The 538,360-nt window shown below is 53.9% G+C and overlaps 151 protein-coding genes across 151 annotated transcripts; 88 read left to right on the top strand and 63 right to left on the bottom strand.

The window, feature by feature from the left end:
• Window positions 1-1,415: 1,415 nt before the first annotated feature.
• On the top strand, window positions 1,416-3,299 carry FRE3-0 (Ferric reductase transmembrane component 3; the record flags this gene model as incomplete). Its single annotated transcript, XM_032022565.1, has 1 exon — window positions 1,416-3,299. One exon carries the CDS (start codon window positions 1,416-1,418, stop codon window positions 3,297-3,299), a length of 1,884 nt encoding a protein of 627 aa, XP_031892562.1.
• A 2,983-nt stretch (window positions 3,300-6,282) lies between these two features.
• LEU4-0 (2-isopropylmalate synthase) lies at window positions 6,283-8,442 on the top strand (the record flags this gene model as incomplete). Its single annotated transcript, XM_066152404.1, has 4 exons — window positions 6,283-6,290; window positions 6,380-6,512; window positions 6,647-8,224; window positions 8,281-8,442. 4 exons carry the CDS (start codon window positions 6,283-6,285, stop codon window positions 8,440-8,442), a joined length of 1,881 nt encoding a protein of 626 aa, XP_066008290.1.
• A 2,995-nt stretch (window positions 8,443-11,437) lies between these two features.
• kap95 (Importin subunit beta-1) lies at window positions 11,438-14,480 on the top strand (the record flags this gene model as incomplete). Its single annotated transcript, XM_032022599.1, has 5 exons — window positions 11,438-11,486; window positions 11,695-11,753; window positions 11,850-12,656; window positions 12,715-14,131; window positions 14,182-14,480. The coding sequence occupies 5 exons, from the start codon at window positions 11,438-11,440 to the stop codon at window positions 14,478-14,480; spliced, it is 2,631 nt and encodes an 876-aa protein (XP_031892847.1).
• A 5,992-nt stretch (window positions 14,481-20,472) lies between these two features.
• Window positions 20,473-22,485, top strand: olpB (Cell surface glycoprotein 1; the record flags this gene model as incomplete). The annotated part of the gene is made up of 3 exons (XM_032022611.2): window positions 20,473-20,671; window positions 21,272-21,309; window positions 21,367-22,485. 3 exons carry the CDS (start codon window positions 20,473-20,475, stop codon window positions 22,483-22,485), a joined length of 1,356 nt encoding a protein of 451 aa, XP_031892341.2.
• Window positions 22,486-22,678: 193 nt separating this feature from the next.
• On the bottom strand, window positions 22,679-24,824 carry pgxB-0 (putative exopolygalacturonase B; the record flags this gene model as incomplete). Its single annotated transcript, XM_032022622.1, has 14 exons — window positions 22,679-23,008; window positions 23,092-23,149; window positions 23,208-23,281; window positions 23,334-23,420; window positions 23,473-23,486; window positions 23,539-23,739; window positions 23,817-23,934; window positions 23,986-23,992; window positions 24,046-24,084; window positions 24,137-24,194; window positions 24,246-24,261; window positions 24,314-24,340; window positions 24,404-24,430; window positions 24,489-24,824. The coding sequence occupies 14 exons, from the start codon at window positions 24,822-24,824 to the stop codon at window positions 22,679-22,681; spliced, it is 1,392 nt and encodes a 463-aa protein (XP_031892419.1).
• Window positions 24,825-27,482: 2,658 nt separating this feature from the next.
• On the bottom strand, window positions 27,483-29,109 carry CGGC5_v010698 (uncharacterized protein; the record flags this gene model as incomplete). Its single annotated transcript, XM_032022633.1, has 7 exons — window positions 27,483-27,876; window positions 27,933-28,028; window positions 28,094-28,473; window positions 28,539-28,612; window positions 28,673-28,706; window positions 28,839-28,858; window positions 28,914-29,109. The coding sequence occupies 7 exons, from the start codon at window positions 29,107-29,109 to the stop codon at window positions 27,483-27,485; spliced, it is 1,194 nt and encodes a 397-aa protein (XP_031892841.1).
• Window positions 29,110-30,494: 1,385 nt separating this feature from the next.
• Window positions 30,495-32,257, top strand: sol5-0 (Bifunctional solanapyrone synthase; the record flags this gene model as incomplete). Its single annotated transcript, XM_032022644.1, has 3 exons — window positions 30,495-30,635; window positions 30,770-31,698; window positions 31,759-32,257. The coding sequence occupies 3 exons, from the start codon at window positions 30,495-30,497 to the stop codon at window positions 32,255-32,257; spliced, it is 1,569 nt and encodes a 522-aa protein (XP_031892844.1).
• A 1,285-nt stretch (window positions 32,258-33,542) lies between these two features.
• CGGC5_v010696 (Uncharacterized protein) lies at window positions 33,543-34,316 on the top strand (the record flags this gene model as incomplete). Its single annotated transcript, XM_032022655.1, has 1 exon — window positions 33,543-34,316. One exon carries the CDS (start codon window positions 33,543-33,545, stop codon window positions 34,314-34,316), a length of 774 nt encoding a protein of 257 aa, XP_031892845.1.
• Window positions 34,317-35,309: 993 nt separating this feature from the next.
• On the top strand, window positions 35,310-37,020 carry prlL-1 (MFS transporter prlL; the record flags this gene model as incomplete). The annotated part of the gene is made up of 4 exons (XM_032022666.1): window positions 35,310-35,531; window positions 35,590-35,790; window positions 35,850-35,993; window positions 36,046-37,020. The coding sequence occupies 4 exons, from the start codon at window positions 35,310-35,312 to the stop codon at window positions 37,018-37,020; spliced, it is 1,542 nt and encodes a 513-aa protein (XP_031892846.1).
• Window positions 37,021-38,278: 1,258 nt separating this feature from the next.
• STL1-0 (Sugar transporter STL1) lies at window positions 38,279-38,927 on the bottom strand (the record flags this gene model as incomplete). Its single annotated transcript, XM_032022687.2, has 3 exons — window positions 38,279-38,635; window positions 38,685-38,754; window positions 38,809-38,927. 3 exons carry the CDS (start codon window positions 38,925-38,927, stop codon window positions 38,279-38,281), a joined length of 546 nt encoding a protein of 181 aa, XP_031892692.2.
• A 3,562-nt stretch (window positions 38,928-42,489) lies between these two features.
• On the bottom strand, window positions 42,490-43,770 carry ltnD-0 (L-threonate dehydrogenase; the record flags this gene model as incomplete). Its single annotated transcript, XM_032022711.2, has 2 exons — window positions 42,490-42,963; window positions 43,024-43,770. 2 exons carry the CDS (start codon window positions 43,768-43,770, stop codon window positions 42,490-42,492), a joined length of 1,221 nt encoding a protein of 406 aa, XP_031892633.2.
• Window positions 43,771-44,434: 664 nt separating this feature from the next.
• Window positions 44,435-45,495, top strand: CGGC5_v010692 (putative fructose-bisphosphate aldolase; the record flags this gene model as incomplete). Its single annotated transcript, XM_032022723.1, has 3 exons — window positions 44,435-44,526; window positions 44,591-45,116; window positions 45,313-45,495. The coding sequence occupies 3 exons, from the start codon at window positions 44,435-44,437 to the stop codon at window positions 45,493-45,495; spliced, it is 801 nt and encodes a 266-aa protein (XP_031892630.1).
• Window positions 45,496-45,874: 379 nt separating this feature from the next.
• On the bottom strand, window positions 45,875-46,907 carry CGGC5_v010691 (uncharacterized protein; the record flags this gene model as incomplete). Its single annotated transcript, XM_066152403.1, has 2 exons — window positions 45,875-46,526; window positions 46,684-46,907. The coding sequence occupies 2 exons, from the start codon at window positions 46,905-46,907 to the stop codon at window positions 45,875-45,877; spliced, it is 876 nt and encodes a 291-aa protein (XP_066008086.1).
• Window positions 46,908-47,745: 838 nt separating this feature from the next.
• CGGC5_v010690 (uncharacterized protein) lies at window positions 47,746-48,294 on the top strand (the record flags this gene model as incomplete). Its single annotated transcript, XM_032022745.1, has 1 exon — window positions 47,746-48,294. One exon carries the CDS (start codon window positions 47,746-47,748, stop codon window positions 48,292-48,294), a length of 549 nt encoding a protein of 182 aa, XP_031892636.1.
• A 175-nt stretch (window positions 48,295-48,469) lies between these two features.
• CGGC5_v010689 (putative oxidoreductase) lies at window positions 48,470-49,574 on the bottom strand (the record flags this gene model as incomplete). Its single annotated transcript, XM_032022756.1, has 3 exons — window positions 48,470-48,877; window positions 48,965-49,337; window positions 49,405-49,574. 3 exons carry the CDS (start codon window positions 49,572-49,574, stop codon window positions 48,470-48,472), a joined length of 951 nt encoding a protein of 316 aa, XP_031892637.1.
• An 809-nt stretch (window positions 49,575-50,383) lies between these two features.
• lxr3-0 (L-xylulose reductase) lies at window positions 50,384-51,412 on the top strand (the record flags this gene model as incomplete). The annotated part of the gene is made up of 4 exons (XM_032022767.1): window positions 50,384-50,639; window positions 50,731-51,038; window positions 51,095-51,246; window positions 51,298-51,412. The coding sequence occupies 4 exons, from the start codon at window positions 50,384-50,386 to the stop codon at window positions 51,410-51,412; spliced, it is 831 nt and encodes a 276-aa protein (XP_031892634.1).
• Window positions 51,413-51,879: 467 nt separating this feature from the next.
• On the top strand, window positions 51,880-53,917 carry CGGC5_v010687 (uncharacterized protein; the record flags this gene model as incomplete). The annotated part of the gene is made up of 5 exons (XM_066152402.1): window positions 51,880-51,963; window positions 52,025-52,258; window positions 52,350-53,120; window positions 53,173-53,775; window positions 53,828-53,917. 5 exons carry the CDS (start codon window positions 51,880-51,882, stop codon window positions 53,915-53,917), a joined length of 1,782 nt encoding a protein of 593 aa, XP_066008217.1.
• Window positions 53,918-61,139: 7,222 nt separating this feature from the next.
• Window positions 61,140-63,041, bottom strand: TMA64 (Translation machinery-associated protein 64; the record flags this gene model as incomplete). The annotated part of the gene is made up of 1 exon (XM_032022682.1): window positions 61,140-63,041. The coding sequence occupies one exon, from the start codon at window positions 63,039-63,041 to the stop codon at window positions 61,140-61,142; it is 1,902 nt and encodes a 633-aa protein (XP_031880426.1).
• A 387-nt stretch (window positions 63,042-63,428) lies between these two features.
• Tf2-6-3 (Transposon Tf2-6 polyprotein) lies at window positions 63,429-70,317 on the bottom strand (the record flags this gene model as incomplete). Its single annotated transcript, XM_032022685.2, has 9 exons — window positions 63,429-63,445; window positions 63,520-63,669; window positions 63,730-63,947; window positions 64,160-66,933; window positions 67,000-67,867; window positions 67,909-69,206; window positions 69,459-69,588; window positions 69,643-70,036; window positions 70,101-70,317. 9 exons carry the CDS (start codon window positions 70,315-70,317, stop codon window positions 63,429-63,431), a joined length of 6,066 nt encoding a protein of 2,021 aa, XP_031880428.2.
• Window positions 70,318-71,253: 936 nt separating this feature from the next.
• Window positions 71,254-72,416, top strand: asaB-0 (Hydroxylase/desaturase asaB; the record flags this gene model as incomplete). Its single annotated transcript, XM_032022686.1, has 4 exons — window positions 71,254-71,393; window positions 71,448-71,699; window positions 71,757-71,949; window positions 72,012-72,416. The coding sequence occupies 4 exons, from the start codon at window positions 71,254-71,256 to the stop codon at window positions 72,414-72,416; spliced, it is 990 nt and encodes a 329-aa protein (XP_031880410.1).
• Window positions 72,417-72,878: 462 nt separating this feature from the next.
• Window positions 72,879-85,315, bottom strand: ccsA-1 (Polyketide synthase-nonribosomal peptide synthetase; the record flags this gene model as incomplete). The annotated part of the gene is made up of 5 exons (XM_066152401.1): window positions 72,879-77,755; window positions 77,810-78,543; window positions 78,621-81,792; window positions 81,844-84,241; window positions 84,296-85,315. 5 exons carry the CDS (start codon window positions 85,313-85,315, stop codon window positions 72,879-72,881), a joined length of 12,201 nt encoding a protein of 4,066 aa, XP_066008216.1.
• Window positions 85,316-85,931: 616 nt separating this feature from the next.
• Window positions 85,932-86,746, top strand: BOA3-1 (Cytochrome P450 monooxygenase BOA3; the record flags this gene model as incomplete). The annotated part of the gene is made up of 4 exons (XM_032022689.2): window positions 85,932-85,991; window positions 86,083-86,195; window positions 86,253-86,302; window positions 86,484-86,746. 4 exons carry the CDS (start codon window positions 85,932-85,934, stop codon window positions 86,744-86,746), a joined length of 486 nt encoding a protein of 161 aa, XP_031880355.2.
• Window positions 86,747-87,090: 344 nt separating this feature from the next.
• Window positions 87,091-88,294, top strand: BOA3-0 (Cytochrome P450 monooxygenase BOA3; the record flags this gene model as incomplete). Its single annotated transcript, XM_032022690.2, has 3 exons — window positions 87,091-87,492; window positions 87,548-87,868; window positions 88,250-88,294. The coding sequence occupies 3 exons, from the start codon at window positions 87,091-87,093 to the stop codon at window positions 88,292-88,294; spliced, it is 768 nt and encodes a 255-aa protein (XP_031880353.2).
• A 1,212-nt stretch (window positions 88,295-89,506) lies between these two features.
• ccsE-0 (Hydrolyase ccsE) lies at window positions 89,507-90,829 on the top strand (the record flags this gene model as incomplete). Its single annotated transcript, XM_032022692.1, has 1 exon — window positions 89,507-90,829. The coding sequence occupies one exon, from the start codon at window positions 89,507-89,509 to the stop codon at window positions 90,827-90,829; it is 1,323 nt and encodes a 440-aa protein (XP_031880351.1).
• Window positions 90,830-91,056: 227 nt separating this feature from the next.
• Window positions 91,057-92,244, bottom strand: ccsC-0 (Trans-enoyl reductase ccsC; the record flags this gene model as incomplete). Its single annotated transcript, XM_032022693.2, has 2 exons — window positions 91,057-91,468; window positions 91,664-92,244. 2 exons carry the CDS (start codon window positions 92,242-92,244, stop codon window positions 91,057-91,059), a joined length of 993 nt encoding a protein of 330 aa, XP_031880352.2.
• Window positions 92,245-92,848: 604 nt separating this feature from the next.
• ccsF-0 (Diels-Alderase ccsF) lies at window positions 92,849-94,195 on the top strand (the record flags this gene model as incomplete). The annotated part of the gene is made up of 1 exon (XM_032022694.1): window positions 92,849-94,195. The coding sequence occupies one exon, from the start codon at window positions 92,849-92,851 to the stop codon at window positions 94,193-94,195; it is 1,347 nt and encodes a 448-aa protein (XP_031880349.1).
• Window positions 94,196-95,963: 1,768 nt separating this feature from the next.
• ccsR-0 (Cytochalasin cluster regulator ccsR) lies at window positions 95,964-97,007 on the top strand (the record flags this gene model as incomplete). Its single annotated transcript, XM_032022695.1, has 3 exons — window positions 95,964-95,966; window positions 96,032-96,882; window positions 96,977-97,007. The coding sequence occupies 3 exons, from the start codon at window positions 95,964-95,966 to the stop codon at window positions 97,005-97,007; spliced, it is 885 nt and encodes a 294-aa protein (XP_031880350.1).
• A 1,483-nt stretch (window positions 97,008-98,490) lies between these two features.
• On the top strand, window positions 98,491-100,533 carry mlcE-0 (Efflux pump mlcE; the record flags this gene model as incomplete). Its single annotated transcript, XM_066152400.1, has 7 exons — window positions 98,491-98,754; window positions 98,811-98,860; window positions 98,949-99,000; window positions 99,050-99,320; window positions 99,377-99,886; window positions 100,006-100,100; window positions 100,153-100,533. The coding sequence occupies 7 exons, from the start codon at window positions 98,491-98,493 to the stop codon at window positions 100,531-100,533; spliced, it is 1,623 nt and encodes a 540-aa protein (XP_066008094.1).
• Window positions 100,534-102,818: 2,285 nt separating this feature from the next.
• CGGC5_v010675 (uncharacterized protein) lies at window positions 102,819-103,991 on the bottom strand (the record flags this gene model as incomplete). Its single annotated transcript, XM_032022697.1, has 1 exon — window positions 102,819-103,991. One exon carries the CDS (start codon window positions 103,989-103,991, stop codon window positions 102,819-102,821), a length of 1,173 nt encoding a protein of 390 aa, XP_031880357.1.
• A 658-nt stretch (window positions 103,992-104,649) lies between these two features.
• CGGC5_v010674 (uncharacterized protein) lies at window positions 104,650-106,041 on the top strand (the record flags this gene model as incomplete). Its single annotated transcript, XM_032022701.1, has 1 exon — window positions 104,650-106,041. One exon carries the CDS (start codon window positions 104,650-104,652, stop codon window positions 106,039-106,041), a length of 1,392 nt encoding a protein of 463 aa, XP_031880400.1.
• A 125-nt stretch (window positions 106,042-106,166) lies between these two features.
• CGGC5_v010673 (uncharacterized protein) lies at window positions 106,167-107,164 on the bottom strand (the record flags this gene model as incomplete). Its single annotated transcript, XM_032022702.2, has 2 exons — window positions 106,167-106,372; window positions 106,420-107,164. 2 exons carry the CDS (start codon window positions 107,162-107,164, stop codon window positions 106,167-106,169), a joined length of 951 nt encoding a protein of 316 aa, XP_031880399.2.
• Window positions 107,165-110,718: 3,554 nt separating this feature from the next.
• On the top strand, window positions 110,719-111,850 carry CGGC5_v010672 (uncharacterized protein; the record flags this gene model as incomplete). The annotated part of the gene is made up of 5 exons (XM_032022703.1): window positions 110,719-111,045; window positions 111,099-111,224; window positions 111,276-111,357; window positions 111,405-111,511; window positions 111,563-111,850. The coding sequence occupies 5 exons, from the start codon at window positions 110,719-110,721 to the stop codon at window positions 111,848-111,850; spliced, it is 930 nt and encodes a 309-aa protein (XP_031880398.1).
• Window positions 111,851-112,324: 474 nt separating this feature from the next.
• CGGC5_v010671 (uncharacterized protein) lies at window positions 112,325-112,921 on the bottom strand (the record flags this gene model as incomplete). Its single annotated transcript, XM_032022704.1, has 1 exon — window positions 112,325-112,921. One exon carries the CDS (start codon window positions 112,919-112,921, stop codon window positions 112,325-112,327), a length of 597 nt encoding a protein of 198 aa, XP_031880397.1.
• Window positions 112,922-114,215: 1,294 nt separating this feature from the next.
• CGGC5_v010670 (putative transcriptional regulatory protein) lies at window positions 114,216-116,808 on the top strand (the record flags this gene model as incomplete). The annotated part of the gene is made up of 6 exons (XM_032022705.1): window positions 114,216-114,331; window positions 114,413-114,489; window positions 114,552-114,600; window positions 114,659-115,448; window positions 115,501-115,752; window positions 115,804-116,808. 6 exons carry the CDS (start codon window positions 114,216-114,218, stop codon window positions 116,806-116,808), a joined length of 2,289 nt encoding a protein of 762 aa, XP_031880334.1.
• A 617-nt stretch (window positions 116,809-117,425) lies between these two features.
• phacB-1 (3-hydroxyphenylacetate 6-hydroxylase) lies at window positions 117,426-119,142 on the top strand (the record flags this gene model as incomplete). Its single annotated transcript, XM_032022706.1, has 4 exons — window positions 117,426-117,794; window positions 117,849-118,606; window positions 118,662-118,780; window positions 118,835-119,142. The coding sequence occupies 4 exons, from the start codon at window positions 117,426-117,428 to the stop codon at window positions 119,140-119,142; spliced, it is 1,554 nt and encodes a 517-aa protein (XP_031880403.1).
• Window positions 119,143-120,308: 1,166 nt separating this feature from the next.
• On the top strand, window positions 120,309-121,989 carry ATG29 (Autophagy-related protein 29; the record flags this gene model as incomplete). Its single annotated transcript, XM_032022707.1, has 5 exons — window positions 120,309-120,569; window positions 120,650-120,722; window positions 120,779-120,788; window positions 120,843-121,795; window positions 121,859-121,989. 5 exons carry the CDS (start codon window positions 120,309-120,311, stop codon window positions 121,987-121,989), a joined length of 1,428 nt encoding a protein of 475 aa, XP_031880402.1.
• Window positions 121,990-122,534: 545 nt separating this feature from the next.
• CGGC5_v010667 (uncharacterized protein) lies at window positions 122,535-122,960 on the bottom strand (the record flags this gene model as incomplete). Its single annotated transcript, XM_032022708.1, has 2 exons — window positions 122,535-122,575; window positions 122,624-122,960. 2 exons carry the CDS (start codon window positions 122,958-122,960, stop codon window positions 122,535-122,537), a joined length of 378 nt encoding a protein of 125 aa, XP_031880401.1.
• Window positions 122,961-124,766: 1,806 nt separating this feature from the next.
• Window positions 124,767-126,530, bottom strand: CGGC5_v010666 (Cytochrome P450 52A13; the record flags this gene model as incomplete). Its single annotated transcript, XM_066152399.1, has 4 exons — window positions 124,767-124,968; window positions 125,041-125,257; window positions 125,313-125,788; window positions 125,839-126,530. The coding sequence occupies 4 exons, from the start codon at window positions 126,528-126,530 to the stop codon at window positions 124,767-124,769; spliced, it is 1,587 nt and encodes a 528-aa protein (XP_066008235.1).
• A 2,600-nt stretch (window positions 126,531-129,130) lies between these two features.
• DCW1-0 (Mannan endo-1,6-alpha-mannosidase DCW1) lies at window positions 129,131-130,991 on the bottom strand (the record flags this gene model as incomplete). Its single annotated transcript, XM_032022710.1, has 3 exons — window positions 129,131-130,674; window positions 130,723-130,827; window positions 130,880-130,991. 3 exons carry the CDS (start codon window positions 130,989-130,991, stop codon window positions 129,131-129,133), a joined length of 1,761 nt encoding a protein of 586 aa, XP_031880404.1.
• Window positions 130,992-135,896: 4,905 nt separating this feature from the next.
• CGGC5_v010664 (Synaptobrevin-like protein 2) lies at window positions 135,897-136,914 on the top strand (the record flags this gene model as incomplete). Its single annotated transcript, XM_032022713.1, has 3 exons — window positions 135,897-136,004; window positions 136,542-136,773; window positions 136,865-136,881. 3 exons carry the CDS (start codon window positions 135,897-135,899, stop codon window positions 136,879-136,881), a joined length of 357 nt encoding a protein of 118 aa, XP_031880466.1.
• A 2,583-nt stretch (window positions 136,915-139,497) lies between these two features.
• CGGC5_v010663 (Protein arg-6) lies at window positions 139,498-142,230 on the top strand (the record flags this gene model as incomplete). Its single annotated transcript, XM_032022714.1, has 2 exons — window positions 139,498-142,123; window positions 142,175-142,230. 2 exons carry the CDS (start codon window positions 139,498-139,500, stop codon window positions 142,228-142,230), a joined length of 2,682 nt encoding a protein of 893 aa, XP_031880425.1.
• Window positions 142,231-143,494: 1,264 nt separating this feature from the next.
• Window positions 143,495-143,926, top strand: CGGC5_v010662 (uncharacterized protein; the record flags this gene model as incomplete). Its single annotated transcript, XM_032022715.1, has 2 exons — window positions 143,495-143,650; window positions 143,741-143,926. 2 exons carry the CDS (start codon window positions 143,495-143,497, stop codon window positions 143,924-143,926), a joined length of 342 nt encoding a protein of 113 aa, XP_031880467.1.
• A 2,008-nt stretch (window positions 143,927-145,934) lies between these two features.
• Window positions 145,935-148,047, top strand: HET-E1-3 (Vegetative incompatibility protein HET-E-1; the record flags this gene model as incomplete). The annotated part of the gene is made up of 4 exons (XM_066152398.1): window positions 145,935-145,968; window positions 146,132-146,151; window positions 146,251-146,506; window positions 146,570-148,047. The coding sequence occupies 4 exons, from the start codon at window positions 145,935-145,937 to the stop codon at window positions 148,045-148,047; spliced, it is 1,788 nt and encodes a 595-aa protein (XP_066008240.1).
• Window positions 148,048-148,658: 611 nt separating this feature from the next.
• On the bottom strand, window positions 148,659-149,883 carry CGGC5_v010660 (Fasciclin-like arabinogalactan protein; the record flags this gene model as incomplete). Its single annotated transcript, XM_032022718.1, has 3 exons — window positions 148,659-148,884; window positions 148,942-149,716; window positions 149,775-149,883. The coding sequence occupies 3 exons, from the start codon at window positions 149,881-149,883 to the stop codon at window positions 148,659-148,661; spliced, it is 1,110 nt and encodes a 369-aa protein (XP_031880463.1).
• Window positions 149,884-152,846: 2,963 nt separating this feature from the next.
• On the top strand, window positions 152,847-155,587 carry CGGC5_v010659 (uncharacterized protein; the record flags this gene model as incomplete). The annotated part of the gene is made up of 3 exons (XM_032022719.1): window positions 152,847-155,019; window positions 155,078-155,330; window positions 155,401-155,587. The coding sequence occupies 3 exons, from the start codon at window positions 152,847-152,849 to the stop codon at window positions 155,585-155,587; spliced, it is 2,613 nt and encodes an 870-aa protein (XP_031880464.1).
• Window positions 155,588-157,122: 1,535 nt separating this feature from the next.
• GH5FP-0 (Glycosyl hydrolase 5 family protein) lies at window positions 157,123-158,600 on the top strand (the record flags this gene model as incomplete). The annotated part of the gene is made up of 2 exons (XM_032022720.1): window positions 157,123-157,448; window positions 157,511-158,600. The coding sequence occupies 2 exons, from the start codon at window positions 157,123-157,125 to the stop codon at window positions 158,598-158,600; spliced, it is 1,416 nt and encodes a 471-aa protein (XP_031880424.1).
• An 89-nt stretch (window positions 158,601-158,689) lies between these two features.
• Window positions 158,690-162,082, bottom strand: ZEB1-0 (FAD-linked oxidoreductase ZEB1; the record flags this gene model as incomplete). Its single annotated transcript, XM_032022721.1, has 7 exons — window positions 158,690-158,857; window positions 158,908-159,029; window positions 159,087-159,723; window positions 159,779-160,203; window positions 160,258-160,551; window positions 160,699-160,895; window positions 161,424-162,082. The coding sequence occupies 7 exons, from the start codon at window positions 162,080-162,082 to the stop codon at window positions 158,690-158,692; spliced, it is 2,502 nt and encodes an 833-aa protein (XP_031880469.1).
• A 776-nt stretch (window positions 162,083-162,858) lies between these two features.
• E2AA-0 (Heat-labile enterotoxin IIA, A chain) lies at window positions 162,859-163,572 on the bottom strand (the record flags this gene model as incomplete). Its single annotated transcript, XM_032022722.1, has 1 exon — window positions 162,859-163,572. The coding sequence occupies one exon, from the start codon at window positions 163,570-163,572 to the stop codon at window positions 162,859-162,861; it is 714 nt and encodes a 237-aa protein (XP_031880415.1).
• A 1,372-nt stretch (window positions 163,573-164,944) lies between these two features.
• Window positions 164,945-165,463, top strand: CGGC5_v010655 (uncharacterized protein; the record flags this gene model as incomplete). Its single annotated transcript, XM_032022724.1, has 1 exon — window positions 164,945-165,463. The coding sequence occupies one exon, from the start codon at window positions 164,945-164,947 to the stop codon at window positions 165,461-165,463; it is 519 nt and encodes a 172-aa protein (XP_031880414.1).
• Window positions 165,464-165,870: 407 nt separating this feature from the next.
• Window positions 165,871-166,525, top strand: CGGC5_v010654 (uncharacterized protein; the record flags this gene model as incomplete). The annotated part of the gene is made up of 4 exons (XM_032022725.2): window positions 165,871-165,891; window positions 165,951-166,034; window positions 166,087-166,341; window positions 166,397-166,525. 4 exons carry the CDS (start codon window positions 165,871-165,873, stop codon window positions 166,523-166,525), a joined length of 489 nt encoding a protein of 162 aa, XP_031880470.2.
• A 1,068-nt stretch (window positions 166,526-167,593) lies between these two features.
• On the bottom strand, window positions 167,594-169,538 carry CGGC5_v010653 (Beta-lactamase-like protein; the record flags this gene model as incomplete). The annotated part of the gene is made up of 4 exons (XM_032022726.1): window positions 167,594-168,485; window positions 168,546-168,810; window positions 168,871-168,984; window positions 169,040-169,538. 4 exons carry the CDS (start codon window positions 169,536-169,538, stop codon window positions 167,594-167,596), a joined length of 1,770 nt encoding a protein of 589 aa, XP_031880392.1.
• Window positions 169,539-170,806: 1,268 nt separating this feature from the next.
• On the bottom strand, window positions 170,807-175,927 carry rgf3 (Rho1 guanine nucleotide exchange factor 3; the record flags this gene model as incomplete). The annotated part of the gene is made up of 2 exons (XM_032022727.1): window positions 170,807-171,784; window positions 171,836-175,927. 2 exons carry the CDS (start codon window positions 175,925-175,927, stop codon window positions 170,807-170,809), a joined length of 5,070 nt encoding a protein of 1,689 aa, XP_031880391.1.
• Window positions 175,928-180,701: 4,774 nt separating this feature from the next.
• On the top strand, window positions 180,702-181,703 carry CGGC5_v010651 (Superoxide dismutase; the record flags this gene model as incomplete). The annotated part of the gene is made up of 4 exons (XM_032022728.2): window positions 180,702-180,714; window positions 181,118-181,297; window positions 181,377-181,625; window positions 181,681-181,703. 4 exons carry the CDS (start codon window positions 180,702-180,704, stop codon window positions 181,701-181,703), a joined length of 465 nt encoding a protein of 154 aa, XP_031880394.2.
• Window positions 181,704-183,078: 1,375 nt separating this feature from the next.
• Window positions 183,079-185,742, top strand: snd1 (Staphylococcal nuclease domain-containing protein 1; the record flags this gene model as incomplete). Its single annotated transcript, XM_032022729.1, has 1 exon — window positions 183,079-185,742. One exon carries the CDS (start codon window positions 183,079-183,081, stop codon window positions 185,740-185,742), a length of 2,664 nt encoding a protein of 887 aa, XP_031880393.1.
• A 2,390-nt stretch (window positions 185,743-188,132) lies between these two features.
• On the top strand, window positions 188,133-189,386 carry CGGC5_v010649 (Transaldolase; the record flags this gene model as incomplete). Its single annotated transcript, XM_032022730.1, has 4 exons — window positions 188,133-188,202; window positions 188,364-188,647; window positions 188,710-189,093; window positions 189,150-189,386. The coding sequence occupies 4 exons, from the start codon at window positions 188,133-188,135 to the stop codon at window positions 189,384-189,386; spliced, it is 975 nt and encodes a 324-aa protein (XP_031880395.1).
• Window positions 189,387-190,148: 762 nt separating this feature from the next.
• On the bottom strand, window positions 190,149-191,411 carry apaH (Bis(5'-nucleosyl)-tetraphosphatase, symmetrical; the record flags this gene model as incomplete). The annotated part of the gene is made up of 1 exon (XM_032022731.1): window positions 190,149-191,411. One exon carries the CDS (start codon window positions 191,409-191,411, stop codon window positions 190,149-190,151), a length of 1,263 nt encoding a protein of 420 aa, XP_031880444.1.
• A 3,537-nt stretch (window positions 191,412-194,948) lies between these two features.
• Window positions 194,949-196,032, bottom strand: CGGC5_v010647 (uncharacterized protein; the record flags this gene model as incomplete). The annotated part of the gene is made up of 2 exons (XM_032022732.2): window positions 194,949-195,473; window positions 195,538-196,032. 2 exons carry the CDS (start codon window positions 196,030-196,032, stop codon window positions 194,949-194,951), a joined length of 1,020 nt encoding a protein of 339 aa, XP_031880413.2.
• Window positions 196,033-198,542: 2,510 nt separating this feature from the next.
• Window positions 198,543-200,708, top strand: CGGC5_v010646 (uncharacterized protein; the record flags this gene model as incomplete). The annotated part of the gene is made up of 2 exons (XM_066152397.1): window positions 198,543-200,571; window positions 200,644-200,708. The coding sequence occupies 2 exons, from the start codon at window positions 198,543-198,545 to the stop codon at window positions 200,706-200,708; spliced, it is 2,094 nt and encodes a 697-aa protein (XP_066008243.1).
• Window positions 200,709-207,534: 6,826 nt separating this feature from the next.
• On the top strand, window positions 207,535-208,801 carry CGGC5_v010645 (Casein kinase I-like protein hhp1; the record flags this gene model as incomplete). Its single annotated transcript, XM_032022736.1, has 4 exons — window positions 207,535-207,546; window positions 207,699-208,260; window positions 208,320-208,733; window positions 208,785-208,801. The coding sequence occupies 4 exons, from the start codon at window positions 207,535-207,537 to the stop codon at window positions 208,799-208,801; spliced, it is 1,005 nt and encodes a 334-aa protein (XP_031880459.1).
• A 2,057-nt stretch (window positions 208,802-210,858) lies between these two features.
• Window positions 210,859-212,447, top strand: IP5P15 (Type II inositol polyphosphate 5-phosphatase 15; the record flags this gene model as incomplete). Its single annotated transcript, XM_032022737.1, has 2 exons — window positions 210,859-211,043; window positions 211,133-212,447. The coding sequence occupies 2 exons, from the start codon at window positions 210,859-210,861 to the stop codon at window positions 212,445-212,447; spliced, it is 1,500 nt and encodes a 499-aa protein (XP_031880456.1).
• A 4,841-nt stretch (window positions 212,448-217,288) lies between these two features.
• Pka-C3 (Protein kinase DC2) lies at window positions 217,289-218,503 on the top strand (the record flags this gene model as incomplete). Its single annotated transcript, XM_032022738.2, has 3 exons — window positions 217,289-217,409; window positions 217,486-218,119; window positions 218,176-218,503. The coding sequence occupies 3 exons, from the start codon at window positions 217,289-217,291 to the stop codon at window positions 218,501-218,503; spliced, it is 1,083 nt and encodes a 360-aa protein (XP_031880457.2).
• Window positions 218,504-220,364: 1,861 nt separating this feature from the next.
• Window positions 220,365-223,849, top strand: CGGC5_v010642 (putative GTPase-activating protein; the record flags this gene model as incomplete). The annotated part of the gene is made up of 2 exons (XM_032022739.1): window positions 220,365-220,787; window positions 220,880-223,849. The coding sequence occupies 2 exons, from the start codon at window positions 220,365-220,367 to the stop codon at window positions 223,847-223,849; spliced, it is 3,393 nt and encodes a 1,130-aa protein (XP_031880396.1).
• A 612-nt stretch (window positions 223,850-224,461) lies between these two features.
• CGGC5_v010641 (uncharacterized protein) lies at window positions 224,462-225,089 on the top strand (the record flags this gene model as incomplete). Its single annotated transcript, XM_066152396.1, has 2 exons — window positions 224,462-224,666; window positions 224,728-225,089. 2 exons carry the CDS (start codon window positions 224,462-224,464, stop codon window positions 225,087-225,089), a joined length of 567 nt encoding a protein of 188 aa, XP_066008244.1.
• Window positions 225,090-226,355: 1,266 nt separating this feature from the next.
• Window positions 226,356-229,530, top strand: CGGC5_v010640 (uncharacterized protein; the record flags this gene model as incomplete). Its single annotated transcript, XM_032022740.2, has 2 exons — window positions 226,356-228,486; window positions 228,539-229,530. 2 exons carry the CDS (start codon window positions 226,356-226,358, stop codon window positions 229,528-229,530), a joined length of 3,123 nt encoding a protein of 1,040 aa, XP_031880455.2.
• A 1,522-nt stretch (window positions 229,531-231,052) lies between these two features.
• Window positions 231,053-232,795, top strand: GULLO5 (L-gulonolactone oxidase 5; the record flags this gene model as incomplete). Its single annotated transcript, XM_032022741.1, has 5 exons — window positions 231,053-231,693; window positions 231,760-231,832; window positions 231,885-232,491; window positions 232,545-232,651; window positions 232,706-232,795. The coding sequence occupies 5 exons, from the start codon at window positions 231,053-231,055 to the stop codon at window positions 232,793-232,795; spliced, it is 1,518 nt and encodes a 505-aa protein (XP_031880460.1).
• Window positions 232,796-236,023: 3,228 nt separating this feature from the next.
• radP (Cytochrome P450 monooxygenase radP) lies at window positions 236,024-237,774 on the bottom strand (the record flags this gene model as incomplete). Its single annotated transcript, XM_032022742.1, has 5 exons — window positions 236,024-236,183; window positions 236,268-236,440; window positions 236,494-237,398; window positions 237,471-237,666; window positions 237,718-237,774. 5 exons carry the CDS (start codon window positions 237,772-237,774, stop codon window positions 236,024-236,026), a joined length of 1,491 nt encoding a protein of 496 aa, XP_031880461.1.
• Window positions 237,775-239,097: 1,323 nt separating this feature from the next.
• Window positions 239,098-240,068, top strand: CGGC5_v010637 (putative oxidoreductase; the record flags this gene model as incomplete). The annotated part of the gene is made up of 4 exons (XM_032022743.1): window positions 239,098-239,328; window positions 239,389-239,773; window positions 239,837-239,932; window positions 240,001-240,068. 4 exons carry the CDS (start codon window positions 239,098-239,100, stop codon window positions 240,066-240,068), a joined length of 780 nt encoding a protein of 259 aa, XP_031880377.1.
• Window positions 240,069-245,557: 5,489 nt separating this feature from the next.
• On the top strand, window positions 245,558-247,615 carry PAL1 (the record flags this gene model as incomplete). The annotated part of the gene is made up of 5 exons (XM_032022744.1): window positions 245,558-245,585; window positions 245,907-246,181; window positions 246,288-246,732; window positions 246,780-247,230; window positions 247,285-247,615. 5 exons carry the CDS (start codon window positions 245,558-245,560, stop codon window positions 247,613-247,615), a joined length of 1,530 nt encoding a protein of 509 aa, XP_031880378.1.
• Window positions 247,616-248,754: 1,139 nt separating this feature from the next.
• CGGC5_v010635 (uncharacterized protein) lies at window positions 248,755-250,564 on the top strand (the record flags this gene model as incomplete). Its single annotated transcript, XM_032022746.1, has 2 exons — window positions 248,755-249,015; window positions 249,077-250,564. 2 exons carry the CDS (start codon window positions 248,755-248,757, stop codon window positions 250,562-250,564), a joined length of 1,749 nt encoding a protein of 582 aa, XP_031880389.1.
• A 706-nt stretch (window positions 250,565-251,270) lies between these two features.
• On the top strand, window positions 251,271-252,566 carry aurS-0 (Aurofusarin biosynthesis cluster protein S; the record flags this gene model as incomplete). Its single annotated transcript, XM_032022747.1, has 2 exons — window positions 251,271-251,900; window positions 251,955-252,566. The coding sequence occupies 2 exons, from the start codon at window positions 251,271-251,273 to the stop codon at window positions 252,564-252,566; spliced, it is 1,242 nt and encodes a 413-aa protein (XP_031880388.1).
• Window positions 252,567-252,652: 86 nt separating this feature from the next.
• CGGC5_v010633 (uncharacterized protein) lies at window positions 252,653-254,400 on the bottom strand (the record flags this gene model as incomplete). Its single annotated transcript, XM_066152395.1, has 5 exons — window positions 252,653-252,683; window positions 253,011-253,046; window positions 253,118-253,787; window positions 253,862-254,127; window positions 254,180-254,400. 5 exons carry the CDS (start codon window positions 254,398-254,400, stop codon window positions 252,653-252,655), a joined length of 1,224 nt encoding a protein of 407 aa, XP_066008315.1.
• A 1,688-nt stretch (window positions 254,401-256,088) lies between these two features.
• CGGC5_v010632 (FAD-linked oxidoreductase) lies at window positions 256,089-257,834 on the top strand (the record flags this gene model as incomplete). The annotated part of the gene is made up of 1 exon (XM_032022749.1): window positions 256,089-257,834. The coding sequence occupies one exon, from the start codon at window positions 256,089-256,091 to the stop codon at window positions 257,832-257,834; it is 1,746 nt and encodes a 581-aa protein (XP_031880387.1).
• A 770-nt stretch (window positions 257,835-258,604) lies between these two features.
• Window positions 258,605-259,483, bottom strand: CGGC5_v010631 (uncharacterized protein; the record flags this gene model as incomplete). The annotated part of the gene is made up of 5 exons (XM_032022750.1): window positions 258,605-258,621; window positions 258,767-259,060; window positions 259,112-259,256; window positions 259,337-259,386; window positions 259,468-259,483. The coding sequence occupies 5 exons, from the start codon at window positions 259,481-259,483 to the stop codon at window positions 258,605-258,607; spliced, it is 522 nt and encodes a 173-aa protein (XP_031880386.1).
• A 3,147-nt stretch (window positions 259,484-262,630) lies between these two features.
• Window positions 262,631-265,485, top strand: CGGC5_v010630 (uncharacterized protein; the record flags this gene model as incomplete). The annotated part of the gene is made up of 2 exons (XM_032022751.2): window positions 262,631-262,706; window positions 262,844-265,485. 2 exons carry the CDS (start codon window positions 262,631-262,633, stop codon window positions 265,483-265,485), a joined length of 2,718 nt encoding a protein of 905 aa, XP_031880385.2.
• A 1,691-nt stretch (window positions 265,486-267,176) lies between these two features.
• Window positions 267,177-268,442, bottom strand: CGGC5_v010629 (uncharacterized protein; the record flags this gene model as incomplete). Its single annotated transcript, XM_032022752.1, has 1 exon — window positions 267,177-268,442. The coding sequence occupies one exon, from the start codon at window positions 268,440-268,442 to the stop codon at window positions 267,177-267,179; it is 1,266 nt and encodes a 421-aa protein (XP_031880384.1).
• Window positions 268,443-274,258: 5,816 nt separating this feature from the next.
• CGGC5_v010628 (uncharacterized protein) lies at window positions 274,259-277,899 on the top strand (the record flags this gene model as incomplete). Its single annotated transcript, XM_032022753.2, has 4 exons — window positions 274,259-274,312; window positions 274,365-274,408; window positions 275,359-275,377; window positions 275,506-277,899. The coding sequence occupies 4 exons, from the start codon at window positions 274,259-274,261 to the stop codon at window positions 277,897-277,899; spliced, it is 2,511 nt and encodes an 836-aa protein (XP_031880383.2).
• A 1,788-nt stretch (window positions 277,900-279,687) lies between these two features.
• On the top strand, window positions 279,688-282,813 carry CGGC5_v010627 (uncharacterized protein; the record flags this gene model as incomplete). Its single annotated transcript, XM_066152394.1, has 7 exons — window positions 279,688-280,078; window positions 280,137-280,524; window positions 280,592-280,854; window positions 280,908-281,023; window positions 281,084-281,485; window positions 281,924-282,708; window positions 282,771-282,813. The coding sequence occupies 7 exons, from the start codon at window positions 279,688-279,690 to the stop codon at window positions 282,811-282,813; spliced, it is 2,388 nt and encodes a 795-aa protein (XP_066008260.1).
• A 741-nt stretch (window positions 282,814-283,554) lies between these two features.
• On the top strand, window positions 283,555-285,543 carry CGGC5_v010626 (uncharacterized protein; the record flags this gene model as incomplete). The annotated part of the gene is made up of 4 exons (XM_032022755.1): window positions 283,555-283,944; window positions 284,030-284,418; window positions 284,479-284,744; window positions 284,798-285,543. 4 exons carry the CDS (start codon window positions 283,555-283,557, stop codon window positions 285,541-285,543), a joined length of 1,791 nt encoding a protein of 596 aa, XP_031880382.1.
• A 2,960-nt stretch (window positions 285,544-288,503) lies between these two features.
• On the bottom strand, window positions 288,504-289,371 carry CGGC5_v010625 (uncharacterized protein; the record flags this gene model as incomplete). The annotated part of the gene is made up of 3 exons (XM_032022758.1): window positions 288,504-288,830; window positions 288,881-289,182; window positions 289,239-289,371. 3 exons carry the CDS (start codon window positions 289,369-289,371, stop codon window positions 288,504-288,506), a joined length of 762 nt encoding a protein of 253 aa, XP_031880446.1.
• A 1,523-nt stretch (window positions 289,372-290,894) lies between these two features.
• On the top strand, window positions 290,895-291,209 carry CGGC5_v010624 (uncharacterized protein; the record flags this gene model as incomplete). Its single annotated transcript, XM_066152393.1, has 2 exons — window positions 290,895-290,943; window positions 291,001-291,209. The coding sequence occupies 2 exons, from the start codon at window positions 290,895-290,897 to the stop codon at window positions 291,207-291,209; spliced, it is 258 nt and encodes an 85-aa protein (XP_066008261.1).
• A 4,082-nt stretch (window positions 291,210-295,291) lies between these two features.
• On the top strand, window positions 295,292-295,584 carry CGGC5_v010623 (uncharacterized protein; the record flags this gene model as incomplete). Its single annotated transcript, XM_066152392.1, has 2 exons — window positions 295,292-295,370; window positions 295,424-295,584. The coding sequence occupies 2 exons, from the start codon at window positions 295,292-295,294 to the stop codon at window positions 295,582-295,584; spliced, it is 240 nt and encodes a 79-aa protein (XP_066008259.1).
• Window positions 295,585-296,711: 1,127 nt separating this feature from the next.
• Window positions 296,712-298,326, top strand: CGGC5_v010622 (uncharacterized protein; the record flags this gene model as incomplete). Its single annotated transcript, XM_032022761.2, has 5 exons — window positions 296,712-296,887; window positions 296,942-297,474; window positions 297,598-297,776; window positions 297,825-298,153; window positions 298,281-298,326. 5 exons carry the CDS (start codon window positions 296,712-296,714, stop codon window positions 298,324-298,326), a joined length of 1,263 nt encoding a protein of 420 aa, XP_031880448.2.
• A 1,405-nt stretch (window positions 298,327-299,731) lies between these two features.
• On the bottom strand, window positions 299,732-299,956 carry CGGC5_v010621 (uncharacterized protein; the record flags this gene model as incomplete). The annotated part of the gene is made up of 1 exon (XM_032022762.1): window positions 299,732-299,956. One exon carries the CDS (start codon window positions 299,954-299,956, stop codon window positions 299,732-299,734), a length of 225 nt encoding a protein of 74 aa, XP_031880449.1.
• An 8,084-nt stretch (window positions 299,957-308,040) lies between these two features.
• On the bottom strand, window positions 308,041-309,027 carry mtfA (C2H2 finger domain transcription factor mtfA; the record flags this gene model as incomplete). The annotated part of the gene is made up of 2 exons (XM_032022764.1): window positions 308,041-308,762; window positions 308,826-309,027. 2 exons carry the CDS (start codon window positions 309,025-309,027, stop codon window positions 308,041-308,043), a joined length of 924 nt encoding a protein of 307 aa, XP_031880451.1.
• A 20,938-nt stretch (window positions 309,028-329,965) lies between these two features.
• On the bottom strand, window positions 329,966-332,248 carry nim-1 (G2-specific protein kinase nim-1; the record flags this gene model as incomplete). Its single annotated transcript, XM_032022765.1, has 3 exons — window positions 329,966-331,617; window positions 331,674-332,135; window positions 332,206-332,248. 3 exons carry the CDS (start codon window positions 332,246-332,248, stop codon window positions 329,966-329,968), a joined length of 2,157 nt encoding a protein of 718 aa, XP_031880452.1.
• Window positions 332,249-332,837: 589 nt separating this feature from the next.
• On the top strand, window positions 332,838-334,892 carry btb3 (BTB/POZ domain-containing protein 3; the record flags this gene model as incomplete). Its single annotated transcript, XM_032022766.1, has 3 exons — window positions 332,838-333,059; window positions 333,139-333,187; window positions 333,250-334,892. The coding sequence occupies 3 exons, from the start codon at window positions 332,838-332,840 to the stop codon at window positions 334,890-334,892; spliced, it is 1,914 nt and encodes a 637-aa protein (XP_031880411.1).
• Window positions 334,893-335,158: 266 nt separating this feature from the next.
• On the bottom strand, window positions 335,159-336,451 carry spp1 (Set1 complex component spp1; the record flags this gene model as incomplete). Its single annotated transcript, XM_032022768.1, has 2 exons — window positions 335,159-335,730; window positions 335,794-336,451. 2 exons carry the CDS (start codon window positions 336,449-336,451, stop codon window positions 335,159-335,161), a joined length of 1,230 nt encoding a protein of 409 aa, XP_031880374.1.
• Window positions 336,452-337,091: 640 nt separating this feature from the next.
• On the top strand, window positions 337,092-338,086 carry CGGC5_v010616 (Protein SCO1; the record flags this gene model as incomplete). The annotated part of the gene is made up of 3 exons (XM_032022769.1): window positions 337,092-337,304; window positions 337,373-337,582; window positions 337,655-338,086. 3 exons carry the CDS (start codon window positions 337,092-337,094, stop codon window positions 338,084-338,086), a joined length of 855 nt encoding a protein of 284 aa, XP_031880373.1.
• An 806-nt stretch (window positions 338,087-338,892) lies between these two features.
• CGGC5_v010615 (Uncharacterized protein) lies at window positions 338,893-340,363 on the top strand (the record flags this gene model as incomplete). The annotated part of the gene is made up of 3 exons (XM_032022770.1): window positions 338,893-339,149; window positions 339,229-339,522; window positions 339,577-340,363. The coding sequence occupies 3 exons, from the start codon at window positions 338,893-338,895 to the stop codon at window positions 340,361-340,363; spliced, it is 1,338 nt and encodes a 445-aa protein (XP_031880347.1).
• A 1,784-nt stretch (window positions 340,364-342,147) lies between these two features.
• On the top strand, window positions 342,148-344,815 carry CKI1 (Choline kinase; the record flags this gene model as incomplete). Its single annotated transcript, XM_032022771.1, has 3 exons — window positions 342,148-342,256; window positions 342,536-343,956; window positions 344,006-344,815. 3 exons carry the CDS (start codon window positions 342,148-342,150, stop codon window positions 344,813-344,815), a joined length of 2,340 nt encoding a protein of 779 aa, XP_031880375.1.
• A 569-nt stretch (window positions 344,816-345,384) lies between these two features.
• Window positions 345,385-347,762, bottom strand: CGGC5_v010613 (putative RNA-binding protein; the record flags this gene model as incomplete). Its single annotated transcript, XM_066152391.1, has 4 exons — window positions 345,385-346,934; window positions 346,990-347,262; window positions 347,316-347,385; window positions 347,451-347,762. The coding sequence occupies 4 exons, from the start codon at window positions 347,760-347,762 to the stop codon at window positions 345,385-345,387; spliced, it is 2,205 nt and encodes a 734-aa protein (XP_066008239.1).
• Window positions 347,763-348,936: 1,174 nt separating this feature from the next.
• Window positions 348,937-349,476, top strand: cnxH (Molybdopterin synthase catalytic subunit; the record flags this gene model as incomplete). Its single annotated transcript, XM_032022773.1, has 1 exon — window positions 348,937-349,476. One exon carries the CDS (start codon window positions 348,937-348,939, stop codon window positions 349,474-349,476), a length of 540 nt encoding a protein of 179 aa, XP_031880370.1.
• A 686-nt stretch (window positions 349,477-350,162) lies between these two features.
• Window positions 350,163-351,079, top strand: CGGC5_v010611 (uncharacterized protein; the record flags this gene model as incomplete). Its single annotated transcript, XM_032022774.1, has 2 exons — window positions 350,163-350,467; window positions 350,527-351,079. The coding sequence occupies 2 exons, from the start codon at window positions 350,163-350,165 to the stop codon at window positions 351,077-351,079; spliced, it is 858 nt and encodes a 285-aa protein (XP_031880372.1).
• A 1,013-nt stretch (window positions 351,080-352,092) lies between these two features.
• OPSB-0 (putative aspartic-type endopeptidase OPSB) lies at window positions 352,093-353,792 on the top strand (the record flags this gene model as incomplete). Its single annotated transcript, XM_066152390.1, has 4 exons — window positions 352,093-352,704; window positions 352,755-353,299; window positions 353,392-353,685; window positions 353,732-353,792. The coding sequence occupies 4 exons, from the start codon at window positions 352,093-352,095 to the stop codon at window positions 353,790-353,792; spliced, it is 1,512 nt and encodes a 503-aa protein (XP_066008241.1).
• A 382-nt stretch (window positions 353,793-354,174) lies between these two features.
• Window positions 354,175-355,226, top strand: ADE1 (Phosphoribosylaminoimidazole-succinocarboxamide synthase; the record flags this gene model as incomplete). The annotated part of the gene is made up of 3 exons (XM_032022776.1): window positions 354,175-354,357; window positions 354,439-354,598; window positions 354,652-355,226. The coding sequence occupies 3 exons, from the start codon at window positions 354,175-354,177 to the stop codon at window positions 355,224-355,226; spliced, it is 918 nt and encodes a 305-aa protein (XP_031880335.1).
• Window positions 355,227-355,798: 572 nt separating this feature from the next.
• On the top strand, window positions 355,799-357,766 carry CGGC5_v010608 (uncharacterized protein; the record flags this gene model as incomplete). Its single annotated transcript, XM_066152389.1, has 3 exons — window positions 355,799-356,631; window positions 356,690-356,958; window positions 357,012-357,766. The coding sequence occupies 3 exons, from the start codon at window positions 355,799-355,801 to the stop codon at window positions 357,764-357,766; spliced, it is 1,857 nt and encodes a 618-aa protein (XP_066008101.1).
• A 430-nt stretch (window positions 357,767-358,196) lies between these two features.
• CGGC5_v010607 (uncharacterized protein) lies at window positions 358,197-358,934 on the top strand (the record flags this gene model as incomplete). Its single annotated transcript, XM_032022780.1, has 1 exon — window positions 358,197-358,934. The coding sequence occupies one exon, from the start codon at window positions 358,197-358,199 to the stop codon at window positions 358,932-358,934; it is 738 nt and encodes a 245-aa protein (XP_031880442.1).
• Window positions 358,935-359,158: 224 nt separating this feature from the next.
• On the bottom strand, window positions 359,159-364,128 carry atnG-0 (ABC transporter atnG; the record flags this gene model as incomplete). Its single annotated transcript, XM_032022781.1, has 12 exons — window positions 359,159-359,837; window positions 359,898-360,632; window positions 360,682-360,753; window positions 360,802-360,916; window positions 360,977-361,336; window positions 361,387-361,549; window positions 361,599-362,413; window positions 362,469-362,702; window positions 362,756-363,035; window positions 363,083-363,309; window positions 363,356-363,884; window positions 363,940-364,128. The coding sequence occupies 12 exons, from the start codon at window positions 364,126-364,128 to the stop codon at window positions 359,159-359,161; spliced, it is 4,398 nt and encodes a 1,465-aa protein (XP_031880440.1).
• An 833-nt stretch (window positions 364,129-364,961) lies between these two features.
• CGGC5_v010605 (uncharacterized protein) lies at window positions 364,962-365,909 on the top strand (the record flags this gene model as incomplete). The annotated part of the gene is made up of 1 exon (XM_032022782.1): window positions 364,962-365,909. One exon carries the CDS (start codon window positions 364,962-364,964, stop codon window positions 365,907-365,909), a length of 948 nt encoding a protein of 315 aa, XP_031880416.1.
• Window positions 365,910-366,134: 225 nt separating this feature from the next.
• On the bottom strand, window positions 366,135-367,685 carry alo-1-0 (putative D-arabinono-1,4-lactone oxidase; the record flags this gene model as incomplete). Its single annotated transcript, XM_032022783.1, has 1 exon — window positions 366,135-367,685. The coding sequence occupies one exon, from the start codon at window positions 367,683-367,685 to the stop codon at window positions 366,135-366,137; it is 1,551 nt and encodes a 516-aa protein (XP_031880438.1).
• Window positions 367,686-369,642: 1,957 nt separating this feature from the next.
• On the bottom strand, window positions 369,643-371,266 carry CGGC5_v010603 (tRNA threonylcarbamoyladenosine dehydratase; the record flags this gene model as incomplete). Its single annotated transcript, XM_032022784.1, has 3 exons — window positions 369,643-370,109; window positions 370,158-371,034; window positions 371,090-371,266. The coding sequence occupies 3 exons, from the start codon at window positions 371,264-371,266 to the stop codon at window positions 369,643-369,645; spliced, it is 1,521 nt and encodes a 506-aa protein (XP_031880439.1).
• A 451-nt stretch (window positions 371,267-371,717) lies between these two features.
• Window positions 371,718-373,373, top strand: CGGC5_v010602 (uncharacterized protein; the record flags this gene model as incomplete). Its single annotated transcript, XM_032022785.1, has 1 exon — window positions 371,718-373,373. The coding sequence occupies one exon, from the start codon at window positions 371,718-371,720 to the stop codon at window positions 373,371-373,373; it is 1,656 nt and encodes a 551-aa protein (XP_031880436.1).
• A 383-nt stretch (window positions 373,374-373,756) lies between these two features.
• CGGC5_v010601 (uncharacterized protein) lies at window positions 373,757-375,189 on the bottom strand (the record flags this gene model as incomplete). Its single annotated transcript, XM_066152388.1, has 2 exons — window positions 373,757-375,074; window positions 375,122-375,189. 2 exons carry the CDS (start codon window positions 375,187-375,189, stop codon window positions 373,757-373,759), a joined length of 1,386 nt encoding a protein of 461 aa, XP_066008097.1.
• Window positions 375,190-375,785: 596 nt separating this feature from the next.
• CGGC5_v010600 (mitochondrial 37S ribosomal protein uS14m) lies at window positions 375,786-376,251 on the bottom strand (the record flags this gene model as incomplete). The annotated part of the gene is made up of 3 exons (XM_032022787.1): window positions 375,786-375,848; window positions 375,908-376,079; window positions 376,145-376,251. 3 exons carry the CDS (start codon window positions 376,249-376,251, stop codon window positions 375,786-375,788), a joined length of 342 nt encoding a protein of 113 aa, XP_031880443.1.
• A 485-nt stretch (window positions 376,252-376,736) lies between these two features.
• Window positions 376,737-377,524, bottom strand: ISY1 (Pre-mRNA-splicing factor ISY1; the record flags this gene model as incomplete). The annotated part of the gene is made up of 2 exons (XM_032022788.1): window positions 376,737-377,468; window positions 377,522-377,524. 2 exons carry the CDS (start codon window positions 377,522-377,524, stop codon window positions 376,737-376,739), a joined length of 735 nt encoding a protein of 244 aa, XP_031880333.1.
• A 299-nt stretch (window positions 377,525-377,823) lies between these two features.
• emc1 (ER membrane protein complex subunit 1) lies at window positions 377,824-380,780 on the top strand (the record flags this gene model as incomplete). The annotated part of the gene is made up of 2 exons (XM_032022790.1): window positions 377,824-380,694; window positions 380,745-380,780. 2 exons carry the CDS (start codon window positions 377,824-377,826, stop codon window positions 380,778-380,780), a joined length of 2,907 nt encoding a protein of 968 aa, XP_031880421.1.
• Window positions 380,781-381,676: 896 nt separating this feature from the next.
• On the bottom strand, window positions 381,677-382,106 carry CGGC5_v010597 (uncharacterized protein; the record flags this gene model as incomplete). Its single annotated transcript, XM_066152387.1, has 5 exons — window positions 381,677-381,699; window positions 381,760-381,884; window positions 381,949-381,957; window positions 381,997-382,021; window positions 382,070-382,106. The coding sequence occupies 5 exons, from the start codon at window positions 382,104-382,106 to the stop codon at window positions 381,677-381,679; spliced, it is 219 nt and encodes a 72-aa protein (XP_066008147.1).
• A 1,760-nt stretch (window positions 382,107-383,866) lies between these two features.
• On the bottom strand, window positions 383,867-384,439 carry CGGC5_v010596 (uncharacterized protein; the record flags this gene model as incomplete). Its single annotated transcript, XM_032022791.1, has 3 exons — window positions 383,867-383,991; window positions 384,276-384,342; window positions 384,389-384,439. 3 exons carry the CDS (start codon window positions 384,437-384,439, stop codon window positions 383,867-383,869), a joined length of 243 nt encoding a protein of 80 aa, XP_031880419.1.
• A 7,294-nt stretch (window positions 384,440-391,733) lies between these two features.
• On the top strand, window positions 391,734-392,707 carry CGGC5_v010595 (uncharacterized protein; the record flags this gene model as incomplete). Its single annotated transcript, XM_066152386.1, has 3 exons — window positions 391,734-391,963; window positions 392,019-392,512; window positions 392,574-392,707. 3 exons carry the CDS (start codon window positions 391,734-391,736, stop codon window positions 392,705-392,707), a joined length of 858 nt encoding a protein of 285 aa, XP_066008146.1.
• Window positions 392,708-392,730: 23 nt separating this feature from the next.
• On the top strand, window positions 392,731-394,166 carry SMG6-0 (Telomerase-binding protein EST1A; the record flags this gene model as incomplete). The annotated part of the gene is made up of 2 exons (XM_066152385.1): window positions 392,731-392,921; window positions 392,996-394,166. 2 exons carry the CDS (start codon window positions 392,731-392,733, stop codon window positions 394,164-394,166), a joined length of 1,362 nt encoding a protein of 453 aa, XP_066008145.1.
• Window positions 394,167-400,354: 6,188 nt separating this feature from the next.
• On the bottom strand, window positions 400,355-401,044 carry CGGC5_v010593 (uncharacterized protein; the record flags this gene model as incomplete). The annotated part of the gene is made up of 1 exon (XM_032022794.1): window positions 400,355-401,044. The coding sequence occupies one exon, from the start codon at window positions 401,042-401,044 to the stop codon at window positions 400,355-400,357; it is 690 nt and encodes a 229-aa protein (XP_031880454.1).
• A 2,406-nt stretch (window positions 401,045-403,450) lies between these two features.
• ddh-1 (D-2-hydroxyacid dehydrogenase) lies at window positions 403,451-404,687 on the top strand (the record flags this gene model as incomplete). Its single annotated transcript, XM_066152384.1, has 3 exons — window positions 403,451-403,466; window positions 403,605-403,652; window positions 403,717-404,687. The coding sequence occupies 3 exons, from the start codon at window positions 403,451-403,453 to the stop codon at window positions 404,685-404,687; spliced, it is 1,035 nt and encodes a 344-aa protein (XP_066008285.1).
• A 226-nt stretch (window positions 404,688-404,913) lies between these two features.
• CGGC5_v010591 (uncharacterized protein) lies at window positions 404,914-406,217 on the bottom strand (the record flags this gene model as incomplete). The annotated part of the gene is made up of 2 exons (XM_032022796.1): window positions 404,914-405,890; window positions 405,947-406,217. The coding sequence occupies 2 exons, from the start codon at window positions 406,215-406,217 to the stop codon at window positions 404,914-404,916; spliced, it is 1,248 nt and encodes a 415-aa protein (XP_031880423.1).
• A 994-nt stretch (window positions 406,218-407,211) lies between these two features.
• On the bottom strand, window positions 407,212-407,565 carry CGGC5_v010590 (uncharacterized protein; the record flags this gene model as incomplete). The annotated part of the gene is made up of 1 exon (XM_032022797.1): window positions 407,212-407,565. One exon carries the CDS (start codon window positions 407,563-407,565, stop codon window positions 407,212-407,214), a length of 354 nt encoding a protein of 117 aa, XP_031880453.1.
• A 3,691-nt stretch (window positions 407,566-411,256) lies between these two features.
• OXDA-0 (D-amino-acid oxidase) lies at window positions 411,257-412,550 on the bottom strand (the record flags this gene model as incomplete). The annotated part of the gene is made up of 4 exons (XM_032022799.1): window positions 411,257-412,092; window positions 412,176-412,273; window positions 412,327-412,464; window positions 412,519-412,550. The coding sequence occupies 4 exons, from the start codon at window positions 412,548-412,550 to the stop codon at window positions 411,257-411,259; spliced, it is 1,104 nt and encodes a 367-aa protein (XP_031880348.1).
• A 1,251-nt stretch (window positions 412,551-413,801) lies between these two features.
• On the top strand, window positions 413,802-415,194 carry STL1-2 (Sugar transporter STL1; the record flags this gene model as incomplete). Its single annotated transcript, XM_032022801.1, has 4 exons — window positions 413,802-414,192; window positions 414,243-414,760; window positions 414,813-414,936; window positions 414,989-415,194. 4 exons carry the CDS (start codon window positions 413,802-413,804, stop codon window positions 415,192-415,194), a joined length of 1,239 nt encoding a protein of 412 aa, XP_031880342.1.
• A 77-nt stretch (window positions 415,195-415,271) lies between these two features.
• HIP1-0 (Amino-acid permease GAP3) lies at window positions 415,272-418,883 on the bottom strand (the record flags this gene model as incomplete). Its single annotated transcript, XM_032022802.1, has 9 exons — window positions 415,272-415,490; window positions 415,544-416,326; window positions 416,951-417,073; window positions 417,147-417,388; window positions 417,443-417,917; window positions 417,978-418,189; window positions 418,255-418,341; window positions 418,414-418,657; window positions 418,719-418,883. 9 exons carry the CDS (start codon window positions 418,881-418,883, stop codon window positions 415,272-415,274), a joined length of 2,550 nt encoding a protein of 849 aa, XP_031880343.1.
• Window positions 418,884-419,466: 583 nt separating this feature from the next.
• CGGC5_v010586 (Uncharacterized protein) lies at window positions 419,467-420,566 on the bottom strand (the record flags this gene model as incomplete). Its single annotated transcript, XM_066152383.1, has 5 exons — window positions 419,467-419,649; window positions 419,700-419,724; window positions 419,797-419,851; window positions 419,909-420,032; window positions 420,162-420,566. 5 exons carry the CDS (start codon window positions 420,564-420,566, stop codon window positions 419,467-419,469), a joined length of 792 nt encoding a protein of 263 aa, XP_066008326.1.
• Window positions 420,567-421,850: 1,284 nt separating this feature from the next.
• Window positions 421,851-423,838, top strand: FRE7-0 (Ferric/cupric reductase transmembrane component 7; the record flags this gene model as incomplete). The annotated part of the gene is made up of 2 exons (XM_032022804.1): window positions 421,851-422,011; window positions 422,122-423,838. 2 exons carry the CDS (start codon window positions 421,851-421,853, stop codon window positions 423,836-423,838), a joined length of 1,878 nt encoding a protein of 625 aa, XP_031880345.1.
• A 2,584-nt stretch (window positions 423,839-426,422) lies between these two features.
• CGGC5_v010584 (uncharacterized protein) lies at window positions 426,423-427,168 on the top strand (the record flags this gene model as incomplete). Its single annotated transcript, XM_032022805.1, has 2 exons — window positions 426,423-427,027; window positions 427,078-427,168. 2 exons carry the CDS (start codon window positions 426,423-426,425, stop codon window positions 427,166-427,168), a joined length of 696 nt encoding a protein of 231 aa, XP_031880338.1.
• A 6,464-nt stretch (window positions 427,169-433,632) lies between these two features.
• CGGC5_v010583 (uncharacterized protein) lies at window positions 433,633-433,977 on the top strand (the record flags this gene model as incomplete). The annotated part of the gene is made up of 2 exons (XM_032022807.1): window positions 433,633-433,691; window positions 433,740-433,977. The coding sequence occupies 2 exons, from the start codon at window positions 433,633-433,635 to the stop codon at window positions 433,975-433,977; spliced, it is 297 nt and encodes a 98-aa protein (XP_031880340.1).
• A 2,380-nt stretch (window positions 433,978-436,357) lies between these two features.
• ustQ-0 (Tyrosinase ustQ) lies at window positions 436,358-437,464 on the bottom strand (the record flags this gene model as incomplete). Its single annotated transcript, XM_032022808.1, has 3 exons — window positions 436,358-436,678; window positions 436,738-437,160; window positions 437,213-437,464. 3 exons carry the CDS (start codon window positions 437,462-437,464, stop codon window positions 436,358-436,360), a joined length of 996 nt encoding a protein of 331 aa, XP_031880341.1.
• A 2,837-nt stretch (window positions 437,465-440,301) lies between these two features.
• Window positions 440,302-442,306, top strand: CGGC5_v010581 (Secreted lipase; the record flags this gene model as incomplete). Its single annotated transcript, XM_032022809.1, has 4 exons — window positions 440,302-440,421; window positions 440,471-440,880; window positions 440,940-441,454; window positions 441,510-442,306. 4 exons carry the CDS (start codon window positions 440,302-440,304, stop codon window positions 442,304-442,306), a joined length of 1,842 nt encoding a protein of 613 aa, XP_031880336.1.
• A 1,433-nt stretch (window positions 442,307-443,739) lies between these two features.
• CGGC5_v010580 (uncharacterized protein) lies at window positions 443,740-444,960 on the top strand (the record flags this gene model as incomplete). The annotated part of the gene is made up of 5 exons (XM_066152382.1): window positions 443,740-443,860; window positions 444,060-444,096; window positions 444,164-444,178; window positions 444,409-444,600; window positions 444,657-444,960. The coding sequence occupies 5 exons, from the start codon at window positions 443,740-443,742 to the stop codon at window positions 444,958-444,960; spliced, it is 669 nt and encodes a 222-aa protein (XP_066008167.1).
• Window positions 444,961-447,057: 2,097 nt separating this feature from the next.
• On the top strand, window positions 447,058-448,406 carry rtcA (RNA 3'-terminal phosphate cyclase; the record flags this gene model as incomplete). The annotated part of the gene is made up of 2 exons (XM_032022813.1): window positions 447,058-447,217; window positions 447,316-448,406. The coding sequence occupies 2 exons, from the start codon at window positions 447,058-447,060 to the stop codon at window positions 448,404-448,406; spliced, it is 1,251 nt and encodes a 416-aa protein (XP_031880359.1).
• A 153-nt stretch (window positions 448,407-448,559) lies between these two features.
• Window positions 448,560-450,206, bottom strand: CNOT6 (CCR4-NOT transcription complex subunit 6; the record flags this gene model as incomplete). Its single annotated transcript, XM_032022814.1, has 2 exons — window positions 448,560-449,622; window positions 449,677-450,206. 2 exons carry the CDS (start codon window positions 450,204-450,206, stop codon window positions 448,560-448,562), a joined length of 1,593 nt encoding a protein of 530 aa, XP_031880360.1.
• An 897-nt stretch (window positions 450,207-451,103) lies between these two features.
• On the bottom strand, window positions 451,104-451,944 carry PLP2 (Phosducin-like protein 2; the record flags this gene model as incomplete). Its single annotated transcript, XM_032022815.1, has 2 exons — window positions 451,104-451,821; window positions 451,880-451,944. The coding sequence occupies 2 exons, from the start codon at window positions 451,942-451,944 to the stop codon at window positions 451,104-451,106; spliced, it is 783 nt and encodes a 260-aa protein (XP_031880358.1).
• Window positions 451,945-452,497: 553 nt separating this feature from the next.
• On the top strand, window positions 452,498-453,100 carry crp-6 (40S ribosomal protein eS27; the record flags this gene model as incomplete). The annotated part of the gene is made up of 3 exons (XM_032022816.1): window positions 452,498-452,500; window positions 452,770-452,832; window positions 452,918-453,100. 3 exons carry the CDS (start codon window positions 452,498-452,500, stop codon window positions 453,098-453,100), a joined length of 249 nt encoding a protein of 82 aa, XP_031880381.1.
• Window positions 453,101-455,218: 2,118 nt separating this feature from the next.
• CGGC5_v010575 (uncharacterized protein) lies at window positions 455,219-455,989 on the top strand (the record flags this gene model as incomplete). The annotated part of the gene is made up of 1 exon (XM_032022818.1): window positions 455,219-455,989. The coding sequence occupies one exon, from the start codon at window positions 455,219-455,221 to the stop codon at window positions 455,987-455,989; it is 771 nt and encodes a 256-aa protein (XP_031880362.1).
• A 327-nt stretch (window positions 455,990-456,316) lies between these two features.
• On the bottom strand, window positions 456,317-457,912 carry CGGC5_v010574 (uncharacterized protein; the record flags this gene model as incomplete). Its single annotated transcript, XM_032022819.1, has 2 exons — window positions 456,317-457,598; window positions 457,695-457,912. 2 exons carry the CDS (start codon window positions 457,910-457,912, stop codon window positions 456,317-456,319), a joined length of 1,500 nt encoding a protein of 499 aa, XP_031880471.1.
• Window positions 457,913-460,582: 2,670 nt separating this feature from the next.
• On the top strand, window positions 460,583-461,026 carry soh1 (Mediator of RNA polymerase II transcription subunit 31; the record flags this gene model as incomplete). The annotated part of the gene is made up of 2 exons (XM_032022820.1): window positions 460,583-460,684; window positions 460,751-461,026. 2 exons carry the CDS (start codon window positions 460,583-460,585, stop codon window positions 461,024-461,026), a joined length of 378 nt encoding a protein of 125 aa, XP_031880472.1.
• Window positions 461,027-461,525: 499 nt separating this feature from the next.
• RPC11 (DNA-directed RNA polymerase III subunit RPC10) lies at window positions 461,526-461,967 on the bottom strand (the record flags this gene model as incomplete). The annotated part of the gene is made up of 3 exons (XM_032022821.1): window positions 461,526-461,561; window positions 461,616-461,902; window positions 461,958-461,967. 3 exons carry the CDS (start codon window positions 461,965-461,967, stop codon window positions 461,526-461,528), a joined length of 333 nt encoding a protein of 110 aa, XP_031880379.1.
• Window positions 461,968-462,882: 915 nt separating this feature from the next.
• CGGC5_v010571 (Ankyrin repeat-containing protein) lies at window positions 462,883-463,742 on the top strand (the record flags this gene model as incomplete). Its single annotated transcript, XM_032022822.1, has 3 exons — window positions 462,883-462,909; window positions 462,987-463,158; window positions 463,273-463,742. 3 exons carry the CDS (start codon window positions 462,883-462,885, stop codon window positions 463,740-463,742), a joined length of 669 nt encoding a protein of 222 aa, XP_031880380.1.
• A 1,058-nt stretch (window positions 463,743-464,800) lies between these two features.
• On the bottom strand, window positions 464,801-466,090 carry CGGC5_v010570 (Pathogenesis-related protein 5; the record flags this gene model as incomplete). The annotated part of the gene is made up of 2 exons (XM_032022824.1): window positions 464,801-465,595; window positions 465,644-466,090. 2 exons carry the CDS (start codon window positions 466,088-466,090, stop codon window positions 464,801-464,803), a joined length of 1,242 nt encoding a protein of 413 aa, XP_031880430.1.
• A 1,541-nt stretch (window positions 466,091-467,631) lies between these two features.
• Window positions 467,632-470,066, bottom strand: HSPA12A-0 (Heat shock 70 kDa protein 12A; the record flags this gene model as incomplete). Its single annotated transcript, XM_032022825.1, has 4 exons — window positions 467,632-467,831; window positions 467,884-469,255; window positions 469,316-469,420; window positions 469,479-470,066. The coding sequence occupies 4 exons, from the start codon at window positions 470,064-470,066 to the stop codon at window positions 467,632-467,634; spliced, it is 2,265 nt and encodes a 754-aa protein (XP_031880429.1).
• Window positions 470,067-476,352: 6,286 nt separating this feature from the next.
• Mfsd5-0 (Molybdate-anion transporter) lies at window positions 476,353-478,200 on the top strand (the record flags this gene model as incomplete). The annotated part of the gene is made up of 6 exons (XM_066152381.1): window positions 476,353-476,377; window positions 476,443-476,547; window positions 476,598-476,603; window positions 476,669-476,964; window positions 477,015-477,987; window positions 478,112-478,200. The coding sequence occupies 6 exons, from the start codon at window positions 476,353-476,355 to the stop codon at window positions 478,198-478,200; spliced, it is 1,494 nt and encodes a 497-aa protein (XP_066008257.1).
• A 5,474-nt stretch (window positions 478,201-483,674) lies between these two features.
• Window positions 483,675-485,694, top strand: glkA-0 (Glucokinase; the record flags this gene model as incomplete). Its single annotated transcript, XM_032022827.1, has 4 exons — window positions 483,675-483,771; window positions 483,979-484,058; window positions 484,121-485,498; window positions 485,594-485,694. 4 exons carry the CDS (start codon window positions 483,675-483,677, stop codon window positions 485,692-485,694), a joined length of 1,656 nt encoding a protein of 551 aa, XP_031880431.1.
• Window positions 485,695-486,199: 505 nt separating this feature from the next.
• On the bottom strand, window positions 486,200-487,279 carry san (putative N-acetyltransferase san; the record flags this gene model as incomplete). The annotated part of the gene is made up of 1 exon (XM_032022828.1): window positions 486,200-487,279. One exon carries the CDS (start codon window positions 487,277-487,279, stop codon window positions 486,200-486,202), a length of 1,080 nt encoding a protein of 359 aa, XP_031880434.1.
• Window positions 487,280-489,389: 2,110 nt separating this feature from the next.
• CGGC5_v010565 (uncharacterized protein) lies at window positions 489,390-490,674 on the top strand (the record flags this gene model as incomplete). The annotated part of the gene is made up of 2 exons (XM_032022829.1): window positions 489,390-489,458; window positions 489,580-490,674. 2 exons carry the CDS (start codon window positions 489,390-489,392, stop codon window positions 490,672-490,674), a joined length of 1,164 nt encoding a protein of 387 aa, XP_031880433.1.
• Window positions 490,675-492,157: 1,483 nt separating this feature from the next.
• CYP1 (Peptidyl-prolyl cis-trans isomerase-like 1) lies at window positions 492,158-492,717 on the bottom strand (the record flags this gene model as incomplete). Its single annotated transcript, XM_032022830.1, has 2 exons — window positions 492,158-492,616; window positions 492,685-492,717. 2 exons carry the CDS (start codon window positions 492,715-492,717, stop codon window positions 492,158-492,160), a joined length of 492 nt encoding a protein of 163 aa, XP_031880408.1.
• Window positions 492,718-493,659: 942 nt separating this feature from the next.
• Window positions 493,660-495,475, top strand: imp-2 (Intramembrane protease 2; the record flags this gene model as incomplete). Its single annotated transcript, XM_032022831.1, has 2 exons — window positions 493,660-494,603; window positions 494,656-495,475. 2 exons carry the CDS (start codon window positions 493,660-493,662, stop codon window positions 495,473-495,475), a joined length of 1,764 nt encoding a protein of 587 aa, XP_031880407.1.
• Window positions 495,476-499,990: 4,515 nt separating this feature from the next.
• Window positions 499,991-501,601, bottom strand: CGGC5_v010562 (Beta-glucuronidase; the record flags this gene model as incomplete). The annotated part of the gene is made up of 1 exon (XM_032022832.1): window positions 499,991-501,601. One exon carries the CDS (start codon window positions 501,599-501,601, stop codon window positions 499,991-499,993), a length of 1,611 nt encoding a protein of 536 aa, XP_031880435.1.
• Window positions 501,602-502,168: 567 nt separating this feature from the next.
• On the bottom strand, window positions 502,169-507,318 carry ANKRD2 (Ankyrin repeat domain-containing protein 2; the record flags this gene model as incomplete). The annotated part of the gene is made up of 7 exons (XM_066152380.1): window positions 502,169-502,782; window positions 502,834-504,114; window positions 504,352-505,564; window positions 505,877-505,946; window positions 505,998-506,339; window positions 506,392-507,040; window positions 507,108-507,318. 7 exons carry the CDS (start codon window positions 507,316-507,318, stop codon window positions 502,169-502,171), a joined length of 4,380 nt encoding a protein of 1,459 aa, XP_066008255.1.
• A 951-nt stretch (window positions 507,319-508,269) lies between these two features.
• CGGC5_v010560 (uncharacterized protein) lies at window positions 508,270-509,052 on the top strand (the record flags this gene model as incomplete). Its single annotated transcript, XM_066152379.1, has 4 exons — window positions 508,270-508,362; window positions 508,419-508,483; window positions 508,542-508,668; window positions 508,732-509,052. 4 exons carry the CDS (start codon window positions 508,270-508,272, stop codon window positions 509,050-509,052), a joined length of 606 nt encoding a protein of 201 aa, XP_066008256.1.
• Window positions 509,053-509,632: 580 nt separating this feature from the next.
• Window positions 509,633-510,240, top strand: CGGC5_v010559 (uncharacterized protein; the record flags this gene model as incomplete). Its single annotated transcript, XM_066152378.1, has 2 exons — window positions 509,633-510,151; window positions 510,208-510,240. 2 exons carry the CDS (start codon window positions 509,633-509,635, stop codon window positions 510,238-510,240), a joined length of 552 nt encoding a protein of 183 aa, XP_066008132.1.
• A 2,557-nt stretch (window positions 510,241-512,797) lies between these two features.
• CGGC5_v010558 (uncharacterized protein) lies at window positions 512,798-513,328 on the top strand (the record flags this gene model as incomplete). The annotated part of the gene is made up of 1 exon (XM_032022836.1): window positions 512,798-513,328. One exon carries the CDS (start codon window positions 512,798-512,800, stop codon window positions 513,326-513,328), a length of 531 nt encoding a protein of 176 aa, XP_031880364.1.
• A 333-nt stretch (window positions 513,329-513,661) lies between these two features.
• Window positions 513,662-515,776, bottom strand: CGGC5_v010557 (uncharacterized protein; the record flags this gene model as incomplete). The annotated part of the gene is made up of 2 exons (XM_032022837.1): window positions 513,662-514,030; window positions 514,079-515,776. 2 exons carry the CDS (start codon window positions 515,774-515,776, stop codon window positions 513,662-513,664), a joined length of 2,067 nt encoding a protein of 688 aa, XP_031880365.1.
• Window positions 515,777-516,947: 1,171 nt separating this feature from the next.
• On the bottom strand, window positions 516,948-518,878 carry inda1-0 (Amino-acid permease inda1; the record flags this gene model as incomplete). The annotated part of the gene is made up of 4 exons (XM_032022838.1): window positions 516,948-517,761; window positions 517,815-518,269; window positions 518,323-518,618; window positions 518,710-518,878. The coding sequence occupies 4 exons, from the start codon at window positions 518,876-518,878 to the stop codon at window positions 516,948-516,950; spliced, it is 1,734 nt and encodes a 577-aa protein (XP_031880366.1).
• Window positions 518,879-530,092: 11,214 nt separating this feature from the next.
• Window positions 530,093-531,786, bottom strand: CGGC5_v010555 (uncharacterized protein; the record flags this gene model as incomplete). Its single annotated transcript, XM_066152377.1, has 2 exons — window positions 530,093-531,250; window positions 531,412-531,786. 2 exons carry the CDS (start codon window positions 531,784-531,786, stop codon window positions 530,093-530,095), a joined length of 1,533 nt encoding a protein of 510 aa, XP_066008159.1.
• Window positions 531,787-532,876: 1,090 nt separating this feature from the next.
• Window positions 532,877-534,412, bottom strand: CGGC5_v010554 (putative MFS-type transporter; the record flags this gene model as incomplete). Its single annotated transcript, XM_032028159.1, has 1 exon — window positions 532,877-534,412. The coding sequence occupies one exon, from the start codon at window positions 534,410-534,412 to the stop codon at window positions 532,877-532,879; it is 1,536 nt and encodes a 511-aa protein (XP_031875536.1).
• An 884-nt stretch (window positions 534,413-535,296) lies between these two features.
• Window positions 535,297-535,657, bottom strand: CGGC5_v010553 (uncharacterized protein; the record flags this gene model as incomplete). Its single annotated transcript, XM_032028160.1, has 3 exons — window positions 535,297-535,386; window positions 535,445-535,550; window positions 535,611-535,657. 3 exons carry the CDS (start codon window positions 535,655-535,657, stop codon window positions 535,297-535,299), a joined length of 243 nt encoding a protein of 80 aa, XP_031875529.1.
• Window positions 535,658-538,360: the final 2,703 nt, after the last annotated feature.

Below are 538,360 nucleotides of genomic sequence, written 5' to 3'. Positions count from 1 at the left end.
TACGGAAACAACGGCCGTGGCCCCGACCGACCCTGCCTCGACCGCCGACCCCCCCGACCTCACCCAGGAACTTACACACCACTGCCACTGGGCGCACCCGCACCCGCACCGCCGCCAATCGCGCCTTCCTTCACCACCTCCCGTCAACCTCGTCTCTCTCTCTCTGTCTTTTTTCCGCAACCCACGCCCGGTTCGACCACTTTCGCGATATTTTCGCTTCGCTCATTTCAACCGTCCCGTGAGATTCACTAGCTGAATCCACCACGCGACACTTCTGAACCAGCCTGTTCTCGGGTTTTTCATCTCGAGATCCACAGCTCGTTCCTTCCCTTCGCTAGCAACAGCTCCGTCAGAGGCGGTCTACACTCGTTTTCTTCCCACTCACTCCCTCTTCAAGACATCACCAACGCCACAACACCAGTCCGAAAAAAAATCAAACGGTCCAACGGCTCGCCTTGTTCCAGTCCATTCGTCATCCCGCAAATCGGAAAAAGGGCTTTGTCAATTTTTATTTTTTTTCTTCTGATTCCCATAGGAGAAGGATACCCTCATTCCTTCCCTCTCATTCACTCACCTTTTCTGCGTGGTTCCCCACATCACAACACACACGAGGATACCGGCTTCTAGATCCCGAAAAGGACGCGGCACGAGACCCTGCGAAGCAAGTCAGCTAAGAGACGCACAAATATATTGACGTCGCTTCCGTCCCTTCCCCCAATACGTCAATCGCCAAAGCCACTGAGCCCATCATCAGCTCAGTCAGTCAAAGCTCGCCTTCCGCCTCCTTGCTCGGCCAGATTCAGATCGTCCTAGCCTTGTTGGGATCGCCATCACTCCCACCGCAGCCAACCTTCCACCGTGGAGTGAAGGAAAAAAGATCAGCACGAGGATCTCAAGCCTAGCTGCAGCTCCCCATCGCCCGACCCAAAATCTCGTCAGAGACGTGCCCAGCACCACCACCTACGCACTCACCACCATCGCATCCTCTCACTCCGAGGTTGGTCGCATTCCTTGGTCACCCCAAACGACACCTGCGCCGACTCACTGCACGTCATATTCGACACACTGTGCCGGTACTTTCAAAGGCCTCACTGCTTTGGAACAGGCTTGCTGTCATCTCGGTTCACCCTTTGTCACTGGCTTGTATCACCACCACACAATGACATTGTGCCTCGACCTCAACCCCCAATAACAGCACGCCGCCTTCTCTCTCTTTCGAGCTTTGCCGGACGATTCTAGCAAACCTGCCTTTTTCCTACGTTGCGGCAACCTTGCAACAGAAAAGCCTGGACCTGGACTTGGACTACCATCCCTGACCGATCCAGCCCACTCTACTCGGGAACATCGACAAACGCCCCTTCTCTTAACCATATTGACTTTGAGAGTCATCAGCAAACGACAGAAAATCAGATCAAATGGATATGCACCGGCGCAGGATCGCCGGCTTGGTGGCGGATATGATCCCCACAGCGGCACTCGTCGAGCGCTCCGGCTCGACGGAGAGCACCGATGCGGCTGAGGCTTCCTCAACCATCTCCCCCTACCACTCCAACCTCGCTGGTGTCAACCAGCCCGTCAACATGCTGTTCAAGGACACGCTCTGGCTGACATTTGGCGGCATGGCCGTCATCGTCCTCGTCATCACGATCAGCCGCATCCTCTGGGCTCAGCTCCGTCACGTCAACGCCATGAACGTCGACGGTGACAGACAACACTACTGGAAGACGACCCAATGGAGCTGGATGCCCAGCATGAAGAAGCATCTCATGTATGCCCCCCTCTGGAACAAGCGTCACAACAAGGAGATCAAGCTGTCCACCATCGGCATCGGAACCCTTCCCTCGCGCATGCACGCCTTCATCCTCTTCATCTACATCGCCAGCAACATGGTCTACATGTTCTTCCTCAACTGGGAGAACAAGAACATGTACTCCTTCTGCGCCGAGCTCCGTGGCCGTTCCGGAACCCTCTCCGTCGTCAACATGGTCCCGCTGATCATCCTCGCCGGCCGCAACAACCCGTTGATCGGCATGCTGCACGTCAGCTTCGACACTTACAACCTTCTCCACCGATGGGTTGGTCGCATGTCCGTCATCGAGGCCATTCTCCACACCATCGCCTGGATGATTGTCCAGGTTGCCGACAGCGGTTGGGAGGGCGTTTGGTATAGAATGTCGAACGAGCTCTTCATCGGATCCGGTATGGCTGGCACTATCGCCCTGACGGTCATCATGATCCTCTCAATCTCTCCGGTCCGCCACGCCTTCTACGAGATCTTCCTCAACGTTCACATCATCCTCGCCTTCTTCATCTTCCTGATGACCTACATCCACTGCGCCGTCGCCGGTCTTCCTGGTGGCCTCCCCCAGCTCCCCTGGATGATTGCCATCTTCATCCTCTGGTTCCTCGAGCGCATGGCCCGCATCGTCCGCGTCGCCTACATGAACTGGTCCGACCGCGGTGTCTCCGACGCCATCGTCGAGCCCTGCCCCGGAGAGACCACCCGCGTTACCATCAACCTTCCCCGCTATGTCGACGTCAAGCCCGGCACCCACTGCTACCTGCGCTTCAAGGACATCCGCCCCTGGGACTGCCACCCCTTCTCCGTCGCCTGGGTCGAGCACATCCCCGACCGCAATTCCCTTCACCTCGACGAGGAGAAGGCCTGCCTCACCCACATCGACAAGAAGCGCCACACAACCTCCGTCTCCTTCATCATCGGCGCCCACAGTGGTTTCACCCGCGACCTGTACAACGTCGCCAGCCAGAGCGGCCAGACCGCCATCCGTATGAGAGCCTGCCTCGAGGGCCCCTACGCAGGCCACCACTCCCTGAACTCATACGGCCACGCCGTCCTCTTCGCTGGCGCCACGGGCATCACCCACCAGATGTCCTACCTGAAGCCCCTCATCGACGGCTACAACAACGGCAGCGTCGCCACCCGCCGCATCACCCTCGTCTGGATCGTCCGCGACTACGAGGCCCTCGAGTGGGTCCGCCCCTGGATGGACACCGTCCTCCGCCTCCCCAACCGCAAGGACATCCTGCGCATCCACCTCTACATCACCCGCCCGCAGAACCCGCAGCAGATCGTCTCCGCCTCGACGACGGTCCAGATGTTCCCCGGCCGCCCCAACATCCCCCAGATTATGGAGCGCGAGGTCAGGGAGCAGATGGGCGCCATGTGCGTGACCATCTGCGGCCCGGGTGCGCTCGCTGACGACGTGCGCTCCGCGGTAAGAGGGGTCCAGGACCACGGCACGGTGGTCGATTTCGTCGAGGAGAGCTTCACGTGGTGATACACTCTCCATCCATCTCCGAGCAGAAACGAATTCATCTTTGGGCGTCAACGGTACCAAGCGACTTCATTTTATTCCACGCAAAGGAAAGGGACGAACGATAAAAAGCGGCGGGGATTCTTCTTTTGAATGTTTGGTGGTTTTCTTGCGGCTTCTGTTTTTTCGACATGGGTGACGATGGTTACACCTCACGGCCGCTGCGTCTCTTGTCATAATGGGCTCGCCTCCTAAACTTCTTGTGTTGTACATATTTCTCATACCAACGCTTTTTCCTGGCATCGGGGTTGGTTATCTTCTCGGGATGGGTTGGATGAGTGGAGGATTTTGGTCTCTCTCGGACTTGGAAACTTCCACGCATCTCGTTTCTCGAAGATGGGCCTTTTCCCGCATCTCTCTTGTTTCTGGCTTTCCCCTCCCTTCGTGGAGAGGGAAAAGCCTTTTTGTCTAATTGTTGGAACGTATATATCCCCCCCACTACAGCAGACACCAGCACTAAAAGTACATCTCGTCCGCATTGGACATTTCTGAGATGTAATGTGCTTGGTTGTACATAGCACCTGCTCATGAAGATAGAGTATAGACGAGACGTCTAAAAACCGGATTTCAAACAAACCTCTTTTGGTATTTCTCTTGCTGGTGATATGTGTGATCTTTGTGCTTCCTGTTGCTTGTGAGTCGTCATGTTCATTTTTGTATGTGATGGTTAGCCCCCGGACTGGGTTGGATGACTCTTAAAACGTCAACTTGTTGAGATGGTTGGCGGATGTGGGTTAAGGGACGGGCCGCGGCTGAGACACGTGGGAGTGACTCATTTCCTCTGGGTCAACGGCGGTGATTGCTTGCGGTGGAATAGATGGATAAGGTGATGAGTGTCTGTCTCTCTTCTGGTGATCGTCTCGCCGGGGGTATATGCACAGGAGCCGAGGTAAGGGGAGGATGGTCTTGGAGTGTGGGGTGATAGGAGGGGAGGGTATGTAGAGTATCATGCGAGGCTGAAGACGGCGGAGGGATTGTGGGTGAGTCACTGCTGAGATGCCCCCCGGATGGAGCTCAGGGGTTCAAGATTTCGCGGCAGTCCCCCGGTTAGCTCGACGTGGGTAGCTACAGCGTGAGGTGACTCTTGCTTTATGCCGTAGGGAATGGCAGTTCATGTTTCGAAGAGTAGCAGAGGAAGGCATGCTGGTTGAGGAGACGGGCTTTCCTAGCGAGCACCTGAGTATATAAGATGGAGGGACAGGGCTCATGTAGGGCATTGGCACATTGAATCGACAAAGTTCAAATTCTAGCTCGCATCAAGTCGGCTTAACGACGAGGATGTCGTCAAAATTGAGCTCCACGAGACGGCAATCGACGGGAGTCACGCTCAAGGCTCTCCTCCTTGGGGTAGACATGCAAGGGCTCGACATGAGCGGTTCAAATACGCCCTTTGCGATTGGAAGAAGAAACGACATGGAGCATGCTGATCAGCCTCCAAGTATCATCCATCGTGGGGAAACCCGCGGTGAAGCAGCGTGGCTTGGGGTCACACTGATCGCTGATAACTGACGTCTGTCGTCCGCAACAGAGGCCCCACGACGTAGCGAAGCTATCCGGCCGGTCATCGGGGCTTGGAGCAGGGATGGCGGTGTCCACCGCCGACGGTTCCGGGCTGCTGATAAGTCGGCCGTGGGGGAGTTGATACCGGAAAAGTTCGACGGGCCCACGAGCCGATGTTCGGACGCCCAGCGGACGGGTATTGTCGGCATATTGGAAGACGTCTGGTCCACGGGCGTGCTCCATTGTCGACGTTGACGATGAGAATGGCTTCATTTGCTGGGAGTGGACTGCGAAGGGAGTTCATGTGACTAAGCTGTTTGCAATGTTCTCGGGCCAACGCAAGGCGGTCGAGTCAGTTTGGGATATGCAGCTCTGGACGGCTACATCAGACGGGGAAGTCGGCCGGCAACGGTCGAGGTGAAGCTGAGGCAAAGTCGACCAATTAACTGTTGTCTCGCGTCATTGGCTTTTGGGGGGACGGGCAGCAATGAGGTCGATGAATGGCGGTTTGAGGACTGAAGGGAAGACCCCGTCAGTTGCGCCGTCGTGCAGGCCGTTTTCACAGGAAAAAGCAAGGCGAGAGAGAGAGAAGGGGTTGTTGGTGTGGTGCAATTGCGGACTGGTGCAACCCCGCCATCCGTAGCCGGCCAATGCTTCAATTTAGACCAATCAGAATGGCCGTATGTCGGACCTACAGGACGCGGGGACTCGGAACTGGGCCCCACTCCAATGACATTGATTTGGAGAAGCAGAGAAAAGTTGAAAATTTTCGAATCGAACAGAGGTCCAATCCGATGCCAATGCGCCCTTGCGCCCTGCGTATGACTTGACGGGAGCGATCGCGGGGGAGGAATACACACACTAATCACCCGTCCTGCCGTCCCGTCCAGCGTCTAGCTGCGTGTATCGTTTGATCGTTTCCCCCGGCCGGCATACATTGCAGCCCGGAGCCATTGGAAGTGCTCTAATAAACCGGGACCGTTGCTGCGGGATTCCGTTTTATTGCCTTCAGAGATGCAAGCTTGCAGCGAGTAGCGCGGGTTAGGTATCAGTAGGGGCGAACCGAATATTCAGTGACAAGTAAATTGTAAAGAACTTGGGTCGGCAGTGTACGTACTGCGCAGCCGTTTTTGGTGGTGGAGGGGGGGAAAAAAAAAAAAAAATCCAAGGGTGGGCTGCCTGTCATTGAGCAGCAGGTAGGTGCTCCTCCGTCTTCGTAGCCCGACTCTTTGCAACCGCGAACCTTGTGACTCAATCTTTCCCTCTCCTTTCTCCCCTTTTATGACTGCGATCTTTCTCTCTGTTGACGACTTTGCTACAAATACCCTTTCTCCTGCTTGAGAGCCTCCAATTCTAGCAGGACACTCTCTCTTCTCTCCCAGCACACGGAACCGATCCGTCCTTACTTACACCTCCCCCGCGAAATCTGCCCCGCACCCAGCCCAAGATGCCGATGTAGGTGACTCAATGGACGAACCCCCAAAATCACACAACATGACGCTCTTCGAAACCTGAGACGCTGACAATCTGCTCCTCGCGTGCAGGCTCAAGGATCCGTCGACGAAATACAAGCCCTTCCCTCCCCTCAAGCTCAAGGACCGCCAATGGCCCGACAAGACCATCACAAAAGCCCCGCGATGGCTGTCGACGGATCTGCGTGATGGCAACCAGAGCTTGGTCGACCCAATGGCATGTCACTCCCTCTCTCCTCCAATTGATTCACACGACGAAGTCCAAACAATCCGTGGTCTCGGCCAGTGTCAGTAGTCCAAAGTACCACCAGCGCTAACGGTTGTTGTCTCGAAACACAGAACGGCGACGAGAAGTGGCGCTACTTCAAGATGCTGTGCGAGCTCGGCTACAAGGAGATCGAGGTCTCCTTCCCCTCCGCCTCACAGACCGACTTCGACTTCACCCGCCGCCTGATCGAGACCCCCGGCGCCGTCCCCGACGACGTATACCTCCAGGTCCTCTCCCCCTGCCGCGAGGACCTCATCAAGAGGACGGTCGAGTCCCTCAAGGGCGCCAAGAACGCCATCGTCCACATCTACCTCGCCACGAGCGAGTGCTTCCGCCGCGTCATCTTCGGCTTCTCCGAGGACGAGAGCGTCGAGCTCGCCGTCCGCTGCGCCAAGCTCGTCCGCTCCCTCACCAAGGACGACCCCGCCCAGGCCGGCACGAACTGGCAGTTCGAGTTCTCCCCCGAGACCTTCTCCGACACCTCGCCCGAGTTTGTCGTCCGCATCTGCGAGGCCGTCAAGGCGGCGTGGGAGCCGTCTGCCGAGGTTCCCATCATTTTCAACCTGCCCGCCACCGTCGAGATGGCTACGCCTAATATCTACGCTGACCAGATCGAGTACTTCTGTCGCAACGTCACTGAGCGCGAGAAGATCGCAGTATCTTTGCATCCCCACAACGATCGCGGCACAAGTGTAGCGGCAGCTGAATTAGCCGTGATGGCCGGCGCCGACAGAGTCGAGGGATGTTTGTTTGGCAATGGTGAGCGTACTGGTAACGTCGACCTTGTCACTCTTGCTCTGAACCTTTACACCCAAGGCATTTGGCCAAACGTGGACCTGTCTGATATCAACCGCGTAATCGATATGGTTGAAACTTGCAATAAGATTCCAGTGCACCCCCGCGCGCCGTATGGCGGATCCCTGGTTGTCTGCGCCTTCTCAGGATCTCACCAGGACGCCATCAAGAAGGGTTTCCAGATGCGCGAGAAGGAGGGCGCAAAGAACGAGGACCGCTGGCAGATTCCTTATCTCCCCCTCGACCCTGCCGATATTGGACGCACGTACGAGGCCATCATCCGTGTCAACTCCCAGAGCGGCAAGGGTGGCGCGGCATGGATTATTCTGCGCAAGCTGCAGCTTGACCTGCCCCGTGGGCTGCAGGTTGCGTTCTCCAAGGTCGTGCAGGATAAGACAGATTCCCTTGGCCGGGAACTGTTGTCAGAAGAGATTACGGACTTGTTTGAGCAGACGTACTACCTCCGCGAGAACCCAAGATTCACCATCGTGGACTACAGCATTACCCCCGATCGTTCGCAGAGCCCCGCGCCGCCTGCGCCCGGCAAGACGCAAGACACCAAGAACCTGAAGAGAGTATTCGAGGGCGTGGTTTCGATCGACGGAAAGGAGTACCAGCTGCGCGGACGCGGCAATGGTCCCATCTCCAGTTTGGCGAACGCCCTGAAGAGCGTCGGCATCAACCTGGACGTCGAGGATTACAAGGAGCACGCTATTGGTGCCGGTCGCGATGTCAAGGCTGCTACGTACATCGAGTGCACCGCCACGGGCACCAAGCAGAAGTACTGGGGTATTGGTATTCACGAGGATGTGGTCCAGAGTTCTCTGATTGCCCTCCTGAGTGCCGCCAGCAACGTGAGTGCCATCGTATGATAAGATATTGAGTCCCGTGCTAACAAAGACCTTTGCAGTTTGTTGGCAGCCGCCCCGGTAGCCCTATCCTGGCCAAGCCCATCCCGACGAGATCTCTGAGCCAAGAGCTGGACCTCGAGCCTACGAATGGTACGAACGGTACCAACGGGCAGACGCCGAACATCGTTGCGGCTCTGGAGGAGAAGGCGAACGGCATGTAAGGGGGTGGTATCATCCAGTTGGTGAGGCATATGGACGAGGCAAAAGTTTTGGTGGAGATGCATTTTCGGTGACATTAAAAATGGGACATGGAGGATGATGCTGCTCGCATGGCCATGTAAGCCCTCACTTTGGACTTGATGGCCGATTTTTTACTTGTATGAAAGGGTTGTTGTTTGATTCCAACGAACGAATGAAAAGCATTTGAATTGGGCATGAGTCATCTGGATCAGTGCTTCACACAATGTCAACCTTATGCAGACGGTAAAGGGCAATAATAATGATAGGGGTGAATGAGAGGTGGTGGCCCGGGCCAAGATCGTATTTCCTAATTGCCAGCGGGAAACGAAAAAGGGCCACGCTCGGATCCGGCTGCCTGGAAACCTGATGAGCAGGATGACGTCTGACTCGGGGGCTCGGATGGGCTGTCACCCAACCACAAAACCGGCGGCAGCAAGGAAACGCGGGCGGGTAGCCTTACGCATTGCTCTCTGGGTAGGGTGAGCAAAAATCGGCAATGACATTGACCACGGACAGGGCAAGGTCAGGCAGCGGCAGGCGGCTCGTCTCAATCTTGTTTAGCTCATCTTGCTTTCTTGTCCCCTTTCCCAGACGTCACAGTTTCTGCTGTGCGTATGTGGTCTGAAAAAGGAGGGGGAATGGATTGGTTGGCCTTTGAGATGACTACTTTTCTGGCAACCCCCCGCCAAACCGAGACTGCGTACGAAACGAGGGGCAATGTTTTTGTTTAAGATGTTGGTTTCTTGTCACTTGACCTGCAGGCTTGGTTTGCTGCCGTCTGGCTGCTCTCTTTTGTTCCTCCTCCGCAGCAGCAGATTGTTTCGGACCACCCACACACACACTTTCTCACACAGTCAGTCAGTCACACACCACACACCGTATCTCCCTTTTGGCTTTTTCTGCATCCTGCACGAGATGAGCAACCGCGCAGCGGCGGCCCCGGCAACCAAGGACATGCAGATGCAGCCCTGGACGGCATAATTGGGAGATACTGTCCAGTGGATGAGAGTGAACGAAGACTCAGTGCGTGAGTGAGTGAGGCTTGGTTGACTCTAGCAGTTCTGGAACCCCTCCTCCTCCCCTTTCGCAGGTGTGGGGTTCTGGTCGTACCTGTTGGGGGGGTTTAGCCTCACTGTTTGGTTGGTGAGATGGGATGCGGTGGGGGGCTTGACACTTGATCCGGCTTAGAGGTGCATCGTGAGGTACAGGAGGGCGCTGCAGAGGACAGGTGGCGAGAGAGGTAGTGGATGATGGAGACGTAGCGGGGAATCGGTGTCTTTTTTCTCTCAGGCAGAGAGGACGGGTACGTAGCGCTTGGTCTGAGCTTTTTCTCTTTTGTGCACTGTGCCCGAGAGATGGCCGCAATAGGAAAGGAAAAAACAAATGTCCCGCATCCAGTTTGTTTTGTTTTTTTCTGCGTTGCGACTGTCGTCAGCGCCTTTTTGATGGACACTCATGGTATAGACATGACTTGGGATGGGAAAGAAAATGAGACTCAAGTGACTGAGCTCCCATTTTCTTCCTGCCTGCCCTCGGAGTAGGTATCAGGTCCAGTCGTCGGGCAGCCTTTTGCAGAGTGTAGGAGTTGGTCGCATCAAAAAGGAGTGCAGGCTAGAAGCAGAGAGAAACAACCCCTCATCGGTTTTTTGCATCAGAAGCTCTTCTCCTTCCCCACACTCATTTAACGCCATCTCGTGCCGCCCACTTTTTCGACCTAAGCCTGAAGTACCTTACCCAGCGAGCAGCGGCTCCCGGCTACATCCAGCCAGCCAAAGGACGCACTGTATTGCATAGGCCGGTTGGTTGGGCCAGAATACGTGACCTGGGCCTTTCACTGCCCGTACCCAGAGGGCAAGGTAATTAATTACCTTAGCGACTGGACTGGGACTGGACTGGACTCCCGTCCTCTGGTGCCAAAGAAAGAAACCGCTACCCGGGACGGTACGGCACCTTCCTTCCCTGCCTTGTCGTGCACCTGCTGCCGCCTGGAGAAGCAGCGATACCTTCCATTCTTACCAGGCAGGCAGGCAATTAGGTACCTATCTGGGATGTACAGTCTGCTAAGAAACTTGCCTGCATGCCATCCGCCGCTACATTGCACTGATCGATCCCCTGCTGCCCCTCCTGCCGCGCTGCTGCTGTCTCTCCCGCAGACACAGCAGAGCACCTGCTGAAAGCCCAGCAAAAGGAGGAGGAACGAACCAGTCACGCTGAAAGGCAACCCAGCTCCCCTCCCCCGTCCTCTGATCGTCAACAACCTCGCCTGCCCAGAGGTCCCGCTCCCTATTGTTTTTTTTCTCCTCCTTCCTGCTGCTTTTCGTCCAAAAAGAGAGAGAGACCCAAGAAAAAAACCTGACTTTACTCACAACTTTTCCCTCTCGTCTGTTGTGTTGTTGTTGCGACCAACTTATTTTTTCCTTTAACCGGTACGCATCTAATTCCTTTGCCAAAAAAAAAAAAAGCCATCATCCATCCTCCGTCGTGTCCCCGAAAGTCACTTTTCGACAAGACTCGTTATTTTAATACGGATACCACAGAGCAGCGAAATTCTCTCCCTCTCGCTATCTCTCACTCACCACAACAAAGTCTCTCACACTCTCACTCTCTCCGCGCCGTTGTTCGGTCTCTTCTTCCTCTTCTCCTTTCTCTGCCGCTCTCTCGCCTCTCTACAACCAAACAGAGTACCGCCGCCCACCCCCGGACCGTACCTTTCTGCGCCCGCCTTGCCGCGCGAACTCTGAACCTTCCTCTCGCCTAGGCTGCTGCCGGCTCCCAGACCGCAAAAAAACAAACCACCCCCGCGTCTCCCGTGCTGCTGCTGACCCTGAGGTGCGGTGCCTTGAACCCTTCCTCTCCCACCTCCTGACACGTGCAACCTGTCAACGAGCCCCCCCTCCGAACCTGACCTGCTACCTCTCAACACTGGCACTGGCTCGGCCTTTCACTTCCTGCTACACACCACATTGAGCCGCAATCATGTCGAGCTCCGAGATCAACCAGGTTTTGGCCAACTCGCTGTCGCCTGGTAAGTTTTACATCCTCGCTGTCCCTTCTCCTACGTCGCTGCACTTCTGTCTTTGCCCCCCGAGTTGCCTCGTCGCCGTTGCCATCCATCGAACCCACCCTGGTCGCTACGGCGATGAGACAGATCCTGCCCTTCTCTTGGCTCCTCACCCCCAACGCGCATCACGAACGACCTATAGACGATGACGAGGCTGACACTTCATGACCAGACGCGAACTTGCGCAACGCTGCCGAGCAGCAACTCACATCAGCCGCCGAGAACAACTTCGTACGTGCCCGCCCACTTTCGGGTCCCCGAGTCCCTCCCCTTTGCCCCCCACCGCTTCGATCAAGTTTTTGCTAACCTCGCTCGTCTTCCCAACAGCCCCTATACCTCGCAACCCTCGTTCAAGAGCTTGCAAACGAGAGCGCGGATGGTTCCATCCGTGCTGCCGCCGGTCTCGCCCTCAAGAACGCCTTCACCGCCCGTGATTTCAACCGCCATCAAGAACTCCAGACAAAATGGCTCCAGCAGACAGACGACGAGACGAAGACGCAGGTCAAGAATTTGACCCTGCAAACACTGGCCTCTTCCAACAGCCAGGCTGGCCAGGCCGCCGCCCAGGTCATCTCCTCCATCGCCGGCCTCGAGCTCCCCAGGAACCAGTGGCAGGACCTGATGAGCATTCTGGTTAAGAACGTCAGCGAGGGCGCCGAGCACCAGAAGCAAGCCTCCCTCACCACGATCGGTTACATTTGCGAAAGCCAAGATGCCGATCTGCGCACCGCCCTTATTGCCCACTCCAACGCCATCTTGACCGCCGTTGTCCAGGGTGCCCGCAAGGAGGAGACGAGCCTCGAGGTCCGCCTGGCCGCCATCACGGCTCTCGGCGACTCGCTTGAGTTTGTCGGCAACAACTTCAAGCACGAGGGCGAGCGCAACTACATCATGCAGGTCGTCTGCGAGGCCACCCAGGCCGATGACTCCAGAATACAGCAGGGCGCCTTTGGTTGCCTCAACCGTATCATGGGTCTCTACTACGACAACATGCGCTTCTACATGGAGAAGGCGCTGTTCGGCCTCACCATTCTGGGCATGAAGTCTTCAGACGAGGACGTCGCTAAGTTGGCCGTGGAGTTCTGGAGCACTGTGTGCGAGGAGGAGATCCAGATCGAGGATGACAATGCCCAGGTAAGGCTGAACCGAATTTTTGCTTTGGAATGACCCACACTGACGATTGCCTCTTTAGGTCGAGAGCGCCGACCAGATGCGACCCTTCTACAACTTCGCCCGCGTAGCTGCTAACGAGGTTGTTCCCGTCCTCCTTATGCTTCTGACCAAGCAGGACGAGGATGCCGCCGATGACGAGTACAACTTGGCCCGTGCCGCCTATCAGTGTCTCGCGCTCTACTCCCAGGCTATCGGTGCCGCCATCATCACCCCCGTCCTTCAATTCGTCGAGGGCAACTTGCGTGCTGAGGACTGGCACCACCGTGATGCCGCCGTTTCTGCTTTCGGCGCCATTATGGACGGCCCCGACGAGAAGGTCCTCGACCCCATCGTTAAGCAGGCTCTTCCTATCCTCATCGGCATGATGGACGACAGCTCCCTCCATGTCAAGGACTCTACCGCCTATGCCCTCGGCCGCATCACCGAGAGCGTGTCGGAGAGCATCGACCCCAACCAGCACCTCGACCCCCTTATCCGCTCTCTGTTCAACGGCCTCATGAGCAACGCGAAGATAGCATCTTCCTGCTGCTGGGCTCTGATGAACCTGGCGGAGCGCTTCTCTGGCGACTTCGGTGCCGTCCAGAACCCTCTCACCCCCCACTTCAACCAGAGCGTCACCAACCTGCTTGGTCTGACCGCCCGCCCCGACTGCGACTCGTACGTCCGCACCGCCGCCTACGAGGTCCTCAACGTCTTTGTCCAGAACGCCGCCTCCGAGAGCATGCAGCCCATTGCTTCGCTGTCCGGCGTCATCATCGAGCGTCTCGAGGGCACCGTCCCCATGCAGAGCCAGGTCGTTAGCGTCGAGGATAAGATCATGCTTGAGGAGATGCAGACCAGCTTGTGCACGGTTCTGCAGGCCATCATCACCAGGTTGGAGAAGGAGATCATTCCTCAGGGTGATCGCATCATGCAGACCCTGCTCTCCATCCTCCAGACCATCGGCGGCAAGTCCAGCGTTCCCGACGCTGTCTTCGCCACCATCAGCGCGCTCGCCAACGCCATGGAGGAGGACTTCAACAAGTACATGCAGGCCTTCACGCCCTTCCTCTACAACGCTCTTGGCAACCAGGAGGAGCCCAGCTTGTGCGCCATGGCTATCGGACTCGTCAGCGATCTCACCCGTAGCTTGGGCGAGCAGAGCCAGCCGTACTGCGACAACTTCATGAACCACCTGCTGAACAACCTGAAGAGCCCCAGTCTCAGCAACCAGTTCAAGCCTGCGATCCTGCAGTGCTTTGGCGATATTGCCGGTGCCATTGGCGGACACTTTGAGACATACCTGTCCGTGATTGCTGGGGTTTTGCAACAGGCCGCGACTGTCAACGCTGGTCCTGAGGGCCCCTACGAGATGTACGACTACGTCATTTCTCTGCGCGAGGGAATCATGGACGCCTGGGGTGGCATTATTGGTGCCATGAGAGCCAGCAACAAGAGTAAGTCACTATCCCAACGCCTAATGATGTACACTGCTAACAAATCCCAGCCACCGTTCTCCAGCCCTACGTTCCTTCGATCTTCCAGCTTCTCAACCAGATTGCTAGCGACATGAACCGCAGCGAAGCTCTCATGAGGGCAGCAATGGGTGTCATTGGTGACCTCGCCGAGGCCTACCCTAACGGGGAGCTCGTCGAGATCTTCCGCCAGGACTGGCTTACCGCCCTGATCAAGGAGACCAAGACCAACCGCGAGTTCCAGGCTAGGACCATTGAGACCGCGCGCTGGGCTAGGGAACAGGTCAAGCGCCAGCTTGGCGGCTCTTCCAGCGTCATGGCCCAGACCTGAGCTGACCCTCGATATCCAATTACAACTTCTTACCTGTTTGATTATCCACACCCATTCCCCGAGCCCAGCGCGTACCCTGGAGCAGCCGGTTTCCACTCGTCGAAGCCCGGATCTGCGTCAAACTAGGAGACAGCACAGCCCTCATCTTGTCACTACACAGCATCGAACACGGAGACCACTCACGTGTATATAGACAACTTACACATTCCCCAAAGACTAATTTCACCAACCAATACCCCTTGCCAGCACACTTCATCAATTGACACTACACATCACCCCTTACCCCTTGGCTGTATCTTCTGGACTTTGATTTTCGCAACGGATGGCTGGATTAGAGAGGAGGCGGGAGTCCTCATTGTCATGTACGCCTCGCATAGAATCGCGCTGGCGACCTAAAAGTCATGTAGAAGGAGTTTCCCTCAGACGGAACCGGGAGTTTGTTATTTTCATTTTCCGACGGGGAAACGAGAGCAATGAGAGACGGGGAAACGAACGACGTCAACACACAATTCGGAGTCGGCCGCGTCCTTCCTCGGGAGAGAGAGCCCTGTCAAGTGATTGGGGTTTACCGTGGGAAGGGGGAGTACTTGTTCCTCGCAAGAGGCGCATACGCTCTAGGCCATAACCTGTTTGCAATTGAGTCGGGATATCTTTCATTGAAAAGGTACTCGCGCGGTGGTTGGGGTTGAACACACAACAAGATGCCTCACGAAATGGGCTAGAAAGGAGAGTGTAGGGGCACGCGAGGAAAAGACGAGAAGAGTCCTGCAGCGGAGGAAACGGACGGCGCGCAAACAGTTCCAAGTATGCTGCTGGGTCAAGTGGCCCCATGTCGCAATGCTTTGGTAGTCAGGAGAAAGTTCAATGAGTTTTGCCCCCTTCAAGTGCATTGGATGTGAGGTCTTGCGTGATGTGTGATGTATGTTGATGAGTTGCTATAATGAATGCTGTGAATGATCAGTCACTTGTGATGAGACAGCCGGATCATCCTTGCGGTTCTCTCAGCCTTCGTTACTAACCGCGATTGGATGAGGCGTGACTGATGGAGCAGCGGATATGCGGATATTCCAGACGCGACAAGCTTGGGCAACGAATGCGCAGAGCAGGCGCAAATGGGGGGCTGGCGGCGCCAGGAAGACACAGGTGATGCTAATGAGGTCGTCCCGGAGGAAATATCACAAAAGTAGGTCAGGTTCTCATGAGGAAATGAGCCAAAGTCAGGCTCCTCGGAAGAATTAACAAGAATATAGCGGGAAGGACGAGGGACGGCGAGAAGGCCATTGTCGAGAGGTTGGAAACTTGGGAAGTTCATGGGTTCAGCCGAGCATTTGAGGCAAGTGTCGAAGTCTCATTCGTGTCCTACAGCCCCGGCGACGGGCCGCGCACACAGAGCAAGGCGGAAAGTTCATTGTCTGTTGCGACAAATCTTCGGGATTGCGGGCTTGGGTATATATGGAGATCGCGGTGGGGTATGATGTGTTGTTTGGGGCACTCGACCGCCGGTCTGGGGTCTTGGATGTTGGAGGGTGAGGTTGCTCGGGGATGACGAGGGGTCGATGCTGGGGATGGCGATTTCAGGGGCATATAAAAAGAGAAATTGGGGCGTTAAGTTGCTTGGACAAACCAAATGATGCTATTTTCTGCACTGGCTTCTGATCACCATTGAATGCCTCGAGACTCTGTACATGCGGGTGTTGTTGGTCCCGAGTTCGTGGGGTCGGTAATGATGAAGAGAAGCGCAGAGTAAGATTTGATGTTGAAGAGGAGCGGATAATAACGAGCTTATGACGGACGGTGAGGGAGGATGGAGAATGAGATTTGGGGGTTGAAGACATGATGCTGTGCGGGCCTGGAGCTGGGGGTAATGTGGCTGCGGGCGTCTTAACGGACGAATCTCTGGATAAATCACTCCTCTGCAATAAGAGAGAATGGACTGAATTGGAGATTCTCGATCGGTGGGTAGATACTTGCTTGCCTTTTAAAATAGGGTGAAAGAAAGCCTTAGTTGATTGGGGGTTTGGCTGGCTTGGGGAGTATATATTAGATGGTGCTGTGACAGATGAGGCCTAGAGCAAGCACGACAAACAATGCGATTCTGTAAACTGATGAGACGGTGACTTAGCTGGCTGACTGCTTCTGAGTCTGACGCCTTTTGCCGTTGCTCTGGCTGCCATCTGAGGAACCGTCTGAGTGACCTATAGATGCGGGGACAGTTGCGTATTGAGGGAGAATAAGAGCGGGAGTGTACGGGATGGTGAAGGACGACGCTGAAGATAGAGTCTGTGTGGCGTTGGACGTGGTACGAGGTCTGGTTCTGAACTTGAGGGTGATAAGAACACTTCCAAACGGATGATGTCCGTGGCACCATGCCCATCAAGTAGTAGATTGTTTGACAACCGAGACATTGTTAGATCCAAGGAAACGGGCAGAAAAGGCACGGTTTTATATGGTTTGCGTGTCTGAGATCGGAAGCTCTGTGGCACTGTGATGGAAGGTGAACGAGGGTGGTATATAAGCGCAGTATCTGTACGGAGAATGCAGGTAAACCGCAACAACGAATGTGTTTCGTTGAGGTGCGATGTTGTTGACATTTCCACTTGGCCTGAAGATGCATAAGCCTCAGGAGAGCCAGCATTTTCAACTGTGGCGTGCACGTTGACTCGGCTGAAGAATAAGATAGAGGATTTGGGATAAATAAGCTGCGATTGTCGATGATGGACGAGAACGAGGCGTGTACGGCAAGACGTGCTTTATGAAGTCGCGGAGGATGGGCTGGAACCAGGCTCGGCGTCTGGCCACCTGAGCGTCTTTCAGTACATCACACTCAAATCCAAGAGACCATGACATTTCGGCTTGAATTCGAAGACTCTGGCAGTGCTTGGGTGGTCTTTATGTACTTGAGAAAGATGGACCATGGGTGCCGGTCGTCTGCACAGGCCATAGTTCGGCATCATCAGAGAGCAGAGTGAAATGTAAAAGCGGGTAAAGTCCCTGTCACCATGACTCGGCAGCCGGAATAATGTTAGCTTCGCTCCATAAACCGCCGCTTTTACTGGAAACGCGTCCCATATTGCTTACCTACGTCGTTTTGCAATGCTTTCATGAGGGGTTTGTACGCAGTCACAGACACGAGGGCCAGGGCTGGAGTGCAGAAGGGTGGAATAAGCGGTGGAGGATGAAGAGTGATACGAAACAAATCGTTTGCTATCGCCTCTTAGGCATTTGAATTAGGTCCGGGGTGGCCTCGTGCTCGCTGAGCCCGAGGATTGCTTGCTACTGCTTTGGCTTCCAGAGAGGGCCTGCCATGGATATATTGCGGTTGGCTTGGAAGAGCAGATTTGCGGGGGATGTGGTTCGATTTATACATAGGAAATACGAAGGGGGAAGAGATGTGCTTTGTAGCTCGAGGTCTATGATGGGACTGAGTCGGATACTGAAGTCGATTGCATCTCGGCTGCGAAAGGAATAGGGCCGGAATAGGCTTGTGTCAAGATTTGGGTCGGGGTCTACGGGCCGGTATAAAGGGGACACCTCTGCCGCGATATTTGATGAATCTCCAATTGCTGGGTACCAAGCGGAAATATCGTATCTGTGAAGAATACATTCTCGTACACGTTCAAGTTAAGAATACCTATAGTGCGAGAACGTTTGGAACTGAAATGGTTGACGTTGGTTGATGTAGCAAGCTTGAGAAATAGAGGTGAATAAACATGAGATAGAGATGACGTGTAGTAGAAGGAAAGGACGCGTTAAGTCATGATTCTGTCAACATTGTGTAAAACCCTTATGTTGGATGATTAGTGGAGAGGGCATCGCGGTGGTAACGACTCAGGGGATGTTGGCAAAGCATTGTCTTATCTCAAATTCAACGACAGCTCATTGTCTTGTTTGAGATGTAAAGCCTCTCGGTGCCGTCTCCCTTTTATACTTGAATCTCGACCTAGTTTGGGTGGCTTGTGATAGCGGCGTGGGTTACTGTTGAGATGGTATGAATACGTCAGCTTGAGAGGAAATTAGGCGTTCATGAAGGAATATCCTTTGGGGGTTGCAAAGAAGATGTCTTCGTTCTCTTCGGCAAGGGGTAAGGCATTCAACTTCTAAGCAATATGTTGACTTCTTTTCCTGTCTGAAGTTGTCTTTACATGGCGTTCATAGCCTTGGAGAACGAAAATAAGGGAGAATATTTCAAGCACAGCCTGCGGGTGATGAAAAATGAGGACGAGGTTTGTAGCTTTTGAGTTTACACAGACTTAAGCACGTCATTGAGTCACTGGTTCTCACACGGCACGCAAACCGAAAAGCAAAACAGCCCGATGATTCGTTTCGAAAACACACCAACGTTTTTTTGACATTGCTACAAAAATATCCCCACCAGCACCAAGTAACAGTACAGCTTTCAGTAACAACGTTTGTGTCTTCTGCGGCCTTGTCTTAACAGCGGCATGACTCTGGGAGACCACTCAGAAAGAGTGCCGCAAGCGTGGTATGGGCAAAAACAGAGAATGTTGTGTGGAAATATGCATTTGGGAACCGCAGAAGAGTTCCATAATTTGACAAAACCGCGGACATAGAAATCCGGGCCGAGATCAGTTAGTTTTCGAATCGTTAGTGCAGCAGGGATTATTCCCTACGCGTGATGTCTGTCGTCGCAGCTGTGAAACACCATACCACTGGATATTTGTACGTATCTAACACAGAGCTACCTTGGATTAAGTCCCCGTTAATTTAAGAGGGTTTCTTTCCATATCCTGGACAGGTCTGGAGAAGACAATGAAGGACTTCGCTTGGCAGCAGGACCGTGCTCTGACAAGGTGACAAACTTGGCAAAACTGCCCAGTCAGCCACGACGGGCGGCATGCAGCGGACATATGTATTGACGATGTATACGAGTGAAGGTGAGAGCCTATTCGAATAAGCACGGGATAGCGGCGGGTGTGGATGAGGCTCGGGTCTCGGAGACTACTAAATAAACATCGCATCACACGTTCTTTAGGACCCCCTCGTTGACTACACCGATTTTCGGGCTGCATTGTTTCTCGACAATCTCGCGACAACTGAGTGTGGTGAATATCCTGGCCACATTTCGAGACTTTCTCTTATAAGACAAATTGTATCAATAGCACGAGTAACATGAGCCACCGCATTTCACATTGGTATATTATCATGAGATCAAGTTCGTCGAAGCATCCACGGGAATGAAAGTGATCAGCATGGCTACCTGTTAAGTCAAGGGGATTTGGCTATCATATTTGTTGCCGGAAAAGGGGCCTCCTTCATTAGATAGAGGAAAAGCACGATACCAACGATGTACCAATGTTCTGGTTTAGAAACCAGGGCATATACATGGCCTAGCGTAATGCGCCGCGCAAAATGACTAACAGAAAGATCGCCGATGGCCTCACTGATCCAAATGCAGTCGATGAAGCCTCACGTAATCAACCCCTCGGACTTGACCGGCACGTTGACAGCACCGGCAAGACGCCGGGTAACTTAAATTCAACGCGTGAATGAGCCGCCTACCGTGTTCGCACAGCAATTGCTCTAGCATTACAAAATAGGCAAACCGTATTAACAACTAACGCTGCTAGAGGTTGGCGTGCGGCTGAAGTGCTAAGACAGGTAAGCGAGAGGACGACGGGAGAGGCGTCCGTGAAGGCCGACATTGAGAAATACCAGCACGAGGGGGTGGTAAGAAAATCGTCGCTGAAATTACTGAGTCTCAGTGAGACTAAAACGGCTGTATAACCAGATAGTCGGATACGACCTCAGTTTGGCTGACAAGGGGATTATCAGGGGTCGGATGTGAACATGCTGCTTGCGGTCAACGCCAAGTCGTTCAAATTTTCCATCTCATGGAAGCCATCTCGAATAGTGATCGCGATAACCGCGACCACGAGCGTCTAAGTGGAAAGAGGCTTCCAATTCGATCCCCTGGGTCTAGACCACTGGAAGCCAAACGTCTGGATTCGCCCATGGAAGTCTGCATGCAGGAATGGCAGCGGCTGGCTGCTTTGAAGCTCCCACCAAGGCGGAAAGCCCAGAGGAGATGCGGCCGAAGAGGAAACGGACCAGTCGGAGTGAACCGACAAGCCACGGGCTGAGCTTATCCACGGCCCGTGGCATCCAAAATAGCCCTCCGGATGACTGCTTCGATTCAATGTCTTACAGATTGGGCACCCGGCTCGACCCCGGTAGGGCGGACAAGCCGTGGTGCTACCTGAATTAAGCCTTTTAGACTGCCACGCCTGACAGCCATGATTGGCTCTGGATCGGTTCTTTCCAATAATTTGGCTGCGACGTTGCCGTGCTGGCTCTCTCCGGTCTCGTGCCCTGGCGTTGGCGGGGTCTTTGTGGAGTGAGACTATCCCCAGCCAACCCTTCCAAACGCGGCAGCATTTCGTGACCGAGTCCGGAAAGCTGTTGTTTGTCAGACGGATCCGAGAGGGGGAACAACGTTTACATCGCTAGCTGGTGATCTTATTGGGTCTAGTGTGGGTACGGACATTCTCTGGATTGCTTGTCCTGGAGATCTGCATGGCGAGCTGGCGATCTCCTGCCTGTCGTGGCGCACTATCACAATGTTTACGATGCTTCAGCATTCGCAGGGATGGGAATTTTTTTATATATTGAAAGAGAGAACCACATTTGTCCGAGTCTCATTCTTTTACTCATCACACAGAAACCGTTCCAACAGGCGATTCCTTTGCGAACAATCGCTACTTCTGTCTCACCGCAAACGCAAACGTCGTTGTCTCACCCGAGAAACTGATCGAAGCCCCCCGCAATAAAAGCACACTGGGCCCCCGAGAAAGTTATCGATCTCAAGCAGGTCAGCCTTCAAGCAGCCAATACAATCACCACAACACCAGTAATCTCTTCCATCAAGATGGTCGCCAGCAGCCGCATTGCCATCGTGGCCTCCGCCTTCGCAGTCGGTGCTTCTGCCGCTGTCATCAACCGCCGCCAGCAGCAAGACAACGGCTGGCTGGCCACCGACTACCAGTGGGGATGCTCTCCCGGAGGATGCAGCTCTCAATTCAACCTCTTGGGCTTCGAAGGTGTCCCGTCTGGAGCACCCGCCTTCGATGTCGTCTGCAGCCCCATCTACATCCAGCAAGATTGGATCGCATGCAAGAACCGCGACGGCAGCACCATGGCTCCCGAGTCTGTGGTCTACGCCGTGTGGAAAGCCGGCCCCGATAACGACAAGCAGTACATCAACATTGCCCATGTCTACTACCGCCAGGAGGACGGTCTCTACTACGACGCAGAGAGCGCATCTGCGGGTTTCCTCCCCGAGAAGGGCGGCACTGAATGGTTTGCCATCGCCACCGTCAACCCAGCTTCAGAGAGCCATCTCCCGCCAGTCGTGAACTCAGACGCGCCCACGCAGACCGTTCAGGCGGATACTGAGACTGGAATTCCTGATCTGGTCAATGCTGAAGACCCGGTCGCCACATCTACCGATGGCTCCGTGCCGGATCCTGTCCCTGCTGCCGGAGAGGATATCCCTGCCCCCGATCCGACCGAGGACCCTGCCAACGACCCTACACCCACCGATGAGTCTGCTCCTGTGGCCGACCCTACTGCCACTGAGGCTTTCACGCCTGCGGTTGACCCCCCTGCACCTACTGATGACGGAACACCCGCCGCCGACCCTACTCCCACCGACGAGTCCACTCCCGCAGCCGACCCTTCTCCCACAGATGACGGAACACCCGCCGCTGACCCGACTCCAACTGATGAATCAACACCCACTGGAGACTCGACTCCGGCTGAGGATCCCACTCCTGCGGCTGACCCTACTCCTGAGTCAACTCCTGAGTCTACCCCCTCCGAAGACCCCGTTCCATCTGGCGATGGACCTTCGAACACAGTGACTTCTGACATGCCCGATGGCGTGGTCCTTTCTCAGCCTCTGCAGTCCGACGTCGTTCTGTCCCAGCCTCTCCAGAACACCGTACCTGGTACTGGCACCATCCCTGCTGGAGGCAATGGAGCTTAGGCATGAAGGTTGACGGTTGTCTTCACGCCTCAGAATGAACGTATATGTGCTCGCATTGGGAAGGAGTCCTGATTTCATACATTGCATTTCTCTTTATATTTACTCTAATACTATACTTAATAATAGCTGTTCATACCATCTCCCTCTCTTGATAAGTGACGATGCGGTGTCCTACTGTGCATGAACACGCTGTCTACCACGGTTTAGTGTCGATGGGGGCAAGCGGCGTCTGGCACTTGGCCGCCAACGCAGCCTTCGCCTCATCGCTATCGATACTCACGCACGGCGTGTCAATGCCACCGTCGATGCCATCGCAGATGATAACAGGCTCACCGCCGCAGGGGCTCGTGACGTTGAAGTTCTTCACCGTGATGTTGTGGCAGACGGCATCGGGGTTCGTCGAACAGGTCAGCTTCGCGACCGCGTTGCCGTAGATACCGCTCGTGTAGCCCGTAAAGTTCTCGAACAAGACGTTGGACACGTTCATGCCGGAAGGGTACTGCTCGCAGGTGGTCTCGTTGATCTAGGCCCCATGTTAGCGATCTCGGACGTTTGCGGCCTGCTGCTGCCAAGCAGCCACGAATTTCTGAGTCGTGGTTGTCTCACGTTGAAGTAACACGAGTCGAGGATAATTCCGTAGTCCATTCTTGCCAACCAGAAGTTCCTTTATCACTGGGTTAGCAATCCTCGTGGAGGTGCAGGTGACAAAGGAGGAGTCTTACTTGTATGTGATGTTCTCGACGTATCCGTAGCCGACGTTAGGACCGGCCCAGGTCTTGATACGAGCTCCTGAGTACTATGAAAGTGTGAGTTGGTATTGTAATTGACTGAATTGGTGAAGATCTTACGTCTCCGTTCAACATCCACACGTTTTCAATGTGGACGTCCTTGACGAATGACATCTCGCCGGCGTACTGGCCGAGAGATCCGATTGACTAAGAATACGGGTTAGTCGACGTGTTGTCGCAGACTTTCTCGTATTCTTACTTGACCGTGAGTACCTAGAAGCCAAGTCAGTTATAGAAATGATAGATCATCAGAAGTCAAACCCACCATTGCAGTACATCGTGTTCACGTAGAGGTTGGTGTTGTTGGACTTCGGGGAGAAACAGTCGTCGTCAATGTTGACCCAGACACGCTCAATGCGGACGTCCTGCACGTCGAGGGAGTCGAAGAAATCCGTGTTTTTGGGGATAATGCTTCCGTTGTTCGTGATCGCTGTGGCGATGACGTCCTTGTACTGGATGTTGCTGGCTATTGATGCAGTCAGTCTCGGGAATACGATGAAGTCCTATGACCTTAGTCGCGGCTAAGGTATCATGATGACTTACATCCAACGATGAAGTTTGTCCAGCAAGGTGAATCCTTCATGTGAATACCTTCAACCTCTAGGTTCGTAGTGTTCTCCACGTAGAAGAGGATGGGTCGAAGGTATTCGTTGTCAGGGTTCTGGGTTTGGTCAGTTGGAGGATAGCGTTAGGAAGAACGGGACCTTCTCACCAAGATACTAGGGTAGTGTTAGTATTTACAGAATGTAATGAAGGATAGACTAATACTTACGATCCAATACCGGCGTTGAACTCATTCCACCAGCGTTGGCTATTGAAAATGTCAGCCAAGAAGCTGTTGATAGAAGGGATACTCAGCGAACCCTTGTCCGTTGATGACACCGTCACCATAGATCTTGATGTCCTTTCCACCCCACTTCCCTGCAAGAGGAATTAGTTACGCGACAAAGCGTTTTGAGCAGTACAGCATACAGAACATGATGGATTTCTGCCATTGGTTAGCTTCAATCATGTCAAGTTGTCATGTCGAAAAGACTTACTTGGAACGGGTGCTCGAAAGCATTTTCCTACAGCTCATTGTCAATGTCATGAAGCTATGCCGAATGATACAAGATATCTCTTCCACGTACTTGCCAGTAGGCGACATCATTGGTGAACTGAGCCAAGTGTGTTAGTACTTGCAGCTTAGACAGAAGGCGATCTTGTGTGGCACACCTTAATCTCTCCTTCGAGACGAACATGCACGTCGTTTAGAAAAGTCAAGTCAAGTGCCTTCGCAATGACGAAAGTCTTCCCTTTCGGCAAGTACAGTGTACCGCCGTTATTAGCGTCTTGAAGTCCCTTGCGGAACTCCTCAGAGACGTCATCTGTGTCGTTCCTCGAAGCGCGGATCTCGATAGTCTTGCGTCCACACCCATTCGAAGGGGGCGTGTAGGGGTGGACGTCCCTGAACTCTTGTAGAGATCTCGGAACACCGGCAGGCAGCTCCACCGCGTACGACAGCACGCCAGTGACGGCTGCAAGCAGGGCGAATGATCGTGAAAGACGCATGATTTACGAGGCACCTCAGGGATGCGATGCAACGACGCTATCCGTTTTTCCCGGTCAAACGAAACATCCCAAAAAGAGCGAGCGACTGAGGACGGTCCTCGCCCCCCATCTTAAAGGCTTCAGCCGAACCCTGGAGGACGCATTCTTAGTGGAGCAGGAGGGCATTCCCACTTCTTTTCGGGTGAACTCCTCATCAGACGGAAAAGTTAAAATGGAGTCATCGCAGTGCAAACACGCTGAATTGATCACTTTAATCGTAATTAAAGCCGGAAAATATGCTTTTGCCCAGCCTCTGAACACCCCGCGCGGGTCGGAAAAGACCCCCGACCAACGAGTTCATCTCTCCCATCTTGCGGCGAAGCGGTCTGGCGCGCCAGGCCGGTGGGAGATCGGCGTGGGGAAGTTGGCTGGGGTAATCTTGGAGATGTGCGGGGGAGATCCTTGGACAGGTCGCACTGCAGCGCTGGGCTTGGGCTTATTGGTGGGAAATCCCTGGCTTGAACGACAACGTTCGGATAAAGACACCGCGTCGCTGGTTAGATCATGTAAATGTGGTCCGGCTGGTTTGGCAGAGATCAAAGCCGAACTGAGTTCCGTCTGGAGCCCACGGCCAGCAACTTGTAGATACCGCACAGAAGATATGTCGCACAAAAGGATAACTTTCTACAAGAGGCGGTCTGACTTTTCCAATATTTACGCGAGTATGTACATCTGCCTTCAGCGTACTAAAAAGAAATGAAGTTTTACTCCGATTGAAGACGTCTACAACTGCAATACAAAATAGCGACAACGACAACCATAGCAATTGTAGTCACAGCAGTAACAACGATGTACGCGATCATGGGCGGCGGCGCGGTAGCCAGGACGAAGACAACGACAACAACAGCGAGTGCATCGGGAAAGCAGTCGCTCTAGCACATCAAAAACGTGGTCACTTCTCTATGACACTCTAAAGTTCTATGTTCTGTTGCTGGCTAGTAATGCTAATCCGTACGTCGTTCAACTCTGCTTGGTGCAAAGAGAACCGAATCGTCCACCCTTTCGAGTCTATCCTTGGGAAAGTCAGGCGTAAAGCTCATCTGGCTCGTCTGCTCATACGTTTGGAAGATGCTCCCACACTTTCTGGTCGTATCCTTCCGGCAATTCTTTTCTAGCTGTTTTTGGTAGAAAAAATCATTGTCGTCAACATATCTGTATTGACAATCTCCGAGGTCCCTCCAGCTTGTGAGAATCACTGCCCTTTTCCCACTCGCGTACCCACCAGTGTCTATTGCACTGATAGAATAGTCCATAGGACAGGTCTGGCAGCGGCGGATCCAATTCATTGAGACCAGACAGTGCTTCTAGCACGGCTGTTCGTGGCCCCAAAGACAATCTAGGATTTTGTCCATACCCACGTGAGGCTGATCCTTCCGACCGCTGGGCAGGAATGTCTCCTGTATCATCCATTTTGCAGGGAAATGAGGGCAGGTCACACTCAACAGGCTCCCTAGACGAAACTCAACTGCTGATTCTTGTCGAAGAAGGGCCTTCCTCAGGTCGTCATTGCAATAGAAGATGTCTTGCATCTTCAGCAGACATCTTTCTCCCACGACCTTCAAGTCACGAAGAGAATCCATCCGAATTTCGTCAGTTTGTTTGTGAATCCTGGTCATAGATTGCAGGTTCGATGAGATAGGCACCGAACGAAGTAAGTAAGTGGCGCAGACGTTGCTGTCGCATATGTCCGGCCACGATATTTTTGTGCGGATGCTCGTCGAAAAAGGGCGTCCGTATCCTCCGTTTGGGGCGTCCAGATTGACAAGGGGGCCTCTCGCGCGCGGGTGCATATTTTTCTGTCGATAGCTCTGGCCGGTGGAATATGCAGCAGTATTGACACAAAATGAGCTCGGGATACATGTTCAATTGGCCCAGTCGGTATAGGACATACTCGGGATGAAGTTGGCTGAGAGTGTTGGGATGATAACCAACTTTCCCCTGGATGGTGTGACTAATAATCGGAAACAGTGCTCTTTCGACAATGTCAAGGTACTGCTGAATCTCCAGCAACAGCTCGGCAGGAAGCTTTTCCAACCGACTCAGTTCTTGGCTTCTGTAACAATTAGTCATCAGTATTTTGGTGGCTTGGTAGATACTGAGTCACTTACGCCATGACGAGAAACAGATTCAAGTATGCCAGGGAGAGCCGGAAGAGCGAGTTGTTGGGCAGTGGCAAAAACTTATCTTGAATATAGGTGGTTGTTACACTGAGGAACACGGCCAAGAAAACCTGCGTTGTCTTTCTACCTTACTTATAACAGCTAAGTTGCTGAGTGGAAAAAGACCTAATGGGAGAGCAGTGGTAGATCAGGTAGTCAGGCGTGAAAATCCGCTCCGTCTCTTTACAAAACCATAAATTCCACGCTATTGGTTTCTCGCATGTAGGCAGCCGTTGAGGTTCTTCCTCTCTACCTCTTTAGCCAGCCATTGAGGTTCTTGAAAAAGTCTGAGCTATGCGTACGTGTACCCTTGTAGTACGCGAAGCATCACAAGCGCTTTCAGAGGTCTGGCTTTTTAGAAACTTCGAAACACAGCGAAGGGAAGCTTCCCTCAAACATGAAAAAAATAATTCAGTGGGCCCAATAGTGTACTAGGAGACGAATATCCGTGTTCTGATGTCTATGCTTTTGAGATGTAGATGTGCGTCTCAGTAGTTTGTACGATAGCCCTATCGCTGCTACTGTCCTGGTCATTCCACGTGCCGCCTGAATCCTTCATTTGGACGCGTTCCACATCTCGCTCGCGAGGCCCCCCCTTGATCTGTACATGGAAAGTGTCCATGTCATACTCCGGTTCATCGCGACTGGTGTCAAACCGGTTATACTGAGAACGATGACCAGCCGAGATCCCTCCTCCAGTGCCCCCTATGGTACGCAAACCATTGCCCGACACTCCGCCAGATTTCCCAGTTGTGCCTGCACCGGAGGAGAAAAGCTTTGGAGAAACGGTGTGGAAGAAGAGGCGAAGCGTGGAAAGACATGCGCACATAACAAGCAGGTTCGCTTCGATGCTTCTGCTAAAGAAGTCAGACATCATCAAACAAGGTAAGACAGGACTAGGCTGACTTACACCCAAATGTTGATGAAGATTCCACCCCACGTCTGATCGGCGTCGGCCAAAATGGTGATCAAAAGGTATAAACGGACCACAGAGGTGATGACAGTCCTGCCGTACGGTCAGCGCTGCCCATACAATGAAGAAACATCAAGGTTCCCGAGGTTTGCCCTTACACCGAACCAATGCCGAATAAGGCTAGCAGTCCAACTTTCTTCCGTGTTGAGATGTGCAGAGACAAGACCATCGGTATCGGGATGCAGATGATCATGACATCTGTTATGACTCCGAATGCCGCAGTTGCCTTGAACGTCGCGACTCGATCGATGCATTCGCCGTCGGTGACGAGGTCGTATGCGGATGGGATCGGTTTGCAGGGGAAGATGGAGCTGAAGAGGATGCTCAAGCTGGAACCCACTACCACGAACATGGTGATGTAGACGGACCATCTGAACCACTTGGCGTTGTTGTCGAGCTCGAGGAAGAACAACAGGATGACCATCTTGCAGGCTCCTGGTGGGATCGCGTAGACAATCGGGTTGATGTAGCTGTTCCACTGTTGGCTGTTAGCGTCTTGGAACCGTGCATAGAGAACATCTTGGGTGGACTTTGATGACATACGAAAGTGAAGTCTTTGAACTTCTCAATTGGAATCTCCCAGCCATGAACCCCAACATATCCTTCCAGGGCAGCCTCTGCATTTGGGTTAGCAGCCGAGAATAGCACTATTGCTTGATAATGAGTCAATAACTAACTTATCATCAATGCCTGGATGGCGACCGTGAAAACCTTCTCTGGAAGTCAGCATGTCTTGCACTCAGGTTCCTCCACCCGCCCTAGGAACGCAGCGGTTTGATGCCCCCAAGTCGGGAATAAACACCAAGGGGCATCCAAGATGCTTGGGAAGACAAGACGACTTACCCATCCAAAAAGAAGCAGCACTGCAGCGATGTCAATAACAACAAAACTTGTACCAGTCTGACTTGGAATACGAACCATCATCAAGTCCAAACTTCTTGCGAATGACCACCTTGACATACAAACGCTGAAGTAAGAACAGAAGCGCTAGAAACATGCCGATACCGACGACCACATATGTTTCGACTACGTCCCGTCTCTGCGGGTTCTCAAAGTCGACAACATACCCCTCAGGCGCTGGAAGAGCCGTAATCACACCAGAGGTATTAGACATGGCGATCCAGTATCCCGAAGGCGAAAGAAAAGTGAATGAAAGAAGCTACGTAGCGGAAGCATGGTTCGCAGGAGGATCGAAAACTCTTCATAGGAGCATTGGTAGTCGTACTGAAGCATTGCGATTGTGTCAGATTCATTCAGTGTTCCAAGTCTCTGTCTACGGATTCCGTTCACTTGCTTCACTTGGAACACCCCACTTCAGCGCAATTGCTCGGACTTTGCTTCGTCCTCAATTCATGGCTGAAATCGCAGATTGCAGACGAGGATCCTTGCGACATGTCCAGACCGCGGAGACAGGGCTAGAATCCACACCGAGGGCCCAAGCCTGTGGGATGCTTCCCCGGCGTCTTGGTCCCTTGTTAAGGCTCGAATTCTCCACCACTCTACGCTGTGCCGCAACCTTCACCGTCGTATTTATGGAGTGCTCCGTCCTCGCCAAGTCAGCAGAACCAACGGCTGTCTACCTAGTTTTGGTTAGTTGATTCTCGCCATTGCAATTCAGCAGGGCCTGCTGAATCGTGCACTGGAGAATCGCGCCAGGCTTGACTCTCTCGCTCTATCTAGCTTGAGTATCTCACAAAACGAGTGATGAGAAGTGATAGCTTTTCCGGGCGCTCGAAGTCTAGATTGCTGTAAAATTTGATTTCGACAAGACCCGTGCCCACGATCAGGTCGAGATCCGCTGTGAATATCATTCTAGGGGCTTAAAGTACCCCTGACTGGGACCCGGTATATTAATCAAGCGAGTGTAACAAAGCACCAACAACATTATCTGGACGACCAACAACCTTGATCGAGAGGGCAGTAAGACAGCCAGTCACGACGCCACCAGAAGTGGGATGTCGACGGAGTTGCATATGCACCTCGCCTCTTCCGCAGTCTGTGCCGTTGAAGAATCAACAATCCTTCCCATGGTTCCCCCGAGCGTGGTAACATCGACTTGCGCGTCAAGTCAAACGCAGTTTCTTACCACGCCACTTTTCATTCTAGCACAGAATGACTTGCATATTTTCCTTGATGACCCCTGAGAACTAATGTCAACACCCAGGCGGGTAGGATGAGCGACACAATGCACCAGCTTGGCCCCAAAGAAGAATGACTGGATTCATGACGACGATAGCCCCTTGAGCGTTGTTTTTCCTCCCCTGCAGACCCGTCGTCTTGCATCAATAATCTCGGGGCCTCGGTCATTGCAGATTTCAAGGCTTCGTGTCATGTATAAGAAATCTATCTACCGCCACGTGGAAAGAGGAAATTTGGTCGCTGCTGCTCACCCTCAAGCTCGCCAAGGTCGTGTCTGTGTTTGCTCGATTCGTCACCGGGGGTCATCGCCGCCGGACTTACTAATCAATCGTGGAGCAACTCACATTCGCCAACGCCACAATGTTCAACGGAGGCTTCAGCACCAGCCTCTTGGCCGCCTCGGCATTGTTTCTGCCCGGTATCTGTTCCGCGGCCGCGCTCGAGGCCCCGGAGCCGATGGCGATTCGTGCAACCGCCACGAACCGTACCGGCATTGCTCCTGTACGCCAAGCTTCCCCCTTTCTTCAATCCTACGCCGTAAACTTGCAGGAACCCCTGCGACATGCGTGTCATGCAACCGTCGTAAACAGGAATAGTGATACATTTCACGACTGACATTTATGACAACCAAACAGTGCGATGCCTTGATTACGGCTGGCTTGGGAGACCGCTTGGTCTTTGCCACGGACGAGGGCTACGAGACACGCATTGCAACGTATTGGTCCGTCAGTGCCCGTCTTCGACCGTGGTGCCTCGTTCAGCCCCGGGACACGCAGGAGGTCTCTGCCGCGCTGACTGCCTTGGTGAACGCTGGCTCAGGTGCTGGCGATTGGCATATCGCCGTTCGTGGTGGTGGACATAACCACTGGGCTGGCACGAACAACATTGCCAACGGTGTCACCATCGACCTAGCTTTCTTCAACCAGTCGTCTTACGATGCTGCGACGAACCTGGCTTCCATCGGCCCAGGCGACCACTGGAAGGATGTCTACGCCAACCTCCTGAAGTACAACGTGACCGTCACTGGAGGCCGTGATGGCGGCGTCGGTGTGGGTGGCTTCCTCCTTGGAGGTGGTAATTCATACTTCACCGGCCGTATGGGTTTCGGATGCGACTCGGTAATCAACTACGAGGTCGTCCTTGCGGATGGAAGCATCGTCAACGCTAACAACAGCACCAACTCGGACTTGTTCAAGGCTCTTAAGGGAGGCAGCAGCAACTTCGGCATTGTCACCCGGTTCGAAATGGAAGCGATCCCAGCAAAGGACCTCTACACTGGTATCCATCTCATGAGCAAGGACAACTCCGACGCTGTAGTCGATGCTATTGTCGATTTCACCAACAAGGGCGAGACCTTCGCCGATGATGCTGCGGTTTTCGTCTACACCCACAACACCGCGATGGGTGATGACATCCTGATCGCTGCGTCTCGCGTCAACACTCAGGGCAACAGCAACACCACCGGCTTTGTGAAGATCAACCAGATCCCCGCGATCAGCAGCGACATGACCCGCCGCAGCATGGCCGACCTCGCGTTGAATTCTCAGATCCCTGCGGGCTCTCGGTAGGTTCATCCATATCCGTCTATAATCCATTATGTAGCGCTAACCATCGGTATTCGCAGGAGCGTTTGGTTTACTTTGACCTTCAAGAACGACGCATCCATCCTCAAGGAGGCCGTCGATGCTCACCAAGTCTTCGTCGACACCATGAAGGCTGCTGTCGGCGCCGACGAGTTTACCACTCAGATGGTCTTCCAACCTCTGCCGACCTACTTCGCCAAGATTGGCAGCGAGCGCGGCGGAAATGTCCTCGGCCTTGACTCTGAGGTTGACAACGCCATTCTGTGGCTCGGCCTCGTGACTATCAACACTGAGGCCCAGGAAGCCATTGCTCGGGCCCACATGGCTGCAGCAGCTGTAAGAATCGAGGATTTTGCTGTCTCCGTTGATGGCAACGTGAACTGGCGCTACCTCAACTATGCCGATCCTAGCCAGGACCCTATCAAGACCTATGGCGACGCGAACATCAACTTCATCCGCAGTGTTGCATCCCAATATGACCCTGAGGGTGTTTTCCAGAAGAGAATTCCCGGAGGTTTCAAGATCTCTAGGGTGAACTGATCACCTCAGATGCAACGGCATAATCAGGGGCCAGGGCTTGGAACGAGCAAACTCCGCTAAACATGAGGGAAGTCGGCCGTAATTGATAATGACACAAATGAATATAAACAAATAAATGAGTTCTATTGCAATGATACGTGTGCTTAAGTCGAATGACCAGACATTAGACAGTTCTTTTGGTGTTTCCACTTTGGGGGGAATTGAGCTTATGCTGGGTGAGCTCAGAACACATGTGGCAGAGCTTGCTCAAGCATAGCCTGCCTTCGGTCCCATGAACATGTCAACGAACGAAGAACAAAGATATGAGGGACAAATGTCATTTGTATAACGATCAAAATATTGAGGGTGATAGGGATGGGAAAACGGAGACAGTCACAAGCTGTCGAGGAACAACGTGTAGTTAAAGTGTCTGCCTGGATAGTAAACGCCAGACTTGCTAAAACTTTTGCTTGTTTTCTTGGGACACTCCTCACGCTTTGAATTTCATAACAAGGATGTTCATGGCTTCTTTAATCGTTGCGGCCGCATCGATTTGACCGGCGGAAACCATGCCGCTTCGGCCGCTGGTGGGACCGGGATCCACCACCGGGCCGGTTTATGAGCGGAGAAGCGGCAAAGTTCCCGCATTCGCTCCCGCATCCGATCCTGAAGTTGCCGGAAAGGAATATTGCGTCGCAAGCAGGCCCGAGTTCGCTTTCTAATAAGAGCTTTGAAGACAGCCTCACGAGAAGATTATGTCGATAAGCATGTGTGGCAACCAACCAGAAAGCTGCGTCAAAGATAGCAAAGATAGCCTCCGCGGAGATATCTGCATCCTTCGGGAGATGTGTGCATTGCATCCTGCTCCAACAAGTGGTTGACATCCAATGGATTGATGATTGAATTGCTGTAACTAGAAATGACTTCAATCGCTTTAATGCAGCAGCCACTCAGCTGCGAGCGGTGTCGTCTTTGGTCATCTGCAACGGCTCAACCAATGCCGTTGTACGCGTACGTAAAATGATGAATTGGAGGCGCTCAAATATCCTAACAGCCAGGCGAAAGATACCCAAGTCAGTCAAACCGACAGAACCATAATTAGTGGACCGCGCGCCCTTTGAAAAACATGGCGCTTGTGTTAGAGCAAGCATCCGGGCGCTATTAAAATCGGCGGCCCGAGGCAATCCGCTAGAGTGGCATGAATCGCTTATCAGCCTTCCTTCGAGAGCATTGCCTCTTTTCATCCCCTTCAAAACACTCGATAAAATCTTTTTAGAGTCAGAGTTACCTATCATTCACGCACAACATGTATCTACGCGCTGTTCACGCTGAGCAGAGCATACCTGCACTGCGCAAGCTCATCCGCGACTTTCCCCTCGGCATCCTTACCACAGCGATCTCTTCTCCCACATACCCTCTCATCCAGTCCAGCCACATTCCTTGGGTCCTAGATGTCGAAGACGATGCTAGCGAAACCGAGCTGGGCGTCCTGCGAGGCCACCTGGCACGCGCGAACCCGCAGAGCAAAGCCATAATCGAGTCATTGTTGGCCGAAGGCCGCACGGGAACCGGGAATGTCCTTGACCAGGAGGTCATGGTCCTCTTCACCGCGCCTACACACCACTACGTCACACCGAAGTTCTACACCGAAACCAAACCGACAACGGCAAAGGTCGTGCCGACCTGGAACTACGCCGCCGTTCAGGCTTACGGGCGCGCAAAGATTTTCTACGAGTCTAAGGCCGAGGAAACTCAGAAGTTCTTGGGAAAGCAAATTGACGACCTTTCTCGCATGGGGGAGACCTCAATCATGGGCTACACGGGCAAAGGCGACCGGCCAGGGCCTTGGAAAGTTTCTGATGCGCCAGAGCGCTATATTGAGCTATCTAAGATGGCAATCATCGGCATCGAGATCACGATCGATAGGCTTGGAGGAAAGTTCAAGATGAGTCAGGAGCTGGGTGACGGAGATCGTGAAGGCGTTATCAAGGGATTCAAGGCACTGGGTACTGATTTGGGTGACGGCATCGCTGAGATGGTGAAGGAACGTGGAGAGCTTAAGGCAAAGGCGAAGCAATGAAATACATAAACTTCGGATTGGAGATTAGTTAACAGTTTAGAATCGTTCACAATATTATATATACGACATTTCAAATTTCGATGCAGCACGAGTTCTGTAGAAGCCCCTTGCCCCATTGATACGTCGCCCATGACTACGGCTTTCGTGATCACGACTCAACGTAATTCAAATGAGATTCAGACAGCAGTCATAAGGTATGAAGCCAAAAGTGAGAGCCCCAGTTGACTCATAGACAGTCTCGTAGCGACAAGCGGCGCACTCGACAAGCCCCGGCGCATTCGGCGTAAATCTGAGGGGCTCGTTAGTGGGGTCCGGGCCCGGGCCGGCGTGGGGTACCAGGGGCCTCAGATCAAAGGCGCCGACCAATACGAAATGCCCTATTATTAAATACGTAAAAGCAAGACGGAATCACTCTTCTGGACATCAAGACCGGGCCGGTCGCAATGACTACAAGCTCGTATACCCATGCATCCAAGCGTTTGTTCCTAAAACGCGGACCTCCGTCATTCGGATGCTTACACATGCGATTCTCGGATCGATAGCCGAAGCTCGTAAAATCGGGCTGATGACCGCCGACTGCCATCGGCGGCCAAGCTTTCGGAATGGCTTCGCTTGGTTCCGGCCGCTTTCCCCGCTCAAGCACGTGGCAGACTGAACGGAAGTGATCGACGTTGTAACCCAAACAACACTCGTGAATTAATCGACTGGGGCTTATCGTGCGAATCAAGCTCATTGCTGTTCCTGTGCGCCAAGTTTGCGGCATCGGCTTGCTGCAGCACCCAACGAGCGGGGGAGCAGGTGGCCCAACGGCTATCGACCACCGAGGTTCGAGACCGCGAGCCCAACGGAAAAGTGATGACATACAGCCGAGGAATACCATATTGACTTGCCCAACAGCTTTGTTTCGAGCCATTGTTTTAACTAGAGTGTCTTTTATTTCTCCTAATTTAAAAAACACTTTTGAAGACCTACCACACTATACGTCGAGTTGAGATGTCAGACACCAAATCCAATGCGATGGCTCTCGGCCATAAGAGTGTGTCAGAGGATGAAGAGGGAGGTCGAGCTGGTGTAGAAGCTCTGCAGGGAACACCGGTGCCGATTGACGAGGACGACATCGTGGCTCGGATGAACAACCTTGATCCTCCCGTGACGCCAGACGAAGTCAAAGCAGTGAGGAGAAAGATTGAAATGCGGCTGCCCCCATTTCTGCTTGTGAGTGGCTATGTAGCACTCACTCACAATCGTGACGATTTGTTTGACAGCGGGCTAGATTCTTTACATGTTTACATGGCTGGATCGTGGAGCTTTGGGTAACGCAGCCCTGATGGGCATTCGTGAGGACCTCGGGTTCTCTCCCAAGCAGTTCTCATTGGCTGTGAGCATGTTCTTTGTGGGAACATGTATAGCCGATCTGTTCACCAATATCGGAATGCGATACATCCGGCCATCCTTATACTTAGCGACCGCTATGGTGAGACTTATCACAGGAAAGGGAGTTCTTTCTCGTGTCTAATTCTGACAAGAACTTAGATTATCTGGGAAGTCTTTGCGACCCTACAAGCAGTGGCAGGCAGCCCAGGAGGCATGTATGCCATTAGGTTCTTTTTGGGCATCTTTGAAGCATGTTTCATCAGTGGTGCTCCGTATCTCACCACAGTACTCTATCCAAGAGCAGTAGGTAACCCGCAATAGCCGCCAGATTTGGATATCGCTTAACGTGGTACAGGAATGGGGCCGTCGCATCAGCATCTACCTTTCCGCAACACCCTTGGCTGGTGCCTTTGGAGGATGGGTTGCATACGGAGTTGCGAACATCTCTAATCCAATCGTGAAGCATTGGCAAGCTCTGTTTCTCATTGAGGGTCTTCTTACTATCCTTATCGGTCTGCTTTGTGTCTGGGTTCTTCCGGATCGCCCTCACAACACAAAGTGGCTCACACCTCGAGAGCGCGATGTGGCCACCTGGCGCATGATGCAGGACGGCAACCGGACTCACGGCAAGATCAATTGGAAAACTACTCTCAACCAACTCCGTGACTGGAGACTGTGGATGAATATATTCATCTACATGGGCCAGGTACTTCAGACCTACACGATTGCGACCTTCACCCCTATCATCGTTGCAACCTTTGGATACGACAACGTCAAAGCTCAACTGATGGTAGCACCGCCTTACTGTGTCGCGTTCGTGATGGTATTCGTAGTTGGGTACGCGAGTGATCGACTGAAGTCCTGCTCGGGGCTGCTAGTCATCTGTTCTATCGTCGCGGCCACTGGAGATCTCTTATTGGCCGTCCTACCGCACACGGCGGCGAGCGCAAGATACGGTGCCACGTTCTTGATATTGACTGGAATCCTATCGGGGGTCACATTGAGTGTTGGTAATATTACAAGCAATTGTTGTGGGGATATCAAGAAGGGAATCGCGTCTGGACTGTTTCAGTCTTTCGGAAGTACCATGGGCATTGCTACTGGGTATTTGTTCCAGTCAACAGATGGGCCGGCCTACAAGAAGGGGTTCTGGACACTTTTTGCGGCCACATGCTGGACCGGTGTCGGTAGCGCCTTCATGACAATTATGACGATTAAGGAGAACAGACGGAGAGATCGAGAGTTCGGAAAGCCTCCTGAGGGTGTGGTAATTGACTTTGATGAGGGAGGCCAAATGGAGAACCATCCATACTGGAGGTATTACCGCTAAGGACCCTGCCGGAATGACCTTTGTATTTGGAGCTTTCCCTCTTTTTACGTTTGAACGAATCTACAACGTTGTCTTCTTCCTGGTCAAAATACTGGTAAAATATAACCTAGAAGGTGACTGCACAATTGTTTACATAAAAGGCATTGAATTATAAACCCATTTGACAGCTTTTGATGGTAGAAGCATGGATCGTGACGATAGGTTCGCTTCATACCGTCCCCAACTTCTTGTTCTCGTTATCCTGCCGCACGGGAATAGCCCCGGCCTCACCGCTGTTGCCGTTGCATGCGAAAAGGCCAGTATCAATAGTACTCTGAAGTTCCTTTGCAACAATGACTGGATCACCACCACTTGAGAAGATGAAGTCAACATTCTCTAGCCTTAAATTGCTTGTCTCGGCTATATTGCCCGTCAGTGGGTTCCAGGTGGGGTCCGAGGAAGCAATGCACCTACGGTACAAGAAATACACAAAAGGAATCGAAGCAAGATTAGTGGCTGTGAAGATAAGGTAGGCCTTCCAGCCAAGGCGATTGAGAATTACCGGGGTAATCATCGCAACCGTGAAGTTCCAGAGCCAATTACTGCTCACGCCTATTGCCGTACCACGTGTTCGTGCCTCCAGAGGAAGAATCTCTGGTACATAAACCCAGGGAACACAGTTGACCCTACAAAGCGTGAGTGGCTGGGCAGAACTTTTGCCCTAGTATGAGCCATGGAAACCAGACACTCCGCCATTGTCCCGTCTGTGAATGACACGAGACGTCCAGTATGACGGACGTTCGACAAAGACCATGACGCAGACAGAATCTAGAGAGACGGGAGGATACTTACGAAGAACCAAACCCAAGCATGTAGACGAAGAAGAAAGCCACCGAGGCTATGGCGAATTTCTGGCCGCGGGCTGTCTCCTTGTCTGCCTGTGAAAGAAGACAGGCAATGAAGAGCATGGAGACGCCGAGAACGCCGCATCTCCACTACCCTGTTGTTAACCCAGGCTCTCAATTCCAAAGTTGCGCCAGTAAAGAGGTGAACCTCGGGAAGCGAAAGGGTTGTTGCTGCTTACCATCATCGTTTTACGACGCCCCATTCGGTCAAGAGCCAGAGACGGCCAGATTCCTCCCACCACAAACATCAAGAGGATGAACCCACCCAGAATCGAACTCGTTCGGCCAGTCAAACCCACGCTGTCTTGGAGAGCCACGGGAATGTAATAGACAACTAGGTTGATACCGCTGGCCTGGTTCATAAACTGAATGAATCAAGCTAAGAATATCCGATATCCTGTTCGCACGCGGTCCCGCTTGAAGATGGAGCAGAATTCCTGGCCCTGCTGAGTTCCAATCAACTCGAGTGCAATTGCCTGCTGTATCGCGGAGCGCTCGGCGAGAATGACAGGATCGGCGGGGTCTTTGTCGTAGATCAAACAGAGTACTTCAATGGCTTCCTCCTGCCTTCCATGATTGAAAAGCCATCGAGGGGACTCGGGTAATGCGAACACGAGAAATATCACCCCGATTGCGAAGAGTGCTTGTATAGAGATCGGAAGACGCCACGCGACGGGGCCTCCGACGTAGCTCATGCCAAAGTTGAACCAGTAGGCAATGTTGATGCCGATCTTTCGGAGAAGTCAGCGGAAAGGAAAGAGTGCCATACTGAAAGCGCACTCCAACAAACATGACATCGGCGCTGACAAGACGGCCCCTCGTGGTCGGTGGGCAAAGCTCTGATTGATACCTTTGGCGACGTTAGAAGAGCTCCAGGATAAGGCGATAGCAAAACAAAACCAACATTGGAACAGTCGACGTCTTGAGACCAGTTCCCATCCCGGTGACAACGCGCCCAACGATCAGGTGAGCGATGTGATATGCTGAGACCTGCAGGGCTGTGCCAATCGCAATCTGGCTCATGGCTGTCCAGATCGTCCATCTTCGTCCCAACCTTTCGCCAAAGAGAAATGTCACTGGGGGTTAGCTGTGTTAGCTCCAACAGCGGACGAGTCAAACTGAAGTCAACCAAAAGATGGGGATTTCTTACTGGCGCAGCCTAACAGACAGCTAAGATTGTAGCAGGAAACGATGATACCAGTTGCCGAGTCAGACGGGTGGTTGAAGAGATCAAGCCAATCTTCGTTCTTTAGAATCGGCCCGAAAACTCCTTGTTCCCAGCCATAGAGAATAAATGCAACCACACTGCAGGCGTTTACACCAAGCTGAAGACTTTTGCCTCTTCCCAACCAAGATCGCATCTTCATGGAGACTTGCGTGTGCTTAACAGCTTGACTTGTGGTAAGATACAAAAACAAAAACCAACAACAAAAAGACAAGTTGGTAGACAACATCGATCTCGGCAGATAACTATTCACATCACTTTATCATATAGGGTTCACAGCCGCAGCTGTATTGACGTTTGACCCACGTCCATCCCCACGGGGTTGTTTCCGCTACCCCGGATTGTAGTTGAACGCCAGTGTGGAGTAGCATCCATCGTCAGTTGCAGATCATCAAAATTACCCAAAATGGTAATCCCGATGATGTCTGCAATGCTGAGGGGGCGGAACTTTCGCGTCTCCGCCGTCATGCGGGGTTGTTGCCAGGGATTGAACAGGGCCGAAGCTACACCCGAGCCAAATTCCGTGACAGGCACTTTCTGTCCCTCTCCGGCATCAACTCTTCAAATCTCACATGCAAAGTTTTGAGAGGTACCAGTCAGACGATATTGGAAAGCATCAACTTGCCAGTTATGGAAAGCTCCTCTGCGTCCCAGTCCGCTCCGCGCCGGGCGCCGATGCGCAATCGAGGCGCCAAGGCCGCCACGTTCAGAGTCTGTACTGCGGATGATTTTCACCTCCAAGAACAGCGGAACCGCGAGAAACGAAGGTCTGGCCAAACGTCCACAGCATGTCGAATGTGCCATCTTCGCAAGATCAAATGCTCCGAAAGTGAGCGAGGGAATGGCGTCTACGACACTAGGTCTCATCGCCGCAATCCCAAACCGCGCCCAAGGTGTCAACCGTGTGAGGAAGCCAACCTGGAATGCCAATGGGATCTGGTGGATCGCCGCAGACGCCAAAGAGTTGTAGCTGGTGAAACTGTTGAAAGCCTCGATGGCGAGCACAACCATGCGCCAATCGCGAGGTCCCCAAAAGAGCATTCGCCATCTCCAGACACGCGGGAAAGACAGGTTTTCGACTTCGATTTTCGGGAAGATGCAAACGGGCAGCATGTTTCTTTGGCAACTCCGTCAGTCGGAATGATGGCCGAGGCGTTGGGTCTAGGCACGTTTTTCTTGCAGTCTCCGTCAAACGAAAATGGAGACCCGGCCTCATTTACATCACAAGAAGTTCGTCCGGAGATCTGCGAAGTCGAGACCGCTTGGTCTCCTCAAACGTATTCTGAGCTTCAAGACTTGGTATTCGACTTTGGAATTCCAGATGAGTGGCCGAAAGATTGCTCAACATTTTCATTTGGCCCAAGCCGCAGCCTGAACACTCCCAAGGAGTTGTTGGGCAAGAGAACGCAGAGTCTGATGAGGATCCGTTGCTATAGAAGATTTGGCCCTACAGCTATTTCTCCTGGTCTGAGAAGATTGGCTCTTGTAGTGAACTCCGGGGAAGAAGATCAATTCGATACCGAAAAAGACACCACGTGCAACGAAAACACCAGGAATCCTCCACGGTATACTGCGTCTTCGACTTCATCACCACGGGGCGGAATGCAGCTTTTCGACGACTCGGGCCGACAGCCTCACCAAAGAATCATACCTCAAATTTTCGACGTCTTCTTCGAACACCTTGGAGGTCATTTCCCCTTCTTGAACCGCGCAGTTTTAGAAACTCATGTGCGTTCTGAAGTGGCATCGAGCTTCCTTCTCAACGCGATAGCCGCCCTTGCCTTGCGCTTCTGTCCAACTGATAGCCCACTGGTAATACTCGAAGAGAAACAGAACTTACCTTGGCGAAACGGTCTGCCTTTCTTAGCCAAGGCCAAGGAACAACTAGTACCTCTTCTGAGTGTCCCAGAGCCTGAAATTGTAGCAGGCTTAGTGCTGCTCTCATAAGCAGAATTCGGCGAAGACAACGAAGCCGGCCTTTGGATGTTTGCTGGTATGGCAATCCGCATGGCACAAGACCTTGGGTTTCATCGCACCACCGAGACGGACACCGACCCAAACCTGATTTTTCATGATCATGCACGACCTTCTCCTGACGGGACCTACGCCCTGACGAACGAGCAATCAGCTCTCCATCAGCAGAAGGCTCGACTTGTCATGTTTTGGTCAGCGTTCATCCTGGATGTCTATGCTTCCTTGACAACAGGACGACAGCCTACTTTTAGGCGGAGTGAAGTGCATGCCCCGGTGCCTTCGTACCAGGACATGAAGTTAGCACAGTTGGACCTAACGAAAGAAATCTCCATAGCGAACATGATTTTTCCTCTCGTGGTGGACTTTATGTTAGACGTTTCGGAGGCAACGGAGCTACTGAACCAAGCTAGCCCGAGCGAGGGCCACTCTGCACATCATGAAACTATTGATGCAGCAACTGGACTGAATTCCTCTAGAGAAGCGGTTCTCGTGCGGATCAGAGAGTCCATGATTTTGCGTTACAATGTGCTCCCCAAAGAACTCATATTCAACGTTGAGAACTTGAAAGCCTCGTCTTCTAGTGCCCAGTCTGGCTTGTTCCTCACTATGCACCTGTTCTTCTACATCATTGTTACGCTCCTATCTGACACATCATCTCGGGACTCGAGACAGAATCCGCAGTCAACCCAGGGCTCACATCCACAGACGAACCATTGCATCTCACAAAGCCAACAAAACACAGCGCGGAGGCTATCACAGATTGAGCTTCAATCGAGCATCACCAAAGTGGCGTGTCAAAAGGTGGTGCAGATCGTGTCCATCGTGAGAGAAGTCGCTAAAATGAGTTATCTCACGTCACCTTTTACGTACCATTGTTTTTTCATCGCTGCTTCTGCAGTGTTGGAAGCCAACAGCGCGGTGGACTTGGAGGGGGCGTCTTCTGGTTTGCTTGGCAGTTCATTCTTCAACTTAACGTCTCATGCAGACTTCCAGTTTCTGTGCCAGATCCTCCAAGAGCAGTCAATTTATTTCGCGGGAGCTGAATCTGTCCTTGGACTCTTGGAGCGCAAGCGGCAAGCAAGCATGTACGGCCAGTTTGGAGACTTCGAGACCGGAACTGACAAAGGGACCGGAGAAGATGATTTGAGCAGAGTGGCGACAATAAATGACACGGGACTTGTCAATCGATATAGCATACCGATTCCGACTGAAGACTAGTCACTGTAATGAATAAGAGAGTCCTGTATTTGAATACTACTGCAGGTGTTGCTTCAATATTTGGAGAGCCACCCCGGCAATGGGCATTACCGCGCCTATTGAAACCGCCTTGACCATGGCCGAATCCTGATCCGCAGTCAGTGAGTCGAACTACAAGCCAACACTCTATCATTCGAAAACCACGAGGATGGGCCCAGGAGAACTTGCCATTCTTTTTAGAATTCCCTTGGCCTCCGAAACGTCGTGGAGAGACCAGCTTGGACTGCTCATCTTGGGGACCTGCTCAATGAATTGTGTGCTTGCGCCAGCTGCTTGACTGAAGATTTTGTACATGACAGACGTGTCAAGCCCAACCGCGTCGGTGAAGCCCATGGTTTCAGCGGATATAGCAAGATGACTGCCAGCGCATATGTCGATAACGTCCTGGATAGAAACCATATCTTGGCGGGCTATCAGAGTGCAACCAGGTTTGGTCATTTGATGAATCGTGTCCTCGGGGTATTGAGAGAGATAGAGCCGCCATAGAGTCGAGTCATCCTGCTTTGTCCATCCCGCGTGAATCCCTGCCTCGAATACTTGTTCGGCCGCGGCGCTGAGGAACACGGGGAACGAGACTACGCGGGAATGGTTGACGATAATCGACTAAATTGCGAGCGAGTCAGCTTCAATTAGTTGCGATAATTTCGTGCGGTAGATACTGACTGAGTCCTTTAGACTGTTTGGGAATGCAGAATAGACCCCGCTGTCTCCGTCCAACATGTGCGGAATCCGGTTTCCATTGATCCAACTCCAGCCGTCGCTATTCTGAATTGCATCGAACACTTCTCGAGTGTTCAAACCAGCTCTCGCCGCGAACGCCATTATCTCATTGCAAAGCGCGATCTGAACCTCCGCAGGAATCTGATGGCACATCTTAGCCTTGGAGCCGGACCCGATGCCCCCAGGGATTCTGTACAGCTTGGTACTCATCCCCTCCAGCACTGGTCGAGCTCTATCCAAGCAATCGTCGGGCCCAGAGCTGAAAATGGTTAAGGTACCTGCTGCCGCACCGGTTGTTCCCCCTGAAACGGGACAATCCAGCAGTGTAACGTCTCGGCGACCAAACTCCTCATGCAACCGGCATCGCAGCTCCTCGCAGAACTCGGGCGGGACGGTAGACGTAATAATGACAATGGAATCCCGTCGCAGTCCATGAACTGCACCGGTTCCCTCGTCAAAAAGAACAGATGATGCCTGTGAGGGGCCTACCACCATGATGACAAGAACCTCGGCAGCTCGGGCGGATTCTGCAGGGCTGCCAGCAGCTCTAGCGCCAGCTTCGACAAGCTTCGCAACAGACGGAGGGTAGACGTCGTAGCAACTCACAGAAAAGCCCTTTTTGACGAGTTGATTGGCCATCCCGCCCCCCATAGCACCCAGGCCTAAAAAGCCGACTTCCGGTTGAGCCATCTTGAAATCTCTGACTAGCTGAATATAGTGTTGAGTTCTATCGCAATGCAAGATTAATGACACATCCAGAGCATCACCATATCAACGGGTGCATTCAATTTATTCCCATGATTTTACGACCCGGGGACACTTTGTTTGGATTAGATACAGTACTGTGTCGAGAAATCACGTTTTCCCTTGTTGCTTACTTGCGTCCCAACACTTTCCAGGAAAGTCCAATGCTTGCTGTCGGCTCAAAGCCAAGACGTCGGGAGGCCGCACTCCTGATTGCTCCATTTGGGAACACTGAATTGCTCCATTCGGAAGCGTCATGTCGATCATGTGGCCGGTACGGGTATTACTCAATACGGTTAACAACTCACTTGTCAAGAGTTGGCAAAGTGCGAACAACGTTGCGACAAAATTTCCATAGGAGTGATTTGAAAGGCTGTCGTTGACTTGTGGTTACCTGAATGGTGCCTTGGCCAAATTGAGTGGCGAGGAGTCTCGGATCACCGTTTTTGGGCTACCATCCCGTGTTTCTTCCCATCACCTGGCAATGCACTCCCGCACAAGACAAACAGTGACTTGAACTATTTGAAATTCAATGTAAAGTTCTTGAATAATTCTGTTGCGTTGTTCTATTTCGAGTACTAAGTTAAGTTACTGCACGCCAGAACTAAATATGCCCGCGTCCAACATCCTCAAAGCAAACAAGGCCCTTGACATCCTGCGCAAAGCAGCCGAAGGACGTTATGGAGTCCTTGCTGCAACAGTGTATGATCAGATTATCAAAAGCAATTGCAAAAGAGGCAAAGCTTTACTGACATGATTCTTTCAGATACAACGTGGAGCAAATCATGGGGGTCGTTCGAGCTGCCGAGAGAAAGAGGTCACCTCTCATAATCCAGCTTTTCCCATGGTCGATTTCCTTCTCAAACGGTGTCCTTGTACATACAGCTGCCCAAGCAGCCAAGCAGGCTACTGTGCCCATCGCTGTGCATCTCGACCACTGTCAAGATGAGGATATGGTGAAAATGGCCTGTGACCTCCCTTTCGACTCAATCATGGTCGACATGTCGCATCACTCGAAGGCAATCAATCTGGCCAAGACGAGGGAGTGGGTCGAGTATTGTCATTCGAAAGGGAAAGCCACCGAGGCGGAACCAGGGCGGATAGAGGGAGGCGAGGACGGCATCTCGGATACAGCGGATTTAAGTGGAGAGATGACAACGCTCGAGGAGGCGCAGAATTTTGTTGACACGGGTGTTGGAAGTCTGGCGCCGGCATTCGGAAATGTTCACGGAGAATACGGACCGAGAGGTATCATTCTGGAGTGTGATAGGTTGGTTGACCCGTTTCCTAGAGTCCGTTTTCACGAAAAGCATGCATGCCACAGCCGATGAACTTGGGTGAATTCTCAACATTCAGTGTGCAAGAATTACTGACGTAATGATTTATTCACATGTTAGGCTTGCTGAAATTCATCGAGTCACGTCAGAAAGAGGTGTCATTCTTGCGCTTCATGGATTCAACAAGTTTCCTGACGACCTTACCCAACAGCTGGTAGCGTCTGGAATCACCAAGGTCAACATAAATCGGGACGTACTGGAGGGATACTATGAGCATATCAAGAACAACATTAACAGACTCCCCTTCACAGATCTCCTTGAACAGGGTACTGAGATAGTCGCGCAGAAGACTAGTTACTACATGGACGTGGTAGCGTCAACTGGTAAAGCATGAGTGGAAAGGACAGTTAGCCATCAAATATTGAAACTTCCCCCGTCGCGCTCCGAGGCTTGATAGTAAATGTTCGGTCTCTATAGTAACGCCTCCTCCATCTCTCCGTCACGTCTATTGGCCTGTCAATGTTGATGGCTCGACGATGTAAATATGAACGAAGGCTGGCGCAGTGACGGAAGAAGAACAGTCTCCCAATGTACTATTTGTATTCAGAGATACCCTTTTGTGCATCGACAGGAGCTAATTGCGGCGGCTGTAAGAACGCGTACTATGTGCTGAGTAGCCGCCTCAATATCTCAGGTGTACTCGATGTCATTAATGGTATTATATAAGCACCCGGAATTAGTTGGGTATGAAACTAGCAGCGATCTAGGTATAGCTAGCGCAAACGCCGTCTAAGACGTGATTTACCTGTGTCTTCCTTATCGTTCATAGCTGATAACGGTTCATTCTTGCCGTCGCCTTGGTTCACCGGCTCCCGATCATCACCGCAGTCGTCCAAGACAAGGCCATGGTAGAATGCAGCATTGTAAGCAGCATCAAGAGCGCCCTGAATGTTGGAGTCGCTGAAGGGCACCTTTGTGTGCTCGTAAATGACGCCATTCAGCGCATCCCGGGCAGGCTGGCTCAGCGACGCCCAGTCGATAAGGGGCTGCGAAAACGTGCCCTCTAGACCGACATCCGACGGCCCCAGGTTCTTGTTCCCCCATGATGACACCAGAGGATGCGTGTGTATCCCGTCTGTCACGGTGGGACTCATGCCATCTCCACCTGTCCAGATCGTCTTGCCGGAGATTGAGGTATCGTAGGCCTCGACGTCGATGGAGTAGCTGATGCCGGCAATCGCGAGCTCGGCGACGTTGTCAAAGTCGCACCCGTTCTGGGTCAGCCAGACGACAACGCTGCGCCAGTAGTGCCTATGGCCGTTGCTGTTGCCCTTGGCCCAACGGACTTTGGGCTCGTACCAGGCGTAAATGATGGCATCTCGGCCGTGGCTGGAGCCCGTTCGGGCATAGATCTGGCCGGATTGACTGGTGTCCCAACAGTCGCCACTTTTCTTGCCTGTTGGTTTAAGTCCAGACCTTTGAAAGGACGTATCTGTTAGAATATGGTGCGCCGCTTGGAAAGAAGACTCTGATCTCAAGAGAGGACGAAAGAGGTAGATGAAAATGGGGTGAGAAGACTCACCCGAGGTAGCCTTGTGAGTCTACGGCTGGGTAGGGAAGACATCCGCCCCAAACATGAAGCCTTGGCTTGAACAGTCGCGTTTTGTTTTGCTCATAGTCTGAAGCCTGGGGTTGAGGGAAACCGACAATATCGTTGTGGTTCTTCCACTTGCTCCAAATATCGCCAGCCCCGGCAGCGACTGCTAGGAAGAGACTGAGGAGGAATATTCTGAGTTGTAAAGACATCTCGCTTGTGGACTCGACGGTGCTAACTCAAGTTATTTTCCAGTGGAAAACCATGATGGGTCAGTCAAAGAAAAAGAATATTTTAATGTTGGGGGCACATCAAAAGTATTTGCTGAAGTTGGGTTCCAGAGGAAGGCATAGCTAACAAAGGCTTCATTTCCTTACGCCAAGACCACCGCTAAAGGGTTACCTACTCCGAGTAGAATGGCAATTGAAGACGAAGAGCGTCTCTACAATAAAGGTGGAAATAAATTAATTGCCTGCGTAGGATCGTGCCATCCCGCCGCCTGCCGTCGGTAATTTCCGCTGAGATGTCGCATGAATAAGTACAGTGGCCCTTAAAGTTTGGTTAAATCAAAATTTTCCGTTAGTTAAGCTGGCTTTAAGATATTGGGGCACCACTGTCCACCACAGAGCTCACTTTATTGAGTCCTCCATAAGATGGACAGGGTACTGATTATTGCAAAGGCATCTCAGCCGTCAAAGTCCCGGATTGCGCAGCGCGACGACTGGGCTGCGAATTCCACTGGAACTTTAAAGTTGCGGTTGATGAAAAACCCCACTGAAATTGAAGTTTTATTTTCGATCAAGCCGATAGTTTGTCGGGTTAAAGACTTTGTTTACTACAGCTTCGGCACAATGATTGCGACCAGCTTTCTGGTCGATCCGCCGAAGATCTAGCTATCTTAAAAGCTCCAATTACTTGTCAATTTTTGAACTTGGTCGCGGTACTAGCACTGTTTCCTCACTTCCGCCCACCCCCCCCAAAAAACAAGAATAAAATTCGCTGTTGACTATCCCACATTGGAATACCGTCCATATAATGCGGGTCAACAACATGCAATCTCTATATCATCATCTCATCATCCTCTTGAGCTTGATCTCCCTCGTCTGGTGTGACGAGCTCGACGACTATGGCTACACCGTAGAACAGTACGATGATACGTGGGAAGTCCACCGCAACAGCCAGCGCCTCGACACGTTTCTGATAGACAAAAGCCACGGGCGCATCATCATCGAAGAAGCCTATAACGCGTGGTACGACTCGCGGCCAAGACTCAAGATGCGTGACATCATGGTCTTCATTTGGGTTCGGGCCGGCATGTCTCTCTCGGACTTCACCTCGCTTCAGATCAGGGAGGTGTCGAACCAGGGCACGATAGACGCCATAAAGGACGCTCGGGTATCCACTGGCATCAAAGCCCCAACCGACTTCACAATGGAAGAGAACGGCACTGGCTGGAGCGATTTGATCAAGGCAGAGTTTTACTACACAATGAGCAAGATGTGTGAGGAATGGGAGTCGTTGAGCAGGAAGAAAGTCAGCAAAATCGCAGTGCTGAGTAAAGAGGGGCGGCTGGATGATTTCATCTTGTATATTTCATGATGCAACAATAGTAGGAGGGGTGGGTTTTCGACAACCAACAACGGGGGCACGAGTCCAAAATAAACTTGCAACTTGGGATTCTCAAAACCATGTGAGGTACTTTCCTGACTTCCTATTGTCTGGGTCTTTGAGAACGCTCTTATGGCGCGGCACCATCAAGCCCAACATAAAGCTTTTAACCAAACAACTCAGTAGGATCGTTGAACCTCGCTTGTTGATCCATTTTTGCAATATGCTGCAAGTCCTCTTCGTCTAGTGGAATAGAGTCTGCCTCTAGATTCTCCTTGATCTGCCGCTCGATTGTGCTCTTCGGGATGACACAACGACCATTCACTACACCCCATGCCAACGCAATCTGAATCGGCGACTTCCTGTGTTTCTTTGCAATTGCATGAAGAATCGGGTGATCAATCAAACGAGCCATCTGTGCCACATCCTTGGCCCAGGAAACGTCCCGATAGAAAGTATTGAGATTGCCGCTGGGGCTGAACTGCATGATCTTGATTCCCTTGCTTTCCTGCCAGTCGACGAACCTTTTTTGCTGTAGGTAAGGATGAAGCTCGGTTTGGTGGATAGCCGGAACCTGTGAGATAAAGAGTTAGAATGTGAAGATACTGAACGCCATGATAGCCTGTAAATCAGGCGTGATGACGGATTTCCGTTTACTTACGACGCTACACTCCTCCAAGATTCGCTCCAATTCTAGCTGACTGAAGTTGGATACACCAATGGCTTTGACTTTGCCAGTTAAAAGCAATTTCTCCATGGCTTTCCATGTGTCCACGAAATCAGTTGAGTCAGGAATTATCTTCCCATCAGGCCCCATCGGCATAAAGTCAGGACCACGCTTGAAGGCACAGGGGTAGTGCATAAGGTATAGATCAACGTAGTCGACGCCCAAGTCCCTCAAAGAATCGTCTAAGGCAGGCTCCACGTCATCCGGGTGGTGAGAGTTGCACCAGAGTTTGGTTGTTATGAAGATCTCGTCGCGGCTCACTCCGCTGCGTCTAATCCCTCGTCCAACTTGCTCTTCGGTGCCATAGCTGGGAGGTAAGAGGGATCAGTTTCCGTCCTGAAACATAGAAAATTGACCAAAGCAAATGAACCTACTTGTGCGCTGTGTCGATGTGGCGATAACCGTTCTTCAGAGCAGTGTATACAGACATTTCCTGCTCTTCAGGGTCTTGGAATGTCCCAAGACCAACGGAAGGCAAGATCTGACCTGTGTTCAAGGTAACAGTCCTGCCCTTGTAGCGCGCCATGCCGGTAGCTGTTGCCATTGGTCGGAAGCTAAGGATATGGGTTTGGGTTGTGAATGGGATTGACCTCCGCTGTTGGATGGCGGGCTTCATAAGTGTAGAAAACGATCTAGCCCATCGATGGGAGCTGGAAAGGGCAGAGTTCATTGTTGGGCGTTGGTGTGGATTACCTCCAACGGTTGTTTCTGGATAAAAACTTGGGATAAATCGTGCGCTTTCGTCTAAGTTGATGCTCAAAGTTGATGCTCTGAATAACGTGAGCAATAACACGTCACAATAAATCAGCAGTGATTTGGTACTTTGACTCTGCAATACTACTAATTGAAAAAGCGAGAGCGCGATACCTTGCGAGGTAAGAGACGATCATTGCCTAATGGAGCAATTTTGGGACGGCGCCCAGCTGACACGACAGCATCCACGTTGAAGTCAGAAATCGACGCGTACACCAAGAACCTGAAATGGAAAGCTTTTACACCGAAAGAAGCCCTAATTTCGGCTACAATTTCATGAGTTATCATTTCCTCATTGAGTCTTGTGATTATGGAGGAGGAAGTTGGAAGAGTCTTGGCACAAGTTGCTAGCTACAGCCGACGATGCTGTTTCGAGGAACGTCGCTGTCATTTTATCCCAACAAGGACCCTCGGGTTAATGGACATACAGCCGAAATCCAGAAAGTTCCTATACCTATTTGAATTCCTTACTTAGGACCCCAACATGAGGTAGTCAGTTCGACGTTTTGCCTTATGCCGTAGCACGCACGAATCTCTCCCACGCCTCTCTTTGCTGCACTGTCAATTTCAGCCACAATCTTTGAAAGCTAAGCGGAAAACATGTCGAGGTCTCTCAATCCTATGAATGGAGGCGACTTTATTCACGACGATGAACGGAAGTTGGACGGTGGCTCTGTATTGTCCAGACTTTCCCTTGCCAACAAGACAGCTATTATCACTGGTGCAGGTGGCGGAATCGGATACTCGGTGGCCGTTGCATATGCAGAAATGGGATGCAGCATTGCCATATGGTACCATACAAACCGAGAGGCGCCGAAAAGGGCAGAAGAGCTTTCTGAGAAGTACAAAGTCAAATGTGAGTGGATCAGCTTACGTCTAGAGCGAATGATCACCCTCTTTTGAACCCTACACAAAAACGGAAACATTGACCTGACCTCGTATCTTAGGCAAGGCATACCAGGTTGATGTCAGGTTGTGGGAGGCTGTGGAGAAGGCCACCGACCAAGCCGTCGCAGATCTGAACGGTCGTCTCGACATCTTTGTTGCCAACTCCGGTGTCCCGTGGACCCAAGGCCCCATGATTGATTCCCCCCTCGAACAATACAAAGACGTCATTCAAACGGACCTCGATGGTGTGTATTACTACGCCAAAGCTGCCGCAAAGCATTGGCGACGCCAGAAGCTGGAAGGGAAGGATGTTGTTGGGAAACCGTTGGACAACTTCAATCGCGGAAGCTTCATTGCGACGGCATCTGTTAGTGGTGTGCTGGCGAATGTCCCGCAGTTCCAGGCTGTTACAATGCAGCCAAGGCTGGCGTCATTCACCTTTGCAAGAGCCTTGCTGCAGAGTGGGCGATATTTGCGAGAGCGAACTCAGTGTCGCCGGGGTACATCATCACCGACATCACCACTTTCGTGCCCCAGGACGTTAAGGAATTGTGGAAGGACAAGGTTCCTATGGGGTAAGTTGATTCTGACTCCTTCCTAGTTTCAAATACTGATGAGATCGCCAGGCGGCAGGAAGAAGCGCACGAACTTCAGGGTGCTTTCTTGTACTTTGCCTCTGACTTGTCAACTTACACATCTGGGGAAACTCTTGTGGTGGATGGGGGTTATCACGCTGTCTAACGTAAAATCCCTGACGGCCACCAAAGGCACCTATCTCATTGTATCGAACTCATACAGCTGGAGGTATGTACTGAACAGGATCCTGCTAAGAATCTCACTCCTCCAAACCCAGCGCTGGCATCAGTTCAGCACACTTGATTGTAGTGGTATTACAGCTAGCCACAAAACCCATTTGGTGTTTTCAGACAGTGCAAACTGCCGATGAAAAATTGTCGTGCGGCGTGTCTTGCCGCATGTCCACTGATGTCCACTAAGAGTTTAGCCGCTAATCGGCTCAAAGCCCACCACACGCGGGGCTGGTCACGCTAGCAACTAGACTGTCGGAAACGGCCATGGCGCAAGATTGTCTCAGTCGTTTATGGTATAATGCCGTAGAATGTGAAGCATATATGCATCTCCATTGTCCCAGTTTTGAGGTTCGGTCTTTCTGGCAGAGCTTCATGACAACCTTTGTGGCCCAGAGTACAATGCCGTCAGTTCTTGACCCAGCCGAGGACTGCTACAAAAAACCAGCCGAACTTGAAGCCAACCCGGAAATCGGCGGGATAGGGGTGAGTCGCCAGCCCACAGAGCTGTGATATCGCAACTGACGCAGGGGTGTTACCAATTCAGGTCTTGATAGGCTTCGTGGGAACAGCTTATTTTGTGGTGCTGCTGGTGATCATCCGGTTTCTATTTGCTTTCGATCCTCATAAGAACCCCTTCGAGAGTCGATCAGCACACTGCCTCGATGATCACAAGTGGAAGCCTAATCATGTGGACGAGGTGGCCGTCAGGGGATGTCAATGGCTGCGGCGGCGACGATGGTTTCGCAACCCACAGTCGTGGGAGGGGGTACTAGAGAAGGTGAGAGATCCTTCGAGACTACATGGGGTCCCCTTTCCCATGCACCTTATAGATCGTTGATAAAAGCTCGCATTGGTCTAACCCGTCACAGGCCGTGCTCGAGATGTGCGATATTCAGCTGCTGACAGGATTCGGTATCTTGCTTAGCGGCTACATCAACTTGTTCATCGATACCATCTCGGCGTACCACTGGTACATCATCGTCTATCTCGTGTGGTTCTCAAACCTCACCCATGTCGCTTGCATGACTGTCCTTCGTGGACATCTGCACCGACACCCAACCCAGCGAAGGTGGCGCCTGAGCCTAATGTTCGTCTTATGGGTGGGTCTCCTGGTAGCGATCGGACCAACCTTTTGGTTTGACTGGATGGGAACCGAAGAACATCTTGCTTGGGATGTGTCGACAACGAATGCGCGGTGCTTCTACTACCCATCCATAGCACTGAACACCATGGAATGGAGAGCGTGTCAGGCATCAGTCGAACTCCACAAGGAGAGGGGGAATGTCACCTACACAGTAGACGAATGCGTGGCTTCCGACACCTGGGGAACTACGGACATTCCTATGGAATCTCATCTATCGTTCCAGACAACTATGCTCTCTGTCATTCTGGCAATCTTTACTTTTCTTACCCGGTTGGTGAAGATGAACAGGTCCTGGTCCTTCCGGACTCGGATGTCGATTCTGGACAAACCTATCAACTGGTACTTAGTACGAACGGCCAAACAGATGAAGGCCCAGAGCAAACGTTCAGCAAGGAGCATCGTCACGAGGATGAGGTACATCGGTATTCTTCTTCGAATCTCATGGGGATTGATGCTGTATACGTATCTCAACGTCCTTTCCTCGGAACTCGTCGATGTAAGACCACCGGAATGATACAAATCTTGCTAATGCTAATCAACTCTATTAGACATATTGGCTGTTTACTTTGGCTATTTGGGGTACGGTGCGTCTGCTTCGAGTTCGCGCCTCTGTCGACATCGACGAGAACAAATGGGGCTTTGGGCAAATTCTTCCCGTCTTTCTCCTCATCGGGCCCGTCGTTGCGTTCGCCGTGCCCTTCTTAGGGGCAATGAAAAAGACGACTGAGAAAAGAAGCACGGGATCTGAGGAAGACATTTCGGAGGAGAATCAAAATCAGATTGAGAGACAATCGACTATGGATCTATCAGAGACCATCAGTACTCGCCTGCACGATACGGGATCGACTATGGGCGAGGTCTCAGATCCTGATAACAGGCACCTGAAAACCGATACTCAACCTCTCAATCAGGTGTCCCACATCCACGTTGAATCGACAGACTTTGGCGGAAAGCAGTCAAGGGGCCTACTGTCTACACGGCACATGGACACAAAAGACATCGACACGCAGACGCGCGACTTACTCGTCGCTCATTGCAACGGGTCACTAGAAACAGACATGATCGATACCAAGAGCCTGAGAAGCCTGCTCAGGGATTACTATGCCAAGTCGAAGTGCATGGATCAGGTGATTGTGCTTGCCTGTGCCCAGGTAATTCCTATCACTGTCGCTTTCTTTCTTGCGTTCCATGGCGTAAGGATAGGCATCATCGGAATCTTTGCGGCCGATCCCGATCTGGATTCAGAAAATATCCTGCTCTTCCTGGCAAATTTTGTCATCATTCAGCCATTAAACTGCTTTTGTGCAATATTTCTGGGCCTCGCAATGCAAAAAGGGCGTGGGATAAGGCGGGAGGTTTGGGGAATACCCATATATCTCTGGGCTCTTTTCGGAATCGATGTCGTATCCGTCACTGTATTTTCAATGCCTTTTGATGTGGCGTTCTGGCTATTCGGATTACTTGTCTTATCCATTATGCTCCTTATTTGGAAATAGAATCTTGTTCTTTGAGCGGTATGACGTTGTTAAGTAGCCGCTTCGTCTCCGATATTTGCATAAATTTCATACATTCTCCATGCCGAGCAATGAAGTACTAAGAGCAAGTATGAGTAGTCCAATGTGTTGTAGAGCGTGCCGAACCCTTGAATGGGCATCGTGAATTGTAAGATGCATGAATCAATCTGGCTATGTGAACAATACTTTGCGGTAAACTACATTCCATCGAGTGTGGGTTGACGCCTAGAACATTCAACCTGGTTTCCCTCCGATAGGAGAATCTCCATCAGTACCCTCACGTCGCTGCGTAAGCAGCCCAGAGCCGAACGCTTCGTTTCCGGTACCGAAGCGAACAACGAAGAGGGTATTAGTTTCAAAAGAAAGGAGACTCCAAGAGGATATTTGTCTCGCGAGTTGTTTGAGGATGAGTTCTCCCTGCCCCCTAATCTCGTACATAAGAAGTGTCTCGCACACATCAAGTATATTATGATGCAATGCATTTCGTGGCGCCGTACTGGTTGTGGATAGGTGGTGGCTACTAGTTCTCACTTGCTGGATGTTTCAGCAGCCTTCTCAAAACGGGAATAACCATGCATGATTTCGTCAGCTTTGACGTATCCCATTCAGCTGAAGCCAAGCAATGATCAGCAGGCTTTCAAGGGAGGCTTTGTAGGGCTAAGGGCCGTCTTTGAGACCAGGCTCCCAAGTACGCGAAGGCCTGTAACATACATTACACGCGCGTCTCGCATCAAAATCTAGGTTTGTTCCTCTCATACACTCCACCTGGCTCGTCTTCTTTTACTTCTTCATTTGATGAGAGATGTATCATCTTGGCGACGAATCACATTATCTACCGACTCTAGCCAGAAGTCTTCACCCGATGAAATGGGGTACCTAGAAGACCTAGAAAGTCTCTGCTACGCAAAGCCAGAGAAGCTGGAACCGAACCCCGATGTTGGAGGTATTGGGGTAAGTTTACCGCCAGGTCGGCATATGACTTCCTGTGATCGTTTATTAATCTAAACGTTCTAGGTTTTGATTGGATTCATCTGCACCGCATGGTTCGTGCTGTTACTCGCGTTCGTACGTTACGCTGTTGCGTTCGATCCCAACGCGAATCCCTTCCCGAACAAGGACAACATCACACGGGCTATCTCAGGTGGCACAAATAAGCAGGAAGCAAATCCAGTTGATGAGCATGTCATTGGAATGAGATTGTTCCAATGGTTACGCCAACGCCCCTGGTTTGGAAGCCCGGCAAGATGGGAGGATGCATTGAGCAAGGTGGGTACCATTACCTTATGCTCCATTGGCTACATTGCAGTGATCGTTCTGACTTGGCTCATGCGATCTGCAGTCTGTCTTGAGCTTATGCGATGTGCAACTTCTCACGGGCTTGGGTATTCTTGTCAGCGCATACATCAATATGGGACTCGACAAGATGTCTGCTTACCATTGGCACGTGGTTGTTTACCTTGCTTGGTTCTCAAATTTGACACACATCGCGTGTCTTACTCTTTTACGAGCATACCTCCACCAACACCAAAATGAACGGAGATGGCGATTAGGACTCATGGTCATCTTATGGATCTTACTTCTAGTGGCGATTGGGCCTACGCTGTGGATGAGCTGGATGGTCCATGATCGCACTGACGGAGGCTTGTTTGTTTGTTTGTTTTATATTTAACGCCGTGGCGGCAAGGACGCAAACGCCCTTGCGGCAGACCTCCCGAAGGGTATATGGCGTGGAGGGCCGCAGGTTCTAGCTATATACTCTAAGCACATGCCGCTTCCTAACGTCCTCCAAGTGTTGCCCGCAGGCTACTACGTGTTCCATCCTTCCCTAGTTCCCACTGGTGCCCTAGTTCCGTTATAACTTTTTTTTTTTCCGGTTGCTTAGAGATAGGCTGCAGCCTATCTCTTAGTACCGCGGGCAGATCTTCTGAAAGAAATCTGTCACGCTGAGGAAGGCATGAAAGCCTTCTGAGTCGATGATTAGCCCCTTAAAGTAGCGCTCTAGAGAGCCCACAGGTCCTAGAGGCTCCCGCCGACTATAAGGGTGGAGGGTAGGCCACCGTTGCCTCCTCACTAATGTCTTTCGGCAGTAGACCAGGTGGTCCACCTCCTTAGCCTCCCCGCAGGAGCAGGTAAGTAGTGCTTCTGTGTGGTTGAAGCGTTGATGATATTGTTCAAAGTCCCCATGGCCCGATCGAGCTGCTAGGAGATGATGAAGGATAGCTCTTGGTAGAGCTAATTCAGGAGGGCAGCCAAGGGTGGCCTTCAGCCCTAGCTGGGTATAACGGGGGGATGCCTCTTGCTTCCACCATTTCCTATGCTGGTGCTGTTTGCGTTCTTTAGCAAGCCGCTTAATCCCTGATAGGGTTGGCAGTAAGCCTCTAGGGACCGGCAGCGTTGTGCCCTCCTTGGCTAGGCTGTCAGCCTCTTCGTTTCCTTTTATCCCTTGGTGCCCTGGGGACCAGTGGATTTGTATAGTATATATCCTGGCTGCCGCCTGAATCTCTAAGAAGGCAGCTTGAGAGGAGTCTGGGGTTCTACTTTGAATCCCCTGGATAACGCTCGTGTTATCGATACAGATGTGTATAGGCTGGCCTTGGGATGTAAGGAGGGCCCTTTGGAGCCCTGCCCTCGCCCCCTCCGCCTCGCCATCAAATACTTCTGCAATGCTGAGACGGCCACATCCTTGGGCTATCCGTCTATTACTGCGATAGATAACAAAGCCGAACCCTGTAGCCCCTTCAGGGGCTTTTGAGCCGTCTGAGTAGATAACTGTATGGTTATCTGGCACAGTCTTAAGCCAGGCCTGAAACGACTTAGCTGCAGTCTCCTTACTTTGTCCAGCTGTAGGGTCATGCGGTCCTAGGAGGTACTGTGGCTGTAGGAGCAGCGGCCTTGGGCACTTAGGTAGGAGAGCTGCTGTTCTTTGAAGCCTTGTTTGCTGCCGTCCTGGCTGTGAGAGCCTAGGGACTAAAGGGTGCTGTTGGTCAACCTTCCGTAAGCGTGCGGCGAAGCGTAGGCGTACTCCCTCAAGGGCTACTTTTGCTGTAGGCAGGCCAGCATCTCGGAGGAGGCTGCTAGTTGGCGTGGTCTTCCAGACAGGTAGGATGGCCCTCGCTGCTGCTGTTATAACCTTCCCTGCCCTCTTGACCAGGCCCTTCTGCCCTGTACTAACTGTAGCCACCTGGTTGGCAGCACTGCTGCCAGCAGTAGTAGTATTGCTTCTGTTCCTGGCTGGTCTATTTAAGCCTGCATACCAGGTCTCGGCCCCATATAGGGCTGTTGGGAGGACGCAGGCAATAACTGCTTTCCGTGCAGCAGCTGCTGGGAGCCCCCCTTTTGTGTTTGATAGGTGCTGTAGAAACTGCACTGCCTTTTTTGCTGCTGCTGCCTTTGTTTCAACGTGGTGTCGGAAGGTGAGTTTCCTATCAAACCAGACCCCTAGCCATCGTATAGGCTTAGTTGAGGCCTTAATAGTAAGGTCCTTTGCCTGTATATCTGGTAGGTCTCTTGACTGGTTATGTTTTCTGCTAAAGTGGATTGCTTCACACTTAGCTGGGTCAAACGCAACCTTATTATCAGTGCCCCAGTTGAGGATCTGAGTTATCTCCTGGCTGAGGGCTGCAGCATTACCCTCAAGGGGTGGGCTAGAAGCCAGCAGGCCTATATCGTCTGCATACCCAAACCGTAGCTTCTGATCGTCAGCTAGGATATCAGCTATATATAGCAGGAAGAGAATAGGGGATAGTGGCGAGCCCTGTGGCAGCCCGCAGGTAAGAGGAAAGTCCTCTGTAGTTGTGTCCTCTAGCCTAACCCGGGCAGTTCGGCTAGAGGTGAAGGTGTATATCAGCTTGATCAGACTGCTAGGCCAGCCCTGCTGTCGTAGCCTAATAATAAGTCGATTTCGTAGGACAGAATCAAACGCCCCTTTGACGTCCATTGTGGCTAGTGTTGCCGTAAGCCCTAGATCCAGAGCCTTCTCGATCTCATGGGTAAGACAGGTTGTTAGGTCGACTGCTGCCCTCCCTGGTAGGGCTCCAACCTGCTGTGGGCTGGCCTTCTATTTCCTACAGTCCGCAATCCCTAACCTTTTCCCCAAAACAGGGAGAGAGAGTCTACTGGAGCCCTCTCAGTACCTAGGGGTCCTAATAGTCAAAGGGGTAGCCAGCCCCTTTAGCGGGCGTCCAGACCACCGGCTCGCCACCGCCCAGTCCTTAGCCACCCAAATAGAAGTTTGCACCTTAAGCAGGCCGCAAGGGCATATCCCTCTCTAAGCCTACCGACATGCGCGTCCGTCCTCTCGAGCCAAACACACCCCTTCTCAGGTCCTCCCCTACGTCCAGTCCACAATAGCGACACCCTACCAGCTTCCAAAGCGCGCGGCGCCATCCCGGCGCGAGCGGTGACCCAAGCGTTCCTCCCGTTATGCCGTGATACCCCGGGTACGATCCGAGTGAGGGCCGGGCCCGGAGGCCGGGCCCTAAGGCGATACCATATCCGACCGGTCCCCCTAGGGGCAATTCTTCAACACCCTCCTTCCTCCAGCAGCCCGAGTGCGAGTCGGGGTTGTTTCCTTTCTGTAGCCTGCTGCTCGAATGTGTTTGCTACGGCCCACTGGTTGTCCGAGGGCACAACCCCCCGGGCCAGCTTCCCGTTACCCGCCGCCGTCTCCGACCGTGCTTCCAGCCTCACAGCTGGTTTTCGGCAGGCCGACCATGTCTTGCCCTAGGCTGTCCTGAGGGCTACCCAGCCGGCGTAGCCTCCATCTATCCCATGACTAACCCGCCTCAGTGTCTGTCTGTCTGGAGGTATTTCCCAGATCTGGGAGGCGTGAGGGTGCCCTGTCTCTGCCCCGAGAAGCAGTGTCGGGTGGTTTTTACCTAGTTCCCTCGAAATTGGGCAGCTTCGCGTTCGCATTTCGGTTTTCGGTCTCTCGATATCTGTCGATTTTGCTGGTGTTTTGGTGGTTGGTGGCGCGTGTGAAAATTTTTGTGCGACGCCAAAATCCCTCACTTCTGGTCCGATCCCGCCCTTCCGCCGCACCAGAAAAACTTCGTGCGCAGCGCCCGCCACCACTTGCACTTGCGCGCCGTAACGTCTCTGCACTGGCTCTACCTTTAGAAAAGATAGGTTCCCAGGCGGCACCACGAGGAGGTTGCAGAGTCCGAATTTCGCCGCCCTGACGGAGGCTTGCCGAGATCCAACGCGCGATGCTTCTTCCATGCGTCCGTGGCATCGAAAACCATTCAATGGAGGAAATGCGAACATATATTCGATAAAGCTGCAGAATGTGTGGCGGCCGGCAAGTACGGTGATAACTTTTTGAGTTCAACTGAAGGGTTTCACTCCGCAGTAACGTCAATCGTTCTGACTGTGTTCACATTCTTCACACGGATGGCTAAGATTATTCAGCAATGGTCGACCATTATTAGGCGGAATGTCAGGTCAAGGGTTAACAAGTTTGACATAAGAGGCATTTTGTCTTTGTCGCAGAAGCCCCGTGTGGGGTGGAAAGCCAGACTTTGGACTTCCATCTTATTTCTCCGAGTAGCGATAAACTTGACAGCAACTCTCTATGCTGATCTCATATCCTCTGAGCTCTCAGATGTACGTATTTGTTCATGCGATATGGACATTGCAAAGTATCCTGTGGCTTTAGCACTAACGAATTATGTCTCTGTTAGGTTTACTAGCTGCTTGTTTCTGCGGTTTGGGGCACTTTGCGCATCATTGGCGTGCGACACTCTGTCACAGTCGATGAGGATTCGTGGGAATTCGGGCAGATACTACCTGTGTTCTTGCTCATTGGACCGATAATGACAACGGTATTACCAATCATGGCCAGTCGACCTATGGTAACAGGAACTCCAGGCTTGAGTGTCTCGACTGCCATTGGATCACGTTTCGAGACTCAAGGGACGTCACAAGCACAGGTCGAATCCAGTGATGCAGAGTGTCATAGAATGAGACAACTAACTACACAATCGAATCTGTCCCACAACACAGAATTGCCATCCTGGGAGGGCGTGGAAGCCTCAGCAGAATCCACACAAGTACCAGGTAATTCGTCAAAGCCTTTGTCCAGGTTTTTGATGTCTACACAACGCACAGATCGGATGTCGGCCGAGGTGACCGCGGAAGAAGTCGACGACCAGCTGAGGTCGCACTACAGACAGGACCAATGGATGGAACAGGTCACCGTTCTAGCCTGTCTGCAAGTGGTTCCTGTAACGGTAATGATTGTTCTCGGTATAAGTGGACTCAGCAACGCACTCTTTGTTACGATATCGTACGCCACGAACATACTCCTGCTTCAACCCCTCAACTGCTTATTCGCAGTGCTTTTCGACCTAATTTCCCCAGAAGATCGATCATCTCTTTCGCAAGCACATTCTTGGGCTATCTGTTATAGTCTGGCTTCTCCTTCTGATTGTTATTCTGCCGTTGGCATTATCGGAAAGGTACGGCTACGACCTAGGCATGCAACTTGGGAGATTATGTTGCTTGGGGGTTTTTTTGTTCCTCACCTCCAAAGTTACCCGAAGACTGAGAACCGCCAGAAGAGCGCATCACGGCGTGGATAATGCCTAGATTGCAAGAAACATACACCTGGCATGAATAGAGATAGCCTAATGATTTAGAGCACAAGGTATCTGTGGTTTGTGCTTCCCAAAAACGCCCCGGCTTGGGATTCAGATTGCTTGATTAAATTGGCTTCAAACAGAACATTTTCGTGCACTCATAAACATGTACTTGTAGGATGGATAGTGACATCTCGACCTCGTCTGCGAAAGATAACATGTATTTGATCCACAAGCCCTGGCTATGCTGATCCATCTCTTGATGTCACCCGAAATTGGTGTTTTAACGAAAACTGCATTTGGGATTCGTTGTGATGTAGCGTTCTGACGTTAAATATGAACTGCACTTTGTGCAAATTCTCTTGTCGACATGTTGGACGGTAGAATTTCATTGTTCCGACAGTTTGATACACCAACCAGGCTCTACCGCTTCTTCCCCTTAGTCTTATCCACAAGGTCCATCCACCTCTTCTCAACACCTCTCTTCTCTAGCGCCTTGACCACCGCAGCCTGTTGAGGACCCTGTACCATGATTTCCATGACCTGTGCCTCCGTCTTCTTCGCCCCACCAGCCAGCGGCTCAACGCTTGTAGACCCAGCGCAGACCTTTCTCAACTCGTCAGCCAGCGGCTTCGGGCTGATGTGGTATGGTTCCAGCCCGGACACTTTAGTGACAGTCTTGTTTCCGCTCCTTGTCTCGATGGTGATGTGAATCTTTGGCGGTGACCCGCTTCTGGTCTTGACGCTGCTGGGGTCTATTCCGTTCCGGACGATCGCGTATGATGTGGACATGCCGCTCAAGACCCTGTCAATGAGAGCATCTCGGGCCACGGCGCCCTTGGCGAGGGCGTCCTTGTCAGCTGCTCCAGAGCCAGTGAACACACCATTGGCGAGTATCGGGTTGAGCTTGACGATGCGCTTGTTTGTCTCTGAGACCAAGTTCTCGCCCTCGATGTAGGCAGTCACCGCATCGCGTACTTCTGACTGAGTGAACAGTGGCTTTGAGGCCGAGTCGAAGATTGGTTGCAACTTGGATGTAGGCTTAAAGTACGAAACAATCTTCAGCTTCTGTCCCACCGCGTCGTCACCAACATCGACCTTGCTCGTGGCAGTCTCGCCGCGACCAAGTGATGTGCCGCCAGCCGTCTCCTTCTTGGGTAGGCGATACGGTTTGAAATCAACAATCGCGGGGTTCTCGAACTTGACTTCCGTAACAACCGTCTCCTGCCCTTTCTCTTTGCTCTTCAGAAGCCCCTCTTTATCGAGACTCTTGATGAACTTCTTGATGTTCTTCCACGATGTCTTCTTGATTTGCAGTTGCTGTGCTTGCTGTGGTGTATGCGCCGGCAAAAAGGGCTGAATGAGGGTCGACATGACATAAGACTGGGACAGTGGGAAGACGAGGCCGTAGTTGGGTGGTGAGTTTGAAGACTTGTGTTGGTGGATGCCGAAAAGGAATGACTTGCGGAACGCCTCATCGATCTCGGGCTGTGTGAAGTCGGGGATATCGTCTTCGGGTGCTGCTGGTCCGGCGTCTTCGGGGGTAGTGTCGTCTCCAAGAGAAACCCCTCCATCCTCATCTGGGTCATCCAGCGACAGCCCGCTCAAGCTCTCAACCAGTCCACGCGCCTCCAAGACCTTCAACCATCCCGCAATCTCCTCCGGAGCCTTCCTGCCCGGCTTGTTGTCGGTGCTGAACCCCCACATCTCGTCGCCGGCCCAGTGCAAATTCTTGACAGCATGGCCCTTCGCACCCCGCACGTTCTGCAGCGCGCTGACGTCGATCTCACACGCTCCCACCGCAACGGGCACCGACGGGTTCTCCAAGCTCGCGATGGCGACGACGGCACCCTTCTTCGCCTTCTCGGGGAACGGCGGCCCGCCGAACAAGCCGGGAGTCATCAGATCAGCGCCTCCCTGAAGCTTTTTCACGACGATGCCCGGGGTGTGGAGAAGCGGGACGATATCGGGATTGGACCAGAGGGTGTACACCGTGGGGTAGACGATGCCTTCCATCTGGAACCATAGAACGCGGGGCTCTTCGCCATCGTGGCTGCCGACGTAGTAGGTGCCGGAGGTCGGCTTCAGATCGGGGCCGTAGGTGGTGGTGAAGCGGGCGGACTGGAGGTTGTCGGGGAACAGAGATTTTCGGAGATTGGTCTGCATGGCGAGCGCTTCCGCCTTTTGCTCTGGTGTTTGCCCGTCCGTGGTCGCCACGAGCTTGGAGTCGAGGCCGTAGTCCTTGATGACCTGATCTGCGAGCTTCCTACGGTCGGAGGACCGCAGGGGTGAGAGCGACTTCACCGTGGGCTTCTTTTTGAACATTTTCGCAAGATCGCGGGTCGCGGTTGGCAGTTTGTTGGGTGAGGAATTGGGAAGTGGTGAATGAGTCCACTCAAATACAGCGTCTCAAAGGGAGCTCAGCGGCTGACGTCATCCGCCAAACGCTCCAGTGAGATGGTCATTGCGCAATAATTTCACGATAGTTATTTGTTTTCAAGGGCAAAATTATTGATAAAACACACAGAACAGTAGCTGGTAAGGTTCCTTACCAGCACAAATTTCATGCTATTTTATTGAAAACCTGCCTCTGGTGAATCTGCACCTCTTGGTGCCGCTGATGAAGAGCTTGGCAAGGAAATTGACTATCGTCGCAGTGATTGAGCAGAGCAGACAAGGATCAGATCGCGAAATTACCAAGAGCAAATGAAATTAGGAATTCCCAGATTCTGAGACTCAATTCGCTTCCAATGATTATTATTCTTGTACCTGAGAAGACTATGTGCTGTAGTCTAGTACCCACCGAGGTCTGCAAGGTCCTCTCTTCTTGACTTGCTCTTCGGGTCAAGGTACGGCTTCTCGCCAACTCCAGATCCTCGGCATCCATGTCTATCACCCATTTCCCAGAAGTCATAAGTGGCTGAGTGGTAGAAACTGCGGTTATCCCAGATAGCTTTCCCGACGATCATATTAGCATCGTGCTTCTCATGGGTTTCTTGGGTGAAGTGCTTACCAAAGTCGTTGGGATCCTTCCACTTGAATCGCACTTGCATAGTATGGTTCTTGTAGACCAACTCATGGAACCAGTCGATGAGCATCTTGCTCTCCTCGGCCGTCACACCATTGATGTGTTTGACCATGCCGCCGATAGCGAAAACGCTCTTCCACCCCGTGACGGGATTGGTCCTCACAACAGGGTGTACAGCTTTAATTACTGTAAGGGGCTGGCCCCTAGGCTTGTTCAACGTAGAGGTGCCGTCGATTGACTATTCTAAGCTGAAGAAGGAGGAAAGGACTTTACAGGGATAGGCGCCTAGCAGCAGTGATGCAGACCGGGGCTAGGCGGTGTGCTACAGCAGAATAGTGGATCCGGCGGAGCCGGATCTCGGTAGCTGCTCCGGCAAAGCCGGAGATCTCGGCCGGGCTCTAGCCCGTTACATTACCTCCCCGCTCCCCTCCGGCGGCGCGTCCGTGGCGCTAGAGCTGGGTCTCCGTCGTGCTTCATCGCAGGGCCGTAACGTTGTTCGTAAGCCTCCATCGCTTCCGTCCCCTGGAGCGTCTCGATAGGCTCCCAGGTTCTCTCTGCGTATCCTTCCCACTTAACCAGCACTTCACGGCGTCTCCCACGCCCTCGACGCTTCCAGGCGGCGGCGTCGATACTCTCTACATTCCAGGTCTCCTCGCCTTCGTCATCTATAATTGGGGGCGGCTGCTCGTCGTCTAGCGTTTGCCCAGGTAAAGGGTCGTTACCTGCACGCTTCAGGGTATCCACGTGGAAGCGTGGGTATATAGCCGTTGGCACGTTAAGCTCTACCACGTATGGTGAGATAACCTTCGTAACGGTATACTTATGGTGCAACCAATCCAGTTTCTTGCATGGCCTAGGAGACCTGTAGTGGCCCATGTGAAGCCAGACTTTGTCGCCTGCTTCTAGTCTCTCCGTAGGCTGGCGCTTCCTGTTAGCCAGCTCCTCATAGCGTTGCTGCGTTGAGGCAAGGGTCGACCGTGCCATATCCATCACGTCCTGGAGCCTTGTTACCAACTTGCGTGCCAGGTCCTCGCGACGGCCCCCATGGTCTTCTGGGTCTGCCTCTTGAACCCGGACAGGCTCTGGGTGGTATCCGTGTTCTAAGAAGAAGCTGCTCATGCCTATAGCGCTGCTATCGCGGCTGCAGAGCGCTAGTTGAGCTGCTGGGAGGTTATTCGCCCAATCCTTCTGCGAGTAGGTAATGTAATTGCGTAGGTAGGCCTGGATCTCTTGGTTCATCCTTTCTGGGCCGCCATCAGTCTGTGGGTGATAGGCAGTACTGAGCCGCTGTTCTATTCCTAAAAGCTTGCAGAATTGCCGCCAGAAGCGGCTCGTCCAGTTGCTTCCTCTGTCGCTCACGATTGAAGTAGGGACGCCGTGGAAGCGGAAGTGGCAGCTCAGGAATCGTTCAGCGCAGGCTTCAGCTTCCATACTTTCCATAGCTTCAAGGGTTACGCCTTTTCCTAGCCGGTCGATAATTACCCAAAGGTATCGCTCACCCTTATCCGTAAGGGGAAGGTCGGTAATGAAATCCATAGCGAGGTCGCTTCGTATACGCTGCGGTATTGGTAGAGGTTTCAGAAGTCCTTTTCGATGCTCTCTCCAGATGTGGCTTCGCCCGCAGCCATCGCAATTGCGGCAGAAGCGTCGTACTAGCTGTGACTGGCCAGGCCAGTAGAAGCGCCTACTGACTAACGCGAGGGTATTATCTCTACCAGGGTGGCCACTAAGTACTGAGTCGTGGCTGCTTTGAACGATACGAGTACGTAGTGTGTTCGCCTCGCTATCTAGGTCTTCGCTACCTGGTACCCAGATCCGGTCTCTGAATAGTAGTCGGTTGCCATTATCGATCTCACACTCAGCAATCTGGACCTTTAGCTTGAGGCTAGGAGGGAAGCTTCTTTCTCGTTGTTTCACAGCATTATATGCCTGCTGGTAGACTTGGTCTTGCCCTTGGGTCTGGTCCCAGAGTTGCTGTAGTTCCTTATCGTCGGTGAACACAAGCACTGATGGGGCTGCCTCTACGCGTCGTGTACGCGTTGAGGTAAGGGCTACTTCGGGAAGAAGCTGGAGAATCCGGCCTTGTTCGCGCTCGTCCTCTAGAGACGTAGGTACGTCTTGTTCGCGTCTAGAGAGTGCGTCTGGCACTACTGCTTCACTTCCTGGCCGGTACTGTATCTCGAAGTTGTACTGAGACAGCTCCTCTGCCCATCGGCTTTGTCGTTCTGTGAGCCTCTGCTTTGTCATGAAGTACTTCAGGTTCTTATGATCAGATAGAACCTTGAACTTATTGACGCTCTGCAGTTCCGCTCTCCATGCTCGTAGGCAGCTAATAATAGCTAGCATCTCCTTATCGTGGATTGGGTAGTTGAACTGGGCGGCATTCAGCCGCTGCGAGTGGTATGCTACTGCGTGACGTCTCCCATGCTCATCTTCTTGTGACAGTACTCCTCCAAGGGCGAAGCCTGAGCAGTCAGCCTCAACGTAGGTTGTACGCTCAGGGTCTAGTTGATGTAGGATAGGCTTGGCTGCAAAGATCCTCTTAAGCTCCTGGAATGCTACTTCCTGCTCTTTACCCCAGTGGAATAGGACGCCCTTCTTTGTAAGAGATATAAGGGGTCCAGCAATCTCTGAGTATGCTGGGATGAAGATCCGATAGTAGTTTGCAAACCCTAGGAAGCTTCTAACTCCCTTAACCGTCTTTGGCGCAGCCCATTCCTTGATTGCCTTCAGCTTCTCAGGATCGCAGGAGATGCCTACTCCTGCGGTGATAATGAACCCTAGGTACTTGACTGTCTTCACAGAGAACGCACACTTATGAGGGTCTAGCCGGAGCCCTGCAAGAGCAAGCTTCCGTAGTACTAGCTTAACCTTTGCTTCGTGGTCTTGCCGTGAGCCGTTTGAGTAGATCAGTACGTCGTCCATATATGCCGTAGCGAAATCGTCTAGGTACTCTCGAAGCACTCCGTTGATATATCGTTGAAATGTAGCGGGGGCTCCTGTAAGCCCAAAGGGTACAACTAGCCATTCGAATAGCCCATATCTTGTCCTGAAGGCCGTCTTATGCTCCTCTCCTTCAGCAATTCGTATCTTATGGAACGCTGCAACCACATCCAGTTTCGTGAACCACTTAGCAGCACTAACAGTGCGTAGTGTCTCTTGGATTAAGGGGAGAGGGTATCGGTCGCGCTTAGTGAGTTCATTAAGGGCGCGGTAGTCAACACAAAAGCGTATCCCTCCCCCTGGTTTACGTACGAACAGTACTGGTGCTGATGCCTCTGAGCTGCTGGCGCGGATAAAGCCTTTATCCAGTAGGTCTCGTAGGGTCTTACGGAGGACGAGGAGTTCTTCTCGTGACATGCTATAGAGCGGCCCCCATGGTAGTACAGTCTCATTACCACTACTATCCTGTTTGATAGGGATCTTATGGTCGACCCCAGGACGATGTGGTGGAAGGTTGGCGGCTTCGTCAGGTTGGAACAGCTTGTGGAACTCAGCTAGTATAGCTGGCGGAAGGAGGGCCTTTAGATCTGCCTTCTCAGTCTTCTTCGTAAGGGCCTTCTGTATATCTGCTAGGCTGATGGCTCGGACTTCGTATCCTGCAGTTCGTTTGGTGTCTCGTTGTGCTCTCCTATAGAGTGCAGTGAAAGGAGCTCCTGGAAGGAGACGCGCGGCTCTGATCTCCCTTACTCGATCTGGTTCTTCTTCGCCTTTTAAGCGTAGGTCTACGCCACCCCTCCTATGCCGTATCCGTTGTGCAGCGGCATCGTATAGAATACGGTTCCTCTCCATCCAAGGCTTCCCTAGGAACAGGTCGTCACCAAGGCTACGTACGGTATATGCAAAGATCTTCTCATCATAACCACACAGCTCTAGGTTGAAGACAACTACACCTGTTGCTTTTGTAGCGCCTGTAGCGTCGCTAAAGCTGCCTAGCAGCCGCTCAGAGCGGTCTACTACCGGTAGGCGGAGCTTACGGGCGAGGTCGTGGTCGATAAGGGAGTATAGATCGCACCCAGTGTCTACTAGGGCGTCTGCTTGAGTGCCCTTGTGTATGCGGGTAGTGATCACTGCTGATTTGCTGCTCATGTGATGCTTGAACTGCTTCCATTCTGTAATGTCACTAGGCTTGGCCTCTAACGCCCGACTTCGCGTTAGAGTTACTCTTTTCCCGAGCTCTCTTCAGCTTCAGAGCTTCCTAGCTCCTCTATAGCATTACTATCGCTGCTCTCCTCTCGCCTCTTAGCTTTCTCAACCTTCTTGACCTTCTTAGGCCCTGAACGTCTTGGCTTAGGGCACCGTGTAGCAATATGGCCGATCTTATTGCAGTTATAGCATTTACGGTTATCTTTCTGGGGCCTTATGTTGTCTTCTGATGAGGAAGAGTCGCTGCGGTAGCGCTGTGACTTTGCGGCTCTTCTGGGCTCCTTAGTCCGGCTGACTCCAGCCATGAGGGTGTCCCCATCGGCATCTCGGTATCGTCGTCGTTCGTGACGTTCCTGGTAGGTCCTACTATCTAGCCCTGACCCTATTATCATAAGGACCCGGGCGTATTCTGGGTAGGTTTTCGGGGGATCGATTACACTAATTAGACGGTCCCGCAGAGTGGAGTTCAGGGCTCCTTTCAGATAGTTGATTCTGACTGCGTCTGCCCAGTGTCCTCCTCCACCTTCTGCTAACTCCTTCTCAAACTTTGGGAGGAATGTAGCAAAGCTTTCGTTTTCCTTCTGTCGGATAGTACGTAGCCTATCCAGTGCCCTGGCTTCTGCATTGGGATCTCCATAGCGAGTCTCAAGGTATTGCATAAACTGATCGGAGGATTCCGCTCCATCTGCTCCGCCTTGAGCGTAGTAGGGTGACGCCATGGTTTGAGCTGTGCCTTCCAGCCTTGCGTAGATGTATGCGAATATATCGGCATCACAGTCGAAAGCTTCCCTATCTCTTCGTATCTTTCCCTTCATCTCTAGGAACCAACGTTGGAAATCTTTACGTATGCCGCTAAACTTTGGTGGGTTTGGTATTTGATGTTTCCTCCGCCCTCTAGCTGCCATCGTTATACCGTCGCTCGTTGCCTGTATAGTTGTATCGGCTGTGGACGGGGTCGTTACGCTGCTCGCAAGCGGCGTAGGGGTTGCTCTATCCGTTGACATAAGCCCATTCAGAGCTGTCAAGAGCTGCGTCATCTGGGCCGTCTGCTGGGCCATCTGGTCCTGAAGAGGACGGACGCTTGCGTTGACCGCTTCGTTGATCCGGCGATCAATCTCAGCATTCATCGCGTCGTTTACGCTACCCTCTGGCGGATCCATCGTGCCGCTCTCGTGAGGTTCCATATAGCGTCTTCTCGTTGCGCTACCCTCTAGCGAATCGTCGTGTCGCTCTCGTGAGGTTCCGTATAGCGTCTTCTCGTTTGCACTACCCTCTAGCGAATCGTCATATCGCTCTCGTGAGGTTTCGTATAGCGTCTTTTGTTGTCGAGCTTAGAATATGTAAGGGGCTGGCCCCTAGGCTTGTTCAACGTAGAGGTGCCGTCGATTGACTATTCTAAGCTGAAGAAGGAGGAAAGGACTTTACAGGGATAGGCGCCTAGCAGCAGTGATGCAGACCGGGGCTAGGCGGTGTGCTACAGCAGAATAGTGGATCCGGCGGAGCCGGATCTCGGTAGCTGCTCCGGCAAAGCCGGAGATCTCGGCCGGGCTCTAGCCCGTTACAATTACATCCCCGATATTGTCGGGGTTACCACGATCTTTAGTATAAAGCTTGATTCCCATAGCATCGCACATTTGCTTAAGACCAGGTGGCTCAAACGTGCAGGTGAGAGTCTCCAAGAACTTTTGGTAAGGCTCGCTGCAACAAGTTAATTTGCGGAAGAGCTTGGTGACTGAGAACATCGCTGCCTACCTGATCTTGTCGTATAATTCATAGCCGTTGGCCCATAGAGTATCACCTCCAGTAGCAGGCAGCGTAGTGAGACGCAAGCAAGAGTAATCAGCCGGGACTGGCTCAAAACAGCAGTCGCTGTGCCATTCCGATGTGTTCTGCTTCTTAGGGCAGAGTGCATCAGGTGCTAGGTCCTTATTTCTCACGAATGAAGGCTTCGTCTGCTTTTGGTGGATATAGCTGACGACATGATCATCTCCCTGATCGTCTCGTTCTGCGTTGAATACCGGATGAATATGAAGCCCAGACTCCGCGGGACGGCAAGTCAGCTCCCCAAGTCGCGTGAGAAGCTCTTTTTGAAGCTCGGGAGTGAGATCATCCTGTTTGCGGAAGAAGACAACACCACGTTGAGAAACTGTTTGCCACATCAGCACCAGTACCGGTCAAGAACTAGAGGTTGGGGCTAAGTGATCACGCACCAGTGATGGCGAGATCACGAATCAGATCATCTGAATTCGGAGCCTTGAGCCAGTCCACGATGTTGGCAGTGGGAAACTCGCGACCGGTAATGGGAGTCGGGTCAAAAGACTCGAAGGCATCTAAAGCTCCCGACTGCTTGAGGGCCTTTGTTGAAAAGGCCGCCTTGGTTGCCGAGACGTTGACAGGAATGTCCACTTCGATACTAGCGGGTGCCATTGCGAAGTATTGACTCGATGGTTTTGGGTGTTGATGCCTGCTCCTTACGCTATGCGCTGATTGCAGTCTACTGCTACTGCGCAAGGTCTCACAATTTCACAATACTTTATATGTATGTGCTGAGAACTCTACAAGTCTCTCCAATAGGTCGGTGATTGCTACACTGAAAATGGTAGACATTGATTTTGGGAGATCCATGCCCCGAAACCGAATCGAATTGCAAACCCGTGCAATACAATTGGCGGCGACAACTAGAGTGATTGAATGCAAAGCCAGTTGATGGACGCAATGACAATGTCCGATAATGCAGATAGCAAAGTCTCCGTAATGATTCGGCCGAATGTCAGAATACCAAAGTAGCCAATGCCGATGTCTTCGGAGGTTATTAGAACAGAATATCACTCTGTCCGAAGTCACTCAAAAGACTTCACTAAATGTCCAGCTCACTGTAAAACCTTGTCATCGATAACTTCCGAATGCGCAAAAGTCCCGACAGCCATCCGTATGTTGGAGGTAAGGCCAAAAGGCCCTTATCAAAGCGGACCGAAACTGACAACCCATGCGACTTGGCATAGTAACGGGCCTTACGAAATAGCCACAGGAAGTCCCCAAAAATTCCGTACGGTCTCCATCTTAATTGATAACGTATACGAATTCGCAAAAGTTGGAGGATCATACGATTCAAAACCCTCGACCAGTGTGGGCTGTCGGCCAAAATTACCGAAACAGCGATTCGTCGCACTATGCAATTGAATTGAAGCAAAGTAAACTCCGACGAGAAGTTGAGACATTTGCTGGTGCGAGTAGAACATTGTCAACAAGGTGAATGCTCAACATCACGAGAATCTCAGGAGTGCCCTACGGTGCTCATTCAAGACTCTTCTAGTACCGTTTCTCAATCCAGTACCAGCCCAGTCCATACCAGTCCATACCACTATGGTTGCCAACCATGCAGACCCCAAAGAACCGACCTACTCGACGCCACAGGCAGAGAGAAAGGCCAAAGAAATCCATACTACTATGAAATATTACGGAGGTGATCCTAGCATACCTCTAGAACCAACAATCATTGGGGGGTACGTGCGCCCTACACAATAGGTGCATCGTCAACATCTAACTCGATGAATCAGCCCCGAGCCTCCCAAATTCGCGCCAAAGGTTGACTCACCTGTGATAGTCACCGACGTCACAGGCATCGAGGATAAGTTCAAGCTCATGAAACATGGCTTTCAATACGTGAAGCACAAGACTCGTTTTGAGGCTGTACTTCCAGAGTTGAAGAACCGAGATGGGGCCTTGGAACCGCTCGATGAAACCACGAAGGCCCATTACGATGAGATGCATGAGTTCTTGGAGGAAGTTTTATCTCAACAGGAAGATCTGTGAGACGCTCGATATCCAAGCGGTGAAAACCGACCGACATTGCTGACAAACTGAAGACCCAAACCTTCACTCATTCGGGTCCTGATGCACACCAACCGTGTATCACAAGTGGGACAGAAAGGAACTCTAGGTCCTATCTACAACGTTCACGTTGATCAGTCTGCATCTGCCGCCGAACCACTTGCGATTCGGTGGCTGGGCCATGATGCACCTGAACTCCTGGCCAAACCACGGTTCCAAATCATCAACGTATGTAACCCTTTCCAGTTGGGGCGTCTCATACATCAAAGGGGTCACTGACATGACAAAAGATGTGGCGCCCTTGCAAGCCCATCACCCGCGACCCATTCGCCGTGTCAGATGCCACCACCATCCCGGACAAGGACTACATCAAGGTCCCATTCATCTACCCCAACAGAACCTCTGAATTGTTGGAAGTGTGCCCAGCATCAGACCCCGAGAAGCCTCACCGCTGGTATTTTAAAGACAATCAGCAAACAGATGACGTGGTGCTTTTCATTCAGGCCGACACAACCAAACGACCGGGGGTTGTGAGGCGTTGCCCTCATGCAGCATTCAAAGATCCGCGATTGGATGAAGCGAAGCTTGACCCTAGGGTTAGCATTGAGATTAGAGCCATGGTTTTTTATGACCATGATGACTACGAGGAGGAGGCCGGGGCAGAGTCGGGCCAGGATAGTGAAGAGAAGTTTTGAGGGGTTGCCGCAATCGAAAAATTGAGACGTTGAAAATGGGCTAGGCTTCAAGCATCTCCATAGCGCAGCAGACAAAATTGAGATCCAATTGAATTCCATTCAAACGAGGCCTTTGGAGTGAAAGTGAAACAGATCGGTCTACTGACCTTGTTGATTTGGCTGTCTTCACTGTGGCTGTCATTCTCTTGCTAAGTTGGCTAGAAGCTGAAGGCGGTAATAGGTACATGCTACGTAGTATGCAGTCTTTAAGGAAGAGGCCCCAGTACTGTCTCAGAGACAAGCGGCGACCACAGGTTTTCGGTGATCAATCACCGCTTCACAAGAAATGGGCGCTGTTCAAGGTATCAAGATGATATGACGAAAGACAACCCATTGAGTACCTAAGTACCTAAATTTTATCATGATGCACCTTAATACCCCAACGCCGTCTAAAAGGAAATGCCGAATTCTAGATCTTGACCTCTACTTCAGCAATTTTTGAAATGTGACAATACGTGACTCCTTCTCGGCCTGCTCCAAAAATGTGCACACCAAATCACTCATTCCAACGTTCTTGGCTTTGCCAATCCATTCCGTCATTGGCAAAACCTTGACAGGCTTGCCGTGTAGTCTTTGACTGATGAAACTGCTGATACCATCTGCATCCAGCGACACTACTTCATCAGAGCAGTCATGGCGATATCGGACCTCGTCTGCACGACTTCGGCGCATAGCATCCGCAACAACAGCTTGAGCCACACGGTCAACTGACACAAAGTCCAAGACACCCTTCCACTTCTGGGTCACTGGCACAGCTGCCAGCTTCTCAGAGTAAGCAACTAGGTTGCCCATGATGTCAGAATCCGGGATGCCGGCGCCGGTTACGCTTGAGAGACGGCAGACCGTCACCGGGATACCGAGATCACGATTCGCGTTCTCAAGAACGGCTTCGCTTGCCCACTTTGAAGCTCCGTAAGCGTCGCGGTATCCTGGTGGAGGGGGACGGTGGGACATTGGGACCGGCGCGAAAGCGTCTAACTCTGGAGCGAGGCGCCCCACCACGGCCGAAGAGATGTATGTAATCGGAATCCGTCGAGGCGCCGCTATTTCTGTTGCCAAGAACTTCGTGCTGGAGACGTTGGGTGCCCGAAGAGCTGCGTAAGGTTTCAAGAAGGACACATCAGCGCCGTTGTGGATGATGAGATCGACGGTCCGCGCCAAAGTTTCTTTCGTGCTGTCATCGAGTGAGAGAGACGCGTCTCGGAGGTCGCCCTGGTGGACAACTACCTTTCGATCGCTGCACATCTCGCCAAGGCGGGTTGAGTCTCTCACAGCGAGGCAGTGAATCTTCTCGATAGAGGGTGTGGCCAAGAGAGAACGCAAAACAGCCTGTCCGACGAAGCCTGTTGCGCCAGTGAGAGCGACCACGCGGGGTGGCTGACGAACGGATACCGTCGGATATGAGAGAAGATTCTCGGAGACCGGCGAAAGGTCAGGTAGGGCTGTCTCAGATTCCCAATCAACGTCACTCTCGTCATCACTGACTGATTCAATTTCAGTGGCAACAAGAGCTGTCATCGCTTCCAGGCTGCTCTTCTTGAACAGTTCGACCACCGGGACAGAAACATCGAACTGGGCCTGGATGGCGGCTTGCACGCCGACGAGCTGAAGAGAGGTGCCGCCGAGATTGAAGAAGTCAATGGCAGAAGCAGGACCGGTAAGCTCGGCCGGGCAGCGCCCTAGAACGCGACTCCAGAGACGCAACATCTCATGCTGCTCAATGGTGAGGGGCCTCTCATGCTGGCTGACGGGAGAAGCCTGTTGAAGCTGCGGCGTGTTCACAGGTAAGCTTGCCGCAGCTCTTCGATCTACCTTGCGGTGAATTGTCAGAGGCAAGTTAGTAACAGGGACGATTGTGGCTGGCCGCATGACTCTGGGGAGGTTTGTAATGTTTTGCAAGGTGTCCCTCAGTTGCTCGTCGATATTGGTGTTGTGACGCCCTCGGGCACTCAACAGTGCATGAGCCACGAGATACTTGCTCTCGCCCTCCCCACGGGGAGAGACGACAACCTGATCGAGCAGGCCGTCCGAGTTGTTCAAGATGGCTCTCTCGATCTCTTCGAGTTCCATTCGGACCCCTCTGATCTTGAGTTGTGCGTCGCCTTCGATACGCCCCAAAATGGACAGCGTGCCATCCTCGTTGATCTTCCCCTTGTCGCCAGTCTTGTACATACGAGTCCAGCCATGAGACCTTGCGAGATCTGAACGCACGAAAGGATCGTCGACAAACTTCTCCTCGGTCAAGCTCAGATTGTCGAGATAACCTTTGCAAACACCGGCGCCGGCAATGTAGACCTCTCCAGTCATTCCAGTGGCTACAGGTCTTTGTGCGGCATCCAAGATGTATGCGGCATAGTTGTGGAGGGGGAAGCCAACAGGTACTGGTTCGTCGGTGGAAGCCGTCCCCGGAAAGACCTCCATATAGTGGGAGACAAAGCTGACTTCAGAAGGCCCGTAGAAGTTCATCAGCCGCAGGCGAGGGAGCTGGAGGTTTCTCAAGCCGCTGTCCACTGAGGATGAATATTGCTCCCCACCAATGACGGCAATCTGCCAGTGTCTGTTATGCTGCAGATCCTCCGATCCATACATGAGCCAAGCGGAGTATTCAGATGGCGTTGCAATAGTAAGAGTGACTTCCTCCTGACGAATGAGGCGAGATATCGCCGACATGTCGAGTCTCTTCTCCTGTGGGACGATGACAAGCTTGCCGCCTGAGCAAAGGGTAACCAGGATCTGCCAGAGGGCCATGTCGAAGTTGAGCGCTGTCTGTTGGAGAACCACGTTGGACGCTGTCCGATAGATGTCGGCGCATGCCTCGACGACATTGACGACCGTACCATGGCAGAGGACTACGCCCTTGGGAGTACCCGTGGTCCCACTTGTGAAATGCACCGCCATGGGCTCTTGAGGCTTGGAAGAAATGGGAATGGAACTCAAGCTGGCGGGTTGCTGATGAGAGACGTTGAGGTGAGCGATGTATTCAGCTGTTGGTCCCAGATCTGCAACACGATCGATGGTCTTGTCGTGGGTGAGGATGAGAAGCGGCTGGGATGTCTTGACCAAAACAGCAAGGCGTTCGGCGGGCAGGGTAGGATCAAGAGGAACGTATGCGAATCCGGCCCACATGGCACCGAGCAGTGCGCAGACAGCATCAACGGAAGGCTCGCAGAATACGCCAATGAGTCCCTCGCGCCGTCCTCTGACACTCTGATGGAGAGCTTGGGCGATGGCCTGCACACGTCTCTTCAGTCCACAATAAGTGAGTGAGGACGCGAAACCATTGGTGATGGCGAGCGAGTTAGGCTGCTGACGGGCAATCCTATCGATGCGATGGAGGACAGTCTCTGGCCACACGGAGATATGCTCAGGGCCCCTTCCAAGTGTTAGTGCTCTCTGAGCCTCCCCGTGGTTGAACAAGGGTGGCTCGTCAATAAGAACGTCCGTGTTGTTGGCAAAGCTTTCCAGGAGGGTCACGAAGGTGTCCATCAACGTCTGAGCTTCTTCCTTGGTGTAGAGTGAACCTTGAACGTCGAACCGAAGCAGGGTAGCACTGTCTGGGTTCTCAATGACGTCCAGCATGATGTCGTAGGATGTTGTCCCACTGACCCAGTCCTCACCTTGACCTTGGCATCCGCAGAAGGTGCGATTTTGACTAACACCAGGTCGGTAATTGAGGAAGGCTTGGAACAATGGGTTGTAGGTATCAGAGCGCTCGACGCCTGCTTCCTGGAGAATCATGTCGAAAGGTAGTCGCCCGTGAGCCACCGCTGCTTGCGCCTTGCGCCTGGAGCTCTCCAACACCTCCTTGAATCGCTGGCCGCTGCTCATGGCGAATCGCAAAGGAAGCAGGTTCAGATACATGCCGATGCTCTGAGCGAATGTGCCCATTTCTCGACCAGCATCAGCCATGCCGATGCAGAAGTCTTGAACTTCCAGAAGACGATGCAGCAGAACAGCATAGGTGGCCAGTAGGAAGTGGAACATGCTAGTCTTCGTACGACGGCAAGCGGCCTTGATGGCCCTAGTCACAGCAATGTCGACCTGGCCTTGGGCTTGATTGTGGGAGTACTTGTCAAGCGGCTTCCGCTGTGTCGTCTTGGCGAATGGGAGCAGGGGGAGAACAGTCGGTGCAGGATTGGTCAGCTCTTTTGCCCAGAATCTCTTCTCATCGGCGAAAGCGTTTGAATGAAGGTCTTGGCTTTGCTTGCAGCAGTACTCGGAATATTGAATTGGCGGCGATAGCGGATGCCCGAAGTAAACCTTCTCAATGTCACCAAGCAAGACCTCGAGACTGATGCCGTCCATATTGATGTGATGATACCCGATGACAAGGAAGTGAACTTGATCCGAAAGGGTCAGGAGATTGAAACGCATCAAATCCCCTGCCTTGATATCGTACTCATGGGACTTGAGCTCATCGAACAGAAGTCTTGCGTCGCTCTCGTCGCGAACAAATTTGTGCTCGAGCTTCAACAGCGCCTTTGCCCTGATGCACTGAGTAGGTGTTCCATCTCGACCGGTGGTGAACGAGGTGCGGAGGGCCTCATGAGCCTGGGCCACCGTGTCGACAGCCTTTGAAATCGCGTCGACTCTGATGTTCCCTTTCAGCTGAGCCCAGAACGTGATGTTGAAAGCTGACTTGTCGGTGACGAAATGTTTGAGGAACCAGAATCGAGATTGCCCGGCGGACATGGGAATCTCACGATCCACCTGACTGAATTGCAATTTGCTTGGGGTGACAAGCTCAGGAGATGCTGACCCTGCCGAGCTTGAGAGAGATACCACGCCGTCTTCTTCACTATCGCTGAACGCGTCATCTAATAACGACGGCGAAGATCTTGAGGAGCTACCGGTTGGCATGAATGGTTTGATTGTCTCAATGTCCTCTGGGACCTTGGGCATCTCGAGAAGTGGGACTGGCGCAGCTTGCTGCTTAGGGGGGCGTTCCGGGAGTCCATGAGTCTCCATGCCCTGCATAGGCTTGGAGGACCCAGAGACATCGCGGGTCGGCTGGGATATTTCTTCTTCTTCGGGCTCATCTCCATTGCCATCTCCAAGGCTTGGTGTTAGGGCAGCAGGGAGCTTCTCCAACGAAAACGTGATCAACTCTTGAACCGTAGAGCCGCCCAAAAGCTTGAGAACGGGCATCTCCACGGACATCTCGCTAGAAAACCAGGTGCGGAAGTCGACGGAGACTAGAGAGTCAACACCAAGCTCATCGGCTCTTGAGCCGAGAATCTCAGCCTCTGGAACGTGATTGTCCAACTGAAGAGTGGCGACTAGCTTTGCGACAAAACCCTCTGCGAAAATATGTAAGTATACTCATATCAAAAGAAAGAGAAATATCGACTTACGACGAACGATTCTTTCCACAGACTTTGGAGTCTTGGCGCTCTTGAGCAGGTGTTTGACTGAGGTAGACTTCCTCGCCCCCGCATCCTGGGATGAGTCGTCTTCTGAAGAGATCTCCTTGGTGACCAGGTGACTGAAACGAGGATCTTCCATCACTAGGACCTTATCCGGACTGTCCTTTCCGTGTACAAGCTGACGCAAGCCAACTATGAACTCAGAGTCGCCATTTACACCGTTGTCTGGTTTGCTTGCAAGCACAGCCTCGGCGAAACAGTTGTGGAAGTCCTTCTCTGAGATCCAAGTGGCACCGGCGCTCCAGAGATTGTCGAGGATAGCGCGTGTGAGGTTGCGAGCCATGTATCCTACGCCCATGATTGCGCCAATGTGCATGACAGACGCTGGGAGACCCCGCGCCCGCCTGTTGTTGGCCAGGGCGGTCATGAACATGTTGGCGGCACTGTAGTTGGACTGCGCTCGATTTCCAGTGACGGCAGCGATTGAGGAAAAGAAGACGAAAAAGTCTAGGTTGAACTCGGAATTCTCCCCGAAGATCGAGTCCAAGTAGATGCTACCTTTGACCTTGGTGTGTAGGGTTTGCGTCATCATATCGAGAGGCATGTCCATGAACAGCTTGTCGCGAAGTACCATGGCTCCGTTGGCGATGCCAGCAATTGGAGGCATACTAGTCCGGATGTCTTCGACTACGCCACGCAGAGCAGCTTCATCAGTGATGTCACTGTAGAACTTGGTCAGTAAGAGGTTTTCAGGAGTGATGCGGGATGCGTCGATTTGGAAGCAGACGTGGTGACTTACTTGGCAAAGATTCTAATCTCGACTCCGGCCTGCTCTTTAGTACGTAACCAGTTCAAGCCAACATTGGGGCTACGGCTGGTCATTACAAGATGGCGTGCCCCATGATTAATCATCCAATCGCAGAGTGATTGACCGAGATCGCTTGTCAGTCCAAAGAGCACATAGGTGCGGTCGGGCTTGAAAGAGAGGTAGTTGCTCACAGGCGGTACGACCGCTGGTACAACTGAACCGCCGTCCGAGCTCCAGTCAATGATAACAGAGAGCCCGATGTCCAGATCTTCGGAAAGGTCAAGGTTCTGTAGAGACTTTGCTTTTGTAGACTCTCCCTTCATGACTCTGCCAGACACGCGATTGAGGGCAATCGTCAGGATGTCGAGGGGTTTGAAGGAATTCGTAGGTCTCTGATGAACAAGATCGAGCAGGGCCAGCTTCGAGCATCGCTGGGGAAGAGCGCTGAGAAGAGTCGCAGGCAGCGAAGTGTTGCGAGCTTCAACGCAGTTCACGATGATATCCATCTTTGGTGGCAGCTGAGAACGAATCATTCGGAGCGAAGAGTGTGGCTCGATCTTGACCCATGAGGTGTTTTCTGTCTTTTTCAGATTGCCTGGACTGACTGAGGTCGAGGCAAAAGTGACTCTCAGTTCCTTCTCTGAAGCCTTCAAGAGAACGGAAGCAGCAAGCGCCTCATCTGCCTCATATAGCATGACCGAGGACTTGTGTGGAACAGCACCCAAGATGCTGGCTGCTTGAAGTTCGCAAACGAGTGATGAGAGAAACTGGTTCGGGTTCTCCACATCAGCGTCAACGGAAAGATCAGCTGCGAGATCTTGAGGTGAAAGCAGAGAGCCATTCACGGTTGATAATGCCACATGCGGAGTATTGTCACCGGTAGGACTAGCGAGGACAGCATAGAGCCCACCATAGGAGGGTGTTGCTGATGATGCAGTCACTTTCAGCCAGTCGCCAGCTCCAACCGAGGGGCCCACCGTGGCAAGCTTGTGAAACTTCCACAAAGTACCGGAACAGCGCAGATGTACCGGAGTCATTTGAGAGTTCGTAGACTCCGTGACCAGTTTCCGGGAAGCAGTGTATCTCAGATTCATAGCGGCGTCGTAGGCGATGCGAGGCACCTTGAGCATGTCGTTCTCCAGCACAAGCTCGTGCTCACGAGCCCACAAGAGCGCGTGCGATGAATCGTCATCTTGCTCAATCTCTGCAAGAGTCTTCCAGCGTAAAAAGGTTTCGGCGATAACTCGAGGTGCTTGAGATGAGTAGGGAGAATCCAAATCCAGAAATTGGAGCCGAAGACCAGGCATCTCATGGATAAGCACACGACCTAGGCCGATACTCATATTCATCTCAGGTGACTGTTCTTGGCACCCGCTTGTGATCCACAGAAGGCACTTGGGTCGTTCCACCAGCTTCTTGAGTCCTGCGAAGGACTCATCCGAGAGATCGCTCATGACTGGAGTGTCTAGGTCGGACAGATTAATGACACAACAATTTGGCCCGAGAGACTCGAGTTTGCTGAGGTCCCGGATTGAGCGGACACGAACGATGCTGGTGCCGGCAAACCAGGGAGCCAGAATGCGGCTTAGTTGTCCTATCAGGCTACAAGACTGCATTGTTTGGCCTCCGACAAGAACAAGCTTTTGGGACTCCTCAGCACTGCTCGCATCGGAGGTAAGTACCTCCAATGGCTGGTGGTAAAGAGGCTCTCGAAGAAGATTGATCCTGTCATCCACAGCCTGAGACAGAATGATGAGTGACGGCCAGGCCAATGGTTCGAACTCCGGTGTAACTGCGTCGACGCCGGAGAATCCCGTGCGGGACAGTCGTTGATGCCACTCCGTAGTGTCGATTGTCGCCGTCAGCGGTCGACCATCGTCATGCCCCCTGAACCAACCTGGTAGGGCTGAAAATGGGAATCGTACTCGGACCACATCAGCGCAAGTCACTTCGGCAATCAGGAGATAGCCTCCTGGCTTGAGGAGTCGTCTCGCATTCCGAAGCGTGTCGTCGAGCTTAGCGGTGGCGTGCAAGACGTTTGAGGCAATGACCAGATCGTAGTAACCCTCCTGGAACCCCTGCTCAACGACATCCCGCTCGGCATCCAGGGTCTTGAAGATCATCTTGGGAGACTTGAAGACGTTCATGGCTGTTGAGAAGAACCCAGCTGAAATATCGGTGAAGGTGTATGAAGAGAACTGGCTGCCAATGTGTTTGAAGATACTCTTGGTAGCGCCACCAGTGCCAGCGCCAAGCTCCAGCATCTTCATGTGGGGATATCTTCGGGAGAGTTGTAAGGCTATGCGCCCAAGCCAGTCCATGGTGAGGTCGAGACCCAATGCTCCAGCGTAGAATCTGTCCATGAAGTCATCCTTGAAAAGAATCTCCACCATATTGGCTTCGCCTCGAATCGACGCAGCCATGTTGGTTCCGACCTTTTGCATTAGTTGGAGGTCCAGACTGTCGGGATATCTGTGAAAGATGGGAGCAACATCGCTCCAGGTATCATTCAACCAGTCCTTCTTGGCGTATGGCATGCTACCCTGGGAAACGCGGGAAAGAATGTCATGGCTAAAGTCGAAGAAATACTGGTGATGCACGGCGATGTTGCTCCTCGACTCGGGATCTGCAAACTCTTCCTCGATGGCACGCAAAAAGTAGATACCGACACGCTCAAGATCCCAAGCCATGTCGAGCTCCTGGTCAGTGGGGAGCCGACCTCCGGATGCTTCAATACCGTCAACCGTGATGGGGTAGTACACGGTCTTGGAGTAGAGTTGTCGGTTGGAGGCGGCGCTGTCGGGAGAAAATGGAACGACTTTGATGTTTTCCACTTGAATCAACGTGGCAACATCATCAGCACTGTCAGGATTGCGCGGGGGCGAGAAGACCTCCACGTCTCCTGTGATTGACTCCGGCAGTTGTCGCAATCTTGAATCGAAGACCATCTCGTCTGCTAAATCTGGCCGAGACATCATGGCCTTCCAGTTGGCCACATCCACTTTGATGCTCTGGAACTCAGTTGGAACGAAGACCTCAACAAGCCCGGCATCTCGAGGCCAACCCATGGCGAGGAAGATCGCCTGGAATGATGCATCAAGGAAGGCCGGATGTATCAGTACTGGCGACCCATTCCAGTCCTCATTGGGAATTTGGAGTCTCCCTGTTCCGTAATCAAGCTTGCGCTGCATCGACTTGAGAGCGCGGAACGGACCAGTATAGCCATAACCAACTTCCTCCAGGAAGTCGTAAAAGTCATCAGTAACGACTTCGAGTAGGTTCGGTTGATCTCTACCAGATCGCAAGGGAAGACGCTCCATGAGACCTGAGTCAGAGTCCTTAGCAGGTTCCAGCGTTAGCTCGACTGAAGCTGTCGCAAGCAATGTCAAATTGGGAGCGTCTCGGCGAATCAATGCGTGATACTGAAACTCGGCGCTCATGACATCAGGATCCTCGTGACGAATTTTCGAAAGGGACACCAAAGTCTCTACGTCGACGTCGTCCTCAAGAGTCAGGGCTCTACTGATAACAACATTGTTGACGGCAACAAGACGAGGGCTGCGATCGCCTGCTGCAGCCATTGCAGCCTCCATGGCGGTGACGATGTAACCAGCAGCTGGAAAGACGACTTGTCCCTGAAGGGTGTGGCCTTTGACCCAGGGTAGCTCGGAGACTCTCAAAAGATTGCGCCATCGCATCTCCGTCTCCAGTCCATCAGATGTAAGCGTGCCAAGTAGGGCATGAGGACGAGACTTTCGCGTCCGATACGCTTTGCTCAGTCGAGACTCATGCCAATAGACGCGGTCGTGATCCCACGTATAGGAAGGAAGGGTCTTCAAAAGTCGAGGGGACGCTTTGTTCGGCGCAATCCGTCGATCGAGAGCAGCAAAATCCAGAGATCCGTGGCCAAGGTTTTGCCATAGAGCCCCGACGCCTTGAGTGAATGATGAAACATCATCTTGGTTCCTTGACAACAGGCCTGTGTAGGGCAGGCTGGATGCCTTCGGGTTCAGCTCTTGAAGGGTTTGCAAGAAGGGGCCCTTGAGGGCCGGGTGAGCACCGACTTCGACAACTGCGTCGAAGGGGCCGTGTTGCTCCCACGCAGTCGTTGCAGCGTTCGAAAAAAGGACTGGCTTGGCCATGTTGTCGCACCAGTATTTCCCAGTCAGGTCCGGATCTGATGGTTGCATTCGGGTACCAGCATGAACACTGGAGAACCAAGCGCAAGTCTGATTCGTGTTCCGCCGAGGGCTCACGTCGCATTCCGTCATCGCGCGAAGGTAGGAGTCCACACAAGGAAGCATGTGCTCTGAATGATACGCCTTGTCGACCTTGAGGATTCTTGCAAACTTGCCCTCGTCTTCAAGGATGAGACGGGCCTCCTCGATTGCATCGGCATCTCCGGAGAGTGTAATGCTTGAAGGGGAGTTGACTGCTGCAATCGAAATGCGTCCTTCTAGAGTGTCAACGACGCAGAGCTCTTCCGCGTCCTCCAGAGATGTGCCAATGGCCATCATCGCGCCCTTTTGAGACTTATTCTGGCCGGCGAGTGCAGTGGCCCTTCCGCGGTAGTAGGCGATTATGATGGCACTGCTGGCGGTGATGAAGCCAGCAGCGTAAGCCGCGGCTATTTCTCCTGAAGAATGGCCGACGACAGCACTGAAGTCAACGCCCGACGCTCGTAAAAGGTCGACCAAGACGACTTGCAAAGCAGTGCACAGGGGCTGAGAGAAGGCGGCCAGATGAACTCTTGAGCGTGTGGTATCAGCCAGAAGCTCGTCCAGAATTGACCACTGCGGGCGATGATCATGCGGTAGGGCCCCCAAAGAGCGGTCCATATCAGTGAGAATAGACCGAACCTGCGGGAAGTTGGTGATCAACTGTTTTCCCATGGTGGCCCATTGCGCGCCTTGGCCTGTGAAAACTCCCAATACACGAGCTTGGCCTGAGCTGCCCGAGAGGCGAGTACTGTGAGATACATCAGGACTTGACCTCGTCTTTTTGAGCCACTCATTCAATCTGTCTAGCAAGTCCTCGACTGATTGTGCAGGGAATGAGATTCTGCAAGACAAGGCAGATCGACGGGACAGGGTATACGATAGGTCTGAAAGGTTTGTCGTCGGATTCTCTTCGAGATATGAAACGTAATGCTGAATCAGATTCTTCAATGACTTCTCCGACGAGGCGGAAAATACGAAAGGCGAGAGCAGATGATGCCGAGAGTTTTCGTTCTCCTTCAACTCAAATGAGTGTTGCAAGCTCTGGTCGAAACTCTCAAGGATGACATGGGCGTTAGTGCCTCCAAAGCCAAAGCTGTTGATACTTGCTCGACGAGGGACACCTGGTGGAAGTGATGGCCATCTTTGAGGCGTAACCGGGATCTCGAGATTATTGTAGAACGGGGCGACTGCGGGGCTGAGTTTGTTGAAAAGAAGATTTGGCGGAATTTCACCGTGTTGCACAGCAAGCGAAGCTTTCATGATGCCGGCTATGCCTGCTGTGCCTTCGGTGTGCCCGATAACAGTCTTGATGGAGCCGACGTACAACTTGTCTGCGGTGTTGTCGCTGCGGTGACTCTTACCGAAGAACGCAGTGGCAATAGCTCTGGCTTCCTGTCGACCTAGTTAGCGATTTACACTTGGTCAATTCCGACATGACTGACTTACTCTAGGGTCTCCAGCACCGGTGCCTGTACCGTGTGCCTCAAAGTATTGGCAGCGATCCAAAGGACTGAGAGCATCCAGGCCTGCTTTCGAGTAGGTTCGCTGAATCAACTCAGCCTGTGCTTCTGAGCTTGGAACAGTAATCCCCTCAGCGGTTCGTCCGTCTTGATTGACTAGACATTCTCTGATCACGCTCTCAATATGGTCGCCATCGGCGACGGCGGCAGATAGGGGCTTCAGAATGAGCGCCGCAACACCGTCACCGCGGGCGTATCCCTTAGCATCCTCGTCCCACATGCACGATCGGCTGTCGTGGGAAAGCATCTTCAACTTGCTTTCGCCGATGTACGGTTCGGGGGTCAGAATAATATTGGCACCGGCGACAACTGCCATCGGGGAGTCTCCGTTTCGAAGTGTCATCACCGCATTATAGACGGCAACTAGACTGGACGAACAGGCTGTGTCAATCGTTGCCGAAGGACCATGCCAGTCAAAGAAATGTGATATGCGGTTTGACAAGATACTTCGGGCAGTCCCAACACCCGCATATGTCGGCAGACTGTCCATGTCCCGTTGAAGATGATCGTTGTAGTCGCACCACATTTGACCAACGTAAACCGCAGCCTGAGACCCAGCTACTCCCTCCATTGGAAGTCCGGCCGACTCAAGGGCCTCATAGACGGTTTCTAGCAGAATGCGATGCTGCGGGTCAGTCGCATGTGCTTCGACTGGTTTGATACTAAAGAAGCCCGCGTCAAAGACACGAGGATCTTCTTCAAGAAGATAAGACTCGGTAACATTGCTGGTTCCATGATGGGTCCCGTCGGGGTGGTAAAAGGCTTCAGGGCTGAAGCGATCTTCGGGTATCTTGCGAAGGACATCTCGCGGTTGTCGCAACAGGTCCCATAGCTTAGATGGGTTGCTTGCACCCCCGGGGAAGCGGCAAGCAGAACCCACGATTGCGATGGGCTCTTGCAATTTGCTCTTAGCCTTGGAGGCAGAAGGCTCAATAACTTGCCTCATGGCTGTTCGTCTGATTGGTGAAGTCGATACTTCAAACTAAGATAATGGTTGATGTTGCTACGAAGGCTGAAAACCAGATGATGCAGCAGGCAAGTCAAAGCAATGCTGTTGCCAATGACAAAAGGCTTCCAGAATGTGTTAGTTGAAGCTATACGGTAGGCTATCTAGATAGTCTAACTCTATTCTGTCACTGATTCGGAGTCACCACTTTGGATCGAAGTCAATTGTGCCTCCGGCTCCCTCCGGCTCCGGTCGTGTTTACTGGAAGAATACCCTAGGCCCGCTTCCTCGTGATTCACCCGACTCGGCCTATGGTCCCCGTCACCCAAACCTCCGAACTAACCGACAATGATAGCTCGCCTAGCCAAAATTTCCGACGTGTTATCGCGAGAATTGGTGGAATAGTTCGTCCCGGCTTTTGGGTGTGCGCATGGCAAGTAGCCCGCTTTTCAGGCTGGTTGACACATACACCCAACACCCACTCCTTGCATGGAAGCTTCCTTTTCGATCCGCACACAGTTGGCCGACATCGCTGCATTTGGTGCCTTCCACTCAAATTCATCACCGTACTGCCGCAGCGCTCTTCAGTCTGATCGCATAGTCTATTCACGGAACGATGGGTGTTTTTACAGAGTTATGGGACTCAGGGGAGGTGGTGAAGCTTGCCATTTTCACGGTCAGTCTGATCTCGAAATCTTTCGTGCTTCAAATGCACACCTTGCTTTATCATGAAGAAAATCGGGGCTGACTGAATGATTTCACAATAGCTCTCCATATATGGTATCTGCCGTTCAGTATACCTCCTTTACTTTCACCCCTTGGCTCGATTCCCAGGCCCCAAGCTTGCGGCAGTCTCCGAGTTGTCCTATGTCTACCACTGGTGAGCCGTGTACCTCCTCATTCTCGGTTGTTTGTGGATTGTCGTCTAACTTTGTAGGCTTACTGGCCACTATCATGAGTACATACACAAGCTTCATCAGAAATATGGTTAGTAAATGCGCCGATTCAAAGGCAACATCAGCCATCCGCAGAGATTTATCTGATATTCTGGGGAAGGTGATGTTGTACGCCTGGCCCCTAATGAACTCAGCTTCAATACTGCCCAAAGCTTGCAAGGTATGAAAAGTCACACCACAGCCTTCCCCAATCTGACCATACTTTCGTGTAGACATTTACGGCAACCCCTCCAAAACGGGCCAGACTTTTCTCAAATCATCATTCTACGCAGGTCCAAGCGGATACAGCACCATAGTCATGGAGAGAGACCCAATTAAGCACAAAGAGACTAAGAAGCTGTTGTCCTATGGCTTCAGTGCCAAGGAGCTTCAGGCTCAAGAGCCGATCTTGAAGACAAATCTGGACATGTTGATCACCCAGATTGACAATCAGATTGCCGCGGAAAAAGAAGGGCTTTCACTCAACAAGGCATGAACTACTCCATTGATAATAGTTGTCAGTTTCTGATGATGGACAGCTCCTGCAGTCATTCGTCTTTGACACAATCGGAGAACTAGCCTTAGGAGAAGCATTTGGCGCACTCGGAACAGGTAATTGCCTCCCAACTACCAGCAACTTTGCTTGAATACCAGATCAAATGACACTATCATTCTCAAGGCACAACACATCCATGGATTAGCACAATTCATGGTGCTATCTACTTCATGAGTATTGTGCAAATTGCACCTCGTCTTCCAATACTATGGCTCACGCTACCGCTCGTTGTGCCTTGGAGTTCCATCGGCCAATTCATCCGCTTCTTCAAATACCAGACTTCAATGACAAGAAAGAGGCTGTCCAGGCCATCTCATCAGCAAAAGCGGGACTTGTTCAGCTTCCTTTTGAAGGAGAAGCCTGACAACTTCCTGCAAGTGGCGTCTGAAGAGTGGCTTGGAAACCAGGCTGGTGTACTCATCGCGGCAGGGTTTGATACAACGGCAGTGACCGCTACTGCTGCATCATACTATCTTGCAAGGAGACCAGAAAAGATGAAACGCCTGCAGAGAGAACTACAGGAGAAGTTCTCAGATGCGTCTGAGATGAACGGCACCACCGTACATCAGTTGCCTTATCTCAGCGCATGTATCGAGGAGACCATGAGAATCATGCCGCCGTTGACATTTGGGTTGCCTCGCGAAAGCCCTGGCGCAGAAGTTGATGGAAACTTCGTTCCCAAAGGGGTGCGTAACCTGATATCAGAAGTTTGTGCCTGGCTGATGGATTATGATGATTCAGACTGTCGTTTCGACCAGTGGTTGGAGTATCACTCGCCGGCCCGACTACTTTTTTGAGCCTGAAGAGTTCCATCCTGAGAGGTGGCTTCCGGCATCTCACGACTACTTTGACCCATTGTTTTGTAACGACTTGAAGGAAGCGTCGCAACCATTCTCGCTTGGCCCCCGGGTATGCTTGGGAATCAACTTGGCCTACACCGAGTTGAAGCTACTACTGGCGCGTCTTGCATATGAATACACTTGGGAACTGGTCAATGATACCAGGTTTGACTGGGATAGAGAACGCAAGTTTCAGGCTCTATGGGTTCTACCCGACCTGCGAGTAAGATATACACGCACTACTTGAGATAGATAATATAGGCATCACCTCTGCATGCCTCATTTGCTTCGCTTCATCGGTTTTCAATGTACCTGCTCTCAAAAAGAGCAGCATTATGAAAAAGTCAATAACTGTTATGTGACCTAGTCTAACAGCCATCATTGACTGTATAATCCCCTTCGTTCGCGCACGAACAGTATTTTCTTCCTCTTCGTCGTTGTCTTCTTTATTTTTCAAGGCCTCTAAATACTGATCTAAACACATTCGCGTACATCTGAGTTCTGTAGCTGACGAAGTTGGTGACAGAATCAACGATTGGAATCTATTGATTATATTTAAGTCTTTGATTTTGACCGCAAGATCCCCCTGACGCTAACATAGCAGCTTATGATCAAGGCAACTATTCCAAGCGCCAAAGAAGCCTTTTGAGAATGGCATCCCCAACAAACACCCAGGTTCTTGGTAACAGCTGCCACAGTGAAGATCCAGCTGGGACCATCTGTGAGGAAGAGATGCTCTAGGTTGACTCGACGATATCCTTGTAAGAAGTAGTCCACCTTCTCTGCACTGTAAGACTGATCACCACCTCTGCTAATACGCATCAAAGCTGCCGTAACTTCGCGAGGCCTGGGGTGTCCCATGCTACATAGCAGTGCGGCAGCCCAAAGCCAGCGAGGGGCACCTCCGTGTTGCAAGCCAGACGGAGGATCCAGATAGAGGTTGAGACCAATAAAGGTAATGTTGAACATGAACACCAAAGCCATGGACCAAGCAAAACCAGCGAATATTTCTACCCAGTGAAGGAAGACTTCGCGACGAGCTTTTGACCCTAGCTTGGGGTTCTGAAAGCTCCTGAAAGCAACTCCTTGGGCAAAGGACCCCATCAAACTGTTTCACATTGTCATCAGTGAGCCTTTGCAATATCCCATGATGAAATCGAGGAGCACTAACAATGCCGAAGAAGTGATCAACGGGGCAACGTGGATAAATGCCACTGCCATCTTGGCTGTATCTCGAAAAAATGGAAAGTCTGTACAATACTGGATGCGTACAAGTGAAGCTGTCACAAATGTGTCTCGGCCGTAAAGGAAAACAACCGGTTTGGCAGCGGTTTCTGTCGTGTCTCGGGCACAGGGTGTTGTCGTGGTAACGGGGTCAGTGTCCACGAAAGTCTCAACACAGCCCCGACTATTCTTCGGAATTGTACGGTCGTATATTAATTCGGTCCGCAAATAAATGCAAGCTGTTCTGTGACTTTGTAGCTGCCAAGCGTCGAGTCATGCGAAATCCGGTGGTTCTGATCCTGTCAGAAGTGTATTCTGGGAAATTTCCGAGAGCCATCCAACCTCCGACCGGTCACTCCGAACAACCCCAGCCAGTTCGGCCAAAGTTGCACTCCCCAGAAGTGACAGTGACATGCGGTTTGGCCATGAAATCTGCCTCAGAACTGTTCAGATCTGAGTTGCAGTAAGTTCCCTGCCTGTATGAATCTTATGTGTACGGGAATGATAGTTGCTTCTACCCTTTGCGTGTTGAAAGCATCCACCCTTTGATATCAACTCTGTCGAAAAGCCTTTGCACTTATCGATGGCAGGTGCTCGAAACTCTCTAAACTTCAACGAACAACCATCGAATGCTATAATGCATCACTTCTTCTCTTCTTCCTTTTACAACTTTGAGCTTACACGCATCCTTGGGACAACTGCTGCGGGAGGGTGCGATGTTGCCGAGTTTCTTGAGGCAGTAGGCGAGATCAAGAAACATGACCCAGAAAGCTGGTATCGCGCCTGGTGGAAGCAGGCAAGCAGGGCAAGCCAGGCCGCTACGGATGCCAGTCGCCAGGGCCTGGCCCCTCTAGCCAAGGCCGCCTACCTAAGGGCTGCCAATTACTACCGAGCTGCCCCATACATGCTTCCAGCGCTGGACCGCCGCGTCTTGAAATGTGGCGAGCTCAGTGCAGAGCACTTTGAGAAAGCCACTGAGTTCATGGAGGGCAGAGTTCTTAACATGACATTTCACTTCGGCAACATCGACATTCCAGGTCGCCTGTTCCTGCCCCCTGAGGCAAAGAGATTGAGAAATGAGCAGAAGACACCTCTCCTCATCAACTGCGGTGGCGCAGACTCAACCATGGAAGAACTGTATTTTGTCTTCGGCACGCTGGGTCCAGAGCTCGGCTATGCTGTTCTCAACTTCGATGGTCCTGGGCAAGGTCTCACATTGAAGCGCGATGGTGAACCAATGAGACCTGACTACGAAAAGGTCCTCTCATGTGTTCTTGATGGGATATGGGCTTTGGCTAAAGAGCGGCCCGATGCCAATCTCGACCTTGACCGCGTCTGTGTAGCAGGCATTTCTATGGGCGGATACATCGCTCTGAGAACGGCCGCCGCTGAGCCATCCCGTGTCGCAGCCTGCATCTCAGCCGACCCACTCTACGATATGTGGGAGCTGGCCATGACGAGACTGCCGGGCTGGTATGTGCGCATGTGGCTAAGCGGCTGGATCTCAGACGGCTTCTTTGACTGGTCTTGCAACTCTCATATGTCGCTGGATTTCCCTACCAAATGGGAGTTTACCACGACAATGCATGTGATGGGTCAGAGAAAGCCGGCGGATGTTGTTCGAGAATTCAGGAGATACAGTCTGCGATGGCGACCTGATGATGACTTCAAAGACAAGGACGTGGATGAAGAAAGAGGTGCGGCAACCGTCTTATCGCAGGTAAGATGTCCTGTCCTGGTTACAGGAGCATCTCAAGCTATCTATCAGCTCCCCGATGCTAGCACGCAACGCATTATGGATGAGCTCGTTCATGTTCCTCTTGAGAAGAAGGAGATTTGGATCCCAGAGACTGTGGGGGAGGGGGCCTTGACAGGCAAAGTTGGGGCGTGGAACTCGCTTGCGACCAAAACCTTCGCATTTCTCGACAAGCAACTGGGAATCAATCGGCCTTCGAGATGAGATTTTGCAGTTCAGTATGATATCATGTACTTCACATCGTTTTCTAAACTCGAAGCATAGCTACTTCCCGTTAATTGATCGGATCGAGTCAAGAATTTTTTGAATAATAAATGCTGTGCCAGGTCCCCGTCACAGAGGTTGTAGAATTCTTTAGCTCAAAAAAATTCAAAGACTAGGTATTGAAAGAAGAATTTCTGCAGGCTGACTGTAATATTCGTTTGAATGGTCTACTGAACTGTATATACCAGCTTTCCGCCACTCACTGCCTTCTCTTGCAGCAGCTTTACTCCTCCAGGAACAGCCTCTAGCCCCCCGTCCATCAGCTTCACTGGATGGGGCTTCAGTAACCCTTTATCCATGAGTTCTTGGACAACAGTACGGAACCACCACTTTCCAAAAGCACGCTTCTCGGGCCGTGGCTTGCTGTAATAGGGCCCCGTAAGACCCTCCTCTCTGCCGATCATGCTGGTACCCATGACATACGTCCACTTGATCGTCTTTCGAGTGCTGCCAGTGCCACCAAGCACGTCTTCAGGCAGAGCCTCAAGCCCAGCGTATCGACCACCAGAACGTCCCATGGCCTTGTCCGCGACTACGATAGACTTTGGGTCCACGATGGTATCCAAGACATAGTGAAGTCTACTTTTGGTGTAAGACCGTATATCAGCTGCACAAGATGCGCTATTGTAGTCAAATGTGTGCTCTGCTCCGTATGATAACACCATGTTCGCATTCTTCGGTGAGCAGGTTGCGATCACACGAAAGCCACAGCTAGATGGGCAAGACATAATCAGCCGTTAATTTCAACAGGAAGCCTTAGATTCATTGACTCACAGCTTAGCTAGTTGGATCGCCATAGTTCCTGAAGCAGTACTTCCTCCATAAATCAACACGAAAGGTGGCTTGGAGTTCTCAAAAGACTGGTTCAACTCGAATTTGAGCCCCAGAGCATCCTCAGCGAAGAGGGCAAGCCCGACCGTAGCCACACAGCAGCCTCCGATTGCCGCAGCATCTGTCAAGGACAATGACCGAGGGACTTTCCACGTGAGATCTGCAAAAGCACAAGTATACTCTGCAAATGAGCCGGCTTGAGGATCTATGGGATTGGCTCCATGAACCGCTCCAGCAACCGCATCACCAACTCCAATGCCTAATTCCGGATCAAGCCCGGGACCGGTCGCTACCACCACTCCGGAAAAGTCCATGCCGCATCCGGCCCCGGGGCACGGAAACTGCGTGGACATTTTCCAATCTGATGGATTAGCCGCAACCGCATAGACGCGAACCAAAATTTCATCGGATGCTGGTTTAGGTACAAGTCGATCAGAGGTAAGAACCAGCTTTCCGGGCGGGCTTTGAGCTTGGATGATGGCGCGTTGCCTTTCGGGCAAGTTCGGAACACCAAGTGAGCCCATTGCGTGAGAGATCAGATGCTCGAAGGTAGAAATTGGATAAATGCTGTGATCAGCTCCTGGCTACCAATGCCTGTTGCACCTAGCCCTCATAAACTCATAACATCGAAGCAACTCACTGCTTGAAGCAGTGTAACGTCGGCTAACACGAGACTGTTCGGGTGGCGCTGCTCAGTCGCATTCGGGCCCGAGATTTCTCGTACTAAACATCCGACTGATGATAATTGCCGATTAGGGGTGACCTTCTCAGCCTCCAATCATGTGTTGAGTAGCTATAATCTCAGGGGCTTTCAGTCTGGAGGCCGAGGGGTCGGGATGCAGCGGCCTATTGGATCGGTATGGCCGTTCGAATAAGTGGCCCACATGTAGCCTAAAACTCTGGCTATGACATTGAATTAGAGTTATTGCTGACCCCTTCAGCTGTAATGCTTTCCATTCCGTATGGGTTATATCAATTGGAAGACCTGTTCTAATGTTCGAACCCTTTGCTGCATGTCCCCTAGTCATCTGTTACTCTCTATTGTTCTCACCGCTTTCTTCAACTGCCGTTTAAAGTTCGAATGAGTCATTTTAATACGTCGTAACTCAAGCTCGAAACGTTGAGACGATGGTTCGTTTGAAGCTGTGGGGTCTGATCCTCTTCGAGGCTGTCACAACCGTATCGACGGAATCCAGATTCCAAGAGCAGAAGCACCTGGCCGATGATACTAGCAACGATTCCCGCGGGATATCCCAAAGCCAATTACAAGATTGGAAACAAGGATGCAAAGAGCACCGAATTGGGTCTGATGAGATGGTAGCGGGAGATGTGCACTTTGGCCCACGGAAGCACGATGAGCACCCCACCATTGGCAAGTTGTCTGGCATCAACTCAACTTCCTGGGAGCAGTGGGTCTTTGATAGTGTGTCTGACAACGGGTCGAGTGGTATTTTCCTCTCTCTCGGTCGAGATGCCTCCTATTCGTTCTTTGGGCAAGGCAATCTTCATGTTGAGTTCTACGCCTTGCTGGCAGACGGCACCAAGATCCAAGAGCTTGCTTTTGTGGACGAATCCTCCATCTACGACTGCGGGGATTTCGTGGCCAGCACCTGGACGTCTGACAGCCACTCATTCGAATTTCGCGTCCCCAGAGAAACGGAAATCGGAGCCAGTACCACCTTTTCCGTGAGGACGCCCAAATTCCACGGAAGCTTCCTCCTCGCCGGCTCGGCCCCGGGCCATTTCCCCGACGGAACATTACACGCGTCGCCGCGAAGCTCAACACAGGTGGCGGCGGGGCTCCACATGCATGGCACCGTCCCTGCTGCCCAGGTCCGGGGTAACTTGACCATCAAGGGACGCCGGGGTGGGCCCGTGTCGTACTCCGGGATGGGCGGCCATTTTCATCTGTGGGCCATTGACAACTGGTTCAAGATCATCTGGGGCTTCCGCATTATCCGCGGAACTGCCGGTCCGTACTCGTTCTTCTACTGGGAGCCCACGTCGAGAGTCGGCGGCAGGACCCCTCACTACACGGCTATATTGTTCAAAAATGGACAGAAGCTGGTCTCAACACAAGCCAGCGGACCGCCTATTAATGAACCGCCGGACGGAGACTATGTAAAAGTCTTGGCAACTCAGCATGGACGTGGGGCTCGAGCTTCAGTTGCTGGACGCTCGACCGGTCATATCGTTGAGTTTTCATCAGCCGGCAAGCAATGGCGCTTCGAGTTGGAACACCAGTATGTTCAGGTTCAAATGCCATTCGGCCGAGATACAGGTCTGGCGGTATTCACAAACAGAGTATTTGGAGGTGAAACCGGGGGGTGTCAATACTTAGGAAGTGCCTTCTCCGAAGAAGCGGAGTTCCCGGAAGAGCTCGCAAGGTGGAAGATCTGGCTGGTCTATGGTGTTGGAATGATGGGTCAAATGAAGGCGCGTGCAGAGACCTGGCTGGCTGATTTGGGGTTCTAGTCTTCATTATGAAGCGATTCAATATTGGTTTGGGTTTTCCGCCACCACAAAATACTGCTTTGGGTAGTTTTCTTTCTTTTGAAAGGGGTAGATGCCTTCGCAGTAACGAAACATGAAGTTTAACAGAAGAACCTTTTACCAGCTGCATGGTACTGGGTGTGGTGTGGACAGCCTTGCGATGTAATTAACCCAGTAATGGGATGAGCGTTGGCTGATATTCGGCGAGGACAGCGAGTCAGTTGTGACAATAGAGTTCGGAACGCGAAAGCATAAGCTTCGGTTGTGTTAGCTGTCAGCAACGTGAGCTGGCAACTTGGACCATGTCCCTTGACGTTGCAATCAGGTGTTTGTTACATGCTGAGAGGTCGGTCCGTAGTTAAACAAATGGATTGAGTCTTTCGACCAAGGAGATCTCTGGAATCGTATGTTGCCACAAAGCTTGTTCACTTACAGTGGAACCGCGACTTACTTTCTCCCTGACACGATGTTATGATCGCGAAGGGGCAGGTCGCGACCCCCGGAAATCCCCCACGCTCCGCAACCCGAGTATCTGTCCGAGTACCGGTATCTCCCCTGGTGGCCTGAGCTCCGTCTTTCTGAGGCTGAACGCGGATGGCGAAAAGTGCCGTGTGTTCCATGGAACTCCCACCTTTCCCGTGGCAATAAAGACGGGGCTTAAGGGTCTGGGCTGGGTTTAACAAGGCTTTGCGCGCTGCCCTCACCCAGCTCTACCTAGGATGCCAGCTTCCCGTTGCAACGCAAGTCGCCTTCAAAGTTTGAGGGAGTTTCTGTTGTACGTAACCCCTACTGCTTTTGAGGGGCATCCTTCGCACAGTATCCCTACCGTGAATATGCCATCAGGCGTAACCCAGAACATGTTCCTTCATGACACGGGGATACAGGGCCGTGAGATGCTCCCCTCAATACATGTAGCTACCCCTCACCTGAGAACATCTCGACTGACGCTTCGGTATCCTCCGCTTCACCTTGTGTCGTTGACAGCGTCCTACAGGTTATTAGAGTTCGCCAGCTACAGTTGATGCTGGCTGTCTTTTTGAAGATTAATGGTCGCTTAACCTTATCACGAGTCAGCTTTGAGCACCCGCATGCAACTACTGACATGCCGGGACCGAGTACCTTGTGAGTGAGTATCGTACCCATGTGATGATGGGCAGACATCGTCGCATTAGTATCTTTTCTTAGATCTGATAGTAGCGCATACTTTACCGATTTCGAGCTCAAGCATTGAACTCACTGTGCAGCGGACGTCTAATTATCGTATATGGCCCGACATCCTCGGATTCTTCTTTTTCGCTAGCGCATTTACTCTCATGTCATCTGGCGTACACTTTCGCCTCCTCATGTCACATTGAAGCCAACGTGAAGCTTGCTCGTATCCGGCCGAAAGACGCGAACTAAACTACAGCACCTCACCACCATGTCTTCCACCGATCCTTCCAAACGCACGAACAGCCTAGCCTGCGAGCGATGCCGAGCACAGAAGTTACGATGCGACTGGCCTGCCGCCGGGGGCCCGAATCCATCATGCGAGAGATGCAGTCGTAAAGGAGTTCAATGCAGAAAGAATCATTCTCGTCGCGTTGGTCGCCCGCCGAGATCGCGAGCGGGGAGGGCAGGGTCAGCTTCACTTCATCTGGTTGATCCGAGGGGAATCTCGTTCATCCCCCCGGCGCTATGGCAAGAGCCGTGCGATAGGCGAGGTTCATGGGAAGAGAATCACACAGGACTCACCCCAATAGATCCTGCAATGGTCAGTAGAAGCACTAGGAGCACTTCCCTAATTCCCCAGCCCTCATTCGATACTGATTGATGTAGATGGCGTCCGGATTGGAGAGTCCGCCACTATCTGGGGTCTTGGCTCATGACGGAGAGCTGATGAACTTCTTCGCATCTGACCTTGCCACGGACTGGATGGCTTGGAGCTCCGACGGCTCAAATTCTGTCAACTCAGTATCGGAGCAAAGCAGCTCAGGTGAATCTCTCGAGTCCTCATCTGACAATTCGGAACCTCCACCAAAAGAACCAGAGCCGCCAATCGAGGACAAGCAGTGTGACCCGCCCCCGCCGCCGGAAAGCTCATTCAATGCGGCCTTGACATGTGAGGTGGCTAGCCTTACTTCGTGTCTATTCGAGCTGGTCCCGTCAAATCCTGTGCAAAAAGCCGAGACTTCACCAGGAGGAGCGAAAGGCAGATCGACGGCAACCTTGCGAAATATTCTGCAACATACACAGACGTTGAGTAATCTCGTTACCAAGCACGATCGCACTGGATCCGGAACAGCCCCGCTAGCTCTCGACGGACCGACGAAGTTGCTATTACTCTCGTGTTACGCCAAGATCTTCCAGGCATTTCGCCAGATTTTTGCTGCCGTCTATTCTGGTCTGCAAAGCGGAGAAAACATCGCGGAGCTTCTCTACGACCTGCGAGTGGAAGACGTGATTCTTGATGGGGATGACGACCTCAAGATCTTGGTGCTGATGCAGGTTGTCACGCACAAGCTCAACACACTTGGCGTGCAGCTTGGCGTCCCAGAAAAGCACTACATTAGTGTCGGTTCCGGGGGTCTGGATGCCCCAAAGCAAATCCAGCCCCGCGGTCGTCAGCCAAGCTCAGAAGAGACCGAGCCGACGTTGGATGCGATTTTGTCCGGCAGCGAAACGGACAGGTGCGTGTTTTGGGGAGAGTTCAAGGACAACAATAGAGCTATGGAAAGTGCTGCTGCTGCGTTTCGGGAAGAACTTGGATTGCTACGGGGGCAGCTGGGACATCGCAATCGATGTCGAGCGCTGACAATTTTGTCATGATTTATTAGCGAGAGCAAACAAAGATGGCGAAGCACGTTTAAATGGCATGCTGCATTGAGCAGAAAAATCGAAGCTTGTTCCAACAACCGTTTGCCCGTCTGACGTGATGAGCAGCAATGAGGATTCGGCCCTATTCTTCATCGTGGTACGCACGTGGTGCTGCGAACCACGAATTCTCTGCTCACGACAAGCTGCTCGCGATTCAACTGCTGGACCGATACTCCCCTAGCTCCGACTCAGGTCCCCTAAGCTGTGTTTCCCCGCTCCCCTCAGTGAGGGGTAGGTCGGCCAGGAGACTTCTCGGTGGCTACTGAAGCGAGTCCGATCATGGTTAAGGTTCCTCTGTACAGGTACTAACACTAAGATCAAACGAACCCCGGAAAGCCTGAGGTGGCATGCGCGGATAACTTCCAGAATATGCACTGATGCTCTGCTAAAGGTTTCCGCTGTGCACTAGTTGACACATGATACAAGCTACAAACTACAAACGGCTGGAAACCAAAATGCAAACTGGGTGAAGTGGTGGCGGTGGCTGACTCACCGAGGATTTGGGGTACTGTAGTTCACGGCAAATTCACGACAGGGTGGGGGGAACCGTTCCTGTGCCGGAGGATGCTTCATACATAACAGAATGGAATAGCTCGGCGCATCTTTCTGCATGTGCTCATGCCCTAGTCTTCTTGCTACTGCTATTCACATCTGAGCGGTGCTGTATTCAACGTAGACTTGCCAAACAGGGGCACAAGGGGGTACTAGAAATCACCGGCGGCGTCAACCGGCCCAAGCGGTCCGAGTACAGTGTGGTCTTGTTCCCGTTTGGGAGCCTTCAACGGCGGTTAATGCAGATTACCGCGCCGATTGTGTGCAAGATTACTGTCAAGATATATGCAACACAAAACCAACTGATCTTCGGCTGGCTCTCGGCGAGGATAGCTCTTTCTATGCGATTCAAGCTCAACTTTCCATAGTGAGTGCGGGAAGTATTGACTTTCCTCATGGCAGCTTGTTCGCACACCCGCCGGCTGGCACACCCGACGGGATAAGCTTGTTTGTGCCGTATTATAAGATACCGCCGTGCAGTAGGTTCGAGGCTATAGACTCTGAGCATGAATTGCACATGGCAAAGGGACTTCTAGAACAAGTAATGTTATCCAGGGCATGTACCTTCCTTCAGAGGATGCTGAACTCTGCAATGATGATCGACAGTACGGCGGCACGCGAGACAGAGTGATACCACCTGCTGAGTCGGTCAAAACCTTAAGCGATGTGTACCGATTCCAGGGCATCTAATCCCCGAAGATTTGAATGTTCGGTGACTTAAGGCCTGCACATTAAGCCTGTATTACCACTTTAACGATGCGCTGTGGTGTTCTGTACTACTGCACTACTGAACCCTCACAGCCTAGCCACCCGTTCTCACCATTTTTGTAGATCCATCTCGCAGGATCTCATCGTTCGCCTCAAAGCTAATGGAGCCCAAAAACAGTGATATCACACCCAATGTGCTAGAGTCACGTGGCTCTTTTACAGAAGACACCAAATTCATCGGAAATGAAGACATCGAGCCAACTTCGGGCGATGATTCTGGGACTGTGGATAAGGAACTGCAAGACCCCCTAGAAGATGTTGACGAGGGGCCGAAGCACGTCACAGGCTACAAGCTGCTATTCGCAATGGCAGCCCTCAATCTCAGCGCCATATTGATTAATCTAGACAACGCAATCCTCTCAACTGTACGTAAATACAGACAGCATCTAAGCAACTCGTATATAGCTAACGATGCATACAGGCAACTCCCACAATTACCAACGAGTTTCACTCCGTCAAAGATATTGGCTGGTACGTGAGTTCTTATCAATTAGCTGTGTAAGTCACCCGCAACATCATGTTGGTCAAACCACTAGGCGTTGTTGCTCACACACCAAAGGTCGGCTTTGCAGCCTTTGACCGGCAAGTTCTTCACTTACTTCAGCAATAAGGTGAGGGATGTTGTACCCAACTGTTACATAGCAGCGCTCACATGAATAGTGGACATACATCGTGTTCCTAGTCATATTCGAGGTTGGCTCACTGATCTGCGCCCTCTCGCAATCATCAGTTCAGTTTATTGCGGGCCGAACGGTGGCTGGCATTGGTGCATCTGGCCTTTTCAATGGCTCAATGATCATCATTTACGGCATGGTGTCCGCTCAACAGCGGCCCGCTATGATGGGCATCATGCTTGCGATCTCGCAAATCGGACTGATTGCAGGCCCGCTCATTGGTGGCTCGCTAACACAGTACACCAATTGGCGCTGGTGTAAGTATCAAGCAGCGCCCGTCTCTACGACCAGCGGTTTCTGACAAACATCACAGGCTTCTGGATTAATCTCCCTATCGGAGGTTTTGCTTGCATTCTGCTTGCATTGGTCTACATTCCTGAACAAATGGCTAAACCCAAGTTCATGGCGGTGCTCACTGACCGCAACATCCTGAAGAAGTTCGATGTTGTAGGCTCAGGGATCCTGATTGGGGCCATCGTCCAGCTCCTTCTAGCGCTACATTACGGTGGTGCTGAATACCCCTGGAGCAGCGCCATCGTGATCGGGCTCTTCTGCGGTTTTGCTGGAGCAACGATTCTGTTCATGGGCTGGGAGTACCGAGCTGGCGCGAATGCTCTCATGCCACTTGAGATGTTCAAGAACAAGGTCGTGGCATGCGGAGCCGCAATGAATACTTGCTTGTTTGGAATAACGTATATCGCGACTTACTTCATCCCTATTTACTTCCAGAGTATTCTTGGCGACAGCCCTATGGAGAGTGGCATCCACATGTTGCCAAGTATTATCGGGTCCATTGTCATGACTCTTCTCTCAGGCATGATGGGTGAGGATCAACAGTTCAGAACTCTTAGAGAACAATGCGTTGACAGGAAGCAGTTTCCAAACTGGGCTACTACCTCCCGTGGGCAGTATTTGCGGCCATTCTGACCTCAATTGGTGCAGGTCTGATAACTACCTGGTCTACCGACACAGGTGCGGGGAAATGGATTGGTTATCAGATTCTATACGGATGTGGCAGAGGTCTAGGACTTCAGATGGTAGGTTCTCCAACATAGCTTCAAAGATTTGGATCGCTTACTTCCGAGCCAGGCTATTGTGGCTGTTCAAACGGCGCTTCCACCAACACTAGTGGCCATCGCCCTCACCATCCTTGTTTTCGTACAAGGAGTCGGCGGTGCGGTGCTCATCAGTATTGGCAACACGGTTTTCGATAACACCGTCATCAACCAAATCCAGATACATGCACCTAACGTGAACCCAAAAGCCGTTCTCACAGCGGGCGCGACCGCTTTCAGGAGCCAGGTGTCTGCTGCTGACCTGCCCAACGTGGTAAAGGCATGGGCCGTCGCTTTCCAGAAAACCATGTATATCACCACGGGCCTTTCTGTAGCCATGTTTTTCTCAACTTGGGGTTTGGGCTTTTATGATGTCAGGAAGAAGGACGCCGGCGCGGCGAAAGCATCTAAATGAATTGGCAAGAGGGTCTAGAAGCCTGTGGCTTAGCTCAGCCTTGGTACATAGTCTACCAACCACGTATGTAGGTAGATTTGAATCAACCTTCAGTCTCGTGAAATAGACGTATTGGGTCAGAAGAAGCAATGAAGGAAACCCTTGAACTCACCATACCCATACAGCCGAGACTACGTGAGCTCTTGTCAACTCTGAGCTGGTCTCTAGACTTTGGTGATCCACGCGACTCTCACCCGTCGCTCACGTCACTCTTCTAGTCATTGTCTGAGGAGGGGCATGTGCATCTGGAATGAACATGCAAGGACGCGGATCCTGACCGTGAAAGTTGTGTAATGAGGCTAAGTAGCATTAGCTTAAGAAGATCAGTGATTTCTTGCTTGATCATTGACCCTTGCTGAATTCGTGATTATCTTGTAACGCTCTCCAAGTTTCTATACATAGTCATCTTCTGCTAGTAATACCCTGACTCCATGAAAGACTTCCTCGCCACCGTCATACTGTTGTGCATCAATTGACGCCGAGAGGCGACATGCAAAGCCAAATGCAGGATGAGCCTCAGTCCATCCAAGTTTCTCAAAATCAAAGACCTCTCGGTACGTTTTCCCGACGCCCTGAAAAACGTCGGCCTCTCTTGCGACGTTTTGCTTCAGCTGTCTGCTATGCAGTAAGCGATAAAGCCTCCCTCTCTGTTGAAGACTCGACGCATTGAGATGCTCTGGTCCATTCTTACTACCCTTTTCCTCAGCATCGTCTATCAGGTAAATGCATTCCAAGCCTTTCTGAATACAAGATGCCAAATACTCAATCTCGACTAGACTCAAGGGCATCGATGTCTCTCTAACATCGATGGCTATGCGTCGTGCCTGCCACACAGTGAGCGCCATCTCTGTACTCCAGTGAGCCTCAAGAGCTTCGGCTATACTGCTGAAATGGGGACTGCCATGCGATGAACTCGTCTGCTCGACATACTCGGCGTTGTACTGGCTGGAAAAACGGAGATGCAGCACGTCTCGATCGTTGTCATACTCGAACTTTCTGGCTTGGCCAGGGAAGTAGACGGTGTTGATGTTTGCAGCTTTGAGAGACGACACCGATGCCGCCTCATGACAGGCCTGGCGCTGGAACCTTCTGTGAAGATACATACTAGGGTCTCGCGTACTTCGCCGCGGCCATGTCATGGTTGGTCGGCTGTCTTCATCTTGAATCCTTGGTACACTGTCGAGGAAGGCGATGTACTCGTGCCTGCTCCAAGAAGAGGCTTCTCGCGGAGGGTGATGATTGGCTGCAAGGGTTAACCCCTGAAAAGCACGTCTGCTGCGGCTATTACCTCGACGCGATGGAAAGCAAACATCAACGACGTGCATTGATGGGCCAGCCACCGCTTCTTCCCAGATAGAACGGCGGAGCTCCGTGGGGAGGCTCGAGAACTGAGGAAAGGTCGTCGGGGCGGTCGCCATCGTGAGAGGTTTACGAAGGAGATGCGCGCGGGAGAGGGAGGAAGTTCGGATGGCAGTCGTCTGGAAGCGGGAGGAGCTAATTGCTGAAAAGTTTGCCGAAGGTTCGAATTCTTTCTGGTCAGTACCTAGGCAAGTGGGCGTTTCAGTCGGGTCTGGCACATGGGCTGGGCATCAGCTATATGGTCGGCTTTTACTGAAGACCGTAATTGAAGCGACGAAGTCCACAGAGCCTTACTCGCGCAACGTCTTGTATGCCGAAACCGATCCACTCATATTTCGCCGTTCGGCCAGCAAACCCTGTTGCGACACTCGGGCCGGAGTTGGGGCCGGGGCCGCACCGAAGGCTTCGGCAATGTGACCCACAACAGCTCCGGAGAGAATACCGGCCCCCGAACGAGTCGGTTTAAGGCGCGGCTCTAATGGCTTTTTGGGGACAATTCAGGAAAGTTGGTACGAGAAAGTTGCTCAACGCGCAAATATTTGGAGATTCTGTGTTCTTTATGAAGACATGACTATGCCCAACTTATGCTCGTGATTTAAGCCTCGGAAATTCGGGTATCGGACATTTTGCTGTTCGCCTGAGCTGCCCGCCGACTCCGACGGAAGTATCCATAAGCAGAGGACGATCATTCAACTTGTCGCTCGATTCTTTTGAGACGTTTGAGGTAAGCTAGCCGAGGCCTTTCAGAAAGCACGGAGCCAGAAGCAAGATGATTTGCGCATGCCACCGAAGGAGGCCGTGGCCCTCGGAATGAGACTCTTCATGCACCTAGGTAGTATTGTATCTTGGAGATATTCTGCAATTATTTCACTGAACGTGTTAGTAAGTTAATCTTCTTCCTCTTCGGACTCCTCTTCGGACTCCTCTTCGGACTCCTCTTCGGAGACCTCGTCGGCTGCGTTCCCTTTCTCCTGTGGAGGCAGTTGGCCTACCAGCCCCGCAAGTATCCCCCTTAATCCTTCTTTGAGCTGTGGGTTGGCGGTCTTTTCGATGCGCTCTTCCAATCCATGTATCCGCTCCCGAAGCTCAGCCCTATTCGCCTCTTCAGGGTCGACTTCACTCTCATCCTCGTCCCCTGATTCGTCGGCTTCTTCCCTCGTCAACCCCTTGCCAAACGCCGCTTCAAATGCATCTGCCATACCGGCGTCCTTGATGGCAAAAACGACTTTATCGATGTCAATCCAAGTTTCCTTGTTGCCCTTCTTCTTTCCCTTGTTGTCATTTCGAGGGAGGAGCACCTTCTTCCAAGCCGAAGCAACCTCCCCGACTGGATTGCCAAAGGCGCCGCAACCCCAAGCCCCGAGAACCACCTTCTTCACACCCTTGGCCTGACAAATACGTAAAACCATCTTCATCTTCTCCAGAGTGAGTTGGCGGTCCGTGTCATTGACGTAGTGGCTGAATCCCGTTGACTCGTCTCGATCTGTCTCTGGATTCCGCAGCATCGCAGCACTAATGCAGTCGACGAACCAGCGTTCCTTCTTCTCCAGCACTTCATCGGAGTTTTCACCTCGGAAAACCAGAACGTCGGGAGTGTATATCGCGCCAAGCTCTGGGAGCCGGTACCACTCATCCTTGAGGGATGGAAGCAAGGTACATCTCATGCAGAGTGACTCCTCCTGGCTCCCCGCTCCATTGATGAACCCGCCTCCAGGCGTAAGCGGTGAAGCCATGTTGAGAATGGCGACCCGGCCCTCACCTGGTTGGTCAGATATGAGGGAGTGAGCTGCCGTGAGAGTATCCGCCACGCGAAGGACAACACTTGGTGGGGAGTCAGCTTCAAGTGGCCTGGCTGAACCATCTTTCGAGGGCTCCAGCTGCTTCTTCGCTGGTTTTGGCTCAATGATGAGCTCTGCGGCTTCGATTCCCCTGCGAGCGCGGGGGTGTGTGGGAAGGAGAGATGGGATGAGCTGGTTGAGTGTGACCTTGGCCTTCTTAGCCCGGGCGGCTTTCCGGAAGCTCGCCGGCGGCTGGCCGACTGAAGGTTGAAGTCTTCCCATGACAGAAAAATTCAATACAATGTATGAGAAATGAGTTGAGCAGGTGTTATCAGAGTAATGTGTGAGAAAGTGGAAAGAGCATCTCAGTATTAAATGGCGGCTTCGTGGGTGGGTCTTCGGCACCCTGATGGCCTCCGGAGTGACTGCTTACTGTGTCGGTGAATTGATTGGATATCTCTGTTTCAACACACTGAGGCTCGTTTACGTCGATCACCTGCGTCAAGGTTCCGAGTCTTGTAGGCGAGGTGAATGTCGTTCTCACGTTGACGCCTCGAGAGAAAATGGTGTCCAAGCTCCGATTTTCTTGTGGCGAACGATGAAGACTCCAGCCGTTGCCAGCTGGCCCCACTATCTACCGTGGTAAGATGTCCGTCAATCCAGTGAAACTGCCAAGGAGTTGGAGTAAGCCACGGCTTGAGTACGATATTAGGTTATTGTTTTCTTATTTCTCGGCATTTGCCTAAGAAGATTAATGACTACAAATGCTCGTCCGTGAGAAAGGGGCTGGTGAAAATCCAAATCTTCATGATTCCCGAGCAAAGTGAGGCATTCAGATGAGACTGAAAATCTCAGAGTGAGCCAGCTCACTGTGGAATGAAAACCCACTCACTGAGTGAGCCGCTGAAGTCACCGGACCCACCGGGGAAACAATCTCAAAATGGACACGGCCCTCGCCGGAGGCTCCTGCCCTGCCTCCAACCTCACCCAGTTCGTTGCAGCAACCTCGTTCCCGAACACCGGCACCGATTCAACCCAACTCGTTCTGGCCGCAGCAGCAGTTTCCTTCACCATGGCGTCTCTCAAGGAGCCTCGACGCGTCGCAGAGATCATGCTCTCCTGGCTGGGCCTTGACCTCGTCTCCATCGTCGAGCTCCAGACGCTGTGGGCCGGCTACGGTCACATTTGCGCCATCACCGCCCGTCCGAGTGACGCTGTCAATGGAAACTTCGACGCGAGCGCCATCTCGCCGGCGCTGCGGCCGGACGCGCAAGGATCGTATCGCCTCGTTATCAAACTCATCTCGCCGCCCCGCGCCAAAGCTGGGGACGAGGGGCACCTGCGCAAGATGCTCAGCTACGAAGTCGAGCAGTACTTCTACTCGGAGATCGCCCCGAAACTCAGCGACGAAGTTGCCGTTGCGAAGTGCCTTGCTTCGACGCGAGACATGACGGGCAAGCCACGCGCAAACGAGTTGGAGGCCTTGATGGCGACCATTATCACCGATCTTCGCCCTCAATTCCCCGTCGCGGGCGAGAAGAGACTGGTCCTTAACCGATTGCAAGTCAGAGCTGCACTAGACTGGCTCGCTAAGTATCACAGCAGTTCGTGGGCATCGCTGCCAGACGACCTGGACAGGTTTCTTCTGCCGCCGCTGGACGAGCAGAAACGCAGAGACTCTGGTCAAGCACCCGCAGACCCCAAGCTGTGGCTGAACGGGGGATACACCTACCTGGCGACGAGGCGAAAAGAGTACGGCTCCTTGTGTCGGGACGACTACTCCGAATGGAACTCGGCTTTCTGCTACCCTGTCGACGGTTCTTCCAAGTCCGTCGCCGAGTTGGTAGCTGACTTTCTCACGCCCTCCGGAAGGCCGTTCGAATCTTACATCCATGGCGATGTGAAGTCTGAGAACCTGTTCACCACGCAGGCCGGCGACAAGGTTGCCTTCTTTGACTTTCAATACGCCGGACTGGGCGTCGGAACCTGCGACCTCGCCAAGCTCTTTACCTGCTCAGTACCTCTTGAGATGCTCACGCAGCATGAGGATATACCCGATCAGCTGCCCATGGATAAAGGAGAGAAAGCATTGCTGGAACAGTATCGGGAAACACTGTTGAAGGAGAGACCTTCAGGGAAGGGCCCATCGGAGTACGATTGGGATGTTTTTGTCCGCCACTGGGAGACGGCGTTAGTTGATTGGTGCCGATTCCAGGCGTCTTGGGGATTCTGGGGAAACACGGAGTGGTTAGAAGCAAGAGTTAGATCTATTTTGGCGGACGAGGGCTGGGTAGCCTGGCTGAAGAAGGAAGTAACAAAGGAGTGGATATAGAGTATTGTTTAACGACTTTAGTCAATTCTTGGTGTAGAATCACGGGTAGAAAGAACGCTTATGATAGATTAGACTTGAGCGAAGCTGTTTCGAGCACTTGCAAACTGGGCTTCCGCACTTCTCTCTTACTGCATCTTCGCGCTGAATGGGCACCCTGGGCCGCTCATCTTCTCCTTGATGAATGCCTCGTATGATTTATCCAGCGTCCTGCTCTCCTCCTTGCGCTTCTTCACTTCCACCTCCGGTAAGGTCTCCAGTTGCTCGAAGAAGGGTACTTTAGGATCAGGTAGCAAGACCTCTAAGATGAGAAAGACTGTCCTCACGATGAACACTATGACCGCTCCAAGTACTGCATTGGCCGGCTCGATGCGGAAGTACTCCAACGTCGTCGGTAGCGACAGCGCACGGGGAAAGCCATGCCGAACCACCGCAGCCCCGGAGGAAAGTACCGATATGCAAAGAGGTTGAAAATCGACAGTCCAACATAGCGCGCTCTCTCATCATATTCACGAAGAGTGTTCTCATAGGCCTCGCAGAACGTAATGCAGCCCTCGAAGTCGTCTGGAAAGCCAGTGATTTGCACGCCGTTGCCTTCAAGCTTGAACAGCGGCATCATGTCCCGCCAGAAGTGATGGGCTGCAATCTTCTGCTTCTCAGTGAAGCCTGAGAGCCCCAGGCGTAGTCGGAGACGGTGCATGAGCACAGCGCTGAAGGTGAGCGTGTACACGTAGTCTTCGTTGTGGGTGAAGGTGTCTGGGTATCGGTTCGCTAGCCCTGCATGCAGTTGGTTGATCCTATCAACTGCATCTCGACAGCGTTGGTCGCTGGGCCCGTAGTACCACCAGGCCATGTTGTAGTGCTCCGTCCTGTCGACGCGATCGCTCGCTTTGTGGACTACTTTACCGCCATCTGAACGCCAGACAGGTGGAGATCCATGGCTTGATACGACGAAATTTGGGAAGGTGAGGGTGTAGATTAGGTTGTTGGTAAAGTCTGAGAGGTGGTAGCTCGATGTTAGGCGCCAGATGAGTTCGTAGTCGGTTTCGGGGTCGAGGGAGTCGACTGCTTTGGCAATCCATTTGTAGCCGTCTTGACTTATGTTGTGGTCGAATGGCAAATGCATATTTTCAGTGATTTAGACAACGAGTTTTGGTGATCGCAAATGATAATCGGAAACTTGGGAAATGCCTTGAACCCAGTGGTTTCCGTATTCCTTCGAATTGAGTCGTTGTTAAATACATTCTTCAGCACATGCGATTTGGGTGTTCGTCGGGGAGTTAGGAGCTAACCGACAGCCTCCAAGATCTTATGATGTGAGTTGTTCTTGGTTTTACTCGACAAGTTGCTCCGTGTGTCTCCGGGCGGCCGCCTCAATGATTTTGGTCGACATGGGCACTGAGGAGGCCGAATAGGAGGCTCGCAATTCCGATTGTCCGTCAAAGAAGAACGCAACCCACTCTTGGGGTGCTCATGGTGTCAATGCACGACGCCCGGAATTCCGAATCGCCCGATTAATAAGCGGCCAAAACATGATGACAGTGAAGCTGAAATAAGAGCAACGCCCAATCCGGGCGGTAGAGGTGATAGTGTTGTTTCCTCGTTCATCTAGACACAGTTGGTTTACTCGTGCTGCGAAGCTACTGAACTCATCACTGACCGAGGTGCTTTTAATGCTTTTTCCCCTACTGTGAACCCCCCTACTGGGTTGGCTTGAAACTTCCTGAACATGAATTTCATCTAGATACACAAAGGTAAGGGGGCATCTTCGCTGCCAAGTTCGCCAGTCTCTCTGTTCTCTGCATCATTGACACGGCATGAAACAAATGGTCCACAAACTGTACGGGAACACCAGCGTCAACTTACAACATGCTGGCCATTCCACCACAAATATCAACGCTCTCTTAGTTCAACCCAAAGCTGTTCAGCTCAGGAATGATGCGACAGTAGAAGTTGGCGGTGTGATCCGTCTCCAAGTGAAGCTAGTAAGATTCTTCGCCTTGGACTGAGAGGGAACATTGATTGTAAGACGATGTCTTGAATTTATACGTCTTTTATTGTTCCCGCAGTCAGGGCCGAAAGCACGATTATCACGAAAGGGCCACTGCTATGAGGCGTCACGGATGTGTCTCTTAACACTTTTGATGTACACGATTTCGAGCCCCCAGTCCTATCTGCCTAGGGTTGAGCTCCTTCATTGCTCTATGTAGCCATTTGGGGAAGGTTCAAGGGAACTTTTGGAGCTAACGAAGGTGACTGTGCTCCCGTTTTGAGGTGAATAAACGGCTGCGGCTGATTCCAGGTCGAGGTCGAGATCGTGAATGGAGTGGGGAGGTTCTAGGACGGTTTCCTGCCTATGAGAATCAGAAAACCCTTGTCAGTGGAACACCGTTCAGTGATGCATTCATAGCATATCAATTTGGTAGAATCCTGCAGCTCTTTGTATTCCCACGGTGAGTTCACAAGCATTGGCATCCTTGGGTAAGCTAAGCTAATATGCACAACTTTGAGCTCGATTTACAGCAAGGGGCTTGAGAGCAAATAGAGCATGAATAAGCTCATCCAGAGTGTATTTATTTTGTCTATCATTTTCCAAACTAATAATTCGCTCGAATTTTCATATCTCCGGTTTGCAGATCATTTGGTTGGCTACTCGTCGATGAGGTTAAGCCCGTGGCGCATCGGGCGTAGCCGTGCCGCAGGATAGATGGAGACTGAACTCCCACCTGGGATGGATCATGTTATGGAGCAGACAGGATCCCATCCTTCAGAAGCTAAGATACGAGGACCCATCAGAAACGCTCGGAAGCTGTGCCGGGCAGCCTCATCTCTTGGCTCTTGTTGCCTGGGACGTAGAAGTACAAAAGTCCAAAAGCTTGCTGCCGGATATCCGTTGCCTTACTTTTTAAGTACACGAGCCCCATTATTAACCTTAGATCTGCGGGTCAAAGGTTCCTCAAAGTGGCCACGATCGCGTGCCGAACCGGCCGATTATCTTGGCTTAAATGCTTATTCAACGAACTACAACACAGTGCCCTTAGTGAGGCAGGTCACCAGCCTCTCCATCAATTCCAAAAAGCTTGCCTTGTTTCCGGCAGCCTTCCTGGCTGAACTCTTCACGCTCAACCTTCTCCCAAGCTAACCTTGTCATTGTCACATCACTTCATGAATCGGACGACTGCCATGGAAAACCAACGTGATGGTCCTTCAAGGGATTGCAAGGTGACCCACTCTAATCTTGCACCAGCCCTCCCGAAAAAGAGAGAGCAAGATTTTGCCATGATCTTTCTGCAAAGCCGATACACGTGAGTAATCTCTCTTTTTGGCTCAAATTCCCGTAATTCCCAGGATGAATTGGAAATTGCGACGTCCTCTGCTTCGTTCTGACACTGGACAGCCCAATCATTCTCATGCTCGGAGCAATCTTCATTCAATCTCTATCTCGATACGTAGGGGTCGTCGACTGTGATTCTACTGCCCTGATCTTCTGGTATTCCGCCACTATAATTTACACTGCTGGCATGATATATAGAGGGGTTATCTATTGAAGACTGTCTTGGCGTGTCTCCGTTATGCGAACTGCGTGGGATTTGGTACTCGGTCCGACCTCATTGAGACTTGTTGATGTAGTAAATATGGAGAACCATTCTCATCGCCACTGAAATTGATCACGATTTTTGTTGCCCAGTTGCTGAGCCGGGCAGGGTGTATCGTAGATCCTGAGGTACCCATTCATCCAGGATCATGAACACCTTTACGAGCAAAAGGTAGAGTTTGTCTGTAAGCTCTTGGTGAAGCTGTTTGATGCGCTGTCCAATGACAGTTTGTTATATGGCCTGATTGATGGTGTTAGCTTTTTCGAGTCACCTGAAGCTCGTCAGGAGGACATGGTCGTTGTTGTGTGACTTCTCCTGCATCATGCTGGGAAGAGACAGAGGAAGGCGCGCGGTGCTAAGCCGAAGGTGTTGTTTGCCGCTTCTTCAAGTTGCCATTAACATGGGATATTTGAGTTATAGGAGATATTCACTGTTCACGACGGCTTGCGCGACAGAGACGCCTGGAGGTAGCATGGCTTCGCGTAATGACGTCTCGTCACACAACCGTCAGAGGCTGGGAAAGAGATAAGGGAACTTGTTTCGAGCATTTTCTGTTCTCAATAGTGTCTTGTTGCACTTTTCTCTGCTTCTATATGTAATTGCACTCACAGTACGTGAGAATAGTTATACCTTGTGGTTGTCTTCAATCGCTTGGTTTGGCTGTGCTTAAGGTAACGCTGAGCCCAAGATAAGAACATTGTCGCCGTTTGAAAAACGCAATTTCAAATGGTATGTATTCCGGTAGAGGATATTGTTATCTAGGCGTTTTTTTACCAATTTTGTACGTTTTGAGTCATGACTTCGATTATTCACTACCATCTAAGAAGCCGAAGAAGCCTACTTAACGTGGTGTGGAGAATATGACAACATTGACGTCTTCTTTCAAGCTACGACCACCATTTTGTTGTAACAAATCTGATCAAACCAGAAGTCTGATTACAAATCTTGATTCCGATGAGTTGATTAACAATCACGACGCATCTGCTCGCATCTCTGGTATAAGACAGCTTGGGCAACCGTGTTTGCCAATTGCGTTTGGGATTTCGCTTCATTAAACTTAATCTGCTTTTTTTTCGAGACAAAAATGACGAACGTACCCGTCACCGGCGGCTCAGGCTATCTTGGTGGATCGCTACTTGCATCATGGGCGGGTGCAAACATTGAGGGTTATGACAAGCTGTACGCACTGGTGCGATCCGACTCGCAAGCTGCCGCAGTTAAGTCGCTCTACGGCGCTGAGCCTGTCAGATGTAGCCTTGAGGAAGGCGATATCAGGAATCTGGTCGTGGACAACGGCATCGCCGTGGTATTTTACCTGATTGATGCCTACCGTGCCGAGCGACCCGTTAGCTTCATCAAGGCTCTTGCTGAAGTTAAGAAAGCAACTGGGCGAGAAGTACACTTTGTCTACGTAAGTAATTTACTTTGCTGAGTATCTGGAACTACTTTCTAACTGGTATTCAGACGACAGGGACGAAGCAGTTTTCTGAGCATGCCGGTGCGCCGACAGACAAGCCACTTCTGGACACGGATCCCAATCTGTATGACATCCAGAGAGGCCAAAAGGCGCCAGTTGAGGAGATTGAGGTGGTATGTTGCTCCTATTCCAAGTGTTGAAACCCCCTGCTGAGAGTTCCAAAGGCTATAGCCACCAATTGCGCAGTAATTGATGCCGGCGAGAAGTTTGACGTTAGGGTGTACCTCTTTTCACCCTGTATTGTCTGTGAGTACTGAATATCTTAAGATCAACTTGTTCACTAACATCACCAGACGGCAAGGGATTGGGCTTTGGGAACCCGATTTCCATCCAGACGGTGGATGTGGTCACCGCAGCGAAAGGGGCAGGACGCGTGTACCGGATTGGGCCTGAAGGACAGGTGCGTCGCGGACCAAACGTCTTTTGTTCTACCGGCTAATTATTCGAGTAGACATGGCCGGTGTGCCACATATCCGACAACACGTCGCTCTACATCGCGCTGGCCAGAGCCATTTTGAACGGCTCCAACCCCGATCATGGGAAGTTCGGTTACTACCTAGCTTCCTCAGGCTCAGCCAGCTGGGATGACATATACGCAGCTGTGGCCAAAGCAATGGCGAAACGGGGTGTCATTGACAATGACACAGTCGCACCCGTCACAGATGAAGCGTTGAGGAAGATGTCCGATGCGTTGAATGTAGAGCCGGCGTCGGCGGTGTCCAAAGTTGGTGGAAAGTAGGTCGCTCATTCCTCCTTCCATCATCACACGAACTGATAATCTCTACCAGATCGACGTATACTCTCGGGCATGGGAGAAAGCTGGGTTGGAGCCCGCGATCTCCACCAAGTCATATCGTTGACTCCTTGGACGATGAAGTTGAACTCATCTTGGAGAGTTGGACCACCAAGCACCAAGGTATTAGGTAGCACATGACTATGTTGACTGTACCAAAGAGAAATCACGCCACAACATAATAAATTTGCTATTTGGGTATTCATTCAGGTTATCTTTCCCGGACTAGCTTGCCCGTAAGAAGTTTTACGCGACGGTTTGTTTCCCATAGGTGTCGATATTTTCAAATAGAATTAAAAGTCTGTGTGGTTCTCTGAGAAGGCCACACAACCCAACGTGACCAAATTCAGCTGTCGCTCAATGTCCTTTTGGCGGTTCCGCTCGCAACAGCCCAATCGCCCACGGTACAGTCTAGCTTTTTCAGTAGGTCTTCTTGAAGTCTAGAGTCTGGCCGTGTAGCATCTTCCTCACTCCTTCGTAGTATTCCGGCGTCAACTTCACCCAGTCCATGCAGTCCGACCCACAGGGAATGGGCATACCAGTGCCGTTGACAGCGCCTCCGAGCATGGTGGCCAAATTCATGCACACAGGGGGCACTCCTGTAGCTCGGATTCCATGGTCACCAACAGGACCTCTGATCGATATGTTTGCCTGGCGGGCTTGGTTGAAGCAATCATCCCAGTTGTACTGAGGCACTCCAGGAGGAGCCAGGCCGGGTTCCTCTAGTGACTGAGCTCGACGGGTTTTAATCTCGGCTGCAATTTCCCGCACCATTCTATGCGCATAGGTAACGGTGTACTGGTGACGTCTGTCTTTGCCCTTATTTTTCTCATCTTCTTCCTTCTTCTTCCTCTTTTCGTCGTCCTTGATGCCGACGGCGATAATCGCGGTAGACGAGCCGGCAAGAACCCCGAACGTTGCGGCAGCGCCTATCCATGCTATTGCTGGTGGCGCGGGCACACCTTGAATGAATGCCAGGGCTGCGAATATTACCGTGAATGCTGCTGTGCTTCGCATCTTGATAACGAGTTGGGAGTGCTGGGTTATTTCGAGCCGCCGATGGAACGCGTAGGATACAAGAGAAAGCGTGCGCACGACTGGCTATCCCATGTTTGAGGATTCTCTGGTCTTATACATATCTCACTTGGAATATTGGATACAGTGTCAAATTAGTCATCGAAAGGAAGTTCATCCTGTGCTCCATTCAGTTGGAAGGCCGGTAGAAGTAGCCCTTAATAATCAGTACCACAAGTACGACCCATCTCTCTTTTGTTTTGTTTGACCCACCGGATGCGCCAGAAGTTCATCAAAGCATTACAGTCCCCAAGCTCATACGTTATATTCCGCAGACTCTTCTTTCACGCTTGAAGAGACTCGACTCCAAGCTTTTCCCGATGCGCATTCAGCAACGCATCCCTGTGATTGTTCGTGGAGAGACACCGTATGAACCCTCGTCAATCTGGTTAAGCCGCTCTCGTAACTGAAAGCCATTGAAGCCGTCTATTTCATACTTAAGCGCGGTACTGTTGTTGCAAGTGCCCGAATCTCTCTTTGAGCCCGGCCATGGTCTCTCCAGAAGGCAGCTCCTGCGATACCGTGTAAAGTGCGGTTAAGTGGCGAACAGACACTGTGCTGGCGCGGAATTTGCTGTGAGATTCCGCTCTAAGTGCCGGACATCCTAATTTCCGTCTTTCCGCGCCCCGCAAACCCCTCCCGCCTCAGAGCCAGTGATGCAGGCTCACGAGATCAACTGCCAGGGATGAACGGTGCTGACATCCGAACTAATAATGCTAGTTCACGAGATCGTGATTGGAGAATGTGTAATCACAAGTTGAAGGTGCTGTAAGATTGTGTTCAATGCCTCTCAGTTGGCGAGACATCTCACAGACCTCAATTGCAGCATCTACCTCCTACCTGAATTGCACAAGCAGTGTACTGTTTCCCCCAGCAAAGACCTGTCTTAGAGGTGCCAGTTCTCATCGCTGAGCGCTGTAACCAACGTAGCACCCGGCTATCACTGAGCCGGACAATACGTCAGAGTGCCTTAGCCTCCCTGTCCGGCCTGAAAACTCTACCCCGGAGAGGATAACAGTGGATCTTGCGGGGTGCTCTATGCGGGGTGTGCGGCGGAGGATGCCATTGCCCAACATTCAAAACCGCGGGGTTTCACCAATTCCGCTCATTCTTCCTCCCATCTGTGCCACCCAACATTTGTCGGACAACAACCCCTAGAAAGAACGCCTGCAGGACGTGGAGAAAGAAAAAAGCAAAAGGGATTACGAACTTTTTTTCCTCATTTCATCTTTCCGCCATGGACCCGCCAACTTCCGAAGCAGCACCGGGTTCCGGGTCTCCAGCCACCGCAAATGGAAATGCCACTGCAGCCAAGCCGCGTGCGACCAGGGGGAAGTACATCTCCAAAGCATGGTAAGACCCCCCTTGACAGTGGTACCACATTACAGTGGCCCTTCTGGCATATTGTGGCTGACTGTTACGGTGATGCTGCAGCTTTGAATGTAGAAAGAGAAAGAGCAAGTGTAATGGGAGAAGTCCCTGTCTACGCTGTGCACGTCAATCATTGACCTGTAAGACCATATTCTTATACTCTTCAAGATATGCTTTGATGAACGCTAATTGAACACCAAAGGTGCTTATCCCGCTTCCAAGAAGCAGAGGGAAACCCCAGCGAGTGGGACGTGAGTTCAGCCCCATCCGGTCTGCTCGGATGATTTCAGTCTAACTCGAAGATTGCAGCGATGGTGATACCCAAGCCATTCGGTCTTTGAAGGAGCAAGTTGCTTCATTGCAGGGCGATCTTGAACTGCTCCGTCAACAGTCTCCCCACCGACGCTCAAGCTCACAGGCACACTCGTCGCCCCAGTTCGATGAGACTCTCAATGCCTCTCGTGCTCGCTTGATCTCACCGGACTACACAGACCCAGGCAGCAATCCAGCAAGACCAGATCAAGCCTTGCCCACGACGGAGCCCCCTGAAACCCAGGACAACTGCCAGCCGTCAGCAAGCTACACGTTCAACATCAGTCTGGCCCGGACACATCTTCGTGCGCAGGGCATCGCCATGACTGATGGTGATAAGCAGGGTGCCTCATCATCTGCAGATCGAACCCGACCGCCTTCTCCTTCCATCCACACACCCCTGGAATTCGGTGTCGGGTCCGTCGACCCTCTATGGCTGATTGATGAGAAAGAAGCCATCAGGCTCTGCAATCTCTACGAGGTCGAGATAGGCATCCAATACCCCTTCCTTGACATCACTCGAATCATCGAGAATGTGCGCGTTCTTTACAGGGCCATGGCCAGTGGTTCGCAGAACGGCTTCGCGTTTACTGCTATGCCGGGTCCCACCGTCATTGATCCGTTAGATCTGGATTTACTCAAGATGGTCATTTCAGCGGGATCAATCGTTGAAGCAGGAGGATCCAGCCAGCTTGGAAAAGCCCTTTTTACTGGAGTGAGGAAGTCATCACACGACAAGTTGTGGGAACCAGCGAGCGTCAAGAACACGATGCTTTTCGTATTACTGGTCAGTCAAGCATCATATGCAGAATCTCATACTTATGCTAACGCGTTTATAGGCTATTTACAGCTTTCTCACTGGAGATGACCTTCAGGCCTGGAGGCTAGTCGGCGTTTCCGCTCGCTGGTGTTTAGAGATCGGCCTTCACCAAGCAGGCACAGTCAACAGGATCTTCAAGGAGGTAGAGGCGCGCAAGGTAGCGCTGAGACTCTTCTGGTGTGTCTACACGCTAGACCGTCGATGGGGCTTCGGTGCCGGCCTACCATTCGTCATGCATCATTGCGATGTCGATAGAAACCTACCAGAGCCGGTAAGTTCCCAATAGACTGATACATGAAGAGATGAAAGCTGACTGTCGCAGGACGATGACGTTCCATACCTCAAAGCCATGGTGGCCTACAGCCAGATCGGCAACAAAGTCTGGTCCACGTCATACAACTCTGCCCGGACTACAGGGGCAGTTAGGGATGACGAGATATCCTATCTGCTGTACCTGATTGGCCAGTGGTATGAGGAGCTCCCAGAGAGTCTGAAACTCAGCCCAGAATGGGAATCAAATGACTGGACAGGGTCAACAAGAGGCCCTCAACGGCTCCAGCTTTTGTTACATCTGCGAGCGAACCAGATGAAGATTCTCCTCTTGCAGCCAATCTTACACTCTCCTTCGAGCCTCAAGATCAATAAGTCCAAAGTCCAATCGCTCATCAGATTCGCCAAGGACACCATTCAGAAACTGAACTCGTTGAACAAATCCACGGACATCTACCAGACGCAACAAATGTGCTTCAATCACTTCTTGGTGTCTGCGCTCGGTGTCATCTTCTTAGTTGTAGCACTTGCGCCTTCAGAGTACGGCGCCGCAGTCCGCGACGAGTTCCACATCGCGCTCGATCTGATCCGCGGTCTCAGCGCCAAGTCCTATGTATCGAGCAGACTTTGGAAGATGGTCAGCGATCTTCGACTTGCATGGAGGAAACTGGGCTTGAATCCTCCCCAAACCAATGACGACAGGGAGACGCGTGCGCTACGTAGCGCAGTCGCGACTCCCCCGCCTTCTTCGAGCGGCGTAGACATCTCGCCGCATAACATAACGCACCTCGGTGAGGAGGATTCGAGAACTGGAGAGCCTGAGGTCTGGCACACTGGGGCAAGAGAGCCCATTAGTGATGTGCAGATGGCACAGGAGCTGAGCGATTTCTTCAACGCGATGGATAGTGCGCCAGACTTTACGAGCTCATATCCATTACTTGGCATTTGCGGCGATGCGCTTGAGTCCGCAGAGGGAAATCCTGATGACAGTCTACCAGAGAATGCTCTGGACTCGTCAATGCTGGACGTTTCTCATCTGTTTGTAGATATGTTATGAGACCCAATGAGATCATGAGAGTGTTCTACTTCATGCCATCTTTTGAACCCGTGGAAGTTTGCATCATGGTCTGTATAATAGAAATTATGTGCCGTGAAACATTAGCAATTTCAACGATTCAAGCTTCACTGGTGACATGAAATGGCATTACTGGTAATACCTAGTGTTCGGCTCACTACAACAGCTGCAGTTGCCGCAGTCGTCCAGCAACTAAGTAAGCAAAGCATTCATCATTCCTTAATTCAATATATGAAAGGTATCATTTTAACATACCAACATTTTGGGTGGAATCAGAGACCATCTTCCGTAGATTGCCGTACCAAGCCTCATGCTTGGCGGAAGTTGAGCATCGCGGAAGGCGGAATTTGAACCCGCCAAATTCCGCCGCACGCTCACCACGCTACGGTCCAGGAGGGATGTCACACAAACTTCGAGATTTCCCTGAACCGGTGGGAGTGAATGAACCTTCCGCCCAATGAAACATTGTCTATTATAAATTTCCCCGGGGCGGCCGGTGGTTATTAGTTGGCATTCTTCTGAACATCCAACCTCCTTAAGACGATCTCATCTCAGCACCACCTCGTCGACCACTCGTCATCACCGCAAGTGCTACGACCATGGCCATCGCGGACCTACTTCAGATCCTCGCCCGAGAGGCGACAGACAGACCCATCGAGTTCATGGCAAAAGGCCTGAGCTTGGTGTTTTTGGTATATGTTATTGCGAACGAGTTCATCCGCTCCAAGGCGCGGTTATCCAACTTTGACGGACCAAAAGGCTTTCCCCTCATTGGGAACCTGTGGCAGGTCAGACATGACGCTGCGGAGAAGTACAGGGAGTGGGCGAAGGAGTTTGGTTCGGTGTTCCAAGTGCAGCTTGGCAACATTCCCGTTTTGGTCATCAACAGCGCCGCTGCGGCGAAGGTGATTCTCGGTCACAACTCACAAGCAATTGCGTCACGCCCAGAGCTCTACACTTTCCACAAGGTATTTCATCTCATACCCACAATCAAGCGCGCCCCCATGCTTACACTGTGAAAGATCGTGGCCAACACCGCCGGCACGACCATCGGCACTTCACCATACAACGAGTCCCTCAAGCGCCGCAGAAAGGGCGCCGCTTCAGCCCTCAACCTGCCCGCCATCAAGACGTACATCCCCCACCTGGACCTCGAGACCAAGGAGTTCCTCAAGGACGCCCTCAACTACGGCAAGGCGGGCAAGCTGCCCGTGAACCCCATGCCCCTGGTCCAGCGCCTCAGCCTGTCCCTGGCCGTCACCCTCAACTGGGGCTTCCGCTTCCCCAGCCACGAGGACCCCCTGTTCAAGGAAATCATCGACGTCGAGGTCAACATCAGCCGCTTCCGCAGCGTCACCGACAACCTCCAGGACTACATCCCCCTCATGCGCTGGAACCCCTTCTCGGCGGGCACCCGCGCCGCGCTCGGCATGCGCGGCCGCCGCGACATCTACCTCTCCAAGCTCAACAACGACCTCAAGGAGAAGGTCGCCAACGGCACCTACGAGCCCTGCATCCAGGCCAACGTCATGCTCGACGAGGAGGCGAAGCTGAACGACGTCGAGCTGGTGTCCATTAGCTTGACCATGCTGTCTGCTGGGTTTGAGACGTTCTCGACGGTCACGACGTGGGCGATTGGCTTCCTGGCGCAGCACCCCGAGATCCAGCAGAAGGCCTTTGACGCGATTAAGGAGGTTTACGACGTGAACAACCCGCTTTGCGACGCCAACGACGACCAGAGTATTCCCTACATCAGAGCTCTGGTCCGTGAGAGTTTGAGGTGAGTCCTGCTTTCCCCTGAGCTGAGATGAATTTCTGAGTCTGACCCCTCACAGATATTTCACCGTCCTCCGCCTTTCTCTTCCCCGCGCAACGAACAAGGACTTTGTCTTCGAGGGCAAAGTCATCCCTAAGGGCACCGTTGTGTTCCTCAACTCCTGGGCTTGCAACATGGGTAAGCCCCTCCCCGTCTCGCTCACTTCAACTCCAGTACCTGACACAATTATAGATACCGAGGTCTGGGACGACCCCGAGGTTTTCCGCCCCGAGCGCTGGCTGGAGAACCCCGAGGCCCCGATGTTCACCTACGGCATGGGCTACCGCATGTGTGCGGGCACACTGCTTGCCAACCGCGAGCTGTACCTGACCTTCATGCGCATGCTGGCCAGCTTCAAGATCTCCACGACCGAGGTCATCGACTCGAGCCCTCTCACCGGAGTCGACGACAAGAGGAACTTGGTGCTCGCGCCCAAGCCTTACACTGTCTCATTTACCCCTCGCAACGAAGCGGCTCTCCGAAAGGCCCTTGAGATTTGATCTAGGTCATTGCGTGTGGATTCTTGTTGAGATTCTTGGTGATGTATTTGGGTACTGGCGGGGGACGTTGGTGCGGCTAAGGTCAATGGCATTTCTTTTCATGTTTGTACGCGATCAAGAATGGGGTTCTTCAGGCATTTTCACAAAACGGTTGCATTCGATGTCGGAAAGCAGCGTCCAAATAGGATGGATGACAAAAGATATCAAAAATGAACATGTCCTTTTTCAACATGAGTCAAAAATGTTCCGAAACCGAGAATCGAACTCGGGGCTATGCCTAACCTCTCACAAGGTGAGAGGGCATCATGTTGGCCACTACACCATATCGGATTGGTTCATGTGGATCACGAGCACTGAGATGGTCTTCAATGGTCGGCGACGACTGGCGGGAGTCAGACAGGGCTGGCAAGGAAGTTTGGAGACTTTCAACTTGCTATGGTGGGTCTAGCCGTCGAGCGAAACTTACAACTCAAGTCTTGAAAGGTTCTTGGGTTCTTTATCGGCTTTGCAAGGTTAGGTTGTTGTGATCACCGCAGCAGTAGAAGACGCCTTCTTGATTGGCAAGACAGACCTTCTGCCTGTGTTCGACGGTCATTCTGTTGGTCTAGCGCCCATTTGCTGTACGGTTAATCAGCGCAGTTGAATAAACTGAGTCTGAAGTATAACTTAAACCCAATTGCTCCTACATTACTTGCGTTCCCAACGCACGTTTTCTCTACCAACAACTAGTTCATTCTATCACAAATAAGTCGATCCAACCAACATGTTGGCTGAATCAAAAGGCCTTCATGCGTCTCAGCCTCAAGACACACGGGCAAACGTGGTCTACAGGGTGCGACCCAGTCTCGGAAAGCCTCGCCTTCTCGTCTAATGACATTGGCCCATAACCTCACGAAGGTGCAGTGTAGATGATGAGACGCAGCGGTTGTGAAGGTTTGGGGCTTCCTGGGCGGGGTCGGGCGACTCAGGGTGATGCCATGGAGAGAGCGTTCGAGAAGATGCGGGCTTTTGACGGCATTGGGTATTCTTTGCTACCTTCCTGACAACTCACCATCGCATGGCGTGACTCTGAAGAAGGTTCATCCTTGGTCAGCAAGAGGTTGAGAGAGTGAGGACGAAACCGCAGCCAACGGGCTCCCGAACAATGGCCCAAGCACCAGCCCCCCATGCACACCGGTGCCAGCCGTCAGCGGCCGTGCCATCCGGCACCCGTTATCGCTGCCGCAGCTCCGATAAGGAACGACGAGTTAAACCACTTCCGTCATCCTCGTTCCTGCGGTCGCGCTCCTTCAAAGCTCCCCAAGGCTGTCACCATCCCGAGCTACGCCAGCAAGCATGACGAACACACGTACGGCATGACTGACCCTAATTACACAGTCTTCGTTCGGCTGCCCATCCTCCGGGGCGAGTTCACGGATCCCCCTCCGGTAGGTTTCCCCCGTCGACGTCGTCCCCCGATGGCTCTTCCTCGCGGGGCTGAGATGCTGATGCGATCGCACCTTTGCAGGTCACCTGGGATTCCACAAAGGACGATGTGCTATGGAACATCCTCTCCGGCGCAGCCAAGACGGAAATTGACTGTAAGTCTCGATAGCTCCCTTCTATTGACATTGCTGACTCGAGTTTCTTCATCCAGGGAACGAACTGTAAGTCTCCCTCCGAACGTGGACTTCCCCCATCAAAGCTCACCCGTCTCCCAGAGCTGCCCATTTCGACGTGACCGTCGACTTCCTCCTCCAGCAAGTGGCCTACCTGACCGAACGACACACCGCCCAACTCCGCGCCCAAGTCCGCAAGGCAACAGCCGCCGTCAAAGGCTCCGCGGCACCTTCCCCGATCCCCGGCGCCGAACCGCACTCCCACCAGCGCACGATATCAGCCCTCTCCATCCGCCGCGACTCCCCCCTCCCCCGAAACGATGCCAGCACCCCCGCGACCCCGATAACCACCTCCCTCCGCCCGAACCTCTCCCGCAACGGCTCAGCCGGCACCATAACCCGCAACCTCGGCGGCGAAGGCACATCGACCGCCCGCCCGGGAGCCACCACCAAGCCGTCCACCACCTCGCGGCCATCCAACGACGGCCAGCAGCAGCAGCGCCGCCGCCTCTCCTCCCTGCCGATCCAGAGCACGCCCCGCAGCCCGGAGCCCGCCTCGCCCCCGGACGAGTCCAGCTCCCCGGCCTCCTCGGACGACGAGTCCAGCCCCGCGCAGTCGCGCATCATCCGCCGCCCGCCCCGCTTCCAGCAACAGCGCGACGGCGGCGTCAACCTCGAAGACGAGGACGACGACGACGCCGAGCCCGCATTCCTGCAATACAAGCCGCAGTCCGCCTCCAACGCCTCCTCCGCGCAGGACATGGGCTCCACGCTGCGCGGCGACCCCCGGAACGCCCGGCGGACCCCGAAGGGCAAGGAGAGGATCCACCACTCCGAGACGTCGGACTCGTCGACCAGCTCGCCGGCGCTCATCTCGCGCAGCTCCGCGACCAGTGATCATCGTCGCCCAGCTGCTGGAGGTGGCGGTGGCCCTCTGTCCCCGCGCCGCGCCGCTGAATTGTCTGGGAAGAGCCCCAGCTCGAAGGGCAAGGGCTACTCCCGCGACGGGAGCGACGGCACGCCTAGTATGGGCAGCAGTTTCAGCGACTTGGACGGTATGTTTTCTCCCCGCACGCGCGATGAATTTCTTTGGGTTTTGTAGCTGACGGTGTGTGCAGACGCATCAGTGACGCAGTCCGCTTTGGAGGAGGCCCTCGCGAGTAAGATGCAAGACGGCGCCATAGGAAGCAGGTTCAGCATCAGCCAAGCGTTCAGGAGTCGCTACATGCCCAAGCCTGGCCAGCAATAGCAGCATTACGAAGGACAACGTTATTTCCTCTTTTTCTTTCCTGGTAGATCATGGGACGAATGGGTTGGGTGGCATCCGCGGCGTTTAGGTAAGATCACGAAGCGGTTCAGAATGTCTATTTACTTTGGTTTCTCTCGTGATGCAGTGTGGGCTTAGGGAATGACGACAATAAACCTTCCCGGGACTAAGTGTCCTCCTATATTCCAATACGAGCACAATTAGCTTTTCACCAGGTTCCATGCGAATCATTCCGCTGGGGCAGGTACATCTCCTTCACTGCCGGATTTCTCGAATGCATTTGAGGATATTCAGTATTATTTCACCCCAGTGAGCAGGAAATATGGTGCAACAAGTTAACGCCAGCTATGTGCAAGAGGTGCTGATACCAGAGACGAATCGCAAATGCTCCCCCAAACCAGGCCCAAGTTAAGACTCTCCGCAACATCATGTTCAAGCCAGCACCGGCTGTCCCTTCACATTCCGCGTCCACATTCGATGCGGGCTTTTGGTTCTGCACTTTCTGCACTTCTTGCAATGACGAAGTTCTAGGCCTTGCCACGCATCTCGTATGCATCTCCCCTCTCAACTGCGTCATCGTCAGTATGTGGCACAGCCTGGTTCGAGGTCGACTTACGGTCACCCTCATACTCCCTCCCCGAGCCAAAGTCATTCCATGCTCTCTTTTTCCTCGTGGGAGGCGGTATCTCGAGGTCCGCGAGTTCTGCCTCTCGAGACGATCCGCCGTCGCTCTTGGTCTGGCCTGTGTCGGGGTGGTCATTCCTGTATGGTGGTTGTGCGCTGTTGGAACGACGCTTCTTGGCCTTTCGGTTGCGGTAATAGAAGAGAGAGCCGATGGCGGCGAAGAAGACGGTGATGGTGCCGATGATGACTCCAACCTCGACAGGAGTCAGGGCTCGCGGAGGAGGCGCGGGCTGCTCGCCAGGACGGGAGTCTCCTTGGAAGAAAGACATGGCGGGGCTTGTTGACGAGAGTCTGTTGTTACATTCGACGGAGAGATCGAGTCAAGCTTGTGGCTTCGGGGCGCTTCAGATCATTCGTGAAAGCGATGATGCCCGGTCGAGGAGCAAGGTCGACGATGGTCAAGAGCGCGGCTATTCGAAATGGAGAGAACCAGAGTGTCGGGACTGGGGGAGATGAAATACGAAAGAGCGGTGGCCATTCGACGCAAGCAATCAAGCAAGGAAGCAAGGAAGCAATCAGGTCAGCAAGCAGCAACACGGTGCCAAGGGAGAGAAGGAGAGCCCGAGGTACGGATACCATGCATTCAACGTGGAAGATCAGGAAGCAGCCAACGGCGATGGTGTCTCTTGTCTCCACAAAGATGCCGTGCGGGAAGCCGTGCTTCCTTCTTCTTGGGACAACCTGAAGCTCTTGCAGTTCTGGTGTCTGTTAAACCTTCCCACCTTGGCCTGCACCATGCGGGTAGCCGCGATGGCCCGTTGCCCTCTTTCCTGGCAGACGCACCTGCCCTGCCCTGCCCTGCCGGACTGGCTGTCTTTTGCTTGCCTTCCCGATGAGAGACACGCCTAGCAAGCGAGATGGGGAAGGGCCCAACCTCGAAGAGGAAGGTCTGCTTCCCAAGGCGGTCATCGAGAGACATGCATCGTCTTCTTTCCTAGACCCGAAGCTTCAATCCCGCTCACGAATCTTTTCAATCGGCAACTGCGCTGGTCCTCGAGCTCGAGTGTCCATCTGCAAATACGACTCTCAATTTGTCCCCGACTGAGGTATCTGAGCACTGTGCTCAACTCGAAACTGCTCACAAACACAATCACCGACCAACATACGAGTCAACCAAACGGAAAGCAAACACTACAAAAGCATCTTCTCAGCACCCGGTGACTAATACAATGGGGCCAGGCAATAACCAAATGAAGATCGTTTCACTCGTCGAAACGGCTAGCGGCCATATTTCTTTTTCCCAGACCACGCAATCTCAGACTGATTGCCCAACGGAAGACGAGGTCTGGACGTTATCGAGTCGGCTACACGCATCGGAAACCCAGTGCCACCGACTGGTTGGACTCTGCCCTCCCACCGAAACCTCCATCCGTTTGTCGTCTCTCCCAGCTCGATTCTTGTCGCGCAATGGCACACAACTGGCTACCCAGCCTTGCACGAGCCAGCCGTTCCCCGTCCGCGTGAGACGTCAACCTTCCCGTCATTCATGAAATGCCACTTCACCGCAGCGACGATGAAGTTATGGCGGTCGGGTTCAGTCTCGAACGATTGTCTTGGCTGAGGGCCGAGACACGACACAGATTGATCTTAGCATTCAGGGATTCTAGGGACGGTGCCTTGGCTTTGGAGCGACATGTTCTCGCTTCCAGAAGACATCAATATGGGATTGTCCCACCTGACTCCGATCCATGAGATGAGCGCGAAGATCCCGCATGTCACCGACCAACCATATGCGAGCTGTCTGGGGTGGTGCCGCATCACGAATCGACGGCTGCATGCCGAGATGGGACGCACATATGCTGCTTGCATACCATTGTGTAACGTCAGTCCCGTCGAGGTTCTGTTACTGCAAGCCTCGCACGCGGGAAGCAAGCCACTGAAGAAGTTCGACTTGGGTCTAACAGGCTGTCTGTCCCAGGACCACGCAGCCCACTACACTCATGCGAAGAAGGCGCAGCCAGCCGCTGCCATCATGCCATCTCGATCGGGGAGCGATCCGCCATTCATCATGCCGAGTGTGGGGTCAAACGCCGTATCTATCATTATAACGTGTTCAAAGATCTACAAAGCTTGCTTCACGCGGGTGTGAAGCTTAGGAGAACATCATGCGGCAGCTTGGTCGTGATGCCCACGGTTTGAGCCAACCGCCTCTCATCCCTCGGCTCAATCGTCTTGAACGTCTGCAAGACTCTCACAACGAAGTATGCCATCTGCGTCAGAGCGAATTGCTGGCCAATACAAATTCTTGGACCACCAGAAAAGGGCAGGTAATCCCAACTGCGCGCGCGTCAGCACTCAATTCTCGCGACAGCGAATGGATCATCGACGATAAGAAGGGAAGTAACTCACCCCGGGCGACGATCCTCCCAACGCTCAGGGCGAAACTCGTCGGCATCCTCACCCCAGATATCCTTTCTCCGATGGGTGATGTACATGGACCAACGTACGAGTGTCCCCTTCGGAACGAACACGGGGGATTTGCCGTCGGGACCACCGCCAACTGGGAGGGTGGTATCTCGTGCTGCGCCGCGCGACATGGTCGCAACTGTCGGGTACAGCCGCAGAACTTTGGTTATCGTCGTCAGTTTCTTGAATGTCCATTCATGCCTGGCATTACTCACTCTCCTTCAACACCATGTTGAGGTACTTCATATCCTTCATCTCCTCCCACGTCGGCTGACGCTCACCGAGCTCCAGTTTGATCTCGTCTCTCAAGCGGGCTACCACCTCGGGCCTTCGTGCCAGGATCCAGAAGAGCGCGGAGAGCGTCGATGCCGTGGTGTCGCGACCCGCGAGAATCATGGAAAGCAGCTGCCCGCGGACGAACTCTGGGGTAGTACCTTGGTCCATCATTTGGTGCAGAAACACGTAAGCTCTTTCGGGGTCCTTCTCTTCGGCCTTCACACGCTTGATGTAGTTGTCGCAATAGTTGTCGATGATCTTCAGCCCCTCATCCCACTTATTGTCCCGATCCAGGAAGGTGAACAGCCCCAAGCGGGAGCGGATGGCTGAGCGGGTGAGGATGTATTCGAACGTGGCCGTGAACTCGGATGCCTCAGCCGATGGTGTCGTGAGCATAGACGTAGACTGGCCAAACCTGTTCTCGCATCAGTCTTGCTATCCACAAACTTCCCTCAAGCAACTCACATGAAATCCGTCGCCGAGTCCATTGTCATCATGTACAAAAGCGCCTGCAAATCCACCGTCTGCCCATCCTTCGGAATCCTCTTGATCAGATTCCCAACATGCCTCTCAAAGCACGCCAAATCAGCAATCTGGTTCCTCACAAACGTAGGCCTCATCATCGCGCGCGCGTCATGCCACGCCTGCCCGTTCGCCGCAAAGATGGCCTCCTCCCCCAGAATCGGCGCAATCACATCCCGCCGCGGGCCCATGATCGGCCAGTCCTGGAACCCCGACGCCAGGATCGTCTTGAGGTTCTCCGGCTCCGTCGTCATCAGCACCCACGTCACGGGTGTCTTGACCCACCACGTCCACCCCAGCTGGTCGAACACCGTCTCCCACCACTCCAGCAGTCCGTGCTCCTCCTGCTTGGCCATCGACGCGCGCACCCAGTCGCTGCCGAAGATCGGGTCCGTGTGCGGGAAGCTCGGCGCCTCCGCGCAGCCGCGCGCCTTCATCTTGAGCAGGTAGCTCGCTTTGCGGTAGAGCACCAGCGTCGGGAGGATGAAGAGCGCCGCGAGGAGGGGGAATGCGAGCGCGTGAGAGGGTAAGAGGTGCGGTCTGCCGCTGTAGGCGAGGTATGTCTCGGCGGCTGTCCAGAGCACGTATGTCCCTAGCACAGCCGACGAGGCCAGGTAGAGGTACTCTCGCGCCATGATGAAGTCGTTTCGCTAATACCGACGTGAGCTCGCTGGTTCACGAGATGTGCCGAACCAGTCTTTTATATCTTCGCGCGTCTGCTTCACTTACCCCTCAACGGACCTTCTCCAGCTCTTTTGAATCGCCGTCAGTGTTGCGCTGACGTTCCTAAACGTCCGTGCCGGGGTGTCCGATGGAAATAGGATATATCAGACGATAAAGGCTAAGGGGTACGAAAATGGCGGCTGGGGGGAAGGAAAGGCTAACTACTTTTTCGTCAAGTTTTAAAAAGCCTTAAAGAACGTTCCCAACCTTTGGAAATGCGATGTTTCCCTCGGCATCATGTAGTAATCAGAAAAAAAAGAACACGGAGCCGTCACCCATTATATCCACACCGGAGGAGCTGGGGAGCCATCTGCCGAGGCGAGGGGACGGGGACCATGAGAAGGAGGGGCGGAGAGGAGTGATGTAACATGCCCATCCCTGGAGCTCGCGCTATTCCACCCTACCCTCCCCTCCCTCGACATCCAGCGCAGCGCAGCGATCAGATGCGCGCTGTTTGCTGGATTTTCTTGTGCCACAACATCCACCGACTTTCCTTTCTCGCGAACATGTGGTTTGTTGGTAAAAGGCACACCACACCGCATCGTCTCTAGTCCGTGGGGTTCCGGCCCCCCGACCCTTGTTCTTCCCCCACACAAACATCGTCAGTCTGGGCGCGATCAGCTCCAAGTCTCCGCCCCCAATAAAACGGTCGCACAGGGCTGATTACGATCGCGCCCGCGCCAATTGGACCTGGGATTAGCTCCCCCCAGCCCTGGACGGGAATATTCCCGAGCGAGGCAAGTCTGCCTCATTCGGGAAGACAACAAAAAAGTAGGGCCAAGCCTAGATCGGAAGGCCGGCGATGGTGGCGTGAAGTAGCTTCTGGCTACCTATGCCGTAGTAGTCTGGACTGGGGTAGGAAGAGCAAACAGCAGTGAGGCAAACAGTAACCTCACCCCAGCACCTTTTCTTCGCATTCGCTATTTTGCATTTCTTCCGCTCCGGCGCATCTGCGAAATGCGCGTCAATTAACAACTTTACGCAGCCAAGAGATACCGTAATACACCGCTGTTATCAAACCCAAGAACTCACTCAACATGCGTGAATGCTGGTGTTGGCGTACTTCCTTGGACGCGGATTGGGCCAGCAACAACGGCTCTCCAGGGAACCGTCGCCGAGACCCCGTTCGTACGTCAAAACCCGTCGGGACGGCTGGAAAGTTTGTTCAATGAAACCAATTACCCACCTTTGATACCAACGCCAATCCCCTGGTACGAACGGGACTACTCCGCCCCCTTTTCAGATGTTAAATGTCAATATCAACGCCCAAAGTTTTATCTTACCATGGGTCTGCGACGTTTGTGCGTGATGTCACAGCTAGTTCCCGGCGAGGCTGGTCCGAGAAACGACATCCTCGACCTCCCCCGGCAGATTGGCTGGTCTTAACGATACCCCGGCGGCCGCTCGCCGTCCGTCGCCGCCGTTCGGTTTCGGCGGACGGGGGGCGTAATCTGCCCCGGCCCCCGGTCTGCGGCCTGGATTGGGGGCCGGAAGCTCTCGGCGGCGGTCTTGGCGGGATTTACGCCCACAATTAAGCCAACTATCGCGTGCCGGCGAACATCAGTAATCACCCCCGTGCAGCACAGCGGCCAAGTTGCATCTCTCACGAGAGTTTCGCTGGGCAGTCGCCAAGAATATCCTGCCATGATATCTCACTTGAACTCCAAGATTCCTCGGCGAGAACCCCTGCTTACGGAGACAGTAAGCTGTGCAATCTACTTGGAGACCTCATCCATCAGAAAGCCTTTTTCCCAATCATCTAAGCCGAAAAGACCAGCCAATAAAGACAGCCAAATTTCATCCCGTTCATCTCATACTAAGCGTGGACTCTTCAGAGACCCTTCATCCAGCCTACTGGTAGATTCTCATGTCAGATCGTAGCTAGCACGCACCCTCACTCTTCTTGCGTTTGGATAAGCGGGTCATAAGGATCAGTAATCTACTCCGGCGAGTGGGATTTGTCCATGTCGGCTCGAGGATCAAGAAGTGAAATCATCATAAAGATAATCAAGCGTCTCATATCGAGCGCTTAGCCCAGAGAAGAGCCATGACCACGACGTTTAACGAGGTGCTAAGACCTCTTGTTGTTCATAATATAGCCGCCATTAGGCTATTTCAACCACCCCAGCTGGGGGATGAGGTAGCGACAGCCTGAAAATTCTCACGAGACTCGCAAATGAGGGCATAACGACCTTCAGGTCGTCTCATTATAATTGGCATCATCTATCTATGTACCATTCGTCATAAGGTCGTAGGCTTTTCTGTTGCTTCCGGTTGTGTCGGCTTTTGAGCTGATCCTGTCTGTCAACCGATATTCATTCTTTATCCCCCAATCAATGCAAGATGATGCTCGACCCAATGCATATGTAGAATCCAAGTATGTTCCAGAAAGGTAAGGCCCAACGCGGGCTCCGAACGCGATAGAACGCCGCCTGAGAAAGAAAACCAGACCCAGTGCGCCACCGCCTGGATCCTGCAATATTTTAGAGCGCCATCACGCACCTTGCGTGAGTTATTCGATCCGAGCCGACTGTTGAGACGCCACACTATTCCGCAAAGCAGGGTTTCTGCTCTTTCTGCTCAGCCTCTTCTCTCTCACCATCGGGATGCCCGCCACGTCTGTGGCACCCGACATTTGGGAAACCATACTGCCCCTCTGTCTCCCGTCGTCGAAGGCGTGGGCTTTTGTCGGCAAGGGTGTAATAATACCGTGGTCGCGCGAACTTCTCCCATCGCTTGAAGTATCGCGATCGACTCCTTTGCCCTTCTCATTCAAATCATCCGTCTTCCTTCTTGTGGACAAGGCCGCGATGGCGCCACCGCCGAGGAGTGCAGACCTAAAATCAAAGAACCGCTCCTGGAGAGACTTCTCTGACGTTTCATCCATGAACATCCAGATGATGCCAGCGATTAACAACGCAAGGACAACGAAGGTCAGAATTGCTGCTCCAGCCGTCTCGCCGGGACCGAGAGGCGGGAGGACGGCGACGGCAGGGACTGTTCGGCCAATGTCATTACCACCGGCACCTGGATCGCCCACAGAGGTTCCGCCGCCACCCGCAGTGACCGGTGCTTTCGACTCGTCAATGAGGTTGCTGAGTGTGACCTCGAGGGCGGCCATCTGCTCTCCAACGCCTTGCATGCCATCCCACGTCCCGTTTTCTGTCCACTTCAGCCCACACATTCGACCGTTTGAGCCACCCTTGCACTGAGCTGCGGCGGCGATCGACGATGGTCGGAGTTTGTCCATGACACGATCGTGAAGATATGGCGCCCATTTCGTGATGGCAGCCATCCAACGGCTGAGGTACGCCTTGAAGGATCGCTGGTCAAGGTTGCAAAGTTCGACTGTTTCGCATGCCACTTCTTGCATGATGTTGGTTTCCGGACCAACGAAAAACACATCGGAACCTTTCATGAGGCCATCGAGCCTGTTCTTCCACACTTCGCTGCCGGTGTGGTTGTACATGGCGGCTGCTCCGAGTATCATGCCGCCAGCGTTATAGGTCCATTGATACGGTACGATGTTCGTGCAGTTGTACTGGATGTGGCCGCCATCGTACACGTAGTAATCGTCCGAGATGAACTTGACGCCCACCATCCAATCCCATGTCTTGTCGGCCCATTCCGCGTACGAGGAGTTACCGGTATACAGCGCGAGACGACCAGCCAAGGCGAAGAAGCAGGCCTGCGAGATGGTGTTCTTGTAGTCGTATCCGTTATTCCATTGGAAGATCTGCCACCTCAGTCCACCTGCGCAGTGATCCGGATCCCATCGAGCGGCCTGTGTGTTAAAGACTGCCTGAGCGAGGGCAAGCCACTGAGGTTGGTCTGAGGGCGGGTCGGGGAACTTAAGCTCGGCTGCCGTCATGACGGCAAGTCCCCAGAATCCCTGGTCGTCGTTACCCTCGGTTCGTGTCTGGTTCTCTGGCATGTAGTCGTTGAATTTGCCGACTTGGTGGAGGAGGCCCTGGGTGACAACATCGTTCCAGGTATCGTCGCCTGTGAAGTACCAGTAGTCGATCATCGTACCCATCATAGCGCCAGCTTCCCACCCTAAAGCCATGTCAGTCAATGAGCCGAATAACCAAGCAGTCCACTTACAGTAGTATGGGTCGGGAAGGAGACCGGGTGTTTTCCCCGGCTTGTCTCCGTCGTAGAAGGACATGAGATCTTCCGTCATCTTCCTGGCGATGGACTTGACGTTGCCTTACGGGACATGTTAGTAACAGGTGCAAAGTGGTGAGTTGAGGCCACTGACTGGGATCATTCACGTCCAGGTCGTATGCAGTGGTGAACTGGGTAGATACCAGCAGCAAGGCCGACAACAGCCGGCTTACAGACCATGTTGACGTGCCCCGCAGTGCGGCCATGATGTCGGAGGTTGGTGCGTGAGGGGTCCTTGGCTTGAAGGGACGGACCGCATGAAAGACGGAACTCTAGATCCAAAGAACCGGGGGGCAGTCGAAGACTAAATGCCAAAAAAGAGGGATGCGCGGGCACCTCAAGGTTGAAATAAGAAACCAGCCAACAATTGATTGCATCAGGTGGAGGAATCCTTAGCGCAAACGAAGCCAGCAGGGCGTGCGCATGGGTAGTCGAGCCACGTTTGTGAGGTGATGGAGCAAGTCAAGGGTCGATGAAGTGCTTCGACAGGCTGACAAGTTGGTTGGCGGTGTCCAGGCCCGGGTGCTTGCTGCTTCGTCCTGCGGTTGGGTTGCCTTCCAGCACACAGCAAAGCGGCACCTTCACACTTGGGAAGGTAGGTGTACTTGTATGTAGGGATGCAATGGCGAGTGCAGAGTTTCCTGCAGGTTGGACGCCCCCAAGGAAGTAGTGGCACCTTGTCAGTCTGGCCGTCGGATCGTGCAGGGCCAAACCAAAACAGCCACGAGGAGGGGATGATGAGGGGAAAGACTGAGAAGGGGTGAGTGATGACGGTGGACTTGCGCTGGCCTCCACCGGGTTACTTTTCCACCCGAGAAAGAAAGAAGGTGTGGTGTGCAACTGCAAAGAGGAAAACGAGTGGCTGCCCCCCAAGGGTAAATACGAGCTGCTTGGTCAGGAGCAATCGAGGGAACGGAACGAGACCAGTCAAGAGACCATGCAAGAGAAGGTGAGCGGCGGAGGTCCACTAATAGCTTCCTCTTCGGAGCAGCATCAATACGAGTAAAGGGTTAATTGTAGGTACACAAGTATGTATGTACGAATACAAAGACCAAAGACGAGATTTGCCTCCGTTTCTCGCAGACTGAAACGGGGGAAAACAAATAGGCCAGAGACAGAGCTAAACAAAAACACAGGCATGGGAAACGAGAGCATTTCGGGACTGGTAAGACTGGTAAGACTGGGGAAATCAGTCAGGAGAAAGCGCGCAACCAGTTGAATAGCAAGACTGGCCCCCTTCCAGCCGTAAAGGTAGCTGTCTCACAATCCGCCGCTGGGCTGCGTAGTGTTATGCGTGTTGTGTTATGATCCCATCTTTTTTGCATCACTCCCGCCTGCCGTCTGGTCCGCCCTGGGCTTTGGCCGCCTTCCTTGCTTGTTTCTGCTTCTAGCGTTGGCATTGGCAGCTAAGCTTGTTCGGCGTGCATGTGGTGGTGCACCATCTCATCATGTCCCCAGCCGGCTGCAGTCCGAACCCTTGTCATCCCATGAGCTTGGTGCTGTCCCCTGCTGACTTGTCGCTGGCATCCCCCAGCCTGCACAACGTAAGGTGATGCGGTGACGTTTTCGGGTCCCGCTGGCTGTCTTGTGCCCTGTAAGAAACGCTGATTGATTATTGATGCGTCCAGCTCTGCCCTTCCCGCCAATTTTCTCATGTCAGACAAACCTGGGGTTCGTCTGTAGTCTGTCGAAGCCATGGCTTCTATTGTCTGAGTTTGGCCGTGACGGCCAGAGAGGGAGATGCTCGAGCTGAGTCGACTTGTGGCTCGAAGCGTCTGCCCAACCGTCTTCTCAGCTCTGCGCTGCGACCCCGTCTGTCACCAGTGCAGTGCGGTGCGGTCGTAGTGTTTGTTAGAAAGCCGCTTGGAATCCAGCTTGAATAAAAACTGGACTGGTTGACGTCGGTGATCAGCAGGCTCTGGGGGCCTGGTAGCCAGCAACAAGGCCCCAGTGCCGATGATCCCGGACTCGACAGTGGGCAGGGCGGCCAAGCCCGACAACCAACGAAACGTCCAGGCCTTTGCCGTGCCGTCGTATTGCAGCCAGCATGCTCATCATCGCCAAGGGACGAGAACGTCGAGCGGTAAAACGAGCGGGGAAAGTTGAGCGTTGGCCAAGATTTTCCGCTGCGGACGGGGACCTTAGACTTCCATCTTCGTCGTTGTCGGCAGCATATGCGATCAAGACGATGATGTCCTGAGAAAACAACCAAACACGCTACTCGGCCGATTAGCGGCGCATCGACATCGACAGGTCCGTTTATCTCTAGCCGCTCTCAGCTCGTAACGCTTTAGCGCTGGTGCGAGCGGGTAAGCTCATACTCGTGAACGGTCAAGTCAAGTACCAGTTGTCCGCCCCCATTCCTGTGGTGTCAACCCCCGACCACTCGTAACAGAGGGGCCAAAAACAACGAAACCACGAGTCCACCGTTCGCGAGGGTGGCCGTTAGTAAGGCTTTTGCATGGCGAGTGCAATGCTAATCTCAAATAAGCATCTTTTAAGGAATGCAGCGCGGCCGTCGGCCCAGGCAACAGAGAAACGGAATGCCAGCGAGGCAAATGGATACGGGGCGGCTTTGTCATCGCCAGGGGCTCTGGCATTGAACCTCATCTTGCAACATTGCTGTGTGTGGGAGGCGTAAATTGTTCTCAGAGGGCTCCATTCGTCAAAAAGTGACTTGACGGGACAACCATGATTGACCTGATCGGCCTCGTTGGCTTCTGCAAACGGTTAAAAACGAGATTTCCATCGTCCAACGACATTCGACTTGAAAGCCGATGAAACCGTGTTGTAACAGTTCAGGGCGAATGGAGGGCGTTGCAAAACAGCCTAACGCTTGCAGAGTGCTTCAGCCGTGTATCTCTGGAATCGAGCCTTTCAGCAACAACCTCGCTGTGATCAGGCTGGGAAGATTGTGTGGTTGCGAATCGCAGGGTGCGCCTCCGCTGCAACGTATGTCGACGTGGCTGTTCGCATTGCTGCTCCTGCTTCGAGGTGCCTTGACGAATGCTGACAACGTGCGACGGAGGCAAATGGTCTTTTCCAGTTCTCAACGGCAAACGCTCCGTGTCCGACAGAGTCAACGTCGGGTTCAACGACGTTGGCCGACTTGACCGGTGCTTTTCCTTGAGCGGCGGTTGAGCACCGCAAAGTGTGATTGCGCGGCCAGGGTCTGAACGTTGAGAGCAGATCAACCGAGTGGCCTGAATCTCGCAAGACAGACTCCCGTCGATCAGGGGCAGATGAAGATATGTTGCATTCGTGGCCACCAAACAGAAGCCCACGCATTCAAACGCTGATGGAAGCCAATGGCTGTTGGAATGACAGTAGCCGAGAGGATTCTGGGCAATAGCAAAGCCACACGACTGCGCCACATAAAAGCGGGCCTGACGCTGTCAGCCACAATACGCCGGGTAAGCTTCGGGTAGAGCCTGGGGTTTCGTATCACGTGGAAGGCTTTCACGTGCATCGAAGTGAGCCGTCGTCTGGTCCCAGCCGCCGGGCATGAAGGACCTTGACGGGAAGGGGCCAACTCGCCGGGCCAATTCAGCTCCGTCGGGGTCCAGGTCCAGTCCAGCAGCAGTGACGAACGCGCAGCACCGCCTCGACGATTACATCAGAAGCCGCGAATCTACGGCATTGGTTGGTGAAAACGCCTCCTTCCTGCACAGCGTTCCTAGCTGCCCAGCCGTCCTCAGCCCAAATCAATACGCGCGAGGCATACGATTGAGGCGGATAGAGACGGCGACCGGCGAAGGCGATGGAAAAGAGGCACCAGGCTGGCTGGCTGGCAGGCCAGGGTCCGATCATCCAGTGCTGTCTTGTTCGTATCCATAGGGAGGTAAGGTAAGCAAAGCAGGGAAGGCAAGGTAACCATGGAAATGGTGGTCCCTGGTATGAGGGAGGCGTGACCAGCGACCAGACACTCATTGACAGACTGCGACCTCAAGGCGTCGCCGTGCCGGCCATCGGATTGTGTTGCAGAGATGACGAGGAAATGGCTGTGCTGTCCCGGAGACACGCTTCCAGATTGTTTGGTCCAGGGAACATCCATCGCAGCGCCTATGTCATGTTTATGGAAAGTCGGGCACACTTTTGAGTTAAAGGCGACGAGCCACTGCGTTCAGTGTTCACGACTTCGTGTTATCCACTTTTTCCGGGTTCCCCAGGCACCGGACGGGGGTTGGAGGTCGCTGCAGAGCGATACGTACCGCACTGCCCGTGTGTGATTTGCTCGAAACGCCGGCCATGATTGGCCCTCAGGTGCTGCTCCAGCGAGCGCCGTCCCCCAGTCCCATCCACTCCCACTCAGGTCTCCAACAGTGGCCGTGCTGAAGCTGCCGCGCTGTGGTTTCTGTTTCGCTCCGGTGCTCTGGGTCTGAATAAGAGACCGGGTATTCGTGGGCAAGGGAAGGGAGTATTCCCCATCACGGCGCATCCCAAAGGCGGCGACAAAGGGGACAAAAACAACGAGGCGATAAACCCAGAGAGCGGCAGGAAACCGCAGGCAAGGGGGAAACATGGCAATGAATAGCAAAGTAAACTCGGGATGACATGTCCTGTCGGAATCAAGAGCGAGCAACCTAACCTTAGAGACAATCACTCACTCATCCATCGCCAGCCCGGCTGGAGGAGGGAGGTTTGTCGCAGTGGCTGGGCGTTCCCAGCTCAACTAAAATTAGTGGCCCAGTTGGCTTGCCAGCAGCTTCCCTCCTTCCGGCCCCCCCAGCACACCTCAGCAGGCACCTCGTCCTCAAGCGCTGTGCCACTGCGCATCCCTCCCCCAAATCCTCAGACGGACACCTTGTTTCGGCCGGGCTCTCGCCTCTTTCCCAAGACGTCTCATCACCTGAACTTAACCACCTCATCAACCTCCCACGCCCGCCAACCACCCATCCTTTCTCCTCTTTTTTTCCAACCACACTACACCTTCGACCGCCTACCAAACTACTGCTACCGATCCTCATCTGCCTCGAGCAACAAACTCCCGGCCATCACCGAATTCTAAATCTTGCATCTCGCAGCAACTCCGAAACATATTTTAATCGACCCGCTTGCCGCGTCGACCCTCTTCCGCACACCTGTCTCGCACCTCCGTCACCACAGCGACAATGCCCGAAGACGCCCCCTACGACCCCTACATCCCCAGCGGCCAGGCCGCCGGCGGCGCGCAACAGCAAGGAGCTGGCGGCAATGCGAGGACGCAGGCTTTGCAGGCTGTAAGTTGCGATGCTTTTCTTGACCGAGCTCGCGTTTCTCTCGATGGACTGGATCGTTGGTTGCCCCGGATTGTCCGACGCCTGATGACGACGACCCGACCGAGCTACCCGCCCGATTGAACATGTCGCCCATGACGCCTGATTGGGTCATCACAACAATTCACCAGCACAACCCGCTAATCGCGATGACCACGGCAATAATGGCGGCGATTGACGGAGGGACGACGGACGATCGCTGTTGTGCTTGCTATCGCGACGGGGAAAAAATCAGCCCCTGTCTGGCTATGCGGGTGTCCAGTCTTTCAGCCTGGTGACGACATTAGCGACCGCGACGGCAACAACGAAGACTGCATTGACCGGATTCCATCAGCGGTCTTCGTGGCACCCGACGACAATCATCTCCGTCATCCGCCGCTTGCAATCCCGATTCTCGCGTTTTTCCGTCGTCGGCGTCGCAATCAGGGGCCGGATCCGTTTCGCTAACTGCGCGCTCGTAACCGTGTCACCAGAGTCATGTGCTGACGTTTCTATTTATAGCAAATCGACGACACCGTCGGCGTGATGCGGGAGAACATCAACAAGGTCTCCCAAAGAGGCGAGCGTCTTGATGCTCTGCAAGATAAGACCGACAACCTGGCTGTCTCGGCCCAGGGCTTCCGTCGGGGCGCCAACCGCGTCCGCAAGCAGATGTGGTGGAAGGACGTCAAGATGCGCATGTGTTTGATTGCCGGCATCATCATCCTTATCCTCATCATTGTCATTCCAGCGGGTGCGTTTTTCTCCCTCCCAGTGCGCCTTTCCTTTGGATGGTTCGCATTTCTTAAGTCTCGTTCGGCTCTAATCTTGGTTTTGCAATGTAGTCGTTGCAACCCGCTAACTTACCCGCCCAGTTGTTGCTACCCGCAAGTAACTAGATACCACCATTTTTGCATCACACGACCCCCTGGGTCCATGGTTATGGTCCGTCCTCATGATATGGAATGAAATGTCAGATATCTCGCAGGCTTCGAGCAACCGTGGGAGACTAGGGGAAGAGTCGGCACACAGGGCCAACTCTATGGGATAATGACTTGGGAAAGGGGCGGAGGTTGTTCGAGACGGACTCCGATCTTCTTCGATGGTCTGCATGCAAGAGGCCGTCGGCCGGCTACGGAACCCGCTCCGGTGCAGTCGGCCCGGTCAGTTCGGCTGCGGATCGACCGCATGTATGTATGAGGGATGGCAGGCGTTTGCGTAATTGAATTCTTAAATGGCCCTGAATATGCCTGTTTCGGCTCTTCGTGAAGAACTTGTAGATTATCCTTGGTGATGCCCTGCTGCTGATCAGCATTTCCTGAATATCATACTTCGGGGCGGGAGTCGGAGGATGATGCTCCGTAGCACGAAGTGAGATGGCAGATAGCCCGTGTCTTTATCTTAGCATCTCGAGATAGTAGCATATCCAAGAACGCTAGAAAAGCTCTATGCATGGCAATCTGCGGAAGAATGCTCGTGAACTTTAGCATTATGTGACGAACCTATGCACCTCATGGCAGCATCTACAAAGTGATCTACAACGGGCGCGGTGCAGTCGGTCCCCGAGTCTATGATTCACGATCGATACGGATACCCATATGCGCCTTAATTTCCATTACGTCGTATATGGAGGTAGTCCGAGATGGAGGGGGGTGTCTAGACGTGCAGCCGAACAACGTGCTGAAGAGGGAAGTTGTCTTTTTTCTCCAGTGTTCAAGGGTGTCTTGGCCGAATGAGACGGGGTCCTGAAACGTCGTGGCCCAAAGTCATCGGCAGGACAGCCGATGGGCATATGCAGTGTGGACGAACGGAATCACACAAGGGAGGCACTACGCAGAACAGTATCCTTGGAAGAGGGGACGGGATCCACGATGTCGAGCGGTGTATCGAATGCAAGCTTAACGGGCGGCCGGCGTTCGGGGGGTTCAGGGTCAGGTTCGTCTCATCAAAGCTCGGAGGGGATCGCCGTTCCGTCGGCGTTGCAAGAGCTTGGCTACGGAACCGAGGAGGCGTTTAAAGTTGCATTTCCGCTGTTTGCAGGTTCCCACCGGTTCCTGGGAACAGACGGTCCAGAGGGACGGGGAAGTTGTTGCTGGTACTGATGCTACTGTTGCGTTTCTCCATGTTCAGGCTGAAAGTCTTTCCGGTGGTTGTGCAGTTATTTTCAACCTCATCGCCAACGAACATCTGATCATCTCATCATCTCAGTCACCTTGGGGTGTGTTATGAGGTACTGATCTTGTCGATTCTTGGAAGGTTGCGACGTCGTGGCTGCCTCGGCTCGAGCTTGCGTGCTTCTTCTTGTGTGCCTCCTTCCCCACCGGGCAAGATGAAAATTTTCAAGTAATTGCTTTACCAGGGCAACTGCCGCAGATGCTGCCTCTTTTAGTGTCTTCAACGTTCCTCCCGCAGGACTTGGTGATGGGTACGTACCGGCAGATTCCTTATCAGATCCGATCAATAACCGGACTGTCGACCCAATTGGCCGACGGAGCCACAGGGCAGAGCAATGAGAGGCTGCGCTGGGCGGGCGAGGAGCCACACTTGGAGGGGAGGAGACACTGGACGGGCACTGAGGGGAGGGGGGAGGAGGAGGGGGGCCACAGTGTGCCGCAGCCCACTCTGGCAGTCACCCACACTGCCCTGGTCACAGTGCGCAAGTACCTTACCCGGCGACAGACAGCTGCAACAGAGGTGAGGTGCAGAAAGGGCGCGGACCTGCCGCCTGTGAGCGGTTTCGGTCAATTTTTTTTTTCTTACGGGCTGTGAGCGCAGGTGCAGTGCTCGCGCGCTCGGAGCCCCCCCTGCCCCTCCTCCACACCTCCACTGCATCATACTGTACGCAGACCAAAGTGCCCACACTCGCTGGCCTGCCCACCACAGCAAGCAGCAACACTAGCAGCAGCCCACCATCCACCCGCCCACCACGACGTCCAGTCCAGTCATAGTCTCGCAGGCCTCAAAAAGTAAAAAGCCTCGCTGCTGCTCCCGACTCTTGCCCTTCTCCCCTCCCGCTCCTCGAACATAGTCCCTCTTTGCTTGCTCTTCCCCGTCCGCAACTCGTCTTTTCTGCCCCGGGCTGCTAATTGAGCCTGTTGTTCCCTCGTTGGCGTCGCCAATTGACCAGCTATCGAATCCAGCTGGCCCGCCAAAGAGCAAGAAACAGACAGAGACAGACAAGAGAGTGGTAGCTCGCTTGTCCGGGTCTGCTGAGGTGTACAGTTCAGTGTGAAGTCATACCCTGCCTGACCAATCCACCGACGTTTTGGGGTGTTCCAATTCGAAAGAGGTGTGTAGCTTGCGTCCTGCCCTCTGACTCCCGGAAAATGAGAGCGGGAAAAAAACACACATCATGCCAATGCGGTGTTGTGCGCGACATCGGCTCGGCGCAGAAACCCCTCCTCCATACCACTACCTTTACCACTGCCGCCGCCACAGAATGGGCTGACCTGTTTGCCGTCCAGTCCCAGTAGCCACGATGCTCTCCGCAACCTCTGCCGTTTTCCGGGCCGGCGCCCGTCGAGCCGTTCCTCGCGTCGTCCGCCAGCGTCAAGCCGTCGCCGGTGCCCGCGCCAACCCTTTCCAGCGCCTCAATGCCATCCGCGCCCTGTCCAGCACCAGCTCCCAGTCCGAGCAGGCCAACCGCGACCGCACCCGAGCCATCATCATCAGGACCCTGAGCCAGATCGGCAGCCGCCGCGAGGGCCAGCAATACCTCTCCTACTTCACCTCCGTCTCCTCCCAGAAATTCGCCGTGATTAAGGTTGGCGGTGCCATCCTCACCGACTACCTCGATGACTTGTGCGAGAACATTGCCTTCCTCTACGAGGTCGGCCTCTACCCCGTCATCGTCCACGGTGCCGGCCCCCAGCTCAACCGTCTTCTCCAGGAGGCCGGCGTCGAGCCCGAGTTCGAGGAGGGTATCCGCGTCACCGACCCCAAGACCCTCACCGTCGCCCGCAAGCTGTTCCTCCAGGAGAACATGAAGCTCGTCGAGAAGCTCGAGAGCCTCGGTGTCCGCACCCGTCCTCTGACCACCGTCCTGACCGCCGACTACCTCGACAAGGAGAAGTGGAACCTGGTTGGCAAGATCACCAGCGTCGACAAGGCCCCCGTCGAGCTCGCCATCTCGCAGGGCTACGTCCCTATCCTCACCTCCATGGCCGAGACCACCGAGGGCCAGATCCTCAACGTCAACGCCGACGTCGCCGCCGCCGAGCTTGCCCGCGCGCTTGAGCCCCTCAAGATCGTCTACCTCTCTGAGAAGGGCGGCCTGTTCAACGGCGAGACTGGCGACAAGATCTCCCACATCAACCTCGACGAGGAGTACAACCATCTCATGTCCCAGTCTTGGTGCCGCTACGGTACGCGCCTCAAGATCAAGGAGATCAAGGAGCTTTTGGAGACCCTGCCGAGAACCTCGAGCGTTGCCATCATCCACCCTAGTGATTTGCAGAAGGAGCTGTTCACCGATTCCGGTGCCGGTACCCTGATCCGCCGCGGCGACAAGATCGAGTCTGCCGACAGCATCGCCGCTTTCCCCGACCTTGCCAAGCTGAAGCAGACCCTCATCCGTGACAGGGAGGGTATGGATGCCGAGGCCACCGTCGACCGCTACATTGAGTTCCTCAAGGGTACTCCCTTCAAGGCTTACTACGACGAGCCCCTCAACTGCCTCGCCATCGTCCTGCCCCCCAACGCCGAGCGCTCTCACCCGACCCTCGCCACCCTGACCGTCACCAAGGAGGGCTGGCTCAGCAACGTCACCGAGAACGTCTTCCACGCCATCAAGAAGGACCACCCCAAGCTCGTCTGGACCGTCAGCGAGGAGGATGAGAACCTCACATGGTTCTTCGACAAGGCGGACGGCAGCTTCTCCAGCAAGGGCAACCAGCTGTTCTGGTACGGCATTGACAACCTCCAGGAGCTGGGTGTCCTCACCGACGAGTTCAACGCCCACGGAAGAGCCATGCTCGGCGACTCCAACCTCGAGGCCCGTCTGCGCCGCGCCGCCCAGGTTTCCAACCGCAACCTGTCTCAGTCCAGCCAGCCCGCTCAGGCTCGCGCATTCTCCACCATGGCCCGCCGTCCTCAGTGGGCCCCGGCCGCCGCCCGTCTCAACGGCAAGCGCACCTACGCCACCACCACCAACCCTAACCCTCCCCTGGGAAAGAAGAACGCCTCTAACGACGTTCCCTCCCGCGTTGCGCTGATTGGTGCCCGTGGCTACACCGGCCAGGCTCTCATCGATCTCATCAACTCCCACCCCAACATGGACCTCAGACACGTCTCCTCTCGTGAGCTTGCTGGAAAGAAGCTCGAGGGATACACCAAGAGGGAAATTACCTACGAGAACCTGAGCCCCGACCAGGTCACCGAGCTCGAGAAGAAGGGCGCCATTGACTGCTGGGTCATGGCTCTCCCTAACGGTGTCTGCAAGCCTTACATCGAGGCCATTGAGGAGGCTCGCAAGGGCGGCGCTGACCACCGCAGCGTCATTGTCGACCTGTCCGCTGACTACCGCTTCGACAACACCTGGACCTACGGTCTTCCCGAGCTCACCAAGCGCTCTGAGATCTACAAGGCCGATAAGATCTCTAACCCTGGCTGCTACGCCACTGCTGCCCAGCTTGGCATTGCTCCCCTGGTCGAGCATCTCGGCGGTGCGCCTTCCGTCTTTGGTATTTCCGGCTACTCTGGCGCCGGCACCAAGCCCTCCCCCAAGAACGACATCAACATGCTCAGGGACAACCTGATGCCTTACAGCTTGACGGACCACATTCACGAGCGTGAGATCAGCTCCAAGCTCGGTGCCGAGGTTGCCTTCTCCCCTCACGTCGCCTCTTGGTTCCGCGGCATCCAGGCCACGATCCACATCCCGCTTAACAAGACGTTCACCTCTCGTGACATCCGCCAGATCTACCAGGACCGCTACGCCGGTGAGAAGCTCGTCAAGGTCGTCGGCGAGCCGCCCTTGGTCAGGAACATCATGAACAAGCACGGTGTCGAGATCGGCGGTTTCGCTGTCCACAGCAGCGGCAAGCGCGTCGTCGTCTGCTCCACCATTGACAACCTGCTCAAGGGTGCCGCCACCCAGTGCCTGCGTAAGTTTTCCCCGATTTTCTTTTCGAGAGCTCTACTAACACCTGGCCTAGAAAACATGAACCTCGCTCTTGGCTACGCGGAATACGAGGGCATCCCCACCATGTAAAGGGGAAGCGGTCAACATTCAAGAGACGGAACGAAATAGATTCATCAGGCTCGGCGCGGAACAAACCACACACAAACTTTTAACGGAGTCAAACCGGTTCAAAAAAGCATATTTTCCTTGAAGCTGTCAGACGGTCCTTTTACACTTGGTTACCCAGTTCTTTTTTATTTTTTTATTTTGCCTCTGCGGAACGACTGGTGTTCACTCTACACGTTTGCTATTTTGCTCGCGTTTCTCGGGCCTGGGTTGGCGGGTCGGTGACGGTTTTCTTGAACGCGCGGTTTGTGTATGCTTGTATATAACCGAGTACGAGTCAAAGAGTAATTACACAGATTCAGAGCATGACGATGGTCAATAGTTTTGCGTGAGTTGAGTGTTGCTGACGGCGGCACTTGCATGACGGCCAACAGAAGTGATGAGGTTCGTCATGTTTATTTGCCGAGACTGATTATTCGAATGAAATAACCCGAAAGAGACTTGTCTATCGGCGGACGGGTGACTCCGACGTTTCATCGCCTTGTGCCTTCCAGCTCTTAAGTCGACTTGGTAACCCAGTGGGGAGTTTCAGCGCGTGTATATTAGACGCAAAGCTTAGTCGTAGCCTCTATAGTTGTCATTCTACTGAGAATGCCTATTCGCTCTACAGAAAACTGGTCGGCATTCTCATTATGATAGTCAGAGCACGCGCTGTAGTCCGAGGTACAATATACAGCAAGGTACAGACAGATATGGAAAAGGACCAAGCAGCAACGGCGCCCCCGACGCCAAATAAGGGGCGCAGGTCAATTATGCTTTTTCTGCCTGCGTGCGGTCGGATTGCCAGCTGTCTTGAGCTTTGCTAGTCCTGACTCGGGCAAACCCAGACGGTTGGTTGCACGGGGAGGAACTTGGGGTCTAAGAATATCTAACCTAACCAACCGCATTGAGATTAATATACGCGGGAAAAGTTATATGCTGGCCTTCAAACCTAGTTTGATTGCGGCTTCTACTCCCTACGAGGCTGGAGCTCATTTGTGTGAAGCCGCCAAGGCTAGGCGAGGTGTTCGGCCAGGCCTGCGATTGTAGGTTGCGGTGGTCATATGGCTTTGCTGATCTTTAATCTGCGTGACTCGCCCTGACGGCCGCTGGGTTTGGTTTTTCTTTATGTAGTCTGTTTGCGCCATTCGAGACTGGTCTTGCATCTTGCGGTTGAAGTTTGTTCTGTCGCTTTCGGTCTGAGTCTACACAACCACGTTCTTTGTATTACGAAATAAGATAACCCACGATGCATCCCTCAACCTTCCTTACGATCGCATCCCTCGCCGCCGGCGCGATGGCCGCGCGCTCGATGGGCTACTGCATGAACTCGGACCGGTCCGGCGGGGACATTGGGTTGACCAAGTTCTGCTGCGATCCGCAGTTTGATTTTCGTCTCAACGAGGTACGTTTACGTTCATTGAGCCAACACCTCCCCTTCTCTTTCTCTCGTGATGCACCCGCCCCGAAAGCTTTTCTTGCTAACGTAACACAGGCTGGCGTCTGCAACATCCCCACGGACAGCTGCTACAGCATCGCCGAGTGCTGCCAGACGGACTTCTACACGTTCAACACGTGCCCGGACACGTTCCCGTGCGAGAACAGCGCGGTCGATAAGGTGTGCCGCCGGGGGTCTGGGTATGTTGACCCGGGCCAGCCGAAGCAAGCCAGGGACGAGTAGGGGGTGGTGAAGGATGGAATGCTTCGGTGTTGTGTGGCGAATTTTGTAGATCACGGTTGGAGTTAGCTTTTAGGAGGTTCTGTAAGATTCCCCGTGGAAAATTCATGTTATTCATTTCGTCTAGTAGCAATGATTCGTTGCATCTGCGAGAGCAATCACTCGGTTCATACGTGAAGAGCTTAAAAGCATTACAGAAAGTCAGTATGTAGAAATGCTTCTAGATGTCACGGAAGAGTGCTGTTGAATCTCTATCATTCTTATCTCTTTTATAAGATGTATTCGTATTATCACTATTGTTTCTTTTATCCTTGTCGTCCCTGTCGTCTCTATCGTCTCTATCGTTTCTATCGTTTCTATGGTCTTTGTTGTCGCTGTTGTCGCTGTCGTCTCCGTCATCTCTGTCGTCTCTGTCGTCCCTAGGAAGTTATGTACCTATGCTAAAATTGCAGAGTGATGAGCACTGCAGTCGGTGCCATGTTCAGTGAGACATGTTTCTTCTACTGCTTACGCTGACTACCGCAGTCAGCGAGGTTCTCAGCTACTTTTGAAAAAGTCTTCACGGTAAAGTTTATCGTAGCCATACATGATACGTATAAGAGGCCTTGATACCAAACGCTCCATCCCAAACTTTCCTCATCCTCAATTCCAAATCAACACACTCTCCCTCGTAAAACAAAGTGGCAGCCTGCAGATATACGCAAGAATAGTCGCCTATACTGTCAACGATATCTCACAATCTATTGCATCAACGTCACTGCAGTCACAACTAACTACCACGACAAGGATACCGTACAACAAGATACAGAGAGGAAGACAAACGATGAAGGAAGAAAGAAACACTGAGAAGACGAGAAGAGAGGAATCGAAGCGCACGATGTTCAGACGACTTCTCAAGTCCGGTCTCTCGGCTGCCGAACGCTCCTCAACCACTGCTCGGGCTCGCCACCGCCCCTTCATCACGCCTCGAGCTCGTTACCATCAAACAAAGCGTCTTTCTCAACGCGATAGTGCATCGAGCTCCACATCGACCTCCATACCAAGCTTCAAAAAGAGACCCAAACGGATCATGGAACTAAGTACTGAAACGAGGGATGAATTGAACGCTGAAGTAGGCTATGACAAGTACGGCCTCACGCTTTCAGAAGATGACGTTTTTTGTCCAATCGAAAACCCCAAAACGGCAAAGTGGGATCTCGCTCTATCCGATAAAGACGTCGTTAGAATTCTGGAAGGCTACGACCCCGAACGTATGGAAGACCGCTGGGCGCTTCGGGCGGATGGACCAGACGAGAAGGGGAACATTGTTTTCCACGCGTACCGGAGTTGGACTGGAAATGAGATAATACGTCTTCAGGTTACGGCTCCTAGGTTTCGTACGAGTGGTCCTCCCTCTGCTACCGAAGCAAAGGTTGAGCGTGAGGGGGAGAATCAGGACGCGAGAGTTACGGAGATTACTTGGGAAACTGCGCAAAACATATGCTGACCGTACACGGAAGATGGGGCGAAGAAGCAGGCCTTTGATTTTTGTAAATATTGGCTGGGCTGTGAGTTGAAGTAAAACAACGGAGGTATGGTGAAGGGAGTTGCTGATATTTAAGCTCCGCAGCCAAGTTGTCGTCACTCACCTCTGTTTTGCCTTTTCCTTACTTTCTTTGAAGTAACAGCCTTAGACTCGCGAAGATAGCTGCTGGAAACTGGAGCCGCGACTCCGACGACTTTCTCATGCTCAGGAAGGAAACTGCGATTGCCTTTCTGGAACGGCTGCATTAGCCGCCGCGTTCCTTGCCACTCCGCCTCAGTCAGACCAACGAATGGTAGCGACCACTGTCGTGATCAGTGGTGCCGCCGTTCTATACGGCAGAGATCATGCGGTTGAGACACGTGTCTCTGCATTAGCTTTTCCATTTCGAACATTGCTTTACATTCTCTGCCCAGTGCTTACTGCCAACTGCCAATGATTGCTAAGCTCCAACCGCCGATATTGCGGCTAGGTAATGCGCGGGATCAAATGATTCGGCCCACAGCTTTCGCTTTTTCCAAGAGTGCGCTCGTGTTCAACTATTTTGCGGTCGCTATTTACCTACTAGTAACTTCTCCTGCACCTTCATCGACCTAACTGCCCCTTTTCCCGCTACCAGTCTATGCCACAGCCAGGCTAGCAGCCCGGTCGCAGAAGTGAATCGCGCAGACTACTTCTGAGTTCAGTTAAAACTTCTAGTTTGCCGGTAGGACTCACAGATTTCACTCATAAGTGTTCAAGCTCATATCTCGTTATAAGGCGGCCCCACGAGCATAGGATATCAAGAGCTAACAGACCCGAGAAGGACTGGCAACCACGCAACACGAATCCTTCCAGTTCTACAAAATTCTCGATCGACGACTCATCTATCATGCGGCTAATACATACAACCACGCTCGCCATGGAAACTTTCTACGGCCGGAAAAAACCTTATTACGCAATCCTCTCACACACATGGGAAGACGAGGAAGTCACTCTCCAAGATTGGAACAGTTGGGGGCGCAACAGGATGAAGGGTTTCCACAAAATACGTATGACATGCCAGTTGGCGGCCAGCCAAGGTATACTGTATGCTTGGATCGACACCTGCTGCATCGACAAGTCTAACAGCGCAGAACTGTCAGAGGCCATCAACTCCATGTACAAGTGGTATCAGAGGGCCTATGTGTGCTTCGCCTATCTGTCAGATTTTCGCCTCGCTGCATCAAACGCACCTCGAGACGCCATGTTCCTGGGGACATACTTGCGCGGATGCCGCTGGTTTCACAGGGGCTGGACCTTGCAGGAACTGATCGCGCCGTCTTCCATACTTTTCTACCAACAAAACTGGGAATACGTTGGCAATAAGACAGATTGGAATGGCGCGCTTTCAAGGGTCACGGGCATCTCTCCCCAGGCCATAGACCATTATAAACCGGGAGACTACTCCATCGCGGAGCGGATGTCGTGGGCCAGTAAGCGCGAAACCACAAGGGAAGAGGACAAGGCTTACTGTCTTCTGGGCATCTTCGACGTCAACATGCCCATGCTCTACGGCGAAGGGGCCAAGGCGTTCCGTAGGCTCCAGGAGGTAATCATACAAACCGGATATGATGTGTCAATCTTCGTCTGGACTAGACCTTACACCGTTACTAAGCCGATATGGGCAGGTGATGGACACCAAATTTACGGTGCGTTCGCAGAGGGGGCCGAAGATTTTCACTTGATACCCGCAGAACTGGTCAGGCGTCAATGGAACGAGGTCAGCGTCACTAACGCTGGGGTGAAGCTGACCCTCGACCTGTGCCTAGTATCGATGCCTGGGACCGGTAGGATGAGCTACGTACTTCCGATTTCTCGTAGTAGCCTGCGACCCGACGGGAGGTCATACCTTTGCGCGCAGGGCGTCGAACTGAGAATGATGAGTGCAGGCAGATTCGTGCGGGAGGGCCTTGAAAAACTCGTGGAAATACCGATCGACGGAAAAACGGCCGATGGCGAAACGAAAATGGTGCGCTGGATCCGTTGCCCAGATGTTTACATCTTGATAGCTTCGCCCCACCTGATGATCTCAGGCTTGTTGCAAGATGCTTCATACCAGCACTACTTTGCATTCCCTCCAGGCTGCAGAGTTGTCAAAGAGTGGCCGTCGGGCAGCTGGAACGACGCGGAGAGCAAATTCATGATGTCTATTGGAGAGCCGAACTACGGATCATGTCTCGTGGAAACACAATCCCCCATGCCGGCCGATGCTGGTTCCGCGAGACATTGCCAGACCAGAGTCGGAGAGTTCATGTTCCTCTTCAGTAGTCTCCCCGCCGACAACAGCACCTCCGGCAAAAAGTCCCAACAGGATCTGCAATGCACCATCGTCGGGTATAGAGAATACCAACTGATGATAGACAGCATTAACCTGAGAATGGGAGCCGGAGGCATGGATGTGAAGGAGATGCGACGAACTCTTAGAAACTACGCAATCCCCAGACAACGGACCGCTGCTGTTCCTGTCGAAGGAGCGGAACAGTACATCTATACTTCGGTTAGCTTTGATTCGGAGAGTGGATTTGCCTTCAGAAGCTCGTTGATTGCTTTGGAGAATGAGCAGCAGCCGTGGTGTGTGTGATCACACCCTTCAACATGCCGGAGCACCAGATTTCTACCTCTACCCTACGGCAAACTTCTGAAGCTCCGCTCTAATTAACGGGAGTATCATTTGAGAAATAGGTCTCTGGTATTCTGGAGAAGGCGTATGCCATGCGGCCATACGGGAACCGATGGTCACTTGTGGCTGAATCTTGTGCTATGGCGTAATGATCGAACAAATGGTGCAGTGACTGTCAGTGGAAGACACAGGCCATATATATTGGAGTTCTGCTGGCAGGACAGACCATGGGGGTAGCACAGAAGTGCGTGCTTGACGCCCTATATCGTTCAATTGTTATTACATCTAATTAGTTTTCCCTCGCGAAACCAAAAAAAGCGATGATGTCCAGCTGATGCACGCACTGGAGGATAAGGCTAAATAATGGTTTATGTGTGGGTGAAATACGCGGGTTTGTCCGTGCCAAAGCAGGGGGTTTCTACGATATAGCAAAGTTCTGAAAGTCCGCTCCAATTAAAAAGTAGTATCTGAGTAATAAGTCTCTGGTATTGTAAGATGCTCGCTTGAAGCTCCCAAAGAATGGAATGAGATTTGTACGTGACAAAAGAAGACCCTGTCGCCGCCATTGCGCTTTACAACATGACCACCGCCAGGCACCCGAGGAACCCAAGCACGGCATGAACAAAGTTGACCTTGACGTTGATCGCGCTCGATTCAACGGCGAGGACGAAGTTGGCTGTCGGCTTGACGGTGTCGGCGAACGGGGCGTTGGCGGCGGCGATGGCTCCGTTGAAGGCGAGAGGGGAGGTCGCGGCGGATTTCGAGGGAGTCAGCTTCGGCGAGGCGGGGTTGAGGACGCTGCCATAACGTTAGTCAAAGATCTGGAGAGATTGAGGGTGGAGAAATAATCCTTACTTGTCAATGACGTGCATAACGCCATCACTGGTGATGATGTTGGCAACCGACACCTTGGCCGAGTTGACATACACCACACCCTCCTCCTTCCTCAAAGTAACCTTCTCCCCCATCAAGCTCTTGAACCCCATCTTGGTCGTAATTCCGGTGCTGAAGCGGACCTGGTTCTGAACGACGTGGTACTGCAGCACCTTTGCAAGATCCGCCGACTGCATCGACGTGACAGTCGCCCCAATAGCCTGGAACGCGGCATTCGTCGGCGCAAAAACAGTCGCAGCCTGCAGACTATCCACCCCGTCCACCAAACCCGCCTTCATCAACGCGCCCGCCATGCTCGTCAGGCCCGTGTTCATAGCCGTCTCGGCCGGCGTCCCGGGGAACGTCAGCACCGAGTCCATGACGTGCAGCACGCCGCCGTTGAAGGTGATGTCGGGCGTCTCGACGATGCTCATCTGCTTGAAGCCGCTGTAGACGACAGCCTTGCCGGCCATCTTGTTGAGCTCGACCTTTTGCGTGCCCGTGACGTTGGCGAAGGGCGTCTCGAACATGGTGTTGGCAAACTTGGGCTTCGAGGAGAAGGCGGCCGAGGTGGTCTTGCCGGCGACGACGTGGTACATGAGCAGGTCGGTGACCCAGGTGACGTTGGTCATCTTCTGGGCGAGCGTGGGGTCGGCCTGCATGGCCTTGGCGAAGGCGTCGTTCGAGGGCGCGAGGATGGTGAAGTCTTTGGAGGTGGAGAGGGACTCGCTGACTGCGGGGACCATGGCGAGCAGAGCTGGATTTCGTTGTGTAAGTGAGTTCCATTCCCCCTACGATGCGGGATAGTTACTTACAGTTCATCGTACTCAGAGTTTCATTGTGAGTCTTTAGCACGGCGGCCAGCGGCTCAGCCGCCGCCGCCAGTGCAGCGAAGGCAAGAGGAAAAAATCCCTTCAACTGCATAGCGGCTGTCGGGCAAGGACGGGAACCAGCCCGGCGGGTTGAAGAGAAAAGAGAGTTGCGGAGACACGCACCACACACACTCGGAGATATAAAGACAAAAGGAAACAGAGTTTAGAGGGTCGTCATGATCGATAGCACGGGAAGGCAGCCGTCAGATATACTTATAATGACAACCGGACGCGCGGGTCTGAGGGTCTGGGGTGAAAAGCCATGCCCTTGACACTTGCCAAGCTCAGACGGGAGATATCCTGCAGCACGACTACCAAAATAAGCGCCGGTGGGTACGAATACTGCGATGGGGTGCGTTGCTTGTTTGATGCAAGTCTCCTGCTGTAACCCAGATCTGGACGTGGGACTCCGGGCCTGGGCTCCCGTCATCTTTTTCGTCGGGGGGGTTTGACAGGCAGTCTGGGCTTGGCTTGGCTCGGGGTGCTACGGTCCCGAGGGGTGAGAGGGGGAAAAGAAGTGGGAATACGACAGACCCGTACGGGAGAGGTGGACTGTGGATTCACAGAGAGAAAGACATGGACCCCCAATTCATCGTCAGCCTTGGGATTCGTCAAGCTGCGGTTTGATACGGACAAACATCAGAGAGAGGCTCTTGCGTTGGCGCTGGCTGTCCCAAAACACGGCGGACGAATCAGGGCGTGGGATGGAAAGGGCAAGCTGGGCAGCGAGATTCCTGGGCGGGTTTGCCAGGGCGGGAGATCGACGAATAGCGGCGCGGGATATCATTTTGAAACATGCCTCAGAGAGAGGAAGTGGGACACTGGAAACGCATCCATGCGGAGTGGGGGCTATCTCAGACGAAAGTCAGCTATTTTGAGAGGCGGACAGGCTTCACACTTTCGTCTGTTAGGAAGGTCGCCTGCGAGCGAAGAGCCGCAACATCAGCGACGCCAAGCCTGCAGAGGCCGTGTGACTAGTTCTTGGACTTGCACGAAGAAGATGAGGAGAAACACTTGACAGACAGAGAGCAATCTCATGGAGCAGCGAAATATTGTGATTGTTGAGCCGAGGGCCCACACTTCATAAAAGCCAAGTCTGGTCCGAAGTAACCTAGCAACCAGGGCTACGTAGGCTTGAGACAAGAGCACTGACGGTTTGCAAGAGACGCAGGTGGACAGGGCCAGTTGAAGCTATTCGCGGGTGAAAGGTGCCTGTGCCTGTGCCCTTCGGTGGAGAGCTCGGAGTGCCGAGGTGGGTCTCACAAGTGGCCGGTCGAAATCGGGGCTGACTCAGCTAAATTTATCCCACTCCCAAACACCCACCGCCCGGGAAGGGACCTTTGCTGCCACCAACCGATCATCATTCTTCCGCGGATATTCTGCCAACCACTCACTTTTGCACGATGCTGCTTTCCTTCGCTGACAGCTGACGACGGAGACAGACGCACGCTCGTTTGCCACGGATTCGTCTCTTCTCTCTCCTCTTCTCGACGTATGCAAAACTTCAGTTGACCGAGCGCACGGCTAATGCGGCACCACGTCTATGCCGTAGACCAGCTGAAAGGGCACAGGAAGTAAAAATGGCAGTGACTGACTGCGCTGTGGTGCGCCTCGGCTTGCGGCAGCCTGGCAGGAAGCGAACAATTCTTTTCTGGCATGCTGCGCCGCCGACATTGGCTGAAAAAAGCTGAGGTGCGCTTGGGACTTTGGTATGTGGAGAAGAGAGAGACTGACACGAGCCGCTACGATGAACACAGTGAAATGTTGAGAGAGCGGGTGCTAAATTTGGCCTGTTGGATTGTGTAGTTGAAGCGATTGATCGTGGACGCTGGGTCTCACCTGGCCTCGCTTCTGGCCTTTCCATCGTCAACCCCGAGCTGCGAATCACCACTCTAGCGACAGGAGTCGCCGTGTGTCGAATTCAGTGTTCGGCATTGTAGCACCGTCTCTTCGCTCTCCAAACATTCTTATTCTAAGAATGCCTTGGCTCTCTCGAAATAGACGGCTATTTTGCGAACGTCAACACAAGCTAACGACTTCAACCCTTCTTTCGGGTGCCTCTCAAAAGCTTGGCTCCCCCGCGGGGATGCAATGCTTAACACTCTCGCCTAGAATCCGACCCGTTCTCCATGTCGCATACCCATGGTGACATCTGTTTGGCTTCCTCCGACTTTTCCCGATGCCCCCAGCCGTGGTATCGCGACGTACGCGAAACTGTCCAAGGCCTTGGCCCCTCTGGATGAGCAGCAATTGCTATATATACTCTTTCCTGATCGTGATCAGTAAACGGTGCTGGATGAGTGCGCGTATACGTGCTTCATGGTAAGGTAGGCAGGTCACATCCAGCCCCCAAAGCGACCATCCACCAGAAAGCAATAGAATCTTTCCTGTGCAACACAACACCCGCACGATCCAGCAGCTTAATCAGGGGTACCGTAGCTTTCGCAAACGGCATGTTCGGGGCGAGAGGAACAGCGCGCCGCCTCATAGTAGAGAGAAGTGACCGCCTGGAGATCCAAGTTTTGCTGCTATCCCCAGGATGTCTTCGCTATGCGTTCGCCGGTCGCCCAACAGACACTCACCGCCGCACCGAAACCCCTCGGACTTGAAACCGAGCTCTAGCCACAGTTTGCCCAATGCCAGGATCGCCAAAAACCACCCCTGTCCATCACGGAGATCCCGTACAAGGACTCATTGAGCTGCGCCGCTGACCGTTGGGGCGCCAGAGCCAGAGCCACAAACGAATTCCAGCTGCGCCACACCCTCCTTCAGTGACACCACGTCATTCCCTTTCAACGCCGCACCGGGGTTGCGCGTTCCAAGGCGGTTTTTGTCGCCTCAGAATGCTGAAGAACCAAACGAGCTCCAAATTTAAGGTTTGCGCTGACTTGAGTGAATTGGCTTGTATCCGTATAGCCCGCCTGGTTTCCTCACTTTTGTCTCTTCATCGAGGACTTAAAACCAAAGAGAAAACATAGTGTCTTGGAAACCTGCAGTAAAGCTTGCATCGCCAAGATGGACACTACCCAGCAGCGCCATACACCAAGCTCCATCGCGGAGCAGGAGCTCTTCTTCCCCTCCAAGCCGAGCTCACAACAAGCTCAAGGACAGCATGAGTACGACCAGCAAACTCACAGCAACAACCGCTGGTACGATGACCTCAACAATGAGTCACCCACCGTCCCATCAGGCAGCGGAGTCCCTGCGGTGAACATTATACCCGCCACGCCCACGACCTATCGCTCCAATAGCGTGCGCTCGCAGTGGTCTTATAAGGACCCCAATAGGACGAAACATGCGGCCGACGCCGTCCCGGAGGAGGAGGAGGATGAGGAGGACAACATTTACGACCCCCCAAGTAAACCTCGGGTCGACAGCTACGGGCCCCCAGCAGACAGCAGCAACAACAACACCGCTGACGACATTTACGATCCTCCCAGCAAAAGGAGCCCATCGCCGCCGTCGCCTGTCGAATCCAGGGTGACAGTCGACGAAATGGCTTCCTCATCGCAGCAGCCGCAACATCAGCCCGCGCAGGACAACTATTACGTATCACCCATGTCCGAGTCTGCCGTACCGCATCATGACACCGGCTACTCACAGCCCCCCAATGGACATCCCACCGCAGAGGACAAGGGCAAAGCGCCTGAGCCCGTTGTACATCACAACGACACTGGCTACGCATATGGTGTACCGGATGGACACCGCATTCCCGACAACAAGGGCAAATCGCCAGAGCCTCCAGCACCCGCCCCCGCCCCCGAGGACCGTCCGCCTCTGCCCGGTCCCAGGCCTTCTCATGAACCGGAGGTCGCAGACTACTACGCTCAAGCACACGCTTCTGACCCCTCCATCCAGGAGCAAGAGGACCGAGACTACGCAATGGCATTAGCACTCCAGGAAGAGGAAGAGGGAAACCACAACCGACCCGCGCTGCCCCAGCGCCCATCACAGGGCTCGTCCGGCTGGGGAAGCAGCGGGCCACTACCACCGCAACAGCCATCTCATCCAATGTCCCCTGAAGACGAAGACCGCGCGCTCGCCATGCGCCTGCAGCACGAGGAAGAGCACGGCGGCCCGGCCCCGCCCCTTCCCGCGCGGCCGCACCCAGACGCCGTGGCCGCCATGCTCAAGCAGCAACAAGAGCCCGCACCGTTCACCAGGACACCATCCACAGAGGGCTTCATCGCGCCGCCGCGGCGCCAGGGCTCCGACTTTGGCGCCGACGACCCCAACAACCCGGTGCACTACTCGCGCGACCCGCACAAGCTGATCGCGTACCTGGTGCCGTTCCCGAAGCCGTGGCTGGGCGCGCGGGGCCCCGCGCCGCCGGACAAGGGCGGCATGCCGACGCGGTTCCTGGTGTACACGCCGCCGCCGCCGCCGCTGCAGGCGCCGCCCGAGGGCGTGAAGGAGGGCGTCACGCACAAGGTGCAGCGCAAGTGGCAGGCGGAGGTGCGGCAGGCGAAGCAGAGCGACGCCAAGACGACGAGCTGGGCGGGGTTCAAGGCCAAGTGCACGCGGGGGGTGGACAAGGCGATGCAGTATACCACGACGAGTAATCTTGACTTCCTGGCGCGCGTGACGCCTCCGCCGGCGCCGGCTTCGTCGTCGTCGACGTCGAATCTTGCGCGCAAGTTGTCGTTGAAGGGCAAGGGGCGGAGGAACAAGTCGAAGGATGGTAAAGATGGGGACGTTAAGGGGAAGGACAGCGTGGATGTTGATGAGAAGGCTGAGGAGAGTGGCAAGCCCGCTGATGAGGCGACGAAAGCTGCTGACGAGAAGGCAAAGGAGGCTGGCGTGTATGACAAGGCCAGGGAGGCCGGGTCCGAGGAGAAGGCAAGGGAGGAGAACCCTTTCGAAGAGAAGTTCAGCGAGGAGAAGGCGCGCGATGAGAAGAGCGGCGGCAAGTTCTCCGACGACATCAAGGAGGAGGATGTCCAGGACGACGACCCGGCGCACGGCTCCCACGAGACCAAGAAGACGGTCGGCGTGGAGGAGATCGTCTTCGTGTACCCGCCGTCGATGAACATGACGCCGGAGCAGATGCGGGAGGAGTTTGTCAACACGATGCTGCGGACAAAGTCCAAGGCGCAGCGGGACGCCATCATCGCGACGGGCCTGCTCCCCGTCTCGTTGGCGATCGATCTCGTCATGATTGCCATCAGCGGGCTCTTCGAGGTCAATGGTCAGTATATCCTGGTTACTATTGGTAATCTGTCCGTCAATGCTAACGTCAGCGACAGCTGTGTGGGCGTACTTCACCATCAAGGGCACCAAGACCGCCCGCTCCGTGACGAAGCGCATCGCGTCGACGTCCCAGGATCCCGAGACCATTGACCCCGAGAAGTCTGAAAAGGAGCTGGAGAAGGAGAACAAGCTCAAGATCACGTTTAAGCCCGCGCACCGTATCGACGTGCTCTCCAGCTACCTGTACGCCGAGTGCCATCGCGTGGACTCGCGGTTGTTCCCGCGGTACAGCCACGCACCGACTGAAGTGTAAGTCCTTCCCTCCCCTAATCTGTCTCTTCGGTGTAACTATGAACACCTGCTGACTTGATAAAAACAGTGAGTGCTTGGAGGCCATCGGCTGGTCGCCGTCGCGGACCGGCGGGCAGAAGAACTGGGAGGACGAGGCGTGGGAGGTCAACGACGTCAAGGACGACTTGAAGGTGGTGATGCACAAGGGTGCAAAGGAGTGGAGGAAGTGGTGCAACAGGTACGAGAAGGACCCGGAGAAGAGCTTGAAGAAGTAGTAGACGCTTTTTACTTTCTTTGGTGAATATATTTCAAATGCACATATCAGATGCTATATCCCTCAAGTGTCTTTGAGCTTTACGAACGCCACCGAAACCGCCTTCCAATAGTAATTGTTGTTGCAAGATTTGGCGAGACTACTGTTCATACCCCTGAAATTGTCATCCAGAAAGGCGCGCGTTGATCTAGAAGATTCCGTCAGACCAGGTCGCTCGGCCCCATCTTTCCCTCCAGGCAACCACGATGACTGTCAGCCCGCATCGCCTCTCGACTTAAGATCAAGGCGAGAGAGGAATAGTTCAACAAGAAAACAACGGCTGGGTAGCTCAGGTGGTAGAGCGGCGCGTATTCCATATCTTCCAGGCGCAGGTCGCGTGTTCGACTCATGCCCCAGTCGTGATCTCTCTTTTTTTATCGATTTGGAGTGTTTGCTAGGGTAGGTTGAGATGGCCAGGGCTTATAATGAGGTTCAACTGCGAATGACGGACATGTACATAGTGGACCACATAAGAGACATTCATTGGATTTCAGGCCGAGAAGTTGCCATGCTGTCGTTGTGTTTAGCTTTACCCTAAGGCTTTCAATCAACTACATACTATCTGTGAGATAGATGAAGCTACTCTTACTTATACCAGCTCTGCTGTTTCTATGCTGTCTCTATTATTTTTGTCTTCTATATTATGTCTATCGTTCTCGTCGTTCTTCTCGTCTCTGTTCTTATTAATACTCGTGCCTGTTCTCAGTCACCGACATACACTACCGTTATCGGCCTCGTTGGTATTCTCACCTACACGCCTCTCACAGCTTGGCTGACGACGTCATCACATGATATATCGACATGTGGGAAATCAGGCTACCAAAGGTGCCAGGCATCTTACGGAGCACCCATCCGATTCGGTCCGGCTCCGAGCCATGGTGCCCCCGCCCCCGGAGACGGGTTGCTCGGCAAGCCAGTGGACTGGCTGACTGGGAATTGTCCCGCTGCCCGCTCTCATTTCCTTTTGTTTGTCTTCTCCACCGCCTCCGCACTTTGCCATGCGGGGTAGCCCGGCTCCCGAGCTCTCCACTCGTTCAAGCGGTCCAATGCCGTCACCGTTTTTCTCCAACAAACCTTCCCCGCGACAAGGGCCTCCCTGCTCTCCCGGCCCCAAAACCTTGATCGCCCACAGCTCCGGCAAAAACCAACCCCATCCACCGGCGTGGTACGCAGCCAGACCAACCCTCATGACCAGACAGGTTCGCGAGAGTATGACGATGCTAATTCCCGCTGGAAGGGGCAGGAAACAGCATATGCGGGGATTGCGGAGCCGACCCAGCCAACTAGACTGACCGACCAACCCTTTGCTCTCCACGGATACGGACACCTCGCCGGCCAATCCACCGAGGACAGGAAATGGCAGCGGCTCATGAAGGTGCCGCCGCGGGCGGTGGCCTTAAAAAGGACGCCGGCGTCCTTTTCGCCTTCCCTCGACGCAACGTTCGTCGTTCCATTGCAGCTTCTACACGTGGTCGTTGGCGCAACTTTGTTTCCATAATGAAGGTGACGGCCCTCGCGATCGCCGCCGCGACCCTCGTGTCGTCGGCGTGCGGCCAGTACATGAAGACCCCCGTCATGGGGCGGTACACTGCCCAGAGGCAGTCCGTCAGACAGGCGACCAACGACTCCAGCAACGCCTGGCCGTATGGCCCCTTCAGCACCCAAGGCCGCGACATCGTCAACAGCCGTGGCGAGGTCATCACGTGGGCTGGCGTCAATTGGCCCATGAGCGGCGAGACCATGGTCCCCGAGGGCCTGGAATGGTCCTCGGTTGACAAGATCCTGGACAGTGTCGTCAGCATTGGCTTCAACTACATCCGAATGTAAGCCCTCCCCCTACATGTTTCCTTCACGGTAGTCACTCAACTAACTCACCCTTCATCAGGGGCTACGCCATTGAGATGGTGGACCAAATCTACGACCGCGAAGGCGAAGACGTCCCGCTCGAGGTCGCCATGATCAACGCCCTCGGCTACGTCAACGGCACCAAGGTCACCAACGAGATCATCAAGCAGAACCCGACCTGGACGCGCGAGACCAGCCGCTTCGAGATCTGGTCCGACATCGCCAAGGCCGCCCTCGACCGCGGCATCTTCATCTCCCCGGACGTCCACGTCAGCAAGGCCATGTGGTGCTGCTCCCACACCGACGGCAACGGCTGGTTCGACGACGTCTACTTCAACACCACCCACTGGCGCCGCGGCCTCTCCTACGTCGCCAACTGGGCCCGCGACCACCCCAACATCGTCTCCATGTCCCTGCGCAACGAGGTCCGCGAGTCCTGGAACAGGACCGACCTGTACTACAACTGGGACACCCTCGTCGGCAACTTCTCCGCAGGCGCCGACGCCATCCACGAGGCCAACCCGGACGTGCTCATCCTCTGGGGCGGCATGCAGTATGGCCAGGACCTCTCCGCGCTCACGAGCGGCAAGAACTACCTCACCGCGCCGTGCTACAAGTGCACCGCCATCCGCGACGCCGCGCGCCGCGAGCCCAAGGTCTTCGACGTCGACGCGCACGCCTGGGCCGACAAGCTCGTCTGGGAGCTGCACCTGTACAAGATGAGCGAGGACGTCGACACGGGCACCTGCCCCATCATCGAGGCCGGGTTTTACCGCTCCGGGTTCAACGCGCTTGGCATCGACAAGCCGGCCGCGTGCAATGTTACCGGCGACTGCCCGAAGGCGAGCCGTCTGACGCCCGTCATCCTCTCCGAGTTCGGCAACGCGCAGGACGACACGATGCGCAACGACACTCTGCAGGTCTGTCTGCGCGAGTTCACCGTCAAGAACAAGATCAGCTGGATGATGTGGGGGCTGGCGGGCAGCTACCGTATTCGTTCCGGCGCGCAGGGTGTCTTTGACGGCTGGGCGCTGGGCAACTACGAGTGGAACGGGTGGAATGACCCGGGCACCATTGAGGATGTCTGGAAGCCGTGGGTGAAGAACATGAATGTCACGACGAAGGCTTAAGTGGCGAGCACCGAAGTAGTGTTTGATCTAATCATAGTTAATCGATATAATTTGTATTTCACAGCTTCTCTGTCATCGTATGATTCAACTCAGACCCGGCAAAGCCGTCCTTCATCCACCACCTCCCATCCCTCGTTGCCGACGCACGGCTCGCACCAGAACACGTCGTCCGGGTCCACGGTCTTCTTGATACTGAGTAGTCGATCGTAGTTTGCACCCCAGTAGGCCTGCTGCCAGTCCTTTTCATACACAGAGCCCTATATCCTGATGAGCAGCCAATTCTCAGGCTTGACAGCGGATCACTCACCTCGTTGATATAAGACCCCATCTCGGGAGCTAACTCCCGCAACCCCTCCGCCGCCGCATCAACAAGCTCGATCGCCTCCCGTTTAGCCGTGGCATTCATAGCAGGAAACTGGGCCGTCGCCACTGTGCACACATTATTAGCTTCATCACATCTCACCCGGTGCAAAGTCGAACACTCACTCGCGTGGATATACGCCCTCCTCCAAGCCGGATGCACCGCATTCCCGCCCCCTCGCGGCACCGCCTCGTGCACCCCCCTTCCCGACACCAGAAACGCCGTCATGCGTCCCACCATCTCCGTAGCCATCTCAACCGCCGCCGCCAGCGCGTCCACATCCTCAGTCAGAGCCGCCTCGTCGAGCAGCCGCGACGCGAAGATGAGGTGGTACCCGACGGGTCGCGCGTCGCGGTACTTGTCGAACCAGTCGAACCACGACGCGAACTGCTCCGTCTGCAGCACGAACATGGCCTCGGGCCAGCGCGCGGCGATGGTTGCGTTGATGGGCTGCCAGAGCTCCTGCATCGCTTCTGAGTTGGACTGGTCCTGCAGCAGGGCGACGCCCATCATTCCTGCGATCTGCGCCGGCAGGCTTTGCACCGGGAAGGGGTTGTCCATGAGCACGCGCGAGGAGGTGCAGTACATGGACATGCCGGCGCATTCGAGCGCGGGCATCTGGGAGAGGACGTACGCCGTGAGCGCGGGTAGGTAGGGAGCGTCGGGCTCGGTTCTGATGGCCCAGAAGGTGTGGGTGATCGCAGGCGAGGGGTGCGTTAAGAAGGTGATGGATGTGATGACACCAAAGGTGCCGGGGCCGCCCTGCTCGAGTTAACATCGGGAAGTCGTGTAAATGTCAGATGATGTCCGCTCTTACACCGCGCATGGCCCAGAACAGATCCGTATTCTGCGCCTCGTTGATCGTCATGATCTCGCCCTTGGGCGAGACGATCTCCATCTGCAGAACATTGTCCGCCGCCATGCCGTACCGCGGGCCCAGCAGCGAGTGGCCGCCTCCAGGGGTGAACCCGCCGACTCCCACCGTCCCGCACCCGCCGCCGACGATGGCCTGGCCGTGCTCGGCCAGGGCTTTCTGCGCGTTGTACAGCTCGGTGCCGCCCCCGACGGTGAGGGCGTTCCCCTCGATAGTGATATCGCTCCCGGCAAGTTGAAACCCAGCGCCGTGGTACTGCACATCTTGCATATGGTGCACCCAAATGGACAGAGACCCCGGAGCAAAAGAGCGGCCTAGGTAATCGTGCCCTGTGCTCTTGACGATCAACCTCACGTTCTTCTCCCGCGCTACACTCGTTATCCAACCGGTTCATCATGACGAGAAGACGGGTACAAACACACCAAAGTCGACACCAAACTTGACATGCTCTGGCGTGGTCGCGTTCACGACAAACGCAGAGTATCCGTCAGCGCGACACAGATAAGCCGCGTCAGGGAGGCAGGTGTCATTGCTCCAGTTGTCCCACATGACGGAGACGGGGTCGGCCTTGTGGAAGTCGAAGCGGCTCCATCCGGCCTGCGCGGCGGCGCACCGGCCGGCGTCGTAGGACGGTTCTCCGGGATGGCAGACAGCTCCTGGAGCAGCCGGTTGCAGCAGTCGGCCTCCAAGAGACTCATTGAGGGCGGCCCAGGATTCTGTGGACGGCCAGTCAGCGCTGCCTGGGAAAGACTTGCATGGGGTCGTGGTGTCTGCCGAACTCCATGGCAGGGATGCTAGGGCTAGAGCGAGGGATGGAAGGAAAGTGGAGGATAGCATTATGGGAGGATAATGATGTGGCTTACCGGACTTGAGAACACGAATATCCAGACGAAGGAGTCTCCCCTGTTTAAGTCGGGGGCTTTGGGATCCCAAGACGAGGAGGACAGGCCGGGCGACTTCGCCTGTGTTCAGCTGCCAGGTGCGGCGTGGTTGAGATGCAGCAGCGAGATGAGGCAAGGCACCAGATTTCTCGGAAAGGAAATCGTCAGCAGGAGAAATGCTACGTTGTGTTGGTTACGCCGCAGCGTGTTGGCGATCCCCTGCCCGGGCGTCCTGGACCCCAGTTCAAGTCCGAGGAGTGGATCACGTTCGGTGTCGAGGTGTAAGGCGCAGTCTCGTCGCGTTGCACAAAGAAATGTTGGATGTGTTCTTGTGAGAAATTTTGTGTCGCGGGACAAGAAAGATAAGGCTCTCCGCCGTCAGCCGCTGACGGAGCGGTGATCCCCATCAGGTACATGTGCGGCGTCAGGGATGATGGGCCAACGGGGACAGACCCGGCCAACTGCATATGGACGTCAAGGGATGATGTGCCCAATCACAACTACCTCTTCGTTCTCGGCATGGTTTAAGACAGAATACCTAACATGACCGTTAAGTGACACTTGCCTGTCAATCAAACAGCCTGGCCGTCCGGTCCTCAGCCGCCAACCTCTCCAAGTGATCCTCGCGAAAGTGTGCGTACCACCCAAGAAACTCGGGAATGCTCTCAAAGACATACATCCCCCTCTCCCACAAATTCACAACGTACCGCCATTTCCATCCATTCTCGCCCGGCTTACGGTAGTACACCACGCAGCACGAGGCGTCCTGTCCGTCCCCCGAGTTCCACCCGCCTCCCATCGTCCAGCCTTGAGGGTCCCAGCCGTTCAACCCCGTCTCATCTTCCAGTTCCTCCGAGGTCTTGACCCGGCTAGCGTCCATTGTCAGAGACCAGAAGGTCAGCTGCTGGTGATTGTGGTATGGCATCCCGGGGCCAATCAGGCCGTGGACTTCCTCGGCCACCATGCGGAGTTCTTTTGGAAACTTAATCGTGTCTCTGACGTCCTCGTGGGACTTTTCTCGCAGAGCCTCCTCGATGTGAGAAACGTAGGCCTCAAGGATCCCAGCGCCGTTGGCCGGGTCTCGGCGGATTGTCCCGTCTAAACCACTCAACTGAGCTATCTCATGCCAATGGGTCAGAACATCCTCAGGAAACCTGACACCCTCCACGAACTCGCCGATTTCTAATCGTTCCTCGAGAAATTGCATGCGAGCATCGTTGATTTCCTCGTCTGTCCAGTCCTGGTCCAGTGGTAACTGCTCCAAGACATACTCCACGTACAGTTCCATGTTCTTCCGAATCTGGGACGCGATGTGTGCGCGATGGGCGTTTAGCGCCTCAAGAACCTTGGCTCGATCGGCTTCCATGGTGAAGGCGGTGAACTTGGGTGTGGCTGACGCGAGCCGAGCCGCAGGGATCGAGATGAGTCGATGTCGTGGGGGAGTTTGAGACAGTTGCTACGCTGCGGTGTAGGTATGATCGCAAGGCGTATTCCTCGTACCTGCAACAACGTTCTAGGCTGCATCGGCTGGCGCCAAATGTCAGCTACAGCTTGAATCGAGTCCACATGGGAACCCACCCAGAAACTTGCCCGTGTCAATATTGAATTTGATTCGTAACTTGCAGTATTTTGCTGGCACTAGATGTTAGAACTTTCCGCAGCGCAGTAGAATTCAGCAGCAGAATGACCCCTTTTTAAGGTACCTGTGTCATTATTCTTCTAGTCTTAGCAAGAGACTAGACTATTTAAAATCTATCATAAACTTACTTCTCGATAATAAGCTCTATAAACTTCGAGATCCGATACGATTTATAGCTTTACTTCGAATATCTTATTCGTGTTTTTTTACTTTCTAAAAGCTTTAAATTGATAGCTAAATCAGAAGCTGTAGACTTTAGAGCTAATCTTCTACTGCTTTAGAAGAAGTATATATTTCCTGTGAATGGGGATGCAGAGCTACGCTTTGAAATATTCCAGTCCGACATAAATATCAAGGGACAACTTCAGATCTATCGATCACCGGATAAGTCTCTCCTCTGTCGGCCCCTCTGTCCCTTCTGTCCCCGGACTTCTTCTCTCCCGTCGTCCAGAGTCGCCGTCGTCCACAGTCCCCGTCGTCCAGGGTTCTCCATTGCCTCAGTATCAAAGGCAATCCGGACAGAGAGCGTTGACGTACTCCAGGTGCTCGTTAGCGTACTCGACGTTGCTCTTGGCCGGCGAGCAGGCGCGCTTGAAGAGATCTCTGGCAGAGCGTCTAGTGCATGTCGCGAACTCGGACCACGGCGCCTCGCTCCACGCGGCGTGGTTGGGAGGGAACGCGGCCAGCTTGGGCTGCGAGCCGCCGGTGCCCATGTTTCCATAGATATCGGAGCGGTAGAAGGGGTTGAGCTGCTCCTTGCCCTCGACGCCGTTCTTAACCTGCGTCCAGCCGATGATCTGGTTGTCCTTGATGCCGCCGAGGGCGGCGAACTCCTTCTCCTGGGGGTACGGGTTGTACTTGCCGAGCGTGGCCTGGCAGTCGATCATGTTGGGGGCTGAATGGATGCGGTAGATGTAGCCGTTGTTACCGAGGAACTGGCGGACCCAGGTGCGGGCGAGGTTTCTATCAGAGGTGGTGGAGACGTAGCCGTCCTCATCTTTACTAAAGCCGTTGTCGGCGCCGTTGACGTGGTTCCAGAGACTGGTGTCGGGTGACACGACGCCAATGTTGGATTGTCCCTTGGCCAGGAAGCCTTTGGAGGCCTGAATAGTTGAGAACGCTCTCGAGTCGGCCCTGTAGAGGTCGACGGCGGAGCCGAGGATTGACCAGAGGGAAAAGAGGAAGAACCCGAACACAAAGGAGTATTGCCGAGCCATCTTAGACGGACAGAAATGAAGGACAGCGACCGAGGACGACAGCGAAGGACGACGACAGATATGAGGATGATGGAGATGATAATGAGATAAGTGCCGCAAAGCCAAAAGAGAGTGCTCTTAACGAGTGTAGGATTGTGATGACGGGGCTGGTCGACAACAAGACATGAATTGACGGGATAATCGCCTAGGTTTTATCGTTTTACGCATTCCCCATGCCACGCTGCTCTCTCACTCGAATTAAGGGTAGTCATCTGCTTCTCTCCCCAACAGCACGCTTCTCTCACCGGAACTTTGGGCTGCCAAAACCCCGTATCCGAGATGCCAGCTCAGGAGGTCTCACGTATCCATAACACCAAGTAAGTCAAGAGACATCGCATCAAGTGCCAAACCGCCGTCGGTTTGGTCGGAACTCGAAATCAAAGTTGATGTTAGTTAAATTGTTCATGATTCGTCCATTTGCCTAGGCCAAATACAGACGGCGATGAAGTTCAAACTGCTCCGTGAGGCTGTGGACATTGAACACTAGAGGCCCACAAGAAGTTCAGATCATGCGTAAATTTCTTACACAAACGACGTATCAATCCTCAATAACGCAAGTCATAGATACCTGACAAGGATTCTGTGTGTTGTCCGGCTGAGAGCTCAACCGCCAAGTGGACGATTGTCTGATAAAGCTCTTGCGCAGTCTTGGCCGGGGCGGACAAAATGACGTTGAAAGTATCCTACCCGGCAAGCCGGTGCCGGAGCGGATGTACGACGAACGACAACGCGAGAACGATCCACTTCGGTATCGCATGCCTCTCCGCGGACACGCGAGGTCTCCGGTCGTGTGGACGCAGCTATGAGATGGAGTTCAACTAGGCATTACCGCTTTAGGAAGTTCTTGTGATCTAGCGGTCGGTGAGGCAGATAATCACTTATGTTTTAGTGATTATGCCTTAGTCAAGACCCTTATGCCATAACCCACTAGGTATCCAGTGTATTAACCACAAAGGTATAGAAACATCTGACAATCGCTATTCATGGGAAGTGGTCCATAATATATTCTAATTGAGTTTCAGCTAGGAAGATGGCAGTACAAATTTAAAGTTATATGCCATCCCGAAAGAGCCGAGCGGTGATCTGCGCCGGCTTCCACTGCACAGAGCCAGCCTTAAATGGGCAGAATTGCTGGTTTTATTGTTTCACATATACGGCTTAATAGCTGACCAATACCGGAAAACGTGGTAAAAAAGAATGCACCCGTGCTCCATCATCGGGCTTATAAGCTCCAACCTCCGATAATAATAGATTGCAGCAACACCGCAAGCTGCTGCCCATCACAATTCAACCTCCACCCAACTCCCATATTCCCAGCACACACAAACGCACAATGTTCCGATCTATTCTCAATTCCATTTTCCCAGGCTCGCAAACCCCGCCAGAGTCCACAATCGCCAATTCTGCCTCCCCCGACGAGTCAGGTCAGCGAGTGACCGGCTCGACGTGGGAAGTCCACCCAATCAGCCACCCTGCAACCGCGCCGTGGCACCTTAACCTGTCGGACACAGACACCGACAAGCTGCTCCACGGATATCAGCCCGCGGCGATGGAAGATCGGTGGATGTGCCGTTCGGATGGACCGGACGAACAAGGCAATATAGTGGTCCATGTGTACCGAAGTTGGACCGGCAACGAGCAGTTTCAGATGAAGGTGACAGCTTCCAGCCTCCGCGGGACCGCACTCCGCGGATCCGAAGGCAAGAATTCTGGTGAAAAGGATGCGGAGATTACAGAGATCACATGGGATACCGGCAGTGGTGATACGCAAATGTCGGAGGAGGATGCGAAGAGCTTGGCGACGACGATTTGTAAAAGGGTGCTGGGATGTGAGCTCGAGAAGAATTCTTAGAAAAAGAACAGAAGTAGATGTCATCTGATTGCTGTGGAGTTGTCAATATGAAACTTTGTCTAGTTCTCGGAAAGAATGTCACAATGCGTAGCCAGCTATTCAGTCATTGTACGTCGTACACCGTACTGCAACCACACCAAAGACCGTTGGGAAGTGGCGCCAAGAAATCATGCACAACCCCCAAGTCACATCCCGTCGGGTGTTACCTCTAAAATCCGCTTCCTTCAGCCTCAAATTGTGAGCGGGATACGTCGGAGAGCGAGGCTCAGACCCATCAATAATGGATGAAAGTTAGAGTTCACTCAACTGCGGGTTGCTCTAGCTTAGTCTGTTCCACCTTCGGCTCCGTCATCCGGAACTCGTATTGACAGTTGACCCCGAAAGCGAACCCAATGGCGAGGATCACGATGATATCTTTGAGCTCGAAAGTAATCACGATGGCTAAGTTTGGTCTATAAGTAGGTTTGACATCCGCATGACTACTTAGGCTATTACTCTCAGCATCAACTCATCTGCACTCGCTTCTGATCTATTACGTTCTTTTCAAAATTCCAAACCCATAATTATCAAGGTATTCTATATTTCCAACGTACAACCCTGTAAAATACTAATTGGGCACGCAGATGCAGCTCTCTACTCTCATCCCAGTCGTCGCCCTCGGCATTTCTGCCGTCAGCGCCGAGTACTGCACACAAGCTCTCGACCCCTACCCCCGCAAGGCCAGCACTGGCTTCCGGTTCGAGAGCGTAGATGCAAACAACTGGAAGTGGACGTCCAGAGACGTGCAGGTGGTCACCACCGTGAGCCCACAGGGCGGCAACTGCCAGATCCACCAGGGCGGCGGCGGCGGTGAATTCTCCGCCACTATCTGCATCGACGTACGTCCCCCATTGCCTGTGTCATGTTTGAGGTGATGCTGACTTGTTGTAACAGTTCAAGGGGAACTACGCCTGCTGGGTCGCACCGTCCAAGAACCAAGTGTGTGATATGGTCTTTGAGCAGGACGAAGCCCCTGTTGATGTCTGTGGAAACATCAAGAACATTTGGGGCTGGGTGGCTTAGGTGAGAGCCGTGACTTCTGTAGAGTGGCAACGCGATTGACAAACCAGTTTCTAGGCTATCAAATCTTTCCTTCTGCGTTGGTTATCATGGAATCTGGAGGACGATGGGTTGCTGGTAGAAACGGTTTGGAAAGTGTCTATCGGTGAATTAGGTTATAAATGGAGTGGTGTTAGTCTTGTTGTCTACTTTTTATATTTCTTCCAATCTTTTACAGCAGCAATCTATCATCTATATGGTGTGCTTTCAAGAAGTGTTTGCGCCGCCACCATTCGTAGGAGCAGAAATCCCAACGGTAATTCCGGTTTTGGAACTTACATAACAGTGTTTTAACATATGGATGAATACTTTCACAATTTTCAATCTAACAGTTTCGAAAACAAGGAGGGACAAGAGAAAATAAGAACGATGGAGACAATAGCTGCATAGCATTGTAAAAACATTAGGAGCAATAGAAACGATAGGGACGATAGAGACGATAGAGACAATAGAGACGATAGAGATAATAAGGAACATAGAGATCATCGAGACGAAAAGAACGATAAGGACGACAGAGAAGATAATAGGGGAATTAGCATCAAAAGAATAGCAATTAGTGTGAGTAATTTTGAAAAGGCTAACACGAACAATATAGCTCAAATTTAACCACGCTTTATCATTACGTATTGTAACATAGAAAGACTGTGGACCGGAATATAATTAACTAACCTGAAGAGCAGCAGGCAGGTGGGCTCTTTCTAAATTAATGAGATATCAGCTCCGAAATCCACAGCTTCTGAGTTGGCTATACGTCCGAAGTTCCTAGAAATAAAGGACACGCGCGAGAAACACGAAGTAAAGCTCTAGGTGGCCTTCGATCTCGAGGTTCACAGTGCTTATTATTGAGAAAATGGCGTATCCCAAAGATTCCGGTCTCTTTCTGCCACATCTGTTTTTGACCTACTTGTTCCTTCCGTGTCTTCTACTTTCGGCTCTGTGCGGTTCCGCATAAGGTACGTCCCGAAGCCCCCTTACGAACAGCATGACTCTCGCAGAACTCATCATTCAAGTCCGACCGATGACAGCCACCATCTACAGCTCGTCCGACCGTCCCCAGTCAGCCTCAACCCCCTCCTCCCCAACCCTCTTCAACTCCACCCCAAAAGCCACAGGCACAACCTTCTCAACCCTCCCATCCTCCCCGTACACAAATTCAAAATGGTCAAGCGCCTTGTATCCGTACGTGATCCGGTCGACAGTGGCCCAGCTGGAGCATGACGCGTTGGCATGGAACGCCTCCCTATCAATCGCCTCCCGCTGCTCCGGCGTATAATAGTCAAACACAACCCTCCACGCCTCCGTCTTCTCATCCCCAGACTTCAGCCCCGTGGGGTACGCCCTCGCCGTGACGTTCGGGTTTGGCTCCACCCCCGTCTTGTTCAACCCAGTATGGCTGTACCTCCCCAAATTCGGCACAACCTCGAATCCCCTCGCAACCCAGTCCTCCACCCGCACCCCCCACCCGCCGTCAATCCTCAACGTCACCGCCGACCCTGTCTCCGCGTCCTCAAACCGGCCCACCACGCGGCTCGCGGCCTCCTCCCGCGCCGCCTCGTCCAGCGCGCGCACGAGCCCCGGCAGCAGCGCCCACAGCTTCCACTTGTAATACGCCGGCACGACCGCCGAGATCTCGGGCCCGGCCGCGAGCACGGAGACGGTGAGGCCGTACTCGGGAAGCAGCGCGAGGCCGGCGTGGTAGTTGAAGATGTCGCCGGCCTTGGCGTACACCTCGACGGGCCGCCCGCCGGTCAGGTTGGCCGAGAAGATGCCCTCCCACGGCTTGCCGACGAACTCGCCCGGCGCGGAGGTGAAGGTCGACGGTTTGAGCCAGCGGCGCGTCTTGGCTGGGGACAGCAGGCGGTGGCGGAGGATGGCGTCGCCGAAGCGGAGCATGTCGCGCGTCGTGGAGTACATCCCCCCCGCCCTGTTTCTCTGTAAGCCACACGATCATGTTTCATGCTGACCAGTTTTGGGCAAAACTTACGGGGCAAAGACGCCCAGGTCCCAGTCCCAGATGGTGTCGTTTTGAGGGATGAACAACGTCGACAAGTCCTCGGGGGGGTGGGGGTACGTCGTGGAGGACATGCCCGCAGGGTCGAGGATGAGTTCCTGGAGGACCTGGTCGAAGGGCTTCCCGGTGGCCGCCTCCACGACGAGCCCGACGATGGCTATGCCGGTGTTGGAGTAGACGGGCGTTTGGTAGGCTGGGTAGACCGGCGGCCGGACGTTCTTAAACACCTCGATAAAGTCTGGAGTATGATGAGCGTCTCGTGCCTCCTACCAGCAAGACTGGAAACCGAACAACTCACCCTCCATAGCGCAAGGCCGCTGTCCAAGAAAGCCACCACAGGCCGGCTTCTTCTCCAGCGGAGGCAAGCCGAGAGCCTCCCAGTCGCCCTCATATTGTCCGCGGTCCATCATCACTGCACCCCGTCAGCAAACTTCCCTTCCCAAACTCCAGGAAGTAACACCACTCACTATCAGCCCCAATTCCAGAAACATGCACCGCAACAGCCTCAACCGTAACCTCATCCCACTCCACCTCCAACCCATCCACCCCCCCCGCCGCGCCCTTCAGCGCCGGGAGGAACTTCGTAACCGGGTCATCCCACCGTACCACATCATCCCTCTGCAGCGCCGCTAGCACCGTGAACACCTTGCTCACGCTCGCGAGCCGGTAGACGGTGTCTCGATCCACAGACTGCGCGCCGCGGGCATCGCGGCGCGGCGGGGTGTAGTGGAAATCGAGCAGGGGCTCGTCCTCGAGGGCGGATTTGACCCCGATCGACACGGCCGAGGTTGCGAACCCTGCCGTCTCCTCCTCGAGAGAGGCGAGGAAGGTCGCGAGGGCGCGTTGGACGGCCGGGTGGGCGGATGGGGCGCGCGCGGCCGGCAGGACGGGGCCGAGGGGCGGGCAGGTGTAGGAGGCTGCGGCTGCGAGGGGGATGAGGGCTGAGGGGAGGAGTAGGAGGCGCATGATGGCTGTTAGACTAGATTACCGCATGTGTTCTCTCCGTTGTTGATTCAGTTTGAATTGGTTTCTGCAATGCCGAGACTGAGGAAGTGGCTAATATACTCCTCAATCAAGGATGAAAAGACATACTTAAAGCAGTTGAAGAGCTTCCCTTCTCGTAATAAGAAATGAGTCAACCATTCGCAATGCGTGCGACTACCCCAGTCGAGACTCGGGTCATTTTTACATATCTCACCTTCCAATCCCAGCTTGGCGTCATCTGGCAAAAGATCCAAACCCGCGAATTCAAGCCCTCCTGTTTTCACACAAATCACCCAACCCAGCGACTACAACCAAGGGCCAAGAAGAGGAAAGAAACTTCTCCTCTGTCCTTGGACTCACACCACTACATTGTTAATCCACTTGTGTAGCGAATACCTCCTCACTCTCGGGTCAGCAACGCGAATCGCTTGCGAGTGCTCCCCAGCAAACTTACATCTGTAGCGCAGGAACTGATCTGGCGTGACTTACGCAGTACCAAAGTACCTTATCCCTCGTAGTTTATGCCATGCTAATTTGTAAGAAATACTCTTAATCGACAGAACCCCGCCTACTGTGGTGCATCTTGCGTGCTTACGATGACGTTGGCTGACGCGACAACACCTATCGCAATTGTGCCAGCACCTTCCCTCCGAGGCATTCACATGGACTCTAATAGTGGATTGAAGAAAAGAAGAAGATTAAATGGTGCCCAAACATTGTGGGCGGTCGGTCACAGACACACGCAAAGCCATCAAATTGACGTGGGAATCGTTATAATTCTCATCCGAGGAAAACAAAGGTGATCTCGCACCCCTATATCGCGAGAGATCCCTCTAGACAAAGAACAACATCGAAGAAAGTCTGTTCCCCACAGCCGTGGCCTCAGAAACTTCTAACTGCCTTCCTTTCCAAAGCGTCAGAAAATGAGAAGAAAAAGGAGAAAATAAAAACAGAAAAAGCTTTCTTGACTCTCTCTCAGCCACCCACACGCCCTCCGAAAACGCCTTGCGGTCCGCGCATCCTAATCCTTCATTGGCTCTCATGCTCACGTCCCGATATCGCGGGGCCAAATAAAAGCTAGTTGTAAAAACGTGCAGAATAAACACATGGCCCCTGGGCCCAAGAGGACTCTAGATGGATTTTGCCCCTGGCAACATCTATCCAACCCCGAAAACAGGGCCGCTGGAGCCCTCACCTTCCTCCTCGTCATTCGTCCCATCCAAATATTTCCATCCATCCCATGTCAGGCCTTACTTCTCCATATGTCCATCGTTGAGAAGCATCTCCAAGACAATCTGCACGCCATGTTGCTCAGGATGGCTCATGGAAATCTTGACCGTTCCCTTGGAGTCTTCTCCCGCCGGCGTTTGGCCGCCGAGCCAGTTGTTCTGCTGGTTGTTTGTCGCGTTGCCGCCCGTCGGGCCTCTAACACCGAAGTCGAGGCAGCGAACATCGCGGCCAGCAATGATTTGTCTGAGGCGACCATTCTCGGCGTTGCGCACCTCCACGTAATCTCCGTTGAAGAGGAGCAGATATTGTCCGTACATTGTCGCACTCGTAGCCTTTTTCTGCTTGCCCGAGTACTCCATGATGAGAGTGCGGCTCACATCGCCGTGCTTGTCAACGTAGACCGCGCAGTCCTCATATGCCAACAGGAATTCCTGGTCGTTCAACTTGAACATGCCGAGTGGCCTTTGGTCTCTAATTCTGCTGGCGATGTTGGCAATCGCTGGTTGCTTCAGGTCGGGGATCGACATCGTTTGTTTCTTGTCCAGAGTGAGCAACTCGAAGCCCTTCGCAGTAGACACCGCGATGTAGCTCTGGAAGAGGTTCAGAGAGTAGCACTCTGTCGGCAAGTAGAACTCGTCATAGTCGCGAAACGAGTCGGTACTGCCCTTGATGCCTCTGTGCCCACCAAACAGCCGCGATCTCTTCTCCGAGGCTTTCTGGAATACTGGCTCAAGCACCTTGAAGGTATTGTGCATACCCTCTCTTCGCTTGAAGAATACGAGCATACGCTCCTTCATGCGAGCCGTGGCGAAGAATGCCACGTCCTTGGCCAGCCTCTGAGGGGCCCGCCTAGGGTTGTCGTGAGCGGGAGCAGGGAAGTTTGATACTGGCGCAATCACATCCAGTGGATACGCAATCAGGGATCGGTCTGCAATGATGAGGCAAACCGAAAACTCCTCAAGCACTGCTATTTGTGTGACCCTTGAGGTTTGTACGCTCTGCTTATCGTTAGCATCGGTATCTCAAGAATTGCGACAAGCTTTACTTACCCTCATCCATCCGCGGGGATTTGTCGCGTCAGAGATATACACGCCGTAGTCTGTTCCGATGGCAATGATGGACTTGCCGAATGCGTTGAACCCACAAGCACAGTTGACCTGCGCTCGACACACCGGAGCAGGCCCCCTGCCGGGTCCGTAGACCTCCTCAATCTCACGGACGGCGCGATCGAGCGGGGTACCCCGGATCGGAACGCCTGGTTGCCTTCCGACAGCAGACGCCGCATCATATACGAAGGCGCTGTCGGCGAGCACTCGAAGGCGGAAGGGCTCAGCGTTCTGCGAGAATAGCGCCTTGGCGTGGCGTGTCTTTGCCTCGATAATCTTCTCAACCCATTCCGCTCGGGCCTGTGACGATGTAGCGTAGAGGGTGTAGGTCTCGTGACCGAGATGCTTGATCTTGAAGGGGTAGAGGATTTTGCCTTCGGGGTCGGTGGACAAGGATGGCGTGAGTCTTGCGGTAGAGGTCGAACCGATTGATGAGCTCGTAGCAACATGCTCCAGGCCCGGGCGCTCAGTACCGTTAGACGTGATCTTGTTGAGCCTGGGATCTGATCCTCCTGCGCCCACTCCGGTCCGGGCCAGGGGTGCTGTGATACCTTTTTGCTTGGAGATCGGATCGTCGTTCATCGTATCCAGGAACAGCAGAGGCATTGGAATTGGTTCCTTTGACACATCGTACTTCTTCTCACCCCTGCCGTCCTTGGGGCTGACTACCTTGGCAAGGATGAAGTAATGGTCAAACAGCAGCGCGTGCGTGTCGACCCATCTGACACCCTTGGAGCCCATTCTTTGCAAATCGCCCTGCTTAATAAGCTCTCTGCCAAGATGGTCAAGGTTGAGGACTGAATGAAAGCCGGGTCTGAGGACGAGCATGGAATTGAGCTCCATCATCTCGACCTTCTTCTGCATCTCCGCGACCTTGGTGTCACACTCCATGGTGACGTTGCGGATTTCTGCAATTGCCCTTGCGAGATTCGCCTTCTCCTCATCATCGCGAATGGACTTCTTCTCAACAGTCTCGAGGAGCAAAGAGTATCTTTGCAGACGAGTGATCGGGGTCTTGAGGAAATGCTGCCAGCCCAGACGCTCAGAGCGCTTGTGCTTTTGTACTTGATCAAGGAAGTTGCGGAAGAGAAGGTTACGATCGGACTCTTTCCGCACCATGTACTCGGCATAAGGGAACTGAGACGCATAGTCAATGTATACATCGCGAGCCTTTCGGATCCATTCGCGGAAGAGGTCCGAAAAGCCTGTGATCCAGGGGCCCTGCTCTTGCTGTCGGTACTTCAGTTGCGCAAGGAGATTATCCTTGTTGACAATTTGGACAGCGTCCGCCTTTCCGAACACAACTTGAAGGAACTTATCAATCTTGTTGGGAGGAATGATGGGCGGTTGACTGTTGCGTAGGTGGTCCCTGTAGAGGACGCGAAGGACCTCGAGTTGGTTGACGAACAACTCCTCGCTGTTGACGATCTCGTGAAGAACGTGCTGGCGCTCAACCTCTTTCTTCGGCTTCTCTGCCATGTCCGCTTCCTGAACCTTGTAATGGACGTTCCAGTCAATAGCCTTGACCTCTTCGAGCAGCACCTCGTCCAAATTGGCCTTTTTCAATGTCCTCATGCAGTGGTACGAATAGCACCGGCCGCTTTGAGATTCATCGTCATGCAGCTTGGACGCGTAGCAGCCAGTCCCCGTCAACTGGGGCAAGACTCCGGAAATCTGCCCGGTTCCAAACTTGACCCACTCTTCCTCCGGAACCAAGACACCAGCGTCCAGCATCAGCTGGGAGACGAGCGTGCTCAGAAGCTCAGCATCAGCCACGTTAATCGTAGGAACCTTGGCTGTGAAGAGCTTCAGCAACGCTTCCTCGACCGACTTTTGCTTCAAGTCCGGCTCGCCGTCGGCCATTTCCCGGATCCAGTTTGCGATTCCGCTCAGGGCCCACGGTTCTGTACACCTCTTGATGTCGCCCGACGTCAACTTGGACGGAACAAATTTCCTCTTTCGACCGCTTGGTAATGTGATCATATCATATGCCATCGAAGAAGGTGTCCCGGTATCTGAGTAGGCATCGTAAGGCAGTCCTTGCTGTGCGGCAAGCTGCTGCTGCTGCATTTGGTGTCTGGCCATCTTCCTCCGCTCTTCAGCCGCGTCAGTTCGTGATCGGGTCGGCGCCTGCACCTGAGGGGTATGGCTGTGGCTTGACAGGGAAATGGACCGCTCAGGGAATGGTGATTGTAGAGAGTTGACTGTTGTCGTGCTCTGTTGGTAGTAATCGGAGCCGTCGTTGTAGAGCGTGCGGGAATCGGTGCTGAGCGAGTGGGAATGGTAGCTGCGAGTGGTTTGCTGTACGGATAGCAAAGAGCTTGTATCGCTACCCGGGCCTGGCGGCAGCGCTGGAAGTGGCCTGTTCGTAAGTCCGGGATGGTAAAAAATGTCAGGGTAGTCCTCCTTGTACGGAGACTCGCTACCGCTCTGCTTGGAGTTGAGTGATACCCGTTCATCGCCCTCGTCGAAGCTTAGACGGTGAGTAGTTGGAGCTTGCAGACCGCCAGTGCCGCCATAGTCGACTTCGGCCTGTCTGAAAGCGGGAGCTTGGGAGTAGTCGTTCGGGTTGGGCAGCGGCCTTGATCCATCTCGGGGCGGTGATCCCATTTCGTCGCCGTACGCCAAGTTTCCAGCATAACCACCCGAAAGTGCACCGAGGTCCATGCCGCCAAGATCCGTGCTGTCGCTCTGCTCTTCGGGGGTAGGTTGGAACTGAGTCAAAGCCGCGGGGGCGGCGTCATAAATCGCTGCCATGTTGCTGAACCGCCGGTCTTCCAAGTCGGCCTGTTGCATGGCCAGCAGCCCCGCGGTTCCCTCTGGGTCATCGTCGTCTTCATCGTAATCGACCGTGAGGGTAGGGTTGCTTCTGTTCGGAGCGGATGGATTCATCGATGCGAGGTCTGAGTTGTAGCGTCGTAAGCCTGAGAGTTCGTCGTCGGAGAATTGACCGTTGACAGGTATGGGTCGGTGTCGTCCGCCTAGTTCCGCCTCAATGTCTTGCATAATGTTGGCCTGCAGCTGGGCTTGGTCCTCGTCGGTGGGGGTTGCGGCGCTCGGGTCCCAGGTCGGCTCCTCCATCGGCCGACTGGGAAGAGGGGCGTTGGTGGGATGTCGTTGCAGACCAGGAGAGTGTTGCGGAATCTGCGGCGAGGAAATCGGGGAGGCTGCCGAGTCGGACCGTGTGGACCTGTTGTAGAAGGAGGTAGGATCGGCAGAGTAATTTGGCCCGACAGGCATCTGTGACTGCATCGGATAGGGGGCCGACGAGGTGTCTGATGCCGCATATGTTGAGCCAGTACCATTTGTCCCGTACGCACCGTAATTGTCGCCATAAGACTGCGAGTATGACTGCTCGTAAGCCGGGGCTTGCGAAGCTCCGGAGGCCTGCATCGACTGGAAAGTGGAGTTGTATGAAGCGGGAGGCGACTGAAAACCGGAAGAAGGCTGTGAGTTGGTCGGGGAGCCGTAGCTCTGGCTGTAGTTGTTGTATCCAGAATATGTCGGCTGCCGCTGGGGTGCCGAAGAGGTGCCCGCGTAGGCGGCCGGGTTGTAAGCAGGCGGCGTGTAGCTGGAAGCGGCGGGAGGAGTGTATGAAGTCGGCGAGGTGGCAGACTGGAATCGGTGCGACGGATGGGGGAGGTATGGCAGGCTCGTTGTCGCTGAGGCCGTCGACGGCGTTCGCGCAAAGGCCTGGGGGTTGTATGTCGAGTGAGACGATGTGGGAGGCGACGAGGCTTGGTACTGATGTTGGTAGCCGGACAGGGCATTGTTTGTCGAGCCGTAGCTGTGACGACCTCCAGAGTGGCTCGATCCAGTCGGACTGGTCAAGAATAATTCGTCCTCACCCCTCGAAGATGTATGCTGGTGGCCCTGGGGAGGCTGCGCTCGGTTCTGGTCAAACATGGCGGCGTCGTCCCCGTTGTTGAAACTCGGGCGTCGGCCGAGGTAAGACTGATCTTGCGACTGGTCGGCGGTGGGGTACTGCACCGGGGGCACATGGCCATACCGACGCTGGCCGTCGCGAAATGACATGGCGATCGCGAGCGGGGATGGCAACGATGTCGAGAAATTGTTCGTGGAGTCAGCCTCTGCCGCAGGCTACTGTGTCGACGGAAGCGGCTTGTCGGGGAGGGTTCGTTGCATCTGATCGAAGCAAGCTCGAGCGAGTGACAGTTTGCTGCACAGTGTGCCGCTTATTCAAAGGTTCGGTTCGGCATGCGCCCAGGACTGGGTCTCTGGTGAGTCGGGGATGATATTTGATGAAGCGTAAGGATTAGGTTGGTCGCTCGTCCGGGTGATCGCGGGGTGAGCCTCGTGGTTGCTGGTGGTGCGGCGGCGCAGACGGGGCCTAGCAGGACTGACGTCTTTTGGGTGCGGCCCTCACAGCTCTGGGCAGTGATGTGCGGCGGCCGCGGGTTGGGGAAGGTCGTTGGGCTGATCGGCGTAGGACTGAGGTCGCGGAGGCAGCCGTCGCACGGCGAAGGAGGACTCCACGGCAGGACGTCAAAGGCGATGGGAATGAATGACAAGAGCAATGCAAAGCCGCAAATTTGGTGCGGTGTCGAAAGATGTTGGGCGCTGCAACGAGCGTAGCCGTCGTCAAGCGGATGGCGAAGAGGAGCGGTGCGGTGCGGTGCGGTGCTGTAGAGGCAGCTCACAGTGCGGAGCGTCTGCCTAAGCTGGGCTGCTGGTCACTGGCTGCTGGCTGGCTGGCGGCGAGAGCGACAACCAAGCCACAATACCGGGGCTGGAACGTCGTCACAGACCGGGGAAGTCGCAAGGTCAGCGTCGTCGGGTTTGGCTTTTGGGGCTGGCGGTGCAGGTGCAGCGCGTAAGGACGACGACGACAAGGACGACACAAGCAAGGCAATGCCCGCGTTCTCAAGGATGGTGTCAGGCGCTATGAGGCCTCTGCTTCTTTTTGCGGGTTGAGGTGAGGTGCTGACAGTGAGAGGAGGTGTAGCGAGGCGAGTCGCACACTGGCCGTGTTCGTCGTGTGTTTCGTCCTCGGGTCTCTTTCGGTGTGGTATGGTGTGCCTGACTTGACCAGACCCCGTCGGAATTTGGGGAAAACCAAGCGCAATGGTCGGCAGGCGGACAGGACAGCCCTCGTCTTGTTGTCTTCGGCTAGACGATGAATGCGATTGTTAGGGCGTCGGTCACTTGCTGCTGTGGTGCAAGGTGAGGAGGAAACAGAGAGTCGACACTACCACCACACACACAGACGGTTGGTTTCTTTGCAACGAATGTCGCTAAGAAATTAGGTAGGTCCTGGTTCAAGTTGTGTGCGTTAGTAGTGTGGAGGGTGGTGTGGGTGAGGGGGACGACGACGACCACGCGCTGCGACTGGGCTAATTGTGACCAAAATATGAGGCACCAACAGAAACAACCCGCTCACGTTGGTATTAGTGTCACCACCTGCTGCTGCTTTTTGACACCCCAATAAGTGCCCAATGCCGCGTACCGGTAACAGCTGCGGTACGAAACAGAAAAAAAAAATTGTTCAGAAATTGAGACGGGCCTGGTGCGTCTTGGCTTGGCCGCACCAGATTGAACTGGGACGAACGGGACCGGGACTGGGACGCTGGCTGGGCTGGACTGGGCTGACTTGGGTGATACGTCCAATTAAGGTGCATGTACGTGTATTCTGGTCCCCGTACGATGGAACCTTCTAACCCCCCTCTCCCACGGGCCTTAGAAGAAACAGGGTGCGTTCAAAGCCTCAATAAGAAAGTCTACTTGAATCTTGACTTGCCCGCTTTCGAGACTCCGTCAACGACACCAAGGATCTGGGGCATTTGTTGCCGTGTTTTCCCCCCGGTCCCAGCATGAACCGAATCCAAGTTGATGCTCACAGAACTACCTTCATTCACGGGAAGAGTAATACTTGCTGTTTCTTCTGCTGCAAAGTACGACACACTGTTGGGAACCTGGGGAGTGGCTGTCGGAAAATACAACGGGGGGCCAATCACAATTTCTCATCTGTTTCGTTTCCTGTGACATTCATCATCCAGGACTGGGAACTGCTACGGTACCCAAGTACCTCCCCTCACCTCACCTCCTCACCTTATTTCCCTCGGAACACTGCTGCTGCTTTCTTCACAGATCAGTTTCGTCCTTGCTTCTTCGACAGTGCTGACGACAGAACAGCTGTTGTCAACTCCTCTCACCCTGGTCATTGACCATTGGCCCTGAGTATCTGCGCCGAGTTCCCGGGCGGCCACCCCTCCTTCTTGGCTCCAACGTACCTCTCTCGCGAGTCTCATGGCTTCACAATGACGGGTGTCTCTCTGATTCCCCTACAGGGACTTCACCCTCCCTCCCCCTCCTCTCGTATTCCAACAAACCGCACAATTGGGCTGCTGCAGGCCCGTACCTTAGGTTTGATTGACCGGCCCTGGCCTCCTGGTCCTCGTCCTGCAGCACCTGTCCGCACATACGCACACACGCGCCGCGGCGCCCTGACCGCACGGAAAATTCCAACATCTCGGGGTCCCTGCCGGTGGGTATTTTAATCTGTAAAGATGGCTGCTAGGCTCTATGAGTTTAGCGAACCCCATTTCTCGTATCCTCGCCCACAGACGCCGACAAGGACCGTATATCGCGACCCGCGGGAGCTCTAGAAATGAACCCCCAAGCTTCGTTAAACGGTCGCTTAGCAATGCGAAAAAGGAAGGAGCACGCAATTCCCAGCTTCTTCGCTGGACTATTGGTTTTCATTTTCTCTCTTTTTTTCTGCGAGAATCTGTCCGTAAGGCCCTGTGCAAATGACAGTGGTTCGATGGAGCGGTACGGTGTGTCTCACTGATATGCGGATTTGAACGCTGTGAGATAGACGTCCTCGACAAGAACCGCAATTCCAACCCGCTTGCAGTCTAGGAATCCCCATAGGGCCCCTCGACCGTGCCCTGCAAACACCAAAGGGAAAGGGAAATCGTCGAACTCTTTGACACCACGTGTCCCTCCAGGATCGATCTTGGCCCCCGGTCCGCACGATGCGGCAGGCTTGGCCGGCCTCCTTATCCGTTTCTGTGCCTGTCGCTGGCTCTGCCAATGCCGAGAATCGTCCACCAGCCCATGCCTATTTTCCTCGAAATATAGAGCAATAATATCTTTTCGCTTTCGTACACTGGCCATCCTGAAGGTGGCCGCACATACCATCAATCCGGACGAGGTTCTGTGAGCCCGTTGTCTCACGCACCGCCCCGAGCCAGCAGTCTCGACAATCGAAGGCGATGGTTCCGTAGGGCTGACTGCATCTGAATGACACGGCGCGCGGCGGGATTGGGTCTCCGCACCCGTCAGCCTGCCCCCCGGCCAGCAAATGCCCGACTTAAACTCGTTGGGGGTTCATCCTTTATGCAGGAGAGACAGCGGGCACCCTACGTGCTTCAAGTTTGTTCCAGCTGCAACCGCCCTCGTCCGTTGTCCGGACTGTGAACCTCTGGGCTTCGTTCCCTCCACGACTTGTAGAGAAAGCGATCAGTCGACTTCCAAACAACATAATTTGACCAGTTGCCGCTCGTTCCGGAGGTCTGCCGGAAAGTGAAGCTGATGGCCAAAACAGCCAAGTAACATTGCTGAAGCATGTCCAAGCTTTCAGATGCTTTGCAACCAAACCATCTTGACATGAGCCCAATCGGTTTGCATCGTATCGGCAGTCGCTCATTTACAACGATGATGTCAACGACATGATATCTCGACATAAGCCCCGCCAGCCCGCTATATGGCCAAAGCTTCATGCTAGCCCGTCGTGCATTGTCCATGAAGCTCTCAATTATTACCAGCTTTGTCGTGTGATGCTGGCATCTTGCTGATCAAGTGCCGGGCAGAACCCTGCTACTGCTGCTGCGGCACAGATATTCTGCTTTGTGAGAGGCTCAGCAACGAGGTGCTGCAGAGTGAATGCCCGCGGTTGTCGTGTCGTAAGTTCACAGCAGCATAACCGAATCATCGGATGCCTCCCGTAATTCTCACCCAGCCACCCGGCATTCGCGGGGCAACTACCGCTGGTGCTGACGCCTCGCTGTCGGCGGCGGATCGCCTTAAACCAAATCGCCGGTCCGGCTCAAGCCATGGTTAGGAGGGGTATTGCGTGCCTAGCGACCTCCACACCTCAAAGGCGGGATCGCATCGCGGAGAAATGTCCTCTCCGCGCTCCGTGCAGAGCTGTCCGAGAATCGGCTCTCCCACGAACGGCGCCTGATGCCTCTTCTGTCGGCTCATATGACGGAGCTCGTGCTTCGCTGGTGGCCTGCCGCCGCGAAGCTATTTGGTCGTCTTTATGTGGCATTGCAGCTGCCATTTGTAATCACGTCGCGGTACCCCAGGCAGAGCAAGCCAACCAGCTCTCACCAATGGCCAATGAGAATCCACTTTCCTCACCATGACGGCGATGAGATAATGTCGATGCTGCTCTGAAAGCGGGGCAACACAGCTTCCCCCCACCATGAAATCCCACTGGCAGTGAATGGAAGCTGTACAGCGCGGTTTGGCTTGGTTGTTGCAGAGACGGAGGGGCGAGCTGTCCCTCGGAATTCCGAATTGTTCCTCTCCATTCCCAATTCGATGCTGGAGGGGGAGAGGAGAAGAGATGGCGGCCCCCATTGGATGTCACAGACTTTGTGCAAGCTTGTGCCGGCCCGCCCGCCTCTCTGTGCTTTCACTGTTCCGTCGGTCTCTCCTGCCTTTCTTCCCCTCTTTACCTCTGAACCTTCGTCATTCTTCTCCTCAATCACTATCGATTGAATATCACAATCACAAACAACACCCAACCTCAAGAAAAACAAATTTAAAATCAGTCAAAATGGTCAAGGCTGGTAAGTTGAACACCCTTTATACCAGGACACACACTCCATTTTCTTCCCCTAGTGCAGAGCAGCGGCGCTGGGATGGAGGGGTAACGCAGTCCAACCATCCAATTTGCGCTGGATTGAGCGGGTTTTTGCACGATTCCTGCTGAGCAAACACCCTGATGGCTCCGCGACATGGCCACGACTGGGAGCAGCTTGCCGCTGGCCAATCTTCAGCCTCGAACGATCTCCATCCTCTTCGTCCCTTGCGTCGTTGCTCTGCGATCCGTTTGGCCCGAATTGAGAAGCTCCCGTCGTTCCCGTCGTGGGGAAGCCGGGATGCTGCGTTCCTCTTGGGGGAGGACGGGCATGGGGGGAATATGATGAACCGGTCGATCAGAATCAGCTTTGCTAACCTTGATGGCCACAGTCTGCGTCGTCCGTGGTGACTCCAAGGTCACCGGCTCCATCGTCTTCGAGCAGGAGTCCGAGTCTGCCCCTACCAAGATCACCTGGGACATCAGCGGCAACGACGCCAACGCCAAGCGTGGCATGCACATCCACACCTTCGGTGACAACACCAACGGCTGCACCTCCGCCGGCCCTCACTGTAAGTCGGCATACAATGTTACCCGGCGCTCGCCTGAAAATGCGGCACAGTTTGCTGACCACATGGCCGTATCTATCAGTCAACCCCCACAACAAGACTCACGGCGCTCCCGAGGACTCCAACCGCCACGTCGGTGACCTCGGCAACATCGAGACCGACGCCAACGGCAACTCCAAGGGCACCGTCACTGACTCCCACGTCAAGCTGATCGGCCCCGAGTCCGTCATCGGCCGCACTATCGTTGTCCACGGCGGCACCGACGACCTCGGCAAGGGCGACAACGAGGAGTCCCTCAAGACCGGCAACGCTGGTCCCCGTCCCGCTTGCGGTATGTGCCCACGAATAGTTCTCTTGAAGATGACAAAAGCTAACAATCCTGCCAGGTGTCATTGGTATCTCCAACTAAGTCTATAGTAACTAAGCTAGCTTTGCTGGATACACTACGTCCCGAGGCGGAGTTTGAGAGTAGCCAAACCATCAGGGGTCTTTCTCAACTCGATACCAGAGCTGTAGTGACGGAGTCTAGGCTTTGAAAATGTAGTCTCGGGCTAAGTGTCCAAAATACCTCTTGCAATAAACAAAAATCACCGTAAAAGCTGGTCGCGTGAACGTGTAGCTATTTAGCCATGTCCTCTGCGGGTAAACAAAGCGACGAAGGTGACAAGTAAACCATAGCCAATATGAACAAGAGGTACCACTAAGAGCAAGAGTTGTCATGGCATCATGATAGCTTCCTGCCCACATAGCAGAACTCATGCAGTGCCTGAAGTTCTCGGAACGGAGGTGGGGGCATGGTCCTTGCGCTGTGAGGGGTAAAGGATGACGTGAACACCATCAATGTTGACATGATTCTGAAGTATCTCTTAGCTAAGGCCTCAGTGCTGGTCCTGCACTACTCGTGGGGTTTTGGCAACCTTCATGGGGAGCCCAGAGACATCCAGAAGGCAGATAGGACGCTGTGTCGGTGCATCCCGAGCAGACATGGAACTACTAAATTGACTGCAGCTTCCATTCACCAGCTGTTGAGGGGTCTCAGCTGGGGCGGTCAGTCTGGGGTGAGACGCTTCAGGGAGAAGCTGCGTGGCTGCCCCCTAGCAGCCCCCCGAAAGCCAGCACCAAGAACAGCAGTACCTTACCTAAGGTCGCCTCAACCCCGCTCTCGTCTAGCCGGCCGTAGATGCTACTGGCCGCCGGCTGCCTGCTACCCCTGTCGTCGGGTGGTCCCTGAACCTCCTTTCCCCACACTGCCTGCTCGAGACCGGCCGAAATTGAGGCAAGCTGTCAAAAAGGCGGTACGATTGTCGAACGTTCATCGAACAGTCGCCTTTCCGTACTCTTTCCTCCCACTCTCCCCCTCCGAAAAACATCACAACATCCCTCTCTCTATTCTCCATTTTCTATAGTAAGTCCATGATTTCTGTTTTGTCCCCATTGGTGCTCCTAGCTAGCTTCTGGATGCTGTTCATGGAAGCTACTGCTGGCTGCCGCGCGACCTGCGTCTACCCACGTGAGCTTCTTGAAGCCCCATCTCGAACAAACAGCCACGATTTCGTTGAGTGTTTTGGTTCCAAGACCAGACCATCAAGCTCTTTCGGTCCGCAATTTTCATGCGGACATCATTCGAAAGCTGCTTGTTCTGCCGTTTTGGAACAATTGCCTGCCAATGTCTAAGACGACAGGGACGAGACATGGAAACGGTCACTGCAAACAGCTCGAAAGAACAATGCGCTAATCAGCACAGTTTACCTCCCAGTATCCCAGCCGCTTCTTGATCGCCCATTATGTCGAAAACTTTCTTCGCCAAGGTCAAGAGCGTGCTGAGCGGCGACACTCTGGTTCTTACCGCCCCGAACAACCCCAAAGCCGAGAAGACCGTCTCCCTCGCCTACGTCAGCGCGCCCCGCCTGAGCAAGGATGGCGACGAGCCCTATGCCTTCCAGTCAAGAGAATTCCTCAGAGAACTTGTCGTCGGCAAGCAGATTCAGTGCACAGTAGTATACCAAGTAAACTCTGGCCGCGAATTTGTCTCTGCTCTCCTCTCCCGCGATGGTCCCTCCCTTCCCGATGAGGCCATCAAGGCTGGCTGGCTCAAGGTCAGGGAAGAGGCAGGCCGCAAGGACGACGACGAGACGGTCCTCGCCCGCATCGACAACCTGCGCCAACTGGAGAGCGACGCCAAGGACCAGGGCAAGGGTCTCTGGGCTGGCACTGGTGGCAGCATCGAGGTCCAGAACGACCTCGGCGGCCCCGACTTCATGAAGCAATGGAAGGGCAAGACCGTCGATGGTATCGTCGAACGTGTTCTCAGCGGAGACCGTTTGCTCGTGCGACTTCTGCTTTCGGATAAGAAGCACGTGCAGGTCATGACGCTCCTTGCCGGAGTCCGTAGTCCCTCCACCGAGCGAACGGTTCAATCCACTGGCCAGACCCAGCCTGCGGAGGAGTTTGGCAACGAGGCTAAGAGCTTCGTCGAGGAGAGACTGCTTCAGCGCCGCGTCAAGGTCGACATCGTTGGCGCCAGCGCCCAGGGCCAGCTCGTTGCTGCTCTTATTCACCCCAACGGCAACAAGAACATCGCCGAGTTCCTCCTGCAAGAGGGTCTGGCGAGATGCAACGACTTCCACTCCACAATGCTCGGCGAGAAGATGGCTGCCCTGCGCGCTGCCGAGAAGGCCGCCCAGGACAAGAAGCTTCGCCTGCACCAGCACCACGTCGCCAAGGCTGGCGGCTCTCAATCAGACATGATCGTTGCCAAGATCATTGGTGCCGATACCATTATCGTCCGTAACAAGGCCGGCACTACGGAGAAGCGCATCAACCTCAGCAGTGTCCGCGGTCCCCGCACTAATGAGCCCTCAGAGGCTCCCTACAGGGACGAGGCGAAGGAGTTCCTTCGCAAGAAGGTCATTGGCAAGCACGTCCACGTTACCATTGACGGATCCAAGCCTGCTCAAGACGGCTTCGAGGCCCGTGATGTTGCGACCGTCACCGAGAAGGGCAAGAACATTGGCCTTATCCTTGTCGAGGAGGGTTACGCCACCGTTATCCGTCATCGCAAGGACGACACCGACCGCGCCTCCAACTACGACGAGCTCCTTGCTGCTCAGGAGAAGGCCAAGGAAGAGAAGAAGGGTATCTGGTCCGGCAAGGCCCCTAAGCTCAAGCAGTGGGTCGACGCTTCCGAGTCTGTACAGAAGGCCAAGATCCAGCTGGCCACCCTGCAACGCCAGAAGAAGGTTCCTGCCATTGTCGACTTTGTCAAGTCTGGTTCCCGCTTCACCGTTCTCATTCCCCGCGAGGGAGTGAAGCTCACCCTGGTTCTTGGTGGTGTCCGCGCTCCTCGCGCCCCCGGTCCCCGTGGCGAGAAGGGTGAGGAGTTCGGCGCGGAGGCTGCTGACCTTGCAAACCGCCGCCTGAACCAGCGTGATGTCGAGGTTGACATTTACGACATCGACAAGGTTGGTGGATACATCGGTGACTTGTACGTTAACCGTGAGAGCTTCGCCAAGATCCTGGTTGAGGAGGGTCTTGCCTCCGTCCACGCCTACTCTGCTGAGAAGTCCGGAAACGCCCACGAACTCTTCGCGGCGGAGAAGAAGGCCAAGGAGGGCCGCAAGGGCCTGTGGCACAGCTGGGACCCCTCCCAGGACGAGGAGGAGGAGGCTGTCGCTGTTGAGACCACCACCAACGACACCCCTGAGGCTTACGATAACAAGCCCAAGGACTACCGCGACGTTGTCATCACCAACATTGATGGCAACGGCAAGATCAAGATCCAGGAGATTGGCAAGGGCACTGCCGCTCTTACCACTCTGATGAACGACTTCAAGAAGTTCCACTTGGACTCGAAGAACGCGAAGCCCATCAGCGACTCCCCCAAGACTGGTGACTTTGTCGCCGCCAAGTTCTCTGCTGACGGCCAGTGGTACCGTGCCCGTATCCGCTCCAACGACCGCGCGGCGAAGGTGGCCGAAGTCGTCTACATTGACTACGGCAACACGGAAAAGCAGCCCTGGTCTAAGCTCCGTCCTCTGGACCAGGCCCAGTTCACCACCCAGAAGCTCAAGGCTCAGGCCATTGACGCCTCGCTGTCATTCCTCCAGCTGCCCAACGCCCCTCACTACCTCGAGGATTCCATTGGCTTCCTTGCGGAGCTCACTGAGGGCAGAGAGTTGGTTGCCAGCTTCGACTTTGTCGACACCAAGGAGAACTTGAGCTACATTACTCTGTTTGACTACAACGCCAGCGACAAGAAGCCTGGCCCGAACGACTCGCTCAACAAGGAGGTCGTCGCGAACGGCATGGCCATGGTGCCCAAGAAGCTCAAGGCTTGGGAGCGCAGCAGTCAACACGCCGCTTACCTGAAGCATCTGAAGGAGGTTGAGGCACAGGCTAAGGAGGAGAGGCTAGGCATGTGGGAGTACGGCGACATCACCGAGGACTAAGGGATTGTGATACCAAAGGAAAAGGAGGAGGCTGTTTAGGGAAAAGTCATACATAATATGCAATAGCGTTAATGAAGCACAACGCACGTGGCCAAACGAAGCCCTTGTTTTTATTCGCATTCAGCCTCATTTTCCCTCCCCCTCTTGATCACGGCGAGCGAGTGCTGCGGTGTGGATTTCCGAAGGTAACGGGACTCTGCAGCGTTCCTCGGGGTTACGTAACGTGGAGCCCCCGGTGCGCGGAAGTCGCATGTCGCGCAAGTTGGCGGTCGGGATCGTCGGCCGGTCGGTTCAATGTTCCATGGCATACACCCCTGCCATGCCCCCCACCACTCAGCCACTCGGCGGGAAACTGGAAGCACGCCGCCCTGCAGGCGAGCGGGCTGTCCGCGCTGCGGCTGACGGGGGGTGGAGGAAAGTGGTGGTGGTGGGAGATGGAATGTCAGAGAATACCGAGACCCGGAGTTTCCTGATACGTGACGTGGACTTGGCGACGACTTGCTGCTGTTGTTGCTGGCTGGACCTCTGATCTGATCTGACATTGGCGCGGCACAGACTCGCTCACCTTTCCCAAAGATTTTTGCAGCGCATATGACTGTGAAGAGATATCATTTTGCCGCTTGGCCCTTACTGGATGCGGGTTTTGGGTGTGGTTTAGCTGTTTGATCCGAGGCCTTTTGTTGCACAAATGTCGATGGCTGACTGAGGGCCACGCAGCAGCCTCATTTTACACTGTAAATAGCGCAATGAGATACAACAGCATCTCCAGCGTCTGTCGTCTGCATGGGGAACGTCGGATAGCGAGCAGGGTGCAGCATGCTCATTCTTTATCTCTCGCGGAAACAGCGAGAGGACCAAAATAAAAAAGGGAACGGGACCCAACAACGTGATGTCATAAGAGTGGTTCGGAATGACATCAACTGTGGCTATTTTGCTGTTGCTGCAGACTGCGTAGTGGCCTGTGCAGAAAAAGACAGCCTTGAAGATATGTAGCGAGACCAAGGTCCCAAGGCTGTGTGATAAGTGATGGTGGTTTGTCCATGCGTTTTTTTTCTCGCTCTCTCTCTCTACCGGATAAATCTCTGTTGAACGAGGCATGGATGGAGACCCCTCCCTCCTCGCATCGAGGCTTGTTGACTACACCTGAGAAAAAAAGGTCGCTCGGCTAAACCACGTGTCCGATGTCGCCTTACCGTTGGCCCAAGACGCGAGGGCGAGCGAGAGCATGAAAGGAAACGAGGCAAAGCTCGCCGGGCCACGGACTTTAACCCGGCAGCTGCGGGAGCGCAGCTTGCGTTCTCGTTGCCAGCGCAATTTTTGCGGTGATATTTTCCGCATATTGTAAGCACCCAGAGCACGGATTATGTCAGCTCTAGAGGCCCTTTATTCTCCTGGCAGGCCGTTTTGTCACTTTTCTCCGACGCCAGAGACGAGGTAAAATCCGATACAACTCGCGACAAGGCCGAACAAGCGCAGGGTGCCCCGGTCCCGCCTCTTGGTTTTGTGAATATGGAACATGGCTGCTGCAACAGCAACGCCGTAGTCAAGCCGTTATGTGTACTGCAAGACTGCAGAAGAGCAGCCCGTTGCTGCGTCAGGGACCCGGCGGCGGGTATTCTGCGAAGTTTGGAGGTCACGGAATACTGGGGGTATGACGCCGATTCTGGGTCATGGAGGGGCAAAACTGCTTCGAATGGGGCCCGAGTTACCTCTTGCTACCTGGACTCATTACTCGACGGCCCGTTGGGAAACTTGGATGAAGGAGCGGTTGTATGTATGATGTGCTCCTGAATCAGGTCTCACCGAAGGAAAAAGAGAGAGAGACAGAGTCGAGGGCCTCTTTGATTGTCTGCTCACCGTATCATGAGATGACCCAGGCCTCGAGACGATGAGGGGTTGCCGTTGCCGTTGCTGTGCGAGAAAAGCGCTGGGGAATCAAGGTGCAGCAGGAGCAGCGTGTTGCAGGGAGAAGGGGTGGAACACGGAGGGAGGCGGGAGGAGGGACCCCGCTCTCCCAATAATTGTTGCTGAATTGGCCGGAGCACTGGAGTCCGGGGCCTTGCCTCCACCGTCTTGACTGTCATGTCCCGTCAACACTGAAGTCTGAACCGCTAGAGGGGCACTACCACCGCTAATTGCTCGTTCCCATCCCATCTCCCATAGGTTTGGTGCTCTCTCAGTGCTGGGCAGGTATCAGCGTTCTGCTGCTGTTCCTCAATTTTTTGCAGCCACTTCACTCGTGCATGCACCCCCAGAGTGTGGGTCTAAGCTCAACCAAAAGTCTATATATATGTAAATACCTCCACTGCGACTACACATTATCCCACCTCTTGCATCTCGTCACGTCTCTCAATCCCTCTCGATTTGAATGATCAATCAAACAATCCAAAATGTCTACCTCTCTCGATCAGCTTAAGGCCACCGGCACCGTCGTTGTCTCCGACTCCGGCGACTTCGCCTGTAAGTTACACCGTCGTCACCCCGCCATCGTTACCCCTCCATCCCCCCCAACCGTGGCCGGACACACGCTCCTCGCCAGATGAGCTATTTTTCTTATTGCCGCCTCCCGGAACACGAACGCAATACTCAAAGCAAAAGCTGACCGCATTCCCAATTGATAGCCATCGCCAAGTACAAGCCCCAGGATGCCACCACCAACCCCTCCCTCATCCTCGCCGCCTCCAAGAAGCCCGAGTACGCCAAGCTGATTGACGAGGCCGTCGCCTTCGCCAAGAAGCAGGGTGGCTCCGTCGACCAGCAGGTCGATGCTGCCCTCGACGCCCTCCTCGTCGAGTTCGGCAAGGAGATCCTCAAGGTCGTCCCCGGCAAGGTTTCCACCGAGGTTGACGCCCGCTTCTCCTTCGACACCAAGGCCTCCGTCGACAAGGCCCTCCGCATCATCGAGGTACGTTTCTTTGTCCCTCTGTGTCTGGCACCGTGCAATCGGATTCTAACAAAGAGAAACAGCTCTACAAGCAGCAGGGCATCGACAAGGAGCGTGTCCTGATCAAGATCGCCTCCACCTGGGAGGGTATCAAGGCCGCCGAGATCCTCCAGCGCGACCACGGCATCAACACTAACCTCACCCTCATGTTCTCCATCGTCCAGGCCATCGCTGCCGCCGAGGCCGGTGCCTACCTCATCTCTCCCTTCGTCGGCCGCATCCTCGACTGGTACAAGGCCGCCACCAAGAAGGAGTACTCCAAGGAGGAGGACCCCGGTGTCAAGTCCGTTGAGACCATCTTCAACTACTACAAGAAGTACGGCTACAAGACCATCGTCATGGGTGCCTCTTTCCGCAACACTGGCGAGATCACCGAGCTTGCCGGCTGCGACTACCTGACCATCTCCGTACGTCCCATCCCTGTCACGTTACTCATCCACAACCCAACTAACACATTCTCCAGCCCAACCTGCTTGAGGAGCTCCTCAACTCCGACGCTCCCGTCCCCAAGAAGCTCGACGCCTCCAAGGCCGCCTCCCTCGACATCGAGAAGAAGGCTTACATCAACGACGAGTCCCTCTTCCGCTTCGACTTCAACGAGGAGCAGATGGCTGTCGAGAAGCTCCGCGAGGGTATCTCCAAGTTCGCTGCCGACGCCGAGACCCTCAAGGGCATCATCAAGGCCAAGGTCCAGGCATAAATTGTCACAATACCCCAAAAGGAGTGAGCACGCCGAGGAGAGAAAGGAAAGGTGTAACTGGTGCGAGGAGGCAAATTACCCAAATCATGACGTGAGAATGACTTAATGAGACGGATACACACACCCATGGATACAACAGAGGCAAAAAGGGGAAGGCCATATTGTTGAGAGGGCGGGCGGTGGATGAATGATATCTTAGAGCGAAGGCAAACATAGCACAAAATCCCGAGATAGATTGCTTGGTTACCGAACCTCTGCGCCCAGCTCTCCGACGAGCTCTTGTGTGTAATCTGACATTTTCCTGCCAAGTATATTAGCCGTGATCTAGGATTGGGTATCTGAGTGTGTTGATATTGCATGAACATATACAAGTCCGCCTCGGCATGTTCTCGCAAACTTTCAGCAGACCAGGTTGTTGTTCACTTGCACGCATGTCAAACGGCACAGAATCTAAGCCATCAAGTGAAAGTCGAAAACGCCAATGGTATTACTATGTTCATTAGGATAAGAGCGGGTTTTCCGCCCGTCTTGTCATGACACCCATTTATACAATCCATTCCCCCAGCCCGTCCGGGCCTGATGGGAGTTCTGTCTCTAATTCTCTCTCTACCTGCCTCTCCATCGCGGAGGAGCACAGAGAACGTTTGTTTCTTTTTGCCTTCGTTGATATGCCTTTCCACGCATGCTAATTTTGCTTCTCTTTACTTTCTTCCTCTTCGCCTGCTCTGTCCAGGGCACACCGCACACACAAACAAGCCGTCATCACCTGCTCTTCTCCTTCTTGCTCTTCTTGTCCTCCTTCTTGCACTTGATGCTCTTCACCTCGTGCTTGACGCCCTCCGCCGTCGCCTCGATGACCAGCGCGCTCAGCTCCCCGCCGTTAACGCAGCCCGAGTCGAGGCCGAAGGTGTACTTGTCGATGTTGAGGCCCTTCTTCGAGTCGTGGCCGTAGGCGACGGCGGTGCGGGGCTCGTTCTCGGGCAGGCTCTTCTGGTGCTTGTTCCAGGCCTTGGGCCAGCTGCTGGAGCCGTCGCGGCGGTCGGTGGGCACGGCGATGACGCGGTCGTCGGGCTTGCGGCGGCGCTCGTGCTCCTGCTCGATCATGTTGTCGGTGATGCCCGGCGCGGCGGTGTGCGTCTTGCGGTACTCCTCGAGGGCGTTCTTGGCTTCTTGGCGGCGAAGCTCCTCGCGCGGGTAGACGAGGCCGCGCATGTTCATGACGGCCCAGGGGTCCTGGGACTTGAGGGCGAGGCCGGGAACGAGGCCGGCGTGGACGACGACGAGGTTGCCGAGGGACTCGATGGTGCCGGCGTCGAGGATGACGGGGAGGGTGGAGAGCCAGTCGATGTGCTTCTTGGAGAGGGATTTGGCGGTGGCGCGCTCGGCGGAGTCGCCGTGCGGGAAGACGGGGAGCTCGAGGTCGTCGTCGGTGTCTTCGTCGGGGTTCTCGTCGTTGTCTTCGTTAGAGGCGGCGGGGCCGTCGACAGGGTTGCCGTGGGCGTCCTCGTCGGCGACGTGGGTCTTCTTCATGTTGCGGTGGGCGAGGAGGACGCGATCCTCGTGGTTGCCGCGGACGGCGGAGGCGCCGAGGCGCATGGCGAGATCGACGACGCCGCGGGAGTCGGGGCCCTTGTTGACCATGTCGCCGGCCAGGACGAGGTGGTCGCCGCGGGCGGTGTCGAAGGCGAGGTCGGCGAGGAGGGCGTCGAGGGAGGCGCGCATGCCGTGGACGTCGCCGACGATGACGAGGCGGCGGCCAGGGTTCGTGCGGGAGGGGACATGGCGGTCGGGGAGGGTGGTGATGTGGACGGAGAGGTCGGTGAAGCCCGGCCGGGCGGTCTCACCGTAGGACATGGGCGCGTCCGCGGGCGAGGGTTTCGGTTGAGGTTTGGACTGCTGGCGGCGGATGGAGGGGAGGTCGAAGGAGGCGAGGCGGGCGGCGGCGAGGAAGAGGGTCGTGATGATGAAGAAGGCCGCTATCAGGATGAGGCCGCGCCGCGGGCGGGACGGGGCTGGGAAAGACATGTTGGGTGTCTCGGGGTGTGCGTGTTTCCCCTGGGCCGGTGGTTCTTTTCGGCGGGAGTGTAGGCTTTGGCGGAGACGTCAGAGTCGTTCCTCCTCCTGACGAATGTGCAGGTTGGCAGAAGAGGAGGGTTAGGGATTTCGAGGTTGAGGCTCGGTTTGGGTTTGGTGAGGGTGAAGCCTTCCCGTGCGTAGGACCGAGCTAAAGGGGCAAGCTTCGTTTCGGGTGGCTGTTTTCCCTCGGGGCGGCCGACCGTTGAGATTGAATCTGGGTTTAGATCGCCTCTGGCTTCGTGTGCCTTATCCCAACGTCGTGGTTTAGGTTGGGGGAAAAGCGTAAATGGTGCCGATGAAGCCGGGACGGAGGAGGGTCGGGGGCGGGAGCGGCGCGCGGGTGGGAACAGATGGGATTTTGAGTTGGGTTCCCTCTTTGCCTCTTATCGGATGCGCTTCCTTCCAGGGGGTTGGTTGGTTGGGTGGATTAGGTTATCGTGAAGGCAAAGGGATTGATGTGTGGTCTGGGGCCATATCAAGGAGGTCTGTCGTCGTAATCGTTCGTTAAACCCAGGCGTTTCCGCTTTATTGACCTGGGTTTGGGAAAGGATGAAAATAGACGGCGCGCGGGAGGGCGGGGGAACGTGAGAAAAGGACAGGCGCGAGGAGAATGAAAGACAGGTGCAAAAAATAAAGACTACCTCCCAGGCCAAAGGAAAAAGAGGAGGAGGAGTAAGACCAAAAAACCGAGATGCCGTGCAGCAGATTTCGCCAAGGAGAAGAAGGCGGCCGGAGAGCGAATGCCAAAAAAAAAATGATGTGGTGCTCCTTCCTGCTGCTGACATTCTGGATTTGGATAATACGGGGCGCAGGGCCAAGGGGCGTGGAGGGGGTCGCTGCCGCGCTGCTCGCTGTTTACGAACAGCCAAGGGGAGCATTTTGGTGGTAGACTGGGAAAGTCGGCACGCGACGTGGCATGCGACCCCTGTCGTTTCCCGCTGGGCGGTCCGTCAGCGGCGTGTCGACGTCCTCTCCCCAGTCGACCAGTGTCGCTACTGCGTGAAATGCGCTGTAGCCTGTGGAGGATTCGCAACTGGTCTCGCCCAGCCCGGTCTGATTGGTTCGGGGACGTGATTGCGGCGGGGCGGAAGCGAGCTGGGGGAAAGGGATGTGGTGGATAGGAAGGAACGGATGGGAATTGGGGACTTCCTCTGCTCCAAGATTCCTCGCCTTTTTCGACAGCGACTTTGCTGGGTTCGTCACCGATGATGGGGAATCGGCCCCGGTGCTTAATTTTTCTGCCTTTCGATAATCAACTGCCAAGATAACTCAATTCGTCTTGTGGAGGCTGTAGAAAGCTGGTCCCTATCGCAAACGATCTACAGGGGAGGCTGTGTACCGCAGGGCACTTCCCTTTTCCCACTCCGCGAGGAAGATGAACTTGGGCAAAGCAGAGGAATGCCTTGCCCTGCCATTGTCTCAGTCCCCAAATTCCGTCCCGTCGCACGCTTACGTATTCCCGCCGCGTTCCGCCTGTATGTCGTGCTACGCTTTCCGCCGCCTGCATGCGTTCTCAGTTGTCTTCTGCGTGTGTCCCGCCGCCGCTTCATTGAATACCAAGACCTTGGGTGGTCCTATGCCAAGTACGTCATTGCGGCACGGATGGTTCCTTTGTGAAAGAACCCCTGCCTTTTTCCTGCAGTCGGTCTCCTCCGATCTATGCCTTTTTGGAGGGGTTGGGGCTTCAGTCAAGAGAAGTGTCGGCGGAACAGACTGCGGAGTTAGGATCATTAGGCCGGTGGTATTGCACTCGAGAGATCGTATGTAGTACACTAGGTCGTTACGACGTGTAACGTTGTCAAGAGGCTACGAGAACTTCGGGTTAAAGAGTCAACGGCTGCTAGCTTCGCCGCAGTGGTTAGTCCCGCGTCTGCATCGCTGAACTCTAACCAAGCGGGGGCGACAGAAAGAAGAAAAGAGGCATTGCAGATATTCGCAGGGTCTCGCGGGTCTTTTTTTTATAAATTTTAATCTACTTGACATCGTTGCAGAGTCAATGCATTGAACAACAACCTGTCACTACTTTTACCTAATTCCCTAGCGAAGGGACGTTAAGATACCCTCAGAATTCTCTTTCAAAACTGAAAGGCATAGTCAAATATGCGCAAGCAAGCTATCATCACATCAAGCAGGTCGCTTGATCAAAAAGTTCAAAAGACAAAAAGATTTTGACCAGCATGGGGGTCGAACCCACAATCTCCTGATTCCACTGCGTGTCGTAGTCAGACGCCTTGCCATTGGGCCAACCGGCCAAGACAATTGAGAATGCCTGAGGCACCCGTCTTGCTTGCAGAAATTGGCTGCAACGCTGCTTAAGTAGCTCTGAGAGGCCTGCTCGCTCATCTATTTCACGTTCTGTATGCCGTTCCTCTGTTTTCACTCTCGTTATTAAGAAGAAGTATTTTCCAGCTGTCCCCACACGTTACAACCCTCCGTTTAACGCCTATCCAACTTGGTCAAATAATGTCTATCAGAAGATGCGGGATCGGGGTCAGCGCAGCAAGAAGTCCGCTGCTCAACTACTTTGGTGTGCGTCGTCGAAAATATTGGCCCCAAAATGCTGTGTGAGCAACGTACGATCGCAGCATAGAAGTATAGGTTGAAAATTCTTTACCTTTGATCTGTGATGTTTCACTTGGGTGACTTTATCAGAAATTCCAATCAAGGCCGAACTGGTCATTTCACAGGCTCACATGGCTTTCGCCGTGGCAGTGCTTTTGAGCAATCTCAAGTGGTACATAGTCATGTTGAAAACGGTCTCGTCGAATCTGCAAAATATAGTGGTTTTGAATTATTTCTAGCTTAAACCCTTCCCCAGACTATCACGAATGGGTCGTCTGTGGCTTCCGTCGTTTCGGCATTTAGAACATGGAACAGCCTCTTTACTCAAGCCATGGCCTACTCCGAGTCAACTTCGGTTCATCCAACTTTTCATACAAAACAATAACGTCCATCTCTTCTGCAAATACCTTAAGACGTCCAGCATACAGTAAGTGGACACCGTTGTAGCCAAGACAACAAATCCGGACAAGCAAAGGCTCTTGCCATCGCAGTCCTTGGACCTCGCGGCGCCGGGAAACCGACCTTCATCAAGTCCATCACCGACCCTGAGCCAATCCGTCTCACATGGATGCGCGGGATCTTTGAGCCCCTAACAGGCTAAGCTAGATACTATGAGCCTTAATCCTGGCAGGGTAGAAGTCGCCACGGACCCCCTCCATTGTCACCGGCACGAAAAGACTGGTACTGTCTAATGGAGTACCCCTGAACTCGTACAATCACACGGCTCAGAACCAGATGCCGCCGAGATCCAACCCATCCAGAGATTCGTGAAGCGCAATAGACGCAAGCTGACCGGTATCATCTAAGCCCAGTGCGGCTTTGCAATACACCAGAGGCAAGTTTGGAGTTGACACAGTTCAGCTGTTGAATCCTGCATGCGGGGTCGTAACACTCTTTAGTCATTTCTCCTAACTTTTGCATTCTCTAAGCGTCTACGATTGTAAACCTCAAGTTCAGGTGAGCCTGGTCCGGTTTCAGAGTCGAGTTCCCGGTCAAGTCTAAGCTTGCATAAGATGCCCATATTACCACTTCCTTAATGTTCTTCATGCCCAGTTCTTCTTTGTGCTGAATGAGCATCCAGGCCGTAGAGGCCCCATGAACACTCCCAAGAATTGCAAAGCCCTCCTCAGTGTCCATTGAAAACGTAATACGCTCGTTCCAGGTAGGGATCTTCGGGTGCCCTCCTCTACGTAAAGCTTCCACGACAATCTGGAAAGTCTTGTCGTTGAGAACATGTGACCGGAAGACGACCTTTAGACCCTTAATGTCAGAGCCTTTAGCTGAACAGCCGTCTTTCCACTGAAAGTAGGCAATGTCGGACACGGTATCCAGGTCTGGCACGTCTCCACGCCCTATCTCCTTCTTAGCCCAGGAAGGACTGAAGTTTGAATCGAAAATGAACGCGCCATCCTCTGGGTTAACCACGTTTGAGTACTTCCCAAGTGTTGGCTACGAGATAGAGGATGCGTCAGTACACATGGTAAATAATCCAGACTCTTGTGATTAAGCTTACCTGTCCCAAGCTACCTTCCGCTAGCCTGAACGGGCGATCGTGAAGAACATGCCAAACCATGTTTAGCGTTGGATCGACAGGATAGTCCGGGTCTTTGAATGCCTCGTCGAGGGCGTCCTTGAACGCAGGCCGGTGGCTGCTCATCATGTACGGGTAGGGGTTGGGCGAGGGTGACCATCCCCACCTAATCATCTCATTCGAGTTTTGGAATGGGCTGGCAACTGTGACACCGCCATTGAATTCTTGCGCTTGAGTAGGGCTCAGGGGGAGAAGTTCCTTTAGGTACTGGCCCTTTTGAACACGGCCTTCGTAGGTATCTGGAAACGATGGAAACGGTTGCTTCACTCGCTTGGCGAGATCGTGCCGGGAAGAGAGCGCATTTGTAGTCGCTGGAGTGAGGACTACTCCAAGAGCTGGTGCAAAGTGAAACAATGATAGATACAAGAACAACAGCCGTAGAGTTCCCGACCAAAAAGAGCGAATTGCGGGAGACATTGCTGCAAAGTAAAGACTGACAAGTAGTTGGAAGACGTGGCTGCGGCATGCAGAGCAAGTGGATGCCTTCACATTATGCGCAGCACTGTATCCTTTAATAGGCAGCTTCAGCCCAGAATGTTCAGCTTCAAACGTTTCTGTTGCTAGATGATATCAATTGATTCCCAGACCAGGCAACGTGCAAAGGGGTCCGGTGGCGCCGGGTCGGAGTGGCCCGCACCGGAGTGACCCGCCCCCGGAGCGGAGTGACCGTTCCTTAATGAATCGCGCCAGAGTTCCTATCTCGGCACTCAATTCTGCCTATCTGTGTGCAGCGTACTGTCAGAGGATCGTCAGCACTCTCTGTACGCTCCCGGGGCCCTGGCGAAGTGACACGGCGGAAAAGCGATTCCGAGGCTCTCGCAGAGCCCGGGAAAAGTTGATCGGGGCTTTCGCCCGTAACAGAGTAAATTTAGGGACGTCACTTCCGAGCTCAATGCTCACAGTTGATTAACGCACTGGGCCTGAAGGAGAGTATGATTTACTCCAAAACTTTTCGCTATCGAGGAGGGCAGGTGACATAGACGACCATAGGGACGACAACGACGAGAGACGACGACAGGGATAGGAAAATGGATAGGGACAGGGACGACACGTACAACAGGGACGATAGGGATGAGAATTGATAGATGAAATAAACCATTAGACCTATTACATGTAGTTATCTGTCCGGCTCGCAAGACTCCATTCTAATGATGTAAGAGTTAAGTCCTCTGAGAGACTCCTTCTACTGAATTAGGCACATGCAATCAAAGCACTGCGGCTAAGCTAGGTAGGCACGATTCTCATGTCGTCGACATCGTTTAGATGTGCGTGAGAGTTGGGAGTCAAAGTGATCGAAAGAAGGCCTACTCTAGTAGTTATTTACCTAGTTAAAGTCGTGAAATAGTTAATGAAGTAACCTTGAAAGAGACGGGCTTGTCGACGATGTTGTACGCAAGAGGGTCACGTGACCAGTAGCAACTTGGAGATTGTTGCAGTGTCTACAAGCTCTACGTAAAAGTTCACAGTATACATACCTGTGGCCTTGAGTTTACGGAGTCAGCCGGCAAAGCAGGCGGAAATACGGCTCCGAGTCCGCGGACAATAAGCGGATGGGGGGCCGATGCAATCGGCCAAGAAGTAAGGGATGGAGGAAATAGCACCAACCTTGCTGATGCCGGTCTGCCGTGCCGCACCCGGATCTAACGTGGGAACCCCAGCAATCAACTTTGCAACTATAGCAAACCAAGGGCTGGCTCTATGTAAAGTACTAAATCTTCAAGTGATTCGCCAAAGGAAGGAGCACAAATCAAGACCACCATGATCACAATCTGTTGCCAAAGACATCCAACCACCATCGCATAGGCACACTCACCGTCACGTCACACAGAGACAACCGTCAGCATGGTCTTTTCAGCTCGGGCAGCCATCCCCGCCTCAAGCTGCGCCGCTAAACATGCTCTCTCTCTCTCTCAGCCCTAGCACCAAACGAACCCGTTCATCCCCCCAATCACGCAGCTCCCCCGTGACGGCATGCGCTGGTGATCATCTCCCTGCCGGGACGGTTTCAAGTTCCTCTCCCGTTCGCTTTCTCTTGCGCTTTCCTGCTTTCCCACCGCCAATCTCGCGTTTTGCAAGAAAAAACAAAAAAACCAGGGCACAGCAGGCCGCAGCAACAAAATTGGATTTGCAACACGCAGGCAGGCAGCAAGATTGCAGTGCAGGCTCAGCACACCGACGTGTCCCACGAAGGAGGCAAAAAGAAGGCTGAGCTCAAACATGGGTTCTCTGGGTTCAAAAGTCGTCAACTCAGTAAGCTTTACCCACCTCTCGAGCTCTCCCAAGCCAACACAAGACCAATAATTGAATTCAGACAGCCCAGGACCCTTGGAAAAAAAACACGGGAAGCATCAGCCCTCTAAAATTACCCGCTGCCCCATGTTCACAAATAATCTCCCCTCCCCTCCAACCCCTGCATCTTCCCGTGTCCGTGGCTTGCTGCGCGCGCTTTGAGAAGGCTTGTCTAGCTGCCTAAACGCTGCGCATAGTGGGTTCAGGTGCACTGCACACTGGGGGAACTGCTGGCCCTCCCCCCGGCCGTCCGAGTCCGAAGGAAGCCCAGTTCGTCGGTTCGTCATTGAAGACCTTCACTTACCCAACTGGGTACCCGAAATCCTTCAGCTGCGCTAGGCAAAGACAAGGCGGCGGCGGCGGCGGCGCTGCGGCTGGGCTGGGAAGCTAAAATAGGGAAGCTAAAATAATTTGGCTTTATCCCGCGCGAAAAAGCCAAGCTTCCTTCTCTCCTTTACTCTTACCTTTTTTTCCCATCTTCTACAACACAAAATCAACCAGGAACGCTGCGCTTGTGAAAGGACTTTTTGCGTCAAATACCCACGCCAGCAACGCATAGAAGGAGGACCAAGAGAAGGAACCCGGAAGAGAGAGTGCGTGTGTGAGAGAGAGAGACACAGATGAGAAGAGAGGCAAAGATGGGCACCGGCCAAGGACCCCCAAAGCAACAACAGCACAGTTATGCGCCTTACTCACCACCACCGCAACCTCAATACTACGTCCAGCCACCACCACAAAAGCCGCAGTCGCCGTCACAGCAGCAGCAGTATCAACAACCGCAATACGCGGCATACTCACCACCGCAGCAAGCGCAGTACTTCTTCCCGCCGCAACAACCGCAATATGCCGCCCCGAAACCGACGTCCCCAGCGCCCCAGCAGCAGTTCCTCGCCGAGTTAGAGGCCCCGCAAGCCCCGAAACCGAGACCGACGTCATCGTCATCCGCCACCCACAATGGAGGAGCAGCAACAGCAGCAGCAGCGCTCCCCGTATTCGAAATGTCCGCTGAGGCCGCTGCCCCTGCGAGGCCCCAGTCTGCGAGGCCATCGTCGCCCGCCGCCGGTGCTACGAGTACGTCGCCGAGCGTGAGCGTGAGCGACGCGCAGCAGAAGCCGCTTCCGCAGGCGAATCCGTGGGGCTTCTTCCTAGAAGACGACCCCCTTCCCCCTACCGCCTCGACACCACCGCCACCGGGTCCCGGCAAAGAAGGACACGAGGACGAAATGCTCTCCGTGAAGCCGTTGAGGATCGTCAAGACTGGGCCCGGCTCAGCTCAGCCCTCGCCGGAGCAGAAAGCGACAGGGGGCTCGCCAGGGGGCACACCGCCGGCCGGCACCGTGCTCTCGGAGCCGCCCCCACCACCCCCGGACCAACAGGGTGGTGCGCACGAAGGCGACGACGACTCGGACCAGCTGGCCCCGGCGCCGTTGAACATCTCTCGGCCCCAGCCGCCAACCGGGCCTCCGCCCCCGGTCCCCACTGCAACCTCACCCGTGCTGATACCGCCGGCCGGCACATACCCAATCCCACCGGCCGGGACGTACCCGCCGCACAGCCCGGTCAGCCCAGGCCGGCACCCCTCCCCGGGTGCTGGCGCTCAGACGACGCTGCCGCTCCACCCCCGCCCGTCGAGCACCTCTCCTCCCAGGCCGCTCTCGGCAACGACGCCCTCGACTGCGGTCGTCACGCCCCTTTCGCCCATCCACACGGGAGCCACCACCGCCCCGTCGCCACAGCAAACCCCATACGCCGCCGTCATCTCACCACCCACGGGATACTCGCAGGCTCCCCTACAGCAAACGTACACCTCCGCCGCGCCCGTGAGCCCCGTCTTGGTCCAGGCTGCGCTGCCGCCCACACTCCCCTTGGGCTCCTACTTCCCCCAGCAGCCGTCTTACGCCCGCCCAAGCACCGCTTCGTCCGCAACACACAGCCCGGGAGTGTCCACAGCCCAAGAACCCCAGCAATCCGCCTACGCCTCTCCGCCTCCCTCCTATGACCAGGCAATCTCCTCCCTCCCGCGCCCGACAAACACCGCCTCCTCTCCGGCCTCGTCCCACGCTATATCAACGGGGCCCCTCTCCCCGAACCCAACAGGCTCCTCTTCCTCATCGTACCCCTATTCTCCCGCAGACATCGGCGTCCAAAACCAAAACCAAAACCACCCGCCGCCGCAACAATACCCCCACAGCCCACAACCTCCCGTCCCGCAGCCGTCCTACGTCAACGGGCCTCAAAGCTACACCACCCCGCCTCCCCTCCCACCGCGGACGTCCACCCCGACACAGCAAGGCTTCACCAACAACACCCCCCAGAACCCGTACGGCCCGCCCCCGCCCCGACCCGCCAACTACCACCCCGCGCCCCCCGCCAAGCCCCCGTCGGGCAACATCTTCAGCAGCACCACCGTCCGCAACCTGCTCAACAAGACCACCGACTTCGTCGACCAGACCATCGCGCCGTACCTGCAGGAGCACCGCTACCGCCCGCCCTACTTCACCCAGTACCCACCGCAGGGCTACCACCCGCACCAGCAGCAGGGGTACCAGTACGGCAACGGCTACGGCTACGGCCGCGGCTGTCCGTCCGGCAGGCCGCTGCAGCCGGGGCAGTACGGCTACTCCCAGGCGCAGTCGCCGCCGCAGGGCTACACGCCCCCTTCACAACGTACGTGAGCAACACCGTCAAAGTTTCCTTGGGGAGCTGGAGTCAAGTGATTAACATGGGTGACGGTTGTAGCAACGTACGCGACGACGCCTCAGGCCGCTCGTGAGAATCCCGACGTGCCTTCTCGTCCCAACTGAGAAAGGAAGGCGAGGACGCCTTGAACAACACACGAGACGAACACTCGGGACGCAAATTGGCAAAATCTCCCGTGACCTTATGGACTGATACGCACCCGACGCTACAGATATATTGCCGGAAGCACTGGACGGGTCACGATATATGGGACGAGGCGCCGACCCCGAAAGGCGGCAAGTCTCAAGGAAAGCGAGGATTGCCCCGGCATTTGAGTCAGACGATGGTCAGATCGACGCGCGCGCCTCAGGGATATTGTCGAGGCGGCTGCTGTGGCATCTAAGTCCCCAAGAGACACACTTAGACGCACCAGGTTAAAGGCTATTGAGGACTCATCAGGGTGCCAGTCTACAATTCACTTGAATTGGTGACCCGATTGTCGCGTCGAGTTGCTACAAGTAGCCACCAGCATTTACTCACCAAATAATGTATCAAATCTTATCCAGCAAATGCCAAGAAAAGAATCCGCTCAGCCTAGTGATGCCCGTCATTCGCACGTAACGAATCATGATCCAAGATGTTGCAACAGCTTCTTGAAGACTATGTGTCCCTACCTCATTTCAAGATCTAGCGGCATCGCCGGCAGGGGATCTTGGCACCCTACTCGTGCAGAACCACGTGGTGGCGGCGTGCGGGACGGGAGCAGGGTCAAGCCCATGCCGAACCGGACCAAGCATGTAGTACCGAGGAGTCGGGATCGAGAGCGATTGACGTTGGGATCGATGTGGAGTTAGGCTCCATGCCGCTGCGTGCAGACGGGTAATCGAGAGGGAAGACGCACTGGGGCGGGAAGAAGGGAAAGAAACCTTTGGATTCGTGTGTCGTGTGTCGTAAGGTTCATCTCAAGTTTCGGCCTGCGCGGGCGAAGACCGAGACAGAGACAAGACTCGAGTCAGGGGATTTGCCATTGATGGACGGTAGATGGAGCCTTATGACGAAACTTCGCCTCTTGCGCTTCCACTTGGACTGCTGGGTGCAACTGTGTGCAGTTACTTGCTGTTGAAGATTTTTTTTTTGGATGATCAGAGTCCGTCTTTGGTCAGCAAGTTATTGACAGTGCAGGTAAATGCGGCGGCAGCCTGCGATGTCAAATACAGATGTGGTTGTCGTAAACTCGGCCAGGACCCCCGGCCGGTCTTCCCTTAGCTCCATTTTACCGAGGATCCGGAGGGTGGTAAGGGTGGTGAAAGAATTCATGGCTTTGCAGTGCGGCCCGGAGCATAATGTGGGATGGTCCGACGGCGTTTCAAGGCCTCGGGACCGGACATGGGGTGCGGGTTGGCCTCCCCCAAAAGCCACATACCAGAGAAGGGCTTGGGTAATTGAAGGGGCAGGAGAAGGAAAAGCGCATGGCGGTCAGGGCCGGTTCGGCGGCTATCGTGTGTCAGCGTCCGGATGCACGCTTAAACTGGTCCCCCCGACTCATTTGCGCGGTCGCGGCGCGAGCGCGTCAACCGCGAGCTTGCGTCTGTGACGAGTGAGTGACCGTACGTTCAGTCAGGCTATTATGATGGCCGATCTTGCGAGTGAAACCTGCGCAGCCTGCTGTGCTAGGTCGAACGTGTTTCCCGTCATCCAGCTCAATGGCATGCAGCCGACATCTTGTGACTTGGGCATTCTGGAGCGGACGCCTGGAAATAGGCAAAATCAGGCAACTCGCAGACTCGGTGAGCACGGCGCCAAGCAGCCCTCGGAGCCAAAGGCGAACCAGGGCAAGCGGATCGGTGTTGCTGATGTGGTGGAGTGCCCCCTCCGTGAAGTTGACGCCGCCGGTGGATTGGCCGAGGCGGAAAATCCGACAGCGATCGGCGTTGGCTAGAAGCACATCGACCTTTGGTTGAACGGTACTCTGACCTCGGAATGGCTTGGCTTTGCGGGGGTCCTGGAACCATCGGCAGCGACTGGCGTATCGTTGCGGTACACCTGTGATCCTGTTGATGCTGCTCGTCCGGACCCTGTGGTTTGCGTGTTTCACGGCAGCAGGAATTCAATGGACGTCAGAGCTGCTGAGCTCCCCGAACAGATTTGATAGATGGAGAGAACCCGTATGCACCAAAGGATTGTGGAGAGACGGTTGTCCCGGCGGCGTTGGCGTTGAGCTTCTGAAGTACCCTAGTACAAGCTCCAATGACAGGCTTCTTCGATTCTGAGCGATGGTCGGCTTTCGGCCGGGTGCGGACTTAGCTTCTGCTAGCCTGGACATGCCCGTCGTCTCAAGTGACGGTAGGACAAAGCTGGGGAGAGCGTTCGTTGACTTGCCGAGCAGGGCAAGTGACGTTTCTGAACCGACACTATGGAGACGGACTCTCACACCGTCTCTCTCTTTGATACGTTCGTGCGGTACCAATGTATCAAGGACCCATAGCGCTGCCAACGGCGGTGAGCTTCCAGAATACCATGACCATCCATCTGCCGCTTCTCGAACGTCTTAATTTAGGACAACGATTGCACTCGAGCTGCAGATTCCAGGGTGGGAAGCGAGCTCACTCAGGAATGATGGCTTGGCGCACGAGAAGCGCATCCGCAGGACGCATTTCTCAGTCTTCTGGAGGCCGCCTCATTACCTCGTTTATGCCGATTGCCGAGTTTAGACGAGTGCGCTGAGATAATTGCAACAGCACCTTTGCCTCTGCGAGGATGCATACCTCAAACCGACAATCGGAATCTGGCCGAATGGATAGAAGAAGAATATCTTGTTCAAGCGACCTGTTCAAGCGATCTTCGAGTTTCGAGCGACGCGTACTGGCGAGGCTGTACTGTAGCGGACGCATCGTGCGTTATTTTGGAATTCATGCTCGAACTCGCAATTGGAAATACAGTTATCTCGGTGTCAGCCGGGCCGCAAGACAGGGCGCACCGGGAGCGAGCGCTTCCATTAATTACCCAATATGCACGGAATACGATTTCAGTTGCGCAAGAGGCTAGGGATCGCAGTCCAGGATTGCTGCCCGACCGCGAGACAGCTGACAGGGGTCGACCGTTCGGACGTCTGAGTCGTGGTTGCCGGTCATCAGTGGGCAAAAAGCTGGATTTTGAAGGAACCAAATCATGGTTAAGAGAGCGCCGAGCTTACGAGCTGTTGGCTTCCTTTGATCAGACTGTGAGGCACAGAGACCAGCTCCAGCATGTCTTTCCTGCCCCTTTGACCGGCGGTCAAAGCCATTGGCGAAGTCTGGGGTGAGAGTGACGTGGGAGCCGTCGAATGGGTTCCCTGCCAATTAGCCATGCGACGCCACAGCTTGCTGCTCCGACGCCTGACACGTCTAATAATAATGAGCAAAGGCAACGAGCGAGCTACGCAGCTGAGATGCGGTTGGCGATTGGCGGTTGCATCGCAGGCTTCTGTCTGCTTTGTGTATCGCCAGATATGGGGTGGAAGGCCATGGAGAAAATCAATTATTGCCGCCCCTTGTCGAAGATCCTCTGCTGGTCCAGGAGGAGGGGGAGAAACAGGGGGTTTGGCATTGGGATTTGATATCTCGGACGTCAGCACAGCGAAATCCGAGAGGGTGTCGTTGCATGACGGATGGGGGCGGTACGGTGCTATGCTTGCTTCAGCTCCCCGTACCGTCAATTATGGCACGGTGGTCGGCAGCACCACATCGTTTTGTCTGTTCTCCATGGCTAGGTCGGACGAACGAGGCCTAGGTATTCGTTTCTTGGAATTGACAGGTCGATCCAATTGTGTTGCTGGCTTGAGAGACGTTTGAATTGTGGTCTCCTGACCGACTTCTAGATTCACATTTGAGTTTGAGCGTCCTCATTTAGCAGCGCAGAATCGACTAATGGCGGTGAGGCTCTCGCTGGCGGGCGATTAGTGCATCCTACCTTAGCGGGAGCTGCATCACCTGAGGGATTAGCAAGCGGTGGCATCTGCGGCAGGGACGATACGTGAGGGATTGATATTGGTCCTCGAGTAATATGCCGGGCCGTATTGGAAATTGGCATCGTGATGGCTTTGTGCCAGCAGATTGGGAGCATCCAAGATTGTCGTTGGAGATGCGGGTAGGTCGTGCGCAAGGTACTGCTCCCGGGTCAAGGTCGATGGTCAGTGACGATTCGCAAGGGCGTATGTATGTTTCGCCCTTGCGGGAGGTCGTGTGAGTCTGCGAGAGGCCTGCGCAGTGGGTGTGGTTCCTGAAGAATTGGTTCGCGCCCTGCATGTACTCAGATACGCGGGCTTAGCTGTCATTGTAGCTGTCGCTGACGTTGCGGGAAAGTATTCGCGGGTACCAAAGTGGAATTTGATGAGCAGGCTGTTGGCTGTTGGCTGCGATGGAGACCTGACGACGACGGGACATGGCCGGTGAACAAGGGCGCGTCTATCGGGGAAAGGGCGCTCCCAGATTGCAGCACAGCGCGGTTGCGGGCTGGGCCTTTGAGTTGAGAGCGGTGCGGCATGGTAGGTACGGAAAGGTATGGGTGGGATTCAGGGTCCATCCCGCGGCGGCGCTTTCGCCCCTCTCGCATCATTCCGTGTCATTGATGCGGCCCCGAATGGCGTAGTGTAGGCTCGGAGGGTAAAGTATCTCGGATTTGTTCCCTGAATTCCAGACTGTTGTTCCGCAAACAGTTCAGGGAGACAGGGTTCGTGGATGTTCTTGGGGTGGTCGTTAGGTCGGTTCTCAGGCTTTGGAATTTCCCCCTTTGGCGGGGTGGAACAGTAACGGGGGTGGACCGTGGGCCTTGGGTTCAATGGGTTGCCCAGGGCCCAATGTCTTGTCCAGGTATTCCCCGTCGTCGTCTGGTGGAAATGCGTTCATTGCATTGAATTGCGTGGCCAGTGCGTTGTTGCAATGTCGAGATGGCTCCAGGAGAGGCGAGATAGCATGACGAAGACCTGATGCTTGGCCAGGCCACTCGCAATCCTCTTTCCGCAGAGACAGGATGCCTGACCGGTTCTCGAAGGAAAGGCGGGCTGGCTGGCTGGTTGGCTGGCAGACAGACTGGCAGAGCTGACCTGAGCTGAGCTGGCAAACGTTGGCTTGGCTTGACTAGCATAGCACCTAATTGAAAGGTAGGCAGGCAGGCAGGCACTGATCAGGCCGGGCTGAGGTTTGAGGTGGTCGGTTGGCTGCAGCCAGCGTGGTGTTGATGTTGATGCTGATGTCAGGGCGTGCCCTTGTCGTAAGTTGGCCTGCTTATTCCTCCTGCCTTGCTTCCCTTTGCTCTGCCGTGCCTCAGATGGAATGGCCGACACGGCAACCTGGAACGAGATTGACAGCAACAAGGGAAAGAAGATCAAAGCTGCCCGACACTGATGAAGAAGAGGCTGGCTGAGGTCACAGACCATCAGTCAATCATTGCTGGAGCCCAGCGAGGTGGAATTGGAAGCTAAGATAGCCGGCTAGACAGTGAGGAGCAGAGGTGGACAAGCGAAGGAAGGACCACCTGCCCCCCAGATGCGGTCCTTCCACCAAAAAAAGCCCAGCATTTCCATTTCCGATGGAATCGTGAAGTCAAGGCAAGCACCGCCAGGAAGGTACCTGGCGACCGGCACCGCCTGCCCGGCGCAGATATCGTGATGATCGGAGGAGGAAGGATGAACCAGGCAGGAGAGAGAAGGTACATGCTTTACCCAGCCAAAATGGCGTGCATCGTCACGTACCTATCCCGTCTTTTACGGAGTATTTCCATTCGAAAGGTGATGCCCAAGGGACGGGGACTCGTTCGGTAGCACCATCCTCAGGTAAGAAGGTACCTTTGGTGCTTGGCTCCGGCCTCTTAAGCGACCGGGACAACAATGACGGGACGCTACCGTACCCTGCCTGGGCTGGCCTGACCAAGTACCCGCCCGCCTCAGAGGGAATAAAAAAAAAAAAAAGGAAAAAAGAGCCCAGCCCAGCCCGGACCACCTCACCCACTCCGTGTGTGGTGTCCCTGTCCCGTCCACCTCTCTCACCCATTCAGTGCAGTGCGAGGTTGCTCCTCAGTGGTCCCCCCCGTCCCAGGTCCGCCGCCCGCTGCCCGCCGCCAGCCCTCCTGCCTTTTTTCGCCTCCACTTTGGGCTCCCATCCAGTCCCATTAAGGTACCCTTTTCCCTCCCCTTCTCCCTCTCCTCTCTGAACTCTCTTCCTCCTTCACCCCACGATCTCTTCTCGAGCCCTTGATTGCAAAGGCCGCAAATTACCAACATCTCGACCTGTCCACCCCATTAGGACACGGCTTTCGTTGGAGAGGCTCCCACTCGAACAATCGTCTACCACGAAATCCCTCTCCCGCCTCGAGCTTCACCGCCAGTCCGATCCGAACTCCTCGTCTTCTCCGTCTCGACAGCACATACTCCCACCCGTTGGCCTCTTTCGTCACAGGTACCTCCCACCACCGAGCTCTTCCGTCTACATACATACCAAGCCATCACCGCTTCCGAACACCCAAACAATCCCACCAGCAATCAACTGGTAAGCCATTCTCATTCCCATGTTTGCTGCGTCGTTTGCCTCGAACGCATCACCGACAATGAATCCGTTCTCGGACTTGTCTTTCTGGTTGAAGCAGCGGCCACCCTCCGCCTGGCCTGGCCTGCCTGCCTGTTCTAGCCTCGGGTTTACCGCCCGTAGTTGGCGGCGGCTCCGCTTTGCCTTGTTCAACCCTTCTCTGTTCCAGGCCTCCACTCTGCAACTCAACATTCCCTACCTTCTTCTCCATCAGCCTAACGTCACACCTCCAAGAATTTTTATTCTCTCTTCATGCATCAACGCTGACACCTTTACCTCTAGTTCACACAGCTTTGTCGCTGGATACCGATCTCACTAGTCAATCGACACCCAAACCCACCTTTTTAATTGCTTCCTTCCTCTGGAAAGAAGCCTCTATTTCTTATCAGCCAAGATGACCACCATGGTAAGTCGACACTCATCAGGCTGCAGAATCAGAGGTCTCGGGGCATTCTGGCTAGACGTCCTGTCAGGTAGCCCCGTCTTGCGGCGTCTCCTTGAAGAACCCCTACGCACCCTCTGCAATTTTCCCGGGCTTCGTGACTGATTCGTCTTCAGGATCTCCGCGTCGGTAACAAGTACCGTATCGGCCGCAAGATTGGTTCCGGTTCGTTCGGTGACATTTACCTCGGCACCAACATCATCTCCGGAGAGGAGATCGCCATCAAGCTCGAGAGCGTCAAGGCCAAGCACCCCCAGCTCGAGTATGAGGCCAGAGTCTACAAGTCCCTCGCTGGCGGTGTTGGCATCCCCTTCGTCCGCTGGTTCGGTACCGAGTGTGACTACAACGCCATGGTCCTCGACCTCCTTGGCCCCAGTCTGGAGGACCTGTTCAACTTCTGCAACAGAAAGTTCTCTCTCAAGACCGTCCTCTTGCTCGCCGACCAGTTGATTTCTCGAATCGAGTACATCCACGCCAAGTCCTTCATTCACCGTGATATCAAGCCCGACAACTTCCTCATGGGCATTGGCAAGCGTGGAAACCAGGTCAACGTCATCGACTTCGGTCTGGCCAAGAAGTACCGCGACCCCAAGACGCACTTCCACATCCCTTACAGGGAGAACAAGAACCTTACCGGAACCGCCCGTTACGCTTCCATCAACACCCACTTGGGTGTCGGTACGTTTTCACGTCCTGCAAAACCGCAACTTTTTTGACTTTGGCTAACGATGCATCAGAACAATCCCGCCGCGATGACATGGAGTCTTTGGGCTACGTCATGCTGTACTTCTGCCGTGGATCTCTGCCCTGGCAGGGACTGAAGGCTGCCACCAAGAAGCAGAAGTACGATAGAATCATGGAGAAGAAGATGACCACCCCCACCGAGGTCCTCTGCCGTGGCTTCCCCAACGAGTTTGCCATCTACCTCAACTACACCCGCTCCCTCCGATTCGACGACAAGCCCGACTACAGCTACCTCCGCAAGATCTTCCGTGATCTGTTCGTCCGCGAGGGCTTTCAGTACGACTACGTGTTCGACTGGACCGTCTACAAGTACCAGAAGAACGCCCAGGCCATCGCTCAGGCTGCTGGAGCCACCCAGGAGGAGGATGAGAAGGCTCGCGCTTCTCGCACCAACGCCGCTACTGCCGGTAAGTAAATCGTCATTGACCTTGCTTGAACTTATCTGACAATCTGCACAGGCCGTGCCGCGAAGTGATTGAACCAGGGTCTGGCCCTGATGTTAACATTCCGGATACCAAGCGTGCCGTCGGCGGAAGCGACTGGATGTAACGATGTTTTAGTGTGCGTTCGGCCTCGAAAAGCGCACCGTATGGTTTGAAATCTCGCCTGTCGAGATGTACATGGACAACGACAGCTATACACATCGACTCGTCTTCTGGGAGCATGGTTTGACCGGCTTACTGGTTTCATTCCTTCCGTGGCATGGCTGTCAAGCATCACGATTGGTACTGGTTCTGCTCATCACCAGGGTCTTTCAGATGATACGCCTTGCCATGCGATTCGGTCGCACCTCCCATCTTTTCTTACGCATTCTCAAATTCGTTCTTCGACATGTCTGGGTTGTTTTTCTCTACATGGCTCGGTTCTTCATGACGAGGCAACCGTTTCCGAAACGTCTGGCATTCTGCCGGATCTCGGGGATTGGTGTCTATAGCAGGAAGAACTTGAACGGCACGTCCAGTACCTCGCTTTCTGAGGTGCTGTCGTCGGGTCGTTCCGCGAGACATTCCCACACCACTCTGAGTGCTTCGGTCCTAGATCTTGCACCTGGTCGATGCGTTGGAGTTGCGTTTCACCGACGGATTTCCTTGGTCAATTTCCTTCTTTTCCTTTTCTTCTCTCTAGTGGTCACGCGCGCTACGACTTGCTTTTTATTCGATGGCTTCGCATATTGTCAATCACGCGTCGAGGCCCGCTTCTGGGGATGTATCAAGGGGAAGGGGACGACATTGCGAAGGGCCGGTGGCTGTGGACGGTGTCGAGACAACACGAACGACGTACGAGTCGCAATTGACATGTCAACAGTGCGACGCGAGAAAACCTAATGGGGAGACTGAAATCGTTTTTCCTTGACTTTCCTTTTGATTTGGTTGGTTGGGGACTCGGCCTTTGACACCTGCTCGCGGGATGTGTGGGAACGATGGCGATGCCGCGTTCTCATGCACAGCAACTATCAAGAGCTCTTGGAGGCAGCTCAGCACAGTCTTCGATGGCTCACTACCTTCAGATGACCGTTCTTTCGCAGGTCATGCAAGGTGTGTGGGCTCCCGTAGACAATGGCGCTGGGACTCTTCATACTGCGCCTCCATCACCTGTAGACCTGAATGGTTTGACAAGCTCATCAGTTGGTGGAGGCGGGGCACGGGTAGTTGTGGCAGGTCAGCAAGATGCGATGGAACCAACCAATACACGGCACGGTAGCTTCTCAATTTACAAATTGTCGCGCGATTTTTGAATATTCCTATGCTGTGTGATATTGGGGCGGTGTATGCATGTTGAGGTATTAACGGCGGTGATCTCATGCAACTAGGACTTTGCTCTGCAAGGGTAAGCAGGCTCATTCATATAATCAGTGCTCGAGTGTATGAGCCCACGGCATCTAGTTGGCTGCTACCAACTTCGTATTTTCTGCTCGGGGCGAAGTAAAGTAGGACTCGGTCCTTGACCCCGCTCTGGAGAAGACGCTATGTACGGGACGCGGAGAAGATGAAGTCTAGATCTGGCGAGTAGATAGCTTGGTGGACACTAGAGCGGTCAGGTCAGCAAGGAGGCTGTACAGGTCAAGGTCAGGTGCAGCCTCGCTTGACGCCTGTTGCCGCATCTGACTCAACAGAAGCAGGAGAAGTTACGGAAAAAAGACAGTACCTGGCTCATAAGGAGCGCTGAAGTAAGTGTCGACCGAAAACCTTGCATCCGAAGCTAGGACTGTTCAGCAAAACAACAACCCAAGCTTCATCATCGTCACCATTATCGAACCAACATCCAGAAACAGGTTGGGTGCAGTGTGGCTGTACAGAGCATCTCGGGCACTTTTACCTCCACTTAGTGGCAAGCTACGTAGGCGACTTCAGCACCATCCAAGCTTACTCTCCAGCAGCTTCATTGGATAAAAGCCAGCGCGGCCCAGCCAAGGTCCAGGATCTCTGCGCCAACTACAATCCCGCCGACCCGCCAACGACAGACAGCCCAGAGCATTTGGAGAACACCCGTCCCGCCGTCAACCGTGATCGGCGTTTTCATCCTCCGACACAGATGGCCACCCTTGTCGACGACGTCAACTCCACCTCAACCGCCGTCAAGATGGCGCCCTCTACGCTCGACCTGTTCATGTTGACGTTCAATGCCGCCAAAAACTTTATCAATGTTGCCGTTTTTGCGTCCCATCTGCACACAGCTTTCCAGCAGAATGGAACGGCTCTCCCTGACCTCGTCGTCTTGTGAGTTGCATGCCCTCGTGACCACCCGATTTCGCCCAATGCTGGGCTCGCAAAGGCATGATGAAGAGCTAACAGACAACGTTTTACAGCTCTCTGCAGGAGTTTGCTCCGATGTCATATTCCTTCATCGGCGGCTACTTCTTGAGTCCGTACTTCGCCCGATACGAGGAGGCCCTGAACATTGCTGCCACCAGGTACACCTCCTCAGGCGCCAGCGCTTCCTCCGACGACGACACGATCACGGTGCAGCCTACAGCGGCGCCACTAGTGCGACCATACACTCTTATTCGCTCTCGCAATGTCGGTATGACCGGCATCATGCTCTTTGCACGCAACCCCGAGTCGATTCTGCGCGTGGAGGAGGCCGAGGTCGGGTTTGGTGCTGCGGAGATGGGCAACAAGGGCGCCGTGGCGCTGCGCGTGTTGTACGAAGGCAAAGCTGCAGATGGCGGAAAGAAGACGACAGAGCTCACGTTTGTGGCTACCCATCTTGCTGCCATGGAGTGGAATCTGCCCAGGAGAAATGCCAACTGGGCGGCCATCATGCGTAGCATGACGTTTGAGAACCCCGATAATATTCTTAGCCCGAAAAAGCACGCCCTCAGCGCAGCTGGAGACGGCCAGGCAGATGGTGCAGACGGGGAAGGTGTGCATCTTCTACACGACGATCACCATGAGCAGAGCTTGGCCCTTCAGCAACGCCTGCAGGACATTTCTGTCTTCAAGTCGACCTCCCACCTGTTTGTCGGCGGCGATCTCAACTACCGAATCTCTACCACCAGCCCACCACCAATGGCGACGTTCCCGAGTCTCGACCCGGAGAGCGAGCACTTCTATTCACACTTCTTCCCCCTGGACCAGCTGACGCGAGAGCGACTGGCTGGCAGGACGCTGCACGGCATGAGCGAGGCGGAGGTCAAGTTTCCTCCAACCTACAAGTACGAAGTTCTCCCCGTGGACGACACACGCCTCAAGGTCGACGGCGTCGAAGACGTGCCGTGGTTCTTTGCCCCCCACCGCTACCCCAGCTGGACGGACCGTATTCTGTTCCTTGACGTCCCCGGATGGGCCAAGGAGAAGTCAAAGATCGATGTCAAGACGTACGAGGCGATGCCCGTCGTCCGCAGCTCAGACCACAGAGCCGTGTACCTCAGGGCAGCAGTGCCGTTGCTGACTGAGGACGAGCTGGCTCCGACTGGCGCGGTACAGGCGAGCGATACTTCGGACCCTCGGCTTGTGTTGCCAGTGGCGATTGATCCTGAGGCCTGGGAGCGGCGAGCGGCGGCGAGAAGGAAAGAGGTTCTCGCCGGCTGGAGCATGTTCTTGTGGTCTACCAAGGAGGGCGCGCTGGTGCTCGCGACGCTGCTTGCCGTGGGCACCGGTGCTTGGTGGTTTAGCCAGTGAGGGCGGTTTGATACCCTGGTGATGAGTTTCTGCTTGTTTTTACTTTTTTTACACACACAGATACATGACGGAAGAAGTCGCACGATATGAGATGAGAGGGGGCTGGTTAGGAGAAGAAGTAGCATTTGTAAAGGCGCGACGATGCATTGATACAAGCACGAGCATGAATATAGCAATTGAGTTTATGTCGAGATCGCACAACAGTGTGGAGTACTGATTAAGTTGAAGCTCTGTCCATATCTTGCTCCAGTGACCATATGTGCCTCGTGCAGACTGTATCTATTTCAAAGCCATAGCGGACCAGGTCTTGCGAAGTGACCGCCTAGTCTTGCTGTATTGCACGGCTATGTTTCCTAGACATGTAATCAACTACTTGTTTCACGGACGATAATAACGACGACGACGGCAGTAGTAAAGGAGAGTAAGGTATACAACTATAGGAAAAGTAGTCGCTCTAGCACGGGAAAAACAGACGGTCTCTTTGCAAAGAACGTTCTTTGGCTTGAATTGTTGAGAGTTCCGTTCTCACGCGGGATGGCCTATGGTTACCGTGCTCTCGTCGAATGATTTTCCGCAACTTGTGTCGGAACAAACCATCACATTGGTCATAATACGAAGTCACCTACACCTCAACTCCGCTACGGAGTGAGGCCAGTCGAGAGTTTCGGTAAGCAGACCCAAAAGTGTAGTGAGCTACCGGCAAGGAAAACCATCGCATTCGTTTTGTGGATCACCGGGTGAAGAAAGCTATGTTAATGAACTTTCGTAACCCGCCCACGGACCAGGTTGGTTGAAGCTATCGATTGGGAATAGAACGTGGGCGCAATAACATGGCAGCTCCAGTCACGAGGACACCTGCTCCCCAGCTCGTATAAACCGGGTAAACAGCGGCAGTGGCATATCCGGATGACACGGGTGGCGAGTCAAAATTCCGTTTCTGAGAGTGAGAGAGGAGTCGTGTCGTTCTTTTTTCGTCGCGCATTATACCACGTCATGTATGGTTCTCCCAGGCTACCGGGTGCGATGGGCGCAGGGATAGGTCGCGTGCGCATTACTGCCCATCCCTGTAATGTAATACCTTGCTGCTGAGAAGAGTGAGCTGTGTTCGTATGGCACATCAAGCCTAGGTAGTTGGTTCTCTACAGACAGAGGCGAATAGGGGGACCTGGACCCCGAGTCCCGAGTTGCTCGAATCCGGCCGGCAGTACTGCTGCAAAGAGTTCTTGACCCGGTTAGCGGTGCCCGAAGTCCACACGGGTACCCGAGCGGTCTGATAACCGCGCGTCTCGGCGGGAGGAAAATATTTGTTGTAAACTTGTTGCACACAGACTGGTTGCTGGCTTGGCATCTCGTAACCTGTGACGGGATCTGGATCAACGACCACGAGTCGAGGTGTGCGGGCTTTAGGCCGATCTTGAATCGGAGGATTGTAGCCCGAACAGACCTAGGTCTTTTTCCTTTGAAAAATTTCTTGGTAAAAAGACATTTTGCCGCAAGGCGACACGGCAGTTGAGCAGGGCCCTTGTTGTATCTTTACAGCACAGCCATGGCTCATCTGCGCGGCATAAGCCTCAACTTGAGTAAGGCGTAAGGCGTTGGTAAATCCGAAAATTGTCCGGAAGGCCGTAAAAGTCGTAAAAGCAAGCCACCTGGGCATCAAAGAATTTTCGAAACGTCCAAGGCCCGCATGGCTGAAGAGACAAGGACAAGGCCGTCTTAGTCATTAACCCGCGATCCTCGGGAATGAGGTATGGGGACGCTGCCGCTCTCAATATGTTGTCGAGTATCCGTCCCGAAGCTTGATCCAATCGAGTTGCATGCTGAATGGGGGCTGCAAAAATTGCAACCTGGGCAGCCGGGAACCGACCGACTGACTGCCGGCCGGGGACTGTGAAAAGTGCTGGAAGGATATACTTCCGTCTACATGTGCTCTCTGGGCGGATTACAAACGGTTCGTTGGGGGCTGAAGTGACATAAGACCTCGCCGCAATCAGGCATGGGCGCGACTCATGCGGTTCAGAGGCCGAGCTGAGCTGACGAAATTCCCTTGTTCTTACTGGGAGAAGAAACACTGCGTGCTGACATGGCAAGCCAGCCATGAAGAAAAAAAAAGTCCTTGTTAAGGTGTAAATTTAGACTCAGCCATGACGAGAAATCGACGAAAGAAAATCATGAGCAAATATCGGATTTCGTCCTGCTCCGGGGAATAGGAATTTCCAGACGGCACGCAGGCGGCTCGATTTGCGAGTCGGGAAAAGCATGTTCTGGTAGGTTAATAAAGCAGTCAGCGGGATGGGATGAGGTGGGATAGGAGGATTGGCAGTGGGCACGAGAGGTGGGATGAGTTGGGGGGATCGGGCGTGGAGGTCGATGTGTTGCGTCATAGGCGTCGATAAGAGTCGCTTGCATGCAAGGCGTGTCAGGCCTCTGGGCTTTTTTCGCATGTCCTTGGGTGCCTCCCCCGCGGGACGGATTCGATGCCGCCGCACGGAATGCAGAAGATCTGGCTGGCTGTCTGACTGATGGGCGCCCTGTGTGAAAGTAAAATCCAATGTCTTGCCGTCAAAGAATGTTGGATCGTAACGGTTGATTCAACTGCAACGCCTCGTTACTTGTAGCGTGTTTCCGACTTTGCGCAGTCAAAGTCGAGTTTCTTCCCGTCTAACCTTTATGGCCACCTAGGAGAGATCGGGGACCCGAGGTTCCGGGACCAACGTCGAGCCACATTTTCCGCCCTTTCCCTTTCGCAGGGCGGGTGAACAGGTTTTGGCTGTTGAAGAAGGGAACACACCGCTGCAGCAGAGTGAGACCCCCGATATGCTACTCGCCGTAAAGCAGTGCGCTATCCGAAGGCGGAGGGAGAGGCGGTAAGACGGCGAGAGCAGCTGAGGCGAGGCGACGTTATGTTGCAATAACGGAGCTTGGAAGAGACGACGGAACGCTCGTTTTGGTTTTCGGTTTCGGGGCAGCTGGAAATTGCTGACAGTCCTTGCGCGCATCAGGGTTTCGGAGATTTCTTCAAAAGTGGGAAGATGCTGCGGATAGAAACGAAATGGACGGCGGAAAGAAGGCAGTCTACGTAGGCCTATGTGCATTGCAACCTATGTAGGTAATTGGCAGGGGTTTCTAGTGGCGGATTCTTTTTGTATTTCGCGTCTCTCAGCTCGTTAGAGAATGGCGGGGAGACCGCAGGAGGGTGAGACTCGAAATTCAATTGCAGTGCGATGGACAAAGCAGAGATGCCTGGCTGGTCGGTGCTGTTGACGAACGTTGCAGAATGAGCGAGCTGAGTGCTGGTCTGGTCTGGGTGTCCGTACGTATCGACAACCGTCGAAGACGAAGAAGAAAAAGGGGCAGGGGCGCCATGTGGGGAGATGTTGACGGACAGCCTCCGTGGGACCGTGGCTGAAGAGCAGGATCCACTTGGGGTGTCCACGTCAGGTTGACGTCCAGTCCTGAGTCCACAGGTGCAGTCACGTCGTGGTCTTGCCGAGTTCCAGCTGAAGCGCCTGCGGTCGAATGTCACCACGTTGCACCGTCGCAGAAACCGCGGCTTGCCAGTTGGGCAGTTGCCCCGGATTCACACCGGACGGCGCATAACGCTAGCCCGATCTGGTGGTTTCTTGTCGGCGAGACCGCGGGTCGATACCTAGGTAGACGCCGCACCCGCCGCAGGCAATAGCCCACCTGCAGGAAGAAGGAAGCAGGAGGAAAAGGAGGAAGAGGAGGAGGAGGAGCGTAGGTCAAATAGGTACCCCAGGTTGTCAGCAGCACCGTTTGCTGAGGCGGGTGATGGTGGTCTGTGGTGTGGCAGTTACCTTAATGTATGGCAGTTGATGTGGAAGTTACTTACTGCGTATCTACCTACCTTAAAAAGGTACTTACCTTTAGGTGCGAGTCGCAAAGCGGAAGGCGGGACCGGGACGGTGCAGACGGAGCAGCCAGGTGCAAATGAGCATCACACTCATCACAGGGCACTGGAAAGGCATCCACCCTCTTGGGAAGGGGCCCCCCGTGTTGTCGGGTGCGAAAAAGCGTGGGAAGGAGCCCTTCACACGCCTCGCCTGCCCCTCCCCTCCTGGTCAGTCCTGGTCAGCCCCATAAATGCTCCTACCGTAAGTAGCTGTCTGGTCTGCTGGCTTTCGTCATTGCCACGGCCCTTTCATCTGAAGGTTTCCCCGTCGACTCCCTGAAAGCGAGAAAGCCCAGGTGCCAGGTGAAAGGAAAGGTCCAGCTCACAATCCAAGACCGCCTCTTCTTTCCTACCGCTCGACCTAAAAGAAGATACACACCCCGATATCACACACATCCAACCCAATACTCCATACTTTACATACAAAGTACACACGACCGACCCGCGGCCCATCTGTCAGACCTCCCGCCCCGTTCCCCGAACCACTCTTCGAATCCCCAGACGACTCTCGATCCGAACCGATCCCCTTTCCACCCAACCAGCCCTTCCAATTGACCACTGACGACACGAAACGGACACACCTCCCATATCTCTGTTCCTGCCTACCTACCTCCCTACTCACTTACCTACTTACCTCGCTTTCTCTTCCTCCCTCTTCGCACGACTCCACGGCTTACTTCGCCTTCTATCAACACACCCGCCACTCTTCGTCCCATTTCCTCCAACGGCCAGCTCCCCGGGCCGTAATGGACGCCGCGCTGTGATTCCGAAAGAAGAAAGCAAGCAATCACTCTCTCAGTCAGCCCTTAGATACCCCTGACCCTTTATGACTGGGATTTCGGCGATCAACAAGAAAATACATAATATGGCGGCAACAGTAGCGCACGCGAATCCCCTGCCTAATCAGGTTGGAGGAGGACTTTCCAAGATGATGGGCGGTAATGGACACAGTCAGGCGCAGCAGCAGCATGCTGATGCTGGAGTTGGTCCCATTGCGAATCGCAAGTTGACTCCTCAAGACTTCCGTGTGGTGAGGACGCTCGGCACAGGTGCGTTTGCTAGTCTTTCATTCTCCATGTAGCCATGTCTCGGGAGCCCGTTTACTGACGATTTGCGCCCTCGTAGGTACCTTCGCCCGTGTTTGTCTCGTGCGGCCAGCGAATGCGACAGAGGAGGAGCGCGACACAGTGTTTGCGCTCAAAATTTTGAGGAAAACCGAAGTCATCAAGCTGAAGCAGATTGATCACGTCCGACACGAGCGTTTGATCCTCGGCGACGTCGCTGGCCACCCCTTTATTACCAACCTCATCACCTCCTTTTCCGACCGCGACCATCTTTACATGCTCCTAGACTACGTTCCTGGTGGCGAGCTGTTCAGTTACTTGCGCAAGTTCAGGCGGTTTGAGGAGCAGACGGCGCGCTTCTACGCTGCAGAAATCGTCCTTGTGCTTGAGTACCTCCACGAGCAACAAGGGCGAGTCGCATACCGCGATCTCAAACCGGAGAACCTCCTACTGGACCAGGATGGTCACATCAAGCTGGTCGACTTTGGTTTCGCAAAGAGGTTAAGCAACAGTGCTGGACAGCCAACCGAGACATACACGCTCTGCGGCACCCCCGAGTACCTCGCGCCGGAAGTGATCCATAACAAGGGCCACACGACAGCGGTGGACTGGTGGGCGCTAGGTATTCTGATATATGAGTTCTTGACGGGTTACCCTCCGTTCTGGCACCAGAACCCAATCGAGATTTACAAGCAGTAAGACATCATGTACCGATCAGCCACATTGTTGCAGTTGCTGACAGATTCTGCAGAATCGTTGAAAAACCGGTCATGTTCCCGCACGATCCGCCAGTATCTCCCGAAGCACAAGATCTCATCAGAGCCTTCTGCACCGTAGATCGGTCACGAAGACTGGGCAACATCAGCGGAGGAGCCGCCAAGGTCAAAGAGCATCCCTTCTTCCGTGGAGTCAACTGGGATGATCTGTACCATCGGAGGGTCCGTGGTCCCATCATTCCGCCGATTCGATACCCAGGCGACGCGCAATGTTTCGACATTTATCCCGAAGATGACGGCAAGCGGGAAACGTACACGGAAGACATGGTCCAGAAGTACGATCAGTACTTCAAGGACTTCTGATGGCAGTCCGCCGTGACGAGTCGTACAAACTCATATGCCGGGAGTCTATGTTTTTGTTGAATTTCCACATTTCATTTCGTTTTACGGCCATTTATGATACTCCACCTTGTAAGAATGTACCGGACGCACTTGTGACGCGCAGCGAAGACGAGGACGATGCATAGCCCATTTCAGGACAGCATGGATTTTTGATGGGGGAAGGCTTTCAGGCTTCAGGAAAGGGGAAGAGGCGCGAAAGGACACAGGGGGAACTTTTGCTGGTCAAGCCCTGGATAAGCACTATTGGGTTCTGTTTTTGGAGTTACAACGGCGTTAGCATTGTTGTCTACCTGCGAGGCGGCGAGGTAGCTGGGTTCGAGGGTCGAGGAGAGACTCTTAGTTGTTAACGAAAGAGATGGGATGGAAAGACCATGAATAGACAGACGTACGCAATGCGATGTGCCCCATCTGCTGATATTGTCTCCGGTTGACAGAGCAGTGTATTCGCAGTGTTCTGTATGCTCGTGCCATTATGCACTACGTTGTGTACGACCCAGCAGCTCGGCGCATTCAACGGGTCGCCAGAGCATCCCGTGAACAATTCGACCGTCGATATGACAGCACGGGGCGGGTGTCTCAGCGCTTGGGGGCTAGCCAAGACGGGGATGGCACTCGGCATGGGTATCTCTGGTGATGGCGGCGCGCTCATGTCACCTGGACTAGGCAATGCATTCTCCCCTGCGTTGGTGGGGTTGATGGCGATAGGGGTTAGGGTCTGGGGCTCTATGTGATGCGCCAGGCAGTCATGAAAGGGAGGAAGGCACGGCTGCGTTTGCGTTTGTGAGGGGCCTCGAGGATAGACCAGGAGACATGATATCATAGCACAGGCAGGTACCTGATGTGTATCAGCAGGGTCAGGTACGTCTTGGGCTACCTACAGAACTGTCATCTGGGTAAAGGGGGTTTATCCGGTTCATCCAGAGATATCTGTACCTGCCTTACCAACGTCTCTACCTTACCATACGGCATGACCTGCAGCAGCAAGGCAAGCTTACCTTAGCGACAAATGGGGTTATTGAGGGAGGGAGGTGGAGTGTCAAATGGCGTACCCGTACCTAAGAATGGCCAGCGGGATGTGCGGGTTACGGATAAGGTACTTTAAGGTGTAGAGGGGTTACCCCTCTGCAGGGGACTGCCGGACTGGGTGCCGCTCGCTGCATGTCCGCTGTGCCTTAGTCCTAGTGTCCAGCAGCAACTGAGGTGATCATGAGGAGATGCAGGGTGTTCGGACACTGTCAGACACCAACTGCAGGCAAGCCGAAGGTGGTAGGGCAGAGTTGTCAAGGTTTCGCAACCTGAAATGCGTCCAGTGATGCTGGTGGTCGGAGAGCGCCTCATATTGTGAGGTAGGCAGGCTGGTAGCACCTATTAACGTGCCTTGTAAGGGTGAAGCAGCAGGTACGTACCGGGACCCTCAGAACGTAAGTGGCCTTGGCGGGAAACCTCCAACTATCCACTCCTCTGCATTCAGCTCCAGTCCCGGCTCACGCTCAGCACAGCTCTCTTACCTTCCCGTCACCCTATCCAATTGTCTGTCTACCGAACAACTTCCACCCTGCCGCCGAATATAAGTATTGCGTCGCCTTCGAGCTGACTGACGCTCCGTCACATCGTGCTGCTCTTGCCGCGACCTCAGATATTGTTTGCTTCTTTACCGGCTAGAGTCTCGTTCTTCGTTCGGGACCTGCCCCTCAGGTCAGCAACCAGTCGGCCTCGCCTCGACACCACCATCCTGTTTCCATCCGGCGGGAACCGAGCCTCTTTCCATCGCCCTTCCGACGACAACCCCCCGACATGACAAGCTGAGTACAGCGGCTTCAGCATGTTGAACCTATCTAGCCTCGTGCAGAAGGCACAGCAGTTCATCGACCCAACCCAGGGGCTGAACCTCACCAACTCCGACAAGAATCCGTCCAAGGCATCGCTGTTCCAGAACCAATTCCGCCTTCCCAGCACCCAGACCCCGCTGTACGAGATCAATGCCGAGTTGACCATCCCACCCGCCAATGCCGTCTACGGCGGCAAAGACCACGATCGAGGCTACCACTATGCCGGCAAGCTCCATCTCTCCGAGTCCTACATGTGCTTCTCCACCACGCCATCCAGCTTCGTCCAGTCGGCCAGCACCTCGACAAGCTCCGCCTTTACGGGTCAGACACACGGCGGAGGGCCAAGCGGAAATGGCTTCACCTTCCCCCTCTGCGCCATTCGGCGCGTCGAGAGGCTGAACAGCCAGACTTTCCAGGTGGGTTCTCTTTGACCCCAGATTCAGACAATGACAGCCGGCAGTCCGTGCTCTCCCCCGCAAGGACTCCCAACTGACACTTCACCTCCTAGTTTGCGTTGGCGGTTACGACCTGGAATGGTATCTCTCAGCAAAAGGATAAAGAGTCCAAGGAAAAGGACAAGGACGCCGCCGATAAGGAGAAGAAGGACAACAGGGAGCAGAGGATCACGATACACCTTGCTGGCACCCGTCAAGGCTGCGAGCGCTTCTGCGATGGCCTGAAGAAGGGACTAAGGGCCGGCGTCGGCAACGTTTCCAAATACAAAAAGGTCGTCAATGAGTGCTACTCCGAGTACCTCCTCCGCCCGGAAGACAAGAAGAACATGGGTCCCCCGGACGCCGGTCTGGGTATGATGTTCCGATACCCTGGAGATCCAAAGAAGCTGCGCGACCGAGCCAAGATGCGGTTATGGGCTGAATACCTACGCGACTATGGTCGGAACGTGACGCTGATCCGACAGCCCACCTTCCACAAGCTCATCCGCGTTGGTCTGCCAAACCGCCTGAGAGGTGAGACTTGGGAGTTGACTTCCGGATCGATATATCTCAGGCTGGAAAACCCCACGCTTTACCACGACACGTTGGCCAAGTACGAAGGTCAGGAGTCTCTCGCTATCGACGAGATCGAAAAGGACCTCAACCGAAGTCTTCCAGAATACCCCGGCTTCCAGAGCGAGGAAGGCATAGGTCGCCTCCGACGAGTCCTGACGGCCTACAGCTGGGTCAATCCTGATGTTGGCTACTGCCAAGCCATGAACATTGTTGTAGCGGCGCTGCTCATCTACATGTCGGAGACGCAGGCCTTTTTCTTGCTGTCTTCACTGTGCGACAGACTGGTTCCAGGGTACTACTCAACAACCATGTACGGCACGCTTCTGGATCAGAAGGTCTTTGAGTCGCTCGTGGAGAAGACGATGCCGATCTTATGGGAACACCTGGTCAAGAGCGATGTGCAGCTTTCCGTCGTCTCGTTACCGTGGTTCCTGTCGCTTTACGTCAACTCCATGCCTCTGGTCTTCGCTTTCCGAGTTTTGGATGTCTTCTTCGTCGAGGGCCCCAAGGTCTTGTTCCAAATAGGTTTGGCAATTTTGAGGATCAACGGCGAGGAACTCTTGGATGCGGCTGATGACGGCGCCTTCATTTCGATCCTCAAGACATACTTCGCACGTCTCGATGAGTCGGCGCATCCCAAATCTGAGAATCCCAAGCTGCGCGCTGTCACAAAGTTCCAAGAGCTGATGGTGGTGGCATTCAAGGAGTTCTCTGGCATCACTCATAGCAGCATAACCGATTTGCGCTTAAAGAACAAGGACGCCGTTCTCAGCAATATCGAAAGTTTTGCGAAGAGAACGGCGATCCGAAACTTGGGCCCCGACAGCAAGCTTCTTGCTCCTGAGGAGTTGAGTGCGTTATACGACCGTTTTTATACCATTCTATACGAGAGACAACAGCGAGAAAGCATCATCCAGCAAGAAAAGCAGCGGCGCGCAAAGAACGCACGGCCCAGAGCGCGTGATGTATTCGACGACAGCCCTGACCATGGTGTTGAGAAGGGACGGGTTGCTCTTGGAGCCAGCACCAGTCTGATGGATTACGATGCGTTCAGAGAATTCCTTGCCAACATGGCTAAATGGGCCATCTCAGACGCACCCACAACCCCGCGCCGAACTACTTTTGCCGACAAGGACAGAAACGCTTATACCAGCCCCCGACAAAACAATGGATTGCTCTCTCCCTGGGGCGCTGGCCCAGAACCTGCGGATCACGAATTCATACAACTGTTGTTCAAGAAATGGGATGTTAGCGGCACAGGTGCGCTCACTTTGTCCGACGTCGTCGCAGGCTTTGCCAGTATCAAGGGCAAGCGAGACATCATGGGCACAATTACGTACTTCTTTGAACTATACGACGACGATGGCGATGGCAAGGTTGACCGCGAGGGTATCTTGCGAATTTCTGAATCCCTCTTATTCCTGTCAAGGCGAGGTCTCGAGGGAACGCTCAGCCCAAGTGCGTCCAGCCTTACACTCAACATGCCCAATGGCATGGGCAACAACGGCCCCGAACCGAGCCTACCTGGTATTTCAACCAACGAGAAGTTTCTGGGCAGCGTCAGTGCATTCATAAGAAGATGCTTTGAATACGCCGACCCCGATCATCCGCACAACCAGAACCGAAATCAAACCCACAAGGAGAAGGGAGAGAAGCCCAAGTCTGCGGACACTGACGGCGCCTTTGCTATCGGCGACGATGAAGATGAAGATGAAGATGAGGAAGATCTTCTTGCCATGGACTCACCCACCGGCAGCCCGACCAAAGCGAAGAAATTTTCGGACAGCTTGCCATCGCCACCAGAAGAAAAGCAACCGGCCGAAGCTCAATCTCAACGACGTGTTTCGAAGGCACAATCAGAGGCGGCTAACGCTGCGCTGGATCCTTCAAATCCTTTGCACATTACACTTCCCACTTTCCGCATGGTCGTGCTCGCCGACGAGCTTCTGGAACAGTTCTTCGAATCATCCTTCCCCACCTCCTTCCATCTCATCGAAGGCCTGCCGACGGTATCGACGCCAACATCTACGCTTACGACCTTCTCTAGTCTCAACTTCGGACGTGCGCCTGTTGCCGCATTGAACCCTGCCGCCCAGGGAGCGACCCGTGGTCTGCGCGGTGTGCTCGACAACATTGTCACAGATGGCATGCGTGTTGCTGCCGAGGTTCGCAGAAGAATGGACGAGGCGCAGAAGGAGTTGGAGAAGAATGCCTTGCCTGGCCAAAAGGAAGAGGACGAAGAGGATGACGCAGACATCGGAGTCGAGATCGGTATCAGGAAGGGCACAGCTAGTGGAAGTGCGGACATTGAAAGACGGAGCGTTCGGAGTGAAGACCGGGATCTGCTTGACGGCGCGGATGCCGAAGCCGGTGCCAGCGGAAATGGGAAGGAAGGCCAGCTCGTTGACATTGAGCCCACAAGCAGACCCGAGGCGAATGCCAAGGGAGTTGTTGAGTTCGAGGGCTGATCGTTGCCAGCACAAGGCATGCAGCTTTTACTTGATCCATCCAAACTAAGAGTCTACAAGACAGCATGAGCACATCGCTAGCCTGAAAGGGGGATTCTGAGGTACGCGAAGAGCGGCAGTTGGCAGGAGGATGTGTGTGGCACGCAAGGGAAATGAGGGAGGCTAGCTAGCATGAGTGCGAACGAGAGTCGCGCCCCGGAGTGAGGTGGTATTCGTCGTCCTGCTGCGTTGTAGAAGGTATCTGTGGGACTGTGATTATGCCTGCGGACATCTTGTAACTAGGAGTTCCATCGGGATTGAATTGCCTCTGTGGCTAGATTATACAGTCATTAACAAGAGATTTTGACTGTCGGCAGCCTGACGGCGTCAGTGCATACACCTGCGAATAACGAAGTCATTGAGCTTCGCGAGGCATAACCCATGTAGCGGATACGAACCGACAAACCGACATTGGGGAAAAGCTCGCCAGCACACGCGCGTGGCTAGCATGCTCAGCCACACGGATGGCAAAGCAATCTCCTTCCTGCGGTTTCGGGGGCAAATGTCGCTCAAAGCTTGGTTTGTGTGGTATGGAGCGCCTGCCCATGACAGGAAGGCGAGAGAAATTCGGCCATGACGCCATCGACTGGGCAGACGGTCGCCGGGCCCCAGATCGGCCTTCTCATGGACAGAATGAGCAGAAATGAATCCGTCGTCATATTCGCAATTACCTTGTGGCATGAGAGCGCGGGCACGGATTGTTCTTATGCCTGGGCATCACGAAGAGACGAGATGCGAGAAAAGAAGTCATTAGCGCCACCATCTTTGAGGAGGCAAGGTGCGTGTGCCATTGCAGTGCAAAGGCGTTGGCCATGAGGCTGATGATACTATGTCAACAGGGAGGGCCATCCTCGCGTTGGGCCTGGCGTATGCAGGGAGAGCAGGAAGCATTCTAGCGCCCGCTTCCCTTTGGATGGGAAGCAGTGCGGAAGCTGAGACAAACTTTCCTCAACCGGATCTGAAAGCTGCCACTTATAACACCGTCCTCCACTCATCGCCCCGGGCCAGCATCAACAGCATTCCGCTACTTTGGGCTGGCGAGCGTGGGACTTGGCGAGTCTGGAATCCCAGCTCATGCCTCGCCAGAATCCTACCCGTCGTCTTCTTTCACGTGTTCGACCTCCACTCTCGCACGACACGCCCACATGTTTGGGAGGCAAGCTTTCTGCGTTCATCAGTCAGGGATTGTCGAGGACGTTAACCTAGAAGGAACAGGGCCGTTTATCGCACCACGCACGCACTATTCCCTGAAGATGGGTAACGAGTCTGGACTCGTCCAAGCTTCCGTTCCATTTATATTTCGCAGAGACATACCAATGTCTCTGGGCTACCTACCTACGGGCCAGTTTCGCCCTCCGGGGACACATGATTTGCCGGTAGTTACCTGGTAGGGCCGTTCGCCCCTGTCAAGTCTGTGGGTAAACCACGGCGCGCAATACCGTCCGCAACGTCAGCCCGGTTGCCCGTCAACCCCTGGATCAGCAACAGCCCCTTCACATTCCTTGTGCGGATCCCAGCTGGACCTCCTCGTCGTCAACCTCGATACATGCTTCTCGTTGCGTCTGCTCAAGCATGCAGTGGAAAGTACGGTGATCGCGGGCATTCCCCTCTACCTCCCGCCCGTACCGGCTTCCACACCAACGAGCTCTGCCAAAGGGGAATCTGCTGCTCTGATGGTCTCCAGGCTTCGTCGCCTCCTGTGACAAATGGCTCCCATCAATGGCCATTCACCCGTTGAAGTTATCCATCCCTATCCAGTGGGATGAGAGGAGATGTGCGTCGGTGAAGCGAGCACAGCTTGACTGAAGCAGGCCCAAGCTCCCTCGTCCTGTGGCCATACTGTGGGTGCCACGGGACGGTTCCCTCTTTGCCATTCCGCGTCGAATCCGCACCAAGAGGCCAAGTTTGAAATGAGGGGCCAGACCAAACACATACGGACATACACGAACGTGCCTGCACGCACACGGAGCACAGAGAGGAAAGGACGCCTGGAATGGAGGCGTTCAGGGGACAAGCATCGCGCACGGCTGGACCTGAGAATCGTCATTTCACACATTCCATCTCCCCGGAGCAAGGTCTCTGGGAAGGGCCACAGCAGCCCTAAGATGGCAGGAGAAAGGGGTAATCTCGCCTTGTTGACTGGGACTCGTCTTGGCCCCGACGGTGGAAAACTTTCAAATACGGCCAAGATTCTCCTTGCTCCAGATGGAAGTTTCTCTCCCTACCACGCTCCCAACTCACACTCGCTTCATCTCCTCTCGTCCGTCTTTCCTGGATTCCCTTCCGGGCAAGTGGGCATTCATTCGTTACTGTTGCTTGGCTTCTGTTCTCGCGTTTGTCGCTCTTTTGGGGGTCCCTCTCCCAGCCTAATATCTCTCACCCACTCCCAAAGCTTTCGACACTCGCCTCTTGGCCCTCCTGATCCACACCCAAGCTCCCGCCGTTGTTCGAACATCAACCCAACAAGATGGTTTGGCTGAAGAAGACGGTCCTCGTGGCCGCCGTGTCTTTGTCCGGCATTGCTCAGGCCCAGAGCACTACTTCCTCCACTTCCTCCGAAGTCCAGAGCAGCACTTCCTCCGGCCTCGAGAGCAGCACCTTGACGTTCACCAACAGCAGCTCTACTCTGAGCAGCTCCTCTTCCAGCCTCAGCTCCACTTCTGGAACCGTCAGCCTCACCTCCACCTCCACTGGCAGCGAGAGCGAGACTTCCACGTCCACCGGCGCGGCCCCGGCCTCCACCAGCGGCAGCGTGACCCCGAGCGTCAGCCTGACCCCGTCTCAGAGCTCTACTGGTGGTGCTGGTGCTAGCTCCTCTGCCCCTGAAGCCAGCAGCTCTGCTCCGGCAGCCAGCAGCAATGCTCCGGGTGCCAGCAGCTCTGCCCCGGGTGCCAGCAGCCAGGCCCCGCCGGCCAGCTCTCAGGCCCCGGGTGCTAGCAGTCAGGCCCCGCCGGCCAGCAGTCAGGCTCCGGGTGCCAGCAGTCAGGCCCCGCCGGCCAGCAGCCCTGCCGGCTCCTCTCCTGGCGGCGGCGGCGCCGCTTCGACCCCAGCTGCCTCGGGCGGATCCACCCCGTCTTCCGCTCAGTCTGCGGCCGCCTCTGCGTCTGCCTCCAGCGCCCCTGGTGGAAGCATTGCCGTGCTTAACACCACCCCTCAGGCCTTCAACAACTTCTTGGACATTCAGCCCGGTGAAGCCATTATTTCCACGCTCACGGTCAACGGAGTGGCGGTCAACTACGTCATTGTTTCTCAGGGCTGCAGAGGTGTGCCCGCTGGACAGTCGCCGTTCGCCGATGGCACTGGTCCCGAGGCTGGCACCGCCTTTACTCCCGGTTCTTGCGCGGCGACTTGCGCGGGCAAGGGCGCCTCCATGTCTGGAGCCCAGCGTGGCATCTGCAACTGCGGTAACACACTGAGAACCGACCTTCCTCTCATCGCCCCCGCGCAGTGCAAGGCATCCAACAACGCCAAGCGTCAGACCGGCACCTACGACCCCGTCCCGATTGCGCAGGCCATTCCCGCCAGCCAGGTCGCCATTCAGCAGGCCAGTGTCACCCTCTCGCAGTCTTCCCTCCCTGTCGTAGCCGTCAACACTGCGCCTCCTGGAGCGTCTGTTCCTGCCAGCACGACCGCAGCTGGATCTTCTGCTGGACCTTCTGCTGCTACTTCTGGTGCGTCGGGCTCTTCCGGTGCTTCCACTGGTGCCGGTGCTTCCACTGGTGCCGGTGCTTCCACTGGTGCCGGTGCTTCCACTGGTGCCGGTGCTTCTACTGGTGCGCCTGCGGGCTCTTCTGCCGGTGCTTCGACCGGTGTCTCTTCTGCTGGTGCCACTCCCGCTTCCTCCGCCGGCAACAGCCCCGCCGTCTCCTCTCCCGCAGCAGCCAGTGCCACCGACTTCATTCTCGGAATTGTCGGAGGCCGTGCGCCCAGCTCTTCCGTCTCCAGCTCCGCCTCGTCCTCTCGCGCCAGCTCTGCTTCCTCCAGCTCCGCCGCCTCCAGCAGCGCCTCAAGCTCTCGTGCTTCCAGCGCTTCCAGTGCCTCTGCCTCTTCTGCCTCCTCCAGCTCTGCCGCTGCTTCAAGCTCCCCGATTATCACCATCCCCACCTCGAGCCTCTCCATCACCTCCCCCCCGGTCAGCGTTCCTTCCACCAGCACGTTCAACTTCGCGAACACCACTTCTGCCCAGCCTGCCCAGAAGCGTGCCATCCTCAAGCGCAAGATCGAGGAGGTCGCGAAGCGTCAGACTGGTGCCGTCACCTATGTCGGTCGTGTTGGCAACCCGAACCCCACCAACTGCCAGCAGGCTTCCCTCTTCAGGCTCGGCGCCTCCGGCACTCTCACCATCGACGGCGCCGCTTTCGGTGTCAACCCTGGTGTCCTCTTCGCCCCGCTCCGCACCGGCCAGACTGGATCCATCGTTGCAACCTTCACTGCCGTCACCGGCAGCGGTTTCGCCTGGACCAACCCTTCGTTCTTCGGCGGTCAGGCTGGCTTCTGCCAGGACGCCACTGGCCAGGTCTATGCCACCTTCGCTAACCCTGCCGTTGCTGGAAACGTCCCCAGCGGCTGCACGACTGTCTCCTTCAACGTCGTTCCCAGTAAGTACATGGAAATAGGTCTCGTATGTGTCCCTTTACTAACCAATGCCAGACTCCCAGTGCTCGCCCAGCGGAACTACTCTGCCCGCGTCCTCCTCCACCACGCCCGTCGTTCCTACCAGCGGCGTTCCTACGTCTGGCGTTATCCCTACTAGCGGTGTTGTTCCCACCTCCGGCGTTGTCCCCACCTCTGGAGTTGTCCCCACCAGCGGCGTTGTCTCCACCAGCGGTGTTGTTCCCACCAGCGGCGTTGTCCCCACCTCCGGAGTCGTTCCTACTTCCGGCGCTACCACCATTGTCGGCCCCTCTGGCACCACCATTATCGGCCCCTCTGGCACTACCATCATCGGTCCCTCCGGCACCTCTGTCGTCGGCCCGTCTGGCACCGACACCGGCGCTACAGCTACCAGCTCTGGAGCCGTCACCACCGTCGCCCCCAACCCCGGTACCATTGGAGACTACGCCTCCCTGGGCTGCTTCAGCTCCGGTGGCGGCTTCCCCTCGTTCCTCTTGGTCAAGCAGGACAACGCCCTCACCATCGACAGCTGTATCGCCGCCTGCGGTGGAAGCAAGCTCATTGGTGTCTTTGGCACTGACTGCTACTGCGGAAGCTTCATCGACAACTCCCAGACCCAGCAGGTCTCTGAGAACCAGTGCAACACCCAGTGCCCTGGCAACCCTCTCCAGCGCTGTGGTGGTCGCTCCTCGGTGGCCAAGCGCCAGGCTGTTCCTGCCGGCGTCCTTCTGAGCATCTACATCCGCATCGACGCTGGATCCATCTCCACCGTCGTCAGCGTCAGCGTCAGCGCCGGCATCGACACCACCGCCTCCTTCACCTTCACCACCGTCGTCACCGACCCCGGTGTCACGGCGACCACGGGAGTGCCCAGCCAGACCCCCAACGTCGTCGGCACTCTCACCCTGCCCCCCGGCCTCTACACCGAGGGCCAGCCCACCCCGACCGGCGAGTTCTGCCGCATCACCACGGGCTCCTGGCTCATCGGGGCGACCACCCTCCTCCCCTTCCCTCTGCCCACGGCCTGAGAGCGATGATTTTCAACGACAAGTTTATGAAGTCAATAAGCATCAGATCCCAAAGCTCGCATGGAAAAGAGATCTCGGGGAGTTAATTCTTGTCACAGTTTTAAAGTGGTTGTTTTTCCGACGGTGTGCGTGAGTGTGTGAGAGAGAGAGATGTTTGTATTGTTTGGAGAGAGAGAACGGGGGAGGGAAACGAGAAGATGGTTTGTAAACTTTTTTTGTTTCTAATTGGATGATGCATTGAAAAGAAAGGCGAACAGTTGTAGAACTGTGCTACCCTTTTTTTTGGTAATATTGGGGTTGTGTTGTAGCTTATTGTGTGTTCTTTTGTCGGTAGAGAAGAATAGATGTTTCGGGCACCCTACGCTACCCTACCTACGCCTCTTCGGTTCATAATAAGTATCGTCTTTGCCTCTAATGAACTCTGTGATGGTATGGTCTTTTCACCTTCAGAATTCGACTGAAAACATGTTGGTTCATGTGATCTATTATCGTTCTCTACTATCATGACTATGTCTTTTCGCTCAGCTTTAGGCGTCGTTTGGAATACTGGTAGTGTAGGTACAAATACACAGGAAAGCTTTCCTTGCAGAGCACATCGGCGATGCGGCCGAAAACTGCCCCGGTCACCCGAACCCCACCCTCCCGAAAGGGGCCGGCGCTTACACGCCCACACACCTTCTTCTTCCAGTGACAGCCAACCATCAACTCAATCTTCCCCCGGTCTACCCCAGAATCTGCCCGTCCCCCTGTCCATCGTTTGCGGACCTTGCGCTAGTTGAGAGCTCCGTTGATTGTTTAAAAGCCAAATTTAACACCACCACAATTAAAGATTTTATGTTTATGGTACCGGGGCTATGATGACTTCCTCGAAATCTCGCACCCTGCTCTGCGTGGTCGCGGATAACCACGCTTCCCTCCCGACATACGCACACATTTCAGTCCGTGAATCCAAACAGGAAACAAGCCAGAAATAAGGATCTTCCCTTTCCCCCTCTCCTCTCTCCCCAACCCCGCGTTTGGCCCGCTGTCACTGCACCGTTACATCGCCCATCGGCTCCAATGTCTCTGTCAGGCTGCCTGGTCCGTCTTGGCTCGCAGATGATGGTGGTCTGCTGCCCTCTCTGTCCGTAGGTAAGAAAGCTTTGAGAGTGTACGCGAGGGGACCATCTTTGCTCTTATGGGTGACTTACATTCTCAATGTTACGTGATGTTCCTGTCCTGGATGCTGCGTGACGTTATGCGAATGCTTGTTCCTGGTTTGTGAGGGGATTGCTTTTGTTGAGAGGTGATGAAGAGCCGGCATCACATGAAAACCTTTTTGTGTTTTGGCCGTTCCGCGGTTGATGGAGAGGGGATTGTGGTATCGCGTGGTTTACCTTGCGGTCGTATTTGCGAGAGGAAGTGGTATAAGTGAACTCCAGTTCATCCCAAATTGCACGCCATCCATCCCTCTCCTGCCAAGGAGATCTCAGACTCCTTCCTTGATCTTTCCACCCTCTTCCTCCCCCCTTTCACCGCAAGAATGAAGCCCCTCCCGTCCCTCGCGGCAGCAGCCGCGCTCCCCCTCGCCCTCGCAGCCCCCTACAACACCTTCGACGGCCCGGGCTTCCCGGCCTGCAACGACGTCGCGGCCGTCCACAACGCCACCTCCGTCGCCGAGATCCAGTCCCTCGTCCAGGACGCCGTCGCCGCGGGCCAGAAGGTGCGCGCCTCGGGCAAGGGCCACATGTGGTACGACACCATGTGCTCCGACGACGCGAACACGGTGATCATCCGCACGGAGGAGGTCAACGGCATCTCGGACTTTGATCTGGAGGGCGGCACCGTGGTGATCGAGGCGGGGGTCACGTTCTTGCAGCTGGCCGAGTACCTGCACGCGCGCGGCGCGTCGGCGGGGTACACGCTCGTGAACTGGAACATCACGCTGGCGGGGTGCGTGGCGATGGGCGCGCACCGGTCGAGCATCCGCGAGGACTCGATGGTGGCGGCGGGCGTGCTGGAGCTGGATATCGTGGACGGGAACGGGGAGATGAGGCACGTGGTGAAGGATGAGGGGAGCGACGAGTGGCTGGCGGCGTCGACTAGTTTGGGGCTGTTGGGGGTTATTGTGAGGATGAAGTTTAGGATTTATCCTGACTTTAAGGTCTATGCTGACCAGAAGACGTGAGTTTTGGTTTTTTTTGGTTTTTTTTTTTTTTTTGGGATTATGATGGGTCTGACTGGACGTAGTCTGGAAGAAGATGAGGTTCTTGATGGCGATATCTACGGCATGATCTCTCCCTACGCGACGGCAAACTTCTGGGTAAGTCAAACACACAAACACACCAGGCTTCCCACAAGCTGACCCCATCCAGTGGTGGCCCTACAAGCGCAAGTTCCACTGGCGCTATTACGACGTCGTGCCCACCAACATCTCGGAGCAACAGGGCTTCCAAAACACCTTCTCCGTCACGGACCTCGAGGGCAACACGGCCAAGACGCTGCTCGACAGCGGGCGCTACCTGCCGACTTCCAACATGCTCGCGGAGGAGATCTTCTTCGGCCTCTGGTCCAAGCCCAACTTCCGCGAGAAGACGACCAACACGGCCATCGACACGTGGCCCGTCTACGGGTGGAACTACGACGTGCTCATCGGCGGGCTGTACCCGGACCAGCGGCCCTTGTGGGAGGTCGGCGTGCAGGGCTACACGATGGAGCTGGCGTTCCCGATCACGCAGGCGAACGCGATGCTGCGGCGCGTGCGGCAGCTGTTTGACGACGAGCTGAAGAAGCTTGTCGTGATGACGTCGACGTACCGCAGTGGGATTAACATCAAGTTCGGGCGGCCGTTTGAGGGGTTCCTGAGCCAGGTGGCGACGAACACGAGCGACGGCGCGGATTGGAGTAAGGGGGCTATTATGTTTGACTTTCCGACGTTTAGGCCTACTGTGGGTGACCACAGCCGGTTCAATGAGCCTTTCTGTGAGTTACTCTCTGTTTTGGATGTGAGGAGGGTGGGTGCTGACTGTGAACAGATCATAATCTTGCCAAGGTCCTTATTGATGAGTTCCCGTGCCGCCCGCACTGGACCAAGAACACGCGGGAGATCTTTGCAAACGCGACGAAGAACTTGGATCCTGATGTAAGTCCTGCCTGTCGGGATATTAGAGAGGTGCAGAGACTGACTTGATGACAGCACATTGCTCGCTTCAAGGCTGTGAGGGAGCAGTTTGATCCCAACGGAGTCTTTAGGAGCGTCGTTGGTGAGGCTATTGGTGTCTACTAGTTAATGAGACGGTGGTGATTGAAGGTGCTTTTCTCTTCGATGGACATACTTTAAGAGACCGATTGCTTTGGCTGTACCACGGCGACTGTATTTTCTGTGGCTCTGCTACAACCGTCGTGGTCGTGACCGAGAGCCATTTAATCTATTTCACCAATGGATTTAGTCGGTTCAACAATCGCGCTCATTTCTGACCTAATTAATTCATTGACACCATGCGTTTTGTCGTGCATACCCATTGTTAATCTGTGGGCGGCGCCGAGATCCGGAAAAATGGCTGGTGGTCATGATTTTCGTTGTCCCTACTCAGTCTTTCTATCAGATTATTCTAGCAGTTCCGCCCACAATACAATGCCTTGGGCGTCAGTAAGACTACACAACATGACATGACCTGTAAGACACCGCCGTAGACATAAAAACCTTCAATGCCTTAGCAAGTTCCCGCAGATGTTCTTTCGCTGCCCAGAACTCCGAGTTTTGAATCTCAACCCCAAGAAGCAGTAGGTGCAGGCGAAGATTTATCTCAGTTAGCTTACTGTGAATTTCCACGTCATCATGGGATTCTGGACTCAAGAGGTATTGGACCTCCCTGGAACAGTTGTATACGCGGCTGAGGCTGATCGTATTGGCACAGAGGTATACGCATCTTGTCCTAGAGACGGATACAGCTTTAGCATCGCAGCGAGCCGGCTGATGTTCAAATGAAGGAAGAGAATGAGGAAATGTCAGATTAAATTTCGGAACACCTCGGCGGGTTCTAAACTTCTTGTTGCCTGAAGCTGTTCGCGTCGTCTGGCGACAGCTGGTTCGTTCTCAATATGGTGATCTCCTCGTACATGGCAGATTTTAAGAAAAAAAATTTCTTTCCATTTTTCAAGGACCTGCAAAGCAACAAAGAAGAGGGTGAACGTCTTGTCCTTACCAGTGCGCAATGTGACTCTCGCAGTAGCTGAGGCTTCGACTTCACGTTGGTTCTGCAGCTGCTTAGCATCAAGTACGAAACCCACACGGGACTCTTGATGTCGTCTCTCGTTAGTTTCCTTCTAGCTCTTCCAGATATCAGATTGCAATACGCAGAGAAACCAATCCAGGCTTTTCATCAGTCAAAAAGAGGGGGCGGGTTCGTAGAGGCTGGAAGAGGTATCCCGTCATCTAGGTAACGGAAGCAAACAATGGCGCAACAGACACATTGGCTTTTCCTTTGGGTTTCAATGGGCAGGTGGCTTGGTTTTTATTCTTTTGGGCCGGCACATGAGCTTGAACGTATTGAATACCGTGTGAGTAGACGGGCGAGATACAAACCCAGCAAATGAGTCTGCTGCTTTAATAGATCTCGCACGGCCAACTTGTAGAAGCGCTGCCGCCGTCTCACCACAATGACACGATGCCCCCTGATCACGATGTGTATTTTCGAAGCATCGCGACTACCTGCTATTTCTCGTCACTTTCGCAAAGGTATTAGTTTGGTGATTCGAAACAACTCATTTCTTCGTAGATGGCATCTTGTCCCGACGTCATGATCGTTTTAGATTGATACGAATGTCCTTCTCGAGCCTTAGACAAAGGAAGCAGAGGAGGGGAAGAACCAATCCTCATCAACTATTGTGAGAGTGGAAAGAGTTCTGTTGCAGACACGGTGTCTTTGAGTAGATACCAAACATATACGCTACTGCCAGCTGTGAGACAACGGCTTCAAACTGACTCAGAGGCACCTCATGAATTCTCTCGTGCCGCCTGGACAGAAGATGCCGTTGGCACGAACTTATTGAATCCTGCTTACGCTGTGAAACTCAGCTTTTAAGGCATGAATCGGCGTCAGCTCATCCTTCCAAAGCAATTAGTGCACATCTCGAAATTGGACACATGGCCAGATCCTGCAACCCGTAACTCCGGATTCTCGCGACAACGTTTGCGAACGCTGCCGGAGATCAAGCCTTTTAGTCAATGATTATCCCCGGCTCGGTGGTTCTCAGCCGGGTTTGCAACATATTCGTAAGTATACGTGAAAAGCGATGAGAGTGAGACGTAACCATGTTACCTGGGTACTAAGAGGAACAGCTGTCGTGAGGGTATCTGGGACGCGATGCAGCTTTTCCGATGGCACGTTCTATTCAAACGCACGGGGAGACTGGACCATTTTCTTGGGGAAGTCAAAAAAACATGCATGATTGTGGAAAATTGGGAGGAATTTATACTGCAATTTATCCGTGGGCAAATACTCAGAGCTTTAAGGCATGTTTACATACTGCCCAATATCCCTCACGATGAGTGATTACCAGTGCTTTGGCAGGTATTCAAGAAGAGGTAGCTGGTGGTCCCATCTTGTAAAGCAATTCGAGAGGGGTTCCTCAGCTGCTGACGAACTTTCTCTCACCTTTTTAGAGACTGTTGCTCGACCGAATGCAGCCCTGATCGTGAACGAGCAGGAAAGTGGCTTTTCACTGCACAATGGAGATAACTTGGTCATCCTCGCCATCTCTGCGCATCTTCTGATGAGTATTAACCCTCTACGAAATATGAGCATTTAATCAAGTACAGATGGTTATTCATCACCTGATCCTGCGGTAAACATGGAGGGCATCTTCTCACACTTTCGTCCGAAGGTCACCGCCGGCCTCCCACACGAACGCGTTCATCCGAAGTCGCAACCTGCGCGAACCAAAAAAAGCTCCAATCACATACCGAGGAACCCCGTCATCGAACACTTCCGCGTGTGCATCCGTAAGGGCGACGAGTGTGAAACTGCACCAAAGCCATTGGTGCGTTCCATCGCAAGACGACGCCGGTTCGTGGGCAGCCAGTCGCGCCAATGTCTGACACCAGTCAAGAGAAGGCCGCCGGTTTCGAGGACGCATTTGTCACTGTGTTGGTGGTTTCTAGGTTCTTTGCACGGCGTAGTCACATACTGTTTGGGCAAGGGTCACTTGGCTCGGAAGACTTGGGAGCGGATGTCACATCAGGCGACGACGATGAGGGCAAAATACCTAGAGGCGTGAAGCCTGGGTAGAGTGGTGCTTATATAGTTAAAGTGTAGGCTGAGAAAAGTTCTTCTCTATGGGTAGAATCCTGTCGTCTCTGTCGTCTCTATCCGTAGATAGCTCTCCTCACGCAGAGTATCAAAAATGTCCCAATTAAAGAGAAATGTTCATTATTCATCAGCCTATCCAAGCCAGTGACCCAGTCTCTACACCCCCAAGCTTCCGTCGCGCCCACCATTCCCAAAGTCTGTCTTTAGTCTCTCTTAACAGGGATCAGCTTCACCATCAGAGGCCCCTTCTCCCACGTCAGGTAACTCTTCTGATCGACCCAGTTCTCCATGCCCGGGCACAGCTCCAGGTCGTAGTGCCAGAGCGTCTTGGCCAGCATCAGACGAAGCTCAAGCCAAGCAAGACTTATAAACACGCGCGTCAGCCCGTCGACCTACTCCAGCTGCAGGGATACAAGGGCGTATGTAAGGAGGGTAACTGCAACTCACTTCTTTCCCAAACAGTTCCTCGGCCCGTACGAGAACGGCTCGTGGACCTCCCTCTTGTCGTCCCCCCACTCCGGGTCTTCGGGGTGGATCCAGCGCTCCGGGAGGAACTCGGTCGGCCGCGCCCAGTTGTCCGGGTGGCTGAAGGCGACGTACGGGTTGACCGAGACCCATGTCTGCTCTCACACGTTAGCCCAGCACCTTACACAACGGAGTTTCAACGACGTACACCGCCCGGGATGAACTCCCCGCAAATCTCCGCCCCGCCCTCCGGCACAATCCTCGGCATCCCAGACCCGCCCGGGTTATAGATCCGCAACCCCTCCATCAGCACCCCGTTCAGATACTCCAGCTGCACCAGCCTATCCGTGTTAATCTCCTCCGTCCTTGCGAACGCGCCGCGGATCTCCGCCGTCAGGCGCGCGTGCACCGCCGGGTTGCGCAGCAGGTAATACGCCACGCCCGACAACACCGTCGCCGTCGTCTCCGTCCCGGCCACCATGAACATGGCCGCGTTCGCGTGCATCTCCCTGTCACTCAGCCCCTTCTCGTCGCCCTGGTGCTTCACCACAAAACTCCAGATGTCGGGCTTGGGATGGTCCTTCTGCGCCAGCCGGCGGTCGACCAGCGCGCCCGCGAAGTCCATGTGGTCCTGCGCGGCGCGCTTCATCGGCGCCGCGAGCACGCGCTCGCACAGCGGGCCCAGCACGGGGAACTCGAGCAGCACGACGCCGTAGATGACGTACTTGAGCCCGGAGAAGAGGCCGTGCACCCAGGGGTGGTAGTCGCCGCGCTCGAGGAGCAGCAGCGGCTCGCCGAAGGTGAGGTCGGCCATGACGTCGAAGGTGCAGAAGTTGAAGAGGTCGACGATGTTGACGGCGGGGGCGTCGTTGCGGCTGGCGAGCGCGCCCATGGTGTCCACCATCTGGTCGGCGTACTTGATGAGCAGCGGCTCCTGCGCCTTGAGGGCCGTGTTGCTGAAGGCGTGGCTGAAGATGCGGCGCATGCGGGTGTGGTCCTCGGGGAGCGTGGTGACGAGGCTGTCGCGGCCGAAGGCGTCGCCGCCGAAGAAGCGCATGTCTTTGTACATTTCGGACTTGAGCGGGCGGCCTAGGATGTCCTTCCATGCTTGTGCTGTTTTTGCGTGAGCGTGTTAGTTTTGACCGGTGCTGGTTTGGAAGGGGACGGGGTTGGGGTTGGGTTTACGTTGGATGTACGAGAGCTCGTTGGGCGCTACGCGGACGGTGCCTTGATATGTTTCGTGGATCTCTCGCGCCTTCTTTGCGTACAGGCCGCGGAGCATGTAGATGTTCTTGGGGAGCGGGCTGGCTCGCCAGAGGAGAGGGCCCGGGTAGTGGCGCAACGGGTGGAAGAAGACATTGTATATGCCCAAGAGGAAGTACTGCGACTGCGGTCAGATTGAGGGTCTTGAATTGTGTAGCTTTGCACTCACGTAGATGAAGGTGAATGCGGTTGTGTAGAGAGCAAGACTCCCGTAACTCAAAGCCATCTTGGCGATTGTATTGTCTACCAGCGCAAGCTCTACGACGATGAATATAAGTTGAAGTTGAGTGAAATTTTCCGAGGGTCAAGGCCAATATCTATCCTAACCACTGACTGACGCCAGGCCGCGCAACGCTGCTGCAGCGGCGTTGCAAGCTTCTCGAAAAAGGGTTCCCCAACAGGCAAACGAATACGAATTCGATGTGTGATGGTTCGTTCGCCCGCCGCCGAACACCACCCATCATCTTTCCAGATTAAGCAACCCCAAACACATGTCAACGCGCAGGGTTCGTGAGGGGGGAACGGATTCGAAACTCTCTGCACGCACACAGAAACCAAACCACGGCACTGGTTTCAAACAAGAGAAAACCGCGTCCATTGAGTACTCTACTTCCGTGCCGCCGGCATTGACCGTCTTCTGCCCAGCCCCAGCCCACCCACCATCCACGTTGCTGCTGAACGGCGCTTGGCACCCGCGCCGGAAGGTCGGGCGGGCGGCCAGGCTTCTTTTTTGACAGCTACCTGACCCCATCCACTCGGTCGGATCCCGCGCCGATCAGCTGTTATGTGTGCCTGGCCTTTCTTAAGACGAAGTCATGCAAGTCATCATGCCGAGTTCGAATGCGGTCGGATCCGGGGCACTCGTCCCGGGTTGCTGCGCCTCCGGTGCTGACGGATAACCGTCGAAGTGAAGTTGCGGCACTCGCCTCCGGTGGCCAGTCAGTCCCCCTCATCACATGCGGACAAAATTCTCCTGAGAGAGTCAGTCGTGTACTGTACATGATGGTCTCGCATGAAAGGTTCAAAACTGCAGAAAAAGAATAAAAGGCGAGGAAGACGAGGATAACGAGGGGCTCTCGGTTGAGGTGCACTCCGACCCCGATCAATCAACCCATCATCGCATGCGACCCCGTGAGACTCCGTCGAGTGCGATGTGCGATACTCTCGCACAATAGGTTCCATACTGCAGGCCAAAAGGCGAGGTAGACGAGGAAAGCGAAAGGTTTCTCGGTCGACTAACACGATTCGACCCCGATCAGTCAGCACCTCACGCAAGCTTTATCGATAAGGCGTCATCACAGCCCAACCCCTCCCCCGCCGCGCACCGCACGCCAACGGGGGAGCTCTCATCCCTACGTCACGACTTGGGAGGAGGCTTTCGTTGTGTCTTACAGCCTCCGTCCCTCACATTCCTCAGTGATCTCCCTAGAGCCCCTCAAATTTAATATCTTAAACGGTGCCGCATTCCAACATCGTTTGAAAAAGTGAACAGAAATAGAACCAGAAAGCTTTTGCCCTGAAGCCGAAAGCTAACCCACCACACGCAACCATGTCTCCGGTCTTGGTCGTTGGGGCCACTCGGGGTCTCGGAGCTTCTCTGACCAAGCAATATGCCGCGCAGTCCGGCACGACCGTCTACGGCACGACGCGTTCCAAGGCTGGCCCGGAAAAGGGGTTTCCGGAGAGTGTCAAGTGGCTGCCGGAGGTCGACCTGATGGATTCCAAGGTCGGTGACCACTTGGTCAGTTTGCTGGGCGGCTCGAAGCCGTTGTCGGCCGTGGTAGGTCGTCCCTTACATACAGGTGAACCTCTGCTCGATCGGACCATTGACGCCCGGCAGATTATCACGGCGGGCTACTTCGTGACCGAAGACCTCAGCGCCGAAAAGGGCCCGAACTGGTCCGAAGAACAACGCATGTACACGACCAGCTCCATAGCACCCGTCTTCATTGTCAATGCCCTGGTGCATGCCGGCTTGCTGCAGAAGGACTCCAAGATTGTGCTCGTGTCGTCAGAGTCTGGGAGCATCACTCTCAGGCACGAGAAAGAAGGCGGCGGCAACTATGCGCACCATGCGAGCAAGGCTGCGTTGAACATGGTCGGCAAGTTGCTGAGTCTCGACCTCAAGGAGAAGGGCGTCATCGTCAGCATCGTTCATCCGGGCTTCATGCGGACCGAGATGACCAAAGGCGTCGGCTTTGATAAGTACTGGGATGACGGAGGTGGTAAGTTTGTTTTCAGGAAATGTCTTCCAACAAACTGTGAATCGCTAATGTTCGGGTGCCCAGCCGTGACGCCCGACAAGGCGGCCGAGAGTCTCATCGCCTGGACGGACAAGCTCGACATTTCCAAGACAGGCGAGTATTGGGCGCCGAGAGGACCGGGTAAGTGCCGACGTCGCGGTTGCACCGCCTAGAGGACAAGACATGTTGACTGATGCGCTCTCCCGAAGGTGACATTGGCACGGCCGAAGTGGTTCTTGGAAAGGGGCTTTCGACGCCGTTGCATCTGCCTTGGTAAAGGGCAGGAAGATTCTAGACGGACGAGGCCGAAGCTCTGGATCTTGTCCGCATGCTCCGGACCAGGTGTTTCCCATCATGTTGAGACAGGCTTCATGGATGTTCGGTCGGGCTGCGCAGAACAAGGCTCTTCGGTTCCGCGGGGGACCCGGCCGTGAAAGCATAGGTGTTCATGACAGCGAGCAGCAGGTTTCTTGTGTGATTCGGTACCCAGCAGCCGATGGGTTCGGGCTTAGTGGGCATTAGTGGTTCGACGGCGCCTGAGGCGGTTCAATTGCCCATCGCCGCAAATGAGACGAACGACTCGCTTGATTGCATCCCCGCATCAGAGTGGATGGGGAGCACGGCCAGCAACCAGTGCTGTGGCCACTCAGGCGCACGCGATGGCACAAAAATAGGGGATATTGATGATGGGGCGCATGGTCTGCGATGGAGACAAGAAAAGAAATGCAACGACTGGAGTCCTCGTCAGGCACAGTCGCGGTGCAATCTGCCAATCTGTGCAAGATCGCGCTCGTTGTCTGGCCCATGCACTTCATTACCGATGGATCAACTACCGCAGCTGTAGATATTAATCAAATTCCCCATGATTTTCTTTTATATTGAACAAGCTCCATCGTCAGATTTTGCTCCAATGCTCTTCTTCATAAAAGGCTCGCTTGTGTTTCAGATTGGCGACGTGAGTCCGGGATGACGCTGTTTGCCGGTGCTCCACGAAGGACCGCAACGACGGAAGGCGGCTCCCCGATCTCTCAAGCAAGAAGAAGAAAAGGGGGGCTCGGGGCACAGCTGTCAGAATGCGCGCCAGGGCATTAAGGTTGCAAGGGCAGCCCAAGCACAGGACGCGGTGCTTGACGCCACGAGATGGTCCATCGAAGCATTGTTTTTGTATGTTATTGTTGCCAAGTGCTGTTGGGTATTTGGCCTGGACTCAATAAGCCGGCGTGTTGCCTGCCAGCATCTTTTGGTGACCGCTTGCGCGTTGTTCGTTGCACTGCCAAGCCCGTTGGCATGTGAGGAGAGACGGGAGGCTGAGATGGGAGGGCTTGGAGGGCGTCCGCCGTCTCCCTCCCCGGAGGTTGCCAGTTGGCTGCGTGTTGTATCCTAACTTCCCTGTTCGGAGTTCGGCTTGGCAAAGGAAATCGGCAAGTCAACATGCGCGGTTGCTGAGTGAGTCGCGGGTCGATCTTGATCCCGCAGATAACGACATACATACAGCGGATGCGTATCTGTATCTCCCACCGTAGTCAAACAAAGCGGGTCTGTTCTCTGCCCGAATCTCTTCTCTTAGGTTTGACGCACTGATGATGAAGTGACTGGTTGTTTGCGCTCGGGTGGGAGCTGGGATCGAAAAGACAAAGTGAATTGTCCGATGAAGAGTGACTATTGGACGCCACCGAGATGGCCGGGCCTTGTGGGGGAGCGAACGGCTCGAGATTCCTGGGAGCGTCACGCGTCAGCAGGAAACGACGGGCTCTTTCGTGCGTGAGGTGACAGAAAGAGCCATGCAGACACAGACGTCGGAAGCTGCAGCTAGTCTGCGGTATCCGTACACAATAGCGGTAAGAACAGGGCTGGCTGTTGTTGGTGCAGTCGAGGCAAACCGAGGCTGGTGCGAAATTGAAGGCATTGGGTCATTTGGAGCAGTTGGAGGAGGTGCATCGGCTGGTCTGACGTCCACGGTGCTGCACCCCATGCTTCCTTAGCGTAAGGTGGACGACCAGGGGGCCTACACGAGGTTGCGTCCAGCAAAGTCGAGAAGGCGGGCGGCGAACCAGGTCCCTGTGTGACTCTGTGATTTTCGTCATGTCCAGATGGGAGGTAAGGGAACATGGACCGGGGCGGACAAACAGCTCCATCCTTCATCTTGATCGAGTGCAGCGCAGTGCAGCCGTGGTGTCACCAGCTCCACGACCCGATTGAAGACGGACGGGTTGTTCGGTACGAGATTGTGTTGTTACGTATGTGTGCCATTTCATCAAAGAAAAGAAAAGAGGGAAAAGCTGGGTCTGGGTGGAGGAGAGGCGCGCAGACGTGGGCAGGGCAGGTACCGAGAGCACCGAGTGGTCTTTGCTGGTGGTGTTTTTTCGTCCAAGAAACGACTCTGTAAGACCTGGCGACGTCAGGTACATGCCACAGGTTCACCCTCTGACACCGAGCCAAGTCCAAGTAGCGTGGCCCAAAGAAGGGCCGGTCGGTAGTAGCCGGCTGTGCATATGGCACTGCTCTCTATCCGTATCGCAGTACTGTTCGTGGGAACATTTGTTCTGGGTGGGCGTGCAGGCGGATGTGGATGTGGTGCATTGTCGGTCAGATGGCTCCAGCGTCGGCGGCGGGAGTTGCACGTTTGGTGGTGTGTGAGGTGTTCGTCTAGTGTTGCAGGCAGGATCCGTCGGGGCCTGGTCGAGATGAGCAGGTGGTAGTGGCCGTGGTGTTTGATTCTCTGGGTCAATTCTGGGTGCAAGTCTGGATGAGGCGGTCCTCATCTGTCAATTGTCACCGTCGTCTTATTTTGCGGAACTCCATTCGCAAGCGAAGGTGCAGCAGCAGCAGCAGCAGCAGGCGAGAGAGAGTCTGGGCATGTCGGTCCCCTGTCGTCGTGGCGGGCTGTTGATTTGTTGAATTGCAGTTGCGGTGGTCGGGTTTAGAATAATTAGGATTATTAGGGGTCCTGGGGTGTGTCGTCGGCACGTCTGGTCTGCACCCCGGTCGACCGAGGACCATCACTCCCGCGTTGGTCGTTGCTAGTGTTCCAGGACCCCATTCCGCGATGCCGCTTCGAGAGTAGAGCAGCAGACGTGCAGAACAGCGGTGGATCATCGTTTGTTGAACAAGCTGGGTGAATCCATTTTAAAATCTGAGGAGGGCGCGTGGGAGGAGGGCCAGGCCTTGGAGCTCGAGCCCAATCGTTGTGATGCAATGTCAGACAGACCCAGACGCGGGACGGAGTCGAGGGTTTAAGCGTTGCGGCGACGAGGGACCTCAGAGGGTTTTCGATCGTGACGATGTTGTTATTGTTCTCCAAGAAACGCCCGGGCATGAAGCCGAAAGCCGGTAGGCAAGCCAGGGCAGGTGAGGCAAGTAGACCAAGGTTAGGTACTCGAGAGAAGAAAACAAAAGTGGTAGGAGGCGGAAGTACCGTTTCTGTCAAAGACAAAGGAAAGCAGTGACAGACCATGCCGTGCCCGCTCACCCACCGCCCACCGTCCAGCGCCCACGATGCAGCCACAAACCCGGGCTGAGGGGAGGAGGGCGTGAGGGTCATAGGGTGAGGTGAGGGGAGAGAAGTCCCGTCTGATGAGTGGAAGGAAGGAAGGTGATCGGGGCGGGTGGAATGCGCGGGGATCGGAAGTGAGGAAGGTGCAGTAGAAGTCGTCCTTTCCCTCCATTGCTTCTTTCCTTCCTTCCCTCACCCGCACCCTCACCACACTGGAGACTGGACCTCTTTGGCAGGACCGGGCCTGGGCTGCACTTGCCTCTGCATTTGCATCCGTATTTCAGCCGCTGTCCTGAATAAACTAACCTAATTCTAATAAATCATTGCTCTTGCCTGTTTCTGCTTCCCCGCTTAAACCTCACTTGCCGTACCTTACCTTCCTTACCTTACTCTCAGCTCAGCTCAGCTCAGCTGTTTGTTTGCTCTGTCCCTCATTTACCCTTTCCTCTTCTTCCTTCCCAACTCTTGTCTCGTTGGCTCTTTCCTGCCTCACAAGATTACTGTCCTGTACCCTCCATCACCTCAAGGTACCCCAAGCTTTTCCTTCCACCGCCTGCCTCTGTTACTTCGCAACAGCAAATACTCGCACCAGAGACACGCGAGTTCCTACCTTGCCTTGCTCTCTCCGCCCCGGCTCGAAACTTCACTTGTTTCGTTTCTCGCCTGCCGCCGCGACGCCACTCTTTCGCTCACTCGCGAATCTTCTCTCACCATCTCCAACCTCTGCCACAATCCTCCTCCACGCCGCATCAAATACCCCGTTCCAGCACATACCGACGCCCGCATTCCCTCGAGAAGCGAACCGGCAATAGCGACACCGATATACATCCACACAACCACACAACCACATAAACACCATTTCCCACTCTATTACCGTACAGGAACCACGCAGCAGAAACATTACCACATCGTAGCCGACAACGCGCATTTACCCCGGTGGTTTCCCTCGCAGCTTCAAGAAGGGTCGAGATAAAAAAAGACAGCCGGCTCCAACGGGCCACCTCCGAGGCGAGAAGCCAGCCCATCCCAGTCAACCGCACCGAGACAGAGTTGGCAGCACGGCCGCCTTGTCTTCTCACGACGCAACCCCGTTGGGTCCTTCGTCCGACTTGAACTGACCGCAGGCACCAAGAAGTTGGGTCGATCCGGGTCCGTGTTGCAGGCGCACCGAGCAGGTCACCGTCACACACGCACACAGCGACCGTCAGTCGACGGCACGGCAGCGCAGCATACAAACACAGGCACGCGAAATCTGCGTTTGGCAGTCTTCTGTGGGATCTGGATTTTTCGATCGCCCGCCTCCCCAGCGTGGATCGCCAGCATATTAAGCCGCCCGGTTCGCTCCACGAAAAAGACGTGTTACAGCGTCCCGGATAAGGAAAACAGAAAAAGTAAGCAAGAGGGACGAGAAAAAGAAGGTGAGCTTGCACTTCCTTTTCTGGCCCACCGGCATGGCACCTCGTGGTGTGGTTGCCAGTTCACCCATTCACGGCGTCACCCATCCTTCGCGATCCCCCCAAAAAATAAACCCCCAATTCCGCCCCAAGCAGCGAAACCCCTTCAACCTCGCTCGTGGATGGATCCCCAGATCCACCGCCCTACCACCCAAATTCCTAGCTAATCCAGTCGCTAACCAGCATACCAGCAATCTCCCCCTGAATCCGATAATCCATCCGATAATCCATCAGCCCCCCTCCGAACCAAAGGGGCCCTGAACAAACCATCCATCCATCCATCCATCCACCGTCCAGAATCAGCACGCCGGCATCAGTTGCATTACACCACATACGATATTCAATTGTTATTGGGCTCTTCGACGTTACCTTCGGTCGTCACCGCGCACCCCTTTTTTCATCCTTCTTTTCTTCTTTCCTTTTCGGATTGTTCCCCCTTCCAAGCGGTAGCTCGCTCCGAAGGCCCACGCCTTGATCCCCAACTGCCCAGGTCGACCTTCTCCGGGTCCCGACTCCCGCGACCGCACCACCCGCACTCTGGCCTGCAGCTTGCTTGCACACCTGCCGAGGAACCGTCGAGTGGCCCCCAAAAATCCCGTTGTTTGGCGTCCCTGCAGAGGCATGACGCTGGGAGCGGGCATTTAGGCCAACGAAAACCAAGCTTGCTAGCAACGACTCTCGTGCTCTCTCAGCCAGCTCCCCTTTTTTTACCCGCGAAAAAAGGCCGATCCCTTGAGTTCAATACTACGCCGCCTGTCCATCCTCATTATCTATCCCTCCCGTCAAAAAGCACGGGTGCCACACCTCACAACCGCCAAAATGTCAACGGCACAATCAGCACAGCCAGGTAAGCCAAGCATCAAGCACTGATATGCGCCTGGCACCGCTCCCACCCACCACAACCCCTTTCTTCCCTGTCTGCCACCATCTTCCCAGGTTTTTTTCCCCCTTTGACTTTTGCCCTGTCCAACGGGAGGAGAGCCGCCCTTTTTACGGCCTGCACTGCCGCCCAAGCAAACGCAAGCACCACGCCCGCTCCACCCAATCGTCGAACCTGCTGTGTCATGTAGACGGCCCTCTTGTTTCATATCCCATCCCCCTCGCCGTCATTCGCATGCACGGTGCCGTCTCTCTCCTGTCTATTACTGACTTTACTTCCTTGGAATAGGTCACCAACCTAGCAGGTCGGCCGGCTTAACACTCAATCTCTCCTCCAACAACCCCTTTCGCAACCGCGCCGCCTCCCCACTCCTCTCCGGCGGTACCTATAGCAATACCACCTCGCCCGCTTCGCCTTTTGACGACCCTCCTCCTCGCCCAGTCTCGCGCAATCCATTCCTCGATCCATCATATTCGTCTAGTCAACCAAACTTGATCGGAGCAGGCACAATGGCACCAACGCTGGACCCAAAGGCGTCCTCGCCGACCGCTGAGGAGCTTTTCGTAAGTGCCCAACCTGCACGACTCGGGCACTGTTCAATCTGAACACGCTTTTACCGGTCGCTGCGATTGCGACCGTCGCAGAGTTGACTGACAATCTTCATCACAGGACGGCCTTAACATCGACGATAAGAAGTCTTCACGTCCCGAAGGAAGCAGACCTCCCGCAAACCGCCCGCCTGGTCCTCCTGGCCCCGGTCGCCGTGGTCCCCCGCCTCCCGGCCACCGCCCCTCGAGATCCCAAGAGGAGGCGATGAGACAGCGCAGAATGCAAGGCAACGGCAGCGTTAGTGGCGGCCCGCCCCGACCTTCTGGGCCTCCAGGCTCCCCGCAGCGACGACCTCAGGAGCGTCGCCCTCGCCGTAACTCGGATTCTTCGCTCCTGATTGACATCGAAAAGCCGCTTACCGACGAGGAGAAGAAGGCCAAGGAGGCCAGACGTCGTGAGAGGGAGCGCCGCGCTCGCGAAGGAAAGGAGAAGGACCCTAAGAAGCCCAGCCGCCGGATTGATGTGATTGATCAATTGGACGCCACTAGCATCTACGGCACCGGATGTAGGTCAGAACCTCTTGGATCCATGTCTCGATACTAACGACTTCAGTGTTCCACCACGATGGCCCATTCGACGCCGCAAACCCCCACCGCAACCGAAAGGGCAGCCGCCGCGCCCCGATGCAGGCTTTCGCCAAGGACTCGCTGAATATGTCTTTGGGCGGAGCCGGACCCCTCAACAAGCGTCCCGACCACGCCACTTTCATGGGTAACAATGACGGCGACGCGTCTGCTGACTTTGCCTCCGCTGGAGCCAGAGATCCCTACCAACAGCACAAGAACGAGCCGGCCGTGTTCGATCCCCGAGCCCGCAGCTCTATCCTCCACGGCGAGGAGAGCATGGGTCTCGGTACCTCGACCTTCCTCGAGGGAACTCCCGCCGCACGCACTGCGATCCAGCGCACCCAGCAAGAGCAGGCTCAGCAGAGCCAGGCCGACGGCTTGAAGCGCAACAAGTCCATCGCTCAGCGTATCCGTGGCATGAAGAGGGAGCCTCGCGAGTACGGACCTGCTGGCCGCATGACGAATCCAGAGGGTGCTTACCACTCCCGTAGGTCTCCTGACAGTGCTGGGCCCTCCACCAGCATCTCGTACACGAGCGAGCGAAACCCGTTCTTCTCCGAGTACGGCAAGGAGCCTGAGAGCATCTCAGTCAAGCGTACCGACAACGGCGCCAAGTCACCCGGAACCCCTCCGCCGGTCCCCCGTAGAGGCTCTGCCAATGCCCTCGAGCGTCGCAACACTACTGACGTCAAGTCGCCCACCGAGGAGGCCCCCGGGAAGTCGTCCGGAGGTTTCCTGTCCCGAGTCAAGAGTCTGAAGGGAGGACGCAGACGCCAGGCCTCTGATGCCATGGCTCCTCCGGCCCCTGGAACTGCCGCCTAGTGGAGACGCAGGCCTTAGGAAGCTGAGAAGAACAAAGCGTCTAAACGTCGAGGCGATGACGCGCGCAAGCAAGAGCGCGTAGCCCACATTTATCTTTCAGACAAGCAGTCAGTCGCGCTTGGGTCGAACAAAACCAGAAGAGCCACGATTCCCTTCTGAACAAAAGACAACACAGCAGCATTTCACACTACACCGGATAATGAGCTCGATCACAACGGTATCTGTGCAGCAATCACTTTGGAACCCGCAGGAGTGAAGAGTAGTGGTTGGGTGGCATCTCGAATTGGTTTGGGTAGATATTGGAGAAAGCCATCGGGACGAGAACTACGAAGGCCAGGGCGGACAGGTTGCACCAATGCAGTGCACCTTTTTTCAGGAGCTGCCTGGCGTATTGTGATACCTTTCGTGGATAATCATATTTCTTTAAGGGGGAATAGGTCCCCCGTCTTTCCGCCTCTTTTGCTACAAGTATTCTGGGCCCAGGAGAGGCATACTGCACAAGAGGATAGCATAGAGCAGGCAGCCAACAGTCCGTCGGCAGATTGTTATGAATTAGCCTTTATTGAAAAAAAATTGAGACTATTTGGCCTCGGATTGTGTTCATCCCTACAGCAGTATTTGAGTGAGTGTGCATGATATTTTTGGAACGAGGGATCAGCCTATTGATACGGAAGGCTAATGTGCATGTGCATGACTTGTCATTCATGCAAGGATGCTCTGCAAGGGGCTTTGTTATCTCAGCAAAGGGGAGATGGAGGTGTGCCACGCCCAGATTTCATGCAAGAAAAGGGAATGATGTCATTGAGGGTGGCTGGACATGCCTGTCCAAAGTGTCTGCGCCGAGACCTGATCGAGATGGCGACGGGGGACTCGCCCCCAGCTTCCCCGAAACCTTATTTGGCTCCTCCATCATGTGACCTGTCCAGTGACACCCTCACTGCATCGAGCTCAGCAGCAATCGCGCGCCTGGCGGGCTGGGGGAAAAGGTTGCCACAAGACAATATTCGGAAATGACGCGGTACGATTTTGCTCCTTATTTTCTCCGAAGACGGCAGCGTTACGAAGCTGAGCGGCGGCGCTGAGCGGGGTCGGGGAAAGTACCTTACATTACCATTACGCCCCCAACAACAACACACACCATGGACGGCGACGGGGATGCTGCGGACGCGGGCGGTGGGATGATGATGATACCATCGCAGGCGAGCTCGCATTTCCCGCTTGAACCGGTCTCGGCGGACGTGTTGCTGCGGCGGGAGACGAAGCGGCGGGACGCGCTGAAGAAGAGAGGGCCGGTGAGGGTTGGGTGTCGCGAGGTGGATGAGTATGTGCTCATGGGAGGAGGGCTGGAGCGCGGGAGCGTGGTTGGAGTTAGTGCTGAGAGCGAGCAGATGGGGTTGATGGTGAGTTTCTCTGCACATGTTGTCAGTGGTTTTTGGGGGCTGACTCGAGGCGATGGAAAAGATTTCGCTGCAGGCGGTGGCGACGGAGCTCTGCGGGAGCGAGGGCGAGGCTGATCCGAGCAGGGCGATGGTCGTCACGGCACAGCCGCCCGCTGCGATCTTGCCGGCGCTGAGGGATGCGGTCAAGGCGGAGCTCGCGGCCCGCGGCGTTACGGGGGCGGAGGTGAGGGGCAGGCTTGTTTCCTGTCTGGAGCGCGTGTCGATCACGAGGGTGTTTGATCTGGAGGGTTTGTGGGAGGTGCTTGGCGATCTGGACATTCCGCCGGAGAGTCCGGGGTCTGAAGCAGCGTCGTTGGTGCCGGAGATGGAGGAGGATCCGAAGGTGCAGCTGGCGTCGCAAGGGCAGCAGGAGGAGGTCGCTTCACCGGAGCCCGAGAGGATAACTTTGCCGGATCTGAAGCCTGTGTATGAGTCGCCGCAGCGGAGGCCGGTGAGGACGGAGATTGCGGACAGCGAGGAGGAGGATGACATCAGCGATGGCGAGGACGGCGACGTTAGCGATGGCAAGGACAACGACATCATCGAGGACAAGGACGAAGAAGCGCCTGCGCCGTCTTCTTCAGAGTTGTCGGATCTGTCGCCGCCGCCCTCGTCAATGGCTTCGATGCTAGCTACACCCGACCCTGTCGTTGTCCCTGAAGACGACGAGAAGTCCGACTCCCACGAGGACCCCGGCATGGGAGATTTCACCGTTCAGGAAGAGAAGCTACCAACGCCTCCAGAGCAGCCAGTTGCAGACCAACACAGAAGAAGCAGGAGCCCGAGGATGGAAGCCGAACCCCCCGCGCCCCCGGACATAATCCTCATCACGCACTTTTCCACCCTCATGACGGCCTTCTTTACCGGACGCGACAGGGCATCGGCCCACGACGGGCTACAGTCCCTATCTGCCTTCCTACGCTACCTCTCGCGCAGCCTCTCCAGCAGCCCGCTCATCATGCTCCTCAACAGCACCAGCTCCTCAAAGAGCAAGACGCTGACGGAGCCGCCGCCCATACCCCCCTCCGAAGCACCACCACCACCAGACGAAAGAAGCAGCAGCGGCGGCAGCAAGCCCCTCGCCGCGACGCTGCGGTCCGTCTTCAACCCGCCCCAGCTGGACATACCGGGCTACGCCGGCCACGCGGCCGCGCGGCGGAACAAGCCCACCTTCGGCCTCGTCTTCGCGCAGCTGCTCGACCTGCACCTGCTGTGCACCAAGGTGCCGCGCACGAGAGAGGACGCGGAGAGGCTGTACGCGCCGCCTGACCGTGGCGACGGCGGCGGGGGTGGCGTGCGGTATACGTGGGTTGTCGAGGTCCTGCTCGACGAGCTGGGCGTCTGGGAGGAGGGGGCCGCGCACGGGGTTAGGCGGTGCAGGGAGCAGCGATGGACGGCCGTGGATGTGAGGGCGGGCAGGGTCGTGGATGCGTTTGAGGGCGCGGAGGGGAGGCCGAAGAATGTCGGAGATGTTAGGGTCGTGGGCGGCTTTGGCGGCCCGCGGGTGTGAGGTAGCACGGGGATCTGACGTTGATGCGCCTCTGGTTTACAGGAATTTCACGCTTGACAGTCACGGGCTTGACGGGAGTCATGAAGAAAGCTTGCATGTGGATAAAACGCAGGCTTGGCTGCGTCACTGTTGTTCTTCATCTACCAGCATCTGACAACCCAGCTAGCAACCTTGTTGTCCCAACCCACTATGCAGAGAAATGACTCTTACCACATACAATGCAATCTACAAGCACTTTTACTCTGCGTTGTAATAGGAAACGGAACCGCTCACAAAGCCGCGTTGCGACGTCGACATGTGTGTGTGTGTTGGGTCGCGGGGGCTCTGCGGACCCTGATGGCCACGCTCGACCGGGAAGAGGCGGCGGGCGGCGCTCCGGCAGCCCGCAAACCCCAGAACCCATTGGATTATTCTTTTTGTAGAAAAACGAGTGGGTTCTTTGTCTCAAGGCTCCTGTTGTTCGATTCTGTTACGAAATCGTCTTTCGTGCTGAGAGAGACTGTGTGTGTGTATATAAAAGTGGCGTTAGTTTTCCTCCTTCTCCATGGGGCGAAAGGTGCGTGTCTGCTTTGAGCCTTCGAGGACGCTGCGCAGGAATTTGTCTGAGGTATTGATTGGGCGTGTTCGGTCTTCTTCTTTGCCTTTAAGCAACGGTAACAACAATAACGGCGACGACACCGCAGACAGCGGAGAAGAGAACGCAGAGATGAGGATTGCTGGGACGCTGGTGCCGCTGGCTGCTGCGGCTTCGGCTGTCACTTTGCCTGGAGCGTCTTTTGCTGTGGAAGGGACGACGGCTGGTTCTGCTTCCATATGGCGTTCTGTTCTAGACGCCGACGGGGTTGTCTCTTCGTTCCGGCGGGTTCTTGGCGCGGCGACGAGGAGACTTACATGGTCCGGCACGAGCCCCACCGACGACATCGAGGCGGAAGCGCCAATCTACCGCTACGAATTCGCACCAGAGAGACACATCGCGGAGAGTGTCTACCAAATCATCCAGGAGAGCGGACACGAACGGTTCGCGGCGCTGCTACGCGGACAAGAGGCACTTTGGTCGAGGCTTGCCGGTGCTCAGGGGGGGCTTACGGTCTTCGTGCCCACCGACGAGGCGTTCCAGAAGTTGAATATGCATCAGAGCGACGAGGCGCTGGTGCGTGAGATGGTGGAGTACCACGTCCTCGAGGGGGTGTACTCCGTCGATGACCTTCGTGGGATGCAGACGGCGCCGACGGTGTTGGAGGAACGCGGGACGGGGCGCCGGCAGAGGCTGAGGGTAGGCGGTGGCGGGGAGGATGTCGTGCTGAACTTTTATAGTCGGCTTTTGGGAGATGAGTCTGTAAGTGCTTTTCTGTGTGATGTCTGTGATTGCATGGGGCTGACGAGGTGGTAGATGCGGGCTGGAAATGGGATCGTGCACTTTGTTGATGATGTGCTTGTCCCGCCACCGAGGTTCGATCGACTTATTGATGTGTTACCGGAGCGGCTGGGTGTGTTTTCGAGGGCGCTGAAGGAGACGGGCGTTGGCGAGGAGGCGGGTTTGGAGGGTCCGAGGGGTGTGACTGTGTTTGCGCCGTCGGATGAGGCTTGGGATAAGCTTGGGGCTGATGTAAGGAGCTTTTTGTTTGGGGAGGAGGGAGTAGGGTATTTGAGGGCTTTGATGCGGTATCACATCATCGTGGATGAGATTCTGTACACGGACGTCAGGGTTGATCACATCAGGGAGTCTCGGCCGGGGAGTTATGAGACTTGGCTGGGGGCCGGTGTCTCTGTTCATGTTCACGGGATAGAGGGCCGGCGGGTGATGAAGGTGGAAGGGAAACAAGTCTCGGTGAGGGACTTGCCTGCTAGGGATGGCGTTGTGCACGTGCTCGATGAGGTGTTGATTTCATCGACGACGGCTGATGGTGCTGAAAAGAGCGGCATGCTGGATGTTGAAGCGTTGAAGAGGCGCCTTGACCCTTGGGTAAAGACAAGTGGAGGGTTTGAGAGTGTTGAATTGTAGGCTGACATCAAGAGTTGGGTAACCAGTCATTTGGTTTAGTACGTCTCGTATCGAGGTTGTTTTTGTGAGCTAGGTTCTTCGTCAGTCTAGACAGCCATTGTCTGAGGTGCCTTCTTTCTGCAAACTATGATTGTGGAGTGCCTCAATGTTGAGAAAGACTCGAGCCATCCCAGGGAGTTTCACATTAGAGGAAAAAACAGTAAAAGCACCTCGGTCGGTGCCCAGTCCATTAGCTTCGAATCATGTAAAGTGCCTTTATAATAGCGAAAGTTTACCACAAGACATGTTCAGTATACACTTGAATGTGGTTTTCGGTACAGAGCTTGTGTGTCCGAAATCAAGGGCAGGACTGATCGCAAGACCAGCAGAGACAGAGAAACAGACAGCAGTACCACCAGATACAAGATTTTTATTGACAATATTAAGTCAGTAAGTAGTATGAACCTTCCGTTTCCGTGAATCATGGCTATTCCGGCTAGCCTAGTTACACACTGGTTAGAACCTCCGGATATGCAACTTAATTAGCGAAAGAATCGCCCCAAAGCCCTTACCCCGAAGAAAGCCCTCCGGCCGGGCCTTGTGCAAAATGATCATCGTCGAACGTAAGCCGAAGGACGTCCGTCAAGTTGCAATCAGACGAGGTGTTCGGTACGTCGCTGTCGGATGTATGCAACGCCTCGACAAACCTGTCAAGGCCATCATGAATCGCCCAGCCATAGCTCGAAACTTCAACCATATCTTCGTTCCACGCCGCCCACGTTCTCTCCAATGTATCATTCTCGGATTCAGAGAGCACACCGGACGGCCTTTCCTGAGATGGAACGTCTGTATGCACTGGATTTAGCTCCAAGCCCAGTGGAACATTGCCCACAGGCTCGTTGGGGGTGGCAAGCCCGATCCTTGTGTCTTCGGGAGATTCTTCTTGTGAATCTACGTCGGTAGGCAGGCAACCTGAGTTTTGGCCATCTCTTTCAATAGTTTCTGCTGTGTCCATTACGTCCCTACTGGTCGAGCCTGTCTTTTCTGTGATCTGGCGTACTCTTTGGCTTGTGAAGTCTTTGAGAATGCTTTTGACCTCTCGGCGTTGATCATCATCTAAACTCCCGCTGATAGCTTCTAGTTTCGAGAATAAACGCTCTTCCAGCTCGCGGGGGACAGTATCTGCAAAGATACTTTCGACATCTTTCAGGTTTATGGATCTGCCTGAAGTAGTACGATAGTCTAAAAGCAGTCAGTCTTATTCCAGGATTCAACCACGAAGATTTCATCGCTTGGGGAGGAGGATCAAGACTGACAGGGATCCGGGATGTTGCTGCAATCTGGGAACAAAATTCGGAAGATATTCCGCCACTTGTCCTCTTCTGTCCTCAAATTGGGCTGTCGTTTTTTGCTCCTCAATTGTTCTTCCTGGGTCGAGTTGAACCCTTCAATACAAATCTTTTGGGAAAGGTTGCATCCTTCTGTCAAGCGAGAGTGGGCTTCCAAGCCGACATTTGAGGCAAAGATTTCGCCGCAGCGTGTGCAGTGTGGTTTCTGGCGATGAACGCTATACAAATGCTGCCTGATGACTTTGGTCAGAAGAAATGTGCTACTATGCACTGAGAGTAGCTTACTTGAGTCTGTGAGTATCAGGAAAGGCCTTAGCGCGACACCTGAATAACTGCTCTTGCGTAGCATCGTCGCACTTGGTGTATGGACATGCCAGATGAAGACCATCTTGTTTGTCTTTCTTGGGCTTGATCTTGGGCTTGATCTTGGGCTGCCAAAGAGCTGTTGACGTACGATCGGAGCTCCGCCTGCCCCCCTTTTGCTTGTCTGTGGTGCCGCGAAACATAGCCGCGAGCATGCGGGATGGCATTTCATTGGTGTTTTCTCTTTTTGGACCTTCAGACACTGGACGCCACTGTCCATGGATGTTCGGCTTGACCAAAGCCTCCGGATCGGGTAGACGTCGAACACAGACCTCTGTTTTGTCGGCTTCGTCTTCTGAATCGGGCAAGCTTATGGGATAGACCTCTATCTCGTATATTTCGTTTCCTGAGTCTGGCTCTGACAGTATGCAAGAACCTTTACCGAGAGATTTGGATACCGGCTGTGAAGAACTTAGAGCCGAATAGTAGCCTCTGCATCCCGAAGGTTGAGGTTTCTGCACAAAAAGGCTTTCATCCAAAGTCGGTGTTGGTTTTCCTATAGGTCTAAGAGATGCTGCTTGCGCGGTGTTTGGCTCCAAGGGCGGCGCTTGCCCATTCGTGAGGGTCGAACCGCTTCCACTGACCACGCCATCTTTTTCTCCTATTGTCAAACCCGACAGACGAGACACAAACAAACTAGGATCCAGCGCTTCAGGTCTTCGTCGGTTTCCACGGCCACTACTGTCCTCGCGTATATCCGAAGCCGCCTTTTGCCGCCAAGTCCGATCGCCATTGTGTTGACTCCTCTTGACTTTGGTACCATCCGTAGACTCCAATGCAGTGACGTGATGGCGGCTGTAGTCCTTCTTGATGTTGCTTTTGTAGTGTTTCCTGGAGTCACTTCTGGAACCGGTATTCTCGCTATTCCAGCTGTCTGAGAAATTGGTCCGTTGGAATTGATGACCCATGGTTTGTATGAGCTTGTGACTAGGTATGTAAAGGTGGCTGGTCGAATGAAACGAGAGAAAGGGAGAAAAGGAGAAAAAGGCTGTATGGCTTGTCTCGTATAGTGGAGACTGTTTCTGTCCAAGGGAGGTATGTTGAGATGCTGATGAAGCTTCAGTTACAATACGCCTGTGGAAAGCTCAAACATTTATATCATTGAACTTCGTGAAGAAACGCACAAATTCGCGTTTCTTCCGATGAGCAGATCGGCACCCCTGGCTCGTTGCTGATGTCACAGGCGCGACTGGCCACTCACACAGCGGAATTGCTATTAGGCACCAACAAGGCGGACAGTAGCAACTGAACAACAGGTGGTTCGCCATGAGGCCAGAAAACGGTATTAGATCACAGATTGCTTAATAAACATGGTCAGAGGAAGATAATTCCGTGACTATGCCGCTAAGACAGTGGGCTAGAATGAGCCAATCGCAAGACCATCGTTCTAAACCGTGCAGCATAGCGATCTTCAATGCTTGGAGGTCGCAGATTATCATTACGATACTTTGCTGGCGCGGAGCCGTGATAAGATTTCAACTGAAGTTCAACATTTTTATCGTCACCAAATAAGTCTGTTGGCTCAGAATGGATGATTGGCGATGAGAGACGCAGTACCAATGTTGAACATCCAGAATTGACGGGACTGCATTTCAAGGTCAGCGCAGAAATGACCCCTCCTGGGCGCGGCACTCCTGGTTGGCTGTCAAGTTGCATACTGCATCTTCTAGGGTCATAATGACGACGAGGCAAAGAAGCGGGGATGGTCTCATTCAGAAAATCGGAGTAGCTTGACGAGAGCTCATCTGTCCAAGTACGCCGGATGGCCGGATAGATGAAGCATTATTGGGACATACTGGGAGGCCGTGTCGATCTAATCGTTTCTATCATCATGCAAATCTCGTGTTCCTTATTGCTGTACGGCTTGTTGGTGTCGTACAAGACAGTTTCTGCCGCGGTACTTCTTAGCCATTCCGACCTTACCGATGGCATCGATACTCTGAACGATACTCTAGGCGGCCGCGTGCACGATGCCGAGCCCTTCGCCCTCGCTTGCTTCACCTCATTTGAAGGCGACGCCAGGCTACGGAATGAATCGCTATGCGCCGAGCGCCAGGAGAATTACTACTCACCGATCTACCGGAGCAGGGTCCCTGCCGCCTACATGTACGAACAATCCACTATCTGCGCCTCCGACCCCCTATCGCAGGAGCAGTGTGTTCTTAACACGGCGGACCCTCTCGATCCCGGCGCATGGGATGGCATCGACTGCAGGCTGGGCAACCTGCCTTCATGGTGGCTTGAGGTGAGAGAAGCCGAGGACGTCGTCGAGGCGTTTGAATGGGCTCGCAAGACCGGTGGGAAGTTGTCCATCAAGAACAGTGGGCACAGCTTTGTGTTGGACAGCAGCATGAAGGGCTCTCTACTTCTCTGGACGCGAAACCTGCGGCAAGTGCGCCATGAACCTGACTTCATCCCGGAAGGGTGTACCGACGAGCAGTCTTTCGACGTCATCACCACTGGCGCGGGCGTCAGCTCCGCCGAGGCTTATGAGTTCGCGGACACAGTCGGCCGGACCATCCTCGGCGGATACTCACCGACCGTCGGGATATCCGGCGGCTGGGCCCTTGGTGCCGGTCACTCGGTGCTGTCAAATGTCTATGGTCTTGGTGTCGATCGTGTTATTCAGTTCATCGTCGTCACGCCTGACGGCTCCACGCGGGTGGCCAACCGCTGTCAGAACACAGAGCTCTTTTGGGCTCTCCGGGGCGGAGGGGGAGGTACCTTTGGCGTCGTGCTGGAGTCAAGCCATGTTGTTGAGCCGGTGGTGCCCATGGCCGTCGCGGACATCGGCATCCCCCCGGATGACAAGGAGGCGTATGGCGAGTGGATGGACCTGCTCGTCGACACTGCTGTAGCCCTTGCCGAGGACGGTTGGGGCGGGCACATATACGGCAACTCCCTCGTGCACGTCTCACCCCTCATGACTACCGTCGAGGACGCGGAGGCGTCTCTGTCGAAACTCATCGCCTTTGCGGACGCGCCTGGCGGGCACGTCAACGTCACCATCGCGCCGAACTGGCTGAGCTTCTTCACCGACCACGTCCTCGCCGACTCCGTTGCCGTCGGCAACCTCAGGCTGATCAACACGCGCCTCGTGCCTGTCGCAGTCTTTGCCAACGACACCCTCCGCGCCGGACTCAAGGGCTTCTTGCGTGAGATCATTGGACAGGGCGGGTCGCCGTACATCCCCGTCGACTCACCCTACCTCTTCCGCCCCGACGCGCTCAATCCGTCTGCGGTGCATCCGGGGTGGTATGACTCTCTGTGGATCGTGGGACAGCCGTCGATTTGGGAGTGGAACAGCACCTTGGAGGAGCGGGTGGATGTTGTGAGGCAGATGCAGGTGAACACGGAGAGGCAGCGGGAGGTTACGCCGGGCGGGTTCTCGTATATGAACGAGGCTAATCCCTTCATGAGTGACTGGGAAGAGGTCATGTTCGGGGAGAGCTACGAGAGGTTGTTGGAGGTCAAGAGGACGGTTGATCCGGACGGGTTGTTGAGCTGCTGGAGGTGTGTGGGGTGGACGGATGAAGAGGCGCGGGCATCATGTTATGGGGCTTTTAATGACGTCTGAACGATATGAAGAACAGTATGTCAGAATGAGGGTCCTTTCTGTCGTTGGCTCACTTTGGATTACAAGACAGTAGGGTAAGCTTCATTTAAGCCGTCAAGCCATTCAACCGTCACATGATTCTGCTACTTTTGATGTAAATAACCAAAGCAAAGAATGGATATCAGGTGCACTCAATGGCTTGTCAACCTCAGTCTGACGAATCTAAAGTTTTTCTGAAAGAGCAAGGGTAACTACCTTATCGAACTTCTCCGACTTGTGTATTGACTTATCCTCCAAGGATGGGTGTCTTCTTAGCTTGTGTACATGACCTCAGTCATGAGACGAGTCGTATTCCGGTCCTCGCCAAGGAGGTGTCTTCTGTTGTAGGGCTGCCGCCAGACACTCTTCAGGAGTGAGGTTGAGGTTGTTGAAGACCGTTTCTTCACAAGTCTCGGCAGTAGCTTCCTGATGTGTATGAATTGCATCTTCTGCAGCTTCCTGGGTAGATGATGGAACTTCACGGGCAGAATTGACCTTGTCGGCACTTGTGCCGCTCTGACTTGATTCGCTTTGTCGAATAGACTGGTTAGATTGATTTGCTGGGCGATGTCTACTCGGTGGGCTCGGCTGGCTTGATTGACTGGGCTGGCTTGATTGATGTGCTGGTTGTGATTTACTGGATGTGCCCGCTTGGTCGGGTTGATGTGGTGGACTTCGTCGATTTGGGACCCTGAGCACATCTCCAACGTCCGCTAGCCAAAGGTCGATGTCATTGCTAGGTAAGGTATCCGCTAAATCCGGTTCTTGACTGTTGTCGGGGGCTTCCGTTCGATGATGATCTAGGTTTAGGACGGTACACGGATTATTCTGGTGATCGGCATCCCCCATGTTGCTCGGTCGCGCATTCCGCTTTGCACGAGAAACTTGATGAGAAGTTGAGGATGTTGACGAACCGCACACAGAGATCTGGCTCTCGATGGCTTCAGTTGATTTGGAAAAATCTTGGTTCATGTCACCTGCGGCTGTCGTTCGCGAGGCCTTGACGTCACTGAGCACAAAACTCCGGAAGATTTCCTTCATTTTGCTCCAGTCTTCCTCGGTCATGGGGCCCTTCATCTTTTCCACCTGAGAACGTGCTATGCTGCCTGACACATGATTTTTGAATAGATTGTTGATTAAGTCGTGCATCATGTCGCGTCGTTCAACAGCACTGTCTTGAAATTGCTGAAAAGCTGGTGGCTTGTAGTCTTGCTTCAGTTAGCACGCATGCAACGAAGCTTGCGCGAGATGGAACTTACAAGGACAAGGTACCTCAATGGCGTCCGGGAAGAGAATGTCGAAGATATCTTTCCATTTCGCCACCTTTGAACCACCACGCTTCCTTTTCTTGTCTTTGAGCTTGGCCTCTTGTTCCTTGTTGAATCCTTTGAACTCTTGCAGAAACTTTCCCGAAACGGAGTCAACAAAATCTGACGAACAAACTTCATGGTTTGCTTGACTGGCTTCGTCGACGAATGGCTCACCACACTTTGTGCAATGCGGCTTCTGTCTGTGGCATCTGTAAAGATGTTCTCTAGGGTGATTGTCACAGTCAGCGCCAATTTGCTAGATAACTTTCAGAAAAGGGGGGGCTATCAAAATAACCACTGCCTACTTGAGTCTGGACACATCGTGAAAGGCAGCACCGCGACACCCTTGGCGACTTTCGTATGTTGTGGGGTCTTGCATGAGGTAAGGACAAGCAAGAGCACGATCAGTCGGTCGCAGAGTATTGCGGTCCGAACGCTTCAACGGCTGCTCTTCAGGAGACCACAAATCGCTGTCGTTTGCATATTCCCAAGCGTTGGTGTGACCAACTTGCCTCGGGGCCCTAGCTCGGTAGCAGTGTATGTTGCTACTTGGAGAGCCGGCCCCGAACACGAGCTGGAATTCCAAGAAGGGTGCGTCTTTCGGAGATGCAGTGCCAATACAACCTTGGATGGAAGCCGCTTTCAATCCAGCGAATTCGATGAGCTCGTGGATGTTCTTGCTGGAATATGGTTGGCTAGCCGTTGGCTTCGATAGCCTGCCGTGACCTTGTTGTTCATTGTTCGCCTCACTATCGTCCAGAGAAGTTAAGTCGTGTTTCGTGTTGCGAGTCCTCGGGATGTTTTGGTCAACAAACACCGGGCTGTGACCCGCAGAATCTTGAGCAGACGTAGGAGATGTCCCGAACGGTTTTCCATGCCGATGTCTGAGCCGGAGAACCTTGACTTTGATGAAATTGAACAGCTGGATGGGCTTTTGACGGTTGACTAGTCTCCTGAACCGCCCTTGGTGCACTTGCGTATTCGACATTATGTCTTGTGGAAGTGGAAACGTCGCAGTTCATTTCACTTGGAATTCTACCGGACACAAGTCGACATTTATAAAGGGAATCAAAGCTGAAGCTCGGTTTCGATGTGATACAATAGCGCATGCGAGGCATCATTCGAGTGACCCGCTTCTATCGCAACTGCCCAGTAAGATGGAATCGCGAAACTTCGCGATTTGGATTATGGCTCGCGGTTGGGCGCCACGCTGACGGAGGTGCTCCCATGCTGTCAGACCGTTTGCCGGTAATCGAGAGGTATTCAACGTCGATTGGTGCGAAAGAAGACCGAAAATGATGTGAGGCATCCGCACATCCAATGGCAGTACACCTCCTCGCAAATACGCTTAACACCCCCTCCCCACACCCTGGGCCAAATCAAGTCTGCTGTCACAACCAAGTGTTAAGCCGTTCCACAGAAGTGCTGCGATTTGTGCCCAGGACACTGCCCATCGACATCACTGAATCCTTCTGGAAGCACCAGGATTCCCGGCTGCTGAGCCTAGGGCGCTAACTACGGGCAGTGCCACAACATGAAGTCGCGATGGCTACATGAAGCAAAACAGATAGTTCTATCCCGGGGAAAGCAAAAAGAGTGATCAGTGGGAGGCTTGAACTCCCGGCCTTGGCATTACAGAACATATCAGATGATATATTAGTACCACGCTCTAACCAACTGAGCTAACCGACCCGCTTTGAAGCTGTCTTGCTTGGGAGAAATCCGACAATAGGTGGGTTAGAAATGAAGAATTCGTGATGAGTTGTGGGCGATGGTGGGGGACATTTGGGGATGCACTCGCGTAGCCCTATTGATTTGCTGGACCCTCATGATATCCACTGGCGACAAGGTCCACATGGGGAATGTGGATGGGCAGCAGCGCCAGAAGCAGCCCGAAGACGACGAGGGCCCTGGGCTTCTCTGCAGAAGGAGGGCTGAATGAGGACAGAAATGGGTTATTGACCCTCAGTGAGCGTGCATGAGCCGCGGGTCTGGGAAGATGACCCCTCGTGTTGGAGACCAGGAGAGAGGTGGGGGAGTGACAGATGGTAGCTCGAGATAATGAACAAGATCACAGATGAGGGGTAGAATGCCCATGATGCGAGTCCTAGGCTTGAGTCTGCTCACCAGAGCAATGCGGTGCAGACCGCCAGAGCTGTCGTCTGATGTCGGCGGTGAGCCTCAGCCTCAAATGTCGACCGTTTTTGCTTCTTCCGCCCGCCTCGCATACGAGTAGTACAGACGAACCCAATCTGGCGGTGCTGTCAAACTCAGACAACCAGGGGTGCGTGCCTGATAGCCGCGTCAGACGACAGGAACCAAGAGTCACGGCCGATGATGTTTTCTCTCATTATCGCCGCGAAGGTTTCACAATCAGGGCAAACGAGGGGCAACAACTTCATGTAGAAGGAGGGACATGACATCGCATCACATCACATCACCGGGGTCGGCGATTCCAGTGCTCTGGCGCAGGGTGGGGCCGGTGCCCATGCATCCCAGCCACTGAAAAAACACTTCGAATGGTGCCCCTCCGCCGAGGCCTCGCACCGATCGTGGCAGCGGGTGTGGGGACCTGCTTCCGTTGGTGGGGCAATCCGTCGGTGCTGCTTCTTTCTGCTGCTGGTTTTGCTGCCGCTGTCGTCAAGCGTCAGGCGCAGACACATCACAGCAGGGCAGGGGACACATTGAAGGATTTGTTTCACCGAGGAAAAAGAGCATCTGGCGGTGTTGGGTGTGTTAGGCATGAGGTAAGGTAAAGCAAGGCAGGGTTTTTTTTTTTTTTTTTTAGGTTGGGAGAGAGCTGCAGGACAGCTGGACTTGCAGCATGTTGTCCTCGTATCCTCTCCGGATTGGCTGCTGGTGGCCCGTTGCACAATACAAAGACGGGACGAACGGCTGCCACCACGGCCAGCGTCTTTTGTGTTCCATTTCTTCTTCTCGAGTCGCCTCTCTGATCAAACTGAGACGAGGCCTTTTGTCCTTGAATTTTCCTTCTTTGTGTGAGTTTTTCGATGCTGCGACGATTCGAGGTAAGTGCCCCCTGTTCCCGGTCCTCTTCTTGCCCTTCTGGTACCTGCGTCCCCGGACGCTACAGGCTAGCGGCCGCGGGGCCAGGGCCACAGCCGCAAGGGTCCCCGGCGGATTCGCAGAGTTTTGGGGGTTTTCGGTGGCTGGGATGCAACGCCACCCCGGTCTCCAGCCACCTCGACCAGACTGGAGGGGACAAACCACCACTCGAGGGTCGTGATGCTCGACGACGAACTCTCCCCAACCACTTGCAATTCCGTGACCAAAACCACAACATGACCCAACCACGATACATTGCGCCCCCTTCCCCTCCTCTTTTCTGCCTGCATCATGCAAACACCCCCATTCCATCACACCAATTTCTTTCGTATTTGTCGCTGGTAATTGGCTCGCTGCTTCGTTCCAAGTGGAGGCTCATCAGACGCATCTGCTAGACTCCCCATGAACGACGATATGTATAATCCTCGAGATAATAACGCCCACCCCGAGGCGAGGCCTTTCATGCAACAAAACCACCGTATGTCTACATCTCTCTAACCTTCATCTTCTCTCCTTCACTTCCCTACCTATATCCTCCTCTTCTCACTCTCCTTCACCAACCACCACAACCAACACCACGCATCCCTGTTCTTAATACTGACGACAACTTCACAGGCGGCCACTACCCGCCACAATACTGGTCTGCCAGGACACCCTCACAACAATCATCCACGCCAAACACTCTGCGCCCTCACCACGCGACGGGAAGGCATTATGAGAGCGTAGAGGAAGACGACTCCAGCCCCCAGGAAACCCTCTCGCCGCCGCCCTCCTTCGTGCCTCACGCGCCGTCGCCCCCGTCTCAGCAACGGCCGCCCGCCCATCTCCAAAACTTCAGCCGTCCTCCGGAGCAGCAGCAGTTCCCCGCCCCGGTGGTTATGAGCAGCAACATGTTCACCAACAACCAAGACCCCTACACCTCCCCGCCGGCCGTCCGCTTCAACGAGGCCCAGCTCGCCATGGACGAGGTCACAAACCGCACCCGCGCAAAGGGCTTCCGCGACGAGCTCACCATCGCCGCCAACGGCTCCGTCACCCCGGGCGTCGACGACACCCCTTATATCCAGTACGCCCTCGAGGCCCTCACCCGCGAGCACGGCCACAACTTCTCGCCCCCGTCCAGCGTGCCGTCCCCCGCCGACAACAACAACAACAACAACAACCACAACAGCAACGGCTACTACCGCGCCGCCGGCTACCTCCCGGACGACCTCCAGGACCAGAGCCCCCAGATCAGCGGCGACCCCGATACCGGCTTCCAGCCCATGGCCCCGGCCCTCACCCGCAACTCGATGCAGCGCCCCCCGTCCCAGCAGCAGCAGCCCGGCCGCATGTCCCTCGGCACCCGCATCATGTCGCCGCCGCAGTCCGCCGACTCCAGGTACCGCCCGAGCGAGGACCAGAGGCTGCTCGGCGCAGAGCCGTCGTTGAAGTGGCTGCCTATCAGCGAGAAGGAGTCGGTGTTTCCGGGTATGACCAAGCTGGATACTGTTGACGAGTCTCGCGAATTGTATCCCCGTCTCACCTACAAGCCCGCAATTTTGCGGCTCCCATCGATGATCGTGCTCATGGTCCTCTGCATCCTGATGATCGCCGCCCTCATGCTCGCAGCCATCTACTCCCCGATCCAGCCCGGCCTGCTCACCTACGGCGAGACCATCTACAGCGCAAAGTACTTCCTCTTCCGCATCCTCCCCCAACTCTTTGCCACCATCATCTTCGTCTACGCCCAGTGCGTGACGGCCGCCACCCTGCGCATCCTCCCGTTCGCCGCCATGGCCGAGGACGAGCCCCTCAAGCGCCGCAACGCCCTCTTTCAGAACCTCTACCCCAAGACCTTCCTCCTCCCCCAGCTCGCCGGACCCGTCCACGTCAAGATCGCGCTGGCCATCCTCTGGCTCTCCGCCTTCACCATCCCCCTCGCCAGCGCCTCCTTCACCGTGATCCACACCGAGGTCTGGTACTGGACCGCCGTCCAGGGCACCATCTGGGCCCTCATCGGCCTCTACTTCCTCGTCATCACCGCCCTCCTCCTCCTCGCCCTCTACTGGCGCAACCGCGTCACCGGCCTCATGTGGGACCCCCGCTCCATCGCCGACTTCTCCTTCATGATCAGCAAGTCAAACACCCGCGACTCCTACCGCGGCTCCGAGGTCGCCGAGGACCGCGCCCACCTCCGCCACATCCTCCGCAACCGCATGGTCGACCGCCTCGGCTACTGGATGACCGACTCCAGCAACAACACAAACTCCAACGAGGCCCCCTGGTACGGCCTCGGCACCGAGCACTCCCAGGGCCAGCTCCCCCACGACCTGCACTACGACACCAAGAACGAGTCCGACCGCCGCTCCATCACCTCCAACCTCATCGTCGACGGCCACGGCGACGACTACATCCGCACCTTCTACCTCCCCTGGTGCCTCCGCACCTCCCCCGTGCTCTTCTTCGTCGTCGCCGCCACCGTCCTCCTCGCCGCCCTCTACGTCGTCTCCTTCCTCCACGCCACCGCCCTCGTCAACGGCTTCGACCCCCGCCTCCCCGCCGCCCCGGGCCCCGGCGCCTTCTCCCCCGCAAACTTCCTCTACTCCTTCGTCCCCTCCCTCGTCGGCCTGCTCCTCTACCTCGCCTTCCAGTCCCTCGACCTGCACCTCCGCATCCTCCAGCCCTGGGCCGATCTCGGCGCAAAGGACGGCTCGCCCGCCTCCCGCTCCGTCCTCGCAGACTACGCCGCCTGCCTCCCCCTCCAAACCACCCTCCACGCCCTGCGCAACCGCCACTACCGCGTCGCCGCCATCTCCCTCACCACATCCCTCCTCGCCTTCCTCCCCGCCATGGCCGGCGCCCTCTTCATGGCCCTCACCGCCGTGCCCCAAGGCGGCGTGCGCATGTTCCCCGTCGTCCCCGTCTTCGCCGTTATCCTCGCCCTGCTCTCCCTCTACCTCTGCGCCCTCGTCTCCCTGCTCTTCGGGCGGAACTACTACCGCCTCCCCCACGCCGTCACCTGCCCCGCCGAGATCTTCTCCTTCCTCGCCAACGAGGACAACGCCGCCGACCCCGTCTTCCGCTCGCCCACCCCGCCCCGCGCAAAGTCCGACCTGCGCGACCGCCTCGGCGCCGGGCCGGCCTCCGCGCAGAGCACGTGGATGTTCGGCTACTGGCCCGGCCGCGACGAGCGCCGTCTTGGTGTGAGGCGGCAGAAGCGGTTCACGGAGCGCAAGTCCTTCCACGAGAGGATGCCCCTCCGCGCCGGGCTATGAAGAATTTTCCCGACTTTTGTAATGCATTAATGGCTCCTGTTTCGACGAGACGAAAGAAGCGACGATTCATCTGATTTACAACAAACCTACTCATCTCCCACCTTGCGCAAAAACACAACATAATCTGTACATATGCGCGCGAACTATATCATCTGTTTTAGCTACTAGCTTGGGACAACGGCGTTCTACACCCAGGTCAAAAAAAGAAGGGGCGTTATTTGGGAAAGCATCCATCCACCAGGACCGGAGTTATTTCACGATTTTCACGGAGTCTACGATACGATATCGATGTTTCGACGGGTACAATGATTTTATCTGTTCAGAAAGTTGCTTCAACCATGTTGTTTTTATCTATCCCCCATGTATTCACATCGTCCAGTTTAGACATCAGGCTGCCGTCATGTCATCCCTAGCTATTAGAAAGCCTTCCCCCCCTTTTCCTCTCGCGGTCGCTAGACCGGAGGAAGGGGGAGCCTAGACCTATACAAAAAAGAATGTTCAAACACCTTTCTGGCCCAGTCTACGAATAGTGAAAAAAAAAACTTGGAAAACTTGGTTCTTTTCCAAATCTTGAAAATGCCTCCCACTCACGGAACTTTCCACGGAGCCCCGTCTAGACCCCCGGGGCTGCGCTACGTTACGTTGCCTCCCTTTTCAGGTGAACATGCCTCACGGGACGGAATCGGAATTACTCTGGCAACTCACCCTCACTTCCTAACTTACGGCCGTCGGGTAGGAGGGGCGCGCGGAATGGGGGGGCCTTGTGGGGTGTGGCGAGGTCGACCTCGTTGAGCCTCTCTCTCTCTCTCTTCTCTCGCTTCCTCGACCCCTGACGGCGATGTTCCGATGTCCAGGAGGGAATTTGCGAGTGGGACGCGATCGTGAGAGAGGCATATCATCGGGCTGGTCTGACCATTCCGCCGCCATCAACCTACGCATATCACGATAAATACGAACAAGTTTTGTAATTGCTTTAATTATTCTCCGTCTGATTTGCACTACACTGAACACTCGGAAAACCAACTATGCATCATTTCAAAACGTAAAATTTCTTCCTCTAATTGATGTCTTCTCATCCTCTCGCATGATCGTGAGGGTCTGTGGTGTCATTCGCTCAAAGGCCGTGTTTCTTTCGTAAAAAAGGTCCCAGTTCCGTCTCTTGCCGTACCTTCATCATATCATCTCTCTCACCATTTTTTGCATGTTCTCATCTCTTGCCGTTGCCGTTGACGTCCTCGTACTCGTTTCGAACATTCGTGTCTGAGTCGTAGAATATTCCAGCCCGCCTTTCCCGCCCTCCGTCATTCCTCCATCTCCTGAGAGGGCCATCCCTTCCGTGTAAGCTTTCCAGCAATGCCAGGGAAGAAGCTCCAGGGTCCTTTCAGCTAGCGTCTCTTCCCCAACGACACACACCTTTCCCGCGTCCCTTCTTCAGAATCGTAGAGTAGCATCAGATAAGAATAACAACGTCAGGCGTGAGCATGAGCATAAGCATGATAAGACAAAAGAAACGTAGCAAAAATCAACGATACAAAGAAGACTGAAAGTGAAAACGCTGTGCTCGCGCAATAAAGAAACAGCAAAAGCGCCGTCATGTGGATGCCATCAATCTCATTTGCGGCCTTCCATAGTATCACATCGTAGTCGTGTAGACATGTAAACGTATAATTTTGGAAACACTGAATCCAGCTTCAGTTTCCGTGAGATCTGCCCCGGAACATGCGGCCGAAGCCCCTCTTATGCCTCTCGATGAAGAGCTGTTGTCCCTCGGGTTCCCGGATTGTCTCCGCCGTGTCCGCGCGGGCACGGCGCAGCTGGGCATCCGCGAAAGCAGCGCCCTTGGTGCTTCGCCTCGCCTCGCTGGCCGTCCGCTTGTGGAGCGTCTTCACGAATCGGGAGATCGTGTGCTCCGGCTCCGGATCGTCTGAATCAGAGTCCGAGTCGAAGTCGAAGAAGCTCTTGGGTGCTGAAGTGGTGTTATGAACTTGGATTGGCGGAGGAAGAGGAGCAGAGCGCGGGTGCGACAAGTCTGTTGGGGACAAGGTATCCGCGGGGTATGTTCCGTGGGATGTGTGAGGGCGGGTGAATGACGGCACAGGGGAGCAGAGGGGCGAATAGAGAGGTGAGTAAAGAGATGCTGTTGCTGGGGAGTGCATTGGTGCCACAGTGGGTGCTGGCAGCGAGTGCAGATGGATTGGAGGCGGTCGTGTGCCTTTACGAAGGTTCGAAAGGCTTGGCGGTTGTGCAAGGCGAGGTGGGGGAGGAGGGGGATAGGATGGTGGTGGTTGAGTGCGTGGAAAGAGGCTGTATGAGGAGCGCACGGCGCGAATTGTGCGGCGTGGTTCCGGAGGAGAGTAGGGTGATGCAAGAGAGACATCATGCGCTCGAGGTGATGGCATTGTTGGACGTGGCTGGGGGGATGTCATGAGGTTATCTTTAGGAGGAGTGGCTGGGTTGTTGACTTTGATGTTGTATTCAACAGGCCGGGGGGGTAACGGGTAGTCTTCGTAGTTAATGCAGCCCGTCTTCTTTGCTCGGCGGATATGTGGTGAAGGAATCAAAGCAGGATACTGCGTCTTAGACGTCTCTGGTGTTTTCCGACTTGGGTCTTCCTCGGCAGGCCAGAACGAGTCCCACAGCTGTGATGCGGAGGCGTGGTACTGGTAGTCGTCGTCGAGTGAGACTTCCGAATCGGTCCGGTCGTCGATGAGGCTGGGTGCAGAGGACCCGTCTGAGCTTTGCGAGCCGATAGATGAGCGGTCTCGACGGGTGGGTGTTTGGGGACAGGACGGTTCGTCGTACTCTTCCTGGCTGAGATCCTCTGACGAGTACGTCTGCCCGGCTCTTCGGTAGGGGTTGCGACTTGGAGTGCCGTCTGGTCGGGGATATGAGAAGTTTGCGTAGCCGTAATACTTTGATACGAGCTTGAGATGGGCGAGTTTGGTCTGTCGTTCCATACTCGCAGGTCTGGAAGAGGAAAAAGAGGCTCTTGTCATGTCGAGTTCCTGTGCATACCCAATCATGTCCTCAGGGGGGACACAAGACATGACTGCGACCAACGTCTGCAACGACGGCTTGGTTCACTGCTGTTGCAAGCTCTCTAGATAACGACGCCACGATGGAGATATTGGCCGGAGGACGCGAGGGGGACGGACGGGGAGGCAACGATATATGCACAATCCGGCAGCGGCTGTCTCCCTGCCACAAACAAACTTTATGTATGCCTCCTCTGTCATGGTCTGCCATCAGCACGAATCGTACGCCTTCCGCCCAACGGCGAACAACAACAGGAGACAAATATGCAGGAGACTGATCCACTGGGTCTCGTCGAGGGCTCTTGGTCCACTTGGTGGCTGATTATGACAACCAGACCATCCCCTGCAATTCTCAGACATTCCTCGCCTGGTGTTCTATCCCTCGTGCGATATGCATGCTCGGTGACGGAAGGCGGCGGGGCCAATCAAGTGCGTTTGCCAGTCCGGACTGCCTACCGGTGTACTTGGTGCGGAGCTCGGTGGGCATCGGAAGCTGAGAGGGGGGCCTCGACGGCTCCAGGGAATGGCACGCTGACTTCCGACTCGACGGAATGCACAAATGTCTGAAAAAGGCATGACTTGGGTCGCTGGATTGCTCGAGTTTCCATAACGTGGGAACAAACGCGCTTTCGACAACTCTCGTTGGTTCGTCGTTTGTGATGAATGGAAACTCTGTTGAAAAGGATCGATCCTTTTCAAGAGAGGCTATCGCGATTGCCCCATCCGGAGGCCTGCTTGATGATGGAAACCCATACTAGCTTCGGCTTCGCAAGGAAGAGGCAGGAGGCGGGGCTTGGTTTGCGGAGCCTCAATCACTTGATCTCTTACCCGCCTCCTTGCTTGTTCGAATCTTCCGTCCGCCGGATAACCGGGTGCCCTCTTCAACGAATGAACAGTACCGGTCCTCTGCAGTTTGTTGCCGCTTGACTCGAAGCTGCATTGGGGGCCGGCGGGAAGTCGGGAAGAAAACTCTTCATGTGGAAGCCAGTGACTGGAATGTACACAGCTTGTCGATGTCTCACCTCCACGGCGACTGCACTCTGCCATCCGAGTCGGTGGCGCCACTGCGACGCTGGAGGTCCTTCTCGACCTTCGTTTACCGGCGCAGACTTGTGAGGGCCGGCCTAGATTGCCCAGAGCATATGCCGGGCTCCAAAAAGAGGCAACTAGGCAAACAAAAAGCTGACAAAAACTGATTGAAGCGAAAGTTTGCGCATTCTGCCTGTGTAAACTGTTTTCAAAACAACAGAACTTTCAAAAAGACAGTGAAACAGCCAATATTGCGTGGCGTGATCTTTGTGCTGAAGCTTTAGAATCAACAAGCGGACCTCTTTCCACGGTCTGTCGGTTTATCTCGCGGTCTCTCACCAAGACAGTACGGGATACTTCTTCTAAGACTCAAAACGATCTCGATCTGGATTTGAGGGAAGGATCGCCGTTTGGCAGTGGCTCTGCTTTTCTGGGGCTTCAGCTGGGGGATGGGCAGCCATAGAATGGCCACAACGTTGAATGACGAAAAGCACGTTCCCTTGAATCTGTTTGTTTGGCGACAATCTTATTCTGCGGGCCGTGTGTTTTGACATTGCCGTTTGCTGCGGTCCGTAGGCATGCGGCGTGCTGGAGCAACGGCAGCCACCGGATGTAACAATAGCTGATTGATGTGTGGGTTGATCGGTTGGATTGCGGGTGCCGCGCGAAAACCAGGCTGAGGCGGAGAAGGCCTGGCGCCCATATGAAATGTTGCAGGCGGGAAAAAGCCTTGACCGGAGCGGGAGTCTCAGCAATTTGCCAAAGTACGTCATGCCGTTTGCCGTACGCCTCTTGCCGTCGAAAGCGGGTTCCGTAGCCTGTCGCCAACGACTGATGTCATAGGTCGCGTAGGAGTATTTTTCGACGCTGCAAATCTGATATTCAGAGGGTGTTTGACAGATGCTCGACGCTCAGTAAGTAAAGACCCTTTCACTGGCCATATTCTCAGACATCAGAATGCGGGAGATCGTCTCAGTCTAGGGTGGTGTGCAGCCGGGACACTGAGAGGCTCCTGTCCCTTGTTCGAGAGCTTTCCCATGCGAGATGGCGGTTTCCTGGATTTTCCCGACTCGACAATTCGATGGGGGGGCAACAGAGCTTGTCGATCAACAGGGGATGATCGTCCCTCGCATACCGAGGGGATTTTGTCAGCTTTCACGAGCTAGGGATGTATCTGTGTTCTAACGTTGTGTTTGTAGGCTCCCGAAGATGTAAGACTGTGGAGAACGGCCGCATGCAAGGGAGTCTGCGAAGAGGTAAGCAGCTTTCCCGTCTTTTTCTTGCACGCATTTGGAACTCCGTGACCCTTGGTGACCCTTGAGCCCCTGATCAGGGTCAATTGTATCCTTGTGTTCTCTCGAAGGCTTTTAGGGAGCATCGTGGACCCCTTTCTAGGGTTCTTGCAGGTCCCCTGGGTTTAAGCTCCCAGTCCCTCCCTGTAATCCCTTGATAGCAGCCTTCGTTTACTTGTTTCAAATGCACCAAAACTCAGCCTGTCGACTCGGAAAAACCCAATTGGCCGTTGCAAAGGGAGATGTCAGGCAGCATCCGATTCGAACCGGAGTGTATCGCGGCGCGGGAACGCGGACTGCGGTCGTGGGAAGCTCTCCGAATGGCTCGCGGCCCGCGCAGGTTCTCGCACATGCCGATTCGGGCTGAATACCAAAATCCACGTCTGGGAGCCATCAACGCGCGTTGCCCTCTCATGCCACTGCGGGATGCCTCGTGGGAGAGGGCTGAAGAAGATCGCCGATCGTGTAAACCATGGCGGTACGTGCTCCGAAGTCTCCAAAGTTTTCAGCTTCGTCGGGCTGAATGCGTTTGTGTTTGATGGCAGGGTCAGCGGTGGAAGAATGCTGTACCTGACTACTTTGGTCAGATCGGACGATTCGCAATAGGGTCGTCTTGGAGCTCAGGATGGATGCCAATTGTTGGATCGAAAGATTTTCTCGCTCGATCCATTGAGCAAGGACTTTGCATGTGCTCACGGCGGAATTTCGACGAGATGCGCCGAGAAGGGATGGTCCCAGACGGCAGGACCCAATCTCTGAGCCCAAGATTGAAGATTGGGACGTCTTTGGCATAGATCCGTCGACATCGTTGTCGTTTTCTCTGGCCCCCAAGAAAGTAGCCCCCAAAAAACGTTGTTTGCAATGTTTCGTTGAGGCGTTGCATCACGTTCTGTCGAAGATTGGCAAATGCCCCAGCAGAAAGAGAGGTGGTGGTTCAGGCACACGCGGTCGACTGCGAGCTTAATCGACAGTGTGGTTCAACGGCGGCCGTGATTGGCTTGGGAAGGAAAGTCCAGGAACAGGGGGCCGTCTTCGGGAGCGACCCGTTCTTTCCAAGTTTGATTCCTCTGGAGCACGGGCCCTCACCCCCTTGGCTGCACCACCTCAGGTCCTCAGCCAGCAGGTCAGTCAGTCAATCAGATGTGGCAGGCAAGTCCAGGCTTACCAAATCCAAGTTGAGGCTGGAGGTGGCCTGTGCTGTAGCTTCCATGAGTGAGGTGAAGCTTGGAAGGAGTCAATCATGTCCCCTCCTTTCTGAGATGATTCCATGCAACCCAACTCAGCTCTCGCCTTGACCTTCAAAGCTGAAAGAACTCGGCTCTTCTTTTTTCGACATCTCCGTTCGATGTCTTCGCTTTATCTCCCAGGTTCGATTCATGTTTCAATGCATGTGCCTTGGAAAGGACAAGCGCGACAGACGGACGAACGCCTTATGCAGGCCGCGCTGCACCCCATCTTCCAAACGAACTTTGCTGATGACCGCCCGCGCCCTACTGAGACGATCTACTGAGTTTTTCCAGTCATAGAGGAGGAGATGACCACTTCCTTGACCAGGAAAAAAGACGAACGTTTATCCGTAGCAGCTGTTCCCATATCGACCCAGGGACCTGCTCTGCTCCAAGATCAGATACCTATGCTATGACCTCCCCTCTCACCCAACCCGCTGAATGGCACCAGCCTCTGTACTCCTCCCGGCTAGCGCTCCAGACGGGGACTCCTGGGTGCAAACCGGCCCATCGGGATCGCTGAAGAAGGGGGACGCCAGACTGCGGGTGATTGGCAATGGGGAGTGGGTTTCGTCACGACCTGACGCAGTGACAACTCACACTCACACACACCTTTTCTTCACCTTCACTTTCGTTCCTTCTCTTGCTCTCTCAGCACCTCTCACCGCCTGCCCCTTACTTCGTCGGCTCAAGAACATGTCATGACTCCGCGAGACTGGCTGCAGCCATCTTCGCGGCTGCGGTCGGGCCAAGGTAAGTTCGGTCGAGACAGGCCAACTCAATGGTGGAAAGTCAGCCTGCCCGGTCTTGTTTCCTGCGTTTGCTCTCCCACTCCGGCCGGGGCTGGCTCTTCCCACATCCAGAGCCATGTCGCGGCGCGGCGGCCACGGACACGGCTCTGGCACACACCAGTGACCACACATCCACCAGCGTCCCCAGCCCCCCAGTTTTTTCCCACTGGCTCAGTTCTTGCGAAAGCGCAGGCAGATTCCCTGCCTTTGCCGTCGCCCCTGTCACGGCTCATCGGACACTGGGCCAGAGAACAGGTGAGGCGAGCAGCTCCAATTTCGTCCTTCGGTCGCACTCAAAGGTCGCCGCCTCCAGCTTGTCCGTCCATCCCAAATGGCGCCCAATGCCCGATGGCCGACTGTCAGCCCATGTTCGCGCCGAGTTTCTTTTGCCCAAGGGTTTCCCTTCAGCTGACGGGATGTTCCTGGATCGCACACGCGTGGCCGCGATGGCAGATTTGGGCTGGGCTAAGATGGACCACCATCCAACTACCGTAGCATGCGTATCCGCGATTTCCATGCGCGCAATGGCAACGATAGTCGGGGACAGCCATGCTGCAAAGAGACTTAAGACGGCGCCGTTAAGCCGCCCAATCCTGAATGCTGCAGCCATCTTCCAAGCCGGCGTTGCCAATAGCTGGCGCAAGAGAAACCAGCTCGTCGATCCACATCCCATGCGTCTTGCTGTACGTGTGTTGTACCTTGTCTGCGAGCTGCCTGCTGCACGAAGCTGCAAATTTGCTGCAGGCCGTGATTTGACGGCGGCGGGTCCTTTTGGAAGCTTCAGGTCTTGCCCATGCCAATTGACCTATCCGCACCTCGAGGTCTCCGAGCTGCCAACCTCTCGCTGTGGGATACCTGGTCTTGTCCGCAAGGTGAGGCAAGGTAGGTAGAGAGCGAGAGGGAAAGGTATCCGTATGCCGTACCTAGTGTATGGGAGTGAGATGCTCCGCCAGAGCAATAATAGTCGACGCGAGATGATGGGTTGGGTACGGTGCCGGTGCCCTGCCGAAACAATTAAAACCCGTCACCTGTCCCAACCCGCGCGTGTTCCCATCCACGTCCCCGTCTCGGTTCCCCGTCGTTTCTGCCCTGCTCTTGTCTCGAAGGGAAAAAAGAAGACTTGCATCATAGTCGACCTTACCTTGTCTTTGATTCTGCCATTGCCGCGACCCCCGACCTCGACGACACGCGACGCCCTCGAACCCGCCGTCAATGACCTCGACACCTGCATCCTGACCAAGGTCAGACCAGACGGAGGTGTTGCTGGGCGAGCAACCATAGGTCTGTGTCTCCGAAAAAGGGCCCTGGGCAGCAAGCAAACCTGCCTGGCAGCAGCCACTCAAGCCATCCCGTCTCGTGCTGCTCTCTGTACGGCACTGACTCTGCGGTTGCGGGTGTGAATGTGGAGGACGAGTACCTCCCAGCGCAACGCAGCCCGAGACATTGACAATCAGGTCGGAATCATCAATTGAGGAGAGAGGTGCAAGTTGCTGAGGCGCCTTCCAGGGCTGCTCTGGTCGACTGCTTGTTGGGCTTGAGGACATCCGTCTGTTGCTGCATGTTTGCTGGCTGTCCACTGAGAGAAGCAGTGTGAGAGAGAGATTCAATCCATCTTGGTGCAGCAGTTGCCACAACGCAGCCCAACCTCGAAGTCCAAGCAGCAACTGCAAGTCCCAAGTCCCCTCTCCCGCCCCTCCCACCTGCCCGAGCTCTAGGTTGGTAGTGCCTTCCCTGGGTGCTCCTGCGTGATGCCCTCCACCCACCTGGGTTTTGGAGTTGACAGAACTTGAGGGAAGGTGCTGTTTGGTAAAACAACCTACCTGCCAACTTCTTCTTCCAATTGATCACGCCTGCCTTGCCTGAGACTTTCATGCTTCTCACTGCAAGACAGGTGCACAGTGGAAAAAAGAAGTGCACAATCTTTTGTTGTTTTTTCTTTTTCCACCCAACGCGTCGATTACCGCTTTGCGCGCGCGTTCTCCCTCTCACTCCTACCTTTCACACAACTCTCTCATTTACCAAACCACCAAACTTCGCATCACGATAATCACAACAAAAAAGAGGTCGAGCTGGCGCATCCAACAAAAAGCTTCACCACGGGCAATTATTCCTCCAGAAACCACTGTTCCAAGACCTCCATTTATCGCCCCGACGACATCATCAATCCTAGTTATCTGCGCCTTATCCATTCGCTCAGCGCGCATCGACCAATCTTCCGCTCGATTCCACTGGCCGCCCCCAAAGCCGCCTTTTCGCCTAGCCACCTCTTTTTCCCAAATCTGACGCCAGCCTCTCCCATTTCCTTCCGCTTCGACCTCGACCCTCTCTCTCCCGGCTGGTGGCATTCTCACACCCACCACCCTCTCTACCTTACGTTTTGCCAGAGGATCCATACCACTCCGGATTTTACTTCTCCTCTGCTAAGCAGCATCTTGCCTGCTTGCGCAGACCGCTTTTATTAATTCACTTTTTTGGGTGTGGTATCTGTGTACCCCATCAGCACAATACCACCCTACCAAGTGAGTTGTCCCCTGTTCCCTCCAACCTCACCTATTTTTTTTCCATGTTACCCCCAAGGAGCCCACACCACCTTCGTGCGCTGTGCTGTGCTGTGCTGCTCTTCGGTACTTGCTAACACCAAGATCAGCATTCTCGCAGGTCTCGCCAACCCTCGCCTGCCTTACATCACTCATCGACGACCCTCAATCACCACCTGGGTGGTGACACTTTCACCTTGTCCGCCGCATCAGGTCAGATCAGTGACCTGGGCCCCGTCGCAAAGTTGACGAACCCAAATTCCCCCACGCCCTCTAACGACCGTCACGAAATTCACGACCTCACGAACCCTACCCCCCAGCGCCAGCAGCAGCTGCGTAGGCAATCGCGAACCATCACTCCAGATCCAGCTGAGAGACCCTCGACTCCAGCTTCATCCCATCGCACCCTTCGCCGTACTCCGCGATTCGAAGCGACCCCGAGTCCCACCCCACAGTCAACCCGCCAAGTACACATTGAAGCTGCTTCGGTTGGTTTCAGTCCCAAACCACAACTTGCGACTGCACCTGCCCTCGCGCCCGCCCTTGCGCATGCAGCTCCCCTTAACTACGACTATCCCCGACTCGTCGCCCACGAAGACAGACGAAATTTCCGTACACGAAGAGTTCTCTCGCAGGATCTGAGCGAGGACTTTCTTCTAGAAGAATCCTCGGACGAAGCCCCGTCTTTCCGAGACCGATCATCCTCATCTCCCAATAAACGACGCGAGTCTCACCGACCTCATCGCGTCTCTAGAAACACCCGCAGCGCCATCCTCTTTGCCCTCGAGGAAGCGCTCCGACAGCCCCACCCGTTCACGCCCGACGAGATCGAGGAAAGCACATCCATGGCTGACCTTATCGGAGGCGGCGCCGCCGCTTCCAATGGCAATGCGTCCACTCCTTCTCGCCGCCCAACTGGCGCACCCAACCCGACCAGCTCGCCTTCCGGAATCCGTGGTCCTAGAATGATCATGCAGGAGCGAGCTGCCAGAGAGGCCGCCCGACAGAAAGCCGAGCAGGAGCAGATGCAATTGGAGAGACAGCGAGCCGAGCAGGAAGCTCGTTTATTGGAGGAGACTCAGAGACGGAATGCGGAGCGCCGCGCTGCCGCCGCCGCCGCTACTGGCGCTGCCGGAGGAGGATCTGGTGGCGCTGCCAGCGTGCCCCAGCCAGACCCCACCTCCCAACGGCGACCCGTAGCCACCGATACCCCACAGTCCCGGCCTGTTGCGGGAGGAACCTCCCGCCAACCGGCGACAACACAGCCTCAAACCCGGCATACCCGCACAACATCAGGCTCTCACGTCGGCCAGCAACCGTACAGCACCAATCCTCAGCCCGGTACCACGCAGCAGCCTGCAACTGCCACTCAGGGAGGCCAGGAGACGACCGTCGCAGGATCCAGACCCAGAAACTCCTTCCCCCATGCTTTCGAGCGCTGGGAGACCTTGTCTGCCCACTGGGAGGGTCTGACTAGCTTCTGGATCAGGCGTCTGGAGCAAAACAACCAGGATATTGACCGTGACCCCGTCAACCAGGCCCTTTCTCGTCAGGTTACCGACCTTACCGCTGCAGGTGCAAACTTATTCCATGCTGTCGTCGAGTTGCAGCGTCTCCGTGCCAGTTCCGAACGCAAGTTCCAGCGCTGGTTCTTCGAGACCAGAGCAGAGCTGGAGCGAAGCCAAGAAGTCAACGCCATGCTGGAGCGAGCCCTTGAAGATGAACGACGTGCTAGAGAAAACGCCGTTCAGGCCGCCATCCAGAAGGAGAGAGTCACCTCGGCTAACGATGAACGCGTCAAAGAGATGAAGAAGGAGCTTCAGATCTCCAAGGAGGAGGCCCGTCGCGCTTGGGAAGAGCTCGGACGCCGTGAGCACGAGGAGAGAGAAAGAACCCAGTCTCTGCAGAGCGGCCAGCCCACTATTGTGGGTGGTGTTCAGGTTGTGCCCATGACCCAAGGTGTGCCCAGTCGCCACGGCAGCTCTCGTGAGCAGCGCGGATATCAGACCGACTACAGCGGCCAGCAGAGCGGCTACACGGGCGAGTACTCACAAAGCCCAGCCAACCCGCCTGTCACCTCGAGCCCTGGCGGCAATTTCTATCCATCTGGCGACGCAGGCCAGGAAGGCGTGAGCTACACCGGTGCTGGCTCCGAAGGCGGTTACAGTGAAGGTGAGTACACGATTGATGCACAGGGCCAGTTTGTTCGCGATTCGCAGGGAAACAAAGTTCCCTTCATTGCTCCGCCTTCCCCAGTTTCTGACGAGGGACTAGAAGAGTACGAGACTCCTGCGACCAACCCTCCTAGCGCCGGCTATTCACAGACTCCGACGACCACAGCCGGCGGTCAGCAACAGGGCACTCAAGACTACTCCGGCTCAGGCTACGCCGCCCCGGGCTGGGAGACCGTTCCCAGACATCATCACCCGACGCGCCTGAGCGATGTTATGGAAGAAGAGGATGAGCGAAGCCGTGCCAGCAATAGCCAGGTCGGACGTCACTAGTAATTGGCTGTTGACCCGGTTTGAACAACCAATGCGTGCTGCGTCTCCGATTGATTGCTGTTCCTACGCATCGTCGATTCATCCAAGGATACACAGCACTTGACAACGTTGCTTTCTTCCTCAACTGAAGTCTGCATTATCATTTACAGCCTTGCGATTCGACACTCTCGAAGCTGTGTGGCACGAACAAAGCAGGCAGCTACAGAAACACATGAATCGACAGCTCAGACGCTTGTCTCCGAGGTATAGCCACGCCTTCACGATTGTACGGATTTGCGGATACCCTTGAGCCTCGGAGCCGCGCTCTACAGCATGAGCAACAAGAGATGTTGCAGCTACAACTTGTGCAGTCTGCACCATTCCGGAGTTTTGACGCGATGGAGGTTAGACTGCATACGGGCACACTTTGGGCTGCCCTCGCTCTAGACATTGTTGGACTTTCTCAAGCGCGACTTGACGACTAATTTTTACTGCTTGGCATTTGGCGAGTTCTGCGACAAAAAGAAACGGTTCCGAGATGGTTGATGGACACGGCGTGGCGGTTGGGCGTGGCATGAATGGTCAGCATCGCATGGCATACTACTGTTTCTTTTGGCGGCATTTCGTTTTGCTTTTTCGCGACTTTTCAACTTCGCTACTCGGGTTTTCGGAGCGACGACTCATGTCCTGGTCCTTGTAGGACATTGGCGGAAGTTCTTCAGCCTGAGAGAGTATTCGTACTCAGCTGGACTCCTGATGGCAGATTCTGCACGGCTTCTGAAGGAAACATATGGAGAGTGAACAGTTTGAGGAGAAAGATGTTGAGCTTCGGCAATGGAGACCTCGAGCTCTCAGCTGGGGGACGGAGCCTTGTATTTGTAGAAAAAGACTCTGCCAAGTGTAGGAGATAATTCATTGCTGAGTGCGTTTTTCTGGTGCCATCGTATGGAATGTGCTGGCTGGGCAATCGGGCTGGGATTGCCCGGGTGCGTGTGGGTGCTTGCGGGAGGGGAATCAGCTTGCCTTGAGTGCGGACTTCACGCATTCCTGGCGTCTGCCTACCTAGACATTGGTGCTCATCTGCAGGTGAGACTGCGTCCACTTGCATTCATCCCTTGCTGGCGAGCATCCGCCAAGGCTTATTTAACGGCCGGTGTGCCGTCACTGGCCAGAGTACGCAAGCTCTCATCAGACTTGGCATTCGTGATGTACGTTCGGGTGAGTTTTTGTCTGACGGCTATCGGTCATATCTGAGGACGTATAAGCCTCCATCAACTTTGAGAATATGGATACCGCCAATCTTTCCTGTGCTTGAGGTAAGATGGTCTATTGGAGTAGGGACAGTGAAGATAATGCGAAGGATGACAGCAGAGACGATAATAGGAGGGACGACGATAGCAATAGTAGAGACAAGGACGACGACAGTTGTAGAGACGGCGACGACGACGACGACGACGCCGAGAGATATAGAGGAACCACATAGGAAATTTAGTCACCGCAACCTGGCGTTGAATGGATTCGTGGGTGTTATCGTGAGGCGCCTGGCAGACTGGGTTCTGGTCGCTGTTATTGGATACACCCAGTCTACGTGCAGGTGGGTGTGATCGGAAGCTCCCACCAGTCGGAAAGCGAGGGCTTGAGATGTACGAAGAACTAGAATTACGGGATTGCGCGTTTTTCACAGTATAAAAAGCCCGTTGTGTAACCGTTACAGGCGATCTTGTGTTCCCATCCTTTTCGCAACTCAGCCAACCTCCAACCAACAGAATACCATCTTTTCTATTGGGAGTACTCTCTGTACCACGCACAATGCGCCGTGATTTGTTGGAGATGTTCCTCGACGACGCAGGTGGCTTTGAGAAGTGCCTGGGGCTGCAGTACGCGAGCCACGACGCCGGAATCGAGGACAGTATAAGGAACCCTGACCCCTTGCTCGACCGCATGGGACCTATTACGGATAGGCTCTTTAGCTTGAGCCTTGCTGATGAGTACGACTATGGAGGTAAACTCGGAGCTAGGATCAAAGCGGGCGGGTTTGCTGGCGAGGCGATGCCTCATCCCCAGATCAGCCTCCAGGAGAGTGTCTTTGGTCTTTCTTGCCGGGAAGATGGGGTCCTACAGAGATCGAATGACTATGGCCTTGTTGCACCTGAGGAAAGACGGCCAAAGGCCAAGACCCAAAGCACGGCAAAGTACGATGGTATGTGCTCCCGTTACCTATAACACTCGTGACGATCATCGAGGACTGACGGCGATAGCATCTTCTCTCCTCGAGCTAAAACTTCAGCTTCCTCGTAGACCAGCGGCCAAGCAGCAGCATCAAAGTGTCCGCATCAAGCCCGAGGTCGGTTTGCTAGATGGAGAGAGCCAACGTTCGCGTCCGGTGGCAGACCTAGTCTCCGAGACTACAGCTGTCCCAAGCCATAATACCACCCAACAAGACAACCAAGAGGAGTCAAAAGAACCCGCGGGGCTCCCGAAGCCTTCTGTGTCTCTGCCTGCAAATGACACAGGAGATTCCTTCACAGGAGAGACCAGTTCACCCAGACAGAAGTTTGCTTGTCCTTACCTTCAAAAGGACCCGGCGACCTGGGGACAACAACCCAAATGCCGGGGCCCGTCTTTCGCTACTATACACAGGTTGAAGTAAGTAACCACCGAGCCGCCTTGTTTGATTCTAGAAGCGGATATCCAACATGAAGACTGTCTTCAGAGAGCACCTATATCGAGTCCATCAGCAGAAACCCAACTGCCCACGTTGTCGAAGCACCTTTCCCACCCAGGACGAGGTTAACATCCACATCAAGTCAAAGAGCCCCTGCGAGTTGTCGCCAGACATAATCATCAGGGGTTTCGATGTTGCGCAAAGGGAGAAGCTGCGATGCAAAAAGCGAAGCTGGGGAAAATCGGGGCAGGAGAAATGGGAAGACATCTTCCGAATTCTCTTCCCGGACTGCAAAGAGATACCAGACCCATGTAGGATGCCGTTACCATAATTGGGGAATATCACAGCTGACTTGGCACGACAGACTACAACCACAACTTCGACGGCGTGGCTCCAGATCCAACCACGGCAGGCAAGAAACGCCCGCTTGACATTGAGAGCGTGTTCACAGACGGGCTTGCGCAAGAGCTGGAGGAAGAGGTATGTAGACAGCTTGAAGGGGTGATGGGATCGCAACTGGACAGACAGAAACGGAAAAAGGTGATGCAAGTGGTCGAAACTTTGGTTATCAAGGTACTCCAACAGCCTCAGGTAGCCAAAAATACGAAATCCGGCGAGGCACTGGTCGAAACGCCCGAGGATGCGCGAAGCTACAACGAGCAGCAGACCGCCGAGTCGAACGCGAAGTCATTTCCAAGCGATTCTACGCCGCCGACTCAAGCAGTGCGTCCGGTGGCTGCCCCTGAGGTAGGAGTCGACTCTCACGACCTCCAATCACGAGCTATCTCAGGTGAGGCGCTCGTCAACATCCCTGAAGATGAGGGCAACGCCTGGCTTTCTACAGAGTTCTATGACTTCGATTTTGGCGATGAGTCGAATTTGCAAAGATGGCCTGGTGGGAGCAGTGCTTTTGTCGAGGGTATTGGTTACGAGTGGGCTGCTGTCAGTGCCACTGCGTTTCGAGTGCCATGTTGGAGCCAGACTTTGGACTACACACCGGCTCAGGGAGATGGAAACTTTTCATAGAGTGACCTTGACGCCGAGACCTTTGATATCGGGTTGCCACCGGAGAAGTGTGCAGCTGGGCACACGCACCTGACTGTCTACACCACTCCGAGTAGAAAATAAACTCTCAAGGTTCACGATCCTAAATACATCTCCGAAAGAGCAACACGGAATCATTTTAAGCGTGACAGCGAGGCGTAGTTGAGATTCGCAACTTGTTGTTTCCCTCATTTCTCAGCCATTCGATTTCCCGCCCTGACTTACGACAAAGTCATCACCATGGACAAAAATTCCAATTTGTCCCAGAGCCTCTGTAAGTGGCCTGTCCATTCACCCAAGTGGCCTCTCCAATCACCCCTTTCTCAATCTTTCAAGCGGCTCCTTCAACTTCCACCAGAGATTCAGCAAATGATATGGATAGAGTTTTATCGCATCCCGCGATACTTCACTGTAGAATGGGATTCCTATCGCAGAGATGAGGATAATGACGATGGCGGTAAGAAAGACGACGACGACAAGGACGACGACAAGGACGACGACAAGGTGAGAGATAGGGTAGGATTCGACGGCGAGGAAAACTACGACAATGAAGATGATTCCGTAGCTGATGATAACTCTATGATCTTCGAATCTAGGAACTACGTCTGGTTCAGCGGCTCGATAGTTGAGCCCATCAGCAAGTCTAAAGCGATTTACTACCACGAGATCGACAACACCATCAATCAGATGTCAAGATCCATCGCTCAGGGAGTTCGCTCGCGGCTTCAGCTCCGGTTATGGTGTAAGCCTTCAGGAGATCCAGATGGTTACTGGACAAATACGTCACCTCACTGGAAGGATCCTGAGGACCCCTTTGTGAATTTCGAGTTGGACTTTCTCTGCTTTCATAAAATCTGGGCCTGGCCTCCGTGGTATAGCAGAGAGGAGAAGAAATGTCTCGAATGGATGGGCAACATCCAAAATATCATCATCAACACCGAGATTAACCGTAAATCAAGATCCGAGGATGAAGTAAGATGCACCATTGCGAAGGGCTTCACCAAAGAGAACTTGTGGCTGTGGAAGATGAGGCGCTATTTGCCGAATCTCAAGGTCATCAGGCGCGTGCTCGCAGACGGGACACCGCAGGTCCTGAACGAGTGGGCGTACTTCCAAACGAGGTATCTGCTTCGCGAGGCACACAACGAGCAATGGCGGAACACACGACAAGAGATTGCCACAGAACCCCACTGGCTGCCGGCGATGTGTTCGCCAAAGGAACCTGAATGGAGACCATTTCTCAACAGGTTGCTCCATTGTGCTATCACAATTAGAGGTGCTGTTCCGCAGGATCTTACACCAGAAGACGACGAGGATTTGGGAAGCAGGAAGCTTTTTGGGTTTTTTTTCAAGCCTTGGTCGATGCAGACGCTGAACAGCGGTAGGTAAGGAGGCAAGTATTTGTGTGCACAGGGGAGAGAGATAATTTTACTGGGAAATCATGTCAATTGATTGACGATCTCCCTTGCTAGAAACGACGATAGTGAGAATAAATTTACCGGTTCGCCCACCCCCAAACAGGCTCCCCTCTCAGTCGCTACCACCCGCTTATCAGCAAGGGACTACCCCCAAGGTCCCAAAGGGGGCGGCCTCTGGGCTGCTGGTTGCGGTTTGGATACCACCTACGTCAGCTGAACCAGCAAACGGCCTTTTCCACATGCAGACAAATCCTGAAGACGGTGAGGGCGGTAGACCGCAGAGGGGGGACCCATTTGCCTAAGGCGGCGGGGCTCGCCAGCTCACTGCTGGCACGCCCTGCGTTGCCAATCAGCCAACCACGAGCCGGCGGGTGGCAGGGGTGTGATGCGCGAAGAGTGAGAAATGCGAAGTTGCGATATTCTTTTGATTTTTCATAAAAACATGAGTTGTGTTTGACCGCTTCCCTGTTGCAATGCGCTAGCTTTCTATTTCATTTGCGACTCATGAACTTCTTGTGAGAGAGAGCGTCGCGACCGAAGACACGCACGATGAGAATGTCACCTGCCATCAAGACTGAGGCCGTCACACCGCCGACGGCGGGCCGGGACGAGACTGATGGATTGACGAGCCGATTGTCGGGGCTGGATCTCGACGCCTTCCCCACGCCGCCGACGTTTGGCAAACGGCAGTCGATGGGATCGCCGACCAAGGTCAAGTTTGAGAAGAGCTTTGACTGGAAGAATGTGTTCAACAGCAAGAAGGAGGTCAAGCATGAGATCAACGACCCCCAGTCTCATGCTTCTTGGCCTACACCTTATCCAGTGCAATATGGTTCACAGGCAGCGCAGTATGTTTCACAGCCAGCGCAATTCCCGGCACCGATGCCGAAGAGCTTTGAATGGTCTTTCCGTGAGAAGCGGAGTTCTCGAGAAGACGAGGTAGGTCTTGCATGGCTCCAGCTTCAATGGAGATGCAACCTGCTGTTTGGCAGATATCTCATGCTAATCTAAATTACGCTTCCAGCAACATGGCCGTGGTTTTGAACCTTGTGGTGTATCGCGACGTTGGCCAGCTGAACTGGAAACCGTAGAACCCCGACTTGAGATGAATGGAGTAAAGCCAACTTATGATCTTGATGCTGCAAACGACGCGGTGCGGCAGTCACCGGACCGGCCCCCCTTTCCCATCCCGCAGCGTTCAACGTCCAAACACAATCGCGTCAAGTCGTACTCTGGGGGAACGTTTCATTTCGAAGAGCGCGGCGAACAGGTTATCAGTTCGCCGCCTGGCGAACCTGAAGAGCCGGCACAGGCGCCTCCATTGGCCTGCCCTTATCTCAAGCACGACCCCAAGACGTATAGTCAGCGAAGAGGCTGCAGAGGGGCCTCGTTCACCTCTACGCACAGGTTGAAGTGAGTTGTGCCCCTAAAGACAACTCGCCTTATGAATCATCGAGACTGACTTGACTCAAGGGAACACTTGCACAGGACGCATAGGCAGAAGCCGAACTGCCCGCGTTGTCGCATGACGTTTTCCGCAGAGGCGGAGGTGCGTGAGCATCTCAAGTCGCAGAGTCTTTGTGAGGTTCTTGAAGGGGTGTCCGTTGAGGGCTTCGATGAGGTTCAAGAGAAGCAGTTGAAAAGCAAGAAGCGCGGAAGGGTTGTGAAGTCCGAGCAGGACAAATGGAGAGAGATCTACCGGATACTCTTTCCAGACAGCAGCGAGATTCCCGATCCTTGTAAGCTTTCTGCGCATCTTGAAAAGTGTCTTGATTCACTAACGCTATGGTAGTATACAATCTCGCTTTTGACGACACAACCCCGACTGGCGCTGCTCAAGCAGACAACCAAGATGTCGAGACCATCTTCAAGCAACCAGTTCCGCGCAAATTGGAGGAAGAAACGTTATCGTTGATGGAGGACGCCGTCGGTGGCCAGTTGAACACGAAGAAGAGGAGGAAGATCATGGACGTCTGCAAGGATTTCGCCATCAAGATGCTTCGATCGCCGAGGAAAGGCAAGGGCTCGGCGACGAGAAGTAAAGAACATGCGAGGAAAGCAACAGTCACAGCAACCCCCGCTTCTCCGGGAAGCTCGCCGGAGTCCAGCCACAGACTACGGACGTCAGACGCCCCAGGACCCATGATGATGCTGTCCTTGGACGGCACGATGGAGACGGGGTCGAAGGCAGCGCCAGAGGCAGGACTCTCGACTATGGACACGCATTGGGCCCTTCCGCAACAGGGAGAATTCGGTTTGGGCGAGGAGTTCGATTTCAGCGACTGGCCTATGTGGAATCAGGTGCTTGCTGAGGGATCAAATTACGGATGGGGAGGTGGTCGCCTGAGCGATTCGTCTCCAGCCACTGGTCGTGAGGACTACCCCAATCTGCATGGAAACGGACATATGGATTCACAGGGTGGTCAAGCAGACACCAGTCAATCATCCTGTTACGCAGGTGTCAATCTTCTTGGCTCAGCCCCAGAAGAGATGTCATCCATGCGGTCGGGCACGGATTCGACCTTGGCGGGGTATTGATAGATAGACGTTTGACCAAACGTTGATTGATGATAACAAGACATGGTGTTGATTGGCCGATCTCGCATAATACCCAATACATTAATTCTCTCCTGAGACAGAAGCGGAGTGAAGGTAGAGATACACCGAAAGCTCTGTAGACTGGCGAAGATCAGAGGCCATCATGCTCCCCGCTCCGCGAACCGGCTTAAGCTGCATGAGGCCCAAGAGCGACCAAACAGAGAGTATCAAGAGGAGGGGTAGAAACTGCACTGTGTTTGAATTGCGCAAAATCGCAATTTTCAGATTTACATAACCGAAACAGCAATCACTTGGATCGAAATCGCTGTGTTTATATTATGCCAGTGTCCTATTCATGGCATTGGCCAGTTTGCAGTTCACAACAACATTCCGATTGCTCATTCAGAAGCAAAGCCGACCGACATTGACATACATCACATTTGACGTTCCCAGTTGGAGTATGGACTTTGATTGCAGGGAGTAACTCAACTTCTAGACCACTTGGTCATTAAGCAATCGCCTCCTGGTCCTTTCGACAAGAACGAATTCGATACCTTGGGAGGTGGAGGAGGTGGAGACTCTGGAGGCTATTTTGCTTGCGGGGATGTAGGTAGTGGCGGTGACTACGGTGGTGACAGCGGCGGTTACGGCTTCACAGGATGGTGGCCATGGTCTAGTAATGGCGGTGGATCGTTCTTTTATTCAGCTGAGGATCGTGGAGCGAATACTTCTAGCCTTCGGTCATCCGGAACGAGAACTCAAAAGAGTACCACGCGCCCACGGCCGGACTCATCAAGCAGAGAAGTTGAAGTCGGAAAGAGGGTGCGTGCTGGCTTCAAAACTGTCAGATATGCAAGCTGAAGATATAGGGTGCCACCAATGATGACCATGAACATCTCCAGCAACGTTCTTGTCAGCTACGAGATTCACCTTTGGGCTTTGATACGAACCAAGAACACCACAAAGACGCTCCTCGTCAGCCGGAGGAGAAGAGAATACAAGGTATGAACAAGCATTAGGAAAGCAGCAGACGAATTTTCCTCAGTTAATCAATTAGATGCGTTATCGACACCTCGGGATTCGAGGCCGAGTCTTGAAAGCGGTGGGTCACTTGAGGTCGCAGATGAAGATGACTTTGGGACTGCACTCACTAGTCTCTTCGAAAATGAGTTTGGCAATTTCGCCTCTGACGCCTGCTACGCCGCGGAATCGCATGTTACTGTGAATTCACACTCACTTGACTTCTCACAACCTCCCGAATATGGCCGTCATCAGCGTGTCAGTTCTCCGCGTGTTTCTTCAGAGCATCAGACAACATCTCAACCCCCTTTTGGACCAGGAATTCGCGAAGAAGCAACCCACCAACCTATTTTGGGAAACAATCCATATCTCAGCAATGATCTCGAAAGCCGGGTGCGTCGTGAAGACGGCCGCCTCCGCCCCTCTACTTTAGAAGAACCAAAAGACTTGACAGCTAGTGAGGAGCAAATTTTATCACCAGGTTTTCAACATCAACCTACGAAACCCCTGCAATTGGCCTGCCCCTATTTCAAGTTTGACCCAGAGACATATGGACAACGAAGAACCTGTCGCGGCACAGCTTATGATACTACACACAGGCTAAAGTGAGTAATGACAGTCTCAAGACTGCTCCTGATATGCGATTTCCGATCTGATACTTGAAGTCTTGACTTCAGAGAGCATCTGTACAGGTCTCATAGGCAGAAGCCCAGGTGCCTGCGCTGCGGCGAGATGTTCTCACAGAACTCTGACAAGAAGAAGCATCTGAGTCAGCCAATTGCTTGCGACGTGGTTGAAGGCATAACAGCAGATGGTTTTGATAGCGATCAAGAGAAGGATTTGAGAAGCAAAAAACGGAAACGCAACAACCTGAAGACAGAAGAAGATAAATGGGGACACATTTTCCGAATTCTTTTTGGAGACTCCGTCGCGGTACCACAACCATGTAAGCCAAATCTAATAACTGCTTACGCTGCATTCCTTCCGCCCAGGCATACCATTATCCACGCAGAAAGTGCTAATAATGAACAGACTACACATATCACACTGCTGATAACGCACGCTCTGAGAGCCAGAGCGGGCAGGGTGATCTTCTCAAGATGACGCCGAGCGATGTTGAACGCGTTCTCTCCCAGGATGTACCGCGAGATCTCGAGGAGCAGACTTTCTCTCAAGTTGAGGCGATAAGTGGCCGCCCACTGCCTAGGGCCAAGCGACGTCAAATGCTAGGTATTTTCCGGCGTTTGTTTGTCAAGCAACTTAAAGGTACGAATGAATCTGCAAATCCGAAGGAGGATGTCCCCACCGGTAACGGCCCAAGATCGACTTTTCATACAAATCACATGGCCGGTACCTCTGGGATCAATTCAAGTACGATGCCAACTCACGGCGCACAACTTACCCCAGAATCTCGCGGTCAGACATCTTCTCAAGCCTTGTCTTTGAGGGATGAGATCGTCGTCGAAGGGCGCACTTCTATGGATAGCGGTCAAGCCCTGGTGCATTCGACATTTGTTGAGACGGATGACGGCTGTAACTATGACTTATGGCCCACGGATACGTCTCTGGGTACATATGGAACCTTCGACGAATTTTACCGGGTGTCAGATGATTTCTGGGCCATGGCCTCTGCGAATGGTTTTCAAACATAGTCAGTTCGCGTATGAGGCTCTGATTCTAAGTGAGCATATTTGAGAAGAAATGGTGTGTTAGAAATTATAATATCATAGAAGATATAGATAGCCAGAAGATTGAAGTAAATGATAATTGTTCGATAATGGTTCGATAATATGAACGCAACCTGCGCCTGTGCTGCACTGATGCAAGTAAAGGCTTCTACAGGAGGAACACCTCGATCATCACGAAAAGGAAATACGTACTTACGCATAACAGAATCTGTTAACGGTCCGAAGCTTTCAACCGTGATAAGGTATATGGAACTATATTGTATGCCACTGCCTTGTCGATCCTACTGTGCCTTGCTCGGAGTCCTCTGACCTCTTCATCATCGCCTGCCACAGCCACCGAAGCGCGATGGAAGTCTGCACAGCACCGAAACCAAAGTTGATAATGAAAAAGGTAATGACGGTCCAGCGGTAATCAATCAGCAAAGCGGCGATGAAACCTATCTGCCCAGCCACGGTAACCAGCATAAACGTACACAACAGAGGCACCTGCTCGTAAACAGTCTGCGCTAGCAGCATCCTAGACTCCGCTTCCTTCTTATCCCCAGCCGCTTGAATTGTTGGGTTAGGAGCATGAGAATTCTGTCATCCAGTGAGCCCAGGAAAATTATTTTTGCTCGGCAGATTCCTACCTGGTCGTCTGCCGTTGTCGCAGGCGTGTGCGCTATCAGTGGTATGCCATCTTCGTCTCCGTAGTCTATTCTGCGGACTCGAGGTTGCTGGATCCCATGAGAAGCTGCGGCAGCGGTTGACCCAACAGACACATCTGTGTGATTACGGGACCAAGGACCTTCAGCTCCTGTGGTGCGGGCTCTTGTAGGCAGTCCAAAAGCTGTATTGTGGAGTTGGTGGTTAGAGACGGGATCGTGAGTGCTTGCTTGTAGCAAATTCTGATCACCGTCATTGCTCTCTCGTTGATTCTTTTCGTTCTTGTCTTTCAAATAATCAGCAAATATCCGCAAATTAGGCCTAGGAGCATTATTCACATACTACTACTTGCCTCGAACACACCAAGGACGATGATCAGAGGCATGATCAACGGCATGATCTGACCGAATTTTGGTTCCTTGAGCGGCGAAGCATCAACCTCATCGGCCTTGAGCACCCGGATCAAGTTAAACATGTTGTATACTGTGAAGCTGACGTTGGTGTAAATAGCCTAGCATACAGACTCCGATACATCGTCGAGGAGCACTGGAAGGGCAGTCCACCACTTTCCCACCACAACAGATGCGCTTCTTTAAGCTTGCCGCGCGATCTGTCGTACTCATAGCGCACTCTAGCTCTTTCCTTACGCTCTATCGCTTCGAATGCCTTTCTTCGTTCAAGACTTCTGCAAAAGAGTCTTGTCAGGCGTATGACCGTGGTGTAAGCCGGTGTAAAGACCTCGGTGGCGTTACGAAGCTGTACTATCGAGTCGTAGTAGCCCCCGCTTACCCAGTAGCACATGGCCAGCCAAGCAGCCCTATTCAGTGCTGTGTTGAATGGCAGAGGGAAGTACAATGCGCACGAGGCGACCTGAAACCAACCATTCTCCCACATGATATAGGAACAGAGTTCGGTGACGAGGAGAAAGACGAGCAGAAGAATCATGGAAAATGTTCGGAAGTTGGCTTGGGTTTTGTGTTCATGAAAATACTTCGAGAGCGCCACGAGGCAGTCCATGTGAACTCCTGCTAATACCCAAGCAAGATTCAATCCAACGTCGAATGTGAAAACTGACATGGTACATATTTGGCTGTATAAGGCGATCATGAGCATGAGTGTGGTGATGAGCAGCTGGTCGCTGAGTGGGAGAATGATCTGTTGATACTGAAGCTTGTACAGAAGTCTATATCTGGAAGGACTTGGCCTTATCCGGCGGAGAATCGTTTTGTCCAGTTGGCTGTGTTGATCTGGATGAATGCCGCATTCTGCTGGAGCGTCTCAGTTGGGATTATGATCGCTAGTGATGTAGGATAACATCACAAAGAAGTGAGATGCAATCACTGGGAAGATGAATGCAGCAAGAACCTTGTGGAACGTCAACCAGGCTCTGAAGCATTATAGCGAATATCTTACCCCGAATCCCACCATGTCAGCATCCGTTGGGTCGTCCACGCCTTTCGTACAATTACCGCCGCAGGTAAGCTCCATCTTGTCAAAAGTTGAGCAAGGGTTTGTCGAACAGAGCACCGCTTCAACACTGGAGGTGAGGATGGTGTTTTATGCGGTGGTTCCAAGGAGGAGATATTTCCTCTCTACGTACATGATGGTCACCTCATTCCTAGCAGCATGCAAGATGACGACCGTGGCAGTACAAGATAAGCATAGCCTGCCAGCTGAAGCGCCTTCTCAGTATTCAAAGCAGGCTGCCAGTGCAAGCTGGGAGGGTCACACCCCTTGAGGCCAGGCTGTGATCCCATGGATAGGTAGTCATGTTGATCCTAAGAAGCGGTAGCATACTCCTGGCGTCAGCACGGCAGCCTCGCAGATATTTTTGAGCTGTTGCACCAGCCTACCGCATTTGAGCCTGGCTTGCGACCTCAGGATCTTAGTCTTCCCACCATCATTCGGATTGGTACTGTTATCCGTGGCTTGATGGTTGAGGTTTTGAGCACATGTCTTGCGAGACAGACACCATTTGCGATAGCAAGATGTATAATAATGAGTTTTGCTAATAATAATAGCCTTGCTAGAAATATAGAAAATTGTGGTGACTACGACAGAGACAATCGCGATCATACTAGCAGTGATACTAATAACGATATAGACGGCATCGACGGCATCGACGAGGGCGACAGGGACCACAACAACGAGAACGGGGATAACGAGGACAACGAGGACAACGAGGACAACGAGGACAACGAGGACAACGAGGACAACGAGGACGACGAGGACGACGAGGACGACGAGGACGACGATAGTCATAATACAGACGATAATATGGAGTTAATCAGCCGTATAGACAACGTTGAATAGGTCTGCCTACCATAGCTCAACCAACTTAACAAGTCTACTAAACCACCAAGCCTCTTCTCATCACGTCGTCTCTTCCGAACGACACCTCGTCCAACCGCGTGAGATTGCTATATGGATATTGCGACTGAGCTTATGAGCCTGCAGACGATGACGCCACGCGCAGCCAGGATGCAACGCAGCAGCAAAACTATGGTGCAATTCTTCAGTAAAAGGCCAGGGGAGGACATTTCCGCCGGCCATCTCTGAGCCGAGGTTCCCCGAGCCTTGGTTTTAAGCGCTTCGCAACTGCGATCCAACTGCGTCAGGGGCAGAAATCTCCCTCCTCTCTCTCCTCGTTGCACACAGTGCGGACACAGAGGTTGAGAAAGATAGAATTGTCTGATTAAATGGTACGCCGAAAAAGGGGGTGATTACTTTTCATACAAACTCGAATGGGATTGGACGTCAGCCTCTAGTCTTGGGCAATTCGTCCGTGCCCCCTCCATCAGGCTGAGATCAGGCTGAGATAGAAAACCAATACTACAGAGTAGAAAACGTAACTCGTCATCTTAGGTAGCGGCAAGCTGGCCTTGCCATCGAAACAGAATCGAAACATGTTACATTGCCGTGAGGCTTGAGTTTTGTTTTTCGCAATACAAAGGAAGATGGGTATTTTTCCAGCTTTGAAGAACCGAGTTGTTGATGAAAACGTCGTCATGAACCGCCGAAACATAGAGGCTTGACAAGGAAAGAAAATTCAACGCCATGAAAGTAAACCAACGAGCCGTGAGGCTATTCCATCTTTTCCAGCCGCGAGGCCCTCCGTCTTGATCATTCACGTAGTCTTTTCGCACAACCCAGAGTACACGAAAGCCCCGCCATCAGTGTGGCTCAGGCGCCTGCTCCCGCGGTGCTGTGTGTTCCCGCTTGGGACGAGGGGCCTTTTGACCTTTTGTGATTTTATGGCGGCCGTGTGACCAATATTTTACCCCCAACATAAATATGAGACATCCTCAGACGACTTTTCCCCATGCACAGTGTAAGGACGTCCATATAGTAAGCTTCCTGCCAGCTGAGATCGTGAGCCATCAAGTCTGCATGTACGCAGCTTGCCAAGCAACTCAATGCCTGTGTCTGCGGGAGCTTTCATGGCCATGGCGGTGGGAGTGACCGTGTCGGTGGGAGGAATGGTGGTGCCCCTCCCTGTGCCGTGAAGACGAGGCACTACTTCGTTCAAGTTCACGCTCCATCTCTTCAACTCTGGATCTGTATCCCCTCACAATCTCCTTGATGTGTCTTATTCGATCGAAGTCGAGCTCGAGTTCGTCGAGTTGCCGGAGGATTTCGTGGTAACGCTGTATTTCGGCGTCGGCGCCTTCGATTAGGTTGCCTGCTCGGTCGAACTGAGCCATGGTGAACATTTGGCTTTGTTCGCTGAGGTAGATGATTTGCTGTTCGATTTGGTTCATGACGCGGTCAAAATACCGTCCTAGCGCTGCTAAAGAGGTGCTGTCCAGCAGCAGCAAGCCTTGGGATGAAGCTCGGCTCGCCGCGCGGGACGAATTCGAACCGCCCCCTCCAGCTCCCTGGCCCAGCGCGGCCTGGCCTTGGCGCAGTAATTGAACCTCTTCATAGCTTAACCCCAATTGCGAGTCCGGCACCGCGTTCGTATGGGTAGTCGACATGGCTCGGTGCAGCGCACCGTGCGCAGTTGGTCGGTTGCTCGACTAGCGTTCGTGGGTGATGCGCCTCGGTGTGGGACGGGTATGGTTGATGGAACTTCCTTCCCCAGTGGTGCTACAGCGGCGTCGATGAAATTCGGAGTCTTGTCCCTGTCGGAGGTGGGGTTCGAGGGAGAGGAGGGGGTCGACGACAGTCGGGGGCGGAAGAGAGAGCTGCAGCTGCGGTTGCGGATGCGACGAATAGCATGTGCTCTTACTTGGAGCAGAGAAACGTAGCGGCCTTTGTTTGGGCGATTTCAGCGCGCACAAAGTCATGATCTCGAGGAGGCGACAGAGAGCATTGCTGGAGGTCGGAGGTCGGAGTTCGAGCCCGGGAAGGGTGAGGAGGATCGATAGGCTCGTCGTCGTGCTGGCACCGAGTGCTTTGCGAAAGCGCGAAAGGCTGGAGGATTTCACAAGACAGAGATGATCGTAGCCAAGAGTCGCAGACAAGAGGTTTTGTCTTGGAATAGAATTCGAGGAGGGGGGTTTTTAGGGCAAGAGAAGAGGAGGAGGGAGCCCGAGAGACAGTGCTTGAACGTCAGGGACCTTTTTTTGGTGATACACAACCGGTGACTTCGCACGCTCTAACACCGCGATGCTCTACTACCCGCACAGGTCCCGACTTTGGTGACCCAAACTCAGGCCCGGGCCAGGTCTCGGCCGCTTTGACCTGTTGGGGGAAAAAGAGCGCAAAAGCGTCGGCGCGCAAGGGACACAAGGAAAGACGGTCCCTGATGACGGCACGGGAATTGGAAGAAGCGAGGACTTGTTGGATGTCTTGGTTGCGGGTGTGGTTTCTTTTTTTTCCTTTGCGCAATGGAGGAAGCTCGGTATCAGCTGACAGGCGATCTCCCACGTCCTGGGACGCCGCAACTGCTAGTGACGGCGACGATGTAATGCTGCAGCGGCGCAAAAAGCAAACTTGATGCGAGGTGGCTGTAGGGCTTGTCTTGGGTGATTAGCCATTAATAATGGCGAAGACGAGACGGGAATTGAGCCGGCAATGAGAGCAGGACAGGGAGTTGTTGGTTGAGGTTTCCAGTGTCTCGAGTCTCCAGCAGCATCAAGTCGCGCAATGGATGCGGGAGAATGATTCGAGATGCAGATGGTGTGCAGAGGGAAACAGGAACAGTGTGGCAGCCCTCGGGGCTGTTGTTAATTCGAGACAAGCGCCGGGATTCCGCCGTGGTGGTATTGAGAGATTATTGGCCTTCCTATCTGGATGGCGATTGACGGCGCTCGTGATGATGGGATTTCGGTGGGTGTGATGGATGCTGGTGGGAGGGAATCGTTGCGCTATCTTGCAACTGAGACACCACGCACACTGCGAACACCTCGGTTGCGGATGGTTCGAAGGAAATGAGGGGTTGTCGGGTAATTAGTTGGTGAGGTGACGTGAGAAGCAGCAGTCAGAGAGGACGATGATGGCGGCGAGAGACAAAGAGGCAACCAAAGTCGGGAGGAGTCGTGTAGAAGAACCAAAGGGCCCCAGGTACGTACGGTAGGTCGCCTTGGATGCGAAGAGGCAAAAGAGGCAGGGACGATATTTAAGGTGAGGACACGGTCAAGGAAGCTACACCGGGAGGTCGGCCCCGTCGTTGGCGCCTTCTTACACGGAAGGAGGCAGGAAGCAAGAGCAACGAATGTGAGGTAGGAAGGTAGGTGGTGTCTGGGCCCATGCAGCTCGGTGTGACGATGGGGTCGCGCTTGCCAGAATTCCAAGTGCCCGGGAGGAAGGAAGGCGCACCTGATGCTTTCTTTCCCTAGGTAGGTAAGGTAAGGTAAGGTAGGTAAGGAAGGTAGGTAGGTAGGTACCTTGCTTCGTACCTGCCTTCCTCTATCAAACCACCAACCTTTCAAGGCAATCTTCTTCCTGATGCATGTCCCTCGGCCGAACCTCTTCTTCTTACCTTGTGCGCGTCCCCGATGCTGCGCTGCGCTGAACACCGGGTGGCATCTTCTGAGTTCCCCGAAATTGAACTGGCTCACACCGTTTCTTCATTTCGGCCGCAATCCCCCATCCCAACCTCGCAACCTCGCCTGCGAAGAGAGACATGGACCTTGATGGAGCATCAATGAACGACTGCAACTTGCCGGTCTGTTCGTCTCGAAACCTTGGAACCACGAGCCACGGCAACCGAGCTGTCCAAAGGGATCTGTTCCTTTTCCGTGGGGATACCCAGGCGGCCAGTGCCCTCCCTGAGACCCGGGCAAGCTTGCCGCAGGGATGATAGCTTCATTCCATCCTCCAACCGGCCCTCCGGGGAACACGGCCTGCTTCTAGCGTGTTTGCTGGCCGAACACCTGATTTTTCTACTTCACCGGCGTCCTACCTTACTTGATACTACCGGTCTGCGGAATATTCAAAACACCACACACATGGCTCAGACACCTCACCTCGGCACCAGCTCGACAATCAGCTCTCTCCGTGGCCTGACGGTGGTTCGTGTTGGTGTTGGTAGGACCTTTCTTCTCAGCAGCAGTCGGTCGAGTGCTAACAAGCCATGCCAGGAGAACATGCAGAAAAAGACAATCTTGCCCGACGACGAGCGCCAATTGAAACGCACGACCTTGCATTACGGTTGCAGGTCAAATGCTGCTTAAATGTGCGATCCCGTACCTCATCATATGCAGAGGACGCGGGCAGCCAGATTGATTGCTGCAATCATTGAGATCCCGTATGCACATCACATCGGACCTTGCAGGGCGCTTGCTTCTGGGCTTCTGGGGAGCCCCCTCCCCCTTGTTCAGCGCTTCGTAGGCGTCAGCCTCGATCTCGACGATCGCTGCTGCTAGCCGCCCTCGTCTGTTGATTCTCTCCTGGATTTTCTGTGACGTCCAGCCCAGGAAAGGTTGGCTTTTCACATTACGCGCGCGTCTGCACATCCATCCGATGAGCGCACACAAAACAAGGCCGATGACCATGTGTCCCGGCCAACCCACCACGTTGCCTGAGGGAGACCGGACGCTACGGCTTTGGCACATAGGTCCCTGTCGCTAAAAAGTGCCGACTTCCCCAGAGGTGAACCCGTCTAGCTTCAATACAACCCAACGGCTCTGCCGTCCTTCAGTGCCCCCAAAGCCCCGCCCCGTGCGGCCGGTCCGGACTGGCGCACATGTTCCCCCGGAATTCACGTCCCTCTCAGCAGGAGATCGCCTGCGCCGACGGCCCACATTACATCACACCTTGCAGACCACATGCTCGCACCAATTGGGCACGGAGTGTCTCCTTCCGCCGGATATCTCTAGCGACGAGCCGAATCGCGAATCCGACAACCCCAGCTGACTGAGGCTCGCCAGCTGTTGGTTACCGAAGCCGTGGTTCTTTTGTTTCGTATTGTTTGGTTTCGACCTGCTCAGAACAAGAAGCGTCTTGTCGAAATGCTTGAAGAGAGCAACTTGGTGCACTTTAAGAAAACCTCTAGCGTGTTCATCCCTCAGCAACTTTGGCGACGGTTCGCTGTTTGCCCTCAAAAATAGATCAGCTATCGGAAGCGGTTCGCGATCCGAATAGCCGGAATACTCTCTGCATGCACCCCAACAAGTCTTGGGCCAAAGTGACGGATTTCCCGCTCATCTCGGTCCTTATTATGCCGTCCCGGATCTCCAGTCGATATCGCAATGAGGGGCCAACATCAACTAGGCATAGCTGCAGGCCGCGCATTCATATAAGAAGTGTCAATTGCGCTCATCATGGCCTTTGCGTTGATTGAGGCAGCTGATACTCGTTCTACAACTCCAGTCGATTGACTGAGAGGCACCTGTGGCTATGATGTTCGTTCCATCACTAGCGACACTCATGCTTTGCGCATCTGCCGTGACAGCAACTATCCTTGAGAATGGCCGTCCAAGAATCACTGATTTCCCGGATACCAAAGTGAACTTAGCAGACGGCCAGTATGAGACTTACAATGCCGACGCGGAAGAAATCTCCTACAAGGGCCGTTGGGACTCCAAGATGATATCTTGGTGGGCGTGAGCCTGCTCTCCCCAAAGTACAGAAACTCTTGAGTATCTAATATGTCGCAGCGGTCCAGGCATCAAGTTTGGCTTCACAGGTCAGAGCGTCGCTGTCACTTTCGGCAACGAGACGATCAACAGCACTCTGGTTGCCTACAGAATTGCTGGGTTAGACTGGATGCACACCAATGTCACGGCGGACGCCACGCATCTTTTTGTGAGCCCCGAGACGCCGGGAGTTGAACTCACAGGTCCCATCAGCCCCGTTACTTTCGAGATGAGAGTGACAAACTGGGCATATGGAGTACAGATTGACAAGGTTCATGTGGCTGCCGGCGAGAAGCTTGTCAAGATTCCAGACTACCCACGTCGGGTCGAATTCATTGGCGACAGTCTATCGGCAGGCATGTACAACACGTATGAAGCTCTGGCGGGCTTTGCGTATGGCGTCGGTGCAGGTCTCGGAAACACTGAGTACTCAATCACAGCGTATCCAGGCATCTGTGTGTCTGATCAAGATTGCTGGGGAAATCCTCGAGGGCAGTCCCATCAATGGTTCTACACATCTGACACTGGTGGGAGGGCAGCCGAGGTATGGGGAGGTATGTGTTATGCCTTTACGCCTGGGCATCAAATAGCCTTTGCCGCCTCGAGTCCGAGATTCTCTCCCGATTCTCAACTTGGGTTATTGTCAAGAATCACACAACTGACCAAGACGAATGTAGACAACCCTGAGCCTTGGGACTTTTCCAGGAACCCAGCTGCAGATCTCGTCGTCATCAACCTTGGAACCAACGATGCCAACGCCGCGAACAATGTCACCAAGTCTACCTACGTGGAGAGTTATAAAAAACTCATCCAGGGCGTTCATGGGAAGTGGCCCGAAGCACAGGTCATCATCATGGTGTGAACAAGTCTCACCTCAATATGGCCCTCAAGCTGACTTGGCCAGCAAATGTGGCAAGGCTTTTTCCAAGATGGAAATACCTACGGCCAAAACACGGATCTGAGAGACGAAGTGTACAGCGTGTATGAGTACTTCAACACGGAGGAATATCTCAGTGACCCGATCACTTGGGATGCCATCACCAATACGACATCTACCACAGGCAAACCAGCCAAGCCATTTGCGCACTTCTTCAACACAACCGGCATCTTGCAGCACAACGATATCGCGCCACAGTGGCACCCCACGGATGTCGGGCAGATCAAGGTTGCCAGCCACCTCATCCAGTACATCACTTTGAAGCTTGGTTGGCCACTCTACGCTACCGGACCTGAGTAAGTTTTCCTTGCTAAGATTCTGTTTAAGCTCGTTCCATCCTGCGATATGCTGGCTTCATCTGCACATCAAGCCGAGAAGGTTTGGCTGGATCACCATAGCACGCGTACACTGACCCATATGCAGGGTTTATCATGAGACTCTGTACTGGAACGATCAGTCTAGCTATTGAGACGCCCCTCGGGAAGAGATGCTGTACAAGATATGACTTGAGAGATACTTCGTCGGAGCACAGGCAGTCCAGGGCGTCAAGACAGCCTTGTCAAGAAACGCCATCTGTCACTATAGTCTATATGTCGCCAAGATATATACACAAGCAACCTACAGAGTTGAAACGCCGCCACCGTGGAGGCGACGAGTCGAAACAAGTCGGCCCGCCCGTCAAGTGATGACAGTCGTTGACATTGAAAGAAGATTAACAAGCCAAGCTTTGAGCCTCAACAGATCCTTCATGCCAGCAGGGGCTTCTTCCCGGCGATGTCTCATTCTTTCGTCAGACAAGATGCTATTCTTGCGCCCGGACGAGCCAGCCTCCGACCTTTGTCCCCCGCATCGGGAACCCACACGGGGCTGACAGGTGTCTGGCGCGCTCTTCGTTCCAGGTGGTTCATGGTTCAGGGACAAGCATCACGGAGCCACACGGGGGTCGAGAGTATCATGCGTCTTGTGCCAGAAAACGCTACCTCGACATGCTTGGCCATCCCACATTCCTTTCGGATGAGTGGCAGAGTGCATGAGGCTCGGCTGTCAGATCGAGGCAGGCTGAATAACTTGAGACCAAAACGACCTAAGCGATGCCTAGAAATTCCCCGGCGAAGATGAGATGCCACGCGTTCAACCCGCCTGACAGTGGCAACGGCATAGCCTGTGTCAAGTTTGACGTAGAAAACAGAATACAGACGAAACTTGACGCCTTGATGGCAGGTGGTGACAAGGCGAACGGCGGGGATCGCGGGAGGCTGAAAATTAGGACAGAGTCTGTTGAACGGAACTGTCGCTACCGGACTCCCTCTCCATCCTTCACGAGACAAGCCCCCGTCTGTTGCTTTGCTCCACGGGTTGCTCCACGGCCTTGGGATACTTTGTTTCTCACCGCCATCCTCGATGATTTACCGGCACTGCGTAATATGTCGGATCATTGCGAATAAAGGCCTGTTGCTTCCGGTTTAGGGTTCGGGGGATTTGCACACTCTATCGACGATCTTTCATCCAGCAGATTCTCGAAACACGTTACCAAACCGAGAATCCCCGGTATTCAGGGTATTATTGCCTCCCATATTCCCCTGTTTTCCTTCACGGAATGCGTTCTTCCCGTAACCCCTACATGTGAAGGCAGGCCATTGGAAGCGGAGTTATCATGGACTTCCAGCCACTCCCCCCTCTGAGGATATTCATGACCAGGGCCGCCTCCACCAAAAAGACGGTCTGGCAGCACCCATGCTCGCTCGGAGTCGGCATGGAAACGTAATGGGATTCCCCGGCTTTGCGGTAAAATACAATTTGGCAAGGGGCACAAGTTGGGACGAAAGGGGTGGCCCATACGCCATGCACAATGAGACGGACTGTGCATGCGTGCGTCACACTCGATTCATGAGACGCCTTGCATCCAATACAGGCCACGCTGGAGAGGAAAGGGAAGTCAGCGCCGAAGTAGGAGCCAGGGCGGCATCTTCCGCCAACCGTTCACGTCGTCTCGTCGTCTCGTCGTCCTTGTCGTCCTTGTCGTCCTTGTCGTCCTTGTCGTCCTTGTCGTCCTTGTCGTCCTTGTCGTTCGTCGGCGCAGGGGTGCGAGCCTCCATCATCTTATCGACTGGACGTCCCCTTCACTGCCATTCGCCATTTCCTTTCCCCCCACAGATACACCCACCCGGCACTGCGTTAGCGTCCGGCGATCCACGAGCTAGACTTGGCCTCGTCCAAAGTTTCGTCGATCGGTTTCGCTGGTCGGCGGTTTTTAATTGCTGTGCTCGAGTCAAACATACTCGCTGCTTCTATAGCACGAGAATAAGAAAGCAATTACAAGGCGAAGCGCGAGCAAAATGCACCTAAAACTCAAAGTCAAGCTCGGTCGCTTTACAAAGCGGTTAGTCAAAGGCTACAGCCCAGGAGCTCCCAGTGATGGGTAGCACAAAGTTCGCCCCGGCGTCCGCGATCCCGCCTGTCAAGAGTTCAGAGAAGGGCTGCGTGCAGCAACCCAGTCCCAGCCACCTGAAACGGGAGGGTTGTCACAGACCTGGACGAGGGTCTCTCCGCCTCTACCAAACTTGACTGTCTCATTCATCCTCATTCGAACATCAAGAGGCTCTTTGCCATGCTTTCTGAGCTTGTTGACCCAGTCAAGGGCGTAGCCGCAACAGCCGTTCTCAATGCTGGCCCTGGCGGCGTGGTCCTGGGGGGTGCGGAGCACAGGCGGAGAAGGGAAACGCATTGCAGACAAGGCCACGGCAAGGCATGCCGTGGGAAAATAACGACGTCGGACCAGACTTTGAAGAAGAACTTCAGAGTTGATAGTTTCTTATTCCTCGACGATCAATGTCTCTCACCGCTCGGTTTCGCTATGCACTGTCGCATGGCTCAGAGAGCGCGGTGGCTTTTCTGAGGGAATTAAAGACAGCACGAAATGAGAGGACCAGCCGGCAGTTGGCTAGTCGCTGACAAGTGCGCTCTGGAAGCCCTGGCAGACTGAGAGCCCGGTGCGGTGGTTGTCTTGGAAGCCACGGCGCCGTGCAGCTGTCGAAGGGGTTGATCATGGTGATCAGTTGATCTAGGATCGTCCGGGGCATAAGGGGTGCAGATGGGATGTCAAGATTCCGGTGCAGGGGTTCAACAGTCGGGATGCGTGTCATCTTGTCCTCTTTTCGACGTCGTCTCCCCATTTTCTCTAGCGCATGGCGTTGCAGTTGGCGTTTAGTTGACATCGCAACGTTGGCGTCCGAGCGGTAGCAAAGGGAACGACCGTTTGTGTCGTCTGCCCCCGTTGTCCAACGCCGTCTGTGCCGTAACAGCATTGGAGCTAGAGCTCGCTTGGCGACACTCTCAAACGTTGACGTCTCTCATGATGCATAAGCGAGGCATCGGCTGGTCTTCGTCTCTTTTCATCTGACTGTTTCAGTCGTGTGGCTGGTGACAGGCGAGGGGGAGCAGAAAATCTGCGGACGACGACTGGCCGCTCCGTCTGAACCGCCCTCTTTCACGCTAAACACCTTAGCTGGCCTTATCAGCCCAGGCCTGACCGTTCTGCGGTACTGGGAGGCGGGAAAAAAGAGACGACCTGGACACACCTCGGTGTGGAGGACAGAGTTGATCAGATGAAAATCTTGAAACTTGCGTGTGGTGGTTTTGGCCATTTCTCCAACACTTTGCAATTTGTCCCCATCCACGCCGAGGGGGTGGGAAGCGGCAGGCGTGCGATTCGCAGACGACTCAACCTGGCCAATGGCCTGCTGGCTAAGACGAAGGAAGGCCGCTGCAGAAGCGGCAGAAGTGTTGATGGGCGGCATGAAGGATGGAAAGGGACTCCCAGTCGAAAGATGGCCCGGTCCAACGGGGGCCCGCACCGGCTGCTGGTCTTCATTACCATTGGAAAAGGACCGGCGCTAACGTTGGTTTTTAGTTCGACGGACTCTCCGTCGTGACGGCGCCGATGGGGCCGTAACACTCCCTTGGGATCGTGACAATCTTGCTAATCCCCTTTCTCCCCTCCCGCCACCGCGACGCTGGAAAGGCGGCACGGCGCACAACCCCTTCTTCTTCCCCAAAGCGACAAACTGCCGTGGTCGTGTAGCATTGTCGCACGTTACAAAGTCCGGAGAACGGACGCTACCAAGCAGGGAAAGGCTAGGAAAGATAACAGAGATCACCATCCACCCCTCGATATACAGCCAAGCACAGGTGCACCTCTTCTTTCTTGCACACCCTCACTCACCCCTCGGCTCCTCCAATGAATCGTCTGAGGTTCTGCAGTGCAGGGAACGCTGGGCTCTAAGGAGCAATTGCCAATGACGGTGAGTGTGGTCCTGAGTCGGCTCTGCAGGAACGTGACCAGCCTGACCAACAGCGAGACCCCCTGTTAGAGTTTGGCAAGGATTTTGCCTGCTTAAACTTTCTTACGGTCAACAAGAGACGGACCTCGTGCCGGGCGGATGGGATCCCCCTTCCATTGACTGGCACCTGTGCTTCAGCAATCTCGCTGACCCCTCGGTCCCTGCTGTAGCGAGGCTTATTCATCTTCAGCGGAGGCTGCGCTCATTGACACCTCTGCAACGGTGAGGATTCCAGCTACTACGTCAGGAACAATACCCGGGGGCGCACGCCTCAATAGTAGCGGTTTCTTAAGACCCTATAACCGCGTCTCCCATATCATAGTCCGACATGAACGACAAGCGCCCTCGTCAAAGAAACGCATAGATCGCTTCTTCGTTTTCGCACGAGCCCTCCCGGCGGTATCCAGAGGGTCTCTGCTCGGAGACGAGATTGTCAATATTCATGCTGAGTCTTTGAGGAGATTCGCTGATGACGCGATAAAGGGGATGCATCCGGACATCAGGCCATCTCAGCTCTTGGCCCGAGCCTTCCAACTTTCTAGTGTCGAATTATGTCCAGAAAGTCTGAGAAGACTAGCCAGCCTCGTCGAGCTACCATATAGTGCCGCCGTACACAGCGGACGGCGTCATTGGGAGGACGGGCTCGCGGGCTGGTGCCGGGCTGTGTCTACCTAGGCGTTCCCAAGAATCGGCAAAGACAGGCCACCGCTGCGCTCCTCCCGGCGCACGGATGGACAAGGGTCTTCCCTCCGCGGTGAGGATCGCACCGCAGGCTAGAAGGATTTTGGTCTGCGTCTAGCGTCGAGGATGGAAGGTCATTTGGGAGGGAAGCTACACTAGTCCTCATGCTAGACATGGGGCACAGCAAACTAGCTTCACACTTTCTCAAGGCACTTTGCTCTGTTCAATCTTCCAAGATTCGAGGGTCAGCAGAAGCAAGCATTGGTCGTAAAGACTCTGGCAAGCATTGCCCGGCGAGAGGAAGAGCGTTGAACAATAACAATCATCCACTTTGCCGGCGTCATCCGCCAATATGTCATCGTCAGCCCACCCCCATCTTTATTCAGAAACCAGCGAGATCCTTCTCACGCCGCCGCCGTTCCTGCGTCCAGCAAAGACCTTTCGTGCCTGGCGCCGCAGGCATCGAGCCTGTCTCGGCCTGCGAAATGGCGATCACCCCTATGCGGGTCGAGTCTTTGATCGGAGGGGCACTGGGTTCGGGCCTGAAGGGAATACCCAACGGGTAAATCAGGCACGAAGCAGGGAGCCGGGCTGCTCGACAAGTGTGTCGAAGTAATAGTAATAACAAAACGATCAAAATAATGTTAAATGTCAAGCAATCGTCGAAGCAGAAGCGCTACTATGCCGCTACGTCAAAAGACAAGTTGAGACCCGGCGCTTGGAAGCCCTTCATCTCGGGGGTCGCGCGTGAGATCCACCCCGTCCATAAGCCCCCCCGAGATTGCGCAGCCCGGCTCTCTCGGGTCTAGGCGGACAAGGTCTCCACGGCCCTGGGTAAACATCGGCGACCGCTGCACAAGTGGGAGATGGGCGAAAGAGAGACATGGACACACACGCCTTACCCAGTAGGTTCGCCAGCGAAGCAAAAGCTTGGTATTGCGAATGAATGCAGATTGATGAATTGAGGGTCCAAAACAGAGATCCATTCCATGCGGCAATCAGCTTTCCAATATGAATAACAACAACAAGTATGATTGCTCGCTAAAATATTGATGTGTTCAAACAGAGTTCATGACGGGCAGAAAATCACTGATCATTGTTTTTTGCTCGACAGAGTCATTCACGACATGCACCCTAGGGCAAATCATAAGACATAATGTTCTCCGAAGCCCCATGCCCTCCCCCGGCTCCGGGCGGATCATTATAGGAGAAGTCTTAATTCTTCTTTGATTGAGGTGAAAAGAGATTTAATAACCTGACGAAACGAAGGAGAAAAGGAGGGGCGCGCGCGGCAGGACGATGGATCGAAACTGACGAACAGGTATCATTAACGATGCTTTCTCGTGGCCTGCCCTACCTGGTCCGGCCTGTCCATATTGGCATCTTTGATATTGCATGTCAACGCCGAAGAGAGACTTTGACGTTGCAGGCCGAGTCAGGACGACACGAGAAGCTTAATGGCCGATTTCTGTTCCCCAACCACAACATCCCTTGGCAGGACTCAGCCCACGCTGCAACGGCTTTCGGGCGTGTCATCCTGTCCCCAATGTTACGCACTTAATTCCAATAGAACACGCTGCAGTGGTGAGCCCGGTGCAACGCTGGTAGGGGCAAACGTCAATTCGGCTCCGCCAAAGTACCGCGACCGGAGACTTCCCCCAACTCAGCCTCCAATGGCACTTTGGGTAACACAGACAGAGGAAGAGAAGGAGAACAACCTCTTTCCATGTTCCCGCTCCAAATGCCACCGTCGCGTTGGAAACCTTCCTGTACCTCTCTTTCGGTGAACGAACTTGAAAATGCTTGCTGCCTATCCTATCCACCAAACGCTTTTGCCCACCACCCCATCTCGTCTCCCAGTTTAGAGTTGAAGGTTTTGTTTCTCCCCCCTATTGACCTCACCCCGAATCGCACGCAGATCGGCGTGGCGGCATTCCTTGCCATTCAATTGCCAACCCCACACCTACTACCGCCCTTTTTGTACACTTTTCTTGGCATCTTCTTACTTACTGGTGCTGGCTGAGCCTGTCAGATGTTCAGCTTTTGCTCCCCAGCTGGTGGTCCTCTACTATACTTCCCAGTGACAATCGGAGAGGAGACACAAGGGGTGATGGGGACCAGCCAGTGAAGCCGTGGGCCGAGATGTACCTTTTCTTTCATTTCTTCCAGCCGCGTGACCAGTTGAACGAACTGCTGGGTTGGAGGGAGGGACTTGCTGCCGCCGTGCCCACACAACAACAAAGTCTCTCGCACAATCTCGGACTTTGCATGTATCAGTTGTCCCGCGGTAGCATCGGCGCTTAGCACTGCTACGGCGGTTATCCCAAGAGGAGACTACCGTCAACTTGGGTTTTCTTGGCTGAACGAGGCTGTGTACGCAGTATTCGTAGCCCAATTCGAAAGAAGGCAAGAGGCAAAAGGCATCCCCTTTTTTTTGCTGCTGATGCAAAGTTGGCCAAGGTAGCATCACTCCAGTTCCTAACCACACCCGTAACAGATCGCTGGTCGCGGCCAAGACTTTTCCCAGCGCGCACCTACCATAGTTACTCTCTGCCCAAACCCTGGGCCCGTCTGGTGTCTGATGCGAGTGAAAGAGTGTGTGGTGCGGCCTCGGGCGTGCTAGCCGACGCGAGACAGCAGACCATGAGCAGCAAGCAGCAGCAGCAGCAAATTTAGAGAAAGTAGGACACACGGACACACACAGATAGACAGAAGCTGGAAACATGAAGTCAAGAAAAGCCCACTCCGTGACGTGCACGAGACACATCAAGCCTTATTATACATGGCTGACAGAGCAGGTGGACAGCCAACCAGCGACAGAGCCGCAACGACAGTGCGTTCAATGCGTGGAGGGAAGTAGCAGTATCAGAATGATCAAGCTGAAGGGGAGTTTTTTCTGGTGGTCAACTTTGGGACGGGATAAGGATGGGATGTCAGGCAAGGGCCGGGACCGGGACCAGGACCGGGCTTGAGGGTCTCCAGTTCGTTTCATCGGCTGAAGAAGTAAGATGTGTGTGTGTGTGTGTGTGTCCCCCCAAAGTCAGTCACAGAGGAGCGATGAGGCGAAAGAGCGAGAGGCAAAATCGTAAAGAGCGACGACGGACACACAGACCGACAAACTTCAACCAATGCTGTTTGCTGAACTCCCCGCATGACTTTTTCAGCAACGGTGCAGCTGAACAGCTGGAAACTCTCAAGTCATGTTCCCCCCTCTTCTAACCTTTCTTTCGTCGGAAGAACGGGACAATCTTGAAAAGTATGGGATCATCGGCACGCGCCAGAGACCGGCCGAAACGGAAGAGGGGTGGTTGAAAGTCAAGTAGAAGAAAAGCAAGCAACAACTACCGAAGCAACTCTGTTCAGACGGTTACTTCTCGCTTTGACGGCACAACTGCCGCAACCGCAACAGCAACAACAGCAAGCAAGCAAGCAAGCAGCGACTACTTTCAAGGCTGGATGTTTTTTAAGCGTAAATTTTTGACTGTCTCATCCCAAGGCTGTGACACCCTTCTGCAGCGTCGATCATCTGCCCTTTCCTCCCCCAAAACGCCCGAACCCCGGCCCGTCCTACCCTGCTCTGCCGTGCTCATCAATTCCCCTCTTCAGTCTCGTCTCTGTTCGCACTTCTCTCCGCGGCATCACAAAAGACCACACCACACCACACCTCTTTTTTACTTTTGCTGCCACATCCGGAACAAACCTGGTAGGCAGGCCCAATTAGAGAAGAAGATCGCCGCGGAGAAAAGGGGTGGAACGGAGAAGGGCCGAGGAGTTCGACTCGGATATGCTCTTTTTCTTTTCCCTTTCTTCCCTTTCGAAATGTGTCAGCGAGCTGTCATCTCACGATGAAGCGATCGGCGCGGCTTCCGTCCGGTCTCATGCGTTAAACTCACTGGGTCTCAACCGAGTAAAACTGATGTTTCTTGTGATTACCAAATGTCTGTGTGTTCATTCGCTTGGGAAGAAGGAAGATGCGCGAGATGCTCGGATCAAGCCGGTTCTTCGGTCATTTGTTCGCCCTTCTGCTGTGTTGTGCTGTTCCTCCTGCTGGGGGTCAACAGGCACAGTTCGCCTCACTGCGACACAAGCCCACCTTAAGACAGAGGGGGAAAAAAAAAAACCGAACACCCACAACCCGCAAGCGCAACACGCGCCACAACACTTGAGACGAAGATGTGACCAGGTTACACAAGAGGAACACCCCCCATCCCCCATACCAAGCAAGAGCCCCAATTTTTACTTGTAGCGATGATGCAAGCTATCACAAGATTTGGGAACGGAACGATAATTGGTTTGACCACTTCTTGTCGATTCTGTGAGGATTCTTCTCCGTTCTATATACATTACCACATAATCGTACATAATTTTTGTACCAAAAAAGGACGAAGGTGTAATAAGGAAATAAGTGAAGTAAAAAAGACCACTCCAAAACACTGCCAAGGGGGAAATGTACCCGGACCTCGACTTGGTTTTGAACCACACGCACCACCACACTGAACTCTGTGAAAAGAAAAAAACTCCTGTAAATGCCAAGTTTTGTCATTGCCTGGCGGGACTTCATGTCCGCTGCCAGTTGTTTTGCCCCCCAGCCCCATGATTCACGCCTCTTTGCTCCAGTAAAACAAGTTTGTTCCCGAGTTAACACATGTCGATGAAGGAGAAGCCAAACCCCTCCCCTTCCGATATCATCCCAGTTAAGATTTCGTCGTCCCCCTCCTGTTGCGTACTCTTTCTTCCCAGAGAGGCAGACCGTCGAATTCGGGTCCGCCCCATCATTGTTGAAACGCCTTTTGATAGCACAAGGGCCTTCGTTGATGTTTTTGTTTTTTTGGTTGTGGTTTTTTTTGTGTTCCTCGTTGCTGATTATGTATTTTGTGTGTTGATGTTGATATTCCAAGGCGTGATTGTAAGTTGCGGTCGTGGTAGTCGTCTACCACGTGGTATCTTTCCCGATGAAACCGGACCCGGAAACCCCCCGGTTGCCCACCCCTCTTGTCCGACTCTTTGTGTGTGTGCCAACCCATGTTTGATTCTAGCCATCCCCTTTGGATAAACCCCGATTTGTCGTTGTTGGTCGTGATATAGAGAGAGTAATGGAAATGGAGCAAAGAACAATAAAAGTCCGTTATATAGATTGGATCAAGGCGGCTTGATCCAACAGATTACATTGATGAGCCGTTGCTGCCGCTCTCGAAGTTGTGGCAGCCGCGCTCGTGACGCTTCATGTTGCTGCGGACGCTGAAGGCCTTGCCGCAGCCGGCGTGCGGGCACTTGAAGGGCTTCTCGCCGGTGTGGGAGTGGCTGTGGATGCGGAGGGACGACGGGCGGGAGAAGGCCTTGTTGCAGGTCTGGCAGATGTAGCGGTCCTGGCTCTGGGGGAAGGACGCCGCGGAGGAGGGGGAGATGTAGTGGTGGTGCTGCCACGGGTTGGCGCCCGGGTTGGGACCCATGCCGACGGGGACGGCGGCCATGGGAGGGAACTGCTGGGGCAGAGGGCGCTGGTAGTAGAGGCCTTGGATCTGGGCCTGGGGAGGAGGCGTGGGCTGCATGGGAGGGTAGTAGGACGCCGCCATGGGGTTCTGGGCGGGCATGTAGGCGGGAGGGAAAGGTTGAGGCTGGGCGTAGGCGGCCTGGACGGGGACCCTCGAGACGACGGGAGCCATGGGGCGGTGGGCGTCGGCCTCGAGGGGAGGCGTCGACTCGTAGTAGTAGTTGCTCTGGGGCTGGGAAACGACGGAGAGCTGGCTGACGGATCTTGTCGAGGGCGAATTGTAGCCGTCGAAGGAGGCGTCAGAGCTCATGGGCGGCGTGGGAGGGAGACCTCGCATCGCGGAGCTGCCATAGTGAGAGGAGTTTGGTCTCGTCTCGGACTTTTGGGAGGAAGCTGTTCCGTGAGTCAGTTTGGGTGTTGCTGGGCTCGCTGGTCGTTGTCCTGTTCGCTCCGTACCTTGTTGGGGGATTTGAGGGTGAGTCTCGGATGTGGGAGAGCCCTGGTCCGCGAGGCCGAGCAGGTTCGAGATGGAGGGGAGAGAGCACTGCTTTGATGTCTCGTCCATGGGGGGCGAAGGAGGAGGTTGAGGCGGTTGGACGTAGCCGTAGTGTGCGCTTTGGTGAGCAGCGTACGGGTTCGATATTAAAGCGCTCGCCATTGTTGCTGATTAGAGGACTGAAAAAAGTCTTTTCTGACTTGATTTGCTGAGATTTGCTGGCGTGTAGTAGTTCCTTGCTTGGTCGTTTGTCTTGATGGTATTCGTCGGTTGGTGAATGACGAGAGGGCGATGGTTGTCGGCGTTGAATATTAAGAAACACAACAAGTATTAGGTGTAGAGTAGTGATTAGCCCAAGTGCCAGCTGGATACTAGAGATTGTTTTTGGTTCGGAGGATTCCAAGATTCCAGGACAGGAACTCGATGAGGGGAAGGGGAGGGTGGATAGTTTAAGTATGAAATGGCCAGGCCAAAGAAGCTTGTTGGTGGGTGGATGGAGTAGAGGTGGCAGATGGGGGAGGCAAGTATATCAGATCTCCCGAAGCAGAGTGGAATGGGTGATCAAGCGTAAATCCACACGATGATCCCTGGAGGATGGGATGCCACAATCGCCTGTCACAAATTGTGTGTGGGTCAGAGGCAGAGAGAGTGGGATAAGTCCTGGGACCGTTACGCCAGGCCTGGGACCAGACGAAAGGCATGGGTGTGTTGTAGTCGGTGGCAGCTAAGCAAGGGTCAGTCCAAGGTCCTCGTCCTGGGTCATCGACACGGTACGTACTCGTCGTACTGCGAGGTTGAATGACAAGGGGAGGGAAGACGGGGTCATCGGTACTAGGTAGACATGACTGGGGGACTCGACGAGGGAGGCAGGAGAAGAATGAGAGCGAGAGAGAACCTGAACCTGAACCTACCTCCTGGCTATAGCGTCTCCTGGATTATGGGATGACGGGGTTAAGGGTGGTCGCTTTGTGTTCTCTGACTTGGGATCCTCAGCAATGGTCGATGTTGTTGTTATTGATGATGGCGATGATCAAGATACTGCTCTGCTACTGCTCGGGCACAATACGCAGCAACGAGAACATCAGCAATGTCTTGTCTGCCTCTTCCCTGGGCAGAAAAGAGAGTGACTGTCGAGTGCCTGCTGGTTGGTGGTAATGGGTATCCGTGTTGCTGGCTTGTGGCAGCAGCCGGGATTGCGGGTGAGATCGAGGGAGACTGGCCCCCGTCTGGGATCAACGTCAATGGGATCGCTCGAGGTCAAACGGTCACTGGTTTATGCAACGGCAGGGTCTGTTGGTCCAGAAGACACCCCAGCCGTCTGCCACGGCACCCCTGCTGCTCGTCAGGGCCTCTCTCAGAACGAGGAGGCGTTCTCCTCCCACACGGGAATGTACTGAGAGAGTCCCCTACATGTCTTGGCCACACGCCCTCTTGCCCTTCTCTCTCACACACATCTTCATGCCACACCCTTGCCCACACCTCCCATGCTCCCCCCTCCCACGGCCGTGGTGCGTAAGGACGCTAACACGCCCAGAGCTAATCCGAATCCAGAGCTGTTATGCATGGCACCACTCGGGCCACCATTTCCCAATCTGGATCTCTGTCCCGTTCCGAGAACGGGGCAGACAGGGTTTAGTGTCCCCTGTCCTGTCACGAAGGCTTGTGTGTTTGGGACAGGGGCCCGAGGGGTCGGCATAGACAAGGTGCAAGGTTGTTCTCGTAGTCGCTCTCTCATCTTGCGTCTGGTGTTCGCGGACGGGGATGGCCAGCCGTGGGCACGCACCCACAGACTCTTCTTGCTGCTCCGCACACACGCACGCACTTGAGACGAGCAACGGGGGACTCTGGTACCTGACTGACGTCGGGGGGCGTGCGGCGTGTGAGGCCCCAAGAGCTTCATCGATACCCTGCCAGCCCTGTGCTGCGACCGGATTGTCGAGCTGATCTTATGCCGTTCGTCGCTTCTGCTTCGTGTGTGCAGATGCCAGAACGTCATCCCAAGGCTGCGAGAGGGGGCAACGGTGCCTCGACGTGCCGTGCTGGGTCCCATGTTCGGATGACTGGTGTCGTTGTTCCAGAATTCCTCCTGATCTGTGGGATGGAGCATGTTCATGATGCATGCTGTCAGATCCAAACTTGTCCTTCTTTCTCAACTTGCCGCCGATGCGAGATGATCCCAATCTTGTCTCAACTGGCATCTCCTGGCACACGATATGTTGTTTCTACGTTGATGTCCGCCGCTCATCCGGGGTGGAAGAGGTCAGTGCCGGAGCACCCACGGCAGCAAACCCCCATCTCCCCCCAACCCCCGATCATGGGACATTAACTGCAATAATGTTCCGGATTTGCTGCAGGGTTAGAAAGGAAAGGCAAGCAGGCAGGAGCGGCAGAGAGCATAATGATGTGTGCTCTTCTGTTTTGATTGTCGCCCATCTTGCTGCTCTTTTAGACAAGCTTAACGGCAAAGTCCATGAGGTGGAAACGGCACGTCTTGGCATCTCATGCCGGATGCTGGCGACGAGCCAACCCGAGGCGTTGACACTCGTGAGAGGCGCACTTTGCAACGGCAAGAGCCGGATTGCTCTGAACATGTCGTGTGTGCGTCGCAGCGTTCAGGCAACTACCGCTTGGCGAAGCCGAGAAAGACGTTGCGGCGGGATTCTGGCGTCCGCAGGTTCGTGTGTGAAGATCATCTCTTTGGGTTTTGAATGATTGACAGCGCTCGCCAGGCGTTCGGGTCGGGCAGCAGGCCGAAATGGACCATGGAGATTGTTGGGAACTTGAGTTCAGTCCAGTAGAGACGGGCCTCCCTCCGCCAAATGATCGCAATTACCAGGACAACTCGACGCATCCCAGATAGAGTTTGCGAGTACAGCCTGAAGTCCGGGCCTGACCCTCGGCCGGTGGCTTGAGAAGCATCCAGAAGCGCCCAGCGACGCTCTCCCGTAGTCGCCGCAAACTCGCAGAAGGCCGGCGCTCCCGCTAAGTCGGCGCCGTCAACATCGCTTGCAGCGGCGGCCGTGCGAAAGGGCCGCGCACGTCAGTTGCTGTCAGTGGCTCAATAAACTCCTTCATTGGTTGCCGTCGGTGTGCTCTGACATGTCGACATTCTTGTGACCCCGTCTATCTCCATCGGTGGTGGGCATCTTTGGGAGAGGATCGGACGGCGGCGGCGTCAAAGAGACGGCACGGCATCGATAGGGGAATTTGGGGCACACGGGGCGCCGAGAGACTGTTTCCTGAAGAGGGGGAAGACTCCATATTGGCATGGCATGAGGGGGTGCGAGAGATGTGTGCGAAGGGTGTGTGAAAGGGGGGGGGGCAGAGAAACAGACGGTCGGAAACAAAGGCTAATTTCAATATGATCTTCAGTTTAGCTCGGGCGCCAGGAAAGCCCCCCTCGCTTGCGCAGGGTGGCTTGAACCTTGCAAGGATGAGGGCAGGGCATGGGAGAGCATGGCCATGGGGAGGAGAGGAACCAAGTCTGGGTTCTGGCTCCGCGTCTCTGCTCTCCTTCTGCCGCTGATACTCGGATTCTTGTGTGTGTGTGTGTGTGAGTGAGTGAGTGATTCTTGCTCTGGGCTGGTGCTTGCTTTCCCAAAACAAATGATCCCCCGGGCCCCGACCACGATGTCTCGTCGTTCCCCTGTCCGCTGCAGGGTGCCTGTGCCTCTCTTTGGCTCTTACTGCCCCGGCGAAAGGGGTCCGTGATCGACCTTAGAGACGAGGGTCGGGGGCAAGATGGGAGGAAAGGGTTTTGGAATGGGAATGGGATGCACACGGAACGGCAACAGGATGCCAGGGAAGACTACTGGGTTGGAGAAAGGGCTGGGGGCTGCCCTTCTTCTGCGGGCCATGGCATGAACAAGACGTCGAGTTCCGAGAGTTTCTCAGGCACGATCGTGCATCAGAATGCGATCGGATGAAGCGTTGACTCGTCCGTTATTGCTGCTGAAGACCAAGTGACAGGCCCCGTCACGTCTTGTCCCGCCGATGTCGTCCCAAGTCTTTCCGCCCGTGACAGCTCCGGCTGCTCTGACGTTTTGTGACAACGTGTGGCTTATGGGAGCAAGAGTTGCCGATGTATGAACGCCGGTACAAGAGCAAGCAAGTTGATGCGTGTGGTTGTTTTTGTGTGCGGCCGCAGTGGCATGTTGTCTGTATCTGTGTCTGTGGCTGCGACTCGAATAGCGTTTTTTTGCATTCTTCTGCATTGGCATTCTGCACATCGCCATGTGCGTTACGATGTGACGGAAGAGCCTCTCTGAGACCTGACGACATCTTGGCGTGGCTCTTGGAGAATGAGGAACACGTACCCCCCAGAGGCTTATCACGCTTGCCAACCTCGGGGCGGACGGGGCGACGGGGAACGTTGAGACGAAGGGCAGACTTCAGACTTCGCTTGAGAGGATGGCTGGCGAAGGCGTCGTCTAGCGCCTCCGTGTCAAACTTCGCGAAATGTTTAGCGCCATAGCACGTGAAGAGCCAGAGACACTGCGAGACCTTGCTCAGTAAGAGAGAGACACTCCGCTGTTCTTGTGAGACTCCGTTAGAGCTAGCTAGCCGTGAAGAAGACTCTCCCTCCGCCCTCGGTGAACAAACTCAGTTACACCATCACCAAGCTTATTAAGAGACGGCGGGTGTGACGAGGCGAGGCGTTGCAAGGCAAGGCAAGGCGTGCGTGGCTTGACCTGAGCCGGGGGGCCGACCGGCCGTTGCTTGCTTCTTCCTCGCGCCGGCTGTGTGTTAACCATGTCCCGGACGAAGCCATCGCCTTCTCTGGCGATGGCTTCTTCTGCTAAGGGACCGCTATGCCGCGTGCTAGCACCGATCAAGTCGTTTATCCGCCGCGAACGACGCTAGACTCACACCAGAACCGCCATGGAATCCTCTAGTGGTTGCCAGTGCCTTACTAGACGCTGGCACTTGAACATTGCTGGGCCGTTGGCCGACATACTACTGCATAGTTAACTGTTTAACTTGCTCACTGTTCATATTCACCGAGACATACTTCATACTATGAAGTAGTATGTATACTCCATGATGCCTAACGGCTGGTCATCCCGCTTTGGCTTCTGTCGAGCGGGTGCCCCATGGGCTGTCTGTCTGGCTATCTGCTGTACCTAGTATCTGTCGTGATTGTCGTTGCCCTTCGTCGTGGGATGACCCCCCCAACCTCCATCTCCCATCGGTGTAACATCTCGTTCTCTCGCCAATCGGCAGCAGCTGGTGATCCCCACTATGGAGAGGATCGTGATGTGCGAGCACCAACAGCATCACCCTTCTCTTGGCTGTCCGTGTCGTTGGTTCGACGCTGGGGCTACGTAATCCGCCCAATTTCTTTGGCTGCGAGGCACTCACACACCCATCCATCTATCTCAAGAAGCACGGGAAATGAAGGGCCAGAAACAATAAACCTTCCCAAGTAGATGAAGTAGCTTCTGCCTGCGTAGTTCGTGAACCTGCAGCGGCTGCAGATCGCCGCCAGGCCGGCCATCCACGTCTATTTGACTTTGGCTAGGCTTTAATGAGCACCTGTCAACGACTCAGCACCCGCATGAAATCGGCGAACCTTGTTGAATCGTTTTGTTTCGATACGGATTATTTCTGCTCGCTGGCTGTTAAGGCCGGCAGCCCCCGTTGCTTTGACTCGGCCTCCGTATCGAGAGAAAGCAATTAATTCCCCACGCAAGAGTGACGATCTTCTTGTCCTCAACGAGCCCAGCCAGAGAGAGAGAAAAACGGATCCATTCGAAGACCGAACCGAACGACATGGAGCGCAAGTCCCGTGATTCGGGGTTTGAAGTGGACGACGTCGTCGGGCTTTGAAGCTGCTAGCGCGAACATGAGTCCCCAGCGCACCCGCCTCCTCCGTTGTCGATGGCGTCGTTGGCACATCACAGATCTCTCTGTCCGACAAGGGGTCTTCCAGCGAGTCCTCTCCGACAGACAGGCTGCCGTGGGCGGGCCTGCTCTGGTTCGCTGAAGCACCAGCCTGCCTTGAGCTTAGCTGGTGCCAAACGAAACGGCGTCCATCCAGATCGGGGCCAGTGTGTGTGTGAGTGTGTGTGTGGCACACCCGTCAGGCTTTTCGTATCGACGTATCCCTTCCCTTTCCCAGGCGGTTCTCCCCCCCGCGCGCGCATGCAGACTGCTGCTGCTGCGTGTTGACCCTGCAGTATGGGGTACCCTACAGCGCGAAGCGGTCGTACCTCGGAGCCTCTTTTGATTGCCCGTAGGTCATATCGTGGCCCCCATATAGCCCTTCATTTTCGTTCCCTCCTACCCCCAAGGCGGCACGCTCGTAGGTGCAGTAGCTGTAGTTGTAGCCCGTCCACCGGTTGCGGATGGTCACCTACCAAACACCGGGCTACTGTGCTGGCAGTCCGGCTCTCTCGTAGTGGTGCAACGTTGGAAGCGTAGATCGTCTGTCTGCGCTACAGAGAGGGACATGAAGGTCGGTCTCGGACCACGGTGCAGTTGTTCCCGATGTAACGACTCCGGGCCACATTCACACACACGTAACGAATCTGTGAATAGGCTCACCGGTGAGGCGTTCCCTCCCTCTCTGTCGACCAATCCATTGCGTGTGCTGCTCATCTCCGGTACAAGGGAACACGCAGAAGGGCTGGGCTGGCCTCTTGGGCCCTTGTACCTCTGGCCGAAGTACACTAACGCGGTGGCCGCGGTGATCGTCCTCGATGTCTTTCGGGTATTATCCCAGAAACGCCGCCTCGGGGCGTCTTGGTCAGCAACTGAAGCACGTTGCCGTAATGCTGCGACCGCTGGTTTGGGGTCCCCGCCGTGCTGATCTCGAAGAACATCCCACGCACCCGGACGGGAACTTGGGATCCCACCATGACGGCCGATGATGTCGTTTGAAGCCGGCACTGCGCTCCCGCGTTGGAAAACACCCCGGTAAGCAGACGACGCGCGGTGCATCTCTTTGCTAAAACATCCGGAATATCCCAGGCAATGCCATTGTGATGTTCGTAGGATCCTTGGGAGATCTTCGACGGGGCTCCATCAAAAGCGGCTCACCGTCGACAATGGGGATGGGTGAGTGAGGAGCTCGTCCAGGGCCTCATTACTCCGAACGAGAAGAAATAAGACATGGGGTCAGATCACCGCTGCTTGTCTACATCATCGTCTACGTATGTGTCTCGACGTCTCAGCCGTCAAATGGTTTTGGGACAGGCGACAGCAACCCCGCGAACACTTGGCTCTTGCGGAGAGAATGCCATCCGGATGCCCCCTCGCCGCCAAATGTCCCGTTAACTCTAAAATCGAGCCGTGGCAGCAGCTTGTCTTGCAACCTACCGTGTGCCATGTGCACCGCTTGGCGCATGCATGATCGTTCTGAAGCACGAGTGGTGTCACGGAAGACCAACCGACCGATGTGTGTTTGGTGCGGATTGTGCTTCAGGTTCGATTAATGCCGGTTGCGCATCCGATTTTCTTCAACCCCCTTACACCTCTCAACTGCCAGGCGTAGATCATCCAACACTGACCAGCCCCATTAACCAGGTGATGAGCGTTAAAAAGACAAGGGCACACGGCGAGGCGGTCAGATGTAAAAACTGACGGCTGGTCAAACACGAACAGAAAAGTGCCACACAGTCTCGCAGTAAGACATAGCTGTGTATGTGTGCCTCTGTCTGTTGTGCGTCATGTCTCTATCGTATGTCTTCAAAATCCCCGAGAGCTTATGTAAAGTGTAGCAAGCAACTGATGATCAACAGCAGCCCGAATTCCAGCCGGAGCACCCACCACATGGCAAACATGCTCATGGCTCATGGCGCTCACGAGTGCACCAAGACACTACGCAACTGCCGACCGCCTGAGCTCCGCGCACTATCATAGTAGGTTTCGTCGTGGTAACCCGACGGTAAGCTACAGCCACTCGGCACTTATTAAGGCGAAGGCGTAGCGTATGAACATTCGGGAAATCTGCTCAAGAAGAAAGCCTAGGTGCAGCGACAGCGTCTGCCACTGCCGGAGTTAGTCTTGCTGTCGCTTCTGAAGGCATCTCGAGACTCTCGGGAGGCAGCCATGTTGATGTAGTTAGTGTATGGATGATGGGTATGCACGGCGGCGGCACTTCCCATGCCTTGCCCATGCCATCTGATGAAATGAACAATGATGTCGCCCTTCTCGAAATCCCGCCGCCAGCGCGCGCGCGTCTGGGCCAATGGCTGGTGCCCAGTACCGGTTTGACGGGCGTCACCAGCAACGTTCATTTGGCCTTGCGCGGCAGGGTCGCTGACCAGGATGCGGAGCCAAAAAGCGTAGTGCGTACAAAGATGTAGAAAGGATCTGTCGATCAGCACAGGGGCAACCCGTCCAACCCTTGGCTCTCATCCCATCAGCTTGCTTTTGGGAGCCGTCCAGCGTGTTGCGTGCTCCACCACCGCCACATCCTTCTGAGAGAGTGTGTGTGCCTTGTTGTTTGTTCTTCCTCCTCCAAGATTCTCTCTTACGGACCGAGGAGATGACGAAAGGCTAGAGAATTCCGTCGCTCGCTCTGGGGGAAATGAGGCTCAAACATTAGAGCGAGACACTTGGAGAGGATGCGAGGAACGTGTGTCTTCAATAGCCATGAGTCTAGCTTCATCTTTCCGCCTCCGCCTCGCCTCGCATTTAACCGCTTCTTACGCCTCGCCTGTCCGCGGACGGCGGACGGCGGACATTGTCTGTCCTTCAACGCTCGCTCTGCGTACTAACGAAATGCCACACACCCCTTGGCTGTGCCCCTAGAACGTCAGTGGAACGACAACCCCTGGAACCCCTGCCGTCCCTCGGCTGCGTTGAGATTTCCGAAAGTGGGGGAGACGAAGAAGAAGGACGACGCGGAAGCACAGGCCCCAATTTGCTTTCCATGCGGTCGGCCGCTGGGAACAGCTTTATTAGCAATTCGGGGCCAGCTCCTCAGTGCTGCCCGCCTCGCATTGAATAGGCCCCGGCCAGCGAGATTTGGGCAATTCAACTTCATCACAACAACTAGGGCTTCCGATAGTGACGCGGACAATCTCGATTAGATCTCTCCTCGGCCCCAGAGAGGCGCCAGATTGTCCGGACTGAAGATGGCTAACCGAGAGTTTCGGCTAGAGCTGTGGCGGCGGACACGAACTTGGTTTGTTCACTAGTCCGCACAGTCGGTCGGAGACAGCAACCAGACAGACAGATACACCGTAGACAGATACTGCATAGGCAGACATGCAGACGGTACAAGGACACGGAAAGACCCTCGTCTTTGGCCCCCAACTTGGCCACACAAACTTCTGACTAAGGGAACCAAGGCCCAGTTTACTGCAATCTACTGCGGCATGTCGTTCGATTCTTGATTGAACTCGAGAACAACTGACATGAACCCTCGCAACGTACAGAATTTAGCCTTCCTAATCAGTGAACGTTGCCTCCCTCATCCTTCTCCAACATATTTCCGGCCGGCAATCCCATTGGACGCCTCTCTCCAATCCTCCCGAAAGTTCCCTACGCTCACGGCAATGTCGTTCTCTACATGCGCACTAGGGAAGAAGAAGAGGGTGTGCGAAGCACCGTTCCCAGGCATGGGAAAGAAGCTGAGGCCCACGGGACAATCCTGTGATCTCCAGCCTCCGCGACGATCAGCCGGGACTCCCCTGCCCTGCGAGCACCGCTTCTTTGACTGGACTGGACGCGCCGCCCAACGGGGCCAGATACCACGCGAGAGCTGCAACCTCTTCTGAAAGCGTGCTAGACGACATCGGAGAACCGTGGTTTGAGTGGACGGTTGGGACCTGGAACCCGTTCTTTATCCATGACGCCAAATAAGGGCCCTTGTTCATGGGATCGCTGACCGCGACTCGACTTTTTGCGTTGCTCTCCATCACGCTGAGTCGGTGTCGTCGTGGTCGCTTGTCTATCAAACACGTACATTCGCACCGCCGATTCTCTTCGCGTTTTGGTCTGTTGTTGTTTCCTCTGCCGCTCGTGGCTAGACCTGCATTTACCCATCTTCCCTTTTCTTCTGCAATGTACCATAGCCCGTAGCCCTCGTCTTGCAGCGTCTTGGCTTTTCTTGCCTCCCCTGTTCACCTCTCCCAGGCCTGTCAATAAATCGCAAGGCCCCATGCAGCGCTCCCCCAAACGATCGTCCATTCGGACGTCAAGAAAGGGCCCGGGGCCCGGGATGGAACTGCGGCACTGTCACTCGTTGCCATTTCCTTCTTCCTCCGCGTCCGTACTGACTCCTCTGGCTCTGCGTATGGACATCTCATTCGACGCCTACGGGCGTCATCATGGCCTGACACTGGCCGTTAGTCTGGTTCCCGTGCTTCCGCCCTCTTGGCTTCTCTTTGGGCTTGTTAGAATGGCCGCATCAGCCACAGCTCACGCGCTTTTTGGAGAGAGTCCATGGACCATCAGTCTTGTCCTGCCAGCGAACGGCAAATCCCAGCCCAGTGACACACAGACACACACCAACAAGCCCCTAGCCGCCCTAATCCTCCAACGTCGCTTGGTGGACAAACATTCCAGTCAACGACATGTTGTCTCTTCCTCCGACCCGGACCGGATGTTTCTGTCTCTCTCTCACTTGCCCCCCTCCTCCTCCTTACACCCACTGGACAGCCAGACCAAACGCCCATCATTTCCTTTGAATTGCAAAATGCATCCGTTTACAGAGTCTCAACGGGCGTCTTCGCGGTTGCCTTGCGCGGGGGAACGATGCCTGGGGTTCAGAAGCCTGAACTCACAATTTCTATTAATAACGCCCAGCAAGCAACAACCTGTCAATGCGATGAGATTACCCAATGTGGAATATGTCCGGGATGGGACGTCCAATCGTGTGTCTCTCTTGTTTATTTTGCTTTTTCTGAACTCTTTGTCTCTCCGAACTGTAACGCCAACGACGGTGATTCAGAGACTGAAGATCCAGGCTCCCTTTGCCATCTTTCCTATCTCACGTCCCCTTCTTTCCGCCTTCAATTTCGACAAAGTTAGGTCGAGATATTGGCGATGGATGCATCAATAGACCGGAGGAAGGGGGGAGGAAACACATTTGGGGGTGAGCGACACATCATTGCTGCTCCTGCGACAACCCATGGATGTCAATGACAAGCACATGCTGCTGCTGGCTCCCTGGGGGAAATGCCGCCTCTCGGGGAAGCGAAGCCAGCGAATGGAATGCAGACTCATCTGCAGGCCGTTGCAACCCTCATGCTCGACCGGTGCGCCCGTCGCCAATCTTCCAACGCATATTACCCGTGCCTATGGCCTGTGCCGTCCTCGGTGTGCGCCAGCTTGCAGGTAGAGGGGGTCAAGGTGAGCAAGCAGCTATCGACAGACAGGCAGACAGACAGATGCACGATGACCATCGGGGCGAGCCTGCGGTGCAACACGAGACAGTCGGAGGGACCCCGGCATGTCGCTTGTTGTTCCCCTCTGCTAAGGCGTGTCCAACGCGCAAGCCTGACGGAGGAGGGTAGGGAGCACGCTGCAAACTTAGCACGTCTGTCATGGCTGCTTCGTCACGGATGATGGATGTCACCAACACTCGGTACCCGCCATTGTGCTGCTGCTTGCTGTTGTTGATCCTCTGCCCACCGCATCGGACACACCCAGCGAAGCAACCGTTGAAGACGGATGACCAGCGGGCCGCATATGCGTTAAGGCTTCGAGAGCTTATGACACGTACGGGAGCACCGCGCCCACCAATTGGGACCGGCCAAGATGCAGTTTGCATGCCAGTTCAACTGCACATCAGTGGGTAAACTACCACGCTTTCTTCTTTTCCGGACTCTTGAGAGGACGTCCATTCTTTCTACGACGCAGCTTGCCTTGCCGCCTTCAGCGCCTGGGACGCGCATCGGGATAAAGAGAGTTGCAGACAGCATGACCAAAGTTCCCCTTCTGCGCTCAGCTGCCCGCCAGGCGAAACAGAAGAGCGTGTCCACCAACAAGGACGCAAATCCGCATAGCAAAATAAGCCTTGCTCATCTCTCTCGAACGACCTTACGAGTCGGACACCTGCGGGGAAGAAGCCAGGTTCAATACGATAAATTTGGGGATTCTCGCAGGCCTGGGAAACGTTGATGACTCGCAAGCCACATGGCGCGAGAGAAGGATGTCCCTGTTTGCGTCCAACGAGGGCTAGACAACCGTTTGGGAATTCCTCATAGTGTCAAGACAGGATGATCCCCCCTTCTTACGTCCCCAGCCCTGTCACCAGGAACGAAAGGCGGCTTGCGAAATGAGCGGCGCTCGCCCTTTCCTGCGCTATGAGTGGAACAGACACAGACAGAGCAGAGGAGGAGGACCAAAAAAAATAAATAAAAAAGGAAGACCCCCGGCCCCCTGCTCCCTGCTTGCGTGGGAAATCCCTATATCCGCCTGTGCTAAGACAGCCCCGAAGTCCCGGGTTGCTTTTTTCCTTGACAGCTTTGTGACACACAACAACAACAACATACCACGACACATACGCAATTTGCCAGGCAGGAATGGGCTTCCTGGCCGGCGAACGGACGCCGGATGCTTTTTTTACAATTCGATATTGCAACTCTGCCATCATATGTCAGCGCGGCCCGCCGCCCATGGGGGTTTTTAAGGAAGGCTGCGTTGCAAGTGTAACATGCCACGGGGCGGGCTGTTGGGTCGGGGCTTCATGGATGGCTTTCATTATCCGGGGCAGCTCTGTCCTGCGGAAACCTGCATTCAATCCTCTTAGCGGCATAGCCGCCTGCTGTGAGGAGGAGAAAAAGGAGGAAGGCCCCGTGTCATTCTCCAATATTGGAGGAGACGGATAGGGACTGGACGCCATGCGAGGCAAAGGCACAGCTCAAGCCGCGGCAGCAGCAGCAGCATTCGTTAGAAGCAGCAACCTGTACCGAGTTGTCGGGCGAGTTCCGGATATTGCCAATGCGCCTGCTGACAGAAAACCGGCTCCGAGTGGGCAAAAGGGCAAAGGCACGGCATCTCTTCGAGACAGAAGCAGAAGCTCATGCAGGTCGGACCCCCTCGAACTATCCCCAAATCGACAACTGCATCGCGGACATGGGTCCTTGCCTTGTCCTGCCTGTCCTGTCCCTCACCCCCGTTCCCATTTTCCCCTCAAAAGCAGAAAAGAACATCGCCCCCCCTGTGCCTGTGCCGCGTCCGCCTCTCTCTCTCACTGTTCGATGAGGGAGTGCATGTGCTTGACGTTACACGGGATGGAGTCACGGTGTCCACAGATCACCGTCCTTGATAATTACCTTGACGTCGTCCAAGCTGCGGACGAGGCTCCGCGAGTGCTCCGCGAGTGCTCCGCGAGTACCGAGCCTTTGGAGCTCTTCTTCCCGGCAAGCGCTGGGAACAGGGGAGAATCAAGAAAATATTGGGTAAAATTGGAGTCGTTTGTGAGAGTTTCGACGGAGACGGCAGGGTCAAGAAAAGAGCGAGCAGAAGAAAAATTCCAAAAAGCGAGAGAAACCTTCCATTACGAACTCTCAACGTCTCCTCATCGGTGGGCTCCTCACGAGGGACACTAGCTGCTCAGTGGATACTCCGCCATCCATCAACAGGAAGCCTGCCCACAGTTTCCTCGCCGCCGGGATCAGATAAATAGGGGTGATCCCAGCAGAGACACGTTCTCCGCGACCGTTTGTGGGCTGCAGAGTTACGTCGGCCGATACGTACTACGCAGCCCACAACGATACGATCACGACCGCAACCAAGGAAGAGGAGAAGGGGCCCCGTCAACGGGTAGGCAAGATGGCGCCCTCTATCGAATTCTTGTATACTTCAAAGTAGCATGTATTCATGACACACAAATGGGAGGGCTCCGAGTCGAGCTTAACCTCGATCCGGTGTCCACTGACTGGCTCTCTTGTCCCTCTCCCCTCCCACCCCTGGCAAGGAAACACCGAGGCTGTGCTTGCATACGTATCGAAAATCGTGGGCCTGGGCCGACTGGGAGGACCGCGATTCAGAGGATCATTTCCAGGGATCTTGCAAATCGCAGCGTCCATCCCGATTCCCCGACGGTATTACCCCGAAAGAAACTGAGCGAGAGGGGGGTAAGATGAGCATGTACAGTGGGTGGGAACTGAGCAACCTGGGCAGTATCTCTACAACTTTGGTACAAAATCATGATGAGCAGAGGGGAAGAAGAAAAAGCGACAGGCAAGAAAAAAACCTTCCGAGGGAAAGGAAGAACGCTGCTGTGTCATGGTCGAACAAGGGTGGCGGGATCCAGCAATCTGGAGTTTCTGCCCATCCACCGCGCATGCTGTCATACCAAGTCCACTTGAAAGGGGAGAATCCCGGATGCTTTGAGAAAGTCGCTATTTCCAAGCAGAGGAAACAAGTGACGATCAGCATCCTTCGAGCCCTTTCATTCCGACCTCATTCCAGCAGATAGATGAATGAAGACTCGTCGGCCGGGCCAGACTGGGCCATCTGCGCTCCGCTGACATCGATCATGCCTTTTCTTGTTCCCGCGTCTGCCCCGTCCCGGCGTCTCGCAAGATCTCGGCCGGTCTCGCATGTAACGTCCCTCCCGAACGGACCTTATTGCCGCCAGTCTCGCCAGAGGGCAAAACCGCGGCCTCTCTCTGTCCCAAATGCGCGGCACAGGTAGCACGGCACATGCTCAGCTCCCACGAGATCATGCGTGTACGTTACCCATTCATAAGCATCCACTAAGCTACCCAGAGACCGTTCTAAACGCTCTTGATCCTCCTGGCCGCCGTCAGCGGCCCTTGGCACAGGTAAGTGTGGCACGATTCCACCGGCCAAGAGGAGCCACAGAGCAGGTCGCTCTGCATTAAAACCCCCCCTTTAAACTACACTATTTGGCCCCCCATCTCACTGAAGATCCCTGAATCCTCACGTTGAATGTCGACGCTACGGGGAGAAATATGGAGGGGGCCCAGGCTGTGGACAACCGCATATGCGCGCCGTACGTGCCGTACCAGAGATCACTGTGGATGATCACCAGCGCATGGCCAAGGGGGTGTGTGTGTGGGAGACGCCAGCCAGCACGTCAACGACGACAAACCTTCGCCCCCTCTTTGTTCCTCCTCATGCAGAGTCCTCATTACGCATCCAGCGGACCCTGCTGCTCTCCTATGTCGCTCGGTTCGGTGAAAACACTGAGGAGGGCCTTAGATATCGCTCATCCCCTTCCCTGATAGCAGCATAGCTTGGCCGTGAAGGGGATCCGCCGGTCTGCTTCAGGGCAAGACGTTAGTCCAGGAGGCTTTTTTTGCACTCAGGCCGAGACACATGACGGCAACGGCGGATGAGTAAGGCTTCATAGAGAGGGGGAGAAGAGGGGGGGGGGGCGTATATGGATCCCTCTGAAGATCAAAAGCCCACGATATGCAGCGGTGAAGTGAAATCCACCACACGGCACACGCACACACACACGAGAGAGAGAGCCGGACGGAATTCTCCTTGTGCTGGCTGGCAAATGTACCTCGCATCTGGACTGGTTGCGCCTTTCTGTCACATCTGTCACCTGTAGGGCCAGCGAGTAAAAATGTGACAGCCCACACTGCGATCTCGCAAATCTGCGTCGCCTCCAGAGGAGGGAGGGGTGCGAAAGGTCCCTTCACCTCACCCTCTTGGTCGGCCCATTAACCACTTCCAGCATCGAGTCTCACTGCCGGCCGCGGTATTCGCTCGAAAACCAGAAGGGAAGGAGGTTGCTTTCGTACACTCTTCGCTCCGCCAACCTCCGTATCCGCGTGCTTCTAGATCTGCCCAATATACGACCGGAAACGACAGGAGGCGTACGCCTACAAGAGAACTCCCAGGTGGCAGCGGGAAGTACAGAGTAGACTATCACTCTCTTGTCAACTGCCAAAGTATGTCTCAGGACCCAGGAATAGAGAAACAGCTTAAACAGCGGCTACTGCACAGAAGGAATCCCTTCCGTCGCGACGACCTTTCTCATCACGTTCCAATTCCCGCGCCCGCAGACGCCACAATCCGTCTCAAGCCTTCGACCTGTGAGTCTAGAAGGTCTTGGGACGAGGGCCCACGGCCAAAACGTTCGCAGGGCTGGGCGGAGAAAGGAGTCTAACGCTCCAAACGGGACATGGACGGATGCAAGGCGTGCGTGTTGGCATTTCCTACTGACGTTCTAATAGTCAGTCAGCAGCCACACGGCAACAAGCCGAAGGCGACGGGCATCTCGAACGGGCGGAACACGCGCCCATCAACGGCTGGATGTCGTCCAAGAACGTTCCCAATCTAGCCAGAAAGGCCTCCTCAGCCTCGACAACGGCCGTTCTCTCGCTTGTCTATGGCATGGCTTCAAGCCTCCCAAGCCATCAATGGCATGCAATGTTGCCTCCTCCTGCTCTAATCACACCTGAAAAGAGCCAAACACATAGCCGTACCGGAAAGCGCTACACGCCCCGAGATTAACATGCTCCCCGTGCTGCGGCGTAGCACCGCGGCGTTCCAAACATGCTGCCCGACCCCCTATGCACGTCCCGCGGCTGGTTGGTGATCCTCCTCCTCCTCCTCCTCCCTCAGCCAATGCCACCGTCCGGTATCCAGCCAGTCGAAATTCAGCCTCCCTTGAAGTCCCCCCGTCATCCAAATATCCGAATGGGATCGACCCGGAGAAGGGGGGTCACACGGTGCTCCAAGCTCGAGGGAGGCGGCTACGCGGCTGCGGGTTGCTTTTAGCCCCCCCTGCACGATGCATCACGGCCGGACGGCCCTCCGTGTCTATTGTCTACATCCCTCTCGCCGTGTACAGCCTTCCCCAACAATCTCGGTGTGAGAATATTGATAAGAATGCCCATTCATACGGGCTCCGGGTTTGAGTCAAACCAACCGGTCAGCCATGTAATGTCTTCGTAAGCAAAACGATCGGGCAAGGGGCCCAGCTTTACCAAACCCCGGGGGAAAGAAAAGCAACGTCAGAGAGAGATAGAGAGGGCAGGAGACAGGAGGTTAGTTGGTCAGTTAGCGAGAGATAGTCAGCAATGCCGCAACATCGAAACAAGTAAACGTGTTTGTTTCGCTTGCTGGCTGGCCTCCGTGCCCTGGTTAGCTGCAGCCAGGAACCTGCAACCTGCAGCCCGCCAGAGCCCGAGAAACGAACGTTTGCACGATCCCGCGCCGTCGGACGTCACTTCTGTTCTCGGTAGGGCCATCCGGGGAAAAAGAAACGATCAACAATGGTAATGTCTTGACTGCGCAGCAAAGCCCCCCGGCGGAACCTGGGCCAAAGCCGGGGCGGGGGGTGCGTTGCGGCGGGCAGCGGCCAGCCATTCTTTCTCTTCTCGCGGGCTTTGATCAGGTGCGACCAGCATGCTGCATTTCAATCCCCGGAATACGGCCAATATCCTCAAGTCAAGTACGACATGCATGGGAAACCCTCCGCAGGATTGTCTCGTTCGTTGTTGTGCCGTAATATGCTGTGGGATGGCGATACGCGATGGCTACGCCCAAAGAGAGACAAGAGACAGAAAGCAGAGATACAGCCGCGTCGAGAAACGAGGTTGAAAAATGCGTTCTTCTAGCCGACCGTTGCGGGTTTCGCTGATCGACGTTCGGACTAGAAGCTCGTAGCGTCTTCGCGTGGCTTGAGACAATAAGTTTGGGGTTCTCTTTTGGCTCGACCGTTTCCCTTCCTGGCGTCGATGAACCCTTACTTCTTAACGAACGGGTAAGTCAAGACTAGTAGAACTAAACCCAGCCATCGAGTCCAAGCGAACATTCTTCCCTTTCCACGCCGTTGTCGATAACGACGCAAAGATTGATCCAGTGACGCCAGAGTCAAAAAAAAGACCATGCGTGCAACGGCGGCAAGGGGATGGGAATGTGGACATGTCCCTTGCCTCATAGGACAATCTCGTTGCGGGTGAGACATTGAACTACATTCAAGACAATACACGCACAAGACAGTCAAGACACAATACACGCCTCCCCCAGACAGCAGCCCAACACACAAGCATGCCTTACCTTAGGTTGCCTTTTGTCGCCTTTCCTCCACACACCCCAGAACCTAATCTCCAGAGTCCGAGGAAACAAGAATGAGGTACAATCTAGATCTCGCTCACAATCACGATGTGATAAATCTTGCCTCAACCATGCCCAATTTTTTCCCGGCCCCAAGCCACCAGCCCTGTTGTGCTCCGGAATATGAGGCCTCACAACATTGGCGTTGGCTTTAGCTTAGAGACGGATGCCCTTGTCTGACCTCGAACTTCTCTTGTAAGCCGTCAAGAACTAGTCCAACTTGGACAACCACCTCGTTAGCCCCATCAGATGTCTTGAAAGTCAACGACACTCGTAGAGATAGAGAGAGAGGAGTATCAGGTGCCGGCCCCAGCCGCGCCGAAGCACCGCCCGCCCGTCCGTCCGTCCGCCCGCCGCGCTGTGCCGTCTCTCTCAACACCCTCTCATCGCCAACCCCCTATGCCTTGCTTCCGCTGACACGGGAAAACACCGACTTTCTTCTTTCAGGGCTTTTCACAAAAGCGTCCCGCGTAGTGTTCCATTCCTGGGCACGGTCGTCGTTCTGAACAACACTCGTGGCACTCAAAAGCCTCAACCACCCAACCCCCGGTGCCCTTTCCATGCTTCTTGTGATCCCTCGTGCAGCACGCAGTAGCCTCCTTCCCCGTATGCACGAAGCGGCTAGCTCGCGGCGGGCAGAAACATGCTCAGGGGTTCCAGAAAGGTGAGAGGGGAGGGGGACAAGACGTAAGACAGCGCCAGCAAGCGAAGCGTGTGCGGTGCGCGCGTGGGAAAGAAGGAGGAAAAAGCAAACATATCAGAGCAACACCAAACCCAAAACCGCATAGGCCCCAACATCAAATGAGCTGATGAACGAACCATACTCGGCCAAGTGCCCCAGGTTCAGCTGAAATGCCGACACCAGACATCGAAAGAGAGATATAGAAACATGGTCCCCAAAAAAACCGTGCAGATATACCAGGGTGGCACGCCCCGTCATTGGACTTGGAAATGCCCTCAAAAACCTCACGTCCACCAGAGAATAAAGCAAGTATGCATCGGAGCAATAACCCTCAACCAGGTTGCGGTCCTCAGCTGTCAACACTGCACATCGGAAGTTACAAAACCCACAAGTCCAAGCGTCGTCAAAACACTTGTCGTTGATCATTGAGAGAGAGGCGTGCGCCCCATTCATTCCCCGTTTCCCTTCCGCTGCCCTCCCCGTGGGCCAACATCGAGGCTACTGCAGGCGAGAGGTGACGACGCCTCCATCACGCACGTCGTCGGTCTGTCTCAGCGCCATGGTGACGGGCGCAGCGGCGATCAGCGTGCCGGCCCCCCTTCCCACTCTCACATCTCACAAATCCCCTTTGCAACCGTCGTCGCCCTTTGCCTCTCTCTCACTCTGTGTCGCCGCCGCGTTCATTCGAAGCTAGCTAAACCACCAAGCTTCGCCGCTCAAGCCTTCGCGTGCAGTTCACGATGGACATGCGACTTAAGCGGCGCGGGAGGAGGAGGAGGTGGGCTTCCAAGACATGTAGTCCCGAGCCCCCAGCATCCGGGCGCGATCTCCAAAACCACATGCAAAAAGCCATGAGCTGAAAAGATAGACGACCCTCCTTCGCCAAACAGTCAATGAGATCATCATGAACCGCGCACACGCTGAAATCAGCACAGAGTCATAATAAACTCATGAGCTATATCAGACAAGGGCTCACTTTCCGTCCTCCTCGTTCCTGCTTACGAGCGGCTTACTTGAACATTTTCAACACAACGAAACTAAACCTCCTCTGCAAAAGCAAACATGTTGCGCATTCCATCATCACCCTCACTCATTTCACCCTCTCCCCTCACCCTACCCCTTCCTGCTGTAAAACAGTTCGTTCGCTCTCTCTGTCTGCCTGTCTCTCTCTTCCCAAAAAAGAAGCACTCCTCGCCGTTTGCTTCGTGTTGTCTCGGAGGACTTGCCATCTCGGAACGTCAAAATGTGACTGGCCGGGGTTTAATCGTCGATCATTGTTACGAGTCAAGGAGACAACATGGCGCCGTGACGTCTCTCAGCTTTACTTTTTCTTATGTGTATAGGTGTATACTTTCCCACGCGCGCGTGTGTGCTTGGGTGCATGTCTCTGGAGAAAACGGCATCTGGAATGTGATGGGGGTTACGTGATACCGATGGCTGGCCACATTCGTTTTGCGGGCTTTGAGTTTTGCGGCCGTTTTGTTTCTCTGTCTCTCTCTTGCGCTCGTTTTCGTTGTCTAGAAACAGCCACCAAACCCCGGATTGTCTCATAATGTCATGTGGCGAGGCGTTCTCGCTCTCTCCTCCTCCTCCTCTAGCAATGTGATTGGGTTGCTATCGGAAACAACGCACGCGGTCGTTGGGCAGGTTATTGCGTCGCGAAGATCTGCGGCTGCCGATGGCAACTATTGGCGGGCGCAATATCAAGCCGCATGCCATATCCAATACTTGGAGATCGGGCTATGCAGGAGTATTGCAATACGTGTCACCACCGCATGTGGCAGAGAGACATGAGACGTATCTGGGAGACTACTATTCAGGAGAGTAATAATAGCTATCGAGGGGGAAAGTGATAGTAGGATGACAGTAGTGCTAAGAACGGAGACAGCAAAGACAAAAGGACGACAACGATAACATCAATGAGGATGATAAAGGGAATCGTTTTACCATAGCTTACGAGTAGTGGTCCGCCCGGATAGCAAAAGTCATCTGGAAAGTAGGATATCTGTTCGTAATAAAACTACAACTGCAGTTCCCGTATGCAACATGTATGTACAAAGCAGCCAACAATCTACCCAAACGCCGTAAAACAACGTCTGCAATGTAAATGACACCCAGCCGAGTGCGGCAACACCGTCCCATCCCTTTCCAACACCTCCGAAAAAAAACTTCATCTTCATAAGTGTGCATGCCCAAGAGTCCCGTCTGGTCATCACCAGGACTCAAGGGCAGTCGTGTGTTATAAACACCCACAATTATCTCCAACGGAGCAATACTCCTCCATACTTTTTTCTTCGGTGCCGTCAGAACAAATGAGAGGGGTAATGAGGTAATGAACAACAAATGAATGACCCGTGTGAATGCTATGGTATCTTCGCCACCCAACGCTCATGTAATGCCAAAAGGAAAAGAATCTTAGACTCTGGCCATGGGCTTGCGTCGCACCAGGAACGGACTGGGCATCTCGTCCCGCTCAGGATCCCACACCGCGGCCGGCTCGCCGCCGCTGGATCGTCGGTCCGCAATGCGGTCCTTGAACGCCCGCTTAGGGCTGATGTTCTCGCCGCCAGACAGGACAGCAGAGAGAGGGCGACCGCCTGCGCGAGCCTGCTGGAGCTCAACGAGGGTTCTGCCCTTGATGTTGTTCTTCGCCGCAACCTTACCAAGGGGCTCCTGATCCTTCTTGGTAGAGTTCTTGCGGGAAAGACCGCCGGGGGATTCGCTGCCGTTGGCGGCCGACGCCAAGTTCGACGCCGAAGGGATCTTACTCAGACGGCGGTTGGGGGATGGGCACCGCTCGCGCAGGCCACGGCCCAGGTCGGGGTTCGAAGCCATGTTAGGCAGAGCAGGCAGCGTTTTGTTTTGGTTCGATGCTGTCGAAGAAGCCTGGGGCTTGACGCGAGTAATAGGGACAGACTTTTGAGAGGTAAGAACCGGGCGGTTCTTGGACGTGAAAGGGTTCTGTCGCGACTTGATGTTGCGAGTAGGGGAGGGGACGATGTCCTCGTCGTCGGAATCGATGCTAATGGTGTCGCGAGCCAGGTCCCAGACAGGGTCCTCGGAGGCAGCTTTCGATGAGAAGAGGTTACCGGTGTTAGCGTTAGGTACCTTGGTGGCCGCATTCCGTCGGGGGGAGAGGGACAGGGAAGCGATGGCAATAGGTGAAGGAGACGCCATCTCGATGTCCATGGGAGTTCCCATGCCGCCGACGAACATGGTCTGCGCTCGGCCGAATGGGGTGCGAGTAACCTTCTTCAACTCGTTGCTTGCGACGGGGCTTTCCGTCGAGATATCGGTGAGGTCTGTGGAGGATGAGAACTCCTCGTCGCCACTGGCGTTGCCAACGGATGATCTGGGGTAGTCAGACTTCGTCTGGGACGTGGCAAGGTCTTGAGCCTGGGCCGACTCGGTGGCCTTCTTCAGAAGCTCGGCCTCAACGCGGGCCTGCACCTCACTCTCGAATCGCTTGCGGAGGGCCTCAATCTCCTGGTTGATCTGACGATCGATCTCCAGGCGCGCCTTGACCTCCCACTCTCTGCGCAAAGAGGCGTCGACCTCCTGCTTAACGGAGGCCTTGTCAGCCTCAAACGCGGCAATCTTCTCCTGCAGGTCCTTTTCGCGGCGTGCAAACGAATCCTCCTTGGTCTTGATGACCTTGTTGAGCTCGACAACTTCCCTCTCCTTCCTCATCAGACGGACGACGGGGAGGTTGAGCAGCTGAGCAGTGTCGGGGCGGTGATCAGGGTTGACTCTCAGGCAGTCCTTGATGCAGCCCATGAGCTCGCTGGAATAGCAGCTGGGCAGCGGTGAGACCTTGCCCTCCTTGATCTTCTGCACCAGCTGGAAGTGCGACTTGGCGTTGAACGGGGGCTCTCTCGCGCAGAGCTCGTAGATGATGCATCCCAATGACCAGATGTCGGACTTGAGGGTGTACTTCTCGGCGGCGCAAATCTCGGGCGACATGTAGAAGGGAGTCCCGACGTAGGTCGAAGCGAAGTCGTGGGACTGGATCATCTTGGACAGGCCAAAGTCGCCAAGCTTCACGGAGTTGTCTTCTCCCAGGAAGACTGCACAAATGCGGTTAGTCAACTTAGAAGAGACTGGGTGGCCTGGCAACACGTACCATTCTCGGGCTTCAGATCGCGATGCAGGATAGTCATGGTGCCAGGCGGCGTCTTGGGCTTCGAAGCCGTGCTGAAGAGACCCAGGACATTGCTGCCAACCTCGGGAGGGTCGATGCCGTAGTGGCATCTGTAGAGTGCAGTAACCAGCTGCGAAAAGATGCTCCAGACGAAAGACTCTTGCGCGCGCTGTCCCTTGACAGCCAAATCCCTGATGACCCGGCCGAGATCGCCATTGCCGCAGTACTCCATGTAGAGGTGGAGGTCCTGAGTTGACTTGAGGTGCTCGCGATGGTAGTAGCCTACGATGTTCTGGTGGCGGAGGGTCGAGAGGATCTGGAATTCGGCGTGAAGCTGCTCGCGCTCCTTCTGCGACATCTTGAGGTAGCTAATTTCCTTGCGACACATGACGAGGCCGTCCTGCTTCCGTCGCACCTTCCGGATGATGCCAAAGGAGCCATGACCTATTTGTGTTTTTGTCAGTTGGGAGCTCTCCGGAAGAAGCTGCAGAGCTTTGTGAATGGGCGTGCATACCGATTTTCTCCAGCACCTCGTACTTTTCCGCCTCTGAAGTCATCTTGGACACAACGCGCAATAAACTTGATTAAAAGAAACGGTTCTTTGTATCCATAGAAGAGGAGAGGCAATTAGAAGCGACGACGCAAGACCTGCTGTGGTTAGTATCAAGATTGGTGGTGGTGTTGAACGGGAAGAGCTGCACTTCTGAAGTCAAAGCTGTGAACTTGGGTGCACGGCAAAGTAGGCCGACTAACAGGGCCCGTCTGGGCTCGGTAAACAATCTGGGTCCTGCTGGGGCGGGTGCCATGGCAACCACGCTAGTGTCGGAGGGCGGATAATCCAGCCGCCTATCGATAAAGGGAGCATATCCCTGTAGAGGGGTTCAATGGTGGGGCAGCGGTAGCAGTGGTGATGCACCAACTGGAAGGCACACAGAAGGCATCACGTAAGGGAATCAGTGGCCCGTGCGGAGGCGACCTTGAATGGAGATATCGGACTTGTCTGTGACATCCTCATTGTCCTCATTGCCCTGGATGCAATTCTGAGGTTTTTCAGTTCTTCCTTGCATAATTGCTGGTGTTTCCTTGGGTTACTTCTTTTTTGTCCCGGTATAGAGAGGCTGTGTCTTTATCCAGTAATCAGCAAACATGGTGCTCCGGAAAGATGAACTTGAAACACAGCTCAAGAATGAAAATGAATTGATCAAGAGCGGCGTCCTGAAGGAGGATAACCCCCTCGACCAGTCGACCGAGTTTGAGGCGTTCCTCCTAGCCTGCAGACGGGGTGATCTGAAAACATGTCAGGAGCTGATCTCGGCCGGGGTAAACATCAATGGCAAGGACCGCTTTGACTACACGCCCTTGATCATTGTAAGCTAAGCCCGTAACCCCCCCCCCCCCCAGCCGGGAAATAGGCGTCGCTCGGATGTCACTGACGATAGGTGTCAAGGCCAGTCTGTGTGGCCATCTCGAGCTTGTCCAGCTCCTTCTGGAATCCGGTGAGCCTCTTCCTCCTTCCGCATTTGGAAAGAGAATGCCGTGGCTGAGTTGAGACCATCAGGTGCCCTGGCGGAGAGGAACACATTCCAAGGCGAGCGGTGCATCTACAACGCCCTCAACGACAGGATACGAAACCTTCTGCTGGAGTACGACTACTCCAAATCAACAGATCCGCTTCAACCATGGGCCGGCCACATCACAACCCTGCTCACAAAATCTGTGCCCCGGACGGCAGACATCAGCTTAATCGCGGCCTCGCAGTCGTTCGAGCTTCACAAGTTCCTCCTCGCGGCGCGAACGCCCTACTTCCGCAAGAAGCTCGCCGATGCGCCTGAAAGAGTAAAGTACGAGCTCCCGGCAACCATCCCCGTGGAGTCCTTCCAGGTCGCGCTGCGCTACCTGTACCTCGGCGAGGTGCCCAGGGATCTGGTCGATGCCCGGAGCACCGTGACGGAGGAGGACGTTCTCATCGGCGTTGATAAGCTCAGCGACTACCTTGAGATCGAGCAGCTGTGGGAGGCAATTCTCGCCGGGAACGACCGCCGGCTCGCTCGTCAACGGTACCAGGATGAGGTGCAGCGCGCCCAGCGCCAGGTTGAGCAGTTCTACCGGGAAAAGGTCCTCGGCCACAAGATGGTCGTCGAGACGAGGCGCGTAAACGACATCAAGTGGCGCCATGACAACTCCATCTTCGCAGACTGCCTCCTCTGCGCACACGAGCCAGAGGGTGAAGACGGCGCCGACGGCGACGACACCGAGGAGACCGAAACCGTCGCCAACCACATCGGCATCCCCCTCGGCCCGGCACCCAACGGCGACGGCGGCAAGCCCGCAAAGAAACCCAGGCGCTCCGTCGTCTACCCCGTGCACAAAGCCATCCTCATCCGCAGCCTCTACTTCGAGACCATGTTCTCGAGCGAGTTCAAGGAGGCCCAGGACTCGGAGCACCTGCACGTCGTCACCGTCGACTGCAACCCGGACGTGCTCGAGATCGTGCTCACATTCCTCTACACCGAAAAGGTCGACTGCCCGCTCGAGCTCGCCCTGGACCTGCTCTACACCGCCGACATCTTGTTCCTCGACAAGCTCAAGACGAAGGCGGCGCAGGCCATCAGCACGCTCGGCAGCGGCACCAGCAACGCGCTCATCGACCGCACCCACGGCGAAGGGGAGGAGGAGGAGATGGAGCCCATCAACATCTACGATGTGATCCACGCCGCGTGGGACCTGCGCGTGCAGCGGCTGGAAGAGTTCGCGGCGCGGTACCTGGCACACCGGCTGGAGGATTACATTGACGAGCCCGACTTTGCGGAGTTGATCAACGAGAGTGCGTCGCGCATCAAGAATCGTCAGGAGACGGATACTATTGAGCTGCTTGACGACATCCGGTATTACCTCGGCGAACGGTTCCGTCTGCGGTTCGAAGACGCCAATCTGGAGGACATGATGGATGAGCAGGGCGAGATCGACGCTGCCATGGCCGAGACGATTGCGGCGCAGAGCGAGCAGGTCGATGGGAAGGGTGAGCCTGTGCCTGTTCAGGCGAAGAAGGATGAGGTGCCGGTTCAGAATGGCGACGGGGAGGGCGTGAAGACACTGGGCGGCGAGATGGCGGAAGACGAATTCGCATCGGACGCCATCAACTACCAGATTCTCCTAGGCAAGATTGACGTAATGCTTGATCGTCTCAAGCTGGATGCATAGACGTTACACTAGAAGCCTTAGACGGTAGAGACAAATTGCATCCTAACTTGGATGATTAAAGGTATCTGACCTTTGCGAGGTGCTACTTAAGTCTAGTGATGGCCTTGCTACTAACACATCTACAAGAATGCGTGATCTTCTCCTGCCACCTAGAAACTGACGCGTACAACTTTTCTCCCATATCTGGCAATCCATGCAACCCTTACAAGCGCCAACCGTCAAGTAACGAAAATAAGACAACAACCCCTCTGGTATCTCTCAAGCCCTCACATCACTTCAGCCGGGCCCATCGAACCATCGTCAAGGAAACTGCGCACAGTACTACGCTCCGCCTCCTTGCGCAGCTTCCTCTCCACCGCCGCGTCCTTGATCAGCCGCTCCCGCTCGAGCATCTTGTTCGCGTCGTCCGCCAGCAGCTTCTGCAGGTGCTTCACGTCCCTAGTGTGCATGGAGAACCAGCCCGAGTGCGTCTTGCAGCGCTTCTTGTCGCAGATGTTCCGGTCGTCGCCCGTCAGGCGGCTGCCGGCGTCCAGCTTGCCCGTCTTGAAGATCTTCTTGGCCGACTCGTCCGTCTCGAGCCAGTGCGCGAACGGCCCCACGACGCCGACCTGGTCGAGCCGGAAGTCGTACCCGCACGCGGCGTCCTCAAGCTGCTTGGACGCGATGAGCTCCTTCCGCCGATCGTTAGCCATGTCCAGGAGCTGCAGCATCTTCGTGCAGAGCACCGTCTGCTCGCCCATGCTGTAGCGGTCGGCGGCGGAGGCCTTGAGGATGGCCTCCTCCTCCTCCGTCAGGATGCCGGGGGCGAGAGCCTTACCCTTTGTATCAGAACTCTCAACTGCGGAAAAGTGTCAGCGGGCTGCAGCCATTTAGGACTACGGGGTTGGGTGTATATACATACCTCCAGTAGCTGGTGTGGTGAAGGGCTTGGTGCTGATCCTGAACTTGCCGTCTGGGCCGACGCCGGCGAGACTACTATTCAAGACGGCGATCAACTCAGACTGACCCTCGAGTTCGCGGGGATCCTTGGCCTTCCTCTTGGGCTTAGGCGCCGCTGCGATCATCATCTCCCACCACAGCTGGCTGTGCTCTTCGGAGCAGAAAGCCGTCGCCTGGCCAGCCTCGTCCTTCCTGATGGCCTTTTTGCAGGAGGGTAAGCTGCACTTGAGCTTGAATATAGAGACGATCTTCTTGCTCTCGTCCCTGCAGTTGGGGCAGACAAATCTGTGGATGAGGTTCTCACCCACGTCCTTGTCAATGCCGACACACTCTCCGTGAAACCAGTCCTCACAAATATCGCATGCTATCATGAATCTGTGGTCGTCTGGCCCGCGGCAGATGCAGTAGGGGCCATTGTCAGATTCATCCAGCTCCTCCGTATTATGGTCATGGTCAGGTTCGTCCTGGGTGGTGGAGGCGGTGTCCGACTGCTTCTTAGTCTTTGCGCTCTTTGAGGGGCCGCTTCCCTTGAGTATCTTTGGCGTTTTCTTGACAGTCGCGGTTCCCCTCTTTTTGTTTGCAATCTTTTGAGGCTCCGTTGGCTTTTCTGTGGTCTCCATGATGGTGTTGGTGAGGTGGGGCGCGGGTGAGGGAGGATCTGCTGTCGTTGTTTGGGTTGAGGAAGGAGGGTGACTGATGCCTGACGGAAGTGTGGCAGATTTTGCCCTGGGTTTTGGTTGTTGTGGAGGTGCTGATTGAGATGTTCCTTGTGAAGAAGATGTGTGCTGGGCTGGCACGTCTTTCATCTCATGGTCCTCATTTTGGCGGTCATTGACCTTCTGGTCCACATCTGAGTCCATAGCTCACAGTACTTTGTGACCTTTCTCCGATGAATGATGATGAGAATCCAAGTCGAAATGGGTATGATACTGATGAAGTTGAAGTCAGCATCTGATGAATGACTTTATTTGGTGAATTGGCAGAGTATGTGGGATGTTGAAGATGGATGAAGGACGCAGCAACACTCTGGAGTCCCCAGGCTTCTCAGTGACCCATATTTCCTCGGTAAGATTCTCGGTGTACACTAGCAACCTGACCTGAGCGCTCTCGCTGGAGCGCCCCGACAGTTGATCCGGGTATCGATTTCTGGAGCTCACCGAGAGCTTTTCGATCTTACGATTTCGAGGTTCGACCCAAGGGCTGCAACATCCCAGAAACGACCCCATTGCCAATTGACGAACTCCCGATTCGCCTCTCGCCATGTCGCACGCAACAGCCACCTCGCGGCTGTGGAAGTCCCTCCTATCCACGCCCTCCCGACAATGCCGACGATGCATCTCCCAAGCGGCGATTCCTAAGCAGACCCGGCCGACTGCCGCACCGACCATGTTCCAGACGAGGCCTGCCCCGGCGCAAAGGAGGACGAAGACGTACAAGACCGTGGAGGAGGCAAAGAGCAGATATAGAGCGGGAGTAAGGCGCAACCCATGGTTTTAGTGCTGGGATAAGACGGGACGGCAGCTAATGACGGTGTCGAACAGCCCTTTTCATGGAAAGCCGGCCTTCTGTTCGTGGGAACCGGCGCCGGCTTGACGTGGTACTTTGAGCACGAGAAGCAGCGCATGGAGCGCAAGCGCATCGCCGAGGCGACCAAGGGTATCGGCCGGCCCAAGGTTGGAGGCGATTTCTCGTTGATCGACCAGGACGGCAACAAGTTCACCAGCGATGACATGAAGGGCCGCTACGCATTGGTAAACCTCCACCCCACCTCAAGACTCGACTACCAAACCAAAACGTAGCTAACATGCGAATCCCTCTCTCAGGTCTACTTTGGCTTCTCGCACTGCCCCGACATCTGCCCCGACGAGCTCGATAAGATGGCGCAAATGTTCGACCTCGTCGAGGAGAAGCGGCCCGGCTCCGTGATCCCCCTCTTCATCACCTGCGACCCGGAGCGCGACACCCCCGAGGTGCTCAAGGAGTACCTCTCCGAGTTCCACCCCAAGTTCATCGGCCTGACGGGCACCTACGACGAGATCAAGGCCATGTGCAAGCTGTACCGCGTCTACTTCAGCACCCCGCAGCACGTCAAGCCCGGACAGGACTACCTGGTGGACCACAGCATATACTTCTACCTGATGGACCCCGAGGGCGACTTCGTGGAGGCCCTGGGTCGCCAGCACTCGCCGTCGGCCGCGGCCAAGATCATCCTGGACCACATGAAGGACTGGACGGGCGAGTGGAAGAAGGAGTAAAGCGTGGAGGGGAGAGACCAACAGAAGACACAAAAACGGAGACGCAGGTATTGGCCTGGAATGTGTAATATGTACCACTAGCTGTCTATGGGCATAGAATCTTGAGCAATCGGCTCCGAGACCACTCAATCACTGTAATACCATCACAACACAAGCATGTTGAAGCCACAGTGCGTATTGGCATTGCGCCTGAGATGCGGCCGTGGCGGTGCGCTTGAAGCTTTGTAGTACTTCAGAACAATCTCTGTCAAGTTTTCAACGGAGAAGATAACGGCATCCATTCTACCTAGCTTCTATTATCGACTGAAAGTGTTCAAATGCCCAAGGCTATTCCGAAGACCTGGACATGGTACCCCGCGCGGTCTCGCTCTTATCACCAGCGAAGTGGCCTACCACACACGTACGTCGAATTAAGAACCACCAGACACTTGCAGTTGCAATGGCAATTCTCCGGAAGAAAAGCCTCACAGATGTAGCCAAGCCTTCCAGAAGCGTATCACGTCAACGAAGAGCGTTGCAATCTCCAAGCTCTCGATGCACCGCACCCCGCCGCCGCCCGCTGCAGCCCCCGGGTCTCGCCACTAAAATTAGCGGGGCGGAGTTTTGCGACAGGGGGTCCCGTCGCGTCGCAGGGGATGGCGGGGGTGATTGGGAGGAAGCTCAACGTACCGGGCAGCTTACCTATCTATCCAGCAAGCAACTTCGGCCAACGTTCACTCACCAAACTTCAACCTCCATATACTTCTTTTCGTCCCAACTATGCGGGGTATTGCACGTCGTTGATTTTGGCAGGAAACTCTAGGACAATGAGGCAGGCGATTAGGGTTAGCAGCGGCCTTGAAAGGCTGGCGAGACCGTTCGGGAGCTCAAGCTCGCAAGCTCCGTTCAGGGTTGCGTCTGCTAGTACAGCCGTCCATGAGAGAGGATTCGCGAGTTTTAGGAAGACGGCGTCACGGCCTGTTGCTAGGGAGGTGTGCAGGGTGGCGGGATCACGTCGGAGCTTCAGCAGCAAGAAGCGCGTTTTTGAGGCCGGCGAGACACCGTCTTTTGCCTTTGCGTTTGAGTGAGTCAACAACCCGCCGGGCTTCGAGATATGAGTCTCGCCTGTCATGGACAAGACGCTCAACAAATGATGATCACAGCATCGACGGCGTCTTGCTGCACGTGGCCAAGCCCATCCCCGGGGCGGCCGAGTCACTACAGTTCCTCAACGACAACAACATCCCCTTCATTCTCCTCACTAACGGCGGAGGCAAGCCCGAGGCCGTCCGCGTGCAGGACCTCAGCGACAAGCTTGGCGTGCAGCTGTCGGTTGATAACTTTGTCCAGTCACACACCCCGTTCCAGGAGCTGGTGCAAGGCCCTGAGGGTCTCGGCGACAAGACCATCTTCCTGACGGGCGCGGACGCCAAGAAGTGCCGAGAGATTGCAAAGCTGTGAGTTCTTGATACGTAGAAGAACTTGAATTTGCAATGCTGACGATAGCGCAGGTACGGCTTCAAGAACGTGGTTACCCCGGCAGACATCATCGGCGCGCACCCCGACGTCTTCCCCTTTGAGCGCCTAATGAAGCAGGTCTACGCCGAGACGGCGGAGCCGCTGCCAAAGCCGATCCACAGCGGCAACATGCGCGACGCGGACGCGCTCAAGATCGACGCCATGTTCGTCTTCAACGACCCGCGCGACTGGGCGCTCGACATCCAGATCATCACGGACCTGCTCCTCTCGCGCGACGGCATCCTGGGGACGTACTCGTCCAAGAACGGCGACAAGGCGCTGCCCAACCGCGGGTGGCAGCAGGACGGGCAGCCACCGCTCATCTTCTCGAACGCGGACCTGTTCTGGTCGACGACGTACCACCAGCCGAGGTTCGGGCAGGGGGCGTTCCAGGCGGCCGTGGCCGGGGTGTGGTCCGAGGTGTCGGGCGGGGTGGAGCTGCAGCGGACGGTGTTTGGCAAGCCGTTTGCGACGACGTACAAGTATGCGGAGCGGGTGCTCAACGCGCATCGTCAGGCGTTGCTGGGGAAGCAGGGCGGGCAAGGGTCTTCTGCGCCGTTGAAGACGGTTTACATGGTGGGCGATAACCCGGAAAGCGATATCAGGGGAGCCAACGACTTTAGCAGCAAAGAGACGGAATGGGCATCGGTGCTGGTCAAGACGGGCGTCTGGAGCCAGGAGAGGGGGGCGCCGACGCACACGCCCAAGATGATTGTGGATGATGTCAAGCGGGCGGTTGAGTGGGCGCTGAAGAGGGAGGGAAGGCCAGTCAACATTTAGAAGTCTGTACGTTGGTCTGCAGTCTGTGGACAGTCTGTAGTTGGAATAACGAATTGGACAAGAAAGTAAACATCAGACGGCGTATACAACGAAGTGGCTGAGGTATCCAGGCTTTTGCTGTGCCACAAGTGACGAGACGGAGGGAGGCGCGTGGTCAAATGTCAAACGGTGATTGACCAGTGAATTGCTGGTCAGATCTGGCCGTGGTTGGCTTAGACTTGGGTTGATGTTTCGCAGGATGCTGTGTGGTCGGGACTCGCTGCAGTACGTCACATGCAAAGAAACCAAGCAGGTCGAGGCAAGGGTCGGGAGCTCCCGACTGGACGGCAGGGTCCAATTGACGTCACGGCCTGCCATCGGTGACTGTCCAATTGTCCAAGATAGCGTGGCGTGGGGCTGAGGCGTCGTCTGCCTTGTTGGAGTGTGGTTGGGGGCGACCTGTCAAACGAATGACTGGCCATGCACCATCTTTTTGTTGGTGTTGAAGACCATCGCCAGATGCCTCGGTGTGTGCGACGATTAGGATAGCAACGACTTGCATGACCCTGAGCTCTCGAGTCGAGTCTGGCTGGGCCCTGTCGTGGGCGGAAGCAGGGGTGTGCTGAGGGGATGCTTGGAACGCGATGGAATTTCTGTGGTGCAGCAGCAGCAGCAGCAGCAACTTTGCAGGCCTCAGCACTGGGACGGGAGAGATTGATGAGAGCACAGATGGAAGCTGAAGTGGGCCCCACCACATGCACCTGACCGGCGCAAATCTGAACTCCACCGCCTTGTGTTACCCCTCCACTGAGTGCTGCTGCCGGGTACCTATGAGCTCCCCCTTCCCTTGCCTTCTCCCCACGGCTCGGTCACCAAACAGTCAATGGCCCACGAGACTGCCCAAACCTGTCCGAATAATGAGGCGATGAATGGCTGGAGCTGGGGGACGGGAGACGAGCAGGAGGACCCGGGTCTCGGTCATTCCTCCCCCTCCTCCCCTGCGCCTGCTTGGCTTGGTAGCCGATGCAAGCTGCAGTCCTCTTGTTCTGGTAAAAGTCCCTGGGGTCCTTTTCTGGTTCTTGGGAAAAATGCGACCTTGTCTTTTTTTTCTGCATCCAACCTCGCACCACACGACAACTTTCCATTTTGCTGCGGGCACACATTTCGACGCCACCTCTGTCTGTCTGTCTGTTTGCCTGCCTGTCCATCTTCGTCTGAACCTCCTACGCGGCCTCAGACCAGTTCCAGTTCCAAAGCACCAATAACTTCGTACCTTACATGCTTGCTTTGGCTGTCATCCTTTCCAACTCTTGATCGACAAACCCTGCGCAACACGCAACTGTCGCCTTCGCCAACAACTTAGCCGCTGCGCCCATCATCCCATCCGTCTTATTCCTCCTCGCGCCCCAAGCTACACACCTACGCTGTATTACCTTACCCCAATAGCGCAGCGCCCCGTTATCCGTCACAAGCCAGAAAGGTACATCCCTAGCCGGGGGGCCCATCCCGTTCTTGCTGCCCCACGAGCCCCTCGTTGGTTCTGCTCCGATAAGACATTCTATCGTCCCTGATCTGTCTGCCCCGAGCGCCAGCCGCAATCTGTCACCTCTCACCTCACCGCACCACACACGAGACAATCTTCCATATTCCTCACCGACGACTGCTTCCGGCACCTCGTTCCGCCCCAGAGACGTTGTGTCTCTCTGACCGAGCCACTAGCACAACGCGCACAACAGTAATCCTACCCTGGAGACCCTTGTCCTCATAAAAGTCGCCTGTCGCTGTCGCGTGCCCTCGTCGCCACAATGTCCTCCTCCTCTTCTTCGCTGCATCTCAACGGCTTGCCTCTGCGCTCAGCCTTGAAAACAGACGACGAAACGGACAAGTCCTCCTCAGTCGCAAGTCCCGGCAAAGGTTAGTCTTGAACATTCGCCTCCTCCGTCATAACCTGAAATCATACAGGCCCGGCATCTACATCAAGTGGTATCGTGCTGCCCTCATGGGAATAAGAGAGGGCTCACGTCGATGTCTTTGGCGATCAGCTGCGGCGACCTCTCACTCAATGTTTGCCCGGGTCACTCAATGACGCTTCGCGCCTGTTTGCATCATACCTACCACCGACAAGGCTTGATGGACCGGTATCGTCGCTGGGCTTGTGATGTAATGAGCCAAGACTTGCTAACACCCTTACAGTCGTCCAAATCGCTGAGCCAGAGGCTGAGACTGTAGCTGCTCCCAGTGCTGAGCACCAGGCTCATCACAAGAGACAATACGCCGCCAACATGGCCAAGAGACTGACTGGCCGTCTGCCCTCTTTTTCCGAGTCCTCGTCCCGCTCGTCCCCGGTCCTGGAGCCTGTTCAATCTCCCGAGGAAATCGCCGCCTCCCAGCAGCATCAGCATCAGCACCAGCACCGCCATGGCCAAAGACATTTGTACCAGAGCCAGAAGCTACTGGCTCAACTGAGCGACTGGCTTGAGCACGAAAAGAAAAAGAAGGCTACTCGCAAGAGCAAGACTTCTCCTCGCCGCCGCTCTCCCCAGTCAAAGACCAAAACTGAAGCTCAAGCTGAGCCTGCGCCCCAGGCAGCCCCGCGCTCCCGATCTGACTCTATCGACTCTGACTCCAGCGACGTGTCATTCGACAGACTGCAAAAGATCATTGACGAAAGTATGGCGTCCTTGGGCATTAGCTCTGTTCCCCAGTCGGGCCCCAGACTTGGTAGACGCACCTCCGGCCGCCTCAAGAAGTCCATCTCGCGCAGCATGCTTCATAGGACGGCAAGCTCCGATACTGACTACATCGACGGTGACGTTGTTGTTCCTACCTGCGATGCCGTCCTGGACAACTCAAAGACTCTCAGCTACAATGCGGGCAAGAGCACCGACGACCTGTCCCTCGGCGGCAAGGTGGACGACAAGGAGAAGGCCTGGGCGATCTTCAAGAATGAAATCGTTCGCCTCGCACACACGCTCAGGATCAAGGGCTGGAGAAGAGTTCCGCTGGACTGCGGCAACCGCCTTTCCGTTCAGCGCTTGAGTGGAGCGCTCACCAACGCCGTATACGTGGTTTCGCCTCCCACGGATCTGGATGACGCTGCCTCTGGCAGAAAGCCTCCCCCGAAGCTCCTCCTCCGAATCTACGGCCTTGAGCACTTGATCGATCGTGAAAATGAGCTCAGCGTGCTCCGTCGATTGGCACGTAAGAAGATTGGCCCAAGACTCCTCGGATGCTTCACAAACGGCCGTTTCGAGCAATACTTCAACTCGATCACTCTCACACCTAAGGATCTGCGAGAGCCAGACACGTCAAGGCAGATTGCCAAGCGTATGAGAGAACTTCACGATGGCATCGACGTCTTGGAGAAGGAGAAAAATGAAGGTGCTGCAGTGTTCAAGAACTGGGATACTTGGCTCGGTAACGTCGAGAAGAAGATCCTCGCTCTCGACGAAGACGTCCGCCGCGGATCCAGCGTCTTCTCGGGCCAGGGCTACGTCTGCGGCGTGGAATGGGCACAGTTCAAGGCTCTGTACGAGAGGTACCGCGAGCTGGTCGTCAAGGCCTACAAAGGTTCCCAAGGAATCCGTGAGCGTCTCGTCTTTGCCCACAACGACGTAAGTACACTCGACGCCCCTCTCTCCCGTCCACAACTGACACAGATAGACACAATATGGTAATATTCTCCGTATGCGTCCGGACGATGAAAAGTCCCCTCTCCTCCAACCAGCAAACGAACACAAGCAGCTTATCGTCATCGACTTCGAATACGCCGCAGCCAATGTCCCAGGCCTCGAGTTTGCCAACCACTTCACAGAATGGGCCTACGACTACCACTACGAAGCCGCACCCTATCTTTGCAACACGGCCCGCTACCCAACAATCCAGGAGCAGCGCCGCTTCCTCAAAGCGTACGTCGAGCACCGGCCGCAGTACCCCCACGGCGGCGCCTCCACCCCTCGTCTCGCACCCGCCGATGGCGCTCCTGTAGGCAGCACCACGCCGGCTCTCCTCCCTACCACCTCGTCCAGCTCCATTGTCGAGTTCATGCTCGACGCCCGCGTGCCCCCGGGACACTGGAAGGAAGAAGAGCGCCGCGCAGATGAGGCCATCGAAGAGGAGGTTAAGGAGCTCTATGAGGAGACCCGCCTCTGGCGCGGTATCAATAGCGCGCAGTGGGTCGCCTGGGGTATCATTCAGGCCAAGGTCCCCGGGTTCGAGTCGCCCGAGGAGAAGGAGCAGCAGGAGAAGCAGGCGCAGAACGAGGCGGCGGCCGCTGCGGGCGACGAGGCCGCCAAGGCGGAGTGTCAGGCCGCTGCGGAGGCGGAGGCTGAGGCTGGAGACGAATACGACTACCTCAGCTACGCCCAGGAGCGGGCCTTCTTCTTCCTAGGCGACTGTGTCCTGATGGGTATCGTCAAAAAGGAGGAGTTCCCGGAGGATGTGCAGGCCCGCCTCAAGGTTGTTGACTTTTAAGTTTATAACTATTCTCATCGGGATGCTTAAAGCCCGCGTTATTCAATAAAAATATCAATGTTCAAAGACGGATGAAACAAGTGCCGTGTGTCGATGCTTCTGTCGCCATAATTGCAATGTTGGGATATATCATTGCTCACTATTTAATCCTTCGACTTGCGTATTACGTCTGGCGAGATCCCATGTAGCAAAAAGCCAACACGTGTATGTGGGCTGCTAAACATGTCAGCGGGAGAGTATGAAGACAAACCCGACTTTCTAGTTCCCGTTTTGATTTACGCAAGCATTGGGCAATGAAGACGATGGTGAGGGCGATAATGGCGACGAGGACAACGTGTCAGTCCAGTCCAGCATACATCTTTCCATCTTGCATGCATGTGATGGGTATGCTCGAGTCAGGGACTTCACTCTCATTGTTAGACTGAGCACTCGACTTTCACGAAATGCGGAATGCAGAGCTCACAAGTCAGGTATGATTTCGGTGAAAGGGTAGTTCTTGTGCCATTATTACTTCACAATACATTGTATCTACAAAAAGCAGCCACCCTGGCTGCATGCCTATGCGGCGTCTAGCCCATCTTGTTGTATCTCTCCCGGGCTCTGTCCTGCACCGTGTTCACGTATTCGGCATAGCTGTTCTTCGTCTTGCGCTGGGCCAGCTCCGCCGCATCGCCCAAGTTACCGCCCTCTGCACCGAGACCAACGCCTTCCTGGTACGCGTGTGTCGCAATCACCTCGGTGCGTCCGTCGGCGTTGGCGCCCAAGCCCTGACCGGTGCTCCAGCCCATCTTGGCCAACATCCCTGCGCCCTTGGACGGCTGCGGAGGCGGCGTCTTCTCGGCGGGTGCGCGAGACGGCTTGTCCTCTCTTCGCGCAGGCTTCGTGTTCTGAGCCAAAGGTTTGGGTTTGGATGGCTGGTTGAAGACCTCTCTGCGTTCCTTCGCACGGTCGCGATATTGAGGGCCCGACTCTTCGTTCTTAGGCTGTTCCTCGGTCTGCTTCGACATTCTCTTGTCGCGGGCGGCAATACGGGGCTTGGCAGCCTTGACCTTTTCCTCGTCTGCCATGGCATTTTTGTGGTTTCTTGACTTCTCATGAGTGTTGAGGTCGTCCAGAGACTTGTACTTCATCATGCATAGTAGACAGCACACCTTTTCCCTGTCGACGTATGATACTGTCGGCGAAGCAGGCTGCTCGGGGCTTACAGCACCAGTCGAAGTAGGGGCCGTCGACGGTTCTGCCGAATGTGATGTCGCGGGCGGGGCAGGGTTGGACAGACTCGCTCCTGTCAGCGAAATCTTGATAGGGCCAGTCGAAATGGCATTGGCCCCAGACAAAGATATCTTGACTGGTGCGCGCTCTTCCGCGCTGCCGTCACCATCGGCAGCGTCTGCAGGCTTTTTGCCTTCATGGATTTCGTCGTGTCGTCTCTGCCAAAATGCCATCTGCCCCGCCATTGGTGCGGACTTTTTCGTAGCTGCAGATGCAAGGCTTCCTTCCGCCTTGCGCTTCTTGGTCTTCTTCGCCTCATCATTCGCATCCGTCTTGTCGTTGCTGGATGTACCTCCTGGAGGTGTCTCAGTGATGACCTTCTCACTGGGAAACGCATGGGGCTCCCAGTATTTGACTCGAATGGCTGGGTTGAAAAGTGGGTTAAACGAGATGTGTTCGATGGCGCGCGTGACGTCTCTCATTTCAGGTACGAATACACCCAGATGGATGGTCGATACCGTGACTGGCTTCCCGGCGATGGTGAACTCGCGCATCATCTTGAACTTTTGCATGGCGGCAAGAGCATCTTCGACCGTCCAGAACTCGGCAAATCCAAAATTGCATGATTCGTTCGTGTCTTGATCTCGCATCAAAAAGATGCGATGCAGCGAGCCAGGCTTCGCGCCATACCCCGATGCATCGCCAGTTGGCGCCGTGGACTTCAGCTTCGGTGGTTCTCCAGAGTTCTTTGGCGCCGCGGGCTTTTGCGCCAGTTCCAGCTTTGCAGCACCAGCGGCAAGCACGTCTTCCGTGACAGAGCCCGCAAGTGGAAAGAACACCAGAATCTGGGATGGCGTGTCAGCTGCATCGCTTTCGCCGGTCAGGAGGTGACGGTATTGAGACGGGTCTGTCACGATCAGTTTTGGGCACTCAGCAGCATGTCGACATTATATCAAAAATACCTGTTGGTGGGCCGCCGCAGTTCTTGCAGCGATTCCTGGTGGAATAGTTGGAAAACTCGCAATTCGGGCAAGTCCAGTTCGGGGCATACCCAGCCTTGCTTTCCCGTTCGCCGTCGTCACGGTTCCTCGCGTAGTGTATGTACATTGAGGTCATGCCATCGGCATCACCGTCAACCATGCCTGCGAAGTCAAGCATGAGCTTGGGATAGTGCTCCTTGACGAATTCGACCGCCTGGTCAACCTGCTCAAACTGCACGAAAGCACGTCGCTGGCCTGTTACGTGTCAGCAAGGGAGAAATCGTGTCTTGGCAGCTAGACTGTCTTACCTCGGCCAGATGGAACTCGAACTTCAACCGAAGGGTATTGCGATAAATCCGTTTGTCTGAACAGACAGTCCTTAACGTCTTCCAATGACAGGCCCGTGGGCAAACCCTCGAGGATCACAGTATCACTCGGATTACCAGCTTGTCGAAGAGGCGATGCAGAACGATCGCGACGAGAATAACGACCTGGGCTGCCACCTGGAGAGGGGGAAAAATGACGAAAATCCTCGTCAGGACCACGTCGGGCATCATCGCGGCGAGGGCCATCGTCGTGGTAAGGGCGAGAGTAGCCCCGGCCACCTCGATCGTAACGACGTGATCCGCGGTCGTCGCCGTCATATGGGTGAAGTATCTCAGGGTCTTCATCACGGCGATCCAAATGGTCATCCCCACGACCGCCTTGATCTCTCGATCCAGGACGTGGCTGGTAGGCCTCACGCGCCGATCCATTGTAGTAGCGGTCGTCTCTGGCGCGGTATTCTTCTTCTTCTCGGCCACGATCACGGTCCCGATCCCGGTAGCGGGTCTCCTCGTCGTCGTAGGACAGCTCGTGGTGGTTATTCCTGGGTGGAGATCTAGAATAGTCTCGTCGGCCCGTGGGAAAGTTAGCGGAAGCTCAAACCAGCCAGATGTTCTGCAGATGGTCATGTCCTCCGCAGGCTCAGCTTAGTTTCTTTACCCTGCCGCGTGCGATAGGCGTCGTTGTTTGGATATTGCTGGTGATCTCTCGGAGGGGATCTTCGTCGGTCGTGAGGTCCCCTCTCCCTCGAGCGATAGGTGTCCTCGTACATGTTCGCGGATCGCAGGATGGGGCGTGGGTGCAATGCGAACTCGGGAGCGCAGGATGCGTTCGGTGTTGGTCGTTTCGGAAGGAAAGAGCAGAAAAGCGGAAGAAGACGAAGAGGGAGGAAACGGGGGTTGAAAAAGGCAAGGCGCGGCGCCGACCCCAAGAGGCAGCGACGAGACCGTGCCTTGTGATTCCGTCGGGTGTTCGGCGCGACCAGGATGCGTTCCTGAGTTTGCAAGAAACAGAAACAGAACGGTGAGGTTGAAGAAGGGACGATCCACCAAGAAGCTCAACCCTTGCGTGCCAGTGGTGTGCTGTGGCTGCAACCAGGTGCCACCACCTTCCCTTGCCTGACCTTATCTTTAAGGTAAAATGCTTCGAGGCTCAATTGGAACACTGTTCTGCTTAGTAAAGCGGGGTTCGATAAGCTTGTTGGATTGTTGATCTGTGCTTCACTCACTCCAATATCGTCAGTACGTACCCTAAGGTCTCCCTCTCGCCCTGTGGTCACTCATTCAGCATCTCCAAGGGCATTAATTCGGTCGTCAAGACCAGACTTTGTCAACGCAAGATCTGCCGATTTTATTGATGAATGCTAGAGATCCCTCATCGAGTGACATTATCGGCTGTGAAACCTGATATCCTTTCCAGCACCAGCAGGTCGTACAAGAGACAGACAAGCGCTCTCAATCGGCGCTACTGTGGCTTTTGACCCCGCCATTCTACGATCTCCTAGCGGCCGGGCTACCGAGCGAACTCGCACTTCAACCAACTTCAAGGGCACGGAAATACTCACCAGAAATCCAAATCAACGCCTATTCATCTCATCGATTCGTCATGGACTCTCAAGATCAAGGTCCTTGGGAGGTGGCGGAGAACAGCTGCTACGTCGCACTCACGTACGACCTCCTCGATGCTGCGGCCATCATGAACCGGGTGCGCTCACCACAGGCCGGCGCCATTGTCCTCTTCTCCGGCACCACGCGCGACACATTTGGCGACAAACCTGTCAAAGAGCTGCAGTACAGCGCGTATACGCCCCTCGCCCTTCGCACAATGATGTCCATCGCCAAGTCCATCCTTCAGAAGCACGGTCTCAAGGGCGTCGCCATGATCCATCGGCTCGGCACCGTTCCCATTGGAGAGGAGAGCATCCTCATAGCAGTGTCCTCGCCGCACCGGCAGGCAGCGTGGAGAGCCGGCGAGGAGGCCCTGGAAGAATGCAAGGCCAAGGTCGAAGTCTGGAAAAGGGAAGAGTTTCATGGTGAGGAGGGCGTATGGAGGGCAAACCGGGACGGCATCGCGGGCCAAAAGGTCGCCAACGAGCAGAATCCGGATGCTGCGCCGCCCCCTGCGTCTCTCGGCCCAAATTGCTGAAGCTGGATATCGAACCCCACCTACACGCTCAACCGGGCGACGGATCTAGAGTTAATTAGGCTGTTGGCTTCGGACATCGACTGCAAAATACGAAGTAAGCCCCAGCTTCATACCCGGCTCCGTTTTCTTTCAAAAAACATGGTCAGCTCGGCGCCTGCCGAAACATGCGAGGTCTATGAAATCATTGGTTACGATAGGGGCTCTCCAGAGTGCCAATGTTATTGAGAGGGCAGTGCAGAACCAACAACCATCAACAGCATTTCGAACCGGTCTATGATGAACATCATCGCATCCTTCCTGTCGTCTTGGCAATCAGGAAGTGCAAAATAAGGCTCTTTCAGGGGAACAAGGAAATTCAGTCGGTTTAAGGATACAATCAGGTGGATTGAATCAAGCATGTTGGTGGAATAATCATGCTGTTGAAGCTTGACCCGCCTCGCCCTCCACCATCGTCTTTCGCGAGCGCTGTGCCGCTCATGCGCGCCGACATGATACGAACAACCAGCCTTCGCTGCCAGGATTCGGACAATCCAGGCAGACGCATTTGGACTCGTGGGTCATCTGGTAGCCGACTTGTACAGCCAGCCAGCCTGGTCGAACTTCTCACCTTGTGGAGTTCGTGATCACTTCTTTCCCTTCTTTCACCTCAGCCTGTCGTCGCAAGGTTGCAGTGAACTATCGCAACGATGGCTGAAAAGTCAATCTACCAAGTCAATCAAGCCGAAAAGATGTCGGCTCGTGAAATAGACCACGGGCCAGAAGTCATACCGGATCAATACTACCACCCCAAGACACCAATATCCCCCACATACAACGTGGACGAGAACAAACACTACTCTCAGCAACCACAACAGCCTGTAAATACAGAAAGGAGGATATGTGGTTTGCGGAGGACGAGTTTCTTTCTCTTTGTCGTCCTCGCAGCAGTCGTCATCGCAGCATCAGTGGGCGGAGGCGTTGGCGGCTCGTTGGCGGTTTTGCGCATGAAAGAGTGAGCAATTTCTACACACTTACACGCCCAGAGCCTGGAGTCTAACACAAGAAATCTAGGCAAACCCAAGCAGAAGTACAAGCGAGTGCCGCTGCCAAAGCGACAGCGACGGATTCGCCAGTGGCATCGAGCACAGTAACGAGCGTCCCCGCGACGGGCACAAACACTCCGACGACGGGTTCGACGCAAACCACAGCAAACGCTGCCAGCATTTCCATTCCGACAACAGGTCTGGTGACGACAGGAGACCTACAGATCAATTGCCCGAATTTGACGGGCAGGACGATGTCTGTGACCGTGGGAGGAGTCAAGTCAAACTACGACACCGAGTGCAATGTCGACTACACGGGTGACGATGTCGATGTCATGGCATTAGTATCGTACACGCTGGACACCTGCATGATGGCTTGCTCCTCATACAACAAGAATATCAACGGCACCAGCGAGAGGTGTATCGGAGTGCAGTTCAACGGGGTGATCGACATCATGACGAAGAATTACGGCGGAAATTGTTTTCTGAAGAAGAACACTGGCACGAAGGAAACGACAACCGAAACATCAACATCGATTATCAAGAAGTATAATATGCATTTAGCGGCTATGCTGAGTTAATGGAAATCCTTCTGAACACAATGAGGGACCGGGATGGGGGCTTCGGGCGTTGTTTGGGTCAGGTCATGAATGACACTTGGGGCTTAATGATATCACACAAATACCATGCAATTTCTTATAACATCTCAAACGAGACAAAGATATCAAGGCGGATCGCACCTCCTGACTCAAAGTAGAGTTCTTGAGGCGCACCGGTGAAGCGGAGGAACCGCAAGGAGGACGTGACTAAGCAGATTGGTGTTGAGTTTAATCTGCCACCCCTGGACCCTGGGCATTTCCCGCTCCTTCTTCCTCATCTAACGCGAACCAAAACTGCCACCGATACGCACCTGACAAGAATGTGGCATCCACCAGCCTAACTTTGACAGGAACGCCGCTGGTCCCAGCTTTCATGTCAATCATGATTTCGAAGGCTCTCTCCCTGTGTGTTTTCCCGTCAAGCGTCCTCGGCACGGATGCCACGGCTGAGCCTCACCCGGCGAGGCGACCTGTCAGGTGTTTCCCAGCCAAGCGAAAGCTGAGGACCTAATGAGGATGTGCTGTGCCTCTCTAACCACCTCGGGTTGGCGCGACATTTCAATCTCTCCAATCTGGGCCCCAGATGCCTCGTAGGTGGCGCGACCATTTGCTGCAAGTTTTAGCCCGAAAGAAAGATGCACTTAGCCCTGCTGGGCGCCCAGCTCTAGGGACGCTACCCCATAATCACGGCTGAATCCACAGTCCGCCCGACGAATGCTCTGACGAGACTGAAAAAGGCATGCGACCCGGCCTTTCTGCGCCGTTGGTTTCTGTCTCCGGCGGGATCCCCTGCGTTTGCTTCTTCGTTGTTGAACCTTCGGCAAGCTGCCACACGCATGTAGCGTTGATTGCCCGGATACCCCAACATCTCCAACATCAATCGAGCTTCTCCGCACTGCTTGCTGCGGGGGTGGAGCTGCCACAGGGACCGGCCATCACATCTTCAGGCTAGCTACGCGGCCTTTGGATCTTGACGAGGCTGCCTGACGACCACGATGAGGTTTTCAAGAGCTGTGTTCTTTGCGGTGTTGGCGGATGTGGCGGCTTCTCAATTGGTGGTTTCAACCGACTTCAAGAGGGTCTCGTTTCCTCCGGATCTGGTGCAAATCACCCGTCGCGATACTTTTGATGTCACGGCCATCAACAATCTCACCGGCGGTGGCTACTATTCCGAAGTCGAAGTCGGCACGCCAGGCCAAAAAATGCTCATGCATCTAGACACGGGCAGCAGTGATACCTGGGTGGTAGACAAACAGGCGGACCTCTGCAACAGCCCACGCCTGCAAAGGACGTACGGCACCGGTTGCACTAGCACCTTTGACACGACGAAGAGCTCCACCTACGAGCTTGTCACAAGGAATGGCTTCGATATCACCTACCTCGATGCCAGGAACATCCAAGGCGACTACATCTCGGATACGGTGAACATCAACGGGAAGAAGGTGTCGAGCCAGCAGCTGGGCTTGGCCATTCAGACGGTTAAGGGATCTGGCTTGATGGGTCTGGGTTTCTCGACGGGCGTGTCCACAAGACGGAGTTATCCCACGATTCTCGACAACATGGTTTCGCAGAAGTTGATCGGCCGGAAAGCCTTCAGTCTATGGCTGGTATGAAACTCCAATGTGTTTGAAGGACGGCCATGCTAACGGCAGTTCAGAACGACCTGTCTTCGTCAGAAGGGACGTTGCTCTTCGGTGGCATCGACACTGAGAAGTACATTGGATCCCTCACAACACTGCCCCTGGTCGATGACTACCACTCCGAGCGTATCACCAGCTACAGCGTCGCCATGACCGGCGTCTCCCTCGAAACACCCGACGGAAAGATGACAGAGTTGGCTGCGGAAAACTTCAATGCTTCCACCGTCCTTGATTCTGGCTCAACAGTCTGTCTGCTTCCTGACAGGATCGCCAACCAAATTTGGGAGAAATATGATGTCATTGACGCCGGCTACGGCTTCGTGGATTGCAAGTGGAGGGGGCCCGACGGCGAAAACCACTTCCTTGACTTCGAGTTCAGCGGTGTCACGATTCGAGTACCCCTCGAGGAGATGGTTCTTGACAACCTCGACCCGATCATGGATCAGCTGGAAGGACTGCTTCCGTTCGATAATCCGTGCATGTTCGGTATTCAGAGCAACTCGGCCTTCGACATCAACAGCAGCAGGTTCGCTCTTTTGGGCGACACGTTCCTGCGAAGCGCGTATGTGGTATACGACGAGACCAATCAGCAAGTCGGCATTGCACAAGCAAACTTGAACTCGACACGCTCCAATGTCATTGAGTTGCGCGCAGACGAGACCGCTTTGCCAACGGCCACTGGCGTGGCCAGTCAAGTATCAACTTCAGCCCCGACACGGACAGCCAGTGGAAGTACGGGCGGGAGCGGAGGCGGAGGAAGGGAATCGGACTCGGGCGCGACATCAATTTTGGCCACGCCTACACCGAGCGCAACCGAGAATGCTGCTTCGCGGCCAGGCATGGCACCTTTGGGGTTCGATGGAACCATTGTGGCAGCACTTACATCCGCATTCGCCATTCTTGGCGCGGCGCTTCTAGCAGTCTAAGCGAGAACGCGAATAACTTAATGTATGATACTAATATCCTTACAGAGCAATGAATTGATCATGGCTAGAAGCATAAGCAACCGTCTCACCAGAGTGCCCTATCTGCTACACCTGAGTCTGGTGAAATGACATGATTCAGGTCTAAATGAAGCTCAAAGCGCAGTGGTAGAGTTCGAGCCTTCAATGGCTACCTCACAAAACTGTGGAGCGGGTACACCCGATGGGGAAATTTTTTTCATGCACTTTTCGTCACCCGTCCCGATCGGCCGGCTTTTCACCTCACATCTCATCCCGAACTCGGCATCAACGACCCGTTGACTCATTTCAAGGACCTCTCAGGCTTCCCTCATATTAGGCGTCCAGGCCAATTTGTTCTAGATCACCCTTTCTCTCAATCTCACTCACTGAGCTTCCCCCAGTCCATCTTGGCTCTGCCCCTCCATTACCCCTCCAAAAGTCGACTTACCCCTCCACCCCACCACATCCCAGACCAACAACAGCAGCGGCAACAATGGCGAGCATCACCTCCGTTGACTTGACGGGCCTCAAGAAGATCGGCCAGGGCAAGGTCCGCGATGTCTTCGAGGTCGACGACAAGACTCTCCTCTTCGTCGCCTCCGACAGAGTCTCCGCCTTTGACGTCGTCATGCAGAACGGCATCCCCGACAAGGGCGCCATTCTCACCCACGCCTCGGTGAGCTCAGCAACAAACCTGCGACTTGCCGAATTCACCGTCGAGCCCCTCCGCTGACCAAAAACTTTTTTTTGATGCCAGGCCCACTGGTTCAAGGTGCTGACGGACCGCGTCCCCGGCCTCAAGACCCACTTCATCACCCTCGACCCTCCGGCCGGCCTCCCCGCCGCCGACGCCGCCCTCATCAAGAACCGGGCGATGCAGGTCCGCCGTCTCAAGGTCGTCCCCTTGGAGGCCATCGGTTCGTAGAAAGTCGTCTCTCACTCACAAACATCACGATTAACAAAATCATAGTCCGCGGCTACATCACCGGCTCCGCCTGGAACGAGTACAAGTCCAAGGGCACCGTCCACGGCATCGCCATGCCCGCCGGCATGCAGCAGTCCGAGGCCTTCGCCACGCCGCTCTACACGCCGAGCACCAAGGCCGAGCAGGGCGAGCACGACGAGAACATCCACCCGGACGAGGCGCGGCGGCTCGTCGGCGCCAAGGTGGCGGACCGCGTCGAGGAGCTCGCGCTGCAGCTGTACGCGGCGGCGCGCGACTACGCCAAGGAGCGCGGCATCATCCTCGCCGACACCAAGTTCGAGTTCGGCGTCGACCCCGACACGGAGGAGATCGTGCTCGTCGACGAGGTGCTCACGCCCGACAGCAGCCGCTACTGGCCCGCCGACAAGTACGAGGTCGGCCGCGACCAGGAGAGCTTCGACAAGCAGTTCATCCGCAACTGGCTGATTGAGAACGGGCTCAAGGGCAAGGACGGGGTGAAGCTGCCCGAGGAGGTGTGTCTGGCCACGGCGGAGAAGTACAAGGATGTGTTTGTGAAGTTGGTTGGGAAGAGCTTTGATGAGGTTGTTGCGCAGGCGTAGGGTGGGTTTTGGTGAGTCTTTTCGAGTTTTGAGAGTTGCGATATCACAAGTGAAGTAGGATAAACAAAAATCGTATGGGAATTGATGCAATTATGTGGAAACTTTCAGAGCACCGGCTTCTGGTCATCAAGAGCTGAATTGCTCAGTGATGTGATGCCAAGGCGAATGTCGCCTGTGTCTGTGTGGTGGAGATCGACTGTGTATGAACAACATCTGCATGAAGGCCTCGCAGTAATTGGGCAAGGCTTTTTTGTTACCGCGAAGTGTGCATTCTGCCCACCGGCGGACCACATGCAACCCATTTCCCCTTCTCACCATATTATTCGTGTGTTGAAGTGTGGTCGCCACATCGGTCAAGTTGGCAGCCGACCAAGCAAGCCTGCAGCAGTGAACAAGGGTGATAATGCACGCTGAAATGGAATTGCTAATCCGCGCATTGCCGAATCTCCTCTTAAACATCCGAGAGTAAGCTTCCATGGACTTCTCCTGTTTCTCATTTCAACATTTTGCGTATTTTGCGAGTTTATTCGGGCCTTGTGGCAGCAAGTCAGAACGAATTGAAATACAGCACAATGCCGATGCCGTATTATCTTCACCCTAGTCCCATGCTGGATTGCTACTACTCTCCACCATTGGATGAACATAATTGCCTTGACTTTGTCAGCGGAGCTGGTGGTGGTGGTGGTGGCGGCGGCGGCGGCCTTGGGGATTACTACAGCATCGGCGGACCGGTCATTGAAACGCTCCATACGTCCACCAATGGAATATCACGCGGTATTGTTCATCGTCACGAGACGGAGTCTTATGGATCAAGCTATCTCTCAGAGAGATTATCAAATCTGAGACTCGATGATGGACACGGCGGCGGCGGCGGCGTCGCCGCTGCCGAGGAGAATAGGAGCAGCCCAGACGCAGGACAGCGGGCAGTGGCCAGCAGTGCGCGAACAGGCAACCAACCAGTCGTGCAGCCCCCTCTTCCCCCCATTTTCGCTGATAACATCACCCCAACGCAAGACGTGGACCTCCAGGACGACTCTCAAGAGCATTCGTTGTCTCATGATTCTCAAACACCACCGCATAGATCAGCCGCACGCAAGTCCGATGACGGACTCTTCGCTATCCCCAGAATGCCTCAAAAACCTCAGAACTTATGGGGAGAAGGCGAAGAAACCGCTGCCCGAACTGGACCACGCCGAAGGCATTCAGTTGACAACGGGCCAGATGGCGAAACTCTTGACGCCAATGAGAATTCTGGACTGCCGCTGCTTCGACATATCAAATCATGGAAAGAAAACACCACACGAACAACAACGCAACTTCTTGCTTGCCCCTGCCTGAAGTATGCACCCGAAAAAAACAGTTATAGGTGTAGGGCCGCGGCTTATCCAACTATTCATCGTCTCAAGTAAGGATGCTCTCCTAATAGCTCATCTTTGGTATTGAGAAGCTTACATTCAGCGTAGAGAGCATCTCTACAGAGTCCATAAGCAGCAGCCACACTGCATTCGATGCGGCGAATTATTCCCAGACACTTCAGATGTGAAGGTGCATCTAAGTCGTCCAGATGAAGTCTGTGACGTCGCCCGGGGCGTTTCCATTGAAGGGCTCACCACCGAGCAAATTCAAAAGTTGAAAAGCAAGAAGTGCAAGCCTGGTGTCACGACAAACGAGGAAAAGTGGCAAGATATATTCGCGATTGTGTTCCCGGATGCGAAGTGTTGCCCGGACCCATGTGAGCCGACTTGCCTTCTATTTCTTGTTCGCAAACTAACTTACAACGTCAAGATTATTCCTACTTCGATGACCGCTCGAATAACCAAAACCCACTTTCAATGGACCACAGCGATGTCGAGAGTATTTTCAGCGATATACCATCAGAATCTGAAGAACGCATGTTTACGAAGTTGGAGCCAATTTGCGGTCATTTGGAGAAGCGTAAGCGCCGCAAGGTTCTAGAGACGTTTGAACGGTTCTTCGCGGAGAGAGTCCAACAGATCACGGAGAGGAAAGCGCTCCCACGGAACGACGGAGATGCCATGTGTCCTGACGTATCAAGTTCTGATGTTCTCAAAAATCAGAGCGCCGCTCCAGATCTGGAAGCAGATGTCATAGGGCATCAACTTTCCATCCCACAAAACTCACCGAAGTTCCAGGATCCGCCAGTATTGCAGACAACGTCAACAACGGATATCGTCGGATCTCGGCAGGAAGGTGCACTTCAGGGACCGGTTGAGCCCAGTCTCTTCAACCTTCCAAATGGAAGGATACTCGACAACACGCAGCCAGAACATGAGGATATCATCGTTACGGGCGATGAAGTTCCCCCAAACGGATGTACCAGTATCATTGGCCCATCGAGTACCCCCAGCATTGTGTTTCCGAATAAGACATGCGACTTCGTTCCTCTCTATGATTCTAGCCACTCGTTGAAGGCTGATGAATTATTTGTCGATTTCGACTTCAATGACCTTCTGAAAGACTGGGTAGGGCATGGTCCCTCTGGGACTGCTGGTGGAGCAACTGATTACTTTCATACTTGATAAACTGGGCCGCTCAACGGAGGTTGAAGAGGCAACGGATGGTGAGACTCTGAAGCAAGAGCCAAATGTACTGTCACAAACAACAAAGGCCGTCGACCTATTTCGACTTACTACAATTGATCATCTGCATTCAGCTGCATGAAGAGTTGTTCGTGGTGGGCTGTGAAAAGACAAGGATGTATGCCGGATGAGTCAACGGCAGGCTGGGTAGGTTCGTGAGATGAGCACAGCCCCAATAAGCAAGTACACTCTCACGTGCGGCGAATGGCGGATATATAGCCTCAAATAATGCTAAACACTTTGGATACAATTCAAAACGCAAATGAAGTCTTTCACATCAACAACTTACATTCCACCCATCACCCAACTTTCCTCGTGATCATTCTTTACCAATAAGTCAAGTACACTGCGTCAGTCGAAACCTGGAAAAATGGAGAATCTGATGCCATACGGCACATACAAGCAGCGATCTCATGAGACATCTCGTGAGAGGCACCTTGCAGAACTCGAGAACAACCCTGCGCAACCGTCTATTGTGTTGCTGGGAGATTCCATGATCGAACGCATGATCACAACTGGCCTATCTCCGAGCTTCGACCCATGGCCCTCCACAACTATGATCAGCGACGACACCATGGCTCAGCAACAGCCACAGACCTCTTCGGCTAAGACTGCACGCTTACAGGGCGTCTTCAACGCCGGCGTAGGCGGCGACAAGTTTGAAAATGTCATCTATCGACTTACCGGCTCATCAGACCCCTCGAGGCCCCTGGCTGGTCTGCTGGATGCACTCCGGAACCGCAGCGTCAAATTATGGGTGCTACATGTGGGCACGAACAACCTGCATCCCAAGCGCGGGTTGAGAGACTCCGATCTAGCTCTACTTCGCTTGATCGTCGAGACTCTGCTCGAAATGGGCGGGAAGATACTGCTTGTCGGGCTCTTCAGGAGGAAGGATATCAATGACGAATTGGTGGTGAAAGCGAATGAGAACTATCTTGAGCTCGTTCGACAATTTCAAGAGGAAGGATCAGATCGGATGAAGTTTCTGGAGCCACCCTTGGTTGATAAGTATGAGTGTCTGGTAGACCATGTTCATCTCAACGAGAAGGGTTATCAAATCTGGTCCGAGGTTCTGTTTGAAGTAGTCACGAATATTGTGAAGTAATGAGCTTGGAAATGGAGATCTTTAGTCACTTTCATGACCCATTTGCAACGATGCTTGCCGGTTCTACCGAAAGAGATTGGGGCACAAGGAGCCATCAGAGGTCACTGTGAGCTCCTCCATCCCTTCCTTTCAACTGTGACATGGAAGACATTCAGTCATGCCAGTTGCCTGAGATTGAATGTCGTGATTCTTATCGTTGTAGGGACGTAGGAATTGTCCCAAATCTACGCCGCGCGACTGTCCCATAACCCCTTAAATCTGGAGGTTTTCTCCAACAATTCCCTTGGGTCTCCAACCTCCACAACTCTGCCCTCATGCATAACAACAACGACATCATATTCGACGATGGCTTCCAACCGATGCGCAACTTCCACAACAGTACTACCCTCAAACTCCTCCATCACAACTCTCCTAACCTCTTCATCCGTCCCATGATCAACATTACTCGTCGCCTCGTCCAATAACACCACTTGTCCATGCTTCAACACCGCTCTCGCAAGGCAAAACAACTGATTCTGTCCAGCTGAAAGTCCCGCTTCCGACATGTCCGCGTCAAGTCCACCTCGCGACTCCAGGGCGTCCCAGATACGAGTCTTGCGGAGGACGTCGATGAGGTCTGCGTCAGGGGTGTGGCCTGCGGGATCAACGTTGTCACGGACTGTGCCGGGCAAGAGAACAGGGTCTTGAGGAAGGGTTGTCAGGGACGTGCGGATCTTGTTGCGAGACATGGTTGTCAGGGATTCGGAGTCAATGGATATAGTGCCGTTGGGGTCGGTGTCAAGAAGACGGAGGAGGGTCAGGAGGAGGGAAGATTTGCCGCTGCCCGAGCGGCCGCAGATGCCGACTTTCTGGCCAGGCTGGATTGCAAGAGTCACGTCTCGTACGACAGGATCGGTTTCGTCGCTGGTGAGCAATAAACGTTAGTGGATAATCTGAAACGGAGGAAGAGGGAATAATGCGGACCTGTAAGCTGCAGTCACGTTGTCAATTTCAATCTTGCCGTTCTCTGGCCAAGACGGAGGGGGCGTGTCTTTCTCGCACTCTCGGTCTTCGCGAGGGGTGTGCTCAATGAAGTACTTGAGCCTAGTAATAGCCCCCAAGCTCGTCTCCAGCATAGTCCACATCTCGATGAATTCAGCAAGCGTCCGGTTGAAGCTGATGATGTTGACCATTGCCAGACCGATGGCGCCTTTGGTAGTAGTGTTATTGAAGTGCAATGCGAAAGCAACCAGGCAGAGCGCCATTCCTGCAACAAAGAGATCCAGGACGACATTGAGCCAGCGCTGGACACAGAAGAAGAGGTAGTACGGCCTCTGCGATGCGTCCAGTAGAGTCTGGCTCTCGCGCAGCATGGCCGGACGCCAGGAGAAGGCGCGGAGTGTGGGTAGGCCGGCGAGGACCTCGGTGAAGTGGGTGAACAGAGGAGATTTGGCTTCGAGGTCGATGTGACGGAGCTGACGGGAGGTGCGGAGATAGTATTTCTGGAGGAGGTAGAGGGCCATGAAGGAAGGGGGGATGAGGGCGGCGAAGTAGGATGCGCCGGAGGCGATGATAGCTGTTTCGGCAATGACGAGGAGGAAGGTGTGGAGGGTTGCAAAGGCGGACATGGGAAGGCGGTGGTCTATGAGGGTCATATCTTGACTGAATCTGTTGAGGGTCACGCCGCTATCTGTTGTTGTGAAGAAGACCAGAGGGGCACTGTAGCGGTTGTTAGTTGAGTGTGATAAGAGGAGATCTGGGTACATACGCGAGGACAGCGTCAAGGAGCATCTGGTGGAGATGACGTGCGGATCGAGGAACCACGGTGAGCATCCAGAAACTTGAATTATTAGCATCAAATTTCACAAGAAAATGAAGACAAACTTACCTCAAGGAGACGGCGTTCATGACGAGATAGAGCAAAGCGAACATGAGGTAGATACCGAAGTACATGGCCGGACGTTCGTTCGTGCCCTCTTCTGTCCACACTCGCAGCCAAATCTCTGTAATCGAGATGTCAGCAAGCCTCACGATAGAAATTTGCATAGTTGAAGGACACTTACGGGGAAGCTTGGTAAAGCCCACGTACAAAACGACCATGAATATGAAGGGACCTAACATCCGCCACCCGATGGAGCTGAAGTAGAGCTTATAGACCTCGGTGTCACCGGTCTGTCTCGTGAGCTGTGCCTCGGTGACCCTGGCATTAGTTGGTACTGGAGCCTCTACTTTGATGGTCTTCGCTTCATCTTCGGTCGGCTCTTCGGCATCATGATCATCGTCTTCTGCAAGCTCCTTGCCCTTGACGTCATGAGCGAGATGACCCCACACAGACCGTGGTACGGAGTCGAAAGCGATCTGGTTACGGATAATGGTACCATCTTCGATCATAGTGATGCAATCGGCAGCATGAAGAAAGTTCACTAAAAGTGTGTTAGTCTACAGAGTTAGTACGGACTGTGAGAACACTTACCATGGTTGGTGGCAAGGAGTACGGTCATGCCAGCCTGTCGAAGAAGACCATTAGGCCCTAACAGGCGTTGAAACACCGCTTTTGAGGTTCTGTTGTCAAGACCACTGAAGACGTCGTCAAGAAGGAGCAGCTTTTTTCGAGAGTATACAGCGCGAGCGAGTGCCTGGAAGTCCGTGAGCCACGATGGAACAACGCCGCAGAGCCTGACTTACCACTCGTTGTTTTTGCCCACCACTCAAAGCCACCCCGCCAGTGCCAACAAGAGTCTCCTCAGCTTTGGGAAACAGAGCAATGTCCTGGTCCAGGCTGCATGCCCGGACGACCGCCGAGAACCAAGCGGCATCATAAGGGACTTGGCCGATGATGTTGTCCTTGACGGAAATATTGCGCAGCCAGGCGGCTTGGTCGCAGAATGCAACGGAAGAGGTATGTAGAGTCACGGTGCCGGAAGAGATCACCAACTCGCCGAGTATACCCTTGAGAAGAGAAGACTTGCCACAGCCAACACGGCCAACAAGCATGGAGATGGAGCCCTTCTTCAGCATAAGTGAGATATCCCTTAGGATCTCGGTGCCGTCTTTCAAAGTGAACTTCGCTTCATTGATGCTGACAAGTGGCTTGCCCAGCTCGATGGATGCCGGTCTGAGAGTCGTAGCTCTCAATGACTGCAACTCGACCGCACTGCTAGCCGAGACTTCATGCCTTGGGGTCAGGGGTTGCAAGTCTGACCCGTGGAGGCTGGGCGGCAGCCGCGCAGAGTCCAGCGAGGACTTCTCAGAGTTGATCAAGATCTCCCGCCGGTCTTCGAGTTCGTCCAAGAGAAGGAACTCCTGGATCCGGGTAAAGCAGCCTAGAGCACCCACGAGCTGGATGATGGAAACGATCAACTTCATAAAGGGGGCAGACACGAGAACGATAATCGACAGGGCAGTAAAGGCCTCGGCTATGCTCAAGCCTTGTTCGGCCCGAGTCCAGAAGACGGCGGCGGCGATGATGACGACGGGTGTAATCTGATCGGCGGCTCCAACTGGAAATGTGGTGTCAGTTGCCAGATTACTAGAATTGAGGTGAAAAGATCCTACCAATCACACTGAGAAAAGTGATAAGAACTCTGAACTTGACGGAGAGCTTCAGCTCCGTGATGCGAAACTTTTGCACTATGCTGGAGAAATGGTCGGCGAGACCCATCATCTTGACACCCTTGATCTGGTTCAGCAGTGATGATGTGATTGAGATACGCTTCTGAACGCCTTCGTTCCACGCAACACGAGCCGGGGCCATGCGCGCAGATAACTTTGTGGTAACCGCAGTGCAGACTTTACGTTCGTTAGCAGCGGCTTGGGAAATGACGAGATGAGAATTTACTCACGGAGCCCGGGGATGAGAAGGAGGAAGCAAGGTGGTCCGACTTGACGGTAGAGGAGGTAGATCCCAATTGGAAGCTCAACAACCGCGGGCCAGATATCATGGATGAACGTCAAAGAAACGGCGATATTCTCAATGTCGACACTCATCAACGTGACTGGCGCGGAGTCTTTGATCGCCGACGCGTCTAGGTCCAAGGTCTTCTTGAAGATGAGCGACACGAGTCCGCCGCGGAAGAGGGTTACGAGCTGGAATGTCATGTGCTGGTACCAGCATCGAGATATCTATGGCTGTTAGCCTATGATGCGTAGGGGATAGATGAAAGACCCACGGCAAGTCCGACGTAGATGCAAGCCGTAGCGCCGACCAGGCCGGCAGCTACGTTCCTTGAGTCCTCTCCCCACGGGCTGCCGACGAAGTTGACTATGCGGTTGACGAGCAGCGGTTGGGCGAATGTGAAACCCGCGAACAAAAGACGGGGCAAAACACCAGCAAGGAAGGTGGTTCTATATGCCCAGAATGTGCTGATAACCAAGCTCCACTTGCTATCCTTCTTACCTATGCAATGTTAGATGGCATCTGTGAATGTAACGGCGTTACGAACTTGTAGCCCACGCTCTGTCTAGCATGCCAAGCAGGCGCGCCGAGTCAAATTTGGGGTCGATGGCACCCAGATCCTCAAGACCGATGAGAAGCCTGAAGCCCTGGAAGAATAGCGAATTGAGCCACCAGAAGAGACTTCTACTGACGACACCGGTAGTGGATTCGACGGCAACATCCTTCTCACTGCTGGCCAAGAGAACTCGCTTGGGGGTTTCTTCAAGGGCGAGAATGACCACCTTGACTACCAAAGAGGCAGTAAAGACGCCCGCGACCGAGCTCAGACCGTCTCTGAGCCATAGTGTTCTGGCTTGCGCGATGTCGAGGATGATGGTAAGAAACAGATACAGGCCGATGAGTGCAGAAGGCCTGATGGAACGCTTGTGCTCCGTGTAGGATAGAGCACCGAGGGCGATTGCTTCGATCAAGCCCAACGCGCTTTCTGCGACCGAGGTGCGAGCTCTGGGTGTTGATGGTATGGACCATAGTGCTATGAGAACGATCTGGAGGCATAGAAACACAGAAATTGCGACCTACACGGATTAGATCATTATACGAAACCTGATTTGCCGTAGAATTTGATATTACCAGCTTCAACCATAGCAACTTTCCTGCTCGAACGCGGATGTCATTGCGAAGCAACCAGGTGATGCGAACCGGAGCAAGGAGGATGAGAAGGGCGGTGGGCAGGATGGACAATATGCTCTGCTCAAAGAGTACGGTGAAGTCAAAGTAGCCGTTGACCTGCGGGCCGAAATAGTTGTCGGCGTCGCTCATGATGCCAGTCACGCTCAGAGGCTACGTGACTTACACTTGGGAAATGGTCAGAAACATAGCATGCGCTGGAAAAGCGCGTTGCGACCAAGCAAATAACCAACGCTTTTGCGAAACACGAGGTTCTTATCCATTCGCCAAGTTATCAGTCGCACCCCCTGGCACAGGATTCCAGCTTCCTATTTGAGCGCGCTGATGCTGACAGGAGGCACAGTGTCCCAACTGCAGTTGACAGCAGTGACCGATTCGTCCAATAATACATCGCTAATCGACAGTGAGAGACACGCGTACTGCTGGCTTCGGTTCAAATAGTGACGGTTGGTGCCTCTTGATCACTTATCAGCGGCCGTTGGGGTCTTGGTATCTGTGCTTCGATGAATTAATATTTTTGAGACGAGTCTTGGAATCGCACGTCGCTCTGGTAACCTGCTGTTGCTTGTCTGTATTATGTCTCTTTGGGTTGATTGTCTTCTCGGCGCCATAAAATGACACCATGACGTGACCAGGAGAGGCATCGCGCAATAATTTTGATGGCGTTGATCTTCTACAACAAAGGCTTGTAGTCCTCCAGTAGCGGTTGTATCTTTCCAACCGATCGCATCTGTCATGGAACTGACGTCTCTATTGGCCTCACTGGCCTCAAACACCTCTTCGACCCTCATTCATAGAAACTGTGTCTTGATTTCACATATGGACCGACACGTCTGGCTCACACCAAAAACTTGACGGCCCTAGGAAGACTTTTGGAAGATTTATAAGAGTAAGGTATTTGAATGCCTGCGTAGAATCTCTTTCATTGCTCAGTTTTCCCTCCCAGAATATCACCGCATACCAACATGATGGAGATTGACGAGCCTTCGCCTAGAAATGGGCGTTCCTTGGAATCGCCCCGTGCCCAGGCTTTCCATCGATTCCCCCAACTCCCTCCGGTCATTCGACGAATGATATGGAAAGAGTTCTACCTCATCCCACGCCATTTCCTCGCGCATTGGGAGGGCTACGAGGATCTTATAGGTAACGATACTATCTTATTATCTTGGGATTTATACCCCGTTGCCCCAGGCGGCAACTGGAACGCAAAGAGTTACTACTACTCCATCGACAACACCATTGATCGTATGTCGAGGTCCGTCGCTCGCAGCCTTCGCAAGCGGTTCGGCTTTCCTACGTATCGTCGCAAAAACCTAGAGCCCTGGTCGATCACGCAACCACCTCAGCAGGGCTCCAGGTCGGACGTCATGATCAACTGGGAAGTGGACTTCATAAACCTAAACAAGGAGACTCCTCAAGTGGATCTGATCGAAGACTTACCGCATCTCCAGTGGCTCAGATACATCGAGAATATCGTCGTTGAAACGTGGTTCAGCGAGTGTAAGTTGATCATCGAGAACATGAACGGGCTTACATCGGAGAACAAGTGGCTGCTGGAGATGAGGCACTGGCTCCCAAACCTCAAACTCATACAGCGTGAGTTTACCAACAGGGCGCCAGTCGTTCTCAACGAATGGGCATTTTTCCAGACAAGCTATCTTCTTCGTGAGGCAGAAGATACCCCGCCGAGCTGGAGGCATACAAGGCAAGTTGCGACTGACCTCCATTGGCAATCCTGGATTTCTTCGCCCAAGACACCTCAGTGGACTTATTTTCTAGAGAGATTACAGAGCACTGGTGTCGAAGTTCGAGATGTGATGTCGCAGGAAATCGAATTGTATGACGAGGTGTTGGGCAGTAGAAGACTTTTCCAAGGGCTCGGGCAAATCGAGGCGAAGGAATGGGACTCGTGAGATGTCGACATTGCGAAGCCAGCCCCCCTTACGTGGGCTACTCCAAGTTTATCCAATGCATAGTGCCTGTCCACGTAGTACTTTGCGAGTAATTTAAGCAGTACCAGCTTAGAATAAATACTGTAACAAGAAAATACTATTCGTGTAGTTTGCTGGCGTAGACCCTCCAATCGTCACAGACTCGAACGCATCTGTGACGGCAAGGACATCAAGAAGTAGCCGTATCTACCGTTTTCCTACTACACCCGAAACTTCCAAACCGCCGTCCCTCGTCCGTGTCCTTCCAGACTCAGCTTCTTCCAGCGCAAGTCTAGGTCCCTTGCCAAGCACCTTCTCGCGATGCCACTGCCCGACAAACATGCCCTCCGGATCAGCCGCATTCCTCACGGACCGCCACTCCGTCAGCTCCCTACCGTAAAAATCCTCCACCGCCTCGCTCGCAAGAAAGTTCTTGGCCCAGTGCGGCTTGCCCCCAAGATCCTCCATCAACCACTCAAAGGCCTCGTAGTAGCGCGCTCGGCAGGGCGGATCCATGAGGTAGGGGCGGTACAGCGTCGCGTTGAGATACAGCGTCGGCCCGTCGGGGGAGGTCGGGTCGAGGTACGGCCGCACGTTGGAGGTCAGTGTCGTATCGCTTACGCGCACCTCGACCGGCGCGTGGACGTAGAGGCCTTTGGCCGAGAAGGGGATGTTGTGGGGGACGTAATCCGGGTCCGACGGTGTTAGATGGTTAAGCCACGACGATAGACGGCGGAGGGCTTCGGGGCCTCGTTCGAGCGGAATGGCCCACTCGTTGACGAACTGTGAGTAGAGGCAGTTCATGAGCAGGGCCTTGCGGCTGGGTTGGACGGCGGAGATGGTTGAGCCGTTGGAGAAGCCGTATTGCATGCCGAAGACGAACCACTCAACCATGGGCAGGATCCGCGGCACATATTGCGCCAAGTATAGCAGGTTGTGGTAAACGTAGTACCCCAACGCGCCGTCGTAGTTCCTCCTTGGTGGCTCGACAAGCTTCTCGTCCGTCTTGTCCGCCCTCCAGACCACTGCTCTCCTGGTGTACGGGAACCACCACACGCGAACGAACTCGCTCTGCGTCCACAGGTCCTTCTTCCACGCATTCAGCATCTTGACGTCTGTATCGATGGTCTGCGTCCACCGCAGGGTGAAGGAGCGCACGGCGCGGAAGGTGATTTCGGTGATGATGCCGAGCGCGCCGAGCGACAGCAGCGCGGCGCGGAAGAGCGCGGGGTTCTCGTCGTGCGAGCATATCTCGGTCTTGCCGTTAGCGAGGGTGATCTTCAGCGCCAGCACGTCTTCGGACATGAGCCCGTGGAAGAGGCTGCTGCCGTGGGTGCCCGTTGAGATGGCGCCGGCGATGGACTGCTGGTTGATGCTGCCCAGGTTCGGCATGGCCAGGCCGTGGCGCTCGAGCTCATCGCAGAGGGCGTACAGACGGATGCCGCTCTGGATGACCGCCAGGCCCGAGGACTTGTCCACGGACAGGATGCGGTTGTAGTTGTCGAGGTTGACCAGCCAGCTCGAGGTGCAGGTGATGTTGGACGGCGAGTGGCCGCAGCCGGTGGTCACGATGCGACGGCGACATTTGCGCGCGAGGTTCACCACCTTTTCGATCTCGGCGAGGGACTCGGGCTGGATGTAAAGCTCCGGCAGGGAGTAGAAGGTCTTGGCCCATGTGTGGTGGACGTGGTTGGGACGCGCGCGAAAGGGCACGTCGTTGGAGCTCTTTTCGAGCTCTTCAAGGATAGTAGGGTCCATGGCCCCGGGTGTAGGAAAGGTCAATCCTGGTTGAGGTCGAATCTGTCCGTTCTTGCTTTCTGTGCGACTTGTTGGCTCAGAGATACTTCACTAGGCTGTCCACGTTCATCAAGGTTGGCGCCCTAGGTCAACTCGGCGCTCGGCGCATTCGGACAACCGTGGAAGCAGCACAGGTGGATGAAGGACGCATGGCTGGTGAGGGAGAAGACGGAATGTGCTAAATTTCTACCCCAGAACTGCGCGGTTGGTGTAGGCAAGGGCTGGAAAGAGACGGGATGGAACAATAATAAAAGGGTCTCTCAGTCCGGTACCGTTTTAGCCCGGCGAGCTCTTCGATATCTGGATGGTCGCGTCATCGAGTTGCTGTTTGCGACATGTGGATGCGCCGATAAGCTAGGTAGGGCCGACCACGCTAGCCCACAGCTTCTTCCCCAAGCTGTACAGCTTTCCGCGGGGTGCATTCCGCTGAGCTGGAATCCCTGCACCGACCAAGCCGAGGGAAGCTCCGAGACGTACCGTCCGTCGTTCTGTGCATTTCTCAACCTTGTCGCAGTGCTTCATGCATTCTCGCGTATGCGAATGATATCTAAAAAATCAACGTGAATTGTATTATAACACAGTCTCTCGTACCTAAGCTGAATCCCCACAGCTACCAGATTTCCAGGCCAACAGCTGCCACTCGACAGATATACCCAGCACACAACCAAACCACACAACGAAAGGAAAATGCCCTCAGATTAGCTCTCTTATTGTTCTCACGGACAACGGCCGATGGGCTCCGCCAAAGTGACTGGATGTACCCTCGTGCTGTCTGCAAATTTGGCTTTTCGGACTCTGGGTCATCACCGGGCAATTCTGAATTCCTCGCTGCGCAGCCACTGGGCGAGCAGTTCTGAGATCTGTCTTCCGTTAGCAAGTATTCTCAGACACGCCAAAGATTGAACTTACCGGCCAGCTCCGATTGAAAACTATATACTGCTGTCATACGCATGGTCAAGGCAAGCCACAACCCCAGAGGGGTCGCAGCCGTCAGCCAACGACTTTGCTTCTAGACTTGTTGCAATTTGTCGGTCATTGCGGCGCGTGATCTCAGAACGTGAGCAAGCCTGGAAGAGAAACGCAACGAGTTGATTCCAGACTGGGGGAACCCCAGCTGGTGCCTGCTCAGATCTCTGTTCTTGGTGCTGGTCCCGTCACCAAATGGAGGGTTTCGTTAGAGACCACACCGTTTGGCGATCCCATAACCTTGTGAGAGTTGTCATCAGCGCAGACGATATTCTGAAAGCAGAAAGGGGATGAAAAAGGTAGCTTGCTCGAAAAGTAGTCCAGTGATCAGGGACAGAAACGATGTTGACGATCTCAGGCGCATCGGAGTATGCTGCTTCCCGCTTGGGAGACAGCCACCCAGCGAACAAGAAAGGACACGCGCTGGATCAGAGTCGCTTCGTGAAAAGGAATGAAAAGATTGGAGTGATGACATGGCTGGAAAGAAGCTCTCGAGCTGTCGCCGACCGAGTGCGTTGATCTAGAAACAAATGGTCAGTCTTGGGGCTCCGCGATGGCAGCGATCCAAACGCAGGCTGGATGGCGAAACTGCCGGGACGGCCGACGAAAAACATTGTGCGACAAGCTCAAACATCTGAACTGCCTCGTAAATTCTCACAATTCTCACGAGGCGCGCGACGTTTCGTTGTCAGAAAGTCTGGCAGAAGATGGAGGTGGATTGCCTTCGGTTGGTTGCGCAAAAGAAGAAGGCACGCGACTGGACGCGACGAGCTTGCGGGCTTGACCCACAGTGTGATACCCACACTGCACCAACATACACAGTTTTACACACTGTACCCACCACCTAGGCAAGAACGGAGAGACAGAGAAAGGGGCATGTGCATGCTCTGTTGAAATTGCACTAGGTTTTGATATTTGTACATGAAATCATGATCAAGTGATATTCTATCTTCTAAAGTCTATCCTTCTCCGCTTCGGCAGCCTCTTGCAGCCTCGCCTCGACCCTGGCAACCACCTCAGCGTCGTACAAGTCCTCCAGGTTCTTCTCGCCGTTGAGATACTCCTTCTCGTGGCGGAGAGCCTCGTCCCTCGTCATGCAGACCAGGTCGCGGAACCGGATGTTGGTCCACTTCTGCTGCTCGGAGCCCTCGCCAATGACGAGCTTCGTCTTGCCCTCAGGCCTCTTCCACCGCACGAGCACGAGCCTGTTAATAAGACCGGTGACGGCACTGCGGCCCTTCCAGAGCTCTTCGGTCAAGAAAGCGGCATCACCGAGGGAGACAGGAACGCGTATGCCCATTGACGCCTCGACGCCGTCTCGATGCTTGACGAGGCGGGTCTCGGAGCCCTGGACGAAGCCGACGATGTCGCCGTAGAGCTTGTCGCGGTTCTTCGCCGGGACGTAGTCAAGGGGGTATCCTAGCTCACTGTTAGTCATGGTCTGGAAGTAGGTTGACTGTTGCGTACCTGAGATGCTGAGAATAACGTGGTTCGCGACAATGTATCCAAAAACGGCGGGCATGGTTCCAAGAACGGGGAGGATTCGCACTCTGAAGCTGGGAAGAACGCTGAGATCGCCAACGGTGCCCTTCTTGAACTCCTCCTCGGAGAGAGGCAGCAGAGCGGCCTTGCCTTCGGCTGCCACCTCGTTGGAGTACACAACGGGAATACCACTAGTCACGCCAAGGAGCTTCAGCTTCCTGCGCGTAGCCCTCGAGAGACCGTCGTCAGTGCTGGCGCCGATGTCCGCAACGTTGATACGAGTAGGGTCACCCTTGGCACCGGCGCCCATGCTGGAAATAACAGGAATCTGGTGGTCATGGCAGTACTTGAGCAGGGCAACCTTCGTGTCGATGTTGTCGATGGCGTCCACCACGAAGTCGGGCTTCTGGCCGTCCTCGGCCCACGGCGCGAGAAGTTCGGCGGCGACGTCCTTCTCGAACTTTTGGTTCTTGAGTTCGAAGCGGGCCCACGGGGTGATGGCAATCAGGCGGCGGTAGAGACACTGGACCTTGGGGATGCCAACGTCCGCGAGGGTGGCGACGGCGTGGCGGTTGAGGGAGCTGAGGGTGACCTGGTCGAAGTCGATGAGGCGGATCTTGGAGACGCCGGAGCGGGCGAGGGCGGCGGTGCAGTGGGAGCCGACGCCGCCGACACCGACGACGACGACGAAGGCGGAGCGCAGCTTGCGGAGGCCGTCGTCCTTGAGGAAGACGCGGTTGCGGGCGAGTTGTTCCAGGATCAGTTCTTCGTCGAAGTCGCCGGCTTGGGCGCGACGGGCCAGGGCTTGGTTGCGGGCATCCTCCTTGTCAACAGGGGGAGAGGCGCCGCCGTAGGAGGTGAGCTTTTTGAAAATGAGTTAGTCGTGAGGTTCACAAATGGAGTGTGGTTGACTTTACGTTTCCAGATGAGTCGATGGGGGCGGGGATGGACTTTTTGAGGTCATGAATTCGTTCTTCTCGTTCGAACGCTTGGTAGCCGAAAATAAGACATGCTACTGTCGCGCCGGATAGCAGTGCAGTTGCTGCTAGTTGTATGTGCGGGTTTGACGCCGCTTTTGAAAAAAGTGAAGACATTTTATACTCGTATGCTCATGATGAATAAGGATAAAAAGAGACTCCTGGCGAGTTTCGCTTGAGGAGAATTATTGAGACGGTCAGAACCGAGCCGGTCTAACCTTCTATCAAACAGGTTGACCCTCTTGTAGTAGCAATTGGGTCTCAATCGTGAAAATCAAAATGTTGCACCATCATCGGCGAGCAAGGTCAAAAATGGATTTTCGGTCAATGGCCAATCAGATAGGACTAAAGTGTCCCGCGTCAGCGGGACAAGCACGGACGGCCTGCCCCCCACTGCTTCCCCCCAGATTTCAATGGCACGACCAGACAAGGGCAGCTACAAGATTTGACGTAGCAGCAAATCAATCGCAACACCAAAGTCAACCCCACGATTCCGACCTCGCGAACTCGCCCGTCCATGATTGACACCCTCATTTGAACATCACGAAGGGCCCCGCAGCAGCCGAAAATGCGCCAACGCCTCGCCCTCCGCCGGATCCTCCTCCAGAGGCTGTTCCGCCTACAACAAACCACCCGCCCCTTCACAAGCAACACCGCCCTCACCGCGCGCAGCAGCACCACCCGCCCCCAGCTGCCCTTCCTCACAATACCCGTCACCAACCGCCCGCGCGCGCGCTACTTCACCACCGAGAAGAAGCGATGGCTGCGCTGGGAAGGCAGCCTCTTCCTGCGCTACAACATCTCCATCTGGGGCGGCGCCGCCTGCGTCCTCGCCATCGTCTTCCTCCTCAACCAGGAGGCGCTCGAGAAGGAGTTCCCGACGCCGCATGAGTGGTCCATCCGCACGCGCATGTGGATCCGCGGGGCCAAGAGCGCGGCGGTCAACCCGCACCTGAGGAACGTCGACTGGGCCGAGGTCATCATCTCGTGCAGGGAGGCGCTGAACATTTTGGAGGATGTGCAACGCGACGGCAAGGGTATCAGAGAGCTTCTGGACGAGCCGCTGTCGATTGATGGGCTGGGCGCCGCTGGCAAGGATGTATCGGCCAAGAGCGAGGAGTGGCGGCGGGGATATTACGAGGTTTTGATGCTGATGGCGGAAGGCCAGGAACAGATGGACGGATGGGTAAAGGATCGAACAAGCAACAGAGTCTTCCCTCCAGAGATGGTCATCGGACCGTCAAATCCGCATCCGAAGCCGATTCCCCATGGGGTCGACAAGGCGCCCAGAGAGGAGGATTGCGAGGTCGCCTTCGAGCCGGCAGAGAATACCTACCTGCGCATCCTGACGACGAAGGGCTTCACGAACCGCCAGAAGATGGACGCCGCGCTGGCATATGCGTCATTCCTCGACTTCAAGAGCATGCCCGATGCCGCGGAGAAGATGTACCAATGGGCACTGGCCCTGGCCACCGAGACGGCCTCCGCCTCGCTGGTTGACGGACGCACATACACCATCAACGACAAGACGACACCACCCTCCGAGAACGTGCTGACCGTCCTGACGTCGATCGCCACGCACAAGGCGAGGAGCGGCGACGTCAGCGCCGCGCTACCCATCTTCATCTCCGTCCTCCGCGCCCGCCGCGCCCTCCCTACGACGCCTCTGCCGGGCCAGGAGCGCCCGCAAGAGGTCCCCACGTCTCTGTGGCAGAGAGTCTGGAACGCCGCCGCGGCGCCAAAGTACCCGCCCCCGCCCGACGACGGCTCTCGCCCGCCCTGGAGGCATTCCAAGGAGCTTTGCGAGGAGGCCAGTCTGAACCTGTACATTGGCGAGATCCTCTTCGCGACGAAGGACGCCAAGGCGAACCGCGAGGAGGGCCTAGCCTGGACGAGAGACGCTGTTGATCTTGCTGAGGAGCAGCTCCGCAAGGTCGGCACCGTTGGCGGCGACAGGGAGGCTCGCCAGACGTGCCGCGAGTGCTTGGGTGTTGGGCTGGAAAACTGGTCTGCGATGGTGGCGAAGCTTGCCAAAGAGGAGGAGGCGAAGAAGAATGCCGCGCCTACTAAGTCTACGTTCGGTTTCTGGAGCGAGGCCAAGACGGTTGATGGGAGGTGGGCTGCGGAGCAAGACGTTGTCACGGAGAGGATACGCCGCACCAGGGAGCTCCTGGTGAATGTCGAGCCACCTGCTGCTGGGCTTGCATCATTGCTTCGGGCGTAAGACTTGTGGGCACTTTGTGCTGCTGTATAATATTGTTCAACATCACACACTCAAAATGCAGAGCAATGATACCAAGAAATTTGATTCCCTATCTATGCCTTGTGACTGTGTACTGCAGCTTTAAAGAGCAGATGAGCACCGCCAACCATCCCCGGCTGAGCCCCAGAACACTCTATTGGTGGGAGTATGCAGCGCTGTTCCATGCGTCCCCTCAATAACAGCCTTCTATCTGAGAACACACTCCATCACTCCTCCCCTCCTCATGTGTAGTATTGTCCTTTAGTGCGAGGAAGTCCATGCATGTGCCCGTCCTGGCCTACGGACATGCCAGGTGCCAAGCTTTAGACCGCGATAGGAGCTGGAGCTGCACGACCTGAAATATCCTAGCGTTCAGCTCTCTGCAACAACTGCTCCTCCTCGTCGTCATCATTGTTGGTTTCGAGCTGCTTCTGAACCTGAGCCTCCATGTGAAGCTCCAGTTCTTCCAGGGCCTTGGCTTGCTCGGCAACCTCCTTGGGCACAGCGTATCCGATGCTGGGCTTCGCATACTCCGGCATCTGTTCCCACATCTTGTCGAAGCTGGATGTGGTCGCGGCCCACTCCTCGTCCGTGGGCATGGCCGGGTTGACGGGAACGATCTCAGGGTGGCGGTAGTCAGGTCCCGCCTTGGCGACTTCTTCGAGCCAGGCAAGAATCGGGACGCGGCTGGTGATGAACATCAACTCAATGTAGTAGACCTCGCCAGAAGAGAAGACAGTGCAGCCATGCTGGGTGAATGAAGCCGTGTTGGGGTTGCCACCGGGCTTCGCAACGGGCGTCATGGCGGCAGCCTCATCCGTAATGTAGGCTCGGCCGCGGCGGACGAGGAGATCCTTGAGGGGCTCGTGGGAAAGCTCGTCGGCGCTGGTGCTGCAGCCGATGACCGAAAGTGTGTTGATTCTCTTGCCGATAGCATCAAAAGTGCCAGGGTTGTCGAGGGCCTTCATGATGTGGTCAGCGCTCAGACCGATGCCGATGATGTCGAGGGAGGCAGTCGCAGCGGTGATGGCGGGAACGGCCTCGTTGAGGACGTACTGAATGTGCGCTAGCGGGTGCTCATTCTTGGGGATGGAATGGACCTTGGGGTTGTGAGCGCGGCCGTGGTGAACCATGCTTGCCATCGGAACAGCGCAGGCTGAGACGGGGCTCAGAGGCTTCTGTCCCTCGGGCCACCACCACAGCTCGCCGGCGTTGGCAAGAATGATTCCAGGAGGAGAAGCATCGGTGGCAGAGGACCGCTGCTTGAGTAGCTCCCGGACGATAGAGACCATGCTGCCCTTGTCGATTCCGCCAGATCTATTGGCGACGCGAAGAGCCACATTGCCGAGATCCTGGCAAGGCTCGCCGAAAATGACGACGACGCGGGAGGCAGTGGAGAGGTTGGAACTGGCGAAGATGGGCACGTGGGGAGAAGTAGCCGGGGTGCCCAGAGGAAGGAGCGTTTTGCTCATGCCGAGATACTCGAGGCGCTCGTGGACGACATCGCGGATGGCCTCTGTGACCAGGTTAGTAAAGCTGGCAGGAAGTGGACTGCAATGGTACTTGCCATTGAAGTGAAAACGTTGACGGTCGTTGACGCGCTCGTTCTTGGTAAGGAAGTACTTGAAGTAGAAGCTGGGGTCTCCGATCTTGTGAATCTCATCGTCGGTGTCGATGAAGTAGCTGCTGGTGTTAGCTTCAGCTCAGCGAAAGCAAAGGAAGGCGCTCACCCAAGCTTCTTGATGTCCGAGGGGAACACAGGGTCCTCGGGCAGTGCAGACCAGCGGCGACGGAACATGACGGCGAGTGGCGATGATGAGCTTGAGGTGGTCTGGTTAAGTCAGAAAGAAGTCCGGCTGACCTCGAGATTGTTGAGGTTGCCTTGTGAAGTGGGAAGAGAGGGAGAAGATCCGAGGAATGACAGATTAGAAAATATGAGAAAATATGGGAAAGAACTGGCGGAGGACTTGGTTGGTTCGTTTGGTGCCCCGAAAGTGTGACGGAAGGTGAAAGTGAAAGTATGGTTGATCGGGTTGCTTTTTGTAGAGAATGATAGAAGCAGTAGGCCGCCCTTTGTGGGTAGATATACCCAGTGGACAGGCAAACGGGAAGTCACATAACAGGCCGTTCCTTCTCCATGTCAAAGTTCAGAGACCAAACAACAAACAGCCAAATACCCGGAACAAATGGGAGTTGTGCATTTTACGTGTTTTGGTATCTGTACATATCCTTCCCAGGTTGGGGAAGCTGCGACCAAAACGCCAGTCCCTCGTCTATACGTCGCTCAAACTTGATTGAAGTCTACTTCGATTGAAGAGCTTTCCAATCATGTTTGTGTTGTACACAGGCGCTCTCGTGCCATAATCGTCGAATCGTCTCCTTCCACCGGGCCGTTTACCAACTGGCCCTCTTCACACCAGGCAGGTTGCCCTCGTAGGCCTGCATACGGAAATTGTACTGCGACTGCGTTAGCACTTTTGCCTTCGTGCCCAGAATTCGCCAGCTTTTCAACATACCCTCGTCATCTTAAAGTCACGGAAGACACCCCTTGACTTGCCTCCCAGGATGCAGCGGTTGCGGATCTGAGTCGAGCGAGTGTAGGAGTGCATCTGCGACAACTGGAGCTGCGCCTCGGCGCGCACGCGGGGCGGGAGGGTCGCGTTGCGGATGATGTGGCGGAGAGCTTGCCTGCAGCGATCACAAATGTCAGTCCTGTGGTCTGCGCAATTTCGACGGTGCTCGGTGATGCTCACCTCTCGGGCTCGTGCTCCATGAAGACCTGGCGCTTGGTGTGGTCACGAATCGTCCGGATGTTGACGAAACAGCCCAGGTCGAGCTTCTTGGCACGGAACATTGACATTTTGGCGGCGTTGGTGGAATTGGGCGGCGACGATGTCGATAGACGTGATGTTCGAGAAGTTCAGTAGAGAGCTCGCAGAATTCAAGATCCGTCACGTGGTGCCGCTGCGGGTGCTTATCTTATCAGTCACCGACAGCTCACCGAACACGGGTAGCCCAAGCAGTCTGCGGAGAAATTCAATGCTACCCAAGCGCGAAGGTATTAACCAATCATTCAAGGAACGCAATGCGAACGACGAATGGTACGCACACTTGGTCTTATAAGGCAACCGCTAGTATTGTGAAGCGATTGAGATGTGACGGAAATGATTTTGGTATTGGAATAGCCATTGACCCCCGAAACGCCAGCCGTCGTCGCAGTCTATATCTGGACGTCCAACAGAAATACAAGTACACCACCACATCGTCTCCAGAATATCCTTTTCCCCTCGACAAATTATCAGATTTGTCGTTGTACGCAGAAGAGGAGAGCGCCGCGCCATATTGCTATAATTGGTCCAAGAGCTTCTGCCGTCTCCTGTTGATCAACTCTTCTTGCACCTCCTCCAATGTTGGCAACACCCAGCCCTTGCCGTCCCCTGCGTCGCCCGGCAGTGGCTCCCAATCTTCTGGCGCTTGCTGCTTTCCTGACTTTGCCATGTGTTCGAATGCTTCCTCCTCCTTGGCAGCTTCGTACGCGAGCAAGTCCTTGTCCTCCTCGTCTGGCGCGTAGCCATAGTACGCCGCATCGACCTGTTTCCGCAGGTCATCCCTCGTCTCCAGCGGTCTCTCGTCGCTCGCTTTCGCCTTTGCTGCTTCGAATAGCTCCTTGACTCCCGGGAGGTCTCGCGCGCGTCCAAAATAGCGGTAGCCTTTGCCGCCGCCGGGTATCTCACGTCCTTGCTCGTCGTAAATCTTGCCGCCTCCGCGCATGTAATTCGGTCCTCCCAGATTTCGTATTTGCACCTCCCACATGTACTTCTCCCGCATGAGCTTGTTGATCTCGTCATTGAGGTCGCGGATCTGGTAGTCGCTAAGAGCCGGGTCTTGGATCTTGGAGACCTTGCGCGAGATCTCCTTGAGCACCTGACCACGCCATTTTTCGCAGGAGGGTATCGAGTCGACTTCGGTGATTACTCTTGGCCGCCTTGTTCTGCCAATGTCGATGATTCCGAGGTCTGCAGCCTGTGCCTCTCTGAAGCGAAAGAGCATAGACTGCGCCTTCTCCGAATTTCGCGCCTGCAAATCACGTTAGCGCTCTAATGTTGCGTAAGAATATTGTGATAACTTACCATTTCGACAGCTTTGGGGCCGGAGAGGCGTCGTGCTTCCTGGAATGAGAATCGGGTTGGCGCTGGAGGTGAAAGTCGCGAAGGAGCAGTTGATGCAACTTTCCAATGAAGGTAATGCGCCAACCTCTCCACGAAGCACAGGCCACCCTGCACCCAATCAGCCAACGGCTTTGGTACTTTGGTGGGGCTAAGCTGCCCGCGCTGCTGTATCCGTACCGAACAGTGTGACGTTCAAGCTAAATAGTACATCTGGACATTTCTGGAGCTATCAACAGCTCGCGCGACTTCAGACCAACCCCACGATGCGCCTTCCGACGCTGCTTCTCGCAGCCTCATCTCTGGTAGGCGCGGTGTTCGTCGACGAAGTCGGCGACATCGACTATCACCATGAACTTATCGGCGTGCCTCAGGTCGAGACGACCTTCTTCCACAAGCCCAGGAAGGACGACAAGGCTTCTCTCCTGTACTCCCTGAGCGACGTTGGCGTTATCGGAGCCGTCAACCCGAGCAATGGCGCCGTTGTATGGCGTCAGTTCCTCACTGGAAACATCACGAACGGCGGTGGACATCTGCGAGCCGCCGAGGGCGAGGACTGGGTGGTCTCTGCGTATGGCAACACCGTGCAGGCTTGGAACGCCATGTCGGGCAGAAGCGTGTGGTGGACCGATTTCACGGGCGACATAAGAGATTTGGAGGTTATGGAGCTGACGGAGAACGGGCGCAAAGACGTGCTGGCGCTTTTTGAGGAGGAGGATGGATCTTCAACACTGAGACGGCTCAATGGAAAGGATGGAAGCGTCGTCTTTGAGTTCCACGACACGAGCAAGACCGTTCCCCTACAGGTGTCGAACAACATCGAAAAGATCTTCGTGGTCAGCCTTTATGGTTCTGCCAACTCGTACGGTGTTCGTGTTTCAGTCCATGACACGGTCGACGGCCGGCGCGTTGACGACATCAGCCTTGGCTCGAAGGGGGACGTCCAGACCAAGGAGGATCTTCTGCTTGTTGGTGCCAACTCGGCCTCTCCCATCATTGCCTGGACCGACGCTGCGCACTCGAAGCTTAAAGTCAACGTCCTTGGTACCAAGACCAAGCAGGAGTTTCCTCTGCCTGCTGACACGCTCGAGGTGGCCATCCATGCCCCTCATCACCTCCAGTCTGAGCCGCATTTCCTGGTCCACAGCAGGACGAAGGCTGGCAACAAGGGCGAGGTTTACCATGTCAACATCAAGAACAACGCCATCACCAGGGACCACGAACTTCCTCTGTTGCCAGGCCTTGGCGCGTTCTCCACCAGCTCCGAGGGCGCCAACGTCTGGTTCACGCGCATTACCGAGGAGGAGGTTATTCTGACATCTTCCAGCTCTCATGCCGTCTTGGGCCGTTGGCCATACAAGGCCGGCACTGAAAGCGTCTCTGCTATTCACGCCGTTTCGGAAGTTATCAAGAAGGCTGGTGACAACTTCGCCGTCCGATGCGCCGCCGTCACCGCTTCAGATGATTGGCTGCTTGTTCGTAACGGCGAACAGGCTTGGAGCCGCCCTGAAGGTCTGACTGGTGGTGTCGCCGCCGCCTTTGCTGAGATTCCCGAGAGCGAGGATCTGGCCAAAACCCTCGAGGCCGAGGCTCACAGCAGCATTCTGTCCGCCTACATTCACCGTGTCACCCGCCACATCGACGACCTTGCCTACCTCCCTGACTACCTCGCCTCAATCCCTCAACGTCTTGTCAGCAGCATCACCGGGGCCGAAGTCTCCAAGACTGAAGGCCTCTCTCGCGATGCCTTCGGTTTCAACAAGTTGGTTGTTTTGGCTACCCGTCGCGGCAAGCTCTTCGGCCTTGACGTTGGCAAGCATGGCAAGGTCATCTGGAAGCTTGACGCTTTCAAGATCCCCCGCGGGTCTTCCTGGGACGTAAAGGGCATCTTTGTCGAGGATGCCAAGTCCCACGTCACTGTTCGCGGCTTCCACGGTGAATACGTCGTCGCCAAAACCGATACCGGTAAGATGGTTGATGTCATGCCCGAGGGTTCCTGGGCGCAAACCCAGGCTGCCGCTATTGTGGACAGCCCATCTGGCCCGTGGCTTGCCCCGGTTGGTATCGGCGGTGCCATCGGCGATATTCCTGCTGCTTGGGCTCCTAAGCAGACTGTTGTCGTCCGTGGAACAAACGGCGAGCTCAAAGGACTTACGTACATCAACGAGGACGGCACTGCCAAGGAGCAAGTCGCCTGGGAGTTTACACCACCGGCCGGGTATGAGATCGTCAACATTGCTACTCGACCTGTCCATGACCCTATTGCGTCTATTGGCAGGGTTCTCGGTGATAGAAAGGTCAGATACAAGTACTTGAACCCGAACACCATCGTGGTCTCTACGGTCAACGCCGCCAAGTCGACTCTCAGAGTGTCTCTGCTCGACTCGGTTTCCGGAGAGGTCCTCCACTCTACTTCTTACGAAGGTGTTGACACCGACAAGAACGTCGAGTGCACCCTCTCTGAGAACTGGTTTGTGTGCACTTTCTTCGGCGAGTACGCCCTGAAGGACGACGCCGGACAGCCACAATCTGGCCAGTCCCTCAAGGGCTACCAGATCGTCGTCTCGGACTTGTACGAAAGTGACTACGCCAACGACCGCGGCCCGCTCGGCGATGCTGCTAACTTCTCCTCCACCGACCCCGTGGAGACTCCCACTGGTGCACCCCTCCCTTCCGTTATCAGCCAGGCTTGGATTTTGTCTGCCCCCTTGGCTGCTCTGGCCGTCACTCAGACCCGACAGGGCATCACCAGCCGCCATGTCCTTGGCTACCTGCCACAGTCTCACGCCATCGTGGGCTTGCCTCGCCAGCTTCTGGAGCCGCGTCGCCCTGTCGGACGTGACCCTACCCCCGCCGAGATGGAGGCCGAGGGCTTGGTCAGATACCACCCGGCCTTGGAGATCGACCCCAGACAGGTCATCACCCACCAGCGCGATGTCATTGGCATCCAGAAGATCATCACTTCTCCCACGATTGTCGAGAGCACCAGTCTGATCTTCTCCTTCGGTGTTGATGTATTCGGCACCCGCGCCACTCCTAGCTTTGCCTTTGACATCCTCGGAAAGGGCTTCAACAAGATTAGCCTAATTTCGACCGTGCTTGCCCTCACCGTCGGTGTTGCTGTGTTGGGCCCCATTGTGAGTAAACCCAAGCCTAGGCACGCATGATTTTGACTAACAGTTTGCAGGTCCGCAAGAAGCAGACGAACCTGAGATGGGCATAAATAGTGTATGATATGATATGACATAATAAAGTCTTACGATTTTGAGCCACCGGCCAGCCCCTTGTTCGCCTGGTCGCCTTTTGCAGTGTCGCGATAGTCGTGGTATTCCGGCCACTGCCCTTGCCGTGTGCTCATTCTAGCGTCATTGAAGTCTCCCCTTTCCTTTGCATGACTTCAAAGTCTGTCATATCGCCACTTTACCTCAATGACTTGAGTCTGTGGTGGATTAGTCGCCTGTGAGAAAATGTCAAGTTGTTGGGTAGGTACATGGCGCTCGCGGGTCCGGACATGCCCCGGGGTAGTAGCCTTGACCCTCGTTGCATCCGTACATTCACATGTAATGATTTCGAGATAGAAGCCTCTTTTCGAGCTTCATCCTGTGAGTCCAAGGTGGCGATGGCTTGTGTGCCTGTAGCTTACCCTCGTCAACCTCTCATCTCGAAGACCATCACGCTCGCCGCCACGATGCTACACCCCCACCATTCGGCGTATTCGTCGCAGGAGGCTCTCATCCACTTACGCTGACATGAACTTTCTTCGGGCTTGTCTATGGGGGCGAGGTTTGAGTCTATACACTGGGGTGTGTGCCATGCCCGTTCATGCATGAATGTTCCTCGCGGCGATTTTCGCCATGCGCACGGAGATATCACCCAAGCTTCCTGCCATAGATCACTGACTTAAAGCGAAGATAGTGTGGAGTTCGGATGTTTCTTCTTGAAAACGGGCCGGAGAGTGAGAGTTCCCTTGTAAAGTTTAGGCCCGCGTCATTGGTAGATAAGGTAAGAGGGCTCAAGGGCAAACTGAAGCTGTCAGAACCACAAGTCTGGGCTGGCAACCATTTCGCAACCGAGAAGAACGACGTTAATCGTGCCATGGTATGTTTTGTTGGAAAGCGTCTACAGGATAGCCCGTGTTCCATCTCAATTTCCCCAACAGATATCAATACCCTATTATGGATTGAAGTTCTCGAAGAACTCACCACCGTGAAGTCCTGTTAGGTATGTTCTCGCGATCAAGGGTCGGATCTTGGGCGTCAGGCTGTAGAAAATGTTGAAGGGGATGTAAAGAGGCCTATTATGTGGAAAAGATCTTCGAGCGAGTAAACTGATCAGCGTAGCAAGCGCTGCTGTAAGTGAAGTTATTCACAGTCGCGGGCAATGGTACTTACAATGCACGTCTAATTGGCTATCCAACAGTGGACGCTTGAGTAAACAACGGTATTATGATCTCCAGCTTGAGACCTTCTCTGTCACTGTGTACAACAACTAAGAGTGATATCAATCACTCACTTCCCCCATCTCGCGTTCGTGGAACTTCCAGGGACATCTCGTGCTTCCCATGAGTCTCCTGGAAACCCCACTAAGTCCGCCATCGGGGATCACCGGGAGGGCTCAAGATCCTAGTCTCTCATGGACGTGTAGGCCACCCGTTCTGTAGATGAACTAAGCTTAAATAGATCTCCGCTTACCGGGACTGGACGGAAGAGCACACTGGCTCCGCTCATCCTTCATCCCATCTCGCTGACCACATCGTCGTGGTCGCCCGAGACTGACCGACGTAGCATGCATGTCGAAACCTTGTCTCCATGGCCCAATCTTTTCGGGGACACCACCGGCCCCGCCAGAATTCTTCAACGGGTTTCGGCGAAGGCAGACGATGATACCATGATCCTGGACTGTAGCACTCTTGGGTCCTATCCCCCGTCTTCTACTCGTACTACCCTCAGCCTTCAAATTATCTTACCTTCGAAGATCTTCCCGACGCCTAGAATGTCTTCCATGCCTTATTCGAGCGTCATTCAAGAACCTCTGTGGTTACCGACGGGATCTACATGAAAGGCAACTTTGTCGCACATCGTGGCCCCAATTGAAGGCATACACCTTCTTTCTTGCCGCGATACCCGCACTTTTACTGTCAGGCAACTGGAATTTGATGTTGTGCCTTACCGATATGGCATTTACACGCGAGCCAAGCCAATGTTGGGTCACGATAGCATCATACGACACCAAGATGCATACTTAGGCCGGTTGCCTTCTCATCCTGCATGAAGGCTTTCGATTTTCCACTTGAAGTCCTGGCGAAGATAACTTGAGGATGATGGATTTAGGGGGGCTCTCTCTCAACACAAAGACCTTGCAGCCATTTACATTGCGGCAACCAGGGACTAGAAATGCAGTATAGCGGGCGTTGCTTCATGTTGGGCCTCAATATGTATGAAAGAGCCACTCTGCCGTCATCGTTGGTCTAATCAACTACACCCAACTGCTGGCACTCAACTGTGCGGCACAATGAAAGTGGAAACTTTCTACCAGAAGTATCGACCAACGCTTTCCCAACTACATTGGTCTTGCAGTTGACAGCGAGGTTGGGAACTGGCGGGGTAAATCAGCCTAACACGGTTAATTAGCGGTGAAGAAATCAACCTTACCAGGCGGCCGTTTGCACATTGAGCAAGCGTCCCCGCCAACCCGCGATGAGCTACTCTAGGACCATTGAGTTTGGAAAAGTAGGGTCATGTGCTCAAATATCAATGCTACGGCCCGTGCCTTGGCCCCCAAGGCATTGATCTGGGTTCACCGCTCTCACACAGCTATTGTAGTGACAAGGTCCCTAGTCGTTTGTGCAAGGATAGGGGTCCTGCTCGTTACGACTCTGGGCTCACCGACACTCACCGCAAAACTCATACACCGACGAACTAAGGGACAGCAAAGTGAAGAGATTTCCAGTAGGCAGCTAAAACATCTGCACTGCTGCCTTGTTTGAAAGACATTGGAAGAAGCACATCGTATCCCGAAGTGCTTCCTTCCGCAATCCTCCGACGTCAGACGGCTTCAGCTCCGTAGCTACGCTTCCTTCCGGGAACTGGGTGTCCGAGGATCTTTTGTGAATCCTGTCATCCACAGAAAGCCGCGATCGGAAGAGAGCTGCAACGAGCTGAGATGCGCGTGCGACGAAGGCATCTGGTTCACAGCGTCCCAGGTTAAGCGTCTGGTGTCTGACGAGAGCCACCTTCATCAATAGAGTTTGTAAGACATCCGGTTTCTCTGTGTCTAGCAATGCTCGCACAGGCCATGGTTCATGCCGTATCACAGCATCATTGTGCGGAATGCCGAGGTGATCCGCTGGAGAATGTTGTGCACGATTCTATATGAGACGTCGCGCAGGACCATGATCGTTCGATGTTCCGCTGGTGCCGTGATACAGATTTCATCTACCAGTTGTCAGCTGCACTTCAATCCCTGGGACATGTCGAGAAATCTCCATAAAGAGTAGGAAGGAAGAAGCCTCGACCTCAATTCTTTCTAGGGTGAGGGTTGCCTTGTTGTTGATCGCAGCTAAAGGCGTTTCTTGTCGCAATCGAGGCACTGAGTCTCACGACAGATCCTTCTCGAACTCCTGAGGATCCAGCTTCAACATGCTGCTGCCTGAAACGTCCCCGCTTCTAGCAGGGAACATCCCACTCACCGAGAACTGAAGGAAAACGACGATACCTACAACAAGGCATCCACTGTCTGACGAAGTGAGAGCGTTGCCTCTCCTTCTGTTGGATGTCGATGTCTGTCTACGAGAGAGGCGGACGTTGCCTTTGGAGACGATCGTAGGCTCACAAGCTCAGAGCGATGGTGACGATGATCCAGCGGTCCGTGTTGCGGAGCCATGTTGACGAGGACAGAAATCGTGTGTCCATGCAGCCTTAGAAAGTCGCCAGGGTCACCAGGGCCCGACCCGTCCGTACCCTTGCGAATGCCACCTCATGGATGAATCAGTGCTTTGGACAATTCTTATTCGTTTGTTTCACAAGACTAGTAAGCCTGCATCAAACTCTCAAACTGGGCTCCGTCCGCCTCATTATCCCATCTTCTGCAGTAGTGAGCCCGCTTGATAGGTTAGCAGCAGCCCCATCGCCAAAGTTTCATTCGCTGCGAGAGCTGGCTAAGAAAAGGGGGGCCTCAATTTCGATATAGAATGGATCCAATAACCAAGTTCGCTGTCAGCATAACAGCTTAGTGAGAAACGCGCGCAATGAACATCATGTCGCCGGTATTCGCTGAAAGGCCATAGGATTACAGCCCTTTCTCAAATCTACTGCCCTCGTGACCCGCTCAACTGGAATAAATCTTCGTGTAATTAGTTGCCACGATGCAAGGCAACTTCAAGGCGAGTTCAGCTGCAATACGTGGCAGAGATGCATAGTCTTGCCAGTAGTATTGGCGCCCAACATTATCGAGATGACGTTTTCAGGCTGCTTCAGGAGGAGGCTATGCGGACTGGAGGGTGGGATGGCATTCAGTATGCAATAAGAGAATTGGTTGAATAAAGCCGAGTCGGGCACTGATGACGATAACGAAGGTTCGGAGAGGAGGTTGAAACATACTGTTGTAAGCCACTTTTCATGCGGAGATAATGGTCATCTGGCCTCGTAGATCAACCGGTGTGTTGCGCGTCGAACTGAGGAAACGTGTACGACCTCGGTGAGTATGGTATGGTGACACCCGGTGAAGAACTTGGCAACCCTATTCGTGAGGTCCCTAGGCATTGGCTGACGAGATTCATACCAAAGTGCAGAGCCTGTGTAGCAGGATATATATTCATCCAACACGCGACATGTCGGATGTGCTAAAAAGTGCTGCATGTACAGTAAAGGTATGTCCTCCGGGGCGACGACTGTGACGGGCTTATCTGCAGGCTCCGGCGCCCGGTTATCCGATCAGTGTAAGGGGCGCCGGCGGCGTCGGCCGGGAAATGCGGGTACACGTCCATCCCGGTGTTCGCAGGTAACACGGCATATACTCAACGAATAAATGTGACACAAACACAATATGTAAGGCACACATCTTCTTAAATGGAAAAAGGGAGTTGGCAAAGTGCAATCACGCGCTGAAATCGCGTTGAAACCGTCCTTCGCAGGACTAGCTTTGTTTTCTCTTCTGCAGGCAGCCTACTGTCACGGCTGAATCTCGAACTTCGAATGTCTGACATATTTCTCTCGATATCAGGTCCTGTGCCGCGAGGACGAGAGCTCCGGTTTGTTGACCATGTGCTGCCGCATGCAGGGCGGAGCCACAGTTGACTCCAATACGAGTACGCAGACCGTACGAAAATGGACAGGTGTGATATAAAAAAAGAAAGCGCACAGTATCATCGCCGTCCACACCAACCCCTGTTCACATTTGCTCTAATTTGCAACACCACGAATTCCTTTCCCATAGCTGAATCCTTTGATGTTCTGGATTACGCCAGGCAACGAGGCGGAGCTTTAAATAAAGGGGGCGACGGATCTAAAATGCTGAGAAGCAAATTTGTTGGTAGTGAACCGCAGCGTTTGAAGCATGACTTTGAATCTGCGGTGGCCAATTGAAACGTTGCAAACGCGTAAACTTGGTTGGCTGGGGCCTGGGATGCCGACAAAATGCCATGTGCCGCGCGCTAACGGGCCATCGCCAGCCTAACAGCTCCTCAAAGACGAGCTGAATAGAATTGTTTGCTAGGCATCCATCGCCTGCCTTCTAGGCAGGTTGGCTGGTATCAAATATACGACACTGGTGTTATCAGGGGACCCCGCAAGACGACGAGGCTGCCAGGGATGGAATGCAATGGATACTATTCACTGGGTTTCGTTGATCAAGACAAATCGAGGCAGCTGATGGAACTCGACCCGAATTCCAGACGTCTTGGCCCCCCTTAGTGAATGGTGACATGAGATGCAAGGAGATTGACGTCGGTGTGGTTTTCACGCCGCAATTGCTAATATCCTTGCACTTGCAATTGATCGGGTAGCCGCTGTGCCTAGCACAAGGCTGATCTTGTTGGACCCGAAAGGGATAATATTGGCTTCTGACGCCCGCAAATACTTTGTAAATTCCGGTGTCAATGGTATTTTTGGATACGGCTTCGTTCCTGATGGGCTGGCGATAGCGAACCCAAACATTCGGAGCCAAACAATGCATACCGGCGCTGGCCAGACTGCTGGCTTTGTTCCAGGGCAATGTGCTTGATCGTCACCCCCTGACAGAGCTTGATCTTCCTTGCGTCCCAACCGCATTTGGACATACGAGCATCGGATGTAAATTACAAGTCGTGCTTGCTGGATGCCTGGCCAGTCCATCTAATTGCCTGGCTGCCTTCTGGGCGAGTTTACGCATTCGGCTCCAGCAATAGATCTCCTGACAAAGCTCGGGTGCTTTGTAGGCAGCATTCGTTTCGGTGTGGCTTCGAGACCGGGTTTCGGTATCGTTCAAGAAAGGGGGTCGGTTATCACTTCGAAACAGGTGATTAAGGCAGTCGTTCGGTATGGATTATTACGAAAGCGATCGGCCTGCTGGACGAGGAGGCAAGACAAGGCAATATTCATCTGCGCATGGGGTTCGAGAACGGACGAGAGTGTGAAGATTCGATCATGATATCTGCTCATGACAAGGTGACAGTCAGAAACAGGTGACGTTTGGGAATACTCAGTCGGACGTCGGTAGGAGATTTCGAGATCACCTGGACTTCCCCAGACTTCGCTCGGATTGGCTTGATGTCGCAGAAAAAATCGGGCGATTTGTGGCGGGCAGAAATTCTGACTATTTGGAGGTCAAGGCAGCAAGGAGGGTTCGAGGGCACCCCAACAGAGCAGAAGCAGTCCAGAACAGGAGACGTCAAATGACACTTTTCGTGGTATGATAATGAATTATCAATTGATCCAGCTTGAGCGTGGGGTGACGCGCTCTGGCAAGCGCGCGTCATGGCAAGAAATTCATGACGGATAACGGAATGAACCTAGCCTAGCCGTCAAGTCGGCCTCGGTTTGCTCATACGGAGGTAGACCCACTTTGTGTGAAAGGTTGCCTCATCCGCGGCTCGCTGTGGAACCTGGGCATGACTTTACGTCATTTTTTTGAACATCAGATATCTAATTCCTACAATGATTGAAAATCAAGGATAACACGAAGACTCACGAGTTTGTTATAATTCTTGTCTACTGAAGAAAAAATCAAGTTGAAGAAAGCATTAGTTTTACCAGCCAGAATTTGCGGGATACGGGCGACGTTACATGGAAGGATTCTTGATTACTTGCATGCAGAACCGCGGCTAGCCATTTCAGATCTAACGAAGTGGGCCTCCATCTGAACATCACTCTTCCGGGACATCAACAATCTAAACCCGAATCCAAATATCACAAAAACATCTTACAATCAATATGAGCAGATATTGAGTAGAGTTAACTACAATTAGTTTAGAAACATAAGTAGAAAGACATACCGAGTGAGGAGAATAATTCATTCGACCAGAACATCAAAATAGTTCTAATATCTGAGCAGATGCGGAACGCCCGAAGGAGATAACAGAACGGTGAACATGGAGGTGAGGGCAACCGCAAAGTTGATAAAGATGATTACAGTAGAAACGATTAGAAATTAGCATGTATATATAGGGATGATACACGGGAACAAAGCCTATCGTGTATAAGGCAGCACTCTGCTAGAATAACCATGGAAGGTTTATCAAAATACGAAGTCTGTAGAAAGGTCAAAGATTGTGAAAGTCAACCAACCTGAAATGTACCATTATAATCGAGACACGACGTAAGTTGACACTACACATTAATGAAATTGCAAGTAACATATTCCACATACTCTGGCGGCGAGGTCACGCAGCCAGATCCATTTGGCCGGCATTCACTTATAATATAGTACTTTTTGTATAGAAACAATGAACAACCAGTTGGAACTACGATATTGAGACTATTAGTCCATGATTTAATTTTTCGAACATTGGGAGCTTGACAGTCGTTCATTGGCGCACCCTGTTGTGTCTCGAACCGACCAACGATGATTCATGAACGCCACGCTTCAAATTCATATGTCGTGTGTAAGAGCAGGATTGGATAGCACCTCGCGTTTGAAGCCTCAAGGGTCGAGACACACTACACCAAATGCTTTTCATCGGCACATGGATTAGACACAAAATTCGGTGCTTAGAGTAGGCAGAATTTGCCGCGTCTCAAGCTTTGAAGTTGCCTGGTCGACAGCGTCAGGCTTCCAGAGCGAGCCAAAGGTCAATGGAGACTCATCTTTGCCTTGATACCTAGCGCTCAAAAGCGGCTGACACTTGTCAGCCTACTTTGAGTCAGCCTTCGATGAGATAGCCTCAGGAAAACCTCTAGCCTCAGGAAAACCTCTAGCCTCAGGAAAACCTCTAGCCTCAGGAAAACCTCTAGTCTCAGGGAATCTGAGTATCTGCAAGGTTCTCTACATGAGGCCTATTAATGGCGGGTTAAATCTAGGTGACAGCTTTCAACTTCTCGGTCTGACTGTGTTCAAAAGAAGTGACCGACCCAATGAGAAATAATACCGAGTGACGCCTTGTGATGGTTCTTTCCAATGAGACGCCTCGTGAGGCTTAAAAGTGGCGATGTTCACGAAATAATTCACCATCTGGCGAGATGATTCCAAGATGATTCACGATTAGCTCATTAGATGGGGCACGCCACTCACCAGATGGATCCCTTAGTACTTTCATGTAAGATTCTGCTTTGATATTCAGGCAAATAAGGCATTCATGCGCAATGATAGGCAACAGCCATTTGCCTCCAGCCTCACTACCCGAATATTTCCAAATCCGTCGAGCATGAATCTCAAGTAACAGCAAATCTGAAAGCTCAACGAAGATTTCGGTGAAGGCATCAGCGGGATGTATGCAGCCGGGACGATCATTCACCAATGGGCTGGAGAATCGTGGTCATTCCAGGGAAGACAAATTTCCATGACGCTAATAACTGCTGCTTTAGGATACAGCTTTGTGATAGCGTGACCTCCCGCCGCCTACCGATTGGAGTCGAGGACTTCTTCGATGGCAGCCTGCAAACAGCATCCACCAGTAGACTCTTGGACAGTTGAGGCAGAGGCCAACCACCAACTTTCCAGATCCTGGTCACGAGGCAAAAATTTCGATGCGAATGAAAGCTGATAAACCCATGTCAGCGTGGGCTTGTATGGCACACGCCTTGTCTCGGCGGGTTGCCTTCAGCAAGTTCCATCGTGAATTCGTGTGCACATCCCTCCGTGGCTGAAAACCATGATGAAGGGCCCGCCTAGTGAGTCAGGCTTCCGAGCCCGGCCTTCCACTCAAGCCCCGGAATTGAGATATCCTGAGCGGAGCGAGCATGTAATCTTGCCACATTGCTGCGTCTGTGATAATCATCAGCCCGGTTGAGTCGGAGTTGCGGTCGAGGACGATGGATTGGTTCGTCTCAATACGAACTGGAACCACTTGGCTTGACCGTCTCGGCACAATGCTGCTGCGGACTGTACCCAACGTGGTCACATCTCCATTTGCCTTCATCTAGATGCTTCTTCGAATAAAATATTGCCTACTACAGCTATTCAGCCCGGAAGAAAAGATTTCAGCTGCAATAATCTTCTTCGTGTTCCAGTCCAGCCGCATGTCGGCGAAGCCGATTGACTGATCGCTGTGGCTGTGTACTAGGCATGTATGTAGAAGCTGTGGCGACCGCCACCTGCCAAGTTCGGCACTGGGAAGCCCTCTTTGGGATGGCAAAACCTTTTGGTCCTGCTGTCTGCAAATTCAAGAAGGGAAAACTCCATCGTCCTCAAGATTGAAAGATCTCAATGCAGTGTACTTCTTCGCCAGTGGAGAAGAACAGACCGCGAGCAGTGTTCAGCGCAGCTGCGCCAGGGCTCCAAATTGAGCTAGCGATGTCCCAGGGCCACTTGAACCCCGGATCTTCTGTGCAAAAACTTCCTGGAAAGGAGCACCGTCAGGGTCGAACTGCTTGTTGATGTTCTTGAGACCAAGACAGTCGATCTGTTGTTCCTGGGACCACATGATGGGTGACACCGAAATCTGCATCACTGATGCCTCGTCGAATTGTGAAGAGGAAAGATCATGAGGAAATGAATAAGCCTGAGAGCCAGGAATCATACTGGAATGGAGGGAAATCAGTGGTGATGTGAATTTTGGACGGGAAAAGGGACCGGATATACGCGGTCTTAAGCAGGACGGTCGCTGGGTTTGTATGCCGCGCATGATCGAGGCATGTAAGACACGGATGGATGGATGATTTTGTAATTTTCATCATCTGACCGAGCAAATGCAACCCTCTCGCGCTTTTGGAATGTGCACTTTCGCTGGAAACATCGAACGTTTACAAATACGCAGCGCAGACAGAACGCAATCGTCATCGACTATTCGAGGAAATCATTTCGACCCAACCACCCGATGACAGATGATGCATACGCATGTCCAGTGGAAAAATGCCAGGCTGGCGGGACACTTAAGCCAATATTAGGTGCTGCGAAGGCTCAAGATGGCTGGCTCTCAGCCGTCCAGATGGCCCGGGCGGCCCCGCGACCCGCCTGTAGATTTTTGCCAGCACAACGCTCCCAAACACAGATGGCATGGATTTCTGATCTATCGGAATACAAAATGCAGAGTTGGGTCTGTGTGCAGTGAGCCAACTTGTTCAAGAGGCTGGCAGGAGGCGGGCAGCGCTAGACTTATAGTTTTTCCCAGGGCTTGTTGAGAAGGCGAGGAAGGAGTGAGGAGGAATGATGGGCTTTCGAGAGACCCTGAAAAGAGCCGCATGGTAGGGGCGCGAACCAGGAGAAGTGGTGGAAAGAAGGCAACCGCGCATCCATGCCTAAGTACCTTAGTGGTTCGCCATCCATCGCCGCCCTGCGTCGACAAAGAGGAGTAAGCTTCCTAGCCAACCCTCGTAGCCTGCCTCTGTTTTCACTCTGCCTGGAGGGCGAACGATCCGCAAACTCTTTCCATGAATTAAGTGCGGAAACTGGCTACACTTATAGACCAGCGTTGATGTCCTTGAAGACATTTTTGACCTCGTCTCAATTAACTTAAGGGAAAATCATTTGCCCGACGCTTTGGCACAAATCCCGCTTTAATCGATCTTGCAAGCGTCACGCACACGTCGCGCGCGAGGAACCAAATATGTCCGACAACAAGACGTTATCCAGCCAAAGGGCGGATACCCCGAGAACGGATATCGACAAATTAATCATTGGCTCGAGACGCCAGAAAACGGACCAAAAACGAAGATGTCCTGCTTGTTTGAAGCTGTTACCTCCCTCGATCAGGGAGGAAGAAGTGAAAAGACACGTCGAGGAAAATCACAGCGACGAGACGGACAAACCAGGTTTAATAAAGAAAATATTATCACAGTACGTCACTCGTCAACAGAGCCGCATGTTCAAGAACTAATCCACGCACCTGCAGACTTAAAGACCGACGCGAACCCCTGACACAAGCCACAACCTCCCAACCCACCGGTACCAATCCCGCACCCGATCTATCCCAATCGGTGTCCAAGACGGCCGTTGCTTCCGATGTCGAACCTCCTGTACCCGAGTCAAGCGGGGATGGAGATAATCGAGGAAGGTTGAAGAGTCCTGCCTCGAATCGAAGCCTAAAAAGGGATCACGACGAATCATCTCTGCCCCCCAAGCGTAGTCGAGCTCGTGCACCAATACCAACGGCCAACACCCGTACGTCTGATAATGACTTTCGGAGAGATCCCGGGCAGAAGGCTGGAAAGCTATGGTCTCCTGAAGAAGAGCCTTTGAAACGAAAAGACACTACCGAGTCACCTCGACCACCTACGACTAGGTCCTTCGAACCTCGCAGTCCTGAGGTTGACCAAACAGAAGTCTTGATAAAGCAGCCGGAAACGCGGCCGATATCCCAGGAACAATTAGTTGCTGAAGTCAAGGGTATATATGCTGGGCTTGTCATGGTTGAAAGCAAATGCATCGAGGTTGATAATGCTCAAAGTTCAACAACGGAATCAAGTCCGAAGCTCAACAATGAGCAATGGCAAGCCCTTATCGCTCTACATCGGACCTTGTTACACGAGCATCATGACTTCTTTCTGGCATCTCAGCATCCGTCTGCCAGCCCTGCATTGAGGCGGCTCGCAAGCAAATACGCAATGCCCGCTCGGATGTGGAGGCATGGAATTCATAGTTTCCTTGAGCTTCTGCGGCACCGTCTCCCCGCATCGTTAGAGCATATGTTGACCTTCATCTACCTGGCATATTCTATGATGGCACTGCTCTATGAGACCGTGCCCACGTTTGAAGACACTTGGATTGAATGTTTGGGAGATCTTGGGAGATATCGGTAAGCAAGCAACATTCAACAGAAGGTCTTCACGTGACAAGGCTGAGAGACACGGGTTCTGACTTCGCATACAGTATGGCAATTGAGGATGATGATTTGAAGGACCGCGAGGTTTGGACTTCTGTTAGTAGGCACTGGTATTCAAAGGCAAGCGACAAGGCACCTACCACTGGTCGGTTGTATCATCATCTGGCAATCCTTGCGCGACCAAACGCTCTTCAACAGCTCTTCTATTACGCCAAGAGCTTGTGTGTTCCGATTCCCTTCCTTTCAGCCCGCGAGAGCATCATGACTCTGTTTGAGCCTCATCTGAACGGATCGCCAACACGGCTCCAAGAGATTGATGCCGCCTTCGTTCGAGCCCACGGCATCCTCTTCTCCGGCCGCAATCAAGAACAATTCGCACCCTCCGTTGATGAGTTCATTGGTAGTCTCGATAACCACATTGGGCGTACCACGCGACGATGGATGGAGGGCGCTTACTATATCGGCATCGCCCTAGGATGCTCCCTTTTGGAGTATGGCAGCGAATCTAACGTCATTATGCGTACGATCAAGTCAGGAGCACGCACCGACGAACCAGATACGGCAATGCAGGGCATTGAAGCCGCCGCCCCATCCCAGAAGTTTCTTGATGCCCTAGACTTCGCCTGCCGCACGCACGATGTCGTCTTTCGGCGGTTCGGTGACCCCAGCGTCACCCCGTATCTTCACGTCACCCTCTCCTTCCTTCACCATCTTTCAAAATTCCCCGTCGCCATGGCTCATATCGAGTCCAAGATTCCTTGGAAGCTCATCTCACTCATGCTCAACACTCTGGTCGGCACTTGCTCACGTTTTGACAAGATTGAGGGTGAGACCTTTCCCCGAAACGAGAAGGAAAGCCCACGCCCGCTACCCGACGATTTCGCCCAGCGTGGTCTTCTCTGGGTGGAGAAGTACTACCCGGCTGACTGGTTTACCGCCGCGAAGATCGATGACGAAGAGAAGTATTTTGAAGTAGCGTCTATGATGGAAGAGAGGCAGGACCGTTGTCTCTGGCTTGGAGTTCGTTTGGCCTCGACAGGCGCGTGGCTTACCTACGATAAGAACCTGAGACAGTTCAGCGTCGCATCACGATATGCCGTTGAGATTGCCAACTTGCCGACGGTTTCGGAAACAGATAGTGGTACACCGACACAACCCAATACATTGGGAAGCCGAGATGACGGCGATGTGGACATTCCGGATGCCCCTATTGAGTAGGGCATCCCGGATGTGAAGCATGGAGCTAGGCTGCATGCTTTATATCACATTGCACTGCCGAGTGTGACCATGGTTCTCACCCGTGTAACAACAATGCACAGCATTGGCGTCTATAGTCTTCTGCTACCGACTCTCTTGGGTGCATCCAGCCCAGGCTTTATATGTCAAGTCTGGATTGGGTGGTTGGGCCGATTTCAGGCTACACAATCATGAAGAGAGTTTGGGCAGAAGCCACCTGTGCTGCACTCAGTACCTTGCCAGACAAGGTTATAGACGCCGCTGTGAACTTCACCAACAGCACATAGGTTGTTCCAGTAAATATTAGTGATGGTGCATTTGCAAGGCGCATAACAGCATTGGGAATAGGGTACACCGTACACAGAGCCTTGCCTCTCACCAGGCGGGTTCAAACTAACTCACGGCGTTAGGGGCATGCATTTTTGGATTGCAGCGTTGTCGCTTGGTTTATCAACCAGTCCCATTTGATACCATAATAGACGAATCAAATTTCTATGTTCATAAGAGTGTGCCAACCGCTTTCGTGCTTTTGCCTATGGAGGTCCCGCAGGCGGCAAGCGGCCTTATGTTTCACTGGGTTGCCGAGAACCACGAGTCCCGAGTAGAACTGAGCTGATTGAGACTACTTTATGCTATCCATGTCATGATAACGACAGTATATGTCAATAAAATGTACTGAGTCATTGTCAATTAAGAAATATGTACGGTGTTTAAGAAGGGTCCAACCAGAAGCGTCGAACCCAGTGCCTGTTTGTAAATGGAGCCCAGGAGCTTAAATAGTTGACTGACGGAAGATTGTGTAGATGTCTGTGTAGATATCCAAGAAAACGAATTAAAGCTTCACAGCTCAGTTAAACATCGTACAGTTCATCCTCTTTCAGAAGTCTGTTTCGTCGCGTGCCCGCCCGCCCATGCGCCAATGGTCTAGCAGAACAACATGCAGTCCTTCTTGATCAACTCAAGAAGCATATTACTCAGTACCGACAAGTCGAGGATTGACAACTCATGATGATGAATTCGAGCCATATCGTCACGCTCTGTACCATCAGTTGAGCCTATGACTTAACGTCAGAGTCTTGGGCAAAAGGTCACAGAAGGTCAAGAAATCACTTAAACTCCCATGGCGGCGCCGCGGCGGGCTCAACTTAGGGGGTTTAAAACTATTAAGAGCCTTTCATTTTGTAACTGTGTAGATAGAGAAGAACATGAATTCATATTGAACAACTCCTACGTCGTTGCAAACCCTGTAAGCCCTGAGGTTCTTACAGGATAAACAAAGCCTTCCGAGACACGCCTTGGCTGCTAACGATGATGTTGAAACAACTGGATGTGGAGCATCAGACAAAACAAGATGATGATGATTTGCAACACAGTAAAAGAGTATAACAGAGCAGTAAGAAAATCCAGCGAGCGTCGAAGCTTCTAGATCTCACAAAGGTGACCTCCATCAATGACAAAGTGGTAAGCTTTAATTTGGTTCTCATCTCAAGTTTGATCGCAAGTACTAGGTAGGTTTCAAATATTTCTTCTATTATTTCAAATCACAATTCTCTCTTGAATTGAGGCTTATAGAGTTTGATCCAAAAATAAGCCAGTCATTGACCGAATCTACCGGGGTGTCATTCACGTAGGAATATTGATTTCAAACCATCGTTCGTTCCGATGGCGTCCCGAACAATGTACGCAAGCTTCAGCCACGGTCAACGTCTTTGCAGTCGCCATCCTGCCGGAACTCATAAGAAAACTCAATTCCCTCAAGGCAACCGGGCTATGTCATATCGGATTCGTAATCTTCGTGGATTCAAGGGGCGTGAATCGTAACCCTCGGCTGTGCAGCGCCGCAGTCCAGCCATCACCTTCTGCTCCACTCTCCGAGAAACCCGAGAACCTGCAAAGGTGCCACTAGGCAGGAGCAACGAACAACTTTCGGCCGGCTCAAAGTAAAAATTTTCCATGCAGTTCGCGGTTTCAAGCCCCATCTCTCTCACGTGGAAGCCAATTGAGCTTGCTTGGTGGTCGTCGATAAGTGTGTCCCGATGGCGGAACCCGGACACCGACAGTTAAGTCGGCCCGTTGAAGAATGGCACCCCGAGCCCGGGACCACATGGGATTTCGACTAGCGTATTGATAATCCTTACAACCCACGAGGGGGAGGCATATACTAAAGCATGGAACCGATGAAACCTGGGTCTCTATCGCCTTGTCGCGGAATTAACTTTCGGTGAGGCAGCACGGTTGGTTGCCTAGGTAGTTGCCTTCTTTTGGCTCTGAGTGGGCCAGCCTCCTGTGTTCTTTTGTTAGCGAGCTAGAGTCTTCGCGGGGACTGAACGCCCGGTTCTTTTGCCGGGCAAAGGAATGATGACGGAAGAGCATCGAGGCCCTTTTCGTCTGAGCCACAAAGACCATTGAGAAGTCAGCCGTTTATGTTTATGTATTTTGGTGTTTTAGGGGCGTCGTTTGGGGGCGATGAGTTCGCTGGTTTGAGCGTTCAGGTACGGCTGGCGAGGGCTTTCAGCTCCCTACCTTAGCGCATGCGGCGCAATTAGGGAGCGTGGGGTAGGCAGCCGCAGCGCTTAAAATTAGTATGGTTGCCTTCCATGCCCAATCTCTTAGAGGATTTTTCAGACGCTGGTTGCGATGGCATGCGCTTGTACCTTTGTTTTGGATGCCCTGTTGTGCAGGCAGCCAGCATCTTGGGTCATGATCGAAACCCCACGCGCTCTGTCAATGTTTCCGAAATTGTCCATAGTTCACTTCGGTATAATTCTCGTGGTTGACGCCTATAACTCATATCGGTTACTACTAGCTTGAGTTGCCTGTATTTCTGCCTGTTCCACAAGTAACATCCGCAGGCATTTGATTCAATAACAATCTGAGCACTCTGTTAGTGCTTGCTCATACTCTCACATCAGCTACGACGCCCGAGAACGAAGCCGCCCCTCTTTGGTTTTCCATTTCATCTCACATCATCGCTATCAAAGTCCCCCGCACCAGATCCATTCCCGGTCTGCGGGCCATCCTTCTTTCTTCCAAGGCAACCAATGATGCAAGATCGACCGAGAACGACATGTCTATGCGTTCGGTGAAGGAAGCACGCCATCTTCTGGCCTTATGACTGGAGGACATGGAGCTGCTATCTAAAATGTGCATTACGTTTTTCTCCTGATCTTCGGCCGCGGAGTATATGTTTTACTTCCGGAACGGACTACGGTACAGGACTGCTCATCAAGCCGAGAGATTCAAGAGCCAGCGCCATGCAGCGCCCGCAGCTGCAGCACCCGGTCGCTAAATACAGTGAGGATGCAGGTCAGTGGCGCGAGCATCAGAAGCACGCAAGGCTCCGATCCAACCTACCTGCTCTTCTTACCTCGATTGTCACACTGAGACAACAACGCCATCATATATAATAACAGCAGAACCATTCCTTGGGAGTTTGTCATACACAACAAGTTTTAATCCCGAAAAGCGGTCTCATTCCCCGGTCTCTACAAGCAGGAATATGAATGCCTTGGCAGCCGCTCACATCCAATGCGAGGACGTCTATCTTCTCAGGCTGCTGCACGTTGATGCATCCTGTTCGGACCCAATTGGAACAGTTTGCATATCCCGCGGATCCCTGGCACACCACGATCTCATTGGGTAACGCTCCGCCAACTTCGAACCCGGGAGCGGGGGTGGCTCTGAGGCTGCAGAGCTGCCGCATAGCTGCATGACATTCAGGCAGCAGCCTGTTGGTCCAGTGGAACCTTCTGACAGCCTACCTAGCCATGGCTGGTGCTAGGCGATCTCGGCTTACAACGTCCATGATTGTCTTCCATCGAATTGTGGTCAAACTTTCTCGTTCAAGGTTGGTGGGCAATATTTTCAGGCAGCCCGCCATATCAATCTTTGAGTGGCTGTTTCCTCACCGAGATCGTTATAAGATCATCTGGTGTGCCGAATAGGGCTTGGAAGCTGTGAACTTGTGGTTTCTAGAAAAAGGCATGATACGACGACAAGGTGGCGCAGCAGCGCTCTCATATCAAAAACCCCTCAGCAGCAACTATGGATCACCAGCCTGACGTGGCCTCACATGCAGGAAATCACTTGAGCTACTCGTCATGGGCCTAAGCCCGAAAATTGAGACTGTGCATTAGCTAGTCTTGTTAGAATGGTTGCGTTGGAATAATGGAAGTCCACCAGAAAATGCACAGGATTGCGAGCCGTGAGCGTAATGAAGCAGATACACATAAGGGTGACATTTTAGTGCAAATAAGACAAGCCCTTCTTGTGGATAGTGAAAGCCATTCTCGCAGGCAGACTCAAAACACCCGTAGGAGATTAAGGCAACGGGAGGCAGGCTATCAGGCGACCCGATATTGTCAGGTGAGGTCGGGTGATGTGATGGGATGGGAACCTGCATGGCTTATCACCATAACATTGGTGCTTGAGATGAGGGGAAACCACACCGGTAGTCTTCAAGCGGAAGCCACATGCAATCCAAGAGCCTGATGAGCGGTGTGGTAAATGTTCAACGCAGCCGAAACGAATAGGTCTGAGTTGACAAAAGGGTGTTGCAAGCAGAAATTTACTGGATTTTGTAATTGTAATTGTATATGTGTCGGCAGAAGAGGTGCAAGAAAGTGGCTGTTGTTGAAGTGCTGCGTTGCATCTGTACCACGTGTGCCAATGAATGCAAGGCGGCGAAACTCGTGGATAAGTCCGTCTTATTGCAGTTCAGCCTCAAGACTACTTGCAGAGCTTTAAGAGCAGCAGAATGATTACGGGCATATTGCATCTGGAATAAGAGCTAAAGAGTTGATGGTGTAGTGCATCAGGCTCGCTACGATCTGGTTTCTTGATCGGCAGCATGATGCCCGACTGTTGTACCCAGAAAGAGCCGACTTCCTTGGAATCCAATCATTCAAGAGCTTGGCCGCAACTGAGATCGAATCAGGTTATGATTGAAGCTGACGTGCATCTTCGTCAACCACCTCTTCAGGTTTCGTACCGAGGGCCAAAGCCTCGAGCTTTAGTGGTGGAGGTGGCCCGTCATTCGTGGCAGAGTCGCCCAGTTCAGGGTCGTTTCGGACATCCACTGTTTAGAAGCCGGGTTCTGAAAACCCCAACCCAAAGTTGCCATCACCATAGAGTGTTGAAACTGAAGTTCGGACATTGCTTGGAGGGGTATTGTTATTCAGATCGTAACTCTGGCTAACATGTTTCATTGATCTGATTTGACTGAAATATCATGTAAAGTATCAATTTTTGAATGAAGTTATATCTCTCGGCCATCCAGTGTTCAGTCTAAGAAGTCATGGTGAATTTGGGTATCCATCATAGGGTGAAGACGGACTCGGTACCGGTAGACTCTGAAAGTCAGTTCGCAACGTCGAGTCTATGGAGCCAGTCGTGTCAACACAATTGGGAGAGCTACTTGTCATGTTCAACTGAACAGATGTCATGTAATTGTGATTCATGCTTCCACGGAACACCACAACGATTCTTGTTGAGGTAGTATCCCTGATTGTTGCCTAACCATGATATTGAGAAGAATTGAACGATGTGGTCATAATGTCACCTCTATGAGCCTTTGATTCTGTATGAGGTTGATTTAGACTTTATGGATAGGCATGTCAATTCAAGCCATATAAGCCACCACATTAGCATAAATGGACGAACAGATTTTCCGTCCATCTTGATCTATCATGGCGACTTGAGAGGTACATAAAGGGAATCAATGAGTTCACATGCCCGGAGGGTCTTTGGCTGCAAGTTCTCAGAGCTTTGATACCCAGAGAACCCGAGGCGTCAACTTTGAAGGATGTGTCAAAGTTTGGGGATATTGATGGTCAGAACTCGGATGCTGGGAGAAACTCTCATGGACCTCTTGTGCCTGGGAATTTGGCCTCGAAACAGCTGGAAAGAAAAGGAAAGAAAGAAGACATCGTTGAGTGACCTCCGGGTATCTAGGTGGGCCCAGAGACTTGAACCCAGATGCCGGGGCTTATGCTCGAAGACCCTTTGGAGCTTTCTACCTTCATGGTTTGTTACGGGATTTCACGTAGGTGGAAGTGACACCTATATTAAATTTTCGAGTTCTCAGAAAATGAGTCTTGATTGAGTTGACAAGAAACTCGTATGGATCCAACGTATTATTTTCTCATTACCGCGCCACAAATCGTGTCCCATCATCCCCCCCGTGCCATCAGGGTATTGTCTGCTGCCATCTCCGATCTCCGGCCGAAGGCGTTCAGCGTGGATGAGCTCACAGGCCCGGCATCTAGCTCCGATAAGCGGTGACCAGACGGCAGCTCGGCGCGTCCCCAGAATCTCTCCGTATGTGCCCCGTCAAGCTCGTTGATGCCTGCCTTCTCCGCCCGAAACCCATCCGCTTGTCCCGTCTCGGCAACCGCAGATGCTTGCATATTGTTTCTGCGTTTGCGTCGTCTGTACCACATGAAGAAGCCTATGGATGCTAGCAAAAGGATGCCGAGAGCGACGCCGACGCCTACCCCGATGCTCGTCGCCAGGGGAATGCCAGTAGATGTAGTTTTTGAGGTAGTGGTGGGCAAGTTCGATGTCGTTGAATTTGGCTCAGAAGTTGTGGATTGGGCGGAACTGTACGTTGTGGTGGGTTCGGGTGTCGTCGTCGTTGTCGTGGTGGCTTCCGTTGGCGTAGAAGTTGTCGCATCCACACGTGTCGTTTCTGCAGAAGTCGTCTGCGCAGTGGAAAGATCGGAATCAGTACCGAGCGTGAAGACAATTGTAGATCGACTCAACCGAACGACTGCGGTCTTTACAACTGTCGCGGTGACGAATGTGGTGGTGTCGTCGTCTGTCGTGGACGCGGAGAGAAAAGGGGTAACCGAGAGGGCCATGGTTGCGACGCGACCGCGGAAGACCGATTTACGACAGATTAGAAGACCAAATGATTAGATCAGAAGTCTCAGAGAAGTTCAGAATGACGCGTCAAGAATTTCATTGTGAAAAAAAAAATGGTATCAATGGAAGCGTGTTGTCGTGAAAGAACGCCTCACCCAGCGGGAATGCATCGTGAATCGCGAATGCGACGCTATCAGCGAAAACAAACGACAAAAAAACTAGAAATTAGATGTCGTGGATAGGAATTGAGTTGCGGATCCTTCTAATCTTATTTTGATTCATGATTGGCCCAAAACCGTTGTCTCAGCTGTTGCTTGTTGGTTCTGCGTTGGCTTCCAACATGCGAGAAGCAAACACAACCCTTGCTCCAACAGCTGGGGCAGCAGCCACGTCACATACCGTGGACCTCTAAAAGTCTGATGATGATGATCAATCCGGGTCACAAGAGCAGCAAGAGACATGTAGTAGCTCATCGAAGTCTGCTTCTCATGGTTTGAAACCTCATTACAGGAAGTAAGTACGTTATACTATGGATGAAGAGAACCAACTTAGAAGGCCTGACACTACTGCAGAACCCCCACACTGCGATCAACGAATAATAGCCCAGGTAGGTGATCTTTACTGATTCAGGAATCCACATGAAGTCTAGAACGGATCCTTCCTTGCCCATTTACTCCTTTAGGACGTGGTATCCCATGAAGTGCTAGTCGGCTAGGGACCTTTTCCCAATCAGAAAAGATCGACGGAATTCTCTAGTAAGTAACCGTTATTGTGTATAGGCGAAGTAGGGGAAAACTGAAGATATCGGCTGATGAGAAGTGCCGTAGTCCGCCATGGTTGATGGGATAGTCCTATATTGCATTGGATGAAGACTGTGTTGTGGGCGAACGCCTGCAAAGACCTGAAAATCAATGGCAAAATTCGCCTTGAGTAGACGTTGAATGCCATTCATAATATGTACTTTGTTCGAGGTAGCCAAGAAGACTTGCATGCACACCGTGTTGCTGTGTTGCTGTGTCATGGGCTCAGCGGGTATAAATATTCCTTGCCCTCCTAACCCCTCATCGGCTCTCTTTTGTCTTTACTCATTGAGTCTTGCTTTCATCACTCGAGTCTGACTCCTCAATACCTAACACCAAAAGAAATCGAAAAACATTCATTGTTCTGACCCGATAATGTCGCAAACTTCGGGACGAGGCAAGTACCTCGGCTTTTGTCCACTGTCAAGCCTTTCCTCGCCCCTGGAGACCTTCCTCTATGTATCATAGCGAAGGGAAACATAAGATCACACATGCTTCCAAGGACTGATAAGTTCAAGTACTCGTCTGAAAAAGGCCTCCAAGACATTTTCCAGGTCAAGTCAACCTGTGCTTCCAGAACAACCCACACAGCATGTCCGAGAGGTATCACAGACGATGGCCTTCGCAAAAAGGATATTGAACTATTCCCATACTTGGCGCGGAAAGGCTATCCTCAACACATCTGTTATGGAATTATGGACTAGAAATCCTCCGCCAGATTTCAAGCCATACGAACATCCTTCGACCAAGAGTCATTACACTGCAGCCATCGAGATCGACATTTAGCAACCAGGCGTTGAATGCAGTTTCGACTAGTCATTGATTCCTCACGGCATCATAAGATTGGTTTGAAATCACACAAGGAGTACCGAGCCGAACCTCTTCCCGATCCGAAAGTCTTTCGACGGGAGGCAACCGGTTACCGATCTCGATCGTCAAAGGTTACGAAAGAACCTTGAGACTATTGGTGGTCGATACAAGAGGCATGAATTTCATTCGCGAAGCTAACAGCGGCTATTAAAGGCAGCAAGAACCCTCACGCAGGACTCCTCCAACCGCACCTCCGTATCTTGGACGGGTTCATCCAGTGCGGCTGGCCGGAGCCGATGCGTTTGCGAGCATGCGATACCCGGAAGCTTAGCACGGCTAGTCGGTAGATAGCCGATGGCGAAGGTGAATCACCACACACCGATCGGTCACGAGGAGAAGTCTGATGCATCATGGAACGATGGGATGGGGGTTGGGGGACCTGTGTAGACAGGTTGGTTCCATTGCCGACGCGGATTTAAATCCGGGAAAGTGGCAGAAAGTGGCACACCATCTCGGTGTTTGTGCCGGCTATTCATCCATTGACCAATAGAGCAATTTCTTCCGATGTCTTCTCAACCTTCCTTGCTCGTTTGGACGAGTCAGAGATGATTTGGGTGCGCTAGAGCGTGGGCCACCACGTATTTGACGGCAATTCGCGGCGAGTCGGGGCATCGCAGTGTCGGTGTTCGTCCCTCATTTCCAGAGAACCCCGCCATTTTTGTCGTGAGGGGGAGGGGCACTACCCCCCACTTTGTGCCACCAAAGGGTGGTAGTGTGGTGTATTCCCCCACCATGGCAGGGAACACTGGTGAAGCAGCACGCTATTTTAGACGAAATCGCGGCTATCCCGTTCCTCCGTCATCGCTGTCGGTCGGCCAATCTGTAGCCGAGTAGGTAAAACCCCATACAACCCAAGTCTCTTCACCACGCGCGTTTTCTTTTCCAGTTTCACGATCCTTTTGCTTTGACCAGATCCCTAATCCCGCATCCCAAGGTACGAACCCTCCATGTGCCAACACCACAAGTTGAGCCGGGCCAAATACTCACATCATCTCTAGATCCAGCCCCAGATACCACCGCCGCCATGAAGCTTCTCTACCCAACTTCCCTCAAGCTCGACATCGAGTCCCTGGAGGGCTTCTCCGTGAAGCTCGTCCCGTACGACGTCAAGACGGCCATCCCCGAGGAGCACACCGACGCCGAGATCCTCGTGACCTGGACCAACTCCGCCGACAACCTCAAGGACGCCGCTGGCCGCCTCAAAAACCTCAAGTGGATCCAGTCCCTCGCCGCCGGCCCCAACGACGTCCTCAACGCCGGCTTCGACGCCACCAAGATCACCGTCACCACCGGCTCCGGCCTCCACGACCACACCGTCGCCGAGCACGCCCTCGGCCTCCTCCTCAACGCCGCCCGCCGCTTCTACGAGATGCGCGACTACCAGCTCCAGAACAAGTGGCCCGACCACCTCGGCGGGCCCCAGCCCGACCGCCCCGCCGGCGCCTTCACCACCCTGCGCGACGCCCGCGTCCTCATCTGGGGCTTCGGCAACATCGCAAAGTCGCTCACCCCGCACCTCCGCGGCCTCGGCGCCCAGGTCAAGGGCATCGCCCGCGGCCAGGGCGTGCGCGACGGCGTCGAGGTCTACGGCGAGGACAAGCTCGCCGAGCTGCTCCCCGAGACCGACGCCCTCGTCATGATCCTGCCCGGCTCCGACGCCACCAAGAACGCCCTCAACGCCGAGCGCCTCAAGCTGCTGCCCAAGCACGCGTGGGTCGTCAACGTCGGCCGCGGCACCTCCGTCGACGAGGACGCGCTGGTGGATGCGCTCGAGGCCGGCCAGGTCGGCGGCGCCGCGCTGGATGTGTTTGTCACGGAGCCGTTGCCCGAGTCGAGCCGGCTGTGGAAGGCGCCGAACGTTATCGTTTCCCCGCACGCTGCTGGCGGCCGGCCCCAGGGTGCGGAGGCCCTGACGGCGTACAACTTGAGACGGTTCCTGGCCGGCCAGCCGCTGAAGAACGTCATCTGAAACGGGGGTTTTGGAGGGGCGCTTGGATCGGACGGGATTATGTAAAAGGAAAAAAAGCATGATTGGGAGGTAATTAGACGGGTGCTATGGGAGTAAATACAAAGCGTATGAACATGATCAATACAAAGCCCTCTTGTTGTCTTTTGTCGCATCTGATCCTTCCAGAATCTCCCACAGGACTTTGTGTCACGGTGCTTATCTTCCTCTTCTAGCTTCGAATTCTTTCTTAGCAGTCGACGGCTGCAATCTGTCTTGCGTAGAAGGTTTCCATGTTCCATGACCAGCTGGTGATCTCCCGCTCCGTCATCCACTCCGAGATCTTCTTCTCCCAAGCAAGGCGGCAGGCATCTCTTAGCTCAACCGGCGTGAGGTTCTCGAGATTGGTGTGCTTCTGCTGGCACCACTTTTGCAAAAGCTTGTAGCGATCCTGGACTGGGGTGAGGGCGATTTGCTGCTGCAGCCAGTGGCCCACGCGGTAAGCGGCATGGTCCGCCTCTGAGGTCCACGGCATGAGCGCGAGGGCGTGCTCGCATCGCTTCAGCTCTTCATCAGTGAAGACCCTTTGCTCCGCTAGACCAACAACCTGCGAAGCACCTTCACCTTCCTTCTGGACGGGCCTGATCATGAAGTTCTTGAAGGCGTCGGAAACAGGGCAGCTGGTGCCGGTGACGACGATCTTCCTGGCCCAGTTGAGCGCCATGTTGTAGCTCAGAGCCAGGTTCATGCGATTCATCGGGTTATCGAAGGCGTTGGGCGCGAGGCCGAAGACGATGACTGAGACGTAGTGTCCGCTGGGATTGAGGCGACGGATGATTCGGCCGTGAACGGCGGCGGGGAGGTGCTTTCGCAGCTCGTCGGCATCGAGGACTCCATGCGTGCGGAGCTTCTCGGCGAAGGGGATGACTACCTCGAATGGATGGCCAGGCACACAAGGCTCGCCGAGGAAGACATCGTCCCAAATAACCTGGCGGAGTGCGAGGTCCATTCCGCCCCTGAAGTTGCGCGCCATCTCCGGCTCTTCATTCATCAACGGAAGACGCTTCTCGATGCGGGTGAGGGCTGGCAGGCTGTTCTCTCTGATGATTGCGAGTCTGAGTTCGGCGAACAACTGGGAGGCGTCGGTCGAGCCGTCGGGAGCCATGCTGGGCTCTTCGTATATCCATGGAAACTCTCCGACGTCGGTCTGCTGGGTCTGTTTCGGTCCTGTTCGTCGGTCAGGATGTACAAAACAATGGAGATGGGAGGCGATCGTGACGAACCTGTAGCGGAAAGTTTGGCCCAGACCTTCACGTGAACCTCCCACTCGAACCAGGAGGCCGAGACAACCTGGACACCTCTGTTGACGAGCCACTTTGCGGCGCCCTTTTCCTGGGCATCGTAGAAGCTCCGGAGCGTGCGCTTCTCTTGGCGCAGCACGCTGGCGAACTTTTGCTCCATGAACTTTTCGCGCTCTTCAGACGTGGCGGGTGGCTTCTCTGGGGCGTCGGCCATTCCCACATCTTCGGGGGATTGACGGTTGCTAGCCGCCATCTGTGTCAATGGGCAGAGATGACAAGCCTAAGATCGTCGGGGATGAGTGGTAGCAAGTGAAGAGGTCCGAGGTTTGAGGGAAGAGAGTCTTGTAGAAGCTACGAGGGTGAAATCAAGATAAAAGAGAAAAGATCTTTGTTTACTAGAGCGTTCACTGTCATGAATTCAGACGTGGACGTTCTTAGGCCGCAACCATGATCCCGAGTGAGCCATGGCCCCTGCTGACAGACATTACCACAAATCGAGGAACGTCTTCCCCAAGGTGGCTCGGTATTGCCATACCATCAAAGCGTCAAAACCCTCTAGAATCATTATTACGCCAAAAGAACAAGAGGGGCTTTATGAGTTTGGAACCAAGTGCTGTGTATTAAAACCAAGCATGGGTTCTAGGTCATCTGTCTTTGGCTGTCTGATCCACTCTGCCTGGCTTGATGAGTCTTCGATGTTCTTTCAGGATATTTTGAGAATGTACGTGTTGCTAGACTAATGTTACTATGATTTGACTAAGACATAATGTCCCCGGGGATTCTAATGGCAGCAGAAGCAGACATAAAATGCCATCCACAATTTTTGCTAACGTTGATCCTTGCCTTGGATGGGCTCTACTGATAGCTGAGCTGTGCATGAGTTTTGCTATCCGGGCGGATACTTTTGACTAACCGGGCGGGTGTAGATGTGAATATAACGACACTAACGGCGACGACGACGACGATAATAATAGGGACAGAGAGAGGGATAGGAATAGCGATGGAAATAATAGAAGTTAATCGAGATAAAATCAACTACAAGACCTAATATAGGTAGTTATCCGCCCGGTTAGCTAGAAGTATCCGCCCGGATAGCAAGACTCCTGTGCATAACGCATTCTAATCCCGCTTAGAGAGTGACTAGTAGCTTCAGAGAAATTAAATAAAAAAGTAAAACAATCTTTCGAAATAGTCCACTACTGCCTGTTGTCTTCAGCCCCCCTCCCCCGGAAGCGTTGAAGACCTCTCTAGACAAAGAGGCATCTCTGCCCCTTTTTGCCACAATCATCAGCAACCCCATAGTCACAGCAAGACTCGCCATCAGCCGAACACTCGTATATGTGGTTTCTGACCCTCTTTCTCGTGACGATGTACTTCTTAGTGTCAGGGTGCTTGCAGGCCCCGCAGACTCTTCGCTGGTAGCCGCGGGTGTCGCACTTGCACCCGGTCTTTACACAGTCCCGTTTGTCGAGCGAGAAGACCTGGTTTTGCCGGTCGACGAGTTCCTCGCGCGGGGTCATGGCAATGGAATCGTCATTTGAAACGGCCCCTTGTGCGGTGATGGCGAGGACGGAGATGATGAGGGAGGTGGCGAAACGCATGGTTGGTAGATGGGTACTGCTGCTTGGGTCTGGTCCCTAAATAAGTCAGACAAGGTATATAGGAGAATAACAGGGTTTCAAAATTAGTAAATATCGTAGCTTGCCTTATTCTTTATAGTTGCGGTGATGTTCAGATGTTGCCTGTCTGTTGACTCAGATTCGAGCTAAATTACGAAGAACATAGCGATTCTTTATATACGTGTGTTTACCTAGGCTGTTTAGATCTGTAATACTTCTACTGCTAAATACAATCTTCAAACATGGAGCCTGTCTCACATATTTTCCTTCATGTCGAGGAAGTTTCATAGCCCACCCTGAAGAGTGTACACAGTAGGTAAATCCAGTAAGAGCACTTCGGTCGGTGCTTCGTCCAGTAAGAAGATCGCAACATACGTAACCAATGGACCCAGTATGATGTATTTGCCTTCATACATGCGAATAAAGCAAGCGACTTTCGTCTTATTGTCACGCACGTCGTACCTGAATTAGAATCCAGTGAGGCATAGCCTTTGAGTAAAACAGCCAAGAGCTGGAAGGTGATGCCTTTGATGTAGTGGTCACACCCTACTAACGGGTGCCATGTGTAGTTGTCAGATTCGGTTCAATAAACACTCCGTCCATCTTCCCGCACCAAACATCTGTCCTAGAGAGAGGTGTAGCAGAACGGAGAAGAAGGCTGATGTATTGGAGGCTCTTCAGATTTATCTTCGGCCATTGCATTCACAGACCCACCAAAACAAAAACAAAGATGGGAAGACAGTCTTAAGTATTTGTACAAGCGGGAACGGCAGTCCTTTTCAGAGAAATAACTCCTCGGAATGCGTCTATCGATCTGAAAAAAAGGGTTGACATACGGATACTCCAATGCCGTCGTCAATACAAGACGTGACGGTATGATTGACCAGGCCGTATGTCGGCCAAATCCTCCAACAGTTCAAATATGCCGCTTGCTTGCATGAGTTGTCACACTTAGTCTTGTTGATCTGATAGACGAGTTGTCACTTCGGGAGTCTGCGCCAGGTTGGTGTCGGATAGTTGAGTGACAGTCTAATCTAGGAACCGAGGCCAAGACGCAGTCTGCAGGCGTTCGGTCAATCGTTTAGGTTCCATGAAGCACTGGCAAACGATTGCAACCCAAGTATCACAGCCGGTTATCAAGAAGGATGGTTACCTCGCATGTCGCATGAAATCTACAACTGGCTGTTCCACCGCTGGCTCTTAACTGCGATTCCCATTTGACCGTTCGCGACGAAGGAATGGGCAACAATGGAGACAAGCACGAAAGTTGATCCGTCTTACATTTGGCATTCTGGGCTGTGTAATGGCTGTGTAGAACAAAGAGCAGAGCAGTAAGCAGATTGTGGACGGTGAAACGCGAAGTATTGTGTCCTCGTCATCTACCGGGTGTTCTAGGAGAGGGCTCAATTCGAGACGAAGTTGGCAATGCATTCGCCCCTTCAGATCTAAGCCACCCCCTCAGACTGAATCTGGGTCTCTGCAGACAAGATTTCATGGTCACCCAGGTTGGAGAGTGTGGTAGGGTAGCGGTTCCATTAGCTCGATGCGCTGGGGACACCGTGACACCCATGCCGGCCATCACGACCTGCTCGGACCGGACAGTAGCTCGATCAAATAAGCTTCGAACTACGGCGGATGAGAGCCGAAGCACGCTAATAGATGGAGTAGCCCGAGAATGCACGGCAGATTTGATAGACTGTTGGGAGATACAGCCTACGGGCGTAGCTGTACACACGGTAAATCATCACCACCAGTTCCCACGGGGGCTTTCATGTTCTTGTCAACATATATACGTGAGTAAATATCTGGTTGTGACAATTTATTGTGGAATGTATTCACCACCGGGTTCAAAAATAGTCTATTAGAGGTTGGATAAAGGAGTAGAAAGTCAAAATAAGCTTTCTGACCAGTCTGCTGGAATCGTTCGAGATTCAAGGGTTCTCCGCATTCAGATGGCAGAGAGAACTTCTGACCGAGCTTAAATAAATTACGCGGCCATGCCGGCCTCCTAGCGAGCTCGTCGCATTCCCTTGCGCCCTAGGAGAAATGACTCGGAACTGGCAAGGACCGGATATTTCGTAATCCTCTTCCGTACGTTTCCCTCGGAAATTGTTCTCATGCCGTCTTACTTGCCCAAACCTTAAGGCCATGGGCATCCAAGCACTCATGACTAGTCACAGAACTGGAAACTTTAGAAGGAAATACTCTTTGCTGTTCTAGAAGTTGTCTGATTACGCGTACTTGAATGGTAGTTGTATGCAGAAACTTTGGCGATTCTGAGATTGAAAGTTCATAACACCCGAAGACACACGCTTGTCTTTATCTCCGGCTACACCTCAGTTCTTGTCAGCTCGGCGCGCTTTTATCCAGCCGGCGCCTAACTTCTAAAGGGAAGCTTCTCGCCCGGAGGCCCCGCCATGCAAGACGCAGGATAACTTAGCGGCGGCGACTTATCATACATGGGAGGCCCATTCTTCACACCGCCGTAGCACAAAGTCAAGTATATGACAGCCGACGGGAGGTTTGAATTATTGGCTGGGCTCCCACCTGTAACTACACCATGGGCTAGAACTCAGCTTTCACGATGGCTTCGGGTTCAAAATAGCCTATACCCATGGAACGTAAGAAAGCTTGTCAGATATAGGAGAATTTGAGAAATGACTCGCTTTGGTAAACTATATATCACGAAGTTTGCAGCTGATATGGAAGAAGTCCAAATATAAATAGGCAGAATATCTCTCCCCAATTATATGCAGATCATCGACTACAGGAACTCCAAAGCCTCCAAACTAGCTATCAGTCTTTCGGCTCTTGCCAAATATCAAGAAAACCTCATTACGCGCGCATACGCACCACCAAGTCAGTATCTCCAGGAACTGATGCTTCTGTTAGTGTCCTATCCTCTAACATCATGTGTAGCTCCAACATGAGATTCTTCGAAGTCATCTTCTGCCTCGTTGCAGCAACCGCCGTCAGCGCCGCGCCCCAGGCTGCTAAGGCATGCCAGCCTCAAGGCTTTGACACGTACTCCAACTGCAAGGGCCTATGCTTCAGCAAAGACTGCCACACACAGTCGGATGGGAAGTTTCATTGCTGTAACTTCTAGATGTCTCTACCAGAGGCGAGCGAAACCAAGGGAGTCAGCGATTGGGTTAGAAGCGGGCAGGGGAAATCGTAGATTGAAGTTTTATCTTCCCAAGGCTTTGAGGCGTCTTGCAAAATTCGGAGTAGACTTGACTTCACCAAATACAACCCAAACCATTATGTTCTTACTTGTGAATGGTGCAAACTGGAACCCTTCATACAATTGTATGTGGAGCCGTTCTAAACATTTGTCTTTCCGCGTGATCACGCCTTAGGTGGAATAATGCTGCCTAATAACCGAGACCGCCTATTTTGCCTGTGTCTGCGCGGCTATATTTCCTGTGTATTTAATCACACCTGTCCGAGACGATAGTATTAGCGAGGACGACGACGACGGTATAAACGACGGCGATAACAGAAGCGATGATAACTATAGAAGCGACGACGACGATTGAAGTACGACGATAAAGTAGAACAACGACAGGAAAAGTAGTCAACACAGCACAAAAAAAATAGGCGGTCTCTAATATCCGGCCTAAGGTATGATGCTTCGCTCGACTATTGCAGAGCTTAATAAATGCAAGAACCTTCAAAGTTTTGCCTTATCAACGACGTTTCTATCCTTTTGGAAACCTTCGACAAGCTCAACCACGTACTCAGCGCAACCATAAGAGCCTTGGTATCCCCAGCCAGCATGTCCATAGTTGTGGACCACTAGAGTTTCCTTTGTTGACAAATTGAAATCCGTCTCCAGTCGGACACCGCCCTTTCTCCAGGGCCGCAATCCAACTCCGTGTCTTATGATTTCGACACCTTCTACCCCCTTTCCATTCGCAAGCTGAGGAGACAACGCCACACAACGCTTGATGATCCGCTTGGCGATGTTCATGTCAGGCTCCGGGCTCCAGTTTCCCTTGTCGTAAGTGCCGCCCAACACAGTACCTCCTCCAGATGCGCGCATCATCAAATGCGAGATTTCGGCATCTCCGTCATCCGTTCCCGATATGTTGTAGAGAGGTCCTGCTTCATTCTGCACCAGGACAATCTGGCCTCTGATTGGGACAAGTGATCTATCCATAACGCCCCCTAAATCACGAGCCTGAAGACCGGAAGCATTGACGAGGACGTCGGCAGGCTTTCCGCTGTGGTGCATCGTCTTTAGGTCGTCAATATGAGAGACTGCGCCACGCTTGAGGACTACATTCTGAGCTCTGCATTGGCCAACTAGCCAGGGCAGATAAAGAGATGTGTTGATGCAAACACCTGTGTACTCAAACCCAGAATCTACTCCATTGGGAAGTTCCTCGTATTTTAGGTCGCGGTAGTCCGAGAACAGATTGCGAAGCCATGAGTTTGGAGAGAAAAGTGGCCCAAACGGCACATCTTCGCCTTCAAAGTCTTTGTTCCGGCGGTAGATGTGAGTTCCTAGTTGACAAGAGCATCACGATATGAATGGAATGACTAGCCCAGTACTAAGTATCTTAGAGTTATAAAAGACAATGACTTACTTTGAAAATGAATACCAGCTTCAGGGACAGAAGATGCCAGACGTGACAGCTCTGGCCAAGTACGGCGCTCCCATCTGCTGTCTTCTTCTTCAGACATACTGAAACCATTCGTCATTTCTTTTCACGCCAATGTTGAGTGGATTTTACTTACGGTTGGAAGGTTGCTCCCGCCCAAGGTGACGCATACTCGATGTCATAGTCTCCTGGCATGTGCTTCGCTACGATCGTGACAGAGTTGGCCTTATTCTTAGACAAGAGCAGGGCGGTTGTGAGACCTGACACTCCAGCGCTGTGAAGTTAGCTCCTCTGATCTTGAGAGATGAGAATAAAGAAATAATCGTACCCGAGGACCACGATGTTTGTCGTTGCAGCCATTTCAATAGTCTCATGCACCAAAAACGCCTGACAATATGTTGGTAATGTTAAGACTAGTGAAGTTCGAGATGCGAAGCCTTTTAAATAAGTGGTGCAATCTACTTCTAGTAAATTGAGGATAGGAAGTCAAATGTAATCTTTACCGTCATAGCAATGTGGAACGAACGGTTGGATGGGGTAGACACATATCATGCAAGATAATCGGATGCGGCCGCCGAACCCTTCCCGACGCGTCAACTCCGCACACCAATTGCAACCATAGGGGTCCAACACCTTGGACTGGGCTTCTGTTTAACCAAACGATGCTTCGTTTTTGAAAACTGCGTTGAAACATGAGACCGGCGGTGAGGGCCAATTGTGTTGAGAGAGTCACCATCTTTCTGCGCAGTGTGAATAATAGCCATGCCGGCACGTCGTGTTTACACGTCATAGGACCGCTGGCAAGAATAGGAATCTACGCCATCATCGAATCTCTTGAAGGACATCGTTAATTTGGCATTACACCAGAGGGAGGAGGGACTTGACCGGCTCGAACGGTTGACACTAGATGTTGTTTCAGAAGAAGCCGGCGACCACGTGGAGAAGCCAAGACTTGAACCTCTAAAAGGTTCCAATTGTCCCGAGCACCGAGCAACCCGCCACCGAGGAACACCTAGAAGACGCGTTGTATTAATGACCAATCTGGCTGCTTGAGATTATCAAATCATCATTAAAACCATGTTCGTGGGTTGGGAGCCAAGACGACGGATTCTACTCCATTCGAGATCTCATGCCGGTAGTGAGGAGGGGAGGGTGTGACAGACCAATGACGTTGACGGATCGGTACATCTCCACGCGACAACTACCCCTTCCCTGCCCGAAACTTTGCCCCGGATTTCTGGGGAAGGGTAGATCTTCTTGGCAGCTCGATTGACAAGCATAGGAATTTCGGTATATTTATGCGCGAAGCATGCTCTTTAATAAGTGCCGACGGCAGTCTCTGTGATAACGGTTTGATGTCGCAATGGTCAAGCTCGGCCAATATTATCTTGCTTTATTGACCAGAAGATAACTGTTGATAATAACCATCATTATTGTTCGCTATGGGCTTGCCGTGGAAACATCATTTTCGAGGCAGGAAGCTTGTCTTCGCAGTCACGGCGGCATCCTGCCAGGCCTTCCTGCTGCTGGGATACGGCCAGGTTTAGTTCATCATGCGCGATCCTCCTAACGCACCAGATTGATGCTAAGTCTCGCCCTCATCTAGGTGTCATGTCTGGTATCATCGGTGCCGAAAATCGATTCGCCCGGGACTTCAACAATCCGGATCCTGATATGCAAGGCAATATCACCTCTCTGTACAACATTGGATGTGTCGTAGGCTCAATTATCTCCTACTTCATCGGCGAAAGACTTGGTCGGCGGAGTATGCTCATGTCCGGAGCCACAATAATGATCATTGGTTCGATTCTCTTGGGAGCGTCGGAGAACCTCGCCACTCTACTTGCTGGTTGCATCATCACCGGTATTGGCAACGGCATGAACTCATCAACAGCACCCGTATATCTTAGCGAGTGCGCTCCAGCCAGCATTCGTGGCGCTCTCCTGACACTTCAAGGGACGGTGACAATCCTGGGGGTTGTCATTGCATACTGGACTGATTGTGAGCGACCCTGCCTTGACCGTGGATCAGATGCTGACTTCATGCACAAGATGGTACCAGTTTCTACGAATATTCTTTCCAATGGCGATTCCCTCTAGCCTTCCAAGCGTTCTTCGCCGTCTTCATTGTTCTCCAGATCGTCGGACTTCCTGAGACACCTCGATGGCTTGTTGCACGCGACCGATATGAGGAAGGCAGAGACGTTATCGCTGCTATTTTAGACAAACCTCTGGATGACGAAGCCGTTGAAAGAGTCTTGCTGGATATCCAGCCCGGGCTTGAGGAGGAGAAACGCGACGGTCCGTTCCGTTTCAGAGAGCTCTTCTCATGGGGTTCTCAACAAAACCTTCGCCGGCTGATCCTTACCATCTCCGTGCAACTTGGCCAACAATTCAGTGGCTCCAACATGATCAACTACTACCTGCCAGGTCCGTCAACAATGTTCTGCTCGAATCATGGTTTTGTCATGGTTACAATACTGTTGACCAGGGGCTCCAGTGGAGCAGCATCTGGAGCAGTTGCCTTCATCTTCCTATTCCAGCTCTTCTACGGCGTTGGATGGCTTCCTGTAAGTACGGAAACCTGTTGGAAGCGCATGCATAAAGACTGAACGATTTTAGGTCCCGTGGTTTTACCCGTCTGAACTTTCGACCACCCGAGTACGCTCCAAAATGCAGGCAATTGCTTCTGGCTGGAACTGGATGGCCGTCTTTGCTGTAGTGAAGATTACCCCTATTTCCTTCGGTGGGTTTGACTATTCTCCAGTATTTGAAGCGGACTGACGAGAATTTACAAGCAAACATTGAGTGGAGAACGTTCATCATCTTCGCCGTTCTAAACATTCTGTTCATACCCATGGTCTACTTCTTCTACCCAGAGACCAAAGGATCGAGCTGGAAGATATCCCGCTCCTGTTCACGAAAGGTGGTGTCACGGGCGGAGTTTACTCGACTGGTGGAAGAACAGTCCAACCGGGCCAGCATGCCTTGGAAGCTCGCGTAGATTCGAAGCAAGGCAACATTCAGTTGGATCAGCTTGAGGAGGTGAGGGCATAGACTGTCTCATGTTATTACTATTGCTCAAATGATCTGCATACGTTCCGAGCTACGTAATAGTTCGTTGATATCTCTGAACTTGACCTCCCCAAAGTATCTCTCGCGCTGATGAAGTGCTTCTTCCAGAGGCACAGCAGTTGCACCAGCTTGTGACCACTCGTCAATGGTAGCCCTGTACCACTTTTCGACCACTGCCTCATTAGCCAAGTCTCGGGATATGTCGTCTTGGGTGACGTGTGTTCGCTGTTCACAAAGTCAGTCTATCTATATTCGTACGGGAAACAGGACCGACCAACAGTTAATGTAACTCCATAGTAGCGCTCGACCTTCTCGATTGCTTGGTTCCATGATCCGATCTCTCCGAATACATAGACATGATCAGGCCACTCGTCGTGAGATACGAGCTTCACAACTGCCTTCGCTACATCTCGTGCCGCTGTCCAGCACACCGGTTCATCCCCAGTACCGATCACTCGAACGGTTCCTTCCTCCATGTTGATCGGCCATCCTTGAGGGAAGGGGCTAATGTAGCTTCTTGATCCATCAGGCTGCTGAACAAAGTAATCCGCTAGCCATCCAAGGTTAACAAGAGTCCACTTGATCTCAGACTCGTTCAGTAACTTCGAGCGGAAAGCTCTCCGCGCGCGAGCGATTCCGCGTGGGATGTTGTCAAACTTGCGCAAATTTCCTAAGAACTCGCTGGGTATAAACCGCTTGCATGTCTTGGAAGCCTTGCAGGCCAGTAGCAGTGCCTTGTGCAATGACGTGTAGAGCGCCGGATCGTCGGTGTGCAGGGTCGAAATGAGCACGGTGGCGTTCACTTTTTCAAGAACAGCCAAGACGCTGTCGGCAGAGTACTCATCTATTTCATGAGTAGTGACACCTAATTTGGTGAAGAATTCGCGTTCCTTTCGGGATATGAGAAGCACATCGTGCGTGTTGTCGACTTTGAACTCCTCGGCGAGATACTGCGCGAGATCACCGGCACCGGCGATAACGACAGTCTGTTTATCCTCGGACATGGTGCCCAGATGCAAAGAACTATGATTAGCCACTATGGTAGCCCATATGAGGCAGTCCTGGGCAGTCAAGCTACGTTATCAACGTTCACATCGGGATACGCATCCGATGCCGCGGGGTTACAGCCGGTAGTGCATACCTACAGAAGTATTCTCAAAACTAGCAGGTTTCAGCGACGACCACTAGGGTGTCTTATCAGACCTAATTTCCTGCGAAATCCTTCTCCCTTCCCCGCATGTATTGCCGGGTGTTGATAGCCAGGCATGAGTTCATATGGAAGCGGACGTTGCTTGGCTCCCGGGGTTCGTGGCCCCCACAGCCGAACAGATGACAGCGCCGCCCGGATGGAGATGCCGTAGCGCGACTCGGCGTCCGAGGAGTCTATGCGCCAACGTCGCCGATCACACCGGTGTCGGCATACTTCATTTTGCACAATGAATGGACTGAATCACGGGTACGTCTGTCATAATGCGTCTTATACATTTGAATGGTAACTTGGCAACAAAGCCAGAAGAATGAAATGGTAGACTTTGGAGTCATAAACGGCCCTTCCACATATTGAACAACATGTTCTTCTCTCAAACCAATGATAGGTAAGTCATCACCCTCCTCCACAAAGGTCTACTGTAGTATTCGTTGAGAAATTGAATTTCTTCGTCTCTCAGAATATGCCTTCCAGTTACCAAGTCAGCTTCTGCTGGATCGACCCAACGCGAGCGCCTAACGAGCTTGTAGCCAATCGTAGCACCCACAATCATCAGAAGGCCGATCATGTACTCGAAAAAGTTCTCAGCCGAGAAAGCGTTCTGCAAAAGAAACATCAGATACGAATGGGTACGGAGCTTGGAAGCCCTGGTGACTTCAACCTGAATTACTCACCGAAGGGTTAACAGCCGCATAAACCAGACAGACCATAAGCATTGAGGATATAATAAGACCCCAGATGGGTGCAAACGGCCAGGCAATAGACTTCCAAGCAAAGTTTTGGCTGAAAATCTTGTCATTCTGTGCTCGCAAAGCAGCATGAAACCTCAAGTTCGTGAAGGCAATGATAGCCCAGTTGCTGAAAAATGAGGCGCTTGTGATCGAAATGAACCAATTCAACGCCGTGGTTCCACCACCTTCACCTAACGTTAGTCTATCTCGCCGGTGAATCAACGAATGAGGGATCTTACTGCTCAAGCTGAGATAGCTCAAGATAACACCCACGACTGCGCTGATGAAAAGAGCCCATCTAGGACGGCCTTTGTCATCGCACTTCGCCAGAACCTCTGGAAGCAGACCTTGAAAAGCCATGGTACGGATGATGCGAGAGGGAAGGTATATCGACTCCAATGCAATGGCCAATATGCCAATGATCATGCAGACGTTGATGAAGTCTGGAATTCCCGCCAGGCCCGAGTTCCGTGTTGCGATAACGAAAGGCGATGCTGCCGAGCCGGATCCGCCAAGGAGAAGGGGGTCATCTGATGGGACTATGATGCCGATAAAGATCACGCAAACCAGATACATGAAGCTGACACGGATTGGAACCAGAGTCGACGCGTGGGCCATCGAGTATCTTGGCGAGCTGGCCTCTCCTCCCATGACGCCAATGAAGACTTGGTCCCCAACTGCCCAGATAGCTAGAAGTGCGCAACTCGCAAAGCCCTAGGATCACATATGTCAGTCGCCAAGACGATCCGCTAAACGTGAATGTCGAATGGTTACCATGAATCCGTTCTGGAATGCCTTTCCTTCACGCCAATAGCTTCCGTCTTTGACAGATCCGGTGGGGCCGGCGCCAGCGATCAAGGCAAGAGAGAGGAAAATAACGAAGACGAAAAGAATGATCTTGACAAGCGATCCAATGGATTGAAGCCAAGCGAAGAACTTGTTTGGGAGGAAGAAGACGACGAGACAGATGCATAGAAAGATCGAGACTGTTTGTTCACGCGTTGATTAGTTTGAAATCGGTTAAGATACAATGAGAGAGAGAATGACTAACTCAAAGCTGCGTGTGGTACTGCAGTCGTCCAGTACTCAATTAAAACGACGAAGAATTCAGCCTCAGCTGCGAATACCGCGATCCAACCTGTTTCGCAGTTAGTGGGAAGGACATACAACGAAGGAGATAATGAATATGAAGATTGGGACCTAGACTTACCGAGCCATTCGGCAAAACCTGCACCAAAGGCCAGAGCAGGATCAACCCATCGACCGGCATAGTTGACAAAGCTACCAGAAACAGGGAAAGCGATGGTCATTTCACCCAGGCTTTGGAGATTGGACCAAACTCCAGTGCATACAATCAAGTAAGCCAGGAACATAGTGCCGGGGCCACCGGTTGCTAACGCCTTGCCAGTCGCGATGAAAAGCCCGCTGCCCACGCTGGAGCCTAGGGATATTATCTATGGCCATGCGTTAGACCTAGCAGCGAAGGAGATGTGTATACAGTTCGATAGAACGTACGTGAATATGCCGTGGACTGAAATCTCGGTGTAAGTCCCCTTGCCCCTGTTCATCGGATGTGATCTGACCCTGATGAACAGATTCAGCGGTGCGCACGGGAGACAACTGCTTCTCCTGGTCTGATTTCTCGGAGGCCTGCATGTCGGATATCTGAGACGTCTGCATTGTGAGCAAAAGTCGGTGGGTATTTGCAAAACTCGCAGCTGTCCAAATCGACTGGTATAAAGATTTCTATGACTGTCACTATCGCTTGATTTTCTTGGCGATGCAGACTAGCTTGGAGAGCGCTCGAGATGGAATGCTGCAAAGGTCTGAATATTGGGACATCGGTGTTCTGTCAAAACTGACCAGACAAGGCTACCATTTATGGAAGCTTTCCAAGGCTCAGATTGAAGGGAATATGAATGCCATTTCCAGAGACAAGAAAGATGACGCCGTATCTGCATTGCATATCTCGGGCACGTTACATCGACGATTACAAGGGGATGTCCGGGGTGATGTGGGTCAAATCTCCGGAACGAGTATCCGATGATAGTGATTGAGTTCGATATCTCAAAAGCAACAGCGTTGCGCGTTTGAGAGACGGCTATCGGATTGTACGTAAGCTGGCCGAACGCTAAGAAGCAAACCTCGAGGGCGATAGGGAAGGATTATCGGTGCCGTTCAAGCACCTGTTTCTGACTGGCCCTGCTATCCAATGCTACTTGTCGTTCTTGCAGGTCATGTGTCTTCTCCATCGCTAGGCTGTCTAGGCTTGCAGGGCTGGCTGGTCTGAGCAGGCCTCGAACGGCTTGGGCTCTTCTTTGCTGATTGCACGAAGTCGAACGAATGTGTCAGAGAAACAGCAGGCCTCAGTCCGGGTAGTGATAACCGAAGGCTCAAGGTAAATATAAGCCAAGGCGCATGTGTTACGGAGGAGCAAGCGAGATAGCTAATGCCTCGGTTACTAATGACGACCATGGAACGACGTGCAAGACGCACTGTATTTTGGAGAACGAAAATAAAACTAGTCAAATGTGCATGATAACAGTTTTTGACCTTGGTCGTGTTTGCCTCTTTCCATCACTGCATCGCGGACCCAACGATGACCGCGCCCGCCAGAACCATGAGGCCACCCACAGATATAGCAGCACCTTTGGCAGGAGCGCCGCTGTTAGCGCTGTTTGACGTCGATGGCTGGGTTGCGCTACCGGTCCCATTCGCCACCAACGCAGTCAGCTTGGAGTCCGTTGCGAAGGAAGCGGAGACGGAGGTTGCGTTCTTGCAGCTCGCGGGTTGGGTGCCTGTACCCTCGACGAAGTTTACGGCGGAGCACTAGATTATATGCATTAGTAGTTGTCCAGAGACAAGATGTAGGGGAAATGAGCAGGGAAGCATGGAGACTTAGATGTCTAACTTGACCTGCAAACAACAAAGGTATCGTGCTGAGATGATGTCACTTACTTGGTAGAGCAAACCGTCTGGTCCGTCGGCGACAACACTCAAGACGCCCTTCTTGCCGACCCAGCTTGCAGGTGCAGTTACGGAAGGTTCGCAAAAGTCGCCCAGTCCCTTCTGCTGTACGATAGGGAACAGCTGCTTCCAGTTCGAAGCAGCCGTCTGGTCCAGTGTACCACGGAACAGCCAGTTGGCCTGAGGGTGCGCAAGCAATAACGAGATGGCCTCGCCGCTGACGTGGAAATCTGTCACGTTGTCCTTGGTGAAGTCTGGAGTGAAGCTTCCGCAAGGAGCGGAGCCCTCGTTATCATCGCTGAAGCCAATTGTGGGCGGAGAGTTGAGCTTGAAGTGTGCTTGAGCCGCCGACACCAGCAGCAGAGCTGTAGCAGCGATCGATCGAATTGATGCCATGTTGTATTAACGGACGTACGTACGCCGGAAGGAGAATGATGTGTAGGCGACTGAGTATTATGTAAAGATAGTGAGAACCAGCCTCAGTGAAAACGATACTGCGATTAAAACGAAACTTTGAATCAAGAAACAAAAGATTTGTACTGTCGAATGTCATGCAAAGATGGAGGGTGCTGCTTGGTGATAAATAGTCGGCCAAGGATGTCGTAAAGGCTGCACAGCATCATTGAGCAAATTTGGGAAATAGTATCATGCTTTCCCACCATGTGAGGCCAGTCCCTGAAAGACGGCTGTTTGAAGAGAAAATGGAGCTTGCCGTTGCCGGTAAAACGGCTCCTTAGCATCGTTGCCCAGGGAGCAGATGACCAGTGTTAGCGGCACAACGCCACACACTTTGGAGCACTACCAGAACTCTGAGGGGGATTGAGGCAGATTTCGCCTTTCCCAGAGTTGCGACAAACACCCGATGTACGAGAAAGAAGCATTTTTTTCCACGATCCAGTGACAACGGCATACTACGGTTCCTGGGTGCCGGTGGCTGAAATGGTGAAACTTAGTTCGCGGCATTGAGAAGAATTGAGCTTGTTTTGGCACGAAGGCTCTAAGCTCTGTTGAGACGAAGACATACCCCTTCTCGCGTTTTAAAACTAGTCGTGTCTCTATATTGCATAAGAGTAGCTGGTAATTGAATAAATGCAACCACCTAACCCTTTTTTCCAGGGGATCACGGACTGGACGGAGATCCATGCGGGCGCAGCAAAGCATATCTGGAGGCCCCATGTAACTGCGGGCTTTCTTTAACTTCATTAGATCTTCAATTATATGATTGGTCAGAATATGGTTTGATCTCCTATGGTGTTATTTGGTTGGGCGAAACCGAGTCCCAGTCCACACGAAGGGGACGGATGGCTCCTTTGTACATGCGGGGGAAGAAGCCCACTCACATGGTACAGCATACATGGATGTGAGAAGAACGGATGATGCAGGATGATTTCCCAAGAAGATCCGAATTTGTAAGTAGTTCACCGTCACTGGTTGCAGTTGGGATATGTCACAACGATCTTTCCCCTCCGCCGCGTGTGCCTGAAGACGTCAGCCGGTTTTGTTTGATTTTGACGTCTGTTGATATGCTGTTTTACCCAAAAATATACATTTCCTTCTAATTTAACTTGATTTTTTCTTTCATCGTCTTCAAAAAACTCCAGCGCTGGAAGCAGGCCTTCTCAACCGTTACATCGCACGACATCGTCCATTTTAGTGGCGTCTCCCATCAAATTCGCCGCAATGGATATGAGTAACATGGGCGGCATGTCTATGGACATGGGCATGAACATGTTCCAGACGACAAACATCGAGCTGGCTCGTGATTTTTGGATCATCATTGGAAGCGTCCTCGGCAGTATCGCCGTCTTGCGGCTGTTGAGTCTGTACCAGTCACGTACCAGGTAGGTACGCCTTTATCTTCTGTTTTTGTGTATGATACGGTGGGAACACCATTCAATTGTAGTCTTTACCGTCATCTTGTTACTTGATGGCTGATTCAGACATTTTCCAGACTTCGCCGCCTTGCTTCAAGTTCCATCCGACATCCTACTCGACCAACCAATGGCTTCCAGAAGGTCTTTGCAACGATGACAGCCCTCTCCAGAGAGACGAGCTATCCACAGCTTTTCATCAGCAAAGCATGGCTTTCCTGGATGAGCCCACCGCCGTTAGGTCGTTCTCTGGTATTGCTGGCTTACTGGATCATAATCGCATACATGATGGCGGCTGGGACAGCCATCTCGGACGGATACTTCTGGGAGCGTATTGGCTTTCGCAACGCCTGGATTGCCACCATGCAAGTGCCGCTAGTCTACCTCTTGGCGTCTAAGTACAGCATCTTTGGCCTCGTCGTTGGCTCCGGCCATGAGCGCCTGAACTGGCTTCATCGGTGGGTGGCTCGCACTCTGCTACTCTCGGCAACGGTTCACGGGTTCTACTTCTACACCGAATGGGTTCTCGCCGACATAGTTGAGTTGCAGATATCGATGATGGGCCCCATGATCCGGTATGGCTTTGCGGCTTGGGCAGTCTTGGCCTTGCAGTTTATCACTTCTCTTGGCCCACTCCGGTCTCTCTGCTACGAGCTCTTTGTAGCGCAACACGCCATAAGCGCGGTAGTTTTCCTGTGGCTTCTTTACGTCCATGTTCCCAGCTACGCGCAGGCAGCTATCTGGGTCTCGGTAGCAGCTCTTGCCTCCGATCGACTTGGGAGAACAGTACTGCTCGTTCGCAACAACTTCCAGATGAGCGCAGGACGGCGGCTCGGTCATCCCGCTCGCGTCAAGATTTCAGGATTGCAGACAACGGTCCTGACCATTGAGAACATCGACTTTAGCTGGAAGCCAGGCCAGCACATTTATCTCTGGCTACCAGGGGTTGGACCGACGCAGACTCATCCATACACCATCGCTGGTGTAAATCAATCAACAGACAAGGAGAAAAAGACGCGAAACAATAGTATGCATTTGGTTGTACGCAAGCACGCGGGCTTCTCGCGCAGACTTCATCGCTTCGCCTCTCAGAACGATACCCAATCTAAGGTTTTGACGGCCTTCGTTATGGGTCCCTATGGACATCCACCTGCAAGTAGCCATTACGAGACCTTAGTCCTCATTGCGGCCTCTACTGGCGCCTCCTTTACTCTTTCCATGCTAGAGGGCGTTATTACAACAGACAGGAAAACTTGCGTAACGCGGGTTGACTTTCTTATCATGGCTAAGGAAGCAGACGAGATCGCATTTTACGTTGAGCGTCTACAAGAGTTGAAAGCTATGGTGGGACGAGGAAGCAACTGTATGGAGTTGAACGTCCACATTGCGGTAACGGGCGGCGTAACATCTCCGTCCTCGTCAGACTTGACGCGGTTGGTCAAAGACAGACCTTCGTCTTTTGCATCGGGCGATTACGATATAGAGGCCGAAAAAGCGGCCACGAAATTCTCAGCGATGATTGACGTTGAGGCTGATGGCGCCCGTCAGGGGTACAATAACACCGGGGCCAGATCTTCAGCGAAGATCAATCTCTCGACCTCACGGCCGGACATCTCCAGCTTTATGCGAGAACCTATTGAAGCTGCCGGCGGGGAATCCTTGGTTGTTGTTTGTGGTGGCTCGTCTTTAGTAGCTACGGTTAGAAATTGTGTCGCCCGACTCTCAGACGAGAGAGCCGTACACAAAGGTACGGGGGCGCAAGGAATCTGTCTACATGCGGAGCAGTATGGGTTCTGACCTCAGGTCTAGAATTCTAAATGACCAGCAAAGCTAAACAGTCATAATTAAAGCGGATACTGATGCAATCAGTACTGATCAGAAGGTAGAGGGAATTAAAATATCACATGCGTAATTATACGTCTTCGAACTGAGCAGAAGGCAATTCCCTGAACTTGTGTGGAAGTCACCTGGATATTGTCGACAGACGGAATTTCGCCAAATATCAAGAACACATGATTCAACTTTTTAGTTCTGGCATTCCGAGCTTCACTAATCACATGCCTAAGGTACGGCTTTCCTGACATGACAGTCACAACCTCATTCCAAGTCAACCGTTGGTTTTACTGATGCATACCTATACACAAAACTTCCCACTCTTCTTTTGTGTAATAGATCTTTCCAGGAACTTCCACTGTGTCATTTTCACCGTAGGCCTTGTCATCCAGATCCCATGGCCGTCGATGACAAATCTGTAGCTACTTAAGGCGAGATACAGCCGCCCAGACGGCCCAAAACGGAAGGATTGCTGAGCAGGGCCAATCAAGGTTTCTATGACCAACCAATCCTCGCGGGCCAGACTGCTCATTCTGACTGGATGAAAGGGAGCATCGGCGGCCGGCGGCGCCCGAAGGCCCCGCGGCTGCGGAAGATAGCGTGTGCTTTCCTTGTCTGTTTCTTTGCTATCATCAATGTGTCGGTGACTGATATGGGAATATGGCGTCTGGGATGTTGCTTACTTTGCAGCGATCAGCAATGCAAGCCATGAACTTGATCGAGACGTCTGGATCAAGTATGGATTGTTTAGCGCTGGAGGTCTACCAAGACAGAATCAGGGAGAGGGACTAGATCAACAATCCTCCACTCATTCCGCGGGGCTCAGAAAGGTGAAAAAAGACACCGGGCTGTCCGGTAAATTTCTCGGTGACTGTGACGTCTTTGAGTGGATGGATAGCCGTCCACGCAAAGTACTCTGCAGGAGAAAAGTACTACAACATGTCATGATGAAACCACTTCAGCTACACCTTTCATGAACATCGACATTGCCGCGGAGGCTTTGGCGGAACAATTAAAGATAGTTCCGGTAGCGCCTCCGCGTGCGACGACCCGTCGACAGCTAATCTGGTACGTTCACAGTATAAATTGTATAATATAATCACCGAGGAAGATTTCTCGGCCGCATGCAAAATTGCGGATGGCGCAACTACTTCCGCCAGAAATTTAACTACCGCAGCAAGCCTGTCATGTTCAGTCTGTGCAGCTTGATAACTAACGGGGATGAGTTTGATCATTATACACATTCAATATTGAGCGGAAACGATCCGTCCAATCGCCGATGACAGCATGCCGAGCAAGCTGAAGCAAGTTGATGCAGTCGGCATTCTGCGTTGTAGATCACTGCAGCTTGAGCGTCAACAGCGCCAACAAGAAGGTGCTGAAGGTACTGCGCAGCAGAATGCGCCAGGGAGACCGTTTCCATCCAAAACCCCAATATGAAATCAGGAAATTGGTCGGTCTCAAGATGCGGCTAAGAGTCGACCATGAGCCCGAGTTTGTTCGGGCATCAAGCAAAGCTCATCGTAGTCCCACCGCTTTGTTGTAATCGCTGTTCGGGCTACTTGATTCTCGGGGTTGCCGTACGCACGAAGGATGATCTGGGCTTGGAGACCACTATTTCGGAAGAGCACACATGCGCTTACAGGCCGCATTGAGACTGTGATACCACCCAGTCCCAAACCAGAACATGGTGTCGTAATCGCACCCTGACCTTTCTACTCGTGAAGAAGCCAGCGATGGCCAGCTTAGCAATAACATCTGCAAGTTCCGTCAATGGGCTAATTGCACCCTGGAAATCCTTCTGGGCCACTCTGCAATACTCGCACGTCTCAGAAAGCAAGGCTTTTGAGATCTAGCCAGTGATTTGACGAAAATGTCTGTCTAGTTTAAGGCCTTTGATTCCGGAGGTTACGTATCCCTCGGCGGAACGGCAAACCCCTGCCTGGTCATCTGAGTAGGCCCTTCAGCTATGATACAGCGCAATAGTCGTGAGAGTCAAAGCGGCCCCCGCACTTTGCACACACGTGTAGAAACAAGGGAGATGCGTTAGCAAAGAATCCTACTGACCTTCACCTTCCCGGAAATGGACACTATGGGGCGAACCATCTTTGGTCCGCATCGGGAGCTCTTCGCATGGCTTCTCGGCAATCTGAGGAGCGTCGGCAAGGCAGTTTTGTGTAAGCCCACCCCTCCAGAAATCTAGGCAGCAGCAGCTAGCAGGCAACGCCGCTTTATTTTGAGGCTGCTGGCGATAGGTGAAGCCGAATTCAAAGTCCATTCCAAGCATTTGCGCCCAACGATCCCGTAGGGCTGCAGCTATGTGATCAAGCGCGCCCAACGTCGTGGTGATTATTGTAAGGTGTGGTTCGAATGGTTCGTGTCCCGACGATATTCTAGAGGTTGCTGGAATCAAACACCTGCTGGCCTGTGATGAGGTTTTGGGGTATCTTACAAAAGCATTATTACCGGTCTGCTCGCCGTTGTGCGCCAGACTTTATCGACGAAAGCAAAGCTCTTTTCCTATTGCCATTGGAAATCAAGGGCAAACATGGTCTCGAATAACCTAAAGCGCAAAACCAATCCTGAACAGCAGGGTACTCCGGGCCAGAATAATCGAGGTTCCATGTCTTACCCCCACCAACCCTATGAGGCTTGGCAAACGACGACCTCGCTGCCACAGCCTATACCTGGTCAACCTTCGACGACGCACTACTTTGAGCTGGGCCATTCACAGACTGCGGAACCCCCCTCATCTCCACATAACACAGAGACTGTCGAGTTCGACGAACATTGGCCTCCTGCCCCGCCGGTACCGCAGCAACTCAGCTGGAACACAAATTTGGCTTATCGATCATATGTGGGAAACGGGAACGATTTCGGTACCGACCAGACTGACCCTGTCATGGGTGACGCGATTACTGGCGCTTGCTATTCATCGAGCATCCAGTCCATAGCCTCGACGACATTCACAGTTGGGTCTCCTTCTCCCCAAGATTTCGGACACATAGGCGCTTGGAACCCATATGGAGCCAGCATCGAGAGGGAACCGGCTCAAGATGACATCCGCGGTCGCGTTCCAATACAGTTGAACTTGCAAAATCTCCCGGGAAGATCGGAAAGATCTATGTCAACCAATGTCAACAGACCTAGCAGGTATGTGTGTTTCTGCCAGCGACTCGAGATCTTCCTAACTGAAGCTGCAGTCCAAGTGATGATGAGAAGAAGAAGAAGAAGAAACACTCCAAGTCTAAACGAAGCGATCGCCATGATAACCGTGGCCATCGTCACAAGTAAAGAATGAAGTAAAGGATGACAAGGGAGTTTGGGAGACAGTAGGATACGATTTGGCGCCAGCCATGGACTCACCCGTCATTGCACAGGGAATAGAAATCTGTTTTTTGTTGCTCTTTTACCCCTGGCGTGGTGAAAAGTTCTTATTTGGTATTTTTGACTTGAGTTATACTAGTAGCTGTCAATCAACGCAGTCGGAACTCGTTGTATCGCATGATTGAGAAGATTCTATTCAAATGTCAGGGTTGATGTTGAGATTGAAATGCAGTGAAAAGAAGAGTGGGCGCTAGTGAGTTATCAGGCCACGAACGACCTTCCATCATGATGGATCGGTAGTTCAATGCACAAGCCCTCTGCGTCAAGACACCGTGCTGACTCCTTTTCGACCCGACGAATAAACTTCATCCTGGTGCTTTTTAAGCTAGATGATTGATCAGTCCCATTATTTTGCTTCCTAGCTTGTGGTCATACCACAGCTACCTGGCCAATGAGGTGGAGTAGCAAGGTGAGGCGAGCATTTGTTGAACCCTGTTCCCGCCCTGACAACTTTGACTCGTCGTTAGACTAGCGGCTCCGTTGTTCATATATCTCTGCTCTTTTCATTGGTTAAGTCGTCAATTTTCCCCGACGTTCACGATGGACCATCACGCGCGCCGAGACCTCACGAGTCTACACAAGACCCCTGGAGATAGCTTCAGTTGCTTAGACCATCTTGACTGACAGGGTGAGGATTTCCTACACGTACCACAGCACCATCAGATTGCTGGTCGGCGTACAGCTCGTGGTATGTAGGAATTGAGGGGTCATGAGAAGGCAACGCCAACACGTCTGTCAAGTTGCATCCCATGAGACACAACGTGCCATGGCACCCTTCCCCTCCTGTTCGCGGGCGTCTGGCTTGACGGATTGATCATGTGATCACTCACAAGAAACTTTTGCCAATCACTTTGACGTCTTGTGTATGCGAGGCTATATTAAGGAGCTGCAGAAAGCCGCTGTCGCCCATAGGAACCAGTTCCTGGTCAGACCCTGACGCAACCCCTACCAAGTGCCGGCCAAAGCGCTAAACAGCTTTCCACTTTCCACTGAAGTTGCCGTCAATTCAAAGTTTCCTACCTCCCGGTCCCGTGCGTTGTAATCGTACTAGTGACGGGTCGTCTATTTAGTGCGATCTTCGGTCTCCACTATCGCGGACTCCTACACTAGGGTTAGACGCAATGCCATCCATGGATGTCTGACGTTCATTGTGGTAGTTAGCATACCAGACTTGCTCGCGAATCCATGATCATTTTTCTGGAAGACCTGTGGTATAGAGCGTGCGTATCGATTTCACAAGCTCCTAAAGTCCCATTATCAAATGTCATATCTGCTATGCATAAATCATCACTTTGATGGAATCATCACTATTTGTGGCCTACTATACGGGATATCGGGACTAAAAGGCAAATCAAAGACGGCGGAAACATCAAATATCACGCATCCATAGATATTGTCGGTTTAATGTAGTTGTTTCGGAAGATTTAGGCCTTGCGTAACCTGACTACACTCCAACCCTTTGCTAACTTTTGCTTGAATCCGGCTTCAACACATTCAACCAAAGCCCCATATCGTTGAACCATAACGCACGAATTCTCGCCCAGTTGACACAAAGGGGCTAGCATTAAACATCTACGCATACCCTAGGTTGTTTCTGTAGTTAAGAACATTAGACTACCCATCTAACCAAAAGTAGATTCCATGGCCCAGGCTATATGACCTAGTCAATCGAGTTCATTCATGTTGAAATAGGCCTATGTTAGTTTGACGTCTTCTTAGACTTTCTACGGGAAGCCCAATTGTGCTGTAACTACTCCCATTGCAACCACCGCGTCTTTCTTCACACAACTACTGGGTTCGTCGCATGTACGTACATTCCTTTTGTAAGTTACTTAATAAATACACAATTCTGCTTACTAAAGCCTATGATTGATATCCAGTTTGCCCCAAGGACCCAATTGAGTTGCACAGACGCCATATAGCAATCCCTGCCCAGGTTTGGTATACCAGCCAAAAACCTCCGCCGATGCATGTCTCATCCGCGCGACCTTGCGCAGCCGTACAAGCCTCCAGAAAGATGATTCGTTCAATGTGTTATCGTGCTAAGTATTGGTGTAGAGGTGTTGCCATATATACGGAAGTCTCCCTCGGATGCACATGCCTTAGCACCTGGGTATTCACGCAACGACTCACTCTCTCGCTACGCCGAGAACAACACAGCCAGGCTCCTATAGAACCATACCAGGCACCAAAAGTTGGGAAGTGTGCCCCGTATGTGTCAGTTGTATGTTGTCGGGAATTGTTGCTAGTGAAGCTCCGCCCTAGAGGCCCAACGTGGCCGGCTCCTATCCAGAGAATTGTACGCAGGCTAGCCTCATCTTGGAGCAGGGAGTGCCGGCCGAGTCTACAAGAAATTGTCATTGTGATCAAGTGAGCAGGCAAATTCTCGGCTCAGTGTGCCTCATTGTGTGTGCCATGGGGTGTGTGCAACTAAAGCTACCCTCTCGTGGTCTATTAAGCGGGTATCTCTTGCAACTCGACGGCTTTGAGCCCGCTTTTGGTAAGGAATCTTTAGCGTTCTTCTACTTGCTGCGGCTATGTTCCCAGTACTTGAGATCAACTACCAGAGGACCTGTGAGTGGGGAAGAGACGTACTTCCAATGGTTGTTTTAAGGCTTCGTTAGGGCAGGGATATGGGCTTTCTTTCCGGCGCCATGCAGAAGAGCCCAACTTTCAGGGTGTCTCTCATGTGCGCCAGCCACATTGGAGTACGACGTATGGTATGCCCTTCAGGAAGCTAGCCGTCTTTGAGAAGTCCTGCAGAGATTCAGCCCATGACTAGTCAGCCTAGAGTGTTCTGAGGGGGGCGAGGGCATCATGCAGAGGGGAACTCGAACCGAGACAAGTCCCCATTGTTAGCATCAGAGGTTACAGGTTACTTTCATCTTACCGTTGGGCTCTCTGCTACGAAGGTTGCCTCACTAGTCGACGTCTTAGTGTGATGCGTGTAGCCCATCATATTTGACACCCACCAGAACACAGTGGCAGCAGAGCCACAAGACGGTGAGCCTGCATCCTTGTCACCTTGCAACTGTAGTTCCAGCACATAAGCGGTCTTGAAATGACGAACGAGTAAAAGTACATGCGGATGTATCGGCCACGATGACTTTCGTCATAACTCACGAGATGAGAGGGTAGGCTGACTCGCATCTCCGATGGCAAGAAGGTGAGAGCCGTTGTCCCTTAGCGGCCTCGCCAGAGAAGGATCAAATCAGTACAAAGAGCGACACTCACACTTCCGCCTGGCTATTCCACATAATACATCGTTTGAGTGTCTACTAACAAATGTGAGCTCCAGGAAACTGGCCTTGGGCCCCCAAATATCAGCCCTCCGCCACTCCAAGCTGAAGATGTTGCAACCCAAACATCGAATTGCCAGCTATCAGTGCACAGCCAAGACATCAAGCCATGTTTCAATGGCGGTCAATCGCGGTTCAGCCAAGTGAGTAAGCCTGTTAACGCCCTCTCTCGATGTTCAGCCCTTCTAAGCCGGCGCGCAGATTATCTCAGGGATGTGAACCTACGGAGAAGACGGCATTTTCTGACAAGGCAGTGTGGCAACCATCAACGTACATCAGAGAGTATGTAGAAGAGAGACAGAGAAGCTACAGGAGGCTTGCATGTCACACCACCCCTGAGCAAGTGATCGACGAAAAGAGGAAGGCTGCCGCAAATGCCTTGCAAGCCTTTTGCGATGCCATGTGCGGAGAGGTTACCGCCGCCCCCTTTTGTGTCGATGAATGCGGACGTCAATCCACTGAAAACAAATTGGAAAACGACGGAAGTCCTAGTACCCGGGTTCGTCAAGTTTAGAGGTAACGTCATGTTCACACGTTGTAAGTGAAAGGACGCTCTTCAAGAAACCCACTGACAAGGCTCTTCCAGGATTCTGATCCCTGCACAACGTCTCACCTGCCATTTTAAGACTTCAGCTGCAGCCTTCTGCGATGACAGCCGGCCACCTTGCCGCCTAGCGGTGGTGTAAACGGGAGGCATGGATTCATTGTTTGCAGTTCGGCCCGGCGGCTCCTCGAATCACGCAATTTAGTAAAACAAAGTCAGTGGTCGGCAGCTTTGGCTCAAAACTCCGGCGAAAAAAGCACACGAGGCCCAGTGCTATTGACTAAGATCCGTAATGATGGCCCAGATCTGTCCTCGATCAACGTGATCCGTGGGCTTGGGACCGGGCAATCTCATTCAGCTATTCCCGGCGGTGAACAATCGGGCTTTCGGGGGTGAAACATGCGGAGGCATGGCTCGAGACGGGGATATCAATTCGCTTGTTGGAAAGGGAGACAAGGGAACTTGGCGGACGCGACGCTGTGCCGCTGGCTGGGCCATGTGCATCACCTGAGACCGCATGGCCAAGCTGCACGTGGTTAATAGTTGAATCCCGCATCTGGTCCACTGCAATCTCGGGTAGGAAAAGAGCTTACAGTGCATCGGTCCATCTTTGTACAAGATCATCAAATGGGCGGCCGCTGTCTCAGGCTTTCGGGGTTCTTGTACTCGTAAAGTTTCAATCTCTCTCAGAAGTCTCGGCCCAAACAGGCTGTTGATATCACTCGCGTCATTCTGCTTGGTTTGGTATCGTAGAAGGCGATGAAAGGGGTGGTGGTGATGGCGCCGGGGCCAACATCCAACGGCCAATAATCCCCGCTCGCGTGCTGCTTGTGTTACACTGATGGAACCCGATTAAGACTGACATCTTGCAAACATGCATGCAAGTATCAGCTCGGTACACCATTTACAGAAGCTGACGGTAGATGGATGGGCACCACGAGCCAGACCTGAATATTGGTTTCCAGCGGTCAGAGCGGCTGGAGATTTTGTTTCCTTTGCCAACTGCGGCCGAAGGTGTTTCTGCGCCCCTTACGGATCCAGGTTGTGTAGGTCGCGAAGGATCCTGGCCCTTCTGGGGCGCGGTATCAGATGAGTTGAGATCTCAGCCTGATCTGGCTGTTCCTACTTTAATGATAGACACCCTTGCTCATTTCTGATTTCCCTTCCTGGGCTTTCAACGTTCGACGAACACCAGACACAGGCAAGTTGAAGAAATCATGCCATACGAAAAGGCTGAAGGATTGCCCCCAATGTGACCTCGGACTTTGGACGACAGGCTTCACAAACAAGCACCCTTGTCCCAAGCACCAACAACAGGTGTCGAAAATCGGGTCCATCACAGAGAGGAATGCAGTGCAAGGGATACATCACACAGATCAATCTTCAAGCCTGCCTTGATCACCCCGCTACTGGGACCAGGTCATTAGGGAAGGGCCCCCAAGAGCTTACTCGACGCTGAAACGACCTGGACCGTTGGGGTCGGAACCCCAGCTTTAAGCCAGGTTTCCCAGATTTTATTTCGGCGACTCCGTTCCCTCGTTCTCTTGCGCTCTCGGCATGGAGTTGACTGCTCCAAGTAACGTCACTGCCTTGCTAGCCCCCGCGGACCATTCTTTGCGCCGGACCCGCGCAAGGTTGCTGATGCCTACAACCCGAATCGAAACGCCCTCGATGCGCACGAGATCCCCGAACAAAAGTGATAAGATGATGGAACGGTCGATTGCAAGGGCACGCCTGTGTTCAAATGAGATATGCATGGGGCGGTCTGACGGGGGGACGAGCAGGCAGTCAAGTTTCCAGCACCGCTCGTCGGTCGGTGAGGAGCACTGCCTCTACATCGCCTGCCAACTGGTCTTGTTCCACACGAAGCAGGGCACCAGTATCAACTCCTTGACTTACGTCCGTATTTGAGAAGATCGCCGTACAAGCTGCTGCTACTCATAGTCTGCCTCGCCGACCTCAAACAATGTTTTGACCTTTCACAAGTGAAGCTGCTGGACTTACATCGCCGACCTAGCCTACCTACACAGCCAGGCTACCGTTTAGCACCCAGCATCGTCATTCTATCCCGCCCTTCATCGTGGGCACACCCCAGCAGACCAGGGTTTCCATGGAGCTGATTTCCAGACGCACGACCCGGCTACCAGGAACCCAAGCACGAATGCACACCGGCGGCTAGGATTCCCGGCTGGGCCCCTGATTGAAACTACACCATATCCACACGATGCTAGATGTAATCCGGCCTTGCTTTTTGACCTGTCATCAACGTCGCTTCGTTTACCGTACTTTGAATTGAGGGAACAGGTAGATCGGTAGGCTGAGCAGGCTATGGGGTCAGAGCTTTCTTCATCAGGTAGAATCATTTCACCTTTAGCACTGCGTATATATATCGTTGAATTGTGAAGACATTCTAGAGGGTGTTGAACTCATTATCCTCAAACCTATTCCATCTGTATCAAGAAACCGTTTCTACCACACTACCCCAAAGCTTCACTGCCACAAATCGAATTCACTTTCATCAAATCACAATGAGCTCAAGGCAAACTCAGACCGTTCATGATAATGACGTTCAAGCTTATGCTGGGAGGTGAGGCTGATGTGATCTTCATCTATTTACCGAGACTAAAGTTTGCAGTTGGTGCGGAACGCAACAGGAACAAAATGCCAGAACCCATCAATCCGGTCAATACGACAGAAATACCGCTGCTTTCGTTAACGATCGGAAGCGTGAGGAGGAGAATCGCCAAAGGCTTCATGACAGAGAAGGCAGGCGTGCCCATAAGAACGATCTGAAAGACAAGATTGATGGCTTGCTGTTGCCAATGAAAGCAAGCTCCCACAAGGACACGTCTAGTCGGAACAATGACGAGTGACGAGTCCAAAAAGAAGAAGAACAGGTGATATGAGTTGATTGGTTGGAAGCTGGAGAAAACTTTCTCTGAAGCCTTGGTCTCACTGTACCCAGGTTTTCTATCTGGTTGCAGTCATTCACCTCAGTGGCGCATGTATTCTACGTATGGCCTCTTTGATTTAAGCCGGGCTGGCTGTCTCTTGTTGGTGTTTTTCTGGGGAATTGTCTTTGGATTTTGCTGCACTCGGATTTCTGGATTTCTGGATTTCTGTACTGATATCGTGTTTGGTTCAGTTTGTATGTGTATCATTAGCAATGTTCTCATTAAATTTATCTCGTATCTCACTGATGGCAATCAATACTAAGATCATGAAACTGAACTGCAACAGCTATTTCTGTTTTCATCTTGGCGAAACTCTTCATAACGACGTCTAGCTGTATAATTGCCTGCCCGCTCAAAGGTTGCTGGTTTTGTGGAACTTCCAAAAGTGTCTATGAATACGTATGATTGTATGTTCACTTGCATCAGGGATATAATGCCTGGTCCCATGTGGGTTCAACATTATCTATATTTTTCAAAAGGGCAATCGACCGAACGATATAGTGCTAAAAGATAATTCCATGCGGTTGAAGTTGAGGCGGCACTGCCTGGACCCGAGATTAATGAAATACTACTGTAGGCGCCGGGTAGCGGAGGTAACCCTACATCAAAAGAGCGCAGGTCGATCATCTTAAGAACGCCATTCCCGATCTTAGAGTCTTTTCTTTTGTTTCAAGGCAGATTCAACTTCGCGCGCTGCCTCAGGATAATTCCGGGTGAGACCCGAGCAAATATTTCGCTAACAACTGACTCGCCTGGCAACACGTAGATCACCATACGATTGATGCCCGTTACAAGAGCCTCCTGAACAATGATGACGTTGTTCTGGTCGTTTGTGTTCATCTTTAGGAGCTCTTCATGTATATCTCAAGAGCCTCGATCTCATCAACAGAAGCTTGGTCATAAAAGCTTCGCCTAACTTGCGGGATACTGCTGCCACCAGTAATAGGGTCAGTCGGCGATTTGGTCAAGGCTGTGAGCAACCAGAAGAACATTGTATGTTCTTCCGCTACAATACGCGGGAATAATGGCCTGAAACCTGACAACTTCGTTCTAATCATCAACTTGGAGATCGAGTAGCCAAGTTGTCTCCAAGCCCGCCTTGGTGTATGTTCGAGTAAGAGTCCCTAGCACGGGCGGACCAATAGTCGACAGCTATGCCTTAAAGGGAGAGCCTGCGTTGACGTTTATAACATGAATTTTCATGTACAGCGGCACGCCCTCTTAATCTAGGTTCCCTCACGATAGAGCGGGTCATGTCCCTGGTAACGTTAGGTAGTAAGGGTTGTAGGTAGTATGGGGGCCAGATCACAAGACTGGTTCCCGGCAGACAGCGCGATATATTAGATTTCAAAAGTGATTTCCTTCACGTTGGATTTATGAGACGCTTTTGTGCCCTTGTACAGATCGTGGCCAATCGCGCCTCACTTGCGTATGCCAGTCGCCAGGGCGTGACGTTATCGAGCTTGTGCACCAAAGATTCCACATTTCTCCAGAGACAAGCTGCAGGGGTTGACCATAGCGGAACCTGGTGGTTTTTTATGAAGAGAAAAGAATATATCAGTTGTGCCGATGGAAGCGGCGAATTTGATGCTGATTATTCCACGGTCTATGCCTTCGGTTGAAAATGACCTGACATACCTGATTGATCCTACGCAGATTGATACGCCCAGGTGCTTCAATAAAATATTAAGAATCCAAATGGGAAAATATTATGAATCCGATTGCGCGGCTGCCGCGGCTCTTTGCCAGGATTGGGTTCCATATACATCAAGGAGCAGCGCGGAACTCGGGTTCGCTGACGTTGACCCGAGATGTTCGGACGCAACTTGACCCACGGAAAACCAGGGTTTGAATTGGATGGCTCATGCCACCCGCTTTTTATGAATCATGCCGGCAATTTGTAAATGCCAGGACGTCGCATTCGCAATGGAAGATATCCCATTTGCGAGGGTCCCTCTCAGCGCGGAGGTCTCCTGTAGTACGGTGTTTGCAGCGTGTGTGGTCATTGGGAGAACGCAGCTCGCGTCTGTACGCAGATCCGCTACTCATCGGGCTGATTTTGACATGATAATAACGCACGTGTTCCTCACTCCCTAGCGACTTATTTAAATGATGAAGATGCCCATGGAAAAGCATCGATTACATGAGTCTTGAGAACTTTTAGTTGGCCTACATGGCATCTTATAGGCCAACACTTTAAGATAGCTTCCTTATAGCCTCCTCATTGAAAGCTCTTGCCTCGGTTTCCCATGATTCCATGCCGCAACTTCCCGATGGGTCAGGGTACCTCACAACCAACTTAAAAGTACTCCGCACAGATAACATCTCCGCCGATATCCATCACGTCGCCTACAGTGACGTTGGGAAGCATCTCATACAGGGACAGAACATGGGTCAAAGTTGTGACATTGGCAGGGTCGCCGCTGTAGTCCGTGAAGTTGGCGCCCGGCGCTTCCCAGTTGTTCTGTAGGTTGAATGAGTCGGACGGGGTGTTCTGGCCACTGATATCTGTGAGTCGGGCGGTCAAATTCATTGACTGCCACTCCCACCAGAGACGATCCAGGTTGTTGTGGTGCAAGAAGAAAATGGGGTCTCCAGGGGATAAGACAGGATCTTGCATCTATGGAGCAAGTTAGCAATGCCAAGACCATGGGTAACGATGTCCAAGAAAGTACTCACAACGCCACCGGTACCTGCATGGCCAGCTGAGTGGGGAGCCTGTCCTAGGCAATCCCAGTAGTCCTCGTAAACTTCTGCCTCGTTGCACTCATCTACACTGGATTGGCTTGCCAGCTGAAAGATAGATTCGCTGATAGAACGATTCAAGTAGTATGTTGCAGCCTTGGGGATGACAGTGTTGAAGGAGTACGCTCCGACGTGGAATTCCGTGTAAGCGAAAGGACCATCCGTCACGACATTGCTCTCGGAAGAATTGCCATCACCGCCAACGCCGTAAACTAAGTCCCACACATCAGACTGAGTGACGTTATCTGCGTCGACTTGCAAGTCCCAGTAAGGCATTCCACCGGTGTAGTTGCAGTAGGTCTGCAAGAGATACTCATGCAGCTTCACGTAGTAGCGGTGCCAAGGCAGAAATTGTCCCTTTTTCCAGTCAGATTGATAATGTATGCAACACCATCTTCAAGAGACCTACCACTCCATGAATGTAGTTTGACATGGTCAAATGCAAATATTGCTGCTCGTCCCAGAGAGTTGTGGCAGCATCGAACAGTCCAAACACGGCATCATGAGTCGTGAGACACTTCTCAGCATCAACCCAGGCCAATTTTTCTTCGTTTGAAAGAGATGTAAAGTTCTTGCGCTGAACAGGAGAATCGCAAGTGGCTGCGGTAACGACTGTACCAAACGCCAAGAAGACTAGCCGGGATATGACAGGGGTCTTCATAGTGCAGTGAACGAATGACTTGGAGAACGGAGATACTCAAACAAAACAGCACAAACGCGATAGTGACAGTGTAAAGATGAGTGAAACAAGTGATGAGGGCATTTCGATGTGGGAAAAATGGCTTTTTTTATGGTTCGCATCAAAAGGTTTTATCACCATTCAGAGGCCCCAAGATGCTATTCCGAAATTGGGATGCTCTGCAATGCCCCCTGGTGCGGGAGTTGGTTTCCACATCCCGTTCACGACACGCGTTCAGCCAAGACTAGACTTCGTCAGCGCTGCCCCTTTAACGAACACACATATTCGTTCTGGATTCATCCTACATCCATGTTTCTTGCGTACGTCTATTTTGAGTCATCGTGATCTCGGCCGAGATGAGTTATCGAGGCGTCTCGTCCTTGTAACAGTAGCCAATATTCAGATAATCAAGCAAATTGACATGGAGAACTCAGGAGAGGAAAAAGTAATTTGTATGATTTGCCGGTCGAATCCACCTATCGCAAAATACTCTGTTGCAAGATTTCTCACTAAAATATGACGGCCATCACTAGATATCCCTCAAGCTATGGTAAGTAATAGCCAGTTCTACCCAACGAGAAGCAAGGACTAGACTCTCCCTCAGCCTCATCCATCTTGCGCTAAGGAGCGCGTCTCCGCAGGACGCGCAGTCCGCGTTTCAAGCCGTTGAATAATAAAGTAAGAAATGCCCAGTTCGAATTTTCTAAAAATGGAGGTGATCGACAATGAGGGCGGTCGTGATATCCTTGCTCACGGCACTTCCGCTGATGCTTGTGTGGGGTTGCCGCCTGGTTCTCCGCGACTCTGCTCTGCTCGAGTCTGGAGCACCAATTCAAGCATCCACTCATTTGTGGATTTTTAGAGGTCTGTGAAAGATACTTGCATATGTGAACGAGCGAGCGCACATATCAATTGCTGTAACATCTACTGTGTCTAGCTCTATGTTTCCGGGTTTGCTTTGAAGCTCCACCAGCATATCATTAGATAGCTTGGGTGATGCCGTTATTGAGCACGCACGCTGCCCGGTTCGTCAGGTACTCCTGTGCATCAGAAATAAATGAAATACCTGCTATTTAACATTTCGCTCTGGGCAAGATATCCAGTGTTCTTTCCGACGTAGAAATTTGTCAAGCATGTCGAGTTTAGTCGTCACCCGCGAGAGTGGAGGTTGACCCTGCAAAGACCATTCAATATCCAATCCCTTTGAGTCTCATTGCGACGCTGCCCCTCCACGCACGCGCCAAGGCCGCATCCCGCCCGGCTTGGCAACGGTTATTTTCGAGTTGTGGAGGCATGGAACCCATGTTTTTCTGGCTGTGCAATTGTCTTTGAAAATGATATGGCTCGTAGCCGGACGGTTACACATATCTCTGATTCCTTGCGAGTGGGAGCACGGCGAACGGAGGTAGTCTGCTTTCACTTGGACATCCTGTTTTCTGTGAAATGAAAAGTTTGCGGAGGCTAAGAATCGTCTTGCGGTAAGCTTGCTCCCCAAGTTTTGCTCAGTTAGTGTGAGAGAAGGCACAAACAGGGCTTCCATACCTTTTAGAAGGGATGTCTCTTGAAGACGATTCAATCATAGACGCAGAGAACGAGGTGATCTACTGACATTTTCGAGACGGCTGCAAACAGCATCTATTCCTTTGCAGAGTACGTCATACTCGAGACAACATTCAGAATGGTGCATTTTCTGAGAAAGCATTAGGTGTCAACAATCCCCCTGCGCAAGAAATATGGATCGACTCGCAGATAACTGAAGATCAGTGTGTAGGTAAATAATAGGACGACATCAATGGATGTCCGTGATTGGAATGTTTTGTAAATCCCTAGACTAACTTTATTTTCCCTCACAAATGCTCAGCGTTCCACCTCGCAGCCTTCGCGTAAGTCAATTATTATGAAAGCTAGCTGGGTTGGCTGGATGTGTACTGCCAGCTTCGAGAGGATGATACATCTCAGAGAGTGAGAACTAGCCAGACTCGGACAAGGGCGAAGTCAAGGGCTGAGACAGGTCGTCCCAAACTCGTGCGTTGAGCCTGCTAATCGAGGAGGGAACCACATTTACCCCTCACATGGCTTCGGTGAGGATTGTGTTGATCCGCAAGGGCTTTAGTCGTACAACAAGGTACGGGCCGCGAGGAAGCTACAACTCCGTGTGTAGTGAAACTTCGGCGTTCAAGACCTGGATTACTTCGATGTGCTTCTTGGCCCAAGTCATTGACTCCCCACGGCATGTAGAGGAGACCTTATCCCACTCGTCCGAAAACTTCTATCGTCATCGCTGTATCTGTGGCTTGTAGTGAGATTCGTCCCGGCGCTTTTCACGCCAGAGATCCTGCACCAAAATCAATACAGCGCATCAGTATCGCCCTTGTGAAAAAGTCCGAAGATATCACCCAATGTTTCCAGCTTCGATACCAGAGCATGATTCGATGTTTGAGAATTGCCGCGTTCTGGATTTGGCTATCTGAGACCATGGCGCTGTGGTGGCCAGCTGAAAACCCACATCTGGCCGTTTAGCATCAGCTAGAAATGTGACAGGCACATAGGCTTCCCCGCAACCTTTCAGCTTCGTTTACATTCACCATCTGCAAACATTTTCCAGTCTCAAGATTGCCGCTTCGAGAAATTTGAGGGGGCGGCAAATGTTTAGCATCGACATCACGACGATTTTGCCTTGACATGTATGTGAAAAGACCTTTTGTCACCGGCGATGGAGGGTATAAAGCACCCGGCATGGCCGCAGAACCTGGTACACTCAAGCTTCTGCATCTTCCAAGCGATTGAAGTCCGTACAACATCTATTCTCTCATCCCAAGATGCGGTATTCCTCATTTATCGTACTACAAGCGGCCCTCGCCACCTCGGCGAGCGCCTTAACTTGCAACCCTCTCCAGTTGGACTGGGGAACCTGGAAGGCTGCTCCAGAATCCACTGATGTGAGTTCATGGACTCATCTCGGTTCCAGATTGCAAACTAACTACTCAGTCGCTTTGTGTTTACAAAGATGTTCGGTTTGCGTCTAGTCCTACTGGGGACCTCCGCTTTGCGGCTCCGGAATACCCTCCTGACGCCAAATCCGGGAAGTCGTCTGTCGATAGTCCTGTCTGTGTAGCCATGACGGAAACGAAGTGTGTCAAGAATCCATCGAAGTCAGATTCTTGCTTCCCCCATACGTTCGGTAACCCGACCGAGGACTGCCTGTTTCTCGACATATATGTCCCCAAAGAAGCGACTCTATCACAGCAAAAAGTCCCCGTGATCGTTTGGTTTTACGGGGGTGCATTTGTTTTTGGGTCTAAGACGCAGTATCAGAAGCCCGGAAAACTCAATTTCTATGGCGGTAACGGCATTGTCAGCCCATCGGTGAGCGATAGTCCCGTTATATTCGTTGTGCCGTAAGTATTCACTCCCCTTTCTACCGCTAACTCCGTCAACGAGACTCATCTCTGTTCAGAAACTATCGCTTGGGTGCCTTCGGCTGGCTTTCCGGCACATACATGGAAGAACATGCGCAGCCCAATGCTGGCTTACTGGATCAGAGAGCGGCTTTGCAATTCGTTCAGGACTCAATTGGCCAGCTCAATGGCGATAAGACTCAGGTCTCTGTCTGGGGCGAGTCTGCGGGAGCTTCTTCCATTCTTCACCACATGGTCGTACCACAGGAATCCTATCCACCCCTTTTCCAGAAGGCTCTTCTGCAAAGCCCGGCATATCAGTTCCTCTGGGACCGTAAGGGTGTCCTGAACGATACGTTTACACGCTTCGCCGAGGCTGTGGCTGCAAAGACACCGAATTGCCAGGCTGCGAACATTGACTGCCTCCGCAGCGCCGACTTCGCCGTCCTGACTAAGGTCAATCAAGACCTATTCAATGAGGTGGCATGTGAGGGTATCTTCCCCGTCGGCCCTGCAGTTGACAACAAATTGATCCTCGACATTCCCACAAACCTCTTCCAAGACGCTAAGAATGGTAAGCCTTACATTAGCTATATTGGAGACGGGTTTTCTCTCTGACTTTGTTCCAGTCATTCCTCTCGACTCCGTTCTCGTTTCCCACGTCGATCAGGAGATTCCGAAGTCTAGTTCATCGGCAGGCTTCAGTTTCATTCCACTTCCTATCCGACAGCATCCGACCGATCCATCAAAATTTGACGACTTCCTCGATGAATTTCTGTCTGGAGACTCCTACGCCGGCATCAGGAGCTCTATCCAGGCGCAATATCCGTCTGCCAACTACGACGATCAGGCCGACAGAGCCCGGCATGTTATCATGGATTCGAGCTTTTTGTGTAACACTCGTGTTGTTATTGACGGGTATCTCTCTCAGAAGAAGCAGGTTTGGGCTTTTGATTACGTCTTCCTCCAAAAGTATGGGCGCGCAAATCACGCCTCGGATCTGGTACCGACATTCTCATCAAGCGATATCAACTATTTTGATCTTTTCGACTGCCTCATCAAGGTTTGGGCAATTAAAGGTCTCATCGCCAAGATAATTAGTAGCTTCGTGTCCAACACGCTTGGACCGGGTATGATTTCTTACTTTGTCTCGTTCTCAGTTACAGGTAATCCCAACAAGACCCCTCATTCGCAGACTACCTGGCAACCGGCTCAGATCATTGACGGCAAGGTCAATAATGTGATTCAAGCTCGAGGAGAATTGAATCCGTTTTCTCCAATTATTGATGAGCAGAATACCGACCAAATCTGCGGTTTCTGGAAGCAGGTTGCGGCGGACATCACCACAGCCTATGACAATAGCGGTGTTTCTGATATTGAAATTGCTCCCAAGATGGAGGAACAGGCAACTTTTGAGGAGCTTTGAGAGGTCACAACACGGAAGGGAGTCTCGAGGCGCTATCATCATATCAATAGCTATGCCGTGTATCCAGGCGCAGGCACCCGATGACGGCAGGTGAAAGAAGGTGTAGGTGATATGGACAAGTTCCGTTCATTGAAGAAAAAAGCCTAGGTCCAAGAAAACTTTCCACTCGGTATCAACGTAATTGACACGCGCGTCAAAACCTTGCTCTCCGCTCGAACTTCAAGCCCAGCGTTGTGTGTATTTTGTGTCATCAATCGGACTAAAGCAGGAAGGTCCAATCACACGTCTTCGGGTTGTGGATAGCACGCGTCGGCTCTGATCCCGTCTCTTTGAAGAGTCTCATAGAAAACCAGTGTTCGGGAAGAGGGGCCATGATAAAGTTGAACGATTTGAGCCAATGTCTCGCCCAAAAAGCACGAAAACCAAATTTCGGCCATCGTGTACTTTTCAACGAAAATCCCACAGTGTTCATGCGACGCAATGCGAAGAATGACGCCATACAGCGGCCTTCGGAAGCCCACGTCAGTTCGCAGAAAAAGCAATATGTGTGCTGCGGGGTGGCAGGCTGGCTGCAGCATCCACAGCACCTCAGAGGTGTGGGATCCCACACAACAGACGCAGCCTGGTCTCTCAATCTTCAGGGGGACCATCGTACACGTGCCTCCGCAGAGTCGCTTAGCATTAAAACAAGCGGAATGTTGCTCATGTTTGCGCCAAGTAATCGGTAATCGGTCGGAGCAAACAATTGTGCTCTTCCAAGGCTCTCCGGTTCAAATCTCCGCGACGAGACACACTCGCTCATCCACACCCAATTTGCCTGGCGATAAGCCCAAGCACCAAGGTGAGCAGGGTGGCTGGGGGCCGCAATCCTTCCTGCAGCTGGATCTCGAGAGGGGTAAGCTCCGTCCAAGACTCCAAGACATGGCCTTCCAGCCACGAATGTCCCCCCTCTTTGCCTGGGGAAGTCGAGTCAACCTCGTCGACGTGTCCCGACTCCCTCGAGACAACCCTTCTCTCCTTCATCTTCTCATGTTTCTCGTCCCACGACGGCACTGCACCTCTCGCATCCGGCGCTGCACACTGCAATAATGGTCACACGCCTTGTTTCATGACGATGCTCTGCCTCCACTCCCAATGCGCGGTACTTTTCAGCAAAGCATAAAGAAACCGTACCGTCCGCTTCGGCCAGACTCTTCGTAAACGAAGAATTTGCCACCGTCTCCCGGCGTAGGCTACTCGTCAGGCATTCACCGCTCTCCGTTGACCGTGCCACACTGCCTCTCCGAGGGCCGAGTCCGGCTACCGTCCCGTGGCTCAGCTTCGTCAGCCTCGATAGGCACATTCGGGGGCCATGGCGGTGCTTACGCCCCCAAGGCGCAGACCTGACGGCGTTTCTTCCGTCTCGCCTCTTGTTTCTTGCCCTTTCAGTCCAGATGACTAAGAGCAGTCCCTCTGGCGTGGTCGGCCACTGCCTGCGGATGACAACTCACTGGAAGCTAGCCCAGCTACAGTCTAGGCACGGAAAGGCAACCGTTGCGGCCCATTCGTCGATGCGTATGGCGAACCACGCTCAGCTTCTTGTCGTCTAGTTGCTGACCGATGACTGGGGGCTTCCCTGGTCCCTCTGCCAGACAAGTGTTGGGCAAGGTTGTCGGCTGCTTGACCTTGGCTATTCGAATGCGGGACAGCTAGTGGCTTGACTCGACGCGCAGCAGGGCGGGGCGCTTAAGTTCGTTGAAGGTTCGGTGCGCAGACGCGCGTGTCGTTCTTGCGCAGAGGTACTTCAAGGCGTACGTCCATGGACCATCCCCGTCTCGCCCTGAAAGTGGAAGAACTGCGCCTACTGACTGGCCCAAGCCTCTCTGGACAAGTGTTAGTGCCTACCTACCCTCTGTTGCCGGTGGGTGCCTGAAGAGTCCTACGCTATGACTCCTGAACCTGAGGTTGTTGTCCCGTTTCTCCTTTTTGACTCAAGTGACGGAGTTCAGTTGTCTAGCATAAAATCCGCTCCTCTCGTCGTCTCCGAAGTCCCCGACCGCACACGCTCAACATCTTTTGCTGCGTAACTAGAAGCATATGGATAACGATCGTGCCTCCAAAAGGTCATCCAAGTCAAACCGAGACAGCAACAATATGAGACCTGAGAAGGATCACAAGAGCCGTTCTGGCTCGTCGGGCGACAAGCACCACCACAAGAGCTCGAGGCCCAAACAGCAGACCGCCCAAACGGCCGACCGTGACGAGGCCGGCTATGAATCTCAGTACTCCAACCCTGGCAGTTGGAACCCCAGTGGGTGGGTTGCCCATACCTAATACTTGAAGGATAAAGAGTTGTACTGACCAACCGCAGTTTGACAGACGAGCAGCACCGCAAGAAGGCAAGAGAGAGAGAGGAGAGAAGACAGTATGCCATTCAGCATCCTGGCGTGGCATACCCAAAGAACGGGCATCGCAGCAGCCATCCTGGGAAGCAGTTGGCAGACGTCGAACACCTGACTAGCCGTGGCGGTGGCTACCAAGGCCAGGCACAACAGCCGTACTACCCCCAGCAACTCGACATAGATGGCGACGACGGAAATGTCGCTTCATCCAACAGCTATGCAGCTAGCTCATCATACTACGATCACCGCACCGGTACTTGGTATCGCAACTAGCGGACCTTCGTTGCTTGTGGTCAAATGATGCACTGTTTCGTCCTTTATGGTAGGTTGCCATGACGAATGCCTTCATCTTGCCAACGCTAACAATGGCTTGACAGATTTTGAAACTTCCGTTGGTCAGAAACATCTTTCGAGAGTCCACGATCCGATACGCACCTTTTGTATGAGTTCTCGCATGTCATTTGGCTGCATTAGACCGGCGATGGCAAAACATTCCTTATAGACGCCTGTCCCCAGGGACACTTATACCCAATCAAACTCCCAAAAAGATGTATATTCAACTTCTGGAGCATGATAGATCCTGTGTAAAAAAGAACGGATAAGAAGAACGAGTGGAACAAAGGAAGAGACGGTTGAGGAAAAGGGGAAACTGACTTTATATGCCTTGCGAATTAATGCTTCGGGATTATGTTTCATACCTTATGGTTCGGGTTATGTTTTTCTTTTGTTAGTCCATCCGCATTGCAATATATTGTCGTTCGCCTGGAGAAGGCTTTGGCCCCTGTCACAGCTGTGTTGTTGACTTATATATGATCGCCTTGCACAAGGCGTAGGCCACGGAGGCAATAACGGACCACACGTCGTCGAGTCAACCCATGAGGCGTCGCGTCCATCATTCGTCCATTGACCAACAGTGTTGTTTGATAGTCAGGCTAGCATGCTGGGATGACTGGCGTATATCATGCAGCCTAAGAGGTACGCGTCGTCCTATCGTCTGGCCGAGGCAGCTTACACAGAGCCTATCGTGGAATGCCAGACGCCCCTCACACAGCAAAGCCTCAACTTAAGACTTGCTTTTCGAATTTGCCTCTTACACAGCATCGGCCCTTATCGCCAAATGCGACCATGCAGGCCGACCGTGCCTGCCGGCGTCGAGACTGGCCGAACTACATTTTTGCCGTGGTCGAGGCCGACTCCGAGAGGCGGTGCTGGTGGCGGCTTGCGGATCATTGGAGTCCAGGTTCCGGAGGGTGCTGAAGATCGCCGGCGGTGCACTGCAATCAATCCTGGGCTCAGTGCATTGGACCCTGATTTCTGCAGTGGTGTTGACGGGCATCGGTTGTGTGATTGGCCTGGCCGCTTATGTTGAGTGGATGTCCAGCCTGTTGGGATGTCTCGGCAATGCGCGAAGGTGGGATGCATGCGTCGGGAGACCTCCAAAACGAAGACATCGCCAGATGAAAACCCAGAATGAAGTCAAAGGAGAAAATAAATCTCCATCCAACGGGGAAAAGGGGACGAAGAAAAAAAGGGATGTAGTTGGAAATTGGGGGTCCGAGAGCGACAAGGCATCGGGATGGCCCGGCCGGAAACTCTATTTGCAGCAATCCGCAAACGAACAAATGATGCTAACGGCTAAACCGGAAAACTTGGAGCTGCAGGCACCCTCTTGGAAAACGCCACCTGGCCTTCTTCAATCGAGAAGACTGATATCCCATGGGACTTCCTGAAGAATGGGGACGGGGTTCTTATGAATCCCATCAAGCTGACGAATCGTTCAAGTCATGCCACCACGTTATCCTTGGGGCGCAGCTTAGGAGGGATACGCCAACCACTTCACCATGGATCCGAAGCATGATCCGCACCACTGCGCCTGTTCCTATACAAATAGGCAACCGGTTAAAACCCAATTACGTCAATGACTGACGACTGTTATTCACAACCATCTTCGTTGATACTGCTGAACTTGGTGAAGGAGTAAACCAGGTTAGCGAGGCCGCTGGTCATTCCGGCGAGTGACTCAAATGTGGCAGGCAGCACAATCACGGTCCTTCCTTCCACGACATCCCAGCCATCGCGGTCCTTAAATAGAAATCGTATTTCAACCAGGAACAATTCTGAATCATCACGAAGAAAACTTCTTCCTTCAATCAAGTCAAAAGAGAATCTTCCGGCAGATTCAGCCGCATGACATAATTCGTCAGACTTGCACCGGCCGCCCCGACGCCCTAGACATTGCGATCTTACATACTTGCCGCAGCGAGTCAGCGCCCGACTTACACCAATCACCCACTCGGGGTTTAGCAACTGCACGAAGACACCGAAGTGCCGGAGACGGACTCGAGTTATTTTACGACCCAGCACATCCGAATGGCCTCACCAAAGCCCATCGAGATTGATGGCAGGACAGGTGAAGGCGGCGGCCAGCTTGTCCGAGTCGCCATAGCTCTGGCCGCTGTAACCTCACAACCTGTCAAGATCACCAACGTCCGGGGCAACAGACCTTCCCGTTCAGGCGGCAGAGGCGGTGGTAAGTGCTTTCCCAACTTCCCCATTCACTCCTTCGTTGAGGGAAAGCACTGCCCCGAAAAGGCAACCCAAAGTCCCTCGGCTTACGTCTCCCTTCAGGTCTGAAAGCGCAGCACGTCACCGCGATAAGATGGCTGGCTGAAGCCACCGAGGCCGACGTGGAGGGCCTGGAGGTCGGGAGCAGCACCCTCGTCTTCACCCCACGGATCCCGCCAGCCGGTGCCTTGGATGGGAAGAGCAGATGGATCAAGATCGCCGCTGACACGGGCGCTGCCAGCACCTTGCTGATCCTCCAGGCAATCCTTCCCTTCCTCCTCTACGCCGCGGACGGCGAGGATGAGCCGACCCCCGTGGAGCTTGAAATAACAGGCGGAACAAACGTGGGCATGTCATTAAGCTACGAATACCTCGACCAAGTCCTCCTCCCCAGGCTCCAAGACGTCTTCGGCATCGCCATCGAAAGGAATCTCAAGAAACGCGGCTGGAGTCTTGGACCACAGAGTAGAGGCTCAATATGCCTAACAATCCATCCCATCAGGCGGGGCCAGAGACTACAACCACTCATGCCATCACCAGAGCACGACTTTGAAGTCCGCCATGTAGACGTCTCCATGGTCGTCCCCTCGCACATGCACTCAGACCTCCAAAACACCCTCACAAAAGACATCACAGCCCATGTCCCCACAGCAGAGGTGGCCTTCAAGATCGTCGAGGACTCGGGCCACGACGCGCGCATCTACGTGCTGCTCGTCGCCCGCTCCGCCACGGGGCTCCGCTGGGGCCGCGACATACTCATGTCCACGCCGAAGAAGGGGAAGCAAAAAGAAAGCGTCGCGTCGCTGGTCTCGCGGAGAGTAGTCAGAGACCTGGCCAAGGAGCTTTCTGTCAAGGGTTCAGTCTGCGACGAGTTCCTTCATGACCAGCTCGTCATCTTCCAGGCGCTCGCCGAGGGCCGCACGTCGTTCTCGCGAAGCCCCGTGGCGGAGGACGCCGACGCGGAGACGTTACAGCAGAACGTGGCGGAGCTGGATCTTGGAGAGAGAATGAGGCGGGATAGAACTGAGAAACCTTTCGGGCAGGGAAGCATGCATTCGCAGACGGCGAGGTGGGTTGCTTCTGAGATCCTGCCAGGGTTGAAGTGGTGCAACAAAGGCGAGATATGCGAAGGTGTTGGAACGAGCTTCAGTTGAAGAACTGCCTTATCAGAAAACGCCATTGCCTATACCCCTAAAGATAACAATAAATTCGAATGTCCTGCCCCAAACTCCTAGCCTTTTGAACCGTGACATACGCGGATTCGTGTTCCGCACTGAAACCCCGCCAAGTGGCTCTCAGCCACGCCCTTACGCGGCATCCTCAACCGGTCGAATCGACCATTGTCCTTCCCGAATCTCAGCGGGTCCGCATTTCCACGAGCACCCTCTTCTCAAAAACGGCACCGCACCATCGTTCTCCTCGAGAAGGTCGGTCCATGGCCGCGACCGAAGGAACTGGTTGCCTTCCCTTTGTCTGCTCTCGACCAAGCAGACCTGCCACCACTCCAGCCACTGGACGGTCGGCGCCACGAACGGCTTCTTGCAAGCGCAACACGTCTGGCCACCGACCTCTTTCTGATCGGCGGCACGTTCCAGCAGGCCCTGAAGCTTAGGCATCTCGGGGATGTAGTCGGGCAACTCCTCGAGGTTCGAGGTCTTGTAGGCGCTGCGAAGAGCCAGCTCCATCAAACTCGGCACGCGGCTTCCCTGCGTGCTCATCACGCTCCTACCTGCTGATTTGGAATGATACGGGGCCGACGAGGGAGGTGTGACGAGGGAGGCGCCATCACCATCCGGCCTGTCAATCGGCACCATCACTGCCTCGGGGTCGAGGCGGAAGTCTGAGTGCGAGAATCCTGAGGTGTCCAGGTAGTGGACGGGAGACCGCGCGAAGAATCTGCCAGCGGTGCCGCTGAAACCTTCTCGCCAGGCTTCCAGCAAATTCTTGCCCTCAGGATCTTCAGCGGTAAGGTTGTCCATGTCACTAAGACGGGGAAGATCAGCGTTCTGGAAGAAATGGTTGCCTTGGAGGAGAAGCTCCACGAGAGACGAGGGCGCAGCCATCAGGTCAAGCAGCTCGGCAGGCAAGTATCTGAGCAGGTTCTGGGCCAGGTTGAGAGTCTTGAGCTTGCGCATCTTGCCAATCGCCGGAGGCAGCTCTCTTAGCCTGCATCCGCGAAGAGACAACACCGTCAGATGCTCCAGGTCGAAGATGACACCAGGAAGTCTTTGCAGAGGATTACGATAGAGGTAGAGTTCCAAAGAAGGATCTTTGTGTTCAAAAGGCACTCCTTCGGCGACAACGGGGATGCAAGAGAACTCAGACAATATCCGAACAGTCGCGTCAGAAAGCGACTTGAGGCCCATCATTCTGCCAAAGGTTAGCAAGGCATCGCGTGCCGTTCGGTCGCCAAACATGACTTACGAGAGATCAATCTTTTCCTCCCCTGCGTCCACGAATCTCTGAATCTTCTCCCGCGCCTCCACCTCTTCCGAAGGAACCACATTGCGACGGACCGGTGCGGGAGCCGTGTTCAGCTGAGGCAACCGCGCCTGCGTCGGCAGCTCGGGCATCATTGTGTCGTCCCCGTCGGTGCTGTCGCTTCCCATCCAAACACCAGAATCCATGTCGCGCTTGAACGCCCTCTTGCCCCTCAGCGCCGGCCGCGGCTCTCCCGTGGCCGAGTCGGATGATGCAGCAGGCTGCTGTTGGTACCATGACCCAATGTACCGCTTCTTGCGTCTCCCCTCGACGTAGTTGTCCAGGCCCGGGTCATCATCGCTGGAGAAGACGGCGGGATCGCTCGAGTTGGACCATGACGGCGGCGCGGCCGAATGGCTCTTCAGGTCGTACCTGCGCTTCTTTGGGTTATTGGGTTTACTGCTGAAACGCTCCGTTTGCGCGTTCCAGCTAAGGGACGGTGGGAGACTCGGAAGACTAGGTTCGTCGGACATCTCGAAGAATGGGAAAGGGAAAGATTAGGAGGAAGTAGACAGAAACGAAATTGTGCGCAAGGAGAGGTCTAAGTGAAGCTTACCCCCAGCCCAGCGCCCGCCCGCCACCGGCAGGAGTGGAACACGGCCAGGCGCGTCCTGACGCAAGTGGGGGCTCAACGCGTTCGGCGGCCGGGATTAGGTCCCACAGGGGACTGCGATCACACGATCTCCGACCCAAGCTCCGAGCAGCTCCAAACTTGCCGAGGAGGCGCCTGTCGCAATTTGGTTATTCGGGTTGAACTGCTCAGTATTCAATTGATGTGCTCTGCGAAGCCTCGACACTTGTTTACATCTGCGGCAGCCTGATCAACACGCTACCGCGCGTCCTAACTTGACCGGAGCTCTCCGGATACGGTTAGCGGGGTACTCTGTATCGAATCGAAGAACATGGACAGTGAACAACCCTGAACCCCCACATGCATGTTCAAGGGTCCATCCGCTACAACACGCGGGGCACCAAATGCAGGACACGATGCCAGCAACCAGCTCTGTCCCTGGCTTTTTTCAAAGTTGAGCAACGCGGTCCAACTTGATTTGCAGTATGGCTGCCTAGATAACAGATTTGGTGTTGGTATGTGCAGACTTTGGAGGTCGTGCGACCAACATCTGGCTCTTGTAGATCATTGCAATCGATCTAAGCGGGGTCCGCATCGCAGAACAACCCATAAGGCTCGTGCAAATGAGCTCTTCGGGAGACACGTCGGCGATATATATATCCCCCGTGTGACTATCATTCAGCGCTTTCGGCTGTCCGACATGCGCTAGATGTGGCACGTACATGATGCTGTTTCGTGGCATTGACGTGCAGCAGTCCCGAGTTGGGCCGCGGCTAGGTCACCGTCATGCCAGATTCCCTCAGTCCCAATCCTCATCGTCAGAGTCGCCTTTTGACTTTGATACGGTGCCTTGTCGAATACCCTTGTTTCCCATCGCCCTCTCCTCCTCCTCGTCTTCAGCCTGTCTGCGGCGTTTGACAACGCGCATGTCTGAGTCCTTGACTGCGCCAACCTCGACAAGGAGGTTGTCGATCTGGAGCATGTTTATCTTGACACCTCCGTGCTGCACGAGCGTGACGATCTGCTTCACAATATCACCGTCCTTGTATACCAGAATCGTCGGGCAGTTGCGCTCGGGGTAGTTCTCAATGGCCTTGTCCGCGCGCATCTCGCAGAACTTGATGTCGCCGTATTCCCTGGCCGCTTGCCTCCATAGCTCGGTCAGCACTCTGGACTCGACGTTCGTGCCGAGCGAAGAGGTCAGGTTGACAAAGACGGGTCCGTTCTTAGACGCATCTGTGACTTCGCGCTGGTACTCAGGCTTCGAGATCGGGTAGACGGTGCCGTGGAGAGCTTTTTTCGTGAGCGCATTCAGCTCTTGCATCCTCTTCTGGCGGTATTGCTCCAAGAACGCCTCGTCCTCGTCGTCCTCAAGCTCGTCGAGCTCATCCAGGTCCTTGCCCTCCAGCCTGTTCTCGTGCGCCAATCGTCGACCCTCGAGGATCGCTTCCTCGATCATGGGTGTCGGGCTTGGGGGCTTCTCAGGGATGACTCCATGTTTGCGGAGGATATCGTTCCTGGCGCAAATGTGTCAGGGTTTCGTCGCGGGGCTCTCAAGGAAGAATGGCAACGTACCACTCGGTGTCTGCGTTGGGATCATCGATGGGTACAGCGATTCTTTGATCTCCGGGGGCGGCCATTGTGACGTGTATGCAGACGCGGTAGAGGTTGAAGGGAAGAGATGGGAAGAAGTCAGGCAATGGTGGGTTGGAAGAGGTAGAAGAGCGACAGAGCGCAAAGTGAGAGGTTTCGACCGACTGTATCAATGATAAGTGACTTAGGCACCTGCGTAAATTGTTCGGAGCCTGAAGTACCCAACCTTGACGCAATGACACACTCGGGTAGGAATTGCATCGAAGCCAGTAACCCCGCTACCTCACCTTACCCCAAGCTCCAGCTTAGGTAAGGCAGCATGGGCCAAGATTTCGGAGGTCGTCGCTGCCTTCGGAGGATCCGTCACGTGCTGGGGCTGCCTAACCCTCTTCGCTAGTCCAAAAGCGGCGGAGGCCCATGCGTCTCGCCGCCCAGCGAGTCGGTTGGCACACGAACCGAACTTTTTCAGATCTCCCCATCATCGCTCAACCCTCAAGTCTCTGCGAGTGCCAACTGCCTCTCAACACCACCAGTTCCGTCCAAGACCGACCGCACTCGCACCGATAACCGATCAATCCATAACCGATCAGATCAGTCAAGATGGTAAGAGCCCACCGCCGCTTTATTTTACGTGCAGCGCCGTGTGTGTGCATTTGAACAAATTTCGCCCCCCGACCGACGGCAAATCGAAAAATCACGACTTGGGCCCGACCCGCGACGAAAAAAAAACTTTAGAAAGAGGGGGAAAAGATGGTACGGCGGGGAACTCGGATGGACACGACGGACACGCACGCCGATGCAAACACACACGACGACTGCGCGCACGCGATCATTTGATGATGGAACCATCATGCTGATGGCTTCTCTCCCAGGTTCTCGCCGTTGATCTCCTCAACCCCTCCCCGGCCGCTGAGGCCCGCAAGCACAAGCTCAAGGTACGCCCGCCACTCCGCACCACCACCAACATCACCACCCCTCTTCCATCATCACGACCATGATGTGCTCACACGTTGGACGCAGACCCTTGTGCCTGCTCCCCGCTCCTTCTTCATGGACGTCAAGTGCCCCGGTTGCTTCACCATCACCACCGTCTTCTCCCACGCCCAGACCGTCGTCATCTGCCAGGGATGCACCACCGTCCTGTGCCAGCCTACCGGTGGTAAGGCGAGACTCACTGAGGGCTGCTCCTTCCGCAGAAAGTAAACTGTCCGCGAGGACGCTTTTCTTTCGACAACAAAAAAAGGGCCCTTGGGTGTTTTCAATCTAACGACTTGGACGGTTCATCAACTGGTGGGACATCTCGGATCTGCAAAAGCAAGCGACCTGGGCATGGGCGTATAGACAACCCTGGCACAGGCTCTTAGAGTCTGCTGTCTCCGAACAGAACATAATCAGACACCTTTGCGGATAGAAGATGGAACATCCAAAAATTCCTTTTGACCAAATCAAAAATCACAGGGGCGTTTGGGGTCTCCGGATATCCTTGCATCACACACGCAAAACGAATCGAATGCATTTCTCTTACCAAAAGCACACAAGAACCGCTCTTCGTCGTCGTCTTCCTCTTTCCTAACGTCGTTCTGCGTTTACGCCTGGAGTTTACGTCGTCGTCTTCTCTCTGCATGGGGTGGACAGCTGGAAATGGCTTTTCACATGAGCGTTTGGGGTGGTCTTGCGATGACCTGACCTGGACGTGAGGACGTGGAACCGCTGATTGAGGATCGCTTCATACCCGAGTGCAGTGAGTTCGGAGGAATCAGCACTGCTTGCGAAATTCAATGGTTTCCACAAACGCCGGACCCCCAAAATGTGATTGTCGTGACCGGTGAAATGCAGTGTGTGGTGTCTTGTGACGGTGAAATGCTCGTGTGTCTGAAGCGTTTGCTACATGCGTGCTGCTTGTGTCTTCAAATGTGTGTACCTTGATAGATCTGCGACGCTCCACAACCCACCCGCCCACTTGGTTCTCATCTTGATGCATGGTGTCGTGATGAAGACGTGCTCGTGTGATGTGGCTCGAGTGTCTACCCTTAAGATTTGTTTCATGCCGTCGGCCTTTCCGTACAGTCGGCGTCTTCGGATTCTAGAACTCTGCGTCTTAACTCACCTCAATATCGACCCCGACTGATGAGCATACTCACTGCCACACACCTGGCAGAGGAGGAAAATACTTGGTATGGCTAACACGTTGAAATGGGGTTCCGTGAATCTGCTCTGATTTGTTCTCACAGATCTGGGCTGGTGCATGTCTTACTGATTGATGGCATTGGCCACTTCAGCCCCAAGATAACGTCCGCCATCTTGCTGCAGGTTACACCGCCGGAACGTGGGTGTTGGGGGAGCTTCTCCTCACTGATGCACATTGCCCTCGCTCGCTTGGTGTAAGTTGGCCTCGGTTGTGCCACTCCTGCAAATCAGCGCCGTTTTCACATAGGATCACCCATTGGATGCGTCACCTCGCCGCTGAGTTTACGGGGGTTCTCAAAAAGCAACTCCTGCTCAGTGCACAGAGAGCAGACAACGGAGCCTTGAGAGCATGGAGCACCCGCAACGCTGGCATTCTAAAAAACGATTGCGTTTCGCAAATTGCATTTCGACGGGAGGAAAAAGATGTTTGGACCCCGAAAATAGACGTGCCGGAGTCCATGGAACGGGTGCATCCACTTCCCTGCCTTCCCGGCCGGGCCCAAGCCAGTTTTTTGCTGCTCGCCAACGCCGTCGTCAGCGTCCCCGACGATTGGGTAGCGAGGGAATGGGCGGCGGCGCCAATCATCAGGAGGCCAATGTCAGTTTCAGTGCACATGGTCTCCATAAAACCTGCTAAAGTGGCCCACCTCACGCGCATTCTTCGCGAAAAAACACGCCCAGACGCGATCAGCTGGGTCTAGCGGATCGTCAGCGGGCTCCTGCTTCACCTTGGAAACGCCGCCATTGACCTGGCACCGCAGAGCCCAGCCCCCGCCGCCGTCATTTCACCTCACTCCACGTCCCCTTCCACTTCAACTCAATCTCCTCCCAACCACTTCTCCCCTCTGCCTCCTTTCAACATCTCCCCTCTTTCTCGCTTCTGCACGTCATACTTCAATCGCTTTCCGATTGTTTCTACGGTTACCGTCGTTTTTTAAATTGTCCGACAAAGAGACACTCTCCACTCTACCAACCACCAAGAACCCGCATCCCACGATCTTAGCTTCCTCAACCCTCCGAGCTAAAACGCTAGGGCCTCGACCTGACGAACGACAACCTCTCGTCATCATCAGCCAAAGCCTCAAGCAAACCGTAACCGTGGCCTGGTCTTTCGACCTCCCCATCCGCTGCACCATGTCGGCCCCAAGAACGAAGCGTCCCTTCGCCGGCGCCTCAGTCGACCCCTCCCAGCGCCAAATCACCTCCTTCTTCACCACCCGCCCCGGCCTAGCGCCCGCCGGCCCTTCACCAGCCGCTCCCGAGAACAGCCTCCCCTCGGACGTCCAGTCCAACCTCATCTCCGTCGGCATGCGCATCCGCAAGTCCGTTCCGGAAGGCTACAAGACGGGCACCTACAGCAGCTTCAAGCTGTGGAGCGACAGCTCTCCTGTCTCTGGCCCCGCCGTCGTCCGGACAACCCCGACAGGCACCACCCCCCGAAAGCAGCGCAGCGCCGCCTCCTCTCAGCGCGAGCTCATGCCCTTCTGCGGCATCAACAAGGTCGGCGGCCTCTCCGCGCAGCCCATGACCGCCGACGAGGACGAGTTCTCCTCCGACAACGACGTCCCGGCCCTCGACGACATGCCGGGCCTGAGCAGCTCCCAGGAGAGCGTCGAGAGCGTCGAGAGCACCGCCAGCGACGGCCGCAGTCGCAAGCGCTTCTTTGACGACGAGGAGGAGAGCGATGCTCCCGTCAAGATGTGGGCCAACCACGATGCCTGGTTGGAGGGGGCCATCAGCCCACGCAGCCTTGCGCCGTCTGGCTGGGCGAATGCGAGAACTCTTGCAGTCCCACGCAAGAGCCGCCGTGGCAAGAATGCGGGACAGGAAAACCTGGTCGTTGCGGACGACTTTGAGGATGCGGATTTTCTGGTTACCCCTGACACAGATATGAGCGATGCATAGAGGGACGGAGGTTTTTGTTTTACTGTACGATGTTTCCATGGGCGCAGGCGTGTGGAGTTCACTTTCTTTTTGGACGATTCAGGGGATGAATGCATTTGTACTCGGCAAGAGCTGCTTTGAGGACGTCTGCATGGATTTATCTCTTTGCGGGAACAGGATGAACCTGCGGCAGGTTTTGAGGTGGACTGTATTATGTATGCCCAGAATGGGTTCTTGTGCCACCACTGTTTGTATCGATATCATAAGCTAGCATGCTACGTTTGGGGGCTCATCAAGCCACAAATTGTACACATTTTCCACCAGCGATTTACTTCTTCTTTCGTGATATTACATACCTGTGAACGGGTCCCGAAACTCCAGCAGGTCCCGCTGCCCGTAGAACTCACCCGCGACTGTCAAGATCATATTAAGCGTGGCTCGCATGTTCATCCGCGCACGCAGCTGATCCGACATGTCTTCGTCGTCAGACTCGGCCTTCTCTGCTGCCTCCGCAGGCTCGTCTGTCGCCGTCGTATCGAGCCGAGCAAGAAGGCGAGCTCTAGCCTCCTCCAACGTCTCAGCAGGTGCAGACTCCTCCGCCACTTCGCCTTCGTCCACCTCGCCGTCCTCAGAAACGTCCATCGGCTCCGACTTTTGATCGTCGTCGACCTCTCCGTCCTCAACCTCGCCTTGCTCGGCAAGCTTGTGGGATTCAGCATCCTCCCCTTGCGACTCCTCAGGCGGAGCCTTACTCTCGCTATCGGGAGCCGGCGCTTCCCCGTTCCTCTCCTCAACCTCCATCTCCCGCATCACGTCCTCGTCGTCCGAACTCTCGTCAACGGCGTCGTGAACCCCCAAATCCATCCCCTCCTCCTCCAACGCGTCCCTCAACCGCGCCATGTCCGCCAGGCTCTGCATCATCAACACCGCCCGTCTCCCCAGGTCCCGCACCCACCCAATCTCCGCATGGTTCAGCTCCCCGCGCTCCGGCAGCCGCGCCAGCAACGCCCACAGCCACCGACTCGTGCGCTCCCGCAGCTCGTACCCTCTCCTAAGGAACTTGCCGCCCAGAAGCACCCGGATGACCCGCAGCACGCCGTCCTTGTCCATCGACGCCACCTGCGCCGGCATCGGGTCCGACGTCCGCAGGCGCTGCGACCAGACGGAGAAGGTGGAGGACTTGGGGCCGAAGGCGCCGACGAAGTGGCCGTGGCTCTTGGGTAGGGCCGCGACGGCGGAGGCGGGGGGTGTGGCGTGGAGGGTGCCGCGGAGGGAGTGGAAGCGCGCGAGGATGGAGGCGAAGTAGGCCTCGTGCAGGACGGCGGGGTCGTCTTCGTTGGGGTCGAAGTAGCCGTCGCCGCCGTTTTCTTCTTCCCACTCGCCCAGTTCGTGCGTGCCTGTGTCGTTCGCCTCCTCCCAATTTGCTGGGCGGGCCGTATATGCGCCGTCGTGGTAGTATCCCCTGAAATCGCCCTGGCCGGAGGTGTAAATCTCGCGGTCCTCCTCTACGTCTTCTCCCTCTTCAGGCTCTTCCTCTCCGTCTTGGGTATTCTGGAGTTCCTTGGGCAGTTGTGGTCCGATCGGGATCTTGGGTGCGACGAGGAGGTGCGGGATTCCGTTCGCTTGCGTCCTATATACTCACCATCAGCACTCGGGACGCTAACTTTATACACGCAAGTTCAGCACGGGGCAGAACTTTGAGCAGAGATAATGGAAAGCGACTCACCTTACGGACTTGAGATACGCCATCGCATCTCCGTCGTCTTCAAAGTCGAGCTCAGGGTCGACGGGGACGGTCGTCGCGCTCTCGGTGGCCGAGAAGACGTATTTCTGGCCCCATGTCGGATCAATGTGGGCGTTCTGGTGTTCGCGAGGCTTCTTGCTGCGTTTGGGTGCCCGGTCTGCGTCGGCGTCTGACGTGTCGCGGGATCGTTTGGAAGCCATTGTGGCCGGGGTGGCAGGTAGTGAACGAGGGGACGTCTCTTGGGAGTTGAAGTCGCGAAATTTCGTGACCGGGAGCTCAGGTCAGTGACGATGAAATGGCTAGCGCGTCCACGTCCCAGGAACTTTTTAGTGGGGTAATTTGGCCTTATTTAGTGGGTCCATGGCCGTTGAGGCCGCTCACCGAGTCCGTTTGACTTCACCGGCGCCGCTCCCAGCTCCGACAGCGGTTTACAAGTCACCACTGATGCTGGAAGAATACAAAGTTTCTCTAATTATCCTTGTCTGTCTTCGGCTCAGCTATGAATCTATTCTGACCCGTGTGAGTGTGCTGACTGATGCCAAGGATCATTCGGACGAGCTTCATAGCTCCTACATCAACTTAGACGGCGCAAGAATCGTAATGAAAGGTATTGACATTTCATGAGCCCAACCATTTCATGATAATCATACTCAATTGAACTTCTCATATATCTTCCTGGATTCATGGCTCCTCTTGGGGCCTCAGGTCTTTGTGGTCAAACTGCTAGAACAGCATGAACAAGACGAGAAGCTCGACAAGTACTGCTTTTTGACATTTGTATTATTCCCAAACAACTTGGCAACTTTTATCCCGTCTAATTAAGTACGCTTTGCGTTTCATTTCATAGGACATCATATGTTGGAACTCAAATTACAAGTCGTGAGTAATAAAAAGGAATACTAAATGATTGTTGTAAATCAAAAGCAAGATCGTGTTGCGTTCTACCGTCGGCGTCAGCTTTTCCATCTGAGCGCCACTAGCTGTGCAGATAACAAACTTCACCATCCATGGAGCTTTTTGAAAGCCTGATTTTTAATCTTATTGACCTTCTCTTGATTTTTCGCTCATTCTCGAAGCGTCTTGCTAGTCCAAGCTTGAAATTGTCACCCGACGAAGCGGTGAAGATAACGTGCGCATTTCCTGGATAATATGTGATCATTTTCGAAAGATCAAGCTGTTTCATCTTAATGAAGACACTTATGAGCTCTTCTATTTCAACTTACTGGTTTGTATTTGTGAAAAAAGAGGTGTGAAAATGCTTGACCAATGGCCATTCGACGCAGTACATTGCTGATCAGAGTGTTTGCTGAACTACCAAGCTTGAAAATGAGACAAAGTATTTGCTCTTGTAGCTGAAGTCTCTTCATTCGGCCCTGCGATCCAGTCGATATGAAGCTAGGCCTAGTGCTGCTTAATCTAAAGAGAATGGAAGCACGTTAACATGCGGAATATGGGCTGGTTCTGCTTACGATCTTGTAAGACGGAGCCTAGGTACTTCGGCAAGGTTAATGATTTCTAAGATATAAAGAATGATACCGCTTGATTTTCATGCGCTGGAGTGACTACTGTATGCTCAATTGCTCTTATTGAAGACAACGACGACAATAGCAGTGAAGACGCTGATAACGACATAGAGGTAGAGAAAACGACGACAGCAATGGCAGCGACGACGATGAAGACGACGGTAAAATATAGTATGCTACCACAGGGAAAGTAGTCACTCTAGCACAGGAAAAATAGGCGGCTTGAAAGAATATGAGTACATGTAGTAGATTAAGACGCGGAAGGGGTTACTGAGTGTTTGTGAGGCGATCCCTCGACAGGATCTAGCTGGTCAACAGGGTAAATCTGAGATATCAGAGTTGTTGAAACGTACCTAGTCTCTGAAGTATCCCGTGCCCCGAATTTTCAACCTGAATGATGAAAGTTGTCTGAAAAAGCAATCAAGTGAGCGCACCGTCGCATCAAGCATTTGAGAAAAGCGACCGGAGTAAATGCAGATTGTATCTGACGCAGACTGCGATTGATCATGATGATAACTACTGAAGCTTCGGGTGAGAGGTCTGCCCTGGGCCGCCCCTTCCTTTCACCCCTCCTTCCCAATGGCTCTTTCCACCTCACCTCACCTTCACCTTTCACCCACATTCCAAACCCTTCCATCCCGTCTTTGATAAAGGAGCTTTTCCTGCCTGCTGTCATCCGACGGTCGAGAGACACCCCCTCCCCCCTCTTCCGTCCCGCTTAGTCCAGCGGTCCGATTAAAGAATGGTAGAAAACCTCAAGAGACGTCTTGGTTGGATTTTCATAGGTTCTTGAACTGACGAGTTCGAGAACCGAACTTTTGACTTTTTCTTCTTCTTCTGTTTAGAACGTTGAATCTGTAATGCCGACCGAAATGTAAATAAGTTCTGTCTTGCGTACCTAAGGTCATGGATCAAACCGTGCGATGCCCAAGGCTCGGTATTGAGCTGCAGAAGGGTGTCTCTGATGTCGGTGCAGGGGACCTAGCAGCTTCCCCACGAAAGCTCCTGCACCTCACCGACCCTTCACCGAGTTTAATGTTAGTGAAGCACTACTATCACTGAAGTTCCATAGCTGTTTCCCCCGACTTTAATCATAAAACTTTCTTCAACAACGCTTCAATTGGCAACAAACATCCACCAGAAATCATATAATTCTTCGTGATAAGAGCAAAGAACTCAGTGCAAAAGGTTGCCACGACCCTGCAAATATAAAAAGGTCCCCAACTATCGCGCATCCAGAGCTAGCCCCGAACCCTGGTCCCAGCTCAGAACCACACCTACGCCAACCCATCAACGCCATCCAACCTTCTTCCCTCATCCACCACAATCGCCATCGCAACCGCAAACATGGCCACGGCACCCCAACAAACACCCTCTCAACCGCCCGCGCCGCCCGCAGACAACGAGCCCGTCTACGGCGGCCACACGCGCTTCGAGATCGAGCTCGAGGTATGCCGTCTACTCTCTCCCCATCCCTGCTATCGTCGGGAACAGTGCTAACAGTCGCACCAACAGTTCGTCCAATCCCTCGCGAACCCGTACTACCTCAACCACCTAGCCACCCAGAAGCTGCTCACCCGCCCTGAGTTCGTCGCGTACCTCGCCTACCTGCAATACTGGACCCGTCCGCCTTACCTGAAGTACATCATGTATCCCGGCCCGACGCTCAAGCATCTCGAGCTGTTGCAGCAGGAGCAGTTCCGACAGGATATCATTAGTCCCGATCTCGTGTCGAGGCTGATTGAAGATGGCATGAAGGCGCCGGTGGAGTGGCACCGTAGCGAGGCTTGAGGCGTAGGATGAACGATGACAGAATTGACGCGGATTCGGGCTGTTGAATCTCACGACGGCGTTCTGGGGACGTAAAGCGTACCCTTACATGTCTTGGGCCGCGGTGGGAACCAGGCGCATTTGATCTCAGCATTATGGGTAAATGGATGCGAGCCAGAGCTGGGGTCAAAACTACAGAGCCCTATTGCGCCGCGGCCGCATGTTGTGGCCTGCGTAGGGCGATTACTGTCGCCGATTCTGGAAGAGCGAGAAGCATGCACATCAATGCCAATACCGATGTGGCGCACAGAGGTCAGAGAGGTATATGGGAAATGGCGTCAAGCAGGCTCTCAACGGCCGGACGTCCAACAGGGTTTTTTTTAAACCAGTTAGAGAGAGCAAGGCAGAAGACTCCTCGATACCCTCTCCCAGGCACATCAATCACGTCTTTAATAAAGCAAACGAATATTCCCCAACGCCACGCAATGCCAAGTAATGTAGACCAACGACAACGCCCTCCTCAGTTCTCTCTCCATCTCGTTCCGCAAGTCATGCACTGTACTCTGTTAGCATATTTTCTCAACTCTAGATGACACCAACAGCGACGTACCTTGAAGAACGTAGTCATAGGCTCATCAGCAGACCGAATCTGGACCTGGAAGAAGGCCGCCTCCTCGCCGTTGCATCCATCCTTGGGGCACTGCGCGCGCGCCTTGTCGGCGTTGTCCCACTCGCCGGGACCGCCAAAGACGTCCTCGCGCTCCTTGCGCTCAAATTCGCGGCGCGAGTAGATTGGCTCGGTGATGGCGTGCTCGAAGGGACAGGTGCGGCACTCGAGGCGGTTGCGGACGCCGGCGTAGGCGGAGACGGTCAGAATGTTTGCGCAGTTGGGGCAGACTGGCGAGGCATAACGTTAGTCGGTGTCGTCGCGTAAAGGAGACGAGGGACTTACAGAGCAACATCTTGGCGGCCGGGGCTTTTCAGCGTGTCTAACAGGAGGTGTGGATAATGCGACGGCTTCACTGCTGCTGTTAAGGGGAGTGCGAATGCGCAGCAAGCATGTTTCGGTGACTGTCGTGATCGTAGAAAATTCAGCGGGTCGAGATACGACGGTGGGGGACGACGAAGTCACACCTCGGTCAAGACTCACCACCGAGAAAAGCTTGGCATCCATCACTCACCTTGGGACTTGGACTGGACTCATCCCGCCGGATCCCGCCCAAATAAATCTCCGTGCCCCTCTATCCTTTCCATCGCTCCCCCGCCTTACCCGTCCCCTCGACAATTAGCGCCTACCGGCGGGGCACTCCAACCACTATGAGCTGTTACAGCGATCCTTTGTCCTCTGTAAGCCGCCGGCGGTTACGTACCACACCCGCTAAAAGAAGACAGCCTCCAGGGGTTGGTAGATCTCACTGCCACCTCCTGGGCCCGGGTCTTCCCAGCCAAACACCTCACGTCTCCCCCAATTACGTCCCCTTGACCCAGATCTGGGCCAACCACCACTGCCGAACACCTGTACCTTTGACGGGATATACATCTGCCTGGTCCAACTGTCTCGCCTTGTGTGCGCGCGAAATCTGCATCCTTTCGTTGGGCACATTTGCATTTCGCGATTTTCTTCCCATTGCGACGGGAAAATTACGTAGCGCAGCCAGGCCTACCGTACCTTACCTTACACGAACGAACGAACGAACGCAACGCAGGAGCCCCTCCTCCTCCGACTTCACCGACAAACGAACCCAACTTTTACCCCACCAACCGAACCTACCTTTACCTTACCCGCACCCATCCCACTCCAGCACGGTGCCATTTCGAAACACATCTCTCCCCCGGAATCCCAACGACGTCAATACCTTCGCGAGGGCCGATTGATCATGGCGGGTGACAACGAGGAACACGAGGTAAGTCGCCCATGTCGCCAATCTGCCTGTTGCCCAAAAGTCCAAGGAGGGGTAGACTGATACCAAACCCAACGCAGGGCGCCTCCGTCAAGGAGATCCTCATCGAGGCCTGCCGCCGCAACAACACCGACCTCTTCAACGAAGTCGTCGCCGACATCAAGGACGAGGACGAGCTCTCCCGCATTCTCAATGAGACAACCACCGTCATGGGAAACCACCTCTACCACGAAGCCGCCTCGCGGGGTAACTGTACGCTGGAACCCATCCCAACCACTGCCTCCTCGCTTCCAACCACAACACCCTTCCTCCACACACATCTACTCACTGTCTGTCCATCCCACTAACACACCCATCCTCCCGCAGACGAAATCATCGACCTCCTTCTCGACCAGCCCAACTTCGAATGCGACCCCGTCAACCGTCTCGAGGGCGACACGCCCCTGCACACCGCCATCCGCTGGATCAACTCGGAACCCCCCGCCCAGCGCGAGTTCGGCAACGCCCTCGTCGACATGATGCTCGAGGCCGGCTCCAACCCGCGCGTCAAGAACAAGGGCGGCCTCACCGCCCTCCAGCTCGTCGACCCCCGCAACGCCGCCCTCCGCGACCTCATCCAGAAGCACGAGTACGCCTCCCTCAACGCCGGCGACTTCATCAACGTTGACTCCTCCGCCGCGGCCCCGAAGGGCAAGGCGCCCCCCGTGCCCAACCACGTGGCACCGCCCGTGCAGGACGATGAGAGCGACGACGACGCCGAGTTCAGCGGGAGCGACGACGAGGAGAGGGCCGAGTGGGAGCGCAGGCGGAAGGAGAGGGCTGCCAGGAGGGGCTGATGACGGCTGCTACGGCTACGATGGTTTGAGTGGATTGTCAGTTTCATTGCATTCGAGAGGACGAAGGGAACACTTCCGGCATATCTTGCATTTGGAGAGGACGCGCTATCCCTCCGTCTGGGAGGGCATACTTGGGGAAGAGAGAGAGAGAGAACGCAAAGATGTGAGATACAGGACGGGAAGTACAAACAAAACCAGATTCGCGGGAGGAGTCAATTTCTTGGTACAAGTTGCGTAACGGAGTGATTGGGGGGGAGAAACACACGTTAGACATAGGTGTCGTCGCCGTCTCGTCAACCCTCGAGGGAAGTCTTTTCGCAAAACAAAAAAAATATCATAGACATTTCAAATGGTCCTTTGCTTGGGAGTGATGGCAAGGAGTCTGAGATGGCAAGGAGTTCAAAGGCCATCATTGTGAGAAGTTTTCACTGGTGGCCTGCCTGTACCTGTACCGGCTTAGGCGGGAAGGTTGAGAAGGAGGGGAGTATGAGATTACGATTTGTACATGAACTATCAATGCATCGATCACTTTACTTGGAGATCATCTTTACTGGGTGTAAAACAAATACTAGTTTCTGAGCGCCGTCAACGCAAGATGCAGAGAACAGTTCTGGATGTATGCGGCTGGATCGGAGCCGCCGTTCCAGTGCCACTGCGTCGGATACCGGACCCGAAAGCCAAAATCTACGTGCCTGAGACTAAGTCTTCACCGGAAGACGCAACTACTTTCCCAAAGTTGCAATCAGAAATGTCAAGCACCAATACCAAGGAAACAAATCAAAACATTCACAAGGTATCCAAACGTGAGTATACACTTGATCTATTGTTTGATACAGGGTATGAAAGTTCTAGGTACGTGAAGGAAAGAAATGTTTGCTGTTGTTATTGTCGACTCACATCCTCGAGTCCTATCTTTATCGTCTACCTCGTACTTCTCGTTCCACTGTTCGTGTTCTCGTTCTAGGGTATCCCGATGCTTGAATCCAAAAGCAAAACATGACTCATTGCGCGGGTCCTGCCCGTCATGTTCGAAACGAAGAGAAAGGCCGCCAGATCGCTCAGATAGCCATCAGCAGAGCGGTTACAGCCGCTGCACAGACGGCCCATGCCGACTTGGACGCCACACCTGGAGCGGCGTTCTTCTCACTCTGCGACTCTATGTAGGAGAGGTTCTTAACCAGATCCAAGTTCTTCTGGCTCAAGTATCCGGCGCTCGCAAGCTCGAAAAGTTGGGGTCCCATGGTGCGAAGGATGTTGGTACTCCTCCCCGCCGGACAAAAGACGACCTCCCAGCCGCCGCCGGATGGGATAATGAAAGTCGATGTTTGGTCATCAAAGGCGAAACTGTAAGCGTCCGGACAAATCGATTTGGCATGCTTCGAGTATAACCCCGGCTTGCACTTGTTGGGGTCGTGCCACGATCCTATGCAACAGTCCTTATCTGAGTTGGTGGCGGCACATTGACTCTTGCACGGGCTAAAGTCGGGACGCATGATGTTGTCATCGGGGTAAGGATAGACACCGTCACCAGGCTTCTCCGGTGGCATGGAAAGAAGGGGCCAAGGACACCAATCTCGAGCGCTCTTATTCGTCTCGGTCGGTTCCCACGGGACGGGGTAGGTGGAGTTGGTATAAACAGTACCACTCGCTGCGGTGTTTGACAAAAGACCGGCCGTGGCGATGCAGGCACAATTGGTCAGATTTGGCGGAATGTACGAGGTGTTGTCGGCGGGGATGTAATTGATGCCCACGGGGATGTTGTAGCCGTCGACGAGGGAGATGTCGTAAAAGGTCTGTCTCCCAGAAACGCCGCCAGCCAAGTTGAACTCGGCTAGTGTTGCAGGAACGGCGCCCTGTCCTCATTAGTATCTCACAGTACCGCGCGAACCATGGTAACTTACACTGAACTCGCAGTTAAGCTTTCCGAAGCAATCGCCCGTTGTGCAACCAGCCGACTCCCCATTGACAGTGCAATTAGTTCTTCCCCACGCTCGGCCTTGCCATGTTGGACCGACCCACAGGTCCCGGCTTTCACCCGCGCCAAGTTCGAAACCCCCGGTGCCGGGGCCGACGCCGTGCTGCGTCGTGATGCCAGGCCAGATCGGTTCTGAACATGTGTTTGTGATCTTCAAGGGTATCCTCCCGTTCCAATCCTCAGGTGGGCCTCGCCTGGCGGGGTTGTAACGCTTGTTGAGTGACAAGTAGTCGGTCTTGTAATTCGGATGCGTGCTTGGGAAGACGATGGCATTGGCGGTTGGGAGCTGCGACGCGAGGGCCAGCGCAACGAAGACGTTCCTGCTGGATGCCGTTGAGCGCCTGTCGCCTTTCCTCGACGGCGCCTGTCTCATTGTCTGCGTATCGGTCGTCTGCGGTCGAATACCCAGATAGTTCAAACAAAGAAGGATGATTGCAAGAATCAACAACGGTATCGATTCGTGACTTGCAAGAGTAAAGGTGTGGTCTATGCTGGAATGGTGCAACAGTTCATGGTTCAGAGGCCCCAAGCTTCCATGGTCCGGCGAGACGACGATCGGGCAAAGATATACGGGCGGCTTCTGCGAGGTGGTGATTTGGTGCCGCCAATAGCTCGCAACGGACCTGCACCGAGTGACGTACAGCGTGTCGTCGAAAGAACGAATGGAAGCAAGGGGCGGCAAGGCCCCAAGAGGTGATCGGCCTGCTTGATCCAGGGCCAATACCTGATTATCCCTGTCGACGCGATATAGCGTCAGAGGGTGCCAGGTGGGAGCTGCAGGTTGGTTGGACGGGTGAATCAGGAACTGGGTCGTAGGGCAGAAGGTAAAAAGACTGTTTCAGGCGCTTAAAGAGGGTATTCGTGGAGCTAGCGATGCAGAGAGGCGGATAGGGTGTTTAGAGGTTCGCACGCCTGTTGTTGAAGATGGAAATGGTTCTGTATGCCGTTCTCACGTTCTCGACACACGCGATGGAAAGGGGGGCACTAGAGAGCCGCTGCCTCCAACAGCAGCCGATGGGGAGCACCAACCCATCCCATCGTTGCCTGCCCGCCGGCGCTTGTCGACGTTGCAGTTGCAGGGCCGGACCTTGAATCGAACCTCTCAGCGGTTCATGTTCAGACGATGACGCAGGTGCAACTGGCTGCCCAGTTTCCCGTTGGAACTGCAGGGTCCATTTCGGGTAGCCAACGACCGGGGCCTTCCCTGCTTGGCTTGTTGCCCCGCGCCGTTCTGGCCTCAGCTCCACCTGCAAGCTGATGTGGCTGTGCCCAGGATTGTTAGAAGCGGTCAGCACGACAAGTACTGCTTTGCCGCCGGACTGTGGGACTGTACCTTCCCATGAGCTGTCCTCTATCTCCCACACAGCCTCAGTATCGTTGCTCTTTTGCCGTCATCATATCACTTTAGATGCCATTGAGAATGTCAAGGGCCAACATGGGGAACGTTGACTCACCACGTGGTGGCAGAGTGAAGCCCACAGAGTCGTGCCGGGCATCGTAGCTTGTTTCTTGGCCAAGATCTGGCGTTGACTTCGACCCTGCATCGACCCGGCGATATCTTCAGGCTCACAGACAGGAAAATAACCTTGCACGTCCCAGACGGGCAGCTGTTGCAACCTTCTGGTCTTCAATAAACTTGATTTGTCCCATGCTGGGAATGTCGTGCGTCTACAGTGGACTACAGGCCATCATCTTTCAGTGTCGTAATAAAAGCCTCCCAGAGTCCAGTCCTCATCTCCAGTAGTCAGTCCTGGGAGGTCTCTTCGTAAGATATATACTCTTGGCCATTATTAGCCTCGGCTGCCCTTCCTGCTCCCTCACCTTTTCGAGGTATCATCCGAGTGTATGGAAACGAAATGCCCAACGCAAGCCGGCAAACAGATTATCATTCTTCTCCCCCAAATTCCGCCATTTTTACCTGAAGCGCGCTCTGCAGCGGCCCATGACCTCGCCTTGGCAGACCAGCTCTGCGCTGAACTCGGATCCGTCAAGAGTCAGGTAAATGTCAAAGTAGACACGGTAGAATGTGCCTTGTGGTGTGTCCATCCTCTCGAAGTCCTTCTCGAGGTTCTTGCGCGAAAGATCAGAGGTCAGAGTGACGACTTCCTTGATACCTATCATGGGGTTAGCGAGTGCTGGGTCGGATTGTGAAGGGAATACACTTACGAGGATCCTTGGTGTATTCGGGGCAAACATCGTCATCGCAGGCGTAGAGGATATCCTCGTACATAAGGGTAGCACCAGGGGCGACCTGTCTGAAGAAGGAAACCTTGACAGGCTCGCCAATCTTGACCTTCTGGCCCTTTTGCACAAAAATCTGCCTGGTGAACTTACAACGGTCCTTGCCGTCGAGGGACGGCACGCGGTAGGCCTCGGGGTGGTAACCCTCCTTGAAGGGCTGGAGAGTGGCCATGAGATAGTGACGACGAGCAACACGGTGGGTGACGACGCGCTCCGTGATACCGGCAGTAACGGCACCCTTGACAATAGCAGCGACGGAGTCCATGGGACGCACCACCTTGGACTGGAATTGAGGAGGAACGTGGAGCTTGATCTGCTGGAAGAGGTACTCGGAGGCACCGAAACCTCCAACAACCAAAATGTTCTGCAGAGTGCGGTTCTGAGCCTGGATAGCAATGATCTGGTTTCTGACGAGTTCCAGAATGCGGTTTACGACAGGCTCGAAGCACTGCAGAATCTCCTCGTTTGTGAAGGTCATGTAACCTTCCTCAATACCAGCCTCGGGGAATTCGGCCTCGATACCGACATCCACAGCCCACTTCTGACCGTTATTACGGAAGTCGGCCTTGATGCGGTTCTCGAAATCCATGATGCACTTGGCGTACACACGGCCGGCCGTCTTGGATCCGTCGGGCAGCTTCATCTTACGGATCTTGGTGCGCAGAATGTTGCTGAAGTTACGGTTGAGCGCTGTTGAACCGCAAGAGTCACCAGATCCAGCCGTGCACTCGGCCACCGTAAAGGGGTTCTCATCCTCGACTTCGTAGGCAATCAAATCGACTGTACCACCACCGCAATCGACAATCAGGACGGCGTCGTGAACCTTTAAGTTAAGAAGGCCAGTCTTGGAGCAGAAGATTGCCGCCGCCTCGGGCTCGGAAACCAGGGTCAGGCGGTTGTCGTTCTCGTCTCGGAGGAAACCGGCCTGAATAGCAGCGGCTCTGGTGGCGGCCTTGCCAGCATCGTTCCAAATAGCAGGCACTGTCAGGTAGTACCGAATGTTTCTCTCCTCACGGTTAAACACTTCACCCAACGTCTTCTGCAGCGCCGAGCGCATGGCCTGGCGGAGCTTGAAGAGGTAGTCGGCCGCAACATCGATTTCGGACTTGCCAGGAGGCAGAGGAGGCAGGTTGATGGGGTCGATATATGTGTTGCCGGAAAGCATCAGCTGCAGCTTGAACCATTCCACCTTTTGCACACCGGGTTTCGGGTACCCAGTAGGCGCGAGGGCATCCGCAATATCGGGACCCCATCCGACAACCTTCTGGTACTGATCGTAGTAGAGGACCGTGGGAATCTAGGTCGAGTTTTGTCAGCTGCGATTGACCGCACCAATTCAGTGCCTCCTTGATCGAACCTTTTGCTTTGTGTATGATCCGGCGCCGGGCCATTCCGTAATAATATCCTCCTTAGCCTCGTTGTTCGTGGCGAAAGCGAAAGCCACACCGGAAAACGTTGTACCCTGGCAGTCATGTCAGCAAGCCCGGTCACCCCCGCACTTCTCTCCTGTGTCCACGTACGAAATCGATACCGACTATCAGCTGAGCCTTGCTCCTGCTGTTGCCCTCAACCTCGGCCGCGCTGCCGCCTCTCTGATATTGCGCCATAGGGCCTCCGGGAGGGCCAGGAGGACCCGGGGGAGGGTAGCCACCGCCGCCACCGCCGTACTGAGGAGGACCACCCATGGGATGTCCTTGGCCGCCGACAGGAGGGAGCTGAGGGGGGTATCCGGCGACCGGAGCGCCGGTGTTGATGGGAGGGGGACCGCCGACCATTTGGCTAGGCGGGGTTCTCGTCGGGCCTTGGTTCGTCAACGGGCTTGTGCGGCCGATGGGAGGAGGGCCGCCTTGAGGGTAGTTTGCCGAATAACTCGGTGGTCGGTTCCCGGCGCCTGGGTGATTCATAGGAGCGATAGAGGCGGAAGAGGTCGAGGCGATCGAGCCAGGACGAACGGGGATCTGCTGCGGTATTTGAGGGGCGCCGGACGGGTGGCCTTGGGGAGGAGGGGTCGGGCTTGGGGTCTGGTTCGGGTCTGGCGTCTGGATGCTGGCAGTTGACTTGCGTTTACCGAAACCAAAGCCTTTCAGGCGGGAATTGGAAAAGCTCATAAGGGAAGTGGTATGGAGGAGGGAAGAAGAGGAGGGAAGAGGGGAGAGGAAAAGGGACTCGGGCCTCAGGTGGGCAGGACAAGCAGAGGGTATATCGATTCGGTTTGGGTTGCAGCCGTGTGGTGGTGGTCTCGCCGGGCTGGTCCTGGGCGCAGGCTTGGGCTTTAGACCTTGGGCTTAGGACTCCTCCAGAGGTGGGCGCTGCTGCTGCTGCCGCCGGTGCTTGTGCTGTGCTGTGCTTTTGCTTCTGGGGACGGGACAGGACAGGACAGGACAGGATGGGCAGGACAAGACAAGTAAGGTAAGGATGGGATGGAGCAGGCAGTAGGCTGGGGGGAGGGGGTGGTGGTCAAGTCGCAGTCAAGTCACGGCGCGCCGTGTGGAAGGATAGTGAGAGACGGGAAACAGACGGGAGTCGGGAGCGAGAGTCAGGCAGTGGGTGAAAGCCAGGACGACGGACGGGCCTCTGTAGGTAGCTCAGGACTTGTCCTTCTCTCTTCCTTTCCGTCTGTCACTTTGTTTCTGTCTCTCTCTGTCTCTCTCTGTCTCTCTCCCAGGTGGTGGTAGTCTGCAATTCCGGACTCTCTGCACTAGGCACACACAGGTTGGCGGGCTGTGACGGTATGGTTCTGGGGGCTGTTTGACAGGACTGATCGGATGGACCAGACGAGAACGTGTGGGAAAGAGTGAGGAGTGAGAAAATAGAATGTGCACTGGGCCGGGCTGGACTGGCTGGGAATTGGGAATGGGGGACCCGTGGTGAGCAAGCAGCAGCGTGAGGAGTGCGAGGTGGACGCAACGCAACGCAACGCAGACGCAGCGACGGAACGAGGATGGGGGGTGGAGGGGGTGGGCCGTATTCGTGGGCCGTGTGCTGCTTTTTTTCTCGCTTCCCTGGCGGGGGGAGAAGGAGCGAGGGGGAGCGATGAGGGCGTGGGCTGTGGAAGGGAAGCCGAAGTAAGTGTGGCACCGTAAGGCCAAGGCAAGGCAACGAAGGTGGACGACGTGGGCCGGCGCTTGTTGCTTTCGCTTTTGTGAATGAGATTCTCCTCCGTTTCTGGGGATGATGCAGGTGGTGCAGAGAGCGGTGCGACAGACAGGCGGACGACTTCAATGGAGCCGTATTGTCCAAGAAGAATGTACCCAGGTAGTTGTATGAAGTGCGTGCAAAAGAATTGACTGACGGTGGACGGCGGACGGTGGTACGAAGAGATCGAGTAGGTACCTTACGAATAGCGAAAGCAGAAGGCGGGATGGGACGACCGGGATGTGTGAAGTTTTGGTTTGGGAGAGGTGGAGGAGGCAAAGCGAGGTTACTGGACGGAGGAATACCTCTGCACGTATTCGACCTCTTTGCAACAAGGTGGACGGAATACCTAGCGTTTGTTGCCGTAAATAACTGCAGAGTAAATATTATGCACAAGACCTGATGGTGGTTCCCGACAACGGACAAGATTGCCGCTGGGGATCGAGGATCGGGCTGAAGGAGGATGCTGACGATGATGATGATGTTAACGTTGGCCGTTGCTGCTTGCTGGTGTTGGTGTTGGTGAGGCACCTTCTCTGTACCTACCTTACCAGGTATGTACCTCAATTCATAGTGGAGAGGGAGAGGCAATACGAGATTCTGGAGCAAGCATTGGGGACCGTCAACTCGGATAAACGGACAGAACACTGTGAAATCAAGACTGAGGAACCTCTTGCATTGTTTCTCGAGCTGTTTTACCTCTGCCTGCCCTGCTTGCCTCTACTTCTTGCTTCCCGTGCTTCGTTTCTGTCTCCCGTCGTGTTTTGCAGCGTGAGCGCTGTGCTCTTTGCTGCCGGTGCACCTCCAGCTGCTGGAGTCGTCCATGGTGCTGAGCTGCCCTGTGCTCCCTCAGTGTCCGCGATAGGTGGCGGGGTGGGGTAGCTGTAGGACACCGCAAGTATCTCACCGCATGCTTCTGCAGGGACTCTACCTACCTGCCTACCTACATCCCACCTCCCGCCTGGCCTGGTAGGGTGGCTAGCCGGACTGGCGCCAGCAGCTGACGGCACTAAAACGAGCTAGCGGGTGCGCCTGGTGGAGGAACCACTCCCACGACTAACCCCGGCTCGTTTCTGGGCAGTGTAAGGCTGAGCGACGCCGCCGCCGCCTGCCACTGGATTGGGCTCGCGACAATTAAAACTGGCCTTCTGGCTGCAGCCTGCAGCGTGAGAGTCCCGTCTTTGGGTACCTACCACCAAACGCAAGGTACGTACGTTGGAAGGGCGGTGCCGGTGCTGGTGGGGAAAGCTGTATGTACGCGTGAGGTACTTGCTTCCCTTCTCACCTTGGTCGTCAGCAAGCACCGTTCGTACGTTCGTAGGACTCTTGTCACTGACCTGCGCCGAGCAGTCGACAGATTCCACGCCGGATTACACCCAGGACTTGAGCGGTCAGACAGCAGCGTTGGTTTCGTCCTGTCTCTATCGCCGTTGCCCTGTCAGTGAACCTGCTGCGTCCCTCTATCTACACCAGACACCTGTCTTGAGACTGCGTCTTTGGTGCCTGTATCAGACGCGGCAGACATTGGACGGCGTCTGTGGTGGGGGAGGGATGGCTTTCCTGTACCGCCCAATACGGCGCCGACTGGGCGACGGGCCGAGAAAAGCATCTGAGTCGTAGTAATCGTCTCATCTCGCTTTCCCGAGAAGTTGAAAGAAGTTTACCAAGTACCGAATGGGCAGACAGGAACTCTCTCCCCAGGGAGGCTTAGAGTTGTCGTTGATGACATTCAGGAACAAGACAATTTCGATGCCTAGAAACTCAACCTTGTCCTCTCGTCGGACATGTCTGACAGCTGACAGAGTGCAACGACGGCAAAAAAGAAGGACAGGGACGCGGAGATCCTGCTGCGACTCTCGTGGAGACGACACACGGGGTTCCCGGGACGCTGGATGCGCCCTTTTGTCAGCAACCAGCTTAAGGTTGAGTTAAGGATTTCAGGGCAGGGAATTGTGTTGTCCATCCCGCGAAGATGCGGCAGACCCTTGTTTATCAGCGTGCCGTGGCAGCCTTCTTCCTCACTTTCCGTATCCTATTTGAGACACCTCGCGGAATTTCAGCAGTGGCTGCGGTTCTGCCGACAAACTACTGCAAGCCCTCGGTTGTCTGAACTGGCTTGTTGGCCAAGACGGCCATGTACGCATCATTGCGCAGCAACAGGAAGAATACGGCCACAATTGACGCCCAACGCGACCTTGCTATGCAGGTTGCGAAAGATTCATGATTCTGACCATCATTCCATTAGCAAAGAATTAAGCATCCGTCTCGTGGGACCCCGTCTTGATTTCGTCTATCCCGGCCGCGAGCCGAGTTGCGATGCCAGCCCGCCGGACCCTTGACGGCCAAAGTATCTTTGCATGCTGGACCTGCTGTGGAATACGCGCGACAGAAACAGACCTAGCGTGGCTCGGCACAGTCTCACAGGTTCTGTGTGGCCCTGGGATGCAGGACTTTCTGTAGGACTTTTCCTCCTTCTTGGTTGTACCGCTGAAGTACCTCTTTTCAGGATTCTATGAGGAAGAAACCCACCACATGCAGTCTACCGCCGCCACCAGCAACATCAGGCTTCCCGACTCCTTCAGCTTGAAGCAGCCGTGAAAGTCAATCATGGAATCCCTCATGAATAGGGCGGTCACTGGTCCACCCTTCTTTCTCTCCCTCGAGTGTTTGATCAAAATCGTGGCACAATCGCCATCTCCTTTCGGTCGACAGGGCGAACCGGTCCTTTGTCCTGGGATTTGGGCTTCGGGAGGGGTGCACTTGGCTTGTTGGGCGGTGTACCTTTTTTCCCTTATTTTTATTTTTTCTTAAACGCCGTATTCCATCCAGCCATCTCCTTCAATTTCTTCGTTGATTCGTGCTTACCCCGCCAGATTAGGTTCGAATCACATTGAGCACTGGCGTGAGCCCCTCTTTCCCCATGTGTTTCTTATGTAATAATTGCTCGGGACGGCAGGCAGGGACCTGCCAAAATGTGCGACTTCCTCGGCGACAACTTCCGAGCCACAGAAATCTCTTCGAGCCGTCGTTCGAAGATGCCGTCTCGTCCGCTCCCAACAACATTCTGACTTGAGAAGAAAGGCATTCACACACAGCAGCTGGGGAGATCACACCCGGACTGGGAGTCCTGTAATTCAATTGTTCCACAGAATGCTGATGCGCATCTCCCAGCTGCCTTAGCAAAGTGGGGCAAAGGATTCGGTCATGTCATCCAACCTCCAGGCCTTGCATCCCTCGCCAACAAGCAGTAAACCAACGAAAAACTCAAGCTATTCTTTCTGAGCTTTCCACGTCGGCAATGCAAAAGGAAGACGCCGGCTGCAGTCGCCAATGGCCGGTGCCTGCTGATTAGTCGGGTGTCGAGAGTGTCCAGTCCATCTACAAGCTGTTTGATATTCCGCAGAGAAAGCCTCGCCGACGTCAATGTTGGCTCAGTTCTGCCAACGCCAATCGCCAAATCGGCCTGGCTTACCTGCCCAAGGATTCAGAAACAGCGAAACATCATTGACGCAGGCTTCCCGCCGCCTGCCAAAGGACGGTGGACAAAACAATCCCGTTCCACACTGGCAACCCACGCGCGGTGAGGCGTAGCACAAAAGCCATGCTGAGCCCGGAGACATCTGATAGGCTCGACAGGGGAGCCCTTACTGCCTTCGTCTCTCTGATCGGCCTCCGCAGCTCAGCCGCACTGTTTTTGGGTTTACTCCAGCGTCCCCGTACCCGTCCAGTCTCCGTCCCCCGACCGGTCGGAATCCTGCCAGTCTATCAGCCAGCCCGCTTCGCTCCTCCTCTCATTCGCGAGCTCGCTTGTGGCTCTTGTCAGCGCCAAAGCCTGAGTTTTTCGGTTCGAGGCTTCCCGCTTTCCAAGACATCCCGCCGCCCCGGAGCGGTGTTATCCCGTCAATACCCCCGGGAACATGCCGGCCGTTTTGCAGTACCGACAGGCGGCCAAGGCGGAGCACCCCCCGTGCGTTGGTTGTCTCGATTTTCACCCATCACACCGACAACTGAGAGCGCAGGCTACCTTAGTGTAATGCGCAAGCACCCCATCTCGGCCGAGCGTTTCCTTCGTAGCTCGGTAACCCGCGGCGCCGCTTAAACGTTTCTTCATCCTGTCCTGGGCTCCGTGACCGGCTTCATCGGTGTTCTGTTGGCCAGGGACCCCACGCATGGGAGACAGCGCCTGCGGTTCTCCGCTACGACGTCGATACGAAACTCGCGAGAGCCGATGCACCGCCCCTTCTGAACCCCGTCCGCTTTGTGGGGCCTCTCTGGCTCGGAGCTGCTCCAAAGCTCCGGATTGGCCCCGGCGACGTCCGAGTCCCTTGCCATGGAACATGGAAGGTTGTGGGTTCATACCGTCCGCGTGGACAGAGCCACTCCCGCCGCGTCGGTTGACTTGGATGGCCGGCAAGGTTGGCTGACGTGCTCGTTGCGTGGCTTCGGTGCCCCGGAAGTTCTGTGCCGGGCGGTGAATCTTGAAGCCGTCGTGAACGGAGACGACGAGGACGAAACCGATTGCATTTGTAACCGCGCGTGCAGGTCTCCAAGTCTTGAAAACGTAACATTCAACACATCACAAGAGATCTCCAGCTTATCCTCTCGTGCTGCGATGCAGCTATTTCATTGGCCTGCGTCCCTGTTCCCATGAGTGTCGAGCCAGACGTCACATCTCTCGTCTCAAAAGGCACTCAACAATTATGCCTTTTGTGAGGAGCAGACGACATTGAAGGGTCAATCAGCGTGCCATGGGACTTCTTTTCGCACCCAAATGCGCATGCCAGACGCACGCAGTGTTTCCCCTATTGACAGGAATGTGCAAGTGCAATCGCCCGTCTCAATAGTCCCTCCTGGCAAGTCCTGCGTGGCTAACCGGTAGCCAGTATCTACCTATTCTCCCTTTCCCAATTGTGGTTGGACCATGTCCCTGGCTGGGAGCAGTAGCTGCGTCTCAATTGGCCCCAGCTCTCCCTCCCCGTGCCTGATCCGATGGCTTGGAACGCCAGCCTTGAGGATTGGGTTAAACTCTGGATATCATCTCTCTTGAACGGAAGAAAAGGAATCGGCCAAACTACCAAGGTGTATTGGGACGCTTCATCGGCATATGTTCGCAGCTGTGCTGCAGATCCAATAGTGCAAGCAGCCACCGACTCATACAATGACAGCTCTATTATACTCAAATCGCCGGCTTCGGCTGACTGATGGTCGCTTCCAGGAAAGTGCGATTCTGCATGCCGCGGGCGGCAGCTGCCAAGCGTGATGTCGGGCGGAAAGAGCGTTGCAGGTAAACGGACAGCCATCAGATTTGTCTCCTTCCCTCGTCATCTGGCACTTTTTTCAAAAATGCAGCCGCCTGCAGTCGACCTTCAATTCTGTGTCTTCAGTTTCTCCCACGCCAGTTCTGCGAGTGGAAATCTGGGGGTGCTACTGAAGGGCAACTGAGACACCTTGAATGTCAGGATATCCCCAAGACACGCGCAACTACTGCTGATAACCTCGCCTAGTGGAATGTTGGGCCACCCCGTTCTCCGCATCTATTAGAAGGCTTCGACATCCCCATTGCGATCCTCACCAGACCTGCCCACAGCACCATCACAGGGCCGAGGCTTCGACATCATGGACTTTTACTCGCTAAATCTCGCCGTCTTCGTGGCAGGCAATGGTTACCTGCTGTACCGGCAGTATCAGCGCCAGCAAGATGAAGTCGTCGAGGAACTCAAGCAGGAGGCTTCTGGTGCGGGCTACGGCTCTGATGGGGAGGCCGAGCACCAGGGCTCGCTCCTGGGAACCGACACCAAGGCTGCTGCCCGCCAGTTCCAACTCGACTATTTCCCTGTCTACGCCCTTGCGATGGCGGCGGATTGGTTACAGGTATTGTGTTGGCGACAGGTGGTGCGTGGGAGCTAAGCTGACATCCGTAGGGTCCTCACATCTATGCAATTTACAAGTACGAGAAGAACATACCCGAGAAGGTCGTTGCTGCGCTCTACGCCGCAGGCTTTGTTTCTGGCGCCATCTCCGCCTCTTTTGCCGGCGAGCTCGCTGATCGATACGGCCGTCGTCTCGCTTGCCTCACGTACTGCGTCACCTACATCCTGACGTGCCTGACCATGCTTTCCGACAACCTCTTCATCCTGTTCGTCGGTCGTTTTGCCGGCGGTATTTCAACCACTCTCCTTTACAGCGTCTTCGAGGCATGGTTGATTACCGAGTACCACCAGCGCGGTCTGTCCCAAAGCAAGCTCAAGCTGGGCGCCATCTTCGGAAACATGACCACCATCAGCTCCGTCGTTGCGATCCTGTCCGGCATTATTGGCGACATCCTGGTCAACTTTCTCGGTGGCCGCGTCTGGCCGTTCATGGCTAGCGCTGCGTGCTCCGCTGCGGCCATCATGCTCATTCTCAAGTCGTGGAAGGAGAATTACGGAGGCCTGCAGAATAGCCAGTCAAGTTCTCTGGCTGATGTCAAGAGTGGAATTCAGGCAATCTTGGCCAACGCACGCGTCGTGGCCTTGGGTCTTACAGTGACCTTCTTCGAGGGTTCGATGTACCTCTTTGTTTTCTTTTGGTCCGCAGCGCTGAAGAGTGCCAGAACCAAGGCTGGTTCAACGGAAGAACTGCCCTTTGGCCTCATCTTTTCGAGTTTCATGTGCTCCATGATGGCTGGCTCTGCGTTCTTCTCCCTCTACACCAAGACGCACACCAAGGAGACGACATCCCTTATCCTGATGATTGCGGTCCTCACCGTTAGCGGTTGCTTGTCAGGAGCCATCTTGCTGGAACAGGAGCAGTTGCTGTTCTGGGCTCTCTGCATGATCGAGGCATGCATTGGGGCCTATTTCCCAAGCATGTCGTTCTTAAAGAGCGAAGTTGTGGAGGACAGTACTCGCGGGCGTGTGTACAGTCTTCTGAGACTGCCTCTCAACGTGTTCGTCGTTGTTGCGCACAGTCTTGACGAAGAAGGCAAGTCGTTCCTTCCGAGAGGAACACTCAACGTGCATGCTGACTTTATGTACAGGCGACGGTCATCGCAACATGGTCTTCATGACCTGTGCGGCTTTGCTGCTGGCATCCTTCTTTATCATCAAGAGGAGCTTCCCTGCCTAAACGCCTCGTCGCTCGGGGCCATGTTACGCAATGGCAAGGTGCATCTGATTGGAGGGTGTTTTGGGCGTATGGACATGTTTATGAAATGTTCACTCAGCATGGGCATGGGCATCGGGATATTCAAGGCATGGCATTTGCATCAGATACGGGTACTGTGGAGAGCGATGTATAATTCGCATGAACATTGATATGTGGCTTAATCACGGTCAGATATCCTACATAGACTGGAAATTTCTGGAAGAGCATCAAAAGGAAGCAATCTGGCCTGTTGGAGCCATGTTGAAGGTGAAGCGAGGCTCCCCCAGCAAAAGGAGATATTGACGACCAGGATATGTGACGATGCCGCCAACCAAAGGCCGGGGAACGAGGTCGTGGGGTTGAGTGACCGAGTTCAGCGCAGGGGCCTGTTCTCATTGGGGTTGGGTTTCCGTTTCATCAGCTCCAGCTTCCTTCCCCTTTCGGGGCATTTGGCTGCCGCGTGCCGTGTCCTACAAGTATCGTGTGCTTCTTTTTTGCGATGTGTCCACCTCAAGTTTCCCCCTCCAACTCTCTGAAGGCCTCGAACAGTGCACGGCAGCGATTGACATTCCGAGTGAGCGCTCCTCGCGTGGCGGCGTGCCATTCGTAGTGAGGTGCATTTAAGATCCTTCAACTTGCAGTCGTCAACCCCGGCTCTTGCAATCCACACCGCACTTGTTTTGCGGAACCCCTTGCGAACCGGTTCGACTGAGCAGCGATTTGAGTGGCCAACTCAAAACTCACCCTCCACCGTCCAAGGGGACTGTTTAATGCAGAAGTCGCATTTGAGGGAGGAGAAGAGGGGAAGGAAAAGGCCGTTGGTTTTAGCAGAGAGAAGGATCAACTGCCAGCCTCTTCCCGTCGCTGCTCTTTATTCACTTGTCTCTGATTGCCGAGCATCAATCGGGTTGTGTCTCCCGTCTTTCATCTCATTCTTTACCAATCGACGTCTTTCCTCAACTTTGCCCTTGCTTCTTCAGAATTGACGCTGGAGAGAAGTGGTGGGCTTATCACACGAGCATCGGATTGCGCGCCTGGCCCATATCATTTTGGTGTAACCATCCAACGGCCAACCAGCGATAAGGGACGCCCATTCGACTGCGTCTCCCCCCTTCACAACCACTTTTGCCAAACAAACGTGAAAACCGGGATATTGGCGAAGCCCTCGGAGCTCTCTTCTCAACCAAGATCCTGCAAGTTCTCTGACGTGGGACTGGACTTCGACAAGGGGAGATTCTGCGCCAGCGAGAAAAGCGCGCTACGCACCTGCCAACTTCCTCAAACGACAACCTACCAACCAGCCACTGCAGCAGCCGTTTTTATCGGTGGTCGCATGACATCCAACTGCAGGCGCGCTAGAGGCTGAGGGGAAATTCGCAGAGCAAATAAAAGGAGGAGACGAGACGGAGTGAAAAGAGGACGCAATCCTGCAGCGGAACGACAGGCAGGAGCGAGTTTATTAATACCAAGATCAAGCCACCCAACCAAGGCGCACGACTCGACGGTTATCTCGACACCAGGTGCAGCGAGATTCCCGAACGATTCATTGCCCGGCCAGATCTGCCTGAACCCAGAAACCAGCAACGAGAAACCACGCAACAGCACACACCCCAAGACCCAGACTTGGGGGAGGGACCCTGACTTTTTTGAATTATCGATTTGTTGGACGACTGCACGAATCATCACGAGCAATTGAACGAAGCAAAAAACGCAAACGAAACGAGCCAGCGCCCAGCATTAGCCATCCCTTTTCACCTGCTCGCTGTTCTCACCTTATTATTCCCCCATCCGCATAATCCCATAATTCTTTATTTTATTACAACGGCCAATTATTCCAGTCACCAATCCAACCAACGAGAGAGATCGGAAACCAAGAGAGGCCCGCCGTCGCCCAACTGCGACTTGCACGAGGACAGCAGAGTTTTTGGGATTTTGAGCGAGGAATTTTTGGCGCGGCCAGCGAAAGAAAGCCCTTGCTCCAGTCCAGTCCCCCCCATCGGCGGCTTTCCACCCCCGGGATATCCCCATTCATGACCTCATTGGGGGGAGCAAACCTGGGTCCTCGTCGTCTATCCGCAGCGTCACACCCGGGAAACTAATTACAGACGGGCCGTTTAAACGCGTGCTGTCTCCTCCAAAGGGCCGAAACTGGGACTGCGCACTACTACCGGACGGAAATCGCCAGCCTCACCTCACCAGTGCCGCAATCTGCTGCCCAGCAGCTGTTGTAGGCTGCAGCTAGGTGGTGTGTGTGCGCGTGTGCCAGGCAAAGCGGCGGCGCGATTATCGTCGGCGTCGCTTCGCTGCAGTCACCGTATTGCGACTGCTGCTTCTGCTGCGATTGCGCCCGCCTGCATCTCCATCCGCATCTCGCAGGTTGCACGCAGCCTGTAACTGCGAGAGTCTAGAACATCCCCTCACACGCCGGGACGTCTTTATCTCTCGCCGATAGGAAAGGACGCCGGACATTTAGCCGTCGTTCCGTCCCGAAAGTCTAGAGGGAAAAAAGAAAACACCGCAAAGGCGGCAGTCTCGCGCCGCGCCCGCTTCGAGACCTGCATCTGGAACATCCGCTATCTCACTCACACCAGACACCGGCCACGTTGTCGGGCTTCATCCGGGAGGGAAGCGCCGAACAGCAGGCGCTCGGGTGGCCTTGGCAGTAGACCCGGCCATCACCAGGACCGTGTCTCGCGAGACCAAGGGAAACAGCTGCCACATGCAAATGCAGTATGACAGGATGTCCGAGGTAGCAGTGGAGGACATGGACTACGTTAATGACTTTGACGACGGCGTCGTCGGCGCATATCACGACACGGAGGAAGTGGTGTTGACGCTCGGCAGCGGCGGCTTGGACGAGATCAACGGCGGCAGCGGCAGTGAGCGGCAGCCAACAGCAGCAACAGCAACAACGTTACCGAGGAAGACTCCAGGACCTGGGCACCGGAGAAGGAGGAGCAGCTTCCTGGTCTCCCATGGGGTCTCCTCGTTTTGGTACGGCCTTTGCTCGGTCGTGTTATTATTGCTTGTTCTTGTAAGTACCCGGCCTGCGGTCGCCGTACTTCCTTCTGTTTGGACAGCCAGTTCTATCACATTTTCTCCATGATCCATTCTCATCCCCCCGTCCCAAAAATCACCCGTCATTCTGAATCCACTACCCACATCACCCTGAGCACGCGCACAGTCTGTATTTTTCGTTTTATTGATTGGGGGTTTTCCTTCTGTGGCTGCCATTCGAATTGGTGTCCCTATTTCTCCCTCTCGTCAGTGGCGTCTCTCCATTTCCGGCATGTTCGGTGGCCCGCCCGGTGGATGTTGGACGGGAGCTTCTTCGGCGCAGAAGTGGGACCGTGGAGCCGGGGTGGTTTCGCGTGTCGTGGTTCCCACGGAAGGCGTGCAAGTGCCTGGAGTTGCCTCTCTCTCCCGCATCGTACCAGCAAATCATCACAAATGATTGGGGGACGGATGAGTTGTTCGCCCATCGACGTTGCCCGACTTTTTCTCGGTGCATATCACGGGGGCTCCAGCTTTTTGGGGTCCTCCCCCGGGGGTCGTCTCCCCCTCCTCCTTCTTGTGCTTCAGGCGACTTTCCGAGCTTGGGAAGAAGAGCCGCGAGCGTGGGAAGGTGTGGGATGAGAGATGCTGCACCTGCAGACTGGAGACTGGAGAAAGCAGGGGACTCGGTGAAAGCCCGCGAGAAGCACCGCGAGGGAAATGCAGTGTCCAGTGGCCGCCCGCTCCAGCTCCAGAAACCTGGACCCAGCGCCGCCGGCAAAGCCAATTGGGGACAGCGGAGGGGCCGAACTTGAGCCAGCGGGCCAATAGGCTGGATGGGCGTGGTCGAACTCCGGCGCCGAGTTTTTTCCAGCGTGTTTCCTCTTGCGGCGGGCGGGTTCTGGTCCGTGTCAGTGCCTGTCTGTTGTTTTTGGCGGGCATGACGAGGTCTCGCAGCAGACGGTGTTGTTGTTGGTGGGCAGGCACCTCAGTGAGGACCCAAGGCCAAGCACCTGGTTGCTCGACTGGACCCAGCAGCCTGACATTGGACGTTCCCCGCAGCTCCCAAGGACAAGGACAAGGACCAAGGACCAAGAACCTGGTGTCCAGCCAGCTGTCGTCGCCTCACGTCACGCTACCTACCTGCCTGCCTGACGCTGCTGCACTGCTTCGCTGCATCCAGCCATAGCGGGATGTTGAGACGATATGTTGCTTGTCAGGCGTAGAGGGTGCTGCTGTCCAAGACCCGATTCCAACACGCAGCTTGTTGCTCCGTGCTGCCCCAGTCGAGAGACTTGCAGCTCTGCAACCGCATTTCCATCTGCAAGTTGCGCTGAGAGTAGCCATTGGGATGCAGTTTTCCTCTGGGGTTAACCGCCAGCTCCGGGTTCTGGCAGGCCAGCTCTCTCCCCCGTCTTGTTCTGCAACTACCTAGGTACCAAGGCACTGCAGTATCAGTGTGTTCCGGTCCTGGCCCTTGGCTCGGCTGGGCTGTTCTCGGCGAACTGTCAGAATCATGAACTGTCAGTCAGGTCAGATCAGACGGCCACAGTTCCTCATGCATGTTCAGACCAACGTCGTGGCCAAGTTGCAGCAATCCCCTACCAAGCCCGGGGACCAGGCTGCCCAGCTGGAAAGTCGTGTGTGTGCGGCGTTGGGGGGGGATTTTCTGGAAGACAGATGCACGAGGCCTGTCACCCCACCACATCATTACCTCATTTTCCCGCGATTTCTTTTTTTTCTTCAAGCACACTCCTCACTGAAAGAGGCACTCTGTAGCGTGTGTGCAAGGTATCTGACTTGGGCCTGGCCTGGCCTTGCCTTACCTTACGTGCTGAGGCGCTAGCGACATGCCTGCTGGGGCTCCAGCTTGCTCCACGCGTGTGCTCCGTACTCCATGCTCCTTGCTCCATGTTCCGCTCCATGCCAATTGACCACCCCCGTCCCCCGTCCATTCCTCTGCGATTTCGTCACATACATCATCCTCGAAGCTCCCACTCTTCCCTCCCCTAAGCCCTCTCATTATTTTTGTTGACTTTTTGTCTCTACCTTTGTATACCCTCACATCCTTACCTCCCATCTTCATTCATACCTATTTCCGAGAATCCCATCATCTATCTCCCTTGGCTGTCCTACCTTACTGTCCTCCCTTGCCTACCCACCTTAACATCCATCCACCCTTCATGACGAAAAGCGTCTGCTAGCCAAGCTCATAAACTAATCTTCTCTCTTCCTCTCCCTCCTCACAGCTCGCGCAGCTCCTCCTCGGCAACGCCAAGCTCCTACTCCTTCCTCAACACCTACAGCTCCAACAACTTCGTTCCTCTCTTTCTTTCCCCTCACACCCATTCTTCCATCCTTCTCCTCCATTCTACTCCCCTTCGGCTCAAATATTCCAGGAGCCAGTCTGCGAGAACCCCGCGCCGTTCCCAACCACGCCTCCAATCTCGAAACCACTCACAATGGCGCTCGAAGCAGAGACAAAACGTGTCGTCGACCAGTTCGAGGTCACCGATGTCTACTTGAACGAAGCTGTGACGGAGTTCCTCGGCCAGATGCGTAAGTCGAATGACCCCTCCCTCCCGAAGCAATTGCTTGCGTTGCTTCCTTCCCGCTGCAGCTAAGCTACCTTGCTGGAGCTCCCAGCTGGGCGATGCTCTGTGCGCGAATAAGTGTGCGCGCACAGCGCAAAACACCTTGAGCTGTCTGGTTGCGGGAAGGCGCGAATAACCCCGCAAAGAATTGAAAATTGAGCAATTTCTGCAGACGAGGGCCTCGAGAAGGACGGAACGAGCTTGTCCCAAATCCCGACCTACGTCACTGGTGTCCCCAATGGCACCGAGAAGGTAATTACACAGCAGCGGAGAAAGCTCCCCAACTCCCCTCACGCCAATGCTGACGACCGCAGGGTCTTTACTTGGCCGTTGATCTCGGCGGCACCAACTTCCGCGTGTGCTCCGTTCAGCTGAACGGTGACACCACCTTCAACCTCACATACAGCAAGGTCGCGATCCCCAAGGAGCTGATGGTCGCCAAGAAGGCCGAAGACCTGTTCTCTTTCCTGGCCAAGCAGATTGAGCTCTTCCTGCGCGAACACCACGCCGAACACTTCGAGCAGCACGTCCGCCGTCGTCAGACCTACAGCGCCCCCGAGGGCTACCGCGACGAGCATGTCTTCCGCCTCGGCTTTACCTTCTCCTTCCCCGTCCAGCAGCTCGGTATCAACAAGGGCAACCTGATTCGCTGGACCAAGGGCTTCGACATCCCCGATGCCGTCGGCAAGGACGTCTGCGCCCTGCTGCAGACCGAGATCGACAAGCTGCACCTTCCCGTGCGCGTCGCCGCTCTCGTCAACGACACCGTCGGAACTCTTATGGCGAGATCCTACACGTCCACCGGCAAGTCTGGGTCGATCCTCGGCGCCATCTTCGGCACCGGCACCAACGGCGCCTACCTCGAGAAGCTGTCCAACATCAAGAAGCCCATTGTTGGCGACTACGAGGCTGCCACCGGCGAAATGGTCGTCAACGTCGAGTGGGGCTCCTTCGACAACCAGCTCAACATTCTTCCCAACACCCCCTGGGACGCCCAGCTTGACAAGGACAGTGTAAACCCCGGTATCCAAATGTTCGAGAAGCGCGTGTCCGGCATGTTCTTGGGCGAGATCGTCAGACTGACCATCCTTGACATGCTCAAGGACGAGAAGCTGTCCCTCTTCAAGGACGCCAACTCGAGCTTCAACGACTGGAAGTCTACCACCGACATCAGCCCCCAGTCCGGCATGTTCAAGCAGTGGGGTCTCGACAGCGCCATCATGTCTGTTGCCGCCGCCGACAACACCCCGGAGCTCTCCACTCTCCGCCAAGAGCTCGAGTCGGTCCTCCACGTGTACAGCCCCTCCCTCGAGGACGCCCAGGCCTTCAAGGCTGTCGCTGGTGCCGTTGGCCGCCGCGCTGCCCGTCTCTCCGCCGTCGCTATTGCTGGCATCGTCATCCAGTCCGGCAAGCTTGAGGACCCCAACGAAGAGGTCATTGACATCGGTGTTGACGGTAGCTTGGTCGAGCACTACCCCTTCTTCCGTGACATGATCTACGAGGCCCTGCGCGCGATTGACAGCATTGGAGCCAAGGGTGCTGAGAAGATTCGTATTGGCATTGCCAAGGATGGCAGCGGCGTTGGCGCTGCACTAATTGCCCTCGTGGCGGCTGGCATGGAGAAGGACTCGGACGTCTTGACGGAGTTCAGACAGAACGTCAAGCGCGAGCTCGATACCATCCCAACACCACGTAAGTGTCTTGCACCGGTCACGGAGCACTGCGAAAACGCCGATACAGTCCCCATTGTTGTCCCCTCAAACTAACCTATCTGTGCTTCCTTCTAGGCGAGGAGCCCGCAATTTCCAACACAACACTGGCCATCGGCGGCGCGGTGGGTGTTGCAGCCATTGGGGCCCTGTGGTGGTCTCGTTATAACCGTCAATGAGTGTGGATGATGGGATGAACTGTCATGAATGTGTGTACGTGTGAAAGAAAGGCAAGAATGACGGCGGGCAGAGGCAAAGCATTTGGGAACAAGGGAAGGGGTGACAAAAAAAGCAGAGATCACCCACCACCACCCTGGCTGGGCAAGCATTTTCAGCATGCTGTTCTTGATTCGGGTTTTTTTTTTTTTTTCAAAATATTTTTTGGACGTTCGAATTTTCCATATTCGAAGCTGGGGTCATGGAGTTGGGAAGAGCAAACTTCGAATTTTCTGTTTTGTTGTTCTACTACTTGTTCAAAGTTGTACATTGGCTCCTTCTGGAATAAAGAAGAAATGTCTTGTGGCATCCTTTTTTTGGTCTCTATCTACTTCTTGGTCTATAGTGATGCTTAGCACAAAGTGTCTGGAGTGATCCTGCTAAATGATTTGATCCAGTCCCAACGCCATCTCATCAATTCTTATCAACTTTAGCCCATTAATTAATCATTTTTCAAACCCTCGAGTTCTAACTTTGGAAAGCAGCGGCCGGGTACGCGCGATCCTTCTTCTTCCTCGCCGCCGAGCTGCTTCGCGAGCTCGCACCGGAGGCGCTGTTGCTCCGCGGCGGCGCGAGCATGGGCGGCGCCATGTCGGCCGGCAGATCGTTCCACTCCGTCTCGGCGCGTCGGTTCTGGAACGATTGGCCCGACGGCATCATCAGGGGCCTGTCCGTATCGCCATTCGCGCCTGTGGGCACGCGCGTGTTCATCGGAGGGAGGTTCGCGACGGCGGCGATGGGACCGGCGGAGATCGAGGCAGCCATTGCTGAGGTTTGGTTGTGGCGGTGACTGCTGGAAGACAGAGACAGCGGTCCGATGGAGCGGCGGACGATGTAAGCCGAATCTGGGCGGAGCTTGATGTAGTAGCCCCTGAGTTCGTCGCCGACCTGTTCGAAGCCGCGGGAGGTGTACCACTTTATGCCCTCGTCGTTGTCTGTCCAGACGTGTGCGTACACGTGGCGGAGGTTGACGCCCGGCACGGAGGAGGCGGCGGCGATGATGTTATCGAGCGTTGCGGTCGCGAGGCCGTGGGAGCGGTAGGGGGAGAGGAGGGCCAGGGACTGGATGTAGAGGGCGTGTTCGGGCTCCGAGGAGATTGTTGTCGGCGGAAAGGGGGAGGGTTCGACTCGGGAGACGACGCCGCCGATTACCTGGGTGGTCGTGGAGGAGGAGGAAGTGTCGGACCAGGTTATTACGCGGGAGAAGGGGCCTTGGAGGGCGCCGGCGTAGAATTGCTCTGGGTAGGCGACGGGGAGCAACAGGGAGTTTATGCGGCGGAGAGCTTGGATGTCTGTCGGGGTGACGGGTCGGATCTGTGCGGACGGGTGGACGGACGAAGCTGTCGCGAGAGGTGGTGGTGATGGTGTCGTTGCTGTCGAGGTGGGGGTTTGCGTTGCGGGGGGAGGGGCAGCTGCAGCTGGAGGAGGAGCTGCGGGTGCCGGGGTGAACTTGGTTGATGACGGAGGAGGTGCGTAAGACGGTTGTTGGCGGGGTTGGAAGAAGGATTTTATGGAAGATTGGGTTGGCTTCGTCTGGGGGAGAGACATGGTGGCTTTCGATTTTGGGGAGTTCGTATGTCGGTGTAATTTTATGTTTGGCGGAAACGAGAAAGATCCAGGGTCCAAGGGTCGTTGAGGTTGCAAGGGATTGGTGGCTTCTAGCCAGACGTGTCTATGATGGGGGTTGACGTAAATTCAAATTCAGATTCGCACTATTTACACGCGAGCGGCCAAAGGTGGTGATTATTTGGGTGCGGAGTGAAGAGGATGTCGATGTATCCGGCGAGGGCGACGATCAGCGTCCCAAAAGAGAGGTGCGAGTGTGGAAAAAAAGGATGAAGTTTCGGGACGGAGTTGGAATGTCTCTGAATTCTGAATGGTTGCGACGCAGTGACGGAGCCCAGGCCAGGCCCTTGCGGGAAGGGGCGGGCGCTGGTTGGACAGGCCGGGGAACCTGAGGGTGGTGGTGGTGACCCTTGTGACGATGGCGGGAAGGTTCAGAGACAGGTGCTCTAACCACAGGTGCCTCCTAAAGCCAATAATTTCCAGTGAGGGAAGGAGTCAAGCGCCGCAGAATGAGATGCGCTGATGCAGGGAAGGAGCCGACGGCAACCGGCCCCACCTGACCGACTGAATGGCGCTTGCCTGAGGTCGACACTCTTCAGTTCATCAGAGATCCCAGATTCGGGCGGACTGGGCCGGCAGGGGAGAAAGATGGAATGGTCCAGCTCGTAGTCGCTAACACAAGGGTTTTGGTTTAGTGCGAGCCAACAGATATGTGTCCACTCCCGGAGCAAGTCAGCGCCCCAAGCTCCAGGCCGTTGACAAGTGAGGCTGGTTGTTGAGCCCCCTTACTTTGGACAGACAGGGAGGCTTTCTGCTGGTGATGGATGCTGCAATGCGGCGGATTACGTGCTGCACGGGCGGTCAAGACATTCTCCGAGAAACCGATGCTCTATGGTTTCTGCCGCCCGGGGTGTTATCGTGAGGCGCGAGGTTGGCCTGGGGTCAAGTCCCTAAAAGGGGAGCTAACTCAGGCACATGCATACGCTGATGGGCCTGAGTTTGCAGACCGAATCCGATGGCCCGGGGCGGGTATCATGTTGTTTCTGCAGCCACTTCAACTAACCCATGACTTGGAGTTGAAGCTGGCCCGATGCAACTCTGAACGGATGAGGTGGCCATCTTACGATGAGATGCAGCTAAGGCGCTCTTGGTGTCTTCGTTCGGGCAGTTGCAGTCGAGAGTGATGCGGTGTAAGTCGCTGGTTGAACCGCTAAACCGTCAAATCGCCCTTCCGCATCAAAGAGCACATCGGAAAGCCAATGATGGATGCTTGCAATGCACTTTAGGTGAAGGCAGTTGAGGTACCTGTAACTCAAGTTAAAGGTACCATGCAATACCAGTTGGTGGACAAGAAGCGGTTTGAGCTCTTGTAAAGCTGCTGCCCAGTGGACCGCTTAGATCAATCAAATGTCGACAGTTCTGGGAAGTTGCGTTCGGGCAGTTCCCCGTTTGTACCTTCAATCCCGCCTGCCTTGTTCTTCTCCGTCCTGTTCCCTTGGCTTGGCAATTTCTGCTCCGGAAAAACTGCCCATTTCTTGACCTTCCATTTTGCTATTTTCACATCTTCAAATCTTCCCTCCGCTCCGTTTTTCCCGAGTCTCTCTACTCAACAACTTCTCCGGACCGGCGACAACCAACTTCAGATCCCTAACCGTACCAGTGCCTGATTCGGAATAGGATCCTTGTCCGCAGAGACGAACGACCAAAAGTCGCCTTATTAGCTGAGCTGTCGACACGAGGCTCGTGCTTCCCAATTGTCAAGTCAGTCGCTGGTCGCCTGCCGCTGCTAATAATTATCGCCGATACATACCACCTCCTTGCAAACCCGCGGCGTTGCACCCTTATTACTTCAGCAAGCAAGGTTCCGAAACTTTTTTTTTGGCCGCCAACTCTTCCAGCTTGACCTCATCTCACACTGCTACCGCTGCCCCCTCGTCAGCCCGTGTGGCACCTATTTTAGTTACCCGTCAACCCGATTCAGATTCCACAAACCTGCACACACGACCACAAAGCTTCGCCCTCTGAGGCTGCCATCACCACCCCCAATTTCTCCCCTCAGCCTTTGTGCGCCGTCCGACCGGCCCTTGGAGAGATGGCTTCCAATACGGGCAAGGCTGGAGTAATCGTCGCTCCCGACGATGCTGGCAGCATGGAGAATCTTGTAAGTGCTCGCCCTGCCTCGAACTTGGCGGATGGTGCACCCAGCCATCTCGATCGCAAATTAACACCACCGCGACATGCCGTCGGTGGGATGACATGATGCTGACAATTTCGGCGCGAAGGCTCATTCGGTGCTCGACGACTTAATGTACAATATCGTTCACGACCTCCTGCTCAAGGTGCACCGCGACGAGAAAATGGCGAGGGCCACCACGGCCGCGATCCGTGTCGAGAAGCTGGCTTCCGATGCATCAGAAAGCTCGACGCCTGACTCGAAACCCGATGTGCGGATCGAAACCGATGCGGCGATATACGAAGACGGTAAGGTGATGCTCAAAGGCAATCCCTTGAAGACGACGACCGAGATTCTCTGCCCGAGATGCCACCTGCCTCGATTGCTCTACCCGACCGACGGCAAGGGGGCGAGAAAGCCCGATCCGAGCGTCATCTACTGCAAGAAACACCCTTACATCGACAAGCCTGGCTACGACATCTACGGGCAGACCTGGGTTCAGCCGGGCCCTGGAAGAGGCAAGAAGAAGAAGGACATGAAGCCCGACCCGAACATCGAGTCTCCCGCCCCCGGAGAAGGGCGCCCTGCCAATGTGCTTTCGTTCCCGTCAGCCACATGCAGCAAGTGCAAGCGATGCATCCTCGTCACGAGACTCAACAACCACATGGGATCGTGTATCGGTAACAGCGGCCGTAACGCGAGTCGCGCTGCGGCAGCCAAGATTTCAAACGGCAGTAACGGCGCAAGCCAGAATGACGGAACACCCCCATCGAGCCAGAAGGCGACACCAGCGCCTGCATCACGAGCCTCGAGCCCAAAGAAGCGCGACAGTGAGGAAGTGGCGGCACCGGAGGAAGAGGAGGAATCGGAAAACAGCCATAAGAAGAAGAAGATGAAGCCAACGGTCATGACGAAGAAGGTGATTCTCAAGACTAAGGGTCCCAAGAAAGACAAGGTCAAGACCAACTCACTGCTGAGCCACGAATCGAAAGTGGGCGACGACGACGACAATTCCACTGTCGAGGTCGCCCCTAAGAAGGAGAAGAAGGAGTCTAAGGAGGGCAAAGGCATCAGCCCGGCTAAGAAGTTGAAGCTTGGCGCCGCGAAGCCGCCCTTATCGTCGCCGCTGTCGAAGAATGGCAATGGTAGAACCGAAGATGCAGAGTCCGAATCGTCCGGCACGTTGTCGTCGCCGCCAAACTAGAGGCTTGGCGGCACAACTGGCCGTGGAGCGCTGAAAACCCCTAGCTCCCGCTCCGGCTCAGGCTTCCAGCAAAGCTCTGACTTTGCCGCCGTATCGGAACCTGAGCCTCAGTCTGTTCCAAGAAGCAATCCTCCAACTGGTTCCGGTAAACGTCATCTGCCGCCGACACCTTCGCCTGGACCTTTTTCGTCACCGTCTATTTCGAACACCAATAAGATATCGAAGAGAACGTTCGATGAATCTGCTACCAAGGGTCAAAAGAGACCCCCAGACAAGATCAACGACCAGTCCAAGAAGAGACGCTGCTCGTAACAACCATTTAACATCTACATTATCCCTTTATTCTCTTCAACATGCCCGGCCTGGTTCAGTATCAAACCAGAAACAAGACATCGCTCATCCCGGAACATTGGAAACACCGGAGCCAAAAACAGATCAGCAAACTGATCAACCGTCGGGTTCCAGACCGACACATCATCTTGTATTCAAACAAAGATTGGCACCGCAGTACAACAGACGCTCTTGATACACACACACCTTCACACTCAACAACATTGCATGAACTGGGAGTTCGTTGGGTGGGAGTGGGGGTGGCTTATCCCATACAATTCTTCTGCATCACCTGGCAAGGCGGATGACGGCGTTAGAGAGACTGCGGTTATTTTATAGGCATTGACTCAATGATATTGATTCCCCATTGATTATGCGTAACTTGAGTCTACTGATGGATGTGATGACTCGTTTCAAAAAGGGAGCAGCCGCTTCTAGAAATGTCTGCAAATGATCGAAGAAACACGCTGACTAGTCGACAACATTCTGCATCGCAGCTTCCCGGGATTGATGCAATACTCTGCTAGATAGGTCAAAATATGCTCAGGACTTTCATTGGAGAAGACACTGAGGTGTGATGCCGTCTTCATCCCCCTTTTTTATGAATCATTTGGTGAATGGTGAAATCAGATTGAGCTGCCCAATATCTGCTGCGTGTGGATAACCAAGTGACGGTGCCGAGTGCTCTTTGACACAGTGAGGAAGGAGCAGCCCAAGAGGGCCGGTCCTGCCTCACAGCGCAAGGCGGCAGGAAGGCTTATCAGTTGCACAATACCTTGCCGCTGCCGTTGAGGTCGGTGGTCGAACGGTTGTTCGACTTCCTTCTGAGGCTACTCGGCCTTCCCAGCGTGGGACTTCAATCCTTCGAATTTACCGTCTGCCCTTGAGTCTAATGCGTTGGGTCGCTCGTTTTGTCATTTTGACTTGATTTTGTCGTCGTCTTTAGTATCCTTCTCTTTTTTTGGTCCTTTTATTCAACAACAGCAGGAAATTTTATATGCTACCCATATTATGCTGCCTAACGTGTGTCACGATGCTTTTTTATATCCTCAGGCGCCTGAACCAGTCTAGATTCGCAGCCGCCAACGCCATAAACGCCCGTTTCTCCAAAGGTATCTCAGTATCTGTCTCGCTCTACGCACATCTCCCCCCATCACTCCTCCGGCTCAGCCTCCTCAACGACACTCGCCCGCACGATCTTGACCTCCTGCAGCGGCCTGTCCTCGGGGCCCGTCTTGACCAGGCCCATCCTCTTGACGACGCTCAGGCCGCTCTTGACGCGGCCGAAGATGGTGTGCTTGCCGTCGAGCCAGGGGGTCGGGGCGAGGGTGATGAAGAACTGGGAGCCGTTGGTGTCGGGGCCGGCGTTGGCCATGGAGAGGACGCCGGCGCCGGTGTGCTTGAGACCCGGATGGATCTCGTCGGCGAACTTTTCGCCGTAGATGGAGGTGCCGCCGCGGCCGGTGCCGGTGGGGTCGCCGGCCTGGACCATGAAGTTTGGGATGATGCGGTGGATGATGGTCGAGTTGTAGTAGCCGCGCTTGGCGAGGGTGGCGAAGTTTGTGCAGGTCTTGGGGGCATGGGAGGTGTAGAGCTCGAGGATGATGGTGCCCTGCCGTTTGGGATTTTGGTTAGCTTCTGCGGGTTGCTTTATGCGCCGAGATGGACAGCTGGACGTACCATTGAGGTTTCGAGGGACACGTTGGTCGTCATTTTGGCTCCTTTGCGCTGTCGCGACTTGTTTGTGCGAGCTAGAAGTTGGGAATTCGCGATGGAGGGGTTGACGATATTTTGGACGAGGCTGCGATGTAGCGACCCGCGACGCGGTGAACGGCAAGCAAGCAGCAGCGATTGAGTTGGGATGATGGTGGGGAGCTTGAGCCAGCCACCCGCCTGCCGTCGAAGAAAAATAAGGCAGTTACGGTGCGTGATTGGTCGCGCAGGTCAGGTTAGCGGGATCTGGGCCGCTGTGGAGATGGGCCCCGGGTCCCTGTCGTGGTACCTTGCGGCGGCTGGTTTCTGGCCAGATCCTGCATCATTTGCTGGATGTGCCTGCCTGCCGAGCTGTCTGAGTGTGAGGCTAAGCGCATCTTTGGCGAGTGACTTCCATTGCTTCTGTTCCTGCAAGTTGCAACGCTCGTCCATCCCTCGCAGCCTCCAAAACGGATCTTTTTCTGTGGAAGTCCGGCTTTCTCTTTTTCCAGAAGGACCGGGTCCGGCAAGGTGTCTTGGTACCGGTGTGGCGTATCCTTTCCCGCTTCGAGCCCTTTAGCAAGGTTCCAACTTTCGCATTATTAGTAACACGCTGTTCAAGACAACTTCTATTGTGCGCGCAACACCCAGAGCTGCAAGGTGTCTTCTCACATCTTCTGCAGCAAATTTCATTCACGAACAAGATAGCTTCAGAGAAGCTTAAAAGAGAGACTTTGGAACCAGTATCCGGACTGAAGAATCAGGCGTCATCGTACCTTCCTACCAACTACACTTGCCACATCCAGATCTCCATCAGCTTCATCACGTACACGAAACATCACGAGCGTGCTTATTCAGGCCGTCAACAGCATCTCAGCAGCTTCCAACTACCAAGTCTCTCATATTCGTCTGCGACCGCCCCGAGTCATCGTACCCTAGGAGCCCATTCGTCCGGCCGGCGCCATGGCTTCATCAGCGGTCCCCAGTCCGGTGACCCCGCCATTCGACGAAATCTCCCAGAACCTCACCAACATTACCGGCGCCAGCAACGACACAGCCGGCGCATCACCGGAATGGGATCTCGCCAGAGTCGCCAGCCTCCTGACGATGGAGGGAAAACTCATCTTCTCCGCCCTCGCCATCATCTACGTCGGCGCGCACGGTGCTCTCCGCCGCCCCCCGTCCGCAGCTCCTCCGAAGCGGAAGAAGGGCGAGAAGGCTGACCGCAAGGAGGACGAGCCCATTACGGAGGGATTGATGCCCTCTGATGCCATCGTATTTCCTCTTTTGGCGGGTGCCATGTTGATCGGACTCTACTACCTCATCCAGTGGCTCCAGGATCCGGCTATCCTCAACAAGATCCTGCGCGTGTACATGTCCGTCGCGGGTGTGGCAAGTCTCACGACTCTGATGGCGCATGCTTTGAGAGTTGGCTCAGGCTTTGTGTTTCCGAATTGGGTTCGAGAGAAGGGCGCATTGTGCCGGGTTGACGATGACCGGGAGACATACGTCAAGACAAACGGCAATGACGGCGAAGAGACGGAGGTTATGACGACCGGCAACCCCCTGCCATCCGCTCTGCGCAAGATCTTTCCCATCACAGCAAAGGTTAACCGCCTCCTCTGGGATGTCCGCCATCTCCTGATTGACGAATGGACCGTCAAGGCCAAAGTGCATGGCTTGTTTAGGGAGAAATTTCACCTGTCCGTCACGCATATTCTCGGTTTCTTCCTGGCTTTTGGCACGGTCTCGGCTTACTACATGACCGGATCCCCTTTTCTCTCCAACATCATGGGTTACGGCTTCTGCTACGGCACGGCTCTGATCATGTCGCCGACGACATTTGGCACTGGCAGCTTGGTGTTGATGGGCCTCTTCTTCTACGACATTGTCATGGTATTCTACACGTAAGTTACCTCAAGCACTGATATGCGTCGAACATCTGCTGACAGCCAACAGGCCCTACATGATTACTGTCGCCACAAAGCTCGATGTCCCCATCAAGCTCCAGTTCCAGTCCGCTTCTAGATCAAGCATTCTTGGCCTCGGTGATATTGTCGTCCCCGGCATGGTGATGTGCCTGGCGCTGCGCTTTGATATGTGGATGCACTATCAGCGCCAGATCAAGTACGTCCCGACCGATTTGAAGTCACACAAGCAGGACACCAAGTCTGGCGACGTCGTCACCGTCAACGAGACTCAGCATGTTGCTGAGAAGGCTCCCTGGATCGACATCACTGGCTGCTGGGGCGACTGGTTCTGGTCTTCTTCGTGGAGTGGCCTTTTCAAGGGTGACAAGGAGGTCGCACCCACTGTCCGCGGTTCGACATTCAACAAGACTTATTTCAACGCTTCCTTGATCGGCTACGCCCTCGGCATGCTCTTCACACTCGCCATGTTGACCATCTTCAAGCACGGCCAACCCGCCCTTTTGTACCTCGTCCCCGGTGTCCTCGGCTCCCTCTGGCTCACGGGCTTGGTTCGTGGCGAACTCAAGGAGATGTGGATGTACACCGAGGACGGAAGCCTGGACACTCGGGACGTTGTCGTTGAGCTCGACGGCAACGGTAACGTTCTCAAGGAGATCAAGGATGACGAGAAGGATGAGAAGAAGCGCAAGGCCGAGGAGGAAGCGAGGCGGAAGATTGAGGAGGAGAAGGCCGCGGAGGAGAAGAAGTTGGCAGACAAACAGGAGGCTGAGAGGGATGCTGAGAGAAAGGAGTATAGCATCGTCTCGTTCTCGGTCACTGCTCCCCTTAGAAAGGTGAAGAGTCATTAGTTCGGTACGGGAGCTCAAACCCCCAGATGTTGCATGGAGTTTATCGCATAGATAGGGCGGGGTTTAGAGGTATAAACATAACTATCTGATTGCAGGCGCAAAGCGTTTATTATGAAGCGTACTACAGTTTGTCGCCTGCCCCTGATATCTATTGCGCTATCAATTCTTTGATTGAGGCGATTATAGCTTCTATCGTTGCTATTGTCGTCGTCGTCGTCGTCCGTCGTCGTCCGTCGTCGTCCGTCGTCGTCGTCGTTGTTGTCGTTGTTGTCGTTGTTGTCGTTGTTGTCGTTGTTGTCGTTGTTGTCGTTGTTGTCGTTGTTGTCGTTGTTGTCGTTGTTGTCGTTGTTGTCGTTGTTGTCGTTGTTGTCGTTGTTCTTGTTGTCGTTGTGCTTATTGCCGTTGTTCTTATTGTCGTTGTTGTTTCCATGTACTGCCTGCAACTTACTACCGTCCTTAATCAATGTGAAATTGTAAATGTGCCTATTGAACAAAAAGGGAACGTACCTGCGCAGACATTAGACGGAGAGAACACAGAGAACGAGCGCGGCGACAAATTCGGGGCCGAATCTAAAGAAACAATGGCAGGGCCATGAATCAGTGCGATCTTTATCTTCGTCTACCTATGACCCCAGTCTGTTCTGTGGGCTGTAGCACCACATTACTGTGACAGCTTCGATCTCAGCTTGAATTCTTATTCTTTTGTTCTTCGTCTCGTCATTTAATGGGCGGTGCCGTATGTTAGATAGACTGGGTAACTGACACTACTTCGTCGTACCTGTTCGATTTCTCGACCGCGGAGGAACGGGAGCTTCATGGTCTCACGGGCAGAAAGCAAGACTAAATCGTGTAGGTTTGTGTTTTATTATCCCAGGCCGATATCAGCGGGACTTATATCCGTATTGAACCCAGTATAAACATTTGGAGGGAGCAAATCGAGAATGCCGATATCGTTAGGATTCGTATCTACATTCCATGAGCACATGGAATTCAGTTCCAGAGTTAGTAACCCGAGCGTACCTCGTGTAGTAGAGACCCCCCGGGCATCTTTTCAGCATCATACATTGAAGCGTGGCTCAGATTTTCAAGCCAGTCCGCCGGCTGCTGCTGAATCTGGCAGAGCTGCCTCAAAAATACTAGGAAAGACCGGCCAACGAAGCGGGAAGGTACTATACTGGCAGTCATTGGGTCACCTTCCCTCGACGTTCAAAGTTGACCCAGGTAAGAAGGTGCGCCTGCCATTGAGGAAAGAAGTCCCCTGTGATGACTTCCGCGGCAAGAGAAATGGGAGACCAAGGGGCACAAAACTCCTGCTGGTCGGTGGGAAACTTTTCCTGTCCTTGTTTTCTTCTTCACGACATCCTAGACCGCCACGGCTCAACTTTCAAAGATCCCTCGCCTGGCCACCGGTATGGGTGTGTCCCTCTGTTTTTGTACCGCATGGACTTTACCCATTACGGGGGTTTCTGTCTTGGCCAGTCGCGTCAGCGGAGACAAATCTTCCTTCAGTTCCTGGCTCGTTTTCCATCTGGAGCTTTCCTTGGCCTTCGCGGTCTTTGCCATGAAGTGGGAACTGGGGAACTTGTTGATGAGGCTGTACCTGGACAGTCAAGACGAGCCGATATGCGGGTACGAAGAAGGGCGGGTTGTCAAAGCGTTCTGTCATATACCCGATGGACTTCGCCGTTGGATCCTTGGGTCCGGCGGCGTGCCGGAGGGTGATGGTTCGCCGCGAGCTGTCTGATCGATGAAGCAATCGCCTAGCGTTGCTGAGTGGACGGTGATCCAACTTTGCGCGGATTTGTTTTGACAAAAGCAGAGAGGGGTGTCGTCACTCGGTGGACAGGAGGTCAAAAAAAAAAAAAAAAACCAATATCGACGTAAGTCAAGCAACTCATTTGTCCGCCAAGTACTAACGCATGTCAAAGACATCATGGGCGGCGGTTCGTGTCGTTCCCGTCTCGCTCAGTTCCTCGGCCACGGCGCTTTCTCGACCTCCTCTATCCCACAACATGCTGGTCAGCAGTCAGGAACGACAAGGACGATAGTGACGACAGCGATGAAAAAGAAATATCGACGTGAGTGGAGCGATTGCTTTGCTCGTTAAGTGCTAACACACTTCGCAGACATCATGGGTGCATGGCACTGGCTCTCCCAGTATCTCTTCCACAACAGGATGCACTGCTTCAACAATGTCTTGGATCTCATTGTTCGGCTGACTTTCCTGAATATCTCCCAACAGCTTCACCACCTACTTCACCCCAATATAACGTCCGCGGCGACGCAGTCTACCCGCCCTCTTGTGGCTATGTCTTCAGATACTCCCGGAACGCCGGCAACGACTTCACCACTCCACTGACCCCAGCGACCCGGCCTCGGCCGCAACCACCCAGCTACCACAACATTTTGGGTCTCGCTGTTCTGCTCAGCTTCCCTGACCTTGGATCTTGCGGCAATTCTCACGCATCATGACGGACAACTACCTCGTTGCTTCTGCTCTGCGTGTCAGACCTTGGCGCACCCTGGTGATGAACCACTACCAAAATGGGTCCAACTCCTGGCTCAAAGACAGCGAATCATTGCTATTTGTACACCCACAAGTGCAATACACATGGAAACATGATAAACGACAATTGTTGACGGCGATGAAAGACCACATCCCTCCTCAGCCCGACACTGTCCAAGGTCGACACTTCGGCCTCCAGGCGACAATCTCCAATCTACAGAGGCACCGCCCAACAAATGAATTATCTTAAGGCCCGGATCTCGGATGAACACAGTGAAAGATGAAGTTGCAACAAGACTACCTTGGGATACATTTTGAGTACGTGTAAGCAAACCTTGTCTGAAGCATGAACAGCGACTGATTGCCGGTGTAGTTTTGGATAAAATTTGGTTACTGCTGGGGAACAGAAGTATGGGAAATTCACAAGATGGGAAGGAAGTAGAGAGAAACTCACTGCCGGGATTGAATGTACGGGTTGAGTGTTCCAGGATAAATGGACCAAAGTCCTGTTCAGCAGCTATCCCCATGCATTGCTTCTTCTCGACAATGGTTCTTAAACAGCTTGTGTTCTACTAGGAATATTCACACTCCGTTTATTTGGAATCCCCCGCCTCCTTCCCTGACGCAGAGGCTTGACTGAGACCTTTGCGATCCATCGCAGTCGGTGCTATGTGCCTGCCGTACCATTCCTCAGCCGAAGATACCCCATTCCCGTCAAGTGCACGAGGCAACAGAAATGCACAGCAGTCTCCTGAAAGCCTGAATGCCCAGTAAAATATAATCGCAACATAGACAATTGAGAACATCTTAGCCTCTGAGCGCACATATCTCCAATCCAGACAAGTCCAGGTGGTTGCCGTATCCTTGGGTGACGCAAATTGTGCAGTTCCGCACAAGAATGAAGTGCGCTTGTCACCGCATCCTGGCGAAGGGGCAGGTTCTTGGCGGAGAACTTCAAGTGCACATACGTAGTGTGCTTCTTCTACCAACTTAAAAGGTAGACAGGAAAGCTCGGGCTCTTTGGATCTTCTCTCAGAGAACTGGGTCATAACCTCGTAGTGCATTCGTGCGAACGTGCGAAGCTCGTCATGCTCTCCTGGTGTTATTGTCCCCAGCTGATGTGAGCCTGATGGAACTCGGGCGCCTAGCATGCGTAGAATCTGCCGAGCATAGAGCTCTATATCAGGCACAAGTTTGTGGTGGCGGTTGGCAAACGAGCAAAAGATCTCGAAAAGCCAACGTGTTGGAGGATACTGTTCAGAGGGATACGTATAGGCGGGCAGTTGCTTTCGGACGATGCAGCCGGCGAGAGCGAGAGCAGGCCGCGCTGTAATCGTCCATAGTGCGACAAGAAGAACCCTGGTTGACAGAGGGACGGCGCTAAACATGAAGTTGTTGAAAGGAATAAGGAAGGCGGAATGCTGGAAGTCGACGAAGTGACCGCAACTGAAGTCTCCACGAGACAGACCGATAACGCAGTCTATAGGAAGAAATACGACGAGGGTGACCACAGCTGTTGTCGCATAGAATAGCAGGGCATAGACGAGCCATTCTGCGAAGACGCTGCGACAGAAACGAGACACAGAGCGCGCAGTGGCTTTTGCTAACCTCCATTGAGGAGCAGGAAAGCGTTCCTCAGGCGGCATGGTTGATTGATGCGGCATTTGCTCCATGGCGCAGTTGTACTCAAGGACCAACAACCGGCTAAAAAGGCTTGGTGATATCCAGTAGGTCTTAGACCTTGGAGTGAAAGTCTGCGCTCTGCGAAGGGCGCCGTGAGCAGTTGGAAACCAGGAAGGTGCGAAGGGTTTGCGAGGTTGATTATCGGAAAGTATCGTTTCTGTTTTAGCGACCCTTGCGGTTCGACGCCACCATTGAAGCCAGGAGCCGACTAGATGACATCAGGATTCGTCCCGAAGGTGAATTTAAAGGAAATCTGTTGACGATTCGGATATTTTGATCATGAGAGTCTTCAATTTGATCTACAGTGGTGTTTTCTGGCCATACTTCTACAGTCCGTAGACTCCATTCTCGTCGAAGAACACCAGGATCGCCTCGCTACCCCTGACATCCACCGTGCCGTCGACTTTCTCGATAATCATATCTCCTACAGGCTGACCTTGAGGGAATGACTGGCCACCGAATGTTGCCAAGTTGGTGTCGCCGGTGTTCACATAGGGCGCCGTCATGCGCTTCGCATAGATGCTCTCCCCCTTTGCAGCATCCGCAAGAGAAGTCAGATCAACGCTGACAGTGAAGTCGGAGGTAGAGTTGGCGTAGTAAGGCTTCAAGTTGACGAGGGCAATCTTGGAGATGGCGTCGTCAACGTAGAAGGCATACGCGGCGAAGCTCTCAGAGTCAACGCCTGAAGGCGCGTCCAGAGCGCGAACCTGGGTTCCCTCGACGGCGAACGCCTCGGCCATGAACAGCTGGGCAAGGAACGACGGCAGCGCTCGGGCCGGACCACGCTTGAGGCTGTCGCGCGGGTAGAGCATCGAGTACGTGCTGTACCCGGGGCTGCCGTTCTCGCCGGGCGTGTTGCTCTGGTCGCTAGACTGGAGGACCAGCGTGGCACCCATGTGGAGGTGCGTCGCGGAGGCGTTGCGGGTGGCGTAGATGAGTTCGCTGTCAACAACCCAGAGGGCCTGCGCGAAGGTGTCGGTGACGTTGGGCTTGCCGGAGCACGAGACGGAGTTAAACTCGCCAATGTTCCAGCTCTTGCCGACGTCGAGCGCCGCGCGGGCGGAGGGGTAGATCTCCTCGTCGCAGTAGCGCACGAGCTCCGTGTGGTTGAGGATGTTCTCGATCGTGGCGCGCACGTTGCGGGCCGGGTCGCAGGTCGAGAAGGGGTACGAGTGGATCGAGTAGACGCCGACCTGGTGCTCCGAGTCGACGCCGGCTGGGATGAGGGCGATCGGCCGGACCTCGAGGCCGGAGTCGTCGGTGGTCGCGGAGGACGCCCACCAGCGCTCGCTGGTGAGGTTGTTGGTGCCGGTCTCGTTGACGGCGGCGTCGATGGCGTGGGTGTACTCCTTCCACTGGTCGACGTACGCTTGCGTTGAATAGTTCCAGCGCGTGGAGGCGTAGTTCGTCGGCTCGTTGCCCAGCTCAAAGTACGAGATTTTATCGCCCTGGTACTTTGTAGAAGCTACCGCGAGGTCCCTCGCAATGTCCAAGCTCTCGTTGCCGAAGTTAAGTGTCGAGATGAACTTCGTGCCCTCGGGGAAGTTGTCCCAGCTCTTGTAGTAGTTCGGACCGACCGTCGTCCGCCACACGCCGCCCTCGGGGCTGGTAGTCCGGACTGAGTCGGGGCCTTCCGGATCGAAGATCATGCTGTCCATGGTGATGCCGCCGGGACGGATGACGGGGTGTCCTCCATGTTCGTGGATACGCTCGAGGAGCCCAAAGGTGAGGTTGTTCGGGGTCGTGGAGTTGCCAAAGAACTCGACCCAGAAGGCGGGCTCAAACGAGAATGAGGCGAATGAGTTGGTGTGAGGGATTGAAGCTCCTGTAGCTGTTCTCGGCACGTTCAGGGTTGAAGCGCTCGAAGTCGAGCTTGCCGGAAGAGCGTGGGCTGCGCGAGCGGCGAGCAAGGCCGTGGCACTCCAGAGAAGACCCATGATGACAGGCTACTGTGTTTCGAGGACGGAAGAGAAACCTTAGACGTGGAAAGACTGTTCAAGCGCATGGAGTCACCTCATAGCGCTCTTATATCATGGCTGTATGTTGCCACGGACGGACAAGATTGTACCGACAAGACGGAAAATGACGATGCCATGGTGCCCGGGTCAACGTGAATGGACTCGCTAGTGTCTTCTGATCCTTCTGAGTGCAGAAAGTGACCCTGTCATGGTGCATGGCATCATGGGCAAGCCACTTGCCAAGGGATGTCACCTTTTCAAAGCCAAGTCAAGATGATTGAAGGCCATGATTGGCGCGCCAGAGGTCATCGCGGGGAAGCGGGGAAAGCTCACCCCACCGACCCCAGATCGCGCACGACGTTGATGTGGGGATCTCGGCTCCGAGATTCCGAGGAGAATGTTGACATTGAGCTAGCTAGTAAAGATTGTACAAATACGAGACTAAGAGACAATGTGGGCTTTCATAGGCTGCAGCTGACTCTGGGCGCGGTGTCTGCCATGTGCTTTCTGGGTTGGTTCCCAGGTTTTGGCTGTCTCGAAACCCTCTTATAAGTTCTCGTTGCTGTCTGAATCGGCTTCCAAGCCCTCATTCGACGTTTCCTTCAACTTGCGGTGACAAGCCGCGTACAAGTTGATGTAGAACTCATCCCGAGCCGCCTTTGCTGCAGAGTTCCAGTGCTCGTCTCCGACCGAATCCCGAAATACAGGGCTTGACCTCTCTTTCCAAGCCAGATAGGAACGAGACGCGCTTTCCCGCCATGACTGTCCTGAAAGCTGCGGAAAATACTGTTCGAGCGTTGATGTGTAACGAGTGACTCCAAACTGTGGCATAACCATCTCCCATGTCTTCATTTCCCACCGCACCATGGCCTGGATGTCTGACTTCTGTCTCGCAGGAAACACTTCCCGCGGTTTCCTATCGACGAAAAGAGTGACCATACAGTCGATTGCCTGCTCCAGATGACTACACCAAGTCGAGCTTTGCTGGCATGGCTCATATTTGGGTCTGTAGTCCGGTTGATCTTGCATCGTCAGGTGTGACTCGCTTCCGCTTTCCTGACTGTCGCTACAGTTCTCATCGTCGCTTTCGTTCTTTTCGTCCTCGTCGTCTTTATCTTCCTTCTCACTATCATCTTTATCGTCCTTGGTCTCCGAGTCGACTATCATACTTGTCTCAGCCCCGGTCTGCTCGGCGATTGTCTTTTCATTACCAAGCTCTTCGTCGTTTGTTTCTTGCCGCAAAAGATTCCCAGGATCAAGGAGTACCAAACCATCGATCTCTTTCTCTGGTATGAAGACGCGCGGAACAGGTTTCTCAACCTTAGCAACCGGAAACTTCTGTTCCATAAACGCGAAGACAGGAGGTAGCCGTAGAAGCCTAGTAGTCATTCCGTCTGCAAGACGGACGGGCTTGCCATCTTCGTCTTTGTCTTTGAAAGTAGGGTTTCCATCTCCGTCAAGGGGTAATGATGAAGGGTCGTTTTCTTCCATGTACTTCCAGACAGCTTCGAGGCGATCTTGCTCAGAGAGTATTTTAGCTTCAAAGCCATAAAGGAGATCATCCTTGCTGGTGATTGAAGTCATGCCGTACTGTGATGACTCATAGGTCTTTCGCCGAGGGTGGACACCTTTGGGATACACTCTGATGGCCTCAAGCCGCAGCGGTACCCCGATTCCATTCTGTGAGACGAGGTATCCTGCCCATGCCTCCACGCGGTGGTGGATTCCCCATGATTCATCGTAGTAGAAGTGCATCACCGTTGCCAAGTCGTAGGCTGCCCGCGCCACAATCTCGATTCCTCGGTTGATTGTACCAGGTTGCCAAAGGATTTCGTCGAAGAATATGGAAACGATGTTGACGGCGGCTTTCTTAGCCCAATGATGATGAGGGATACCAGAGAAATGGTGTCCGATGATCATTCCAATGGCTTGATCGAGGCTTTGTAGTCTCTCTACCCGTTCGTCATACGTCTCCTCTCTTACGCTTGCCTGTTCCTGTTTTGCATTATTCGGAAGGTCGAGGGTGTCGTACGCCTGCTGGAGAGAAAGTGACGTTTCATCCCAGAGAAAATCAGGAGCGAGTGCCTCTCTAATTTGACCCTCTGGATCAAGAAGGACAGTATCTTCCTGACCAAATTCTAAATCAACGTCTCCTTTGTTAGCTACTTGGGTGTCTCGAAGAATGCTAAGAATGCCAATATTGCCAGTACTTGCTGCACGAAGAGCAACAGCCTTCGCATCTTGCCCATTCAAGTTGAGCAAAGTGACATCTGCGCCCCTCGCCAGAAGGCTACGCATAATACTGTAACGGTTCAACTTGGCAGCGATATGGACGGCTGTATTGCCCCGCAAGTCAGTCGCGTTGATCGGCGCGCCTGCGTCGAGAAGCCCGTTGACAACGTCGGCAGATCCGCTAATAACCGCACAATGCAACGGCGTCCCGTACACATTGTTCCTTAGATCCAATATCGGCGATTTCTTTAGAAGACCCTCTGTAATTGCACAAGCGCCCATGAGACAAGCTCTGTGGAGGGGCGAAAGCCCTTCTTTATCGGTGTGGTCAATATTTACCCCCTTTTCTAGAAGCAAATCGCAGTTGACCGAGGACGCGCAATAATGGAGGGGCGCTCGACCCCTTTTATCCTCTACGTGAAGTAGCCCGGGACGGCTCTCTAGGATCCATTTGGTGGTGAGACCTGAGGCTCCAGTGACTGCGAGGTGGAGCACACTTCTTCCCAGATGGTCTCGAGACGGCGTCGTGGAGGGCTGAAGATCTCCAGTTTGCGACTCGATGAGCTTGGGAATCAAGAGGGCGTCAGCAACGTTCCGTCTTGCCGCTAGTTGACAAGCAAAGTGGAGGGGATAGGTGAAAATATTAGGGTCGTGCGGCGGGCGAAGCGGTGTGTTTGCAAGTCCAGGTTCAGCTCGCAGAAGAGCTGCAACAACATCCGCATCCTGCAAGTCAATGGCCTCCATAATTGCTGTCCTTCCATCTGAATCATGCATATTCAGAGACTGTTTGTCTTTGATGAGCATGATTGTCTCGTCTAGCCTACTCGCGCGACTGGAACCATGCATGGCAAGCCGCTCGAGGGGCGTGGAGAGACCAAGAACGCAACCGAGTGGCCCGAGGCCCTCCCAGTCCCGAGACTCTGAACTTTGTATAAGTTCGTGCAATATATCGCTGCAATGATACTTCGCTGCGACGTGGAAGGCTGTCCATTGGGAACAGAAGTCTTCTGGTGGGTATTGAGACTCGTTGTAGACATGGACGAACGGGTCTGCACCTAAGGCGAGGAGTGCCTTGACCGCTGGAAGGCAGTTGCTTGATATGCTGAATGCAAGTGGAGTTCCCAGAAGCTGAGTAGGCCATTGTAGATGGGCTTCGCGCATCATGCTTGCGGGAACATTGACAAGACGCCGTGTCAGCTCTCCGGAAAGCCTTTCGGTCATGTCTTCAAGAGCGGCTGAGTCCCGAATCATGAACAGCCAATGAAATGGGCCACATCCGTCAGAAGTGCAAGAGGCTAACGACGTTCCCCCAGACAGGAGATTCATGGCGGCTGCTGGATGCCCATCAAAAAATGCCTTGGCCAGGGCGGGCATTTCCTCCGCCAAAGCTCCTTGCGCTCGCAACAATCCCGAGAGTTTTGTGACATACGACTCGTTTTTCGGCTCAATGACCGCGTCTGTCTCGGAATCAAATAGATCACCAAAGACTGCGGCAATAGGGTGGCCTTCAGAGCGAGCGGTCTTCGCAAATTTGTGTGACTCTTGTAAGTCTCGCTCTGTTCCAAACCCCAAGTAGTAGCAAAGCGCAACTTGCCAGCTTATTGAACCTTTCTCCTTCGCCTGGTTGCTGGAGTGAGTCTGTTGAAGTCCCTTGAATATTTGCTGTTGGTGATCCCAGAGAACCTCTTTGCCTGTGTCTAGACGGAACATCTTGAGAAGAGTTAGATATGTGCTTCATATTTATGGCCAAGATTCGCATTCGGATGGGTTGCATGCTCTATGTGAGCGTATATCTCTCCCTGCCCTGGCGAGCAGGGACGAGACGGACGACAACAGAGATGATAAGGTCAATAGGGACTACGAGGATAACAGAGACGACAAGAACGACGGCAGGGACGAAGAACGACAGAAAAGGCAAAAGGGACAATGGCAAGGAACACAAGACAAATGGGACATTAGAACTGATGGTAGTCCACTCAGGAAGAAGCACCCTTCCAGATACCAAAGCTCAGGAATGCTTACCTCGTATGTTGGAGTAGGGACGTCAAAGTGTAGTGCTAAGTCGGCTTCAAGGCCGCGTAGATCCCCGGCCCTAGATACATCAGCGGCCAGAAATACCCAAGTCGTTGGCTAGAAGACCCACGTCCACCTGGTGTAGAGCGGCAGATCCCGTACACTTGAAGCGCGCTTCGATGGATCTGCCTGGATAGTCCTATGAAGAACAATTCGTATGAACATGGCGGTCCCCAGTTGTTTGGCGGGCATGCATTGCTTGGCGTAGTCAAGGAGTTTCGATGGATCGATATGATTTCGATCTATCGTTTCGACATGTTTATGCCCGTGATTTGCGAGCCAAGTTGTGTACTCCTGGCCGCCCAAGCAGGCTTCCCACACCATAAGGCCAAAAGCCCAAATGTCGCATTTCAACAGGTCTCTGCGTTCTATTGGGAAAAGATCCTGCGTCTTGACCTCAGGAGCGTTGTAACTGTGATTACTATTATAAGCTAGGTACCGAACCATGACCGTGTGCAACTTACAAAAGAGTGCCCCCGTACTTAATGATCTCGTCATCGTCACTCTGGCTGCCTGCCGTGTCATTCAAGATAATTGCGTGACCGAAGTCTGTTATCTTCGCAAGAGCCTTGGTTGGGCGATCCCAGGACGGGAAGACCAGTGCATTATCCAACTTGACATCGCCATGGACTATGCCACATGTATGCAGCGCCGACAAGGCCGAAGATACGTCGCCAAGCAGAATCTCTACGTCGGCAAGACGAGGCTTGGCTGTTTTGATGTACTCTCTTAGTGTCCCAAGAGGTGCGTATTCGACGACGAGGTAGGGAATGACTGATGCTCCGCGAAGGCTCCATCCATATCCGAGTGCTGATGGGAGGTTAGGGTGAGCTCTCAGTGGAGGATGTCTCATAATCTGAGCCTCGAAAATGACCGAGCCCAGTCTACGGCGGAATAGCTTGTCATCAGATACATCGTTGATCTTAAGCTGCTTGACGGCGACACAGTCGCCTCCCTTGACCGCACATCTCTTCACGACGTAGGTCTCGCCTTCACCTAGTACTTCCTCCTCAGTGAGCTCCTCTTGCGGGTATCGTCGTAGGTTAAGAGCGCTAACGACTCGGAGAACATCATCGAGACCGTGAGCATTTTGGCGCTGTTGTTCAGAAAAGACTGCGCAGGTTAAACTGGATGTCGAAGTCCGCGATAAGAATGTGTTCCAGCTTAGCGTTGTGCCAACCGATTTTGTTCGATGGTCCATGGCCTCTAATTAGTAGCTGGTCGTCTCCCTCGCCGCTGTCTTTGTCTTCGTCGTTGTCACTGTCGTCGCTGTCGTCGTTGTCGTTGTTATCGTTGTTGTCGTCCCCGTCGTCGTCGTCGTAGTTGTAGTCTTCGTCGTTGTTATTGTCGTCGTCGTCGTCATGATTGATGACCTCGCGACAATGCCCCATGTATTAGCGAGAAATTATGTTTGATTCTATTTCTCTCATGAGGTTGCACTAATAATTTTAGGCAGCACTGAGACAGCGTTGAAGCTGCACACGGAGAAGGTCCATGACTGTTCTGAAGAGCAATCTGATTGGGTGACCCGAGGTAAGCAGGCCTAGTCAGCAAAGAAGGTTGCCGCCGGAGGGCGCCGGCACTAGTGAGAAAGGCCAATGAACATGCCTTGAGCCGATTGACCAAAGGATGATTGACCCTTGCCCACAAAATTACAACGGATTACTGTGAGTATCAGATAGATTCAAGCTTGAGTGCAGGCGTTCACATGGATGCAGAAAGCCCGCGGCGTACCGGTGTCAGGTAGCCTGATTTAAGGCTGACACACCACCACACACTTTCAGCTTGGCAGTGACAACAATTTTCAGCCATTCAGGCTGTGCTCGCCTCAGAATCTGCCTTGCTGTGCATGAAAGCCGCATCGGAGCCTTACTAACAGGCAGGCGCAGCCCCATTCCGTGCCGCAGTGTTTCCGAAGGGCCTTCATTGGTCCAGTCCAGCGAGCCGAGTGATTACTTATTAGATCATGCGGGTGTCATGCTGATTGCTTCTGCAACATAAACGGATTGCGACATTTAGAACTCGTAGCGACACATCTCATTTCGAGTCGACTCTTCGAGTTTGAAGAAAGGCTGTGCTGACAATTTGACTCCATTTTCGCGCCAAGGCCAAAACCTCAATTGAAAGTCGAGAGACTTCTCTGAGCTGAAGTGGATACAGACTTCCATCTGTATTTGAGCCAATCTCTTATGAAGATCAAAGTAGTTTAGGTTAAAGCAGGTTATAGGGTCCCCTGGCGAGCCAAACGTCTAACAGAATAGAGTGAATAGGTGTTGTCCTTCAGCAGTCACCACGGCTTTGACTACGACGCCACCCACAGCACACACAATCCTGGGAGCTAGATGGATGAGGATCGCAGCCCGAACGATGAGCGTGATGCCGCCCGATCCGAATCAAAGTCGGGAAAGGACCCCAATAACAACAGAACAGGAAGTGTTAGTTATACATCGCCCTCGTTGCTAGCTTCTCACTAATGCGAACCTCACGATAGGCCAGTTTCCACTCACAACAATCAGTAGATCATGGCTCCTCTAGCACTTTTGGGGGGCACTCTAGGTATGTAAAACATGTATTGAAAGTCGATAAGAAAGCTTATGATGGCGTGGATCAAAAGCGTCTCGGGCCCCCAAACTTCTGAGATACGTCAGAGTCGTCAGAGTCGTATCGAATATGCACAGATGTACCCAAGCCATGCTTACACGCATCGGGAGGGCAACTCCATTGCCAATGCTTCTGCGGCTGTAAGCAGAGCCAACAGTTACTTTCCTCGGAGTGGCAACCTGCAACAAACATATTATCCCCAGCTTCTCGACCTCGGCCTCGACGATGATTACCCACAAGTGCACAGGGGCGGGGAACTGACTTCCTATTCAGAAAATTACAGTTCTTATCTTTCTGATTCAAAGGCTAGAAGACACAACCAAACTCTGTCCAGCAGCAGAAATAAGCCAAAAAAGCCTGCTCTAAACGAACAAGATCAGGGCCAAGTTCACAATACGGCTATAAATTCAGAGGTCATCTCGCAGGAAACTTCTACTGCTCAAAACGATAAGAATTATCATGACATTGCCATCACTATTACTTGCGAGTGGGAGATCCCCAAGTTATGTGTGGACAACGATTGAGTTACCTGCAGAGCCGTTGGAATTCAATGTTCTGGACTTCTTGTCCAGCTTTATCATCATTACTGGAAATGAGGATGGTTTTCAGTGTGCTACCTGTCTCGACGGTGTCACTGACCAGTGGCGCGAAATCGGGCGTAGTGCTCTTCGAGCCGTGAGCATGGCAGTGGAACTAGCTCTATCCTCGGAAAGGACTGGAGGACCACAGCCCAAAAAGGCCCATATTCTTCAAACCGAAGATGGGTTGGAATTTGAGATTACGAACATTACCGGGCACTCTGTTGACTTTTGTGTCACGGGATCCCTACTGAATCATGAGAGACGCAACCTGGTCGATGCAATTGGTTGGATTTGTTCAGCCATGAGACCGATTCCGCCACAATTATCCACAAGTAATGGGGGTATCTTCAGATCGGCCACTTCGCAGGTAGGAACCGGTTTTTCAAACTTTCGCTTCAACTTGCATCCTCTGGAGAAATGGTCGCCCAATACGTCAGATGAATCCACTTGCTGGACAACGTTGTTCAAAAGTGGCGTGGTTGCTTGGAGACCTCTCTGTCGTCAGTGGGGTAAGGGCATCGAGATGTCGTTTGAAATGATGGTCGATCTGGCATCTGTGGAGAACTACTACTCGCTCAATGGAGGCTTGGTTCTACTCGGGTACAAGACAGCTCTGATCCCTGTTGATTGGAACAAAGAAGCAAACAGCTTTCAGTGGCATTTCGAGATTATGGAAGACTCCGCAGCAGGCTTCGTACAACCCTCTTTGCTCAAGGCAACTCAAAAAGAATGGACGAAACTTCAACATCCTTCTCAGTTTCGAGAAGCCAGGTGTTTTATCGGATGGTTCGAAGTCGCGCACGTCATGCTTGGTACCCGCGAATTACTTGAGAGACAAGAACAGATCTCTTGGAGCGGAAGCGAACAATGTCGAGAGACCCTGCACTCAGAAGGGTACGAAGGCGCGTTGCAGATGTCTTTCAGTTTTGCTCCCATCAGCCTTGGGTTTCAAGGCGTGAAAACATACAGCAAACGTTCCAACGTCCGAAGATATACTCCTACGGATAGTTACAGATCGACACTCGCGGAATGCAGACGAAAGGTAGCATTGGTAATCGATTCTGCTACAGAGCAAGCCTGACTTGTGCCATATCTCAGTTTGATTCTGCACCTCTGCCACAGATACTTTGAAAACACCAGCACGGAGCACACTACGCCGAATCCGATACCATTCGCTAAGCCTTCTTGCAATGGCCATGAGGCTGCTCTGGAGGCCATGCTAGATAAAGGGGATATTATCGTTTTGGGCGAGCCCGGGAAAGCAGACAGTGAAAGCTTACGACAGCTCATTCTTCGCATCCACTTAGGCTTTGCGGAAGCCGTCAACATCAGAGAGGAGCCAAAGCGAGGGTTCATATTTGCCACAGAACTCATGTCAATTATCGAACCACCCATGACGGGTACACCCTTGAGCAAAGTATGCGTCTCAGGATCAGTCGCAGGCTCATGGCAGGAAATTGTGAAAAGCGTTGATGTAATGGGAGTCTGCGCTGGCCTCGGAAAGGCAATCATGCCAGTCTTCAAACCTGGAAACGCCTGTTCTAATTGCTCCACTCTTCCAGAGAATGGATTCTATCTCGCGGCGCACATGCGTTGCCTGGACGCACTTGCTTTCAGAGCCCGAAGCGGTGGCACTGTCGATGGAATTGTGGAAGGCAGTTGCCCACTGGGCGACAGCAAGACAGTGTGGCAGTGTACTGCCAATCCATGGAATACGTGTCACGGCCCAGGGCATACATCGATATGGGAGAAAAGCCCCTCATGTCAGATTCTTCAACACATATCGACCGGAGAGTTGAAAACAAAAACCAAACCTGTACCAAAAGCTCCAGTCACGAAAGATGGTGTCGTTGTATTTGGAGATCGACATAGAGCTCACCATCCGATGAAAAGATTGCTCGGGGGTGGCAGGGACTACATGCAGGCCAAGTTGACGACATTGAGGCCGTTGGTACCGCAACCATCACAAGCAGGATCCCCTTAAACACGATGAAAGGACGATATAGAGAATGACAGAGGGGATAACAGAGGGGACGATAAAGAGGACGACAGGGAGGATAGCAAAGAGGATAATACTTATAAGGATATAGTGGGTTGAATATTAATCAACCAAGATATACTAATCCTCTCCCTAGCCTTGCACTCTTTTAGCTATGATTATTAGCACGCTCCTTAGCACTTCAAACTAGAGGACTAAATAGTATAATGCAGAAGTTATTATAGCTAGTAACTTCTAATTACTAGCCGGCATGAGGTGCGAATAGCTTCCGAATTAATAATCGAGCTATGCTGCATGCTTTGAATTAATGTCATTTTCGTACTAGAAGCGTATGGTGTTGTCCTGCAGAAGATGTACATGTTTTAGCTCGCACATCTCCTTCGATGTTTACTCCGGCAAAGCGGGAGAAGTTACAACAGCCTACGATCCAACCGAAAACTCTGGCCTCACACCTTCTGTGTCGTGAGGGCCTTCACTGACCTTCCACTATTTTTTCCAAAAGGACTTCAAGATGTTGTGGATAGCAACCGATGAATGAGTAATCGATTCCTCGACGAAAGGACGCTTTGGTGTGCTCTCGGGTGTAGTAGTGCTGTTACAGAAGTTGGTAGAAGAACTCACATCCGCGATCTGAGTAGGACGGCCGAAGACATTTAGCCACCGGGAATTACCTCTTCGGTCCAAGTAATAAGGAAAAGCAATCGGATGTTTACTGCCTAGGGCGCAGGGCTACCAATCTACTTTGGAAAGGTTCTTCAGCTACCTTGCGAGTGCGCAACACGAACCTAAAAAAGAAAAAAGAAAGTGTGTTAAAACGAAACAACATATCAAAAGGGTTCCAGAATATTTATGAGCTTCAGATAATTTTCTGCTTACTTTTTCTTTTCTTTTCTAATACTTGTAATTTGCTGTTGTGGTCAAAATCTTCTTTCGTTCTTCAGCGACGTTGACATCTAATTTCGAACCATCACTTATCGCAAAGATTCATTGAACCGATTAGCACATAAGGACGATTCTGACCTCAAACGCCATAATACCATCGGGAAGGATATCAAAATCTCCACAGCAGACATGGCTGGAGGAAGTTTCTCTTCCTTTTCCCTCCTCCCGGGCGAGATTCGAGATCAGATCTGGGACTTCTCAACACGTCCCACCGGCGCCCGCGGAGTCCAATAATTCTCAGCTTTGGACGCGTGGGACAACACCAGACCGATCCCGGAAGCATTCAAACGACACACCGTCAGCCGGACCTCAGAGAATCAGAACCAAATTCTTGCAGCCCCCTTAGTAGGGAACGAGACATCTTGCCCGTCCTGGTACGACGCCAACCGGTCGACCTATGCTATCGATGCAGGACTTTGGACCGCATGCAAAGAGTCGCGCTCGGCGATGTATCGACGCTACAGGCCGGAGGAATGGCTCGGCCTTCGGAAAAGACGACGCAAGCATTACGACAACAATCAGATAGATCCTTATGCTTCGATAATATCTAGCGGCTCGAAAAATGAGCAAATGCCGGCAACCTTCAATGTTGAGTCCAACGGGAGAACCCAATCTTTGACTATCTTACCCGGATACGATCTCATACATCTCTCACCGCAGGAAACCCGAGCGGATTGGAGGACGTTAATTCGATACATGCCTTTTTCATCTCCGGAGTTCGGCTTCGGTGGGATCGGCCACGTCGCCATGGACTTTGATCCATCGTGGAGCCTTGAGGAGCTTGGAAGATATCGGTTGGGGCGGGAGCGCAGTATGAACTTTGAAGAGCACACCGAAGAAGACGCGTTGGACGATCTTCGTTGGGAGATGTACGACTGTTTGGTTGAGGCTACACGAGAAATGTACTATTTCTCGAACCCGACGGTATGGCTCGTGGACCATCGTCTTCGATGTAAGAGCACGGTTCTCGACGAACACATGACGAAAATGGTTTTTGGGCGCCACGGATCGTGGTACAATGAGCAGCTAGTCTTTCACGCGGCTGGCTGTAGGTACTACGCCATGCCTGATTATTATGCCTCTGAATTTTGTGGCTACGACTTGGAGGATGATTCCGATTGTGATCGTGACGCCTTGAGCTTCGCGAGTGAGCTGGAACGCGTGGGCGCTCTACAGGAAGCTGTCGAGAATAGGGACGATGACGATGGGTCTGACGAGGAGAAAAGTTATTACACGATTAGCGTGAGACTTTTGGTTTGTGAAAAGGATCATGCCTAAGTTTTGGTTTTCAGGCACGAATAACTACAGAGCCATAGCTGTCTTGAAGAACCTTTTTCGTCTTTGATAATAGTATTCATTGACGTCAATGCTTTCCCATCTCATCGATCACTACCCCCCACCTTTTCAGCTTCGTGTCGTTTTCTTTCGGAATCCGAAACTTGTAGACATAGCCCATTGAAACCATGGCGAATTCTGTGTGCTTAATCATTTGGTTCTTGACGCACGACTTAAGCACGGCGGTAGCAAATAGTCCGCCCGAGAAAACTTCAAGAATGATAAGTTACGAGTTCTGGCCCTGAATAACTCAGGTGATCACCCAATAGTTCAACCTCAAGGAGTCTGCGGCTGTCCATCCAAGGGCCTGGAGTAATTCAAAACCGAAGCCCTCGAGAACCTCTTCCCAACCCTCGCCTCATACACAAAGCCTGGCGAGCCCAGATCCTCAACCTCCCCTCCTACTTCCTCGGAATGTCTCTCCTCTCCAACAGAGCTCCCAGAGGACTCGTTGCTTGAAATCGATAACGAAAGTCTATGTCCCCTGAAGCTTGCCTCGTCATCCCTCACGCTCTTCCGGAGAGGCGCGGTTGAGATGGGAGACATGAGGAGACTCGATGGGCATCGTGGGCGTTCGGATACGACAATAGAATCGGGATGTGTTTCGGGAACGATTCCTGTATCAAGTCGACGGAGACGATACTCCTACACAAGTTAGCACAGTCCACATCCAGCGCAGTTCAAAATAGTCACCTCAAGCCCATCCCTCTCACTCTTCTTCTCCGCCCTAATCACATCCCACGTCCTCGCCATCAAAATCCCAACCCTAACCAACCCCGGCACCACAAACACACCCACCACAACCACCACATGAACACCCAACACCACCAACCCCAGCACATTTCTCGTCCTCACCTCCCCAACAACACCCGGCAGAAATCCCACAAAGATCCCCAAAACAACCAACCGCGCCGCGCTCAGCGCCCCGCCGACCCTCAAAACCGGCACGCACCGCCACGTGAAGCCCATCACAAGCAGCTGCACAACCTCGCACGCCGCCAGCACAAGCACCTGCACCACCCCGGCCCCCGCCATCTGCAGCCCCCCAACCGCCGCGCCGCGCACGAACATCAGCGCGAACATGGCCATGGCATACCGGTCCTGGCTGCGCGACAACCTGCCCGGCGTCTGCGGCGTCTTGGACGCGTCGAGGAGGAGGTAGCCCATGTTCCGCGGCGAGTTCTGCGTCACGCCCCACCACAGCGCGGCCACCAGCAGGGCCACGACGAGGGCTGTGAGCACGGTGTGGTAGAGGGGCAGGAAGGCCGCGGCCGTGAGCTGGTAGGTTGACCACGCGGCCACGGGGGTGAGGAAGTAGGTGAGGAAGACGCGGAGGACGGTCCAGACGGTGCCGCGAAGGCCGGGGTCGGTGGTGCCGCGGAGGCGGGCGGCGCGGGCGCGGTTGCTGGGGCGGCGGAGGGCGAGCTGGGCGGCGACGGCGGTGGCGAGGAGGAGGAGGCCGACGAGGGTGAGCGTGTTGGCCCAGCTGCGGGGCGTGACGGGGGCGCCGAGGATTTGGGTCATGAGCTCGAGGCCCGGGGACGCGGTGAGGGTGCCGTTGACCTCGTAGAGGGCGTCTTTGAGGCCGAAGTAGGGGGTGGCGGAGTGGACGGGCCCGCGGGGGATCATGAGGGTGGACCAGCTTGAGGGGGCGGCGAGGGGACGGAGGAAGGAGGGGTAGGGGATCGTGAGGGAGGTTGATAGGAAGAGAAATTGGATTGTGGTGAGGCATTGGGAGATGAGAGTGAGGTGGGTTGGGGAGGGGGAGGAGATGAAGGGGCCGTTGAAGGTTGGCGAGGGGACTTGGAGGGGGAGGAGTTCGTGCCAGAGGGCGAGGAGGAGGGTTAGGAGGAGAGTAGCCGGGGGAAGGTATTGGGCGATGGATTTGGCGATTGGGGAGAGGGCGGGAGTTATCGTGGCGGCTACGCAGGAGAATGGCTGCGAGGAGGATGATAGGTGTAGGTTGAGGTCGTAGCTGTCGATGAGAGAAGGTGGATCGAGGAGGAATGTCATTTGGTGGCGGATGAGGGCGACATTGTGGTTTGGGTAGTTTGTTTCGTGGCAACTGGTCGTGAGGTTGTGTACCGTGTAGCTCTTGGAGGCCGTGAGGCTGGTTATCTCGACAGTCGCCGACACGTTTGAGAACGGGACGAGGTCGCAAGTTTTGACGCCAGGATAGCTTCCCGTGAAGTTCAAGTGGAGTTTTGTGACGGCATCAGAGTTATCGAGAGCGGCTCTGAGGCCTTCAGGCGTGAGTCGAGTGTTCGACGAGGCTGCCACCTCCGAAGAGATGGCATCGTAGCAATCTTGAAACTGGACGTAGGCGGCGCTTGCTGTTGAGGCAATCGCGAGGAGACTCGCTCCTACGCGTGGAGTTGCCATTACTCGCATTGTGAGCGTCTGGTCATTGAAAGTTGTCTTTCGCAAATTCCAAAAAGGACGAGTTGAAAGGTTTCAGAGACTCGGGGAGCATTATGACTTTTCACAATGACACAGATACGAAGGGGCGTTGTTGGCAGGTCCACTTATGATCCCCGGCCTTCTCGTATCCAGTGGATCGTGGGGGCCGGTACGAGATCCCAAGCCAACAAGCGCATGAAAATAGAGTGAATATCCACGTGGAAGGGGTCTCCAGCCAAGCGCTAACCGAGTTTTACGTCTCTTTCGGAACCTTAGTCCGTTTGCGCTGCTGGCCTATTGTCGTAGTCTTCTCAACGCGTACCAGTACGTCGTCAGAGGAACAAATCAAGAGTTTTGCTAGCCGGCCAGTGTCCCCTATAATCTTGGTTGCAGTGCACTCAATACATCGATTAGCTGCGTGGTGTCTCCGTAGGATATACGGATTACATACGTGCGCGGTAGACACTGCCCATCCAGCGGAACTCCAAATCAAAACATCTTGTGGGGTTTTTACTGCAACATGTCGAATACACCGACGGACTAATTTGTATTTTAACGCTTTCTCCGGTCCGGAAGTCAATGCACCATTTGCGACCGGCTCCGGCGGCGACGCTAGACCCGCAACGGGGGCGGCCAGACCCGACAGGTACGGGGCCGCCGCCACAAACTCTCCTTTGACGACGTGCTGACTTTGCACCTGCTCAACCGGCAAACTCGTGCCGATCGGATGTCAGGTAGGCTAGTGTCCGTCCCATTTAAAGTACACAGCGCCTAAGGCGGCCTTGTCTGTAGTCGGCTGTATGGTCTCGATGCGCTTGATGCGAAATGCAGTTCGAGTGGTTGGCTGCAAAGAATAGGCCTTGAAGTGTGCAAGGGCGGGGTTAGATTGCACCATCCGCGATGTTAGAACCGCTACACTCTGGGTCAAAGGCCTGCGAATAGGCAAAAGCTACAGAGAGACGATGGCGAAGTTGACCACGAATAAACTCATGTATTAGCGCACGAAGATGCATGTCTGACTATAGATCAGAGACTAGGTAGGTATCAAGATGGCGAGACTCTACAAAAACATAGATGATTCGAAGAAAGCCTCAGATTTTACAACACCAAACATCCCCCTTTATGGCTCGAGTGACCGAGCTGTTGCAGATTCACATGCCGTTTAGAAGACCTTGTCAAGCCACTGTCTCCACTTGGGCCAGGTGGCAACCTTGGCGCGGTAGGCGTGAATCTCATCCCAGTCGTGCTCGCGGCGGCCAGTGTCGAGGTCAATCTGGGAAAGCTTGAGGAAGCCCTGGCGCTTCCAGAGGTAACCGCAGGCCCAGAAGAAGAGGACAACGGGCAGGGCAAGGTAGGCCTTGAAGAAGTCCTCAGCGGTGGCCAGGTCGGCGCTGCCGGGGGGCGCGATGGCGACGAAGAACTGGGCGAGAAGAGAGATGAAGATCAGGAAGAGACCCAGCCAAGAACCAGCAGTTCCGCCGATGGCACGGAAGGGAAGCTCGTCGAGAGTGTGGCCCTGTGCCTTCCAGGCAGCGCGGAAGCGGATGTGAGCGGCGCAGATGGATCCCCAGGTGAAGAGGGCAGCCAGACCGGAAAGAGACAGAAGCCAGTCGAAGACAACACCGCCGGAGGAAGCCAGGCGGACGTAGGCGAGACCACCGAAGGCAAGGTTGAGGATAACAGAGTAAAGAGGACGACCGGATCGGTCAATGTAGGCGAAGATCTTAGGAGCGTATCCCTGCTGGGCAAGGGCGGTCAGGGTACGGGAACCACCGTAAACGCAAGAGACACCGATAGAAACGACGGAAACAAGAATGACGACGTTCATGAAGCTGTCGTATCCCTTAAGTCCGGCATCGAGAGGAGCCAAGACGAAGGGGGAGACACCATCGGCATAGGGGTTGGCGGAGTTCAGAAGACGTTCGTCGGTGGAGCTGACGAGGAGGCCGACGAAGGTAAGACCCAGAATGTAGAAGCTGGATCACGTTAATGATGAACTTGGGGGAATCAGCCGAAGTGTGAGACTTACATAGTGATACGCCAGAAGACCTGCTTGATGGCACCCGGGAGGGCCTTGGCAGGGTTGCTGGACTCAGCAGCAGCCAGACCGACGAGCTCAGTGCCAGAGAAGGCAAAAGCAGCAGTAACGAAGACGGAGCAGAAACCGCGGAAGCCGTTCTGGAAAGCACCAGGATCCCTCCAGAGGCGGTCGCCCCAGTATTCATCGTACTTTCCACCCTCAGGGCCACCGCCGCAGATGAGAACAAGGGCGACGATCATGAAAATGACGGTAGCGATCAGCTTGAAGGTAGAGGAGACGAACTCCTCCTCAGCAAAGCCCAGGGTGCCGAAGACGTTGATAATTATGATGAATAGCCAGAAAATTGTGATCCACACTGCTGTGCTGATTTCTTTATTCCAATATTGTATCGTGAATGAGCAGACCGTTAGTTCGAGAGGTAATACGATAACCCATTGAAAGACCTGTGGCGTGTTAATTGAGAGATGCGCGAGGTGGTAGGACGGATGCGACATACGTAATTCCAGCCCATGGCGAAACCCCAGGAAGGATCGAGGAAGCGGATAGAGTACGTGTAGAAACCACCAGAGACAGGGTACATAACAGCGAGTTCACCGAGAGCGTAGACGACGTTGAAGATCATGACACCAGCAATCAAGAAGCAGATGAGAACAGAGCCAGGGCCACCCTTGGTCAGGGCGCTACCGGAACCGACGAAGAAACCAGCACCGATGGAACCACCGATGGCAATCATCTGCAAGTGACGAGGCTTCATGGAGCGATCAAGCTCGACTTCACCGGTACCATAGTCGCCTGCAGAGATAGAGTTAGCATGCGGTCGCAAGTGTGAGGCACGGGTGATGCGGGGTCGCGACAGCCAACGTCGCCATGAGGGGAAACCTACGGCGCTGGAAACTCTTCAAGTTGAGACCATTTCGGGTCAGGAAGTCGTCCTCGCGGAAGTTCTCAGGAACATGGCCGGTACCGGTGGCGGCCTTGGTCGTGGTGCCCTTCTCGGAGTCGTAGGGGTAATTAGGCGGTGTGACGCCGACATCAGCCTCGTCCTTGGACATTGCGAAGCTGTCGCCAGTGGCTCAAGGTTCAGGGAAGAGACCGAGAAAGGAATTATAAACAGTTGCGCGCTGGCGCTTGTCGTGACTGGAGCCCTGGTCGACGACAGAGGGTGTTACTCTGCGAGGTACTACAGGAGTATGGGGGGCAGGAGGGACAAGAGAGGGGAAGCAGAGGCGCGAGACGAACGACGCGGGAGGCCGTTTATTAAAGAATCGAGGCAAGCGTTGACGGGAGGAGCAGAGCAAGCAATGGGAGCGACATGTGCAGGCGCAAGGTGCAGACAGGGAAGGGGACCCGATGCTAGGACAGACCAGGCCACGCCAAACACAGGAAGGTGAGGGTAGGGGTACGGCAGGCAGGCAGGACATGGAAGGCAAGGCAGGTAAGGTAGGCAGGTGCACCTCCTGGCTTGGGCAGGAAGGACGGGGGAAGGAACGTCCTCTCGCTCGAGGAAGGGACCAACCAACGTCCTCACCGAAGGGTTGACTTGATCCAACTGATGGGAAGCTGCACCGTCGACCAGGGTCCCCGGGGTGGTGAGCCCTCTTCCCTACCTAGGTTCCTTCCTTCCGCGACCCTACTTGAGGTACGCTCAAGGGCACCTTGCCCATCTCATGTTAGCTTCTCTTTGGTTTTTATTTCTTCTTCGTTTTCCAGGATGGGTTCCTCCCCGGGAAATCACCCATGATAGCTGCGCCGCTAACGCGCAGAAAGCAACAGGACTCGACACGCACTCGAACGAATCAGTGATGTCTTGGCGGCGATTGGACCGGTCGGTCAGCCGTGATAGCGGCGGCGCCAGAGCAGGGAGGGACGGGGGCGAGGGCAGTTGACTTTGATCGTACATGGGAGATGGCGCAGATGGACGCTCGGGAACGGTGGAAGCTGTATGGAAGGCGAAAAGGAAGATCAACAAGGCCCTTCCAAGGGACGTCGTCACCTCGAACGGTGGTGCAGTGTCACTTGACGCGATTGACAGGCATGCCTGTGGATGCCGTTGAGGCAGACTGCTGGGGAGGGGATGTAAGACCAGCCGATCAGGCTGGAAGATGAATTTGAGTACAAGCACTGTCGAGCAAACAGACAGACGTGCGCTTCCCCCATCGGTTCGCATCCAAATTGCCGGGCACGAGGTGGTCGCCTTCACGGCCAGAGCATCCCATCCGAGGCATCACGGCGGCTTGGCAAGAGCTAGGTATTCGTAGCAAGCTTTCTGAGAGCAGAAGGTGGAGAGCCGAGACGGTTTTTGCCAAGTGATTAGGACTGACGGTGGTCCTTATTGGTAGTTCTTGGCTTGATGGGAGTTGGTGATTGGGCCGAGGCGGGGAGAAAGAGCGATATTTGTATCCGTACCTACCTTGCCTTCCTCAGGTAGGTAGGTTGGTGAACCGTGCCTGAGCCCGTGCTTGTGGGCATTTTGTAGCGGCGCGGGGGTGGGACGGCGCACTGGACCTCGACTAGACCTGGGCCTAAATGGACGTTTCGACGGCTGACAGGGGGTCGCAGACGACGCGCTATCAGACGAGTTGAGTGCGATCCATGACACTGGGAAATGGGCCCGGGCCAGAGATGGGGCATTTGTCTTGGCCTTGAAGATAGGGACGGTACAGGCGGATGCTTGCGTAAGACGAAACGGAAGAGACAACTGCAAGTCTGCAAAATGTTTCGGTCAAGGTGAGGGGGGCGCTGTAGAGGTGAGAATGGCAGTTGGCCGGTTCATGTGTCCCTTCACAATTGAGCATGGAAAGGGCTGCACCAACGGATGAACCTGCTCCTGCTCCACTCCCACCTTCCCGCCTATTCGCACCCTCGGGCAGCTCCTTACGAAATGGAATATCGATGCTGCATGCCTGCCTCACCTTAAAAATAAGGTACCTACCTCAGGTATCTTTCTTTCCGGGTGACATCCAGTTGTTTCTCTCTCCCACAAAGAACTCCCCTCATCGTTCGGTCTGGCTGACATTGTACGTCCCCCTTCCCAATGCACACACACGTACAGCCGTACGCATCCCCTTCTGCCAACGCCGTCTCCCGGCGCTACCGAGCTGCAGCCAAGCTCTTCTGGAACAGGGCTGTGTGGCTTGGTCGAGTTGGTGCCTCTTGGCCGCCTCGCACAATTCCAAGCCATATCCAGTCCAGCTTCCTGTTCGGGAAGGCACAAGACGGGGGCTTATTGCTTGATGGTTGAATCTCGCAGCATCCTCCCTCCCTCCCTTCATCGCAGCCATCCATTGCATCTGCCCAAGGCCCATCTCATCTCAATAACCTCGAACCGAACAAACTTAGATGCGACCCGGCGGCCAAGCGACGCCGACTGTTCCTCCTCGCTCTCCTGCCTTTTTGACATGTCACCCGCGAGAGGAGAACCACGGGCGGGGGCCGCGGGGCAGGGAGGCAGCAGCCACTAACAATGCGAAGGAATCCTTCTAGAATGCCGCCAGACGCTCAAAACCACACCATCGCCGGAGCCAGTCACCGTTCACCGCGGAACACCCCCAATTTCCCGTCGCCGCCCATCACCCACCCTGCCCGTCACTCGCAGTCCATTGACTCGACCTCCCGCGATGCAATTCCCCGTCCAATCTGATGCGACGCGACACAACAGTCCGCCCCGTCCATCCAGCTCCCAACGGCCGCTGCCACTGGACAACCGATCACCTACCCACGCCCGCTTCCTCATCGCTCATCATCGTATCCTCAGGGGGGTGCGTCACTAAGCCCTGCAATTGGCCTGCGATACCACGACATTTCCTCCTACGGCGCAAAATATGGGGAACAAAGTCTCGGCAAAGATAACAGTCTCACGCGCACCATCTTTGCGATACCAGCCGTGATAGCTGAATCGGCGCCGCCGTCAATTGCTACCACCCTTTTGTCATGATAACTTCATTGACGGATATCTTCGTCCCATTCAGCGGCGACAACAGACCACTTTCTCAAAAGTCCCACCGCTAGAGACAAACCGCTCTATGTTTGAACCACGGTGCCATTCATTAGAGCACGTCAACCGTCGCCCTTGATCCACCGGCGTTCCGTGGCTTCGGGTATCTGCCTCAATGTGTCACTCAAACGAGGTCGAGCCGACACTGGCGCCGGCACGTTACCCCTCGAGTGCCTCTCTGGCGTGCGCGAGGCATGCCGCGCCGCTGACGGGTGAAAACCATCAGCGCCATCCACACTGTCTCTACCAGCAACGAATCGTGAACAGCCGCTCGCTATCAATCCCGGCTAGGGGCGGGCTATCGATCGGCCAAACTGTTGGAGGCGTTTTCAGTCGACGCGAGCCAAGACATGCCTAAAAGCGCCAATCCTAAGGGCACTTTGGCACCCTTCGGCGCAGTCGAGCACTGTTTCTTGGCTCTGATTCATCGCGACCGCTGACGCCAAGAGCCTCCAACGAGCTACCCTAAATGAGTTTGGGGAAGCCAAAATTCGCTCATGCCTGGTGCAGAGTCAATTGACAGGCGTGGCACAGCCCTCGCACCCAACCCGGCGCGTTGCGGCTCCTTCGTTGCGGATGAAGAAGACCATCAACAGAGCATCTCGACCATCTTTAACTTCCAAGACATGTCGTCAAAGACCCTCAAATCCCAAGACTTTGGCACATCTGGTCCAAAAGCTTGACCATAAGCAAAGACGCAAGATCGGCTTGGTAAAGCCAGTCGATTGGGCGTGCCCAGATGGCCGAGATACAAGACAGCTTGGCCTACCGTTGTGATGGAAACCGCCCAGTCGACAAGCGATTGGCGACCCAACCGAGCCGTTCCTTCAGCACCCCCTGGTTCGCTATCGACCTTCTGTAGCCGGTCACTGGCCCGAGTCGAAGACCAGGGTGCGGGGAAATTTTTTACTAATAGCGTGCCCAGAATGCCGTACCGCACAAGGAGAGCAGCAAAAGCACGCCACATTCACGACTCTCAACCTCTGGGAAAAGCGGAACTATTCGACACGAGGTTTGCTCGCTAGTCAACCAGTTCTGTGAACTTCAGTTTCTGTTACGTGATTGACAACTTCTCCCCAGGTTTTCCCCTCATCATCCACAAAACTCAACTTTGTTCAGACGCCAGCGGGTCGCTGCTTGGTCTGAACGCGTGGGAAACACTCCTTGGCACACTTGTCAGCTGGCACTTTCAGTGGACCTGCCCCTGTAGCTTATTCGGACTGTGTTTCACTGAGCTGACTCCGCGTACAACGCCTGTCTCTCGCAGGATTACGAGGATCCGGGATGGTCGCACCGCTGTCAGCCTCAACGGCAGTCCCTGCGTGAGAATGCCAAACTTGATCCCGATGCGCCGCTTTGTGTCTCTGTCGATCTTTACGTTCGGTGAAGCAAGCCACATGCGGTTGCTAACTTGTTTGCCCCTTGTGGCCACTGATGCGAGCGAGTAAGTGCTCTCATGTTGCTATGGCTAGACTTCCAGTGAGTCATCCAAGTTGACCATATTTTATACCTCCATAAGCACACCATGAATTGCTCTCAATACATTGCGAGAGATGAAGTCAGACACAGCGTCTCCGGCGATAGAGAAACCACCAAAGATGGCATTAGAGGTGTGTGATGGTGGCGAAGACAGCAGCAAGGGAGATGAGAGCAACTCGCCTGGTTTCCCAGACCATAAAGTTTTGACCCCAAAGCCCTTCAACTCAAAAAATACCGCAGCGAGTCATAACGAGGTTGGAAAATCACCAGGATAAATTGCCGCAGTTGTGCATTCCTAGAACCGAGTCATCTGGACCGTTTCTTTGGATTCATGTTGCCAGAATGCAGAGGGTTTTCTCTTCATACCCGAGCCTGCAGCCGGATTTCAGTTAATAGGGAGTTGATAATCTAGAACAGGTACCATCATGCCAAGACAGAGCAGAGCATGACAAGTCCCTTGCTCAACAACCAGGTTCGGAGGAGCGATTATATAAGAACCTGAGTTCCCCATTGAGGGATAGACCGCAGATGAATTTCTTTGTCGGCGAAGGCTGGCAAATCGAAGACATTGAGGTGCTTCGAAATACGCCATGAGCACCGAGTTCCCATGCATACCTTAGGTGGGTCATGAAGACGGGTCTTCCAAAACAGTTGGTATCTCGTCGTCGCTACTGTTGGGTTATTCGCCCGTATCTATCCTACGAATAATACAGTGGCATCGCGGAGGGTGCGTTGACCTTGTGTGGCTGCGGCTGAAGGCGTAGACACCGGTGAAATCGGTCAACAATGTTGGAGTTTCAGATAAGGGAGAAATCGTGCCCTCGCACAGCTTGATTTTGGCTTGGATCATGGTAGATTTGATTCATGGAGCACTTTTATGGTATCTGCTGTGGAGGCCTCTTTCTGGGCCTCCTGGTGGAGTTGTCGACTCGCTATCCAGATGGACAGGCCTTGCTTTTGCCATTAAGAGGTTGTATTTAAAGGCTGACTATGCCGGCTCTTGTCTTCTTGCGACAAATTACAGCTTGGATCGGCGTCGGAGTGGCAAATCTAATGGTCATTTCCATTGTTCTCTCCAGCCATCCCTTCCTCAACGCGATCTGGGATGTGAATCTCATGGACCTAGTTTTGCGCCCCATGGATTAAGCTTTCTTGGCTGGTATCATCTTTCGGTTCTTGTCGTTTATTTGGGCGCGCTGTGGTGTAGGTACGGCTGCTGTCTTGACACACCAACATGCGCGCATTCGTAGTCATCGGAACGTGGACGAGCATTTTGAGAAAATGGTTATGAGTTTCAATTGGAGTCTCTGCCTACGATCCCGAGAAGGATCTGATTTGCCTGTTGGGGCTTCTCTCTATCTCCAGGACGTGATAAGGACATCATTATATACTCATGTCGGCGACAGTGGGCGACGTGTTGTTCGCGCGGGTGACGGTGGGACTTTTTTCAGTTTTTGTTTCATCGTATAAAAAGAAACCAGAATCCTTTCTTTTCGGGGGACACGGGCCAAATGGAACCCCATCACCGCGTTTGCTACCCGCTTCTCGGGCGCAGCGAGGCTTCTTCTGACTTGTACAGCTCTATAGTCTACGAAGCTTGGCATATCAAACTTGGACTGTGTGTGCTACAGGTTCTTAACCCCCGGAATATACCAGAAGAAGCAACGCGGGAGAACGAGCAAACAGGTAACGGTACATCGAGGCCTTTGAGACTGCGGACGTCTGTGGGCTTCAATGGCTTCGAAATGAATGCGAGAAACGATTGGCAATGTCGAAAACTCATCAGCTCGCCGGCCGAGAGCATTGCTCATACATATTGCAAGTACAATTCTACCTCTGCTTTCATACATCGACGTCACGAGTTCCGAGATTGAACCTGGGCGAGACACTAAAAGTTTCTAGCAATCGAGAAATCAAGTATTCAAGGACACGAGACGACTAAGATCTAGGCGTTGTAGCAGCACAATGATCCCTGGCACGCCAGTCTCTTGGTGCCTCCGTTTCAGTTTCGATTCGCTTGGTCATGTTGTTCGGCTCACCAGTAGGTCAAGAGTTTCAAAACGCCAATACCCATGCAACAGGATCATATCATACGTTTATACTGTTTGCTTCACCCATGTAGAACGTGTGCAGGACAATGAAGGGAAGAGACAGTATTGGTCATCACACTCCACAGAAAAGCCTGTATACATACGCGTTTTGGGTATGCTCTTAGTAGACAGATTCTTCATCGAACTCCATTATTGTTTTGCTCATACTATCTATGTGCTCTAGTGGCTTTCACTTACATGTGCGGTGTAGTGAAATCTAGCAAAGCAGCTGGTCTGTGACCGTTGGTACGACAGCTACGTCGGCTCGCTGAGATTCTATAGATGTTATAAATGGACTTCGTCTTGGACACTTTTGCCGCCGAGCCCAGAAATATGACAGTATTCACGCTCTGTTACTGAATTTTAAACAAAAAGGGTTTAAATATGTCGGGGCCCGTGGAAGCTTTGATTCGATGATGACGAAGCATTTCTTTCACAAACAGGCCTACTCAGTCGTCCTTGTCAACGGAGTTTTGCTACCCGGGCGGGTACTTCTAGCTAACTAGACGGGTAGTAGATATACGGAGATACGCATAATACGATGACAACGACGACAGCGGCGACAACGACGACAACGATAACAATAACAATAGGGACACAGAGAGAGATAGGAATAGCAAAGAAAGTAGTAAAATTGTTAGCTACTGAACCTAATATGGGTAATAATCTGTTGTTGTTGTTGTTGTTATATTTAACGCCGTGGCGGCAAGGGCGCAGCCGCCCTTGCGGCCGACCTCCCGAGGGGTATATGGCGTGGAGGGTCGCCGGCTCAAGCTATATACTCTACAGTACACGCCTCTTCCTAACGTCCTCCAAATCTTGCCCGTGGGCTACTATGTGTTCTATTCGTCCCTAGTTCCCGCTGGTTCCCTAGTTCCGTTGTGGTCTTCCGATCCTCTACGAGGAGGGGGTTGTTACTAAGGTCTAGGTCAAGACCTAGTCCCTAGTACCGCGGGCAGATCTTCTGGAAGAAGTCTGTCACGGAGAGAAAGGCCTGGAAGCCTTCATGATCAGTAATTAGCCCCTTATAGTACTGCTCAAGAGATCCTATAGGCCCTATAGGCTCCTGTGAACTAGAAGGGTGGAGGGTGGGCCACTGAAGCCGCCTCACTAAGGTCTTTCGGCAGTAGACTAGGTGGTCTACTGCCTTTGCCTCCCCGCAGGAGCAGGTAAGTAGTGCTTCTGTATGGTTGAAGCGTTGGTGATATTGCTCGAAGTCTCCATGCCCTGAACGGGCTGCCAGGAGATGGTGAAGGATCGCCCGTGGCAGGGTCAGTTCAGGAGGGCAGGCGAGGGAAGCCTTTAGCCCTAGTTGGGTGTGGCAGGACGTTGCCTCTTGCTTCCACCATCTTCTATGCTGGCGGTATATACGCTCTCTAGCAAGCCGTTTGATCCCTGATAGGGTAGCTAGTTGGCCCCTAGGGGCTGGCAGGGTTGTGCCCTCCTTGGCTAGGATGTCTGCTTCCTCGTTTCCTTTGATGCCCTGGTGCCCTGGGGACCAGTGGGTTTGTATGTTGTATATCCTAACTGCCTCTTGGATCTCAAGGAAGGCAGCTTGTGAGGAGTCTGGGGCCATGCCTCGGATCCCCTGGATAACGCTGGTATTGTCGATACAGATATGTATAGGCTGGCCCTGGGAGGTAAGGAGGGCCCGTCGGAGCCCTGCCCTCGCCCCTTCGGCCTCGCCATCAAATACTTCTGCTATGCCGAGGCGTCCGCAGCCCTGGGCTATGCGTTTATTCTTACGGTAGATGACAAAGCCAAATCCTGTAGCGCCATCAGGGGCTTTAGAGCCATCTGAGTAGATGATAGTATGCTCTTTTGGCACCGTCTTGAGCCAGGCCTGGAAGATCCTAGCTGCTACTTCCTTCGTCTGTGTAACTATAAGGTTATAGGACCCTGGGAGGTATTGCGGCTGTAGAAGTGCTGGCCTTGGGCACTTAGGTAAGAGGCCAGCTGTCCTTTGGAGCCTGGTCTGCTGCCGCCCTGGCTGTAGAAGCCTTGGGACCAAGGGATGTTGTTGGTCAACCTTCTGTAGGCGTGTAGCGAAGCGTAGTCGCGCTGCCTCGAGGGCTACCTCTGCTGTAGGTAGGCCAGCATCTCGGATGAGGGCACTGGTTGGTGTGGTCCTCCAGACAGGTAGGATAGCCCTTGCTGCTGCTGTAAGAACTCTTCCGACTCTACAGGCTAGACCCTTCTGTCCTGTGCCAACTGTAGCTATCTGTGAAGCAGTACTGCTACTAGTACTGTTGTTGCTGCTTAGAGCTGGCTAAGTCAGGCCTGCATACCAGGTTTCCGCTCCATATAAGGCTATCGGGAGGGCGCAAGCAATAGCTGCTTTTCGGACTGCAGCTGCTGGGAGCCCCCCTTTTGTGTTTGTAAGGTGCTGTAGGAAATAGGCTACCTTCTTTGCTGCTGCTACCTTTATTCCTACATGGTGTTGGAAGGTGAGTCTCTTGTCAAACCAGACCCCTAACCATGTTACAGGCTTTGTTGAGGCTTTAATAGTCAGGCCTCTCGCTTGGATATCGGGTAGGTTTGTTGTCTGTTTATGTTTTCTGCTGAAGTGGATTGCCTCACACTTAGCCGGGTCAAAGGCGACCTTATGTTCTGTTCCCCAACTGAGGATACTGGTGATCTCCTGGCCTAGGGCTGTAGCGTTCTCTTCTAGCGAGGGGCTAGTAGCTACTAAGCCTATATCATCTGCATAGCCAAACCGTAGCTTCTGATCATCAGCTAGGATATCAGCTATATAGAGCAGGAAGAGGATAGGTGACAGCGGAGAGCCTTGTGGTAGTCCACAGGATAGAGGGAAGTCCTCTGTAGTAGTATCCTCTAGCCTGACCCGGGCTGTTCGGCTAGAGGTGAAGGTGTAGATCAGCTTGATCAGGCTGCTTGGCCAGCCCTGCTGCCGTAGCCTGATAATAAGTCGGTTTCGTAGGACGGAATCAAACGCCCCCTTGACGTCCATTGTTGCTAGCGTCGCAGTAAGCCCTGTATCTAGAGCCCTCTCGATCTCATGGGTTAGACAGGTTGTCAGGTCGACTGCAGCCCTCCCTGGTAAGGCTCCAACCTGCTGTGGGCTGGCGACCCCTTCTAGGATGGTAAGGTAGGCCATCCTTTTTGCTATCAACCGTTCTAAGCCTTTGCCTAAGCAGGATAATAGAGATATCGGGCGCCAGGACCCAGTCTTAGAGAAGTCTGTTTTCCCCGGTTTCTGGATCATAACAACCTCCGCTTTGCGGAAGGGTCTAGGGAAGTAGCCTACCTGTACGCAGGCCTGGAAGAGCTGCTGTATAGGCCTAGCTACTAAACCCCAGGTGCATTGTAGTAACTTTGTAGTAATCCTATCAGTCCCAGGGGTTGTAGTCTCTGTTAGAGTAGCCTGGCGTACTTCCTCTATACTAACTGTATCCTGCCAGGGTATAAGACGCCTTGTGACCACTGGGATAGCAAAAGGGTTCCCAGGTAGGTCATCTCTAGCGCTAAACCGTTCGAGTAAGGCCTTTCGTAAGGCTTGGGCTTTGTCGTAGGTGTTGCTGATCGTCTCTCCTTCTACTATTAGAGGCGGAGCTTTAACTGCTAGGCTTGACTTCCGCCAGCCTATGATCTTATATAGATCTTGGTCTGTCTTAGCCTCTTCAACCTTAGTAGTCCAGTAGGCGCGTTTTGCCCTTCTAACGGTTGTTAAGAAGACCTTTTGTTCCTCTAGAATAGGGGGAGGTATGACCAGCCCAGGTTCTTGGGCCTGTTGGCGCCTAGCCTTAATAGCAGCTTGGTGGGCTACTGAGCATTCTTCTGTCCACCAGGGGGCTCCCCTACCCTGATTAGTCCGTCTCTTGCCTACAGCTTGAATAGCTGTATGGAAGAGGCTGACCAGTTGGGCAGCTAGGGTGTCCAGCTCTGCTGGGCTGGGCAGTTCCCCTAGAGTAGGTAAGGCTGTAGCCCCAGCCTTTACTAGGTCGATCAGCCGTGGTAGGGCTGACTCTGGGACTGAGAGCTGGTTAGCCCGGCGTCCCTGTTCCTGGGCCCTGCTCATAGGAATAATTGTTGTGATGGCTTCGTGGTCAGCCCCTGGGTGTAGGTGTGGGCTGATATAAGCCTCAGTAAAGGGGATATTTGAGAGGGTTAGGTCGAGGGTATGCCCGTGGGTATGGGTAGGGGCCCCAACCTCCCCAATAAACAGAAGATCGTAGCCTTCCGCCCATTCTGCAATATCGTCTCCTCGATTCCGGCTAGGGGACCCAGGTTCCCATGAGGAGTGGTGGGCGTTAAGGTCCCCAGCAATAAGGGCTCTCTCTGGCGGTTGGTAATCTAGAAGGAGGCTGGTTGCTTGGTTTATAGGCTCATCTGGCGGCCTATATATATTCATAATAGTGAGGTCGCCAACTTTCACCCACAAGATATCTCTTGATTGGGTAGACCTTTGTTGCTGTATTTGCAGCCTTAGACCTTTGCGTGTGTAGGTCATAACCCTAGGCCTTGTGTCTCTGCTGTTCCAGAAGTCAACTGGTACGTAGGAGTTAAAGCCTGGGTGTGTGTTAATCTGCATCTTATCTCTATAGCCTATCCAGGGTTCCTGGATCAGGACTATATCGATCTGATCTGCCCAGCAGAGCTCTAGAAGAGCTGTATGAGCTGGGCTTCTCTTCCCCACGTTACACTGGGCGACCCGTAATACCCGTGGGGTAGCCATTCTGAGCCTACTGCTCTGAGTCGAGGTCGAGGTGTGTGTAGGCATTAGTAACATTATAATCAGGCTTCTGAGCTACCCTCTGGGCCCTGCTGCTTAGCCTAGGAGGGGTATGCTGGGTAGGTAGTGGTGGTAGGTCAGGGTTGTTGTTGATATAGACGTCTGCCTCAGCCTCATTCTCGTCCTCATCCATACTACTAGAGCTTGCCGTATCGCTAGCGTCTGCTACGGTAATTGAATCCTGGGCAGGGGTAGGGGCGCGTGGTCGCTTTGAGCCGGGCTGGTGGCGTGTTGGGTCTCCGCTGGACCGCTGGTGGTTGTCAGTAGCTTGAGTGCTAGCCTGGCTGTTCTGATAGAGGGCCTCATAAGCCTTCTGCCCAGCCTTACGGATCCGAGAGAGTTCCTTCCGACCTGGGAGGGTAGGGGAGCCGTTAACCACTAGGGGCCTTGCCGGGCAGCCTTTGTGGTTGGCTTGGAAGGGGCCGGCGCAGTTTGCGCACTTCGGTCTGGCTATGCAGGGCCAAGTCTCGTGGGAGCCTGAGGGTCTGCTGCAGTTGCCACAAAGTGGCTGCCGGTTACAATATCGGTTCGAGTGATATCCCTGGCAACCAGGGTCATGTCGGGCGATAGTCTTTTTCTTCTGGATAAGCTGAGACCTGCTGCTTTGGTTGAAGAGTCTGAAGGGTAATACTTCTGCAGAGAAGGAGATGATCCAAGAGACTTCGTTTGTGATAGGATTCACGCCAAGTTGGGATTGGCGGGCCCGGATAGGCTTGCATCCTGTCTGTGCAAAGACCTCCTCTTCAACTAGAGTAGCTGGGTCGAGGGCATCCCCATCGATAGTCCATAGCTTAGCAGGGCAGCGTGGGACAACATAGGTGAACCACTTAGTAGGGGTCTCAACCCTATAGGCTCCAAGACTGTCTGCTAGTTTCTGTTTGTCCGTAAGGAGGGCTTGCTGAACCTGCTTATTCAGGGGTCTCAGTGAGTAGCCAGTTGCGATGTGGTAGATATGTGGGATATCTGCTAGCTGCAGGCCAAGGGCCTGGCAGACCTTCCGGCGGAGGGCAAAAGGGGCATGCTTCCTAGCAGCCGTTAGGCCCTCCTCGGGGATGCGGGCAAAGACCCGGAGGTCCTCCTTTGGCTGGGCTAGAGTCTGAGTCTGAGCCTGGGGATGGATTGGGTTTTGGGTGCGGGCCGGGGCCGGGGCCGGGGCTTGGGCTGGGGCTGCAGCTGCAGATTCAGCCGAAGCTACCACCTAGCCCAATTCCGGCTCGGGGTCGGGGCCGCCGTTCCGTTCCCCATGATCCTTTTCAAGGATTGAACTACGTAGGTTGTAGCCTCCTTCGCGATCTGCTTCCTAGGCCCCTCAAAGCAAGAGACCACGTTGTCTACAGACTGGGCGATAGCCATAAAGACATCCTTTCGGGCTTCGTAGAGCTTGGCCTCTTCACTAAGGGCTATAAGGACAGCTCCAGCAGCTGTCCCATTCACAGTTGAGGGCCCCTTAGCCGTTAAGGGGGTTGTCGTAGAGGCGTCGGGCTGGCTTCCCACGAGGCTGGGCCGGGCTGGCTGGGCCTCGGTATCGCGGCGGCGTTTAGCCCTTGAGGTTGGGGACGGCTCCGGAGGGGCTCCAGAGCCTCGATCAGGGCCGGTCGAGGAGGCCGGCATCGGTCCAGAGCCCGCCGGAGGCTGCGAGGCCATCGCGGGAGGGCGCTGGAGGCGAGAATTGAAGGGTTTTCCGCTGTTAAGAACTTTGGTGGTATCCCACGTATTACACTAACAGTGGATGCCAAGAAAATTTAGGCGAGAGGGAAGTTGTGGGGTAATAATCTGCCCGGTTAGCTAGAAGTATCCGCCTAGATAGTAAGACTCTTCTAATGAATGCGCTCTGAATAGGACTAAAGATAGGAGGTCCTCAACTTTTACCGAGGCCTTCACGGTAAATTGAAGGAAATAGCATTGAAAGGTTCCGGATGAGCCTCTGGCTACTGAACCAAGCAAGCATTACGAAAACGGAGCCATTTGGCTTGCAGAAAAACTCTGTTGAAGTGTTCAAAGGCTCACACAATTTTATATGATGCGTCTGCTGCGTACACTCAGATCCTATGTGATGCTAAACCTCTGTGGGATTGCCGGGACTTCATTTGCCTTTTAGAAACTTGACGCAGCTTCGATGCAGGCGGGGGGATTGTAGTTTCTACGGAATTATATGCAACTCTCTGCCTTCGCATCTTTGATGAATCCGGTTCAATGCAATCCAGATTAGTGAGCGAGGACTCAGAATTTGTGGCATGGAATGCAATGCGGCTTGCTGCGACAAGACGAACTCAACCTCGCCAGACGGGAATGACTGAGGTCAGGAACCGGGGTATCTCGAAACCAAAGTCATCATCAATTACTAAAAGAGAAGTCTAACAGTCATATTTGTAGACACGTGCGACGCACAATCTATAGCAGCGGTTCGACTGGCTACAATTAGGAATCGACAAGACAGCGATGAGCCACTGGAAACGCCGATTCACACGTCACGCCGACCGTCGTCCTTGATCAGAAGTTGGTCTTTCGAGAGCGACTAGTGTTTTCTTCTGCGCCTATTGAGTATGTGCAAGAGTAGAAGTGTTGTTTTGGTAGGAATGTAGTTGACTTAACAAGCCCTTGCTTGCTAGACGGCTCGGGTCTGCGCCGATGTGGGGCCGTCCTTAGCGGCGTTCTGATGTCCGCTGCGGGCTACATCTCCGGGATGGGCAGTCCGTGCAACCGGAGCGAATCTCGTGGGGGCTCCACTTAGACTTTAGCTTACATGCTCCTTCTCCTCGCTCTTCGGTATCCGCACAAAGCACGCACACACCAGCGCTCCTGTCATAGCAGTGGCCAGGCTCATCCACCAAATGGCTCGAAGAGCACCTAAATCCAGAGTGGAGTCTGCCATTTTCGTTACTTTCTCCCCGACAGTATCCCCAAGAGCAGCAAACACTGCCGTTGAAAGGTTCTGAGCTGTGATGACAAGGCTTCCGGCAGCACCTTGATAGGACCTGGGCACGTTCGAGGTGATGAACACGGCAACTGCCGCGAAGGACATGTCCGGCCCGAAGGTGCTGATGACGAAGCCGGGAAACGGTAAAGCCCAGTACATCGTCCCTGACGTCTGCGGGAGGAAGAAGGCCGGCCCGGTTGCAAATGCAATCATGCTGCCCATGAGGATCCAGTGACCTGGCATGATGTGCATTAATCTGGAGACAACCCAGGAAGCTATAGTGCCGCTGATGCCAACAGGTAACAAGTAGCAAGCTGTGATGATCGGAGACGTGTGTTGAATTGTGAGTAGGAATCTCACGGCGAAGAATTGCCATGCGCCGGCAAATGCTCCGTACCCCAGGAAATAAGACACAATCAGCGGCAGGAATCCAGGGGTAGACCAAAGTCGATTATCAATGAGGGGACGGCGAACTTTCTTCTCGATGAGCCCAAATGTTGCCAACGAAGCTAGCCCAACAATGACAAGGGCGTAGGTGTACGGGCTCCAGTGCGTGGGCGATCCTTGGGTCAAGCCAAAGATGAGCAGCCCGCATCCCAGCATGGCCGCGGAGGCACCCGCGTAGTCAAAGTCCTTGAGCGATACCGATTCGACAGGGAGCGAAGGGATACACCAGAGAGCACCGCCGACGCAAAACAGAGCTAGTAAAGCCGTAGATCCGAAGACCCAGTGAAGGTGAGAGCTAAAGGCGCCGCCCTGAATCGCGCCGATGGCGAAACCCATTGGAATCATGGCACCCATGAGTGAGAAGACTCGGTTCTTTCGAAGACCAGGTCTGTACACTCTTCCTAGCATACTCATCGCCGCAGCGCATAGAGTGCCAACCGAGAGACCTGCCATCGCTCTTGCGAAGAAGAAGAGAATGATTCTCTCAGGTGAAATCGAGAAAGCGCCGATCAAACTCCATATCGAGAGCCAGACGAAGGCGCCGCAAGTGAGATATTTAGGGCTGACGAGGTCGGCGAAGGAGCCCGAGATAACGACAGATACTCCGTTTGCCACAAGGAAGGAGCCGATGAGCCATGGTGTGTTGAGGGTGCTCGTGCCCAGGGCTTCAATGAAGGTGAGTTGGTTGACGAAAGAGTGGGCCAGATGAATCGCGAAGAGGAGCTGGCCCATGGAGCAGACGCAAACGAAGCCGATTTCTTCTGCAAATGATGAGAACTCAGGAGGCACGCCGAGAGTTCTGGTTGGGCTCGTCGATTCTTCCGAGGGCGCAAGTGGAATGCTCGAATGAATATGGCCCGATTGCTCGGCCTGATCATGCCGGACGGTCAGGACAGTAGTCGCCATAATTGCAGGCTCTCTAAGCCATTTATCTGAGTTCGATAGATAAAAGACAGAATCTTGGCGCGTTGTCGACCCCGACTCCGACTAAACAATTCCGTACCTTATATGAAGGGGTTATTTCACCGGCGGTGTGGCCAAGCCCTTGATTTGTAATTCAGGACTTACAAATCAACATGCCGTGAAGGCCCACTGACGAAGATGGGTACGATGATGTGAATCAAGGGGAGACTATCCACTATAACAACTATATACAATGCTAATGCTTCTGTACTCGGCTATTAAGCAAATCGGCTATTTGGTCACTGATATGGAGGCGAGACCGCCTATTTTTCCTGTAGCTATACTCTAATCACTCTACTACCGTCGACCTTGTCGTCGTCGTCGTCGTCGTCGCTTCTATTGTTATCGTCGTTATAGTCGTCCTCGTCCTCGTCCTTGTCCTCATTATCGCTGTCGCTGCTATCGCTTTCGATAGTAGTAATCAAGTGCGGAGGAAATATAGCCGCGCAGACACAGGCAAACTAGGCGATCTCATGGAGGCTCGTGTAAGCAGGTAAGGTTGTGCTCTGCCACGGAAAACATAGAATTGACGCGTTGGTATGCCAGAGAAGTTCGAAAGACAAAGTTGATACCTTGTCGAGTAAACATAGTCACACGGTCTTCTCGTATTGATCGAAACAGATTTGTGAGTAACGTGAGCAAGCTGAGGGCTGTGTAATCTATTTGCGCTGATGCCTTGGCTAGTAACACTGATACATTGTAATCTTGGAATTGAAAAACGCAGCATAAACTGCTAGATGAATTGTGGTCTTTGATGAGACTTTCTGAGAGCTGACCCGTAACGGCTAAAAAGTACGAAACTGAGAAGTCTCACAGGGACTATGCGCTTATCGGCACAAGTCGAAGCCGCCGTCACCACAGCAGGTCTTGAACGGGAAGCTGGCAGGGAGAGGGGCAACGACGTTGTTGACATAGCACTTTGAACGGTTAATTAGCCTGCACTGCAGCAAAAGATGAAAGTGTGGAGTCACTCACCATCAGCTTTCCGTCATTTCTCTTGGCCGAAATGAACTTCTGGGCGTTACAGCATGACGTGGTCTTGGCATCGTCCTTGCACTTGCAGTCAAAGGCTGCTTGGGCGCTGGGAGGATCGCTAGTGATTAGTGATACACTTTGAACCTCTCCAAAAACTTGAGCTTACCCAAGGCAGAGAGTGGCAATGGCCAGGACAACGTTCTGAATCTGCATGGTTGCGGTTGGCTGGGTGGTTGGTGGTTGGTTCAGTGAGTGAGTTGCTTAAGTTGAACGAATGAGAGATAAACTGATGATCTACTGTTCATGGAAGCATGAGAGTGACTTCGATCTTATATACTAATTGTCAATATTGAGAAGGGCAGTTTTTAATTAATCTGCTCATGGGCACAGGGCGCAAACATCACAGTGCACTGCGCCTGGCGGCCTGGAAGATTTGACAGCCATTGTGAGGAGCAATCCGTCACTATGGAAAAGAGCGTCAGAGCAATAAAAACGGAGTTACTAGCAGGCCTCGAGTCGTTCCACAGACGTTCCACGTAGAACGGAAACAGAGCCTTGTCCCAGCATACACCGCAGGCGTAGTCCGGAAAACCCTAATTTCATTCACTACCCCTGGCATCCCTGTCTGCCAACTCCTGAAGTCAAGATTAGTATCCAACAAAAACAAATCAGCGGTGTAACAACTACTTGTAAAGAAGACAGCTCAATCAAGACCTGCAAAGATACTGAATTGAATCACAAACTCATCTTTCAGCCGAAGTATGCATCTTGTAAATCAGAACCGATAATATTACCGTCAAGATCGTTGGCGTCTTTCGGTCTGCTCAACGGCTGTCTCAGGCTTTCGAGTCAGGTATCTTTCCTCATTTGGCGTACTTGGTCACTTGAGCAATCCTACCCTGCAGACAGATCTTAGCTAGCCGAACTATCAGACGAGAGGTGATCTCTCAACGTGGAGACCCCAAGTAATGGATCTGCAGGCTAGACTTGAGATGTTCTAGAAGGGTCTTTAGCCGAATGACTTGACCAGCAGGGTCAGCCACAATGAGCCTGTACGTGTGCAAGAGATGCGGACGATGTGTAACTGCTGGACGGATAGGTTATCACAGGTATTCGAAGTATCAATCGGTGTTCTTCCTTGCTTCTGAAAGACGGTTCGTTCCTGTTCGTCTGAGACTGGCTCTCTTGAGCTAGCTACTTGGAGAGCCGTGAAATCCCAAACAGTCCCAAATCGCGGAGGCAAACATGGCAAGGCGCCGTGTGCGAAGTCTATTTCCCGTATTGCTTATAGGCCTGGGCGCCAGAAGCATAGCCTCCTCGACGTTTGACGCTCTAAAACCTTGTTAGCGTTAGCAAGACACTAGTGCTAGCGAACTCACGTGGAGAGTGTGGTTAGTCGGAGGGTTCTGTCTGGTCTTTGTGTGTAGTGGTGTACTTTGCTCCTCAGACGAACCATGCGTTCGCACATCAGCAGTATGCGGACCCTCTTCTACCGGGCTACCTTCCTCTTTCTGCTGATTGTGCACCGTGATTCGTGGAAAAGGGGTGTGGTAGCGAAATGGTCGATGACCCCTGAAACCTTCACTAAAGCCGTGCGGTAAGACCGAACCCAGCAATTTGGATCGTTCCAGAAAGTGTAAATGGAGACGCCCGCCTGGCCGGGAAGGTGTCTCGGATCACGGCTGCTGACAGTACGGAGCGGAGCGGACTTAGTGTTTTCAGATCTGAAGGCGTCAAATACAGATGTTCCGATGGCTTCAATATCCGGCCCAGGAAGTCTGGAAGGCAGCAAGGTTTGAACTAATGTCAGAGCGGGAGAATATGTCCCCGTTTGGAACTGTCCGGCGGAATATAGCTGATTTGCAATGCCCAGACCATGTGCGCGAGTCAAACTTCTGAAATAAACCTCAGGAGTCGCTTAGCTCGGCACGCTCCGAAGTTCAGTCAGAGCCAGCAGTAAAGGACTGAATGTGCGCTTCTCGGAGCCGGAGGTGGCATATTAAATTTAGACCTCGGCAATCTGTCATGAAGTCTTGCACAGTCAACACGCTGTTCGCATAATGACCAAGGCAGAGAAAGCAACAGCTTCACTCAGCCAGCGCGTCACACCAAAGTCTCACAGACTCGTTACATATTACCCCAACAAGCTGGACGCAACGACTCGCAGAATGACGGCGGCATAACTATCCGCAAGCCGCAGCGTCTTCCCCGTCACTGCTATGGAGTGGCACACCCAATAAGGCATTTGCAGCCTTTGCGTCGCTATCTCAACCAATTTGAATCACATGGGTGGCCTTAAAATGCTCCTGTGCGCAACTACCACGCAAAGAAGCTCAGCCCCCAACGCATACGAATACCGTGGCCCGCTCCCTCCGAACATCTTTGGCATTTGGCGGTAGCACGCAAACCGCACCGGCTTGAATTGAACGGCACCATGAGGCCGCTTTTCTACAAAGTCGCCTCTGGAAAAAGATGAAAAGCGGACCACGACCTCTTATGTCCGTGAAAACGGAATAGCTACAGTTAGATGCTCTTCAAAGACGTACGGTAGGTATTGATTGAAATGACCAAATGAATTCGCTTGCAATATGCGACGCCAAAGCTGGAAACAAGGCTGATAACAACAGTCTGAAATGAGAAAAAAGAACGAAAGAAAATCAGAATAGATAGCAGTCCGGCTGGATAGCAACACTAAGCCGAAAGAAGGAAGACAAGCAAGGAAGGAAGGTATCCAAAGGAATGACATGCAACATCGACCTATCCAGCTTTTTCGAGTCGATACATTCCTTGGGGGTTATTTTGGTCAATTTAAAACAACTTTGCAGCACTTGCTAGCAGTCACTATAGCCAGCAAAGAAACAACCGTCAGATGAATCAAAGGCTTCTCTGATTCTAACGTAAATTTTAGACCATTTT

Source organism: Colletotrichum fructicola (assembly GCF_000319635.2).
Source record: "Colletotrichum fructicola Nara gc5 chromosome Unknown KSG_Nara_v1_contig06, whole genome shotgun sequence".
NCBI classification, from domain to species: domain Eukaryota; kingdom Fungi; phylum Ascomycota; class Sordariomycetes; order Glomerellales; family Glomerellaceae; genus Colletotrichum; species Colletotrichum fructicola.
Note: the sequence above shows the minus strand (reverse complement) of the source record. Positions and strands in the feature narration are given on the sequence as shown.